The sequence below is a fragment of the Syngnathus acus genome, chromosome 2 (assembly GCF_901709675.1).
Source record: "Syngnathus acus chromosome 2, fSynAcu1.2, whole genome shotgun sequence".
Classification (NCBI taxonomy): Eukaryota; Metazoa; Chordata; class Actinopteri; order Syngnathiformes; family Syngnathidae; genus Syngnathus; species Syngnathus acus.
Window position 1 is genome coordinate 16,008,841 of NC_051088.1, and position 532,693 is coordinate 16,541,533.

Consider the following 532,693-nt stretch of genomic DNA (forward strand, 5'->3'; position numbering starts at 1 on the left):
AAACTTTCATTTGGAAAACTGCTCACATTCCTTTTCTCAATTCAAGGCAAACATTTACTAAACGACTACTTGACTACTTGTATTAAAAAGAAAGGGAATTAAGACCTCAAGCGACCACTATACACTATTTACTGGATCTGACAAGGAGCAGCTACGTCATCTGTTAGAAACGTCTGCCGCTTCCAAAAGGACTCTGGCCTTAAAAGGGAAGTCAACCCCAAATTGTTTTTTATAATTCTGCCACTAGTCTGATTAAATATTCCTTCAAAAACCAACAAATGAATGACTACTGCCAGTCTTTTTCTACATTACACGACGTATCTTCACATGAGCCTTGGTTTTATGTTTGAATTCCAAAGAAGACTGAAGACTGGGACACACTAAACCATATAATGCCATGACAGTTTGTATGGGTGGTTTCCTTTTATCAGGTGTGGGAAGTGCTGACAGGGGGTGCACCATCAAGGATGACAACTTGCATCCGCACATACACACTTTTGTGCAAAATATCGTCCTTACTGTGCGATGTTGTGCCACGAAGACCCTGAAGACGAGATTACAGCCATGCTGCGCTCGTATGGTATTTACATTAATATTACATTCATACGTGTACCAAACAGGCTGGATTTACACTGCAGTGTGGTTTCAAGTCATGAACATAAAATAACACACTTTACAACTCAATATGAGGCATGGAAGTGAACAATAAAAGCTGCAAGAGAAATTCCCCTCCTTCTCCCAATCCTCCAAACGAACATCAAATGTTGATGGCATAAAAATATTGTTTATCCCTTCAAGCCTCTGGTGGCTGAACTAAAGTTTATCCCAATGGATTGTTATGGGACTTCCTTTTATGTTGCAACGAAGAGGCGCTCAAAAGCAGTCAGGCTATCCTGAAGCCTCGGGTCTCATGCTGATTGCCATGTCTTTTCGGGTATGTGCTACCTATTGCGCCTGGTAACGCGTGATAATGGGAAGAAAGGTTTTCATATTATGGGGGAGGGGAGACTAAAAAATCAGGAGATCTGAATTGGTGACAAACAATTTAACGCGACACAATTCAGCACTACATAATTCTGATTCTTTGCACGTTTTCAGCAATTATCATCAGGCATGTATTCAGAAACAAATCTCTCGATTCACTTTAAAGGGTCTTCAAATTAGCAACGACCCCCAAAATAATTACACCTGGTCTGACTCACAGCAACACTCACATTCGTCGCTCGTGTGTGAGTGCTGAGACGCCAGCGTGCCCCATGGGTGCTATGCTCCTGTTTTGGGTATTAAGTGAATGTAAATGTCTCTTCAACCCTGAGGGGATTTGATTTGCATTTTTTTCTACCTTGATGCAAAGCTGAATTGTTCCATATAATTGATGCAGTGTATAGCCAGTCTGACAGAGAACTTTCCCTCTTGATTTTGTATTTTGTCATTTACATCGATTTCCACATTCTGCACTAAACAATGCACAAAAATGAAGTAAACAACTTCAAGCTTAATTTCTCTAAGGGTAAACAGTTGTTCTCAAACTGGGGTCCACAAGGGAGTCTGAAAAATAATTTGCAATAAATTATCATGTTATATCATTCAAATGCGGTGGGTGACATGCCCAAAAAAAAAAAAAAATCCAATAACTTCTCATTACCTTAGCTTTGGGCTAATTAAAAGCTCTGATATACTTGTGAAATATCATCAATATTAATTTATAGTGCCATCAAGACTTCCCCCTGCGGTGTAAATAAGCATTTCTTTTTATTGCTAAAACTTATGTTCAGCTAAAGCGAGGATTATGATGAATCCTCTGTGAGGATCCAACCAGACCCAAAAAGTTTGAGAACCCCATGCCTTGACACACGACGACTGACGTCAGGTCACTGTCATCGTATTAGGAAATTATTGCAAATTTATAGACCTTCTCATAATGTTTGTAAACATACACGCCAGGGTACTAACTATTGTGTTTTGTTCGCAAATTTCATTGCATTATATACAATGACAATAAAGGCGATCCTGATTTTGAAAAACCCTAAAAAGAAATATTTTCCAAGTCCTTCACAACAAATTGTGAGTAGGATAAATCAAGTTTATATCGTAAATTCTTCTTGTTGTATTTGTTGCCATGTCTAAAGGGATGGACTAGGAATCGAACCTCGTCATCGTTTGTGGACTGCAAATGTTTGATTGGGTTGTCCTAGCTTAATCTAGCAAAACATCACGGCTAGCTTTCTAGCTCACGTCAGCGCTACAGTGTGATGCATTTCCCTGTCAAAAGAGCCTGTGTCAAGAATCTGAGCAGCACGTCAATTGATTAGCCAGTCCTTCGAGGATCATGTTAACCACAGTGTTGAAGTTCCCACCACGTCTTTTTTTGAATGAACTTCCCATTTAATAGTAAAGTCCTTTCACCACTGAGTCTGCCTTTAAAGCAGTTCATCTCACGTAACATCATCTTCATGACTCACATTTAAGCTACACTGGTTAAGAAAAGGAAGGCTAAAATCATGATTTAAGCCATTGACCCTGTTTCCTCAATCGCTCTGCTTTAGTCAAATGTTTACAAGCGGTGCCCTCCAAGATTACTTGAGCTGTAGCCACCCAGAAATACGTCATGGTCAAAAGGTCCATGTCATCGCGCTCATCCTGAGTAAAGAGCAATCCTGTTGCTGTGGTTTGCAAGGATTGTCTCAGTCACCTCATGAACACATGCCAGGGTTCTTGTGCTTTGAAGGTTAATCCTCATTCCTTGCGCTAAATGGCATTCTGCTCCAATAGGGGCGGGTGTTCTTTCAACTGTAGAGGTTCACTGCTTTGGTTCTGAGGCTGCAGGGCGTCGGGCACACGGCCGCCATCATGCAGGAGCCTCGGGGGCGACATTCGACCTGGGTCGGGATTGACGCTTTGCCACCTCCTGTCACTGGGCTGCATCTCCAGAGTGGGTGTGTCCTTGCAGCAGAAATACTGATGCCAGATCTTACGGAAGGCCGTGCGGAACTTGTTGATGCGGAAGGCGTAGATGATGGGGTTGACGGCAGAGTTGCCGTGGGTGAGCAGGATGGCGATGTAGAGGAGGAGGATGGGCGTCTGGCACTCAGGGCAGAAGAGCGTCATGCAGTTGATGATGTGTAAGGGGAGCCAACTGACGGCAAAGAGAAAGAGGACTAGCGCCAAGGATTTGGCCAGGTTGAGCTCCTTATCGTAGTACTTGTTGGGGTCAGTGTGGCTGCCGGTCAGCTTCTTGCTGTTGAGCTGCTTGTGGATCATGTAGAAGATCTCGGCGTAGATCAGCAGCATGAGCAGAAGCGGCGGCAGCACCCAACCGAAAAAGTTGAAGTAGACCATGTAGTCCATGCTGATGACGTTCTCAAACTGGCAGGTGACAACCAGGTCGGAGTCGATGGAGCCGTTTTGCTGCAGACGTTTGAGGTTGTTCCAGCCCAGCATGGGGGTTAGGCCCACCACAAAAGCCACCGTCCAGCATACCACCACGGCCGCGCCCGCTCGCCGGGGCGTCACCACCTGCTTGTACCTGCAGGGGCCAATAGAAGGGAAGTTTTAACTTAGCACTGATAGCATAATGTTAGTGTATACAACATTAAATGTGATCTAAGTAAAATATTCTACATTAGCAATGTACAGAACAATAAATAATAAGGGCCCTACCGACTGAATTAGCTAGATCGTTTAATAGGCTCATGTTAATTTTTTATTTTTTACACACAAGCGTATTTAATCAAACTTTGTACATGTGTGCAAATGTTCGGCCACTTTTAACAAGACCTCAGAGTTTCTCTAATCTGCTACATTTTCATGATGAACCTGATGAGAGCACCAAAGGCTTTGTGATATTGACCCAGATGTCACTTGTTTCGCGTGCTGAATGTTTCATGTGAATGAAACCACAATCACATGGGATATGTATTGCTCTATATGGCAGTCACAAAAAATACTATCAGGGCATTAAATGAGAAGCACACACTAAGCCACTATGGTGTAAATCCAGCCCTCTGACATTTGTGCACATCTCGCCTGAAGCAAAAGGAAATGCTCCAATTAGGCTCAGCTTTCATGCGTTGGATTAGTATTGACCAAGAATGTATGTGTTGGGACAGCCACATCACTAAGTCAAGGAAAATGCCAGTAATTCACACGCTTTGCCTTTTATTTTCGAAATGGTTAATTAGTTATAATAAAAACAGGAATAAAAATAGAAGGGGTTATTTTATTACTATGATCAAATGTTGACGTATTTTACATGCACATTGCTTCACCTTGTATGAGGTGAGCCAACAGTCATTCTATGTCCCACAATGAAAGTTTAAATCATTCATGCATGTGATGTGTAAATATAATTGTCCTGAGACAAAATGTATAAATGTAGCTGTAGTTAACTTGATTGCTAAAAATGATTTAACACACCTAATATATCTTGAGCACCCCCTAAAATGACCCCCCCCCTCTCTTAATCGTAATAATAAAAATGCATTAGATTTATATAGCAATTTTCTGGACACTCAAAGACGCTTTCCAGTGCATACATTATTCATGGCCTCACACATTTATACTCCGGTGGTGGTAAACTACATCGGTAGCCACAGCTGCCCTGGGGCTGCCAGTGTGCGCTTGTGGCCCCTCCAACCACCAACATTAGCACCCACCTGTACACCGCCCATTAATCTGTCCGTCCGTTCTTCCCTCCCTCCGTAAATTTTAAGAAAAAAAAGTAGATTTAATTCTAGACCAAAAAAAAGCAGGTCAACTTGAATTTAACCAAGGCGCAGACAGACAAATTGGCGCTCCGCCGGTGTGAGTGCTGTATGATGTCATATCGGATTATTTCAATCATAAATATAACACCATCATGGGACAAACCGAAATCATCAATTGAATGGATTATAATCCCCATCATCAGTGATCATGTGATGCTACCTGCTTTAAAAATATATAATAATAATAATAATAATAATACGACTACTACTACTATTATTGGTGGTACTTCCACTACTACTACTACTACTACTACTAATAATAATAATAATAATAACCATGTAAAGGGTTGCATGCTACAAGCAAAAAAGGAGAAGCTTTCCCATGCTTTTATCTCCAGTAGACATGATTATTGTAATGGTCTTCTGATGAGATTACCCCAAAAGAGCATAAAACAGCTGCAGTGGATTCAAAACCCTGCAGCTTGGGTTCTGAAAAAACACACAGAGATCTGAAAACCTCACTCCAGTCCTTAAGATTTTAACAGTGGCTGTAGAACAGATTTTCAAATTTCTGCTACCGGTATGTAAATCACGAAATGATTTAGGTCCCGAATACCTAACAGAAAATTTACTTGAATATAATAGTAAAGGAGAAAATCCTGTTTTAAAACTATGTACCGTAATTTTCGGACTATAAGTCGCACCGGAGTATAAGTCGCACCAGCCATAAAATGCCCAAAAAAGTGAAAAAAAACCATATATATGTATATAAGTCGCTCCTGAGTATAAGTCGCCCCCCCACCCAAACTATGAAAAAAAAACGCGACTTATAGTCCGAAAATTACGGTATGTTTGTATGTACAAAGCATGTCTTGCCTAATATGTTTTTAGCATGTTGTGTTTGTTTTTGTTTCTTTTTTATGCGTTTAAGAAAATAGGCTCTCCATAATATTGCACTTTAAAAATAAAAGCAATATCAGTATTAAATACCATGTTAAGAATGAAATAGTTTGTGTATTGTGAGTTAATGCTTCAATACAATTCAGTGTGCTGTTTCTTCTGGTGCTGTACAATACAGTCATACAGACACAAATGATGAGTCACCACAATGATCATCTCAATGACTCAGTAAAGGGTGATAATATTGGTCATAAGTATAGAATATACAGTGAGTCTTGTAAAATGATCTGTCTATATGCGTTGCACCACCATTGGTGTTCAAACACTTCAGAGCACATTGATGCTAGTTTTGTTAGCCTGACATTTGAATTTTCTCTTTTTTTGGCATTAAGCTAGTCGGGTCATTCCTAAGGCACAGTTGTTTAGTTGTTTTAAATACACAACATTGTTGAGCTAAATTAATCAAATTGCATGGTGGTTTATTACCTGTTTTTCTTGAAAACAGAAAATTTCAAAATGACCTGACCTGCCTTGACCACCAAAGTTTGCACTGCATTGCTGATTTAACACGTGTATATTTTGCCATTATGATAACGCACCACTTTATTACTCAGTAAGCTCGGGGTAAACACTGATCATGTGATGTTACCTGGTAGGGATCTTGACCCTCAGATAACGGTCAATGGCGATGGCGAGCAGCGCCAGGATGGAACTTTGCGTGAGAACCAGAACCATGCAGGCGACCAGCAGGCAACTGTAGAAGTGCGTCTGCAGCCCGATGCTGATAGTGATGGCCAGTGGGATGACCAGCGCCCCGACCGCGATGTCAGCCAGCGCCAGCGACACGATAAAACAGAAGGTGGTGTCCCGCAGGGATTTGTTAATCCTCACCGCCCACACCACCATCACGTTGCCCACCACGGACGCCACCGCGATCGCCACCTCCATGCCGATGTAGAGGGACAGCAGTGCTCCGGGCATCCTTGACGAGGATCACGTCGGTGGAGGAAACAAGCACAGAAAGAAGACGAAAAAAACCCTCTTGAGTTTGACACACGCGTAATTTGGGTTTAGTGTGTCCAAGGGCAGGTGCGGAGGTTCGTGCGTCCGCGGCGCCGATGCGCGCTACTTCCACTTGGCTGCATCGCCTACAGGAGGAGGAAAGAGTAGAAATGCGCGCGCGGGGCAAGAGGAGGTGGGTGATGGGTGGGGGGGACTCCACGACCGAACAAAAGAGAAGCTTGAAGCAATATCGAGAACCCGTCCAACTACGCGCGTGCATGTGCGCCAACACGCATGACACCCCCTCCTCCTTTTCCTTCGACCCCCTCAGTCCTCGTGCAGTTGCTTCCAAATAGCATAATAACAAGTAAAATATATATTTTTTAGGTACACAGTGAGGCAAAAGTCCTAGGAATTCCCTTGAACTAAAGATCTAGGTCGTCTCGCACATTTCACAGATGGTTTCAGTTTCTCCCTTCTCCTACTCGCTGTTTACTTTCAAATCACACGTCTTCAATGTTAGCCCGAGCCAATGAAAACAATTACTACATCATCTACATCATTTTATTTTTTTTACCTAGAGACGTTCATACTATAGTATTAACTGTCTGGCATTAATGAACGGATAAATAATATTAGATTTCTTTTCTGACAAACTAGAGAGTAGGGATATATCCCTACTTATATACTTATATTCAATATATTTTGATATGTAATACTGTCTGTACAAGTTCTGTGCTTCATCATGGAACGAATTCAACTCTGTGTCAAGATACCATTTCAGTAATTTATTGTATATATATTAAATGTGCTTACCCCAAATGCAACTCATTGGATTTCTGCTGAACAAAAGGTAGATATTAATCTGTCACGGCCACATTAGATTTCCCTGTGTGGTCCGTGCAGAAGTGTGTGTGGAGATTTGAACTTCGAACTGTTGCCAACGGTGTTGATAAAAGGGGAGGACAAAAAAATGACAGATAGCCACATTTGCATAACTTAATGATATCCAACATACAAGCTCTATCATAAATGCAATATATATACTCTTCAAGCTTGCTAATAAATACAATGCTGTTGAATGTTTTTGTAGTTTAGGGATCCCCAACACCATCACCTGAAAGCCAGTAACACCCCATGGAAAGGTAAAGAAAATTGGGTGGAAATGTCTATCGTAAGACACCCAAAAAAGTCTCAACAACACGTGTACTGAAGTAAAACAGGAAGCATCACGAATTATGGAGGAGCCGTTTTTTTTTATGCTTCTAACTTTGACCATCAGGAAACACAATTTTCAATGACACACTCACCACATCCATCGTGTCACACACTGAACACACTGAACCTTTGTCTCAGGTACACACACACACGCACGCGTGGCATTGACGTTGATATGGTAAGGTTCAAAGTTCCATTGTACCCGAGGGCGGCAGCTGCAATCGTGACATGGTTGCCATTACTTCCTCAAGGCAGGCGTGACCGCCGAGTATGTTCGAGGGAGTCCCGAGTGGCCCTCACTTATATATTATGGAGCAGTGACGTGCAGAGAGGCTGCATTCCACATTACTGAAAGTGAAAGCAAAAGCGCCTTGTCAACCTTCGGCCGAACACTAAGAAATATTTGATCTCAGTCCCAGAACTAAGAACACTATCACTGCTATAAAGGTTTGATATTGTGCCTAAACAGTTGAGGCACAATATCAGTGGTTTGTGGATTCAATAATAGAACCAATTTGATGGAGATAGGTTTGATGTAAATCTATTTTCATACACACTTGGCGGTGTTGTCTGCCTTTCGCCCGATGTCAAGCTCTGGTACCCTGAGCGGCGCTGAACACAAGAAGCGGTGTCGGGAATGGATGGACCTTTCTTTGCGCTTATAAAAATAAATTTGTATGTGTGTCATTGTATTTGATTCATCTCAGACCTAATTGTGTTCATTTGTACTTGGTTGTCATATTGTTTGATGCAGAGGTCACATACAATATCTACAAGCCACCAGAATGTCTAAAGTCCTTCAAGTTCAAGCAAGTCTTAAGTCATAAACTCCTGCTCAGTCATATATTAGAAGGACAAAAAAATATGTTGATATGACTGAACTTCATTAATAAAATAAAATGTAGAAAATAAAATAAATCATATAAATAAATCTGATAAATCATAAAATAAAAATAAAACCAAGACATTAGTTTGCATACATTAATTTCATACAGATGTACTAAATGTTCTTTTTGTATGTCAATTTTATTCTTAGAGCTGCTAAAGCGCTTTGTGTTACGATCAAATTGACGTGCATTCGTTTAAAGGGGGCCTGCCACATCAATATGGCGAGTCCCACATCGCTGGTTAAATGACTGCATTCTGTCTGATGGTGCCTAGCCAAGATGTGAATAAATTAAAGCATCCCCCTGACAACATCTCACCAGTCTATTTATTTAGCTGAGGGACAGTAACACGGATTAAATTTTGCCTCAGTGCCAATGTGCAAAGTTATCAAAACACAAATTGTATGTAATTGATAGTAACAATTCATTTGGACTTTTGTACAATCTTTTCTGTTTTACTTTGACTTAAGCAAAAAAAGTCTCATTTTACCTGAGCTTTTTTTTGAACACAAGAAACTGGATTTTTACTCAAGTAGGTTACTGTGAGCATTTTTGCCACTTTTGATCGATACAAAACTTTGCTGGAAGGGGAAAAAAAACAACAGCAAAATGGTCAGCATACAGCAATCGATTCATTAAATTGCCTTAAACCTTCCGCTCAGGAATTATAGACATATTGCGGTGACAGTACAGTATGCAGTCTGAAGACACGCCCCATCTGGGTGGGCACGTGAGTGCTCCGCATGAGCCCTGGAGGTCAAGTCAATGTGTTCTACTGAAGGAAAGAAGCAGCCATATGGTCCTCACACCGGTGCCTCGACACCAGTTCACTTGCCTAAGAAACCATTTCAAAGCGAATGTTAATATTGGGCGTGGCAAAAGTAACGTATTTAGTGCTAATGGAGTTGTATGAGTATAATAATTATATTTCGGTCATATTATTACAGTTACCAAGGCCAACAACACAAAATGAAACATAAGGAAAAAGACACGAAGAGGAAGTTACTCATTAACCCATTTACAAGCAGAATTTTCCATTTGTCACTCATAAAAGTAGCTAGTTGAATTTATTGTTCTTGTTTGTCATTGAGCTTGGTCCTTTGAATTCTTAAGAATGTCTCTTTATTCCTTTCCTATCATAGTCAAGACATACATAACGTGGCTGAGAAGTCATTGTTTTTCAGGTCATCCACAGTCAAAAAAAGTTGATTCAGGGGTGAGTACCCCTTCAAGAACTCAATGAATCAACCATTTTAAAAAAAGCGAAACCCACTCTAGAACTCGGAGATACGAAAGCCAGAGCCGAGATTCGAGCAGCGAACCTCGGAACTGATGTGCACACATTTAGCATCAGAGGCAGTCAAAAATAGCCCAATCCCTACCCACCTTTGGTGTGTGGATTTCACGTGTTTACTGACACATTTTCCGCATGTGGGCCTAATCGCAAATGTGTGCAGGCTGTTTCCTGTTAAAACATCTGCGGGAATTATCCTCGGTGGGTAGCATGAATTACATACGCGAGTAGCACTCGCACTGCTGTCATTTTAATTTGTATTTTTATGGATGCTTTGTTGGGGGAACATTTCAGAGGCTCTGCGTTTTCTGCAAAGTCATCTCATTCGGTGCTGGTATGAGATGACGTGGGAGTTGTTGCACGACGGAGTCTGCGGTTTGACTATCCCACAGTGGACGACGCCAAAAGCCACTGTGGGGAATCACCTCGTAAAAAAAACACCCTTCAAAAATTGCCAACATTGTCACTTGGCTCCACTTCCTGTTTGCATTCATACATACTTTATCAACAATTGAAACCCAAGGGTTTAAGAACTTGTCCGAATTTAAAATTTTATTCTATCTCATAAATTGGTAATTTGCTTTATTGTAACATAATTTTACACATTTATTTAATGCGTTGATTTGTATGTCTTCTAAACTTGACACGTCACATACAAGAGTGTTTTTAAAAACCATGTCATATTTGAATGATTTAAAAAATGGCTAAAAATATCAAATGGGGCTGAAAAATTAAGTGGACGGGTCCACTGCATGCGTTGAAACCACACCTTGCTAAACTGACAATCAAATATCACTTTTACGACCGGGGAAAAACAACAGAGGTGGGCAATTTACTTAAGTGCGCTGGTCCGTCATTCGTCCTTTGTCCACAACCTGGGCACCCTTCCGTCATTGTCACTTTGTCCTTTTTCCTCCGCCCTTGTTATTATAAAAGGGTCCTTGTGCATTGTTAGCACTGAGTGCTAAACAGTCTACAAAATGACCTGCGAAAATGCCAAGCTTAATACCCCAGTCGTGCTGCATTTAAATAGCAATCATTCATATCGAGAGGGCTGCAAAATTCACAAGGAAGGGATAACAAGAATAAAGCAACTGCCATTTCTATGTCATTCATTGTTCCTTAGGAAACAAAAACAGTGTTTTGATTTTCTGTACTTAAACGAGGAATGCCCCATTTCTTCAAACTCAGGCTAGATGGCAACCAGGCTCTCTATGGAAATCTATCTTCAAACATGTATAACCTACTGAAAAACAAATCACTGAATTCACTTCACAGGGTCTTTAATAAAAAACGCTTATCAGCAGCGGTTGTATTTGTGATTATAAGAAGTGCATTTGGGAGACTATCAGAGTACCCTTTGCTGAGAAGATGGATGTGCTACATGGGTGACTTTGTGTGTGTGTGTGTGTGTGTGTGTGTGTGTGTGTGTGTGTGTGTGTGTGTGTGTGTGTGTGTGTGTGTTGACATTGCCCAAGCATCCAAGTCAGCATATGAACTTCCTGTTTACAAATGACAACTTCGACTTTCAATAATGTGCTAAGTCAGGAGTGTCAAACTAATTTTCATTGCGGCTCACGACGTACTTATGGTTTCCCTCAGACGACCAATATGAATGTGAAAATCACACAAAAGAATAATCACCTCATTATATTATTATGTTGACGCAATCACCAAGCTGAGATTCAAATTGACCATGAGACAGATGTGCTAACCACTCCATCACTGTGGTACCCTAATTTTGCTTCTTCATTTTTTTGCAACAAAATATACTGGGAAGACTGGTCATCTCAACGCCTCTTCTTCCATGGCCAAATACCACAATGCCCACAATTTTATTTTCAAATGTCCACACTAGTCACCCAGTAAACGACTTCTGTGGCATCTCTGTCCACCGCGCGATAAGCGATGAAGCTATTCATCTCATGTTGTCTTTGTTTGCCGAGTGTCCCTGGCGATAACGGCGCAATTCTTCTTCTCGACAGTGACCGCTCTTGTTCAAGATGGCTAAACTGTTTCTCTAAAGGAGAGGGAAGTCTGTGTCAGATCTAATAAATGCGGCTGCCGTCTGGCCCGGATGTCCTCAGAGACTGCCAATAAAGTTCACAGAGGGGCCTGGTTTTCAAATGACCATGAAATAAATAAATGAATAAATAAATAAATAAATAAATAAATAAACACTGGTGATATTTTGTCATTTGAACATGGATGGAAATCTTTTTAATGATCCCAACAAAATGATTTCTCATCAAATTTGAATGAATTTAAAAAATACATATTTTTTTCCTCATTTCAAATGAGTCTCCTTTTATTTTATTTTTTAGTTTTATTCGAATTGGAATTGAGACGGAAATCTTTTTAATGATCCCTACAAAATGATCTCTTATCAAATTTGGATACATTTAAACCAGACATTTTTTTTCCTCATTTCAACTGAGGCTCCTTTTATTTTATTATTTTAGTTTTATTGAAATTGGAATCGAGAATCCTTGGGAATTATAATAAAATTGAGGAACCGGAACCAGAATTGTCCAAATTCAAATGATGCCCAAGTGTAACTTGTCCAACACTCGCCCAACTTGCCAACTACTGAGAGTGACAGTAACTGCAAATGTGCTGGGACTCCATATGACAATATTCTCTGCTTATTATTGCATGAACATGCTTCAGACTTTTTTCAGTGAAGAAGGTACGATAATTAAAGCATCCAGAGAGCTTCTAAATCTCCATAGTCAGCACATTCCTATGAAATATGGCTCTTTGTTAAGAAGGCTCAAGCAACACTCATGAAAGAGAATACAGGAAGCGTTGTGGAATAAATCTTATGAAAGAGGCTGTTTTATTCCACGAGTACACTAAATATGACATTTGCTGACGTTTTACTTTACCAAGGAGGTGAGTAAAGGTCATGCAATTCGCTTCGATTTATATCATGCTCATTTTCAACAAAGCTTATTTCAAGGAGACGGTCGAGAAACACTTTCCTCATACTTGAAGTGACCAACTGAAGCCAAACAGGAAAACACTCCGTGGAAGAAACCTCTGAGCTAATAGAGTGAGAGAGAAAGAGCATCAAAACCTGCAGTGTGAACTTAACGATAACGATTAAAGATTTTTTGTTATCGACTACAATGTGATAAAAGTAAGGTCAAAGTCAGTAAATCGATGAAGTCATCGGATTTATTTTCAGCAGACTAGCCTACAGCAGTCGCCAACCTTTTTTTGTGCCACAGACTGTTTCACTTGAGATATATTTCAATGGAAATCATAGGTGGGCATCCTTCGTCCCTGACCCACGTGGGCCCAGTCTGTCCCTCGTTGGCGAGAGCCAATCGGCGTTGAGAACACAATTTCCACGTCGCACGAATGAAACATCAGCTCTGGAGTCACTTTCCCTACCAGGTCAGGTAACAAATGTTGGCAAATGAAATCCCAAGGGAGCCTTTTGATACAGCGCCAGTGATTCAGTGCATCATGTACTACAAGAGTGAGCATTTTCCATATAATGACGCTTTGAGATGAATATTTAATATCAACATTTACATTCATATGGTGCTCTCAGTTATGAAAGCAAAAATTTTAATTGCACGGTATAATAATATGCATGTTTTGACAAATGCTGTGGCCATCTGCATAGTCAGAGCAGGAGTGCAAGATTTCATATAAGTATTTCTTACCACAAATGCTAATAAATACACAGGATAAAAAGCAAATCATTATTTTTTGAAGAGAGAAGTTGTCATAAAGTTCCATTTAAGTATGACAAAGCATAGAAGAGACGCAACACGGCACAGCAATGCAACTTTGAAGCAAATGGAACTGTTCATGATGAAAGAGTTTCCAGGAGTCTTAATAACATCTCTGTGGCTTACAGCACTTTTTTTTTTTCTAAGCCTCCCGTGAGTCGTGAAAATGAGCGAATGGTCACCACGGCCACTTTCCCGCTGGAGTAATAGCAAGTATTGCTTTTGTTGCCATAACGAGTGGGAGCACACTCCGGTATGTGAAGCGAGTGAGTGCCCGTGAAAACGCTGCAAGCATTTTCACTCATCAAGTCAGCACTTCATACACTTATACACTATAAGCATGCATTAGAATCATTAATGGCTTCGACCCAACTTCATGTTTGTTTCTTTTTCCGATCACAATTACACGATCATTGTCCCTTTTGTATGTTATTCCATGAATCCTTTTTAAATTACATTGGTGTTGTTTACAGTGTTCCTGTTGGAAACACTCATGAATAATGCAAGCCAAGGTCAAGGTTCTCTATCAATTTGCTTTGAAGGAGCCTCAGGAGCATCCTGGCTATTAACCAAGGGCAAGACGTCATGATCTTGCTTCTACGCATACTGATGACTAACAGTAGATAACCTTTGCAAACAATCCCGCTGGGACAAGACACAGCGAACGTAGGTTTTAACCCGGTGGCTTTGGATATGAAACAAAACAAATATGTATACATTAGCGGAAACAAGGCACTTTGGAATAGTTCAAAACAGTAAAATAACAAAATCTTCCCAAAACAAGTCAAATTAAAATGAACTGAGACAATAAGTGCCTTGAGGGATTGGGCTGATTGGTGCAAACAAAAAAACCTAACATGAAACAAAAGTCAATCTAATCATAAGAAAGCCCACACAGCGCAGAGCAATATGAACCAAAACATTTCTGGCCTCCACTAAATTATCTGAGTAATTGTTTGCGCCTTCTCCATTTTCCGTCAGATTGCAAAACCCTCTTAAATAACACGAGCTCCACCACTTTTACACGCCTTGCCATCAGCACGTACATTTGTGAGTCAAAACGCAATTTAGCACCCGCTATGTGGGATCTTATTAAATCAGGCCCATAATGAGCAAGCTCGGCATCCGGGGTGGTTTTGCTGCATGGATCATGTTGTCTGCAGACAATTGGCATCTTTAAAAGCAAAGCCCAGTTGGGTATACATTTGGAACTCTGGAGGAGTGGGGGAAAAGATTTGCCCCAGATCTTTTTTTTGTCCTTTTATCTCAGCATAATTGTGTCTCAGGACCTTTCCTGCGGCACCGATGACAGTTTCCAGCTCAATTTTTTTTCAGCTGTTCACAAAGTTGGATTACAAAGCCCCACGGAGAGACAAAGTCGCTTTGACCGTTTAGGAACTTTGATTACACAGGATGTCATCTTCACTTTGTCCAGTTCAGACAATTAGGCACCCACATTATTTTAGTGCCGCTTCCTTAAAAGCGAGGAGCAAATCACCTCCCGCCTCTCGCCATTTGAATCCCTGCAAAGTGCTTAGGCAATTTGGGTCATGAAAATTCCAGCCTGCAAGGGAGAACTGCTGACATTTGGAATCTGAATTTTCCCTGATGTGCTTCTGTAGGCAGTTCAGAGGCGCAGGGTTTAATTCCAGCTCTGGCCTTCCTGTGTGGAGTTTGCATGTTCTCCCCGTGCCTGCGTGGGTTTCCTCCGGGTACTCCGCTATCCTCCCACATTATTAAAACATACATGGTAGGCCGATTGAGCGCTCCAAATTGCCTGTAAGTGAGAGTGCGGATGGTTGTTGGTTGTCACTGTGTGCCCTGCGATTGGCTGGTGAATAATTCAGGGTGTCCGCCGCCTGAAGACTGCTGGGATATGCTCAAGCATGCCCGCGACATTTGTGAGGACAAAGCGGTTCAGAAAATGGATAGATTGATGGACAGTCCACATGTTGGCAGCCAAATCTGCACAATCAACACATACAATGTAAACGGTTCAAAAAGCTTGGAGCGGTATTATGTAAATCCGCAGCAATTTGACAATTGTGAGAAGAGTTCACACAGAGACATTTTTAAAAATAGTCCTAAACTGAAACAAAATATTGGATCGGTTGTTGTGTACATGAGACATTAAGAATTCACTTTTACATTGTATCTGTGTGCTTGTCCTTGCACCTGGCAAAGTTCAGATGCTACATTTGCCTGCTCTGTAGCCTTTATTTGATTATTATTTCATTTTGGTGTGTCTGCTTCCTGCATTAAAGGATGATAATCTCTCAGGTATTGATTTGAGCAACGTGAGATGCAATCCAATAGCCAATATCACGGCCGCCATGTCGACAGCAGACTATTTTGAGAACAGCGTGAGCGCTTATTAATGATTCATGTCACCAAGTGCATTCCACTGAGACGTTGCATTTGCATGCATGCTTCCAGAAATAAAAATCAAACAACAATCATCCCACTGAGGTATTAGACCAGGGGTGGTCAAACTTGGGTAATTGATTATGTGAATGGGATGGTTGTCTGTCACTATATGTGTGGCCTGTGACCGACCGATGACCATCCCAAGGTGTAGTTTGATGTGGTCTGATCTGGTCAAACAGGATAAGCAACATAGGAAATTGATGGATTGATGGAAGCCCTATTAGTTCTTTAGTCCGTCCCACCATCAACAGTCCTTATAATTCGCTGAGATCTACCGGAGTCAAGTTCCTGTTTGGCATGCACAAACTTGGCCAATAAAGCTGATTCTGATTAATGAAACTATTTTGTGGGTAATTTAAATGTAGTTGGTGGGTCGGAATTCACATGTAAAACGCTATTGACAGGCTTAGGATTGGCATCGAGAATGGCAGCATTATATCCCTTAAATTAATGGCGATTTGAATACAAACAGTGGAGCAACACGTGTAGACAGACAATACTCACAGGCATATATTATTTATCTTCTGTGGGGGAAAAAAAGACAAATATTGCATCATCTGTCCTATGACATTGATTTGAAATATGGACCTCTTTAAAAGCCTGGTGGACAGGTGTTCAAAACAAATGCTCATGCTAAAACACCTAGCAATGCATCAATGTTTTTGTGATGTCCGTACCAAATGAACTCAATATGACTGAGCTGAGCCATCTGTCTGCTTTAAAAATCAAATGTGGCCCATTGCCACAAAAGTTTGCTCACGTCTGTATTAAATCCAAAACACAATGGAGTGGGGTCACGGTGGCTGGAATCAAGATGAGCCCCACTGGGGAAAAGTGAGAGTGAGAGTGATGTTAGGTCATCATCGCTGTTATGCACACACATCCATTTTGTCAGTCAGGTGTACTATCTGAGCTGAGGTCAGAAAAGCTCTCTGAGGAGCTGCTTCACATTAATGGCGGAGAAAGGATTTATCTTGCTGTCATTTTATATATCATTAAAACCTGGCACTTGAAAGGGGGGGTGGGGGTAGACTTCCTATATCCACTATAAAATTGATATCCCTGGATGATTATATATTTTTTTAAGGCATAATATTACAGGAAGAAAGTTTGAGAAAAGGAGGCTTGTTTTATTTTGAGAAACATTTTTTTTAGAAAAGTTTTGTCCCCACAATATTTTTCTTTTTGTTCTGGTAAAAATGCTACATATTTTTGTTTTTATTTATTTTTCTTAAAAATTATTGTAAAGAAAATAGGATAATTACATTAATTACATTATTATTTATATACATAATTACAGAACATTCTGACTTTTTTCACTTTAGCTGACTTGTCTTGACCCTTGGGAAAAATGTTTTCATAAGAACTAGAAATGACAGAAAAAGTGACAAAAATCCATACACTATTAAGGAAAATTCACAACTCTACACAGTATTGATTGAAAGTAAAAAAAGAAGTGTTAGGTGCCTCGCTTGTCCAGGTAATTATCTCTGCTTGCAAGCTGCTTTGGTTTTTGTGTTTCCCCCTTGCAAGAAAATGTTCTGTTGATCCCTGCATCTTTTGATCCAGTTTGCGTATTTACTTCCCTGCAACGCAGTATTTTTATCTCCAGTAGTGGAAGCAGCAACAAACGGGGCAAAAGAGAGAGAGCTTAGTGACTTACTGAAATTAAAACAGAAAAACACGAGTGTCCCTCATCGCAAGGACAGGAATCGGAACTGAAAATCGGTATTGAGTAAATTCAAAAGAATACAGGTGAATAGAAATGGGGCAGCCACTACATATGATTTAATGCAAACATCAGTTATCCGGAACAGAAGACCTTGGCAAAGAAAAATATGATCAGGAAAAGACAGATGCGAAAAGCAGCAAAGTGGATTGAGAGGAATAAAAAATTAATTCAAAACCAAGCTCTCTTTTCTGAGATTCATTTAGTTCTTTTTTCCGCCGCTCTTTTATTGTGTTTTGTGTTCAAATTTTTTTTTTTCCATTAAGCGAACTTCCTCTTTGTAGCCGGCAGTCCAGGCCATCCATTATTTACCAGGTTTATCCCGCGGAGGCGCTTACTTGGTTGGCCTCAAGACGGCAGCCTGCCAAGTGCTGTTCATTTGATTTTAGCTTCCTTGTTCACCTTAACTACTCTCTTGTAATCAAATCGATTAACTAAATTTGACCTGACTCCAAAGACCAAGAGAAGAAATCTTCTTCTGTTAAGAGGAAGCCTTGAAGTCCCATGTCGGAAACTAAACAGGAAGTTGGCAATTTGGGCTTGAAGTAGACGCTTTGGGCACATTTCCAGAAACTTTCAACTTTTAAAATAAAGAAATTCGGTTCTCGACTATTGTTTGACCCATCAACATGAAATTGGGTGGACAACAGGATCTCAACAGGATGCCCAAAAGTCCCTGGGGCCCTTGCACACCAAGTCCTCCATTTTATAGCAGCCATCTTGGGCAAACTCCAGGAATCGTACTTTGATAAACTTCTACTGGGGAATTAGCCAAATGAGTCCCAATCAGAAGCAAGTACACCAGACAGATGGGCAATGCTAAATTGCCAGGATTTTTCTTCTTTTTTTGCCTACGCCTTTGAATGAATATTGAGCATTGTGTCAGTTTTATGATTATTTCAATCTGTCAACTTTATGTTTTCTAAATCATACAACATTTGGGGTGTTTGAATGTCGAGGTAGTGTCGAAAAGACGTGCTTTCATTTGTTTCAAATGATGCGTAAATGACGTCAGAGCCATTTCTTTTGACTACTCAGGCGAGCAGAGCCAAGTGCAGCTATGCCGAGCCAAATAGGTCCATGCAGTGGAACAGGGATTTTAATTGCACGTGGAAATCTGTAAATGTTGGCCCAGGATAAATAATCTGGACGCACAAGCGCTGTTTGAACACAGCTTGGCTCAGGCACGGAAGACTGAACATTGTTCCATTTTGTTTTTTAGTATCCAGAAAGCATCAGCAGGAAACAGGCCGCCCGACTCAGGTGGTTGCGTATTGGCCTCTGAATTGGAAGGCTGCACATTGGATCGTTAGATTCGTTCCAGAAAGATAATCAAGCACACCACATTGGCCTTGTCCCATATTAAGGTAGCATCGTCCAAATAAGATGACGACGTGATGGAGCGATGACGGAAGTGTGGTTAAAATAATGATGACGGAATGACAAAGTGACGAATGACGGAAAGGGTCAGTTTGAAATAAAGACAAAGTGACAGTGACGGACGGTGAGTGGCGAATGAGGAGACAAAATTTACTCCCACACTCACCTTTGGTCATTTAGCTTCATTAATAACTGAAGGCGTTTTTTTGGCTTTGAATAATTTAACTTGTCATTCATGTAACATGGGTTCATGATTGTGTTAATGCTACATGTATGGTGTTGATGCTCTATAATCCATTTTAAGTGCTTTTCCACCATCTTGTGGCATCTGTATGCAGTTCTAGTAAAACCCTGCTATTCATGAAGGTCAGACACCTAGTGAACCCATAAATAGAGAAAATACATAAATAATTGACACTCCTTTATAAGTATCATGGAAAAAAAGATACTAAGCAGGTGATTGAAAAGCCTAATATAAGTAAGCAGGGGTTTCCGCTAATATTCAAAATCTGAATTGCAAATATGCTCAATTAAGAATAAGGTTTTACTGTACGTTCTAGACAGATGACGGTTGCCAAATTTTCAACACTATGAAATGTTGGAAGAACATGATGTAGGTGTTGGATTAGCCATTCGAGGCTTTTCTCGAAATCTGGGAGGAAAAAATCGCAGTTTCACCAACTGATTCAGAGCACGGCGAACAAATGTTAGAAATTGCAACCCGCGTTGGTTTGAAGCCGCAAATTTCAGGGCTCTTGCGTTGATGATCTCCCCCTTGAATCTGCCTCAATTGACGTGAGGTACGCTTCAGTGGCCCCTCCTCCACCTCACCCGCCATGGCAACAAAAACCAATAATCCGTCAGTGAATGACTTGACATTATCAACATTGCGCTTTTTTGCTTCACGATTGACCTTGACAGTTCTCAGGTTTCTTTTGCTTTTGTCAAAAATACTCAAGGAACAAAAATGATAAAACACACAATTTTTGTCTCACAAAGAATGTCTGAGAACCCGCACAAACACCCTCTTTTGGTTCACCGTTAAGTCTTGTGCAAGATTCACAAAAGCAGAAATAGTACTAGATAGAAACAACAGCTGGAGGACGGATGAATGTAAACAACACCAATCATTTCATTCCCGGACGACGCAGACAAGAAAATACGTGCCACCTGTGCAAAGCAAAGAGCCTGCTGTTCACTCAGATGATGAAAGCACTATAGCGTCTCAAAGAACAGTAAATATGTGGCGGGACCTGGATTTAGCTCCTAATTGAAGTCACGACAATAGACGACACATTTTTCATGCAATCATGAATATTCCATGTTTTTACCAAACACACGGCAGAGAAATCACAGTTTGGGGTGGGAAAAGTATTTAGCTGACACTAGGATTCTTCTCCACCTCATTAGGCGTTCGCTGCTGCGCTTGTTAGTCATCTTTACAAGACAAACACTCCAAGGGAGAATAGCAACAGTGCTGAACTGTCTCCATTTTTAAACAATGTGTCTTTGCATATTGATGAACGTCAAGGCTTGGGAGATACTAAATTTTAGATCCTAACCCTTTCCAAACAGCTTGCCGTTCTTAAATGTACGCATTTAGAGAGCTCTTCTGTGCGAGGAATGATTCTTGAGAAAACTAAAAACCGGAGTCATTTAAATAGAACCTGTTGTAGTATACACACCGTGATATTTTTCTAAGTCTGTATTTCGAATGATCCCGATTTTCTCAGTTTTGATATTAAAAACTTTTTGACTTGGCCTAGGCGGCAAACCAAGGCAGCCGTCTGTGAAAGCAGACAAGTAATCACCACGCCAAAGGCCTACTGGTTATCCTCATTATCGGAAATCACTGATGTGTGCGTTTAGCGCTCGGAGAAAGCGGCAGCACTCATGGCAGTGAGCCGCAAAGCAGCACTTTGCTTTGTGGTTGAGCTGTTTCAGACCATTGCTTTGTGGAATCAATTGAAATGACTTGGAGTTTTTCCCGACATGATACAATATGTACATATTTCAACTTTTTTTTCCCATCATTTTATTTACAAATGAGCGGGCCCATCTGTGCCTTTTCAAAATCAAATGGTACAACAATTTTCCCAGTGCTGGTGTTGTGTGTGTCCCATAGTGAAATTTGAGATCCCGAGGTAAAGTATGTTGCATTTGTCCTGACTCAGATTCCGCCCTTTGTCTGCATACGACCTTTAAAAGTAGAGATGTCTCGGTGGCGTCTTCACACAAGCGCCTCTTCCCCCTCACTTCCCACACACGGAAATTGATCCCTCCCAGAGCGTCCATTAGTATTACATGCTGGCATGTCGTTAGGGTGCAGAAAAGTGGCCGAGAGAGGAGATAAAGAGCCTTTTTCCTTTGCACCACTCCCACGAATAAAAATACAAGGAGCAATGCCGTGAAACTCAATATAAGTCCAATTTCTGAATGTTACAAGGAACATAGAGTAAGTGACTTTTGAATGTCTTGGATACAAACAGTTGTAATTTTAGAGTGGCTGCTCCTTCAACTGGGAAATTATAGAACCAAGTCAATCTTTTGTTGTCTGATTATTTCTCAAAATGTGTCTGTGAGTGAGCCCTTCTCAGTTTTGGGACTTTGGGACACAACTTGGTGAATTTATACATAGTACTGCACACGCTGATTTTTGTATCTACACGCAGGGATGATTTCGATGACGTTCCCTCAAACAATTCATTGCTCTGACTAGAATGATTCTGTGCCGGACCTCCGTTGCTCCTCATACCGCCCTGGGCAATGAGTTTGGCTCTCTTCCTGTGACCTTTTCCTTCAAATCGGCTCATGTAAGACCCCCTGCTTTATTGGACCTTTTGAGACTGAGAAAGTAACCCCACTGTGGTCATATTGGGGCTTAACCCCTCGTTCCACATGACATCCTGTGATCTCCGCCCTCCAGCCGAACCCACTCGCATCTCAATTAGTGATGATCACCCGCCCGGCTTTCACAGTGAGGAAGATCCTGACTGTCAGAAGTTGAGGTTTGGCAATTTCACCACCTTATGGACCAAGAGAGATGTGGTCAAGGAGAACACTAGCATTTTTAGGAAGCCTCAGCCTGTACAATAGGACATTTCACAGTGAGGCCAGACTTTGAAGTGTCTCAGTATTCGAAGATGAAACCCTTGTAAAACATTTACGAAAATTCCACCAAAGCTTTCAGCCCACAGACAGCTCACGGTATCTAGTGCTTTTAAAGCCAGCAAATGCACAAAGGCGGATAATAAAGACTTTGGAAATGACAACAGAAGAGTTGGGGGAAAGCAGCATCCGAGAGAAACAAAGGCTAAGAAGCGTCTTTTATGTCAGCCCAATTGGAGCAGCATGAAGAAGCTTCAATCACTGCATGGTGGGAATCCACATTTGTGTTCATGACATACGGCCTCAAGAAGTTGGTTCGTGAAGAAAAAAAAAAGCCCAATCTGAGTTTATTTGTTTTATTTGGGTCATCACTCATTTAAAATGTCTCCCAGCTATCTCGCCATAAACAGAGCTGCAACAATACAGTGTCAACAGGACACGATTTATCGCTCACGTACTGTCGTAACATTCAATCTCTAACACACTCCCTTGCCTCCTTTATTTGCAAATCGACCGGCAGACGAGTGGTAGCTCATTCTATTTGCTGTCTAAGTGAGTGGTGCATCCTTTCTATTCCACATTTCGTATTTCATTACTTTCTATACGCCATTGCCTTCTTTATGGTCATAATCCGCAAAAAAAAAGTGAAAATTATTATATCATATTATATTTTATTTATTTATCTATTCATTCATTTATTTATTTATTTATTTATTTATTTATTTATTTATAAACACCCAGCATTTGACCAATGATGTACACATTTGAGATCCACCATAAAGAGAACACACACACAAACATATCAGGACAATTAATTGAATCTGGACTGGGCCTGTTGTGCTTGAGTGCATTTATGCATGCCCTCAAGTTTTCTGTAAAAGCATAGATCAGATTTGGAGGTTGCTTCCAGGCAATGAACCTCCTCCCCCACCCCTGCAGCAACACCTTAACCCAGAAGCATCCTGAGCGGGTAATATTTCAGGACCTGCGTGACACCCAAAAAGGGCGCCCAGCACTGCTGTTAGCAAAGGACAGCTCCCCTTCTAAATGCTGCCATTTCCTTTCCGGCTCCATACATGCATAATGCAAATCATTTGTCATGCACATGGAAATGCTGAAGCATATCACGGCCTTGCATGCTCTGTAGGGCCTTTCTGATCAATTATGCATCCTGTATTTTATTACAGTTAAGTGTACGGAGCGCCTACTGACACCAACGTACACTTCTGTCAATGACATCCCTTCAATTGATCTTCAACATTCCAGTCCATATCCAAGATAGATTGAAATTACGCTCCCTGCCGTGATTGTAACTAATTATTTACACACCCTACAGGAACGGACATACATGACGTAAACGTGACTTTCTGTACAGTCTGTGACTGTCTTGTATGGAACTGCAACGTTACATCGTTGGCTTCAAGGTAAGCAGAAGCCAAGCTTGGTTCCTTCTTACTCAATTATCCATCTCTCTGTTATCACTTAATCATCCTTGCCGCTGTGATGTATCACAAACCCCCTTCCACTTAGTTCACCCCTCACAGGCTAAGGAATGGGTCTAATCGAATCAAACGTGGAGCTGAGTATTTTGCGCTTGGATTGAGTTTGGTCAGCAGAAGGATGCTGAAGGTTCAAATAAGTGAATGACAGAGAGATGAGTGAAAAATACATTTAACACCAGCTCATTCTACCCAGCAACGAGCTGTTCACCCCCCGAGGGACATCTTGGGCTTCTCACACATGCCCATAAATATCTCGGCACGGAGCGTACAGACTGTGCCGCTGCATTATCCTTGAAGGGAAATAAAGCTGCCATCACCTCTGAGCATGTCAATGCGTTGGCTCCGATGAATGGCGCTAACACGTATAATCTGCTTGTCATTCATCCGAGATCCATGATTTAAGAGCAAGCAACTGAAAGTAGAGTTGGGTCCTGTGGTCTTCAAATAAATTCATATTGTGTGTGAATTAAGAAAACAAAAACATTTCCTTGTAAAAAGAGAAGAAAAATGATCAGACACCAAAATTATTCAAAATAGGCTTGTTTTTACAGGCTAACAAAACTGGCATCAATGATGCAGCAACACATGTAGACAGACAATATAGCAATACACACAGGAATAGATTGTTTACGCAAAAAAAATTATATTACTGCAGGTTACTGAATGTCTTGGGTGTGACCATCTTTGTGCTAGGATAATATCAAAAGTCATTTAAGCATGACATCATGATGCACATTCTTCACGTGGTCATTATGTTATTATTGTATGTTTGAACAATTATGTAAAGTGCAATATTTCCTATTTAAAATATGTTACAAAAATTGTTCGGGGTTTTATTATGAGGCTGCAATGGATGAATGGAATTTCCATTTATTTCAGCATGTTAGTGTGCATGTCACCTTCGAACAACGGAAGCTACAGAAATAGATTTTAAAGAACAAGCATCCTGACAAATCTACTCGAGTTAATCAATATGATAAATTCATCATCTAACTTCAATTGAAAGGAACATGTAGTGGAAAATAGAGTCAGACAAATCAGCGCTCACCATTGCTTCAAAGAGGAATGTTGACAAAAGGCCGAAGGAAATTTTGACACAGAAGATGACGGCAGAGGACAGCATGAAGAATAGTGGCGGGAGCCATCTGCTCTGCTGTGATCGCTGCTGTCGGACAGCACTGCTGCTTCTTCTGCTCTGCATGCAAATGCAAGAGCGAGGAGACAAGGCTGACCTCAGCATCCTACCCTATACAAGCGGCGACTGCACGTGCTCAGTGGTCTCACCATGGATTCAGTCAATAGGTCAAACAAATTATACAGTGAATTGCAACAAAAATTGCTGATTTTTCCCTCTGTTGTAATGTATATATACTATATGTATATGGTTTTTTTTTCACCTCCTGATGTCATTGACAAAGCAGACCAACACATGAATGTACAACAATGTGGGCATCAATTGAAAAATTTGATTCGATTAAGGCACCAAACCTTTTTTTTCAATAATAAAGCATAACGGTTTCTAACAATAATATTATACCCCACTCAAACAAAACAACAATAATGTATAGAAAAATCACCTGCAATCATTTGCTTCATTTATTTTTTTGATAAGGGGGCATATGCTTGAAAATGAAGGCAACCAATTGAAGAATACAGTCCAGTTATGCATCATTGCTCTGCCTATTATCCAGTTCATCATCATTTCTTCGTTGATTCCAGTGGAAGGCCCCACGCAGTGTGCTACTAATTTAAATGGCGCCGGCCGCCTGTATGGCTTCTGAGCAAGTGTAAGATGTGAGCGGTAACAAGCATCCTACTCCCCCAAAGTCCTACCCCCACCCCTCTCTCCTCTTGTGTGGTGCAGTGTGAGTCAAATAATTAGCAGTAAAGCTGACTGTGATGCATGTGCTTCGGGGGCAAGCGCAAAAGACACACGCTGCAGTAAGAGAGAAACTGGAAGGTGTAATCCTCAGTGAGTGGTACTATGGAAGTAACTATAAAAGGAAGCACGGGGGGAGGGGGGACGACTGTCGGGTGCCGTCACCATAGTAACGCCCCCATTTGGTTGTAACCTGCCCCCAACTAACCGAATTGAAAAATATATTGGACCACCTTTCCTCGTACTATTTTTAGAAAAGAAATGAGGACATCAAGCAAAAAAGAGATTCAGTCTTCACATCTGTACAATTAAAATCTTCAACACCTGTATGTTAATGCAGGAAATGGAAATCTGAGTGTAAAATAATGGATACATTCTGCACATTTATGTATGCAACGGGCAATTAAACTAAATCAGTAAGATCAATGCAAGGCTCAGTGCTCAGGGAAAAACAACAACATTAAAATAGACCCAAGATCTTGAATAGCAAAAGCAGCTACGTGGACATTTTGTCGATACAAATAAATCAATAAACAAACAAACAAATAAATACATAAATACATTCATAAATAAATATTGCAATTGACCTACATATATTTCTTTCTCACTAACCGTCCATCATGTGGGAAAAAATAGCAAAAAAGATCATGATTCCCTGCATACTCATTTTATTTGATAACTCGTGCTCAACCATCAACAGTAGCCTTTTTAGGAAATATTTTATTTGCCAAAGTAGTGTCTTATTAGAGACATAAATTTAAAAACTAAAATAACCAGCCATGCAGCATCTATATGTGGCAGTAAACCTGGCAGTAGCATTGAGGGAAAACAATTGTGATTAAGCGACATAATGAATAACGTTTTTCTTTTTTTATGCCCGCCCTTCTTCTGCAACCATAAATCTTGAAATGAAGGCAAAAGAAGCTCTCTGATTCATTTACACAATGCGGACAGCAGAGGGCAGTGTTGCATCTGTGAGCGGCTGGGTTTGGGAATAAGGGCGCGTTCAAGAAAATCACTCGGAGCGCATTGTTTCACTCAAACTTGCCGTTCTGTTCTTCACAGAGCACCAAAACAACACAAGGCGCTCCGACTTGGTACACGGTACGCCATTGTGATTGTCATACGTTCAGAAATGAATGCCTCTCCGAACAAACTTACTCTCCGAACCGTGCACGGGCGTTACAGAGTATTTCCAAACGCACCATTAAAACGGCAAACCTGTGACGCAGACATACGTATTTTACAAGCGACAGTGTTATGTTTCGCTGGAAAGGAAATAAAAGGGCGAATTCATCCATTTTAGCCGTTTTATTGGACATTTGTACAGTGGAACCGGGATATGTGTTACTGTAAGCAAGAGCTGGATGCAGGATCGATCAGTCGCCCGTGAAACGCAGTTGTGACGTAAACAAAAGGTGACATTGTTGTGGTAGGGCAGGGGCGTGTCATGACGGAAGATATATTGAAAATATAAATAGTGCGGGAAAAGGATGCGGGCTACCGCTGAAATCTATTGTTTGTATTTCTTAATGGGTCTTTAGTGCAACATTTTAGAACGCTTTAAGATGGCGCTGCGAAGTTAGAATCAGCCAGCCAACCAGGCCTCAATCGACCCATTGCACGACCCGAGACGAGTTGAGTTAGCGAGAGATCACAAAGGTTTCGTACTCGTTGATCGACTGGTGCGTCTGCAAAGTCGGATGGAACGATGTCCAATGGCAAAATCATCACCAACACTCCTGTGGCTGTAGACTTCTGGCATGTTCGCAGATGTCCAGAGAGCAGACTCTTTTTCCTGTCGCACATGCACAGCGACCACACGGTCGGCCTGACGTCCACATGGGCTAACCGACCCATCTACTGTTCCCCTGTTACTGCTTCACTGGTCAAAGTTAAGCTCCGGGTGAGATGGGTTGTTTTCCAGTATATCATTTAATGACACCCCCGCTAACTTCCATGTAACATGAGTTTGAATGGAATTACACTCTTGCAGCTAAAAGAGGGTGTGTACACTTGTGCAATCACATTATCAGATCTTATTTTAAAATTATGAATCGCAATAATGGTTATAGTTTTGAAATTATTTAACTTGGTCTCAATTTTTGTAATCACGGAAACCTGGCATATGAACATAGGTGTGTAGACTCTATAACTACTGCATATTTATGATTATTATTGCTGTTCTTAATCCTGTCTTGTACAGGTGAAGGAGAAGTGGATCCACCCGTTGGAGGTGGGTGACTCGTACCTCCTGCCCCTGGATGACATTGGCAAAGAAAACATGACGGTCACACTGATAGACGCCAACCACTGTCCTGGCGCAGTCATGTTCCTCTTTGAGGGCTACTTTGGCACCATTTTATACACCGGTGAGTGGCTCAACACACTGGGAATGAAACTTTGCTTGTTGCTGTTCAAACGTGCAGTGTGACTATTTCACCCTTATTGTTGTATTTCTTTAAAACTGGTGGTCCACCTGAAACGGATATTTACTTACCTTTATTTATCTGGGTATGTACATGTCCTCACCCTGACCGACTGACCGTGAGAAAGTTCAGCACCAGTCTCGGTCCACAGACGAGGAACATGCATTCCATGTGCGATAACAGTGTGGAACGCGTAGTTGTCTTCAATACAATGTCATACTGATAATCGTGATCATTTTCTGTCGTGATAATCGTGCCATGAAAATTTCACAGGTTCATCTGTACTCCACAAAGACACACAAAAGTTTGTGGTACATTTTTTAATACTTCTAAATTTCAGGTGACTTTAGATATTCCCCGTCGATGCTGCGTGAGTTGTGCCTGGCGACTAAAGCCACCATTGATGTGCTGTACTTGGATAACACCAACTGTGACCCCAACCGTAGCATCCCCTCAAGAAAGCAAGCCACACAGCAAATCAAGGAAATCATCCGTAGCCACCCAGACCACAACGTTGTCTTAGGTAACTTTCCCCCCTGCTTGTTGAAATTTTGTATTTGATATATTTAAATTCTCTGAGGAAAAGCAAATGACACTAAACTAAAACAGGTTTTGAGTTTTGTTTTTCCCACTTCTAACATTTTAGCTTATTTCTTTGAATACCAAACAAACACTATTTGAAATTTCTTTTTAGAGCAGTAGGATTCCACTCCTGTTTTCTCTTTCTTAGGAAAGTTGCTAGTTGCTTTTTTGAAAAATTGTTGCAAGAGTGGTTGAACGTACGTATATTGTGACCAAATGGTTCGGTTGTTCATGTGTTTTGAAATACGGAAGCCGCTAAAAAAAAATTATCTTGAGTTTGGTTGCAATGGGGTGAAAAAGGTCCAGTAAATTTTCAAGAAGCTTGTGGCAAATTCTAAATGTTCTTATTACTATTCTGTGATAAATATTTAAAAGCTGCAGCTCTAAACACCAAGAAATCTTGACAATATATGCAGCTTGACAGAGTGTGTCGCCGTCTTCTGCCGCCTCGTAGGTCTCTACTCCCTCGGTAAGGAGACCCTTTTAGTAGACCTGGCCAGAGAGTTTCAAACCTGGATCGAGGTGAGTTTGGACAGGATGGAGATCCTCAGGATACTCGAGCTGCCTGACGTCTTCGCCACCGAACCGGGCGCCGGACGTATCCGCGTTGTGGAGCAGAGAGAGATCACCTTTGCCGCGATGTGCCAGTGGAACAGCGAACAACCCACCCTGGCCATCTATCCCACTAGCCGGCCCCTCTACCTCTTCCACCCCAAAGTCCACGTGGTGCCCTACTCGGACCACTCGTCCTATCAAGAACTGGTGGACTTTGTCAGTGGACTCAAACCTTCCTCCCTGTTGCCCATTGTTGGCAACGGCATTCCGGGAAGCCTCGCCACCTTATTACCCAGCAAAAAGCACGAAATCCTGGTGCCCGAGTCAGTGCAACACTACATGAGGAGGCTGCCGGAAAACTGGAGCAAATCATCAGCCAGCGTTCGGCGCCAATATGCCCGACCACTTGTGCCTAAAGGAGTGGTGTTTGACTCTCCTGAGAGTTCAAGCAAGAAGTCCTGGGAGTGTCTGGGTCCGAATTCTTCGGAGGAGGAGGAAGAGGAGATGGATACTGACAGTGTTGATTGCAACCTGAGAGAATCCAGTGAGAAGATTCCCGCCTTTAAAAACCGCCAAGACCTCTTGTACACGTTAAAGCCCAACTTGGTTTGCACCATCCCGGAAGAGATGTTGATGTCGCAGAGGGTGCCGTTCAGTCAACTCAGCCAAAGTAACTTTGACTCCTTGAAAATGCTGCAGGACACCGGCGCGCTACTAACTCCACGGCGACGCGCCATCGAAGAGGTGACGTCGAGCGCTTCTAACCGGACTGGCGCTGGTCCAATGTCGGACGACGACACGAACGGGTCTGACAGTGACTTTGTGCCCCTCTCCAGTCCTAACCATTTCGCGGCTTTGTCAGGTTCATTACAGTATTCTGACGCTCACGCTGAACGGCTTGAAAACGACATCTTGAAGCATGTGGTTTTTCCACCGGAGGACTTAAAGCTCTTCTACCCTTTGAGGAGTGTCAGTCGCATGCGTCCCCTCTGTCCCATACACAAGACAAATGTGCCATAAGTGTGTTTGTGCTTTTTAACCTTTTTTACTTTATAAGTGCACCTTTTTCCTGTCCTGACTGAGCCAGGTCCTTTTACATGTTAAAAATCTCACATGGCACACGATCAAGCAGAAGTGTTATATGATGATCACACAAATATCTTGACACTGACAAAACTAATATGGAATAATAAATGTACTGAATATTGACTGATGAAAATCAGACTTTGTTTTAATTTTATGTTCCATCAATAGAATTAATTTGAAATAAAAACGGGGGAAACTAGACTTGACGAAAGCGATTTTATCCATAACTTAATATTAACTTGCACGACCACATGCTCTCTGACGTTCTTGTTTAAGAAACTGACCAGCTCCAGTTGCAGTGTGGCCATATGTCCTGCAGATGGCAGTATTGTGCAAGCGATTCCAAGCAGCGTGTGTCCGTGCGTGATTTCGGTTGTTCATAGCATGTAATCGCCGACGTTGACCGCTTCCCAGAACAACATAACTACTTTACTGAAGCACAGTCAGTGTTGCAAACTATCACTTTTTATGTGCTACAAAGCAGCAAATATTTAAGTCCGTTTCAAATCTCCAAATGTGGATTTCGAAGGCTTTCAGCACCACAGACAGCTCCCAGAGCACCGCTGCTACTGGGAAGTGATTCATCCTGTTCTTTTTAGTTGTCGAGCCTTGAGAATAAAATGGACAGCTTTGTGAGTGTACCCTCAACCCTTCGCTCTCCCATCAGCCGAATAAGAGTTTAAAGAAGAGGCGAAGGGCGACAGATTTTCTTTTTAAGTCAAAGCTCAGCGAAAGTGCATCGCCGCTCCTTTCATTTCCAACCCAACGTGTGACATTGTCAACAGAGGTGCGTGGGCGATGAGAACCAGCTGAGGGCTCACTCCAGCTGATAGCAGAGGTCTTGTCTTTCGGTGCCGACATGAGAAGCAAAGCCCGTTTCCGCGCTTTGCTGCACCCACACGGCGGCACTGGCTGTTATCGCGTCTGCTCACAGAGCTCAGCTGTTTTTTGTTGGCCTCTGACTGTGTTTGTGGAGGTTTGAGGTGACAGACGTGTAGACATGGATGTTTCTTGCACGGAAGAACAAGGTTGAATGAGGGCGATAAGAGAGCATATGGAGATGAAGCCAGAGTAGGAGAATCTATTGGAATTTCTTGCATGAATTATTCATAAAACGTGATGTGACCGTCATTTAAGTTACAAAAAGAAGTGTGGTGGGATGCAGGTTTCCGCATTCCCAGTTATTATGCAAATGATGTTTTCTTTGATTTTATAAATAGTTTATGCAAATAGTGCTCAGCATAATTTTCAAGTCATGAACTGTTAGAGAATAACTTGTGTATTCTCAAATGGTATTATAGAAATTAAAAATGTAGTTTTTGTTAGAATGCATTGTTCCAAATTATGCACATTTCATGGGTTTTAAAAAGTGAAAATAGTCATTTTTACTGACTTTGCAACATTAGTAGTTTGTGTTTGTTGAAATCAAAAGATATCTTAATCAAAAACATAAAAGAAACATCTCATTTGATAACAACGTTTGGACTTTATTTTTTTTATACATATTCTCTGCTTGAATTTTTGCAGGATACTTTGATATCCTTGTTTGGATATGAACAAGATCTTTGCTTGTGGATGCTCCAAAGGTTATGAAACTTGAGATCAGAGGATGAGTCCCAGTCCATGAAAGACGCAGAGGGATTGTTCACAGATGAGTGCCGTGCAACCCTCGATGGTGAAGGAGGATGGTCACTGCATGACCACCACGTCCTTACAAAGCTTCAACATCAACCGAGAGGTACCAAAGTCATGTTTTGAGCCGGAATCACTGAGAAAAAGTTGATTGGGCCAGAAGGGTCCCTGAAGGTGTGAATGCTCAGATACATGGAAAGTTAGAGGAAACATTGCCCCTATGTGCAACTGTAAAAAAAAAAAAAAAGAAAGAAACAGCCCAAGAGGTGTCATTGATCGTTTTCTCTGTGTTGCTATTATGGTCTGCGGCTCACTTGGTAAGCTCCAGCTGCTGGTTGATGACACACACTTGAGTGCTTCCCTTCGGGGGTCTCCACCTTCCCCTCCTCTCTCACAATGTACTCTTCATGCTCTCTTTCACAGGCTCTCTTGCAGCCTCTAATCGTATTCATTCTAGCCTCTAAGCAGAAGCAACCTTTCCTCTGTGCTCCTGGCGGCTCTTCCTCCTTTTTCATGCGCTCGCCCGTCGTTAGTCACCGGCGTTACACTCCTCCTGTGTAGCAGCTACAACTGGGTGGCGTGGCCTTGGAATAAAATTCCCGATACTTTTCATTCAAAAAAGAGAAACTGTTGTAGTAGGTTTTAATCCATTTTCTACATTGTTTAAAGAGAAAAGCAAATGACAGTAACATCAGGTTCTTTGAAGATCCATCCATCCATCCATCCATCCATCCATCCATCCATCCATCCATCCATCCATCCATCCATCCATCCATCCATCCATTTTCCGACCTCCCCCTGCAAAAAAACCCCCCCAGAGTTGAGGGGATGGCAAACAGTCCATTTTACAAAAGTAACACAATTACAGCTCATTGCTGCTTTTGTATTCCGTGTATTAGTCTCAGGCAAGGTTTATTATCTTCTCCCTCACGTGTCGGCACCGGCAAGTAGAATCAAATAAAATCTCTAAAATATCCCTGACATTTTCCATTTCAAGGTTGTTTTTGTCTCTAATGAGAATGCATTTTACAGGGCACCAGCCATTCCAGCGTGCAGCTAACAACAGTAAATTGGGCCCACTCGGTAGCATGATACTTCTCCATTATGGCTTGCCATTTGGTGAATGTCACTAAACTTGCCATTCACTTCTTGCTCTTATTAGAATGTAAACACAAGCAGGTAGCTATAAACAAAGCGATGACCCGTTTGTGTTTCTTCCAAGTGAGAGTGACACACAGCAATTAAGATCATTCATCACTATTATATTTCCAAAGTGGCCGGTTATCCCGGCCGACACGCTATCTCGTGTACGCTTTAATGCGAAACCTTCCACTGCAGCCCACAGAGCTCTGCAAAACACCCTGGTTCTTTTAATCGCGTACTTTATCAGCCGCCTAATGATGATTCATAGCCACAGTGTGAGTGAAACTCGGCTGTTGTGGCCCGAAGGTGAAAGTAGAAGCTTGCAAAATAAGCACACACTTTGGAATAATGTTCATAGGAACGGTACAGGGAGCCTGCTGTGTGCTTACTTTTAATATTTGGATCCCTGGCAGTGGTTGTATTCATTGATCGATTGACTTTGTGTTTTATTCCGTGGTTATTCTGTCATTGCTTTGCATGCTTGACATGAATTGATTTGGCTTGTGAAGCCTCCAGAGCGAGTAAATCATAACATAAAGTGACTTGTTCAAAATGATTTCCATTTCCACTCCATGAGGTGTCTTTTTCCTCACAGCCTGCTATGTTTTGTTCTTGCTTGGATTGAATTGTTGTGTGTGTGTGTGTGTGTGCGTGCGTGTGTGTGTTGTATGTGTTATCCTTCAGTCTTCCTGACAGATTGAAATCCTGTGAAAACGCTCTGTCTAAAAGACACTCTGCCAAAGCCTTGACAACCACATCACCTTCTCCTTAGCCTTGCTGATGATCCCTTTTGTGCAATAAAACAGGAGTAAGAAACATGCACTTCATTTTTAACCCAGTTTAACATCTTGTAGTTTCTCCCGATGATTTTTAGAAAGAAACTTTTAATACCAATGAACTGAATTGAGTTAGCTTCTCCCGCTAGCCGTTGATTGACAAGGTGGCAAATATGAAATTATTCCCCAATAATTGATCTCAGTGGGAAGTTTTTGCTCTGTTTTTGTCAGACCTGGAACAAATGATGATCCATCGAGTAATGTTTTGCCAAGATTTTATTATATGACCATGCCCCAGCGGTTCTATAAGCTCATATCAACTTCCCTCCCCTCGAATGTAAAATGCGAATGGAAGCTCGGGGAAATCCCTCCCCATTAATTGCAAAGTGAAGGATGTTTTGCTGCGTATTCAGCCCACTCACAGCTCCTCAACCTTTCTAATGTTGATCATTGACACACTCCTAGACTCCTTGACTGTGTCAGTTGCCATATCCCAGATCTAATTATTACGGCTTGTGTGAATAACAATAACGTGCTTGTGTTGTTAAAGCCATTACTCTTAAAGCTGTGCATGGTCGAACAATGTCCAAACAACAAACTCAAATCAAGAAAATCACGCCATAACAATTACACCCATTGTTAATACAATCCCTCTCAAAGCTATACGAGGCCTAAAATTTACACATCAGTGTATCCACACAGTCAATAAATTAATGAATTAAATTAAATTTGACTTTTTATACGCCATTTTTTAATGAGCTTCATTAATTGTTCAATTCTGTTGATAACCAAGCATATGATTTTTATGCCGCACGTAGCTTTGAGAATGGTTGTTTTGATTACATGAGTTATATTTGACTTCATTTGCATAGAGATGGCCAATTTCTCTGGCAAATATATGTTTACCTCATTTACGTAATTACGCGCAAATAATACCTGTGCGCTGAGACACGTACATCTGCTGGCCTGTGTTGGTGAAGTAGTTAACCATCTGCGCGTGCTTTATGAATTAGATGTTGTTTGCTTCATTTTTAGCGGTTAGCAAAAAGCTACGCAATCCTGTGTGAAGAAGCAACCTTGCCATGCTGTGATGGCGCAATTGGGCAAAATTCTCAATTCATCTCCAGACCTAAATATTTTACTAAAATAGTGTACTTTTAGTGTTGTGTTTTCTTATTTAATTGAAAAGCTATTGTTCAGTTCAAGCCGCCCCCCCAAAAAAAACTATTGTATTTTATAAAACAAACAGTAATGACATTTTTGTGTCTAGTCTTGATTTTGAATGCATGACGCCATGTTGGGAACAGATGTAACGTCAAGTTGTCGACTGGGCCGTCCTTTGAGTGATACGCCACATGGCTTGCCTATTGCCTAATCTGTCTTTTATTCTTATTTATTTTTTAATCATGAGAAGACCTTAATAAGCTGCCGTAGGGGACGAGAGGGGGAACAAAAGGCAGACCAAGAGCGAGCGCGTCAGCCCCGCCTGCTTCGTCACTCAACATCAAGATATCAGCTATATCTATTTAATTACCATCCGATGGAAGATTGCGAGAAGGACATATTTGTCAGAATTTGACCAAGAATATGACTGTGCTTGTTGGCACTGGCTAAATAGTGGAACAAAACATGCATTTACTGACAAAACGCTGTTTTTGTCCCTATGGTGCTTTTATTGTGGCGTACAAAAGCAGCATGGAGCTGCTATTATTTTAGAAAGTGTCACTGAGCGTTAAGGATGAACCCAAAAAAAAGCCTGCTTGCCATTTTGTCTCTGAGACATCGTCCGTCCTCGGGCCTACGGATCCATCGAGCGCCAAGCTCCCGCTGTTCCTGTAATGAGGAAGAGCCTAATAGTGAGTTGTGCTCAGAGGGTACAGGGGTGTGTGTGTGTGACCAGATAGCTGGGTTGTTTCAGCTGGTGAGCGAGCCCTCTTCATTATCTTGACGTGAGAGGGAGTCACGTTAATTACGCCATCACGTGCGCAGACAGGGGTTCACAGCGTCACATGCATGCAGTTGACAAGGAGCCCTTTAAATCGTGACAATTGTGACATTTAGGCCTAGCATACTAGAAAGCGTTGGACCAAGTCGAAACTCAACTTTTTTTTTCAACTGTCATCATCATCATCATCACCACCATCATTAACCCTCAAAGCTGCCGAGTTAAAAATTAGACCAATCCAGAAAGTTGGATCTATTCGACCCTAGTTTGGGTTGCTTTGCAAAAAATTGTTAGGTTGTTTTGTACAAAAAATGGTTGTTTGGTCAAATTGTCTCAACTTCCTGGGTCTGCCCAACTTCTAACCCAAATTGAGTTGTTTTTAACACAGTATTTTTAAGGATGTTGTAAAATACCTAGTATAGTCATATACCTACTAATATTTATGAATAAACGGCTAGGTTTAGCAACAGGTGGACTTTTTTTTTCTGAAACATCCTAGCTATAAATGACGACACATAGTAAAATCTGTATTGCGCAAGCTTTTATGGGTCAATCCTAAAAACAAAATTAATATGCTAAAATTGATCTGTTAGAAGAAAAGTAAAGACCGATGCGTTCTAGCATGGACTGTTGAGCTCTGCATTGTTTGCTTGCATGTGCCTTGGCATTGGCTGTGCCCCGACTTGACCCCAAGGACAAGTGCTACAGGAAATGGATGAACAGAATATTTTCTTTTCAATATGTATGTACCAATTGGAGATGGTTGCTCGTCTACCAATAGACGGCAAGGTGGAGCATTTGTGATGAGTGGTGCTGAACTGCTCCTGGTGGATCTGGCTCAGCAGCCCCTCGCCGCATCGCTGTGTGGGAGGAAGGCCGCCATTACGCCTCGCCGGCTGCACCTGCTTCCAACATTACCTCTCGCACGTCCGTGGGCGAGCATTCATTTCCGGCCGTACTCGCACACGGGGGATAATTGTGATGATTTGTATTGATATGGCTCTGGGAGAAAAGTGTAACCCTCTGGCCCAGGATAGAAAGTAAACTTTGATCAGGGAGGCATCACAAGCAACACATTTGCGCGTTGCGCTACATGTATTTAAAAATCCTTTTAAGTGTTGATAAAAGCATCCAAACAGTTCTTTTGTGGAGTAGCGGAGGAGCCGCCGTCCTGTGATGATGACGATTACGCGAGGCCTGGAATGGAAGATTCCCATTTAATTTGTTTCCTTGCATTGATTTTCCACCCGCCGCTTCTCGCTTCGGCAACTTGCCGTTTCTTTAACTCAAGAGCCCAGGAAATTTCTCGCAACTGGTTACGGCAAAATCAAGCATGGAGCTCGGTGGAAGGAGCCCGCTCTTGGAAAGTGCAAGCGTGTCATTTTTGAATTGCTGACCTCGTTTTTTTTTTCAAAATGATTTTGTTCTGCTCTCATTTTTTCCTGAATAATTCCTGAATGCTGTGCTTAAGGTTAGTTGTGTGTTTCAACCATCAGAGAGCATATTAATAACCTGTGTTAGAAGTGTTCAAGGGTGATCGTGACATGCCGCTGTAAACAACAAAAAAACGGAGCGAAAGTGTGGGTGTTGCAACATTCCATTGGGAAAAGAGAAATATGGAGAGATTGAAAGAGGCAGCGTGGGAGACAGGGAAGGATAGAGAAAGAGAGAGGGCAGACAAGGTGGGAGAGAGGAACAAAGCGGCGCAGGACTACGTACATGTGGAAAAGAGGAATATGGATGCATCTAAAGCATGAAATAGAGAGAAAAGAAGGGGAATGGGAGAGAGTGGGAGAAAAGGAGAGGTAACGAGAGGGAGGGCCAGTGGATGAGAGGGGAGTGGCAAGGCAATCATTCTTGAGGGAAGGTCTAATGGAGGAAATTAGCGGGTGGGTGCAAGAGAGAGAATGAGGGGAAGAGAGATGGAAAGAGAGAGGGTTAGAGAGCGGGCTGGATAGATATATGGGAAGAGAGAGAGAGCAGAATAGTGGGAGGAATAGAGAGGGGGACAGAGAGGAACATCACTCAGGTGGGCTTCCATTGCCCTCAGAAATGCATAAAATCCCAATTGTGCAAAAGCAGACCGGTCCGAAATTTTGAAAAAGCTCTCAAATATGACAAAAACGTTTTGATGTTTTTATGAGATGTAACGGTAAAGAAGTACGTATATATCGCGTTTTGGGCTTTTCTCACAGCAAGCACCGCTGCTGAGGACCCAGCAGGGAGTTTCCCGCATCTGAGTGGAGACCGCGCCACTTTTGCCCCAAGCCTTTCCAGGCCATCCCGGTAGGGGCCGTGTGGGTCACCGCAGGGGGTAATACTGAGCGCCCTGAACCTTATCTTCAAGGCCGCCCTGGAAACCCTAAATTGACATTTGCTAGGATCATTTCACAGCTAGAGCTTGGATTTAAAGTTGAGCAAATTGCACCTGCTGATTTCGACTTTAATGCAGTAGTGGCTTACCAATAGAGGACGCTGCCCCTGCAATCACTTAGAAAATCAGATCAGTAGCTCTTTTCTAGTGCAAAAGATAGGTACATGGTGGGGGGCAAGATTTTTGTGCCCAGAATAAAATCCATTTACTGTGCATACAAAGACCCTTCCACCATGGGGTCTGTCAATCAAAATTTGAATCGCCAGTTACGTACCACATAAGCGTTGACAAAGATAAAACATGAAATCACAGCAAGGAGGCTGACAAAAACAATCACATCTGCATTTCTTGAATAATATTCTAAAAACAATCACATCTGCATTTCTAAAATAATATTCGGTGGCACATTTGGATATGCGCCTTTGTCACTGACAGTGCCTGAGGCAGAAGTGTCTCTAACGTAGCAAAACAAATATATTGCATTTCACTCACTGGGACCAAACGATGCACATGAGAGGAACTATAGTTATAGAGTGCCTTTAAAGAAAAATAAAATGCTTTCTGGACATTAAAGAACTAGTAAAAGCACAAATATATGACAAACTCAAGTAAAAAGGAGTTAATAAAACTAGACAGTAAATTCACAATAACAGACTAAAAGCTATTTAAAAGCCAAGTGCATCCTTGAAAGGGATTTAATGATTAAAGATTACGTGTGTGTGTGTGTGCGTGTGTGTGTGTTTCCCACAAGGTGAGGATATTAATGATCACCTGTCAATCATATATCATAATTGATCATCATTCTAATGATAATTAATGCTGCAAGCAGCAACGACCTGGGCATGTTGCGGCCCCTCAAAAGGCGATTCTCTCTCACTCACTCACTCACTCACTCTCTCTCTCTCTCTCTCTCTCTCTCTCTCTCTCTCTCTCTCTCTCTCTCTCTCTCTCTCTCTCTCTCTCTCTCTCTCTCTCTCTCTCTCTCTCTCCCTCCCGGCCCTGTCTCATCAAATTGTGCAAGCTTTTTTCTACAGCAACGCAATCACACTTTGAAGATCATCAGACTATGAAAAATGATGATTGCGGCATGCATGACAGTTCTTCATAACTTGCTCCTTATTTTTTTAATCTTTTGGTGTCTGCGGGGTGGTGGGGATATGAACCGTTGAGTTACTCCTGTTGTACGTGTGCGGCATTTCTATGTGAGTCATTGTCATCACTTTATTTCAACCTTATTAAATGTTGCGCAATTGCTTGAAGTCCAATTTGAACTTTTCGTATAATCAGTGACAGAAACCACAATTAAACACTCTGGTCCTCACCGTTGCATGTAATTCAAACCTCAAGATTTAGAATTGAAAATGTCTTTTGGATTTGTGGTAACAAGTCTGCAATGACCAAGATGATTTCAGCAGCCTCCGTTCAGCTCGTTCAGTTGGACCCAAAAATGAAAAGTGTTTCCAGCTCAGCGCACATTTTGTATTTTGTTGATTTATCTCAGATGATGAGGAGTCATATTGAGGCCGCTGAGAATTACCTTCAAACCGAAGCCTAAGAATCATTTGGATGCTCCACAGGAGTGTCATGAACAGTAGCGATTTTTTTTGTATCGTTGCCGTGACAACCGTAGATCGACTTTCTTAAATTGATGATGCACACACATTCAGAATATCTGCAGGGGTGCACCACCGTTCAGGAATTCCGATTCTATAACAATGAGATTAACGTTGCCTTGAAGTCCGTTAGCTTAATGCTAAAACCAAATGGGAAATGACATACATGGGCTAATGAATAACAATTATTTGGCAGACACTTTAAGCAACACAAACGGTGGCGCAACACAGGTGAACGGACAACATTTCTATACATTTCATTGGGGATTGATGATTTTATATACAAGTGAGTAGACAAGTGACAACCTATACGTCGTTTGGAAAAGGTGAAAGATTTTCAAAAGCATCCGAAGGTCCGTATGATTCTCACTATGCAGGTGTGCATTCAAAACGACCATAAAAACATTGTCCAGCTCTTCCCCTTACTAATCTCCAGCACAGAAATATATGCATTTATCACATCCAGCCTCGCTCTGCGTTTTTTTCCTCCAAAACCCTCCAGAAACTTTCGCTCATCCAGAACTCAGCCGGCTGCCCCGTCCTCCAAAACCTCCACTTGCTCCTGATTGGTTAACGCACAAACTTCAAAGTCTTTCCTCTCAGCTTCAAAGCACTTCATCCTCAGGCAGCTTCCAATGTCACTGACCTGTTACACCACCACACAGCCTCCTCTCTTCTGATTCAAACTTTTTATCCTAGGGGTTATCTTTTTTTTTTTTAACACATACTACCACTTCAAATAAATACTTGGACTTTCTTGGTACCACTAGATGAGCACTAAAGTAAGAAAGCATATTACACCCAAGCTAATTGAACGTGAATATTATGGGGAAAAACGTAGAGTGGTGGTGTAACGAACCGTTATTAGAAAACAAACAGTGGAGCAACACATGTAAACAGACAATACTCAATACTCACATATATTTGTATAGTTATATTGTTGAGTCAAAAGCAGTTTTGGCCTCTCTCAGTGCACGTTTTTATTTAGACACAAGAGGGTGGTGTCGAGTGGGTTCTGTGGGCTGTAATGAGACCAACCCGGTGCACCTGTGGACAGCTTCCACCAGGTAGAGGTTTAGCAACCAGGTAAGTTGGTTAGGACTGTTGGTGCATGGGGAAGGCAGACCTGCTTTGGTGAGTTGTATTGCAGTGATTTAAATGCCGCAATTTAATTTACATGTAAATTCATTGTGCTTTTAAACAGTCTAATATCTAAGACACTACATTTAGAAGACTAACTTGTGTATTTGGAACTTTAAGTTCATGTGATTGATGAAGTCCCAGGAAGTTGAAGGACCTGTATCCAGTATTAATGCATCTTCTTTTTTTTTTTTTGGTTTCCTTGTTTCAAGGTTTTCAATCTGTTTCTGCATCTGCGTCTTAAAAAAGACAATGAACTGAGTTGAGCCTACGTTTGCTTTCTTCCTGGGTCTTTTCAAGTTGACCCGGACTGGTTCACGGCAAAAGGGGAAAAAAATACAGACTGTGTGTGTATATAACACACTGCTCCCTGGTGGCCAAGAGGTACATGCCAAAAGGAGTAGCATCATGATCATTGAAATGAAGCAAATAGTTTCGTTGTACATTAGCGTTCAAAGGTTTGGGGTCACCCAGACAATGTAGTGTTTTCCATGAAAAGTAAAATAATTGCACAAGGGTTTCGGCCTTCTAGCACAATTAGCAAACACAATGGACAATTAGAACACTGGAGGGATGGTTGCTGGAAATGGGCCTTTACACCTATGTGGATATTTATTCATCTACCACATTAACAATGTACAGTGTGTTCCTGATTTTTTCTGTTTTTTTTTTTAGTTGTTTTTTTATTACATTTCTAGCATTCTCTGAGTTCTGCAGGGTAGAGGAGAAGACCTGTGGAAAATATTTGTAGCTTGGTTTACCTCAGGTTCAAAGTTTCCAATGGGAATAAATATGTGCTTTTGCACCTTTTGAATTTGGCACCATGTCTGACAGTGTTCAGCTTCTGCCTTCCACTGTGCTCCTTGTCGAAACAATTCTACTCACGTGGGCTATTTCTTAGTGGGAATTCAACTTGCTAGTCTGCTTTTTTTTATAGGTGCCTGGACCCAAAGATCTTGAGATCCTCTGCACTACATGGCTTATTGAGATTCTGCAGAACTGTCACAAATAGAGGTGAAGCCACTCAACATGGGCTTCAGTTCAAGGTTGAAGGTAGATGAATTTCCTGTTCAGTTGATGAAATGAGCCCATTCCTTTGCCTCCTCATCCAATTATAACCCAAATGTCAATCAGCACCTTTGCGGTGCCGTGTGTAAAATTCTGCTGCAATGTTTTTGCTAGTCTCAGAGCTGCAAAGCAGACCTTAACGAGAGGGAGAAAAAAATGAACATGACTCTTGATTGTTCCAACTATACAAAAGAAATGTGAAGCTGCAGAAGATGTCCGAGCTGTACCAACAGCAGCAGCAGCTTTGATTCGAGTACCTGTGCTTAAACCCAGTAAAGGAGATGTATTAAATATTTTTTTCCACTATTAAAGAGTTCACAGGTTAACGTTTTTGATAACATACCGCTTTTCCTGCATAGCCGCTTAATTTTCATCCAAAACAAAAATGTGAGTTGGACATTAGTTTCTCAGATAACACGTGCACCTGCTGTGGTGTGTTCTTATACTAGTGTACATTTATTTTGAAGGCCTGACGTTTGACAGGATGTCTTGCCAATGTAACTCCAACTTGTGTCAACAAGTGTTAGTCAACAAGTGTTGAAGATAAAGCTTAAAGTTTTGTGTCCAGAGTTGTCAAAGTTGCAGTGTGGCATATGTCTTGCTGTCTGTTGGACCTTTATGCATAATATGGTTCCAAGTGTCAGCCATTTTTTAGATTTCAAGAAATAACTCAACTCGGTAAAGTTTGAAAAAAGCCTAAAGAGTCCTCATAGTGACGTTCTTTTAAAATGTTTTAAATATTTTTGTCAACACTGGGTGTCTGGAACGGATTGACTGAATTTTAATGATTTCCTGTGCCAATACTGATTTGATTTCCCGATAATTTCGTTTTAGACACTTTCTAGGGCTGATTAATCATGACTCTAATGAGCCTGTTTTATTGCTCACAAAATGTTGATTGAAAAACTTCCTCTTTCACTGTCTATATTTTGTGAGATAAATTCACATATGCAAAATCATCTTATAATTTACTTACTGTCTGTAGAATATTTCCCATTTAATCCATGGACAGACAAACATGAGCAAGATTGCACATTTAATTCCATCCTGTCATATTTATGTTCTGTTGATCTGAAGCCCCGCAACGATCCACGCGCGAGTGGATCGATTGCGTGGATAAGCGTTTGCATGCGTGTAGGGGAATGCACGTAGAAGATTGGGAGGAGGAGACGACGGTGGCAGAGAAGGAGGGTGGAGTTCGCAGCTTGCGCTCCTCCACCGGCGCACCTCAGCGCGCATTCGTCGCCTCCTGAGCGTTCCCATGCAGAGCTTGATGTAAGCCCGCCGCACCCGTCAACTTTCCAAGCGCTTTTTCTTCACTTCCACAAAGCTTAGCCACCCCGGATTCCAACGCTCGACCCCGGGCAGCCTGGGCTGGCGCTCCCTGCCAGCAGCATGGAGGGTGACGTGATGGATAAAGTGGAGACCACGGCGACGACAGTGTGCGACTTGGACCCGAGCAGCGGGAGCATCCCGGCTACCAAAGTGGAGATCACAGTCTCCTGCAGGTGAGGGAATGCATGCGACCAATCAAATGCAATTTAAAAGCAAACTGCATTTGGTGAAGCCCTGATTATCATTTGATTGTTAAATATGATCCATGACTGTATGCATGACATTTAATTCAATTATTTTTGTTCCACATCATTTGCAAAATGTGTCTGTAGTATTCACATTTTCAATTTTGGGTGGTTGCGGTTTACGCATTTAATTGCAATGTTTAATCATTTTTTTCAATTGCAAGATTTTGTTGCAACTTAGAAATATGGAGTCATAAAAACTGGGCTTGAATGTCTAGATTGTTGACAACAAAACAAAATGTCACTGGCAGAAAATGAGTATTTTTCCACATTTTTTGCATATTCATCATTTGATCGCAATATTATTCCTTGTCCAACATTTTAGCATTTGATTTGCAATATGTAACCATTTTTTAAAATTAAACATTTTAGCCTCTCCAAAATGTGGTTTCTCTATTTCATCAATTGTGTCAAATCTGAGCAGTTCTAAGTTTTCCTTGCAATGGATATTCAGTTATTTCTTGGTCATATAGTTTATCATTCCCAAGATGTGATGGCAGGATTTCATCTTTTTTTTGTCAAGAATATTAGCATGTGGAAGAATTGAGGTCAATATTAATTAATTTTTTTTCTGTCATCAAATTCAGCACTACTCTTATACAACACTCGTGCGTGCGTGCACGTGCATGTGTGTTTGGGTGACATCGACTGTCTGGTTGCTTCTCGCCAGGTCAACTCCCAGCAGCCCCCTCCCCCCCAGGGGAAGGGGTCATAAGTGCTTCACAAAGGCTGGGAAGCATTTGTCACACAAGCTCAAGTGCTTAAATTGTCCATCTCTCATGCTCAATTCTGTCTCCGCAAAGGCCCCTCTTCTGAATACAAGCTTGCATGCTGGTTGCTCAGGGTGGGGCAGGGTTGCCTGCGACCGCTTCTCTGCATCTTCGCATCGCTTGCCGTTTAAGACATTTTAGCTTGGTGTACTCGCCGGGCTACGACGACGTGTTCATTATTCATTCATAGATCCATTATGGATGAGTTTCATTTCACGTATGAGAGACACGCAAGAGAGGTGCAGAGAATGAGTGTCACACCTTCCTCTATCTCCATTGGCCTCTTGTTGTTCATCTCACCGCTTACCGGTGCGGCTTCCTGACTTTGATTGAATTGAGACGGTGGAAACCAGCGGGGAGTGGTGAAAGTGTGTACGTGCGTGTTTGTGATCAACTGTGTGTGTGTTTGCGCGCATGTGTGTCTGTGTGTGGACTTTGTCAAACCTCTGGGGAATTGTCATCACTGAGCTTCTATCAGAAGCAGTTAAACTCGGCAGATGGGCGAATCTTAATTGTGAATTGTTTTCATTCACTTATTAATATGGGCGGGTGATGGTGCTAACGTTTGATGATCAAAAGAAGGCCCTTTCATGGCTGGGTTAAAAAAGAAAAAGAAAAAATGAAACGCACGCAAGAAATAACCGGATGTATGACAAAGTGAACAGGGAGTCAGTCTCTTTGGTTTTGAAGGCCACTCTGGCCAAGTTCCAAGACTTGTAATTTGGCAACTCCTACAAGGGAATCCACCCAAATGATTTGGAAGCAGCTATCCAACACAGAGAGGCAATGCCTTTTAATGTAGCTGCCACATGGTCTTTGATTTTCATTATCAAAAGGAGGTTGGAGGGCCCTTTCTTCGCTGCGTCACTCATGCTAAAGTAGTGTTGAAAGAAATTAATGTTGTCATATACAGTAACAATAACTCAAAGAAAATGTCAGTTGCCGTAGATTTTGCACAAACCTGGTGGTGAGCAGCAGCTGGACCCTTCTGATGCACATTTATGTGTCATCAATCCCCCCCCTGCCCCCCATCATACATAAACTTGTGATCTGTGTTGATGGCTCCAGGCGCTGTAGGTCTGCAGCTCCCTTGTTTGTCATTAACGACTCTCCAAACAAAGACTTGCTTCTGGCAACACTTTTCCAGGATAGAAAAATAATTTCTGCTGCCTGTGAGCTGTGTGAGATTGTCTGATTCAGACTCCAGCGCAGCAGCTCATTTCCACACAGGTCAGACCTCTGGGGAGCAATGCAAGACACTGCAAAACCCGCGCCCGCACACTACCGTGGTGCCATGAGATCTTTTCAAGATACGAGCCATTATTCGGATGTTTTTATTGGTTGGATTTGCGAGCAAACCTCAATTCAATTTACACCAAGCAGCAGTTTGGTAGGAAAGAGGCTTTAAGACCACGTTCAGTTAAAGTTAACTGTAAAACAAAACATAAAACAAAGACAATTACAGACTGTGTATTTAAATCTACTAGCTTTTAAATCAATACTGTCAGTTTAGCTTAGTTAACCGGACCCCACCATGATAGGCTTACAAATAACATCTGTGTCCCAATTTTATAATGGCTATTTGAGCACAAAAGGTGCAGTAACACATATAGACAGAGAATACAACAATATCAGTGAGGAAATAGGAAAGCAAAATAAATAATATTAAAAAGATATTGAGAGAAAAAGTAATAAATTCACAAATCTATGGGTGGTGTATGCGAGGGTCCACACTTCCTTGGCCTCTGCTAAGAATGATGAATATGAAGTATGAAAATTGTTGAATGTTCGGCATGGGTTCTTGAGTTTTTTTGTGTGTCCTGTTATTGTATGTCATTGACATGTCAACCCAGATTTGTGTTGATCAGTAAAACTGGAGTTGAGGGCTTCTTTTTTTCGTTCAAGGGGGCTCTGCTTGGTTATTTATGAAAAATTAATCTACGCTAAAATATACTCATCTGGTTCTCAGGCATATTGAGACCCACTAAAAGGTAAATAATTGATTCAAATAATAAAAGACACCATAGTCTGAATGCAGACTGTCAATGAGTATTTAGAGACAAAAGAAGCAAGGGTGGTTCAGACGCCTCACAATTCTGTCTAATTTATTTCGTCAGCCCGAAACTCCCAGATTATCGAGCACTTGGAATTGAATAGTGGCGTGCAGCCCTGCAGGCGCTCTTATATTATCCACCAATATTACTGCGAGACACTTTGAAGAAGAAAAAAAGTGTGACGGGAGGGTGGGCGTCAGACAAGGGTCTTATCAAAGCAAATATGTATCCGCGTTACGGCATATGGCTCCGCGTCAAAAGTTCTGATTGGTTTGGCTCCAGGGTCAGCCAGTGATCATAGCCTGGATCGTCTCCCTGCTTGGTTTTGCGCCAAGTTGATACAATGACTTCACACAGCTGATCCTACAGTCTGTTCTCCTAAGGTGGGGGAACGGGTCACATGATGTGTGACGAGCCAGACTGGACTGCCAAGTTTGCAATCTGCGTTGATGCGAAGTTGCAGAAGGCACCCCAAAGTGAAAGTTGTGATGATCCCGGTGGCTTACATCTGTAGAATATATCGAGGTTCTATTGAAGTTTAGTAGTTGTTGCCCCATATGTCTGAACAGTAGCTAAGATGTGGTGAAATTAAAGAGTGGTAGAGAATTTGAAGTGATGTTATCCATGACCTGCTTTCCTTTTTCTATTGCTCCAACTTGTTTTTGAAGCTTTATGGTGAATGGCCTTTCACTTGTATAGATAGCGCTTTTCTACCTTGAAGGTACTAAAAGAGCTTCAACACCGTCACCTGGTTTCACCCATTAAAGACGCAGCATCAGGAGCAATTCAGGGTTCAGCATTTTGCTCGAGGACACTTAGAAAATTGGGCATAACGGGATGTACGTGAGATGAACCAATTGTGGAGCCATCCCTCATTTGCATTAAAATCAGGGCGGCGTGCTTGACATTGTGGATAAAGAAATATACTCACTTGGATTCATGGATGAAACTATTAATAAATAAAATAATTTTATAAATATGAACATTTTTAAGATTATGATTTTAATTTGTTCAATGAATTGATTTCACTTGTTTGGGGTGTGCCAAATTTGTCTGCCTGTGCCACAATGAAATGCCCCCAAATCACATTACACTGGTTGCGCTACACAGTAGACCTCCCTTTAGCTAATCTAAAATGTATTTTTGTAATCAAATTTACAGCAGGTACACCCAGTGAGCCATTGCTACCAAATTCACAAAAAATGCTAAACTAGGCAATTGACCCTGCTCAAAAACGACAACGCGCTCATTTTTATGCTCTGCGTAGACTACATACTTTCTGCTACGAAATTGTTGGATGAATTGAAGTGAGGCAAGTACGTGTGCCGTAACACCCAAGGAGTTGTAACATGCCCCCAAACATGCAATACGTTGCACTAGCTCCCTGTTCTGTTATGTATGTACGTACTTATGTATTTATTTATTTCATTACTGTGCTTCTAATATGGATACTTTGTGTGACATTTCTGTTTGGTTGTGTGCCATGTGACTTCAGATGATAGTTCAGTACAGGCTTGGAAACATTGCGCTTTAAAGTCAAACCATTCAGTCAGCGTGACTGATTGATTGGAGCAGTGCAGCATCCAATCAATACATTCCATTGCCGGGAGGAGGGAGGGTGGCGGGTAACTAACACAATCAATCTGCTCCCGAGGGGGTCATTACCTTGGACGTGACCGCCGTCAGGAGCAGAATCCAGGCCTTCTGATTGACGCTCCCTAAGGGCGGAGCAACCATTTTTTGCACCGCTCTGTACTTCCTGTTCCCAGCTATGACGAATGTCTTACACGTCTTAAACATAGCTAAGATAATTTGACACAGAAAGTACGCAAGACTTAATTGACTTCAGTCAAGTGAATGTGCTAACAGAATGGCATTTAAGTTTAATAGGTCTGTCAGCACAGTGGAGTAGTGGTTAGCATGTCTGTCTCACTGAGGAGAGTATCCAGGTTTGAATCTTGGCACTGTGGAATTTGTGTGCAATCCCTAAAATGTCCATAGGTGTGGATGCTTGCCTGTTCTTAATAATAATAATAAATGTTTAGAATGATAAGCACAATACATCTAAATTTATATTGCACCTTTCAGGACACTGCTTTACATATCCTTGCAGATCCGAGAAAAAAAATGTTTTGACATGGACAGTGGAGTTATAAATGAGAATAGCTAATGCTGATTCCTTGATATCATCCTAATGCAAGCACAACGACACCCCTTGTTGAGTGTTCACTGTGCTCAGCGCTTCATCTTGTATCATTTGTAACACAGTGCAGTCGCACTGGGAAAAAGCCAAGAGTGAAAACAAAGCGATCCCTCCTGGCTCAAGCTGCTTTTGTCACTATTCTCAGACGGCCCCCACGGCTCCAAAGAGTGTGTTTTATGAACACCCCACTGGTTTAGGAAATGTGAAATGACTGACAGGTTTACAAGTGTTACGTCATTGGAAGACTCTTTCTTCTGTGGCTCTTTGAACTTCTTACAGTCAGCGGATCCGTCAACAACAAAATCAGCTTCCTTTTCCACATTTTAGTCCATTAAAAGTTTACAATAGCCTGCAGGATTTTTCTTGTCGTGGGTGAGAGTATACAATTTTATACTGCAAGTGTGCACTCGCAAATGGGGTACAAACTTGGCTGTGCATGCAAACAAACAAAAAAAGCTGATCGACTGCCAAGGAACTATGTTGAGGTTAGGTGAAGCACTTCATCTTGACGGGGCTCTAACCAGGGGCGGAGCTTGGGTTTTCCACCAAAGCGAGGGCTTCCAAGTGGCAACTTCTTAATTTCACCACTGTATTTAGTAACTTTTCTGACACATCTGGCCACTTTTTGTGATGTTATTGAAGACTCTAAGACGCCCTCCAGAGAAGATATTCACCCATCCGTGTCCACACTGCAAATGAATCCACCACCGGCGCATTCAACCATATCATCCCATAAAGCAAGCGACCTTAAAGGTTAAATTGTATATTTCGTCATGGAGGCATTACTTCATAACTACGCCTCCAAGTTACACTTTTTATTTAACTTGCAGTGTATACAGTCAGATTTTTATCGCTAAAAAAATACTTATCTTAGCAAATATAGTATATGTAGTAGTGTAGAAGGCCTAAGTGTTCATCAAAATCAAGAGAGGTTTTATTTAAAAATGTTTTAATATTTTTGCGAGTGACTAACAATTACAGTTTAAACTTAACACTGTACTAAATATGGGAGGGATGCGTGCTTAAATAGGATTGAAATAAATTTACTGCACATAAAAGGTAATAAAATATAACGAAGGGGAAGTAACAATTTAATGTTTCCTGGTGAAGGCAGCAATCTTCAAAATTCTACTTGGATGGATGAACAGGCAGACAGATAGATGGACAGACTGACAGGGAGAGCTGAAACTATAAATTGAAAAAAACAGAAGCAGATGAAGACGCATCTTTAATCTGACAACAGATCTTTTTTCTTTCTTTCTTAAACTTCAGCATGTGAAGTAAATCAGCCAGACTCCCTTTGTATGCTACTGTGATGGCCAGCAGTGACATACCAAAGACAAAGGCACTGCCAAGCGAAACGTTGACTGACTGCTTAACAGTTTAATTTAATACTACTGAGTAGCCTAGAAACCCGAGACTTCATTAATGTATCGTCTGCAAATTGTTCTCGGAGAGCAATGGCTTCCAAATGTCAATAGCCTCGACCACGGCGATACTTCCTGTATGATCCGCTGCTTCAGTGGCTCCCAGAAGGACAAAGGATGACTGGAGGGTCAAGTCTGGAGCAGCAGCAGCACTGGACAGAGTTAAAAAGTTCCCGTCTGACATTAGAGACAACGATGGAAGGTGTACATTTTCAACTTTCCTTCACTTAGCTTTCTCCCGCACCCTGAGGCGCTCTTTATTTCTTTTCGAGTGAGCGCAGACACTGCATCTCCACTCACTTAGCGCTCTTTGAGCGGCACTCCTTTGTCTGACAGTGCCTCGAGCAGCTTGGGAGCAATCAAAGCAAACAGGAGGGACGGACAAACGGACGCAGAGTAGAGCCCTGGCGGAAGTCGGTTGAGATGTTTCAAATGCATATTATAATATGCATTTACCAAGGTTCCAGTTCGACTCAAGGCCGTCGTTTAATTCAGCTAACATCTGAATAATGGAAGCGAGTTTGAACTCATAATATGGCCGTGATTGGCTTTTCATAACCCCAAGTGTGAACGTTTTGTGGTATTAACCTTATGTTTAGCAGATGAACCTTACCTACAAGTAAATCGTTTTAAAATGTTCAAATGTTTTGCAGAACAAACTGACGAACTACATTTGGGGGGGATCTGGAGGGTTGAGTTTTTTTTTTTTCCACTCCCAATAGTCGTGGTCATGGAATCTAATTTCCCAAGGGTAGGCTAAACCTTCACATGATGGTATTGGATGGAAAAAAATTGCCCCATAATTTGATTTTACTTGACATTTCTCTTTTATATTGTTTAAAATTGATCCATTTCGCATGATGTTATGTTCGGATTCTTTAACAGTATTTAACGTGTTTTGATTGAATCACGTATCGGCAATCCGAGTCACTAAGTGACATTTTTGGGACTTTCAATGAGCGCTGCAGACTTCATTATCATTTGTTGACAGCTGCTTGACAAAAAATATACCTATTCTCCAAAATGTCAAATGCAAATATGATGGTTGCAGAACTCTGAAGGAATTTAATTGCATTGAAGTGTTCGTGCGAAAAGTGAACGTTATCATAATCTCTGTCTGTGGAATATTGTCTCGCTCTTCCCCATCTGGCCTCATTAATTCATGCGAGTATTGACTTGCAATAAAACACTCTTGGGTTTGGCCACGTAAGCCTACAGGAAAGTAACTTGAGGTTGTGATGTAAATTGTTTTGTGTGGATATTCTTCTGTTTTGCTGCTGTGCATTTGTGAATATGACCCAAAGGATTTTGCAAAACCACTCAACATCTGATCAGCAGCTGAAAATAGCTTATTCATAACAAAAGTTTGGATTTCCAAACTCAAAATTTCTTCAAACTCACTAATACAATACTCAATTAACATTTTCCATGAAAAAAATGGGAAATTCCAGGTAAAAACCTGAAAACACTCCTCCAGAAATGATTAAAACTATTATAGCTCACATTCTTACTACTCTGGCAACATTACAGTAAAATCATAATTCTTCAATTCTTGCCATCATGCAAAGCAAATGTTTCATGATTAGATGGGATTGCCTGAAGTATTTCCATTTACTGAATCCTCGTAATGCAGAGCCAAACAAATGGCCAGGGAGACATCTGCTGACCTTCACTTTGGTGGCACCAGGTGTCTCTTCCTCATTCGTCTCCTCCTACACCTCCTTCATTATTCATTCTTATCTCCGCAGGCCCACAGTCGCAGTTAGCATCCTTGAGCAAGTGAAGGAATTTCCATTTAAAATGCCTCTTTAAAGGGCAATTTGATGTAAAATTGAATTCTATATGTTGGCGTACAAATACCTGGTGATGATGAATTTAACAACCAAGTCACTCTTACTTATTTGACTGAAATAGCGGCAGCCATAATCTGCACTGTCATATTTATTTTTTTATCTGTTTTTCATCAATGTCTGTCTGTGCATCTGTCCACAGCACTTTATTACAGTTTATTTATTGTTAAAGTATAAAATTGTTTTATGGATCTGTCCATGTTTGAAATGTTTTTTTAAATTCTGACATTTTAAATAGTGTGGTAAAAGTGACCGTTTTGTTCCTTCAAGTTGGTGGCTGTGTTTGGTGCTAACGTGATTAAAGTGCTAATGACTGTGGATGCCAATTGATGCTAAGCTGATACACAGAGAGCGAGTTAGTCACGGATTTTTCTTTTCTTATCTCCCATGATAATGAAGCTGACAATATTCCAACAGGAGTCAGGTCATCCCGAATGTAATACCTCACAAAGCCACTTTTGTTAGCCCCACACACGTCTCTGTGGCAGAGGAATTTGGAATGACAAGCATGCCTATGGTGCGCTGTTGCTTGGTTCAATCCTGTCCAAAAATCTCATCTCTATTCATTGAATTCTCACCAGTTCTGAGAGGGATGAAGATTGTTCCGACCTGCATGCAATTTATTTATTGGTGCAGCTCATCTGAAAAGACTTCATCGAGATCTGGATATCTTTTTGTGGAGTTGCTAACGAGATCCCTGAGAGGGAATGACATAATATCCTGTTATAACTGTACCTAATATTTAGTCCTTTTTAATTAAAATATCATTTTAAAGCAATCCCCTTGCTTTTTCCAAAGATTCGGGACCAAACACCTGACACCAAAAACATGAGGGGGGAAACGCGTAACGAAAATTATTGTCATATAAAATGCTAATGACTTTAGCATTAGGATGTCACCCTGTGGACTAAAAACGATTCTGACTTGTTTCTTCTCTCTTGCAGAAATCTCTTGGACAGAGATACGTTCTCCAAATCGGATCCCTGTAAGTTTTTTTTCTGTATTTGTCTGTTTGTTGTTTGTTTTAACAATGCATCTAAGCATTTATCATATTTAATATTTTAGACTCCTACCATGTTTGAAATTAACCACTGAGTCTTAAGTGTTAACTGATGCGTTGACGTGGTCAGCAATTTTCTGCCAGCATTCTTCTTAGTATATTTCATTTGAGATGAAACTGTTCTCTTGTTTCCACAGTGGTGGTGTTGTACACGCAAGGTGTGGAATGCAAACAGTGGCGAGAGGTAAGACCCCATGACCGCCCGCCCACGCCTCCCTCAGCTCACACGGGTCACCTCTATAAAACGCACATGACCGCCCACGCCGTGTTTGCACATGTTTGCGTTTACATTGCTAATCACTATGCGTAACGATCTCACATGCAAGCCCCAGGCCATTGACCGCTGAGCCCCAATTAGACCCAGTGGTCAAATTGAAGCCTGTTTACTAACAAGACATTATGAAACGAGGCTAGCTGATCGCTTTCAAGTAATGACTGTCCTACTCCAGTCCTCTCGGTGGCGCTAATGCGTTCTAGGACGTCAGCACCAATTTACCCATCTATATGCAAGCCCTTTTATTTCATTCGGATGAATCACAGCCCCAACTTGCAAGTGGACTCTAACAGCAAAATCAATCCTTCCATTTGTAACGCTAATGTGTTCTTTCTCGGAGCAAAAATCTTCAAAAACAAATGGCAATCAAAACCTGAAAAATGGTCTGATTGGTTTTCCCATATCTTTCTCTTCTCTGTCAATTTGAAAGAATTCCCTGCTAAGACCTCCCTTGCTATGCTGCCAATCAAAACAAAAACACCCGCCAAGCAACAGATTCTCAGATGAAAGGTTATTGATGTTGCTCATTACTTCCCTGGGCTACATTGTGTGCGTGTGTAATCAACCCAGAGTATCACGCAAGAAGGCAAGAGCCTGTACTCGAACCTCGAACCTTAACTCTTCCGCCGCCACCTCCCACTGATCTTATTCCACCTGTAGCTCAGCACCATTGGGTGCAAGCCATAAGCCAGATCTCAGAACCTTTGGGCCATCTCTTGCTGCTGACAGAACAGTCAAGCTGTGAGTTAGTGACAAATCGAAGTGGTGCGTGTAATGTGTTTTTTGTTTTTCTGGAGGCCGAGTGGGCTGCTTGGAGTACTTTTTGCTTACCACCAAGCCGTGATCCAATTATTCTTCCCGGGAACAAACCCTCCAACTGGTTGACACGCTTGTGGGTAAACTGAATTTTAAGATCCTCTGGAGAGCCGAGTTTAGACAAACACTGCGACCTAATCTCAGTACTTGTCATGCCTAGAAAACACAACATAAGCGTTTGCAGCCAAAACTGCATGTATAGATTTGAGGACTCTCGGGTTTTGGGGTGGAAGTGGATGTATAGATTTAATTTTATGCCCGTTCTTTGTCTGGTTTGGCTTGCTTCGCGGGTCATGTATCATAATCTTATTTCAATCGACTCACATATTTCAATTTGCTCAGTGTACTAAGTGTGTAAAGGCTAATATACACACAGCCATCAGTGATTTATCTGTTGCATGAATATTTTACAGTATGCAAATACAGTTTTATTGTACCTTCTTCCATCTAATGAATGAGCATTGACGTGCTCTGCCTGTCACAATTCATTATTGGAAGAGATAATGATCACAGATTACCACATTATCTGTGGAGTAAACCACTGAGCCGTGCCGTGAATAAACTTTAGCATTACCCTTCAAAATAAATGAATGACTGATACATGATTTGAAACCGGCATCTTTGCAACTAGTAAAGCAATTTCCAGACCATTTTGCATTAGCTTTTTATAGCTAGCTACTTAGATGCAAGACTCTGCTACTGCCACTTACAACCCAGGCTAAACTTAGCTCCTCATCGACATACAAAGATCTCAAACCAATTGAGATGTTGACACTTAAGCCATTTACGATTTTCCCATTAGACAGGGCTTTGGCATCATCCTCTGGTGTCTTAGGGTGTTACAAAAAGATTCCACAGAAGAAGAAAATTGTGACTAGCGAATTGCAAATATGCAGGGGGTTTACTGCACATATGTGATCATTTCCAGAGAAATAAAATGATACTGGATAATTTCCCACGGCACACCTGATGATGTCTCATGGCAGTGCTTGGGAATGACTGTTCGAGCGGTGCTGGAAAATGAATCAACATGCCAGTTCTGAAAGAAGGAAGAAGACAGGACAAAGAGTGAGCAGCGCCACATGTCTGCTTAGTCTGCTGCTGCTGCTGATTTCTCCTGATTTCACATTCGTTGCTGATGATGGCTGCTGGTTGGAGTGTAGTGTCACTTGGAGTGAAACCTCATTTATTTCTCTCACTCCGAGAATAGCATGTAGCAGTTACGATGCGTAACATCTCAGATGCTGTCGTAACAGCAGAACGTATGTCCGATCCACTGAGTCTTGTATCAAAGTGGGTGAGGGCGCAAATAATTGAATCAAGGTAATTAGAGTGACACTGTGACGTGTTTTCCTTTAGCTTTTTTCTTTTTTTCTGCAGCATGATTGTGCAATTATTCAGTATTGCTAATGCAATCTCAGTTGATGAATTCCTGAAGACCCATACTGCGATACAGGGAGGTCTTGCTATAGACTACATTTTTGATTACGAGTGATGGATTGACGGATGGATGGATGGATGGATGGATGGACGGACATTTTCAGATGAGTTGAACTCTGACGAGTCACGAGCCTATGTTGATCTACTAGCTGTCTCCCAAGACACATGGCAAGGAGATTTATTCTCTTGGTGTGGAATTGCTCGCTAATGACACCCGGTTTATGTGATCACTTTATCTTCCTGGACTGTCCGTTTAGTTGCACTCAAATCCCACTGCCAGGGTCACCGCTCCACTCCTGTTCTGTTTGCTACACACTGCATATCTTCCACACAGTGTGTAAGAATGTTTTGCTTCCCATTTCTTTCTTGTCATGTGCTGTCCTGTCCTATTAACCTCTGGTTATGTTTCCGTCTCACAATTTGTAGCACTGCCTTCCCACTGCATAAATTGATAAAATTTAATACCGATGTAATGTTAGTCTTAATGAATATTCATCCAAGCACAAAGGAAATGGGAGTATAATAATCTCATAATATATAATGGACTAGATAACAGATCCACCGGACTGTTAAACACGACAGGTAAAAAAATTTGAATATTATGTGAATGTCAGTGTTCTGCCGACACTAAACCGCCATTTTATAAATTGAGTCTTCTCACACAAGACAAACTCACAATAGAGACAAGTGGCTGTCCATACTTTGTTTTGACAAACCAAGTACTGGGAACTTTGGTCATCTGTTGTTCAAATGTGGTGCATAAATTCATTAAACTAAGTTCAGCAGAATTGTATGTACACAATATGTAGTAAATACAATGCTTGCAATATATATTTTATAGATTCATTTATTATTATTATTATTATTATCATATTTGTATGAATAATAATGTTTCCCGCTTCATTTTTATAGACATGATGTTGTGATAGAATCATTGCAATAAACTCATCTTGCCATCTCTCCATGTTTTGACACAGTTTGGGAGAACGGAGGTGATAGACAACACACTGAACCCAGACTTTGTCAGGAAATACATCCTGGACTATTTCTTCGAAGAGAAGCAGAACCTGCGCTTTGACGTGTAAGTTATCCACTTTGATGAGCTGCTCGGAGGACACACTGAGGCCGACTTGTGCGTGATCCACATGTGAGAGCTGCTTCAAATCTTTCCTACCACATACTCCATATAGCTTACTCGCTCATGCTCACAGCCAACAACTCAAAAGGGAGTCACTATCCATCCATTTTTTATAAATGAGTCACGTAAGAGACATTTCAATATTCAAGATGTGTTTCAATAATAACAATCTAGTCAGGTTAGAGGCATGAAGAAAAAAAAAGATGAATTAGAATATATCCACTATATGCGCCTCTGTTTAACCTCAAATAAATTTCACATGACGTTTGATGCCCCCGACATTTTTGCTTGACTTTATAGAGGGCTTTTATTAAGACGCATGCAAGAGGGAAAAAAAAGTCCGCAACCTAATCTGTCTCAGGTGGTAGACTTGATTAAGATGAGCATTGTCAGTGCTAATGAGTGTCTGTACTGCCAACATTAGACTGGGGAAAGGCAATGTGGCAGCACACAAGAAATCTTCCTGTTCATTCGGGAACTTGTCTCTGCAGTGCGTACATCATTTGCTATCCTAACACGTCAGGTTAATTTCATATAATTTGCAGTTAAAATTGTGCCTCGCAAATCTGCTTCTCATGCTGAGGAGACATTAAATATACACCCATGTCCTTATTCGCTCGTCCTTTAACCTGACTCTCATTTTCTCCTCGTCTCGCTCCTCTCCTGAGGAATTATTCATTGGCACTGAGTCTCAATGGACCGCTATGAGTGATACATATTTCATATCAACTTTTATCCTTAATCTCCCACCCCCCCCCCGCTGTCAAAGTAAAGCAAGTCTTATAAAACTTGGCAAGATCCCATGTGCGGGGCCCTTTTGCATGCACACACACACACACACACACACACACACACACACACACACACACACACACACACACACACACACACACACACACACACACACACACACACACACACACGAGGGCTGCAAAGGTCCATTTGCCAAGGTACTCAGTCCGTTTGCGATAATACTGTGACAGTAAAAAAAATGTACATATTGATGATAGTATTGTCAATATCATAAATCTGTGTCTGAAACAGAACATGACTGGTGTTGAATCCAAAGCCAATGTGTCACTTAGAGGTGCACAGCGTCATTTAGAGATCCTTTATCCCAATGAGCAGGTCAGCGAGGTGCACTTTCATTTTGAGAGATGCAAAAATCAATTGCCGGACGTTGGACTGAGCACTCCACATTTCTCCTGAAACTCAGAGATGTTAAAAAGACTGCTTTGTTTTGCTTTATCATAAGCGCCATTTCCCTCGTGGACATCTCCTGAGAGTTTGGTTCTCTTCATTTGCATGCTATCGTGATGGAAGTGTAGACAGCAGGGAGTCTCTCCCTTTGCAATTAGAGGGACTCATTTACATCTCTCTTTTATCACGGGAGGAGGATGGGGAGAAGGAAACCAAGGCCTTCTGGAGTTTAATTACTTTTAAGTTGACTGGCAGACGCATGCGACTTAAAGCCTCGTTTACACAGGATTTAGATTCTTTTTTTCTTCAAAGGAGACAAATTCCACATTTTCTTTAAGCATGATTTGAATGAGTTCCCAGGTGCCATACTTACTGTATGGGTCAAATTTGGGTCATTAGACAGCAATAAATAAAATATATACATATGTAGCTTGATGACTTTTCCAAAAGTTGCCCATAAAAAAAAAAAGATACATTTCTGATTGGTGTGCGGCTGCACAGTTGTCTGGCTTACTCAACCTTTTCTACGTAGCTCATCTGTGCTATTGTTGGGAAGTGGAGCACTCTAACATGCTAAAGTGCTTTCTTTGTGTTTTCAGGTTTGATATTGATTCTAGAAGTCCCGATCTGGCCAAGCATGTAAGTAAAGCTCCGTGTCTGTGGAGCAGGATCTTAAGTGCACGTCGTAGACCCTCAGTGCGATTCATCATGCTTTTTTTTTTTGCTTTTTTCATCATATGCGCCTGTCTTGAACCTTTTGGTTGTCTGCAAATCAAAGTATATGCCATCTAAAAACTTCCATTTGAGAAAATGATGCATCATGTGCTAAAATTATTTTGCTTTTAATTCCACCTCTGACAAAGTGGAAAACATATTTTTAATTCCCCTGGAGATATACTAATCAACATTATGGTTGCAGCACACACTCAAGCATGCAGAAGTTTCACACTTTTATTCGAAATTGGATAACTAAGCGCTGTGCATGATTGCTGTAAGGTTTTGGCACATCAGCTTTCCAATTTCATTCTGGAAAAACAACAACAAAAAAGACTGTGATTTATTTTCTAATTAATGATAAATATATATTTGAATATAGTAATCCTAGTTACCAACCTGCCCATCTACTTCAACTAACTAACATTAACAACTTCTCTTTCTACCTACTCAGCTACCAAATGTGTATTCTGAACGAAATTTGCATACGACCAAACATTCCTGCATCTGTGTTTCTTTTTCATTTTCTATTGTGAAGTTATGCTGTGTGCTGCAGAAGCAGATGGCTTCTAAAACCCTTTCCAGCACGACTCTTGTCATTTCATCCTCCTTCCCATTCCGCCCTCACCATCATGCCCACCCAATCTTACCCAAATCGACCCCTTTTTGCTCTCCATCTTGCTTGATGATGATTTGAGTAGCGTGTGCTTTCTGCTCTCTTGTGTCATTGCTACTGCTGCCCGGTCTCTCTCTCTCTTTCTCTCTTTTGCTTTCTTGATTTCCTTCTTTCTCTTCCTCCTCCTTCTCCTCTTCCTCCTCCTCCTTCTCCGCAATTGGGAAAAAGCCGGCCGACTTTAACGTACGTGTCTGCCTCAGATGTCCTCTCAATTCCGATTGTGCAATGCTTTTAATGATGCTCAATTACTTTCTTTGTCATTCCCGCCTGAACATGCCGCCCGTCCCTTTGCCCGAACCTGCGCCGTGTCTCCGTGGCTCTTACTGTCCCCCTCATGGCAGGACTTCCTGGGACAGGTGTACTGCACACTGGGGGAGATCGTGGGCTCTCCCGCGAGTCGCCTGGAGAAGTCTCTCAGGTACGTCTGTCCTATTTTGCCTCATTTCCAACAAACAGTACCGCCGTTTAAGCACTCAAGGTCTCAAGGTGCCAAATCTGACCTTAATGAGAATTATTTCATTTGGCACCATGAAGGAAATACATTGTCAAATACACAGTTCTTGCTAAATAGATATGTTGGTTTTAATTCTGGCAGAAAATGCACTCTCAAATGAGTTTTTATTTAATTTAACGGCTTTTAGAAGCATTTGTATACATAACAAACGCAGGTGGCAATTCTGCATGTAAGACATAACGGCCCTCTGAGGGAAATCCTACGATGTGGCCCACGATCAAAATAAGTTTAACACCCCTGCTCAAGAAGCTTTCCAATTTTTTTTGGAATGGGAGAAGCTCAAAGCTCATTCATATGTGCCGCGTTATTTCCTCTTGATGTCACTCGTCACAACGTAATCAAGGCGATGATCCATATGTCAACTGGATAGAGCCATCTGTGACTACATCAGCCTGAACCATAAGACCATGTGCTCACCAAAGGAGGCGGCTAATTGAACACAACCGAGGGCTTCCTCAAAGAAATGACTGTCATTAGCAACGCAATCTAGTGGGAAAATTAGATTTCAAATCCTGTCAGACTCAAGCTGTTTTTTTTTTTCGTGGTTTAAAAATGCTTACTTTCATTGGGTTGGTATGGGAATATGAGATTTTTTTTTTTTACCAATTTAAAGGGAGGGGAGCAACAATTGATTTGTTCTGTATTGTCCTAATCTGGTGCGATTCACAAGTCAGTTGTGATTGTGTTTACATTTCAGACCCGATTGTTTTAACAAGTCAGGTGCAATTGTCTTTACACATCACGTGTGATTGTTTATGTCAGGTGCCAACTTTTCACTTCAGGTGTAATTTTCCTTACATGACAAGTGTGATTGTTGTCACCTCCGGTGTAATTGTCTTGCCGTCGGGTACGATGTGATTCTTTTCAAGGTCCAAATGTGATTGTATTCAAGTGTAACTACCTTCACAGTTCTGTTGTCATTGTATTTAGACGTCAGTTGTGAAATGTTGTAAAATGTGCTTGTGTTTACATGTCAGGTGTGATTGTCTTCAGAGGCTAGACAGATGGATAGATGGGCAGGCAGACAGACAGACAGACAGACAGACAGGCAGGCCTAATATTTAGATTTAACACTTCTCCACACATTTTTTCCTTCTTCACACAAGAAAATACGGCGATGGTACTGCAAGTGCTAGCGTAAGTGCCCTTTGGTGCTGATAACAAGATGAGAAGCAGCAAGCCTTGGGCCGCGAACACGTCAACGGTATTGATTCTGCTACTCAACCGATGCAACATCTCACTTGGCAGCGGCAGCTGGTGATGGTATTTCAGATAGAGTTGTTGATAGGTTTCCATTCAGTCCTTTCCGTTGGGAAGATCTAAGACCCAATATTTGTTAATAAATAATGGCGCGGCTCCATTTCCTTGTCATGCAGCCAACGGTTCTGAAACTGGGACTCGAGGAATGCAAGTAGAAAGGAAAGGTGTTAGCTATGCTTTTAAAGAAGCCCTCCTCAAGGCACGTTGCTTTCTGAGGTTCCTTTTCCTCCAATTTTACACACTTCACCTCTCATCTACCCTCCTTCCTTATAGCCACTTTCCTGGACCACTCAATGTGCTCTCCAAATCCACATCCTCTAACCTGTATTTTAGTTTTCTCGCCGATCCACCATGCGCCTTTGGTCTCTCCATTTGAGCATTGGTTAGTTTCAGTATTAGTTTTGGATTTTTATAGTAGATTAAAGTGCAATTCCGAACACAACTGTTCAAACTTCTTTCTTTTGTACGACTTTATAGTAATGCCATATTAAATATGTTAAAAATTAACCCTGAAAGCTTGTAAAAAATTAATTGACAAGGACGAAAATGAAACTATTGACATTTTTTAAATATATAGTAGTTAGTTAGGTTTATTAACAGAAAATGCAGTTTCAGTTAGATTAGAACTTGGTATGAAGTTTATATTCTGTTTATGGTTGAGTGGGTTTTCGCTGCATACGCAAACAAATTTGAAAAATGTATGTTCCAGTCAAGCCCGAAATTATTCATCCTCCTGGGGTTTGAACATTAGATTGACTGAATTGTGTGCAATTTGGCAGGCAACCAATTGATAGGCTACAGCTCACCTATGAACTTTTAAGTGCTACAGAAAATGAATGTGGAGCTGTGTTTTTTTTTTTTTTTTTCGATCAATGTTCTTTAAACATTATATTCAAAACAGCAGTTTCCATCCATATTTATTAGGACAATCGAAGCAATGACAGTCCTAAGCCTGTGTTTATAATTGGCTTTTAAAGAGAGACATGCATTATTGTTGTTGATGGTTGAACAAATGGAAGGCTAAATGAGTGACCGATGCAGGTGAAAGGCTTGGGATGTTGCGCGTAGCCCGTGGGAAGCGGTTGCATATGTTACAAGATAATGGAGTTCATTAAACAGGCGGCATTAACCTTTTACCGCTGGCCCGGCAACTTGTATAGGCACGCTGTAACATTGAAGCGCCTCTGAGAATAGCGTGTGCACAAAGTCATTTCACTGCATCCATTGAGATGCCGCAAGGACGGATTATATTACGTTAGATCGAAATTCCATTTCCTTTTCCTTGACTTTCATTACATATTTTGCCACTGAGATCAATTCTATTAGTAATTAATTCCAAACTGTCACTATACCATCATTGAAAGTTTTCCTCTTTTGAGAAGATGACGCCATTTATAGAAGAGCTGGGGGTTTTCTTCTTTTATAGTTTGTGCGTTTGCACCAGTACGATGGATGAAAGCTCCCTCGAGCGGCAACGCCGCCGCGCATGGGAGGTTAAGTGAACTCTTGCCGCTCGTCAATCTATTCATCGAAAGAAAATGAAGTGCAGATTGTACCTACGGTCTACTTTAAGCACCGTGGGGAGGTCAAGGCAACCCTGTGATATGAATGCCATTATTCAGCAGTGGCCTGAAACTAAAATGGAGATAAAGGCCAGAAGACATCTGTAAATACAGAAGTTGTGTAACAACAAAAAGAAGGGAGCATTGCTCTTGAAAGTGGGATGTTCTGCTCTTGCTGCAGGCAAATGAAATGATATAATGTCAAGAAAATTACCCTGGCTCAACAAAATGGAAAGAACAGCTAGACAATGAAACTGAAAAGTATTTTTCACATTTTCTTATGTAAAGTTCTACACACAACACCCCATAATGACCACATGAATTATTCAAAAGAAATCACTTTGAACCTTTAGTGGATATCAGCACAGTAAGTTCTTCATTGCCTCTGTTACACATGTACAAAAGCCTTTGTTCACTGTTCAGTGATGCAAGGATGCATCTTTGTGCTGTTTGCCACTTCCTCTTTTGTGGTACATCTTAAGTGTCATCAGATCTCTCCAGAAATGTGCCATTGAAATTGGATGAACTACTCAATGGACCTCCACACTGCTTTTCAACTGAAAACAAATATTTCTATGAAACCTATCTGGATGAACGGATGTTACTTTGACATCTGGGTTTGTTGTTCTCTGCTGCACTGTGATTGGCCAGGCCACGTTTTGGAGACATGGCATTGTGTTGTTGACCAATCAACAATACGTAGTGCTTGAGTTAAATAGAGGCAACTCTTCTCACTGAAGAACATTTTGTGTTTTGGTGTCGTTTGAATTAGCACTTTTTAAAAACCCTGCTGAGTTGACGGATTATGGATGCTTATCGATGTGTGACGATTAAGAGGATTAGTTGTATAATCCCCCTTTCGTGCCTTTTGGAAACCTTGTGGTCTTCTTTTGAGGTGAGATGTGGTTCTAAGCATTCACGGTGGCATTGGGCCAGATTACGGCTGCTCCCTGACTCACCTCTGTCACCGGGCACATATGCTCATTCAGGCCAATGTTGATTCAGTGCGATTTCCTTTGCAATGAAATTATTCTGTTAAGTGGCAACTTTCCAATGGCTTAGCTTTTTGGCTGGATTTATGCTGCATGCTTCAAGCGACGCAATTATTTTTTGTTTAGTGCCGACACATTTGACTTTTTAATGTTTGTATACAAATAAAAAAAAGTTGTCATTCTGGAGTCCATGCCCACCTATCAAGTGTGAAATTAAAGGGGAAATCAACCCCAAAGTTTTGTTTGTAATAATATGTTCTGTGCAGCCCAATTTGTTGAAACAGTGTTCTGATTAATGCAGTGTTTGTGGAATATGAAAAATGAAACGGATGGAGATTTAAGTTGTCAACCCTATCATCCACCTATTTTGATCCATCTCAGTGGGCGGCCATTTTGCTGAAAATGACATTGCAGTTGCCAGGTCTCAGGTCACAACCAATCACAGCTCACCATTTTTCTCAAGCTGATCTTTAAGTGTCAGAAATGCTGCTCTAGTTCAATGGTTCCTTCCCTGCAGTTGGAGATGAGCAGAGTGTTTATGGCACTGGCTTGGGGACTCATTTGTTTGCCACACACTCTGGGCTCTGCTTCCACTACTAGAAGAAATCAAGGACAAGCAAGCGATAATGTAAATAATGTCAAATGGGTTATAATTTGACCTGCAACAAAACAGCAGGTTTATACCAGACCAATGAAACTCAATGTAATCTTAAATATTAGTATAATTTATACATGATTGAATTATTTATGTGTCTTAATGTTTCTTCCGAGCATACGGCTGCAAACATGAAGACCGCACCGTGCACCAGCCGCTATATGGAGAGAGAGAGAAAAAAAAATCATCTTCTTGCGTGCTCACACTCGGACTGTTGAGCAGACAGCACCTCCCCTTTCCTCTGGTGTGACACGTTGCAGCGTTGTTAAATATCAAGAGCATCCCTCATATTAATGACCTCGTGTGAGCAGCATCAACAATTACTTCCTTCCTCCTCTCCGAGTATAATCATACCCCGACAAACAATTTGGAGAGAGAGAGACAGCGACAGAGCGAGAGAAAATAAAGTAAATTATGAAGATCAAAATTTTATAACTCATCTAAAAGCTGTGAGGGCTGCATATAAATTAGAGTCTGGAACATTGATGTCAAACTCGAGGCCCGGGGGCCAGAAACGGCCAGCCACATTATTTTATGTGGCCCGCGAAGACAAATTGTGCATCAACTTCATGTGTCAATGCTAAAATTCGAAATTGTTTTCACTTTTGAAAATTAGAGGTATTTCTAGCAATTACCATTCATCTTTTTAAATATTGGATTTTTTTTTTATTGTAGTTTCTGATTTCAAAAGTAATTATTCATAATTCTGTTCATTTTTGTAGCCTATACTGTATATAATAAAAGGTGTTGACGGTCATAATGGCCCTCCGAAGAAAACTATGACAACGATGCGGCCCTCGACAAAAATGAGTTTGTCACCCTTGGCTCTCGACTTCTGCTCGAGTTATTACGAGTACCAGAAAACTGGACCACTTCATACCAGTCCAAAAATCTTTACACAGTCTTCCTGTGAGTCAAAGAATAGATTTTAAGGCCCCATGTTCATGCCCAGCACAGGAGGAGTGGAAAAAGTAGTCCCGTTTTCTTATTGGGAGGTGGGATTGGGTGTGTTCATAGAGGTGAGCAGGTGGAAATGGGCGTTACCGCGGCTTGTTTGTCGAAGCGACTCCCCTCGGTTCCTTCAAATTCAGTGCACGAGAAGCTGCGTCTACGTGGCAGAAGCAAAAACAAATTTGCTCGAGTCAGCGTAGAGTTCAAAAAGTGCTTTTATATAAAATACAGCATCTCCACTTGAAGAATGCTGTCCGCCTCAATTACACGTCTGCGTTATCTTAATTTCCTCTTGTTTTTCTTCATTATTCCTCTGCTCCAGCACCATTTATAGTATGCTGTCGTCTTTTCTGCCAGTGGCGCGCAAAGGGGTGGGGCAAAGGCCCTGAATGCCCCCCATGTCAAAAAATATTTTTGAATGGGCAACAAAATTATCCTGGCTCAGATGCATGTGTGTCAGGGAACGGAAATATTACCCAGAACCTCTGCCAAATATTTCCAAGGTGCTTCATTCTCAGGGCACAAGAGCTGATGAAGAACAGCAAAGCACACAAGACTGTATCATAAAGCACCACTGAGCTCATTTGCAGGGTGAGCCGCTGCAGATTCGCAAGCTGTTGGCTCGCATTACCTACAGCAGGCCGTGTCTGTAAAGCAGGTTAGCGCGGGAAGCTGCACGTTTCACATTGTTTCATCATCAAAGTGATGCAAGGAGCATTCCAATCACCAGTCGATATAGAAAAAAAAAAAAACGTTGGGAGACAAATTGACAGTGACTGTATTGTTTGCCACATTTATTACAATTTCAAAGCATTCTCAACATTTGTAGGTGTTTAGAATGATCATCAGCAGGTTCTAGGCGAGGTGTTCTTGTGATGATCCAATAGATTCTCGTTGTCTACTGCCTAGTGGTGAACACGAAGGTTCTACGGATCGGCGGGTCGATATTCTACTCCATGTTTTAGTGGAGATCCAGAAGGTTTTGGTATTGCACTATGAGGTTGTGAACATCAGGGAGGCGGCAGAGATTTCAGATCATGGGTCACCAACTTGTTTCCCCACAGGAACCAGGTGGCACCCACATGCCGCTGGCCTGTTCTAAAAATAGCTCACTATGAATGAGACATTATGGTTTCCTTGGAAGATTGTGATTAGTCATGATTAGTCTTAAATTGTCAGAGATGAATTTAATTAAAAACAACATAATTCAATGTATTTTGAGCAAATTCGTCATTAGGAAGTGTACCGGTCGCACTTCACATTCAGCAGTACATTCTCTCACACGCATTCATCAAGGATAAACAATTAGAAACATATTTTGCTGGGCAATAGCAAGCCAGGTTTTTATTAGATTGACAAAGATGGTACTCGATTTCACCGTGGGTGTTTGGCCATCCCCTTCGGCAGTGGCATCTACTCAGCGCAGCAGAGCCCAGAATGTGCAAATGGGCACACACCCTGTTATAACCCCGCCATGTCAGCACAAAGTTTGTGCTGCATTTCGGAAGCTAACGCTGTTACCTAACACAAAACTGCGAACCCCACAAAAATAGCTCACACACACACACCTGTGATAGCACTGAAACGCTGGTTATGTTTTGGCTTTGACATGATAACTGTTCTGCCATTCTGGAACTTCAACCAGCCTAACTGCAAAGTCAGCGCCTGAGAAACTCACTGTTTGGTTGCATAAATTGTTAATTGTTTGGCCAACCTTCAGAAATATGCAGATAAGTGGAGATGGACTGAGTCATTTAATTTCAAATTTGGATGGGCTATTTTTATACAAGATATTAAAAAGTCACTCATCTCCCCTTTTAGCACTCAATAACATGCAGCTGATTAAAAAGATTCTTTTGAGGCCAACACATTTTAAAATGACTGCAGTGATGACTCGACCACTATGGCTTGGCCTCAGCTATGAAACGTTTACTGGCTCCTCGGAGGTTTCCATCAAACGGCGACTCGTCCAGAAACATCAATAATTCAAGGACGCTTAATTCACCTTGAAAAGGGTCTCCGCGGAATTTGAAGAAGCAACGAGAGAGCGCCAGCCCTCGACGCTTCATTCATATTCTCACCTCGTTAAAAGATCAGGCGTTGCAGGGGCGCGTGTAGGATTTGTAATAAGAGCTGCTTAGCCCTTCCTTACAATGTCAAAGACACAGGATCATGACATATGTCAAATGTGTCAAATGACAACTGCCAACTCCTCGCAATGTTACTTTTTGCCATTTGCCAAAATTTCATGTTCACTCTGTTTTGTGTGGTGAGGTGTCTGGTTGGAAACCAACTCAATCTCGCAGATATAATTTGGCCATGTTAAAGCTCCCAAATGAATTTGCCAGAAGAATAACGATAAGCTCAGCTCAATGTTTGGCCAGTGAATATTAATTATAGCAATTAATATACTAGTAGATATTTTCCTCAATAACGTTTTCTGAATTTGTTCCATTCTAATTAGAATTCTAATGCATCTTTTGAGATCAGTGGTGATGCTCTTTTGATTGACTAAAGTTATTTAGATTTAAAATGTCAGAAATATGCAAATTGAGGATTTCCCCCCCCTGGCTCTACAGTATGTTAGTCCAATTGCTGGTCTGGCAACCAGTGCTGGTTCTACCTGTAACCTTACGTCAATGAAGACAAGCAGTGAGAACATGTTGAATATTTTATGTCAAGGATGTGAGAACTGAACGAAAAGCTCATCAACATCCCGCTTGGAAAAAGAGCAAAATAGGAATAATCAACGGAGCAATTGATCTTCTAATATGGTGCTCACATAATAGGATTGCTAAACCACCGTAGCCGCTCTGCTGTTCTAATAAGTGTTCATGCTCTGATGGGATTTTTTCCAGGCGGATCACATGTGCTCATGTGTTTCACCAGTTTTCCACCACATTGCGTCAAGATGAAGAGAAAAAAAAGATGCAAGTCGAAGTCGATGCAGCCACAGCGGAGAAACCAAATCATGCGCTCATTAGAGTTGTCACACAATTTCTCCGGTGTGTCGTCGGTGCAGTTTTACATAACAAATGTGTCACGCTGCTAGCCGCTGTTGTTTTCTTCAGTCCAAAGCATCCGTCAGTTGTGACGTGCCCTGGTGATTCTAATCATTTGTGTTTTTCCTGTCTTTCTCTCTGCAGTGGTATACCCGGGAAGAAATGCGGGACCATTATATTGTCTGCTGAGGAGTTGGGCAACTGCAGAGTAAGTTTCCCGCTTACAACATCACAAGGGGATATATTATGCATCGGCCTGCACACTTGATAAGTTGCTCGCACGACTGGCTCACAGTTGTGAACTGCAGGAGAAAAATTGCATTCAAAAGTTATCGTACTGCATAAAAACACAGATGGTCTTCCCACATGACCTGAAAATGAGGAAATGCCAGCACAAAACATAACACTCTGCCGCTCAATAAACATGAAGGTGCAGAAGTTTAAACAGATATGCCGTCGCGAGCATTGGCAAAAATCAACACATGGCCTTAAAGAGGAATGGCTTGTTTCTGCATAACGCCAGATGAACTGATTGGGTCTTTGATTTTATGGAGCATTGTGTGCCTGTGGTCTGTTTCTCAGAGTGGATAATAAATTCTTGCATATTGCAGTGAGAGTCGTAAATGTTAGGCTGGATTTAATGTTAGGCAGTCAGCTCGTTTACCCACTTGGCATCCGATGCGTGTGTACCACTGTGCTTTGACAAGATTGGCTGTGACTATATGCAAATGGTCACACCGTTTTGCTTCATTTTGTTTTATTGTGCTTCTTTTATTGCACACTAGTGGCTTAAATTATAGATTTACATACATACAACCATACATACAACCATCAAACCATATAACCATACATACAACCATATAAGCATACATACATACATATGCACTCCCGCTATGTTGTGCCTTGATTCCAGGCTATGTGTTAATGATCACTATTGGCTCAAGAAGGATGGTAAACAATCCTATTAAGTTCTGCCAGTGAAGCCGAGGGATGCCTTTACGTTCATAACTCGTTTCCCTCTTGCTATAAAGTTGTCGGTGCAGCCTCGTGCATTTCCTCCATGCATATTTAATGATACGTAAGCAAGGAAGCATCAAAAGGTTCGATATTTGCTTACTTGCTGTTCGACACAAAGAGAGAGAAGCAGGTGTTGTTTAACAAGCTTTTCCTCCTATTCACTGATGTTTTCCTTTTTAATTTGAGCTTCACAAGCACTCGACCACATTGTTTATTTTGTCAACAAAGCACAATGGCCATAAAATAGTCTTTTGTTTCCTGACTTTAGTTACTGACATTTACTTTGGACTGCAGTTTGGATGGAACTTTTTAGATTTATAGTGGTCCTGCCCGTTTGTGCTTTATTATTTAGGATTTCATCTATTTCCGTTTTTTGTTTTTCCTCCCCTGTGGAACCTATCCTACTAGTGTTTATTTTTGGGGGCTACAGTGGAACCTTGAGTTACAAGTGACCCAAGTTACATATTCTTCTAAATACGAGCCGCCGTTTAGGCAATTTGTTTTGCTGTGACTTGCGGGTGCAAACTTGAGATATGAATGTTGCATGGGCTTCCAGATAAAATTTACTGTCGAACTAAACATAAAGCAATTACAAATTGTGTGTATCAAACAACCAAACCGTTTTGCTTAGCAATGCCTGCAGTAGCTTAAAGATAACTCGTAATGAAAATGCTATGGTCAGGCTAATAATTACCTTCGATATATTTGAACACAAATGGTGGAGCAATATTGCAGTGCATACTTTATCTTGCCCCCAGTGACAAAGGCTGATGCACAAACAGTTTAATTCTTTATATTCAATGTATTTGTTATTTCTCTATATTTTTATGGAAGTGCAATTTAATAGATGACTATTTAAAACACAATACAAATTTTAAATGAAATCATCTTTAAGCCATTTATTTTTAAGTCAAAGTCAAAGTCAAAGTCAAAGTCAGCTTTATTGTCAATCCCTTCATATGTCAAGACACACAAAGAAACCGAAATTCCGTTTCCTCCATCCCACGGTGACGAGACATACAAGTAGGCGACACAAAACAAAAACAAGAAGGCACAAACCATAAATAATAAATAATAAATAAAATAAAATGAGCGATGAATAAAAACAGACCAATAACCCATTGAATATGAGGGGCAAAACCGAGCCAGTGAGCATACAGCAAGAACAGGACGCTACGCTGAAAGGGGGAGCGTGTTCAGGATCCTAACAGCCTGGAGTACGAAGCTGTTGGAAAGTCTGGTGGTGCGGGAGCGCAGGCTCCTGTACCGCCTCCCAGAGGGCAGAAGTTCAAACAAAGAGTTAGCGGGGTGACTCACATCACTCACAATCTTGGTCGCCTTGCGGGTGAGATGGGAGGTGTAAATGTCCTTCAAGGAGGGGAGAGAAGCACCAATAGTCTTACTAGCCGTTTTCACAATGCGCTGCAGGGCCTTCAAGTCTTGGTCAGTGCAGCTGCCACCCCAGACAGCAATACAGCTGGAGAGGACGCTCTCAATGGTGCCGCGGTAAAAAGTAGTCATGACGGCCGGAGGAGTCCCCGCTCGCCTGAGTTTCCGAAGGAAGTACAGGCGGCGCTGGGCCTTCTTCGCCAGCGACGCGGTGTTGGTGGACCAGGAGAGATCCTCACTGATGTGCACCCCCAGGAACCTGGCGCTGCTCACTCTCTCCACCACAGCACCGTCGATGGTCAGCGGCAGGTGTTGGGCGTGACCCTTCCGGAAGTCAACGACAATCTCCTTGGTCTTGTCGACGTTCAGCAGGAGGTTGTTGTCCCTGCACCACGCGGTCAGAAGGTCAACCTCCAGCCTGTATTGAGTCTCGTCTCCCTTGGTGATGAGACCCACCAGAGTCGTGTCGTCAGCAAACTTCACTATGCGGTTGCCGCTGCAGGTGGCAGCGCAGTCATGCGTCAGGAGGGTGAAGAGCAGCGGACTGAGCACGCAGCCTTGGGGGGCCCCTGTGCTCAGCGTGATGCTGGCGGAGATCTTGTCGCCAACACGTACCACCTGTGGCCTCTGACAGAGGAAGTCCAGTAGCCAGTTGCAGAGGCCGGTACTGAGGCCCAGCTTGTCAAGTTTGCTGATGAGACGCTGCGGCACAATGGTGTTGAAGGCAGAACTGAAGTCCACAAACAGCAACCTCACATACGAGTCCTTCCCCTCCAGGTGGGTGAGGGCCGAGTGGAGGGCAGAGCAGATGGCATCCTCAAGTATTAAGTATAGCATAGATGAGTTTGAAGTAATGGATGAATGGATTACTCACTGGAAAACATTTTGGGGGACGAGACGTGTCTTTAAATAGATTTTTTAGTCATTTTAAGGTGTGTGTGTGTGAGTGACCAAGGGTGTGCCAACTCTGTCTGGTTATTGAAGTGAGTGTGCTTGGATTCCGGGAGCGTTTAGGAAAGCCCGTGCTGGATGATTCAACCCAGTGACAGTGATTTAATCACTGACGAAATCACTGGTAAATTCATTTTCACTCTCCTGGGTGAGTTAATTCAGCCACTTAGCCACATTTTCCAGAATGTCTACCTGAGGCAGCGACTCGATGGGTAATTGACTTGGCTCTATGCTAATATTTCCAATTTTAGTGCTCACTATTAACACACACTCCATCTAACATCCGCCCCAACACTCTGGCGGATGCAAATGAGAAAAAGCACAATGACACACAGCAGTAAAGGCACAAAGGGATCTTTTTATTCCCACTCGTTCAGAGCGTGCTGTGCTGTATATGAGCTTTTTGATTTTTATCTTAAATTGGTTTCACTTTAAAACTCCGCCCTTGTGCTGGCTGTTATCCAATTTCCTTACACATTAAAAATAATGTGTATCCAATATATTTTTTCATTTACTTGATTTTTAAATCTTTTTTTGAATGGAAACTTACTCCGCCCTGCATATTTACTTTTTGTCTAGCTGGAAAGTCAGTGCCAATTTTTTTTCTTTACTTTAAATCAATATATTGTTTTTTACTTTCTTTTTCTTTTTTTACTAAAGTGTACCCCATTCATTTTAAACAGAGTACGTGCTCACGCAAAAGTTAATTTAGCATTTCGAAGAATATTCATTTTATGTCTAGCTGGAAAGTCAATGCAAAAAAGCCCCAACCTTTTGATCACATCAAGCAAGTATTAGCTAACGACGTTAATGCACTGTGTTTGAAAACAGCCCAAGGAATTTACAGGCATTTACTGGGTCTTCAAATGATGACTTGTATTGAAGTTGTAGTGTTGTAGTCTGGCTAGCTTTAACCCTCACACATTCATTCTTTGAATGTGACTAAAGGATACCTAAAACAAATTGTATAAGCACACACCACAGTCTAACCGGAACCACAAAGCTGTTTAAAAGGGATCTTTGTGGTACCTTGTTTTTTATAAATGTCTAATTGTACCCAAACATGAAGTCACTAACATCTCCTTTAAATGATATTTGTCAACTAAATGTGAAAGCGTGGAGGCTACTGAACAGGACAATTACAGAATGTGCGGTATTCTGTTGAAGGAAAAAAAAAGCCCTAAAAAGCCACAGTGGAGGCTATAAATTTGTGCGAATGGCTCTGTGACTTCACCATGTCACCAAATGCAGAAGGAAAAGACCATTGTGGACTCGCCAATTTTACAAAAGAGCTGGCAATGACTGGAATGGGAAAACAACAAAAACGACATGAGAGAGGCTGTTTCGTTTTGCCGCCACTGAGTATTTTAATCAGCACTTCACTGTTTTCAACATCCCTGCCGTGATGATTAGAAACATAAAATGTTTGATTGGGAACAACATTGACAATGGGGGGGTATTTTAATAGATGCTATGAAATCAGCACTCTCTAATATGGTCATCGTATTTTCTTTTTTTTTCTCAACTCATCCTTTTCATCTTGGTCAGGCAAAATGGTGGATCCGTCTGCCTTTTCAAGATAAAACACTTTTTCTGTGTATTGGAGGGTTGTAAAGACTCCACCAGTGGCACGCAAACCGGGGTCTATGCTTGCCCAAAATTTTCAGGCCTCTACTAGAAGAAATATCAGGAAATACCTACCAGAACAGTTGAATTCATTTTCAGTTAACATGAGTTGCGTGCGCTATTGGCAAATTCTTCTGATACAACAGGGTGTGCACACTTGTGCAAACACTTTTTTTTAACTTCCAGCTCTCTTTTGCTTTTTCCAAATTGGAGTGTACAAGTTACGGATCATGTTTTGTCAATGTTTTCTCTTGCCTTATTTGGTCTTTCTGTCATAACCCATCAAAAACGGTCCACAAGGGAGCAGTGTACAACTACTGTAGACATCAGGGCTTTCTCATATAATGTCTTTTACTTTCCCACTGCACAGTGTCATTAGTAAACCATAGCGAAGAGCCTGACCACCATCTGATTGCAAGAGCGGTTTTAAGGCCATGTTCATTGTCCTTCTAATGGCGGCCTACAATGAAATGGTGCACAAATGAGTGTAATTATGGTAATTCTAGCCTTTCTAGTGTATTCTTAGCTGCACTCACATATTCCCTGTGCACGCATCGTGTACGAAGGAGCCTCCTCCATGCGCAAAAGTTCAGATCTAGTCTCTTGCTCCATACTTCAAGAATCAGCCCCAGGGACAAGCAAACGTGCTAAGGAAGAACTCATGGCAGGGGGCTGAGGAGATTCTTGGTAGAAAAAGGAGGCGGGAAATGTGGAGGCTGTCTGGGTGGGCAATGCAATTTCAATCCTCAGACATACGTTGAAGATTTTTGCTCGGACGAGTATCGAAACAGTCTTGTAAATAAGTCAGTCCTCTGGCAATACCAGGCTGCGACACATTTGGGCCACAAATTAGCATTTATATTGTGGCCACAATATAAAGCCCAGCACCCTGAATAACAGGCCAATAATGAAAAAGCAATACATTGGCCCATTTTCTACACAAACAATAATTCTGGCCGCTAATCAATGACCGAGTACTTATAAACAAACAAGCATTTACATTCAAACTCACACTTCTGAATAATGAATTAAGGTACCTAGCTAACATGCAAGTATGTTTTTGGACTTGCAAATTCCACAACCTTTTTTCACCCTCTAAAGGACTACACCACAATGCAGTTTTGCGCCAACAAGCTGGACAAGAAGGACTTCTTCGGCAAGTCGGACCCTTTCATGGTCTTCTACAGGAGTAACGAGGATGGCACGTAAGTTTGTCTCTTGCGTTGTCAATAGTCTTTTAAAGCTAAATCAAAGGTGGCGCGGACTTGAAAAACTTTGATGTGCGCTTCAAATCTGTTTGGATCTTTCATTTTCAGGTTCACCATCTGCCACAAGACAGAGGTGGTGAAGAACACGCTGAACCCTGTGTGGCAGCCCTTCTCCATCCCCGTGCGGGCGCTCTGCAACGGAGATTACCACAGGTAGGCCCACATCATCATTTATATGCTACGGCTGCTCTTCACCGGCAGTGCATTGCAGTCAAATTGGTAGGTATCAAATTCTTATCATCTTTCGTCATATTTGAAAGAGTCCTGATGTCAGTCTGAAGATATCTAATTCCATGCACCCCATCCCCTCCCGTGACAAATATTGCAATGGAGCCAGCAAAAGAATTGAAAATGTCACTTAAAGCATGGAGTGTAAAATCCAGGGTAAGTGAATGACCCACAAGGGATGTCACGAGTTGTAAACAGATTGCGGTTGCTCCTTTTTTGTGGCTCGGTTTATTATTATTTTGAGGCGGGGGGGCGCGTGAATCAGCGCAATCAGAAAGTAATGAAGAAAAGTGAAGTTGCTGTACATCTCGCAGCTTCAGAAAGGTTTATGTATGTGTGTGGGGGGGGGGGGGGGGCTGCATGTGTGTGTGTCGGATGATGTGTTGATGTGGTCAAAGTTTGGCCCCTTTGGCACGCTGGGTGTCACCGAAGACGTGTTTTTGCTCTATTGCCGTCCATCTCTGGTCACCTGCAAGGTAATTGGGTCAGACAGATGGAGGAGAGCCCTCGAAGACACCTTTGAGGATTTGGGCGAGCCAAAGTAGCCACTGTCATTTAGAACCTTGCCTCCTTTTCTCACATTAATATGTATGAGGTTTTTTTTTTGCTTGTTCTCTACATTATATGAAAGAAATTTTACACGATTTTTTTGTTAGAAGCTGCTGTATTTTTAGATGCCAAGTCTTGGATATTAACATGATTGAATGGGCTACTTCATGCTTGTAAATTTTTGGTGGTCCAGATTAGAGAGCAAGGCAAAGGGTGCTTTGCCCACCCCGACGGGCAAAAATGGGCAGCTTCCGTGACGTTGCCTCCTTTTGGACCCGCTGAGACGGAATTGGCAGCAGCAGCAGCAGCAGCAGCAATTTTTCATGAAAGCCGTTCAAAGAGAGGCAAAGTCTTTGCTCATTCCAAGTGAATCCCCCCCCGGCTTGCTCAGTCGCCTTCGAGCCCCCCGGCCCAATTAATTTGGAAAACTTGTAAAATATATGCTCTCTCCCATGAGGAGGTTTTCTATCTTTGGCTTTTCCCTCAACCACCTCAGCTTACAGCGAGTTTCAGGTTGCAAAGGGATGGAAAATCCCCAGAAAGGTTTATGGAAATTTCCATGGGAAGTTAAGCAAGGGAATTTAGGTAATATATATTTTTTTTTTAATCCACTCAAGTGGTGGCTATCTGAAGCGTTGACCACAAAACAAAAATAAAATCAACTAAGCAACAGGTCGTAACTTCAACAACTCAAAGTACCACTGTGCTTTCATAAAATCTGGTCGCTTTAGTCAGGATTGTGATCGTTCCCATAAATTCAAACCTACTTGCATTAGGCACCTGTTTTTATCTCCTTCAACTGAAGAGTTGAAACACAAAAGCTATCAAGCAGCAATAAGACAACACTAGAGCCACGCCGAACACACTGCATCGTTCAATAGCGTCTTTTTAAATCCCAGCAAAACCAAACAACATATAAACGATAAACTTGTCTCCTTTTGAAGAAAAGCTTATTCCTGGAGTTGTTTTGTTATACGCTTAAATCCGTTTCATAATTGCTTCATTTATATTCGCTTAGAATACCCTGAATACAAATTATAAGCTTTAACCTGGAACCAAAGAAAAAGAAAAATCACACAAAAAGAGTTTGCGTTTGAACTCTTCGGCTGGCATCAGGCTCAAAATGATCCTATTGGAATGCTGACAGTTGAATATTGCACGAGCAGCACTCTTTAGATCTTCTGCTGAATCATCATGCCAAGTACAGAAGATTCCCGTGACTTCTATTACTGCTAGAAACTTGGGCCTCGGGTCAAACACAAAATTGTATGTTTGGAGTATTGGAATCATCACACAAATGGTGCATTATATCCTTTGAAAATTGTTTCAGATGTTTTTTTTTATACTTAATATAGTAGCAGATAGAAGGGAGCTGGGTTTTTTTCCTGCCATGAATCACTTTTTGGCAGCTTATTTTGTTTCGTGTTACACGCGCTCACCTTGACAATAACAAATGTCTTCATCCTGTTGTTTTTCATTTGTTTTTTACAGAACAATCAAAGTGGAAGTATATGACTGGGACAGAGATGGAAGGTCAGACAAACCGCACACACACACACACACACACAAACACACATTCTTGTATCAGCGTGAACTGTAATGAATGCCTTTTTTTTTTTTTGTCATTCTCTCCCAAGCCACGACTTCATTGGCGAATTCACCAGTAGCTACAAAGAGTTATGTCGGGGTCCGAACGTGAACGTGTATGAGGTGGGTCAGCACACGCACAACTTTGGTCCCCCACGAGCCACATTTGAATTTTGAAATAGACAGATGGGTCTGCTTATTCGCAGATGAGGTTTTAAAACGCGTTGTTTATTTAAATTAACAAATGTTATTAGACGATAAGGACCAGGCCGGTCCGCGATTAGCAAAAATCTTTGTGGAATTGACGGACGTTATACATGCAGTGAAAAAAACCCAAATCATGGGAATGTTTATAAAAATACTAAGGGTATGTTTAATAACTTCAGAAGAGGTTTTGATTCTAATTGATTGTGTCACTATGAGCCACTGTGGAACAAGAGGGTTAAATGAAGCACAGTCCAAAGATGAGTTGCTTTCATTATCCAACATTTTATTCTGAGGAAGGACATCCAGTTTGTGCCTGGAGAAATTCGTCTCCTCGATTTCTGTGGATTTGACCTTTTGGAGAAAAATATTGCCTACTTTGCCCAGTTAAGATGACATTGTTGTTATCCCACGTTTAGTGACAAAGGACTTTCCGAGTTATCCGTATTTGAACTACGCTATTGGAGATGCCTATCGGGTAGCTTCTGTCCCAATTGCCTTGAAAGAGGTTAAGTGGACGGCGCAGACTGGACCAGAAATGCGAGAATACAAATGAGTAACAGAGCTGATTGCCTTCAACAATGATAATGACGTGGATTATTATGCCTCACATAGCTGGTAGAGTGATTATTGACAAGTATGTGACCGTTGTGTCACAAATACCTTTAAGAGTAATTGTTTTGCGCCACTTCACGATAAGCTCGGAAGATGAATGAATGGAATCTCGGAGTGATTGTTTTAATGACACAAGAGTGTGATTATTATGCCACACGGCACGAAATGAATGTTTGGATGACAAGTGTGTGTGTGTGGTTGTTATAGCATACAAATTTTGAGTGTGATTGTTTTGCTGATTGGAGAATGCGATTGTAAAAGTTGAGAGTGATTTAGAGTGACAAGATCGGTTGACTTAGAGCAGATTTGGCTTGAGTGTAACACACACAAGCTGAATATGACACACATGTACTGCATGGGAGTGTCATTGTTGTGATCCAATTTGGGATTGTAGAAATAGTTGCCAACAACTTTTCTGGCTGTATCTCATTTTGGCTGGAAGCCTTATGGAAGCTGGCTGCCTTTTTCAAAGTATTATACTCTGCTCCAAGAACAGACAAACTCCTTTGTCAAGGAATGATTTCTGCGCGGCAGAAACAGCTTGCCTTGCTTATCACTGCGATGGCACACCATTTGCATATGCCTCAATTGTGCATTCACAGGAGCAACGTGGCCCTGCAACCCTCTGAATAATGTCGGTGTTGCTGTGCAGCATGATCTATGCTATCTAATTCTCACGCCGCTATTGGATTCGGTGTACGCTCTATTACCCTTTCAGGCATGCTACACGGGGCAAAGATGTTTTTATTGTTTATCACCCAGGGCGGAATAAAAAGAATCTTTCACGTGATCATCATCCCTTTTTTCTGCCTCGTCTCCACACTAGGTGGTGAACGCCAAGAAGAAGCTCAAGAAAAAGCGATACATCAACTCCGGGACGGTGAGTTCATTTCACAGGAAGTTCAGCTCTGTTTTTATTCTACTCAATCGTGATGTCACAGTTTACAATGCAGACAGTTGGCAGGTTGTTGATAATGAGTCTCGTGTGTATGCTGATGAACACCGTAGTCATTGATCTATTCATCAGTGATTATGAAATTAAAACATTCTGGTCACGCGTCAGTCACCTCATTGGGCATGGATGAGGCATTTTGTGCTCAGAGGTGACTGGCTAATGTGTTTGTTTAGATGAGTGGCTTTCGCTCCCATTAATGAGCAAAAATTGAAGATCTTTTCATTTTGTTTTTCCCCATCATCAGGTGTCCTTGATGTCATTCAGCGTGGAGTCGGAGCACACGTTCCTGGATTACATTAAAGGAGGGTGAGTTCTCTAGATTGCCATAGTAGGGCTGGGCGATTTGTCATTTGGAGTGATTCATTTCAGTTTACTGCTCAGGCAGATTTGACTGGTTGAAAATGGATGGACGGACAAATGAATGGATTTTAGTCGGAGTCTATGGCACATATTGACTTACATACTAATTCAGGTCGATGCTGTAGGAGAAGAAGCCCCCCCCTCTTGCTCATGTTAATAAAATTATTTAGTTGACATTCCAACTTGTTCGCAGATGAATTTATTCGTTTTTAACAGAAATTATGCTGTAAAAACTCCTGCCTAAAAAGTGTTTAAAGAGTGTTTTATTGCTTTAACTAATTAATACTAGAATGTTTGGTTTCAGTCTGTTTGTGATATTAGATGATGCTGATGCTGCATGACCTCTCCCTGCAAGCTGCTGACTGTCGAAGTAAAAATATGCTTGCGATGTGGAGTGTTTCATAAATAGCAGTGGGTGATTTCAAGTTCCTGCTAGCTCAGTCTCAGTTGATTTGGTCCTAGAATAGCGAAGTAGTAAAAATCCAATGCTAATGTGAAAGAGTTGACGAGTCCAAGTTAGCTCAACAATTTGCAAACAGTTTCTACGTTCTTAAAATATTCTTATGCACTGTACTGTCCAGTTTTAGGCTACAAAAACAAGGTACTTCAATTTGATGGATGACCCCTCCCCCTCTGTGAAATCGGGGTTCCCTTTAGATTCAGTGCAGCTCAGCTCCGATGTCACTGAAAATGATAAAAGATGGAGAAAGCTGTAATTAAGGCCGGGCAACCAGTTGCACATGGACGTGTTTCTTAGTGCCCTGCTTTTACTTGTCAGCTGTCTGGTTGTTCAGAGTATTATGTCCCAGTTCTGTCTCATTGCTCTGCCCCGCTTGCTCTCTCACACATACACACATACACACACTCATGCATGCACAATGATTTCAAGTTTGAAGACACTTGTGATGCTAATTCGACGACAAACATTGGTGAAATTATTTTCTACCTTTTCTCGGAATACCGTCATTTTTATCATTTTTTTAGGACTGTTTTGTTAGTTAGTTTTTAAAATAATTCTGTTAATTAAAAAGTAATGTCTGGATTTCATTTTTGGTTATTCATTTTCTCAGATTCAAGTTATTGCTGTGGTATTTCCTTTTATTTAGCTCAGGAGTGAGAGCAGGTTGTCCAGTAGCTGTTTGAATCCCACTCTGTCCGAGTCGTGTATCATTGTGTCCTTGGGGAAAGACACTTCACCCGCCTTTCCTCCAGTGTCACTCACTTTAGTGGGTGGTTAGACGGCTGCCACTGGAGAGTGAATGTGCAAGTGCGTGAATAATGTATCCATTATGAAGCGTTGTGTAAATCTGATGCATTATTATTATTATTAACAGAGAAGTAGCAACACTTTTGTCAGAAAAAGGAGCATGAAGACGAGGAGACGTGAAGTGGTTCCATATGATGGAAAAGATGTAGTGTCTACATGGGAAAGCAAACAACAGATCTTCATGTTTGTCCATGACCAGATGAAGCTGAGGTCTCATTCATTCAACCCTCAGCACTTTGCGTAATTACGCCTCTTATTTTCTGCCAAACACAAACCAATTAGGGAAAGTGTGCAACCTTTAATAACTCCTGCCGTCTCCAAGGACTTTGCACGATACCCTCGTTGTGAAATTAAACCTTAACCCTGCGATCCAGAAGTCTCTTCAACTCTCATTAAAAACAAAAGGATTTGCCCCTGTGGGACTGGCAAACATGGATCGGGTGCCAAAAGTGGGCCAGTCGAGATTGCGTCGATGCCTACAGTTGCAAGAAAAATTAGTTGAGTTGTTTGGAATGCCCTACATGAATTGTGTTTTCAATTCGCCTTCATTGTTTTGTTTTGGGGTTTTGTTTTGTTTTTGGGTCTGGTCAGGCAGTCTTTAATTGAATGTCACATGTACAGCCAACTACATCATTGGCAAGGGAAGAGCTTGCAGTTTATGTGCCAATGTCATGCAGAACCCAGCACATCTCGTTCCAACCGCCCTGAATGTGATGCAAATGAGGGATACTGCAGGATTGGCCTGGAAAAGATAACTTCGATCTCCAAACCCCCGATTATGTCCAAAATACCAAAAGAAAGAAAACTCCACCCATGTGTGCACAGTTACTAAACTGCGCTGACAACAGAAAATAGGGCCCATGGTGTTGTGGTTTGTGTGATAAAGTTATTATTGGGTCTGGATCACTTTTCTACCATTCCATCAACATGTTAGCATGCTAGCTTCACCGACAGCTTAGAATCTACAAGTTTGAATAATTGTTTGTCTCTATGTAGACTTAAAGTATGTACAATCTCTGGTCAGTCATTTATATTTCAACTTTATAATGATTATAGAAATGCTCTCCTAAAAGCCTCTTTTGTAGTATGTTCTCCTCTGTTGCATCGTTCCAACCATATTTGTTTTTCCCAACAAAACTAAAGCACATAGCTGTGGTACCTTACCCCACTTGGAACACATTTCCGAGCCTGCAGGGCGTTCTTACTTCAGAGCCTCTCACCATATTGTCATTGCCTCAGCGGAACGCGAAAAATCAGCATGGCATTGGTGCTGTATTAGATGGGATTTCAAATCGTAAGAAATATACCTACTACTGCAGTTGGTCAATGGCGTCAAAGAAGTCACAAACAGTCAAGGAAGGCCATAAAGCAATTTTTTGTGGAGCAGATGCAAACCTGGCAACACACTCTGGGCTGTGATGCAGAGCCCACTTAAGGAAAAATGAGCTTGACAATTAAAAGTGATTTGCAAACCTTAATTGTTCTATTCAAAGCATGCGTGGGTGCCAGATTCTCACCATCTTGTCACTTTGCTTTCTACTGCTTTGGCTTGTTGTGTAAAACCATTAAAAGGGTGATAGGAAACCACACAGTGTTATTTGCAGGGAGAAGCAATTGGATACATGGACTTATGATCAGGTGGCAGAAAATGACGATGGCGCCTTTGTCTGCAGTGCACATCAGTCAAGGAAGATTCTCCATGACTTTTATAGACGACTAGCTTGGGAGGCAGGGATAAAAATAGTAATCCCAGCCTGCCCATTAGGGTTTGCAATAAGAGCCAAAAGCCAGACAATCCTGCAGCATCAGTCAACATCGTTCCGCATTGATTTTCCCATCGTGAAATCATTTGCGGGCTCAGCTCCTCAACTAATCCCCAACGCACCTCGGAAGGGAAATTAGAGGAGCCGGTCGCGAAAGCCAAAACAGACAGCGCACATGTGTTTGTTTGTGTATGTGCACGTGCGGACACGCTGATCCCCTGAAGGCCTGATCGTTCTTTCGCCATCCTTTGTCCTTCACACTATTTTAAAAGGAAGTGACACCAATCACAATGAGCCACATGTTTCTGCTCCCTTGTAGAAAGTCCTTCAACTTTGAGTCATGAGCAGTGATGTCACTAACGTAGAGAAATTTGACAAACATACTGACTCCATTTAAATCTTTTTTTCCCCCCAGTCACACATTCAGCATTTTGCCCATTTGAATTCATTCCCCAGCATTTCAATCCAACCTCTAATCTACGTATATATACAAAATCCATTTGAAGGGTATTCCAATGGGTCTCTTTTAATGCAGACTCCTCAATCACAACTCATTCGCTCAAGTGTCAACAGGTTGAAGGTTTGGATAATCAGAGAAGCTAAGAAGTCTAATTGGACATTCTTGAAAGAAAAAAAAATTCAAGGCAGATGTTCAAGGGAGGTCAGGTTAATGGTCTCCTTTGGCTTAGAAATGTCACAAAGTGGGTACTGGTCAGGTACAGAGGAGCAAATAGAAATTGCTGGAAGGTGGAGGCTCATTTCAGAGTGCAGCCATCCACAGGCACTGATTGGCTTTTCATCCCCTGGGGGGAAATTGAGATGGCTCATGCCTTCCTGACATCTCCCTGGAGCTTTTCTGGGCACGGAGGGCAGATGGTTGGATGGAAGATGTCCTACCTGGAAGCACAGAGTGTAAGGTTCCTTCCTTTTCCATAGAAACAACAACTCTTTCTGCTTCTGTCTTTCAGGACGCAAATTCACTTCACAGTGGCCATCGATTTCACGGCCTCCAATGGTAAGTGTTTCTTACTCCATATGATCGCTGTACCAGTTTTTGTCGTGAATGGTTTTGGACATGAATTTCCATTTGTGTTGTCTTCTTTGAAGACAGAATTGATTTTAAAGAAGCCCACACTGCAGTTTTAATCATTCGCTTTTGAGTTTCATTATCTTCCGCATGAAGCCTTTGAACGACATGAAGTCGGTACAGTAAAGTTTTATCGCTCTGGGAAGCATCCGCTGATTACAGCTTTTTATTGAGGCTGAATTCCATTGCAGCCCTGCAGATAGACTTTCCCTGCACTGTTAGTCTAGAACAGATCCTGATTTGAGGATCACACACCTTATGTGACCACCGTAAAGCTTCTCAAACAAAATTTCTTGCCAGATGGCAATCTTACAATTGGCGAGCCGTGGGCAATCATTGTATGCTGCCAAAAACTCCAACGTCTAAGTCAGTGGTGTCCAAACTTTTTTCAATGTGGGCCACATACATCAACATATAGGAAGGGGTGGGCCATTTACAGCAGGCCAGGCGCCGACTTTTAAAGCCACACAAAGTCTGCAGCTTTTTCCAGAGCTGTAATATTTGAGATATCGATATTTTGTACAACAAACATTTACTGCTGACCTAGGTTGAAATGTTTAAAAACAAATAAACTGAAGGCCAAAATGCAATCTTACTTGATTTGACAATTTTTCATTGCGACTGTAAAATATTGTGGATTATCTGGTTTTATTTCTTTGTTGTATAGTACATGAAACCTGATTATTGTTCTTATGTGCCGCATACAAAATGTGGGGGAATATAAATGCTTTGTGTATATGTATTCACTACACGTATAAAACGACTCTCAACATAAACAGAGGGAAACAGGCATTTTGTCATCTTTCTGGTGCTTCAGCTGTCATATTAGAACTGTTATAAGTCAAGACTTTTCTGCTAATCACATCATGCACACTCGGTTCCGCTCCACGCATGCCAAAGCCGTCGTCAGTCGGATCCCGCTTTTTGCTTTTTGATGGTTCGCATCAACGACTATTCTCTGGACTTGACAGGCAATCCGTCTCAGTCGACTTCTCTTCACTACATGAACCCGTACCAGATGAACGCCTACGCCATGGCCCTGAAGGCAGTGGGCGAGATCATCCAAGACTATGACAGTGATAAGATGTTCCCTGCTTTGGGATTTGGTGCTAAGCTGCCCCCTGATGGTAGGGTCTCCCATGAGTTCCCCCTGGTGAGTCATCAAAGTTGTTAAAAGTGTGACCGCAATTCATTCTTCAGTCATACTGCTTCACATTTCATTTGCTGAAAAGTTTCAATTGAGTTCAAGACGTTGACGTTTTTTGTGCATGTTACTCGACGTGGTGTTTTGTGCGTGTCACATCACTAACACGTTCTGTTCACATTAAAAATTGCTGCCACGATGAAGACAACATGTAAATGCAATATTCTGGATCGCCCTATTTATCCCACAAACTGCTTTGATTTCTGTGGTGGGCTTTGAAAATAGCGGTAAATTCACAGCTTCCTGGGGGAACTAATGAACACTCCCAGATCGCATGAAGACAAGTTCCTGGTGTTGTTGTATATCGGAAGGAAACATTTTTAACATAAAATATATATTTCTTTTTGAAAAAAACATCCAAAACTTCATCCAAAAACAACAGTCCAAATATGAAAAAAAATGTTGACAACTGGCCTTCCATCTCCAACTACACATGACATCCAAAATGCTGGACAAAAGTATTTGGACAAAAATGCATATGGCAGCCAAACAGTTGGCAGCTTGTATGCTAGCTAGTGTGATCACCTAACTTAACAGTCTCCATCTTGATTCAGTGCTCCTTCTTGTCAAACATTAGAAACAGACCACATCGACAACACAAGATCCCAAGTTTAGGTTTAATGTTCCTAAAAAGCCAATTGAGTGTCCTTTCAAGCTAAAGACAATCAAGCAAAACCAATATGGAACCAGTAACACTATCACGCACAAACACTACAAGCATGGCAGAGAAAATATTCCACCAGGAACTTTTCGAGAAGAACTGGAAAAAGTGTTTGTTCTTCGTTGCAGGCTGAAATGAAGCCTAATGAGTGTTTTACCTTTTCTACCTTCTCAAACCCTCATCAGCATACATGCAAGTGAGCACAATCCCAAATAAATGTATTGTGTATCTTTTCTCGTGTAAATGAGTTTCTGCCAAGGTGAGCAGTTTGCGAAATCAATTTGTCTCGTCCCTCAGCCGGCTGCTGATTGTAGACGCTAATGAGAGGCTGTCGACGTCGCCACCGCTCCGTGTTTTCATTCAAATCAACAAATCAAGATTCATGGCAGCGTATCGTTGAAGCCTCTTGCATTGCCACTTCCCGCGAGTGGCTTTTAAAAATCAACTTTCACTGCTGAATTGAGAGAGACATTTTATTCGTAATTATGTATGCTTGTTACATTTTTACGTATGAAACAGAAAAACAATTACGTCAAATGTGATTAGGGTCAGGGAGGAGAGGTTTGGGGTTTGAATCTGACCTCCAGCCTTCATGTGTAAAGTTTGCATGTTTTCTCCGACATGTCAGCGTCAGGAGACGTAGAGACGAATAAACAACTGGGGCCCTGTTTTTGTTCCAGTGCAACTTTGCGCATGGGTGGAGTTTTCTTTCTTTTGATATTGTGCTCGAGTTTACACTAAAATAATTGGGCATACTGGGGCATTTGCGCCTTTGTGCACCGTTGCGGGATGTTTTCGCCTTGATCAAATGTACCAAAATCACATTTGACCGCCTGCGCCTTGAATTAGGCCTACTTTTTGCAAGTCTAAAATCTAATCTGCTTTTTGTAACCAAATTTGCAGATCCGCACGGTGGTGAAGCAAAGTGTAGTACAGAAGCGCCGCAGCTCAGATTAAAATATTTTAGCTCTTGATTGCAAGGCACAAGTGCTCGGCTAGCTACTCGTTCACCGTGAAGTCATATTAAACTCTAACCAAATAGTTCAAGAATCTTTCTCAACCAGCTCCAAACCTTCTTTGCTGTTGCTGCTGCCATTTTTAATGGTTTCTGCTCACCTTTGATTCTATTCTGCTAATTTCCTATTTTTGTTTTTCAAGAATGGCAACATAGAAAACCCCTACTGCAACGGCATGGAGGGGATTCTCGATGCATACCATCAAAGCCTTAAGACGGTGCAGCTGTACGGACCCACCAACTTTTCTCCTGTTGTCAATCATGTGGCAAGGTAACAGCACATTTGTAGTATTTCCTTTCAGAATCATTTTCAACAGTCTGACACGAAGACGCATTCATTGATAAGTTAACACTGACACTTGAACGATAAATGAGCTTTTAATGCGATGGAGCACGCCATGCGTTTGATTCTCCTCTAACAAGCTTTGCAAATGAGATAATTATTATCCAGTGAATTTACTGGCAATACCACAAATTGGGATGGAAGATGATTGACTGTGCAATAAGCATGCCTTATTGAGATAAAACGTGGCACTATTAGGCAGTGTCATCACGCAGTTTAATTTTAAAAAAGCAATTTAGCTATATATATATAAGTGATAAGTGTCGAATGTGAAAGTATTATGAGATCCTTTCTATTATTGCCTTCCGTGGGCGACATAAGTAATGATGCACGAGAGGGGCGGCGGGAGAATGTTTTTTTTAAAGCATCTGCTCTCCGGTCTCCATGGCAACAGATCACATAGTTATCATGCTCCAAAGAAGCTTGATTGTACGTAATGTAAAAGGTTCTCACGAGGCAAGGCAGAGAGCAGAATTACATCTGAAATACAGTCATAATTTATGAACAGACAATGAATAATAAATACGTAAAGGATTCAAATGTGCAAAATGAAGGTTTTTTCAATTCAGGAAATGTGTGGCAAAACATTTAAAATAAATGAATATACTACGTGTGATGACTGCATTTATTTATTGTTTTTGGGGGGGAAATGATATGTATCAAAAGTATTGGCGCTAATGTGATGTTATTAACATCGCAGTGTTATAACCATTTTAAACAATGGGTACTTCAACACAAAGCAACACATGTAGATTGTCAATATCTCAATGCAAGCAGGTCTGTATTCTTTATCCTCTCCAAAAATAACAATATTATTGCACATTACTGAATCACCGAGACTAGTGAGACACCTGACAGATTATATTTTGTTTTGCTTCCTGGAGAATGGTGGTTTTGGAGATAGTCGGATACCATTCGACATCAGCAAGATGTACTTGTGGTGAAAAAAAAATAAAACAATGAGAGTTTGCTGACCCAGAACCAGCAATGTCACTTGATGGTTATGGCACTTGTTGCTGAGTGTGTGTAATGCTGAAATGCTCCGACCCACCCTGCGATCTTGCCGTTGTTTGTTTTGTCCTGCTGTCCATCTTCAAATGTTTTCAGGAAATGAAAATGTAATACTGCAGGGTTTGGATAAACACTTGTGTCAATTATTCATAAGGCAGCCAGCGCAAGGCCATGAAAGTAGGCCACACTTACTGTGCGTCGTCTCCACTGGCTTTATTAAAAGAGCCTGGAAAGAATGTTTCATTTATTTACATCCTATATTAAGCTTGTATGGTATGGGTTGATGGGTGCCAAGGAATGTTTTATTCATATTTTTTTTCTCAGACATTTCTGCATGTCAATGGACATACACTCAAAATAAAACTTCCCAATCCTACTTGGAATAATTCATTCATTCATGGATGGATGGCACGTTTTCAGTGTTCCACTGGTCTGATGGTGGTTCTCTCCCTTAGGTACGCAGCGGCGGTGCAGGATGGCTCGCAATATTTTGTGCTGCTCATAATCACGGACGGCGTGATTTCCGACATGGCTCAAACCAAGGAAGCCATCGTCAACGTAAGTGCGGCCGCGGGGTTTCACCGTCAAGTCGTAGCGAATTGAAGACTGTTTGGCCATTTTGGCACTTCACGGTCCTGCGCTGAATTTAAAGCGAATAGGAGAGGCAGCTTTGATTGGCCTGGAATCAAGTCAACTGTGTTCACTCCAACAAGCGCATAAAGGGCCATTTCTACGAAAATACCAAAAGAAAGAAAACGCCACCCGGTTAGACTGCACTTTGCGCCAGACACCAAAACAATGCCGATTATGTAAAAGTGACCTTTTGCACGTAGTGTACAAACGGCCAAATCAATATCCCCTGCGTTGGGGGGTGGAGGGTGGTGCATCACGGAGCATGGCCTCCCATAGACCCCCAGCAGACTGGGTTTAAAGGGAATTTGCGACTGTTAATCAAAACATTGGAACAGCCACACCTTCCTTTTAAGATCTTGTCTGCTGCTCTGCTCAACGTCTCCGAACGGCATGCTGCTTCACCTGGAACTCAACTTTCCTAGCTGCTTCCTCATTGTGTTTACGTACCTGTGACATATCTGATGCTAATTGAGCCCTGAAATATTGATTCGGCTCTGACTATGTTCACATCTCTACAAAGGCGGCCTGCAGGGTTTCACACTATCTTTGATGTTTTTCCAAATATAACATCACTTTCTGAGCCTAAGGGCCTGTTTGCATGCAGATATGAATTTGAACCCAAATGGACTGGATTACAAATCATACTGTCAAAATGTCATGGCCGTGAGAGAAAAACTGTAACGCAGATTTCAATACCAATTTCTTCATTGATTTTTGCATTTTTGCAACACGTTTTGTGTGTGAAGAGAACAACTTTTTTAGTCTCAACATCATTTATTCTGCTTGTATCATTACTGAAACATGTGCAGCATATCATGGGTCAAGCGTTTTAATTAAGCAACCAAAACCACATATCTTCAACCGAAAAATGTTTTTTTTTTTTTAGTTGACCCAGTTAAGTGTTCTGAAAATCAATTGTGGCCCTCAAGCACAATTTTCCCGGCTTGATGTGCCAGCATACAGTGCACACTGCTGAAACGCATAAGAAAGACCATAGACTGAATATTTCATATGCTTTCTAAGGAGCCTATCTATTTATGTAAATGCCCCATAGACGACATTTGTGTCCAGGGCCAAGCGCTACGAATGTGAATGCAGGAGGTTATGGATAAATAAGGATGGAGGAGATGGAGGATAATACCTTGGACTTTAACCACCCATTGTTAACAGGCATCCCCCCCCCCCCCCCCCCCCCCCCCACACACACACACCCTCTCCCGCCCGCCTCAGGCCGCTTGGGAAGGAAGACTGACCCACTTTTATCAGAATGTAAATGTCTTTCTACAACAAGCATACATCACTCACTTGCGGGATACAACAGGTCAGACAGAATTCATGAAGAGCGTGTGCACTGGGACACAAATAGAAAAAATGAAGAGGAGTATTACAATGAATCATTTACGCCACCAAACCTTTTTAGTTAACGCTTAGTTGTGATAATCTTGCACTAAATTATACATCGGGAGGATTCATGGAGTGCATATAGAAAAAAAAATGGATTGGTCGCCAGTGTTGGGGGGGATTGTTTTTTTAAAAATAGTTTACATATCCTAATTATGTTCCAAATTAGTAGACATATTGCTCCTTCTTGAATCGGCTGAAACTCTGTACAGTATGTTCAATTTTGGTCAATTGAGTGTGTTTCACAAATCAATAATATTGGTCTGTCCTCACGTATTCTGTTATTTTTACGCATTATGAACCCATTTAAAGTATGGAAAATAGCTTGAGAACAAATCCATAAACTCTCTGGAAACTGTCTGAGAAGTCTCATAACGCTCTGCCTTGTCCTCACTGCAAGAGGTGGGCGGCAGTATGTCACCAAGATTGAACATCTGGATGCTTTTAATGAGTGAAAATAGTTCAATTAAATACACATAACAAAGGTTGTTTTGTTAAAAACGGACAGCTGTAATTTGGTTCAGAGAAAATGTCAGCCATGAAGGTAAGTAATTAATAAAATCCATTACAAATATTTAAAATAATTGTAAATAAGTCATTAGTTTAATTACACCTTTTTCTTTACCTCATCAACAAATAAGCACTTTTTTTTAAAAGCAAATGTGGCCCTTGAGCGTAAATGTCTACCAAGCCCTGTCCTTAAAGGGGAAATCAATCTCAATTTGTTTTTTGTAATATGTTGTGTGCAGCCCAACTTGTCGGAACGCAGTGTTCTTATTAATATTGCATTTGTGGAATATGAATTAAACGGGCAAAATCCACCTGTTTTTAGTCATCTCAAAGGGCGGCCATTTTGCCGCTTGCTGTCGACTGAAAATGACATTGCAGTTGCCAGGTCTCGGTTCACAACCAATCACAACTTAGCTTCAGAAAACCGGCGAGCTGTTTTTGCTGCTCAACTAATATTCCACAAAGGCAATATTAGTCAGAATGTCATTTTTAGACTAATGGGGGCAGATACAACAAATAATTGTAAAGAAAATTTTTGAGTTGACTTCCCCTTTAAGGGAGAATTGGCTCTCTCTGACTATAATTCTAGATTTGTTTGAACTTAAACGAGCCTCTTATTTTATGTTTTGAAAGCCACATAATGGAAATACAACCCCCACTTTAGGGCCCCTATCACTCAATAATGTATTTTTTCAATAACGTATTTTTCAGGCCCTTGGACACTTCAGACTAACTGCGCTATAATGCGCTCTGAAACAAATCCATGAAACCTTTATGACCTCATTTATCATTCATGTTTCTCTCCTTTCTATGTGTCTATTATTGTTTGTAACTGTTCCTTCTTCGGGGATCTGTCAACTCTTAAGGGTTTGATTCACTTTGATCCCAAATAGTGTAGACAGGCCATATAACACTACTCACAGTCGTGTACTATATACTCTGAAAAAAAATCCAACGTTGCTTTCTACTCCAACTAAAATTTATTGTATCGCATCAAAGTTGATATTGGTGAAAACAACCAGAGCGACCTCATTGGAATACAGCAGTCTGCACCATTTTTATGTCAATTTCACTCTGTGCTGGGTCTTGTGGTAAAAACTCTGAGAACCACTGTGACACACATCGGCCACAAATTAGGAGCTTTACCCTGCGACTGACTTGCTCTTGTCACTCACCGCAGGCGGCCAAACTACCCATGTCCATCATCATTGTTGGGGTCGGACAAGCCGAGTTTGACGGTGAGTCAGGCAATCACCAATCGGTGACCCTCACCATCATACATTGTCAAATGAGATTATGTCGCAATGTCTCAATAACCGGAGAAGAAATACGATACGTATAGAAATATTCACCAGCATACATTTGATGCTGATGCTTTTGTCTTTGCAGCTATGGTGGAGTTGGATGGAGACGACATCCGGATTTCCTCACGTGGAAAATTGGCTGAGAGGGACATTGTACAGGTGAAAAATGATCATGTATTGAAAATCTTGTTATGCTTATTGATGAGCAATCATTTTTTTATTTGTTGTTCTTCTCCGCCGTACCAGTTTGTCCCCTTCAGGGACTACATGGACCGGGCAGGCAACCACGTCCTGAGCATGGCCCGGCTGGCCAAAGACGTTCTGGCCGAGATCCCCGACCAGCTCATCTCTTACATGAAGAGCAGAGCCATCAAGCCCAACACCGCCCCACCGCCGCCGTATTCGCCCCGCTCCCAAAAGGACGCCGTGTGAAGCCACTCACTCTGCTTCCTTGGAAGGGGAATGGCCTGCTAATTAGGAGAGATGAGACTCCTTTCCGGAACAGCTTGAGATTTTCAGGAGCTCACGGCGGAGCTTTTATTGCTTGCTGTCCAAGTGGACAATGAAAAAACAGGACAAGGGAGGGCGTAAGTATATTATTAGAATGTGCCATCTTGTAGTATCATGTTTGTGATACCTTTTGCAATTAATGGATCTAGAGAAATCATGTATTCTGCTTTACTGCATTTGCAGTGGGCTTTTAGACTGTGGGGGTCAAAAGTCCTGTAGGTTTCCATCCTATATTTTATGGCTTGTCTCATTGTAATATTGATTAAATCCACCCCCCCCCCCACCCCCAAATAGCAATTTCTATTTTGATAAGGACTGTATTATATATCTTTAGGGGAAAAAAAGCATGTGATGAAGAAAATATATTCAGCAGTGTATGGATTGTTTTGGAGCATTTTTGAGTGCAAGTTGCTGTGTTGCCATATTAATATTGTTTCACCTGTTTCTAATATTTCTATCGAAACATTGCACTAATTACTACCCAAGGCAAAAGCACAAACGTTACAATGTGAATAATAAGCTAAATATTCCAGTTCGCCAAAAGGATGATTTCACCGTTCACATTTGCATCTTTTTCTTGCTCATAAAAAAAAAAAAAATGCTAATGTTACTTCACTGACCTTTCACTAAGCCTGTAGCAGCGGTTGGCTATTCACAGTGCTGCCGTGGACAGACTTTTAAAAGGCTTCTGTCCATTTTTTTGAAAACTCACATTGACAGAGTGACAGCAGTCCCACGATGAAAACGGCTCTCGCGCTATAACCTAATTTCCCGTTGCATAGTTTTTGAAGTGATCGAGTGTCTACAAGGAAATTCTCTCTGACCCATTATGGTTCTTAATCATCACATTGAGCAGTATAACGCAAATGCTACAGCCCATTGTATGTTATTTCTCAAATGGTTAACAGGTCAGTGGTACCTCAGCCAGAGCAAGACCCTAATTTGGGGGTGCAACCTCAATGCACTGAGGAGTCCAGTAACCTCGATATTAGGAGCAAACAAGTAACCCTTACACAGCATACTAGAGCAACCCCAACCCACCAACAAATCGGTTGATTAACCAATAATTATAAATTAACCGATTAACCAATGATTATAAAAAATACCAATAATTGATCAACCTATTAATCCATTAAACCACCTACCAAACCAAAACCCAATCGATCCAATAACTAACCAACCAATCAACTGACTAATCAATTAACCAGTGAATTAAATAATCGACTAACCAGCTAACCAATCAATTGATCAATCCACTGATCAATCATTTGCCTAAACAAACAAACAAGTGATTTACTGACTTAATCAGCGAGCCAACCAGCCAATCACGACCCAACAAATTGATCCTCCTTAAGAGCTTTAAGTCCAAAGAGTGCAAGTGAGGCGTGCGAGGTACCGCTGTATTTCACTAATTTGCTTTAACCACATGATTCTATTCAATCTCTCTCAGTCACTTGATCCAAATGTGCCTACAAATATGGAAACATATCCAAATTCATTCAGCCAGGTGTTATCGTGCTACATGGAAACTGTGGCTGAGGATCAAACTGTTGAAGGCGTCTCACACACATTTGTAGACTTTTTATACTTCCTGCTCATCACTTATACAATAAATAATATGAACAGTTTAGCTGAGCCTTGTACAATACTCCAAGTCAAGACCTGTTTACAACTCAACTGTGGCTGTTGAAAAAGTTAGCACTTGTTGGTTTTAGTTGCACAATAACAGAAATGTGTCATTTTGTCCACTTTGTTTTGTTTCGGAGACAATTTTATTGTAATACGTCCATACTCTTACAGCCTAGGGAACCTTTCACTTCTATTCATTGGATATGATGTAATTCGTCATATGTACGAATCCAGGTGTGAAATGAGACTACGCGCTATTATAAATACCAGAATACCTCCACCAAAAACTATTCAAGCAGGTCAACTCAATTAAACAAAATATGAATAAGAATGCGTACAGTTCTACCCTCCTGTTATGTTGTGTGTCAAATGGGACAATTTGAAAGAAAGTGTGCTTTTAAAACGGGTGAATGGCTTATATTTCTGTATCAAGCATAGGCCTGAGTCTCAACAATAGTCTTTTTAGACTAATAGCACACAAAATACGAGCAGCAAGGGGATGGGAACTGATGAAAATTGATTGTCTGATTCAATTATCAATTAAACGATTCTCATTGCATAATTGGATGAAATAATGCAATTAAGACAAATTGATATATGACCGACAGCCCTCAACTCTTTGCTTATTAGTATGGCATGGTCATTCTACACAGAGGATAAACAATAAACTGCGTGTAGAGGTGACAATTGGGAATTTTGTGATTCTGATTCATTCATCAATGTGATTCCTAATCGATTCTCATTGGGTAAGAGAATGAAAAAGTAGTTATGTTACTGTCTGAGACGCTAAGAAGAATCGCTAAGCGGAATCCTCACACTAGCAAACAAATGATTCCAAGGAATCGAACGACTGGCAGCTATAAAGAAACAGGTTTTTGATTCCCGTTCCTAGTGCAGTGTGGGGAAAAGTACAAGAACCCTGAGGCGAATTACTTTTACAAGAGCTAATCGGAGTCAGGGATCAACCAACTTGGGATTCAGTCAATGTGATGAGATTGGAGGTGTTGGTCAAAGCCGCACTAGCATGGAAAAGACACACAGCAGTTTTTAGTTTTCTATTCTCGGGAGGCATCGCCCGATGTGAACCGTGCCTCGTACAAAATACCATTAAGAACTGTCAAGTTGCATTAAGATGGAAAGGGTTTCAAAAGCATCTCTAAAAGCCTTGATGTTCATCAGGCCATGGTTAGACCCAAGAGAGAGCCCTGAGGGTTCACATTTTTTTTCCCCACTCTGCAATGTGAAGGTTTACATTGTGTACATTAAAAATATGGACGCCTAATTGTTTGTGTGCTATGAGTTATAGTTTAAGACTGTGTGTGACTTCACATCACAGGTGTGGCAAAATCCGGGTCATTCCAAATGATTTTCTTGCAACAAAATATTTTCTGCCGCTCCGTTCACTGCATCTGCTTTATTTAGTACGCTCAAACATGCAGCTGTTGTTTCTTTTTTATATATACATATTTATTGCCTGATAGAGATGTAACAAGTGACACTTATGCAACTACAAAGCATTAAATGCTGAAGGAATATTATTTTCATCGTAAGTCTGAAGATGTCAGTCCTTCATCGGGGCTATTCTTCTGTCATTCTGTACATAAGGCCCACATCTGGAATGTTCCACGCCAAAAAAAAAACTGTCAAAGTTGGCAATTTTAGACCTTGTGCATGCGTGTGTGTCGGCCTTCATTTGAGTTGATGAGCGCGTCGGCCATATTGCTTGATTCGTTCTTTTGGAGATAACAAGTAGCCGGATGGAGCGTGTCGCATCTGCTCTGCTCACCTTTGACGCGCATACCGTACGGCAGTGGTTCTGACAAACTCTTACTATGCACATTTTGAACACTGTTACTGTGCTTCAATACAGAACAATGCAAAGCGGTACTTAGTGATTTTAATTAAATGTATCACACATAAATAATAAAAGTCGTACCTAAAATATTTGAAAATGCGCAGTTCTAAAAAATTAAATACTAACTTTAAAGCTCAATTCAACTGAACAGTACTTATCAATTGTGCTGGAGATAAAACGGGGGAACAAAAGTTTAACCTAATGTAACATTTGAACATTTTATTTAGTGATTCTTTTGGGTACCACTAGAGGGAGTCAACTGAACCACTGCTGCACAGTATTGTGCGGCTTCTCTACACCTCACAGAATGTTTTTTTGTTTTGTTTTGTTTCTTATCTCGGCTGGTTGCCGTCCCTCTCCAGGTCTCTGACTTGCATGCTGATAAATTTCCAAACCAGGTGTTGGACATGATTGTCGTCATGCTGTGGTTTGTGAAATGCTTTGTAATGGATTGCCTTAACCTCAGATTAAAGACAAATGTCGATCACTTTGCTCTGTCATCATTACATCTAATGACAGGAGGGACAATTTATCCATACTACTAATCTCACTCAATCTCTGTGTTGTCCTCGCTTCTATATTATTGACTTTGAATTCTCAAGTATAAAGTGCCAGTTTGACTAACTTTATGGCCACCACACTGCTCCAATGCACAGTTAAATTTACGGCATACATGGAAAGTTTCCAGGAAGAAGGATCTGTTCTTGACAAAGCAAGCATTGGAAGGCATTGAATTCCGAGAGCAGGCGTTTGCATAATGCCAGGTAAAAATCCTTCAAGAGGCAGTCGCGCCCCCTCTGGAAAAGCAAGTTGAAGGTTAAAACATACCTGGCCAAATTCAGATGTTATTGTTGCCAAAATATCAAATTAGAAAAGAACCCTCTACTCCCAACTAGATCAATATTTTGTAGGGAGATTTGTGTTCTGAAACACATTCTAAGCACCATATAATGAGATATTCATTGCATTGTTGCATGTTTTATTTATATGGCTGTAAAGCCCCCCTGGGAGATGATGAGCATTACTTTCTTGCAGGAAAGTCTCTCCCTCAGTGTTGTTGCTGCCCCTAATGAAATGTGCTGTGAACAAATCAAGACGTCCACGTGGGAACCCGGAGACTGCAGTGGGAGTCATAAATGAGTAGTTTTAGCTTTACATAGAGCTAAAAAAAAAACCTCCTCTGACCACCCACTTTGTCCCAGAACAATAACAACCGACCAGGATCCACCCCCCACCACAAAAAAATTACAGCTAATAACATAGAATTAGACTCAACTTGAATAGAAGAGTTCACATGCACAATACTAGAAAACATTGTTCTCAATGTCTATTTCACCCACTTTTTCAGAGCTAGCTATAGCCGCAGAAGTGATTTTCAACTGGTGGGTTGTATTCAGACATTTTCAGAACAGACCAAGTACCCACATAGGGTTAAGGGTTAGTGGTTAGAGGTTAAGTGGTAGGGCATAAGGTTAGGAGTTTGGTTTGGTTAAGAGTCGTAGTATGCGTTCAGAATAACGTTAGCTTTTCAACCTAGGGGTATGGTTTTGATGCAAGGTTTTAATCTAGGATTTGGGTTTTGTAGTAGGCTTTAAAACTAGGGTTGAAGTTTCAAACTAGAGTTCGGGATTCATAGTAGGGTTTCGAAGTAAAGTTAAGGTTTTAAACTAGATTTTGGGTTAGGATTACTGTTAAGTGTCATAGTAGGGTTTCAAATTAAAGTCAGCTTTTTCAAACTAGGGTTAGGGTTTCGAATTAGGGTTTTGAACTAGGGCTCGGGTTTTGTTGTAGGGATTAAGACTTGGGTAAGGTGTTCAAAGTAGGGTTTCAAACTATGGCTAAGGTTAGGTTAGGGGTTATGTTTAGGAATTAGGGTGTCGAATTGTGTGTACAATTGAATTAATCGTAGGTTAGAAAATGCTGCTGAGAAGTAAAATAGAGTAATATTTGAATTGAGAAAAATGTGTTTTTTTGCACACACAAAAAGCTGTGCCAAAACTCTATCGAAAACGGTGGCGTAAAAACCGAGGTAGGATTGTATCGTGGGTTATCAGTACCATTGCTCCCCCTAGTGTACCACTGCTATCAATCAGAAAAAGTTACTAATTAGCACATTTTTCCATAACCAATTGTGATTAATCAAATTTTTTTACTTTTATTTTCTATACAGCTTGTAACAGATACTTGAGTAAAATCTCAAAAGTAATGTAAAAATAAAATATCAAAGAGAAACCATATTTATCTTCATAAAAGTTGATCCCTGTTTTCATTTAAATGTGTAAAATATGCTGGTAAATCTTGAATTAAATGAATAAATGTCAGTAATTACAGAAGCTTCATTTTAAAACAAGCACATTAGATTCCTTTTAAATAAAAACGAACCTATTTTAGAGACTAATTATTAATAAATAATAGTAATAAATTATTATTATTAGGTTAAAAAGTATGAAAAGTCTCACTATCAATCTTTAGGCCTTGCATCTCTACCCATACACACTACAAAACCACAAACACTGTCCACGCAGACGCTCTAATGCAGGCTAGTGATCATTCTTTAGAATATATATGTATATATATATATATATATATTCTGAAGAGTAAAGAATATATAACCATAACTAACAAACTAACCATATATATATATTTATATTTATATAAATAATAATAATAAATATATTTATATATATATATATAGATATATATTTATTTATATATATATCCATCCATCCATCCATTTTCTGAACCGCTTAGTCCCCACGGGGGTCGCGGGAGTGCTGGAGCCTATCCCAGCCGTCATCGGGCAGTAGGCGGGGGACACCCTGAACCGGTTGCCAGCCGATCGCAGGGCACACAGAGACAAACAACCATTTGCACTCGCACTCACACCTCGGGACAATTTGGAGTCTTCAATCGGCCTACCAAGCATGTTTTTGGGATGTGGGAGGAAACCGGAGTGCCCGGAGAAAACCCACGCGGGCCCGGGGAGAACATGCAAATTCCGCACAGGGAGGGCCGGAGGTGGAATCGAACCCGCACCCTCCTAACTGTGAGGCGGACGTGCTAGCTCGTGCCCCACCGGCCGCCTACATATATATATATATATTTAGACCAAAAATAGACGTCTAAAATAGGTTGATTTATAGACCAAAAATAAACGTCTAAAATAGGTTTATTTATAGACCAAAAATAGACGTCTAAAATCGGTTGATTTATAGACCTAAAATAGACGTCTAAAAAAGGTTGATTTATAGACCAAAAATAGACGTCTAAAATAGGTTGATTTTTAGACCAAAAATAAACGTCTAAAATAGGTTGATTTATAGACCAAAAATAGACGTTTAAAATAGGTTGATTTTTAGACCAAAAATAGACGTTTAAAATAGGTTGATTTTTAGACCAAAAATAAACGTCTAAAATAGGTTGATTTATAGACCAAAAATAGACGTTTAAAATAGGTTGATTTTTAGACCAAAAATAGACGTTTAAAATAGGTTGATTTTTAGACCAAAAATAGACGTCTGAAATAGGTTGGTTTTTAGACCTAAAATAGGTTGATTTATAGACCTAAAATAGACGTTTAAAATAGGTTGATTTTTAGACCAAAAATAGACGTTTAAAATAGGTTGATTTTTAGACCAAAAATAAACGTCTAAAATAGGTTGATTTATAGACCTAAAATAGACGTCTAAAAAAGGTTGATTTATAGACCAAAAATAGACGTCTAAAATAGGTTGATTTATAGACCAAAAATAGACGTCTAAAATAGGTTGATTTTTAGACCAAAAATAGACGTTTAAAATAGGTTGATTTATAGACCAAAAATAGACGTTTAAAATAGGTTGATTTTTAGACCAAAAATAGACGTCTAAAAAAGGTTGATTTATAGACCAAAAATAGACGTCTAAAATAGGTTGATTTTTAGACCAAAAATAAACGTCTAAAATAGGTTTATTTATAGACCAAAAATAGACGTCTAAAATCGGTTGATTTATAGACCTAAAATAGACGTCTAAAATAGGTTGATTTATAGACCTAAAATAGACGTCTAAAAAAGGTTGATTTATAGACCAAAAATAGACGTCTAAAATAGGTTGATTTTTAGACCAAAAATAAACGTCTAAAATAGGTTGATTTTTAGACCAAAAATAAACGTCTAAAATAGGTTGATTTATAGACCTAAAATAGACGTCTAAAATAGGTTGATTTTTAGACCAAAAATAGACGTCTAAAATCGGTTGATTTATAGACCTAAAATAGACGTCTAAAAAAGGTTGATTTATAGACCAAAAATAGACGTCTAAAATAGGTTGATTTATAGACCAAAAATAGACGTCTAAAATAGGTTGATTTTTAGACCAAAAATAAACGTCTAAAATAGGTTTATTTATAGACCAAAAATAGACGTCTAAAATCGGTTGATTTATAGACCAAAAATAGACGTCTAAAATAGGTTGATTTTTAGACCAAAAATAAACGTCTAAAATAGGTTGATTTATAGACCAAAAATAGACGTTTAAAATAGGTTGATTTTTAGACCAAAAATAGACGTTTAAAATAGGTTGATTTTTAGACCAAAAATAGACGTCTGAAATAGGTTGGTTTTTAGACCTAAAATAGGTTGATTTATAGACCTAAAATAGACCTCTAAAATAGGTTGTTTTATAGACCTAAAATAGGTTGATTTATAGACCTAAAATAGATGTCTAAAATAGGTTGATTTATAGACCTAAAATAGGTTGATTTATAGACCTAAAATAGACGTCTAAATTGGGTTGATCTATAGACCTAAAATAGGTTGATTTATAGACCTAAAATAGATGTCTAAAATAGGTTGATTTATAGACCTAAAATAGGTTGATTTATAGACCTAAAATAGACGTCTAAATTGGGTTGATCTATAGACCTAAAATAGACGTCTAAAATAGGTTGATTTATAGACCTAAAATAGACGTCTAAAATATGTTGATTTTTAGACCAAAAATACCGTTTTTTCCATGTATAATGCGCCCCCATGTATAATACGCACCCTAAAAATGGCATGTCGATGCTGGAAAAAAGCCTGTATAATACGCACCCAAATTTTGACTCCTACTTAAGTCCGTAAACGTAAAATTATTTCAGAAAAAGGATCATCTTTGGGAACAACCGGATGTTATTCTGCCGGTCAGTATCACTGCGCATGCGCTAGCAAACTCAATAGCGAAGAAATGTTTCGGATTTGTGTAGGGTACATTGTGACAGCAAACAAGCAGGTGATCGAGCAACCGTCTGATACGAGAGCATTGTGTTCGTATGGAGTGTGTTTGAAGTGAACAGCAGAGAAGAAAGCGCATCTGTAATGGCGGCCTCCGTATGATATCCGGATAAAAAATAAATAAATAAATAAATAAATAAATAAATAAAAATTGTACCCATGTATAATGCGCACCCCAGATTTTAGGACAATAAATTAAATTTTGCGCATTATACATGGAAAAACGGTAGACGTTTAAAATAGGTTGATTTTTAGACCAAAAATAGACGTTTAAAATAGGTTGATTTTTAGACCAAAAGTAGACGTTTAAAATAGGTTGATTTTTAGACCAAAAATAGACGTCAAAAATAGGTTGATTTTTAGACCAAAAATAAACGTCTAAAATAGATTGATTTATAGACCAGAAATAGACGTCTAAAATAGGTTGATTTATAGACCAAAAATAGACGTTTAAAATAGGTTGATTTATAGACCAAAAATAGACGTTTAAAATAGGTTGATTTTTAGACCAAAAATAGACGTCAAAAATAGGTTGATTTTTAGACCAAAAATAAATGTCTAAAATAGATTGATCTATAGACCAGAAATAGACGTCTAAAATAGGTTGATTTATAGACCAAAAATAGACGTTTAAAATAGGTTGATTTATAGACCAAAAATAGACGTTTAAAATAGGTTGATTTTTAGACCAAAAATAGACGTCTAAAAAAGGTTGATTTATAGACCAAAAATAGACGTCTAAAATAGGTTGATTTTTAGACCAAAAATAAACGTCTAAAATAGGTTTATTTATAGACCAAAAATAGACGTCTAAAATCGGTTGATTTATAGACCTAAAATAGACGTCTAAAAAAGGTTGATTTATAGACCAAAAATAGACGTCTAAAATAGGTTGATTTTTAGACCAAAAATAAACGTCTAAAATAGGTTGATTTTTAGACCAAAAATAAACGTCTAAAATAGGTTGATTTATAGACCTAAAATAAACGTTTAAAATAGGTTGATTTTTAGACCAAAAATAAACGTTTAAAATAGGTTGATTTTTAGACCAAAAATAAACGTCTAAAATAGGTTGATTTATAGACCAAAAATAAACGTCTAAAATAGGTTGATTTATAGACCAAAAATAGACGTCTAAAATAGGTTGATTTTTAGACCAAAAATAAACGTCTAAAATAGATTGATTTATAGACCAGAAATAGACGTCTAAAATAGGTTGATTTATAGACCAAAAATAGACGTTTAAAATAGGTTGATTTATAGACCAAAAATAGACGTTTAAAATAGGTTGATTTTTAGACCAAAAATAGACGTCAAAAATAGGTTGATTTTTAGACCAAAAATAAACGTCTAAAATAGATTGATCTATAGACCAGAAATAGACGTCTAAAATAGGTTGATTTATAGACCAAAAATAGACGTTTAAAATAGGTTGATTTATAGACCAAAAATAGACGTTTAAAATAGGTTGATTTTTAGACCAAAAATAGACGTCTAAAAAAGGTTGATTTATAGACCAAAAATAGACGTCTAAAATAGGTTGATTTTTAGACCAAAAATAAACGTCTAAAATAGGTTTATTTATAGACCAAAAATAGACGTCTAAAATCGGTTGATTTATAGACCTAAAATAGACGTCTAAAAAAGGTTGATTTATAGACCAAAAATAGACGTCTAAAATAGGTTGATTTTTAGACCAAAAATAAACGTCTAAAATAGGTTGATTTTTAGACCAAAAATAAACGTCTAAAATAGGTTGATTTATAGACCTAAAATAAACGTTTAAAATAGGTTGATTTTTAGACCAAAAATAAACGTTTAAAATAGGTTGATTTTTAGACCAAAAATAAACGTCTAAAATAGGTTGATTTATAGACCAAAAATAAACGTCTAAAATAGGTTGATTTATAGACCAAAAATAGACGTCTAAAATAGGTTGATTTTTAGACCAAAAATAGACGTCTGAAATAGGTTGGTTTTTAGACCAAAAATAGACGTCTAAAATAGGTTGATTTATAGACCAAAAATAGACGTCTGAAATAGGTTGGTTTTTAGACCAAAAATAGACGTCTAAAATAGGTTGATTTATAGACCAAAAATAGACGTTTAAAATAGGTTGATTTTTAGACTAAAAATAGACGTTTAAAATAGGTTGATTTTTAGACCAAAAATACCGTTTTTTTTCCATGTATAATGCGCCCCCATGTATAATACGCACCCTAAAAATCGCATGTTGATGCTGGAAAAAAGCCTGTACCCATGTATAATACGCACCCAAATTTTGACTCCTACTTAAGTCTGTAAACGTAAAATTATTTCAGATAAAAGATCATCTTTGGGAACAACCGGATGTTATTCTGCCGGTCAGTATCACTGCGCATGCGCTAGCAAACTCAATAGCGAAGAAATGTTTCGGATTTGTGTAGGGTACATTGTGACAGCAAACGAGCAGGTGATCGAGCAACCGTCTGATACGAGAGCATTGTGTTCGTATGGAGTGTGTTTGAAGTGAACAGCAGAGAAGAAAGCGCATCTGTAATGGCGGCCTCCGTATGATATCCGGATAAAAAATAAATAAATAAATAAATAAATAAATAAAAATTGTACCCATGTATAATGCGCACCCCAGATTTTAGGACAATAAATTAAATTTTGCGCATTATACATGGAAAAACGGTAGACGTTTAAAATAGGTTGATTTTTAGACCAAAAATAGACGTTTAAAATAGGTTGATTTTTAGACCAAATATAGACGTCTAAAATAGGTTGATTTTTAGACCAAAAATAAACGTCTAAAATAGGTTGATTTTTAGACCAAAAATAGACGTCTAAAATAGGTTGATTTTTAGACCAAAAATAAACGTTTAAAATAGGTTGATTTATAGACCAAAAATAGACGTCTAAAATAGGTTGATTTATAGACCTAAAATAGACGTCTAAAATAGGTTGATTTTTAGACCAAAAATAGACGTCTAAAATCGGTTGATTTATAGACCTAAAATAGACGTCTAAAATAGGTTGATTTATAGACCTAAAATAGACGTCTAAAAAAGGTTGATTTATAGACCAAAAATAGACGTCTAAAATAGGTTGATTTATAGACCAAAAATAGACGTCTAAAATAGGTTGATTTTTAGACCAAAAATAAACGTCTAAAATAGGTTTATTTATAGACCAAAAATAGACGTCTATAATCGGTTGATTTATAGACCTAAAATAGACGTCTAAAAAAGGTTGATTTATAGACCAAAAATAGACGTCTAAAATAGGTTGATTTATAGACCTAAAATAGGTTGATTTATAGACCTAAAATAGACCTCTAAAATAGGTTGTTTTATAGACCTAAAATAGGTTGATTTATAGACCTAAAATAGATGTCTAAAATAGGTTGATTTATAGACCTAAAATAGGTTGATTTATAGACCTAAAATAGACGTCTAAATTGGGTTGATTTATAGACCTAAAATAGACGTCTAAATTAGGTTGATCTATAGACCTAAAATAGACGTCTAAAATAGGTTGATTTATAGACCTAAAATAGACGTCTAAAATATGTTGATTTTTAGACCAAAAATACCGTTTTTTCCATGTATAATGCGCCCCCATGTATAATACGCACCCTAAAAATGGCATGTCGATGCTGGAAAAAAGCCTGTATAATACGCACCCAAATTTTGACTCCTACTTAAGTCCGTAAACGTAAAATTATTTCAGAAAAAGGATCATCTTTGGGAACAACCGGATGTTATTCTGCCGGTCAGTATCACTGCGCATGCGCTAGCAAACTCAATAGCGAAGAAATGTTTCGGATTTGTGTAGGGTACATTGTGACAGCAAACAAGCAGGTGATCGAGCAACCGTCTGATACGAGAGCATTGTGTTCGTATGGAGTGTGTTTGAAGTGAACAGCAGAGAAGAAAGCGCATCTGTAATGGCGGCCTCCGTATGATATCCGGATAAAAAAATAAAAGAATTGTACCCATGTATAATGCGCACCCCAGATTTTAGGACAATAAATTAGTTAAATTTTGCGCATTATACATGGAAAAAAACGGTAGACGTTTAAAATAGGTTGATTTTTAGACCAAAAATAGACGTTTAAAATAGGTTGATTTTTAGACCAAAAATAGACGTCTAAAATAGGTTGATTTTTAGACCAAAAATAGACGTTTAAAATAGGTTGATTTTTAGACCAAAAATAGACGTCAAAAATAGGTTGATTTTTAGACCAAAAATAAACGTCTAAAATAGATTGATTTATAGACCAGAAATAGACGTCTAAAATAGGTTGATTTATAGACCAAAAATAGACGTTTAAAATAGGTTGATTTATAGACCAAAAATAGACGTTTAAAATAGGTTGATTTTTAGACCAAAAATAGACGTCAAAAATAGGTTGATTTTTAGACCAAAAATAAACGTCTAAAATAGATTGATCTATAGACCAGAAATAGACGTCTAAAATAGGTTGATTTATAGACCAAAAATAGACGTTTAAAATAGGTTGATTTATAGACCAAAAATAAACGTCTAAAATAGGTTTATTTATAGACCAAAAATAGACGTCTAAAATCGGTTGATCTTTAGACCAAAAATAGACGTCTAAAATAGGTTGATTTTTAGACCAGAAATAGACGTTTAAAATAGGTTGATTTTTAGACCAAAAATAGACGTCAAAAATAGGTTGATTTTTAGACCTAAAATAGACGTCTAAAAAAGGTTGATTTATAGACCAAAAATAGACGTCTAAAATAGGTTGATTTTTAGACCAAAAATAAACGTCTAAAATAGGTTGATTTTTAGACCAAAAATAAACGTCTAAAATAGGTTGATTTATAGACCTAAAATAGACGTCTAAAATAGGTTGATTTTTAGACCAAAAATAGACGTCTAAAATCGGTTGATTTATAGACCAAAAATAGACGTCTAAAATAGGTTGATTTTTGGACCAAAAATAAACGTCTAAAATAGGTTTATTTATAGACCAAAAATAGACGTCTAAAATAGGTTGATTTTTAGACCAAAAATAAACGTCTAAAATAGGTTGATTTTTAGACCAAAAATAGACGTCTAAAATAGGTTGATTTTTAGACCAAAAATAAACGTTTAAAATAGGTTGATTTTTAGACCAAAAATAAACGTTTAAAATAGGTTGATTTTTAGACCAAAAATAAACGTCTAAAATAGGTTGATTTATAGACCAAAAATAAACGTCTAAAATAGGTTGATTTATAGACCAAAAATAGACGTCTGAAATAGGTTGGTTTTTAGACCAAAAATAGACGTCTAAAATAGGTTGATTTATAGACCAAAAATAGACGTCTGATATAGGTTGGTTTTTAGACCAAAAATAGACGTCTAAAATAGGTTGATTTATAGACCAAAAATAGACGTTTAAAATAGGTTGATTTTTAGACTAAAAATAGACGTTTAAAATAGGTTGATTTTTAGACCAAAAATACCGTTTTTTTTTCCATGTATAATGCGCCCCCATGTATAATACGCACCCTAAAAATCGCATGTTGATGCTGGAAAAAAGCCTGTACCCATGTATAATACGCACCCAAATTTTGACTCCTACTTAAGTCTGTAAACGTAAAATTATTTCAGATAAAAGATCATCTTTGGGAACAACCGGATGTTATTCTGCCGGTCAGTATCACTGCGCATGCGCTAGCAAACTCAATAGCGAAGAAATGTTTCGGATTTGTGTAGGGTACATTGTGACAGCAAACGAGCAGGTGATCGAGCAAGCGTCTGATACGAGAGCATTGTGTTCGTATGGAGTGTGTTTGAAGTGAACAGCAGAGAAGAAAACGCATCTGTAATGGCGGCCTCCGTATGATATCCGGAAAAAATAAAAGAATTGTACCCATGTATAATGCGCACCCCAGATTTTAGGACAATAAATTAGTTAAATTTTGCGCATTATACATGGAAAAAAACGGTAGACGTTTAAAATAGGTTGATTTTTAGACCAAAAATAGACGTCTAAAATAGGTTGATCTTTAGACCAAAAATAGACGTCTAAAATAGGTTGATTTTTAGACCAGAAATAGACGTTTAAAATAGGTTGATTTTTAGACCAAAAATAGACGTCAAAAATAGGTTGATTTTTAGACCAAAAATAAACGTCTAAAATAGATTGATTTATAGACCAGAAATAGACGTCTAAAATAGGTTGATTTATAGACCAAAAATAGACGTTTAAAATAGGTTGATTTTTAGACCAAAAATAGATGTCTAATAGGTTGATTTTTAGACCAAAAATAGACGTCTAAAAAAGGTTGATTTTTTAGACCAAAAATAGACGTTTAAAATAGGTTTATTTTAAGACCAAAAATAGACGTCTAAAATAGGTTGATTTTTAGACCTAAAATAGACCTCTAAAATAGGTTGTTTTATAGACCTAAAATAGGTTGATTTATAGACCTAAAATAGATGTCTAAAATAGGTTGATTTATGGACCTAAAATAGGTTGATTTATAGACCTAAAATAGACGTCTAAATTGGGTTGATTTATAGACCTAAAATAGACGTGTAATTTGGGTTGATTTATAGACCTATTATAGACGTCTAAATTAGGTTGATTTATAGACCTAAAATAGACGTCTAAATTGAGTTGATTTATAGACCTAAAATAGACGTCTGAATTAGGTTGATCTATAGACCTAAAATAGACGTCTAAATTGGGTTGATTTATAGACCTAAAAGAGACGTCTAAATTGGGTTGATTTATAGACCTAAAATAGACGTCTAAATTAGGTTGATCTATAGACCTAAAATAGACATCTAAATTACAGTTTTTTTTCCATGTATAATGCGCCCCCATGTATAATACGCCCCCTAAAAATGGCATGTCGATGCTGGAAAAAAGCCTGTACCCATGTATATTACGCACCCAAATTTTGACTCCTACTTAAGTCCGTAAACGTAAGAAAAAAGATCATCTTTGGGAACAACCGGATGTTATTCTGCCGGTCAGTATCACTGCGTATGCGCTAGCAAACTCGATAGCGAAGAAATGTTTCGGATTTGTGTAGGGTACATTGTGACAGCAAACGAGCAGGTGATCGAGCAAGCGTCTGATACGAGAGCATTGTGTTCGTATGGAGCGTGTTTGAAGGTAAGAGCAGAGAAGTAGGGATGGGCGGATCGATACCAAAATATCGATATATCGATCCAGGCTGCTCATTTTTGAGTATCGATCTCCCTAGCTAAAATATCGATACTTACAATTATTTAATTATATTTTCCCTCGTTTTTTTCTGCTCCAATTTGACGACTTGCACTCATGCTAGCACTACTTTTCCTTCCGCCTGCTGCACCGGCGTGTCCTGCTCTGCTCTGCTCCCGCCCCCTTTTCTCACAAGCCAAGCCCTCCTCCTCCGCCTCCCGTTCCAATCCAAACACAAACAAGCATGGCCACGGCGGCGGCCCAGTCCGAACGTAAGAGAAGTCTGGTTTGGAGGTATTATATTTTAGTTAATTGAAATATGTCACAAAACGATTAAATATTGTGGCAACACCACAAACTTAACAAAACATTTAAGTAAAATTCACCCCACGGTTCATGAAGAGCTGCAGTTGAAACGTGCCGCAGACACTAAGGCAGCGACGGAAAACCCTGCAGCCACACCGAGGCTAAGGTACCAAAGTACCTTAGAAGCAGCGTTTCAGAAAGGCAAGACATATCCCGGTATCAGGTGCTAACCAAAAATCGTAAGCATTTGTGGTTGATGTGCTATTTGAAGCAATAATTACTGCGCTTTAGTCAGTCATTTATAAATAAAGTTTTCCCCTTTTCAATTTGTGGTCGAACGCCATACGTTTTATTTGTAACTCCACTTCCTATAAACAACACTAAAGTATTACAATATTAAATGTAAGTATCCAGTGGCTTTACAAATTGATAGTTTTGCTGTTCATGACGATTAAGCCCTGCATCTCTGTTGGTACCATGTCTCTTTTTACAATATACTAAAAGACAAAACTTTTTCCCAACAACAGAGAGAGAGAGAAAAAAGTAAAGAATAGCTCCTTTTAATTAAAGTTATACTATTAATATGCATCTTCCATTAATGTTTTTCTAAAAAGGTTAATAATTCATGTACATGACGTAATACTTTTTTCTACAAAATTCAATAGATGACTCTCCAAGAGCAAGTATCATTTGCAGTGAAACACCTGCTGTAGTATACAAATGTGCAGGTCAATACGGAGGCAGTATCACTGCGCATGCGCACTATTGATCCGATGCGAATAGTCCTCTTCTCTTCTTGACTGACAATGAATGTGATCGTTTAATACATACAATCAGCAAATAACAAAATACGTATTACAGGTAATATTTTATTTCACAACACTTTGCCTTGTTCCTTTCGTCTCTGCTGTTCACGCTCCATACGAACGCAATGCTCTCGTATCAGACGCTTGCTCGATCACCTGCTCGTTTGCTGTCACAATGTACCCTACACAAATCCGAAACATTTGTTGCGGCTCCGAGTCACGACGAGGGGCAAGTTTTGGTTTCCAAGGGTGTTCTTATTCCTCTTCAACTTCTCTCCCATACAGAGCCGCCTTTTTCACATGTCCGCATGTCACTTTCCTCTCTTTTCATTTTAACCTAACTGATCGCGGTGGTGCCTTTATGGGCAGTCGGAGAAATCAACGCCAACAAGAAAAATACATCCAGCCTAGTTAAGACCATACCAAAGACTATAAAAATGGGACCCATTGCCTCCCTGCTTGGCACTCAGCATTAAGGGTTGGAATTGGGGGGTTAAATCACCAAATGATTCCCGAGCGCGGCGCCGCTGCTGCTCACTGCTCCCCTCTCCCCCAGGGGATGGATCAAAATCACACGGGGATGGGTCAAATGCAGAGGACAAATTTCACCACACCCAGATGCGTGTGTGATGATCATTGGGACTTAAAAAAAAAAAAAAAAAAAGTCAAAATTTGGGTGCGTATTATACATGGGTACAGGCTTTTTTTCCAGCATTGACATGCCATTTTTAGGGTGCGTATTATACATGGGGGCGCATTATACATGGAAAAAAACGGTAATTGAATATGTTCCGCACAAGAAGCTTGAGCTCAACTCTGTTGCACTTCTCAGTTTCAACACTAGATGGAGCCCGCCACACAAATGATATCAAGCGAAGAAAAACTTTTACCACGAGTCCCCAGAAATGGCCGCACCGAAGAAACGCAAAATAGCAAGTGAGTGTAGAATACTTCAAACACGTTGGGAAAATGAGTATTTCTTCAAAGAAATCAACAGAAAGTGTGTCTGTTTGATTTGTAATGAAGATGCTGTGATGAAAGAGTATAATGTCCGCGCATTTACTCCTGGGAGCCGTGTCAGAAAGCTCGGTGCACACTCACAAGTGCGTGTGCATACTCAGTAGTACGTAGTAATTTCATCTATCAGTGCCGAATTTCGAGTGTCGGCTGTGACGTTAATATTCTCGTAATTCGCGCGCTGAGTTTTCAGATACAGTTTTACGCTAATGCCACCCACAAACCTTCCCCTGGAATCCTTCCATTAAAATGAGTGGCTTGAAGAAAAGAAAGGTGGACACTGAGTGCCGAATGTTAAAAAAGAGTGGACAATTTGGCTCAACCTACGTGTGTGAGAAGACGTTCAGCCACATGAACGTCAACAAAGCCCGTCACAGATCTAGGTTAACGGACCGACACCTCGGCTCTATCCTAAGAATTACCACAACAAATTTTATTCCAGACTATGATGCACTAGCAAAAAAAGGGAAACCAACAATACTATTGATTTCTTTATTACTTTATTTAGATGTATTCTTTCACTGATTCTTCAAGATGATGAATTTGGTCAGAATGTTTGCCGTTGGATGTGATTTCGCCTCATTAGACAAACATATTTCATAAATATGACCTGCAGGCGCTGAAGTGATGCAAAATGTTATTCATCATAACAGTGTCGTATTTAATAAGAATCACTGATAGTAGTTTTTTGGTGAAATATTTTTTTAATGCTGTTAATAAATGCATTTGTTTTCAAAAAGCTTTTTTTTAATATCCATGCTTTAGTATCTACTAAAAGTAAAAACCTTTTGTGTTATGACCTTTACATGTCATTTATATTACTTCACACAAACACTACATCCATCTGCTCCTGGTTCGGCACCCCGGTCAAAATTTAGAACCCAATTCGGCCCGCAAGTCAAAAAGTTTGCCCACCCCTGCTTTAAGGTAAGCAAGTTCTAACAGAGAAGAGTGCGCATGGAGTTTTTTTTTTTTTTTTAACACACATATAAGTGCTTTTACACAAAGCATCCTGAGCAACATAATATACTCGTAGTGTAAAATTCAAAGTTTTTATTCAACACACTTGACTGCCTGCCTGCCTGACGGCTGTTTGTTAACAAAAAGGTCAAAACTGCGTAAAAGATATACATTTTCATTACGGACATTTAATGCTTTGCGCCTGCAGACATTAAAGATGATAATGAAACTCAACGACGACCATACTATAGCACGCATACAGACGTGAGGAGCGTAGAATTCAAATAACCTCTCGATTTTATTCCATCAGTATGGTGAAGAATTGAACTGCAAACGCATCCAAGTCACGAGTGTAGCAGAGTTAATGCTGATGACTTTGAGTTCAACAAGTCTCTGGTCTATTTGCTTGAGCTGCTCCAATAAACGTTTTATTTGTTTATTTTATTCATAATTATATGTATATATTTAGTTTATTATGTTTTATTTACGAATAAATACGTACTTTCCATGTGGTAAGAGCGAGGGTTCTGTAGTGTAGTGGTTAGTCCTTTGGACTCCCACCCTGGCGACCCGAGTTCAAATCCTGGTGGGACCCGCAATGCATTTTATCATGGAAAAATTTGCAAATTTGCGGGTGTGGACCCGCCCTCACCCCCACTTGCTGTTTGATCTGTGACGTCATTCGGACACACTATTAGGTACACCGCCTTTTTCAGGTGTTCCCAATAACAGGCCACTTCATTAGGGAGAAATTGTGGTCAAAGCCTAAATGAAAGTGCACTTAACGAAGGAATCTTGGAAAACATGTTGGAATGCGGCCCCGAGGACTAGAGCTTAACACCTGTGACCTTTGACCATGATATTTCCCTAATAAAGTGGCCTGTTATAAGGTACATTTGAATATGGCGGTGTACCTAATGGAGTGTCTGTGTGAGTCCCTCGTTAAACGCACCTGCGTGAAAAGTTTGAGCTGTTAATACGTTATTGCCATCAACTGTGGGTGATGGTTCATTAGTGTAGTGGTTAGTGCTCTGGACTCCCACCCCAGTGTCCTGAGTTCAAATTTCGGTGGAACCCAAAATATATTTTATCATGGAAAAATTTGCAAATTTGCAGGTGTGGACCCGCCCTCACCCCCACTTTCTGATTGGCTGTTTGATCTGTGACGTCACTCGGACACACTATTAGGTACACCGCCATTTTCAGGTGTTCCTAATAACAGGCCACTGCATTAGGGAAACATCATGGTCAAAGCTTAAATGAAGGTGAAAAGTTACACACCCGCCCTTACCCCCACTTTCTAATTGGCTGGGAATCACACGGACACTCCATTAGGTACACCGCCATTTTCAAGTGTACCTAAAAACAGGCCACTTTATTAGGGAAATATCATGGTCAAAGGTCACAGGTGTCAAGCTCTAGTCCTCGGGGCCGCGTTCCAACATGTTTTCCAAGTGACCCTCGTTAAGCGCACCTGCGTGAAAAGTTTTAGCTTCTTTCACGTTCCACAGGAGCTAAAACTTTTCACGCAGGTGCACTTAACGAGGGAATCATACGGACACTCCATTAGGTACACCGCCATTTTCAAGTGTACCTAAAAACAGGCCACTTTATTAGGGAAATATCATGGTCAAAGGTCACAGGTGTCAAGCTCTAGTCCTCGGGGCCGCATTCCAACATGTTTTCCAAGTGACCCTCGTTAAGCGCACCTGCATGAAAAGTTTTTGGTCACTTTCACGTTCTGCAGGAGCTCAAACTTTTCACGCAGGTGCGTTTAACGAGGGACTCACACAGACACTCCATTAGGTACACCGCCATTTTCAAATGTACCTAATAGCAGGCCACTTTATTAGGGAAATATCATGGTCAAAGGTCACAGGTGTCAAGCTCTAGTCCTCAGGGCCGCATTCCAACATGTTTTCCAAGTGACCCTCGTTAAGCGCACCTGCGTGAAAAGTTTTTGGTCACTTTCACGTTCCACAGGAGCTAAAACTTTTCACGCAGGTGCACTTAACGAGGGAATCATACGGACACTCCATTAGGTACACCGCCATTTTCAAGTGTACCTAAAAACAGGCCACTTTATTAGGGAAATATCATGGTCAAAGGTCACTGGTGTCAAGCTCTAGTCCTCGGGGCCGCGTTCCAACATGTTTTCCAAGTGACCCTCGTTAAGCGCACCTGCGTGAAAAGTTTTAGCTTCTTTCACGTTCCACAGGAGCTAAAACTTTTCACGCAGGTGCACTTAACGAGGGAATCATACGGACACTCCATTAGGTACACCGCCATTTTCAAGTGTACCTAAAAACAGGCCACTTTATTAGGGAAATATCATGGTCAAAGGTCACTGGTGTCAAGCTCTAGTCCTCGGGGCCGCGTTCCAACATGTTTTCCAAGTGACCCTCGTTAAGCGCACCTGCGTGAAAAGTTTTAGCTTCTTTCACGTTCCACAGGAGCTAAAACTTTTCACGCAGGTGCACTTAACGAGGGAATCATACGGACACTCCATTAGGTACACCGCCATTTTCAAGTGTACCTAAAAACAGGCCACTTTATTAGGGAAATATCATGGTCAAAGGTCACAGGTGTCAAGCTCTAGTCCTCGGGGCCGCGTTCCAACATGTTTTCCAAGTGACCCTCGTTAAGCGCACCTGCGTGAAAAGTTTTAGCTTCTTTCACGTTCCACAGGAGCTAAAACTTTTCACGCAGGTGCACTTAACGAGGGAATCATACGGACACTCCATTAGGTACACCGCCATTTTCAAGTGTACCTAAAAACAGGCCACTTTATTAGGGAAATATCATGGTCAAAGGTCACAGGTGTCAAGCTCTAGTCCTCGGGGCCGCGTTCCAACATGTTTTCCAAGTGACCCTCGTTAAGCGCACCTGCGTGAAAAGTTTTAGCTTCTTTCACGTTCCACAGGAGCTAAAACTTTTCACGCAGGTGCACTTAACGAGGGAATCATACGGACACTCCATTAGGTACACCGCCATTTTCAAGTGTACCTAAAAACAGGCCACTTTATTAGGGAAATATCATGGTCAAAGGTCACTGGTGTCAAGCTCTAATCCTCGGGGCCGCGTTCCAACATGTTTTCCAAGTGACCCTCGTTAAGCGCACCTGCGTGAAAAGTTTTAGCTTCTTTCACGTTCCACAGGAGCTAAAACTTTTCACGCAGGTGCACTTAACGAGGGAATCATACGGACACTCCATTAGGTACACCGCCATTTTCAAGTGTACCTAAAAACAGGCCACTTTATTAGGGAAATATCATGGTCAAAGGTCACAGGTGTCAAGCTCTAGTCCTCGGGGCCGCGTTCCAACATGTTTTCCAAGTGACCCTCGTTAAGCGCACCTGCGTGAAAAGTTTTAGCTTCTTTCACGTTCCACAGGAGCTAAAACTTTTCACGCAGGTGCACTTAACGAGGGAATCATACGGACACTCCATTAGGTACACCGCCATTTTCAAGTGTACCTAAAAACAGGCCACTTTATTAGGGAAATATCATGGTCAAAGGTCACAGGTGTCAAGCTCTAGTCCTCGGGGCCGCATTCCAACATGTTTTCCAAGATTCCCTCGTTAAGTGCACTTTCATTTAAGCTTTGACCACAATTTTTCCCTAATGAAGTGGCCGGTTATTGGGAACACCTGAAAAAGGCGGTGTACCTAATAGTGTGTCCGAATGACGTCACAGATCAAACAGCAAGTGGGGGTGAGGGCGGGTCGACACACGCAAATTTGCAAATTTTTCCATGATAAAATGCATTGCGGGTCCCACCGGGATTTGAACTTGGGTCGCCGGGGTGGGAGTCCAGAGGACTAACCACTACACTACAGACACTCACTCTTACTGCATGGAAAGAACGTATTTATTCGTAAATAAAACATAATGAGTAAAAATATAAATAATAATTATAATAATATTAATTATATCAAAGTCAAAGTCTGCTTTATTGTCAACCTCTCCACATGCCAAGACACACAAAGAAATCTAAATTACGTTTCCACTATCCCACGGTGACAAGACATAGTACACGACATACATACAAGCAAACAACACAAAATAAAAACAAGAAGGCAATGAATAATAAGAGTGATGAATAAATAATAAATAAACAAATAACACAATAAATAAGAGGAGCAAAACGGAGCAAGTGTGCATACAGCAGACAGTCAGAATATAGCGCAAAAGTACAGGACGCTACGCAGAAGGGGGGAGAGAGTTCAGGATCCTAACAGCCTGGAGTACGAAGCTGTTGGTGAGTCTGGCGGTGCGGGAGCGCAGGCTCCTGTACCTCTTCCCAGAGGGCAGAAGATCGAACAAAGAGTGAGCGGGGTGACTCACATCACTCACAATCGTGGTCGCCTTGCGGGTGAGATGGGAGGTGTAAATGTCCTTCAAGGAGGGGAGTGAAGCACTAATAATCTTACCGGCCGTGTTCACTATGCGCTGGAGGGCCTTCATGTTGTAGTCAGTGCAGCTACCACCCCAAACAGCAATACAGGTGGAGAGGACGCTCTAAATGGTGCCACGGTAAAATGTAGTCATGACGGCCGGAGGAGCACACGCTCGCCTGAGTTTCCGCAGGAAGTACAGGCGGCGCTGGGCCTTCTTCGCCAGTGATGCGGTGTTGGTGGACCAGGAGAGATCCTCACTGATGTGCACCCCCAGGAACCTGGTGCTGCTCACTCTCTCCACCACAGCACCGTCGATGGTCAGCGGCAGGTGCCGGGTGTGACCCTTCCGGAAGTCAACAACAATCTCCGTGGTCTTGTTGACGTTCAGCAGGAGGTTGTTGTCCTTGCACCACGTGGTCAGAAGGTCAACCTCCAACCTGTATTGAGTCTCGTCGCCCTTGGTGATGAGACCCACCAGAGTCGTGTCGTCAGCAAATTTCACCATGCGGTTGGCGCTGTAGGTTGCAGCGCAGTCATGCGTCAGCAGGGTGAAGAGCAGCGGACTGAGCACGCAGCCTAACCCCCGTGCTCAGCGTGATGCTGGCGGAGATCTTGTCGCCAACACGTACCACCTGAGGTCTCTGACTGAGAAAGTCTAGTAGCCAGTTGCAGAGGTAGGTACTGAGGCCCAGCTTGGCGAGTTTGCTGATGAGTCGTTGTGGCACAATGGTGTTGAAGGCAGAACTGAAGTCCACAAACAGCAATCTCACATACGAGTCCCTACTCTCCAGGTGGGTGAGGGCCGAGTGGAGGGCCGAGCAGATGGCATCCTCAGAGGACCGGGTTGACAGGGTTCATTTTAAAACAAGCTTTCAAATAAAAACTGATCTCTTTTAGAGACTAATTATTAATAAATAATAGTAATAAATTATTATTATTAGGTTAAAAAGTATGGAAAGTCTCACTATCAATCTTTAGGCCTCGCATATCCACACCCACACACTACAAAACCACCAACACTGTCCACACACGCTCTACTGCAGGCGAAGTCACGCCTCTCTCCATGGTGCTGAAAGTTGAGTCCACCACGAACGAGTGCAGTCCAGGCAAGGCAGCCGCGGTCTGCAGGGGCGCGACTAACTTGACTGCCTGCCTGCCTGCCTGCCGAGCGTTTGAGTAACCACCCGCAATCGCAACCCATCCTTACCATTGGTCCCGACAATGGACCTACTTCCGGCCCAGGAGGCAGCGCGCATTTACCACACCAACTATGTGAGGAACTCACGGGCCATCGGCGTCCTGTGGGCCGTGTTCACCATGTGCTTCGTCATCATCACGGTGGTGGTGTTCATCCAGCCTTTCTGGATCGGCGATAGCGTCAACACGCCGCAGGCGGGCTACTTTGGCCTCTTTCACTACTGCATCGGCAACGCGCTCACCTCGGAGCTCATCTGCAAGGGCAGCCTCCTAGACTTCGGCTCCATCCCATCACCGGCCTTCCGCACCGCCATGTTCTTCGTGGCCGCGTCCATGCTGCTGGTGGTGGCCACCACGGTGTGCTTCAGCCTCTTCTTCTTTTGCAACGCTGGCAGCGTCTACAAGATTTGCGCCTGGATGCAGCTGGCCTCTGGTAAGACGCAAAGTTAAGCTTAAAAAAAAAAAAATGCTTTATTTCATTTGGATTTGGACTGTATGCTTAATGCAGAGATGTCCAATTTGCCGATCGCCCACCAATCAAAGGGCAATGTGCATTCTTCAGGTCTTTGGTGCTGAAACGGAGGCTGGTTGTGTTGGACATGCCGGGCTCTTGTTGCAGGCGTGCTTTGTGCATCTGGTGTCAGTGCAAACACTCTGACACCTCTGCTGGGGCTTCAGTTACATGTCAGCCACCTGATCAGGTCAACAGCACCTGTAACAAGACCAGAATGCCAACACAGGGAGCCACAAATTAAGTGAAGGGGCAGGGGGATTTAACTAGTTAGTTGTATGAAATTTACATTCACGTGGAAATTCATCAAATGGTACAGTCTGTTTACTTTATGACCTGAAAGTTAAGAATGGTCTTCGCAGCCGTTTTGATGGTGATGGGCTGCATGATCTATCCCGACGGCTGGGATGCCCCCGAGGTCAAGAGGATGTGCGGCCAGCGGACGGATAAGTACAGCCTGGGGAACTGCACGGTGCGCTGGGCCTACATCTTGGCCATCATTAGCATCCTGGACGCTCTCCTGCTGGCCTTTCTCTCCTTCACATTGGGCAACCGGCAGGACAAACTGCTCCCGGAAGACTTTGAGGCGGAGGGTGCAGGTAAGGCCTTACCAGGGGTGGAACGCAAGATGTTGTGTTGATGTTACAATTAAAAGTTAAAGCACAAATTTCATCCCCAAGCTGTCCAAGTCTACAAACAATTGTGCTGTTAACACAAATTATACTATTCTTTTTAAATGTATTTCTTTAAAATGGGTCCGTTTGCCGTGACGCGCTATATTAATGTTTTCTAAAACAGACAAATTGGTCAGCTCATTTGTACAGTAGATTTGGCGAGGGAAACTAATTCAAACGTGTGATTTTTTTTTATCACTTAGATTTACAGTAAGTATAATGAACCAAAATAGAAAAATTATTTAATTAGATACAGAAAAATCTTAAACATAAGCCTATACTATTATTATTCTGTCTAGTTTCAGTGTCATTACAATTTTTTATTTGGGCTACTTATAATTCACTATTTCGCTGGTCAACATTTTTTTTTACAATTTTTTTTAGATCAGAGATGCAAGTAACCTTTGATGATTTTTTTTGCGCTGATTCTGTATCTGTGCTGTTTTTGTATGCTATGTATCGCATTAATGTTCAGTAATTGTGAATTAAAGGTTTGCCAAACAAGTTCCTAATTCTAATCATCATTTCCATTTCACTTCACAGAAAACCCCTGAAGAGCCTGCAGTTTGAAGATCTTAGACGTCACTGTGCAAGACAGAGGTTCCTTCAATAGAACAAGGAAACTGATGCAGTATGCAACATTTTTATTCTAGGTTGAGTTTTTAAGTTTGAGTCCACACACACACAAATGTACTTGTTGGCCACACAATACAACCAAGCACAAACATTTTCGGTCCATTTATTAAAACACAGCTACCCAGCTAAATCACTTTGGCCAAGATATAAGATTTGTTAGAAACTGTACATAGTAACTAATACTATATATTTATTCTTTGGTACAGATATTTACAACTATTTTCACTTTTTTATTTTTCCTCCTTTTCCATGGGCATTGTTTTTTTGTTTTGTGGCTTCCCGGTGCACACTAATTTCGGAATTGTGTCACTGTAGCACAACTGACTGCCAATAAACTGACCAACTTTCTGAATTTTACGAGAAATAATGCATCTTTGCTCAACAATCTATGGCAGTGACATTTAGTGAGAAAGAGAATTGTTTAGTGGTGTGTGGTGAATTTCACATTAATTATAAAATATGTGCCTTGACTCAATATAGTTTGAGAAATACCTTTCTAAAAGAACACCAGCGTCCTTTAAAAAAAAAAAAAAAAGATAAGATTCTACTCTAGGTTGCACTGTAGCTAAATAAAAACACCAAATAAACCTTTGTTGTGTGGAAAAATATATTTGCAAATCCTTTCCGAGTACACATTCAGGTGAAAGCAGCACAAGCACAATTTTAGTCGAGCCTATTCGCATGTATTTGCACTGTTCTCCGATGAATAGAGGTTGAAAGGGATTCGCAAATTATTGCATCTATTATTATCATTATTCTTAAGCTATGACACAGCATTAACATTTTGATGATGATTATGTTTGTGCATCAACAGACAAGCACCCACGTAAGTCTGCCTGGAATAATGCTGCAAGAACGTTACCGTAGTCAGTGTACATGCCAGCCCCGTGTGCAATTTCCTAAGCCTTCTTTACAAATACAAAAATGTACATTATACATGTTGAACAGAAGATAAAAGACCCGGTAAAAAGACAGCACTAATGAAGTTGTGGGGACATGGCTACATATCCTATGTTTGCTTTTGCTGCAGGAGTAGAACAAATAAGGAAACACTAGCGGAAGAAGAACAGGTCCCTACGGATTGGGTACGGCAGTCCAAGTCGACTGAGGAACATCCCTATCGTGCTGAGAGAAGAACCGACACATACGCCAACCAAGAGAAATAAATATTTCAATGATATGCCCAAAGTGGAAAGTGATCTGTTGCATTCTCCGGAGAGAGTGGAAGGGGATGGAGGTCCACTAGAGGGCCAGCCAAGGGTGGCGCAGGCACTCGGCCGCCGTGGCTCTCTTGTCGGGGACCAGCTCCAGCATGGGGAGCAGGAAGTCGGCGAAGCACTCGGCCTCTTGCCGGGGCCACTCGTACTTGTCAACCAGCACCTCCAGCAGGCCCCACGGTTTCAGCTTGGTGATGTGTTTTAAGTCCCCTGCGGGAGGAAAACACCTCCCTTACGAATCTATTTATGCTGAAATCATTCCATATTCGGAATTCGGACTATTCGGAAAATATGTACAAACAAACGTGAATTAAGATTCAGTTATGGATTTTGGTCCATAATAATGTATATATCTGAAAATAGCCCAAAATGTCAAACATTGTTTCCTCAACTAAAATAATACTTGATGTTGGCTTAAAGTCTGAGGATTTGGACATTTTTCAATGAAACAAGGTTTCTAAACGATTACTCTATTATGAAAATAGAGATCAATAACTTTGATCATCAATGAGTTGCCATCGTAGCACTACTTTGACCGCTAAAGGATCTTGTAAAACAAATCCCTTTTTTTGTTTTACCTTTCTTGGTGAAAAAATCCTTGGAATATTTTCCATTCAATATGAGTTTACGTGGGACACTCCCCAGCAGCTCAATGATCAGCGCTATATGATCTACACCGCACACACAGTTGCATGGGGGAGAAAGACAAAGACCACAGACAAGAAAGTGTCAGTAACACACAAGTAGCATACCTTTCTTTGTGAAGTATTCCTGTGAGTATTTCCCGCTCAGCGCATAGTGGCGAGGAACTCTACCGAGCAACTCGATCATGAGAGCAAGGTGGTCTGGAGACAAGGCCCGTCAGAAGCGGATCAATGACAAAAAGGGTGAGGAAGAGAGGAGATGGCAAAACAGTCACATGGAGTGCCAACGGATGACAATGACAGCCTGACATGGTAAGCCGCTCATGGATGGCAGTCCGTAACATCAGAATGGTAGACAAAGAAGCGTTTGCACAATTAGCCAATATATTTTCACCACGTGTGCCGTGGGAATGATCCTGTTTCACTTAATCAGTCTTGAAGTTATTATTTATTCACGACAAATAATGTATCTTTGTTCCTCTCTCGACACCACTGACACAAGAACTTTGGTTCAATAGAGGCTGGTCAACACTGCAATAAACACGCAACATTACTCCACACTAAATGTGGCTCAGGAAGCGAGCAAACTGTACTGAGTGGTAAGAGAAGAATATTCAAAGAATGGCAGGGCCTAACAGGCACACTCACTTTTCAAACCGAGTCATGGTACTTACATATGTCCAAAATGTGATTAAAGAGTCAAATGGATGACTGAGGCCACATTTTCGCTGAGACATAGATACATAGACGAACGAGTGCTGTGCTCAAATGAGTCATCATTCGTTCACTTTTTCAATTGGGCATGGCATAGTAAAAATCCATTTATAACTTGCGGACTCTGATGAGATGGTACAATGTTACAGAAACTGCCGGGGTTTTTTTTGTTCGCGCGAGTCCTTTGACACTTACAAAACAACTTGTGGAAGAAATGGCAGCTGATGTGGGGAAAAACTGCTTCCTATTAATAAATCCCACTTACTACTAATGTAGCAAGGAGGAGGAGGGGAAAAACAAGTGGCCAGTGACAACGTAGCTTGATCGGTTCAGACGCTGTGGCAATGATTGTATGCGGTCTGTGCCATGGACAATAATGCATAGAGCCTTCACTGCAATGAACACTTTGTTAAAGCCCCGATTATATGCCGACATGACACAAGCACGCATGCACATACACACACACAGGAAATGAAATGTATTAGCATGTGTGAAGGGAAGAAAAACGAATGTTTGAAAATCAATTTGCAAGTGAAGGAAGTCTCAAGTGGAAAAACAGCAGCACAGCATGCAAAGAAACACTTTAGAGTGATAGCATCCTGACATGCTGGAGCGAAATCAACAAAAAGCATAAGGTCAAATAAATAAAAATAATGAGGCAGAAGGGGAGGAGGGGGGACAAGCAGGGACACAGGCAGCATTGAAGACAAGGCAATGAAGCTGTTGATGGCCCTGTCTCCAGTGTTGGGGGAGGAAGATGGAAGCAGGGGGTACTCACAGGAATGGTGACACTCCATCACAATTCTTTCTCATTATGTCTTCATGTGCTCTTAGCTGACTTTTAATCAAGTAGTAGCATGAAGATCCTCTATTCAAGTGTAACAGTGACATTGGGGCTAATTTAACGGGTCCCATGTAGTCGTAGTTACTAAAAACTCCAATTTTGTCAGCTGCCTGCCAATCATTCACTTCTTGTTGAATTAGCATGTGTGCTCCTTAAGCACAAAATAACATGTCAAGTTAAGTCCACGTGGGCAGACGCAGAACTCTGTACAGCTACGGAATAAGATTTCATGAATAATAGGAAATGGAGAGGGTCATACCTTCATCTCTGGAATAATCTTCACCAGAGTGTGGTTCAAATAAGTAGTCTCCTGTGGCGAGTTCAAATGCCTGAGGCGACAACAATATCATCATCAAAAAGAATTCATGAAGTGACAAGGAAGAACTAGCATTTCGCTCCCCCGGAGCCGCACTGGTGAAAAAGGCCTGGCCAGGTTGCATTTGTTTGATATCTATGATTGGATGCAGTCCCTCTTACCATGCAGGCTGCACTCCAGATATCCGCCGGTGTGCTGTAACCGGCGCCAATGAGTACCTCTAAGGAGCGGTACTGCCGGGTCTGGATGTCTTCTGTAAAGTGCTTGTGCTGAAGCAGAAGAACAGACAAAATTCAACATAACAGTCTTCCACATTGTGTGTTCAATGTCTTGTCTTATCTGTAAAGGAAAAAAAATCATCTCTTCTTTCTGTGGAAGTTGATACGTTTTTGGTCTCATGAGAAGCTGAGGCTGTAGGCGAAACGAGTGGGACTTAAAACGGGAAATAGAAATTTTTACAAAAATAATTTGACTTGGTTGACAGGCGGCGTAAATGTGTGTGTGAATGGGTGAATGTGAAGCATTGTAAAGCGCTTTGGGCAGCATGTGATGTAGATAAGTGCGGTCCATTTACAGGTCTATGAAGGAAGCTAAAGGTGTTCTATTCTGGTAACTGAATGACACTGGGTGTGTTTGTGTCTGCAAGTCCTGATGGGTCATCAGGAAATCCTTCCGGTCACGATAAGGCCACTCACCACCCAGCAGGCATTTCCCAGGTCTGCAATCTTGACCTTGATCTTGTCTGCGTTGATTGGCTCAAGGGGGTTGACGAGCAGGGATCCCGCCGTTTGCTTGCCTACATTGGAGCAGAGATAAGAAAGCACTCAGAAGGCTGAATGAACATCAGAAAGCGGGTGCCAGCGTGTGTCAAACTGACCATTTTGCAGATTTTCCTCACTTCCATCGTGTTCCCGCTCTTGACAAATGTTCTCCCCCGGTTCCTCCCCCAGCCCGGCAGACACCTGCCTGGCAGACACCCCGCTGCAGTGTGCCCCTTCAATGTCAGTGCGTAGCTCCTCCTTGAGGTCCAAGCCGTTTGAGATGGTGTGGTGTTTCTTCTCTGCAACGTTTCCATTATGTTGGTCTTCCTCCCTCCACCGGGGTAGTCTCTGCTCCGACTCGGCATGTCCATTACAGTTCAGCTCGGCCAACCCGTCTACATTCACGCCGCTCTCTGAAACCATCCGATAAAGAAAAACGCTTTTCACACCATTTGTCACTGTAAGATATTGATACCAAACCAAAACAGTGCACTGTGAGAGATGATCTCATGGGAAATTAAGACTTCCAACCTTGTGCGTCTTGGTTCCCCACATCCTGCAGAGGCATGTGCTTCAGAGGAGCACAGGCCCGGCCCTTTGGAGATTCGGGCTCCTCGTCCACCTCGTCGTCTTCCTCTCGAGTCTCCGTGATCTTCTCCATCTCCTCCAGGTCCATGATGCACTTTTCCAGCAACGCCGCCTGTCGCTTTTGTTTCTTTTTTAACTTCTTCTTCTTGTTTTTGGACATTTTTACAGTCTGTTGAAGAGGGACACACAGAGAAGCTCACAACTGACACGAGCATTTTCCATATTGTGCTGAGGTGGTTGCAAAAATGGAAGTGTGGTATCTGCAGGATGAAAGAAGTCATGTGCTCCATTTATAGGCAGAATTCATGATTTTACGTGGGGAAGATTGCAGAGAGACTGCGAAAATAAATACGGCCAGAAAAAAAGCGTGTACCTGTTTTGGAGCAGGTGCAGTGCTAACTGCAAAACAAAGAATGTCATTAGTACAACAGGGTTGTCAGCACGTCTGCGTGGACATCAGAAGCGCATTGTGTACTTGCTGAGCCCGAGGGAGGCGGCGCTCCCGTCCGCTGCCATTCCGTAGCTTCTGCCGCCAGCTTGCGGACGTACGGCTCGTCAACGCTCATCAGGATATTCTCCGGCTTGATGTCTGTGTGGATGATCTGACATTTTGTGTGCAAATAGTCGAGGCCCTGAAGAACCTGAGAGCAAATTTGGGATGTGACAAGCAATCCCACCTGGTCCTGTGCCGAGCTACTTGATATATTGCATGCATAAGATGAAGCAAATCTACCAACGCAAGATGAAAATTGAAACAATATGAGACTAGAAATAAGCGTGTGTGTGTGTGTGTGTGTGTGTTGATTGTGCTCACCTGTCTAATGATGCTCTTTACACAGGGTAGAGGCAAACCCTGGTAATTGGATTTGATGATCCACTTCAATAAGTGATGCCCCAAAACCTCAAATACCATGCAGACATCTGAATAGACAATGTTAAGATCACAACAACGACAAAGTCGTTCCCCTCCTGAACAGAACGCCTGCAGAGTCTTCAGACTTCATTGTACCCTGCACAGACTGTGCCAGACGCATCTCAGGAAGCTCAGCACATGACGGCTGTGCCAATTTTTCACATTTGGTAAAGCGCTCTTTTCCATTTAGAAACATTGAGCTGACGGGAACTTGCCACCTGTCCAAAAGCCATTTGACCAGACGTTTTTGTGGGTTGTTGATATGACTTTTGGCAATATGTAATTAGTGTCAAGGACCATTATGGCCTTTTCTTCATTTAACTGGATCCTATTTCTCCAAATAATGCGGAAGCATCCTATTGACTGCTGAAATATGAGTCAGGTAGGTGACAAACAGCCATAAAGGATACGAGTTCCATTGACGCCGGAAATCTTAAAGTCGTCCAACATCTGGACCACCATCTCCCGTTTAGGATCGTCGGGGTCTGAGTTTCTCACCTGAGCGCAAAGAATTACAATCAGCAACAGACTGGCGTAAAAATACTTTGAATGTGATGATGAAATTTCGACTGAACGGGAGCCAAGCGCTATGGTGCCCATTTGTAATTGTCCCTATGGCAGCATTGACTTACAGACTTGAGAAGTTTGATCTCATCCACGGCAGTTTCTGTGTAGTGTTCTGCACTTTTGACCACTTTCATTGCAACAAATCTCTTCATCCTACGAAACCAAGAGAAAAAAACACCGCTTTAAGGTCCAGTATGGGTCAACTGCCACTAGAAGGCATGCTAGCAAAGAGACTGCAGTGAAAATCCAGAGCAAAGTTGCCTACTGGATGTCCCAGGCGAGCCACACGGTGGAGAAGTGTCCCCAGCCCAGTTTCCGAATGACATGATACTTTCCATTGTAAAGGTCACCTACTTTTACATGATGGTAGCCGCCTACAAAAGAAAACAGCATTACAATCATAGATCAGGTCGACAGAGCCATGGATGAGATGACCACTTTGTCGTATACCACTTTGTCGTTCATTTGACAGGGAAGGATTTCAAGAAGACTCACCTTTGCAATAGTCGTTGGGATCCTCCTGCTCTTCATCGTCAGAGCCCAGAATCTCCTCGGGTTCTTCAGGTTCCTGAGGCGAAGCTTCATGTTGGGCCTGCTGACGACTTCTGGGATTTGCCTGCTGCCTGTTGACAATCCGTAATTTTGCCTTTATGAAAGCTAATCATATGGACTGTTGCTGTGATGTCTTCCAGCCAGTGGGAAAGAGTACATAAAAGACAGAGAATGTCCTCCATTTGGGATTATTCCACACTGTAACTAACGTGCCATAACAGCAGGCCTATGGATTGCCTTCAACGATCAATAGCAAAAGCATTCAGTGTTCTTGCTACACTGTGAAAAATGAGTTGGATCTATATAGTTAGCTGCTGTCTTGGCATTTTTCCTCCATGGAATTTCTGGAGGAGCCTAATTTCCAGCTGCCTACAACTCTCAAACTAAGTTGGGCATTCTTCTCAACTGTAATTGCAGTACACGACGTGGCAGCAGGATGGCATAATGGCATTGCATCCAAACCAGTGGCAAGTGACTCATAAAAACATTGAAAGAGAAGTCCCGAATTGTCTTTCCTACTGTAAACGTGTCCGATAATTTTGGGGCTTTTGATAATGACAATATTCTTTTGATTGGAAGCATTTGTCAGAAAAAATATCAAGCGGACCAAATTCAAGTAACAGAAATGCGCTCTACTCTCACACCGTTTCCATTTCTGTGCTCGTGCCGCAAAATGCAGAAAGCTCATTGCATTCTAAGAGTTCACCACCAGATGACACTAACACACAGTGTCCTTTAACGTTCGAGGGCTTCGTACATAAATTCTTTTTGGTCAGTAAGTACGCATTCTTTCTTACATACAGCATACATTCATGACCTTAATTTAAAGATAGATTCTTCAGTTAATTGCTGTTTCTGCACTTGGAAACTCATTTAATTGATTTAATGTAAAGAACAAAAAGAAATGTGTAAATATTTAAAAAATTAAACAAGGCCCTTTGAGCGCCAAAGTTCACTATACTTGGACTTTTAAATGTGTCTGAAACAAACTGTGCAGGTCAATCTGAAATCTATCGAAAATGTCAAATTCAGTCACGTCTTTTTGAGGAACAGAAACAACTAGGAAGCAAACATCTCTTCACTATTGCGTGATTTGGGCCTTGCGCTTCTATTTCCCACATGAGCCATGTATGGAGAAAGATCCCATCCAAAGTTACTGCTGTTAAGTGTTTTAGTTGTATGTGCCACTTTTGTCCATCATATCATGCCATGCAATTCTCAGAAGAACGCCACACTTCTGTGGCTTGATGCGGGCTTCTTTATTTTCACGCTTTATACAGTATAGCCTACCCCCCGGGGCTGTTACATAACAACTCTAGAGGATGCCATCGGCAGCATGATTAGTTTGAGGGAAGAAGGGGACGACAACTGCATTAGTATGGTAGAGGAAGATACAAATGTTTGCTATCTAATAGTCATTTGAAATTCTAACAAAGAATTCAATAGGGGTGGGGGACAATTAATATCCTGACGAGCGTTGCATTCTTATCATCCTGCTGGACATGGTTAATTCTCACTGAAGCACTTATTTCTTTCGTTCAGGATTTTTCATTGCGATGTCGTGTAAATGATGCCGGGTAATTGGGTAACTAATTCGTTCATCACGAGTTTATTTCTTTTGATTTTTGCAGCGGAAAAGGTTCTTCTGCAGTTCTAAGAACACATTGAACAATAGTCCATTTTGAATGACAAATACAATGCCAATGAAAATATGTGGACTGTAAGATGAGAAACAATAAGCAAGGCAGTAGCAATTAAGGGGGAGAAGTACCAACACACTGAAGAGGGATAAAAACTCACTTTTTGCAGGTCTTCTTGGCTTTGACCCTCTTTTTCCTCGCCTGAAGAGCCAAAACTGTGGACATAAGAGACAGATTGTTTGCTTTGACACGCTTTAGCTGATTCACAAATGTACTGTTGAGACACACACAAAAGCAAAACGTGTTCTACTTGCATTGAGCAAAACAGCGAAGCGCTGTTACTGTACGTCTGTACTTCCAACTTTTAAAAAAATGCTCCAGAAGGTTAACTATTACAAGGTTTGGTAGGAATCGAATTTTGTTCTTTACAAATATTATTTTACTTCATTGAGTCTCCTTTTGCCACCCCGTGATTATAAAACTAACAACCAAAGCACAAAACCTTTTTAATATGGAAAATAACACGCGCTTCTACTCCCTCCTAGCTGTCCCTAATGAAGAGATCAGTAATACTCTTCTCTACTTGAAGTCACCATGAAGGAGAGAAAAGTTAGGTAAGCTACGTATGACTACCGACCTTCAACAAGTATTGTGGTGGATGATTTTGCCTGAATATAAATTTATGACTACTCACATTGTTTAGCAAAGGAGCCTTTTAGTAATCTTTTGAAGAATGCAGTCATTTTGAAGGTGCATCTTTCAATTTAAGGCAAAAATAGCATCAAGCACAAATAACTTTCTAAAGGGAACAAAAGTGTAGTTGCACACAATAGCTTTATAAGTATATGTGCAAGTTTCAGCTAAATCTACCCAGTAGCTCCTGCAAAATAGAGTGAAATCACATCTCTGTGACAAAGGCCCTGTTACCATGGCAACCAGTGCTGATATTTTTTCCCCAAATGACATCACAGGTTCACGTTGCAAAATTTGAACAGCTTAGCATCATTAGTCTCCTTCCTAAAATACAATCCACCACTTTAAAACGTATTTGTGGTCAATGTATGCTAATGAGGTCCCTTAATCAATGCCAAGTACAACAAAATGTTAATCTTTCTTGAGCTATCTTAAGAAATAACAACATATTTGACAAGATTTTCCTTCGGCAAAATAACACAAAAGCTCTTCCCAGAAAGACACACAAAAAGAAACAGTTCCTAAGGAATCGTTGTACAAAGATCTAAATGGCCTTTCCAATCAGACTTTGCATAGTGATTTCTATTTGTGGGAAATTTGATTTAATTGATTTAAAAGAACAACAGTTGCATAAAAAGTGCTGGACATAAAGTAAAAATCAGACATGCGTAAACAGTAACTTATGCAAAGACAATTGGTGGGTTATCATTGACACCTGATTGTAAACACTTATTTTAAAAAGGTGATGTTGGTAGATGTGTTTGCAATTTGAAAGAATGAATTGAGACCCTAGTTTGGTGTACATTTATGGACATTTTTGGCGTGGGGGCGTGTACTATTGGTTAATTTTAGACCAAGGTTAACTGTACTGTATTTCATATATTTGTTTTCTGTTTATATCTCGAAAATATCCATCAACTGTCTCACAGCGCTCATCATTTTGTAATAGTGTAGAGCAATACAGCTTTAAAGCAAACCACCCGGATACCGATCAGACAAATATTTGCAACAGATACGTGTGCAAATAATAACTAGATGAAAGGCGAGTTGCTGTAAAATAATAAATTGGAAAAAGGCGTCGTAGATGTCACAGAAAGAGCGAGAAGCTTTTCTGTGCCTAGCTAATCCTCACACGGCTAACACTAGCTCGCGGCGGCTAACCATACGAAACAAACGCATTTGATTAAAACATTGACGCGGCTCTACGTCTAACAACGTTCCCCGTATACGGGGTAGAGCAGGAATGACATGGCGACCAACGTTTCTCCGACAACGTGTGGCAAACGTTTACCTTTTCTCTCCATGTTGTAGCTTCGCTGTTAGCTACAGCGCCAATGACCGAATGTTTGGCGCATGCGTATTGGGTGAGAGGGCGAAGAGGCGGCTTCGCTCAGCCACTGCACACGCGGAAATTACAATTTGCATGACAATCAACGTTTTTAAAAGTAATATTTTATTTTTAAGCCAATAAGCACTTAAATTGTGGGGAATTAAAAATCATGGTAGCAAATAAAATAAAATCACTATAAACAATGTTAATAGCATTATATGAATGTATTTATTACAGATTTAGTGTAAGAGGATTGGTATTTATTACATAGTTTTCTTAGAGTCCTTGGATTCAATTTGCTCTAAAATTTCAAGCTGTTATCCTTTAATCTTTTGTTTATGTTCATTTGCCAACAACAAATGTTGATAGGTCAATGTGACCTGTGCTGTTTAATCAGGAGGAACACAATGCAATTACTGTATATGCAAAATAAAAAATTCTTCAACAGGTTATAATAACTGTAAAATAAATGACATACTAGTCATTAAATATTGGTTAAATAAACCAAACTCTTATTTTACTTTTTAAATTAAATTTAACAATGAAAACTTACAAGAGAAGTCTTAAAAATAGTTTTTATTTTGCTTATCAAATCACAAAGTTGTAATTCTGTTGGACTGAAAATAGATGGGAGTTTTTCATTTATAAATACATCCTCCACAAAGTATAAATAGATCTGAAATAGCTCTTACACATTCAAGCAGTACTATTTCCCCATTATGACACGAAGTAGTAAACTACATATGCAAATAAGATATTTGGACAGATTATGGACAGTGAGGCATAATTCATTATAAATATGGCACATTTCACATACTCTCATTGTGTGAAGCCCTTTTTAAGATATACACTGAATTTTAAAATGATAGACATGTCGAACTTTGAATCTGCAAAAATTGTCAACATTTACGGTCAAACAGAAAATGTAGAATAAAAAACTGTCGCAACACTAGTGTGGATGTTCCAGCTTCACATGCTAAGCAGTAGATAAACATTTCCTCTTAAAAAATGATAAAATACTTGCAAGAACACAACATGGCACAGCAATAAAGGTCCAGGATTTTCAGCATCCAAGTATCACAGCGGTGTCAATGTGATTTTTACAAAACCGATGAGATGAAAATTAAACTTGTTTCACCGACGAGGTGAAACGATACTATCTTTAGTGGTTTAATGTTTTCATCCGGAAGGCTATTGCACGAAATGTACAAATTGTCAGACGGGGTGTGTGTACTGGTAGGAGGCACCTCCCGTTACTCCATATCATCCTCGTCAAAGATGGGCGGCTCGAAACTGCACACCTCCTCGTAGGTCAACCCTGCAAATCATAAGAACGTGAACCCCATTGGAGGTTTAATCCGAGGTGGCTAATTGGATTATATTCAATTGCATTATAAGGTGCCTTTCGCCACACCCTGCTGGAAAAAAATAATCTATTTTTTTACATTAAACTTCATATTCAAAATATTAAATAAATGCTATGCTGCAATAATTGTATACAGTATTGGTCTAGCACCCAACCTGCAAATGAAGAGTCAAAGAGCACATACGTATGGAAGCTGATTCTACTTTTAGGTATTCGAAATAATATTTTGCAAGAGTTTCAGAGCATATATTGTTTTAAATAATATCGTGATAATAATAATTTGGGATGTTCCAATTGTCATCTCTTTGGGGAATCTGTCTCTAACTTGGGAGCATCTGAACTTAGAAGGTACCGCCACATAAACATGCATCAGGGAGAGTATAGACATACGTTTCCACTCTTCAATCTCAAGCTCACGGCTCTCAAAGCTCTGGTCATAGCGTTCTGCCTCGGGCTCGTCGTCTGGGTCGTGATATTGTGTAAAGTATGGGTGGGCCAGCGCCTCAGCTGCCGTTATCCGCTTGTCGGTGTCCAGAACCAGCATTTTCTCCAGCAGGTCGACAGCTTCACGACAAAGCGAGAGAGAATGTATGTCATTGCTTGACAGTTGTTAGAACAATTTACATATTAGAAAAGGTAAAAGGTGCCAAATTGCCAATGTAAAAAATTTCTTGGTTTGATTTCCCTGATCAACACCGCGTAATCAACCTTTGGATGCCTGGGAAGGCAAATTGCATCTTTGCTCGAAACCTGCTTCTTGATATACTCAAGTCAGGTTTGAGGCTCTGGAACTTTTTGAACCACCCAGTTTCGAAGTGTTGCTCCATACCAAATTACCTTGAGGATTGGCGCCAATAAACACGTCAGCAAAATTCCTCTTGGGCATGTGCGGCAAGGAGCTGATGTAGTTCCTAGCCTGGGAAGGGGAAAAAACCAGTTGTCAAGACTACTCACAAGCAGCGGCATGTTGCAAACGTTCAATACACACACGTTGTTACTTCAAGGTCCATGCAATTTCTTGTTGCCACTCGCTGCTATCTATGGCCAAGCAAGTGATCAATTTGAGCAATTCATTCAAGTTAATTGCTTATTCTTAGCAGATTGTACAATTCAAAGGGAGCTGAGAAGACAAGTAGTGGCCATTCATAAAGCGGTCATACAGTATCCACATGTTGAAATCCAACTACCGTGACGTAAGCCAAAACAGCAAAGACAAGATTTGGTGGTCAAGGCCATCCCCAAATACCATGAAAACATAACCCAGCATAAGGATGACGGCAGCACTCAGATTAGGAATTTTGAGGTGATGCGCGGGCGTTGATGCTGCACCTCTCTGACATTTTCGAACTGGAGCCATTCAAGTCTTATTTAGAATGTTTTATACAAATTTACATAAACTTATGATGACTGAGATCAATAGAAATGCATAAAATATTCTGCCTTTAAAGACGCTAACAGTGTTCATTTTTTATATTTTGGTTATCGTATTCTGCCACCGCCAATTGTTACAAGGTTGTCGGTGCAAAATACAAACATAATAACATTGTATACACTCCTTACGTTGAAGGTCAAATGCAAATTCCATCTTTTTAATTGGCTCGACGCTGAAGTCAGGATTCAGAATTGGTTTACCATGTTTGTGTTATTGCCAAATCACCATATAAAAAATTATAACCGGACAATGGTTTTATCGCAAATTGTATTGCGGACCACAAGCTACAGCTCACAGCCTCCCCTGTTGGTGAACAACTGCCACAAGTGCTCACCTCGTGGCTGGGCATCCTGTTTATTAGTGACGCCGGCGGTGTTCCCGTCAACCGCATTATCTGCTGAAGCTGGTTTATGTCTACAAGGCTGGTGTCAAGGGGAGCATAGCGACAGGGGCAGAGTTGGTTAGCGAAGCCTTTTCTCACTGCTACACTCTTGTTATTCTGAGAAGCAAACTGTACGCTAGGAAGCCAAAGGGACGGCGGAATGGAAGCAGGCGGAAGACAAAAGACAAGAATGAGAGATTGAGTCAAGCCAGCGTCCAAACACACTTTGGGTGTATTGGGATTCCTTCACTCATTTTGTACTCCTAATCACTATAGGGAGATATTCTTTTGTTGCGTATATACGGCACTCATCGTGACATGAAAAACTAGATTTGGAACACTAGCCACATCATTGCCACCACCTCATACCAGATTAGTGTCTGCTGTTGGACTTTTCATTATAATTATTGCATAAATACACACGTTAGGAACATTTCGACTACAATTTGTTTTGCATCCGGGCTACTTGATTTTGTGTACTATATTGCCGATCCAATCGCTCAGCAATGCATTAACACTTTTACATACACACATTTTACTTTGTTTGATTCCTTTTATCGTGGGGATATGTGGCGCAGAAGATGGATGGACGGATAAATAAAAAAAAAAAAAAAAAAAAAAAAAAAAAAACTCAAACCTTCACATGGGCTAATGGGATATTTTGTTTCTCTAGTTACGAGTGATTGCTCACTGCTATTCAAGATGCATATACTCCTTGCACATTCAAACTTTAGAAAATGGTTCATTCTTTTGGGGAGAGTGAGCAATTCCCGACAAAGTTTCTCATGATTTGATGAAGGAAAGCAAGACATGCGGTAAGTGAGGCAGCACGCACGGGCAAAGTGTTGCTGAGCAAAAGCCTCGGCATGTCGTCGGCAACTCACAGCCTCTGAAGACATTTTCATCAACAGCTCGGGTCCCGGTGTTCCGACCAGCAGCATGATTAGCTTCAACTGATCAATATCTATCGGCATGTGTTAAAGGAAGACGCTGACAGACAGGACAGCGACACAACGAGACCCGCTCAGGAGTCTTCGGCTTCCTTGGCATGCCCACCGCCACGCTGCAACTCTGACAAATGGAGAGGATGCATCGAGAAGCCTCAGGTGAGGAGGTGGACAGGATGTGGAAGAAGGATGAGCAGAAAGAGGAAGACAACATGAAAAAGCTAAAGGACAAGAAGAAAAGGAAGGAGAGAAGGAGGAGGGGTGGAGAAAACATTAGGAGGAAGGGGGAAGAAGAGGAGGTCCTGTGGCGTTGAGCTTGGCCGTTAGTCAGAAAGGTTTCAAGAGGAAGCCCAGTGCCGAGCTCAGACTCACGCAAAGCCCAACCAAGGGAGTGTGGACCATTCGGAGCAGACATTCTCAACTGGTTGGCCGTCACCCCTCTAGCTACAGACACTTTCTGACTTTTTAAAATATGGATTCTAATGGTTGTGCCGTTCTCCTGACAAACTTGCCTTTCAAAATAAAGTGAGTGTCAAAAGAAAATCCCAGCATGGTTACTCGTTCTCTGCTAATTCCCGTCCCACCAGTTGAGACTGCCTGCGGCCATGTGCACAAAGTGAAACACACAAGTGAAACATTGAGATGAAAAGTGCCTGGATTGAAGGGGAAGGGAGGGAGATGGAGGCTAAGTAGTCATCAACACCTCAGGCTGCCTCACATGTGGAGGGAAAAGCGTTAAAAGGACAGATAAGCACATAAAGAAGTTCTTTGACAATACTGACAGGCAGCATGGTCACCTAGAGCGGCGCCCCCATGTGAAGGATACGGTCCGTTCCCGGGAACAAAGTTCTTCCTGTGAGAAGTTCTGCCATGATGCAGCCCACCGACCAAATATCCACTGTAACACGCACACACAAGCACAAGATCAAAAACAACTCCGAAATTTCAATACTAACTGGTCAATGTCAGATAGTGCGAGAATATCGATACTACACCGCGTATAACAATTCCCATGCATTGCGATGTGGAGGTTTTTTTCTGTCATCTTACCGGTCATGTTGTAATGCATCCAGTTTAACATGATCTCTGGGGCGCGGTACCAGCGGGTGGCCACATAGCCGGTCATCTCATCGTTGGTGTGCCGCGCCAAGCCGAAGTCCAGAATCTGTCAGGGGTTAGAGGGGGGGGGTGGAAGGAGCTGTGTTTGCACAGTAGACAGTGTCTTTTGCTTCATATTATAGATTGCTGCAGTGGGATGACTCACCTTCAGCTCACAATCCTCATTTACTGCCAGGTTGCTGGGTTTTAGATCCTGACAGTAAAAAAAAAATAAAAATACATATGGGAGGCGACAATTTATTATTATTTTTTTTTTAGAATGGGAATAATCTGATCACTAATCATGCTAGTAAACAAAATGAGTTAATGAACTGATGCTCAGACAGGGCAACTAAACAATTTCATCTTTTTTTTCTACACCAGAGATGAACATTGCCTGTTTCTTCTAAATGTTTACAAGCCAGCTATAAGAGAAGGAGTAAAAATAAATTAGGGGCAAAGGGAGACAATTGGACTTACTCTGTGAATGATGTCTGCTGAATGGATGTACTGAGACACAATGAAGAAGATGCCCATTAATGTACATTCATTGTCATCCGTTTAAATATGCACAACCATATCAAAGTCCAAAGAACACTCACTTTCAACCCTCTGAGGATCTGGTATATGAGGAACTGCACATGGTCGTCTGTCAGCTTTTGACATTTCACGATGTTGTTGAGGTCTGCGCCCATTAAATGAGTGACAAGATACCTGCCAATTAATGACACATTTAATGAATGCTTGGCTAAAATGCCCCGAAATCATTTGCCCGCCGCTGTTTCCAACAAAAACTAAAATGTCAACACATACAAGATAAAAAATATGTTCATATTAGGAGTGAACAGACCATTAAATCTAAAGGAAATATGCTACATTTTAGGTGCAGTAGTCGACTTAAGGACTTTTAAGTAACAGAGTCCGCATGTGTTTACATGCTAGCGTGACACGAAGCAGAGTTACACCACCTTGGAAAATTCCGCCTGCCTCAGGGCAGCTGTGGCTACATTATGTAGTTTAGAGTGTGAATGTGGGCGTGCATGAAGAATGTATAATATCCTCTGTGAAGCGCCTTTGAGCCTCCAAAATAGCTCTATATCAATCTGATGCGTCAATATTATCGTTAATAATTGGGAAGTATTATAGAGGTCTCCATCTTGTATAGAAAGCTTCTTGTCTGACACTGTGAGAAGCCTCGCCACAGCATTCTGATTCTGCAGGCTATTTTTAGAACTGGGGGGGCGCACACAGCTCCTGCATACTTATTGAACTGTTAGCAGAGCATGCGCCAGAAGACCTTTATGAACAGCACAGAAAATCTTTTTAAAGGAGGCATATTCTACATTTTCCGCTAAGCATTCCCGGGTGTCTTCATGACATGTCTGTTTGCTTTTCAATTCATTAACCACGGATGCAATATTAATCAAAATATCGAGTATATTATTGTAAAGAAAAATCCCACCCCATTACGACACCTGGCAACTATTACATTTTGAAAAAAATGAACAGCGTCCTATATTTATGTGTATAGTATTTTCGATAGTGTTAGCACTAAGGAGTCAAAACTGGGATTAACATTTGTCCATTTTTGTAAACATTTGATACAAATCATTTTTGAACACATTGGACTTACACATCTGTGAACTCCTTCAGAGAGGTGGCGGGGCTGAAAACGTCCAAGAGGCCGATTACCTGCAAACAGAAGCATCTAATCAAATCAACAACATTTGAGGATCAAATTTCAAATTTTGAGGAGCTACGTTTTCCAGATTAATCCCAGGGGTTTGAAGCAAGGTCTTTATCAAACAATTAAGAAAATACAACAAAAATACGACAATGAATAAACAATCGTTTTTTGAATATCTATAGTGAATGAACTGTTTTTATTTCTTATTCACATTGTGTATAATGGCAAACTGTATAGAGACACATTTTCAGTGTGGCAATTTTAAACACAAATATAAACTTCAATTTAAAATGACTATTTCTGAATAGGTTGTATGGTCTTTTAGCAAACTGAATTCATAAAAAAAGTTAAGATCTTCAGTAATGTCATTTTGAGGTTATTTGTTGTCCGGACCTCAAATAGACATCGTAAAAACTCGAGACAGCATTACTGATATTATAAACATTTAAAAGTACAGCACCAGTCAAAAGTTGATGCACAATTTGTCTTCGGGGGCCACATAAAATGATGTGACGGGCCATATCTGGCCCCCGGGCCTTGCATTTGACACCCATGATTAAAATGAAACATATAAAAACATATTCTGTTTTGAGTAATATTTTTTTGTTCACCTTGCATTTGACACCCATGATTCAAATGAAACATAAAAACATATTCTGTTTTGAATAATATTTTTTGTTTACCAACTAATTCAATGAATTGTTCTTCATAATGTTGGTCATAATGGAGTTTTAAAAACTTTTAGAACCCTTCTCAATTGCTCGTCACACGAGACAAGTTTGCCATTGAGTTTGTACAGTTTTCTTTATCACGCAGTTGTGCAGCCTAAACATGCATTAACATGCTCAAACTTCCACCGAAATGATTGATCTAATTAAATCAATGAAATCAATCAAGTTGAGGATGATAGACAAAGCAACAGACTCACATTTTCGTGCTTCATGTGCTTCAACAAGCGCAGTTCCCTGTAGGTGCGCTTGGCGTGGATGATGGACTGAAAAGGTCTGGAGAGCTTCTTCACGGCCAATTTTAAGCCGCTCTTCATATCGTAAGCAGAACTGTTGGAAAAGAAACATTTGCACACTGCCTTCGGAAAATCATTTGCAGAAGGCGCAGCAGGGAGGGGAAAGAAAAGGCGACATCAGCAGAAAATGTCAGCTCTCAGCTCACTGTAACCACAATCAAATGGTTGCTGCTTCCTCAACCAAGATCACCGAGCAGATTGTGCGATAACACGTCGCACGAGACTCAAGCCCGAAATTAATAGATGCAGTCGTAATAATGAGGCAAGTGCTGACTTCGATTGTGGAGAAAGCTGAAAACATCATGGTGGAATAGGAGTTAGACTATCTGGCTCAGGGTCAATCTCAGATCCAGCCTTGTGTTCTTGAGTTTGCATTTAAACTCCCTATGATTGCATAGATTTCTCCTCACACATTCCAAGACAGGCTACAGTGTCCATAATTGTTAATATGAGTGGCAATGCTGGTTTATCTTCCTGTGTCTGTCCATTGTCTGTCTACACAATCCCCACCTGATGACCAAATCCAGTGTTTCTTAAGGTGTGCCCTGCAAAAGGGCAAGGGAAGGCATCTTATGGAGTTAACTTTGTGAATGTGCTGTATAAAATAGCACATTTCCTACATAAAGTTAACATAACTATTTGAAAACTCTATGCTCCACTAATTGTTCCAAGTCTGCAGACCTTTACATACAGGTTTGCATTCCTCGAGCATTTCTTTAATGCAATTAGGAAGTAAATCATTCAGTGATTTGTACATCAGTAGCACAAGTTTAAAGTCTATTCAACAGCTGAATGGGAGTAAGCCTTTAGGACTGGAGTAATGTATTCTGATCTCTTTGTCCGGGTCAGAACCCGAGCTGCTGCGTTCTGAAAGAGCTGCAGCTGTTTAGTGCTCTTTTGGGGAAGTCCAGTCGGAAGTCCAATGTAATAATCAAGTCTGGTGGAGATAAAAGCAGGGTGGAACTTCTCCTGGTCTGCACAAAACCCTTTCTAATTGTTCTTCAACTGGCCTGATTTTGTGATTGATTTGTTATGATTGCTGACAATCAGATACAAATTCATTAGCCCACCAAGGTTTTGGTCTTTGTTTTTTTTTTTTAAAGACCTCTCACTTCTGTTAATGTTGAATAGAAATCAGTATGAACATGCACAGGGCCACCACTATTCTTCTGTTGCCAAACTTGAATGCATTCTGACCACTTTATCACGGTGTCCACAAGTCAGCTATGTGACGCTAATTACGTCATGGCACCAATGTTCAACACTCCAATTTTCGCAACGTCAGGTTGTTTGAGCATATCGATGCAGACGATGTCTGCAAGAATTTCCAAACTAATAAATTAATTTCATGTGAAAGCTTTTTCTTTTCTTTTTTTGACAACTTATCTGTGAAGACATGCTAACGAGCTTTAGCACGGCGAGCGTAGGCCTCATTAAAATGAATGGGTAAGGAGTGCAAAAGTTGGGTGACACACAAACAGCAGCACAAAGTTGTTTACCAGACGGATCCGTACGCGCCGGAGCCGACCGGAGACAAGTTCTGGTAGCGCTCCGGGACTTCCCATATGGCTTTGTTGACTTCCTGCAGGTAAAACTTGGGTCTTTCTTTCTGCGACATTGCTGCCGACCACCGATTGCCGAGTAATTCCCTCCTCGTCTTGTCTGCAACCGGACTTCAACTTCCCCAAAACTTACAAAAACACTATAAAGGCGGACTCTTTCTTCCCTCCTCTCTGTGCGACAACTTAATAGTGAGGTTCGTCCTCTTGCGAAATGTTGCAAAATCCCCGTCTGATTGCACGCACAATGAGTCTTGAAATGTTCCCCGTTGTTTTCGACGCCTCCTCCCGCAACTCTGCCCCACTTGCACGGCTCCAAATCTCGCGAGAACCAAAACGTGACCGAAACGCGAGCTGCGTTCACCTATCGTGCTGAATGTGAAAGCTATGTGCGCATATCTTATCCCATTGATCTTATTTGAATAAATAGTGTGTAAAAGTTAACTCCTTTGTATGTAATAAAATAAAATGTCTTCACATTTACAAGGAACAACAAAGTCATACCCCAAAAAGCTGATATAAACTTTATAAAATATAAACTTTCTCTCTAATATTTGATAACTTGGTACAGGCCAGGAAGTTTTTTAAAATTACTTTTGAAGGTATGCAAGATATTTGGCATATAAAATAATATTTTCAGAGTCACTTTTACAATACACGTAACTACAGTTTGTTTCACAACTATAATTTACTCAAGGGCATGTATTTTCTATTTTGTGCCTAAGTTGTATGAAATTTGAAGGGGGCAGAGAATGTCCCCCAATTGTAGAATGGCTAATACACAGTACACAATAACAGGTAACACAATCTTTAGATAAATGTATTGTGAAAAATAGAAGGCACAACATGGTTTCAAATGGAAAATATCAACGCAGCAACATTTGCTTTCTAGGCTAAAGCCAAATCACTAGACATATTCAAATAATAACATTACAAACGTAGGTCACCTAATACAAAACAGGTAAGCAAATTTCAAATGACAAAAAGACAAAGAACACAACCCCCAATACAAGTGTAATGGAAATTGGATTATCATAGTATTTTATTCAATAATCAATTGCATTTCTAATTTCTTTCATGATGTTTTCATATTAGTGTTCTTTAATTTTACACAGACAAGTAACTGTCCTGTGTTCCAGCCTCGAGACAAACATGGCTATATTCCTGGTGCCCACATTTTATGGCCACACATTTTTTGGAAGGATTATGTCTCGTCATAAACTTGCTTCATATAGCCTCCCTTCATGGACATAAATAAAAGCATCCAGCAAATCTGCTTCAGTCAAACCTTTGCATCAAGCATCATCAGAATCACAATCCTCTTTTTGCAGGTGACAAGATGACGACTTCAGAGGGACCGAATCAAATCCGTCGGACGTCCTCTGAATAAAACAAAATAGAAGATTTAAAAAAAAAAATTAAAAAAAAAGGTGCTTCGCATCTGTGTCTCAAGCGTCTGCATGTGGAGGAATTACCGACCTCATGCGAGTATGCTTTCATTTTGCTGAAGAAGGACTTGTGTGTGAGATGGATGAGGTCGTCCTCAGCGTCCTCTCCTTCCATGATTGCGCAGCTGTCGGCTGTGGGCAGCTCGCACTCTTTGCCCCCGGAGCTCATTATCAGTTTGGTGTACTTGTACTCCAATCTGCAGGGGAACAGCAGCCGCACCTTTACACTGATTGACGAACTTTGAATGGCATTTCGGCAGGAAACTAAAATACTAATTTGCCTTCTTTTGACCTGGAAACTTTTAAATTAAACTTTTTCATGTATTACTACTTTTTACACAACTTGCTGTTCCCTAACAAAGAGCTGAATGGTGACAGAAAAGCAGAAAAGTGCACGTCCTTGGAGATTTTCAAAAATCGGGCAGCTTAATTTCATCAGAGTCACCACAAAGTCAAAACAAGTCATCTCACTTGCGTGTCTTCTTCCAGAAGTAACAGATGAGGGTGACGAGAAGAGCAGCAGCGGCGGTTCCCGTGGAAACGCCAAACTTCAGCCAGAAATCCAGACTCACACAAGCGCTGACTGTCTGGGCTGGAAGTGCCTCTCCTCCATGACACTGCAACTGCCGCTGCCAGACGTAAGTCGTCCTCTAAGACGACAACACGAAAAAAAAAACAGAACCCCAGCGCTAAGTCTCACACTCTGGGTAAAAATTATGGAGTTGCATAATAATTTGTAATTTTGATGAGACTCTGTCAACACGCCCTTGTGTCCATGCCTACCTGTATTCCTTGTTCACAAGCACTGACAATCTCCCTGTAATTATGTTTGGTGCATCGTGGACACGCATGCTGACTCTGCCAAAGGAAGTGGAAAGTGCAGCCATCACACGTCCCCTCTGAGCAGTTACTGTGAAGAAGAAACCATATCAGATTTAGAGTGTTCAATCAAACTAGGGTAGAGTAATATGGCCTTAAAGTGAATGTCTACCATTTTTTCTCCATCTGATTTCCAATTTTATTATTGCCCCCCCCCCCCATATTTGCTTTATTTATTTATTCAGGAATTCGTCTTTGTTTAAATGTTTTTATTTCCCAAGCATTGAGCCAAGGTACAATAAAATAAGATGAGATAATCATTTAATAAATAACCAGAAAGTGAATTTATCTTCTACAGCAGCACACAGCTGATTGTTAGAAAAAATGCATAATATAAAAATATACATACAAACTGTTACATACAATATTTTTTTGAACGATAAAGAGCCATGTGACTTGTTTTTGTCTTTAGTTGCAGTGCAGATAAAAACAGAGCAACAAATAAAGACGGCTGTATCAACCTTCAAGGATACAATAGGAAAGCAGAAAACAAACACAGCTACTATTGGCAAGTGATAGGGAAAAAACCCTGCTGCAAGGAACTGACGCCGCCCCGAAAAATATTTATCATTACACAACAAACTATGATGCCAAAACATGAATTTTTAAACTCGAACATTACCCTTAAAATATTTTATATTTAAAATAGTTTGAAAATATACTAGAGGTATATGTGGCCAAAGACTCCAAAACCCAACCTAAAAAATTTAATCAAGGCAACTCGTTTGTTGAAGACATTTCATCTTTTCATCGTGTTTCATGTGATTTCTAAATTCTAGGTGTGGAGTCCTTCTATTTATACCTCAGTATGTGTGTTCCCTGGGTGTGGTTAGTCTTGTTGTTCAGTGTAGTTAGCAAACCAATCAGTCAGTCGTTCATGCGTGAAATAAAACAAAATAGCCACACATGAATATACAGTTTAAACCTGGAGAAGCGTTTTGAGTTAAAAATGACATTTCGGATTTAAAAAAATTAATAATAATTTAAATAAATAAGTAAATAACTAAATAAAAAAAATAAAGAGTCAACCTTTGCTTCTCTGGCCAGATGTAATACAGTACAGACCATTTAGGTAGGGCTTTGGCAGCATCTAGTGGCATTTTACCAAATTACAGAACACACACAAAAATCAATAATTTACAGGGAAGAGCCCTAACTTAGTTACTTTGAAAAGCAACAAATTAGTAAATCAACCAAGTTACTTTTTTTAAGACAACTGGAGCAACACTGGCCGTGAATAGAGAAAATATTTTGTAAACTAACTCCTCTCTGCAGCCATTTTTCTACAAGTGCTCATCAGCAGAGACATGCTTTAAACTTCAAATGCCAGAAACAAATTATTTAATTAATTCAGACTGAATAATAAAACTAAATTAAATCAAATGTATTAATCGCTTACCCCTACACGAAATCAAAACAGCAAGCAATACCTGGGTGGTGTAATGAGGTCTTTTGCGCTAATGCCCGGGTCGCATCTCAGCCTGATAGTGGCCGTGCGGCCTCCTTTACAAGCCTGTGTTGTCTCAGCGGACCTGAAAAGCCAAGACAAAGTTTCTTGGGATTGTGTTTTTAAATACACCCTGAACAAAAAATGCTCTGGCAGGTTGGATAAATGTTATGTTATCACTCTCATATGCTCATTGGGAATTCAATATGGCAAAGAACCCTCTAGAAAAACTCCAAAAGAGTTGCTACCCGTTGGAAATTTCCCATCTTAAATAAGCAGTGTTGATATGACTTACCTGAAATAAAATATAAGATCCGGTAGGTTTGACGTAGAGGGGAAGAGCCCCGGCGGAGAGGAGATGTTAGCCAGGACCGTGTCAGTAGTTACACCTTCAACAAAGCGCAAGCATTAGAGCAAGAACAAGGCCAACTGTCACGACTTATTTGAAACACGAGGTCACCAAATGAAATTGTGCTCAATGAAATCTTGACAGTTTTAACATTGGTTTGGTCAGAGCGGAGCTAAGTTTAGCCTGAGTTTGGCTTTTGCCTGACAACAAATCCATGTCTGATGTGCAGGTATTGCTTTTGCGTCATCTTGTGATGAAGAACAGAATAGATTAACCTTATCATTCTAACTACTGTATTAACATGGGCAATTTTTAGATTTGATTTTATAGATGGGATGTCAAATTACTGTTTTCTTTTTCTGCTTTTTATGGCAGGGCTCCAGCCCTGTTCACTGAATAAAACCAAAAGCAAAAGGTTATAAAATGGCTAATAGGAAAGGAGTGATTGGTTGGGGGTTTTCAGGTTGCATTTTTGGAAAATGAGCAGCATTGGACTGCATGATGACGGCATACCAACAAGAGTGTCGCCGACAACAAAGGGCTGTGACGCCACCATGTTCTGGCTCCTGATGTCCGAGGGAACCACGAGAGACTGGCACACGTGACCCTGGACCACTCGGCCGTGCTCCGTCACGTTGTCCGCGCAGGTCGCCGACGCTCGGCCCTGCAAAACCGCGTCGGCGGGTGAAGAGGAATAGATACGTAGGGGCCAGAAGCGCACCGAGGCAGCGATGCGTCACCTCTTTGCCGCACAGAGCCACGCTGAAATGATGGAAGTAGCGCAGGCCTTTACTGGTGAAACGCGGGCCACTTTGGATGGAGGTGACATTGGACAGAGGAGAGAAGTCATAGTGCAGCAACGCGCCACCTGTTGTCTGCACTGTGGCCGTGCAATCACTGAAGCACGCCGTGTAGGCCTGGGGAAGAACAGAAGATACAAATTGCCAGTAAGAGACGAGATTCACATTGGAATATACAAAAACAAATATGACAATTAAATGTGCTTACAAGATCACAATCAGTCTATTTTGAACAAGCATGAGAATATAATTCGTTGAAATGACAAACAGATGTGTATATAGTGTGAACAGAAAAGACACTTTACAAATAACAAGGCTGCGGTTCAGATAATACAAAAATGTATCAAATTCAACACCAGTTACGCAGCTAACATTGCACTTTCTGTTATGGCTCTTATTTAAAATGTATTCACACCACTTCCAATGCACCACAAGTATCACTTCTGTCTTATGCCTTTCATTTGGGTCATGGGTGACCAATTGGCAGTCGCCAAGTAATGTTTGCAAGTGCACACAGATAAGGAAAAACTTGAACCTGGTTGTTCTTTGTATTTGAGCCGCACACAACACAAGCCGGTTCTCCGGTAGGCCACTCAGTCGCGACGATGGAGTTTGGCGGGCAGCGCTGGCACGTTCCCTTGGCTCCCTCGGCGACCTTCTCGCTGACCAAGCGATGGCCCGGCGGGCAGGGCACGCAGGCAGAGTCGTCGTCGGGGCTAGACGTGAGGGCGCACTGGTGACATTTTGAGGCCACGCCCCCCAGAACATTGGTGATGTGAATGGAGAAAATCTTCGCTACGTCAGTGCTGTACCGCTTCTCCTGACAAGGGGGCACAGTTAGATTCAGTTCAAATACTTTACATACAAACCAGAGCAAAAATGCACCAGGCTACTTTCCGCTCTGTTGCTTAGCAACCTTACTCTGCAGTGTCTGCCGCAAAACGCAAGTGCAGTGTGCAATTGTGATACATAACCATCATTTCCTATCCCCATCTTGCTTTTTCACTGCATATATGACTTCCTTAAGAGGTCAAGAGGATTTATAAAATCCTGACCATTGTGGAGTTGTCTGTACGTTGGAAAGCCCAGGTGAAGCTGACAGTGGCATTGCTTTGAATCAGGTACGAGTATGACTGCTTCCCGTTGCTGCCCTTCCACTGCTCCACTTCATTGTTGCTCCACGGATTGAGACCCTGTCGAGAAAGCCAACGGCACCGTGTAAAGCGTCCATTGTTTTAGTTTGACATCGGACAACGATCTATTTGTGACATCGTACCGCCAGAAAAAGCAAGGTGCAATCTGCCGAACATGAGGTTTCAAAGACAAAGCTGATGCGAGACAGTTCACTCCGCTTTCCGTCTTTTGCCTGAGACTTTGGCAGCCTGTGAAGACGACACGTCAGTTCCATGAATTACCACCATTGATAGATATCGAGCAGATGTTCACCTGTATCCCGGGACGGTGAGCGTGAGCATGAGGTAGTCTGTGTCTCGATCACCGGGAGTGGTGTACACGTACTCTCCGGCCACCTCCCACGCTGTCATCATGGCAAATGACAGACAAAAATGGCAGATATCACTGAGCCTTTATCGAATGATAATCAATGTAGTAATTATTGCGACAGGCCTAGTGACAGTATGAATTTTTTTTCATAGATGTTTTGATGCGTTCACTCACCAGTGCGGTGCACGGAGTCATCCAAATCTGTCCGTAGGACATTACTTTTCATGTTGCTTGGCATTGTGTTCCACCATTTGTACTCAAAACCAACCACAGCTTCTGTGCCAGCAGGGCACTCTGTACAGGCTGTTAACCAAAGGTCAAGATCACTTCAGGCCAAACACACACACAAATAAACATAAGACAGCAAGGAATGTCCACCTGTTCCATTTGAGTAGAAGTTTTCAGCACAAGCTTGGCAGGTGGCTGAGGTGTTGCTCATGAAAAACCCCGGGTTACACGGCGGACACATTTGCTTCTCTCCCGACCCGGGAAGCTTCACGGACCCCTTGGCGGTTTCGCTGCAGATTTTAGGCTCGATCCATTTGTACATCAGCTGCGTCTGAGGCACACCATGTACAAGTATTTCAACCTAAAAATCCAAACTAAACTCATGCCCATCTTTGCATTTTCTTTAGCTTGCCCTCGTTTAGGTCACATTAATTGAGTTGAGCTGGATGGTTGTAGATAAGGACAATTTAAATCCAGAACACCCGAACTTTTTCTGTAAGTGGGCTCCTGCGATAAGTGTTGAAATGATGAGCGTACCTTTCCGTGTGCGTCACAGGGTGTATGCGTATGGAAGTAGTCTGCATTTGTGCATGCCGGTCTCATTTTGCAGCTTCCTGATGAAACCTCTGCAAAAATGCCAATAATAGCTCACACCAACATTAGCCACACAGATAATGCAATTTAAGTTTACTTTTCTAAACACAACATGAAACATGTTATTTGAAATTGATGTGCAAAATCTTTCCTGATAAGAGGCCCCTCGACCCAAACTGTTGCTATAAAAAGCAACGGATGTACCTGCGTATTTATCAGGGTCACACTGCTGGCAAACGGTAGCCCCCTTGTTGGAGTAGGTATCAGGGGGGCAGGGGTCACAGCGGGCGGCTCCCGGCTTGGCGCTGTGGGTGCCCGGCTTGCAGTGGAAACACTCGGACGTGTAGGCCACACCTGCGGAGAAGGATACATTACAGTATTATGTAGAACAATTACAATAAATACTCTTCCAAAGATGACTGAGGAAAAAAATGATCCAATTAATTATTAAATTAAAAATGTTGTCGGCAGAATTGACCATCTGTACCCGAGATGTGTATGTTCCGCAGCAACACGGCTTTGTCAGAAAGGTCTGTGTGAAAGGTGTAGGCAGTGGTTCTCCAGAACAAAACATTACTGCCTTTGTTCAGCTCGACCTGTAGCAATCAGAATTATGTACAAGTACATCCTCCATAAATGCACAACTTCTTGATACACTTTGTGTATTACACGGCGAAGGGTTTAAACCTCATGATGACTCCAGTCGCTCTCAGAGATACCCATCCAGCGGCTGGTAGATTCAGTGGACTGACACTGGTCGTTTTGGACCTGAAAGGGAGAGAAGGGAAAGACTGACATAAAACTGTGAAATTTTGGAAAGACACAATGGCCATCTTGAACAAATGAATGAGCTCACGGAGACCACTTACAAAGAACTCAAAGTAGATGCTGCTGTCGGAATAGGAATAGTCAAAGGAAACGCGTCCCGGTTTCTTCAGGTTCACTGAATACGACAGCGTGGCCGTGCACTCGTCCGTGTTTGAGGCCACATAATCGCCCATTGGTGTCCAAGTAGAACTGTAGAAAGGAGGGGATTTAAAAAAAAAAAAAAAAAAAAAAAAAAAGCATAAAGTAGAAAATGGCACCAAATATAAATAATGACCTGGTTTAATACTGAGCGAGCATTGTGTGAATTTTGGCGTGTGTGAATAGTGTTGTAAATGTCCCGAATGAGTTAAACTGTTTGATGTTTAAATGGGTTGAGGAAGAAATACATTTAAGTCAATTATCTCTTCATTTTTTTAATTCTATAGTGAAGATGTGTCAATTTGGGGGACGTGCTAAAAACCTGTATGAAATTTAAGGAATGTGGAAATATTTCCCAAGATGTCTTGAAGAAGCAGCAAAGTGGTACGATGGAATGGCAGAAACACATCTTTGAATGTGTCATTCACTTGAAAGTTTATATCTATTTGAAACAAGGCGATTTGTTCCAAAATATCAGAAGTATTTTCATGCGTGCCGATCTGATTATCAATCAACATAAAGCACCCCTGTTGTTTGGAATAAATTCCCCATGCGCTGTACTTACTTGGAGCAGTCTGTTTCCACGTCCCAGCCGTTGGTGTTGATCCCGAGCGTGACGAAGCCTGCGGGCAGGCGGTCCCACTCGTCGAAGGCCACGCCGGAGCCCAGAGAATGCGTTCCGGCTGCACACTTCTGGCACATCTGAGTCCGCATGTCCAGAAATTCCCCCTCATTGCAGGAGAAAGCTACCAAAAGAACCCAAAATCAATCTGCGACATAGATTTGTACATTGGACGTTTTGCTTCAAACACAACATCGGATGCGAGACACTCACTGCACTGAGTGCCTTTGACTGGATCTGGGAGGCCGGTGCAGGTTAGGGCCTTGTTGGGAATGGCCACCCTCCAGCGAGAGCCCAGCACGTCGCATTCGGTGTATTCAAAGTGGTAATCTGACTGCAGAAAGGACAAACAAGTGGGACAGTCACATTATTTACAGATGAAACACATTTGCAAACGCAGAAAGAAATGTGTCAAGACAAAGGATCTGTACGAATTGGCGGCGTTTCAAGCAAGCGTGGAAAAACAAACATCAAATTATCCATTTCCGACACATATTAGAGCAAGTACATATTGCATGTTAAGCATGCCACCATCTATTAAATGTTACTCACTATAAGTCAATTTAATGTCTGTTCCAATACTTTTTGCTCACTTGAAAAAAAAAACCAGAGAATCTTATCTAACTTATCCAACTCCTCGAGCAGCTATGTTTCAAAAACATGACTAGCGACTTTAATTCCCACTGGCGAGACGACACCAGTGGGAATCATTTTTGCAGTACAAGTCAGATGATAAGAAACAGGTTTTATCTCAGAGAATGAGGACAGCCTCCTTTCCAAATAAAGACGAGGCTAATATTTGCCAAGGAGCTCGTTCCAAATGTTATTTTAATGTCCCATGTTGGGGGGCGTGATGCAAGCTCTTTTCCTTTGGTGCTCTAACCCTTTTTTCAAGATTGGTGCCAGCCAGCTTTGTTTCTCTTTGTCTGTGGGGTCTTAACGCTACTTAGTAGGTGACGGAAAAACAGTGTAGCACCTCCATGAATGTCATTTAGGAGGGAAGTAGACTGTTATCTTGCTGCCGGTATACTGAAGTGAAGCTCATGAGGCGGGGTAAGCCTTGCAGGATTAATAGTTAACAGAAACACAGCATCAACAGGAGTGGGCAGGACTCTGGCTTTTCCATTAGCCCCTTTGGCTGCTAGAGGAGCAGATGGGTCTCGCGCCTCAGCTCTAATGTTAAAATGCATCTAATGTGCCGGAGGCTGTAAAAGGTCACTTGGGCAAAACAGGAACTCACAGAAACGCCATATCAGGGATAAACAACTAAAACAATTGTTTGAAAATGAGCTGCTTTTCATTTGCATTCTATAACGGTATCAAATTCAAGGCTCAAGGCACGAGGCCTAAATATTTCCCGCTAGATTATTTTTTATGGCCCGCAAAAGAAAATCATGTACATCAACCCTCATGATTCGGGCTAAAATCTGTACCAAATTTCAAATTGTCATGTAATTGTAATGAATTCACAAGCATTTTGGGGGTTAACAAACCATCGTTATAGTAACTTGAACAATAGGTGAAAAAACTGTTACGCTAGATTTTTTTTTTATGTCAAAACTAGGTCACTTTGTTGTTCATATGTACATATATGTATGTATATATATATATGATAAGGTGTTCAAACGTTCAGAATGTTTCAGTCATATCAGCCCTGTGAAAGAAACGGCATCATTATGTGGCCCGTGAGAAAAATGAGTTTGACACCATTGCCTAATGTTCAATAAACTAGTGTTATGATATTCAGTATAATAATAATAAAACAAACTGAGGTAATGAAACCAAAAAGCTTTAGGCATCGGTTTTATTTGTTGATTGTGTTCTCAGTTGCATTAAGTACAAATACAGCAAATTTAAAAAGTTTGCATAAGTGTGCACACCCTATTATAATTGTGATGTGGCAGTGTGGAGAATTAACCGATTACATGTAAATTGCAAACTGAAGTTGAATGGGAGTTAAGTCGTGCTATTTTATGTAGTCATGTATAACTTTTTTGGGACATGGTGTTTTACACTGGACACAAGTGATTTTAGTTCTTGTAATTTACTATGCATCTTTTATTTAACCATATGTTTCAAATAAACAACTGAATGGATTTTAAAATTAAAATAAAAAAAAGGCTGCCACTCACAGCGGCGCCACAAAAAAAACAAGTGCGAAAGTTAAATTCAGAACATATGAATCATTTATTTTTACATCTACTCTACAGTATAGACTGGATAGCTATGTTACTGTACATTTAATGGCCATATGTAAAAAACAAAACAAAAAACAAAGAGAAACGTTCGTATGAAACAAGTGCACAAGCATCATCATACATATGGCAGGTTGTTGTCGAAGCATATGTTCATTTCCCACACACACGAACACACTCGTACTATCTTTTCACAGTAAACAAGTCTTAAGCAAGTGAGTTGTAACAACTTCCTAAGAATAAGGGTTACTTTTGATAACCCTGCATTTATTCAAAACGATTATCTGACTTTCACTTTTGAGTTTACACATTGCTTGACAACCACTAGCTAAGACTTACGTACACGGAGAACTCTTAACTTCAAGGAAAAAGGTAGAAGTCGCCCCAATTTAAACTACTCGAACGTACCTCTTTGCACATGGGCAAATCCGCAAAAGCGCGTGCAAAAAGCAGGCAGAGAAGGGGTGGTAGATACATGGCAGCCTGCTGTCCAGGTCCGAGTGATGGGAGTCACAGGTGGAGGAAGACAGCGACAACGGACACGCCCCACAAACGCCATAGTCGTCAGGTGCGGCCGGCCCCCTTCTCGACAAAATGGATGAGTCAGCGTTCACTGCAGAGGTGGCGAAAATACGCACGCTCCGTGCTTAAGGTCGAAAAAAGTAATTATTTGAAAAAAACTTTTATCAATTATATACAATCAAACATTTACAATAAAAAACAAAAAACCATAATTAAAGAAAATAATTTCCCTCTTCGGGAATGTGCACAGTGCTGGTATCGAGAAGAATCACAAAACAATGAAAATTACAATGAAAATTAACTTCCTGATTGTTCTGCCCGTTTTGCTTTGTTCGAGACAACTTTCGTCAGCATTCAGCAATGATAATTCATGCCTTTGTTACATCTCAACTGGATTAATGTGATGCACTTTTCATGTTGGAGTCTCCCAGTGCTCCTTCAAGTCCGATGCCGTTGTTAGCATTGATGTACCCCCCAAAATTTAAATCCTCACAACCAATCTGGGATGCTGCCTGATTTCCAAATTGGTGCGAGTCACACATCATGAAGGAAATAGAGTGGAACTTCTCAAATGTGGCACAATTTGCCATTAAACCAAAATAAATGTCAACTAGTTTCTGCAGTTGTGTGCTACCACAAAAGACTGCAGCTCAGTAAAATAAAATTAAAAAAAACTTTCCGCTTAAGGCCACATTACATATAAATGGAATAATGCAAGGGCCACTTTAAAATTGGACTTCTATATATACATATAAAACACAAAACACTAAGAAATTATATAATGTCATTGTAATGAAGTTATTTGAAAAAATTAGGTAAGAACTTTAGCTGTTGAGGTGCTATTTTTGTTGTACCTTTTTGCATCTTTACATTATACAGCATAAAACAAGCGCTCTATAATGATCCTTTTTGAAACCCACAACTCTTAAACAGTTCTTCCTATTTTAAAATTGTGTCAAACGTCAGTTTTAAAATGTTACATCCGCTAAAATGGACAGGAGCCCGTAGTTTGGACACTCCCGTTCGACAGGCTAACCAGAGAAAGCTAGCTGTGATAGGAAATGAGTGCCATTTATTGTGAGCAGATTACTCCATCCAAAACGTAATATTGTAACATGAAGCCAGATACCATCCAATGGCGCGATAACCTCCACCTCCTGTTCTACGTTCACCTGTGGCGCATATGCTTACAGAGCTTCTTTCAGACCATCGTGAATGTGGCCACAGAATCTGAAGGCAATACTCAAGGTCTCGATCTAGCCTGAGTTTGCTTTTTCCGGCGAACGCGTCGATAGAACGCCTCCTCGACCCACTTGTCGGCGCCAAGCATCAAAGGGCCGTTTTGGATACAAACGTAGGTCATCTCGTCGACGTAGCTGAGGTTCTTCAGCAACTGTGGGCCGAAATGACAAAAGTGACTTTCAGGACAAAGCGGTATCAAATGTGAACCCGCGCTTCAAACGCTCACTTTGGGTGTGATGAAGAAGTACTGCGACGTTTGCTCTTTGCAGGCGGTGCTGACCAGAATGTCATAAACTCTCCTCTCATTGATAGGATCCATACCCTAACCAGGAGACCAAAAGTCATAAGATAGCGACTCTTAGAAGTGGGGGCAAGTCACATATCGTCCTCGTCGATATAACTGTGATAAAAAAGAAACTGCCAAGCTGTCGGGTTAGCAATTTGGAAAGAGAATCATTGTGGGGTTAGATTTTTCTTGTTGTTGATTCAAACGAAAATTGGCATGATGATTCTAAACGTTGCGGGGTGTTACCTGGTTGATCTCATCTACCACTCTGAAGGGGCAGCGGTTGAGCTCCTGCAGGGCCATGAGGTACAAAATGGTGGAAACGCTGCGCTCTCCTCCACTCTGACGGAATTGTGTCAGTTCATGCAGTTGACTGCTCTCGTGGAACTTGACCCGAATGTTGATGCCATACTTGTCGTATTCCTCCTGCACACATCCAAATAATGTGTTAAAATCTAACCATCACAGCCACGAGACATTCACCATGATGACTACCCCTACCATCGCCATGTTCATATGAGCGCTCGCTCTTTTTAAAAATCAACATGTGTAAAGAAACAAAAAAAAAGACACACATGCTTAAAAGGGGAGGTCAAAGTTAAGAACAAAGTGTGCTACCTCATTTTCAAAGTGCAAATCCACTTCTCCTGCACACTTCATGGCGTGGAAGAAATCACTGAACTTGTCGTTGATTTGTTCCACCAGCTGTTTCAGAGGGTTAAGCCAGTTTTCTTTGGCCTGTGCAAACACACACAGACAGACGTGCGACACATACACGTAGAAATGTATATTGAGTCTTTTAGACTTTTGCACTTTCCTTTTTTATATGTTGGCTGGTTCTGCGACTTCTACTCTAGTGTCAATTTTAACAATGATGTATCATTTGTAATGAATAATTTATTGATCTAGCATTATCAATGTAAATATTATTAATAATAAAATAGAATATTTATAATTATTGTTTTATGTTTAAGCTCTTTTTTTTTTTTACTTTAGAGGTTAAAATAAGTAAATAAGTCCCCAAATGCACTGAAGGTCACAGTGCATTTTAGCATCATGTTGATATTTGACCCAAAAGGCATGTGTGGTTGTAATGTACCTGTGACATCTTTTGTCTGAAAGCAGTGAAGGCCGCGTTCTTCTCAGCCAGCTCTTGTTCCAGCTCTCTGATTTCCTGCTCTCGCTTCTTGCACTCCTCCACAACCTCAAACACAACCACAATCAAGGTCATACACAAGAAATGCTTTTGTTTAAGCAGCTTCAAATATTGATGTAAAAACTTACTATGCCACATATAAAAATTGACACACCTCTAAAAATGTTTGGACCTAATAATACTTTACAAACAGCTAAAAGACCACAAATGATCCCAAAATATTTCAATATAATTTCAACCTCATTTTACAGCATGTTCCTTAAAAAATAAAGGCTTCTGATTATTTCACTCCTCCCTAACATACCAAGCTTGTCTCTCAGTCAACACAGTAACTCAGAATCGCTTAAACATCAGATAAGCAGGGCCGATTCACCATTTGTCGGGTATGTACCTTATTACTGAGTCCCGGAAAGCACTCGGCTCTGGACCGCTCTTCATTCAACATGACCTCCAACTCGTCCAGCGTGTCGGGCAGCTTAGTGAAAGCCTGCAATCGCAAAACAAGTACGTACCGTAGTACCAATGCGATCACACGACAAGCGGAATATTTGGTGGGAGACCGACATGATGGAGGTGCTGCGGTAACGCCTCGTCGGGCTTCATCCGGCAGATTGATTTGGCTTTGTTCAGGAACTCTTTGCATTGTTGTTTGAGCAGGACTGTACTCTCATCCAGCCGGCTGCATTTGTCCTACACAAACACGCACGTTCAATATCACATCAAGAACACAAAGGTAGAAGATGGAGAGCGGCTGTTGGCGGGTCAAATACTTACACTGATCTCTTTGAGTGCACTTGTGTTTTCTCTACAAATGTTAGTCAGCTTAGTCTTCTCTGCCAACAGCGCCACCATCTCCAAGGCCAGGTACACCTTCTCCATGGTCAACTTGGCTCGCAGCTAGAGGCGGGCAGACGCATAAGCAACAACTGAAGTCACAATGACATCCTCACAATTACAAGGAACATCCAGACAACTCAAAGGAATCTTCAAAACAGATCCATTTTCAGGCTTTTTCCATTTCTAATTATTAGGTCCTGGCATCAGCTAAATGAAGTCCATTTGCCTTGATTCAACTTTTTGCAGATGATGGCCTTCTGTTGGCTTCATCAAGGTGACATTCAAGTCTTGTCAGAGCAGTTTTGCAGCAGCAGCGTGTATGCTGAAAATCGCCAATTGTCTACAGAACACATTGCCCTCCCTCTTCAGGTTGGGGATACATTTGTGCCTCGCTCGGGTGGATGAGTTTGCGTAAAACTCGGGGTTTTGTTCTCAAGTAAGGGAAGAATGGGCTGAGAGCTCAAGTGGATGTCAGAGGTATCAGAGTTGCAGCAAGGGCATTCTGGTTCTTTCAGCTTTACCTTAATTTGTGCCAATAATGCAGTAACTATAGATGTCTTCTTGGAATTGACAGCACTTATTTTCTCTTTTGTCTCTGCCTCAATCTTCTTCAGGTCGATTCCGCTTTGCTCCAGCTCCCTCAGTCTAAAACACACGGAAATAGACCATCAGACACTAAATGAATATCCTAAAAAAGGCATCTGTACCGTTTTATAAGCCGCACCCGCTAAATGAAGTGATTGATGATGTCAAAAATTGTTTAAGCTCGTGGTCCAAACGTCCTAACCATACCATACCATACCTGTCCTGTTTGTTGCTGATTTTCTGCTCGAGTTGTCTCTTTTTGCCCTTTAATTCCAAGAGCGTCTTCTTCTCTGTCAACAGTTCATTCTCACGGCGATCCAGGACGGTCGCTTCTTTTTGAAGCTGGTGCAGCTGCTCATCAATGTCTGGAACCCTGGACTGGCAAATCTGCGTAAAGGGTGTTGATTTGACTATTTTCAAGCTAATTAAAAATAATAATAATATAAGGAGCTCTAAAATTTCAGGTGGGTTCTCAGATTCTCTTTATGACCTCTAAAAATGGGCCAGATAGACATTCCTGCCCTGCCGAAAACATGGCTCATTTACAAATCCTCGGATTATCGTGAGTGCACTTAAACACCCAAGTAAGTGTCTCTCACCTTCATCTGCTGCTCCAGCTGCATCTTCTGCTCGGTGTCCACAGTGATACCGAGGTACTTGGGTGGATACACGGTTGTGTTTTTGGTAGCGGTAATGTTGGAGTAGAAGGACTTCTTTATCGTGTACTTCTGGTCATTTGTGTATATCACCTTGATGTAGGGCTCCTGTATCACCTGCAAAAAATTCAACCCTCATTCCCGGATCTTGTCCAACATGACTTTTATAGTTCTGCAAAGTTATTACCGTATTTATCATGGCTTCAGTCTGCTCATTGCCGATGGGGATCTCGTGCACTTTATACTGATGACAGAGGTAACTCATTACCTCATCGGGGGCATCGAAGGTCTCACGCAGATAGGTGAAGAACCCAAATCGCCTGCAATGACAAACGAGGGGAATTACAAATATGCCCAAAAAAAAACATCTGCTAAAAAAATACATCGACTGGACTGATCCAAAAGGCCTTTTGAGTTGAGCATTTTACATGAGGAGACTCCCTACATATGTCTCTGCTGAGTGACTGTTTGATCATTCACCTGGTGGTAAAACAATGGCGACTCTTCTCAAAGAATGACACAATCTTTGAAGCAAGTCCCGCCTTTCTAACCCTTTCATAATGATTTTGTTTTTAACCCTCACCTCAAGGACTCGATATGCCGCGATGGAGTCATTCTTGAGCACGTCTCTCTTGGAGCAATAATAGCATTGACTCTCAAGTTCATGTTGTCACGCACCTGGAGTCAGACACGTTCACACTAAAGACATTTTCTGGGCTTTGAAGTTGATTTGTATCAAATTTGCCTATGACGTTGCCAAGCGAGAATAATCAGAAGCGTCCTCACCTCTTTCATGAAATTTGCCATGTCATCCTTCCTCTGGAAGACAAACGCCCTGAGGTCATTGAAGGCGATGTGGTTCTCCATGTACTTGGCAAAGCGGTGATCTTTCATGTTAATCTGAGGAAGCAAAATCGAAACGCATACTCGACAAGGAGACAACTTTGTGACTCATTGCCGACTATTGACCACGTTCGACTCACCACAAGCATCAAGGGCTCGTAGACGTTTCCGCTGAAGAGGTGTCGGTTCTGCCTGAGCCACTGCAAGGCTGTGTGTGTGTCCCTGTGGCGTCCACGCAGCTTCTCCTCTTTTACCATCATCATGTTATTCATGTCGCCGAGCTTTTTCTCCAACACTGTCAATCGCCACAAAATAAATTCATTTGGTGCTCCCACCATCACACGCCCTTGATACTTACTTCTCATCTCTGCAACAAGGTTGTTCTTCTCGCGACACAGGTTGGCTTTCTCCTCTTCCACTTTGCTCTTCTCCAGTTGGATGTGCCTCAACTCAGCATTGACTTCACTGATCCTCGGCGTCACGTCGGGCTGGTTTTCGATTTCAGCAAGCCCAACTTTTAAGTCCTCGATCATCAGTTTTACATTTATGATACGCTTCCTCTGATCTTCTTCTTCTGTTTGTTTCATTCTAAATGCCTGTTTTATATCTTCAATCTGTGGAGAGCAGCAGTCATTTTTTTTTAAACAATTTAATACATTGCATAATTGTTTTTAAACTAATTCTAAGAAGTTTGGAATTTTTTGTGAAATTTTAGGATAAACCAGAAATGCATTATAACATTTACAGCTGAAATTAAATTGGGGGTGCATAGATTATTTTGCAACATTTTTGGTTTTTCTCCAAGATGAAATATACTGTTTCTTTGTCAAAACTACTTAGTGTTGACATGCAGGCCACCACCTTGGCAGAGGAATGCATTTTGTCACTCACCTCTTTGAAGAGTCGATCCAACTGATCTTGTTTTTGTTTGCATTTTAAAGAAGCTTCTTTAATGGCAGCACTCTGAAAGTGAACATTTTATGACAAAAATTTGTGATGATACTGCACATTTCAACTGGGGAATATAACAGATACAGTAAAATTCTTTTGGACATTATCAGGCTTAGATTTTAAACACAATATCAACTTTGTCATTGAAAAAATGTTAACAATATGGCATCTTACAGATACTTCTGGCAAGCATCTGGCTTTAAGGCTTGCCTTGCTACAATGTTACAGTGCCACCCCACCCTAAAAAAAAAAAAAGTAACTGATTTGCGCCTATCTCAAAAATGGTTGTTTGGGTCTGAAAACGTCGGAAATCTGCCCATCAGCAGAAAATTCTTGTACCTGTAAATCTGTCTAAATCCTCAAAATTTCAGATTGTCAAGAGTAAAATACTCTTCAATCTAGGTCAGCCTCAATGAAAGAAGACACTCCCAACACACTTGTCGAACTTTGAGGTGCAGTACTATACCGTACTTTACTCTGTATAAGAGTAAAACTTGCGAGAGTAAAAAAAAAAAAAAAAGCATGACTGTAGATATTGCAAGATATTTGTGAAGAATCCACAATGGGTCACCTTTGTCTTCATTTGCGTGTCACTAGGCTTCAGCTGCTCTTCAATGGCCTGAATCTTGGTCATCATGGGCAGTTGGGACTTCTTGAGGACAGAGAGCTCCCTTTTCGCCTCATCTCGTTCCTTCTTCACACCCTCAAGCTCCTTCCGGGTGGTTTCGTACTCCTACAAGCAGATGGATTTATACTGAAACATAAGGTTCCATTAAATTACCCTCAATTCCCAGTTAATTTCCATGTATCTGGTTTGAAATATAATTTACCATTCCCTGTAAATTGACTATAATTTTTCTAGCCTTTTGTTAGCCTACTCACCACCCACGGTGTCTTCTTCTCGATCAACTCAATCACATCCAGATGCCTCTTCTTCTCATAATAGCGAGTCTCGTCAAGTTTGTTTCTCTCGTATCTCTGCTTGCTTTTCTCCAGATAGCTGGTTTTCTCCTTTATAGCATTCTGAAAAAAATTATACAATGGAATCATTTCAGTTATTTTGGATTCTTAGTTCTCATCTTTAATGGAGATGTTTTAAAGAGAGCATCAGTCACACTGAACAAAACAAGCCTCTGGTGTATGTGTTTACCTCCATTTCTCTATCTTTGTTGCGAAAGCTTTTGAGCTCGCAGTGATACTGAAACAATTGCGGCGGACCCACAGACTTCTCGGTCGCCTCCAGCAATTCGATTTTGGACATTTTGGCAAATTGCCCCACTCTTCCCTGCCGCAGAGGAACCAAAGGCATTAAAGGCAAGTCCAAAAAGATTGACAGATGTTTTGCTGGGTTAGAGATACTGACTGACTGAAAGATACCTGAGGCATGAACTGGCAAAGGTTGTTCACTTGAATTTGCAGAGCCTTGACTTTTTCCTCCACCGTTTTCTGGTTACAAGTTTCTCCATTCAGCCTCCACACTGACTGGTTGGTTGCCGCGTGGATCTCTCGGTTAATTATTATATTCCCACTACTCTTGAAACTGAAAAGAATTTGAGCGTGATCGGGAGATCTTATTTTTGTAGCAATTTCTAAATGAAGTTGATAAAAGGCAAACAGCAACCAAAACAACTGCAGAATGGCATATCATTTTAGCACTCATGCCCATGAATATAACAATTCTAACTTTAACAAATAATATTAATCTTAACAGGCCTGCTTTTACACTTTTTTTCTCACTTTAGTAGAGAGCATTTTTGAGCCAGTAATACAAGCAACAGAAAAGTCCATTAATCAGCCAGTTCCTTAATAATCATATGTCTGAAATTACATCTTGTCACAAGCAACTTACAGTTCAATTTCAACAAATCCTTGGTCACATCCTCGTTTCACGTAGCTCCCGATCTAGAAGACAAAGTCATTATTGATACTGTAATGATGTCAACAATGGTCTTTAAAAAAAAAAAAAACACATAAAAAGCATCTTTTAATGTACTTTCAATATGATGTAAACATTTTATCACAATTATTGGACTGCGACCTTGTCTCCTCTTTCCAGGATGGTGGTCTTTCCTGCCAGGCTGAGACAGATTGCGCATACAATGCTGGACTTGCCGGTTCCATTTACTCCGATAACCATGTTCAGGTTTGGTCCAGGATGTACCACGGTGTAGTCGTACGTCCTTTAAGAGCAAGAAAAATGCACAGCAGAGTAAGATGACATTTTAATCCGTACAGTAAACTGAAAAAGAACAATGAATAACCTTACCAGCAAGAATGTAATATTTATTAAATAAATAAATAATAAATGCACATTTGAGTGCTTTGTTGTTTTTAAAACCTAATGATTTACAATTACAAAACTGATTGTCTTTTTCCAAACTTTTAAACTTATAAGGGACGAACAACCAGCCACAACCACATGCACACCACCACTGAGCTCAAATAAATAAAAATCAATCAATCAAATCAAAGATCTGTTTCCCAGACACTATTACCCTGAACACAAGAGAAGTAAAACGTGCACAGTTGCACACCCAACGTAATATTGCACGTTGCTCTATTATGTTATGTTGATTCAACCAAGCTTTGCTAAATAATTCCAAAACAATGCAAACTGTCTGTGCAAATTAGCATTTCTTCAAGTGACGTATCCATTAAGTGCTACATGAATATCATAGTGAGCTTTTTAGAATTATATATTTCCGTAAATCTAATTATTCTATGCTGCATTTTTATTCATTGTTTTGCATACATCGTATTCAATATTCCACTGGAGTGTGTTTTTCATGTTTGTGCGTGTGTTGTGAGGAGAGATGCAAAGCAAGGTCTCGCAACTGCCATTCAACCAGGTACCACTGTCGTCAAGGCACCGCTATACATAGAGCAGTCGAAGCGGCATGTTTGTTTCGCCATTGTGGCTTTTGTGTCATACAAGCCTCATGACCTTGAAAGAAACTGTACCGTTTATGACGAGCAACTTACAGGAAGTTTTTCATGGTGATGCGAAGTACCGCACCCTCCACAAAAGGACAGCCAGCCTCGTTGGCTCCACTGGGCTGACTGCCGGAGGGGACACTGTCTGATGAGCTTCGGTGGGCATGACTGAGTTTAATTCTTTTCAAGGGGGCTGCCATAATGCTACGAGAACCGCCGTCACCCCTCAACACTTCACCATACGGGAAACCTCCGTCGACATGTTTTGTCTAAGCGCGCTTATTCTCCTTCGCTCACTGTTTATAAGTGGTTTAAAAATAAGCCTTCGGTACATTACAGCCACCTACTGGTGTGGAGTGGATGTGTACTGTATTACCCAGATCGAAAGTTTGAGTCTTTAAAAGGTGTACATTATTTCATATGCAATCGCCCTAACGTGTGCACAGTTTGAAGACTAAATACAGGAAAATAAAAGCGGTACTTTAATATTGATTTTTTTATAATTAGTGTACATAAACTATCCACAATAAAGTATCCAACTAAAAGCAAACTTTTCTCAATGATTAAAACAGGGTTGGTTGGAGGTTCAAATCAGAGTTTCAAACTGGGGTTAGGGTTTCAAACTAGAGTTTCAAACTAAGGTTAGGGTTTCAAACTATGGTTTCAAACTCGGGTTTCAAAATAGGGTTAGGGTTTTCATCCATCCATCCAGTGATCCTCTCATCACACCAAGATTCACGCATCACACTCATTGGTTCGTTACTGTCCTGGATCATCTTGATAGTAGGTTTTTCATTTTTGGGGTAGGGTCTTTCCTTAACCCTCAGATAAACAAAACATAAATCATAGAGGAAAAATTAATAGGTTACCAGAAATATTGAGAGCTGAATGCAATGCAAATATTAGTATCTTGTGATTCTGCACAAACACTGTATAAGATAGTCTCAGGTAATATAAACGTCGTGGATGTGAGCCACCCAAAAGACCCAAAAATAAGCAAAGTCTAAGTCAGTTGATCATTTATTGATGCTTTGGGAAAGGAGACTAGAATTCTGTGACCCTGCGGAAGGAGCCGATGCCGGGAGAGGAAGCGGCCCAGTCGTCGTGCTGCCGATACTCGCCCTGCTCCAGGAGGTACTGATGACCCCTGTAGTTAGGGAGTTCGTAGAACACCCAGGCGCCGTCGCTCACCACGCAAGAGTAGGCCTCGCGCACCTTGTAGGTGTCATACAGCGAGGAACAGTCGTCGGTGCATTCCACCATCTGGCCGCCAAAGTTTGGCCTCTCGTAGAGCCTCAGCTTCCACGCGTTGCCATAAACCTGAGAGCACAGGGAAGAATAATTCCCTCGGTAGTTGTGTCGCTCAACATGCATACAGCACTGTTACTAAAACCTTTTCAGCCAGCTGGAGGAGGAGAGAAAAACATGAGCACATCCTCAGCAGAAGTGATGTAAATAACATAATTGTTGGAACCGTGGGTCTATTCTGTTTTTCATATTATTTCAAGAGTTAAACAAATTCACTGCCAGCCCAGCGAATGAAGTTATCAGGTCATTGACCCTGATAATTGCTGGTTGAAATAAAGTTATTTTTGATCAGTGAACTCCTACATTCTTGATGGCGCGGCAGGATTTAACGTTGTCGCTGAAGGCCATCCACTGCTGGTTGTCGGCATACTCGCCCGGGCAGAGGATGTACTGGAAGCCCTTGTAGTTGGGCTTCTCGTAGACCACCCACACGCCACTTTCCACCCGGATGGAGCTGCAGCGGGAGAAGTAGGAGTGCAGGTCTGCGCAGTCGCTGCTGCAGTTGTAGCAGCGGCCCAGGAATTTCTTCTCCTCGTAGAAGGTGATCTTTGGCAAAGAGACGGTTGTGAGTCTCTTGGAGTCAGGAAACAAACAAGCTCTTGAAGCATTGCCATGACATCCTACTAGTGCGCTAAATTGTCTTCCTGAGTACATTTAGCGGGATATCAAGGAAATGCTCAAATGGCTTCCAGTCATACAAGTGCTCCGATCATCTCACCTTCCCCATGGTGATGCTCAGCGATGCTCGGTCCCTGCTGAAGCCCCGTCAAAGTATTTATCGATAAACAAAATGTGCAGAGTGAGGCGAGCCTTTGATACCCAGATGAGGTGGATTTACATATCAGCAAAATGACCCGGTGGTGTTTGATCGGCTATTGTTCCTCTGTGATAATGAGCTGCTATCAAATGTGTGCTGGGCAGTGGTGGCCCTTGATGGGTGGGTGGCGAAAAACCTTTTGTTTACTGTGCGGGCACATGATAACTGGCCGTGAATGGGGCAGAACAAAAACAAACTAGAAGTTGCAAACTTGCCTCAAACATCGCTTGAGAGTGCTGAGAGTTGCTTTGGGCCAGCCAAAATGGAGTGAACTGAAAACAATATGTCCAAACGCAACATACTGTACATCCAGAACAGATGTGCTGAAATCAAAGTGATTTCATTGGATGCTTGACAAAGATGTTTTTTTGAATTGTATCCTCTGACAGAGAGGCCAATGTTCCAGAACCACTACAGCAAGGATAGACCTATATTCAGACTCTATACTTCAGAACTATGCTGCGTTAGGCTAAAATGAGAACCTGATTTCAAAGATTGAAATTTCAACTTGCTTTATTCAATGAATGACAGAAGCAACTAACAGGTGTCCGTGATGCGGCGGATGGAGCTCAGTCGGATAATGTTGCTGGCTCCCAGCTCGCGGAGGTTGCGGTGCTCGCCGGGCTTCAGGTACAGCATCCTTCCTCGGAAGTTGGGCTGCTCGAACATCAGCCAGTGGCCCTCCATCACGTTGCAGGACTGACAGTCGGACATGCGTAGACGGTCCACGTTGTCGCAGTCGTCGGTCAGCTCGTGCATCTGGCCTCCAAAGTTCTCCTTCTCGTAGATCCTCACTCGGAATTGTCCTCTATGCTGTGGGACGAGTTGGAGCGATTGATTGATTGATTGATTGTTTGATTGATTGATTGATGGATTGATTGATTGATTGATTGATTGATTGATTGATTGATTGATTGATTGATCTTTCCAGCAAGCGTTGTCTTGAAAGAATACATAGTACATACACCTACCAGAGGGATCATACGCGAGGATCTGATGCAGTCACTCATACCGATTCCCATCAGACGCTGGCTGTCTGGATATTCGCCCCTTCTGACCAGCACCTGGTGACCCTTGAAGTTGGGCTTCTCATAGACCATGAAGAGGCCACTCTCCACCCGGCAGGAGTTGCACCTGCTCAGGTAGGTGGTCAGCTCCGAGCAGTCGCTGCTGGTCTCGTAGGAGCGACCCTGGAAGTTGCGGTCCTCATAGAAGATGATCTGTCAAAGACATTTGTCAATAAGATCAATTGCTTTCTTTGCATTGTGATTTTTCCATCACCGTTTCTCACTTACCCTTCCCATGGTCATGGTATTTGTGAGATAACTGCAGATGTACACTTTGGGCATCCACCCCAGTGCCTTTTTATACATCTCGCAGACCTAATGCTAAAGCCCTGGTGTCATCACTTTAAATTGTATCACTCACTATAGGGTGACAGCCATCACTGTACTGTAAGTCAGAATGCGGCTTTTGTTACAATCGGATGTTTAATGCTGCAAAAATCAACTATCGAGATCAATGTGGTGGCCTGACACAAAAGGCCTCAAACCGGCTGGAAACTCCTCCATAGAGGATCGGCTGTACAGTTTGTAACAGGTCATCTGAGGAACGCGGAGCTTCTGTGATGAGCTTGCATTCCCTTTCCAAAAGGCAGCCGGCGTGCAATAACAAAAGAATGTGCGCCAACTGCACTTTGGATGAGTCATGAGGTTTCACACAAAGGTGCCCAAGGTTGTCACTATAAAAGGGGGGCTCGCTTGTTGGCATGGAAGCAACAACTACAAGCGTCACCATGGGCAGGGTAACGGCTGTCCCGTCGTTGTTACGTGTCGTGATGGCAAAACGTTTCACCTTTGGTGCTTTGTGTCTTCCGTGCAGATTGTTTTATTCGAGGAAAAGAACTTCCAGGGTCGCTCTTATGAGTGCAGCAGTGACTGCTCCGACATCCACCTGCACCTGAGCCGCTGCAGCTCTTGCCGGGTGGAGAACGGATGCTTCGTCCTGTACGATCGCTCCAACTTCATCGGGAACCAGGTTTTCCTGAAGAGGGGCGAGTACCCCGACCTGATGCGCGTCGGAAGCATGACCGGCATCGGGGCGGTGGTGATGGACACCGTTCGCTCTTGTCGTCTGGTTCCCATGGTGAGAATTTACTCCCGGCGTGCGAGGTTCTGAGCGGTCACATCTGTTCTCGGTCCAACAGCACAGGGGACAGTTTAAGGTGAAGATCTACGAGCTGGAGAATTTCGGGGGCCAGATGCAGGAGCTGCTGGAGGACTGCGAGTCGCTGCAGGACCGCCTGTACATGTCCGACTGCCAATCCTGCAACGTGCTGGAAGGCCACTGGCTGCTGTTTGAGCAGCCCAACTTCCGAGGACGTATGATCTACGTGAGACCCGGAGAGCACAGGAGCCTGCGGGAGAGCGGCCTGAGCAACGTTATGAGAATCAGCTCCATTCGACGCATCATGGATGTGTGCTAATTGCCATTCGTGTTGAATTAGAATAAAAGAATTCATAAAGTCTTTAAAAGTGACCTGTGCTTTCATTGTATGGCATTAAATAATCATATGACTGCATAGTTTATTCACATATAGTCACTGAGTCCATTATTAGATCGGTCTTTGGTTATCAAAAGTCCAAAATCCAAATACAAAAAAGTTAGAGATCATAAATCCAGATGGAAAATGGTCCAGTGAAACAGCTTCCTCTGAGATCATGAAGTTTCATGTCATCATTGGGTAACGCAATGTTTTGGAGTTGAATATTCTGCAGTGCTACAGAAAATAAAGGTCGCTGATATTCATGATAGTACATACACGGACTTAAAGCTGATTTTGAAAACAAACAAATATCACCTCTTGTTTTTTTGCTCTCCATGAAAAACACAACATCATCACTTTGGGAGGCGCGCTTTTGTTCTCGTGAAGCCGAGCTCAGAGTGATTGCCACAGTGAGGGCAAACAAAAGCAAAGTCATGAATAGCGTAGAAAAAAATAGCAATGTTGCACTGACGCTCTAAATCTGAAAAGGTTGAAGAGACATTTGTGTCTTCCGAGACATTGAAGAAAGCTGCTACTGGGTGAGCGAGCGCTTCTCTTGTTTTCTTCATTCTTGTGCTTCCTTATGAAAATATAAAATAAAATGTTCATGAAAATGTGAAGTGAGTAACTTTTTTAAATTGTATCTAAAACTTGGGAGTTAAGATCAGGGGATAAACTTGACTTGACACACTTGAGGAAGAAAACATTGGTGTAGGTAGTCTTCATTAACAAGAGTTTTTCAAGATCTTGGGTCCAGAGATTTCATTTTGAGGGGGGGTGGGGGGTACAACTACATGTACCGCTAATGGCATAAGAATGAGAAAATTGCCATTTTTGAGAAAAAAGGTTGCAATGTTCCAATAATAAAAATAAAACATAATAATTCAGATACAGTATTTTAAAGTGTAATGTTAGGAGCACAAAGGCAATTTTCTTTAAGAAACAAAAATTGTACATTTTATGCAAAAAAATAATGATACAATTTGGGGGGTTAAAATGTCTTATACAAATCTTACAAAATGGGGTATGTAGACTTTTTATATCCCCTATATATAAAAATGTCTGTATTACTAATTATTAATGGATTGCATTAGCCTAAAAAGTGAAATAATACAATAATGATGTGAAATATGCATAAATTAGTTTCATTTAAAAATATGTGCAACATCTTCACATTGTGCCATCATATAGTAAACAAATGTTTTTTTTCCCAGCTACCAAACTTGCCATCTTACAATAAGGATAAATAATTATGGCCAAACTGACTTATGAAACACCCATCGTCTGTGCTGTCACTTATTAACTGGCCAATTTAAATACCAACACCAAGCTGTTCTGTAAATTGTGACATCCAGAGACGCTGTATTTATGGGGTGCTTCCTAGCTAAAATTTTTTAAAAAAAAGTGTCATTAGGTACCATCTTAGCCCCCCCTTGAAAAGCAGGAAACCTGAAAATGGTGAAAAACAATTTAATAGTTTAGCTCCATAATTTAGTACTATGTAGCTGTCAATCTGTGCACATGCATTCATTTTCAAACATACATACATCCGTCTTTGTGGGCCACTTACAATGATACATATCAGGCCCCCCGGGCCTTGTGTTTGACACCCATGAGGGCTTCGGGAAAGGCAAAGCAAAAAGCTATCCAGGCACAGAAAGTACAAAAATATGTATTGTTGGCGAGAAAGTGCTGACCGGCCCACTCATTGTTGCCAGCCACAATGACACGGGTCACCGGTGGGTTATAAAGGGCCAGAAGCAGCAGTTGTAGTGCGACCGGGTCAGCGACACAATGGGCAAGGTGAGGCTGTACTTGTTTTTGCAATTTGTCTCTTCGGGTTATTTCCCGGTCACATCCAATGCAACGCTGTCTGATCCCATCTGAAACCAGGTTCTGGATATTGCTTAACTCTTCTCGCGCCGTCTGCTTCTAGATCACATTTTACGAGGATCGCAATTTCCAGGGCCGTTCCTACGAGTGCAGCAGCGAATGTCCTGACCTGCACTCGCACTTCAGTCGCTGCAACTCCATCAGGGTGGAAAGCGGTGAATGGATGGTGTATGAGAAACCCAACTTTTCGGGTTATCAGTACTTCCTGAGGAAAGGCGACTATTCAGACTATCAACGATGGATGGGATTCAACGATTGCGTGAGATCCTGCCAAAAGATACCTAAAGTAAATGTCAGCAGAAATCAATCCATCTAAACATTTATTGTATATCCTACAGTGCTCTGGATTGTCCGTGTACTTGTGCGCTCTTTGTCCCTTGAGGTCCATGTACAAGAATGTACGAAGACAATTTACCTCACTTGTAATTCTGGCATGCTAGTAGGCCTTAATATGCACTAGTTGCCACTATTATGGTGATATTATAAAATGTTGCTAATTAATACTTGTGCTGTAGTTGTATTAGGGACACAGATATGAACTAGTGCACAGTTTTTTATTACTAGTAACACCAAGTTGTTTTAGTAGAAAAAACATTATTGGTAGGATGTCGTTGCCCTACTAGTGTGATTGTTTTATTATTGATAATGATGACAAAGAACGTACTAGTACAAAAACAATAGTAGGATCTAATAAATGTTTAAATGCCGAACACTGTATATCACCACCACCACTACTTTCCGATGACGACTAATGGATCATCTTCTGGTTTCCTCAGCTTCAAGGTTCTCACAGACTTGTCATCTATGAGCGCCCCGAGTTCAAGGGTCAAGCCATGGAACTCATGGACGACTGCCCTTCGCTGTACGAACGCTTCCACCATAACAATATCCACTCCTGCCACAATGTCGAAAGCCACTGGCTCCTCTACGAGCACCCGCACTACAGGGGGCGGCAGTATCTGGTGCGCCCTGGGAAATACACGCACTTCAACGAATGGGGCAGCTCAAGTCCGAGGGTGGGTTCCATCAAGCGGATCAACCTGTAGGAGAAGGGCCTTTGCGCATATTGTTGAAATAGATGACTGTCAATAAATGCTCAAATAAAAATACTCGGTGACTGTACTTTTGCTTAGTGTGATCAGAGTTCTCCAAAACAGAAAATAAATGGTGCGAGTCTGCTTTTAAGAACCATGGCTTGTATCTTGAAAAGTTCATCAAGTGGATCATTTGAATCACAATGCACCACTGTATATTGTAGGAGGCAACAAACACACTGAAAAGGAAGCAAAATCAAACAAGAGTGAAGAGTTAAGCCAAGCATGTTTATTGAGAACAGGGGAAAAGGAAGGAGGTCCTAGATGGAGTCAGTGATCCGCCTGAGGGAGCCGATCTTGGGGCTGGCGCCTCCCCAGTCGCTGAACCGCCGGTACTCCCCGGGCCTCAGGTAGAAGGGCCGACCTCTATAGTTGGGCTGGTCGTACAGCAGCCATTGGCCGTCGACCACGTTGCATGAATTCACGTCAGACATACGCAGGCGGTCCTGGACGTTGGGGCAGTCGTCGCTCACCTCCTGCATTTGACCGCTCATATCCGGGCGCTCGTACAATCGGATTTTGTAGGAGCCTCGGTGCTGTGGAAGACATACAGCGTATGGATTCAAGTCAAGAGAGAGTCAGTGCAAAAGATGAACCTTAGCAATAATTGTCAGAAAAGTTAGTTTAGTTGCTCCAGTTTTGTTTTCACTTCACTGGAGCAGTGAAATGTCTGAAGCATAATTGTAAATCAAGTCATTGCTCACAAGTCAAGGCAAGAAAATCGCCTAATCAAAAGCTCATCTTACGAAAATCTTGTAAGTTGGGGCACGAGCAAGATTTTAAGTGACCATTTTTAAAAATAAGAGTTAATTTTTTCAACTCGTGATGGGCGCATTTACAGACTTCAGCCCCCCAAACATCTTTAAAACTGATTACAAAGTTTGAAAGTTAAAAAAAGAAAATATATTGATCAGCGTAATAATTAGTCCATAACATGCCAAACAATAGGCAAGAATGTCAATCATCATTTGTTTTCCAAATTCAAAGCAAGATTATCAGTCTGCTTTAAAGGACTACAAAATTCTGAAAAAAATACTCTTTGGAGTCCAAATATTAGGACAATTTTAAATTAAACATGGTATTTTTTAAACAATTAATTAATCATCGATTATTCAATAATCGGTTAGTTGTTAATCGATTAATTATTGTACCACTACATTAGAGTATGAATTGGTTTGTACTTGGGACAAAAAATTATTTCTTTGCCCTTGCCAATGGCCTAGCAGTAAAATGAATACAATGCATGACGCTTTGCAAAAAAAAAAAAGTGAGCCTTGGCTTAAATTGTCGAAAGAAAAAATAAGCATAATATGTCTCCGATGCCACGTTAGGTTTTCAGTGCCATAAATTTGCAACAAACTTACCAACGGAATCATGCGACAGGAACGGATGCAGTCATTGATGCCTATCATGCGCTGGTTGTCCGAATACTCTCCCCTGCGCAGGAAAAACTGGTGGCCCAGGTACTGGGGCCTTTCATACACCATAAAGCAGCCGCTCTCCACCCGGATGGAGTTGCAGCGGTTGAAGTAGGGATGCAAGTCGGCGCAGTCGCTCATGCACTCGTGGTGCCGACCTTGAAAATTTCGGTCCTCGTAGAAAATGATCTGCAGACACACGGTCGGACATGCTCACGGGCTCCATGTGTTATCTACTTTTTGCAAGCTAACAAACCCAACTTACCTTTCCCATTGTTCTCTCTGTGGGCCCGACTAATGCTCAATGGGCATTCGAGGTTGCGACGGCCTTTTATATTAAGTAGCAGTGTGATGGCACAGCATAAAGTATTGTCATCCAAATGGGTTTTTACGAGCTCAAATCTGGTTATGTATGGTGGCGCTGGTGTGATGGCCACTTATTGTTGTCCGCTTTTGACATGTTCATCACTATTGATAAAAACAGTGCAGGGCTCACTGTACCCGGTATCAGCAAAACAGCAGCAGCCTTTATGTGTGGCCTTTACACAAATGGTGCGAGCTAGGTTGTGGCCATTAATCACTTTGATTGATTCATATATATAAAATATGACTTTATTATAATTATAGCTCAGGACAATCATGAAAAAAGATTGTTTCAACATTTTGCCTCTAAAACATGGCTACAGAGAGGAGCTACTTTACAGAAGTACAACTCCTCTTGCAATTATCTTTCATTCACGCAAAGATACTGAAATAGTTCGGGCATAAACCACACGCAAAGATTCAAACAAGAGAGCAAGAGAAAGAAAAACTCAAGGAAGGAAGGAAGGAAGGAAGGAAGGAAGGAAGGCAATGGTGCTTTAAATTGATACACAACCCAAGCTCCTCTTGAATAAATAAAAAATATTTAAAACACAAATATTTTGGTACAGATTTTAGTGAAGTTGACAGACATGATTTGCTTTCACTGGCCACACAAAATGATCTGGCGGATCAGATACGGTCCCCAGTCCTTGTCTTTGAGACCCATGTCAAGGGTCAAGGGTGAACGTCATTAGTAATGGCCAATATTGATGAAATGACGCCTCCTTGTGGCCAATAGTGTTTCACTATAGTTACAGCTTGCTCTCTTTCTCTCTCTCTTCACTTACCCTTTTGACTTCGTTACATAATAAAACTAATTGTTGTATAATTTAAAATGTTAACGGTACTCTTATAAATCTGAGATTATTAGTAACATTAAATCTAAGACAATAAACATAAGTACATTAGCAGACATTTCCTGATGTCTTTTCTACAGGCCAGTCTACAAATAGTAATGACAAGGGCGTTTGTGACTATCGAGGAAAATGTATGGATTTTCCCAAACGGCTGTTGGGGTTGAAACTGGCTTATCGGCTTTCGGCTCGAACCGGCTGCTGTAGAAACTTTACACTCTCACCCCTACATAAAGTTTAAGCTTTAGAAACTACAACTGTGTTTGTGCTAAATATGCAAGAACAAAAATCATACAACAGAAGTCTAAGCAGTTTGAATGGGACACTTTAATTACACTTCACCCCATAAATTTGCATTGTATGTGTGTGTGTGTTTGTGTGCGTGTATGCATATAATACAGTACTGTACATGTCATAGAAAAACAGACATCTGTAAATTAACAAACATAAGGGGGGGGGAAATACGACCCATAAAAAATAATTTGACTTCTTTATATTTCCAGTAAATATGAATACGTATCAGAAAAATAAATTCCCTCTTTCCCTGCCCCTCTTTGACATCACTAAACTCCTCAGCCTATGGCTAGAAAGGAAGAGCGGGGCCAAAGAGGATTTGACACATTTATATACCGTTCTACAACAACCCCCCACCCACCCACCTCATCGTAGCTATGCTACGTTTATCTTAGCACACAAAAGAGAAGACTGGAGGAAAGCTCTTATTCTAAAAGCACCTCCACCAATCATCAAAGACAGCTCCAGGATTTTTTTTTTTCTCCTGGTACTTTCAGGGTTCTTGACCAGGACCGAGGTGGCTGAGAAAATAATTGATTAATATATTTTACAGTATAAAATAAAATGCTGAAGGGGCTTAACTGGGGCTACACAAATTTCTGACGGGGCTATAACTCCCCTTAACCCCGGGTGTAGCGCCACTCCTTACAGCTGTATTGAGACCTAAACAGCCAATCTTGCAGAGGCTCCCAAGTGACGTTATTAATATAAAAACATTCTTCCTGTTCTGCTGGTGAAAGGAAAAGTTCATCCAAAATGTTCTGTCATGAATGGCTTAGTGTAGGCCATGCCCACTAGAGAGAGAGAGAGAGAGAGAGAGAGAGAGAGAGAGAGAGAGAGAGAGAGAGAGAGAGAGAGAGAGAGAGAGAGAGAAAAAATCACATCTGCGTCACTGGCAACGTCTTTAAGGCTTTTTTGGGGCATTCTTGTTCTCTTCAATAGACAAAATAAAGCAGCGGCTCTCTCTGCTAGAAAAATAGAACAGTCGAACGCGATGGCTTAGTGCTGCGTTCAGGAGACTGGGAAACGGTACCGTCGTCTCACAGACGGGGGTTTTCTAACCCAGGAGTAAACTGCACTTCGCTCTAATTGGACATCTTTGGCAGCTTCATTTTTGTGACGAGGATGCACGAGCTTTCAAGCAAGGGTGAGCAAACTTTTGCATTTGATTTCCTGAATGAACGCACAGGCCAGTTCAGATGAGTAAACTAAAAGAGAAAGTCATTTTCATTGTTCCTAATTGCATAATTTACATTGGACTTGATTAAAATTAACCAATTAATTAATAAAGCATTATTGTTTGTTTGTGCCGATATTTTGCATTGTTTATTTTAGCAGAAAATGCTGCATTTTTAATTGTAAATTCCATCAATTCTAATTATTAGGCCAATTATTTGAATTTAATTTCTTTGATGATTAAAAAAATATATTACATTATTCAGTGAGATAAATAGAAAAAAATACTAAATATGTTTTAAATCACTAACTTTGGGAGAAAATGCAGATAAATTAATGCAACAAATATTGCAGGACTCCTGATAATGTAAATGCTTGGTGGGTCTGATTAAACTACGGAATGGTCATGTAGGCCACCCGTTATTTAGAGGATTTCCATCTTTTACATCCAATCATCATCATCACATGTAGAGAGGCCTCAGGGATCGATGCTCGGCACCCATGGGTTTTTCATTTACTGACCCATTTGCCTAAAAGGCCGAAAAAACAGTCACTGTGTCACTCAGCGTCCAAAATAGTCCAGCTGTTCGTGTGTGTAAACAACAGTCAATGTCGGGTTCCCATGGATAACATAGGAACGTAAAAACAAACAGCAACCGCTTAATGTTCTTCTGTCCTCTGTGATATGTTCAAGGTCATCACAGACATTGTCATTGTGCATCAAGTTACTAGTTGTCCACCAGTAAACAAGGAAATTGGGACGTTAAGAAGGTGCAGTGGCAACTATCCTCCAGTAGAAGGTGCTCAACAAGCCCGCAGATGGAATGAAGCCAGGAATAGTATCCTGACGAGACCCGGCGGCACCGAGGAAGGTCTGCGGGTGCACCCAAAACAAAAAACATCTCTGGGCAATGAACCATGGGCCATGTTCATCATCTTTATCATGCTGTCCAGTAAGGCATAGCCTGGAACAAAAACTCACCCCAAAAAGAATGATAATCAGACTGAAGACTAGAGCATCCATTGTTGGTAAAAGACAATGTCAGCCAGCAGGGAATAAATAGGAAAAAAAGGAAGCCTCGTCCTCATAAATATTAATGAGAAGGCAGAGCTTTAGCTCTTTGGGGGCAAAAAATCTTTTCCTCTTCTTCGTAAACAGGAAAAATCTGATGCGTCTTCCTGTAGGTCACTCCAACTGGAGAAGGTACGGCGACGGTGATGCCGCCATCTTGGCAAGTGGCGCAAATAACACAGCAGCCTTCTGATGCGCCAATGCAACGTTCAGGGCTTCTGGGGACCGGGTGACAGAACCACAGGGGTGGAGAGACCGTCCACACTCAGCGCCGGGATGTGGATTTGGTTACTGCCGTTTGTCGGGAACTGGAAGAGACAAGCCATTTACAGTCAGATTGCCAATTGCATTTGACAAACTAGGCCACTTCCAAAACCTAACGCAGAACTAAGACCACTGATGGAAAAATATAATTATGTCAAGTCGGGATCTGTTGGGAAAAAAATGCCAGTTAAAGTGAAGAAATTTAGCAATTTGCAAAGTAGAACAAAGCAAGGCACATGAATTCAACACTAATTGCTCTAGTGAGCCACATGAAGCGATGAGACAGGCCGCATAAGGCCTGTGGGCCTCATGGTTAACACCCATGGTTAAAATTATTAATACAGGCATAACCTAAAAATAACCTCTGCCAATTGCAAGAGTCACTGTATTTTTAAGCGGTTTCCTTTTCCTGAGAGGAGAGGAAACGGCGAGGGCAAGTTACCTGGAAGGAGAGTTTGGCGGGCGAGCGAGGCGCGATGGGACTGAGCGTACTCCAAAAGTGGATGGTGGATGGGAGGGGACTGGGAGTCAACAGGACCGGAGTCTGGGAGGCAAACAAGTCAGTTGGTTCAGTAGCGTATGCAACACATGGGCACTGACAGCATTACTCCGGCCAAGCATTGGCTTACCAGAGCGTGCGAGGTGATGACAGTGGGCGTCAGCGTGTTGGTTGCTGAGCCGGGTGCAAGCAAACTATTGACGGCGGCATTGACCTGCCAGAGATAAAAACAGGAAGTGGTTTCATGAGCCAGCAGGATGCGCGTGTAGCATCGCCACCTAAACTGATGTAGGTGTCATCACCTTATCCAGAGAGAGGCCTGGGGGGAGGGAGGGCAGCTCCAAGCCTCTGGGCTTCTTCGGTTTGGGAGGATTGACGTCTGGACTGGAGATCGATGATGTCACTGCAGGCGCAGACCCTACAACATATACCAAATCTGTGTTGATGTTTCAGTGCATGTCTTGACAAAAGGGACATGGTTCCAAGAAGGAGGCATTTATTTGCACATTATCGATAAAGAAATAAATATTTACTTCTAGTATTATTTCTGTGGAAGTTGATGCAAGCTCGTGCTCGGAAAACCAATGACAGTGAGACCTGGAAGGGTGTGATTGGGCCGAACGGTCCCTCCCGACCAGAACCTGAGTAGGGTTTTGTTCCTGGACTTCTGTGCTCATCATGGATTGTTGATAACACAGACAATGTTAAAACATAAGGGCTTCCATACGTGCACTTAGCATCAGGATACCCTCGGCCGCAGTTCGATTTTCGACTTTGGTCGTGTCATCAATCTTGCGGCTGCATGTCTTAGTGAAGGGTGGGGCGACGCTGTCACCAACTGGTGGTGGGGAAATATGCCAGTCCAACCTGGCAGACCCAAACATAATGTGAAGGTCTGCTGGGAACATCTAGCAGAGTCCCCGTCAGAAGGAGTTACAGCTTCCACCTCCAGCAGAATTTCACTCAAATCCCAGAGGAGGCGGGGGACATTGAGTCAGAGTGAATCATGTTCCACACCTCCAATTTCAAGGCAGATGACCAGTTATGTGGCCGATACCTGACGAAATGGCAATCCCCGAATCTGCATCAACTTTCTCGCCCGCTACCTGATTGTGTGTCTTTTCCTTCTCCCTCTGGTCTCCCCTCCCGAGGCTGGGTGCTGGGAACGGGCAAAGCTTCAACAATGGTGAGGTTTGTCTGAGGGTCTCCCGTGCCGCAAATGCGAGGAACCTGAGGAAGGGAAGACAAGAGATGAGCAAACAGATCGCAATGACACCATCCAATATAGAATCAAAAGGAATTATTTGTTGACGAAAGGCTTGCAGCACAACTTACTCGCTTAGAGTACTGACAAAATGAAAGCACCATGCTGCTCACAGAACATGGTGGCAAAAATAATTGCTTGCATATGCAACAGGTTTGAATTATTATTTTATGGGCATTTTTTGCGCCGAAAGTGACAGACTGATTGGCATTCAAAAACTCTCTTGCGAACACCATTAAATGTATTTTTTTTCCATTGATGTCAAAATGCCCAAGTTCCTTTCGTTATACAAGACCGCTTTTACCTCTTCCACCCGTTTATCCTCCAGCTCAACCATCTCCAGAAGCTCCTCCTCTGACGGCAAGGTCTCCTCCTTGATGACAATGGGCGGTGGGGGCGGGCGTGTTATGGGTGGCCCAACGGAAGGAGGTGTGGACGTCATGGCGGCGCGCTGTTGCTGCGATGGAGGAGGGTTGATGATGACCAAGACGGGCTGAGAGGGAGTCGGGTGGGGTGGCAAGCCAGCAACATTGGCCAATCCCTCGCTGTCATCCTGCGGTGGCGTCTGGGGGCTCACAATCGCGTGGGGCGGCTGGACAGAACTGACCGAGCCCCCGACAGGAGCCAATGGAAGGAGTGGGGTTAGGGAGGACGGGTCCTTGACACTGGTGAGGTAAATGTGGGGATGGTCGATCAAAGGCGGTCCTGGAGGATTCTGGAAGACACACAGGACAACTTGTCAGCACATATTTGAATTCACACCAGCACTCATTTAAGCACAGGTTTCTCCACATAATCGCCACTCAAAGATTGATTGATTGATTGATTGATTGATTGATTGATTGATTTTTCTAACCGACCCTCGCTCATTGACTGTCCTTTTCTCCAATTTTGCACTCTGGCCAACGTACTGTCTAAAATAAAAGTATGTCTTTGGCGCCACCTTGTAGGGTCTTGGTGCAAAGGAACCATGTTGAAGTGAGTTGAGGCGCTTTGTGTGGGGCTGAATTTTTCAAATAAAATGCTGGCTTCAAACTTGGAGCAATTGACCAAAATCTCTTGGACAAGTTTGTCTTCAATGGAGCAAATTACAAAATAAGCCTAAAATGTTGCGTTCCGAGCAAAACGGCTGGCCTACTGTGTCTTTTCAGTGACGGCTTCTTGACCCTGACCTGTGAATGACCGGGGGTGTTGGCAGCTGTCTGGGGGCTGACGACAGGCGTAGGACACGGTGAAGGATGCGTGACAATCACCTGACGAGATGAATCGGCAAGCACTGACGGAGGGAAAACCTGGGAGGAGGCGGAAGAGGAGATTTAGCAGGGCGGGGTCCAGGATGTTTGCGCTGGTCTCCCTCACCTCTTTGGGCGCACGGTCCAGCTTGGGGACAGGGTCTAGTAGCAGTTCAGCTTTGACGGGTCGAGGGTTGGGCGCGGCCTGCAGCGATTGGATGGTGAAGGTGGAGTACAGGCCCGACTTCATGTAGTCGTTTCGAGAACTCTTTTGCGAGTTGCCGGGCGATGACTTCTGACGATCAACGTACGAATCAATCAATCATTTGCACTTGTGACGCATCTTATCGGGTCCGCAAGTCTGCACCCACCTGTACTACATTCTTGGACGGGCAGCTTTTTGTTTGGCTATTGGCGTCCGGGTTGTCCTGTCTTTGGCTGTCTTCGGGATTGTGTGTCCCGTCCGGCAAGGACGGATCAGGCTGGCTCACAAACCTGTACACAAACTTCTGTCCGCTCACCTTCTTGATGATATTCTGGGAAAAAATGCACAAACATATGGTATTCATTTCATTTTATTACATGCAAATTTCCTCTTGGTAAAAAATCTGTGATTGCATTTTTCGCTTGAAAGTATGCTTTTTATTCAAGTGTTAATTTTAGCAGGGTGACAACACTTGTTAGAGTAGTATGCAGTAAGACCTTGTCATAGTAGTATCTGAGCGCGCGGCTGAGTTTGTCGTAGTTCATGTTGTGTTTGTTCTTGCGCAGGCCCCACAGGCGAGCCACTTCTTCGGCATCTAGCAGCTTGAACTCTCCGTCCTCGCCGGTCCATGAAATCAAATGACGCTGGCGCTGGTCGTCCAGCAGATGGAGCAGGAACTGCCAGAGTGTGATAGACGGGTCCATGGCTGGAATGGCAGAAATTCATCAGGGACGCTCACAAGATCAGATGATGATTTATTACAGTAAAGTAATCAAACTGCACTGACACATGGACACGCAGAACCTCCTCACACATGCAAATAAGCATTATTGTCAATGACCGAGCCGTTATGCAACAAACGCGTCAATCATCTCAGATATCACCATGGCAACCAGTAACCATGGAGCTTCAGAGCCGTGCCGCTCTGCTCAAAGGCACTTCAGTTGCTGTGTGCTGCAGACCACACTGACAAGACAGAGCTGATTCCAGGTCAGCCTAAAGTGGACCATCACGTTCTGGCACCACCGCTCCTTGGTCTTAACCTCCGTGCTCGACCATCAAACCACAACACTCCAAATTCCTCAGGTGGATGACACACCCCCATTTCATTATCACTTGTGACAGCACTACCTCGCCAACTGACAAGATCCACCAGAGCGGACGTAGCATCTGTGAAGCTGATCTTTATACAGACAAAGTGCTGCCGGATGCAGTAGTATTAGTGCTTTGTAGTCTTAGTATGTAGGGCTGTAGAATTTATTGACTTTTAATCATGCTTGCTACTTTGGCTGGCACAATTAAATGAACCTGATCCTTGGCGATATGTACAGTTAAAACACAGGCTGTGCTGCATTGCTAGTCAAGCACTTTCTCAACTAGTTGTCAGCCAAACAAAAGGGTCGCACTAGACGTACTGTTATGTAGTCCCGATGGCAAAAATGAGCAGCAGTGGTCGCCAAGGCAACAACCAGAAAAAGATGGAAGTTCAGAGCTTCCTTGCATAGAAGAAATTACTGACATCCCATCATGCCTTGTCAACACACACGCACAAACACAACAACAGTGATGAGTGCACTATACTTGGCACCCAAAGAAATACAATTGAAACATGTTGCGCTATCACGCATGCATGCATGCATACACAAGCGCAGGCAGGCACACGCCTTACCGTTGATGAGCGGGTTTGAATCCATCTTGCCCAAATTGCTCTTATCGTTGTTACGCGTGCACCAGCCGTCTCACAGATCCTCCATGTTGTTATGTGTTGGTCCTCTTCTTTCCCACCGCCCCTCTCGTATTTGTTTGCTCAAGTGTGTGTTTGTGTGTACGCGTGTCCGTGTTTGCGGCTGTCAGAGCAGCAGCTTGTCGGCGGACTTGCGGCTGTTACGTAACCGCTCCGAGGCGCCACTGCCGGGATCCGCAGCCTCCATGCTAACAACCAAACCTCCAAATGTAGAAACTTAAAAAGCAAAACAAAACAAGAGGCTCGATCATAAACAACAAGCCCCCCGCCCCTCCTAAAAAACTAAATAGAATAGTGCCTCTACGCACTTAAAAATCAACCTAACAGACGTCTAAAGTGCTGAGTCTGTCCACTTGTGCGTTTTGCGAGTACGCCGATGGAGTTGTTTTCTTCTGCGCGTTGCTAAGTGCTAAGCTAAACTGCCCACTTTCAAATCTCGTCCGCCCCCGGTGGTTCTCGCGGTGTCTATTCAAAGTTAAGTTAAGGGTTTTTTTAGGAGTCCGGACAAGCAAAATTCAACTTCGCTGGAGTGGAGTGTATTTGTTTTGTTAGCCTATCGTGTTAAGTTATCTAGCTCGTTAGCCTTAGCTCTTGTGACAGCTCTCAAGAACCCCACGCCTCTCGGGTGTACGTCAGCCCGCCGACGCCACTCCACTGCGGGGGCTGCTGCCACTAAGTTCATCCCAGAAAGCCAGAAAACTCTGCCTTGAAACGTCAAAAAGTCGTCAGCGAAATCGGAACGTGCAATTTCCGAGTGTAAATCAACGAAGAAACCAAAATTTGATCGCCTATTTGCTTTTGTTTTTCTCCCACTTCCGGTTTGGACGAACGCTTCCACCTCACTAGTTTTTACCTGCGTTGAGTTCCGTTGTTGAAAACCTTCGGCTTCCCGTCTATTACTTTCAGACTAAACGTTTTGCTGGCGTTCCATCGGTTCCGACATTTTGATAACGTGCTGCTCTTGGCAATTTCTTTTCAGATCCTTAACTCCAGGGTTGTCAAAACGTTCTCCTGCAAGGGTCAAATGCATAAAAGGGTAAAAATTGCGATTTGAGAAACGTCTGACTGACCCATGTTCTTACTAAAAAAAAAAAAAAAAAAAAGTGCGTGTGGAATCTCGTATTTTATATTGTATTTCATATATGTAACTTGTGCACAACATAATAGTAATTTGGAGAAAAGGGACTTTTTGTCATTTATTTACATTTGGAGGAAATTATATAAAAAATAATCTATTTAACATAATGTCAAAGAATGTTTGCTTCTCCAGTCCTTGACTACCCAGCATTAATTTAGCATCATGTCACCATGGCAACGGTCCTGTTAGGATGCTAGAGCAGCATCTTTTTCATCAAATTGCACTCAATACATCCAGATGTGGACATAGCATGACATCTCATTGCTGGCACTTGTCCATATGAGAATTCAAAAAGTCTAGTCACCACAGAAGAAGAACCACAAAATGTTCAGGTTGATCCCACTTATTGGGTGCTACTGGACTTCGTCACTCCTCACGAGGCGTCCAAAGACGGTAAAAATCTAGAAGACTTCTCTTCTGCGGCATTCTGGAAGCTCCGTCAAACCTTGAAGTTCTCGCAGACCCTGAAAGATGACAAGACGGTAGCCAAAGGTCAACAGTGCCCTCGGCTGTTCAAGCCTTTGATTGCCTCCAATTCTAATGAACTGGACCGAGAACCACACCAACACAGAATAGGGATGATGATTGCGAGCCAGGGAACCAATGGTCATAGTAATAGGGTGGGAGGTAGGGTCATCACTCAGCCAACATGCATCTCAAAATATCTGCTTCCGCCTACGTTAGGCCTTTGACTTCTTCCTTTTAAATTGCACCATGTTTGTGTGGTCAGTAAAAAGATTCCTTCGGTATATATTGTACGTTTTATCAAGTAGTAATTCGTATTTTGTAAGCATTGCAAAGCAACAACCTTGCATTTCTTAAAAAATTAAATCACCCAAAAGCCATTACTTTTAAGGCTGTAAGGTGAGTTTGAAATTATAGTTTAAAGTGTTTTGGGATTATATTTTGGGTTTATTATCATAGGCAACCATGAATTTATTCACAGATTGCCGTGATACGTGCCATGAATAGCAAGGGTTCAAAGACATGTTCTAACATCTGGAAACCCTCAAACCTCAGTCCATCACACTGCACTTCCATTAACACTTTCACCACTGTTAACGTGAAATGTCGTCAACAGGAACAAGGAGCGCCAGCGACAGATTTTGAAATCAACTACATTTGTTTATGAGAATGGGCAGAGAAAAATCTTGGACAGATGTGGTCTTTAATCTGGGAAAGTTTAAAAGAAAAAAAATATGGCTAGCAGATGTCAGCATTGAGTCTCTTTCGGATGAGATCATGGTGTACGGATACGCTGGAACTTTGCAACGTTGACCTTTACGAGCAGCTTGTGATTCATCAAGGGTTTGTCATGTTAAATTTGCAACAAAGAGTGTCTCAAAAGAGAAAAGAGAAAATGGACTACCACTAAATAGCGTGCAAATTGTTTACTAAGTTTACCAGATGGAAAACTGTTACAATGATTATTTTTAATATCAAAAGCACATTTTCATAATTGTCATTTTCTAAAAGTAAAGGACTGTTCAGATGTTTGTGGCATCAGTAAAGAAAAAAAATATTAGTACTAAAGTCACTGTTGTGCATAAAATATTTTTTCGCAAAAAGCTTGTTTCCTGCTTTTTTGGTCCAAAATAAGTGATTTGAGTAAAACCAACATATGTTCAACGCTGATTACTACTAAATGGACCAAGGAAGAAAGTCATTTGTGTTGGGAGCATTGAAAGATCACTCAGAGTGCTCTAAATTGGCTGGAACTCAATGAGTTCTTTTTAGAAAATAGCTGCCATTGAAATAGCCATCTCAATACAGGTAACAAAGGGGTATGTACCAAGCTCCCCTGCTGCAAGCAAAACAAAAGCAAACAAAAAAACAGCATGCAGATCCATCATTTTGAATGAACAAACATGACAAACTTGACTAAAGCTTATGAAAGCTATTCATGTTGTTTTTATGCGTGTGATGGTGATAATGAAACTGACCTCCAGCACCATCCGGATGTTTGCTTTAATTGTGGCACTGTCTTTGGTCAGCTGATCTGTAAAGCTAACACACATTCACGCAAAAGCAAAATTAGCATGGGCGGTGGTCATCTTGCATGGGAAAAATGGACAAAACTGGCCAACACCTTGTAAAATGTTTAAAGTCAAACTAGATTTTTTGGGGGGGTTAACTTCCCTATATCCTGTCAAATTATGTGAGTATTCACTGACGCTGTTAGTTGACTTGTCTTCTTGTCGATGAAGTGCAGAGCTTCAGTGTGGTCCATCTCCAAGAAGAAGCCAAAGCCCACCAACACAAAGATCTTGGATGAGTCCTCCCTGTGAAGATGAGGACACGCAATAATACTCGGTAATAATTTTTGTGATTAAGCCATTGATTTATACTTGTATACAAGCGGAAAGATATGCTTGACTAAATATAGCAGTATTAGTCGTTGTTGTAGTATGTGGGAGAACTGCACATACACTTCAGCCTGAACATAGAAGTTACAGCCAAGGTCAACATCTGCTTTGAGGTGGTGAGAATCCGTTTCCTGTATACACACACACAACACACGTATATCATACCCACAATGCTTAAGTGTGTGTGTGCACATGTGTGTGTACCTGAAGAGCCTTTAAGGTGTTTTTCAGCTGCAGGTAATGAGAGGCTTGCTCATAAACAGTATCGCGTTGCTCCATCACTTTTCTAAAAACAACACATGTGGTGTTAAGCGTAGGGCCTGACCGATTAATTGGCTAGCACATTTAATCAGCCGTTAACAGCTCTTTTCTATGTATTAAGATATACAAATATCCCCTATGCCCAAAAGTAATAAATAACATCATTGTTTTGTCTTTTTTGCAGTTAATCAAATACTACAGGAGAAAGTATTGTAAAACAGTCCAATGTTATGCTAATATTGAATATCATGCTGCAAGTGCTTTGGGATGAATCAGCTGATTTTTCAGTTATCTGAATTTTATTCTGCCAAAATACCGGAATCGGCATAGGCCTAAAAAAAAATATATATATATATATCAGTCAGGCCCAGAAAAACCTTAAAGAGGCCGATGCAACCTCTTTTGACTTTAACAAGAAATATTCGGTAAAAAAAATAAATAAATACATGTCAGTAATATAGGGAAATTATTTAAATTCATTCATTCGTTCATCTAACGAACCGCTTATTCTCATGTGGAGGAAATGCATGTTTCATTTTCATTTAAGGTACCAACATTTGTACACTAAATATTCCCTAACAACAAACCCAATATGCAGGCTTTCAATTAACTTAATAAAGGCGCCAGGTCAACGTGTTGCTGTCAAAAGCAGTACCATTTAATCAGTTTCGTTAGTACGACTACCTAACAAGAACTCATGATGAGAACGATTATCACAATGATCCGTCCGTCTCTTACTGTAAATCTTTCTTCAGTACTTCGTCAATAAACCTTTCATATTGCAGTACCTTCGAAGCCACTGTAAACTGAGAATTATCGTTAGTTTTAGAACTATCTGGAGGCGCCATTGCTGTTTGCTTGTAATCTTTGGTTGACACGGGGGCGCAAGAATATGACGTCAGGAGGCGGGGCCACGCACATGACCCATTACGTCATATTTTGCGACAATTTGTTGGCGCTCCGGGCAAAATAAAAACATAAACGCAAAGAATTTTCTGTAAGTATGCCCATGTTTTTGTTGTTGTTTTAATATATGTAAATGCCTGTTTAAAGGGCTACGTGATTACACACGGCCATTAATTGCAGCTTTATTGATATTGAACCTGGCATAAATAATACAAAAATACATCCTGTGGGAAATCAAGGTTCGTTTTTTCCCACAATGTACGCACACATTCGTGGCCAAGAATCAGGTAACATACTAATGACATACTCATAATGATACTGTCATGAGAATTCTTTCATGAGGGCTGGCCTGATGATTTGGGGCTGTGGGCATTTTATCTCGATGTTGCCTCAAGTTAGTCTGTGTGGAATGCTTGGCCATAAGTTGCAGCCGATAGCAGCTCTTGAATGGAAGTGCAATTTGTTGCTGTGTTTGGGAATAAAGCGACTGAAAAGGATCAGCGACTGTATCTATCATCCTTGACAACATGCGTAGATTGCGGTATCACTGTCATTCCTGGACATTCCCCAGACAGTGAGTCTCCAGACTCCAGACATTCTTCATTTTCTAGCAAACGTGCGCAAGTTGCTTGGCAAAACCTCCAAGTTGTTGTTAAGAATCTCACAACAGTGAAGCACTGTTGTTCTCACAAAACATCAAATGTGACACGTGAGCCCAAAACTCTACTTGTGCAAAACCAGTTAAAAAATGATATACGTTATGCTTTAAATCAAACCTTCCTGCTGTGTGGTATGAATAAATAAACAGTTCACTCAGCCCTTTGTTTGCAGGAGATTGTTGAATGCCGTGCCCTACTTGGTAGCTAAATTTTGTCTCAGTTGTTACATGAACCCAAAACACTGAGCCCTCAAGCACCAAATGTGGTTTGTGGGCGTGCTGGACCCTATCTCAGCAGTCTTTGGGCAGTAGGTGGGTTACACCCACAATTGCTCGCCAGCCAATTGCAGGGCACAAATAAACAAACAACCATCCGCACTCACACCCACACCAACAGGCAATTTAGAGTGCTCAATTGGTTTTTGCGTGTTTTTGGAATGTCGGGGAAAACCGGAGTACCCAGAGTAAACCCACTCAGACACGGGGAGAACATGCAAACTCCCCACAGAAGGCTTCACTACCTTCTTACAACGATACTCAGTTGAAAACACATTATTTTGAAGTGGCCCAATATCAGCTGAATTAATCGCCTGCACAATTAATCGATCGGGCCTAAAGTGTTGCTTTGTTTGAACGTAGCAGCTATTAAATAACTTTGATAAGTAAATTCTAGTTGTGTATGCACTGCACATACATACAATATGTGTTCACTAATATGCTGTTGTTGTGTTCTACCTGGTCTGAGATGTCGTCTGGAGCAGATGAATCTCCATCATTGGAATCATCATGTGGACTAAAGCCAGTTAGGAGGTCTCCTCGTCTGTCCCCACAGGTAGCTCAATGTTTGATTAAAGTCTTTGAAAAATATTGGTAAAAAAATAACTTGTCAATGATGAATTGAGGGCCCTGGAATTACTGTCCTCTTGTTAAAGTTTGACAAGTTGTTCTTTGGTCAGGGCTATTAATGCAGCAGTGTGTATGTGTGCATGTAGGGAGGTGCAGTTCAAGGAAATGAGAAAAAGCAGAAAGGTAGCACCCTGCAGGAGGCAAAGAAGAAAGGGAAAATGTCAAGGAGCCGAGAAGAGCGAGACAAGGATCTGCAGGTCCAACTGCAGCGGCTGGTGAGCGCAACCAATCAATCGCTTCACAGATAGATCCTTTTGTACTCTGTGGATAAAAGTAAGCAATGGGCGCCACATAATGTTTAAGTGTGTGTGTGTGTGTGAAGGACCTGTCCAGCAGGTCGCCTGCCAGCAGGACAGGTTTGGTCTATTCAGAGACCTTCACTCGTCATCACAACCTGTGGGACTCCAAGTAAGTTTACCTGACCTATGAGCAGTATGTATATATGTGTCACATGATCATACATAGTAATAAATTGTATTACTTCACTCAATGCATATTGTATATACACTACCATTCAAAAGTTTGGGGTCACTTAGAAATGTTCTTATTTTTAAAATAAAATTGCTATTTTCTAATGAGGATAACATGAAACTAATCAGGAGTACACTTTGTACATTGTTAATGGGGGTAAATGAATATCTACATAGGTGTATAAAGGCCCATTTCCAGTAACCATCCCTCCAGTGTTTTAATGATCCACCACATAGAGCTAGATTTTGATACAAACTATGGCTTTGCACACGTACAGTATTTCATACGACTGTATGCATGTATTTCATGCATTCTGTTAACGACTGACCTCGATGTTCAGCCATGCAGAAAGTCCTGCCAGAGTGACGTCCATCATGGAGGAGCTGGACAGACAAGAGCTGTCGTCTCGCTGTGTTCAAGTCCAGGTGAGAGTTTGACTGACCTCCCGACTTCATGCTGAAGCAGGAGAATTAAGCTCCTTTGTGTGTTTCAGCCCAGAGCAGCCACTGATGAAGAGCTGCTTCTCGTCCACACGTGAGTTCACCAAAACATGAAATAATACAACTTTGTTTTACATGCCACATGTCCTCCCTACAGGAAGCAATACATCGAGCTGATTAAGTCCACCCAGATGATGTCTGAGATAGAACTGCGTCAACTTTCTGACAAATATGATTCCGTTTATATCCATCCTGTAAGAACACACATACACACACACACACACACACACACACACACACACACACACACACACACACACACACGCCTTGGGTGCGAACACAACACACTTACACAAACCCATTTGTTGTGTGTGTGTTACAGGAGACCTTCCAGGTGTGCATATTGGGGGTGGGATCAGTACTCCAGCTGGTAGACCAGGTTTTGACGTCTGAATTGAGGAACGGCTTTGCTGTCATCCGGTATGACCTGAGTGCTCCAAGGAGGTGTTCAGGATTCCCTCATTAACCAATAATAACATTTGTGTTGTGTGCGTGTCAGGCCTCCAGGACATCACGCTCAGTCAAACAAGGCCAACGGTTTTTGTATTTTCAACAACGTGGCCATTGCAGCTCGCTACGCTCAGAACAAACACAAAGTCAAAAGGTATGTCTTCTCAGTGAAAAGTGTGGCCAAAAAGCAAGGATTGCTCAACCAGAATGAGCAATTTGACATAGTGAGCACAGTTAGACGAAAAATAAAATTCGGACTATGGGGTGGAATTCCTTTTTTGAAAACTGTACAAACAATTGGATTCAACAGTTTCCCTTCTGTTCATCTGTGTTGAATCTGTTCACACAAGTTTTTTTGTTTTTTTTTCTCATGTGTGTGTCAGGGTGTTGATCGTGGACTGGGACGTTCATCATGGTCAAGGTATCCAGTACGTTTTCCAGGAAGACCCCAGGTGACATCTCCTGCTTTTGAACACAAAAATAATAAGAGTTGTCCTGTTGAAAACATGTGTTAAAATGTGTGTGCGTGCGTCAGCGTGTTGTACATGAGCGTGCACAGGTTTGAGCAGGGTGCTTTCTGGCCTCACCTGCCAGAATCTGCCAACACCTTTTTGGGCAGCGCCCCCGCCGAAGGACGAAACATCAATCTGGCCTGGGCCACGGTCAGTCACGTCAATTATTCTCTAGCAGCGCTTCACAAACTTAAGAGATTCAGAAATAATTCACAGCATACTTCTCAACAAAACTCTCAATAAGTGATCAACAGTTAATTGTGCCTTCTGTCCTCTGCTGGAAGAGCATTTCATTGTTTTGCCTGTCACCGTCACAAGCTTACGCTCAACTTTGCTATCTCCTTGTTCAGGCAGGGAAAAGCGACGCAGACTATGTGTGTGCTTTCCAGCAACTGCTGCTTCCTGTCGCCTATGAAGTAAAGCTCACTGATTCCTCTGCAGATGACTGTTGACATCACACTTTGATATTAAAACATTATCTGTGTGTGTGAAGTTTCAGCCGGAGCTGGTTCTGGTCTCTGCTGGTTTTGATGCTGCACTCGGGGATCCCAAGGTATGACTGAAAAGTGGAAATATTAAGAAAAGCTTTCACTGGGCCATTATAGAAGGACAAAATAATGTTCTGCGGAATAAACAGCAAAATTCAGTATCCAAATAATATTGTCGTGTGTGTGGGTGGGTGTGTGTGCGTGTTTTTCAGGGTCAGATGTGCGTAAGTCCTGAGTGTTTCCAGACACTGACACACATGCTAATGTCTTTGGCAGAAGGTCAACTCGTTCTGGCTCTTGAGGTAAAAACCAAGATTATGACATCATAATGACTGCAAATTGCTCAGAATTTTAATTTGGCCTCATGCAGATATGGGCTTGGTTTTTCTTGTGAATTTTCTTGGTGCTTTCACCTCTCGCGCGGCCAGCTGCTGCGTCTCCCGAGTCATGTCAGAAGTGACGGACATTGTTCAAAAAACCCGCAAAGTAGTGAAGCCGCAATAGGTGAAGGCCAAAATGGCGAGGAATTAATGTGATATATTATAATTTATTAAACTAATTTATAAGAGGACTTATCATTTCATGTATTTTTATGTATGTTTAGGGAGGTTACAACCTGCAGGCGACAGCAAAGGGTGCTACCGCTTGCGTTCGCGCTTTGCTGGGTGGAGCCTGTGCACCGATGGCTTCATCCACTGCACCCTCTGACTGGTACCTGTGACATACACACACACACACACAAGCAGTGATACTGATTTGCGTTGTCGAGGGGAATTTTCATAATCAAACTTAAACAGATGCTAGCATAGTCATTTACTTGGTAGTGTTAACTCAAAAATAAAGCTTGAATCAATCTTGTTAATTGAGCAGAATGAATAGTATGGGGTTCCCCTGTGATATGTATAAATTGGGCTGTATACTCAATATGTCTATAATTCTTGTCCTTTGAGAGCTGATTGACATAAGCATGCCATAGACATATTAAGACACCCTAACCCTTTTAAATTACTATGACAAAAAAAATGAAATTCAAATCAGTGACATGAAATTTTGAGACTACTGTACTTCAGCTAACATGAGGCTATGTGAATGCTAACTGACCCTGGATTTTAAAATAATGACATGTCTCCGTGTATCAGTGCCATGAAGTCCATCTCTGAGACCATCTCGGCTCTGTATCCATATTGGACCTCACTTCAAGTCCTGGGTAAAAACACACACAAACTTTGTGGCAGTCTCTATTTCTGTTTCTTCTGTTTTAGTTTATGTAGTCATTTTAAACTAGTGTTTTCAATCTTTACTGAGCCAAGGCATGTTTTACATCAGGAACATTTCACAGTATGTTATTCACAAAAAAGCTACAATGATCATCTTTGTCTCAATTCACTCAAAAATGTACTTAATACTCAATTTGGGCCTGTTCGTGATTAGGAATCACTGTTCAAAACAGTTAGTTGTTGTACCTTGTGTGTTGGCACAATTTTGCATGTCAGTTGTGTTGTGTCTCCTGTAGAGGGTGATCATCTTGCTGAAGGAAATGTCCTCAGATTAACAGCCAATGAGGAGAGGCCACAAGGTCCCCTTGTCACGACAACAGGCCTGGTGTATGACGAAAGAATGATGGAGCACCTGAACCTGTGGGACAGGTGGGCGGGTGGGTCCTTGAGGGTAATCCGCACTGGATTGGATAACTGACGTGGTCCACTCTCCTCCATGTTCTCTACAGGCATCATCCTGAACAGCCACAAAGAATCTTCAAGATCTTCTCTAGACATGAGCAGCTTGGACTGGTGGAACGTTGCCAACGCATCCCAGCTCGTTTTGCCACCGAGGATGAGCTCGCCATGTGTCACACGTATGTGACAGCATCCGTGTTGTTAGGCATGAAAACGGGGGGGGGGGGGGACTCAAGCTGTTGTCGGTGCTGTAACGTGTCACAATTGCAACTGTCCTATTTTTTCAGCTTTTCAGGCATTTGTATTTCTAGAGTCAAGGGTCAACCTATCCCATGTGACTTGGCACAACGTGAGCTTTAGAAATGATTGCAGGGAATGGAAATCATGCAAAAGTAGTGCAGACTTTGGAAACTTTGGATTACTAAAACTGCTGCAACTGAGCGTGTGGGTGGTGGTATTCTCGGTGCGCAGAGAGTGAAAATGGGGAGGGGCCTTGCTATGAGTTGGTATCTCACTTTATAGATAAATTTGGACCCGTGAATTTGTTTGTGTGAGTGAAACGAGGGCCGACTGACCAGTGAGTGTGCGTTGAAGGGAGCTCCGGTGGCAAAGCCGATGGCAGCCTGCTTTGATGGTGTCTTGCTTGTGGAGTCAAACAGAATGATAAACAAACCTAAATAAAAACATTTTGTGTGTGCATGTTTGTTTAGCGCTGACCACATCAAGCTGATGAAGTCTACCACTACGATGAAGAGCAGAGATCTCTATAACCTGGGAGAAGAGTTCAACTCCATCTTCATCAACAATCAGAGTTTCCAGTCAGCCCTGCTGGCTGCTGGAAGCTGCTTCAACGCTGTGGACCACATCATGAGTGGACAGGTACCAATCACTGCATGCCTTCAAACACGCCCTTATATATCAAGACTGGAGCTCTTTTTCACCTTTCTGGAGCTTTGGTCTCTCCTGGACATTGTCTTGAGAGTCAAGAATTACGATGCTTTGTGTCCTGGAGCTCCTCTTTCCAAAGTCTCAGGGAGAACTCGAAATTTCTCCCTGGGATTTCGCAGCCAAATTCAATGTGACATCACACTGAAAGAGGTTTGCTAATAACACTATGGATACGTGGATATGATTGCCTAAGAGTGCAGTACATGTTATTGACATAAACATTCATACACAAATTTGGGTGTGTGTGTGAAGGTCAGAAGCGGCGTGGCTATCGTGCGTCCCCCTGGTCACCATGCTGAGAGAGAGACAGCATGCGGTTTTTGCTTCTTCAACACGGCGGCACTCGCCGCTCGCTACGCACAGAAGACTTCCCAGCATGCATCTGCACGAGTCTTAATCCTGGACTGGGACGTTCACCACGGCAATGGCACGCAGCACATGTTTGAAGACGACGATAGGTAAAATGTGATGTGATTGGGGTGACTAGCAGTCTTACTGACTTTTTTAAATGAATTATTCTTGTGTGAACAAATATGGTTGGTGTTACTATTATTATTATTGACATTATCATGATGATGATGATTGTAAATTTTCACAGAAATGTACAGTTTGTGTGGTTATCTGTTTGCAGCGTCCTCTACATCTCCCTTCATCGCTATGACGACGGGAGCTTCTTTCCGTCCTCAGAAGACGCCGCCTCGGACCGGGTGGGAGTGGCCAAAGGGACGGGCTTTAATGTCAACGTGGCGTGGAGCAACGGCAGGATGGGAGACGCCGATTATCTCGCCGCTTTCCACCATGTTGTCATGCCGATTGCCACCGAGGTAACACGCACACTTGGTTTTCATCTCATTTCATCTTCTTTTTAACCATGATCTCTTTGCTGCTGAAGAGCACTATAGATTTGTTTAGTGTATAATCTGCCTTGTGCGTAAAGACAAATAAATCAACATGCCTTGCTTCCATCCACAGTTCAATCCAAGTCTGGTTTTGGTGTCGGCGGGATTCGACGCGGCGCGGGGAGACCCTCTGGGCGGATACCGTGTGACTCCGGAGTGCTATGCCCACCTCACTCACATGCTGATGTCGTTGGCTTGTGGGCGAGTCTTACTCATACTGGAAGTGAGTGATGGTGCTAAATTGCGCTGGGAGTATTTTATTTGGGATACAATGTTATGGAGAGGTGTACTTATCACAATTATATAGACAAATATTATTTTATGGTCACTGAGGAGATTTGGTGGGCGGGATATTTTCTTCTTACTGGGGGGGACATAACAGAAAAAAACTGGGAGGCTCCTTTAATTTTGTTTTATGCTGAAGATAATTTGGGTTTGATGCTGCATACGAGGAAGTCGGGAAGACGGACTTTTCCATCTTTCGGCTAGGAAAAGTGCACTAGAGCGATCCATTGAACTGAAGGTCTGAGTTGCAAAGCCGGGGGAAAAAAGCACCCCAAATTCACCAACGGACTTCAATGTGTGATCACTCGACATTGGCGACCCTATGAAGACACCGTGAATGGTAACATAATAGTATAGACATAATACATATTTAGCTTTATTATTTATTATATTATTTCAGTCATTGAAAATAACTTCACGTAACAAGTGATTTGTACTTGCTGTGTGAAGATATGCCATAATCTCCCTGCATTAAGTTATTCATGTGAAATGAATACATTTTGGGGATTTGATATTCCTTTTTTTATATAAATTATGGAATTTCCAAATAAGGTTTGCTGGAGGCCAACATGTGTTGTGATGAAGCAGAATAACAAACAATTTATCGGAAGCAGCCATCCTTGTTGTTTACATTCACCTCGAACACTTTGAGGTCATAACTGTGACATTCCAAGTGGGATAAATCCGACTTTCTACCTTCCTTGAATGCAGCATGAGATCAAAAGATAAAGTTGAGACAAAAGCCTATTTAAAATATAAATTAAAATAATCATCATCATCCTGACATATAAATTTGAGTCAATCAATAAAATGGAAAAATCGCCCAGCTCTAAAATGCTAACTGCTAAACAATGTAACGAGTGACCTGTCGTGTCACGTCACAGGGTGGTTACAACTTGACGTCCATCTCTGAATCGATGGCCATGTGCACGAGCGTGTTACTCGGCGACCCTCCTCCTTCTTTGGAGACGCCCCTCCCTCCAGCTCACCGCTCCGCCGTGGCAGCCATTAATGAAGTCATCCGACACCACGCCCCCTACTGGAAGTCGCTGAGGATAAACAGTGAGTCCGGGGCTTCTGCAAATGCAGCTCCAAAGCTTTTTGTGTGCTTCATGGATAAATTGACTAACAAACAAGAACAAAACATCCATATCCAGAATTTAGCCAATATTATTAGAACATCATTATCAGAAGCTAATGCTGTTAATACTGATTTATTTTATTACGCACTTATTATTTTATTCTTAGCTCATTTTCAGAAATATTTTACGTGCAAATTGTACCGATTTTTTTTAACCTCATCTGGGAATTAGCTGGCCCATGTGCCTGTTTCTGTTGTCTGATTGCCCCACTTTGGTTTAACTCCTGTTTTGTTCTTAGTCCCAGAATCCCTGCGAGCAGCTATATCGTCCCCAAGCGCTCATCAGAGGCGCAGTGGAAAAGTGAAAGGCAGGAGGTCAAGACAGAGTGGTCCGGACAAGCCACTACTGCCCCCTGTGGGATCGGAGGGCACAGCAGTAATAGCATAAAGACTAAAACATCATCATCTCATTAATGCACAGAGTTGACAATGATTTTGCTATTTCAACCCAACAGGCCAACCACAGTTTGGACCAGCTCACACTAGGATTGGCGAGCTTGGACATCAGACATAGCACGCCGCACCCATCTGACCTGGGAGCGGAGTCAAGTGAAAAGACATCTGAGGAGAACCAATCCATGGCGGAGTCAAATGAAGTTTCACCTAAGCAGAGCCAATCAGCAGAGAGCTCGCAGACTCCGGTAAATTCAAGGCTTTGTGGGCTGGTAGTGTCACCAATGAATGTTGCCATGGCAACAAGCAACCACCATTGCAGTGGGGACTATTTGTCCCACTTTTGATTTTTAATCAAATATTAAGCATTTAAGTTAATGCAACAAATATGACACAATTCTTGATCGATGGGCCGGATTAAGAACGGCACCGCATTTTTTGTCGTTACATGATGGAGTTGATGTCGCTCTTGTTTTCTTACTTCCTGCCAAACGTATGTCTCGTTATCGCACTCAGATCGTGGTCGTCGCCGCACCAGCAGATGATGATCGTGGAGAAGGGGCAGAGCCTGAGCCGCAGGGAGCATGCGGTTGGTCCAAACCTCAAAGTACTCTGGAGCTGATGAGTGGAGTTCAGATGGTATTTTATTCTATTTCTATACTCTGGAATTTCCCACACAGATGAACCTCTAATCTGTGTGCGTGTCTTTTTGTCTCCTCAGGCTTCCATGTACGTGGTGGACCCTCTTTCCTGGTGTCCTCACCTGGACGCCGTCAAGCCCCTGCCCCCATCTGGTATCGATGTCTTCCTGCCCTGTCAGGACTGCGCCTCGGAGGCAGAGAACTGGATTTGCCTCACTTGCTACAAGGTGATGGATAGATGGATAGGTCAATAGAAAAGGTTTCCTGTCTTAGATGTCCTATCACAAAAATGTTATTTTGTTATTTTTATCTCATAGTGTTTTCACAATAGAAGTTATCCCAAGTAAGATTTCCATGTGTAAAGCTAATGATGAGGTCACACGTGTCCCTGGCGCCAGGTGGCGTGCGGCCGTTACGTCAACGAGCACATGTTGACGCACGGCGCGATGTCCGATCATCCCGTGGTGCTGAGCTTCTGCGACCTCTCCGTGTGGTGCTACGCGTGCGAGGCCTACGTGCACAACCAGGTGATTTCACACTAACGCACTGATTCATTGATTGATTAACCATACCGTACCAAACAAAAAAAATTGGATGTTGTTTTGTTTTAGTCTTGTAGTGCTGTTGTTGTGTTACAATAACTGTGTAACCTCACTGGTGCATGCAGGCCGTGTTTGAGGCGAAGAACGCCGCCCACAGCTCCAAGTTTGGAGAGGAGATCCTGTCAAGGAGTTAGGAGAACGAGGACGCAAAAGAGATGATAATGAAGAGTGCTCTGACTTTTTATACATTTTGTCATTGTTACAGTGCACCCCAGCCAATTGTTTTGTATCGTTTTACTCCTCCCACATACTTAAAACACATTTAAACTTTTTAAAACTTAAAATTATTATCACACCTATTCTCACTTGCCAGCTGTCAAGAGGCAACGAAAAAAAAGACACCTCCGAATAAGATGCAAAGCACACTTGCATCAAGCGTTTTTATTTTATTTTTTTTTTTTTTTTTTTGACAAGTAAAGTGTACGTCAATGAACATTTCTGTAGATGTACCAAATTAGCCAAGGGGCGTTTTTTTCCTCTGTTGACCCTGAGGCAAGGTGTGTAAAGTGTCTTGCCCAAAGACACAACGACACATGCCTCGGACAGAGCTGAGTTCGAACCTGCCGACCCTCTGGTTTCTGAGGGTGTGGCTCTACATTGCCTGAGCCACATCTCGTTCCCATTTCCCGTTTGCCGCAAAATGAAATGAAGCAATATATATTTAAAATGTTCAACAAAACCATGAAAAAAAACAGGTGGACGTTAGCCAGCCTGAAATACAGACGGAAGCTCACTGTCAGACTGACGATGCCCTCCACTCTTTATAACCTTTAAAACATCCGCTACTTAAACAAACGTGGAGCAGTAGCACATACAGTACATACAACGGTGCTCAAAGTCATTCTTTCATTCTACTCCGTGGAAATTGAGATTATCGCTGCATTTTAGTCAGGGAATTTCCTTTCCTCTACTTGAACTTTGGTACAACACTGAATGTGTGGAAATCAACATTTGGACTGGCTTATATAATTATATAGTAAACATTTTTTAAAAGTCTGCAGTATATTGAGGTCGCCAAGATGAACTGCAATATCGGAGGGGTTCAGTGTCACTTTGCCTTTTAGCCAATTGGAATTGTTGACATTAATATGTTGAAGTTGCTGTGGCAACACTGTTGCGCAATAATGTTTGTCTACAAACTATCAACAACAACAAAAAGCTTTTGTATGTTTTTAAGAGATTCACGTGGGACGATAATTACACAAATTAGTCATTGTTCACGGAGAGCATCCATCCATTGTATTTACTTTTTATTGTCATTAGGGTCGTGGGTGAGTTGGAGTCAAATAGACAAACAATCGGCAGTCAAAGTTGGGCAAATGGGGAAAACCAATAGACAGGTCGCCAAACAAGCCATGGTACATATAGGTAAACAATAGACTGGTTACAATGAAATGCTCATACTTGGTTATAATTATTAGAGAAATGTAACTTTTTATATGTGCTTATTCATTTTAAAATGTATTGTTTGATAATTTATCTTATTACATAATTTGTTAATTGATTTATCTTAAATAAAATACATTTGTAAAATCACTGAATTGGTTAGTTTATTACAAATAATACAATAAATATATGGTTGTTATTTTTATTTAAATAAACTATTTTGGTGGGGGTCCAGCTTCACGCAGGTTTTGTACCTACCTTGCCGATAGCGCTCCACCGCTAAAGTTCCTCGTTCCGCCTCCGGGCGTCGCTGTGTTGTAGAGTCACTGCCTCCTCATCCCTGGCTGGCGGACACGCGCGCTGTTGGACACGGCTGGAACGCGCCTCCGTCCTCGTCTCTCTTGGCCCGCCTGCGTGCGAAGCTGCTGCAGGTTGGTTTTCAAGTCTAAAGCAAAAATCAATGCCGGTGATGGCGTCACGCAATGCTGGCGAAATTGCAGTTTTTATTGAAAAAATCGTGGATATATACTCTAGCAAGACTGCTTCCCATTTGAGCGCTATAAATAAAATGAACGTCGTTTTTTGTGCGAAAGCGAGGCGGCACGATGCGAATTGGGTAACAGGTTTGCCTCACAATGCAGAGATTCTAGGTTCGAATCTGAGCTCATTCAATAATTGTGGAATGTGCGTGTCCTCCCCGCGCTTGTGTCGGCTTTGCACCGTTTGGATCATCACTTGCACCCCAAATCGCGATCATTGAAGCATGCCAATGAAAATTAATAACGTGTATTGACATTGACGCCAGGCGACATCGGCCTGGGTGAATTAAAAAGAGAGAAATTATCATACGAGTAATGTGTCCTCCATTCTGTGATTTTTTTTCTCAAAACCTCCAAGGAAAGCTGAGGAGTCCCGTGACACGTTAGCGCGGTCATGGCGTCGGCAGCGACGCCCGACTTGGGCGACCTGTCCCGCCTGTACCAGACGGAGTTTGTGCGCAGCGCCCGCGCGGTGGGTGCGCTTTGGGCCGTGTGCACGCTATGCTTCGCCATCATCCAGGTGGTTATCCTGGTGCAGCCATCCTGGATCGGAACCGGCGACGTGCGGCACCTGGGGACGGGGCCATCCCCGCCCGCTGGAACCCTCGGATTGTTTGAGGTGATTCCAAACTGCATCTTTTCATTTGGAATGATGAATGCCCCGAATCCCTGGTCTTCACAGTTGTTTAATATTGGTACGATTGTTACATAGACAACAAACACTGAGCGCTAAACATAATTTCTTTTCTGTGCACCCTCCCAGGTGTGTCTGGAGTCGGACCGGCCCGTTCCAGATTGCCGCGGCCGTCTGTCCAGTCTGTCCCCTCTGCCGTCCTTCCAGTCAGTGGCGGTTCTGGTGGGCATATCCCTGTGGGCAGTTTGGACCAGCGTGGTTTGTCTGTGCCTCTTCCGTTTCTGCAGCGCCGCCACCGTCTACAAAATCTGCGCCTGGCTGCAGCTCACAGCAGGTATGATTGCTTCTCGTTGGCTCTGACTTTGAATCACATGACTTGACTCGAGTCAGACTTAAGTTGCCAATTTTCAGACTCATAGTTAGAGTTGCGCATATGTAACTTTTTCCCATCTCTGCATTCAGGGTTCTGCTTGGCATTAGCGTGTCTGCTATTCCCCGACTCATGGGAGAGTCCGGAGATGAGAGTCCTGTGCGGTGACTCTGTGAGTGATTCGAGACTCGGCTCGATGCGAGATGGTCAGCGATTAACTGTGGCGTGTGTATTTGTGTGTTGCACCCAGGTGGGCAGCTTCTCGTCGGGGAACTGCTCGATCCACTGGGCTTTTATCCTAGCCATCCTTGGCGTTTTGGACGCCGCCATCTTGTCCACGCTAGCATTTGTGCTGGCTAACAGACAAGATGCCCTGCTGCCACCGCTTGGCAAGGAAGGTGCGTTCGTGCACATAGTTGTGGCAGGTCTGAAGGAACAAGCTGACCTAGCGCCTGTGTATCGTGTTTCCGTTTATTTGTTCATGTATGTTTGTGAATGTGTGTCTGTGTGACCCATTTTGTGTTTTTGACTGTGTGTATGTATTTGTGTGTGAATATCATGTTTATTTGTCTGTGTGTATGTTTGATTGAGTATGAATATATTGATTGAATATATTATAGTATATCGTATTGAGTATATTTTTGGTTTGTGTTTGGTGTGTGTTTATGGTATTTGTGTGTGTGTGTTGCAGTGACTACAGGACTGCTGATGTCAGCGTAGACATCGTGTGACTTGTCGTCCTTCTCAGACAATGACATCATCATCACAATGGCATCATCATGATGTGCTGAAGACACAACGAAAGATGGAACTGTTATTCATGACCTCATTGTGTTCAAGCATGTCAAGTGTTTAGCAGTTAGCGTAGTTAGTTCGCTACCAGTGGTGTGGAGTGTGTTAAGGAGTGACCACACAAGATAACCGTTAGCATAGCTTGTTTCACGTCTGATCTTTCTTCAGTGTATTTTCCGTAAAAACAAACTCTTTTTTTTTTCCTCTTTGTATGAGCGCTCTCACCTTAAACAAAAACCACTGTGTACCTTGCCTTAGTGTAGCAACAGTGTGCATCACGTTTCCATAAAAATTGTGTTTTGATTAGGGTTGGGCACGTCAGTAAATTTTGCCTGTCCATCATTTTAAAAAACAGACAGACAGTGTAGTGATTGCTGGAATACAAACAATATGGAACAATGTCATTGCCGGTGAAAGACAAATACAATACAACCAGCTTCCTTTACCAGCCGCGATGACCTAAAAAAAGGAGCAGGCTTGGAGAATGGGAAAGAAAATTGAGTGAAGTTGACTGAAATTGAAACATGGTTAACGATTTGAACTTTATTATTACTTTTGATTACATTGTGCCATGTAGGCATGCACACTTGTGGTCACATGACAAGCTGGAGTGCACAAACACAACTGGAAGGAAATAATCACAGAGCTTTGAATGATGTTCTTGGTGGTGCCACTTTGAACTTGACCTCCATCCATACAACGACACAAATGACAATACGATGAGGCAGCCGTGGCCAGGTGGTTAGGCTGGAGCTATTATCCTGTCGTGTGGGGCATGTCAAGATGACTTTTTTCAGACCTGATCTTTTCAATGACTAAGGAGGGGTAGACAAATATAATTGGCCTAATATGAGCTTTTTTTTTCAGTAAAAGCCTGATTGGCGGATATCTTTGAAGATGATCCAGATTATTCTGTGGTGTGGTTTAGATATTTCTTTGTAATTGAGTTTTTTTTTTTTACTTTTGATCAAATTCAGCAAAGGCCAACTTGTTAAAGAGGACTCTTGATTGTTTTATTGTGTGGGGTGTGTTAAAAGTAACCCCCCCCCGCTGGTCCTGTTAATGATTGAAGTGGGATACACACCTACCGATAATCAGGCTTCATTTAAGAACTTTCCCACCGATATAGTAACATTTTGCAATGACCCTATGATGAGGACATTTCTTGAATAGGCATATGTTCATGACAATAAAGATGAATCTGCTCAACACCACTTCCAACATTCCCTTTCCTACTTCCTCATGTGGTTGACAATCTGGTGAAGCAGCACGTGGTTCCGAGCGGCTCTCCGGCGTCGGGCGCCATGTTGCACGTTAGCCACCGTGTCAAGTTGCTGCCCGTCCTCTTCATCCTCATCCAGCCTCTTCACCCTGAGCAGTGGTTCGTTGCCGGATGGTGGCAAGGCATCATCACCAAGGGAGCGGCGGCTTCTCTTGTGGGCGCTTCCAGCGGTCTCTGTGACAGACAGATCCCGCCGTGTGCGCCGGTTGGAGGGGGCATAGTCGGGTTTGAGGATTGGAAGGATCCTGGCAAGTAGACGTCTGAGGAGGTGGGATCATGTGATGAGAGTTGCTTGGCTTTCATTTGGCTCTTCATTGCGTACGTACCTCAAATCGTCATCGCTGATGTCTTCGTAGTCATCACCCCGAAATCGATCAAGCCTTGTCTTTGCCGCCTGGGCTCCACCTACTTGTGGCTCCACCCTGCCAATCACATGTCAGTTTTTAATCTTGAAGAAAAATCAAAAGAATACTTTTTAGAGAGTCCAATGAGTCTATAAAAACGCTCTAGTCTAGAAACTCCACAACCAATTTCCAAAGACTCCTTTGAGAGTCCAGCCAGTCTGCAAAGACTCTTTAGAAAATAGTCTGTAAAGAGTTTAGAAAATAGTTTGCAAAGACATCTCAGTAAGTCTGTGGAATTTTGAATTATTATCTGAATATTGCTGTATTCGTATTCATTACATCCTACAATATGTCCTTCATAGGGCCATCCCATCACCTGTCTAGCAGGGCCTGAAGCACCTGAGGTGTCCACCAGGCCGCAGGGGGCCTCCCCCGACTTGGACCTCGGCCCTGGTTCTGGCCCTGGAAATCCCCTTCTCCCAGCTGTACATCCCCAGGAGCAACCAATTGGGCAGCCCCAGCTTGGGCGAGGAGGCGAAGCAAAGATGCCAAGGACGCTACGTGAAAGTGACAGACTCAATTGGATTGCCAATGTCACATGAATATTTATCATAAGAGGACATTTCATAATGTTTGTTTAACAAGGATGCCAGGATTTTTGCCACCGGAAAGTACATGTGATGTCATGGTCCAACCTGTTCGCTGCTCCTCCTCCTGCTCCCGTCTCTGAGCCCTCTCCACCAATCGTTGAAGGGCCTGCTCCAAGCTGGGCCCACTCCAGCCACCTGACCGGTAGTAGGCCGGATGTGACATCATCTCATCACGGTCATCGTCGTAGGCCAACGGGTTCTGACGGCCGACTCCTATGCGAGCTGCAAGTGCACACTGACAAAGGTTGTTTGCCATCAGACCAATAAAAATACATCGCCAACCGTCAGCTCTCGTTTATTTTTTATCACTTCACTCCAGCGTCGCTGTACCTGAAGCCTGCTCAGAACAAAAATTTGCTTTGCAGTACACTGCTCTTACCACTAATCCACAGTGCTGCTTCTAATTCATTAGATGTATTCTTTTCTACTAAGCAAATCAAAACTCATCCTGTATTTACACTTAAAATTATACCTTGTTTGTCATCATCATCTTTATTCACACATGCAGACACGCACACACTCCAGGAGACTGTAAAGTCTTGTTGCCATGGGCTACTGCCTCTTGTCACTATGGTGACCAGGAGCTCAAACGCAATATTCGTCAGCATACACGCACACACAAACGCGCAGTTTCCACAAAATGGCGGTCATAAAATAATAAAAAGTAACAAACTGGAAGCAGCCGGTGGAGCATCACGCTGGATCAGAGCAAAGTCACGATAGTGCCTACCTGAGCGGCGTGGAGCAGTGCGGCACTGAGCAGTAGGAGGCCAAGCGACGCCATTCTGACCACTGAACACGCACGAAAATCCAACAACAACGAGGTGGCTATGTAGGGAAGGGGGGGTGAGAGAGACGGGGAAGGAGAGCGAAAAGCTAGATGAGGTAGAGAGAGAGCGAGAGGCAGGAGCGAGTAATTAGAGCGAGAGAGAGGAAGAGGATGGGATTGATGAGCGAGTGGATGGGGACAGGAGGAAGACAGAAAAGAGGGAGAATGATGGGAGAGCAGAGAGAGAGAGAGAGAGAGAGAGAGAGAGAGAGAGACAGAGACAGAGACAGAGAGAGAGAAAGTCTTTATTCAGGACTAGTCTTTTGCAATGACCATCTTCTCTCAAGTAAATTTTATTTGTTTAGTGCTTTCTCACAGAAGAGTCTTAAAGAGTTTTATAAGAACATCTCTTAATCTAAACCCGCTGGGACTTCTTTCAAGCCTTGAACGTTCTCTCATAACGAGAACCTTCACTGACCATGAATACTTTCTCTTAAGATTTGAACCCTTGCTTGGGAATATAATTATATTTTTGGATAAAGTTCGGTCTTGCATCTTATTTTATAAGGGAATCCTTGTCTCAAGACTTGAACCCTCTCTTGGAATTAAAATGTTCTCTCATCGCAAATATCTTGTGTTAGGACTGTGACCTTTTCTCGGGACAAGAGCTTTCTTTCAGGACTAGTTCCTTCTCTCCTGCCAGAGCCCATTCTTCAGGACCTATTTGAACAAGAGCCGTTTGTCAGGACTGGAATCTTCTCTCTGGAAGAGAAACTTGTCAGGCGTATTGGTTGGTGACGCAAGTGAGTCATTTGGAGTTGCCTTGGCAACACCACAAAATGAGATTTTCATTTGTGTGTTCGCCCCAAACACGCCACACAATTGCTTTGTTTTGTTGTTTATTGAATCATTCCATTGGATAAACACAGCAGGGGGAGCGGCATAACAACAAATTACACGTACATCATCACCATTGTCATCATTTTCATTGCGCCATCTAAAACATACACACCATACTAAGTGTTGGATTGCACATCCATTTTGCGACTATATTGAATGGGGCAACGTGAAGTTAACGGGTGAAGATGCCCCATTCTTGTGCTGCTTGGAGAGCTAGCAACCGATTATACACTCAAAGCCAGGTCTCTTGGGATTATGACTGAACAATGTCTTTTTTCCATTTTATTTGCCCATAATAAAGAAACTGACAGAAGAATTGACCAGATTCATAGCTAATGCTATGGACAAATGATGAATATAACAACAATTAACCAAGATTACAACTTTGTCCCTAGACTAGTTGAGACAAGAACCTAATCATAGGAATTGAACCTTGTCCAAGAACTAATACAGATCTGCCGCATCCAATATGGTAAACTCAAAGACATGACCACTGCAACGGGCAAACCAACGCAATAAGGCATACCTATGTCTATAGTCATCTCAATCTGGAGTCAGAACATAGAGCAAGAGGAAGGGAACAAAACTGTTAAGGAGAGCAAGACAGGTACACACACACACTCACACACAAACACAACTGTAAATTTCTGTACAACACAAACATCCACAAGGATGGTTGCTGATTGGCTGAATGGGTAAAGTGATTGTCAGCAGAAATGGCCATCACAAGATTGATGGTTTGATCCACTTTGTGTGCGTGGAAACATTAGCAAGGCCAAAAGATTAGCAGCCAAGAAGCTAAACTAGCCACTTAAGGTAGCCTCCTAACTGTTTTTATTATCATTTCTGCTGAGTCACTAAAAACTACAACAAGGAAGCTTCTGACTTGATTAAAAATGCTTGCGGTTTTAGGTTTGAAATTAGTTTTATTCCGGTTTAGGTGTGTAAACGCGGGATGGTCACTACAGATAAACGTGGAGAAAAAAAGTCAGTACGATATATAAGGTATTCAGGAATAGCTTCAAATAAATATATGTGAATATACAGACAGTGAACCTCCGCGTAATCGTAGTTCAGCATTTGCAAATGTGCTCTCTCTTTAATTAATTGTTGAAACCCTTTTTGTGCACAGGCCAAATCCATGTCTGCATTAAAAAAATTGTTTTGGAACCATCTTCTAGCATCTGGGTGGCAACAAACTGTGTTGGAGAAGCGAGGCGCTTCATTTTTAGTCAGACCATAACCTTGTCTATAAAAAAAAAAAAGTGCTTTGCCGTCTTGTGGCATCTACAGGCTTGCAGATTTTCGAAGCGGAAGAACAATGTACAATACTCCATAAAGTTGCAAAAAAAAGTAAATGAACCCTTTGGAATGACCTAGATTTCTGCTTAAGGTGGTCATGAAATGTGCTGGGATCGTCATTTCAGACAGAACATCAAACAAGTGTCCACTTAAACTAATATCACACAACAATATGTGTTTCTTGGACACATCTTGTATGTTTACAGTGCGCGGTGGAGAAAGTATGTGAACCGCAAGAATAATTCCCAATGAGAATATCGGAGTCAAGAGTCAGCCAACTAAAATTGGAATCAATATCATGACATTGGAAGTGTGCGTTAAAGCTGCCATACCCTGTAAAAAAACATACATTTGATTTTATTTAGCTCTTGTGAAGCAGCATTGCCTCTGCAAAAAACAATCTGTATAGTATTGTATGTCTATTGTTGTTAGACGGATAAAGATCATCCGACATATTATGACCAATTTAAGCAGAAATCCAGGTCATTCCAAAGGATTTGCATATTTTCGTGCGGCATATATATATTTATTTATTCATTTATTTAGTTTGGTTATGTAATTGGCAAACATGTCACAACCATAATATTTTCATTTGTTTGTTAGTTTGTCAGCTTTGACCTCATATCTTTACAGTATGTTCAAAGTGAACATCGGAGCTCCAGATTAGCCCCTCACAAACATTTGGGTGTGTTGCATTGTGGGAAGGTAAGAGGCAGGCATTCGCTTCCGTTGCTTCCTGTGAAGGTAAAACACAACAAAGTTACGTGATTTGAAGTGGGCATCGTTTGTCCGTCCCTGAGTTTCCAGATGGTCCCTCATTGGCAAGAGCCAATGGGCATTGAGAACATAATTTTCACCATAATTTGGAGTTTGATCACAGTTTAGTGTAACTTCCCGGAGAACTCACCAGCTTCCCGTCAGCTCACATCTGATTTGAGAAGGAGGTGGGCGCTCCCTGCTCTGCTCCCTGCAAACATCACCATGGAACATGAACAAAGTCTTATTATATTCGACCTCATCTGGATGTTCTACAGAGGGTTGTATCTGACCTGGTTGTAACCCTGCTGGTTGTAGTCAGGCTGGTAGCCCCCCTGGTTACTGGCGTAAGGATCCTGCTCATAGCCGCCAGGTGCGATAGCGTCAGTGGGGGGTTTCTCCTGAGCAGGTGGAGCTCTCATGAACGGGGCAATGATGCCAGTCTCCTTGAAGACGAACCACAGATTTCCCACCCATAGAACCAAATTGATGAAGCCGAATGCCTGCACACAGTTACTCGTGGGTGTTAGCTGTCGCTAGCGGTTGTCAGCCATTGTTAGTGGTCAATACAGGTAGCCTACATCAGCAATAGGTCACTACTACTTGTTAGCAGATGCTATCGGTAACTAGTGGTGTCGCGAGAGACCACCAGCCACCATTAATTATTAGGCAAACTGACATGACTTAACAAACAATAACTTGACTGACTGACCGGGACGTGAAACAAGAAGACAGCAGGACATGACAACAGCAAGACAGTAGACAACAATAACCCGAAAGGGAGTGACACGCAGACAGGACTTAAATACGAGACAGGTAACGAGAGGGCAGGTGACTGTGATTAGTACATGGTTTGTGAGTTGACACAGGAAGGGAGGGGCGAGTACACAGACAGACAGAAACCATGACAACCTAGACACATAGTAACACGGCTGGGGACGAGACGTAACATAATGGAGGTCACTGCTGGTTGTTAGCTGTAGTTAACATCTTAACAAAATATATAAATAAACAATAATTTAAAAAAAATGTACAGCAATATTGCTAGCAGTGGTAATAATTAATTAATGATTAATTAATTATAATAATTAACTAATAATTATGTTGTCGTCAGCTGTTGTTAGTTACCGTTTTTTGTCATTAGTGGCCGTACAAACTGTTAGCCGTCATTACTCATTGTTGTTGGTCACTAACCGTCTTAAGATGTCATCAATGGTTGTTAGCTGTTATTAGTGGTTGTTAGTGATCACTAGAGGTCATTAGAGGTAGCGAGTGTTGTTGGCAGTTGTGAGCTGTCAGTAGATATCATTTATGGCTGTCAGCTATCATTAGCTTTCACAGTTGTTATCTGTCATTGCTCACCACAGACGTGTTGAGTCCAGACATGACGGGGTCGTGGACTTCACGACATCGGTTCTCCTCAGCGTCGCAGGCGGTCATCAAAGTGATGACCTGATCTGGGTCTGTGGCTGTCTTGACATCAGACAAACCCTTGGCCCATGCCGCTGAGCTCACTAGCCACATAAAGGCGAATACAGCGCTCACGCCAAGGTCCTATAAAATACACATAAGTCGGTCACATGTCATCACCTCGCCCACTTTCATATTCAAAACGTTTCCAGACCAGTCACAACTACTTTGCGTCTCGACTAAAGCAACTGAGTCTTGTTATTCTTTGTCATGTGTTTTTCTTTTGTACAAGCTGTGGACCCTTGGTGGACCTTTTCAGCATTTTGGCCTTGACATTTCTCGTAGGAGCGAATTCTTGTGCTTGTTGGTTGCATCCTTTCTTAATCCTTCTATTTGTCAATGGACACTGCAGCTGATTGTTTAATTTTCAAACTTAGCTGTAGCAGACGCCTTTAACGCACTGATGAAACCTCAGTAGCGTAGGAACCATGTATGGAGTGTTAGTTGTTATGTTTGTGTGATTGATAACGTTTTTTTCTGATATTTTCTGTTGTATTGTTATTTTAGCTTATAAGATTTTGTAAAGTGTTTTGTTATGGCGAAAGCCATTGTGAAAGCGCCATGTGCCTAAAGATGTATTGTATTGTATTGTATTGTATTGTATTGTATTGTATTGACATTACCATTAATATTTGCATTAAAGATATCATTACTTTTAGCATTATTAGGACAAATGTTAGCATTAAACTTGTTGTAGCCTCCAGTCATTAACATGAATACACACACACTCACCACGAGTGGGCCCTTGTTGTTTTCCTTGTACTTGTCAAAGAAGAAGACGTAGACACTGAGTGCTGCCGTGGCATACAAGAAGGCGAATACGCCGATCGTCACAAAAAATTCCGCCGAGGAGGAGTAGTCGCCTACCAGGAAGAGACGCTCCGTGTTGCCACCGTTACAAGTGGGGGCGTCAAAGTACACGTGATGCAATCTGACACACACACACATTCAAACACAGAAAAATTTAAAATGATATCAGAATCAACATTAGCAATAACAGTAGTATTAAAAGCCAAAAGAAAAAGATAAAAAATAGTGTTAATATTAGCACTTAAAAATACAGTGGCATTTATGTATTATTATTATCATTTATTATTATTATTTATTATTATTATTATAATATTATTATTAACATTAGCACTGCTACTTGCTCTTCATGCCCATGTGTATGTGTAGCACAGGCTGAAACATATTTTGTACGACAATAATAACAAACAAGTAAATAGTGAAACTATGTATCAGTTGTGTGTGAGATCTGTGATATTTTAAGATAAACGAGTTGTTTGAACCAACAATTATATCTTTCTTTAAAGATATAAAAAAACAATGCAATGTTTTGAACGTTAAACAGCTGGTGATAAAAGTGATGATTGCTTTGTGTTTTGTATCTGCAGTAGACTTCTCTTACGAGTGTCAAAGTGATTGATGGAAACGTTAATATCGATGGACTCAAGGCCCATTTCCTGACCTGAAGGGATATTCAAACTCGACCTCGATGCTCAAGTCACTGTCCGTGCGGTTCTTGCACTCTACGGACATGCGCAGCATTCCAGAGTAGCTTCCGCATGTAGAGAAGGCCAAGATGGAGAAGAACTGATGGAATCAATTCTCAATTATTACAAATAGTGTGTCTCATACAAAGTGCGCGCGTGCATGTGTGTGTGTGTGTAACTGACCCACTGTAGGATCTTGATAAAGCCCAGAGGAACCTTCAGCACCCTGAACTGCCCCTGGGCCACCAACTGGGGGAGACATCAATCCTTTGTTATCCAATGACAAAAGCAGTGCTATGCCAACTTTTTGCAGCATTTAATGGCACCGAAACCTTTTGGCAGGGACATCGTATTATTTCCCGTTATGTGGGGAAAAATGCACTGCCTCACATTTGGTCGAAGGGGAGCTGTAGCATTTAATTGTTTTCTTTTTTTTGACGATAACATTATATGATATCCTTTTAACGTTGTTAGGAGGTGACAGTAGGTACACTAATAGTCTCGGGATCTGTTTGTTAGGGTATTGACTCACGGCCCTCACGGCCGGCCCCTTAACCAATCCTATCTCCAGCGGCCACCCTTCTACGTGCCGTTAACTTGAGGACACGACATTGTGACGTCACCGCGAGCGGTGAACATCATGTGACACAAAACAAACAGGAGGGGGATGCTTCTTCATCAGCATCCTCCTCTGCTTCCCCCGCAGTAATGCACATATACAGTACACAAAAGACCGGATGACGTCACTTCAGCTCATAGTCGTGCACGTAAAGCAGCATTCCAAAATAACTAGCTCGACTAAATGTGCGCTGTTAAGGTTTACGCGCACTGGTCTTCGTGGACGCGGCAGGCTTGGTCATGCACCCGTAAAACGGCCGAATGGACGAGTGCGAGCGTGCATAGGTACCCAAATAAATATAAAATAAAAAAATCGGGGCAGAGGAATAGGACGAAATATGTTAGTTATTATCTTTTTTTTTTACCTGATTGACGACGTCCATGATGCTGGATGTGTAAGAGCGCGACACCAGATGGACCAGCAGGGGGAGGATGCTGTAAGAAGTGGGAGGTGGAGACAGAGAAGGGAGGGGCTGGACTGTTTCCTGTGTGCTTTTCTTATTTTATGATTATGCGTGGGTTTTCTCCGGGTGCTCTGGTTTCCTCCCTTAATCCAAAAACATGCATGGTAGGCCGACTGAACACTCCAAATTGTCCGTAAGTGTAATTGTGAGTGTGAGTGGTTGTTTGTCTCTTATGTGCACTGTGATTGGGTGGCGACCAGTTGAGGGTGTCCCCTGCCTACTTGCTCTGGCACACCCGTGACCCTCGTGACGAGAAGCAGCTTTGGATGGATGGATGGATGGATGGATGGAAGGATGGATGGATGGATGGATGGATGGATGGATGGATGGATGGATGGATGGATGGATGGATGGATGGATGGATGGATGGATGGATGGATGGATGGATGGATGGATGGAAATCAAACGTGGCTCATGTTTTCCCATCCCTGGGATACCTTGCGCATGACATTAATAAATAAATATTTATATGCACCTCCCAGAATGGTAGGATCCTTATGGTGACAGCATTTTTGGAAAAATAGACAATTTAATTTATAATTTGTCAAGAAATACAGGTTAAATGAATATATTTGTGCACGCCCCAAATTTCAAAGCGTTCCCAGGCATGCTTTCATCAAAACACCCCAAGGATCAACAATTACAGACATATTTGTATATGGCATATTTTGTGCTGAGGAATATTGGCCGATTTTAGCAGCAAATCTGCCTCATGCTGTCGGTGTTTCAGTGGCTGCACACATGGCGTCTTCTCAGTTCAACTGCATTAGCCCAAGTAGCATTTCATCACCAACCAAATTACTCGTGCCAATCAGTGTAGCAGAGAGCTGCATGAAATGCCCAAACACAAACATGTATCCCCCAACGCCACACAAAAGGCACACACATTGAATAAGTAAAAAAAAACAAAAAAAAAACCCATTGATTTCATTTGACAAGGGTGACATTATGTGACCTCAACATTCGGACATGGCGTCAGCCGCACGTACTGTATATGCACAGCAGGGGGCAGTGTGGCTCCCTCCGCTAAGTAAACGTCTATGCTGGCATGTTAGAATAAGGGTGCCTGTTTATATAATTGTTAGTCATTAATTAATCTCGTCTGTTTGCTTCAGAAAAACAGGAATATTACATATTACTTAAACGTAGCAGATTTATTTGTATTAAGAAAATGTAGGACAGGGAGGGCAGACAGTTTTTTCCCCCTGTTTTATTTTTCAAGAGGGGGAGGAAAAAATTCTTTTTGGCTCATTTTCTGTATGTTTTTTTACAGAATTTTAAAGAATTAATTTTTTCCTCAGCGATAACCTGAATAAACCTCCAAAAACTGTGCTTCCTCTTGGGAAAATGTCCCATTTGTCAAAATATGTATGTACTGTAGAAACACAGCAACAATGTTCTATTTGGACCATTTTTGTCATACACTAAAGAAAGTGACAATGATTCTGCTCAAGTTATCTTTCTGAAAAATGATCGGTACCCGGGTCAGTAAAGTCTTTAGAGTCAATACTGACTGCTTTTGGACAGGTGCTTCTCGCTGTTTTCAGCTAAAGTATGCTGCTATGGCAGTTGTTAAGTTTATAATATTTTTTTTAATTTTTAAAAATTGTTCTGACATACCTGAATCATTAACATTTAATTACCCAACTCTACTTTTACACAATCATCAGTGTGAGTGTGTTTGATGAAGTCTTGAATGATGAGAACACAAATGTGTTTTCAGGTGTTTTTTTATTTGAGGTACGCACGGTTGACTTGATGACGTGACTGAAATTTGGAGGGAATTTCTTAGTGAGCCCTTCGGTCGACAGTCAGGAAGAACACGAGAAGACACAAGAGCGGCTGATGGTCAGCATCAATTTAGAAAAACAATCAAATTTGACAACAAAAATTTGATCAAAAACAAAAAACACCTTCCGGTAGTTGCAAAAACGATATAAAATTTAAGCAATGGTACGCCATAGCTTCCACATGTTGGCTACCCCCTAATGAGAAGTAGCTCATCCATTGGACAGTATACAGACAACTAGAAAAAAGTGCAAAAAAGCTTTTTGTTGCTACGTACTCTCCCAGTGAATCTAGTTAGCACACCTTTTACTATTAGTCTTAACCCTTTGATTACTCAAGTCTGATGAACTTGATCAACTGAATTAAATTTTGTTTACATTGAGTGGGATGGACTTCATTTGATTAGTCATGCCTGATTACCTATTTGTTACTGATTAAGTCATTCTGAAAAGTCATGTCAGAATCATATTTGTCACTTGGTCACTTAGTAGTCACATATTAGTGATGATTGATTAAATTTTTTTCCCATTAGTCATGCGTGATCAACTTATTTCGATTAGTCGAAACAACTTCCTCCCAGTCAACATGTTCTTCGGCCAATCAATTTATTTCAATTAGTTGTGTCTGGATTACCTTTTGTCAATTAGGCATTCTCACTCAACTTATTTCTTTTGTTTATGACTCATCAACTCATTTTCATTTATCATGCCTGACCAGTTTATTTCAATTAGTCATGTCTGTACGCTGTATAATTCTCTCTGATTAGTCAAGAGTACCACATCCATCAGACGCGTCACAGCTTCAGATATAGCAACGAGGAGCGCTTGGAAAAAGTAGCAAAGTTTTCTTTTATTGCTATGTACTCCACAAATGAATAATTAAACATGCCTTAGTTAAAACGCAACGTTTTGCACGCCGTCATTGTTGAACTTGAAACCATTGTCCCTCATGCAACATGGCAGCTCTCTTTCTGATCGCACAGTGAAGGTCGGCTAGAAATCCGGTTGGTCGTCCCTTTGCAGTTAGCAGTGAGCTTGTGCTAAGGCTAGGCTAATACGGCATCATAATGTCCAAAAGAGACAATAATGTTTGTGCTAAACTGGCTCAAATTAAATAATAGCAAGAATGTCGTGTTTGTTGGGAGACATTTAAAATGTCCAGAGTATCAAAATGAGGAGAAATAAGTCAATGATTTGAACTGTACAGCTAGCTGGACAATGCTAACAGATAGCACCCAACTGTAAGTTTTTCTTCTGCAGCTGTTGTTTGTAAACACGCGGAGGTTCGCCTGCACCGCCCACTTGGCAAGGTCGCGTCTGATGTGCGACTTTAGGCCGCCACGCACATGCACATTGTGGCCATCTTCCTTCCTCTGCTACTTCCTTGAATGAGTTTTTACTTCCTGCGAGAATTTGCCGACGACCCACCTCCCTGGTCTCTGATTTGCCGTGAGCATCTGTCCATCAAAATGACGTCACACAGCTCATCTCGTCGGCCAGCTCTTCCTCTTCTCGGCTCACCCTGATTGGCTCCTCGTCGCTGTAGAGTGCAGCGGGATCTCCACTGGTGGTGTTGAGGAAGTCGTGGCTCGCGGATCCCAGCAGGTCGCTGGCAGCCGATTCCATCTCGTCCACGGTCATGTGACATGCATCCGCTATCTCCCGCTTAGCAAACGCCACAAATTTAGGATCACGTGCGTAAAGGCCAAGACCTTCAGAGATGAGAACCTGCCGAGATAAAAATTAATCAAACCTTTGACATTGCAGCAACTAGTAAGGTGTAATCAACTATTGACTCCTATTGTCTGTTCAGCTTAGTCAGGTTTGATCAACTTTTGATCAGTCATGCCAACTTATTTTGATTCGTCATATCTGTACCACTTCCTCCAAGCAGTAAGATTTGATCAACTTCTTTGAATTAATCATGTCTAATCTACTTTTTTTAGTTGGTCATGCCTGATCAACTTACTTAAATGATTCCATCATTCCTTATCAAATTAATTTAATGAGTCATGTCAACTTATTCATGTCTGATGGCCTTTTATCAGTTAGTCATGTCTGATGGCCTTTGGTCTCACCGCCTCCACCAGGCTGTCGGCCGAGCCTCGTTTCTCGCCAAACGGAGCCCCGAGCTGCGAAGGAACTCTGAGGGTGGTGTAGGCTCTGTAAGGAGGCGGGGCTACGGAAGAAATGGAAGAGGTCAAATGCTAATTGGCTACATGACACTCGTTTCGTTTCGGACGTCTCGGCTCACCTCCCGGGCTGCCGTACCAGGCAGGACTTGGCGCCGCTCCCGTCACGTTAACTCCTGCAGGTGGAAATGCAACAGCAGATGAGCGACTGGTGACTAGCAGTTGGTTGGCACTGAGCTGAGCAAACGTGGCTCACCTCTTCCAACTCCCGCCAGCTTGTCCTGGCAGCCTCCTCCTGTTCCTCCTCCTTGTTCTCCTCCTCCGGCTCGCCCCCACGACGGGCTGCCCTCCTCCTCCACCAGAATGAGAGGAGCATACAGGAGGCGACCGCGACGAGGACACGGATTGGCCCAGGATGTGGAGGACGTCACAGAGGAGCGACCGGACGACGGAGGACAGTCGTAACTGCTGTACGTCTACAAGGAGAAAGGAACTGGTGTTAAATGTGTGCGAGTGTATTAGTGTGTGTTTGTGTTAGTATGCTAGTGTGAGTGTGTGTGTACCTGAGTGCGGGAACGGCGTGGAGGAGAATTAGGGTGGTACGTTCCAGGCATGGGCAAGTCGTCGCTGCTGCCCTGACGTCTCAGACACTGAATGTTGAACGACGGCTTTCGACCTGGGAGCCAAATTTTCTGTCAGCCACCTTTGATGATGTCAGACAGATGTTGTTGGTGGTTGCATTTCACCTGTGGGTGTGGCCGGAAGAAGACGCCGCCGTGTTGTCCTCCTCGCCTCGGTGTAGCCGTTACCATAGTGACTATAGGGGGCGTGGCCATCATGGTGCATAGGATCATCAGGGTAATATCTAGAAACACGCACACATAGAAAAAGTGTGTGTGTGTGCGTGTGTGGGTGTGTGCGTGCACGTACCTTTCTGTGGATGTGATGCTGTCTGCGTCGTCTTCTCTTGTGTAGTAACGTGACTCTCTAGACATGTCCATGTCTCCATTTCTCCAGTGTTTTTCCCTCAAATCCCTCCTGTCAATCAAAGCATGTACCATTTCCATATTTGGAGGAGCTTACCTGTGTTGTTTGACTTTATATTTGTACTTAGCATAACCCCCATGTTTGCAGGTTATCATGACTTCAATTTTTTTGCCACGGCCTTACTTCCATATTTGTAGTTTTGACAGCTATCCGTAGTTTCCTACCTTCCGTGTTTGTAATGTGACGGCCTCTTGTGAGTGTGGTCTAGAAGGCCATTCCTGACTGAGGGTCGGCGTTGGTGATGGTTGACAGATGACCTCAGATTGTCTCGCCGTGAGATGCGAGTGTCGTTATCGCCGCCGTTAGACATCTTGCCGAGAGAACCGACCCGATGGATCAAACCGCCGTTTACCACGCCGCTGTCACCTATGACTCTTCCGGATCCTCGTCGGTCTTTATGTGGACCCACTGTGTCCATCTGCAGAAGAGAGAAGAAAGTTAGTGTGTCCATGTGTGTGAGGTTAAAGACGAAGACCCACCTCTTCCTCATCCCTCATGCTCTCCTCCGCCTCTTCTTCTTCTTCTTCCTCCTCCTCCTCTTCCTCATCCAGGTCTTCATCAAGGGCCATACGCATCTCTGGACCGAGATCCTGCAGAGTCTTCAGACCCGCTTTACACAGCTGCAAAGGCAAACGTCAATAAGCCCCTGATGTTTGATTAATGACCGTATGATTGACAGACCTGTACAGCTGAAGGGTTGGTGGCATCAGTCTCCACACTTAGACCCCCTCGTTCCTTTCTCTTCCGGAACTTGCGGAAGTAGTCTTGGATCAGGAAGGTGGCGTAGAACTTCCCAACTGTCACTTCTTCCTCTGCAGCAGGAAACCCCAGAGAGACAGAGATGGGTAGAGAACTGAGGCGCTGGTCCATGGTTAGCATTTACTTTCTGACTTTCAGAGCTGACCTTAAAGTAACTCGCGCGCTGACTAGTGATACAGTTCACTAATGATACGATTTCTACCTTCATGCGGTGGAATGACTTCATCCAGGAGTTTTGGTTTCATTCTCTTCCAGATCTTCTTAATGATCCCCCTCAGCTCCTCGTTCTCCTGGTCTGGGTTGCCTAGCAACAGCATAAACAGAGCTCATCAACAGGCGGCCGTGACCATTATGTTTATTTCCTGCGGTTTTACCTTCTGTCTTGATCTTTAGTGCCGTGCGGACCAGCGCAAAGAGGGTGGCGTTGAAGGTCACCATGCCATCTGCGTTTAGAGGCATGTTCATAGCCACCAGACGCTAACAAATAGCAACATCAACAGTGAGGTTTCTCTTCAGCCTTAGACGTTCTACCTTATAAGAGATGAAAGTTACGTGTATGTTGGATTTAATTACCTTACAGGCGACTCTATGAGGGCACAGTTTTCCAAAGCCGAGAGGAGGTTGTATCCTCCGAAGTAGAGCCACAACGTCCAAATGTTTAATGCGACCCCTAAAAGACATCGCCACAGATATGGAGTACAAAAAGCTACAATTTTGCTTTATTATGTCTATGAATACATTTACACCTCCTAATGATCGTACTTGGCCTCCGGATCGTATTCTGACCAGATCCTTTTGAACTCATCCAGGTGATGTGGGCCCAGGATAGACCAATCACGGGTTAGGTAGTCAAAGTTGTCCATGATGACAGCCACAAACAAGTTGATGATCTGTGGATGCACACACACATGTACATGTTTAGGGGTGGGGGTTATGGGTTTAGGGTTAAGGGTTAGGTGGTTAGGGTTAGGGTGTTAGGTTTAAGGGTTAGTGTCAGGTAGGGTTGAGGGTTAAGGTTTAGGGTTAGTGTATCGTTAGCATGTAGAATGTGTGTGTGTGTGCGTGTGTGTGTGTGTGCGTGTGTGTACGCACCAGGAAAGCGCAGAGCATGAAGAAGCTGATGAAGTAAACAATGGCAAAGTTGCTCCCACAAGTGAACTCTTCTCCCGGCTCGTGGTCGGACTCGGGATCGCAGCGTTTCCCAGGAAGACTGGCCAGCATGATCTCCTGCCATGCCTCGCCCGTCGCACACCTGCAAAACAAACACGCACACACACATATACACATTATAATATAGTAAGGTACAATCAAGATGCTGAATAAGAAATGATGATGAACACGCGACCTGAAGAGGAGGAGGACAGCCTGAGGAAAAGTCTGGAAGTTGTTGTTCCTGTTGATCTGTGTGTGATCCTGCATGGCAATCTTCCCAAACGTCTGGTGTACAACATGACATATTTGATCTCCTTTATTACATTATACAGTGAACCATTGCCCATGAGTGTATCACTTTAGTCATTTTATTTCTGGAGAGCATAACAAAATCTGTGTGTTGAAAAATGACTACTGTATTCATGCTAAGCCATATTCATTTGAACATGTCGTATTAGCAAGAGTGGCTAGAGTTGGCCACCTTTTGATTGCTAGATGACATTCATTCAGCCAACATTCTCGTAATGATCTGAGATTGTGGTTAAGTGTCAAAAGCAGCATAGTAAACTTCTCAAAATGATGCAAAATGGATAGACTTAAGGTAACCTGTTAGCGACATTCTCTGCGCACTCTCACCTGCATGCCGATGACGGCGTAAATGAAGAAAATCATGGCAATGAGCAAGGCAACATACGGCAGCGCCTGAGAAGACACGAGAGTAGTAAAAACAACTTCAATGGACGTGTTCAAAAAGCAGCTTCTATTGATGTAATAACCTGTTTGACCAAGTAGTGGTGATTGGTTACAAGATCGTATTGAAAGATGTAATATAGTAAAAAATCATGTAATCATTTAATTGTGTTAAAAAGTATTACGTAGCTACTGTGTAATGATACAGTAATACACTTGTAATAACAACCAGACCTGCAACGACTTGATGAAGGTCCACAGCAAGGTGCGGATGCCCTCCCCTTTGCTTAACAGCTTGACCAATCGCATCACTCGGAAGAGGCGGAAGAACGTGATAGACACTCGAGAGCTGTCCTCTCCGCTCTGATACAAACACAAGAACACACACACCGGTGAGTGACAGTCCATTAGCTGTACAAACACACACATACTTGTTTTTGCTGGTTGTTTACGTACGCTGAACTCTGTCACCACAATGTCCACCACGCTGCCAACCACGATGAGAGCGTCGAAGGAATTCCATGCATCCACAAAGTAATGCTGCACGTGCAAACGCACACAGGCACAAGCAAACAAATAGACACAGGTGAGTGCTGTTGCTATGGAAACACATCCCATGAATAACACATCTCACCCTAAGTCTGAGGGCTAATAGTTTGAGCAGCATTTCAACGGTGAAGAGTCCAGTGAAGACCATGTTGAGAATGTCCATGATGTGGCTGAAGGTCTTGGACTGCTCGTAGTGCTAAACACAACAAACAAAATAGTCAGACACAATCCCACTTATGGATGGTCCCACCTTCCCTCAGTCTACCTCAACTGGACTCCAGCCTTAGTTGACCTGGCCTGTCCCATCTTTCCTCATCTTACCTGGTCAGTCCCGTTTTGCCTTATCTTCACCCAGGCGTGTTTGTTTGGGCCACCCGCTTCAGTCCCACCGCCCCTCAGTTCCACCCACAGGTGTTTACCTGGACGGCGAGCGTGACGGTGTTGAGCAGGATGAGCACAAACATGACGTACTCGAAGACCGTGGAGTTGATGATGGACCAGAACTTGTACTGGACTGGGTTCTTGGGGATGTAGAGCTTAAGGGGCTGAGCCTTCAGAGCGTATTCGACGCATTGGCGCTGTGGGACGAGATACAACTTCAACGGAGGACTCGCGCACACGTGCACACAAGTGTGTAAGCCTTGTGCGGGGGCTGGATGGGGGCAGCGGTTTTGGGTCACCTGGTTCTTGTCCAGTTCACAGTTTTTGTACTCCTGCTCGCCCTGCTCCCTGAATGTGATGATAACAAAACCCACGAAGATGTTCATCATGAAGAAGGCGATGATGATGATGTAGACGATAAAGAAGATGGAAATTTCCACACGGTAGTTGTAGATGGGACCCGAGTTCTCCCCGTTGGCGTCGATGGCTTTGTATAGCAGACTGGGGAGGGGTGGAGGAGCCTCAATGAGTCATCAAAAAGCTACTGCACACACACTAACACACACACTAACACAAATATTAACGCACACAAGACTATCACACACACACAATAACAATAACACACACCTACCAACACTCACAAGCATAAACACCTGCCCACAACCTCAATCACATGTATGCTAAACACACTCACAAGGACACGCAAACCCTAACATACATATTCAAAAGCACACACAATGCAAAAGCGCGTGCACACACACACACACACACACACACAGACACACACATAATGAGAAACTACTTACGCAGGCCAGCCCTCAAACGTGGACACAGTGAAGAGTGCCATCATTCCCATGAGCACATTATCAAAATTGAAGTCACTGTTGTGCCAAATTCTTTCTCGCACCATTGGATGGTTTACATCTCCATCTTTGTACACCACAAACGTCCCTCTGCGTGCACACACACGCACACACACACGTACTATACAGGTAAACATGATGTCATTGTGCTTTAAAAAAAGACATGAACATTTGACATACTTGCACTGTTCAGGAGTGTGCTTGGCCTCATCGGTACAACGATAGAATTTACCCTGAGGACACAACAACACAATTTTTGACCACTTACACACATATAAATATACTGTACAGACAGTTGAGGGCTAGTGTCACAGGAGTTTACAGTTGGAATGCACTTAAGAGTGGTGTTATTTGTGCCAAGGTTTCCCTCACCTTGAACAGTTGTACTCCGATACATGCAAACATGAACTGGAGCAACGTTGTGACGATCATGATATTTCCGATGGTCCTGATAGCCACAAAAACACACTGGACCACGTGCTGTGATACACACACAAACACACACGTATATACATAAAGCCTCATCACACGGAATATCTGAAGAATGCATGGCAGCCATCTTGACCCATATCCCAGTTTGCTTACCTTGAGGCCTTTGGCTCTGTTGATGGCCCTCAGAGGTCTGAGCACACGGAGGACCCTCAGGATCTTGACCACTGAGATTGCACTGGAACTGCACGTACGAACACAAACAGGCTGACTCGCTTAACTCCTAATGTTAGCCTCGCATATTTTTTCAATACATTCAGTAGAGACGGATGTATTAAACATGTTCCGACATGTTTAGCATTCTCTTATGTCATAATTTTTGTGGGGGAACCTATCCTACATCATTTGCTAAAACTCCCCTAACTCCCCAGTCAAGTGCCATTTTAGGCTATGACAGAAAGAGCATAAAAATACACTAGTAACTAGAGTTTTCAGCAAATAACAATTCCGTAAAAATTCACGCAAATGGCGATTTACGAATCAGCAAAGGTTCACTGTGCAGCTCATCGACAAAAGAGAGTGAATACTGACTGCAAAAAGAAGGAGACGAGTGATACGCTGACGACGAGGAGATCCAGCAAGTTGAACCAGTTCCTGCAGAAGGAGCCCTGGTGCAGGAACGCTCCGTGGACTGTCATCTGGCGCAAAGACAGGAAGTGAGCATGCGGTACAAACAAACCTGTGTGCGTTATCACGCTCTCTTTACCTTGAACAAGATTTCCACTGTGAAGATGGAGGTGAAGGCGTAGTCGGCATAACCCAGAACCTAAACACACATGTCGTGCTCATTCTTAAATTAGGTAAAAAATACAATTTCAAATTTGAAATTGATCACTTATGGATGGATGAATTTGGGTGGATGGATGGATGGATGGATGGATGGATGGATGGATGGATGGATGGATGGATGGATGGATGGATGGATGGATGGATGGCTGGCTGGCTGGCTGGCTGGCTGGATGGATGGATGGATGGATGGATGGATGGATGGATGGATGGATGGATGGATGGATGGATGGATGGATGGATGGATGGATGGATGGATGGATGGATGGATGGATGGATGGATGGATGGTTTCCTCTGAGTATTGTGGCTTTCCCTGCTCCACATTCTAAAAACATGCACGTTCGGTTAATTGAAGACTCTAAATTGTCTACGGAGTGTAAATGAATGTCTATATATATGCTCTGTGATTGAATGGAAGAGAAAGTGGGTTACGGGAAAAAAGTGGGTGAGAGTCTGAAGCTGCTACTATATGTTGCTGGAGATAGTCAAGAAAATTTGACTGTGTGAACGAGCTGATGATAAGTCCTTAATTGATGATGTTTGTTGTTTGACAATGGGGTGATAGAGAAGATATTCTGGAGTGCACAGATGTGCTCCAGTCGTAAGTCACATGAGCACTCTGAGCTGTCTAATTATCCTGGGGGGAAGTAATGTGTTTGACTTGAGTGGAACGTAGTTTGCGAAGTCGACTCTGCATATGAACCAGCCTAAGCACACACGCGCGCACACAAAGCTAACATCTGTGCAATTGGCGAGCTCGTTGCGTGACCGCAGCTGCTGCTGCTGCTCGCCGTGTGGGTGCACGTTTAGACTGGTGATGTTTCTGTCAGCCGCTGACCCACTTCCGAAATAATCCGCTCAATCCTCTGCCGTGGAGATCTCCACGGCTCCTGCCGCTGATCGCCATCTCTGTTGACTTCTTTGAATCCCACAATACCGTACTTACGTTGTTGCGGAAGGAGTGCGCTCTGATGGGATCCTCGGCGGCCAGTGAGCATGAGCTGAGGATGATGAAGACCAGGATGAGGTTGGTGAAGATGTGGTGGTGGATTAGAGTGTGGCACGCCACTCGGATGCTGGAGATACACATAGAGAAAACATGCGCTCATCTCGGCACGTCATCAAAGCCAACATGTGGCGAGCAGGAAGCCAAACTCACGGATTGGTCTTGCTGAGGCAGAAGAACGCACTGCCGTCCGGGATGGGAAGAATCTTTTCCTTGGGTGGGGCCAGGTCAGCCATTTTGAGCTGCACACCGCCATCTAATGGGAGGCCACAAACAAAACAAGAGTTTCTTCAGAATGTCATGAGAATCAGATGATGTCATCACCTCAGCATATTGTATGACATCATATCACCAGCTTTTCCTCCTGGATACTCTTCTTTGTACTCATTTGCATATGGCAACACATACATGGTTACATGCACATGATCAGATGCATATGGTCACACATGGGTCGCACATCATCTCACCATCTTCGCCTTCCGGAATCTCCTCTTCTTCCTCGTACTCGGTGTCTTCATCAATGTCCACCTGCGGGCACGAGGTTAAAAAGTGACTAAAGGAGCCACATGAGATCAGTCATTATTATCATCAGCACCTTCACTTCCTTCTCCTCCACCTCTTCCTCGGCTTCCTCCGTCTTCTTCCTACATGAAGACAAGCAACAGAGCGTCAGCCTCACTTGCAGCTGATCATTCCCGCCGCCACTTACTCTTTTGCCTTGTCGTCTCCATCCCCTCCGGCCAAATTGTCCACAGCAATGGCCAAGAAGACGTTGAGCAGGATGTCTGAGGCGTGTTAAGAACATTACAGGTTTTTTTTCTGGCTCTTATTTCAGCAAATGTAGTCCAGTTCCGACCATTTCCCCACTGACTCGAGGAAATACCTTTCCTATGAAGATTTACGTGCATTTTATTATTCTTTAACATTTTATTGAGTAGAATGAAATAAAAATACAAAAACCCTGGAGCTCAATGCTCCTTTTCTAATGCTACTGTGGAGTTCCTCAGGGTTATTGTCCATTTTGATTGAACACAGACATGGCAAAGGATACAGTTTCCGCAAATGAAGAGAATAACAAAGTAGATGCAGACAATCATCCCAGGAAAGACAGGGCCGCCGTACGCCATGATGCCGTCGTACATCACCACGTTCCAGTCCTCGCCGGTCAGGATCTGTAACGTGCCGTCAGATTATCTTGAGTCAGTTACACGCACAACAATGTGGCGGAAGAAAAACGTGGTGATTGCTTACCTGAAAGCAGGTGAGCAGCGCCTGCGGGAAGGCGTCGAAGGTGCTGCGCTTGGTCTGTGTCTCATCGAAATTGAACTTTCCGCCAAAGAGCTGCATGCCCAGCAGGGCGAAGATGATGAGGAAGAGGAAAAGAAGCAGCAGTAGCGAGGCGATGGACTTCATGGAGTTGAGCAGAGACGCTACCAGGTTGGACAGAGCTGTCCAATGGCTGGGCAGAGGAGATCATGTTCAGCAGTGGTGGGAGGTACAAAAGTAGGACAAAAACGATTGTGCAAAGAAGTTCCATCATGCATCGTCTCCTCACCGTGTGACCTTGAAGATACGCAGCAGGCGGACACAACGTAGCACGGAGATTCCCAACGGTGGCATGATGTCCAGCTCCACCAGAATAGTTTCCACGATGCCGCCGCACACCACGAAGCAGTCAAAGCGGTTGAAGAACGCCACGAAGTAATGCGCCAGGCCCAGGCTGTACATCTTCAGCAGCATCTCCACCGTGAACAGTGACAGCAGTACCTTGTTGGCGATATCTGCCCTCCACAATTTAACACACATGGCAAAAAGTAAAACATACTACATGGTAACACACAAAGAGTAGCACGCCAAAATGCGTGCCGGCTCATCATCATGAACTGCATCGCAACATTTCAAGAGGCGAGGGCGGCGGCCGTACCCTGCACCTGCGTCAGCCAATCAGGTTGGTTGTAGTGCTCCGAGGCACTGAGGGAAGTGTTGAGGAAGACGAGCAGCAGGACCACCCAATAAAACGTCACCGATTTGACGGCGGTACGACAGTTCCTGCGACACACACGGTTCCAGCGTCGCAACGTCCGACTGGATCCACAATACATCACTATGAGGTCACTTCCTGTCAGTCTGCCTATACTCCATCGTAAACATTTCTTGTTCTTTTTTAACTCACCAGCAGCCGATCTTCATCATTCGAGCACTGAAACAAAACAAAGGGAAGGTAACTGCTAAGCTAAGCGGCCGACTAGCTCCTGTGCGCTTTGATTATGTTGGTTACCTGCAGGCCTGGCAGCAGTCAGTATGTTCTTCATCAATGTTTTCCGTGTTCTCAGAAGCTGTTTCGCTAGCGGGAAGACTTGCTGAGTGGAAGACAAGACAGACTCATGTGACTGTTGACACCAGTTGTGAAGTTCAGCAAATTTGCTGATACGAATGCTTGATTGACCATTGTTTGTGTCTCACCGTGTGTTTCATTAGAGTGACTGAACCATCCAAACTTCCCTCTCTTCTTGTCTGACAAATCACCCAGAGAGGGACCTAAAATACACGTATTATTACCTCATATGCAAACACACACACACACACAAACACACACTCACGGGAGTTTCCAGCCTCATCCAGCTCGTCCATGTCCTCAGCCTGAGTGATCCAATCCATGTATCCACACAGGTCCTCCTCCATCTGCTGCTTCTCGCGGAGCTTCTGGAAATCGCCACGAGCCTTCGCCTTCTCCCTCTCTTTGCTGAACTCTCTGCGATGTGGACACCACAACACTCAAGGTTTGACAATACTCGCTGCGGACCACGCATGACATTGGCAGGTAAAAGGCTCTTACTCATAATAGTGTAAGAGGGATGTATTAAGTTTGAGCTCTTTCAGAAGTTTACTGACCCACTGAGGACACCAAGAACCAGGTTGAGAACGAAGAAGGAACCAAAGATGACCAGACTGACGAAATAGACCCACGGGAGCTCAAAACCGATAGCGTCGTTCATCTGCGCACATGAGCAGTGTGGTCATGAGAGGTAATCTTGACCTGCCCCTGATGGCCCCTCGTAGAGCGTATTGGTTGATTGGGTCTGACCCAGTAGAGGACGTCGGTCCAGCCTTCCATGGTGATGCACTGGAACACCGTCAACATGGCGAAGAAGAAGTTGTCGAAATTGGTGATGCCGCCATTGGGCCCGTCCCAACGGCCGCGACACTCAGTGCCGTTCACCGCGCACTGGCGGCCGTGACCCGCGAAGGCGCACGGCACAGGGTCGTCCTCCACGTAGGTGTCTGCGGGGACAGTAAGACATTACGAGCTGCGGTCCTCAGGAGGGGGTCATTTCAGTCATGAATCATTTTTAATGAACATTAGGATTAAAATATAAGTGCTGCACACCACTTTCTATGTAGTAGCAAGTTCTGTGCATGCGTCCGATGAAGAGCTCCAGGCCGATGATGGCATAGATGATGATGACGAATAGGACCAGCAGAGCGATGTGGAGCAGCGGAACCATCGCCTTCATGATAGAGTTCAGCACAATCTGCAGACCTGTCACACACGCGCATCAGCGGCGGTCCAAGGATATTGCCGACACAAGCCCCAGCGTTGCACACTTACTCGGAACACCGGAAACCAGCCTGAGGGGCCGCAAGACCCGAAAGGCGCGCAGCGCTTTGACATCCAGACCTCCAGGTTTGCCTGGCATGTGGTGCGTACTCGCCTGCTCCCCTGACTTGTGGGTCATGGTCTCCAAGACGACACTGAACAACCTGTTGCGGGGACAGGAAGTGACATCATTAGACCACAACAACCAGACCCGCAATTGCCCAACACTGTGTGAAAACAAGATTCCAGTGGCGTGAAGGATGGTCCACGCTACATTTGGACTTGGATAGATCACATTCAATTAACCTGGACAGAACTGAAGTGGACCCTGAAGCTCATATTTAACAAGCTGAGGACAAGTCCAACTCATTCTAAATGATTGTGACAGCTTAACACATGGGCATGATAGAAAATCAGTTTGATATATACCAATAAAACAACAATGTAACAATTAGATCATAAACACAATGTAAAAGTGACAAGTAAGAAATTAAAAGTGTGAAGTTTCAATATCATTCAAATGTGGATCAATCATGTAACAACAATTATCCAATGAACGATTGTGGAAAAATCCATTGTCATTTCAAATGGAACTGCTTTCTGAGTTGCTCTTGTCTTGTAACCTAGTTTTAAACTGTGGCCGAAACAACATGGAAAGTCATAAAATAGACTTGTTATCCTAAAGAAGACGCAAATGCAGCACAATGGCGGTCTTTAGGCAGGAGGAGCGCAGTGATTTGCTGAGGAGTCATCGACAGAAAGCGGGGCAACCTAACTATAAATGAGTCGATGGAGGGCTTTTGGCCTCCGGCCACCATGACGACAGCCTTCATCACGACCCCGAGGACGTTCAGCGAGGGCAACGGTGGCCAAACGTTGCGAGCACCAGCGAGAGGCTCCGCCGGCTCGCCGTGACGAGCCAAGCGTTACACACGCTCTCAACAACGGCGCTGAATCACACCAAATGTGGCAGCGCCCAAGGCGCCCACTCGGGACGCCCGACAAACGAGGACGTCAGCTCACGTTTGCCTCGACTCTCAAACACTTTAGCGCCGCGCCGCTGCACTGCAACCGCTGACACTCAATCCACTCACCCGCTAGCTAAGATTATAATTTATGAATAATAATAAACTAAGAAAACTAATGTAACAACAATGTCACAACAAAAACAACACCAACAAATAAAATAAATAAGTAAAATAATGCAAAAAGTACACAGCATTAACAATAATGTGACAGCTAAACAATAACATGACATGTTAACACAAGAATAACTGCTGGAGTGCAACTACTATTCATTCACCTAATAGTTAAGATATTATGTTAATTTAAGACATAAACAAGATACAACGTCTCTCTGCATAATTAACAACATAAAAAGTACTATTTAAACTTCATCATAAACTATAGCTATATCGTAACTAATAAACTATATCATAATAATGTGATAAAGCTAGGCTTAACTTACCCGACGATGACAATAACAAAGTCCAGAAGATTCCAGCCATTGCGGATGTAAGAACTTGGGTGCATGACCAAACCGTAAGCCAAGATCTTCAGGAAGGTTTCCACTGTGAAGATGATGAGGAAGACATACTCCACTTGTTCCTAGAAAAAAAACACATGTACCGATGATGTCAATTGTCCTCAAGGTGTTGAAATGTCCTCACTTTGTATCTAAGTGTCTTATCTTCCAAGCATTTTATAATTTTACAGATTAACTTCATGCAGGGAGATAGTGGTACTATACATCAGCTCACCAGGTCATGGTTGGTGGAGTTGGAGTCATCCTCAGGAAACGGTTTGGACACACCCAGTGCCACACAATTAGCAAAGATGGCTAACAGAATGAAGATGTCAAAAGGCCTGTGGGACACTAAGGAAGCTGAACTAGGGACAAATGTTCACAATTTATAAAAAAACAAAAACAAAAAAAACAAGGTCTTTAACCCTAACCCCCAACCCTAACCCTAGCTCTAACCCTAGCCCCAACCCTAACCCTAAGCCTAAACCTAGCCCTGACCCCAACCCTAACCCAAGCCCCAACCCTAACCCCAGCCCTAACCCCAACCCTAGCTCTAACCCTAACCCCGGTTGAACAGTGGTACCAGTAAGTAATGTCATTAGCATGATAATAATTAGCTAACTAAAATAAGAAAAGATACTTCCACTCAACAATAGACAGCGCAGCACGTCTGATTGGGTTGTTGAGCTTCAGGCAGTACAGCGCTCGGGGAGCTCGCTGGACCTGATTGGTTCCCTGGACCTGGACAAAAAGTGACATCATCACCTTACAACCATGTGGTTTCTCAGTATTGTCGCTAGTTTTGAACTCAGAGTCCATTAAAAACGGTTCAATTTATTTTTTAAATGAATGGTAATAAAAAGAAACTACCAACATCTCTATTTTTTAAATGTGAAGACCATCTGCAATTGTAGTATTGACACAAAGTTGATGCACAATTTGTCCTCGCGGGCCAAATATAATTACACTGTGGGTCAAATTTGGCAAAACTTTCTTAACATGTTGGCTCACCTGTTTCTTTGCATGTTGTCCTCTCCTACGTTGCGTTCCGGTGGAACTGGTGGTCGAGTGGAGGGTATCTGTCCGAGTCATTCTCACTCCCTGGTCGTCCCCTTCCAGCTCCTCGTCCCAGTCCCCGCTGTCTCTCTCCTCTCCCCCACCTCCGCCTCCTCCTTCTCCTCCATCCTCCTCCCCACCTTCCTCACCCTCGCCGCCACCATCTTCACCATCCACAGCGTTGGCGTAGCCGTTACGTGCTGCGCCTGAAAATGGACATGAGGATTTAAGAATGTTATTAGAAAGAAATAATCTAATTTCATCATCATCTTCTTCATCAGCATGGGGTAGCACAGTAGCACTTCCCTCAGTTATGAGGCCGCTTGAAATAAGAGTACATGTTCTCCCCATCCTTTCACCGGTTTTCTCTCAATTCCGTTTGAACATGTTTTAATGCGTTTTTCCGATCTGCCCTTCTGAAATGATGACCCTGGTGGTTAGGTAGCGCATCTGCTTTGGTCATGGCTCTCTTCCAGTTTGTTTTGCATGTTCTTTCTCCCTGTGCTCATGTGAGTCTTCTCCAGGTATCCCAGCTTCCTCCCACATTCCAAGAACATGCATGTTTAGTTCATTGAAGTTTCTCAGTTTTCTATACATGCGAATGTGACCCTACAATTAGCTGGGGGCCAGTCCAGGATGTACCGAGCCTCTTTCCATAAATCAGCTGGCATAGGCTTCAGCTCACCCATGACCAGAATGAAGATAAGCAGACAGAAAATTTGAAAAGAATGATGATGATGATGATAGAGAAGATGAAGGTGATGTAAACACACTAACATTGTAGTGAACAGCTGTGACCTAGATCTGTGTATGTGCGTGTATGTGCGATATGGGCCGTTATGCGTTTGCTAGTTATTACCTGAGGACCATGGACACACACATACATACACACGAACACGCTAACATACACACACACTATGAACATCTCAGTGAGATTTTTGCCGTCTCGCTCGACCTTCGCATTGTCATTTTCCTAGATTTCCTGTTTCCCACAATGCCTTGCTGTGTCCAGCTGTGACACAAAGCTTATAAGTCTTTAACACACACACACGGCGGTCATGGCGTACAGATTTCACTGACACTGTTGGACAAAATGGCGTGCTAATACCAACTACTGCAAGCGCCTCCATGCGCTAACATGCTAGCATGACTCCATTGCAGAGCTCAGTACACACTGTAATTAAATTGAAGTACCGGTACAGATACTTGTATAAAAGGACTCTAGAAGTACTAATTCAACAGCTTTACTAAAGTAAAGAGTACAATCTCAAAGTATTAGTACTAAAATAAAAAAATATATATCTAAAAAAAATTAGTCAGTCATATGCAATATTTGTTTTGAAAACTTGGCGAAACCAAAAAAGTTTTCCTCTTTTAATAATTTAGTACATAGTGAGCGCACTGAGAAGATGAAAATAGGACTAATATTTTGTTTAACTTTTAAAACCAACAATTCCCTTAACTGAGGCCATAAGCTATTTTTGTTTCGTATTGTCACGGTGATTGAAAAAAGTAAGTAAAAAGTAAATGGACAGTACAGATAAAGGCTATCTTTTCAAATAAAGAAAGTGCAAATAACCAGGCCTCTGAAAAGAGAAGTACGGATCTGAAAAGTCGATTAAGTACACCAAAGCAGTGTTTGTACTTTAATTACTCCCCACCACTGTTGAATTGATGAATAATCATGTGAAGGATGAATAATAATGGGTGAATAATAGTCACGGAAAGGAAGCAAACAAATGAGTGGGTAAAGAGTGAAGCGAGCCTGCAGGGGGCGCTGCTGCTTCTGCTGCACTAACTTAACATGATTATTTTGTCCTCGGGCTGCTGAGGAGACGAGGTTAGGACAGTGCAGGTCACATGACTGTTGCTCACGTTGTTTTGTTGTGTGAGTGTGCGTGTGTGTTGTGTATGCATTTGTGTGTGTGCGCGTGTGTAGCTGGTGGAGCTGTACACACTGATACACCCCCCCACCACACACACACGGAAACACACAGAGCCCCTGCATTGCCCCATGAGAATCCGCCTAATTATGCCCGAATTATCCCGAGACAACCAAGATCATCCTGACAGTAGCGAGCGTGCATGCATGCATGCATGTACAAGTGCGTGTGTGTGTGTACTCGTGTGACCTCAATGGCTGTAAGACTTTTGGAGGAAGTCCTTCAGCTGAGTCGAGGCCCACTTCAGCGGGATTGGGTTGTGCTGTCGGAACACCAACTGTGCATTTGCGTATGTGTGTGTGTGTTTGTGTATGAGAGTGTGTGTATGTGTCTGTGTAGCTGAGCATCACTCGCACACAATCCTCATACGCCTTGTTAACTTCCTGCTTTTCTGCTACTTCCTGCTGTTCTGTTCTCTGCGTGTGTGTGCGTGTGTGCGTGTGTGCGTGCGTGCGTGTGTCTGTGTGAGTATGTGTATGCCCTCCGGCCTGGTCCAGCTGGGAAGGTCATTAGGTCATTTAGTCAACATCATTGCACTTTTCATTTTCTTCACAAAGGCATAATGTGTCTCTGCCATCCATTGTCTATTGCGCTTGTTCTCACTAGGGTCGTGGGTGAGATGGAGCCTATCCTAGCTGACTTGGAGTGAGAGGTGGGTAACATCCTGGACTGGCCTTGCCAATCAAAGAAGCGGCTGATATTGTAAGAAAGCAAAGCTTTCATCGTCAAAAAATGCAGCTCTGCTTACCTTGCACAAATTACAAACTAATTGAACCATATCGTCCCCACACATAAAGCAAGCGCTCCATTCCATTACCACTTGTAGATGCAGCAGTTCACCACCAAGCCACTGGAATACATGTCAATTAATGTAGCGGACTGACATGACATGGCCAAACACTACCACTATGCTCACAGGATTTCAGTAAGTTGAGTCAAATACAAGGCACTGGAACAAAAGGATGGAGGGATTAGCTTCACCGCCATGGCAACCGACGATTTAGCGCTCATTTCCATGACAACGCTATCAGGACGCTGGCGGACGCCATCTTAATTCCGCTAGCAGGAAGTCTGATCCTTGCAGGATGGAAGGATTAAAGCATATTCACTGAGGTATGTGGAGGTCAATGTTCATGTGGGGATATCAAGGACATAAATGACATTGGCAAGTAAGACGACGTAAACGAGCAAGATGCTGACATTAGCATTGACATCATGAGCTTGGTCATCTTCGAAAAAAGTGCAGTGTAAACAAATAAAATGGCTGGATTACTGGACCGTAATGCTGGTATTAGTAATGATGGTAATGTTGCAGCTAAAATGAATACTGACGTTACATTCATTCATTTATCCTCATTAGGTTTGCGGGCGCGCTGGGGCCTATCCCAGCAGTCTTTGGGCACTAGGCGGGGACACCCTGAACTGGTTGCCAGCCAATCACAAGGCACACACAAACAATTATTCGCGCTCACACCTACGGACAATTTGGAGCGGCCAATCGGTCGGCCATGCAGGTTTTCGGAATGTGGGAGGAAAACAGTGTGCCCAAAGGAAACCCAAGCAGGCATGGGGAGAAAATGCAAACAGGAAGGCAGGAGCACCTCCCCTGTCATCCTTTTTGAAAGGAAGACCACCAACTATGTCTGAAAATCCAGAGTCATTGTCCCTGACTCCCTGATGCTAGTGTGATGACACACTGTTGCAGGACACAGCTCCAGTCAACTGCCTCACCATTGGAGGCACAAAACATGGTCCACTCTATTTCCTCTGTTGAAGTTCTGCCGGAGTTGGGAATTGAAATACCTTCTGACAGTGAACTCTGCCAGACGTTACCAGCAGAAAAGTATGGATGGATGGATGGATGGACGGATGGATGGACAGACAGACGGGCGGTCGGACAGTCGATCGGTCGAATGGACGGACGGATGGACGGATAAACTTACTTTTGTGGTTGTGCTGCATGTCTTCTGGTGGTCCACTTCAGGCTCCACTTCAGGCATTCATGTTGGTCCCTTCATGGCTCCTCACAAAACAAACAAACAAAACTTTGCATACTGGACCGGTCCGCTTGGTCGAGATGCCCCAGTTGCTCGTCACTCACGATTTCATCTGATGTGTTCGGGTTTTTTATTTTTTTATTTTCTGTTACGAAGCCGAGTGATGTGACGAGAACGAGTAGCTGGCAGAAGAGAAATTCAGCTTGGCTTCACTAATCTGAATCTCTTCATCTCTCCTCCTCCTCCTCTCTTGCTCATTTCTCTCCATCCCTCCCTCTCTCTCTTCCTCTTCCCTCCTCCCCCCGCCCCAATTGGGGATTAAATAGGAAAAGGGCTCAGTGTGTTAAAGGGGAGGAGAGCTGCAAATAAATTAAAGGCACAGCAAGAATAGAAATATGACCCCCAAAAAAGCAAAGATTATACCTGACATGTAAACACAATCACACCTGACATAAACACAAGGACACTTAACATGAACACAATCACACTTGTCACGTAAACACAATGACACTCAACATAACGACAATCGTACCTTGCATTAATAATCACACCACACCTCCCCATTACACGTCCACAATTACACACGACTTGAACACTACTTGACGTGAACACTATGACACCTGGCATTGACTCAGTGGTACCTGACATGCCATAACAATCACACCAATGAACACCTAACCTGTAAAAATAATCATACATGACATATAAACCAATTCCAACTTACATAAACACAATCACGCCTGACTTTTAAACACAATCACAGCTGACATGAATATGACGGCAATGTGATTGTAATAAACAGCTGCCAGCAAGCTATTTTCAATGTAGCCTAATAATGTCACAGTAGAGCCGACAGGATTTGAACACACTTGATGTGAAATTGAGGATGAACCAATGCTCACCCTCACGTCTGCTCCTGTCCTCTCCTCATTACCTTTGTCCTTCATTACACATTCCTTTGTTTTGTGTGTGTGCATGTCTGTGGTTGCGTCTGTGTTTGTATGATAGTGCTTTGTGTAACCAGATAATCCCAGATTTGCCTCTTTTCCTGTATGTCAAGCAACTTGTGTTCATCATTTCTCATGTCGCAAGACCACAATAGCAGAATTGTACGAAATGTATGCAGTATATTTCACAAATGTACACAATATCAAGCAAATAAAGACATTAATAAAGAATGCTTGAATATGAAATGTAAAATGTTAGAGAGATTACCTAGCACCTTCATAAAATCGTCAATAAATGTCATTTTCTTTCTATTTTTAAGTAAGGCCAGTGATTATTAGAGTACTATGTGAGTTCAACCAGATTTGGAAGCCAAATTTTCTATGTTTAAGTAATTCCACAAATAAAATGAAATTATTTACTACAACCCGGGGACATTAGTACCTTTTATTTTCTCTACATAATTTAAAATTTGATGCACGAATTGGTCTGACACAATTAATAGTCCTCTGCTTCCTCCTGCCGCACATAAGAGCAATTGCAGCCTGCGTGCGTGTACGTGTGCATGTGTGAGGTGAACAGATGGTGAGGAGACCGAGATGTGGACCTAGCAAATGTTTCAACAGTAAACACGCTGTAACGGAAGCATTACTTATATAATAGATTTAATACATAAAATACAATGTATTGGTCTCGGGTCAATTTCGGGGTACAGTATGCGCGCGTGCGTGTGAATTGTTTTAACTTATCTAGATCCTGCTGAATCGAGGATTACTGAGTGAGTGGGAAATTGCATTGTGAAAGTGAGTTGACAGTGGGTGTGCAAGTGTGCAGAGTATAGGAGAATGGTTTTTGAGTCCACTAATTGGGACGCATATTGGATGTGTTACAATAAATCAAGGTATTGATCCAAATACTGCCAGTATTAGTTTTTGTAAATGTGTATTCCCCATTTTGGTAACACAAACCTGCTCAAGGACAACAGTGGTGGTAATCTTAAAATTAAAATATTTTTGCGTTTTAACGTTGAAAATAAAACAACTAAATAATTTCTTTGTAAAGCTCTTTCAGATACTCCACCATTTTAATCAAATGAAGTTTCGCATCTGACTATGACTTTTGGGGGGGGGGGGGGGGGGGCTGACGATGGACGGATCGGTGACCATTACATTAGAGGGCGTGAGCTTTACTAGTGTCGAACACACACGCACACACACTTCCTACTTTCCCTTCATGCTTTCTTAGTTTCCTGCTGCCACACCCCCTCCCAACCCTCCACGCTCCTGCACGCTTTCTATGTTTGCGCACGCCCACGAGAGTGAGAGAGAGAGAGAGCGAGAGAGCGAGAGAGAGAGCGAGAGAGATGATGCTGTGGCGAACACACGCACACGCGAGCGTTTCACTCGCTGCTTTGCATCCTCACCTGCAGTGACCGTCGGGCGCGCGCCTTCCTAAGCCAGCCCCCCCCTCCCCAAAATCACCACGGCACGCACGCGCGTGTGCACCTTGCAGCAGCCTTTTGCAAGACATCAAGCGGCTTCAAGCCGGGAAATCTTCACCGCCACGCGGCCACACGCTGGACGAGCATGACGGTAAACGCGCACGGTTCTCTGTGTTTGCGTGTGCGTGAGAACGATTTGACCCATGTAAAACAACCCGTTATGTGTATGGGGTCGTGCACGTGAGCGCGCAAGCGAGTTGCAGGTCAAAATGACGCTGTCAGCACATTGTTAGGCTAGGCGGGCACGCGCAAAGGGGGCGGGCTCACTATTGCAGGTTGTGAGTGTGCGCGTCTGTCCTCGGCAGCCACCACTATTCGCTGTGTGCGTGCGTGCGCGCATGCTTCTTTTGTGAGCGCTTGATGACTTGTGACGCAGCGTGTCACTTACATTATTATTGTTGTTGTTGAATATTGGACGGTTGATGCTTAAAAAAACAGACATGACCCAGTCATCTTCCTCCTAACGGTTCAGGCGCTAAGGTGACGTCATTCTGTGGAAAATGACATCATAGAAATGAGTAAACCATTAACGCACAGTGGAAAAATAGCTTTATGCTGTTGGGCAGCCTTCTTACTAACTAGCCACTGTGGTGGATAACAGGTTAGTTTGACTAGCGTAGACAAGACATTTCACAAAACATTTAAGGACATTTAGAACAATCATTGTTCAGTTGTGGGGGGAACACTGTGTGTAGGTAGGTAGGTTAGGGTTAGGTCGGTCGATTCAACAGTATGGTTTTTAATGGTTCTTGATAGCAACAGCAATTAGAATCATAAACATATAGCACATAAAGTTTGCTGTATACAACACACGCACACACACACGCACACACACATTCCTTTCATTACACCTTAAACACTGAAATACGACCTTTGACCACCCCTATCAAAGAGGGAGGAGTGAGTGACAACCACAGTTGTAAAGACACACACACACACATTAACACACATAAACAAACACGAAGTGACGACACGAAGAACTGAGTACAACACAACGTTGAACAGGTAACACACACGGGAAACGATACTTCTCCTCGGATGCGTTTGTGTTATTTGTCTGTGGATGGGTGCTGAGTTAGCATGTTAGCGGCTTAGCAAATGCGTGACTGAAAGAGTCCAGTCAATGTGTTTGTGTGTGTGTGTTAGCATGGATGAAAGGCAAGATTGTCCACACCATAGACAAACTAATCGAAACTAATTCAAGCAAATGGACTGAAGCCCAAGCAACAACCTACAAAGTGCACAAAGTTAATGTATATATTTAAGATATTTGATAAAGACATAACCAAAAACATGTCACCTTTTGTATGATATTACGTATTAATCAGGTAAACACTTAACCAACGAGAGAGGGCTCTAGTCCAAGAAAAGGATTCTAGTCCCAAGTCAAGGTAGAGACCGGTTCGCAGACTGGTACCCGGCCTCGGGTCACCTTGGACCAATCCGGATATTTATTAGACAAGGCTGTAAAATATTTTCTTTTGAAAACTGACTGGATTCTCTCTGATGAGATACTAATCCTCTGAGAAGGCTGTAGTCCCAAAAAAAGTTTCTAAACCTTGAGAAGTTTCTGATAGAAGGTTTAAAGGCAAACCCTGACTTATTTATAAAGGTAAATATTTTAGCATCACTGCTCGGATGGAGGGGAAACTTTATAAGACAGTGGTGAGGGCAGACTGATTTTTTTGGGGGTTGGACACATCCAGAGGGGAAAGCGTGAGTATTGGTTGAAGGGTGATGAGGATGGAATTGCCGGGAAAGCAAGACGTAAGAAAAGATTGATACAATTTGTGAGGCAAGACATGAGGGCAGCTGGTGTTAAGAGAAATAGAAATGGAAATGAAAGTTGCAAAATGACAAGCCAAAAAGAAAAGAGTAGCAGGAAAGACTTCATGTCCAGACATGACATATATGTTTACTGACTTCCTGTTTTCAGCTCGGCCGCCATGTCTAAAAACACGGTGAAGAAACTGCACTGGCGCTCCAAGGTAAACTCCACAACAAGCTAACATACTGACGCTAAACAGTTGTCTTTATTATGGCCATCCATCAACTAACCGCCGTCCGTCCCCTTTGTGCAGGTGCAGGAGGGCTTCGTGCCCCTGGGCGGAAGCTCCGGAGAGCTGGGGCTGGCCATTGGGGGCGGCGCAGACTATGGCGAATTTCCATTTGTGACGGTGGCGCCCGGTGGCGGGGCCACCGTGGGTGACATCATTTTAGAGATTGGTGGCACGCCTGTGCTAGGCATGACATTGGGCGATGTCCGAGGTGTCCTCAACTCCTGTCCTCACCCCATCAGGATCAAGACTGTTTCACCAGGTGACCTGGACTAATGCTGATTGTGCTGCATGACAACCAGATCCCATTTGGGGACCACTACTGTATGATTTGAAACTGTCCCTAAAGGCAACACCTGGATGGATGGATGGATGGATGGATGGATGGATGGATGGATGGATGGATGGATGGATGGATGGATGGATGGATGGATGGATGGATGGATGGGTGGATGGGTGGATGGATGGATGGATGGATGGATGGATGGATGGATGGATGGGTGGATGGATGGATGGATGGATGGATGGATGGATGGATGGATGGATGGATGGATGGATGGATGGATGGATGGATGGATGGATGGAGGATGGGAGGGAGGGAGGGACAGATGGACAGATGGACAGATTGACTGACAGACCACCAACAAGATCACAGAAGACGGCAGCAAAGCACATTTCTGACAAAAAAGCTACCTAGCTTGCTAGCTCACTTGCAAGAGAGATAGCCTGATAGATTTAAAAGATTGGAGGACACGTATATGATGGAAACATGGATCTAAAACGCTAAGACTTTAACTGTGATATGTGTTTGTACCTCTGTATCACAGGCGCGTCTCTGTGTAAAGACCTCCGTCTGTACCTCAGTAAATGTTTCACACCAACCTCCATGGACAGTCAACTGCAGCAGCTCATCCGGGAGAACCTTTATCTGCGCGCTGTACCCTGTATGTGGACACACACACATATTCACTCACAGATGATGTTGCAATTTGATGACATCACATTTCCATTTGGCAGGTACGACCCGGCAGCCTCGTGATGGGGAGATCAGCGGCGTGGACTACAATTTTGTGTCCATCGAGGAGTTTTTTTCTCTGGAGGAGTCGGGAGCACTGCTTGAAAGTGGAAAGTTCAAAGGTAACGTTATGTGTCTTATATATAGCGTTGGGGCTGACAAACAATACTGCCATGTTTGTACTAAAGTAAGCTAATTGTTTTCAATAATGGCAGTGATCATTTATTTTTTAAAAAACCTAAATACCAAAAGGCGAATAACAAAATACATCGCGACAAGATTACCATGACAACCAAACTAAGCCTAGAATAGCAGTAGCTCAGTTCATTTCGTGGGGTGATACCATAATATCCCTTCATTACCGCACATCTCCAAAATCAAAACTCCAGTGCTACCTTTGCCTCCATGTTACATAAAGACCACCATGATGTTTTGCACATGCATAAGGAGTTCTTAAATGTTCAAATCAATCACCTATAATGTGATTCTCTTCTGACCATTTGACATTTCTGATCCAAACGGACTGACTTGCCGTCTGATAACAGGCAACTATTACGGGACGCCACGGCCAGTCCATATAAGTCCAGACAGTCCACCTATTACATACCAGGAACATCGAAACCTGCTGAGGAACTTCAGGACCAGGAGCAAATCTCTCAGCAACCTGGAAAAAACTGTAGAAGAAGACAACAGCGAGGAGGACAGCGGTCTGTCTGGTATGTGTGTGCGTGTTAGTCTGTGTATGTGTTGCTTACTCCAATTAGTTTATTAGTTTGTGTGAGTCTTGATAGTGTCACAATTGTACAGTACTCGAAATCGAACCTATTCACATATTTTTGTGCTCTTTCTGTAATGTTAAGGATGACGCCCAATCTCCGGCTAACAGGAAAGTATTAACTGGTGTCAAGAAAGTATTATTGAAGTGATACATCTTGACTGAGAAACAAACTCTGTATGTCGAGTAGTAGCTAAGTTTAGCCTGGGTTATTAGTTGAAGGTACAAAGAGTTTTTGAATCAGTTCGATCATAGCACCTCCGTAGAGCCTCCTTGCGCTTTTAGGATGATTGTCAATAATATGGCGGCGAGTGTTTCAATCTACCTTCTTTCTTCAAGGAGGGTCCGCTGGAGCCCCGCCCACAAAGCTGCCTGCCAGCCAATCCTGGGGTGAGTCTCTGGCAGGGAGTGGAGAAAGAATGGCGAATGGAGGAAGAGGAGCAGGAAGGGGAAGAGTTCCAATGGCCGACACGTGGGAGATGACGTACGGCAGCGTCGCTGACACCTTCTACACCAAGTGAGTGATATCACAATCCCATCATGCACTGAGAAGACAAAAATGAAGAATATTAATGATGACCATGTCTATCAGTCACTTGTCAAAAAGCAGACAGGATCTTCGCGCTCAAATCAAAGACACCACTTCCTGTTCAACAGAACGTGAGTCTTGGTCAGGTCCTAGTCATGTGATGTTTTTTGGAAAATTAATTGCACTTTATTTTACTGGTCCTGCGACGTATACTCAAGTGAAATATATATATTAAAATTAGAGTCAGGATAGGCACCCAAATTTCCTGATTGTGTTTACGTCACCAAATGAGTTTCGGTTGGTTGGATTCAAAACCTGCTACTAAAATGGCCGCCCCGAGATGGATCAAAACAAGTGGATTTTGACAGTTCAATTCATATTCTACAACGAAAACATTCTTCAGAACATTGTGTTTCAAATTGGGCTGCACAGAACGTATTATTACAAAGGAAATTTTGGAGTTGACTTCCCCTTTAACACAGTCAATTTGTTGTTTCACCCGAGTTGTAAAGTAGTTGCGTGCATGGTTTACGTCGTTATGTGTCGTGCTGCCATTTTTTTTTTGCACTCACAGGAGAATTCACGGTTGGGTCGGGGATAGAAATAACACAACTCAGATGTTATGATCATTAGGCACAGTATAGAAACATAATCTCACAACATCCTGAACATAATCCTGAACTAAAACTAATCTACGATTAAATGTCAGTGCTGCGATTCCCATTCACGTCTGTAACTATGTCACACATCTCTTCCAGTTCTCTTACAGTGTGTTTCAGATCTTGTACATGATACAAACCATTTCAGGCTGAATTTTTTCTTTTTGAGTGAGGGTGGTGTTTTCCGACCTGTACGCTGCGATGTGTGACTTTATTATCACACTTGTTTCATTGTTTTGTCATAACGCATGTGACGAGGTTAACACATTTTTTATCCTCGTTACCTATCACCTTTGCTATCCCGCTTGATGGCGCTCTTGCATGCGCTCAGTTCCAGAGTTCACGGATCAGCCGAGTCAACTGCAAGGCTTTTCGGTGCACACGCGTCTCTCCAAGGGACCGCGAGGATTCGGCTTCAACATCGTCGGAGGTAGTCGAGCGCGGGAGTTTCTGCAGGTGTACAGCATCACACCCGGAGGTCCGCCAACCCTCCATCAAGGTATTTCCAGGCCACACCCACTTCATGACGGAAGTGTCAATCATCCTCGCTATCATGTGACAGAGATTTTGCTTGTTCTAAAGCGACGGATTTAAATAGAGGATTATGTTTAATTCTCATGACCCGCTAATCCACACACACACGTAAATACACACTTGTACTACACACTCAAAGCACCAAAGTTTAGCTTTTGGTTGACATTAATTTAACTTTTTCATGCACATGTTCATTCCACAGCTGACATCCTGGTGTACATCAACGACGCCTGTGTGCTAGGCCGTTCACACAAAGAGGTGGTGGAGATGCTCAAGTCGGTTCCCATGGGTCAGAGCGTGGACGTGGTTCTGAGGCGAGGGTACCCCATGCTCTACAACCCTGACGGCTGTCCGAAACACACATTGGACACGGTACTCTCGCCGCTGACCGTTGTTTCCTCGTTATTATTATCAGCACGTTCCATCTTTGTCACACTCATAAGTCAATCTCAAGTCTTCATGTTTCAAGCAAGTGTCAAATTACCAAGACAAAATTCAAACTCCAACTAAACTTCAACCAAGTTCAATCTTGGATTAAGCGAATCATAAGTCAAGTTAGTCAACCTTGCTCTGTCACAACATCAGCACCACTTTTTAGGTCGCCGTCACCATTTGTTACGTAGGTCTCGTTACCACATGTTGACTGTTACCTTAGTGCAGAAAGGAAATCAATGTCCAATAATTTATGGACGCTGGACTCCAAGCTGGTGTGATCAGAGAATTTTTTTCAAAGGTAGAACAAATCCCAGAGCATGTCCTAGGAGAGAAAAAAGCACAATGAGCAAAAATTTGGGACAACCCCTTTTTTCTGTTTGTTCATAATGTTACCTCAAAATGGTAATTGTGAGGTAATACGTTATCGTCACTTGCTACGTCGCTATCACACTTCACATTCCGCCGTTATCCTTGCGTGTTAATCGTGGTCACGCCTGTTACCGCCATGTTATGTGTAAGTAAAATCATCCCATCAGCCGCAGACTCCCCCAGACAACCGCCAGCGTGGACCGCTCACATACAGCCACATGCAGGATGCCACCGGCAGCGGGTCAGGTCAGCAGAGCCTCACACACTTCTTCGTCCTGAACTTAAATATCTTTGAGAGACGTTCAGTGCTATCCTTTGATGATCATAGTCTTTTTCTCTTCTTCAATGTTTTGATGTCTTTCCAGGACTTTGCCAAGCCTCACCTTCCTATTCCGTCGAGCCATTGACCAATGGACTGGCGGGTCCGCCAACTCCCACTTCCTCCGAACCCCTCGTGGCCCACCCCCCACCTCACTCTGAGAGAATGTCAACCAATCACAGTGACTCCGATGGGGGCACTCAAAGGTGAGCTAATGTGTTGGCACTGTTAGCCGTTGAGGTTGTTTTACCAATGAGCCAAGGCAGCTATAATATATCTCTAATTTGTACAATCTCACGGCACACCACCAAATAAAACTGCAAATAATAGACAATGGGGCACAATGGGGTCATAGTTTAGACACTGTCCACTGTCTGCTGTTAACCCGCCCCTTCCATCTGCACAGATCTTCTGTGATTGGCTACAGCAGCAACACCCTCCCCACACGCTCGTCCACATCTTCCCTCCTCCACCGTCAAAGCTCCAAGTCATCAGAAAGCGACCTGTCCACATCCACCATCCCCATCGCGTCCTCATCCAAATTGTGCGAGTCTTCACCCCCCGGTGCCCCTGTGCAGCGTCCCCCGATGCCGCAGACCTGCCTACCCCCCACGCCGCCCCGGGAGATCCCAACCTGTGGCTTCAACGGGTGCCCGGCCAATCACCAAGTGCCCCCTCAGCACCTCCTTGGAAACACGGGCCTGGTGCTACCTCTGCCAGGTACGGGGTACTTCCCCCCCGGCGAGCTGGTGCCAGTGGCCTTGGAGCGCTGTGAGGGCGCCGGTCTGGGTTTCAGCATAACGGCGGGAGGGCCAGGAGGTCAGCTGGCCGTTGTGAGAAGGGTCTGGGACCGCAGGCAATGCCCCTCCCTGCAGTCAGGGGACATTGTGGTCAAGATCAACGGTGCTGATGCACAGAACCTCAACTTCTCTCAGGTCAGAACCCTTACAGCAGGGGTCCCCAAGTGCAGCCTGTTTGTTACCCCGTTGTATCACACCTTATTCAAGTGATCGGGATTGTTAGCAGGTCTGTGCAACGCTTGATTATGAGCATTTGAATCAGGAGTGATGCAACAGGGTCCCATAAAACAGGCTGCTCACAAGAACCCATTACTTGGAGACCCCATCGTTAGTGTCCATTGTTGGAGAGAAAAAAAAATTCTGTCACCCTCTTCCAGTGCTTACATTTTCAAACGGTCACTTGTGAAACATTCCTAGAAAATCACAATGTCCCATCACTCTTTTGCTACTCATGATCTGGTGTCTGCGACCACCGCATTGATGACCCTCGCAGTACTGTATAGTGACGCCCTATTGACATAAATTCATCGATCACATGCAATTATCACCCATGGCGGTCCAAAGAGGGCAAGGTCACTCATGGTAAAATGTTCCATTCCTCAGGTCCAGAAGGTTCTGCAGGATCACTCAAAACAGGGGAACGTGGTTCTGCTTGTGCACAGACGAGGTACCCTGCTCACCACAATTACTGATGACTAACACATAATTGAATTTTTTATCTTCTGCCCTCAGCTCCCGTCTCTGCATCTGTGGTCACGCCTAATTTGTACAAGCCCCTCCCCTCTCCGCACGGTCTGACAAGCCCCCCGTCCCATCCCTCGACTTCCACTGATTTGCCTTCCCCGTCCTCGCGTGCCTTGCTGGGGGGGGTGCCGCCACTCAGCCAGGCCGGCTTGGCGATGGAGGCCCCTCTGGAGGGGCACCTTCAAGCAGCAGGTAATAGCCCACATGGCTCTGGCTCAAAGACCTCGAGTAAGGAAGGACAAGGCCATTCAGGGATTTCACCAATTGATTTGCTCGACTCTGAAGAGTGTTCCCTTGTTTTCCAGGGACCCCGCCCAGCCAGACGCCCAATGGGCCCCCCACCTCAGGCCTCATCCAGAGCACCAGCTTCCTGGACTCCGTTCCTGTGACCTTGACCTTAGAGCCACGTGACCTACAAGGGCTGGAGGAGAATGCGGGAGGGCCAATCAGAGGCACCATCGCCAAGGACAGCAAGGAGGGGAAGAAGGTAGAGGTGGAGCTGATGAGGCGGCCTGGCGAAGGTTTCGGATTTGTTATCTCATCCCAAGAAGTCAACCAATCAAGAAATGGGGGTGAGTCACTTTTTCCTTTTTTTGGTTAGTTTATTTGTGTAGATTAAGCGGCCTGGACGATGAATGAATGAATAATTTAAGTAGTGAATACAGTTGTTTGTGAACGGGTTCATGATTGTGCCGGGAGCACGATGTATCAATTTCAAGTGCTGTGCTGCCATCTTGTGGCATCTATACTCGACTGCAAACCCCTTTTGGCGGGTGGAGTTTAATGCTTTCTTCATTAACGGATTTTCGCTAGTTGCGACAGGGCTGGGTGCCAATCACATCACTTTCACTGTACAAGTATTAAATGAAATCAGTATGTTGGCCAAGTCCCAAGTCAAGGTATCAATATAACATCTTAACATGTTCTGGCCTTGCACATGATTGAAAATTGTTTTCTTGATATTGCCACCGATTATATTGTCATCATATTTTAGTGCCATTTGTTTTCAAGCTTGTTAGCCTATTATTGACCCTTTTACGCCATTTTTTCAATCTCATTATCTCCACTAAATCACTACACATACACACACACACACACACACACGCACACACCATTATCATAATTTGATATCTTGTTCTTACTTATGTCATTATCGCCACTTGTTATGCCGCGATCATGATTGTTACGCTGTCAGTTGCTATTTTTAAGTGATGAGCATCACACTATTTATACCGTTAAGTCACCCCTGGAACACAACAAAATTAACATTTGTTCCTTGAATTTTTTATTTGGACTCAAAGGTGAATGTGTGTCAGTGTGCGAGTGTCAGGTGGTTTGGTTTTAGTTTCGGGGGGCGTGTCCCCACAGATTATTGCACGCAGACACACACACACAATGTGTGTGTCAGTCCCTCCCACCAGTGCAGGCTCGGCCCCCTTGGCGAGCTGTTTCCCCTCAGCTGAAACGCTTGTCTGCTTTCTGAGACTGAACACACACACGTAAAAAGATTCTGGTTCATCATGTTGGAGCGCCTGCAGTCCGTTCTCAAGAGGGTCAAGGACTCGAAATGTAAGTGTGTGCACATGTGCGTGTGTGTGTGTGCTGTCCTACGCGCTGCCGTGCTGCTGATGAGGTCAACAGAACCTGGTTGGGACCTGAAGCTGATCAGAGATCAAGGGAGGGCGGCAACACGTTGAATCGGTGCTTGGCATGTCAGCCTCGCTGTTTTGAGGTTTGGGGTTTGAATCTGCCTTCCTGTGGAGTTTGCATGTTCTCCTTTTGCTTGTGTGGGTTCTTTCTGACTTCCTCCCACATTCCAAAACCATTGACAAACAGTCCATTGTTTGTCTGTATGTGCTCTGCCTTTGGCTGGCGACTATTTGCGCCTTGACATTGACTGGCGACCAGTCCAAGGTGCGCCCCGCCTCTTGCCATAAGTCAGCAAGACTCCAATTCATCTACAGTATAAAAATGGATGGCTGGAGATGAGATGGGACAAATATTCTCTTTCACTTTGGTGGGATGAAACAAACTTTCATTTCAGCCTGATACAGATCTCTTCTGTGATAAAGTGAAATGAAGAGTGACACGATGATAAAGCCGTTGCACACTAATAAGAAACCCAGCTTGGTGTTCAGAGGCCCGAGTCTTTCATTTCATTGACTAGGCGACCTTCGTGTTGATTTAGGGGGAATCTGGCTTGAACCCAGTGGAGGGCAAAGTATAGCCTGCAGGGCAGATACGGCCCACTCTGTTCTTTAATACGGCCCACTGAGTACAGCGTTCCACCACTATGTTGCAGTCACTTATTGCAGCCGTTTTACTTTTTTTTTTGCAGGCTATGTCTCTATTGTGGAAATCTGTGGCTTATAGCAACTGTGTATTTTATTTTATTTTTACTTACTGTAAATGCTTCTGCGTGTGAGATAGGGTTAGTTTGATTAAATGTAAGATTTATTTTATTATACTGTTTCAAACATAACAGCATAATTTGATATACTGTATACTCTTGGTCTTGTCTCAGTCTCGACCTCTGAAAAAGTCTTTGTCTTGTCTCGGGCTCAATACGCTCCAGTCTCGTAATGTCTTGGTCTCGGTTTGTGTGGTCTTGACTACAACTCTATCGTGATAAACGGGCTTCACTGTACTTACAATACCAAGAGTCCTGTAGTATTTGTTCATTTAATTTAGCCCCCTAGAATCAGTTAAATTATTTAAAAAAAAAAATACAATTGAATAAATTATCTCATTGATTTATTTATTTTTTTATTGTAAATACCAAATAGAAATACAATGAAACCTCAATAGAACACGTTTCAATTCTACGAGACTTTCTGTCTAACGCAGTTTGGTCATGGACCCCAATATTTTTTTTTTTTATCATAAATACATTTTCTTTTGAACTTTTAAAACCTTTGGTAAACAACATGTGAACCTTAACACTAATGATTTAATATTCATGACTAATTTAAAGGCATTTGATAAGTCAGAACATCAACCTACATATTGTGCGACCACAGAGACGGCGATCGGTATGGGCTGTTTCATCTTTATGACTGCTTAAGCTAATAGGATTGGACGCCCCTACATGATTGCTACCCCAATTGGTCAGTACTATACGTACTAGGTAAGTTTCTTTCCTATCTTTAGGTTAACGCAATTCCCAAATTCTGGACCCCAAATTCCGCATAAAATCGAGGTTCGAGTGTATATATTTGAACTATTTTACAAGTGACCTGGCCCACCCTGAGCCGAAATGTTTGCCCAGCCCTCAGTGAGTCATTGACATGAAAATACACAAACACATGCATACACTGTACAACATTGACATCAGCATCACGTTATTTACTATTTAATGACCTTGTTTCAGGTCTCGATCTAGTCTAGAGTTGCAAAACACACCAATTACTGTGTCACTTTGCATGTGTGTGTGTGTCTGCGTGCAAATTATTCAACTGGGTCATAAGTGCCAAGAGGTTCAAACGTTTCAAAATACTGACGAGGAAGACTCTTCGAGGAAGAGTTAATTTTTAACAACTTTTTACATCTTTTATCAGGACCAAACATCAAGATAGCTGATAAGCGCTAAACCACTGAATGTAAAGGGAAAATGCTAGCCTAGCTTAGCATGACAACTGCAAGGGAAATAAGATTTCTAGCATATACAACCACAGAAGTGAAATTAATTATCTTAGTTATCACTGGACTGGAAACAAATGGAAACTGTCTAACTAAGCGCAAGGACATTTGCTGCCTTGGCTTTGGACAATTGGTGCAGAATGTTATGTTTTTGTTCTATTTTTAGCTTTAGTGAGTTGTTCTGTGTGGCATGGTGCTGTCAGTCCAGATCGTGTCAGATCCTCTCGCCTTTTTTTTTTTTTTTTTTTGCGCTTGCCAGCATTCATGTCTGGAAAATGCTATGACGTCAAACACTTTGCTTTTCATCTCTCTGTGTTCCCAAACACTTTACAAGATCATTTGAAACATAAAAACATTTTAAAAATGCAACAGATTGCAATGTTCAATTTGCTTTAGTGTGTGTTGGGTGATGACGAGGACAAGAGGAGTCAATTCTAAAAGTTCTAAATTATTCTTGTGCCTTCGTGACACATTTGAGGCTTGTGTGAATAATTCATGCTCCTAATTGGCGCTTCTTTAATTATACATTCAGCTGCTAAGCGCTAAGGACATTTAGACACAAATTGAGGATAATTAGACAAAAAAATGAGGACATTCAGACACATAATGAAGATATTTTGACACCGTGAGATTTTGACACAAAATAATGATATTTATACAAAAATTACATGATACAAAATGTGGTATTCGGGACACAAAATGATGGCATAGACAAACCAAGAGGACAGTTTGACAAATTAAAGACAACTTGACATACAGGAGACAAATAAGATCCTCTCTGTTCCCCCCTCACCCGCCATTTGTGGACACCCATCCTTCACCCGCCTAGCTCCGTCCCAATCGCTGATGTCCCATCGCTTCGTGACGGTGCGCCGCGGCAGTCCAGCAGCCCGCAGTGGCCTCATCCAACCTGGAGACCAGCTGGAGGCCGTGGAAGGACGAGCGGTAGCGTCCCTGCACCACCGAGACTTGGCCCAGATCCTGAGGAGGGCGGGGAACACGCTGAAGCTGAGTGTGACACCACGAGCACGTACGACATACACCAAAATTCTCAATTCACATTGGATTGCAAAAGGTGGATCCAAATGTTATTTGTCCATTGTAGAATCAGAAGGAGCTGCTGATGTGGAAATCGACAAGCACTTCACCAAAGGATGCAGAGGGAGGGCAAAGGTAGGATTCATTCAGAAGTGCACCAAACGCTAACATAGCAGTTCATCTACAAACCGTTGGAATGAAATACACCAGCTGTGAGTAAAATTGGATGCAATGCGTGTGTGTTTTAGAGCGAGTCAAGGTTCTACAGAGTGGATCTGGAACGAGGTCCCACGGGTTTCGGTTTCTCTCTGAGGGGTGGTAGTGAGTACAACATGGGACTCTACGTGCTGGGACTGATGGATGGTGGACCAGCCCAATGCAGCAACAAGATACAGGTAAACACACACACACACATTCTGGTTGTTGGTTGAGTCCTTCGTCCATTGTCTTCAAGCATTTATTGCCCTTCTTGTTCATGGCACCATCCACATGGTTTTACATTATTCACCAATGTTGCCCACACAATTCAAAATAAAACAAATTCATAAATGAGATTCCTAAAAATCTAATAAAACAAACCATCATCTGGATGTATTTCAATTTGACCCAAGTTCTAGGCTTCAAACTCAGCTAGAAGCTTTGCTGACCTAAGCAATTGCGTGGTCTTGTTCTTGTGGGAGAGCAGGTAGAATCCCCGATGGACTCTTATGTCATGCCCAAGTAGATGAGCCAGCTGCTCCATCTCACTTCAGCACAGTCAACAATTTAGCTGCATGCTTACACAGCATGGTTAATGTCAGAAATATGTGAGACTTGGCTGGATAAAACAGGCAGTCTGAACCCTGGGCGTGTGTCATGGCGCCTGCTCTTGCCCGGAGTTGCTGGTTATTTTCAAGAACTCGATATGGCTGTCTAGTGCTGAACAAGGAGTTGTAATAATCTTATCAACAAAAGTCAAACGGCGCCCGGTCCACATCTGTGAGGGGATTGGCAGTGTCTCTGGCTAAAAATGGTGCAACTACTCCTCTTCTAGCTCCATCCAGGCTTTGAGCAAAGGGGTTTGAGACCCCTTCCGCACTTGTGGTACACAATACGCATTTCCTGAACATCTTTGAATGGAATGAGGGTGGGGACATTCTACCTAGACTTTCAGATCTTGAGTGCTGTGGCCAAAATCAATTCTTTTCACATTTCCTGGTGGACTTCCTCGAACTCAGTGACTTTCCGCACAGTTGAACAATGCAAGTCTTTGTAGTTTGCTTGCTTTAACTTGCTGAAATAATAAACCCAACTGTCTCATTCTCATAACCGCACGTCACCTTCACAGCTTTGGCCATCTCCATGGACCTTCTAGAAGATCTGATATTCCTTATAAGAACCAGCCACTCACTTGTGGTTTGCCCTCAGGTTTCCGACCAGCTGGTAGAGATCAACGGCGACAGCACGGCAGGAATGACGCACAGTCAGGCCGTGGAGCAGATCCGGAGAGGAGGCCATCGGATCCATTTGGTCCTGAAGAAAGGAAATGGCTACGTCCCCGATTACGGTGAGGATGGCCACTTCTGTGATGTCCTCAGTCTTACTTCCCTGACACTGCTTTCTTCTTCTTTTCCACTTTTAACACACATGGCAATTTTTAAGGGAGAAGTTTTACAAATTCAAATAGTTCCTAGGTATCCTAGCCCAGACAGAGTGTTCAACAGTGTAGCTTCTCAGAGTGCTCCACTCGCTGACCATGACTTCCCACTTTCTCCACCTTCTTCCTGCCCTCCTTGCTTTCTTTCTTCCTTACTTCCTCCTCCTCAGTGGAGCTGTCCAGCCTGTCTTTGTGCATGACCAACTCCAAACAGGGCGAGCCTTGCTTCTACGTCATCGGACGCACGGAAAACTCGCGGTCGGTAACGTTCTTCTTTTCCTCCTTCACCTGGCTCATTCTTCATCTTTATCGCTCTTGACATCACCACTGTTGTTTTTGAGTCCAAACATGAGCATCTTGTGAACTTTTGAGGCGGCTCAGCTGATGTTGCCCTTGTATGTCATTTTTCAGGCCCTGATGATGAATCCTCCTCGTCCTCCTCGCACATGGAGGAGCAAGAGGCTAGGACGGTTGCCATGACAACCACCTCCAACAGCCCACAAAGGAAAAAGCTAGCAGGCGGAGCCAAACCAAGACTAAGACGAGGAGGAAGTGGCGGTGAGGGAGGACCTCCAGATCTGGACTTGGACCTTGTGGAGGAGGAAGCGAGGAGACGAAGGAAGGTGCGAGAGGAGGAGAGGAAAAGGAGGAGAGAGCAAAGCAGGACCACAAGAGAGGAGACCACAAAGAAGGAGGAGGAGGACGCAAAGCATTCTGAGAGCTGGCCAGCTCCTCAGCAAGCGCCATTCTCGTTCCTGATGCCGCGTGACGAGTGCCCTTCCGACAGCCAATCTGATGACAGCAGGTTGGGCGCCAGCCCATCGGGCACCAGCCAATCGGGCGCCAGCTTATCTTCCGATTGGAAGCGAGCTGGACCGAGGCAGGAACACGATCAGAGCTTGCCTTGGCTGGAGCCCAGCCCGCAGAGAATGACTCAGGTTCTGATTGGCAGTCGTCTCAGTAGGCGGGGCCTATTGGGTGGACTCGCACTCTGAGTTGACAATAACTGACAGGATTTTGGGAAAACTTTTAAGGGCTTTTTTTCTTTTTCTTTTTTTTTTTTTTCAAACTCCGACATCTTTCTGCATGAGATCGGACAACAAGGTTTATGGTTGGAGGGCGAGGTGCACAAACAAGTATGCAAATAACAGAACTTTGAAACTGACACGTCCTAACGTTGAAGCATGTCAATCATTTTTATTTTTATAACCAGAAAAGACCTTAGTGAATTATAAATGATTATTTAGTAATATAGACTTGCTTGTATTGAAAAACCTTTAAAACTTTTTCTTCTGATAAGCCATATACACACACACACAATAATGTGTGAATGTGGATCGTGTGATTGCGATCTGATTATGGATATGTGTGTGATTATATTCTGTGTGTATGTGTGTGTGTGGGGGGGGGGGGGGGGGGGGGGGTTGTTAATTGTGTAAGTGCTTGTGCTTAAGGATTGTGTGTATGGACTTATTTGAGAGTGTGTGAGTGTGTGTGTGTGTAAGGACCTTGGTGTATTCTTATGGCAATTATTATAGAGTAATGGAGACTGATTGCTTGCTTTGTAATGAAAAACTGTTTCTAATGATGAGCCACGCACGCATGCACATACACGGACACACACATACACACACACACAAACACACAATTATGCTGGCTGTCAGTCTTATTATCGCTTTGGCAATGGCAACACAGCGCCCAATGAGCAGTTTGTTTCCATAGCAGTGCTTCCCCAACCTTGACTGAGTCAAGGCACACTGAATCAAGATTCAGTTTTTAAACATTTTATTAAAAAAATCTCCTCATGTGTGAACCTCATGTCATCTAGTGGAAGAGCATCTAATTTGCTCTGCCTGTCAATATTCATTGCTGGCATGCATAGCTGAGAAAAGACACATTTCAAATTCATAAATAATAATTTTCAGACAAATTAAACAAAGTTGGATCACTCGCACATTGGTTGGGAATCACTGTTCTATAGCAACAAGCATGCGCCGATGTCTCGCAGCTGTGCGTGCTAACTAAAGTGCCTCGATTACTTCAGCCTTCACCTAGCAAGTGGGCATCGAGGCTGCTGGCAAACCTATCAGAAATGATCCCCCCAATCTCTCTGGGGGGTCCGTCAGGTCCACTTTTGCCTGACTGACTTTTATGGCCTGATTTATGGACTGTTTCAACAAATTATTAAACATTATTATTATGAAACAGTTTGGATATTTTTCTAATTTACAAAGAAGCTAACACTGCTATCTCCAGGTTATAACCACATATTGTATTTTCACATTACCTGAGATTCTGTCATCCAAGTTGTTGGACCGATCACAGGCAGGTGGCGTGTCCTCGCAGCAGAGCGGGCTGGACCAAGCTATTTTTCAAGGGGAGGTTCACGGAGAAGTCAGCAGGTGCCGCCTGCAATCGCGGGTGGAGGTGGTTCCCGCCACCCCTCTGAGGGATGGGCAGCTCCGAGTGGTGGGCGGGAAGAGGTGAGCAAAAGAAGTATGGATGGAGGAGTGCCTGCAGGGTGACCGATCTGGAGTTAATTCATCGACTGTCTGTCAGATGACAGGCACACACGTTCAATTGCTCGTCTCGTACCTGCTGGGCGGGGCATCGTCGCTTGGATGGATAAACCAGGAAGTTGTAAAGCAGACTGATTGCATGGGGGGAGGAGTCAGGGACGATCTCCTCCAATGGGACGGCGGGATTCTCCTTGAAGGTGATTTTATTGTAATCTGGCAACTCTGCCATCTCCTGCAATGAAATGGAGCAATGTTTGTACGCTTGCTGCCTCGCACTCCTTATGTGTGTGCGTGTGTGAGTCTTACAGGCCAGGTTTCTTGGGTGGGTGTCCCGAGCACCCTGAGGACACAACACAGCTGCTCGATGTCATTCTCCCCCGGAAACAGAGGAGACGAGTTCAGCAACTCCCCAAAAATACAACCCACTGCCCTGCAACGCACACAAGCACAATCACTGGTGAGTTGGCGGCGTCAATAAAACATGCGACCTGAGTTAATTCACCCAATCGGAGCTTGAGAGTAATTTGTATGGTTAGGCATCAGATTTTTATTCCCATTTGAATGAGGCCTCATCTCATTTTAAGACCTGCGATTTCATACATTTTATCTTCAAAAGTGATATGTGTAGTCGTCCTTATACATCACTAAGCATGTTTCCCTACCATAGGTCGACGCCCTCATCATACTTTCTGGCCCCATACAGCAACTCAGGAGCACGATACCACCTGGACACACAATGTATGAATGATAATGTATTGAGAGAAAAAAAAGAAGGACTGAACCTCAGAGAGGGTGCTACCTTGTGGCTACTTGGTGGCTGTAGAGTCGATCCTCTTGCTGACTGAGGAGGCGGGCCAGACCAAAATCAGCGATCTTCAGGTGTCCTGACGAGCTGATGAGGAGGTTGGCAGGCTTCAGATCCTGGCGACAGACAGGAAGTGCCTTATTGTGCAGGCTGGCGGCTGCAGCAGGCCATCGATAGTGATGAGAGATTCATCCATTTTTATCGATTCATTTTATTAGATTTTAACAACTAACTAAGCAAGAGAGAAACCATTGATTAAAGTCACTGATTGGACTTTGGGGAAACCAATCAGTCCTACTTGACCAGAGATGGTGCTCACCCGGTGCATGATGTTGTTGTTATGCAGAAAGGCCACACCCTTCAACAGCATCAACATGTAACCTTTGACCTGCGCCGGGGTAAGAGGTTGCCGTGCGTTGCGGATGACCTCAGAGAGGTCGGACAGCATGAAGTCAAAGACTAGGACAAAACCGGTGCCATGCGGGAAGACATCCTTCAGCCTCACCACCTGAGGAGTTGGAGCATAAAAAAATTGACTGTCTCAGCCTCATTTTGGGCCAACTTTGGCTCTAAAAGAAAACTGTTATCTAACCAGCATTTCACTAGGATGTCCTCAATTATAATATTGGTGAGCCTCATGTGAAGGTAGTTTGCTCCTCTTGAATCAATTACCTACTGAATAGTCGCTTACTGTAACAGATTTGTATTGCGCTCATGCTCAATGCATGACGTTTAACATTGTTTATTGTACTTTGCTGCCATCTTGTGGTATCTACATTAAATTACAATCCCACAATTACAATTTTGCCATACCCCAAATTTGGTATTTCAACATCTTGAAGTAACACGAAAGAGAGTTCTTGTATTTTTGGGTTGTGTGACCTGCAAAAGGCTCGGGGGTGATGGGCAGTGGTCCCATCTCTGGCTAAACTTGAGCCAAGAAAACCTCTGAGTGAATTTGACTCACATGCTGGTTATCCTCAATCTCTTGCAGAGCCTTGATCTCCCGCAGGGCCTGGTTGGGAATGGCATCCTCCAGCCGCCTGAGAGCCACCTTCTTCAAAGCCACCGTCTCTCCAGTCTGTTTGACAAGTTTCTTTGTTCAATTAACATTCCAACAGTAACACTTAGTCTTTTGTAGTCACCTCCACGTGTTTGGCCTTGAACACGATGCCATGAGCGCCTTCCCCGATGCGACCCAGAATGCTGTACTGCTCCATCACGTACCTACTGTTTTGTTGAATGACTGCATGAGAATACATAAAGGCTCTTAATTTATTGCTGAAGAGCATCTAGCTTCTTGGACCTGTTGACCATATTCCATTTGGACATATCATGTAAGTTTGTGACTTCAACTAATACATTAAAAAAATAAAATCTAATGGTGCATTGCTCTAAGACAGAGAAATTATTTCATTTAATAGTGAATTCGAATGACAAGTACATGAGTTGTATAGAAATACGTTTACACTTAAGTTACAGTGGATAGAACGTTCTGCCATCAAATGGTTAACTAGCAATAACCTAAGTTCGAAGCGTGTGCATTTTGAAGAACTCACATTATGGCGCCTCAGAGGGACCACGGTTTCCAAGCCTACGAGCAATTCCTTCAGCAGAGGTGGAAGCAAAACAAACAACCTTCAAGACGTCGCGTCTGGAAGGGCTCTCGTTGCCTCGGTAACCTGTTAGCTTGCTAAGCGAGCTCTGCTAAACATGGTCGCTCAAAACGTAAGCTGTGAAATGAGACGTGAAACAATTCGACATTTCGCTTTTAGACATCCGAGCAGCTCACGTTCATGTAAGGTCACATATCTTAACCAGTCGAAATGGCTTCAAATAATGTGTCGGACCGATTTGTTTATCGACTATTTTGTAGCGCGCATTCATTCTTCTTCGTTGTGTTTGGACATGCGTAACGAGTATCTAGTGGTATTTCGCCACCTAGCGGACGGATGTATGCCGCACTAAATTACAAGAGCGAGCAAATAATTAATACGTATAGCTCGATTTACAGATTTGAAGGTGTAGTTGAGAAGTTAAGCTGATAACATTCCCCTTCCAAATAAATCTTTTGTAATGTCTTGGGTTTTAATTGTATTCACAATGATATCTGTTTGTGACCAAATAAAATCTTGGCTTGCTTAATTTCCCATTGAAATGTACCACATATTTTCCACCCCTTTTACAGCCTTAACAAACCACATGCAGAACAGCATAGAAACAATAAAATAATGAAAATACAAAAATAGAAAAGTAATGCATTATCACACCAATATAAAACAACATTATGGTAAAACGTAAGCATTTAAAACCTTCAAAATTGTATTTGATGTACTTTAAAATGAACAATGTTCAGAGTTCTTTGTAGTGTGCCGGTGATGACAAAAGCTGCGTCTCTAGCGGTCTTTGGCAGAGCGCAGGTCGGTGGTTACCGGGTCATGTTGGATAGTTTGGTGGAGCATGAGAGCCAGCAAACCTGCACGGTTGGTCATGGCGGCCCGCAGGTTCCTCTCCTGCTCAAACAGCTCGTCCAGTTTGTACCACTGGCGACAAATAAATGGCGTAAGCAGAGTAGTAAAGAGAGTAAAGGTACTCACAATCTGTACATACACTGTACTAGTTCAGAACATCTGATTTGCAATCACAATAATACTGCATAAAAGAGGGAAAACTGTTTGAATGGAATTAATTTTCCTCATGTTTGTTTTACACCACTCGTTTTCCCTTTTTTGCTAAATGGCAGGTATATGACTCATGTTCCTTATCATCAATATGTATGATCACTTTTATACATTTATACTTCTTCAACATTTCATAATTCCCGTTTCATGAGCACCAACAGGTGTATGTTTCTGTGTGGAACCTGTGCATGTGCTGGGAACACCGACAGCTCTCTGAGCTGTTTCAAACTCCCCGTCTGGCCCATAAAAATACACAGGAGCTTTACATACCACTCGGACTCTCTCCAGGTCCACCTCGGCACGCCGGAGCTTCTCCCAGCAGTAGTGTTTGTTGCACTTTCTCTTGGAGACCCGACAGAACTCGCCGGTGGGTTCAAAGACGTCTTTGACGAGAGGGCAGCCGCACACCTCATCCACTGCCACCTGGATGACATGCACAAACATTAGCAAACAAAAAGCAAAACTCCTTTTGAATATTGTCAACGTTATTTACATTTTCCAAAGATGGATGGAATTTCGGGATAAAGTATATGAGCATATAAACCGATAAGCTTTTATCGCGCAGCCCTGATGCCATCCTAACGTACAAGCTGAGAACTAGAAGTCCAGTCCCAGCCACTTGAAAGACAAAGAAGCAAAACAAACCTTTGGATCTCTGGAATGTTCCGGACATAACACCTGCAGTCGCTTGCAGTAGGTCTTGCTGTGAGGATTATAGACGTCGCAGAACAGACGCGTAGCTCTGTACGAGACGTGAAAAATACCATAGTCATTTTACATTTGAACATGGCGAAAAGTTCCAAAAAATGTATTTATGTGTGATAACTGAGACAGGCATGAGCATGTGGAAAGAAGGCGGCTGCACTCACCCTTCAATCCGCGTAGGGTACATGGATCCAAAGGAAGTCTGACTTTCGTACTATTAGGACAAAGGTAAGCCGTGGTCAGAGATGGTAAAATTGACAAAGTTGGAGACAGGCTGACCTTTACTGACCTTTGCGTAACACCTCTCCATGTGTCTAAGTGCTACCTTGGGGTTGACTGGATGGCTGCAGGACACGCAGAAAATTTGAAGGTCTGTGTCATCGCCATCGCCTTCGTTGGCCTTTGCACACAAGTGACAGCTTTTATTCATTTTTTTGAATGCCGAGAAGCATTCTTGAGCTTTTCTGCACCAAAAACAACATTCTATTATTGGTCCACCGCTTTTTTTGCCCTTCTGAAAATTTCTACAAAATGTTTTTTTCTGTTTCTATATTATAAAAGAATAATTTTATGTACCTCCTCGTCATGTTGCACCTGGTTAAGTTTCGAGTTAGCAATGATGCCTTCCAGCTCGTGGAAGCGCTTTTCCATCAGAGTGAGGCGCAGCCTGGTGGCCTGTTGCTCCTTCCTGATTCGCTCCAACTGTCTCCGCCCCATCTCCTCGGCAACGCAGGGGCTTTGCTGCCATTGCTGGATTCTCTGAGGGACGATTTCATAGATGCGGCTGTGCACAACAAATGTCACGTTAGTGCTTCATGGTGACTGCTGGAATGTAATGACATGGAAAGGGGTATACATATATCATCGTGATACGGCATGTGTATGAGTGAGGTGGAACAAGTCACATTACAAGTGTGTAATCCACAGGTGCATTTGAGGTGCGACTCACTTGGCCGCGAGCTTCATGCCACAATTGTCTGAGCAGTACTTAGAGGAGGTCCTTGCCGGTTGGACGCAGCCAGGCCCGAGACACTGGCGCAGAGTACTGCCGAGCTCCTTTGCGTCAGCCTCTCCTCCTCCTCCTCCTCCTCCACCACCTCCTCCACCTCCTCCACCTCCTCCACCTCCTCCTCTTTCACTGTGTCGTACGCGTCCCCTGTGTCGCTGCTTTGCCTTGTGACGCCGCACCTCCTCTTTGGGAGCGGAGAGTGATTTCTGTGGACAAAGACATAATCAGTTATGAGCCATACCAGCGTGAATTAGTGTGCTACGGTGTTTTGGACATGTAAGCAGTATTACATACATGCAACAGATGTTCTATGTATGCTAGATGTACAACAAACATTGAATGCGTGCTACAGGTATGAACATGTGCGCTACAAGTGTTACAAATACTTCATATGTGCTACATGTGACGTGTGTGTACTAAGGGCATGTGCTGCAAGTGGTGTTTTGTGTAGGACAATGGGACTCACCTTCTTCTCTGGCTTCTTCTCTCGTCTCTTCACATGTTTCACCTTCACCGCCTTTTTTCTGAGTGACTCCTCCTCCTCCTCTTCCTCCTCTCCACTGTGCCACAGCTGCAACAGAAAGACTTGTCATTGGAAGCGCCAATGGAAACCGACGGGCCCTGAATTATTCACTGACCAGGTCGCTGAATCCAGCAGCTTTGTACTGCTGGTAGAGCTCCATCTCACTTTCACTGAACACATCTTCCTCCTCTTCCTCCTCTGTAAGATCCCCGCCGTGTTTCCTGTAGCGCTCCCGTCGCCTCATTGCATTGCGTCGATTCATCTCCTCTTCTTTGTTGCGAAGCATCTTCTGCTCCACACCAGGAACATGCCACATCTTATGCAAAAAACTCAATTTATTTCGCTCACCACAGACCCAAGGCTGCTACAGGTGTTGCATGTGTGCTAGCGCTGTGTGCTACATATGTTTTAGGCTTGCTACTGGTGTGAATGCATGTGCTGCATGAGATACAGGTGTTACATGAGTTACATGTGCGCCACAGGTGTTACATGTCCGTAGCAAGTGTTACCTGTGTGCTACAGGTGTGAACATTTGTTGAACAGGTGTTAAATGTGTGCTATAGATGACAACTGCAATCACTGGTTCAACATTGTGACCACTCACTCGTGCACGGAACTGGCACTGCCTCAGTCGACACTTCTGGCGTATCTTGTTAGGTCCTCCAAACTTCTTCATGTCTTTGCAAAAATCGCAAGTGGCGCAGTCTTGTGTCCTCAAACAGGCCTCACACTCGCCGCACATGCGAGCAGACCGTTTGATTTGCTAGACAGAGGCAGGACAGAAAAAACAATCATGAACTTTTTTCAGCGCCGTGACATGCTTTGTTCTTGCTTGCCGACCCACTTGTGCGCTACGCCTGCTGTCGCTCATGGACTGAAAGGGTGAGCTCCCGTCCTCCTCGGCCTCAGACGCCTTTGTCTTCTTCTGACGATACTTAATCTCCAGAGATGGGTCACCGTCTGAAATGGGCAGTAGTTAACATTCCACATGTACTCCTGACCACAATATTTGATGTGAGTAGTGTTATATTTGTGTTTTGGGATTGACAAAGTCCAAAAAGACAAGTCACCTCGACAAGATGGACAGAACCACACTCGGATGGCTTTGGCCGCCTTCTCGGACACGCCCACACAGCCACCATGGAACCACTCTGCGCAGCCGTCGCAGCCTCTGATTGGACGACAATGTTTTTGGTAGGCATACTGTACAGTGTTTATCAAATGTAATCGCGCACCTGCAATAAAGACAGCAGCGAGCATCATGTGCTGCTTTATTCCACAGATACGGGTGCTACAGCTGATACATGTATGATACAGATGTTACATGTGTTCTATAGGTGTTTATGTAATGCAGGTGCGAATCATTTTTAGGGTGTAGATTGAGTGGATTACATCATGAAGCAGTTGATATCAGGTCTTCTGCAGACACAGTAGACGGGCCCCTTTGGCGTTTCCACTGTAACGACTCCTTTATCATCCTCATCAGGATGAAGATCTGACGCTTCTCCCGCCTTTAAGACAGACAGATACACAACTTCTTAGCTTTAACTGTTTTTCTTCGCACGATTTTGGAAAACAACCTCTGAGTAAATTAAATTAAAATTTATAGAGAATAGGTTGCATACAGTAGTTACTGTATATGTATATCCTCCTTCGGTGCAAAATAAAATACATTTTCCGCCAAAACAGTGGTCCACGAGTTGCTTCTTGATTATAATGGAAAAAAACAGTTGAAAACCCCTGTATTAGATTAAAGGGAAAACCACCCACTTATTGTGATTTATATGAATTGTCCTGTAATTTGAGTGGTTGAACTCTTGGGCTTTGTGTGACACCTTAACTACAAAGAGTTTCACAGACCTAGTGGAGAGAAACTAAACAGGCCAAATGGGCAGCAGAAGTCCAAATGTGCATTGTTTACAAGTATTGTGAAAATGTATATTATTTTCTTCTTCCTACGAATGTCAGAGTTTTGTGCTTTTATACAGATTGGTTGAATCGGTGCTCAATCATAAGAAGTCTCTATTTTCCACAAGTATCTGTACATACTTCAAGTTCTACTTTTGCAACCTCTGAAGATGGCAAAAGAAGAACGAACGGACGAACAAACAATAACGTGCACGAAGAAGAATGGAGCCCCAAAACATACGAGTAGCGGCCGCCAATGCGTCGTAGTTTTTCTTTCGACTTCTACATTACAAGACTCACCATCACTTGGTTGGAAGCCAAATGGCACGTTTTAGTCACGAAATTCCATCAGCAGTCTTCCCTTAATCCGACTTCATCCTCCTTTCTTCACAGCATCAGTTGGTCGTAGCATCTTCGGCCACGTTTTCTTCTTTTTTTTCTCTTTTTTGCTGTAGCAGAGTGGCAGCGACACCTGCAGGTCACACAAATAAATACAACCAAAATGGGCTTTATGCACTCGTTTAAAACGGTAATCCTTTATATGAAAAACATTTTTTTGGATTATTTCTTAAAACTGTTTTATTGCTGCTTCTAACAGTAGAACATTTGTCCCCAATCAAAAAAATATGTCAATATTTAATTATTAAAGAAAAGAAAAGAAAAGAAAAGAAAAGAAAAGAAAAGAAAAGAAAATCATATAGGTAGCAATATTAAAATCTAATTGTGCAGTTCAATTGTCCGAATTAACAAGACCGTAATTGAAGTGTAATTTCGTCACCTCAACTACATTTCGTGTGCGCAACCAAGAGGGTAGTGAGGTGGGCGTTTACACGCGATACGCACGCACACGACCACCCATCCAATTTCATACAGTGCCGGACACAAACGCGCACATGCCTTTAAAGAGGGCAAAGCAGCGTGCGGAGGCTGAAGGTTGGTTTTCAGGCAAATATATTGGACATCCTTTAACGAGTTAATTTAATTTACTAACAGCGCTTATTATTATTATTATTATTATTATTATTATTATTATTATTATTATTATTATGCATGGACTTGTGTAGTGTTTTACTGTGCTTAAAATCTGCTAGTTTAAAAGTTATCTGAACGTAAAAATAAAGAAGTGTTAACCTTGTTTAAAAAGACAATACTGTATAAAAGTTATTTTTTGAATATTTGCCAACAAATAATAGTTGAGCGTCTGGAGGGGCTGCATAAGTCTGAAATTAAACAAGTCTTTCCGTTCCTGCCTTTATCTATTTACTAATCCGAGTGAGTGCTTCTGAATTTTGCCATCACAATTGTGACACCACAGTAACAGAATAAACATGTGGTGGCTGAAACTTTCATCACGTTAAAGCCAAAAGGTAAGCAGAGCTGCAATGTTAAGATAGCACAGTGTTACCAGCATTTCTTTCTTATGATAAGAACGTTTTCAAAAAGGTGAACGTTCTGGAGTTGCACTGTCCAACAGACCGCCGTAAAAAGTTTTAACATTGAGTCATTTTTCCTGACTTTCTGATTGTCTTATTCAGTTTAGTAACACAAATCTTGCCAAAACTAATCAATTCAGCGTATTCTTTGTCTCCCATTGGCCAGGATGGACGTGATGACGTCGCACTCCGACGCGACTGTGGATTCCGACCAGTCAGGGTGCATCTCCAGCCAGCCGATAGCCTGTAGACCATCCCTGCTCCAATGTGCAGGTGAGGTGACCGCAGACATATTGCAACAAAAGCATATGAAGAATAGTTAATGATGCTAAGCTTAGCTTACTAACTCATTAACTTCACCTTTCAACACGTGCAGGCCAGCATGGCTCTCTGGAAACTCATACGGAAGTGGATGTCCAAATAAATATGCCCCACTGTAATGTCATCAACAACGTCAATTTAGGAGTAGACAAGTTGCCACGGGCTGCTCCCCCACCTTTGGCTCCCACCAATCAGAAACATCTCTCCTCCAGTAAAAGCCACACCTCCAACAAAACAAATAGCACCCTCATTGAAGAAGTAGCAAGAGACGGTGAGTACTATAGCATCCATCTACCTGTCCGTCCGAATCGCAGTCTTTGGGCAGTAGGCGGGCGGGGTACAGCAATCACACATAAAATTCACCATTAACACTCACAATTACACCTAAGCATAATTTAGAGTGCTCAGTTCACCCAGCTTGTTAGCATGCCTGCTTCACAGTTCAGGGGTTGCGGGTTCAATTCCAACTCCGGCCCTCCTTGTGTGGAATTTTTATGTTCTCCCCGTGCCTGCGCGGGTTTTCTCCAGGTACTCCGGTTTCCTCCCACATCCCAAAAACCTGCTTGGTAGGCCGATTGCGCACTCCAAATTTCCCATTGGCGTGTAGCGAATACGATTGGTTGTTTGTCACTGTGCCCTGCGATTGGCTGGCAACCAGTTCAGGGTGTTCCCCATCTACTGCCTGATGACTGCTGGGATAGGTTCCAGCACGCCCGTGACACCTGTGGGGATAAGGGGTACAGATAATGGATGGATGGAGTTCACCTATGGAGTTTTTGGAATGTGGGAGGATGAAACCCACGCATGCACGGGGAGAACATGTAACCGAAACACAGGAAGGTCGGAGCCTGAAATCAAACCCACGACCTCTGTGAGGCAGACGTGCTAACCAGTCCACCACCATGCCGCTGAGTGCTTTAAATAAAAATGATTCATTATTAAAAGTATTTTTGTTTATGTAGAAATATGGTAGCTCCTATGACTAATATAAAGGAAAAAAGCTGGCACTGAAAATATGTATAATTTCATTTTTTTTTTTTTTTTACCCGCTATACGTTCAAGAATTAACAAAATGATATTTTACACTAATGACAACAATGGGTGTTAGTCAAAAATGTGTTTTCTACATTATTGAGGGATGTAACTGACAGGAAGTTGAAAGATCAACACACACCCATTTATCAGCGGGACACCTTCAACGTGAACCTTATCTCTGCCGGGCATGGGTGCACATGAAAACACACACTGACTGCATACTCCTCCACAGACTGTTGCGTCCACTGCCTGCTGGCGTGTCTCTTCTGCAACTTTCAATCCATGTGTGGGGCAGTGGAGAGGTGCGTGACTTGCGGAGGGGGCCTGTCCGGCTCCTGCGGATTCATTGACACCTGCTGCTGGTGCTGCTGCTGCTGTTGCTGGGACGAGGCTTGTGTGGAACCGTTGGATTGTGGAATAGTGGAGGAGTGCTGCAGCTCGGCAGACTGTTTGGAGATGTGTTTGGAGTGTTGCGCCATATGTTTCCCTTCTTAGACTGACCAATTAGAGGCTTAAAAGAGATGTCCCTCCAAATTTCACAATGGAGTCTTGTTTCCTCATTGTTTGACACTGGGAACACTTGGAGTCGAGGAGTCATGTGACGCTTCCTAACACAGGCTACAGAACAATCCATTAAGTAGCAATTACACGCACTTATCTACCTGTCAATTGTTTGTCTACGTGTGCCTAATTGTGCAAGTTTTGCGGAATCCCAAGTCAACTCAGCGTGATTGACATCTCAGAAGGAACGAGCCGGCCAGAACAGGAAGTGTGGCTGTGGTTGTCCATTTATGAAACATCCAAATAGGAAACAGGAAGGTGACTGAAAAGACAACGTGAGCTGATGGAGCTAACCTTTGAGCCCGGACAGCCAACATCAAACACATGCGCGCATATTCATGCACAAGCATGTTCTCGTGGTGAATTTACCTCCAGTTATTGCAAAATGTAGAGAAAAGATCTAAAACCATTTTTAAATGATGTAAACTCTGCGGGCATCAAATGGGTTCTTTTTTCTCCTATTTTTTTTCCCAATACATGGCATATAGTAAATCCACGCAAGGAACTATGAGGACATTTCACGGGCTTCAATGAGTCAACAGTGCTTTTGGAAAAAAGACTTTTTCTCATTTTATTTCTATATAAAGTTTCTATATATAGATATGATACAATGTTACATGATTGTAAACAACAATAAAGACGACTCCCTTTATGATCCAGACAGCATAGCGTCAGTTGCTATAGTAAGCAGATCATTTTCAGTATTAAAAAGAAAACAACAACAAACAAAAAATATTCATGAATAGTTCTAACCGCTCAACGGGGCAATGCTAATGGACCTGTTTGTTAGCAGCTGGATAGCATTAGCACATGCTAACACGGGTTTCTCTCTGGCAACTAACTGCTGATGGTTGCCGAGTATAATGAGCAGAGTACACACCTAAAATGTGACAACACGAATGTGGGCATTTGGTCCCCAAAAGGCTTGTACCATCGACAGAATGGTAAACAAAAAAAAACAAAAAAAATAGATCAACTGAGTTACACAAGAACTATTTGGAGTTGCATTCTCAGATTGGCTACATTCTTGGACTGAGTGCCTGTCAATCAGAAAACTAACACGTCCAACATTCATTTTCACATATGACCACGGAAGTCCACTCATTAAAAAATTATTTAAAAAACGTATATATCCAATTATATATATTATTAAAAAAAACATTTTTCAATTTCTTATGGCACTGACCTCCAAGTGGGAGCTGATAAGTCAGAGAGATAGATGATGGCGTGGTTACCACGGTAACCAAGGGGAAAAAAAGTATGGATGCAAAGTTGATAGAGAGAATGACAGGATTACTGTGGAGACATCGTGTGATAGCATGGCGATCATGGTGACAAGAGGGTGATGACATGGTTACCAAGTTGAAAGAGAGCAAGAATAGCATGATTATCATGGTGGCAGAGGGAGTGTGTTGTAGGGACCAGTACAGTGATAATATCGTTACCAAGGGCACAGAGTGGTAATGGCATTGTTACCGTGGTGTCAAAATTTATCGTATGGTTATCATGATGACAGAGGTTGGTGTGGTTACCATGATGATAAGGGGGTGATGTGGTTACCATGGTTATAGATCAGTGGTTCTTAACCTGGGTTTGATGGAACCCTAGATGTTCGGTGAGTTGGTCTCAGGAGTTCGGCAGAGCCTCCACTGCGGAGGTCCGAACACACCTGAATGTCGTGTAAATTCGTGATGACGCATATCTGAACTGGTCTCGCAAAGGCAACAGCAGAAGTCACATTGATTTGCAGGTACGTCATTTGAGTTCATGCATTGTGTTGGTTTTGTTCTTTGAACAAGCTGATGTTCATGCACGGTTCATTTTGTGCACCAGTAAACAACATCTATGTCTTGAATTTGAAAAAAAAATTACTATACGCATATGAAACTGGTGGGGTTCGGTACTTTCAACAAGGTTAAGAACCACTGTTATCGATAGTTATAGTATGGTTACCATGGTGACAGGTGGAATGTCATGTTACCATGGTGAAAAATGTGCGGTGACATGTTTGCATGGTGACAGAGGGGGTGGCAGAGGAGACTGATGTGGTTACCATGGTGACAGAGAGAATGGTGTGGTTACCATGGCGTATGGGAGATGATGAGGTTACAATTACCATGTAAGAGGGATGGTGGCATGGTTACCAAAGTGTCAGATGAAATGGTCAGAGGTCATCATCCATGCTGCTTCCCCTGCTGCTGCAACGGGATGCCCCACATGACAACATGGGGTCGGCACCGGCCGCAGGTGACATCAGGCCGCCATCCTCCATCAAGATATCTCCAAAGTCCTCCAGCGTTGCCAGCCCCGCATCGTTCATCAAGTCAGAGGAGAAAGTGTCGTCGCCACTTCCCTTCAGCTCGTTCAACTCTGCCAAGCCCAGCGTGTCCGACAATGGCGTCACAGAAGAGAGGAAGGCCTGCGGGTCGCTCGGGGTGCCATCACCACAGGAAAAAGGAACACCGTGGAGGCTTGCCTGGAGCTCCAACTCCTGAAAATAAGGAAATTGTGATAGGTTAGGGTTAGGCACGGATGACATGGTGTTTAAATCGGTTGGCAGGGGAAAGGTTTATGACTGACAAATGAGTGCCACTGACCTGTATGCGCAGCATCAGAGTTCTGTTGGTGTGTTCCAGTCTCTTATGTCTTTCTTCCATGACACGAGCTCGTTGTTGTTCCTTCTGAAGTCTTCGGATGTAATCCACCGAAGCCTTCAGGATGCTTCCTTTGTTCCACCTGGCATCCCTGTCCAATCACAAGGCCTCGTTAGCACTCAAGTCTTAATGAACGATGACCAATGAGAGGGTGGACGTGATTACTGACGGTTCGGGCGTCTTGGGAACGAGTGCACCCAATTCTTTGATGCGGTCGTTGATGTTGAAGCGTCGTCGTCGCTCAACTGAAAAATAAAGAGCAGCTCTAATTATCTGGTTCACGTGGTTTAGGTTGTCAATGACATGTATGGTCTAAGTTAGGAACTCACTCAGGTTGTGATTGTCTTTCTTCTGTCGTTCCTTCATCAGCGCTTTCGTCTCCACATCTGAAAAGCCATCATCATGTTCATATAAAAATAAGAGTTTTTTTCTCAAACAGATAAGTGTTTCTTTAGAAAAACAAATGTTTTACAAAGTACATATATTTTCTACTTGCATTATTTCCTCATGAGAAGTGATTTGTTGCACTTTGGAGATTGTGCTGTTGTGTTGAACAGGAAGTAAGAAGTGATGACAATGTCAAAATTGAGCCTAAGGATGTACGAAGTAGTGCTGACTTATCAAAGTGAATAAAGAACACAGCCTTCCTCTGTGTCAGTCGAGCAATGGGGAGGATCTCAACATGGCCAATCGGCTGCAGACTCTCAAACATTAGAAATGGCCAAATGTTTTAGTCAAATGTTGTGTTAGGGTTGTAAGAATGGAAACACCAAAGCGCAGCAACCCACTGTTCAGCTCTCGCTTGACGGTGAGCAGGTCAGCTGGGCAACTGTTGCTTATTGCGACGGGCGTGACCTTCCCGCCGCTCTCCTCAAAGACGTCTGGCATGTTTCCCGCCGCCGTCGGCAGCTAGAATGACCAATCAGAGCACAAAATCAAATACCGACAGATGACGTCACTCAGGTGGGTACCGTGACTTGTGTGAGTGTCTACTAACAAGAAAATTAAGTCTAACAGCGGACAGGGTGGAACAACTTGTAGAGTGGCGAGAAGGAAAATTCTCAGTCGGGCACATATTAAACAGATCACATGACATGCCCAAATGCAAATACTCCCAACCACTACTTTGACACCTCAGCCAATCGTTATTATACATTACAATCAGGAGGTATTGCTAGTAACACCGTTTGCTAATGCTAACGTGCTAACATTACTGTTCTGTTTAGTTTTTTGGCTTGACATGATCGTGCTTGAAAGTAGGTTTTTTACTCTGGAACTGCAAACAGATTTGCTGCCAAGTAACTGCCTGGGAAATTATGTAAATGACCTCCACTGTTGAGTGACAGTGTGGCAGACTTGCAGCAGAGCACGCTTCACAGACACATTTACAGAAATAGGATAAAAAATAAAGATAGCTTTCCTAATATGTGCCTTTCAAATCACACTTTAGTTGCGGCATTCTCATAACTTAAGATGGCATCAAGCGATGCTAAATGCTATTTAAAGAAAATCAACAGCAAAGTAACATAACTGTCAATTTCACTTCATGTTTGAAATAATAAACTTCTGCCTCTTTGTTTTGTGTGTGAAAGTTACAAAAATCCCTACTGAGATGAAACAATATTAAAAAAAAAGCTTGTCTCCTTGTTGTAACATTTAAGGACAAAAACATTACCTCTGCTTTATGTCTCCTTTTATCATGTTCCTGCAGGAAAACTAAAATCCTCATCGCGTAACACCAACACAAGCACACAGACACACACACACATGCACACAGGGTTATCAGTCAAACTGCTCCAGTCTCTTTCTCTTCAGCGACTGTTAAAAAAATGAGGAAACGACCCTTAAGAAGAAGAGCCCAAAACTTCCCACAGCAGCCTTTTTAGCAGATGCACACGTGCACAAACACGCACAAGTGCCCAGGAAGAGGAAGGAGTCAGATCTGTGTAAGCAGCAGAGGCAGCATACCATACAGGCAAGAAAACGCCACCTAATCATTTTTTTTTTTTTGTTTCGCCCTCGGAGTCACACACACGCGCACACACGCACAGGGCGCTCGGCATTACCGTTGTGGCAACCTGCTGCCGCGAGTCGAGCAGCGTCAGGAAGTCGTCACTGAGGCTGGACTCCAGACTGATGATGTCATCAATGACAGTCTCCTCCATCTTGAAGAATCAATCAAAAAGGAATTTGACCCTTTAGGGTTGAATTACGCAGTCTGGACGTGGATTTCTCAGACAAATGACTGATAAAGTTGGACATGAAAAACACACACATCCTCTTTTTATCCACATGCTATTAGCCAACACAGATATATTTTCATAGACTGGCACCCTTGCAGAAAATGGTAAAGGTTGTGAAAATATAAGCAGTGAAAAGTGCTGATTAATTGTAAAGGGGAAAAAATATGGACTCTCGAAGTGGGCCGGCATTTGAATATTATATATATTATAGTTTTCGAGAACCAGCCATTACTTATTTGAACATTTGGTTAATTGTGCCGATGTCATGTGGACCTAACTTGACGCTCCACTCTGCATTACCTCCATTTTTGGGCTGCTGACAGCATGCCGGCTGTTGAGGGAGGAGCCCGATGATGGTCCAGAAGCGTTGCGGCTAGCAGGTCTGACGGCGGAGGAAAGGTACTGCCGTACCTGTTGTTTCTGGGCCTGCTCAATGTGGTACCGCGTAGGGTTTTCCAAGTGGGTTTGCACCTGAGGGATGCCGGGAGGTCAGCATGCTGTACAAGTGCTAATACATAGAAGTAACACGTTCACAAGCACATGCAGTAAGTCTTTTATGGTCATGATACAGTATTTGTTTTGTCTTAAGTTGGTACTTTATTGTTTCAAAGACAAAGGAAAAGCACAGTGTAACCTTGCATGTTGCCTTTCATGATTTTCTTATTTGATGTAAAACAAAAAATCCTTGAATCTAATTATAACAACATTCTGGGTTCTTAGAAAACCTCTTTTTAGGGGACGTCACTTAAAGTTGGGCTGAGAGGTCCCAACGGGGAACCAGTTCTTTCTTAGAATTTGGAGAACTGAGCTTCAGGGCACAAAGCAACGAAACACGAATCCTGAATCTCATACCATGTCTACGAAAAAAAAAAGCAAATTTCTTGAATCTTTCGCACAGGGAGAAGCTAGATGACGCGGATGAAGTGGCTAACTGCCACTTGCCTTCTTCAACGTGTCAGTTTGTGGTAAAACGCTAGCGTGGTAAGCTAGTAAGTGTCACACTCACCCCGTGTTGGTGTGTTTGTTGCATAAGCTATTGGTACTCCTGGAAGCTTAAGGTTGAAAGGAAGTAGCTTGCTGCTTGAACAGTTAGTTTTGTTCTGAAGAGTAAAGTGACATGACTTCCCCTTGTCTCCTCACCATTAACAGTATCTCTCCACTTGAAAGGCAAGTTGTTAAAGAAGTAATGTGGTTCAAGTCAAGTCAAGCCTTTCATAGTAAAAAGTCCTAAGTCATGAACCATTTAAGTCCCTCAACCTCTGACTCGTACCTTGAGCACCTCTACTGGAACCTGAGCTGGAGGTGCGCAGGGGGACGCACTGACGCAGACGGGGGACGACACCGAGCCGGCGGGCAACCGCAGAAGCTGCTGCTGTGCTTCCTTTTGTTGCTCCTCAAGAGCCTGCTGACGCATCAGATCCTGACGCAACAGGACCCTGCGGGTCAGAGCAGCCGTTAGTATTGGACCTCAGCGGCCATGACTGGGCCGTGATTGGGTTAGGAGAGAAGCCGGACGCTTACCTGGAGGACATGGCCACCGGCACAGATGAAGAGAATGACAAGGAGGAGGAAGAGGAGGCATTCACTGAAGTGCTGAGGAGACATCAAGAGACACAAATGTCTTCTTTTTTTATGTACACTACATTGGAATTGAATCATTACTTTATCACAGTTAATGATAAAGTTTGTCCATAATAAAAATGTTACAATGGCTGAAAATAATATACACTGTGCAGAGACACAAGTCCAGGAGCTGGTGGCATTACCTGCTGCGGATGGGCTGACTCTTGATCTGGTAGAAGGTGTCGTAGTCTGATGGCAGCAGGGCATCCACCTCAATGTCGGCGACGATGCCAGACTCCACTCTGAGCAAGCAGACACAACCGATCAATCAGAGGCCTCTTGGTTCATGCCAAAAAACACCCGTTTCATTCTCCTTTTAAAATTATATCATTTATAGTTCATAGTTTATAGTTCATATTTATTTAAGGTTACAAGGGTATGATTTAGATATATGTGTAGTAAATAATGATTCTTCAGTACGACTATGGTCTAGTATACGTGTAAGAATGCCTGGTGTCTTGAATGAGTGTTTTTTTTCATCCTCTTCCTCATTCCTGACCCCCACCCCCCTACCCCCCAAAAAATCTGTGTGCGTTTCAGCTGAGTCACTTCCTACTTCTCACCACAAAGACCCCCTCCTCCTCCTCTCTGCCCTCCAAAATTTCCATGGAACAAACATAGCTGTATCGGGACAGTAGGAAATCATGAGAAAGGTCTTGTAATTTTCCTTTCAGACGCGGTGTTTAGGTCTTTTGAAAGAAGGTTTTGGGGTCATTTGTTGTGCTGCGTTACTTTGTTGGTCATTAAAAAGAATGTATTGCCTTGTGGCATCTGGAAAGAGTTGGCAGGTCAACATTCAATTGGCAGAATGCAGTTAAAAAAAAAAAACGAAATTGCACACATTTTAAACATTCTGCACAGACACTAAATGTTGACATTAAGGGGAAAAAGATAGCATACATTTTATTTTTTACTTGCTTGTATACAGTTGGTTGTGTGCGCGAAAATATATATTTTTTTCCACACACACACACACACACACACACAAGAAGAGGAGGAGTTGGCGGCGGCAACTTCCTGAAGGATCAACTCTCCTTAATACTTATTTACAATTATTTTTTGACTTCTACGGTAAAGATGATTGATGCTGTATTAGAATAGGTTCTTTAAATTACTATGTTGATTATATAGTAAAATACAGTATGAATAAAAACAGGGAGTAAGTAATTTTCACTTCCCACTTTATTTTCACTTCCCTTTTGGGCTATATAATGAAACTTTTTATTTTGTTTTTGTGCAAGTATTTGTTATTAGTATTATAGTATGTGTTCAAAATAAAGTTTGTTAACTATCTGTGTCTGTGCAGACGATTATATGCACACAATACAGCCCTGCGTTTCTGTGGTGCTTGCTAACAAAGAATTAGAACAAGAGGGGTGTTGTGTATTGGCTTCTTTTTGTGTGGTTTATTTTTGTGACGTTATGTACACTTTGTCAGAAGAGTGACGGGTGGGGGGGGGGACCTGACTGGACTTGAGAAATCAGTAATATTTATGTGCAAAGTTCACAATGACATTGTAAGTTCATCCTTGATGTTTCAGAAGAGTTGAGTTGAGATTTCATTTGTTGAAAAATGAAGAGGATATTAACCAAAAATGGGGATCTTTAAAATGCACAGTATCTGCCCCCGACTCACCATCAAATAAGACTGGCATGCAGAATCAGAACAAATACTGATGACATAAAGTGGAATAAGTTTCTATCTATCATGCTAGCAAGATCACTGACTATAACAATTGCACTTTTCAGAATCGCATGAATGAATGCATGAATGAATGAACGAATGAATGAATTAACGGATGATGAATGGATGGATGAACGAATGAATGAATGAATGAATGAATGAATGAATGAATGAATGGGCCATGTTAACGAATGTCTTCCTTGGCCAGAGACTGGGCCAATGGGCCCTGGGGGGGAAGAACACCAAGCACCCTCAGGGTTAGTCAGTCATTGTATTCACCTTTTTTAACATTTAAGTATTTGTGATTGCACTTAAGTCCAAACAGAGAGTAGTTTTGACCCTGTCGTTATGACAGTATTATTGTACTGTCATTTTGCAATAACATCACCCATTTAAATTCCGTTTTTTTTTTTGGTAACATGAACTCCATCCATGAGTGAAATGAAAGATTTAAACATAACTTAATGCCAGTCCAGTTAACCAGTTTTGAGTTGCCTGATATTTCATCTTCAACACTTATTTTTGCACCAAACTGATGACAAAATTCTCTTATTTTGCCATTACAGCACACAGTGTACTTTCTTTTTTTTGGTATGCTAATCTTAAATATGTCCAAACCTGAACTAATTTCAAATTAACATTGTCCTGAGCCAGATCAGAATAGAATAAAAAACCCAGTGTTGAGGTTATTTCACCTTTGATACTTGACGCCGAAATGATAACGACATACACTAATTGTATTCTAAATAAGGTTTGCTAATCAATAAGACTTCCGGGTGCGCCTGAGTAGATCAAGTAAAGCTAACGGAACAAATAACGGTGACCCACCGAAGCACGTTGAGACTTTCAGCCGAGTCCAGGATGACAAACACGGTCTGCGGCTCGAGCGCACTTCGGCCCTGACCGCCGATCGATTCCCGGTCTGGACTGACGGAGGACATTTTTCCAGCTGTACCAAATATACGGCGCTTCCTTGCCAGACCGAAATAAACACTGAGGCTGATTTCCCAGCAGCCACCGCACCCCACTCCCCTAGTTTTTCTAGTTTCTACTCCCGAGGGTTGGACTACAGGAAAGGCCAATCGTTTTATAACCAATAGCATCGCAATCTCAAACCCTAAGAGCCAATCAGATGCCACTCTGCCTGCTTCCCTCGCCCTGCGTGGCGGCCATCTTGTTTGTTTTCGTTCATGGTGTGGATCGAATGGGCGTTTCGGGGAAAATCCGATGTGACGTCAGACCAATCGGCTGACCTACATAGACAGCTCAAGTGACCAATCAACAAGTCGACCTGCGCATGGTGGTGGGGCAAGGCGGAGCGGGGGATTGTGTTTCGCGTGTTTGTTTTTCTTATAACTGGATTTAATAAATACCTTTAAAGACGCCACTGTGGCACCATAGAGTGACGTCAGCCAGAGATTCATGTTTACATTTGGTTCATGGTCAATGGTTCATTTTTGGTTTAAATTTCGTATATACTGTAAATACAATTAGCAGAGAACCATCACCAACTTTGATCAACAATGTTCCTCTGTGAATATTATGAAGTAAAATCAAGGGGGTGAATGATCAAGAGTCCACTTTTCCCCTGAAATGAAAAAGTTAAAAAAAAACGTATAGTACATAGTTTATTTAAAAATATGAAATACCTGCAAATTAATTAGGATCAGATGAATTAATAGTTCAATTAAATTGTGTATTAATTAGTTTGCTGTTTCATTAAAATGTCATTAATTTAAGATGAGAGTAAACCTAAAATTCAAAATACATTTATCTTTTGTATCATTTAAAAAAAATAAACAATGTTGCATATTTTACAGATTTAACTGTATAACCTAATCTGTGAATTTCCTACCTATGTTTTTTATTAAAAAAAAAAAAAAAAGAAAGACGTGGCCATCACTTGGCTAAAATTTTGTCGAAAAAAAAAAAAAATCAAATCGGATTGTATGTTTTTGGGGGACAAATGACAGTAATCGCCCAACCTTTATTAATGCTTTATTTTAATATCTTCAACACGTGATGTCATTCACAAGGCAAGGTGTCACAAAAGGTTCAAGGAAGGCAGTGGCCGGCCACTAACCAATCATCGCTCATCAATCGTCAATAATCTGTTGCTGCTGCTGTTGCCACAGCAACCTAGCAGCACTGGAATTTAGTACTCACCATAGCAACAAGACATCATAACGTGGAGATGTTAGCGGTTACGAAGGCGACACCAAAGGTTAAGCTCTGGAGCCTGGCAGTTGCCATAGCAACACAAGGCTCCCGATAATTCAGAGGATACTATGATGAGATTTTTTCTTTTTCTCTCTATTTTTAAAGATAAACTGTAACAGGAAGTCCATTAATGTGTCTTAGATTTGAAGATGTGTTGTCTCCAGGGTAACAGCAGCCATTTACAGTCCACAATAATGTATGAGTGAATTGTAAAAAGAGAAACACACTCACGAGAGGCAAAAAGCCCAACAACGATAATAACATTATTACAATAGAACACTGCATTTGGCACAAGTTCACTCAGAACTCACAGCGCCACCTTGTGACCACATGTAAACATCTGCACCACTCTCTCCTGTCAAAAGGAGTCAAGTGACTGGAAAGATCCCAGCCTAGCTTGCCTGCTAGCTCACAAAAGAGAAGTATTTGTCATCGTCCAGCACTAGAGACGTCATCTAGCATTCAGCACCATGTCGACTACTTTAAAGCACAAAGACACAAAGTCAGAAGCTTCAGAGTACATAAAAATGAAGTCAATCATAAGGCCATTTCCTTTAAACATCACCGAGGGAAGAGGAGCAGCACATGCTAAAACCAACACGCTAAAAATGCGCAGTAAGAGCTGAAGTGGAAACACACCAAAAAAAAAAGACAAACATGGTGAGCTAACGAACAAACATCATCAAAGTTGCGAAATAAGTATAGCTAATCATAGCCTGAAAAGCCGCTTCCTCCCAGGAAGATAGTCTGATCCTATGCTAGGCTTTGGCACTAAAAACATGAAGTTAAATACAAGTTTGAAACAAACAAACAAAAAAAACACAATATATGGAATAAACAAATGCGATTATAGTTCCAGAACAAGATTAGCCTAGTTTAGCACAAAAGCGCAAGCTCACCCTCCAAGAAAGCGAGTTAATTGCTATGCTAGGCTCGGAACTAAAAACAACATGCTAAAAATGTGCCCTGAAAGTTAAGTGGTGAAAAAAATAATAATAATACTTTCATACAAAGATGATCTCACACCATCAAAGCTCCAGAATATGATTAGCCTATCTTAGAACAAAGGGCCTGCTTCCTTCCGGGAAGCTAGTCAGTTGCTGCGCTAGACTTTGTGCTAAATACATGGCGTGAAAGCCCCCTCCCCCCAAAAAATTGATTTTCACACAAACATGGTGATCTTTATGAACAAAAATGGCATCTAAGATTAGCCTAGTTTACCAGAAAGAGCAAGCCTACTCTGACAAAAAATAAGCTAAGTCAATTGCTATGCTTGACTTAGCCCCAAAAAACATGGTAAAAATGCGTGGTGAAAACCAATTAAAAAATATACAAAGAAACTGTCTTATCCACAAAATGCAGTGATCTTAATGAGCAAATGTCATTAAAGTTCCAGAATAAGATTGGTCTATCTTAGCAAAAAGAGCCTGCTCCCTCTCAGGAAGTTAGGCGGTTGCGACCCTAGACTTGCTGCCAACGGCTTCTTCCCTTCTGCTGACAGTCACGTGACTGCAGGTGAATAAATTATATTTACAAAGGTTGAACATTTGGCATCAAGCAAACAAAACACACACACGTACACGCTCACAACATTCAACAGCGAGTCATCAGAATGACAGGAAGAAGAAGATGAAGAAGAAGGCGTGACTGGCATATGTCAAACGGGCTCAGTCTAATTCCCGGTTTCTCCTTTGCATCTCCTCCACCTTGTTTTGTCTTGTATTTTTTTCCAATAAATCTTTAATAAAAACCAAACATAATGAAATAACATAATTAAAACCTGAAATTAAAATGGAATATGATCATTTTGAAGTCATAATTAGCAATTGCGTCCAAGTGTGTCCCATCAGGGCATCCCTGACACGTTGCTACTGCGCTGGGATTCTTCCACTTGCGGTGTGACAGCATCACATTTTCAGAGAATTATAGGAAATGGATGAAATCATCAAGACAAGATGGTAGCATCAGGAGGAAGAGGATTGTGCTTTCGGACAGCATGTGACACTGCAGCTGTGCAGAGGCTCATGGGTAATGTCCCATTTTGTGTCCGGATTAAATAAACTCCGACGGTTGACCCCACTCCCTGCGTCACCCCTCATTCAAACAAATCACGTGTTGTCGCCCTCTGTGCCGTCCGGCTCCTCCCCCTCTTCCTCCACGCTCTCTACGATTGGGTGGTGAGGCTGAGGCTCCTCCCCTTTGCCGGCCCTGGACAACACATCCATCCATCGACGCTGGAGCTCCTCGCCGTCTGCGCTGAAGTAGAGCGTCAGGTGACTCTGGGAAATCTTAAAGGTGTGCCGACGCTCCAGGCGGTCGCATGACTCCGGGAGCGAAACGTCGAAGCCAATCAGAGGAACGCTGCGCTGCGCCTTTACATCCTGAAAACACACGGCATCATGGGTCATTTTGTGTGCACGCAATGAGGACCAACTACGATGTATTTCAAATTAGGCAAATTCTTAGGCATGGTGACTGAGCCTCATAGACTCATAGCTCGGGCTTTCCTCAGTGAAGTTTACGTTCTCCCTGTGTTTGCATTTTTTTTTACGCGGATATTCAAAAAACATCCATGTTCAATTCATTGTAGTTGTGAATGCTTGTCCTGTCTAAACTGTTAGGGTACAACAGAGAAACCGTGGACAGGTCACTGAGTAATGTGTTCATCGTGTTCAGGGCCCACCTGAGGTGCTCCGTAGATATAGAGGACCAGGGGTTCGTTTTCAGGGATGACAAACCAGGCTTTCTGCCAGCCTCGCCCGCCTCCTTTCTCCATGTGATGGAGGAAGCTGCACATGACGCTGTTCTCAGCCGCCAGGGAGGCTTGTTTCTACGGGGACAACCAGAGGTTGGAGTAAGTCTTAAAGCGGATGCCAAACCAAAATTTCTCTTTGTAATGTACAATATGTTCTGTGTAGCCCAAGTTGTCGAAATGAAGTGTTGTGAATAATGTTTTGCTTGTAGAATATGAATTAAACAAGGGAAAGACGGCCATTTTGCCACTTGCTGTTGACTGAAAATGACATCACAGTGCCTAAGTGCTCAGGTATCGACCAATCACGGCTCACCAGTTTTCTGAAGCTGAGCCGTGATTGGTTGTGACCTGAGACCTGGTAACTGTGATGCCATTTTCAGTCGACAGCAGGTGGCAAAATGGTCGCCCACCAAGTTGGATAAAATGGGTAAATTTTGCTCCTCAACAAATATTCCACAAAGGCAATATTAATCAGAATGCCATACTTAGACTCATGGGGTACATACAACATATTATTGTAAAAAAAAAAAATTTGGGTTGACTTCCTCTTTAACCTTCAAGTTTTAAGCAAGTCCAAAGTTACTGTGGCAACAATCAAACAAGTCGCGTCGAGTTCCAGCTAAAGGGTCACCGCGACTGTGGCCCTGACCGTGGTGTATGTCGCTCTTACCTCCAGGATGGAGCGCCTCCTCTGGTTGCTGCCGGCCACAACAGACGGCGGGGGGGACACCCCCACTAACATAGCATAGCAGTCCACACACACGCGATTAGTGCGGTTGTTGTCGTACGAGAGGCGGGCACGGAACTCTGAGCATTTCCCACAAACCACCTGATGGTGAGACAGGAGAGTCTTAGAGGGCTACGGATTGTTGCCGTGGCGCCTGAGAAAGCCAGCTTTGATTGGACGCACATGACCGCAGGCTTTGCAGTGGTGGCGCCGCCTAGTAAGGGCGTTGAATGCCTCCTGGCATTTCATGCACAATGTCACTTCCTTCTCACGGATGGGCGTAGGTGCACGCTTGCCAAGTTCGGCGCAGCTCTGATGAACATAAGCAAAAGTAGTCATCAATGGCGATTCATTTCAATAAATGTATAAACACTGGTTTTGAATAATGTAATTGTCATTTGCCTTTTTTTTTATAAGCAAAAGAGGATAATTTATAGAAAACTTGAGATTTTATTTTTGAGGCCAAATTGCCCAGCCTTCAGTGTTCATCGCAGTAGCTGGGTTTTCATGACCACTTGGCTATTGCGCAATTTACATTTTGTACAATGGGGTGTGTTTACCGGGGAGTGAGGAGGTGTTGACTCTTCATCTCGTAGCGAACAAGTCAAGTGACGAAATGTCTCCATGGTGTGTTCGTGTCTCTGGATGGTGGCCTGGATAGCCTGCAAGATACACACACAAACGCATACACAAAAACACACACAAATGCATATCCTGATTGGTTGATAGACTCAGTGATGCTGTTTGATTTCAAGCCTGTTGTCTGTACCTGGATCCAGTCTTTCTTCTCATCTTCTGTCCTGCAGAGACACAGCAAGTTTAAAAAAAAAGGGTGGGTAAAGGCAACCTCAACTTTTACACAGTTGTGTGGCATTAACAATACCTGGCCTGCAGCTCAAGAGAACGCTGCTTGCCAGACACCAAGAAGGTCCGAGGAACTGCAGCGCTGCTCATCTCCTTCAGCTGTACAGTGCGGTAAAAAACAATGCCAATGAGAATTGCTAAAATGCAAACATGCTAGCAGTTGGTATGCTAACAATATAACAAAACAGCAACCCAAGTACAAAAACCACTATGACTTATCAGGTTGCGATTTCCATTGAGAGAATTGTTATGTTAACTTGCTAAGACTGCCGAATCCTGACCTCCACACCTCCGCACCACAACCCCAACAAGACTCACCTCCATGCCGTCCACATCTATGCGAGCTCGGACACCGTATTTCTGACCAATAAGACGCAGCTTGGGAACGCAGTAGAGCAGCCTGTCGTTGAACTGGAGGAGCACAACGATGGTTAGACCAGGGGTTTTCAAAATGTTCAAGTCCAGGGTACACATTTTTCCAATGATCACTTCATAATCTAAACCCTTTTTAAACTTCCTTACTACCCACTACCCACCTTACTACCTTCCTTACTACCATACTCTAGTTTTCAAAAAAGTTTTCAAAAATTATTGACATTCTTATATGTTGTCAGTTCTGTGTTTGTGGAAGCGTTCCGATGATACAAACCTTTTGAAAATAAGATAAAGGTTGAAAAAGTTATGAATGTTCTGGAAACGTATCTCTAAGCTGTATGTTTTTAATCTCTTGCAACTTTAAACCTCCCCGCATTGGCCGAGATGCGTCTCTCGTTTTCAAAAAAGTTTTCAAAAATTATTGACATTGTTATATGTTGTCAGTTCTGTGTTTGTGGACGCGTTCCGATGATACAAACCTTTTGAAAATAAGATAAAGGTTGAAAAAGTTATGAATGTTCTGGAAACGTATCTCTAAGCTGTATGTTTTTAATCTCTTGCAACTTTAAACCTCCCCGCATTGGCCGAGATGCGTCAAATGGACACCCTCTTTGGGGAAATATGGGCACGGCTTATGCAAAGTAGTTTGGTGCAAGCACACGCTGTCATTTAGGATGAATTTTGATTCATCAATATCATCATCATCATCATCGGTTTAAAGTCCGCTTTCCAGGCGCCGCTGGGTTGGACTGGATTCTCAATTCATCAATATACGCACACAAAAGTGCAAGGAAAATGGGCTGGTACGTACGTGTGATTGCGACTTTGTCTATATGCTAAACCCCAGTTGAGAATTATTAGGTTAGACGTCCCGCTTGCGTTGATGATGGAGATAGGGAAGACAGAGGAGCCCATACCAGGATGAGGTATCGATCCTGCGACGTGCCATTCTTGTTGGACAGTTTGAGAATGTGTCCCTCCTTGATGAGCTCATTGGTCGGGTTCACAATGTCCTCTTCGCCGCCCAGAAGTTCGTACACTTTCAGCAGCTTTCTCATTCGCTCCTGAAAGTTTTAAAAGCATCAATTTGAGCTGTCGCGAAGGTTGCGCCGTAATCCTTTCTGGGAAGCTGTTCTAAATGGTCTCACCATTTTCTTGATGGCAGCGTTGGAATGTTCAGCTGCTGTAGCAATGAGCTCAAGAGACTCTGCAGACAAAAAGAATCTTGTCACATGTCGTCAGCAAACGGGCTAACATATTCACCCATCATCAAGTTTAACAATCTGCCTTGGGGCTGCCTGTACTCTTGCTAAGTGTAACATGTCAGCATTTAATCAATTACCATGAAAGATAACTCATGGTAGAAGGCCATGGTCATGGTTATGACAAGATGGCAATGCAAGATGGCCGCCGGTGGCTTCACCTTTCACTACAGCGAGTAAGGCAGCATTAGCAGTTCATAATAAACTATAAAAATGTATCTTATCACTTTTCCACTGGGCTTTCTGCACTCAGGTTGCTCTTTTGCTTTTTAGACGCATAGTAGGTGCAAGCATGTTAGCATTGATCAATCATTGTAATTAGCAAGATGACAAATTATCAACCATTGTCTATCTGCCTTTGTGGACTCGGGTGATTATCTTGCGATATATTAGCATACTAGCGGCATTTGTGTCAGCATTTTAACAAATTTCATTGACTTAGTAACTGATTAGAGGACAATATGAAAAATCAATCTGTCTTGGAGCAGGTTACTAAACTGTCAAGAGACTTGTGTGTGTGTGCTGGTGCGAGGAACGGCCAAGGGACCTCTAAACGTGTGTGCGTGTGTGTGTGTGTGTGTGCATACTCTGAGCATCCTTGTAGTCCGGCGCGTCCTCCGGTAGACGGTGCAGATAATCTTTGAGCAGGAGTTCATATCGAGGAATCCTTTGGACTGGCTCCAACATGTGATGTTGGAGCGTCAGGTTAGCACAGCGCTCGTCTCTCTGACACACACAAAACACAAACACACACATTTACATTGTCTGCCACGTTGATGTCGTATAGTGACAGGCCATCATGTTCAGTGAGGCACTATGTCCTGTATGTACAAGTCACCTGGATGTCATGTATGATGCTCTTGAACAGAGCCGACCTCTCCATCCACGTATTGACGAGCTCCATGGCGTGATCAAAGTTCTTCACATACTCGCCGTACATCTTCAGGAAGGGTGCAAGCTTCTGCAAGATGTCTCCGATGCGTGGGTTTGAGTCCCTGAGGAGTTTTTCAGACATTTAATCTATGATACTTGTTTCATGAAGGTGGCCTTTGTACTCGGCACGCTGGTGGGTTGCCTCATTCGAGTATACCACAACTCTTGTCGAGTCAAGTAGTTTGAGACCAGCTCACCACTCCTCCATGCGCTTCTGCAGGGCCGGCAGGAGGAACTGTTGGTGGAAGCAGTGGATGGAGCAGATGTTGGAGAAGATTCCGTGAATGACGTCACATGGGAAAGAAGAACGGGACCGTGCTTCTTCCAGAAGTCGGGCACAGAAGACCTGTGGGGAGCAGCAGTGCGTCAGTTGACCCGTGTCCGGACTGTGGGTGAGGATTATATGTCTATGGTGACCCACCTGATCCAGTAAGTGGAGTTTGGACACGTAGGAGATCTCTGTGTGAAGGAGCTCATTGGCAATATGGAACACCCTTTGCTGGACGGACAGCTGTAAGACATGTGATGATGTCTGAGACGGGCATTGGTCAAAAGATAAGAAAGGTCAGCCTTTACTTGACAAACAGTTCTACAATTAAATAGCTTCCATAAGTGATGGATCGATACAACAGGAACAGGAAGATGGTTTGCTTCATCTGTGACCCTCATTCCAAATCAGAATGATCACATGACAGCTTCCTGTCTTACCTCAGCCAAGTCTTGTCTGGGGGCTGAAAGCACTAAGGTAAGCTCGGACAACTCCTCCTCCTCCTCCTCGAGGTCACTGTCTGCATCCTCTGAGAAGTCCCTCCTCCTGGCTACACCCCTGGCCTCGCCCTCCTCGCCCTCGCCGGCGTATGAGGACGAGCTGGAGGGTCGGGGGAGGCCACAGGAGTAAACCCCACCAATGCCGCCAGCGTCGTCCACACCAACAAAGCAGAGTTCCTCGCTGTGTGACGGTGAGCTGATGCTGTCGATGCCGCTGTCACGATTGGCCAGCTTCCCCTCCGTCTGCGAGGACGGAAGGGACAAACGCTCGGGCGGCAGACCGGATTGGTCAGACGGTCGGCGCTCGTTCATCTCCGCAGACGCCGGCTCCTCTGGCCCCTCCGGCTCCTCCCTTTCCTGTGCAACGTCATCGTGACATTTGAGTTCAGGAAGACCCCCCTCCTCCTCCTCCTTGGGGATGGCAGTAGCTGACGATGACGATGGAGATGAAGGTCGAGATAAGGGGGTGTCGAGAAGGCGGGGACAGAGGGCCCCTCCGGTGATGTCAGGAACCATTATGATCTGCTCGCTGCAACACATGGATTAACAAAATAACGAATCACTAAACATGATAACGTACAAATAACACGACAATGTTAACTCTGAACTGACCGTATCACTTAACGCAATGCAGCTATAAAAAGTGATTACATATTAAAAACATTTTGCACCAATCAACATGACAATAAATTATTAAACTCAAAACCGAGACAGATCCTTAAAAAGTGAGACCGGGTTTGATCTAAAACTACAATTCTAATTTTAGAAATCGATACCCAGCCCTGCATGACGATTCATGACGGGAACCAAGATGGCGACAATCCCATGGCACTGACCAAGACGGACATATCCTGATGGGTCACTCACCGCTCAAACTTCTCGATAAGTGACAGGACGCAGGTGGGTGAAGCATGGTCCTCGGGACGGGGGGGCTTGCAGGGTGGCGGAGGCGGCAGCGGTTTGTCTGGAGCCCGAGGTCGGGTCCTCAATGCTCCCACTTGTTGCTGCAAATGGGGTGGCTTGGGGGGGACTGCAGAAGCGAGGAGTCGTTAATCAGTGATCTCACGCATTTGTCATTATTGTTGTGACCCTCACCTTGAGGCTTTGGTCCTAGCAGAGGAGGCCGGCTCTTATTTAGCTGCGGTGGTCCCGTATCGTTTACCTCCTCCTCCTGGAGTCCGGCGGGACTTGAGGAGGAGGAGGTGGGCTGCTGTGTGCCACACGGAGGCTCCAGAGAGAGACTCTTTGCCAGCAAGCTAGGACTCAAGGAGGACGGGGGACCTGGCAGGGACAATCAGGGCAAAAAGTCTTGGCTTGTTGCTGCGAATACATGTCAACGTAAATTTGTTAAATATGTTAGCTGAGTCAGCTACAGGTCGAGATGTTCCTCAGCAGGTTCCAGTGATGATCAACAACCTTGATGAGTGGAAGTATTTTGAGGAAGCTTTTAGTTTTCAACATAAAGGTTCGTCTTCTTAACACTCCGTATGGTTTTAAGTTGCAGTAATGAATAAGTTGAAGGAGTCATGAATAAATTGAAGAAAGGAATAAATTAGCATGTGTTAACTTTTTAATGTAGGCCAAAGGGAGTCTGTCGAAAACAACCTTGGCTTTTAATTGTGTCTCTGTTTATTGTAAGCTGTAATTAAACAAAAAGCTAATTAAACAAAACAGACAATATTGCCCATGTAAATGTCAGCACACCGAGTTTTTTCCTGGATGTTTGTGACCATTTGGACTGCTCTTAAATGGTGTCCTTAAAATGTAATGACTGCGAGTAAAAATGTCATTTTTAAAAATTATTATTAGTCTGATTAAACTTTGCTGCTCTGTAACATATTCTGCAAATGCCAATCATTTATCATTTGTCATCACAGTGAAAAGGATTGCAAAGGTGAATGTCGCTGGGAACTCTTGTATCTTCAAATTCATCACTTCGTTTTTTAGGAAATAAAAAAAACTTTTTTTTCAGCCTTTAAGGGTTTCCATTTGTCTTGCTTGTGTAATTCTTACGTTCAGACAAAATGTAAATGTTAAAAAGAAAAAACGTTTCTCCCTGCACGAGGTAGTAAAAGAAGACTTAAGTGAAGTAACATGATTTTTCAAAAAATTCCTATTCATGAGAGATAACACTGACAGAAATACAATGACTTGTTTCAGGTACCCTGTCAACCAAACCTTATAATATTATTACCATCTGGCAGTCTTTTTATGTCATTGCAATGTCTTAAAAAAACGGATTAAAACTGAATAATAAATAAACCAGCTAGTGAGGTTTAAATGTTTATTATTAATGTGTATTATGAAATCTCCAATTTTATTCTAACGCTTGGCTACAATCCAGAGCAGGATCCTGGTTGAAGTAAGCCATTTTAAACTTCACACTTTGGCGCGTTTTAAGATTGCATATAAAAATAAGTGCATGTGAAGCTTTGTAAAATTCTGTAGCAGCCACCGTATGGTGTCGATTGGCACCATTTTAATCAAATTGTTTTTTTTCTTATCTGTTGGACTAAGCCCTTTTCAGTAACAATGACTGATGGGAACGGAGGGACAATTATATTACAAATAAGGACGGAGGGACAAGGACAGAAGGGGGTCTAGTAGGCCACTACAAGGTTAAGATTATGGCGATTTACGTCTTACTGATCTAGCTTCTTCATGGAAATGCTGGTAGATCATGGCATGGTTATGAATGTCTGAAGGCCAGCAGTTTCTAGTGGTGGTCAAGTCTATTCTGGTATTCCATTTCAAGGTTGTTAATGTGTGCTATAAGAACTTTCCAGAGGTTCTATAAGATCTAGATGTTAGGTTCTGGTGATAATTAAATAGGTTAGGGTAGTGACCGTGGGTTGTGAACGTGGAATATTCTAAAGACACACCAGGTTCTGTTGGTGATCAAGCGGGTTGTGTTCTGCAGAAGGTCGAGGTTCTATTGACTGTTTTACAAGTATTTTCTCAAGGTGATGTTGAAGGAAAACATCATGTGGGTGTTCAGGTTTTGTTCTCTGTGACATTGTGGTGCCTGTTTCAGAGGTCGTTGTTGGGTCTGATGTGACAGAACGTGGGCCCGAACGGGCATATATGTACATGGCGATGCGCAATCATGGACGTGCGCTCGGGTGCGTGCCTGCGATAAATAGATAGAGGGGGTGTGTCTGCACATAGATGGTCTCAACATCATCATCATCATCATCGACGGACAAGTTCAAACACGCACGCACGCCAACACGTACGGAACATCGATTGTGGTATGGCGGCGGAATCGATCCTCGATCCGCAACATTCCCGTGCACGCGACGACAAGCAGCACATCTGCTGGCATCAGACGCAGTGACGTGCACGCGCGCCACACTAGCCTACATTCACTGCGGCGAGATGTCGGTCAGCGCGTGCGGATAACCGAAACCCCCCCCCCCCCCCCCCCCCCCCCCCCTCTGTGCGTACCTCATATGTGATTGTCGACATGCACGCGCACGCCAGTGCGGCGCAGCGTGTGTGTGCGTGCGCGCACGCTCACCTCTGCTTAGGCTGCTTCTGTCCATGTACATCGCACAACACAGCACCAGGCCGCTCATGAACGACAATGTTGACGATGGCAGACCGCGGCTCACCCGGTCCACATGCACGGAGAAGAATAAGAAAAAAGAGAAAGAAAAAAGAAGAAAAAAAGGGCAAAAAGAGAAGACGGAGAAACCGGCTCCTCGTTCTGCTCCGCGCGCGCGCAACCCGCAGAGAGCGAGAGAGAGAGAGAGAGAGAGAGAGAGAGAGAGAGAGAGAGAGAGAGAGAGAGAGAGAGAGAGAGAGAGAGAGCGAGTGCTACTAGTTCTATCTGGACAGAGCTAGCGATTAGAGGCGCTTTATTCGATCCAATGGACTGGCCGGTGGCGGGCGGTGCAGCAAAGAGAACCCCTCACAGGGCTGCGGAGGAGGAGGAGGTAGTTGTGTCTTGTCCTCCTCCTCTTCTCCCTTTACTTTTGGTCTCCATGACAACGAGTTCGAGAAATTCGCGTGCGTGACATTTGTATCAGGTGACTGCTCGGGCAAAACATGGTCCAAAGATTAGGGACACCTCTGCGAGAAGCAAACTACCATCGACGGTGATACACGGTCGCAATTTGCGCCAAAGATGACAAAATATCAATAACTTGTGATCTGGACCCGCTGTCACCTTGACAACCCGTCGGAGTGCTGTCACATAGAATGTGGGAAATGTGTTTGCAAGATGGGATGTGACATCGTTTTACATTTTATATTCGTGTCTGTTGCATTCTTTACATTTTGATACACATAATACTGTGGGAATTGTGATGGTTCTTGTGGTCTAGAAGGTTCTTGGGGTAATCAAGGAGGTTCTGGTTATCCCTTGCAACACAGGCGTCAAACTCTTGTCCTTGAGGGCCACTCTTCTGCATGTGTTAGACGTTTCCCTCCTCCAACACACGTCATTCAAATAAGTGTGATTGTTATCAGGCTCCTGCAAAGCTTCTGATGAGCTGATCATTTGAATTGGGTGAAGGAGGGAAACGTCTAGAAAATGCAGCATAGTGTTCCTCAAGGAACCGAGTTTGACACTTGGGCCTTTTAAAATGTATCAATGTGAATGTTTTAGACTCAATTTCATCACGGGCCACATCGTAGTCATTGTTTTCTTCGAAGGGCCATTATGACCATATCTTCTATATACAGTATAAGCTACACAACAAACTGATGAATAACTGGAATCAGAGACGAGTAAAAACTTCAAATATTTTAAAAAGATGAATGGTAATAAAAATTGGAGAAAAGACAATTTTAGTATTAACACATGAAATTGATAAACAATTTGTCTTTGCGGGCCACATAAAACGATGTGTTGATCCGTATCTGGCCCCCCGGCCTTGTGTTTGACACCTAAGTTTTAGAGGATTTAAGGGTCTAGATGTTCTACAGAAGGTAATGGTGATCAAGACTACCAGTACAAGGCAGTTTTAATAGTCCAATACAAAGTTGTGAATCTGGCGAAAATTTGGAAGGTAAGTCTCTGTTTATCACTGTAACTATTAAGTCCTTATCTGACTAACTGTGTTCTCATCAGGGTTTGTTCAAAGTCGCAAATCTTCTGCAAACGGTTGTCTCACATTCGCCTGTACTTTGTTTTTATCGCAAGGGAATTTTGCACATGAAAAAAACACTAAAACTGTTCCGGAACATTAGGCAACTGTTTGGTGGACATTTGCCACCGTGAAAGAACCCTGGCGTGAATGCACATTTTGCTACCTTCAGTCGAAAATGTTCGCTCCTCAGTGGGACACGTGCTTTAACCCGCTTACAGAGGTTGTTCAAGTTGTTACAAAACCTTCAGTAGAAATCAAAGCAGAGCCAATAGTACAATACAAGCTGGTGAATCTGTCTATTAAGAAGGCTCTCCAGAGTGTTGATCTGCTGCCTCTCCATCACGTGTTGTAAACCTATGACTAGATAATCATGTAAGTGCACCAACGACATAGTGGTGAAGCCTCAGTGATCAGATGTTCACGCTCAAAGCCTCCAAAAACATTCCTAAACCCAACACACGCATGAACACACACATACGCACAGTAGCAAACATGCAACAGGAAGTGATAAAGAGAGGACAGCCATTAAATCAAAAACACCCCTTCCAGGCACCCCGTGTCCAAACCAAAGCTGAAAAACAAGCACACTCAAAAACAAACACACCCTGCTACCATCATCTGCTAGCTTGACTTTTGACCTTAACCCCCCTACCCCCCCCCCCCCACACACACACTAAAGAGAGAGAGAGGGAGAGAGAGAGAGAGAGAGAGTTCTGTGTATCACTCCGCCTCTCTTTAGGTCACTGGGTCACTCACTCACTGCCACTTTGGAGTGTGTGTGTCTGTGCGTGTGTGTGTGTGTGTGAGTGTGTGTCCAGCAGCTGAGCCTATTTTTAGTTTTCATGCGTGGGCCGCTGCATGTTGGGAATCGGGAAGTAGGGTTAAGTCTATTGGGGAATGGGGAGGGGGATGTTGGTGGATGATGACGCCACTGTGAAATTAGTACCCCAACAACGTGACACTTTTGTCAGCATGAGATTACAACATACACTGAACTGTTATGATTTTAGCATTAAAGTAAACAATGTACATAAACAAACTACTTTTTTTTGCCTCATCTACGAATGACCTGACACTTTTGATCAATTTTGAAAATAAAACGTGGCTCTTGTTTGCCCAACCTTGACCGGTACTCTTGTTGTCGGGACTTACCTGTCCTGCTGGTGGCGCTGTTTTCGAGATGGTAGGAAAACCTCATGGTGCTGAAGTGGCTGGAGAAAGACAATGAAGGCGGCGGAGGAGGAGAGGGAGGAGGTGGAGAGGGAGGAGGAGGGAGGCCGGGCAGGGCGCTGCGAGTCCGGTTCATGAGTTCAAGGCTCAATGCTGGGTCGGGAGCGTCCCGCCGCTTCTCCCTCCCTCGTTCTACCCCCGCTCGCTTGCATCTTCTCCTGGCGTCCACCGCCTCCTCATGGTTGCCACACCACCAAAGTGCAGACTCAGCAGCTTCCTGCCGACTCAGCGACGCTATCGACTTAGTCTTTCATTCTGCAAACGACGCACATACGCACACACACGTACTGATAGACATTAGTGTCCGAGCTGATCCAGTTCTAGACTTTTGTGTGAAAATGGGAGCTGAAGTGAAGTTGAACGTTGCAGCTCCGCCTCTGTCTGGTCATTTGATCCTAGACCCAGCCCCGTCCCCCCACAGCCTCCCAAAGTCTTTGTGGTCTGGATTGCATTTTCCCTCCTTTCTCGCTTCCTGAAACTTGAAGCAAAGGAAAACTGAGGGAAAAATTCCTGGAGTTTTTTTTTCCTGGTCGGCCTCCATCAGAAGCAGTCTGCGCTGGAGGGTCACGTTGGGGTTTGACTGTTACACATAGCACTAGGTTTTGCAGATATGGATTTTTATTTTTTGTAAATACATTTTATTTTTCCATCCATCCATCCATCCATCCATCCATCCATCCATCCATCCATCCATCCATCCATCCATCCATCCATCCATCCATCCATCCATCCATCACAAAAATTATCTTCACTTGCTTTGAGCTATTCCAGAAAACTGGTTGATCATTGCTTGGTCTCGATCAGGGGTAGGAGAGTTCGGTCCTAGGGAGCCGCTGTCCTGCCTGTTTATCAGTTCTCCTGACTGTAGCATACCTGATTCAAATAATTAACTCATCAGCAAGCGCTGTACAAGCGTGATAACAACCCCGGTGATTTAAATCAGGTTTGTGAAGGAGGGAAACTTCAAAAATAGGCAGGACAGAGGCTCACTAGGACCGGACTTGCCTTCCCCCGGTCTAGAAGTTCCACATATTATTCTTTGTTAAAAAAAATGACTGGTGGAAAAAAAACTAATGATGGAAATGTATGGAAATATGCGATAAATATGTGTTATAAATATATATATAAACATGTTATATGTTCAGCCCTTTTTGTATGTAAAGATTCAGTCAGAGTCACTCTTTGCTCCTTAAGTGCCCTCTGATGTCAAAGATGTCAGTGCTGTCATTGCAGCAGTAATTACGGTAGCGCATCTGCGCATCACTTGTGTATCCACTGCGAGAATGAGCGAAATGCGCCCCCTTGCGCATGTTCTGCGTTTAAGGAGGGGGAACAGCGGCCTTGTCGAGGCTTACTGAGAAGCGCTAATGCACAACATTGGCCACACGGTGGCAGCATTGTTGCAGGAAAAGGATGTAAAAAGGTCGACTGTTATGAAGGTAGATTGGGGTCAAAAGCTTTGTATGTACTTGGAAAAACAAAACTCGTACTTGAAAAAATAAAACTTAAAACTGAAATTAAACGTGTTGATCTTAAAACTTGAAAAAAAATGTATTCAAATGAAAAATACTTGTGTGTGTGAAAAGTTTTCGAGTTAATAATAGTTTTGCTTCGCTTTGGTAATTCTTTTGAAAAAACTATTAATTTCAGGTTTCACCGCCATTTTTTCATACTTTACATATATATTTTTATATTTCCAAATTCACATCTCTTTTTTCAGGTTCAATTCTTGTTTTATCTATCTATCTATCTATCTATCTATCTATCTATCTATCTATCTATCTATCTATCTATCTATCTATCTATCTATCTATCTATCTATCTATCTATCTATCTATCTATCGCATCTGCTCAGGCGGCTTCAACGTGACGTCACCATTCATTCATCCCACGCTGAGAGGTGGTAAATTAGTGTGCTGCGTTCATGTATGACTTAGTAATATAGACTTCTCGTGGCTGTAGGCTAGAAATGCCACTGTAAAATCGCAAGAATTCCGAGCCTCACATCGAAAGAAACGTTGACGTTTAATAGACATTACTTTGTTGTATCAGTGCCAGATGGTGTCATGCGTTGGTGGTCCACTGTCTATGCCCAGACACAATCCATTCGTCATCGTTTGGCATACATCATAGAGAGTTTGAATGTCAGAGCTCAGCTGGAGGACTGTGAACGCCCCATAGTGCTGGGGCGTGTGTGCTTGGCTCCTCGAGCTCAGTCGGCGGGAGCGAAGTGCCTTGAAAACAAGGCTGCCAAAAGAAGCCAGCGAGCTGAACCGAACTGAACGGACCACCGGGACATGCCCTGCATCTTGTGAGGACGAATAACAGCCCACCGGGAAGCCAAGATGACGGTGGATTTTGAAGAGTGTGTCAAAGATTCGCCCCGCTTCAGGTGAGTGATGCATTTATTTGTTTGTCCCGGGCCGGAGTTGACCATTTGGAAGAGAAATGAAGGTCGCCTCAAAACATAATCGGGTTTGTCCCAAAACGTATTTGCAGGTCATACCAGAATTGGGAGACAATTCAGGCACCAACGATTTGGAATTATGCAGGAAAAAAGTTAATAAACCGTCACAAAATTCGTCCAGCTCACCTATGAATGCAAGGCTTTTTTTTTTTCAAATATTTTATTTGTCATATCATATATTTTGCCATTTTACCCTGTTACACATACGTACATACAAGTTAAAGAAGCTTATGTTGAATGCTTGTTTAATTTTAGTGTTACTCAAATTAAAAACCAAAGTATAGAATGGGAAAAAATCGTTTTTAAAACTTTATGGGATGTTTGCCAAAAAGATGAATGACTGATGACAGGCCGACTTTTGAGTGCAATGCACGCTTTAAACGAGACCTATGCATCCTTTTTCAAACCCAGAGACTCTGGACTGTGGAGCACATGTGGTAACCACTACTGCACCGCGCTGCCCCAGCATCACACAACCTGTCCTCAAAAAAGATGAAGTGTCAAAAGCCTGGTGTGAAATGGCTGTTGTTCAAGAGCAAACACAAACACGCCAGCGTCCAATCAGAAGTGACAGTTTATTTAAACACATGTGGATGGAAGAACAAACGTCAACATTTTAGACCAACAACACTCCATGAGGTTAACTTTCCCTAACCCTATCCCCCCCCAAAAAATGTCTGAGTCTTCACTTTGTGATGTCACAAATTGAGGACCAATCAGTAATTGGCGATGACATGTCACAGTCGCATGAAGTCGCACTCTCGCGCGAGTAAAAAAAACTAAAAATGGTGACACCTAAAAGCAAGTTAAAAAAAGGCAGATTCAATGTTGTCAACATATTTTTTCAAAATGAAGTTTGCTGGCAACCACTTCCGGATGTCCCCCGCCTACTGCCCAAATTAAACTGGGATAGGCTTCAGCGCGCCCGTGACCCTCATGAGGAGAAGCGGTTCAGAAAATGGAGAGATGGATGGAAACATTTTGGAGATATAAGCAACCAGAAGCTGATAAACATAATGGCTTTAGTTGTCCTTTAAGGCTATTTTATCCAGCTGCAGTGTGAAGTCAGAGGCGGGAAAATGATTGGTACCGGCGGTCGCTCTCATCCAAAAGCCTCTTGTGGAAGGCCGTATTGCACGTGTCTCGGCATCTGCTTTCCATTTGTTCCACTTTCTGCACTTCTCTCTCTCTCTCTCTCTCTCTCTCTCTCTCTCTCTCTCTCTCTCTCTCTCTCTCTCTCTCTGTCCCTGCGTTTCTCTCCGTCCCTGCCTTTCTCTCTGTCCACTTCTTGTCTGTATTCGCCGGTGCAAGGGCAGATAACTAGTCCCGGCCCTCGACGAAATCGGGGCCGGGCCAGGAAATGCGTCAGCCTGCTGGAGTTTTCAAAGAAGAGGTCAATGTGAGGGGAGGACGTTGATGACGCTGACTGCCTTGTTCCAACAGCTCATTCTGAATCACAAACCAAAGGCACCAAAATTGTAAACAGCTTAAGAAAATACACCAATCAGCATTTTACGGTACATGGCTGGTTCCGCACCAAAATGAATGAGTTCATGTTCTAAAGTAGGCCTGGACAAACATCTGTCGAAGGGCCTTCAGCACAAGTTTGCCCTTTTAGTTGTAATTGTATTCTACGTATTATTGAGCATATTCATTTCCGGGATTAATCAAATGCAACAGGTACAAATTTCCAATTTCCCGCTTGTGTTAGTTCTAGTCCAGATCACCCGCTTTATGTGTCATGGTTCTGCTGTTGGAGAGGTTGAGAGGCTCCCCGACCCCAAGAAAGGGTTGCGTAGCCGGTCAGCCAACTCCGCACTCCAGCTCTGTCTGCCACTTGACCAATGCAACTCACTCTCACTCACTTTTAAATCCAAACTCAAAGCTTTTCTATTGAACGTGTGTAAAAATAAAAAAATGCTCAAATATGTGAAACACAAGGAAGAGAAGTCATACAGAGAGATGGCTCTTCCATTTCCTCTTGAACTTGCCATCTCCATCATGCAAGATTCCATCCGGTTGTGCTTCCTGGTGACAGTGTCAGGGTCTGCGGAGGTACTTGCGCACTAGTCAGGACCATGCAGAATGGCTGGTGGTCAAGGGTGATGGATGAGGATGACGTCAGGGCCCAACCGCTGACCTAGTAGAGGAAACACCCGCAGGAAAGCGCGGAGGAAGTGAGCACTCATCATGAGCACACGTCATCCTCAGCTACCTCGAAGGTCTGCGTCAACTCGTCGGAACACGATGTTGTGATTTGTTTGTGGAATATGAATGAAACAGGCAAAATCCACCTTTATGTATCCATCTCAGGGGCGGCCATTTTGCCACTTGCTGTCGACTGAAAATGACATCACAGTTGCCAGGTCTCAGGTCACAACAAATCACGGCTCAGCTTCAGAAAACTGGGGAGCCGTGACTGGTTCGACCAGAGATCTTGCAACTGTGTTGTAAAAGACAATTTGGGGATTGAGTTCCACTTTAACTATGAGCCAAGTGGGAATTTTGTGTGTGTGTGGGGGGGGGAATATGAGGTTTAATCTGAAGGCCGTACTTCCCAGTTCTGGTTTGCTCTCATGTTGATGTTTGCAAATTCAAACAAAGATGTTCCTTGGCTGTAATCGAAGCCGTTCCACCTCAGCAGCAGCTCGCAGACAGGAAAGCGCTGCTTGCATGCTTCACACGTCTGCTATGTCGCTCTGCTGCGAGCCAAGCTGCGTGCTTAGCCAGCAAAAATGCCGGGAAGACTTCCCAGCTCGCCGGGACTCGCTTGAGTGTACGAGGGACGGTCACTTAGGGAATTCAGCTATGTCTCCATAATGCCAGACTGTTGCAGGAAATAAAGGTGCTGCGTGTCTGAAGGCTTTTGTCTGTCTTCTTAATGGAACCGTGTTTACAATATGGGATTGAAGAAGAACGCTGAACATTCTGCTCAGGATGTTTCAGTCCTGCTCTGAAACACGATGAACTATTTCAAGGAGACATTAACACGGACATTTTTGTGTTGTATCCAAATAGTCGTGTCTCGTAATGAGGAAATTGAAATAACCAAGTCCAGCTTTAGTTTTGCTACGACTGAAAATATCTTTTAGAGTGAATGAGCCGCTTTCAAGCTCTTTTTAGCATTAGCTTTTGTCATTTTCTCTTTCTGTTTCATATCTTTTCTCATTCCATTCTTCTGTTTCGCTCTCATTTCTCCCTCATTTATTGTCTCTTCCTTCTCTTCTATCTATTTCATTCTTCTCATTCTTTTCTCTCATTGTAGCTAATTCTTCCTTTTCTCCTGCTCTTTTTATAGGCCCACTTTCTTCTCTCTAATCTCTTTCCTGCACTTTCATTTTTTCCTCTTTCTTTTCTGCCTCTATTCCTGTTCTCTCTTGGTCTCATTCATTCTTTCAATTCCTTTTCTGTCTTTCTTCTCTTCCTTTACTTCTCTGTCTCGTTTCTTGTCTGTGTGGCGATCAGGGGTATTTATGCTTGGCCATGTCATGCACCATTAACTTACAAGTGTGTTTCAGTGGCATGGCGATGAAATCCCGTGAATGCAATTTAATTTCTATCGGAGATGGCTCAAAGTGTGTGTTTGGGAGATGATAGCCTGTGGTGGTATTGCGAAAGGTAAACAGGAAGGAATTGAGATTTTGTTTGAGAAAAGATTAGTGTCATAACAGCAACAACAGTTCTAACACTCTGGATTTTGCTTCTGTTAGTACAACCGAGCTGCAAACATGTGGAAATGGTCAAATATCCAGCCCACAGGTTGTCAGCAAGAAATATGTGCTGTATAATTGTTGATTTTTGAGCTATTTTGACCAAAGCCTCCCATAGACATGTTAGTAAGACACTTGGGAACTCTTGAATTCTGGGGGAAAAAAATGCATAATATGTCTCTTTTGAACCTCTCTGGGGTCATTGTATGAAAAGAAAAAAAGAAAAAAAAAAAACACGTATTGATTTTCCTCGGTCGCAGCCAACATTCCACTGTTTCTGTACACTTTGGATTCCCGACGGTGGGAGAAAAATGCCACGTTGCACAAATGTAATGTTTTATTTGAGTCTTCCCATGGAAGAATATTCGTATTTACAAGACGGGAATCATCAGCTTGTATTAGACGTATTAAGATACTTTGAGCCCGGCCAGCATGAGAACTGTCATATCCCACCATGGGAGGAAAATACTGAAATGATTGGTTGCAAAAGCTGCAATTTGACTAAATGTTCCTCTACCAGCCTGCCTACCTAATGTACCTATCCAACATACCATCTGGTTGTGTGACAAACTCAATGTGGTCGGACTCGCCCCTCACGAGCCCATCAGGGACCTCTGCGGCCCATATAGCTGCGGTTGCCATGTCAACGGGTCCTGGGGGCACCATGCGCTTCAATTATTGGGGGGAAGTGGGGCTGGGTGCAATGACACAGGACAGCGGGGGGTTTATAGCTTCGGGTTGGTGAATACTTTCAACAGCTGTCCCACAGTGGATCAACAACTCTCACTATTGACTAGAAAGAGTCATGTGTACTTTGGCTGTATGAGGACAAATTGACAACCTAATCAAAGTTCTGGAAAACCCTGATCAAGTCCTTTAATTTGCTTAATGACTTGATAGATGATGTGTTGCAATGTGATATTTGTTAATGTAACGCCCGCTATTTGTGATCTTTATAAATCAGGCCCGTCGAGGGAACTGCTAATGGTAGCTGCTACGCGTGTGTCCAGTCACTCATTATCTAATTGTTTTTAAGAGTTTATGCTCAACAGTATCTAATGCGATGCAGCACATTTAGCTTTAATAATGGCTAAGCCCCCGTAATGGAACAAAAAATCTAAACGTGAATTTATATGGACGACTTGTCTTGCTTTTGTGTTTTAGGGCAAATATCGAGGAAGTGGAGACAGAGGTTGTGGAGATTGAGGCAAAACTCGATAAGGTAAGAGCGTCGTTGTCAACCCGTCTTATGCAACATGAAGCTAATGCAGTGGCTTGTGGGAAATGAACCCTTCCAGAAAGCTGGAAAGGGTGACAAAAATTCTCACACACACTTAATTAGGGCCCAGAACACTCTGAAAAAGTTTGACCCATCCCCACCAGACAAATAGATGGTGCACAATCATGGGACGTTTTGACATTTTGATCATGAGTGGAGCGTGCTCGTGACATTTCATGATGCTCCTTAAAACACAAAACTCTGAAGTCATCTTGAGAAAACATCAGCCCTGAAATAACAGTTTCATCATTTCCCAACATTAAATTTGGTATTTTTGAGAAGCCATGCTTGAACAAACACAGAAAGTCTGCCATTTGGTTTTCTTTTCCATGGACCATTTGTGGAGCTTTGTCCACTTTTTGCCAAATGTTAACCACTAATAGTCAACAGAGTTGTGACCTTAAATTGAGAGTTTTCATCATTCCCTGTGGGTGGAGAATGGTGGCCAAGTTTGATGACTTAGCATAAAACAGGAAACTCTAAAACTCCATAAGGTCAGCTGAACCAAATATCATAAAAATTCACCTCCCCAAGTTTGATAACTGGCCTTCCTAAATCCTCAGGTCAGCTCAACCTATCGTCTTAAAAAAATTCAGCCCCTGAAGCACGTTTGACTTAGTAATGTGAGACTTGGTCTTTCATGAAGAGACCCACAAAAGAATTGTTGAAATGAGTTTTTGACATTGTAACGTATCTTTCACCTTGTGTCCTTTTTGAACACTCAGTTGGTGAAGCTCTGTGGCGGCATGATAGATGCGGGGAAGGCGTACGTCAGCGCCAACAAAATTTTCATCAGTGGCATCCGGGATCTGTCGCAGCAGTGCAAGAAGGATGAAATGATCTCGGTGAGATTTGGTGGGAGTGGATCAGCCTCGTTTTGTCTGAGTCTTGGATGAGGCGCCTGGCTTTGAGTTAAATCATTCTGCCTCATATTAAAGCCCCCCCATCAACAATTTGCGGGACATGTTTTTTTTTTTTTTTATTTAAAAGTGTTACCATGTGTTAGCATCAATTTCGAAATATGATTACAGCAGTTTTTTGTAGGAACACTAAAATTAGCCTATTTTCAGTGTTCCTGCCCAGCCTGATTCTCAGCCAGTTGATCTTCTCATTTTATTTTAGCAGGAGTGTTTATTTCCAGACAAACAGCACACGTTCCGAACATAATTTTTTTCCCCCTTCCTCTTTGCATTCTATTCTTGGCAGGAGTGCCTGGAAAAGTGCAGCGAAAGTCTTCAGGAAATCATCAACTACCACATAGTAAGCATCACTAAAAGGGACTTCATTTTCATTCCAAAAGAAGCATCAGCCTCATCAAGGGCTGCAAAAGGAGCCATATTGTGCATTTTCTTCACAATTCAAAATCGTCCCCAAAGACCAAGTGTTGGTTGGTTGTAACAGATAAAGAGAATTTTGCTGTTCATCTCCTTGTTCCTTTGCTGATACATGAAAAAACGATTGTTTGGTATCAGGAGAAATATTTCCTAAGTCTTTGTAAGGGTTGAACTTGGTTTTGACAACTGATTAAAATGGGGAATCAAATTTTTGTGGAAAAAATGGCGAGGTAATACTTTCAGGCCGTATCACCAAAATGTTTTCCCCCCCCAACAGAGTCACTAGTGGTTGACTTTCAGCAGCGTGTGGTCACATCGGGACGCCACCGCAGCCACAGGTTTATTTCCGCATCCCTGCTGTACTTCTGTGGGACAAACGCGCACAAAATTATTATTTTCAAGCTCAGGTCAACTTGCAGTCACCTCCATCTATTTTTAAATGAAGTCTTAGTTGTTGGATCAGACTGCATGTGGATTACATATAATATTAAATGGTCACACAGCTAGAGATGGATTCACGTCCGGCCTCTCCCTGCATGCCGTCCACTCCTCCACCCTACCCGCCCGGATGACCTATTTAGCGGGAATGCTGTAGGAATCTCCGAGCATGTGCTCCCAGTGTGAAATGGAAGCCTCTTGGATTCAAAGCATTCAAGAAAAGGCGGCGTTATTGTGTGGGGCGGGAAAAAAAAAAAGAAAAGGCCACATTCCTGCTCCATTCAGTTTTGCCAACTGACTTTAATCTGCATGTGAAAGTGCCCTCTGTCACTCTCTTTCGGTACATTGATGCATTGCATTGGATTTGGCTTGGAAGCGGGAAATTTCATTCAGTTTCATTTGAAATGTTAATAATAATCAATTTGGCTGGCCGGCTAGGCTCCACCTCATCCGTAACGCAACTGAAAAGAAACACTAACAAAATGGTGTGATGCCTTTTGGTCAACTTTTAATGATCTGTTTTTACAGTTTTTGTTGCTTTTGTTGCAGGTGCTTTTCGATCAAGCTCAGCATTCAGTCAAGCAACAGTTGCATCACTTTGTCAAAGAGTGAGTTCATTTTGTACTGTATGTGTGTCAACACAGCAAATGTTCTACCTTGTATTATGTTGATTTTTTTTTTTTTTTAATTGACCTATTTTGCGGCAGCTCGGTGGGGCACTGGGTAGCACGTCCGCCTCGCAGTTAGGAGGGTGCGGATTCGATTCCACCTCCGGCCCTCCCTGCGTGGAGTTTGCATGTTCTCCCCGGGCCCGCGTGGGTTTTCTCCGGGCACTCCGGTTTCCCCCACATCCCAAAGAATTGATGGATGGACGGACCTATTTTGCAAAATCTCCCACGGTGATAGCTGACATTCTTCAAATTCCACAACAGATAACAAATTACAGTACACGACATCAACTGAGTACACTGCTTGAAATTACTCTTTTTGTAAGAGGGGGCAGTTCTGTCTCAAACAGTTGAGACACCATGCTGAGGCAAGCGGCAGCTTATTCCCATACGGTCAAGAATCTGAAGAGGACATAAAAGCTTAATTTGCATTGCATTTTCCATGGTGGAGGCAGCACTTGCTCATGCCCCCCACCAAGCTGAATTAAATTCGAAGAAAAAAAGTCGCTATAAAAATAAAAAATGTATCCAATGCATTCAAAAGTAATTTTTTTCCCCATCCATTTTAAATCTGTAGGGATGTACGCAAGTTCAAGGAGACCAAGAAGCACTTTGAGCGCATGCGTGAGGACATGGAGATTGCGCAGGTGAAGAATGCGCAGGCACCCAGGAACAAAGCTCACGAGGTGGAGGAAGCTACTTGCGCGCTCAGTGTTGCGCGAAAGTGCTTCCGCCACCTGGCCTTGGACTACGTTCTGCAGGTGGGGACTCGGGCCTGTGCCTGAGTTAAATGTGCCTGTGTTTTGATATAAAATACGTACATGTCGTGCCTTCTCCTTCTCCCTGCAGATCAATGTTCTCCAGGCCAAAAAGAAATTTGAGATCTTGGATGCAGTGAGTCTTGTTTAAATTCCAAACAGACATTAGACTGTATAAATAAATATACATACGCTGTATATGTATGTCTGCTCCCCTCCAGATGCTGTCCTTCATGCATGCCCAGTACTCCTTGTTCCAACAAGGCTACAAGCGCCTGGAAGAGGTGGACCCCTACATGAAGAAGTTGGCAACAGAGGTGAGCAAAGCATTGATTGCCTTGAGCAAATCAAGGGCAGTAAGCTTGATATTAGGCCATTTTGTCTTTTCTTTACAGTGTTATTTAGCAGCTTGGTGATAAAGCACTGATATAAAGCACTTTTTTTTTTTTTTTTGGTCTGCTTGCTTTTTTTTCTTCACATAATAACAAAAGATGTTTGTGACATGGGCTCAGGAGTCAAATGGGGTGGTGTGAGTCGTGCCTCCTTCGCAACTGGCTAATTTTAGTGAGACGAGAACAAACAACAAATTTGGCTTGTGACTCATAAAGTAGCTTTGCCGTCCTTTCAGTTGGATCAGCTGGTGATCGACTCGGCCATGGAGAAGAGAGAGCTGGAGCACAAGCACGCAACCATCCAGCAGAGGGTGAGTCGGTTCATGTCGAGTGTTCCCATTGCTGTGAATTGATGCCAACTAGATGGCTTGCCAATCGACGACCGGCTGAACGAACCAGACAAATTGTTAGGATGAGTACTATTATATAATTCTGACCTCTTCGGATTCTCCAACTGATCCAAAATGCAGCTGCCGGAGAACTGAGTAGAACGAGCGGAAGAGATCCTATTTCTCCAGCGCATGCTTCACTGCACTAGCTACCTGTTAATTTTGAATTGGTTTTCTTGGTGGTCCAAAATGAGGTTGAAAAGATCACCTTTCTCCATTGCTAGCCTGACTGTAAAATTCCACAAGATTGTTTTGATTACTGTTAATGTGCTTCTCATGTTCTTTCTTTCTCTGTCTGCTTTTGCTTCTCTCAGACGCTTATGCAGGTGAGTCACCTCCAAATTATAAACAAAATCCACACATGAGGAGGAAGAATCCTACTTCCTATTCCTGGCAATTTGCTCGGAGGGAATGTTTGACAACGTGTGGCGATCCTTGACATTCCCGTTTGTGGTTCATGGAGATGTTTGCCGCCCCCCCCCCCCCCCGGCTCTCTCAGGACTTTGCCTACGACGACTCCAAGGCAGAGTTCAATGTAGACTCTCCCAGCGGCGTGGTGATGGAAGGATACTTGTTCAAGAGGGCCAGCAATACCTTCAAGACGTGGAACAGGTGGGATAAAAGTCTTCTGTGTCTCACTCTGGAGGTGGTCTATAGTTTCCTTTATGGCTTCCAGACGCTGGTTCTCCATCCAGAGCAGTCAGCTGGTTTACCAGAAGAAGCTCAAGGCAAGCAGATTTTTAATTGTTCAGTCCTGACAAACATGGTCGAGTCTCACCGGGAGCTTTGTCTGTGGGCAGGACTCTCTGACGGTGGTGGTGGATGACCTCCGCCTGTGTTCCGTCAAACCCTGCGAGGACATCGAAAGGAGATTCTGCTTCGAAGTCGTCTCCCCAACCAAGTAAGAGTTTGTATTTACTGTGCTGAGTATTGAGTAGAACTAGGAGCTATAGTTCGCCATACGTGCTTAACTTTATCAGCTCCCTTTAGAGTCTAAAGTCACAAGTTTACAATTTACTCTCGAGCTGGTTCAAAATGCTGTTCCTTAAATACTGCATAGAATTAAAAGATAGGTCATATTTTTCATGTCACACTTCTGCTTGACTGTGTGCTTTTTCTCATCAGGAGCTGCATGCTGCAGGCCGAGTCAGAGAAGTTGAGACAAGCTTGGATTCAGGCGGTCCAGGCCAGCATTGCCTCGGCCTACAGGGAGAGTCCTGACAGCCTCCGCAGCGAGGCCAGTCACACTCTTTACATCCCTTTACTTACAATACAGTGGATCCCGTGAAAATCTGTGCAGAACTGTCAAACATTGAAATGCAATGATTTTTTTAAATTAAATAATATTTTTTGAAAAGAAATCACTGATTAATTGTATCGGGTGTCGTATAGCATCTGGACAGAGCAGCCTCACCATCCACCAGCAGCATCGACTCAGCCAACGAGTCGCGAGAGCATGGAAGCCGCGGCGAGGGCATCTTGCAGAGGATCCTTGGCCTCCCTGGCAACCAGCAGTGCTGCGATTGCGGTCAGGCCGATCCTCGTTGGGCATCCATCAATCTGGGGATCCTGCTGTGCATCGAGTGCTCCGGCATTCACAGGTCTTTTTATTGAACATTCTGAATGATTTTATTTTTCACACTTAAAACAGGTGGGCGGATTTGTCTCGAACCAATGGCTAAAAAGTCTTTTAGCTATGACGTAACGCTCGAAAATGGCAAACCTTTGCGCGGCGAGCTGCCGAGTCATGGGCAGAGCAATTTGATGTGAAGGGCTCGCTAGCAGACACGTTTTCCGTTTAAGTCAGATAACTAAAGAATGGCTTAGATGTTCAATTTCACACTTGATGGGTGAGCTGGCACTCCAAAATACATAGGTCCACTTTAAAGTGCTGGCCAGCTTTTGAATATTCATGTTATGTCCTCCAAGTCACAGAGGAGACTACATGGCATCGCCCGTTGCCGGGATACCGGCCGCTGCATGTGCGGCACTTGAGAGGATTAGCATCACATTAGCATCAGCGTAGTGCCAAGTGTCATTCTTCCAAGTGATTGACTAATGTCCGTTGGCGTCGCCACCAACTTGTCTTACTGAATTGTCGCTTTGTGTCTGGTTCCAGAAGTCTCGGCGTTCACTGCTCCAAAGTGCGATCGCTCACGCTGGACTCGTGGGAACCCGAGTTATTAAAGGTGAGACATTGAGCAACGAGCGTGAATGTAAAGGAGCAGCGCAACGTTCAACAACTTCATGAAAATAAGCTAACCATACTGAACATGTATAATATACCATATCAATACACTAAAGGTATTGTGCATATACAGTATATTAATATAAGTATAGAAGAAGGTAATTGTATAATTTCAAATTTCTTTTCAATTTTGTTTTAAAAAGTGACAGCTGGGCTTCTAACTTTGTTGCCGGGTTAAAACAAATGAGTAAAAAGCAGATGAAAAAAACGTTCTGTACCATTGAAAATCTCAAAAGGATAATCGTCACGGCGATGATTGATGTCTGCTAATTTTGCCTCACAGTTGATGTGTGAGCTAGGCAACGGTGTTGTCAAGCACATCTATGAGGGCTCGTATCAGGAAGGACAAGGTGTGAGGAAAGCCACGGCATCCAGTTGCAGGTAGGAGAGTCTATTCCTAAATTCAGACCAGAACAATCTGCAGCTTGTACATCAGGTTTTCAAGTTAGACTTTTTAATCAAATTCCGATTCAAATTTGTAATAAATGTTCACTTTTTTCACTTCAATAGAAATGTCAAACATTGTTTATAAAATGGAAGCAAAAACAGCTCAAAGCCACAATGATCTTCCAGGCAGGAGAAGGAGGCTTGGATTAAGGCCAAGTATGTGGAGAAAAGGTTTGTCAAGAAGATGATTGCTGCGTCGAGTCTCGTTAATGGCGACAAGAAGTCAACGCGGCGCTGGACCGTCCAGAAGTGTCGCAGGCACAACAGTGCTACCACGGTACCAAAGACACGGCGGCGGTGCCGACAGGATCTCCGGAGCGCTTCCCCGGCCAGCCTTTCCTCAGGTTCCTGCTCATCATCAGCATTGTTAGCAGTTAACTCGTGCCTGTAGAGCTGATAAATAGATTTTATTGTTTAGTCCTTGCTGTATCGATTAGATAACAGTGATGGCTAGATGAAAAAACTCAAATTGGCTCTACTTAGTAGGAGACCTACTCAATGTGGGACGACACTAACAGTGTGCAATCAGGATTTGATTCCCTTACCCTACCTACAAGTTATGTTCTTGTTTGACATTTCTTGTTTTGACTCCTTTTCAGCTTCTGCCAAGTCTCGACGAGAGTCCTTGTTTTGCCCCGATGAGCTGGACTCCCTTTTCTCCTATTTCCACACCGGATCTGGACCTCGAAGTAAGTCGTGTAAAGTGCTATGGAGAAAGTATTTGGCCCCTTCCTGATTTCTATGTTTGGAACTTTTTGGACGGTGTTTTTTGACAACTGTTGGCGGCAGAGATGGACATCGTCGTCATTCCCCGAGTTTCCGTCCCTGAGTTTCCGTCATGATTTCAGCCTCGCCCAGTCAGCCAAACGCTTTTGTGAGCAGACTCACCAGTATCACGTCACACGCAGATGTCGCACACCTGACGTGCAGCCAAATTAATAAAAATAATAAATAAAACTGTTTTATACCTTTTGATACCATGGACTGCAATGACATGTCCCATATTGTTTTTGTTTCACTGATCACCACGCTGTGTGCTGCGTGGAAATTCTGTTCTCGAAAGACTAACTGGGCCCACGTGGGTCAGGCACAGAAACTCAGGGATGGAGAATCGATAGCCACTCCTTACACAATGCGGTGTGAAAAATAAAAGTAAACGCTCAACCGCCGATCCACAACTTTTTTTGAACAGCTTTCAACACTGAACCGCTGCCTACTTTTTGGGTTTGGTATGATTTTACTTTAACTTTTGTGTAGACAGCTTCAAAAGAGCACACAGAAAATGTATATGTGCCATTAAGTTCTACCATGTTGCAGCTGTAAGAGGGCATGAACGATAAGTGTCCACTGAACTCTAACTTGTCCATGTTGTGGCATTACTTGGTCCGCCAGGCCTCAGCAGCGACAGCGGTTTGGGGAGCACCGACGGAAGCACTGACTTTCTGGTGACGGGGTCAGTGGTGGACAGCGTGACCGAGGAAGGTGCGTCCGCGTCAGAGACTGGGACTCCACTCACTGCAACTTGAACTTCTCGCGACTTTACTTGACTTACTCGAAACTCGGCATATTGGACTCAGGATTTGAAGTGCTCGAGACTTGAAAGATAAGACTTGAGACCTGCACGTGACTTAAGCCTATCTGCTGTCCACGTCATTGGCTCACATCAACGATCAAACAAACTTCAACTCTGTTGCTGCATTTCCTCAGAGAGCGAGCCATCCGAAGACTCGAGCGGCGAGGCCGAGCATGACGCGTCGGACCCAGAGGACGGCAGGTACCTCCACCCTGGGGCGCTCCTGTACAGAGCAGCCAAGGCTCGCAACCTGCCCGTCATGGCCGAAGCGCTGGCGCACGGCGCTGACGTCAACATGGTTAACAAGGATGACGAAGAGAAGACACCACTCATACAGGCTGTGATTGGGGTGTGTACTCACTGCAACTACTTTAGTTTATTTTTTTCCACATTATGGAGTTAAGTCATACTATACTTTACTAGTTAAGTAATACCATACTAGTAATACTTTTTTTTTAGCAATCGCTGAAGATTCCACAAAATGAAATGTAAATTTGTCAGTCGCAAATTGGTGTGTTCAATGTATTTACTGTTGTTTCTGTAATTCTTTGTAAAAGTCTGTCATGCATTGATTGAAGGGTTCCTTGTTAGCCTGCGAGTTCCTGCTCCAAAACGCCGCTGATGTCAATCAAAGAGATGCTCGAGGGCGGGGCCCCTTGCATCACGCCACCTACCTGGGCCACACGGGGTGAGTCTGCATTATCTGACAAAACATAAAACACATACAACGTAATGTAATGTTAAGACAACAGAAATCCATAGTTCTCCACCTAAAATGTTCCATCCATCATACATACGTATCTAACAACCATGGCATAATGCAACAATGTGTACAACACAGAATGAAAAAAAAAGATTTTGCTTCTCCTGGCTGTTCATTCACCTCTGCTTGCCTGTGTGCTTTCAGGCAGGTGTGTTTATTCCTCAAAAGAGGCGCCGCCCAGAATGATGGCGATGAGGATGGCCACGACCCGTTGAGCATCGCGGTGCAGCAAGCCAACGCTGACATCGTCACCCTGTAAGCTTTTGTTTGAAGCAACTCTTCTTACAAGATTTTCATGAGCTGTAATGAATAGAAGAAGCATGAAAGCTGCAAGCAGCTCATAACCAGATTTCCGTTTATTTTATTCAGTAATTGGTTAATCAGTATATACATAAATAATTATAACACTGCTCAACAAATTTTAGTCTATTTTTTAAGCAGTCAAGCAGTTAAAAAAAAAAAAACAGCCTTCAACCACTAAAGTTTCTGTCGTTGTTGTTCAGGTTGCGTCTGGCCAGGATGAACGAGGAGATGCGCGCGTCGGAGGGAGGCTTCGCCCAAGCAGGTCAGGGCATCGAGCGCTAATAGAAGCAATGCATTCGCTCCTTTATTTTCCTTGACTATCGCACAGTGTTATGGTGCTGAGGTCAGACCAGACCAGAGCAGGGCGACTTCTTTTGTACTGATTAATGTAAAGGGCTACCAGTTTGATACACACTTCTGAAATAACACATTTGCTGAAATGACCTTTGCGTCTGATATTATTACAGTCCGTAGTCCTCAGGGTCACCATTTTGAGCGTTCTGGACTCCTGATTCTACAGACGTATAGCCTAGCATAGAGATGAGCTTTTGCTAATGAGCTGTATTGTTGCGCAAAACCGTAAGACTGTTTGCCCAAATATCTTTTAATTTTAAGAAAGTCGTTTGTGTTTCAAGAAATGAGACAAACCCACAGAGAAAAACTGTAATGCAGTTTACTGAGGAGTTGTGACTAATGTCTGCGCTTACAGGAAACAGTGTGTGGACTGTCCTGACTGGTATACAATGAAAGGAAACTGTTCTGTTTCACACACAGTCAGAGGGGTTCATTGTTTATTTTTAATTGAGCCTGGGAGCACTGACTGACCACAAAAGATGCAGTGTCGTTGGACTGAGCTGTTGCCGTGACGACCGTTCAGTGCTGAAAAAAGGCTTTGCTGCCATTACCATATCAAAACATCCTTCCTCTGCACCCCAACCCGCCCTTGTCCAATATTAACATCCTCATCCTCGGCTGTGGTTCTCTTTCAGGAGATGCCACGTACCTGGACATCTTTCGAGAGTTCTCGCACATGGCTTCCCACAATCCCGAGAAGTTGAAGAGGAGGAGCGTGCACTTCAGGCACTCCTTCAGGTAGTCAAGCCAGGGGACAACTTGGACAAAAGCAAAAAAATGTTTTCCTCTACTTCTTTTTATTTCACTTTTTACTTTGTGTTTTATTGTGTCCATGAGGATTAGCAGGTCTTATCCTTACATGGACTTTTTTTTCCTAAAACACCAAGCACTTGCTTTCTTGCACCCTGAATTGTGAAACCAAGCAAAAGTACAGTATAGTACTGTATCCTTCAAAATCAGTCGTATTCTGTGCAGCATACCCCTATTATCACAGAAGATGTTTTTTTTTCCCAAAGGACACATCCCCCCAAACCAATCAATCAAACATCACAACCAAGTGCCCTAGGAATTGAAAAGTTGCTTATTTCAGAAAAAAAACGTTTAGCTTTGGGAGAACGAGTTTTTCAAGAACAAACAAAAAATGTCAATCTTACGAGAATAAATTTGTATTTTTCTGAGCTAGTCGTAATATTAAAACAAGTGCAGTGCAAGTGTAACAAGGAAAGAAAGTCTTTATTTAATTGTGGACAGTGAGTAAATTTAAAAATAAAAATACAACTTTAAAAATCATTACACCTTTAGGTAAGAAAAAAATATGCCGTTTTATTTATTTTTTAAATATATGCTGAAACATTACAACACTATAAAATTATTCATTGGGGTGGTAAATTTCTGGAACGTTCCCTGTAAATTCCCACTGCTGTGAACCATTGTGCCATTTGAAATGATGAGATGCAATAAAATGTCAGTAAAGACAAAGATGGGAAACTCCTCTTGTATCTTGTCATACCTTATTTCAAGGTTCTACTGGAAGTTCAAGGTTTCACTTAATTTGTCTCCTTAAGGAGAAATTTGTCTTGGGTCATATTATTATTATAAGCTTGATGGCATGATTGCAAATGGTTATGCCATCAAATATTAAATGTTATTAACTTGAAGTTAATTTAATGTTTATTCCAAACCTTTTGCTCACTTGAAAAGTGGATGGCATCAATCGATAAGAGTGCATTGAGTTGTGAGCTCAGAGCTCAAGCCACCACTATTTTGACGGAAGATAAGCGGCTCGGAAGACGAATGAAAACAATGTGACTCAATGGCGCCATCAAGCGGTCATAACCTCGCCCTCCGTTAATTCGTGGTTAATTCTTCAGTGAGAAGAATGCGCATGCGCCAAAATGCCAGCTAGATGTGACGTCGGTCCTGAGCTCATTCACAGACTACGCTGCTAAACGCGAGAGGTAAACAAGCTTTTCGCTTCATTCTTTCAACTTCGAAGAGACTACAGTAATTAATTAGTCGAATTAAAGAGCGCGGGTAATTGCTGAAGGTGTGTATCACGTCACTCGTCACGAAACTCATCATAAAATGACACTTCACGCTGTGCTCGTACTCCTTCGTCTGTGGGACTCGCTAGATGCTAGCCGTTAGCTCGTCCAGTTATAATCGTTGGAACACAGCTGCACAAGACGCCAACTCGTCTTTGTTACAGTCCTAAACTAGATGAACAACTCAGTGTGCGGCTGCCTCCTCTACTCTTTGTACATAGAGGACCGCTGCGTCTTTTGTGAGAGTTTTAAATTGAGTTTATGACGTTAATCGCCTCTCTTTGGAAAGATAATCCACATAGTTGAAAGCAGGCAAAGGGCAGGCCTTCGCGCTGCACTGACAGCATTTACGACCAATGAAAAGTCAGGAATACCGACACCTGACTGTTTCTAGCCAATGGGATGCTTTCACACCGGAAGTGTATAAACATGTCAAAACTGTCGTTTAGCTGTCAGACGAATCGAAAAGTTAATTAGATGGAATTGTCTTAATCCATTTAATAACGCATAAATGTGTTGTTTAAACGTCAACAGATATGTGCAAAATTTTATATTTACAGTCTGATAATCTTACAAAATGAGATTAAAAAAAATAAAACTACATTGTCATGGTAATATTCTTCACTCATAATTCTAAATCATAATTATATGCATTATATTATTAGTTAGGGCAGCACGGTGATAGACCGATGATCACTTTCTGCTTCAAAGTCCATTGTTTGGCTGTTTGTGCTGGGACATCAGAGGTCTCAAACTCCACCATGTGGGGGCGGCTTGGTGTGCCAACATCAAGAATTCCATAAAAACAGGTTGAAATGATTTTATTATAATTCAACTAATCCAATCTTCTCAATCTTTATTGATAACAGTTCAGATCATTGATTCTTCAGTAGATGAACAAGAATGGTGACCTGCTCCTTTCTGTCATCTCCCTTGTACTTGCATAGTCATATACACTTTGCAATCAGACATGTCAGCGAGCCCGTCGTCAACCCCCAAAAAATGTGTCTCCTGTTTTTTATTTTTTATATTGGCTGTTGTCGTCACCAACCTTTCTCTTCATGGCAGGTTATGAACAATACATGACTGGGACTGGGTGACGGGTATGTTTTCCTTCCATTTGGTGTCACTTCAAAATTACTTTTAACAGAAATCTGTCATGAGCAGGAGCTATGGTGCCCCAGGCTGCAACGTGGCAAAATAGTTGGGGCTGGACTAACATTAAACTTTGATGTCAAGTAGGGGGGTGTAAAATATCACCCTGTGGGCCGCAAATGGGCCGTGGGCCTTAGGTTTGAGACCTCTGCTCTTGATTGTCCCTAAGTGTAAATGTGAAGGTGAATGCTTGTTTGTATAAATGTGCCCTGACATTGTCTTGCGACCAGTCCAAGGTGCCCTGCCTCTGAACGAATGGAAAATACAAAGTGAGACATTTTACAAGAAAATTGAAAGAAAACACTAAATTCAGCAAATGGTGCTTTAGATGGTAGAAAGTGATACTGATTAGACCCAAACGGGGGGAAATTTGAAGACACATTTTTAATTTTTCCCTTGTGTACAGATGAAGACTCCTCCAAAGAGGCCGGGCATCAAGTTTGAGGTGGGCGCTCAACTGCAGGCAAGAGACCGCCACAAGAACTGGTATGCACTACTCCCAGCGACGTTCTAACCAACAACATGCACTCAATGCTATTATTTTGTGTGGGGGGGCTTTGTGTGTGGGGGCTGTCAGGTACTCAGCCACCATTGACAAAGTTGACTACGACAAAGAGCGCGTTCTGATCCACTACCGCCGGTGGAGCCGCCGCCACGACGAATGGTTCCATTGGAACTCACCATACATGCGGCCACTGGAACGAGTCACTTTAAGAAGAAGGCGGGGCCTCAATTTGCCAAGCGTGGCAACGGTATGACATTCATACATATATATACCGAATATTAAATATATAATTATTAATAATAAGAATGGTATCATATATACATAGGTTGTAGTGCCATAAATAAGAACTTTTTTCACCTAAAATGACTTTCTAGCAATATCAAAATTGTATTCTCTTATTAGCCAAACTTTATTCTTTTAAAATAAACAATTTATTCATTGTAAAATAGAATTTTAATAAAGACTGTCTTATGCAATTACAAAATTATCATCGAAAAACCTTTATTAATGTAAAATGTATTTTTCTTGCAATATTCCAACTTTGTGTTTTCCATAAATACACATGTATGTACATAAATGTACATGTCAGCAGGAGGCTACTTCAACCTTTATCAGTGTTTCCTTCCTTTCTCCCTCTCTCCCAGTCATTTGCAACCGGGACAAAGGTTTTGGCCTGTTGGACCGACTGTCGTTTCTACCCAGCCAAAATCCTGCGTGTCAACAAAGATGGTGAGGCTGCATTTGCACATGGTTCTACAGATCTGAGATGTCATATAGTGATGGTGATTCCGAAAAAATACCTGCTTAACATCAATAACTTGTAGCGGACTTTAGTCATTAAAAAATGAATATTTTCACTCATCCCTTGTATCCCTTATAAGGTGGCTTGAAAAAAAAAAAAATCTCAATCACCAGCTTAACATCAATAACTTGTAGCGGACTTTAGTCATTAAAAAATGAATATTTTCACTCATCCCTTGTATCCCTTATAAGGTGGCTTGAAAAAAAAAAAATCTCCAACCAGATTGAGCTCAGATCTGATACGCATTTGTGTTTCAGACTCCTACACCGTACGTTTCTATGACGGCGTGGTTCGGACAGTGAAGCCCCCTAAGGTCAAAGCCTTACAGAAAGTAAGGAATGCTACAAAATGACTGGACCAGATTCCACCAACCACAATGATTTTTAACTCCTATTTGTGCTTGTCTAGAAGTCAAAATGTGGGAAGTCAGCTATGGGAAGCGAAGGATTGGAAGACGGAGAGAGCGAGGAAGAGTGTGAGGAAGAAGAAAGAGAGGATGACGAGGAGGAAGAAGAGAAAGAGGACGACAAGGCTGAAGGCGAGAGCGGGCCACAACCGTCTTCATCATCGTCATCCTTCCCTCCACCAGCAGCCAAGAGTCTTCCTCTCTCTCCCGGTGGAAACAGCGACACTCATGAGCAGCCAATCACAAGCGAGCTCAGCCAGCCCGCTGTCCCTTCCCACATCGATAAAGGTAAACACGAGCAGGCACCTAACACTCTTCTTCATTTACACCTGGTAACATTAGGTAAAAATCAACGAGTGATCGACAGTACCGTTCAAAAGTTTGGGGTCGCTTAGAAATGTCCTTATTTTTAAAATAGAATCACTATTTTTCAATGAGGTTAACATGAAACTAATCAAGAATACACTATATGCATTGTTAATGTGGTAAATGACTGTTCTAGGTGCAAACGAAAATCTACATAGGTGTATAAAGAGCCAGCAACCATCCCTCCTGTATTCTAATGGTCCATTGTGTTTGCTAATTGTGTTAGAAAGCTAATGAATGATTAGAAAACTTTTGTGCAGTTATGTTAGTTTTCATGGAAAATACTAAATTGTCTGGGTCACCCCAAACTTTTAAATGGTAGTGTACATAGGAAGAAAAAAGATAAAAAATGTCAAATCACAATGTAAAATAAAACTATTTGCTCTCTGTATTGTTAGAGTAAGCAGTACGTGTCAGCGGGGATGCGCTTTGAGCTATGCATGCCGCTCTAAAAGAATTGCTTTTGAATACAATTGCTCATTCGCCAAGCCCTACAGAACACACATAATGATTAAAATGACCTGTTGGCTTGATTGTGCCTATGTTTTGCATAATATGTGTGTTGCCTCGAGCAGATGTGCTCTTGGAGCGACAGGCCCACCTGCCCACCTCTCACAAATTCAGCAGAGAACCACGTAAGTCACCAAATATTTCACTTTCAAATTTAACCAAAATGGTTGCTTCACCTGAAGTCGATGCTACGGAGGTGGCTTTGTTTAGTCATACAAGAAGAAACTGTAATTGCACATCCACTACAATTGGTGGCAGTGGCAATCTCATGGTCAGAGTGTGTGCAGGCAGTAGGAGCTGAGAGTGAAAAAAAATACTCAAATACTGAGTACCTGCTGAGTAATTTCTGGTTTATATATATTTTTAATCATAGCATGAATGTCAACTTGACAATAATAAAATAATAAGGTGGAATATAAAAAATCTGATATTTTATTACAATGATACTTAAACTAAAATAATAAATGATAATAAAATGTCATACATCAGGGAAAATTCAGCCTTAGGAAGTACGGCTTCTTTACAGTCATGTGACTTCCTTTCTCCTTTTGATTGGTGAATTAGACTCAAAAGTTGCCATTGGTTACGTAAAATTAGTGAAACGAGTCACATGATACAATTCTCTCTGACAACTCAAAACAAATAGTTTGTGCAAACAATAATGACCGCTAAAAATAAAAGTAGCCAGTGGTTTTTTTTCCTCACCAAAAATACTCAAGTTCAAGTAAAAACTTGTAAGTATGTTGCATTGAAACTACTCTGAGAAATGCAACTCAGACAAAAATTTGGGTTAAATGTAGTTCAAGTTTTCCAACACATATCTTACCTCATGGACTAATCTGAGCACTTGTGCATCAGTGTACAGGGTGATCAAGAACCAACCTCCCCCCATCCTCTCCATCGAACTGGACCACAATCCCTTCAAGTGTCCATCGGCGGGCTGCACTAAGTCCTTCCGGAAGGCCAGTCTTCTACACTACCACATCAAGTACTACCACGCGGAGGAGCATCAGCAGCAGGAGCAACAGCAGCAGCAACCAGAGGAACAAGGCAGTCCAGCGGTGACAGACATGCGTAGGTTGGTTGTGATCATTGTCAATGCATCCCATCACACTAGCGTGTTCGGAATCATTATACAACGGTATCCCAACATACGAGAATGTGTAATAAATAATTGAGTAAAATATTCAAGGCGGTTACATTTTAAAGAGGATTGATCTAATTCGGTTTCTATTTGATGCACATAAATCTTGCAAATCAAAAACAATTTCCTGATTCAAATCAGTTTTTGATCTACCTACAAGGGGGCGGCACAAGTTACAATTACTGACTTGATGTGACTTGATGTTTGTTGTAGGAGGAAGCGCTCGACTTCTGAGAGCAGCCACTTTTTGTACGACATGGCAAGCATCGCAAGTCATGACGACAGAGAGCACAGGAGCATGGTAACAGGTCAGCTGACGCCGCTTGACTCTTACTCTATACAGTATATGTATGCAGCATTTCCTTTTCAGCACACCACCACAAGAGTGCCCAAAAAATGCTACACGACTGCTCTGTCTTGGATATTGTTAACCACTCTTGATTGTGGAAACACATAAAGTGCTGAAACTAAGTGAATTATGCTGCCAGACTTGCTTTAGTCTGGATTTAAAAATGCCCAATGACTACTTAATGCCTATACATATGCCTTTTTTCCCATGTGCATTTCAAGTGACACATTTGACTTTGTTTATATTGACTGACCACATGAAAAAGGCCGCAAACTGCACATGAATAACTACTAGTGTCAACACTGGGCAGTGACAACACACAACTTTGTTTTGTGGTGGACAAACACGATACACTCTAATGTGACAGTTATGTTATATTTAGTGATTATATGTTATAGTTCATGTTATATTAAATTTGTATACACTGCTAATGTAGCATCTCCCTCTTATGCCTCTTGAACCCCCCCCAAAAATAGAAATTGCGTCACTTGAAGCACGTTGTGTAAATCCAGCCTTTTTTGGTTTGGCTTGTCTTGCCAGCAGAGATCAAGAGGGACAAGAGTCATCTCGACAGGAAAGAGAGGAAACATTTTCTAAGGGGCAAACTGAAGAAGAAGAAGAAAAAAAAGAAGAAGAAAAAGATGAGTCAATCAGGTAAAAGCCACAAAACCCTTCACCAGTTTTTTTACGCTGGGCCATGATTGGTTTTCACTTCAGACCTGGCAACTACAACATATTATAGAAAATATTTTATTTTTGTGGGCGGGTGACTTCCCCTTTAAAAGCATGTGAAAAGAATCAGATGATGACTATGCAAAAATAATAGTTTTTCGTCTCCTCAGAGGTTTGCAGTAGCGACAACGAAGGCTTGGCCTTGTCTCCCGTCACATTCAAACTTGGCGAGGATTATCCCAGCACGCGCACAAGTAAACACATACACACGTGCATAATGATGCACACCAGAGGCAGAAGTCCCTGGCGGCAATTCACGTCATCCTTCTACCTTTATCAGTGGACGATGGCAGCGACTGGTCGACGCTGACGGCAGAGAGCGGCGAAGACGCGCCCTCCTGGTCACTCACCGCTGGGGCGGAGGACTGCGAGGTGGTGAGGTGTGTGTGCGAGGTAGACGAGGAGAACGACTTTATGATTCAGGTGAGCTGCCCACATGGGTCCTTTTGAGGTACCTGGGCACAAGTGACAGCGTTACTCTTTTGTATCTGCAGTGCGAGTCGTGTTTGTGTTGGCAGCACGGCACCTGTATGGGCTTGTACGAGAACAACGTCCCTCGCAACTACACTTGCTACTATTGCAGACACTGCACAGGTAAGAGACAAATATAGACAAATAGTGGGACAACGATCTTGAGCAGATGTTGGATGACTGAGCATTTACATTATTGGTGCGTTAGTTCAGAATTACCTTCAAAAGAAAAAGAGAAAAGTGTTTATTGATCACGGTCTTGACCTTCATGGCCACATTGTGCCGTCAGGTTGGAGGCGGGCTCAGTGCTACTTGTCCGAGCCCGACCTTCTAACGTCCGGACGCATGTTCGGCCTGTCTTTCGTGAGGGACAACTATTCGGAGAGCAACACCTCCAAGATCACACAAACCAGCGGCCTCCTGGCGCACACACACAACCTCAATCAGGTCCTCAGCGGCCTGCAGCTGAAGATTAGCCTTTTGCGGTGAGTCCACACATGCACTTGTTCTCTCAGCCCCATCTTTTCATTGGGTAGCAGTGGTGGACTCAAGTCACATGACTTGACTAGTGAGTGAGCTATGACTTGCTTTGCCCAAAAAATTACTTGACTCAAATTTTGACTTATAACTTGTACATATGTGACTAATTCCCACCTCCGTCATCTGGCCATGCAGGACGCCGTCGCACCCTGACCTGCAGCTGTGGCGATTGCCATGGACGCCGGAGGAGGGGCACAAGCCGAGAGGAGAAGCCCCGGTCAGTTATGTCAGCAGCGAGCACTGCTACCAGAAGCCCGGTTCGTTGTGGGAAAAGGTGGAGGAGAGGCCAAAAGCCACTGTGAAACAAGAAACACCCAATGAGGAGGATAAGGTAAAAGGAACAAGCAGTTTCAAAGCAAAACTAACAGATAACTTTCATTGGATAAATTTTGCACTGTGTGGAATTGGGTCAAGCATAGGTGAACAAAGCGTTCTGGAAAAGAATCTTGACGCACAAGCATTACTCATTACACGGCTGCTGTTGCTATGGTAACGTGACCACGCCGATGACCTATATTTAGTCCGAAGTGAGCTGCAGTAAGGAACTTAATTGAGTGCTGGACAAGTAATCAGTTTGTTCAAATAGAACATTTAAAACATTATTATTCCCAAAGTCAGTAAATTTGCAAGGAGGAGAAACCTCACAAAAGCACAGTCAGTATTTACAACTTTTATGACCCTCTGATGCCTTTTTTGACACGGTGTTAATGCCTGCTAAAGAGAGCAGAATCATTTTCACATTGCAGAAGAAAAAAAGAGCCCAGTGGAAGGCAGTTGATCAAAATGGGAATTCAGATTGATGAAGCCTTCTTGCGTGTCTTTCCAGGAAATAAAGGAGGAAGACGATGATGATGATGATGAAAGCAATTGGCCAGGGTGTGCTCAAAGCACAAAGCGCACATGCCCGAATGGAGATGAAGGGCATGCACGCTCTCACCTGGCAACCTCGGTGTCCTCGCCGGCTTCTGTGTCGGAGTGCCAGGTGAATCTGCTGGAGCATGTGGAGCGTTTACACCAGCAGATCATCACCAGGATGGACGTCATCGAGAAGGACTTGGACAGTGAGACATACTCTCATTTTCATTCGTGTGTGTGTGTTGAATTTCATTGTTCAGATGTAGTTATCACTCGTATTTTCTGAATATAATATAAAATATTACAAGGGGCCAGTTTACCTTTTTTGGGGAGGATGAGCTGAAATGGATTATTGGCATTTCCAATCATTACAATGGGGTAAGAGGATTTGATGTATGAGAGTTTTGAGTTACAAGCATGGTCATGGGACAAATTAAGCTCACATAGTATCTCAAGGTACCACTGTGTATGTAAGTATGTGTTATATTGTATATGTGTACTGTAAGTCACACAAAGCAGCAAGTTAATAAACAACATTTTCTTTCCTTCTTCAGTTTTGGAGTCTTGGTTAGACCATTCCGGCGAGCTGGAGCCTCCCGAGCCGTTGTCTCGCCTGCCACAACTCAAACAGCGGATCAAGCGCCTGCTGTACGACCTGTCCGTCGTGAGGCGGCTGTCTGTGCGACAGTGGCACTCCAGCTAACAATGTTTGAACCGGGTAGCACATTGGACAAATCATGCACTTAAGCGCTTGTTTGCAGCGCACTCCAACTACACAGAGACAGACGTATTCCTCGTTCAGGAGCTAACGAACTTCACCGTGTACACGACGTCAAGGCGCACACTTTTGCATGATTCTTTTACCAGCGTTCTGATATTACTTTGTATATTCTTGTTCTATTTAATTTGTTGAAAAACAACTAGGTTCTAGATGAAAAATATGAATTCAGTCAAAGGGTAATTATGACTCATGCATGTGTGCATAATTAGTTGTACACCATTTGGACAAAAGTATTGGCATACCACCTGGCTCTCTACTGCTGGGCAAATGTTGAGCCTGAGTCTTGTTACCATAACAACCATTGGGCTGGATCTTAGTTTGACTCTTCTTCCGCATCACTCAGCGGCGAATGTTGACGGTACCAGCTTCTTACTTCTAGTAGAAGCGTAGCCCAGAGTTTGAAACACAAACGAGCGTCCAAATCAATGAAAGATATTTTTTGGGTGACAGTTAAGACACCAAAGAGGTATTTGGTTGTTTAATTTCACATTTTGAGTCCGTAGGCACTCCAGACACACAACTATTTGTATACAGCACATTAACTCACCTTTCACTTACAAGTGTTCCAAAATCTATGTCCGTGTGGAGGGGGGAAATTTGCTCACTGATTGGTTGCGTCGTCCTGCACACACAAAGCAAGCAAAAGATTTTTTATTCTTCTATGAGAAAATGAACAGTATGAAGTTGTAGTTTTGTTTTGATGGTGTTCAACTCCAATAATGTCGCTGAAATACTCACGCTTGTCAGACTTTTATTTCTTCACATTGTCAGCACAAGGTTTGTTTGCATCAATGGTCTTTTGTGGCACCTCAATCTACCCTACAAGACAAAATCGTATTTTCTATTTTTATTGTGTGTATCCTGGTAAAAATCTATCTCATTTGGCAAAAAAGAACCCCCCAAAACTGTAGCGCCCCCTGGAAGTTAGCTATGTCACCAGTTTGACCAGTCAGCTGTTGTTTGTTCCCTAAGCCCCGCCCCTCCGCCCCCACCATTTCCTGGCTGGCAGCCTGCCTGAGTATCACTTGTACACTTTGCTCATCTTCGCAGCAGAGGAGACTAACAACAACCTCACTTGCGCTCCGAACGGATCTCTGGTTATAACCCGCTTTGGCGTTCGTTTCTCCTGGCGCACGTTAAAGTCGACTACCCAATTTACGGTGAGTTAAAATCAGGACAAAGTAGATTCTTCACTGAGTTGCCACGGATAATTAGCTTCAAGCTAACTAGTCGTGAGCTTTGTGTGTGTGCGTGTCTGAGAGATAAAGAGAAAGAATTGGAACGGTTCCCATAGCAACGGTTGCTATGCAGCGGCTGTCTGACCTGAGCTAAGGTTAGCATCTGACTTGACTGCTGACGTGAGTTCAGACAGACGAGCACAAACACAAATGATTATGTAACTTGGAAATCGACTGTTGATTACTAGTCTTGGAAGCTATTCAATCATTTGTTCAGCAAGCGATGACGTGACGTCACATATTCTAGCTAAACCCATGGAAACCACTGCAATGTCCAGCAATTGGAATCAATTAGGGCTGAGTTGATAAAATGCCCCAAAAAATGTTTTGCACTAAAATACAATATCTGCGTTTAAACGCTGAGAAAAAAACTAAACAATGATTTCTTTCAAAATAAATTTTGCTCTTGTCTATTCCCCCTGTATTTGGATTTTCTTAATTTCTGCTGATAGTAAACAAGATTGAAAGTGTTTTTTAACTAAGTTTTTTTCCACCCGTCATTACTTGCATGAACGTCCACACGTATAATAGACATGTTTTTTTCTTTTCCACAAATGGTGTCATTTGGAAAAATATCCTTTCCCCGATCCTAGGAATAGAAACATTTTGAATGCTCAGCCATTTTAGACCATATGGCTCGGCTGGTCCTTATGTCTGATATCCAACAGATACACCACTCCCTCTCTGTTCTCTTGTAGCTTTTTCCTGTGTATATACACACACACACACACACATACATAGTGTGGTGAACATGCAACATGTCATCCTTTCTCTGGTGAGCAGTAAAGCGGTTGCACGATGGAGGAACTTCACGACGTCCAGCTAACAGAGATCAAACCCCTGCTGACGACACAGGTGAGCGAAGACTCAGTTCTGGTTGGATTTCCACATTCACTGTTTCTGATTAATCAAATGTTTTTGTCTCTTTCTGCAGAATGGCAGAAACCTACAGGACTTCAACTGTCAGGTGATGTGTTGTTCAAAGATCACCATAATGTGATCAGTTGGCCAAGTGATGGGGTTTGACAGGTTTCCATTAAGTTGCCATAGGATGTTAAGATTTTCAAAATATTGATGTCAATGTAATGGAAATGATCATGTCCAAGCATAAGTATAAATACTTTGCTTTGTCCTAAACAGATATCCATGCAAAATAGTAAAAAGTGTGACATTTCAACAGATTTAATTGGAAGTAGAACAAATGGTTTATTGAATTTCTTCTTTCATCAAAAAGCAAATTAAGTCTTATCCTACTCCATCAACCCCTTATAATTATTTGATTATGTGACTATTTTTTAAATTATAGTCGTTTACAATGATTACATTATACACGGTTTATATTTAATGTATAAATGAATCAAAAAGAAAAAATATAACACTATAAATAATGACTTTTAGGGGAAAAAAACCAAAATGAATGTGATAAATTTTACATTCATCACCCCTCATGGTTACACGAAATGCAGAGAGGAAAATACCCCGAGAGTCTGCGAGAGCAGGGGTGCAAGATGACTCATTGCCTGACAACAGGAATGGCAATGATGACAAAAAGGAACATCAGCATGGCAACGACATCAGCAGTTCAAGACCTCTAAATAAGTAAGGTTACAACCCTGTTCGATCCAGACGTGAGTAAGTAGCTCAATAACAAAAACGTCAAAGGCCTTCCGATCAAAGATAGGACCCCGCTTCCCGGTAAGATCAAGTTGAAGAGCCGTGTTAGTGGGAATCTCTGAATGTGATGAAAAGCAGCCCGGGCAGAACAGCAACGCGATTATCGTACCAATTCCCTGAGAAACTGAGTGCAGAGGGTTCGTTGCTATGACTGCAACCTGGATCTCGAAGAAGGTGAAAGGACGAGCTGTGGGATGTGAATCAAGAGGAAAAAGACTTGTGAGTTAACTGCTGAAGGGGAAAAGCAGAAGCCATCGAGCCCAAAATCACTTAGGATGACGTGTGCCCTGCGGATGACCCCAATGATTTTTTCACACCTCTCCGACACAAGACATCAAGCAAGTGTGCCGACTGTTGGAGAGATTCTATATTCTCACGTTGCCCATAAGTAAGTTCTAATCACATTTGTAAAATACAACAGAACAGAGCGGCAGCGCACGAGTGGAAATAGCAGCTGACTGTTGTGTGGGAGTCACCTCCAAAAAAAGACCAGATAAGCTTTCCACGTACAGCCAACAAGAGGCTTGGTTCTTCCTTTATGCTACGCTGGGATCTGCACCACATCTTGTTTTCTGACTACTTGGTATCCATCTTGCTATCTAGCTGCGTGGTTCAAGTCAAACAGCCCATTTGATCATATCCACATATTATTTTCCCAATCAGGCTTTATTACGGTTCTTAATAATGGAGATGTTTTTTCACAAAGAAGTCAGTCAATCTTTTTAATGATATAAGAAATGAATTCATTTATTCACTCGTTTATTTATTTATTTATTATTAAATGGCCAAATTACGATGGGGTGAAATTCATTTTAAATGGAATGGAAATATTTTTAATTTTATTTTTTCCAAAATATAAGATTTTGTTTCAAATTGTTTTAATTGAGAAGGAATTTTTTTCCTAATGGAGAAAAAAAAATCATAAAATACTTTTTAGGCAGATAAAAGACTGACTTGGTTGTTTATTTTCATTATTGATGGGGGGGTCAGGCATTCCAGACAGACTACTATTTGTATGCAGCATTTTTCGTAATATGTCCTCTAGGTTTGGCTGATCAACAACACTTGCATTTGTTGTCCAGGAGTACGATGTGGAAACCGCTCACTGTGCATTGCATGTGACCATGAGAGGCGTCGCTAAGGGCAACCGGCCCACCATCCTCACCTACCATGATGTCGGACTCAACCGTGAGTCAAACATGTACAATAAGTGGCAATTTGGACGAGTCGTCGCTAACGGGAAGTGTGTTTGTAGATAAGTCGTGCTTTAATAGCCTGTTCAACTACGAGGACATGCAGGAAGTGACTCAGCACTTCTCCGTTTTGCATGTGGATGCACCAGGCCAACAGGAGAACGCACCCACCTTCCCCAATGGGTAACACACCTACACACATTTGTGTTGTTTTGGGGGAACCGAATTGAATTCAACCGGACTTGACTGTTGTTTTTATTTGTGTATTCAGGTACCAGTATCCATCTATGGACGAACTGGCTGCCATGTTGCCGTCGGTTCTCACACAACTTCAGTAAGTCAGTCCACTCTTCACACACATGCACATCTATCCGCAAAAAGGTGAAAATCTTACTTTCTGATAGATTCCCATTTGTCATCTGTTCCTTAATTTCTTTGGATTATGTTGTTTTGTTGCAGTTAGTTTTTTAAATATTTAGCCGATTTCATTTTATTAGACAGATTCTAATTGAGGTGATTTCTTTACTGAACAGGTTTGAAGAGTGTTTGTCTCTTAATAAATCAAATCACCAATTTAAAAATGCTTTTAATGTTTACTTAGCTCATCCCTGTCTGATCTCAACATCTGTTTGATGAGCTACCTTTTCTTGGCACTCTATATTTCATGTCACACACATGTGTATATGCTCAGGATCAAAAGCGTGATTGGTATTGGAGTCGGCGCTGGAGCTTACGTCCTCACCAAACTGGCTGTGAGTGAATCCATCGTTGGGTCGATTCTCATTTGGGACAAAAGTATTGGCACACCCACTTATTGACCTTGATTGTTCTTCCAGTTGAATGAGCCCAGTCTGGTGGAGGGTTTAGTTCTGATCAATATCGATCCCTGCGCCAAGGGCTGGATGGACTGGGCCGTAGCCAAGGTATGACCTTCACGCATGTGTATGTTTTGACACTCAAAACCATCTATTGTTTTGCTTCTTGTAGCTGAGCGGCTGGACCAGCAACCTGGTGGATATCATCATGGCACACCACTTCAGCACCGTGAGCACACACACACACACACACGCAGCTCAGTAGAGGCTTTCCATGCTTCATTAACATGTTTTGTGCGGAAGGATGAGTTAACAGAGAACAAAGAGCTCATCCAGACTTACAGGCTGCACATCTCTCAGGACATTGCGCTGGACAACTTGGCATTGTTTTACTGCAGCTATGACAGGTAATTTGTCATGGGTCTTTTCAGGTTTACTTTTTTCAATCACTTAAATTCGGGATTCAAAAAATGTGCCCAAAATGTGCTGGAAGAAAAGTAACTTTTGCCCTGCAAGATAACAGGACTGTTCAATGAGTATGCGTGCGTGTCTGTGTTTGTTCGTAGCCGGACAGAATTGCAGATGGAGCGTCCCATGCCTGGTTTAAACGATGAGACAGTCAACACACTCAGGTACTGAAAGTCTGGATTTTTTTTCTCGTGTTTGTTATTTTCTGACACACGTGTGCTTTTCTGTGTGTGTCAGGTGCCCTGCCCTGCTGGTAGTTGGAGATACTTCACCGGCTGTCGATGCCGTGGTCAGTTTCTTGGAAGCCGCCATGATCACCAATCAATGTTTCTGTTTATATTGTGGTGAACTGGGCTTGTCCACTTTTCCCCAAACAGGTGGAGTGTAATTCCAGACTGAACCCAACCAAGACCACACTACTCAAGGTACCTGACATTCAATTGAAGAGTTTCTATTATGTACATGCTACTATTTTATTATAGTTGTTTTATTATTAAGGTATGTTTCCTGGACTGACTTAAAACATGTTGTGCGTAGTTACCAACCTCGAAATGTCACGTGTACTCTATGTGGTGTAATTCTCAGTCTTTCCTCTAGATGGCAGACTGTGGCGGACTTCCACAAGTGGTGCAGGTTAGCGGTTCATTTCATCCGTGATATGACCGAACAATTTGTTTGTGTTTTTCGTAGGACATTTAGTGAATGTGTTCTTTTTTTTCCTCCCTCAGCCAGGAAAACTGTCAGAGGCCTTCAAGTATTTTGTGCAGGGGATGGGCTATAGTGAGTAAACATGTTCGTTTGTTACTTCCCATTAAGCAGGGCCTAATTTGTCTAGTCTTTCTATATGTTTGGTTGTCGTACTGATCAGCCAATCGTCTTCCAGAATTTGTGTGTGCCTGCCTGGTGTTTCCGACTCTGCTTGCCCTTGCATGTGGGCAAGAAGAGTCAAAGTCAACAATGTACTTTGAGTTTATTCATTGAAAATCAGGAGGACAATAAAACACAAAAATAGACAATGACAACACTCGTAAGGAGCTGTTGTCGGCCACAACTCACGCTCAGATGTTCACACACCGACTCACCGGCCAAGCAGACTCCAGCTCCGAATGTCACTGACTTGGCCACTTGGTCATTATTGACCTAAACTTGTTTGTGCCCCTCTAGTGCCCACAGCCGGCATGACCCGCTTGGTTCGCTCCAGGACTCACTCGGCTTCCAGCGTGGGCTCCGGCGATGGCGTTCGGACTCGCGCTTCCACCAACACGCTCCCCGAGGGTGGTGCGGCCCCCAGCCCCTAACCCCAAAGGGGTCCAAACAGCTCTCTCCTCTTCTCTCCAGCGCCGACTTCTTACCTCCCACCGAGAAGCAGCTGTGCAGTTTAGCCGTCGTTGTCGTTCGCATCCCTCTCCCATTAGCCGAGCGGATTCTCCCAATGAGGCGGAGGAAAAGGCGATCTTGACTCGCTCCCTCCCTCCAGCCCTGCAGTCGCCGTGGTGATGCTGTAGATGGCGTTCACGTGAGGTGTTGTTTTTTTATTGAATGGCAGCTTGTTCCTTCGAGCTTCAGTTTGATGGTGTTTCAGTTGTTATTTTTTATTGTAGCGCTGTGAATCCCTTGTTGAATTGTTGATTTTAATCATTGTTCTTCAAACGTACAAGTTCTCGTATGAGGGCCTCAACATGCCCCAAAAGTTTGTTTTTTGCAGGAAAGGGACATGTCTTGATGAAATGTAATTACTTTATTGAGCTGAGGCACATAATCTACATCAGAAAAGAACTCACAAAATCCACAAAACTGAAATGTCACAAAAAAGTACATATACAGAAATAATGACAATAATTTACTCAGAAATTTTATTTTCTATGAATGGTAACAGGTGACTAACAGGTAACTTGTACCTTCTGCTATCTAGTGAAAGAAAATCGGGTTGTTACCTGTGACTATTGATAAACAAATTCATCTTTTGGAAAGAAGTGAGTTCTCACTGCACACGAGTATGCCTCAGCACATTGCTTGGAAATCACTGTTCATTGTTGTCCCAAACACAGGATTTTGTTTTAAAGGAACCAATATGGGCAACGTTCAGAACTCCTTCCAAGTGCCTCAATTGAAAGCACGTAGTCCCCATCAGACAGGCGACCCAAATCTGCCATTTGTTGATCATGACTGAGTGCAAGGGCCTGTTCATTGCACTGCTTGCAGCTTGAATTTATTTTATTGCCAGTATGTTGTTTGGATTCCTAGAAACATTTGCCCAAAACCTTTACGCGACTTACCTTTTTTCAATAGCCTTATTTGCTGTTCTGTGAGGTGATGCTAGCATGGCTAAAAATGTACATTGCAAGCCGCTTTATTTATTTTTTTCCCCTCCTTTTGAAATGTTTAGGTCTTTTCTGCCGAGGCAATCAAGCATGCTGCATGTGGACTTTTTGGCATGAAAATGGTCCAGTGGGTGCCGTCTTGTGAGTAGTTCAGCCATTGACTTAAAGATTTGGGCATATGTGGGTCGCAAGTTCATGCACAAGAGATGGTTGACAGATTATCCGTGAATACTTTGTGTTGGTTAATGTAGTTTACAAGTTTTTTCCCCCAACCTTCAATTAGCCAATCTAAAAAATGTTTTCTTTGTAAGAAGTAGAATTACTAGTTTACCACAGCAAACATGTTTTAAAAGATGTTTTGGTGCGATGCTCCCTACTTGTGGAACATGGGGGAAGTTTCCAAAGATTTTGTTTACCTGTAGTTGTGTGTAAATGTTTGTTACAATGATTGGTACTCAAGTATTTCAGTGAAATGTTGGGACTTGACTAATAAAGGTTGATGTGAAGAGCAACTCGTGCCGCTTCTGCCTCAAAACAGCCAGCAGGGAAATTAACGAAACATTGACTTATTGGCGTAGAAGGTGAGTTTTATTTCTTGAAAGCTACAAAACAATATACACTGTACGAAACTCAAATGATTGGATTACAGGTGGTCTGCTTGTTGTCCTCAGCTCCGCTAGCTGGCAGCAGGGGGCGCCGTCTTACTGCAAAGACGAGCCACCAGTCCCGCCAGCTGCAGCAGTGAGTTGACGCCCTCAATAATACGCATGTGTGTGAACCCAATCTCCTGCAAGCACACACCAAACAAGTCAGCATTTTTCAGATGACAAACTTTTGTGTGTTAATGCATCATCATTTTTGGTTTTTACGATCAAGTTATCAAGCACCGATTTGAAGCATTTCTTTGTTACAAATCAAGAGAAGACAGTCAAAGACGGCGCCTCACCTTAATGAACTCCAGTTTGAGGTACTCAGCCATCTGGTAGGTCTTGCACACTCTGAAGATGTTGCCTATGATGTCTTCCGGCGAGTAGCCAAGCGCCCACAGCTGCTCCACCACCTTGTACGCCTCGTCCACATTTCCATCCACGCAGTGCCCCAGCATGCCTTTCACGAGCAGTGGGTGCGGCTCGTCGCACACTTTGAAAACGTTCTCACTGTTGATGTAGCCGAAGCCCGAGTGGGTGGACTGCAAATTGTTCAGCGCCTAGCGATGCACAAACGGGAGGGACGTGGGAAGAACAGGGATTTTTCTTTACAGAAAATTTGTAAGTAGCAAAGTTAAAAATGTGTTTTATTTTGAATTTTAGTTCAATTTATGTTAAGAAAATGAAAACATTTCAAAACAATATCCCGGTAATGCAATTTCTGTTAAGAAAATGAAAACATTTCAGAAAAATATTCTGGTAATGCATGTGCATACTTTACAAAGTGTTAGTTTCAGCCAACAGGTGAGGCAAATATGATCAGAATAGTACCACCTCTTCCACAATTTGAGGCAAGAAAAACCCTGTGGCAAGAAGCATGTCAGTGCAGGAGTACTCACCTGCCGCATGTCCCCCTGCGCAGTAAAGATGATCGCCTCCAGGCCGTCGTCACAGACGGATAGTCGCTCCTTCGCTACAACGTCTTGCAGCCGCGCCAGGATCTGGCCGTCGGTCAGTTTGGAGTAGCGTAGAATGGCACAGCGTGACTGGATAGGTTCGATGATCTTGTTAGAGGCGTTGCAGGCCAGGGCGAAACGTGTTGTCTTAGAGTAGATCTCCATGATCCTCCTCAACGCCTGCTGAGCGCCGTCTGTCATACTGGAGGTTGGGAGGATATCAAAGTTGAGAACAGACAAAAAAGCAGTTTCTCAATGTTTGTTTTTTTTTTAAATATTTATTAGCAGCCTCTTTGTACATGCATGCTGAAAATGTGCCAATCAGCAAGAAGGTGTCATTTTTACTTGCCCTTTCTAATTGGAAAGGGAACGGGAAAGACAACGTCACCCTCTAGCCACTCGTCTCACCTGTCAGCTTCATCCAGGATGATAATCTTGTGTCGTGCTTTAGGTAGCGTCACCTTCTGCTGGGCGAACATTTTAATCTTGTTCCTCACCACGTCGATGCCCCTGCACGCACCAAAGCGTCACAACCATAATGTCAAAAGACAAACAAACAAATCCTCACCTTTCATTTGAGGCATTGAGCTCCAGCACAGCATCCTTCATGGAGGCGCCAAGCAGCGCTCGGGATAAACACAGGATGCTGGTTGTCTTTCCAGTTCCGGGGGGACCTGAATCAGCAGAAGAATGAGCCTTTGTCTGTTTTTCTATTTAGTCACAATTTTAGTATTTTAAGGTAACTTCTGTAACATCTTCTGTTCAGCTGACACTGAACCCATTCAAACTACAGCAGTAGAGAAGGCTAATATCATTATCCGATTTACATCTGCAAATGACAGAATGGCTTGTTTGTAGATAGGAAAGTGAGCATTAAGCTTTAGTGGCTACATACTGACCTGCGATGATGATGTTGGGGACATTTCCCTCCCGGGCGAACACCTCCAGACGGCTTACCGTGTCCTCGTTGCCTACGATCTCGTTCAGCTTCACCGGCCTATACTTTTCCACCCAGGGCAGCTCGTAAGACACGGAGCTCGTGCTGCTTCCCTCCCCAGCCTCCGCGTCCGGCTTGTGTGCAACTTCTGCGGGTCTCTCTTTGCACGGCGCCTCCGCCATAGCCACGTCCAAGATGGCCTTTCTTGAAAACAACTTATTTTGTTCCCGCTACGGAAACGTTCAGTAAGATGCATTCCCATTGGTTGAGGTGGTAGCTGCGAGTACGCCTACAAGTTTCGCGATATTTGGATCGGAACGCGCCGCCACCGACCGGCCGCCGTTGTTTACTTTTTATGTAGTATTATTGTACTTGTGAGACTACTACGTACCCCCGCTATAATTAATTTAAGTAACACTAAAATGACAAGAAGAAATGCAGACTACAAAGTGGGACTTTTTCATGTTTGCTTAAATCAGTTAGGTGTCTTTCGTAGCGTCTGCCATGCCGAGTTATCCCTGTGAAAATGTGATTTGGTGAGCAAGGCATTTTGTACTTCGTAACAATAATAATGATAGCCACTCCAAACACCAAGTTTGGCACCCAATGACTAGGTAGCAAAGCTTTTAGCAAACCCAACCTCAACGGTAGAATCTTGGAGCCATTAAATTGCAAATGTCGCGCTTCTTAAATTGTTACCCTTTTATTATTTCAATTATCAGAGTAGTCAAGCAAAATGAAACGTTACAAATCTCGCGATAGTGAAGTTTTGTAAACTTGTGCCTTTACTAGTCTCGCGATGCATTAATCAAAACATAAGACGTCACCAATCTGAACGAGCACGTCGGTGTGACGCAGCCAAATGAGAGACTTTAATACATGTCACCTAGTTTACGAGAACGTGTTAAACGTGCCGCCGCTACTAAAGATAACATAACAATTGATGATTGATCAAGGTTCGCACATCACACGATTTACGCACATTATATTCGCTTTTGTGTCTTGCGAATGTGTAGGTCGCGCAGACTATTTCGAGTAAAGTCAAGCAAATGTTTTGAGTCCGAGCGGCAAACCAGGAAGTCGTCATCCTCCCTCTGCAGGCCACTTCCTACTTCCGCAAACAAGTCCGCGCAGCCCTCCGCAGTCGATGGCTTCAACAAGGCGGCTTTTCCAAGTGTCCACTTTTGCCTTCATCCCTTATCATTAATGTCTCACTGACCGTTGTCATGGCGGCCAACAGCCGCTGCTCCGCGGCCGAGCCTCCGGATTTGGAGACGCAGCGGCGGGAGGTCGAGTATCTGCTCCGGGACTGCGAGCTTCGCGCCGGGGACAGTTGGTAAGAATCATCCGCGCAAGCTAACCAAGTCCATTTACGCCTCCTAACATTTGACCTTTATCCCTTGATACTTTTAAGCGGCTTCTGGTAATTATATTTTTTGTTCGTTTGTTGGGGGCATTGAGAGGCCAGGTTTAACAGGCTCGCTTCTGATTGACCGTTAGCGTAGGTTGCTAATGTTAGCATGTGTGGAGCGCCCCACTCTTCTTGGTCAGGTTGACTTGTGTTGATTGTGCTCTCCCATCTCTCTGTCACCTTTTATTGTGGTCTATTAAAGTTTTAGGATCAATTACAAACGTCGCCGCCAAATATTAAAGACAACTTTCAAATAGGTGATACAGTTACAAGCTTAGCCTAGTCGTGGAATCACCTGTGAATATTTGTTTGTTTGTGAAACGTAACCTCGGCTGTTTGGTGTGGAAAATCGTAATTTTCTGTAATTCGTGTAATTAACAACGATGCCGCTAGCAGTTGGTTCGCCCCATATCAAGATTTACTGTTTACGGTCTACCTTGATTGCGGCTTATTAAATCGTACATAATCGAATTATATTTTTCATTATATCATCGGATTTTCCGGTGATTAGTTTTCCCACACAGACACGTTACTGCAGGCTTGTGTAGCAATAACTGCGAGCAAGAAGGAAAGCGAAAGACAGAAAACAAGTTTGAGAGAATTTCTCACGTCAAAGGCAAGATCAAGTGCACAGTGTCTACGTATAAATGCCTTGTACAACAACGCGTCTTAAGGTCACATGACAAGCCCACTTTGGTTGTCCGGTAGTCGGGTGCGTGTCAATGAGCGGTGTCGACAAAAATGCAGCCGGTTCTAGAGGCGGCTGTCTGTGACTCTTGATCAGTTATCGTCTGTTAGCTAGCAAAACAGTGCTCAAGGTAGAAACAGAAGTGACAAATAATAATAAAAACAGAAGTAGAAGGCAGCCAAAGAAAGCACACACATTTGCTCATTCAGCACTTTATTTACATTTCATGGGAGATGGAATCATGACTCATGAACACTTTCAAATACCGTTCAGTTGTTTGCACAACTACCTTCACTGATCCTTCAGGCGTCTGCTAGAAATAAAAATGCCAAGAAAGCCTAGTAAAACAACCTTGTTTTGTTTTATTTATCGATTATCTCAGTTGAAAAGGAAAACATGTTTTCCCATTGAGCTGTACACGTTGTGGGCAGTATTAATGGTGTAAAGATTTGGAATGGTTTATCAGGTTCATGTTTATTTTTCACAAAAGATGACCTTTGAAACAGGTGTGTTATCTATTTGTATCCACAGCAAAGGTGATTTTATTTGTTTTTTAAACGTATATAATAATTCTTCATCTTTATAGTTTAACTTGCAAAATAATTCTTCAATTTATTTAAAAGTGTTTAGTGACGTGGCCACGACAGTACAATACAGTTTCTTGGGAACTTGTTGAAGTTGAATCTGTGTGACTGTGACTACGAGGAAAGAGCTGTTTTCACTCTCTAAAGTTTACTACGTCTTTCCGGGAATGAGGAACACAGACAAATTAGTGTGAGTCGTTTGAAAAGATCACCTCGACGTTGTACGTGTGCTCCTTTTCATTTGATGCTTAGAACAATAGAAACAAATTATACGCTAAATAAGACTGTTTTACAGTACATTCTTTAGGAGTTTTTTTTTTTTTGTTAAACGGAGAGACAGTTCATCAGACTTTTTTATAGGCCCCGTTTTTTGGGGGCCACTTAAATCGACGGAGCTCTGAATTTGACATTATTTCCACTTTGTGTGCCTCTAAGGTTCATGGTGGACCACCGTTGGTACGAACAGTGGAAGGAGTTTGTGGAAAGCGGAGACCAGAACTCATCCTGTCCTGGTCAGATTGACAACACTGAGCTGTTTGAGGGTCAGTGAACTTACCCTGTGGACTGCGTGTCTTCCAGTGGTGTGGGCAACAAAACAGATTTGTTTGCAATCTTGTTTCATCTGTGAATATTTTCATATTAATGCCTTCTTTAATTTAAAATTATTTCGTGTTCTACTATTCCAATTTGACGACTATGAGCATAAAATGATGTGTTCTCATATTGTTAGTTTATTAGATTCTTTTTACAGTATTTCCAATTTTATGAAACAAAAAATACTTTATTAATATAAAATAGTTTTTTCTTACGAGATGCTGACTAACTTTACAGTCCATCCAAGAATTTTAACCAGAATTTCTCACCACAGATGTGTGTTCAAACCACCTTAAAGAACGTCTGGTGGAGAACGAGGACTTTGTGTTGGTGCCGGCTGCGGCGTGGCACAAGCTTCTGTCCTGGTATGGGATGGTGGACCAGCAGCCGCCACTGGAACGCAAGGTGAGTCCTATATTCTCTTTCCTTCCCACATTCTATAACTTTAATAAATTCATGTAACCTGTGACTAGGCCGTAAAATAAAAACTTTGGTGTCCGATTTTAGTCATGCCTTTTGTGTTCTCTTGTGCGCTTCAGGTGGTGGACCTGCCCAGCACGCTCAAAGTGGAAGTTTACCCAGTGGAGATCTTCCTCTGTCTCCATGGTAACATGGAGAATGTCACTACGGCACAGTTTAGCCGCACGGACAGCATACGTAAGTTGCATTGTGTTTGAAGCAGGCACTGCTGTGTTTTGAAGCAACATCGACTTACAATAAAAGAAATAGACATTTGGGTTGCAACGGTAAAGATAACCCACGGTACGGCCCACGGTTTTGGTACCTCTTTTGTGTGTACAGAAAACAGCTTTTTTCACTATCAAAATATTCCTTTATTTTGCTTTCCAGCAGCATTTTGGTAAAAAAAAAAAAAAAGTGTATAATGTTAATTACGCTGCAAATTAAAGTGCTATAAAAATGAACGCAATTAATGCTGAGCTTCGAGGCAAAGTTTGCCCATTGCGTGACTTGTTAGCTGCAGTGGCATGTCACTTCCTTCCTGCGCTGCTAATCAAGAGCAAATGCGTCACTCAACATCTCCCCGATCCTCTCGCATTTCATTTTGTAACACTTAACCTCATGTATCCTCTATTCCTGTCAGTCCATATTCTTTAATAGTGGTCTGGTCTAAAAAATGTCCATAATGTCTACTTAATAATGTCTTCCTTAACATGGTTGGTAAGCATCACCCACCAGAGAGCAGTGAGGAGGTTGTAATGTCCTAGAATTCAAAATCTTTATTTGGGGATCTTATCAGATACAAATGAGCTGGCCCTTCTGCTCTGTTTTAAAATTGTGCCTCGTGAGTACAAAACGTTGTTCATCCCTGCTTTATTTGCTCATTAGCTTTACTTTGCACACACTGACTGTTTGTGGTACTTCTTATTTTTAAACGTGTGCGTGTATGTGTACATATGTGCGTGTGTGAAGATTCAATCCAGATGGCCATGTGTCGGGCCTTCTCACTGCCGCCGACGTGCGAGTGTCGCCTGTGGATGAAAAGTTCCGAAAACAACTGTGAACGCCTCAGGAACGTCCACATGAGTGTCCTGGACGCCTGCCTGAGCTCAGGCATGGTGAGTACACACGTGCCGGTCGGTGCACTCACACACTCTGACACACCAGCTCGTATTGTATAAATATGGTATGTACGTATTCTCATTACATTCCTCGGAATATTCTGACTTATAATTGTTAAGAAAACAGACTTTCTTAACAATTATAAGTGTGACTCTTACCATAGTAATAATAATTGATTCACCGAAAATAATGACTCTGGGGTGGCACGGTGGAGCACGTTTGCCTCACAGTTCAGAGGTACAGGGTTCGATTCCTCTTGTCTCATCATTGAACAAACCTTGTAGTTCATTGTGCAGGAATGTTGTCGCTTACTCGTGATCTACTAAAACATCTCATCTGGTAAGCTAGAGAAACAATCACCACCATGCCTCAAACCTCCGGTAGGTTGAGAAACATTCAGAATGCGTCATTAAAACCTAGTTTTTATAAAATTCAACTGTGCTTGACAACTTGCAGGTCATATTACAAAACATATGAACAGTAAATTATGAATTCTCACAGACCCTAAAAATCTTTGGAATCTGACCTTTAAGTATGAAAATATTCGTGTGTTTGTGTTCCAGACAGTGATTATGGAGACGAGGAATGCTGACGGCACTTGGCCGAGCACCAGACCTTTAATTCTGTAAGCAACTTTATTTTGCTTTTGTTTTCTTTCTTTTTTTTTTTTTTTTTTTTTTTTTTTTTTTTTAAATGCGCAAAGTCTGAGATTTGGTATAATTACGTCTCTTTTAATACTATAATATAGTCATGGCCCTCAGGATTATTTTCCCATATAAGCACCAGCTACTGTTTACCACATTAAACAGATCCCACAATTTAAATGAGCAGTCTTGTGGAGCTTCCATATTACCACCAAGCCTCATGATTGTTTTTTTAGGAGGAACTCGGTGGAGGAGCAAGACTCGTATCGAGGTCAGCCTGGCGTCTGCGGCCTCACAAACCTCGGCAACACCTGCTTCATGAACTCTGCTCTGCAGGTCTCACATGTGCTACACACACGCGCACACACACAAACTTACACATTTTTCCTCTGTTGCTGACTCTTTTTGCCTGCCTTGCAGTGTCTAAGCAACACTCCCCCGCTGACCGAGTACTTCCTGCAAAGCATCTACCTGGAGGAGCTCAACTTCTCCAACCCGCTGGGCATGAAGGGGGAGATCGCCGAGGCATACGCAGATGTCATCAAGCAGATGTGGTCGGGCCACCACTATTCGGTGGTACCGCGCGTCTTCAAGGTACAACCACGCCACCAAACGGCGACAACATGACACCTGAGGCTCGTTGTGTTTGCGCAGACGAAGGTGGGCCACTTTGCGTCTCAGTTCCTGGGCTACCAGCAACATGACAGTCAGGAGCTGCTCTCCTTCCTGCTGGACGGCTTGCATGAAGACCTGAACCGAGTCAAGAATAAAGAATATATTGAGCTGCGAGACGCCGAAGGACGTCCGGACCAGGTCACCCTCATTCTCTCATGTCGAGTATTAAGTACATTTTCATTTATGCTTGCTAACACTGGACTAGTGTCCAGCCTCAGCGTTCACATTCACACTTATGGACAATATAGAGTCCTCAATTAACGTAACATGCATGGTTTTGGAACACAGGAAGATACAAAGAACAGAGCCAAGATTCAATTGTAGAAAGTGCATATCACTCCTCTAGACTGACAAAGTTAACATTTTTGATCCGTCTTATGTGTGTGTCGACTCAAGCAGGAAGTAGCTGAGGAGGCGTGGCGGAACCACAAACGGCGCAACGACTCAGTAATAGTCGACACCTTCCACGGCCTCTTCAAGTCCACGCTCATCTGTCCTCAGTGCCACAAGGTGTCTGTAACTTTTGACCCATTCTGCTACCTGAGCATTCCACTTCCTGTCAGCAAGGAGCGTGTCATGGAGGTCTTCTTCATCTCGCTCGATCCGTATGCCAAACCCATGCAGGTCAGCCTCTGCCTAATACTTTTTTTAAATTTGTCATCTTAACTTACTCCTAGTAAATAATTACATTTTATTATATTATAATCGATATGACTTGTGAGTAGACATACTAAAAGCCTTGAAGTCTGCCATTTTGGTTTAATTTTTTTTCGTTAAGATTTGCTCTTTGTGGCAGTTGGCAGCAATTTTGTAATGCTCATCATCACCACCTACAGGACTGGAGTTTAACAACAAAACATGGTCTTTCAATCATATGAGTCAGACATTTGCTAAGGTCATAATGTTGTTTGTGGGTGTAAGACTGTAGGCCATAATGTTTTGACGCTTCTCCTGTCTGCGTGCTTGTGCATGTGCGCAGCATCGCGTTCTAGTTCCCAAGGTGGGGAAAGTGTTGGACCTCTGCTTGGCTCTCTCAGAAATGACCCAAGTTCCAGAAACTCAGGTGAATGTAAACTTAATCATTGAGAGTTCCATCAAAGAAAATGTTTTTAAGACAACTTTGATATTTTTCTCCTTGAATGAAAAGCAAGGATGTTCATTTTGTATCAAGACCACTTCATTTTAGAGTATGCAGCAAACTGGGCCAATGAAAATGTGACCAGTTCTTAGGGTGTGTTTGTGTTTCAGATGGTGGTTGCTGACGTGTTCAAACATCGCTTTTACAAAATCTACACACCAGATGAATCTCTGAGTTGCATCCTGGACCGAGACGACATTTTTGTGTACAGATACCTCTTTGGTCACTCCCTATGTAAGGCCTTTTCCGGCGTCATGTGAATCAATTGTTTTTGTGCGCGTAGGTACGAGTGCAGTGCACAAAGTGACCAGCAGGTGCTGCTGGCGCTCTACCTGAGGGAGCGCGCCCACTACAGAGACTACGGCTCTGTCAGCACCACGCTCTTCGGACATCCGCTGCTGCTTAGTGTGCCGCGCAGCAGCTGCAGCCCAGAAGCGCTCTACCAAATTTTTCTGCAAAGACTGGCGTGCGTAGCTCTCAGCACAGCCATTCACAAACTTTTCACCAGCCTTGCTGCAATTGTTGCTTTACCGTTTGCGTGTGTGTATAGACGCTACGTGCGAGCGCCCAACCCCTCCGGGGAGCTGGAAGAAGATGACGACGACGATGAAGAGGAGCTGTATAAAAGTCAGACCAATGGCATCAGTGACGGTAACAAACTGACCGCAGACCCGCTTTAATACTTTATCTGTGTATAATCTTTGGCCAACCTCGCTGACAAGTAATTAGTGGAGGAAGGATTGATGACATCATCTCTGTTCTATGTCCAATTGCCCGCATAGATGACGAGCAGGACGACGCGGAGCCGACGGGTTCCTCGCAGTCGGAGGCGTGCTATGCTGACGGGCCGGCAAACACTCGGCACCAGGATCCCATCGCTCCATCAGAGGTCCACATTCGCCCGCCACCTCCTGAAGAGGGCGACGTCCACAGCATGTGCACCGGCGCCCCCAAGCCCCTCTGCAGCGGCGACGCCGGTCCAAGCGACGGGCACATCCACGCCCGCGGCGAGGAGAGCCGGGCTGAAGTGGATGAGGAGGGGAACGATGAGGCAGAGAATGAGGAGGAGCCGCCGCAAAGTGATGCCATCGCGGAAGATGACGGCAAGCAGGAGGAGGCGTGTTCTCCCAGCTCGCCAGTCAACGAACAAGCGGCCAAGACAAGGACGTGTCGCAGGAAGAAACGTCTGTTCGACATCCAGGCAGTCAATTGCAATGGCCTCGAGCGGGAGACTGGCCCCAACCTGACCCTCAGCTGTGAGTTTAGTGTGCGCACGCACGCATGCACATCAATTTGTCATTCCAACACGCTCAGATTATGTTTGATATGTGTGTTGATGCGTGAGCAGCCCAGCCGTACGTGGCTCTGGACTGGGATGCCGAAATCAAGAAAAGATTCTACAATGAAAACGAGGCGGAGGTCAGTGTGTGATTGTGTAAAATAAAGAGTTCAAAATAGCAACTTATTGACTGTAAAATATTACAGATCACACGTATGTAAATGTTTTGACCAAAATTTATAACAGGAAGTATAATAATTGTTGGTTTTGTTCTTCAAGACAAGTCAAAGTATTACATTTTAGTCAATTTAACGAGGGAAGAAAGGGAATTTTAAAAACTCCACTTTATAGTTTGAAACTTTTTCCTCTATAAGAAAAAAAATAGCCCTTTATTGTTAAAAAAGAAAAGTGTTTATACCTGGACTTTCTGTCATGCAGAGATGTCATATTTATGCGACAAAACATCACAAGCAAATCTGAGCTTTTACGTCAAGCCAAAGGAGGACTAGTTGGGTTCTGTTTTATTGTCTACCTGAACGGTCTCCCTGGTTCCAATATATATTTGAAGTGATACAATATAACTGATTGACAATGATGTTGCTGACAACCGCAGTTTGACTCGTGGTGTCTGGAACCTGAGCTCACTGGCAAGCTACAGCTGACCCGCCTAGCACTGTTCTGTCATCTGATTGTCCACTGTACTCTTTCCTGTGGTTGTGCTGCAGAAGTACGTGAAGCACAGCAGCATGGACGTTCCTCTGCAGCAGACCACCGTCCAGCTGCAGGAGTGCATCCAACTCTTTACTACTGTGGAAACACTGGAGGAGGAGAACCCATGGTAGGCACACACACACACGCTCAGAAAAACACGCACATACTTACTGTGTGTGTGTTCACAGGTACTGTCCCGTGTGTAAGAAGCACCAGCTGGCAACAAAGAAACTGGATCTGTGGTCTTTGCCAGAGGTCCTCATCATCCATCTCAAGCGGTTCTCTTACACTAAGTTCACCAGAGAGAAGCTGGACACCATTGTGGACTTTCCCCTCAGGTTCACAAACGCACGCATAAAATAGCAAGAAATGAGCAGCTTAGGTGCCGTTTCTCACGCCTGTCTGATTTCACGATGCGTTTCGAGAAGCTTTTTGTTTGCTGAATTCTTCACAGGTTGTTATAGATTCAATTATGCAGTGGGGCAAAAAAGTATTTAGTCAGCCACCAATTGTGCAAGTTCTCCCACTTACAAGATGAGACGGCTGTAATTTTCATCATAGATACACGTCAACTATCACATTGTCTGGTTTTTAAAGAATTTATTTGCAAATTATGATGGAAAATAAGTATTTGGTCAATAATGGCTTCATTCTGGGGCTCCACGCAAGATCTCACCTCATGGGGACAAAATGATCACAAGAACGGTGAACAAAAATCCCAGAACCACACAGGGGGACCTAATGATGGACCTGCAGAGAGCTGGCACCACATGTCCAGGCCTGTCTGAAGTTTGACATTCCATATGACATTCTCCCAATCCTCTTCTGGATCATCCAAATGCTCTCCAGCAAACTTCAGACAGGCCTGGACATGTACTGGCCTAAGCAGGGGGACACGTCTGACACTGCAGGATTTGCGTCCCTGGCGACATCGTGTGTTACTGATGGTCTCTGTCTGAAGTTTGCTTGAGAGCATTTGGATGATCCAGATGTGAAAATGTCTCCCTAACAAAGGTTGGCATGGTCACGCAAATTAAGGACACAAACTTCTATGTTGTAGGAATTTGGACTTTTCCGGTTGTCTCCTGAGGAAAAAGCTGTCCAATGGGGAGCCTCCGAGCCGCTACGACCTCATTGCTGTGTCCAACCATTATGGGGGACTCCGAGATGGACACTGTACGTGTTTTGTGTGCACCCAGCCCCCAACACTTATAACGCTTGACCTACCATCTAGAAACATCTGTTCATTTTTATGTGTGTGTATTTGTGCGTGCGTAGACACCAGCTATGCACGTAACAAGGACAATGGTCAGTGGTACTACTTTGATGACAGCAAAGTGACGTATGCCACAGAGGAGCAGATCATGGTAAGTCATTGTGTATATTTTTTTGGGAGGATGGGAAGATTTTTATTTAAAATGGTTTGTATCCAAGACTTTGAAAAGGAAGTCCCTAATGGAATGTGATGTGTTTTGCGTGCGGCAGACCAACGCCGCCTACGTGCTCTTCTACCATCGCCAAGACAAGATGAGGAAACCTTGTGTGGCCACACCCTCCACGAGCTCGGCCATTTGCACGACATCCTCAACAAGCACGGCCTCGTCCATGCAGCCCCCCGAGGCGGACGTGTCTGCAGTAACGCCGTCATGCGCCTCCGCCTTTGCCGAGCTCACCATGGAGACGGACTGAACGTCAGATGAGTTTAGTGGGTAAATTCTGCTGTAATGTTTTTTTGTTTTTTTAAATCCCAGCAACAGTCGCATGTCTCACGATATGTAATTGAACACTTTGATCGGACTTTTATTGGCCAAAACAACCATGATTTTATGAGACGGTGGAAATCTATGAATTCAGACACTAATTGAATAGATGAAGAAAGTCTATGGATTAAGAAACACTAATCGGATTGGCAGATGATCATGGAACTCAGAGATGCTGTATTCTGATTAGATAAAGAAAAATCTATGAATTCAGATGCTAACTTGGTCGGACCAAGAGAACATGTATGAATTCAAACTAATTTGCTTGGATGATGAGAATCGATGATTCCAAACAGCCACAGTTTTTGTTCCTCAGTTCAGGTTTTCTTCACCAAGACTTGAACCCCCCAAAATGACTTCAGAGACTTATTTAACTGGAGCAGGAGTAGGCAACTCCTGTCCTTAATATTTCCTTTGCCAAGTTTGTACATGATGACTTTGGGCTTCTTTTTTTTTTGTACATTTTGCTTGTGCTATTTATTGTGCGTCATGTGACCTGGTGAGGCCATAGAGGCGCTTCTTTATTTCCTCCAAAACATTTGCTTGACAGCAGTGACGCTGTACAGTATTTTTCTAACAGAGCTTCTTTATATGGAAACTGGTCAGGCTTTCACTGGTCTTCCTGTTTTGTCAAATATGCAAAGATTTTTTTTAAGAATTTTGAAATAAAAGGACACTTATGTCACCGCCGCCACCTTTTCTACTGCATTATCAACATCCCGGTAAAACTCAAAACCTTTATAAATTAAGAAAGAAAAAGTTGGTTGATCAGATTATCTATCTCTGATTTCTGACAACTGAGAGGTAACCGCTTCAAGAACGGGGCTGGGCAAATTTTTGAGAGCCAAATTTGATTTTGATAGTTGGGCCAGCTCATTCCTGCATTAAGCCCCCATTTTTAAAAGCAATAAAAAAAAATTAACATTTTGTATTTTCTGAAGTTATTAAATAAAATACTTAATTGACTCACTGTAAATGAGTCTCACCCATTTAGTGTACAATGAGTGTTTAACAAAAATAATTTAGGCTCATTTAATATTTTATTTTTAATGAATGTAATTCTAACAGAAAATAAAAGTTCATTTCACATATTTACAATATATTAAAAAAGGACTTCCATTGCTTATATTTTATACTTTTATTTTATTTTTTTACAAAATAAATAACAGTGAGCCAGATGAAAGAGAGCCCCCAGGCGACACTTTGCCCAGCCCTGTTCTAACGCCTTCCTCTAAAACACAGTGGACTTCAAGTCCTGGCTGAAGACATCTGCAAAGTTGAGCTCTCGGGCCATGAGCTCCTCTTCCACGTTCTCTAGCGCCCACTTGTGCTCCACAATCTCCAGCGCCTCCCACTCGCTCTGCAAGCATCCAGTTGACAGACCAATGAGCAAAACTGCCAGGAGAGATGCACCAAAAAGCAACACGTCACCTTAAAGGCCTTGTTGGGGTCTGGGGGCATGGCCATGGCGGCACCCGTCATCTGGTCCTGCATGACACGCGATTGATCGGCAGCTACGGGGAATCAAGGCATCCAAAGTGTTGAAATGTGCCGGTTGCGATTTACTTTTTTTTTTTTGCTTGTGTGGAGACGAACCATTGTCTTGTCCCAGGATGAGGCTGTACATGCTCCGCAGGCCAAACACGTTAAGGAAGTACCAGGAGGCAGAACTAACCCTGCACGTCAGAAATAAGCAATATTCAGGAAAACTCAAACCTTAGAGGTCAAATTGAGTTCACCTGAAAACATTACATAGTTCATGCTGAAATGTCACTGCCTTGTGAGGTGTATTTGTATTGATTGTCACACGAACCAGGACGCATCCAACGTGAGCAGGTCAATGCCGCGTTGCAACATTGGTTTGAACCGCAGTGTCAGCGGGAACGGAACCTTGGCTAGATGGGAGGAAAAGGGTTGGCATAGGACCTTTGTCTGACATGGGCGAAACACGTGTAGCGGTGGAGCTGACTTATGACGAATCCGGAGAAGGCCCAGTTGATCCAGCCGCCGATCACGATCATGGGCAGCACATTAGTCAGGTTTCCTTTCATCATGTCTGTCAGCATGCTCGTATCTGCAACATGGCATGGTGCAAGTGTTGAGGCGCAAATGTGGAGAGACAAATAACACAGCAGCGGCTAGAGCTGGGCCATTAATCGAAGCATTTGAGTGACCATTTAATGAGCTGGTTTACAAAAGCACTCAGTGATAAGAACTTGAATACTTTTCTGACTCGACTGGGGATTATTTGTATTTTTCGTTTCAGTTTTCACCAGCACGTTATTGTGAAATGCATTTTAAGACACACCTGTCATTGGGTTTTTGGGGACGACTTTCCTCTTAACCTTCTTGAAGAAGCCCGTTTCAGCATTGTTAAAGTAGTGCTTCCTCATTGTGAACGACTGCACACACAACAAAACACACTTGGGTTGGAGTCATTGCAATGGCGTTCCTTAAGGCCAATTCAGCATTTGATAGAAAATATTGAGCGACCGTTCACCTGTCTGGGGATATATCTGCCGTTTTCTCGGAGGATGCGACTGCGCAGGAGTACCTGACTGAAGGGAGACAAACACACACACACACAATCATAAATCAAAATAAAAAGAAAATAACGGCGTCTGATCCCACCTGTCAGAAACCTGCTCCAGGTCCACCTTCTTGTCAGTGTGCAGCAGTTGAGTGACATAATGGCGGATGACACCCACCAGGAAAGTGATGAAGACAATGGGCAGCACTACCCACAAACGGATGCTGGAGTCCAGCAGGAGCTCTGGGCCGGCCATCGCGCACTCTGCAAACTCGCCTTGATGCTCTGAAACCAAAACACATCAGCATCAAGAGACATAACATCGTGCAGACAGTAATTTCTCATTCAAAATAAAAAGCTTGCCAGTGTTACAACAGGTTGTCACAGTTACAACAGGTTGTCACAGGAACAAGTGATGCATGTCAACGTCACGCTCTAAACTTCTATAACGAGAAGGAAAGTCAAATAATCTACACTTCGCCAGAGACACAATTACTGATATGAAACACGAAGTTGATCCTATATTTTGAATCAATATAATCTGGTTAACCCTTGAAACCGCAAACCAACACACAACAGGGAGTTGCAGTACAAATTTAGAGAGACTAGCCGCTGGGGGTACAAACCTGATACACCTGTTTAATGTCAAATACTACACTGTTGTAACTGCGTGTTCAATCGACATGTTGAGACACAAGCACTGGGAAACTACATATGGGGTCGATAGTTTTAGCTAGTGACAGTCAAGCATACACAGACGGACGTTTCTCGACACGTTAGTTAGCATTAGTTTGGCTAGTTCCTCGGTCGGCACGTTTCGTTTCTCGGTCGTTTCATGTACCCTTTCCCAAACCTTGGCCTTATTTCGACAAACAGACACGTTTTGGTTTGTGTGCGTCAACATAGAATGCTACGAAATTAATGTCGGCCGCGACAGACTAGACTTACCACATGAATGAAGTTCAAAATGTTACGAGGCGCCAGAAGTCGCAGAACGGGAACTTCGGTCAGGCCACCCTCGGACACGTTAAAGACGAAGTCAAGTCAGCCGCTACAAAGATTGTTCATACTGTGCATTACGGTAAACTCCGCCAGCGAGCGGCGTTGGTCACCTTCAAAATCGAAACAACTGGTTTTAAAATGTTATAATAAAAACCTTCTCCAGAGTCAAACTGCCAGTTAACCCAGACAAAATGCTGTCTCGGGATTGCACCAAGAAACGTTTTGATCTTGAGTTTGGAAAAGGTTCGTGTTAAATCTCCATCAATGACTGCAATTACACCTGATTAAAAATATATATGATAAAACAATAACCCTGTGGTGGTCTAGTGTCGTTTAAAACTGGTCTGGTTCCGGGATAACGAAAGTATAGTTTTTAATGGATTTTTAATATCGGGTTAATTGCCAACAATCATTGAGATTAATTTATTTTTCTAACCTAACCTTAGAACATTCATTGGTGCCATCCTGAGACAGTTTGCATTCTACCTTGGTGAATTGATTGCCTGCCTGATTTCTTAAATTCAAACATTTTAAATCCACATCCCTAACGTCCATTCATTAGTTATTAGCTTTTATTTTGAAGGTGGCCAACGCCGCTCGCTGTCTGGCTTACCGTAATGCACAGTATGCAATTGCTGTGGTGGCTTGCTTGTTCTTCTCTTTCCGTGTGGAGGATGGTCTGACTGCATGCAGTCAAATACTGCAGGAAGAACAAATAAGAACAAGAGCTTCCGGTTCATGTGAAAAGTTAAATGGAATTACATATTTGTGCACATGAATATTTATAATAATTTGAGCGGTTCACTTTGCGTTCACAAAACAATTCTGACCAATAAACGAATGTCACCCATAAGTTGTCGTGGCCGAGTGGTTAAGGCGATGGACTAGAAATCCATTGGGGTATCCCCGCGCAGGTTCGAGTCCTGCCGACAACGATTAGTACACTTTTAGGATGACTCTCGGGCTAAGAAATGACCATTCCCACATTTAAGAAATGCATGTTATTTGAAAGTTGTGGTTCAACTCTCAAATTTGATAAAAGTTTACGAGTGCACTGCTTCATTCTTACAAATTTTAATGATTTATTAAACAATAACCCAGGTCTGTTTTGCTCTCCTATCTGAGAAATGAGTAGAACGTATAAATAACATTTTCAATTTGCAGCAATAGAGTTGGGCCCGACGTCAGTGATTTTTTAAATTTATTTTTCACGGGGCCCAAAATTAACGGTGACATCAGTGAATCGATGATAGTAGGGGGCATTAGTGATGTGCATTCCAGTTCTCTTAAGTGAACTGAATCTTTAGAATCAGTTCATTCAAAGGATTCGTTCAAACGAATCGTTCAACGAATTGTCCCCCCCACACACACACACGCACACACTGAACAGGAAGTTGCGTCACTGACTCGTCTCGTTCGTGGACGGGAAATTACGTCACTGACTCGTAAAGTCCCTCCTCCATCTATCGCTCGCTGCTGATTAGTCGTTCGCGAAGATTCACGAGTGAGTGACAGACAGCATTGCTGCTATACCAGCATACCAACACACGTTATGCCGACATTGATGTTTTAATTTTGTATTTGTTGGGTGGTGTTATTATTCCGAATGTGTTTGAATAAAAGGTTAATAAAAAAAAAAGTTATGCCGACATTTGTTATTTTGGGGGACACCAACTCATATAACAACGTAAAACACATATATATACACATATTGTCATATAAAGCAGTTAACCAAATGTCTGATTTTTATGTTTTGATTGGCGAATATAAATACAAGGGTTAGGGTTAGTGAACGAATCACTTCCTAAAGTGTTCATATGACTTCAACCAGTAGGTGTCGGTAATGCGCATTGAAGCTGGTGCCACCACGCCGTAAATCAAAACGAAGCAAGTGAACGAGTTAGTGAATGAGTGATTTGCATTTCCAGTTCATCGCGTGAAAGGATCAGTGAGGGAACGAATCCTGACTTTCCCGTTCGCGAACGAGTTCATGTATGAACTGCCTTCCCGTGCATCAACGGATCAGTCATTGAACGTGTTGCATCTCCCTCCTGGCGTGAACTATGTCAGCCAGAATGTCGATTTACGATTTGCCAAGGAAAGAAAGAACCACTCACTAAAACACTTCTTTTATGCACGTTTTCTCCAAGCTAACGGCTAACTTTATTGCATGAAGGGATGCGCCGTTATGCAACAACGGGGAGATTATGCTTCTCTTTGGGTAATCTTGATTTTATAACACTTGTAGTAGTTTTTAAAGAACGTGTATGCATATATACGCCTAAATATTATCCAATATATCTACTGCAATTTCACATTAGATTGCTGGTTTGAAATTTACTTTTATTATTTTTAATAAACATTTATGTTAAAACTTATCTGGTGTTTTATTCCTTGTTTTTATATTCGCCAATTAAAACATAAAAATTATTACATAAAAATATTATTATTATTTTAATAAACATTAAAACCTGTAAAAATTTGTCTGGTGTTTTATTCCTTGTTTTTATTTTTTTGGGCATGAAAACAAAAACTGGACATTTGGTTAACTGCTTTATATGACAATATGTATATGTTTTACGTTGTGTAATATGTGTTGGTGTCCCCCAAAATAAAGAGTAAGTAGTCAAATACACATTCTTGACATGTACAAAAAATGCATAAAGTTATTAGGTACACCTGAAAATGGTGGTGTACCTAATGGAGTGTCCGTGTGACGTCACAGATCAACCAGCCAATCACAAATTGGGGGTGAGGGCGGGTGTGGCACTTTTCACTTTCAGTTAAGCTTTGGCCATGATTTTTCCCTAATGAACTGGCCTGTTATTAGGTACACTTGAAAACGGCGGTGTACCTAATTGAGTGTCCAAGTGACGTCACAGATCAAACAGCCAATCAGAAAGTGGGGGTGAGGGCGGGTGTGGCACTTTTCACTTTCAGTTAAGCTTTGGCCATGATTTTTCCCTAATGAAATGGCCCGTTATTAGGTACACCTGAAAATGGCGGTGTACCTAAAGGACTGTCCCTGTGATGTCACAGATCAAACAGCCAATCAGAAAGTGGGGGTGAGGGCGGGTGTGGCACTTTTCACTTAAACCAGGGGTGTCGACCTCCAGTCCTCGAGGGGCCGCGTTCCAATATGTTTTCTAAGTTACCCTCGTTAAACACACCTGTGTGAAAAGTTTTAGCTCCTTTCACGTTCTGCAGGAGCTAAAACTTTTCACGCAGGTGCACTTAACGAGGGAATCTTGGAAAACATGTTGGAATGCGGCCCCAAGGACTAGAGCTTGACACCTGTGACCTTTGACCATGATATTTCCCTAATAAAGTGGCCTGTTATTAGGTACACTTGAAAATGGCGGTGTACCTAATGGAGTGTCCGTGTGATTCCCTCGTTAAACGCACCTGCGTGAAAAGTTTTAGCTCCTGCAGAACGTGAAAGTGACCAAAAACTTTTCACGCAGGTGCGCTTAACGAGGGTCACTTGGAAAACATGTTGGAATGCGGCCCCAAGGACTAGAGCTTGACACCTGTGACCTTTGACCATGATATTTCCCTAATAAAGTGGCCTGTTATTAGGTACACTTGAAAATGGCGGTGTACCTAATGGAGTGTCCAAGTGTTTTTTCCCTAATGAAGTGGCCTGTGATTAGGTACACCTCATGGACACTACAATAGGTACACTACACGAGGTAAAGAACTAAATAAATAAAAAGGTCTGACCGGGAATCGAACTCGAGTCGCTGGGTTGAGAGTCCAGTGTACTAACCATTACACTATGGAACCCTCATATGGACTGTGTGGAAGACACGGTACATATATGGTTTTATGGAGCAGCTCACGAATAATATAGATCAGTGGTCCCCAACGTTGTTTGCATATGCGTACACTTATATGTGTGTACGAAGCGAGCCTTCAGTTGTAAAAGGACATTCAGATACGTGTCACCCCTGGGATCGAACCAGGTTCTGACAGGTCAGAAGCCCGTGTCACTAACCAGTCGGCTATTTCGACCTGGCTTTAGAACATTGTTAACCTTAACCCTAACCCTAGCTCTAACCCTAACTAACCCTACTTTGAAACCCTAACCCTAACCCTACTTTGAAACCCTAACGCCTAACCCTAAACCCTAACCCTACTTTGAAACCCTAACCCAAACCCTAACCCTACTTTGAAACCCTAAACCCTAACCCTAAACCCTAACCCTAACCCTACTTTGAAACACTAAGCCTAACCCCAACCCTAAACCCTAACCCTACTTTGAAACCCTGACCCTAACCCTAACCCTAACCCTAACCCTAACCCTAACCCCAAACCCTGACCCTGACCCTGACCCTAACCCCAAACCCTAACCCCTAACCCTACTTTGAAACCCTAACCCTACTTTGAAACCCTAAACCCTAACCCTAAACGCTAACCCTAACCTTACTTTGAAACACTAAGCCTAACCCCAACCCTAAACCCTAACCCTACTTTGAAACCCAAACCCTAACCCTAACCCTAACCCTAACCCTAACCCTAACCTTTAACCCTAACCCTAACCCCAAACCCTAACCCCTAACCCTACTTTGAAACCTTAAACCCTAACCCTAAACCCTAACCCTACTTTGAAACACTAAGGCTAACCCCAACCCTAAACCCTAACCCTACTTTGAAACCCTAACCCAAACCCAAACCCTAACCCTAGCCCTAACCTCTAACCCTAACCCCAAACCCTAACCCTAACCCTAACCCTAACCCTAACCCCAAACCCTAACCCCAAACCCTAACCCTAACCCTAATCCCAAACCCTAACCCCTAACCCAAGCCCTAACCCCTAACCACTAACCCTAACCCCAAACCCTAACCCTAACCCCAAACCCTAACCCCAACCCCAAACCCTAACCCCAAACCCTAACCCTAACCCTAACCCTAATCCCAAACCCTAACCCCTAACCCCTAACCCTAACCCTAACCCCAAACACTAACCCTAACCCCTAACCCCAACTCTATCCCCAACCCTAACTCTAACCCCAACCCTAGCTCTATACCTAACCCCAATCCTAACCCTTACATGGTTTTATGGAGCAGCACACGAACAACTTTGTTGCAAAATTTTCCAAGATAAAATGTCTGAGGTCCCTCTGAGATTCGAACTCGGGTCTTTGGGTACAGAGCCGAGAGCACTAACCACTACACTACAGAAGCCTACCTCATATATTGTGGATGATAATACAGTTTCATCGAGCAGCTAACAAGCGAATAGTCATGAATAAGAATAGATAAATGCCAAAATGGTTTTATGGGGGTGCACCAAGTAACTGTGTTGCAAATTTTTCCAGGATAGAAAATCTGAGTTCCCACCAAGATTTGAACAGCCATTACTGGGTTCAGAGTCCAGAGGACTAACCACTACAATACAGAACCCTGGCTTGTATAGCATGGGAAATATATGGTTTCATCGATCAGCTAACAAGCGAATAGAGTAGATCAATGCCAAAATGGTTGTATGGGGGAGTACCAAGCAATGTGTTGCAAATTTTTCAAGGATTGAAAATTTGATTTTCTACTAAGATTTGAACTCTCATCTCGGGGTTCAGTGTCCAGAGCACTGACCACTACACTGCGGAACCATGGTGACGAGGCTTGGCAGGTATATGCTGGTGTACCACCGACATAAATTTGAAGCTGGTTTTCTCATATTTCTACTTTTCACCAAGGCAGAGGCAGTTGTCTCCTCCGAGCGTCTCGTCTTCGGTTTTAACATAACTATACAAATTCAGCGATTTTGGAAAATTAAAAGGAAAATGACTTTATAATATAAAGTTTATAATAAAAACAATTTGATGAATATGACAATTGAATTTGTTTTTTCCCCCTTTCATGACGACCTCCCTTGCCTCCCCTGACTGCATGTCCCTGCTGTCGATAATCCATCTGTGGATCTGACTGATTCGTTCTCGCGTCAAGGACTACAACAATGCGGACAGCAGATGGCGCTAATTCCCCTTCGAGTTTCAGCCTTGCGCTTTACCCAACCTTTGTTGAACCAAGGCAACACATTTACACAATAAAATGTCACACAAAGTATGAATAATGAAATAATGATGATTTTGTTTCGATTTACTGACTTAATCAGTGAGAAATGTGACCCATTGTTTGAACGCAAAATTGATGTACGTACAGGAAGTTGAGACTTGCCCAACACATGGATAAGTACGCAATTTCGCTTTACCTTGGGCCATACAACAGAAAGTCATTTAATTATTTTGTCTGGCAAATAAGGTAATAAAGATACAATTGTAATTTGTATCAGTGCACTTCAATAGTGATTTGTTTCCTGCACATGAATTAACAACCCACAAATGTTGACTCTTTTTTTTTTCTTAACATAAACCACGTCATTAATGTACATACAGAAGATTGTTGGCAACAATCCAACAAACCCTCGTTTAGTTTTATGCCGTGAGCTCACACGAAGATGTAGACAGCAATGATCGGAATGTGGAATTTGTCTTGCAGATTTCAACACATAAAGCACATCTGCATGCAGACACTTGCCGCAGTGTGCGTGCATGCGCGTCTCTAATCCCTGCAAAGGCTGCCAGCCACTGGCTCCAAAAAATCGGATGTTTTTTTTTTTTTTTTTTTTGCCCGGATCCCAGACACTCCCCTTTCTCACAGCTTCGAGCAGTCGTTTCTCGTCTTTTGACTTTTTGAAGTCCCCGTTGCGTGTATTTCCCTTTCCTCACCTTGGGAGGGCCGGAGCGAAAGATAACTTCGAAAGTCAGGTTAATGGTGTTCACGTTTCCTCCGGGACACACATGCCCCCAAAAGCCTTGGGGCACTTGTAAAAGTATGCAATGTTTGACCTTGGATACTACAAGCAGCAAAGGAAGAAAAATGTCTGACGGCAACTTTTTTTTTTCTTCTTTCTTTTTTTATTCGGAGGAAGGACAGCAGCAGAATGATGTAAAGCAGAAACCGTGAATAGACAGCAAGTACTATTAGCGGCCAATAAAAAGGCACTTAAGAGCCCGCATTTATCACCATTTGCTCGACTGATGTGACCGCACGAAAATAAGTCTGAATGGAGTAAAAAAAAAAAAAAAAAAAAAAGCTTCAAAAGGAATGCGGGGTAAAAATACTCTTGACAGTAAATGTAGATATTCTTGAAGGCGCGCGATGGCATAAAGGAAAGACTGTTATTTCTAGGGGGAAAAAGAAAAGAAAGCGTGCCAGTATAACCAGTTATAATGCATAAATCATCCTTCGGATACTCGGCTCCGCCCACAAGCAACAAGCTTTCCACTCTTGTATTCTTTTTCATTTACTCCACCAGGACGTCTGCCTGCAGCTCCTCTATCTACACTTCTGCTCGCTCACACGAGGGCTTAAACCAACGTCGGCCTTTGTCACCATCTCCATTTCTATTGAAAGATTTGGGAATCTCTCCGTTTCCCCCCTCTCTAATGCTTTTCTGACAGATTCTTTTTTCATTTTTTAAGAGCTTTGCCCTGAAGGTTCCTTGGGCAAGAAGCGGATAATCTGAGCAGAAGACAGACGGTGGGAAGAGCGCAGCTGCTGCGTGCGGAGCAAAGAAAAAAAAAATAAAAATAATAGAGATAAAGGCGGCGAGAAGGTGTGCAAGTGTGAAGGGCGACGAGGCCGGCGAGGACACAGAGACAAAAAAACCCAAAACATAAAAAAGAAAAAAGAACCCGTCTTCCCCATCCGACGTCCACCTGAACGTGAACTGCGGGAATGCGGCGAGACGAGACGTCACACGCCCACTGAAGGAGCCTCGCTACTTTCCTCATCATGCTCGATTCCGCTGCCTTCCCAGAATCGAACAACCTGCGCCGGAAGAGCAACTTCGTCCCCGGGTAGAATGACGAAAGGACACCTGAGAGCTTGTGACACCCTGTGACAAACCTCCTTTTTTCCTCCCTCATCACCTTCCTCTGTCCTTGCCTTCACTTCAGCTCGACTCTCTCCTCCTCACTATGTTGATACCAGCTGTCCTCCTATGGATTCTTAATGTCAGCAAACTGTGCTCAGGACAAGACTACATGGACTACTACTCAGCAGGAGACACGGGAACCCAGGTGAGAGCTACAAAACATGGATCTCCTCGTTACTTCTAATCAGGGTTGGAGACAATATGTCATCTAATTACAACATTTACGTCACTAGTGTTATATTACTCATATAAAGAATGTCATTTTGATTACAGCTGCTGTTGGAAAGTTTGATGATCACAATGTGAGTCACATTTTGAAAAATTGCCACAAAATCTCATATTGACAGTTGTAGTTTTTTTTTTACTTTCGCCTTTGCCCTATCTAATGTTGAGGCTTGTGAATCTCAAATTGCGATTGGCTATCTCCGGTCATGTGTCTTCATGCCGCTGTACTCAAAGCGACTAGTTCTTGGTATAGCAGTCAGCTGCAAGTTTGCAACAACGTCACAGCCGCCCAAGACTTGTCCAGTTGGAATTACATGAAAGACTTCAGATGAGGGATGAACAATCGGGGAAAATAACCTGATTATGAACCCCCCACCGCCCCCAATATTGTGATTTAATATGTGATTTTTCCCTCCAGGTAGGCTACTCTTTCTATGTTTTTATTTATCTTTTTTACAAACACAAGCAATAAATTAGCCTGTCTGGTTTTATACATTAGGCTAATGCCAAAATAAAGGCGACTGAACCATGACTTAATACCAAAGTCGATTTATCTATTTCAATTTGAATTATTAACTGTATATTAAATATACGGTCAAACTATTGCAGTGAGTTCTGGAATGTAACCCTGGTGATAAAAAAGTGACTGCTGTAAATACATTTTTAGCCTTTAAATGTATTTGCACAGTTGACTTTGACTTAGTTGAATTGACCAGTTACAGTCTGTTCCCTTGTTACTTCAAATGCAGCAGATAGTAGAAGTCCAGAGTTTATGTTAAATATCTGGTTGGCATTGGGCAACTGACTGAGTTATCAACTCCAAGAAGATCTCTTAGCAAATAAAGAAGGCCAACATTGTGCTGAAAGACAACAAATCTACATATAAAAATGATTGCGAAAAAATGTTGAGGCCGTATTAACAATTTGGTGCCTTGAGATAGCAGTGAAAGAAGTTTTTGAAAATACGAGATGTTGTTCAGCCAATTTTTTTCCTTTGACTTGCAAGCAAAAATCCGATAGGAGTGCTTTATGGTGGCAATGAACTCAACTGAACTTACTCACATCAAGCTGTAGTGTACAATTCTTCAAAAGTCTGCTTTATTGTCAATTTTTTACTAATATTCCTGGAGTTGACTGAATCAGTTGTGAAATCCTTTGATTGTGTGACTCATGTTCAACATGTATCAAAACTATAAATACAAAAGTATGGAGAAGGAAAGTAATTCGATCTAAAGCATAACGCAATATGTGGTCAAACATGATGAAGGCCATGTGATATACAGGACTCTAGTGTACTTACTCCCTGCTCACATTCAGCCAAATGCTACAAAGTTGATCGGACTACATTTCATAGTAATAATAGCTAATGACCTTAGATGTACTCTGAATGCAACTGAGATCTTTGACAATTGAATATCCCTCACTGGTCAAGTCTCAGGCCAACATTTTTGAAGACAAAAGTAAAGGCATTCAGAACCACAACCACAAAGAAGCAATGGGTCGAAGCTAGCTGCAGTGAAGGCCTAGCAAAGCCGTCTCCGGGAGGCATACCACCAACAAAAATCTGTTAGGTGTTACACCAGCTTCTATAATAAAATTAGTTATATTACAACGAAAGACTTTGTGAATGTGCTATATAAATAAATATAATATATAATGTAGTATATATATGGAGAGTGGAATAATTGAATAAAAATAAATAAATCTATATTTTTTTAAATTGTATTTATATTTTTAATTAAAGTGACAGTTTTTTAAAAAGGTTTTAGCCAGTGTAAGAAATAAACTACTAAAAGTGATTGTGATTCAAATCCAAAAGCATCGACTTAGACTAGCTCTATAAATATTGCGACAATAAGAACAAAGTCACGTTTAAAGACGCTCTGCTGTTCTGGCAGCAGCTGAGTGGTGATCACAGTCAAGGTGTCACAACTTGACAGTGTATTTTATGTTGGTGAAAATGAACAATCCAGGTTCTCCCGTTGAACTATATGCTGGTATTTCCGTAGAGGGTCACTGTTATCAAAAGCGGACAGCAGCACACACATAAACTCAATATGTACCGATGCAGCACAATCAGACCGACACAACATGAAATCTCGAGATTCTCCAATTAGCCATGCGTGCGCCATTAGCAAGTGGCTGACCAGTGGTTTGGCAATCCTATCTACAATTCGTTCTGTGATTCATATTGGATAACATTAATATTGCACAGCTGAATATTTCTCACATCTGCGGCACAGTGGTTGGGAAACACTGGACCAAACAATAGAAATGTGTCTATTCGTGAGGAAATGCAGTGAGAGCAGATCTCAGGTTCAGATTCCCATAATGGTGCAAGAGTTGGACTCAGTTTGCTGCCCTTGATTTTGCTATCCTGAGGAGAAGAAGAAGGAAAAGGGCTTTGAAGTAATTGAATACTGCTGCAGCTGGGGTAATGAAACAGCCATGAATATTATTATTCCATGTTCCTGGGAAGAGGACACACCCGGAGCACTGGACCAGTCATTGCTCCGTCATGACCTCACAGTCCCACAGCAATGACCTCATGTCCCAATCACAAAGACCAAGGGGAAAAAAAAAAAAGAGATGAACAGTTAAGTTTTTTTTATTTTGGTGTGAAGTGGGGAGGGAACTGGGGGCAATTTAGTGTGTATAGCACCACGTGCAGGCTTTAAAAACAAGTCCACTATTATTATTCTTATCTTGTTAGTATCACATCCATGGATAGCTTCAAGTAAGAACGACAACTATGATAAGAATGTTGTATTTGTCTTGCTTCCAGGCTCCAGTGTTGTCAGATGACCAGGTCAGTTTACAGAGCGTCAAGAGTGTGGATCAGCTGCTGCGGCTTCTCTATCCTGAATACAATCTGCTTCAGCAGTGCCTGAGGAAGAAATCATGGCACGCCTCTTCCTCCCCATTTCCCAGCTCCTCTGCGAGCCCGGCGGTTCATTTGAACCATGACGATGGCTGGGTGCAGCTGAGGGAAGAGCCGCTTTACAAAGTGGACGGTACTCTCGGAGGTAAACGCCGCCCCGTTGTGCTTTAATGCTGTCAAAGTCACTTGAACTGAATCGCTGGCTAATGCAATCGTACGTGAACAGTCATCCTGGAAGAGATCCAGCGCACTTCGTGTCAGCCCCGGGAGGTGTGCATTGAGGTTACCAAAGAGTACCAACAATCCACCAGTCAGTTCTACCTCCCCCGCTGCGTGGCCCTGCATCGCTGCGGTGGATGCTGCACCAACGAAGCCTTTTACTGCACCAACACGAGTCACGCGCTCGTCAACAAGACGGTGAATATTAGCACACCCGCAGCAGGCCTCGCTCTGATGAAAGCATCATTTCCCAAACTTTGTGGAGCGAAGGTGCATAACGAGGAGTGTCAGAAAAGTCCCAGGACTGGACTCACAAACTATATCCAGGTTGTCCTCAACTTGCAAACATTCAACTTTTGAATATTCACAGATATGAAGAAATGCTGACAGATGTCTATAAATGGCATAAAATAGCATATTGTGTTCACAAGTTCACCCGCCAATCAGCACCTCCATCTTAGCGTCCATGACGTTAGTGCTACTTTTTTGTTCATTGCCATATGATTAGATGCCCTAGATAACGGCTTTGTTAAAAAAAACTAATTGATGTCTACACCTCTTGCTCTAGTAAAAAAACAACCGCATTAGATCTTAATAGGTATGGGTGTAGGTATGACATGTTCCTTCAAACTACCTGCCTATGATGGAAGCTAAGCTAATGTTTATGCGCCATTATTGGCACCTCCCTGCTAGCATGGCCGCAACGTCCACCCATACATTGTTTTGATGACAAAGTGGCTCCTGCCGACATGGCTGACACATTGACACACTTTTCAGCCTGCTCTATTCTTCTGTAAAGCCTTCATCTCTCCTTTCAGGGGTACATTAAGACATGATAGAGAATGCTAGCAAAGTGCGTTTGACTCCAGGGGGGTTATTTCCAAGAGGGAAACTCACAGTGTGGATTGGGAATTTTGTGACACCAGTCCTGGAACCTTTCTGATATACCTCATATTTTATTAGAAAAATCTCACAGCACACCACCAAAACAAAAGCCTCACCAAATGTATCTACAGTGGTACCTTGAGGTTTTCCGAACCCCTGCTTCCACTTTTTTTTTTTTTTTTACTTGCGTTGTGACTTGTAACTTGACTTGCCACTCTTCGGTTTCTAGAATGCATTGCCGCATACAATGCTAAATCTTTTCTATCATATGGTTTTTGATCATTATTTTAGTTTGTGTGTTTAAGTGCACTTTGTTGACCGTATGTCTTCATTAACGGTAAATTCAAATTGCATGTCGTTAACATGAAACCTTGACTGTGATTTGAATGCAAAACACTACCATCCGGTTAGTTGTCCTCCGTGATGAGTCTCCGTTAAATATTACAGAGGAAGTCAACACCCAAAAATGTTCTTTACAATAATATGTTGTATTCGCCCTCACTAGTCTAAACACAGCATTCGGATTAATATGACCTTTGTGGAATATTTGTTAAGCAGCAAAATACACCCGTTTTTATCCATCTCGGGGTTCACTTCCCCTTTAAGGTACCACTGTATACTGAAGTAAGGATCATCAATGACACTTCTGTTGCATGAATGGCAACAAGTGGATACACATGTTCATGGCACCTCTCGCCATCGCCTGGAAGTCATTGTGCAGCTTGTCACTATAACTGTGGTTGGGAATCACTGACTCAAAACAAAACTCTCACCTTCCTGTGTCCTCTTAGCTGATGGAACTATCGCCACCCAGGATGGAGCGCTCCGTTGTCATGGTAACCTTTGTCAATCACACGGTGTGCGAGTGCCTCTCTAAGCGGCCACTTCACTCCATCATCAGACGAGCCGCAATGGATCACCTGTGAGTGACATTAAAGTAGGCGTGTGTCATGGTGCTGTGTCCAAGTGGTTTTCAAAACAAATACATTAGGAGGGTCTTTATATTTAATCAACTTTACAAAATTGGGGTACATTTCTAGATAAAAATGTAGAGCTAGACTAGTTTGTGTGGAGGATAACGATAAAGGTTTTGGAGTTCTGAGTGTAGAAATGGGATTCGGGACTCTCTAGGAAAAAAGGTTGGACAACCCTGCCTAGTCAAGTTTGACATTCCTCGTCCCGTATTTTAAGTGTGTGTTTGTGTTTGTGTAGATGTTCCCCTCCCTCGGTCCCCTGTGCTCCGGCGTTCTTGTGGGATCCCGTCAACTGCATGTGTGTGCCCATAGATGCCATTAACTACTCTGAGAAAGAGACAGGTGAGAGCCTTTTTTTGTTCTCTGATCGTGAACCTCTTTACTTAGAGATGGTCATTAGAAATCTAGACAGTTTCAAGCCAAGACTCAAAGCCAGGATCTCTGAACCACTATGCCGCCAAGTTAAGGACATTTAAGGAGGCTCTCACATGGATGAGTCAAATGCCCCTGTGTATACATTCTATTGTACAGTGCATTACATATGTATTTGTTATGATACTTTACAAATTCTTTAACTGGCGTGAATGTTTATATTCGGTGGATCTGGAATCCAACAGTCAACCATCCCCGAGGTTTACACTGTATTTGTCAAGCAAGCGTTTCAATGGGTAGAGAGTTCCGTCCAGTTTGTCCCGTCCAGTTTGTCTGCGAAATTTAGGTTTGTAGCTCGCTGTAATGACTAACAGATCCTTGTAGATGGTGACATCTGGATTTGAGACCAGCCGATCTTATGAGAAGACGTCGATTATGAGGGAAAGAAACGGTACAATGTTGGAAATCGGACAAAGCAACTCACATTTTAGAAACTTGGTGCGTCACGATCATGAGAAAAGTTGAGGTAGTCCATGGAGTGAATAATAAAGGCCATGTAAAATTAGGTGTTCAACTTAGTTGTATATCTGTAATAATTTATGAAATAATTTATTATTTTACCATTCAAATCCCTTTCTCAGTTTTTTTGTGTTGTCGCTAGAGGTATAACAAAAGCAAAAAATGTCATTTTCTTTTTTAAAAGGGTGCTATTCCAACCATTTCCCCTATTAAGCTGTTTTTCTCCGCTTATTGGTCAGATACCTGTGTTTTTGGTGAATCCAACTCACAGCAGACTACTAAAGAATGGACAAAGGCCAGAAAAGTCTTTTTTCTTTCATGTATGAGAAGGGTCTTTCTTTTGGTGCTAATTTGTTATGGAACACAATATCCTCAGGGTGTTGAAAATCTGCTCTGAAATGGACGAGTTCAGAGCGAATTTTAAGCACATTTCCTAATTCTTAAGAAGATACATAAACTTGAGCTCCTTGTGTCCATGCTGCCTTTTTGAAATATGTTGCATCATGTGCCATTAGAAATTGCATCCTCCGTGAAATAGTTGTCTCTCGTGCTTTTGAAAAGAAACAACTCGGTTGTATTTACTTAACAAGGCCTGGATTTTGCAACTAACCGCTGGTGCTATTCCAACAACTTCTCGTTATCTCTGTGGCTTCCAGAGGCTTTGGACTCAGGGCTGCTTGCTCTCTGCGGCCCCAACAGGGTTCTGAAGGAGCCCAGCTGCGAATGCGTCTGTCGAAACGGGCTCACTGAGGCCAGCTGCGGTCCGGGCTGGAAACTGGACCACAACACATGTAAGGGGGGTTTTAAGATTTGCATGCAGATACAGAAAATGGGGACAGAACCCGGTCTCCAAAAGCATGGAGAATTGATCCTCCCACTAAAATTGTGTATAATTGCCTATGGCAGTGGTTCGCAAAGTACCGCAGGAAAAAATACTTGGCCCTACAAGTATTGCCATCATAACCAACATTATATGAACTACAGTAAATATGTAGTACAGCCGTTTAGTAGGCCTAAGCCTTCATCAAAAGTGAGATTCCTCAAAAGTATATTTTATGGTAAGCCACTGTAACATTACATACACTTTGAGCAATACCACTGCGCTTAAATATATGGGGAAAAAATTTGCTCTTAGATAATTTTCGTTGTTTTGTTGTTATGCGTCGCTTCAACATACTCCTTTGACGTCAATTACTAATTTCCTATTACCCGGGGCTTTGCTGCCATCTACTGGCATTTTAAGGTGTTACAAAAGGACCGCCACAAAAAAAACTTCCAAAACTGGCAACTTTTCAGCTAATAGCTGGGGATGGGTTAAAAAGAAAAGCACCAAAAAAAGGTGAATCTGCAACAAGTGAACTGCAAATAGACAAATAGAATTGGTGAAATTTGCACAGTACCTAAGCAGATTGTTTCCTGTAGGTGAATGTCAATGCGAAGGTCAGGATGAGGGCAAGTGGTGCCCCGTCGGCCAGCGCTGGAACGAGGAGCTGTGCGGCTGCGTGTGCACCGCCCAGTGTCCCGGGAATCAACCTCTCAACCCCGACACCTGCTTGTGTCAGTGCAGAGAAAGTCCACAGACATGTCTACGGCAAGGCAAGAGGTTCAACCCTAACACCTGCAGGTAAGCTGAAAAAAAGAATAGTCAATGTAGCTACTTTCTTTTTCATCCATATTTGCTTTTTACCTGCTAGTTTCGTTGCATTTTTAGTTTTAATTTCCGGTGAGATAGTCAACCATGACTGATTGACGACATCTTGAGTTCTAGCAAGACGGGGGAAAAAGGGAGAAAAGTGAACGAGGAGCATTGAAATCATTCAGAGATGCAAGATATCCCCTCTTCCATTGACTTATTTAAGAGTTTGGTGTTGTCGGCCCAAAGAATGCTTCAAAGCTAATAATAAAAAGAAAAGACTTGCCTCAAAATTCTCAGTATAAACTGAAAACATATACGGGGTATTTTTTTCCAGTTATTAGCTCATTTAGCATTGTTTTCATTACTCCGCTCACAATGATAGCAAAGCGATGGGAACATGTTATGATAGCGTGAAAGTCGAGCCAACAATAGCCATTTTTTCCTCAGTATGAGGACTTATTAAGCTGTTGGAGAGAAACTATTTTCAGAGGTTTATTTTGTTCTGCCAAGTTATCAAAATTCCATCAAAAACAGTAAAAGTCCATTTATACTTTACAGAAGTGTAATACCAGTATCTGTACTACTTCTGTGAAGCATTCGAGTACTTTTGCAACCCGTCACAAATTTAGGGACAGTCTGAAACACTTCATGTGTGTGTGTATAAAAAAAATAAAAGCATAACACGGCTAATATTAGAAAGGTACGCCACCAAAATTCATAATATGGCATCTCCATTTAGCGCACTGCTATTTCTGAATATTTCAAAGCGATCACCATTTTATGGGCATAAAGAAGTGACACTCTCCTCACCCGCATCAGGTTTTTTGCGACTTTTGTTCCTCAACTGTCATCCTCATCCCTGCATAAGTAACAAAGCCCGAGACCACTTGTGTTGGGAATCGCCCCTTTTGATTCACCTCGTCACTAAACATGATTGTGCTGCTCTCAATCATTTCTTCCTTAATAAATATGTAAATAGGAGGCACTCAGAAGAGAAGCAAAATCTAAATGAGCGTCAAACATTGGTGACTCGAAAGCTTCTCCATTGACTTTTGTTTGGATGCTTCCTTTTATGGACAAGAGACGTCCCCGGCACCCAACCGCGTTCTTAGCTGCGAGCGTGTGGTGCCGTTCCCACAGCTCGCACGCAAGAGGCCTCTGACCCGAGAGGCCTGAGCTTGCTGACAGTGAGCAGAGCACAGCAACCATCAGGCCGCCGGGCAGCCACAGAGATGGATGGAGTGACAGGACAAAAAGAAAAACATACAAGGAGACGGGAGCTGAGCCATGAGGGAAAGTTCAGACGTGCGGGTGATTTGTCACAGTGGACGTTCTCAGGCATTTTGTGAGGGAAGAAAGGAGCGCATCAACATGGATTTGCCACAAAAACATCAGCTTGTACTTTTTGTTATGCATGGGATGAGGGTTGCAAAATCCTAGGAATTTTTTTTTTTTTAGGTTGATTGGCAGGAATTTATGTGAATCAACCAGCAATTTTAAACGGGAAACTGAAACGTAGTTGGCCAAAATGTAATGTTGCATCATCTTGACAAAATCAAGCCAATTTATTACAAACAGGGTCATACCTTGCGTTATCCCAAATGAGAGGTTTTGATTGATTTTTAAATAAATTTGCTTAAAGAAATGAACTGTAAAATATATATTTTTTGTATTAGGTATCCTGTAATTGACCCAATTGCATATTCAATACAATTGAAACATACTGACTACTTTGAAAGCAAAGCATATATTATAAAATATAAACTCTTTAGAATTTTTTTATTATCCCTCAACTAAACAATCATTTAAAATTTCAAGAAAAACAAGTTTAAATTCACGCTTTAGAGACCTGAACACATCACCCCCTTTGAAAAATGTGGAATATTCCCCAAGTCAGTGGTTCACAGCCTTTTTTCAGTGATGTATCCTACTACCCCCTGTGAAATATTTTTTCAGCCAAGTGCGCCCTCCCCCATGCAAAGCATTTTTGCATGGGAAAAAACAGTGCAGGGCCATCAGTGTCTGATTTATTCAACTTTGGAACTCCATTTGTTGTTGTATCTCTTGAACTATTTGGATATATATAACTCCAAAAACAAGGAAATAATTGACTGAATTGTAAATAAATGTGTGTACATCAAAATAATTGTCAACATAAAGCATCCTCCTTAGGGATCCTCGTACAAATCTGTTCCCAAATGAAATGTCAGAGATGGGCCAACATATTTTGGGCAGTTCAATGTGTATTATCAGATTCAGAGTGGGGGGGGAAAAATGTTCGAACAGTCAAATGTCAATCAGTGAAATGTGTGAATCTAATACCTTTCCATTAAATTGCCTTTAGTTGCCTTGTAAACTTTACAGTTTGGAATATTTCACTTTGAATTGTCCATGAAAATCAAACGCATGCTTTTTAACAATTTCCCACCCAAGTTGGGACTAATGAAAGGTTTTCCCTTTTTCCACTATTCCCAAGTTGCTACAGGTTACCCTGCAGGACCCCCAAACGCGCCTGCCTGTCTGGCTTTTACTACAGCCACCAAGTCTGCCAGTGCATCCCCAACTATATGAAGCCTGCGTGGAATTAGCCGGTCACAGAGTAGAAAAGACAAGATGCCAGCCGAGGACGCCGTTTAAACCTTGGGAAACTTGTGGCCTGACACTACAGAAGAGACCAAGGGGTGGAGCAGAACAACAAATGAACACTTATTGGATTACAACAGACTTAAGTATGATTCAAGGCGCTAAAAATGCTTGGTCCCACGGGCGGATGCAGTAACAGAAGAGGAAATGGGATATATGTGACTCACATGTGTCTGTGTACGGGTGGGCTCTTGTCCAATCGCACCTGGAGAAATGTCAAAAGGCCAGATCGGACCAATCCGTTTCAGAGCCAGCTTTGGTACCTGCTGCAACACGCTGGCGCAAGTGCGTCGACACTTTTGTTGAAATGGAAAGTGGAAGAAGATAATGACAGAGTAGACTAAAGATGAAATAAGCTCAAGGCAACTTTGCTGCAGGCTGTGAGGTGGAAGCTATGGGCCTTGCGGAGATGTCACAGCAGTATGAACATGACACCAAAATGCTTCCCCCCAACTAAACGTTTGCATTCCTACCAGAGGGCACACACTGTCCATCTTGTAAACCCTGTTTTTTCTTCATCATTCACTTCAGAAAGGTAATACAGCTCCTGCTGTAGGGCTGATCTACAGCTTTTTACTTGTAATTTAAATGATCCTAGGCAATATTAAAATGTAAATATTTAATTTTGTTTGTATTTAAAACAAAAGTAGTTGTGAAATACTGTATTCAAGAAAATCACTCTGCCAAAGTCCATGTTTTGATTGGTGATGCTACCAACAGTGCTAAAAGAATGAATCCTAATATTTTAGAAAAAGAAAGTCTGAAATGTTTCATATTCCTTTCTGAAGTATTCCCCCCCTCACTTTCAATTAAATGATCTACTGACAAATGTCTGGACATTGTTTATTATATTTAAAACATTAAAATTAATTGAAATAATGAAAACCTTCCCATGCTAATATTTGTGTAACTATACAACACAAACAGACCTGCAGAGACAAGTAATTTAGGTGAGCCTCGGGCAACACTTGGTGGTGCAGGCGTATTTGAATCAACATTTACTTCTATTAAAGAGAATTAAAAAAAGGCCACAAGAAATTTGCTGGAAACATACCGACAGCCTGCTGTAATAGAAATAGAATCAATAATGTGAAATACGTTTTATTTCTTTCCCCAAACAAATATAAACTGCGCTCCAGCAAACCCTGACATAAGCAATTGAAACTCTAATATGTACAATATAAAAAAAATAAAATAAATAGAACCTGCTGCAAAGTTAAAACTGTGGTTCTGCAATTCGTTGAAGCCTAGGCAATGTATATAGCAGATACAGTTCAATGACAAAGATGCAATATTTGTCAAATAGTCAATGCAATGAAGCAAACCTGCAAAAAAATAACTTGGTTAGGGTAAGAAATGCTGCAGTGACTTCAGAACTATGAGTGAAAGCTGACCCCTAGTGGCAGCACCAAGAAAAGATCAAGAGTTTGAAATTGGAAATTCATTTCATTGTCCAATGTTAAAAGTATGACCTTGTAGATTATGACAAGAGTGCAAAATGCAAACAAAGCATCTTTTTTTTTCCTTTCTTATGGCTTACTGATGGAGAAAGAGTATCCTTGCGGCAGTTCTGTCTGTGTCGGTTGCGGTCGACTCTGGCGAAACAGGAAAGGGTGGATCCAGGGCAGGCACTTCAGTACAAACGTTCAGCAAAACTGACTGGGCTTCTGCAGGCTTTTAACTCATCGACTAGCCACCGGCCTTCGCGCTTTTGGTCTGTACAGCATACATTATTAAGTCTTGAAGTGGTCTGGTGGACTTTGATCCACCCCACAGTCCCATACAAGTTCCACCGGCCAGTCACTTCTGCATCCACAAGGTCCGCTCACTTAGATTCAAGTCAGGTAGTTCAACAATTCCCTGCAACGCAAAGAATACAAGTGACTGCTTTTAGGTTCCGATTAGCCACAATAGCAGAGAGAAACTCAACATTCCGCAAAGACGTCATAGGTACTTCTCCGATGGAAAAATAGCGTGTCATTTGAACTAGGCGGCGTGATTGTGAAAACAGGATGATTTTACTATTGCTCAGATTAATGGAACTGGATCTTTTTTTTTGGGGGTGGGGGGGGGGCTTTAAACACAAAAACATACACTATCCTCAGGTCAGTCTAACACACATACATAGACCTCTCTTCTGTTTTGAGGGGCGAAATAATCCCAAACTTTGGACACTTTAGACTTTTCCTTACTTCTGTTTTCCAGTAACATTAATCTGTGTAGAAAAATGATCCCTGCGATGATCATTTAGTTACATAGTCGACAACAAGTGACTCATTGTGGACTAATCGTAAATTGATCATTGATTTTTTTCCAGTCAACAACTCGTACGCGAGTCACTAGCGCTCCTTGTCAGGCTTGATTGCACAGGCCCCAACCCCGGACTCATTCATCCAATCACCTTCAGACACCTTCATGGTCTTGCAGATTGTTGGAACCATAGCACAATAGCTACTCAATATTGTATCAAATAAATGTTTTTTAGTAAAAGGTTATTGATTGACCAACATTTGTCTTCATTGCTGATCCCACAATATATCACCTATCACCAATCGGTCGACTCACCTTCGTCATCAGAGTCAAAGCCAAAGAGGTTGGTACAGTGCTGTAAATGGTGGTGGCGCTGCAGCTCTTCTGCACTGTTGAACGTCGTGAAGCAATTGGCACACCGATGTCTCTGCGGCGCGACGGTGACGGGAGCCTCCTCCAGCGAGGTGTAGATGTCGGATGCCGCCTCCTTCCTTTTTTTGGGCATTGCGGTGAACTTCTCGTCGAGGTAGGCCGTGGGAGGCGCACGCATGTGCTTCTTGCCGTACTCGGCCAGAGTGTCCATGCACAATGTGGATCCATCGTACTCTTTTGCTAACTTGGACTTCGCTTGACCACGCTTGTCTTTGACAGACTCTGGTGTTTTGTTTCCGTGTAGCTCCTCACTAGCACAATTGTCCGCGTCTCCCACCTTCACTTCACTGCCGATTGAAGCTTGAGTTTTCGACTCGGTTGCTACTTTAGCAGTACGTTGGTCTGGATGGGGTCTTTTCCTGCTACTCTTTACTTCACCTTCTTTACTTGCCTTGGCACCTTTGTTTCTCCGAACATGCACATCCTTTTTTGAAGAAGGTTCTGCTTGAACTGTTGACGTGGTTGAACTGGAGTCATCACTGGTCACATAAGATGGTTCTTCCGTTGTCTCGCTCTCTAAATTGGGCATGGTGGAAATGGAGACATCACTTGCCACATGAGAAGGTTCTTTCGTTGACTTGCTCTCTAAATTTGGCATGGTGGAAATGGAGACATCAGTTGTCACATGAGAAGGTTCTTCCTGTGACTTGCTCTCTAAATTGGATGTGATAGACGTGGAGCCATCACACGTCACATTTGAAGGTTCTTTTATGGACATTTGCGTGGTGGGACTGGCGCTATCACTAGTCACAGCTGAACGTTCTTCCACTGACTTTCTCTCCAAATTGGACATGGTGGAACCAGAGCCATCGCTCATCACATTTGAAGGTTCTTCCCTGGAGACTTCACTTGTCACGTCTGAAAGTTCTTCCTTGTCCAAATTGGACACGGTAGAAGTGGAGCCACTTCTCGTCGCATCTGAAGGTTCTTCGTTTGATTTTTTATTCCAATCGGACGTGGTAGAACTGGAGCCATCACTTGTCACATTATGATGTTCTTCATTTGACTTTTTTTCCAAACTGGGGCAGATCGTCCCGTCGACTTTGTCACCAATCTGAAGCATCTTTCCTGTTTTTTTCTTTTTAGGTCGAGTTTTCTTCACGTTCACCTTAGTGGAAGCAAGAATAAGATCAGCAGGGCTACTTTTGGAAGAATGCGTTTTCTCTCTCTTTTCATCCCCAGACCTCCGGGCTACATGAGTTGAAGCTGACTGCAGGCTAGACCGTCTGCGGGGACTTTTTCTAAGAGTAAGCCTTTCCTTCTTTGCCCTACTGGCTTCCAAAGACTCGCTGCCCCTTGAAGCACAGCGCTTCCTCAAATTAAGAACTCTTAATTTGAGTGCATGGACAACTGAACTCCGGGATGCTGCAGTTAGAGGGGAGACCCTGTGCAAAGAAATCTTTTGTTCAACACAACTGCTCACTGTTTGTTGGGAATTTGACTTCTGGTGTAGAATCTCGTCATCGTCATTGACTTCCTCTTGCGTTTCGTTAATTTCTAACTTGGTACTAACCGTTGGAGATGTTGGCGTCTCATGACCGTCTGAGGTTTCACTCTTTAGACTTTGACTGTTTTGTCCCTTAGTCGTGTTTTCGTCATGTGTTGCTTTGTTTGCCTTTCGTGGACGGCCTCTCGTTTTAGGGAACATTTCAGTTTGGTTGACATGAACCTGCTTTTTCTTGAATTTATGCCTCAGTTTGAGCCTACGTCTGAAAAAGGGTAATTCCCGAGGCTCTGATCTTTGACCTTTTCTTAACCTCAGATTCAAACTATGATTACTGGACTGTGCGGTGGTGTCCTTGTTGGAGAGATTCTTCAAAACATTAGAATGCTTGGATTCATTTCTGTTTTTTAGCTCTCCTTTCGCCATGGGAGGAGGAACACTGGCAGATTTCGCCGTCACATCTCGAGATGCATGCCGCCTTAACACACGAGTGGACTGGCTCAAAGTCCCTTCCGTAGCTTTTACCTGCATGCAGTTAGGGTTAGGGTCTGTCTGCTGGTCCACAGTCTTAACTGGCTTGATGGGTTTGGAAGCATAGTGCTCTTTTTCATGAAGGTTCAGTGCCCAGAGACAAATAAATAGTTTGGAACAACCAGGCAAGCAGCACACTGCCTGCAGTGGACTGTGTTTTCTTGCGTGTCGGCTCATTTCATTTCCAGTTTTGAACCTGGCAGTGCAACCCAGATGAAGGCAAGGATGGCGAGGACTGAGGCGGTGTCTTTCCACATGATGCTGAAAATGTTCAAAACTCCATAGAACCCTCTTGCAAATACTGCATTTGTTGTTTGCAACTTTCAATGACATTTCTAAAGGTTTGATGTCACCGTAGTGATGCTCGAGAGCATGGTAGAGAAGAGCAACACGGTTTTTAGAAAGGTCTGTGGACCAATTGCATCCATCTGCTGGACAGTTAATTTTCACTTTGGGCTCTACCCTTTTCTCCTGAATAGCCTTCTTCCCGTCCTTAATGACATTATTCTTTAAACCTTCAACGCATTTCCTCTTCTGAACCGAAGATGCAAAGGAATCACAAGAGTTGGCCATTGCACGAGTCAACTCGCGATGGTCTGCTTTGTCTTCAGTATCGTGTGTTGGAGTTGCCTGGTTGTCTTCAGCTTTTGAGTTGCTATGTTTCATTTGGTCAAATGTATTATTTTTGTCAAAAAGTCCATTTATCTTGCTTTTGGGAGATTTGCCGTCAATGCACTCATTTGGCTCGTTTTTCTGTACAAATTGACTATCGACTGCCTTGTCATTTGATCGCAAATTTCTTGATTCTAATTGCAAGTCTGCTTCTGGATGACTAAGAGATTTATCGCAGACAGAGGAGTTCCTCAGCTTCCTACTATGGTGATGACCAGACAGGCTGTTGGGAACATTAGCTTTGGCAGAGGTCTTGGGTTGGGAGAAATCTTTGGTTTCTGACTCACAGGTTTGTGGAGCTTTGCTACTGGCTACCTCTTTGCTTCTTTTGAGCTTCTCAATGTGGTCAGACAAGTGCATCATTGCCAGGAGGTCATCTTTAAAAGTGGTCCCACAAAACATACACTCATCCTTACGGAAGTGGAACATAGCATGTATTACTACGCGTCTGCCCTTAAAATCTTTGTGACAAAAAGTACAGCAGTACTCCAACTTGGATTCCTCTGTTTCTATTGACTCATCATCCTCAAAGTCATCCTCATAGTCGTCATATTCGGCTAGTGTTTCATGATTATTTCCTTGCATATTACCAGTGGTGGATGGTTCTGGCACTGTATGACTGGAGGCATTGGCAAAATTGCTTTCATTTTGGAGCACCGATTGCTTGGAGTTAGCGTCTGTAGGTTGTTTGCAATTCTCCAAGTCTGGGAGAAGTTCAACTGGAGAAAACTGAGTCACCATCTCTGTTGCTAAGGCTGAAATGTCATCCATATGGTTAGAATGTTCGTTTTGTGCATCCTCCGTGGTGATGTCTTTGGCCTTGTCAATGCATGTTTTGCCATTTTCAGAATGAGGGCTGAGTGGCTTTGGATTTTGTTCTTCATTTGTGTTTACAAGAGCTTGTCTACCTTGGAGAGGCGTGTGACACGTAGAGTCAGAGCTTTGAGACGGTAATGTGTTGGACATTGACGGGGTGTAATCAGTATCTTCTATTTTTCCGCTTTGCGTCTCAAAGGTTGGTGAAAAGTCAATGGACGATGTAGTTGGCTGTTGTGTGACTTTCTCCACTGCGGGGCTTTGTGAAGCTAAAGTCACCTTCATTTCAACAGAACGTTCATCACTGAGTTCGAAAGGTGCAACCGTGGAATGGACTTTGTCTGTTTTTGAAGAGTGAGCAGTTTGACCTAAAATACAACTTTCTGTTCCTTTTAATGCAATTATTTTTTCTGAATAAACTATTTTTTTTATCTCTGTGCTTTCTAAAGGCTCTTTTGCTAACGACTGTAGAACCGGGCTTGGTGTTTCTGGGTGTTCAGTTGTAAGCGCATCCTCCGAGCTCAAACCAACCCTTGTCTCAGCATTAGGTTTCTCACAAAGCACGCTCTGTGGTTCTTTGAGGGAACTCCCATGCGCAGAAGAGCGTGTGATTGTTGATACAGATCCATGAATATTTGACCCTTTACCCTTTCCTTTCGGCCTGCGAGCGTAACAGTGCAAGAGCTGCACAAGCATAGTTTCATCCCTTGCTCGAAGGATGACCTCTTTTCCATGCAGCACCTTCACAGGACGGGAGGGGTCAGGAAGCTTTAGTGTTCGCTTATAAAAGAGCATCGGAGGGCATCCTTTCGGTTTGTTGCCGTCTTCGGCGAAAGTTCCCAGCAGCTCATTGTCTGGTAGCGACAGCTCCAAAATTATTTGTGGAGTAGAAGCTGGTTCAAGAGCATCTGCTGTCTCATGCTTTGTGCAAGAGTTTTCCGACGCCTTGGCTTGTGTGCTGTTCTTGGGCCGACCATTTTCAGACCTCTTTAGGGCAGACGACTGATGCACTCTCTGATTTCTCAAACTACGTTTCCTAAGCTTTGACTCTTGTAGATTACCAGAATCTTCCAGGAGCCATTTGGGTTTTTGAATCCTTCGTTTTGGAGGATCTTTTGCAGATAGTCGAGTAGCTCGTCTTAGCTGCCCAGACCCAATGTCATGTATCCTGTCAAGCTGCCAAAATGAGCGCCTCAAAGGTTGCGATGATGCTTCCTTTGTAAAACGTGACCTGTGGTTAACCTTTTTTTTCACAGCGTCACTATCATTCAGTCTTGTTTTGCCTTGAACCAACTTGAGTTTCTTGGGCGACTCCACAGAGCTAATTTCTTTATGCCTCCCATCGTTAGGATTTTTTGCTGTTCCGTTATCAGGAGCCTTTTTTTTCACGGCATTGCTGTCATTCAGTCCTGTTTTGCCTTGGACCACCTTGAGTTTCTTGGGTGCCTCCTCAGAGCTAATTTCTTTGTGACTGCCATCATTATGACAAGGCCTTTTTGCTGTTCCATTATCAGTATTTGCTGTTGATGTACTACACACAAAGGGAAAGTCTTTGGCACAGTAGTTTGGGACCCATGATTCCTCCATGAGTTCGTCGAGTGAAGCGTCAACCACTTTCTCACTCATCAGTTTCAAACAATTGGTCCGCAAAGCAATGAGGTTCCAAAACTCTGGATCAAAATAAAGGTCCTTCTTCAAAATCTGCCAATGAAAAAACACACAAACAAAACAATAATACATTGACACGTTATTGTATTGCACGGATATAAATAGTAGGGCCTGACCAATTAATGGGGCGGCCAATTAAATTGGCTAATTATAGCCCTTCTAACGTCAGCAAAGAATCATCGCCATAATAAGATTACTAATAAATACTGTAGATGAAGATAGTGCTTTACCTGCAGCGTTTCAAATCGCGTTTGATTCGTGATGGGACAGTGCTCAACATGGTTGTCCTGGTCTGGAAGCATATACAGGAAATACACCATCTTGTAGGCCCCAACGCTGCGTTCCAAGAAGAAGACAAGCAGCGCACAGGCCCGACACACTTCCAAATCGTTGGGCAGCAGGCCAGCAATAGTTTTATAGATCAGCGACTTGGTGTTAATGTCACATGGGAGACAAGATTTCAAGGCATCTGCACAAAGCTCCACACAAAACTGGACCCCGTCTGCACCGAGCTAACAAGACAGAAACAGTAATCATCAGTTGCATGAGACGATCTCAACTGATTTGTGATTTAGATAAATAGCCAATTCATTTTGATGAGTCGTATTCTCACCTCTTCAATAACAACTCTGACAAACGGGAAGACAGAGCTGGCGTTGGCAGCAGACAGCATTAGCCGACGGCTTTCTTCCAGAAAAGCTTGCTTGGAAGTATTCAGCCGTTTGTGAAGTTTGCTCCACACAAAAACAAGTTCCCTGCACAGGGGCACAAGGGTGGGACATTTATACACCATTTATAGCATTAAAAATGAATTTGAATTCAATGGATATTCACCCACCATAAATAGTACATGTCTCCCCTGCAGAGTTGTTGGGAGAGGAACACCTGGCAGAGAGCTAACAGCAGTTGATCGGGTTCTTCATACTCTAAACTGCAGATGATGTGCACTGCATCTTTACCAGTGAGGTCAGCGACCTGAAAGAAACAGTTCAGGTTGGGGCTAAAACAGAGCATCATCCAATTACAGCCACAGAGAGAGAGAGAGAGCGAGCGAGATACGGCCATTAATGTTCAAGTGGCTGCCTCCTTTGCACCAACCTCTTTAAGCAGCTGATTGTATTGCGTCTTGTAAAGCCATGTGAGGTAGACCTGGAGGAAGAACAAGTGTTTCCCTGCCATCGGATGACGAATACAACACTTAGCCAGGGCTAAAGCCTCACGGACACGCTCACAGGATAGAAGGTAGCGCACCCGAAGCTCCAAGAACACTGGCAACTCAGAGCTGAAGAACCTGTCCACTGAGAAAACACAGAATGCTTTCCCAGTTAAATGTATATACACGCTAATTAGCACATTAACGGCAATACTTTTGAACGGGTTTTTTGTTTGTATTCTGAGTGAGTACAAATGTATTTGATTAAGTGAGAAACACAATGCACAGTATTTGCAGAGTACACGTTGTATCAGCAAAACAATTCAATGAACATGAGGAAAAGAACTTGACAACAAATACCACCTACCTTCATTCTGAGGTAAACTGGATTCGCTGAGTATTGCCTTCAATGTTGTACTGGCCCAAGCGCCTCCTGAACGAAGCAAAGGCTCAACCTGAAGTAAGTGAACATTCTGATGCTTTAAAAGGGCGACATGACATTCCTGAAATGATACCAAAAAAAAAGACAAGACAGGTTAATATTCTGTTTATGACAATGTAGAGAGTTACGATAACCGTGAGGTTTCCATACAGACACTTCTAATTTTTTAAGCCAATTTAGTAAATATGAACATGCGACGTATCCCTGTTTCCATTTCTTGCTATTTTGTGAATACCAAAAAGAGAGGAGACGGTACCATGGAATAGGTTCATATGAGAGAGTCTCTGTCGACTGCCTGTCAGCCTAATTAGTAGTTTTTGCATTCTTCATTAACAATTGAACATAATTTAGAGATGGCGGTACATTGACATTTGGGGCAAACTATGACGACAGTATAAATTGGCCACAGCACTTGTAACAAAAACATGTATTTGTGGCATTATATTTGGTCAAAACATGCAACATAGTATCTGGTCCTATTATCGTTTATTTTGCAAAAACTATTTCCATGTGAAATGGTAGAAAATAATGGAAAATATATCACTTGAAGTCAAACCAAAATGTTCTCAGTCTACAGCACATAATGGAAGTGGCTATTTGAATGGTGTAAAATTGCAATTGTTGAAAACAAAATACAGTCAAGACTATTCACCTGAAATTTAATAGAGAAGTGCTTCAACGGCTCTTCGTGGAAATCTTGCTCATTAAAGAAAAGCAGCAACTCAAAAACACTCCTGTGTGAAGATAAAAGGAAGAAAACTAAGACGGGTCAAGTTTAATTTCATTAAGAATTTTTACACTTTAAATGAATCCAGATATAGAATTATCACTAACATCAAATACGGCTGAACCTTTGCAAAACCCATTCAACCAAATAAGGAAAAATGGCCTTCGACCCTGGTCATGGACACTGCAGGTCTTCATTTGGATTTTTGTATGGAATCCCTTTTTTTTTGTATGCAAGCATTCACTTTCCATCTTAAATGCGAACTCAGTCCATCTAGTGTGTGAAAATATGACCTGCTCATACTTACAAGGCCAAACTACTGAGTGTGTGAAGCACGTGATCACAGCTTGATGTGAAGAAGGATGAGGCCCGAGTGAAGTGGCACAGGGCTGTCTCGAGGATCCTGAGCTGAGGGAGCGGCGTCCGACAGCGTGAGGCGTACTCTTCCACCAGCTGCGTGGACATACCGTGAAAATTGATTTAAACCCACTGATGATTTGGTCCACCAATTTGCAACCCGAGTGCTGTGGCACCCCAATCTGCCATGAGAGATCATCAGGATCGTCCCGAAATGGGTCAAGTACCACCCATTTCACAGCCACTCTTTCTTGCATGTGTAAACCGCCAATGCAGACCAAATATGAAATATCACGGCACGCCGCGTGTTGGCCGTGTTTGTATGCTGGAGGGAGTCATTTCAGTTTGCTTCAAGCGGACAAGAGGAGAAACACTTTTCATGAGAGGATAACATTGAGAGATATACTTCAGTTACCCGGTCAACCAAACCTTATAATGTTATTACCATCTGGTGGTCTTTCTGTGTCATTACAGTGTCTTAAAGTTTAAAAAAGTGGATGTCCATAAGTTAAACGGATCTGAATAGGAAATGAACCCGCTCATGAGGTTTAAATGTTTATCATCGTGTATTATGAAACCTTGGATTTGATTCTCACGTTTGATTACAATGTAGAGTGGGATCTTGGTTTAAGTAAGCCATTTTAAACTTTGGGGCGTTCTAACGTTGCAAATAAAAATAAGTGCATGTGAGGCTTTGAATTGCTATGCTTGCTAACTGCAAAGCTAATAGCAGATGAGCAAACACGGAGTCATTAAACAAATTCTTTTTGGATAATAGGCAGTCCATACTGCCCTCTCCCCATCATCCAGGAATGGGTCCATAGTCTCTTTGTTTCTTTTTGGTTTTTGCGCAGTCTAACAGCACGACCATTGTGAATGATAAAATAGATGTGTCGTTTGAGAAGGCCATGAGAGTCGGCGCTAAAAAGCACAGTGAAGTGGGTTCGACGACTGCATGGACCAGGAATATCTGTTGGCGGACTGCTGTAGCTTGTTTACTTTCAATCTCGACTGGCAGTGGGTGATGTCATGCACATTGTCATTACAACATCTATGATCCAGGTGACATCATACTGGTCAAAATGACTCATAGAACAGTTAAAAAGGTGTACGTTGGATGTATTCTTTTGTGCATATTTGTGTTTTATATATTCATTTTATGTGCTTCTTGTGTACATCACATTATATAGTTTGCTGTAAACGTCAATTAAAACACACTCCGCTAAATAATACGCCAAACAATACTGATATGTTCTCTACATTTTCTCATATTTTCTTCTTTCTTTGAATGGTTTGGGGAGACAATAAAATGACAGTTTATTTTATTGAATTCTGTTACTGACATATTAATGGTGTTTCTAATAAAAAGATATGTGATTTGGCTCAATAAACGTTGGGAGAAATAGAGTTCAGGTCCTGATTTAGTAAAATAACTATATTTCAATCTATATATGAGGACAGATTACAAACTTTGGCTAATTGATAAGTGTTTGAAATGTATCAACAACCAGCATTTGGAACTGGGGTCTGAGGGTGCAGTAAATCTGTCACCGAGTCCAAACCACTTCCTAATGCCAATTCCGGAGCCCAGCAAACATTTGACTGAGTTTGTTTGTAATTCCGTGATCGGTTGCTCAGGCGTAATATTTAGCAGGATAGCTAAAAAAACAAACATAGCCAGAATAACACTTGAATGAACGTTCCCCTCTATTTTTCTACTGGGATTACTTGGATATTGGGTTACAAAACCACGTCTGTGTTTTTAAATGGAATCTACTCGTTTTACTTGCAAATTCTCACAATCATAGCAGCTAAAGCTAGCGATTCAGTTCTGGGGGAGGGGAGTCAGCCAACATACATGCTAACACCTTCGACTACAAATATGTCATCAAAGCGGGTTACGGCGACCTACCTTACAAAAGTCCGAACAGTACGTTTTGCTGTCTCCATGCAAGTCGTCACTTGAATGAGAGCTTATCAATGACTCCAATTGTTTTTCTAGCCCCTCCAACTCGGGGAAACTGCTCTCCTCCGCCATACTAGCTGCTTAGGCTCGCTCGTAGCTGCTTGGCCCAGCCAGCAGCTAACACAACACGGTACGCATTACCGGGCGCTTATTGGCTATTGCAATGTATACTGGAGCGCTTGGTAGAAAGTCTGGCGAGTGCCGACGTGAGCTCGTCAGGGCGGATAATAAGGTTCACACGCCAAAAAACGTAGTGCCGGTTAAACAACGTTACCATTCGTGTTATTCGATCGTCCCCATGGAACCTGTCCTCCGTTATTCACGATTTTTTGGGATACCTTTTAATCAATTGCCAATTAAAAAGAAAATGTGGATGTGTGTGGCTCCCATCCTTTGCAAACCCTAACTCTCGTTTAAAACCCTACTTTGAAACCCTCACTCTAGTTTAAAACCCTAGTTTGAAACCCTAGTTTGAAACCCTAACTCTAGTTTAAAACCCTATTTTGAAACCCTAACCCTAGTTTGAAACCATCACGCTCAAATTAATAAAGGTGTTTGGCAGCGCCGTCCAGCATCTCGGTGGCATGGAAGTTGATGGAACTATGCCAAATGTTTCATACAAATGTATACCTTTACCGTCACCGTCTGCAACTGCCCTCCCCAAAGTAGGGTTTTTAACTAGGGTTAGGATTTCAAAGTCGGGATTTAAACTGGGGTTGGGGTTTCAAATTATGGTTTCAAACCAGGGCTGGGGTAACAATAGTTAGGGTTTCAAAGTAGGGGATTTAAACGAGTTAGGGTTTCGAGTTAGCGCAAAGATGTTACAATGGCGAATAGATGATAAGTCATTTTCAGTTTTCATTTCACGAAATCCGCTTAACTTTGACACACACAACATGGCGGAGGAGTTGATGTACGAGCCGGCGCTAAAGGAGGTGTTATATTTTATTTCTATGGTTAAAGCCTCGGTTCAAGAGAGGATCTCCAAACGAGGTCACAGTTCTAATTCTGAATTCAGGTCTACACGCTGGCAAGACTCACATGGTTCCAGCTGATCCCTCATTTCAGGTACTTCCGTTTCGCTATTAAGCGAGTTGTGCGAAAACAAAAATAGGCGTTCACGTTTCACATTCTTGACCACGCGTAGGTGTTGCTTATGTGGTTTATTTGCTGTAGATTACTTTTCAGGCGCTGGAGTATTACGACAGTTTGTACTTAAGTAAAACTAAAAAAAGTACATGAAATGTACTCAAGTACAAACGTTTCATCATTTCTACCTTTTTTTTCTTTTTTTTTTTTAAATACAAGCACCTGGAATTCGACTTAAGTACAGTTTCCACCTCTGTCTAAAATACCGAGAACAATTGCAAAATATAATAAATATTCTCAGTAAAGATGAAGGACATTGGTACCTGTGTAATTCTCATTATTTTAGTCACCTCTCCTGAATCATGGCTCAAATGTTCATCTATGGCACTCTGAAGAGGGGGCAACCAAACCACTTCCGCATGCTGGACAAGAGCGTTGGAGCTGCGCAGTTGCTTGCCTCTGTCGTCACAACTGAGAGATTCCCCCTAGTGATCGCTGGTGAATACAACATTCCTTTCCTCCTCAACCTCCCAGGTCAAGGTCACAGGGTTCATGGCGAGCTCTATAGAGTGGACGAGGCCTTGCTACAGTTCCTGGATGATTTTGAAGATATTCCCACAATGTATCAGCGAACGCTGGTGACGCTGAAGGTGAAGGAGTGGCTGGGGCAGCCCGACGATGAGGAGAGGGTCACTGAGGCCTTTGTGTACAGTACGACGACGTATCAGCCGGATTGGCCCTCGCTGCCTCACCATGAGAACTATGATTCCCAGGGCGATCACGGGTTTCGGTATAAACGCCACTAAAGCTGTTCGTCCCATCGTGCTGAATGTTTATGTACTGGCATCTTCTGCTGTGTTTCCTAACCTTTATTGATTGTATGAAGGAGCTTATTGTACACTACATACATTATGGATATGGAATGATATACGTGGACACATTAATATAGTTGCAGGCATAAATAGCCTTGTGAGGGCAACCATAACTGCAATAAAAAAAGTTTGACTCTCCAGTATTAGTGCAACTGAATGTCACCTTTATGCTCCTGTTTTGGCCGAACAAAATTGTACAATTGTATCCTGCTCAAGACGATTATTTTCTGTACTGTGTTGTTCTAAATACAAAACATAATTCCTCCTGAGTACAAACAGATTGTTGTCTTTATTTAGAATAGAAAAATGTCAGGGTTGGAGAAGAAAACTCCTTCTGAAGATTGTCTGTATAAGTGAGGCACAAAAATGTGGCAAAGTAATGAATTGAAAAAATCATGCAAAGCAGATCGTTTCACAGTGTATCAAAGAACTGTACAAAAAGCTGCTGCAAAACAAAAACAATAAAAGATGTGTTCTCTTTGAAAGTGGCACTGCAGTAATGTATTTAAATTGTCATTGAAAATAAATCAATTTACAGCAGGGGTCACCAAACATTCTTAACCCTAGGGCTACTTACTGACACACACTTCTGAAATAGCAAATTTGCTTAATTTAGCTTTAACTATCAAAGTCTGCTTTATTGTCAATTTCCTCACATGTCAAGACACACAAAGTGTTATTGTCATTTCCAGTTCACATGCAAGTGTGATTTAAACAAGAATAGCTCAAATAAAATAAATAGATGCAGCTCACTGATAAGTGCCGCTATTTGAGCTAATTTTAGAACAGCCCTGCGGGCGACTCACACGGTCCTCACGGGCAACCGTGTTGGTGACCCCTGATTTACAGGTATATAAATTATCATCTCTAACCTGTGCATGAAATGATTTTAGACCAACACAATGCAAACACTTGTGTTAAATGTTAGGTCGGGTTTGTGATAAGAATGTGCATGGCTTGCCAGGAGGAGAAAAAATGGGCAAATGGCATCATGAATACAAACAAGCTGTGCGGAAAGCGAGTGGTGGCAGTGAAGAACCTCCCAAGTGTGTGTTGAAGGTGAAAGTGAAAAGATGATTTATTTGCGGATATTAATTAGTGCAAAGTGGCATGATTTGGTGTGTCTTTTTGGCTTGAAAGCAGCTGACAATCCAGATCGTCACCCGTGGGGTATCAATAAAGATCTTTCCTGTTGCTTGGCAGGGAGCGGCTTGTGGAGCATGTGGCACTGCGGATCACCTCCATCCACCTGGTGAAATACATATCCAAAATTCACCGCCCGCCATTGATGCTTACAATGTACAATATATGGATATGTTTTTGAATTTATTAGTAGGAGACAGTTTACCGTTCAAATGTGTACTCGCTCTCCGATCTGAAATAGTAGACGTGGGACTTGAAGTGAAGTTTGAAGACATAGTCCTTGTGGATGTTCTCCGACTCGGATGGAACGGTGACAGAGTAGCCTAGCAAAGGAAGGCTGGCCAGAGGGTAGTCATCCTGTCGGGAGACTGCAGTTGTTACCTTTATTCAGTGGAATATATGTTGCAAATCTTAAAGTGTCAACCAAGTCCCAAGTTACTGTGGCAAAAGTCAAGTGGGCCCCCCCGACTAAATTGTCAAGTCAATTGAGTCTTTAATTGGGTTAAGAAAGTTCAATAAGTCAAATTGTACGACCTTGCACTTTGTATCATTAATTACGTTAGTTTGCTGTACAAACCCAGTATGTATTTTTTATGGACTCAAAAGAGTCTCTGTATTGTCTTTTGCTCACTTAAATGACTAACTGATATAAAGTTAATGTTTGACCGGCAGTGAGCTGAACTGTGGGGATAGCGTAGCTTAGCTTGTGTTTTATAGTTACGGATCAAGTTAGTTGTGTTGCCATTCTCTCTCCCCCAATTCAATCAAGAGCAATGATTAATAACTGACTCGTAATCTTCCATGGTACTTGCTTTATGAAATGGCCTCGGTACTCCAATCAGAGCCACGTGGTGGCTTGCCAAGTTTGCAAATGATGACCTTCGTACTTTCAAGTCATGTATTTCAAGTCTCAGTAAAATCTCAAAGCATAATGTTCAGTTCTTCATAAGGTCGTGCTAAGAAAGCCCCAAGTCCTAAAACTGGCACAATGAATACAATTAATCATGACTTGTCTTTTTCTATTCTCAAACCTGGTGTGACTTGTAGAAAAAGAGGCTGAAGTTGGTGAAGACCACCCAGAGTTTCTGCCAACCATTACTGTTCTTGAACTTTCTCAGGAGGTTCCCCGAGAGCTGGTTCTGGAAGAAGGGCAGCAGGAATGTGAATATTAACAAGAACCAGGAAGGGGGCAAAGGAGGGGGTGTCCCGAACCTTACATGCACTTGCTGCACTCTTGCATGATAAATGTACACGTACGTGTAGCAATAGCATAGTAGGAAACCAGCAGGAAAAGATTGTGTACCTCCACAGCAATACTGAAGTCCACCATGGACACGCTGGTGTTGCGATGCCAGCACACATGCACGGTGGTGTTACCGCGCTGAGCTTGGCGCTCTAGAGATGAACGTGAACCACAGAGCTCCTCCTCGGACTCGTGCTCGGCCCCACCTTCCTCCGGCAGCTCTGAGGAACAACAGATACGACTGCGATGAAAACAAATTAGTACACAATGGTGCCTTGAGATTTTTTCCAAATCAGAGTAATTTTTGTTATGGTAGCTTTGAAACTTTTCTTTGTGTTGAGTTGTACTGCTTCCCCTGGTGGCCAAGTCAAGCACATCAAAAGGAGCCTAATTCATTCCTATGGCATTCAGTGGTGCACGGAGACGTTATATTTGAAGATGCTGCCATCTTGTGGCGCAAAGTCTCAAGCTCAATCGTGAGTGATCTCATGAGAGAGTGACACAAATTGTTTTTTAAATTTCACGTAGATAAAATAACTTTGTTGAGCTTTCCGTTTCAGGCCTGCAAAATTTTAGTACAAAACGGAAGTATTTGAATGTGCGTGGCGATGGGTCCTTACTATTATCACAAGGGCTGGTGGAGAGGAGATCCATGTGAGGGCCATTGCTCTGCTCAGCCAGGTCAACGGCCATCCTGATGTCCTCCAGCCACCGTTCCATCTCGGCAGCACAGCTGAGAAGGAGGAGAGGAGGATCTTCATTGAACTCTTGCAATTAGGTCAATTACGTTTTTTTGTTATCAGCGAGCTTGCAATATGAGGTGTTTCAAGAAAAGTCCACAAGATTTGGTAATTGGTTTGATCAGTTAAAATTAACGAGTTGTACCTGGCTGCCACCACCACCGACTGCCGTTGTCCATAGAGGGTAAAAGCATGAGGGACGCCCCACTCTTCTTCACTCTCAGTAATCTGCACATGCACAAACACAGAAAAGGTATATTCCAAAAACATGTGGTATTATTCTGAATACATTCTGATATTTAATCTGGATTTCAAAACAGAATCCAATCCAACAATATAGAATGCAATACCGTCATGCCAAAGAGGGGTAGCTGGCCATGGACTTTGAATTGGTTGGATGAAGTCATTCCCCGACTAGTATACACTAAGGAATCGCTGAACTATAGAGAAAAAGGCAGAGAAAAAAAAGCGTAATTATTCATTTTGCACCTACATACATTTAAGCTAGCTCTATGCATCTTTGAAGTCATACCAGGAAGAACATTCTGTGCTGCAGGCCTTTCCCAGAAAGTTTACTGAGGCATCCAAGTCTGATGAACTCCTGTCAGCCCAAGAAAATCACACATAGATATAGAGGACAATAGAATTATTGACGTCCGCTAAACCAGGTGTTTTACCCTGCCGGGGATGGCCAGATTATCAATGCCAGTCAGATCTTTCTTCAGCTCAAGAAGCTTTTGAAAATTCTCCATTTTCATCATGGTGCCTTGCAGCTGCAGCACCATCTCTGTGATGTCCGCCAGGGCCGCTGCAGGAGGGAGCCAATAAGCGAGGATAACATTTAAAAGCAGCCTGTTTGAAACTACAAAATAGTTTCCCGAGAAATTGCATGTGAACATTGAAGAGCTGATGCTAAACTGGAATAGTGTATATTATAGGTATATTAGTAAATATTTTTCATCTGCTTATTCCTTCAATATTCACACATGTACAGTCATTTTGAAGACAGCAAAGTAGCGCCAAGACTCGTTACCTCTGCAGTCTCTAAAGTCTTCATGGGTAGGCGGGTAGTGTTTGCAGAGTCTCTCTAGGATGAGCTTGTAGTGAAGCAGGCGGTGGAGCGGCCGCAGGAGGAAGACGTTCAAGGGGAGGTAGCACACCTTCTGCTGCTCCAGTTCTCCACACAGAGCCTCCGCCTTGCGACTGGACCTGAGAAACACACACGGGGGAGGGGCTTAACCCATACCCACCACTCAGAGAATATTGGTTGGTCGATTTTGACTTACCGACAGGTTCGTTCCAGCTCAACCAGGCACTCAGAATGTTTCTGCAGATGAGTCGTCAGCTGCTGCAGATGGAATACAGAATTTGGAGAATTGCAGGAAAAGGTGTATTTCATACACAGGCCACGGTAGCAGTGGTTCAATTACCCTCAGACTCTGAATGTTCTTCAACAGAACATCACCGATTCGTTGATAGTCTCCCTTGATGTGTGCATTGGATCGACCCTCCCTGAAAGTAAAGTTGACATGATGACATCATTTACGGCTCACTATTCATATAATTTGGAATATCTTGAAAATATGTTTGAATTCAAGCCTCCTTGGAGTCTGATGTCAATACTGACCATTGTGCCAGTCTCTGCTCCACCTCCTTGAGGAACCCTTGGTGGAATTTGTGGATTGGATCATAGTTGCCTGATATCAGGTTGCGAACAGCGACTGGAAATGCTTCTTCATCTTTCTCCGCAATACGTTGGAAAGACTAGGATGGACACAAACAAAAAAAAAAGAAAAAGAGGGTGAGGGGAATAAACAGTGAGACAGTTCAGACAAGCAAAGGAAAGGGAGGAAGGGTGGGAGGCATTTTGAAAGTTTAGTTATGCCAGCCAAAGAAAATATTCAAGAGTTTTAAAAAGCACTCAGCACACGCCTTTCTCTCCCACATCAAAGTAGCTAACCACCCCTGGGAAGCAACAGCTGACTGAGCAAAAAAATCAGATTACGAGTCATTTTCGTCCCAAACCAAGGTCAGCAGGACTCTAAAGTAATTTACGCTAAGTAAGTTGTGCCATGGACCTTCTTTGACACACTGCTGATCTTTATTCACTGGACCAGCTACTCTATGTTCACAGATGGTAAATGTGAAAGTCCATAAAAAAATCTCACAAACAAGGCATCAGCAGCATCCAAACATTTAGGTCTTAATGAGCAAACAATTTACAAGTTGTTGAACTTTACAAGCGGCCAGTTAACACTTAGACAGCTGGAAAAGATTAGGTGGGAAGAAAGTTTTTTCCATCTATTGGCCTCCTTACCTCAGTGACGACCTGCAGTTCCTTGAGGTAGGTCCGCTCGGTGGTCAACAGTTCCTTTGCGATGAAATAGGCCTTGTCTGTGGGAAACTTCTGGACACAAAACAAAATGGTGGCATGAAATCATCTGACTGACTTTTATGCATTACTTTTCTCATTTATTGTATTGTATGCCCACCTTTCTTCTGGCTTCATCCTCATCCTCGTTCCGAACGTATCCGGCGTCACCGAGGAGGGGGCTGGAAAGCGGTGACAGCTGACTCGGGGGCACCACACCGATAGGAACCTCTCTGTTCAAAATGCCGTTTGTTTTCAGCGGGGACGCCTCCGAAGTAGGACCTCCTGGGGGAGGTAAATGGAGAGGAAGATTAGGGAGGGTCAGTAAGAGTTAAAAAGTGAGAGGTCAACACTCACAAGGAGTTTGAGTGAATGTGATGCAACACAAAGTACTTCAACTACTGTGGAAAAACTCACTGGCAACTTGTATACATCTATCATCACAGCTACTACATCAACAGAAACACTTGAGCAACCAGGCGATGAATTTCCAGATGAGAGAAGATCCTCACAAACCAAGATACAGTACGACATGTGTTAGTAGTGAGAACAGGGTTAGTCGCAAGCCGAGGCGTCTAAAAGAAAACACATTTCAAGTCGTTCATGCTTAGCCGTGGCGGGATTGCAGTCGGACTAGACGTCACTCTACTCTACAAAAGCTAACTACAAAACTATGATGTCATACTTGCCCGGGTGTCAAGTTCCGAGAGTCCACATGCTGGTGGAAAAGCACTGAGTCCGTAACTACTTACCGGTGTGCTCGAAAACATACACAAACACAAGCAAGTCAAAACAGTGCAGGAGCCATCGAGCAGAGCACATGCACACGATGGACCGACACAAAACAGGTTGTGGACATCTTTTCTGTTCCGGTGTTTAAAGCAGAGAATTCCCAATGATTATTTTTCTGAATCATGCACATTTTCTTTATTATTAGATTTTTTTTTTTAATTGATGCAGGTGGAGAAAAATAGGTTACAGTGTTAGGTTACAGAGATGAAGGAAGAGTAAAGCAAGCAGATTTCAATTTTAAGGTGGAAATAAAAAAGGTGACAGAAGTGTAAAAACAGCAACAAGAATGAAACCCGGAGTATCTCCAGCACACATATTTTGTGTGCGTCAAGATTGAGGACTACATGTTTAACAGTTCTATGGGGACCTTTGCAAATCTAGTAATTACTGCAAGGTTTAGAATTTAGCAGAAAACAAATAAATATCAAACACAAGCTAAGTCATGTAATGTAATTCAAAAAACAACTATAGGAACATTTATATGGGCAAATTAAGCTCTGATTATCCCGAAAAAGTACAAAATCACAATCTATCATGTCACGATCTAGCTGACGTATGTACAGCATATTATAATGAACATTTTTTTTTTTGATGAGAGGAAATAAAAGAAGACTCAACTCCAGTATGTGCGTGATTGTACATCCGTCCTCGAACAAAAGAAAAAAAATCCCACATGAACAACTTAGAAACGTGCAGTACGGTTCAAATATTCGTTTACACTTACAATGTGCATTACATGTAACTTCACTTGTATCCATCCGTCTATCACCCCCCTCCCCTCGCCCCACCACCACCCACTGGAGTTGAGGCAACTTTGTTTTGCCCCTTGTGTGCACAGTGAGGAAACATAGGACAAATGGTTCCGAAATGTTTGGAAACATACAGCAGTGTAAAAGTAATACAAGGCGTTGCCGTATATCAGGATCACTAAGCTTCTCAAACATTCTGGAACCACTTGAAAGCCTTTAACAGTGAAAGCCAAAGTGAGCAAGAACAGAACTGAATGACAGAAAAGGTGCTCGTCTGATTAACATGCATTTTGAAGCGGGGTGGTGGGGGCGGAAAAACAGAAAACATGCTTAAAAAGAGTAACGGTGTCCACATTTGTAGCACAACAAGCCAAGGTCACTCAGAGTCAGCAAGGTGTCAGATTGTAATAATATTCGGCTCTCGTTCAGAAACATCCTTTGGTGATGTAAAAACAAATAGCAGGTTGGGACAGAGTTCACTAATGTGGCAACACCACAATGGAAACTTAAGCAGGCCGGGGAATTTGACTCCAAGGAAAGAGGACACACGCAGTGCGACGTGTGCGTGCGTGTTTGTGCGTGTGCTTGCATGCCAGGAGCCAAGCCAAGCAGACAGCATGAATGGTCACAATTTAATGGGTTCATGTTGAACTGGTGAGTGCAGACTGGAAAAGACCCGTCAGCCATCGACGTGACCGAGCCACACTTATCAAAAATACGCTACATAAATGGATATAAAGGTTATTGGAACTGCCACTAATCTATTCAAATACGTCAGTTCGGCATCTCTAATTTGAAAGAGAAAATACTACAAAAGTCCGGACCACAAAAAGACCGTGCAAGTATGAAAGTGCTCCAAAAGGCTAGTGAGCGCTGCTACTCCTGTAACAAGTGCAACAAGCGTCTAAGAAGGACGATTATCCTAAACAGCTGCCTTCTCGAAAATGTTCACAGGTGACAAAAGTCAGGACGGGCACAGACGCACTAAAGACAAACACCTCCTTCATATCACTTCAACTAGGAATCTAATGTATTACACAACATGAGGAAGTTTAAACCAGGGATGTCCAAGCAGATCCTGATCAGGTGTGTTGGAGGAGGGGAAACATCCAAAACATCAGCGGCCTTTAATAACCCGAGTTGGACAACCTTGGTTTAAACAAATGACCGCATTTCTATGCCTAGACATAAAAGGTGGCAAACACTTAATTTCGCTAAAAAAAACAACAACGGGGTTATGTAGGCTGTTAGTCCTTTAGAGTTAGAATTCTTGTATTCTTCATAAAACGGTGGTGTACAAATATAAATATACAGTGCGGGTTTATGGCACATTGTTAAACCTGCGAAATAACAACCTTGCTGGGCGATCTTGCCAGCTGTTAACATGATGCCAGGCAACGGCTTGGAAACTTAGCCTTCGTTGTAAAACTCTAATAATTAAGCCCCGATGCAAAGTCAATTTGAACATTATCATTATCCTTTAATTATGTCCATGAATTTCATGATGTCACCCACCGTCTATTACAGTCATCAGAACTTCACACACACACAGAGCAAATGGCAGATCTGGCATCCCATAGTGGTCACAACTTTCCATCCCCAACAACCACATTACTAAATGTTGAGTGAAACCAGTATTACCCTACAACAGAATTCTGGCTCCCGTTATTACCAGTACTTCCAATCTTTATCGCATTGATAAAGGACATCTGTTCTAGGAATCAATTTCGTACTTCCAATCTCAATTGAAATATGGATAAGAAGTCGTTGGGTCATGAAAACATCAGCAAAAGGCTTGGTGAAAGAGTAACGCAACTGGTGTTATTTCAATTGGAAGACACACAAAATTAGTTTCGGTTGCCCTCACTCTGGAGCTCCATGCTTGTTATTGCCAAAGAATGGGCCAAAATCCCTCGTGAGCTATGCGCAATCCTGGTGACCACCAAGGTGCCACTAAATCACGTTGTTCTATGCAATTTTTACTTATAATCTATCACCATAATCAAAAACAATTAGAGACTAAATTCAAGCAAATACTAGTTTTGCTTGCGGTCTAAACTGCGCAATAACCCTTAAAACAAGCAAAATATCATTAAAGTGAGCAAGAGAGCTGCGATTGGCCGACATCGCCCTTAGCAACTGAAAACACGGCCGCCAACATCATCCGCATTGAAGTTGTAGCAACCTTGTTCCGCCTCTCCATCATTACCATCCACCAGCTGAAGACTCCCAAAAGAGAATTTACAGCGCGGAAGCGGGGACGAGCTCACGCCGTTGGAGTTGACCGAATTCATGGAACTGACAGCGGCAGGATTGCCAAACATTAGCGGGTGGCCGTACGCGCTGCTGCCCGTTTCCGACTCGGTGTCGCTGGTGTCGCTGCCGCTGCTGGTGGAGCCGTCAATCATTTGAACCGTTTGATTTAGATTGTTACGATTGTTTTGAGCCGCCGGGCTTCCGCGCTGGCCGAACAGGCGCTGCACTGTACTGGAACGCGGCTGACCCGGAGCCAGGAGGTTCCCGCTATGATTATTGTTAGTTATAATCATTCTTCGCTCCAGAGGGGCCGAACAAGGGGTCTGAGCGGGCAGCTTGGCGTGATAAATGGGAGTGGACGTGAACTGGCTGAGAATGAATGGATCGGTCTCGGAGCGATTCCGCATGTTGTTGTTGCACTGCTTGGCTAAATGTGCAGGCGTGCGGTTGGAGATATTGGCAGGAGAGTAGCCGCTATAGTGGTTAGGCGGCGGGACAGCGGGCACCTCGCCAGGAGCAGCCCCGGGACGCTTACTGAAATAATGCCCGGCGTCATCCCATCGAGAGTGACCGTTTGTGAGCTCGCTTTGACCGAGCGAGTTTGTGCGATGGTGGAAGCTGCTCATCACCGGGCTCGAGCACTGGCTTTGAGTGCCCGTTCCGAAGGGGCGCCCCGGCGTGGCGCCCCTCTTCTCGCGAGCCTGAAAGATCTCGTCCAGCAGCGTACTATGGAGCGGAAGGCGGCCGTGATAAGAGCCGCCGTTAATACTTGACAAAGTGTCATCGTCGTTGAGCTCGTAGCTCCCGTTAACCTTGCTCGGCAGCGAACGGTCGCTGCCGTTTCTGTTGGCCGGCGTGACTTGCCGTTGGGCCTTTACATCCTGCTGTTGCATCAACCCCGGATGATTAGTGTGGTAGAAGCCGTTAACGAGCCTGAACAAGTTCCCATTTGGGCCCCCGTTAGAAGCGTTACAACCGGCGTGCTTATTGTGCTCGTCATCATCGGTTTGGCTACAGGCCGCGCTGCTCTTTGTCACATCGCATTCACTGTCTACGTCGCTGCAGTCTATGTAAGGGATGGAAGAACTGCTGCCTTTGTTTGCCCTGCAGGATGGACCTGGATTGAGGAGACGCTTGTCCGGCGGCAAGCCTGTGCCTTGGTGATTGTGCCTGGTATCTGCGCTGTTATCAGCGAAGCCGTTGGTGGCAGACTTGGTCCCTGGCAGTTCCTGTGCATCCTTGTCCACTTGTCTGGCCGAGTCTGGCAGATCTTCCATCGGCACGGATGTGGCAGTCTGGAAGACAGTGGAGATATATATTTTTTGGTGTTTGCTTTTTAATCTCCTCGAATATGAATCCGTTACCTCCTTTGGCACTTGCGATCGGAAGGAAGAGGACTGATGGGGCATGTTGCTACTGGACAGAATCTTACTGTGCTTCCTGACAAGGGTTGACAATTGAGGTCAAATCACATGGAAATATTTGGCAAAAAGTTTACGCGAGGACAAGAGTCTCACCTTTCAAACGGAACTTTTTTCGGCTCGGAATCCTTCACGTAATCAATGATCTGCTTCTGAGTCCGACCGCTGCGACAACAGGGCACAAAAGGATGACTACAAAGTTGACTGAAAATCCACCCAATCGTATTTCTCTACACGTACCTGCACATACACACAATACTATGTACATTTTTCCAAGGTTGCTACCTGAATCGAAAAGAGGATCCTCTGGTGAAGAGGATGGGCTTGGGTTTGGGCTTGGGCTCCTCGAAGAGTCTAAAGAAGGCGTGATACTCCACACAGATCTTCCAGAAGATTTTGCAGCAGTCCCTGCTGGCCATTGCAAACTCCAGCGTGTCATGGTGACCGCTTTGCTGGAAGAACAACAACAGGTGGGCATAAGGAGAGCTGGAGCGAAAAAGCAGCCTCACAACGGAAGGGGCTGGGAATAGAAATAGCTTGGAGGTCACATGAGTAAGGTCAGGAGGAACTTACAGCGGGGTCAGCCCTCAGCTTGATAAGAAAGCGTTTGCGTTTGAAGCTGAGTTTGCGAATCTTGGACCAATTGAAGGCATTTATTTTGGTGTAGCCCTGAAAAGAAAACAGTCTCACTCCATAGAAAGATTCTTTTGTTCATCTCTCAATTTCTAAACAGCATTTTGGGGTAAAATGTAAACTTTCTGCTTGGATGGTACCTGGAACACGAGCACCCCAGTGTGGGCAACAGCCAAGCTGAGTTTGGTGCCCTCACGGTCCTTGGCCGGGTGCAGACGGACGCCATACATTTCAAGTCGCCGGGCGATTTCCAGCAACTGGTAGTCTGACTCTGCGGGGGTCTGTCCGCTGAAGACGAGAGGAACGGGTTCATCGAGCCGCTGGTTAATCTCATGCTTATCTAGCTGATGCCTTGTTTAATAAACAGTGTGTGGTTAACATAACAGCGTGAAGTTGGATGATGTGTCAATATTTGGAAATAGCGTGTTTTAAGTTTGAGTGTTTGCATTAACCTTGAATTAGACCACAGTGATGAACGAGGTGATTGGAAAAAACAAACGCACGCTTTAAATATGTGGCGAAATCAGATGGCGCTGACAAGCTTTGTTTCCCTGCAAATCGGGAAATATCTTCCTGTTTCCTGTATACGCTGCTGAATGAGCCACTTCCTTCCTGCCTCGGCTGAGCGATGGGGGAAGGGAAAGTGGCGAGGAGCGGGCTGCTTGGGCTTTCACACTTTTAACTTTTAAATGACGTGTTTACGCAAACAGTGGAATAATGCGTGTAAGTTCACCCAGGTGCAGTTTCGGAGTATATTTGTGGATTGATTGGGAATAAACGGATGTGTGCAATGGAAGAAATGTGTGGGAGTTGGGATGGGTGGTATAGAGGGAATGTATGTCAAAGTTTCTGTGTTGCTGGTCGCTCGAAAAAATGTGCGTACGTCTTGCATAGATAGTGTAGTGTACACACATTGGGCAAAATGTAAGGCGATGAACGCAGGGGTGCACTAATTACACTCAGTCCTGCACGAGTGTGTGTTTATATGAGAAAGAGAGAAAGATAGAAATCTCCTGGAAGGTCATGATTGCGAGGTGGGTGTGTAGTGTGTGTTTATAAATCCTGACACCCTTGTGGAACGGATGCCCAGTCAGATTAGGGCAGCTCAGAGTTTAACAAGCAGCTCAAAGTGTTACAACTTACACATGTTTGCGGTGGCAGTCGGTGATCTTGTCCCGGATGGCGTCTTGGTCTGGCAGGTATTTATTGTGGAGGAGATGCTGCCAGCTTTGGGTCTCATCGAAGTCTCCTATCTCCGCTGAATTTGGGGAACGACGGGAGACAGATGGAGATACGGAAGTTAGCTGAGCGGAGAAGGCGGGGTGGAAAACGCACAGTGCAGCAACTGGCTTCATTTTGATGACAATATGAACAGAGGAATTGATCAAATAATTTATTATGACTTGCCACTGTTAATTAAAACTTCATGTCCATTTAGGCGAAGTGAAACGGTGCTCAAGCCGTTCCAGCAGATGGAGCTGCACCAACAAGTGATTTTCCAATCAAACGATTTTTTTCGGACTTGGCAGAGGTCTGCGCTCAGCTGGTTTCTATTCTAGTTCTACTTTTATTCATCTCCCCATGCGGTAGTGCTGTATGGACACAAAAATGACGGTTGCTCTGGCAACCAATAGACTTTCCTTCGCCTGCTGCGCCGCATCCTTCTGTCGACACCATGACTACATTCATGTGGTCAGTGAAATACAAATGGTACCATTCACTCTTAACATCCTGTCTAACCTTGTTAACATTGCTACCACAGTGTACTGTAGTTCACTAGATAGAATATTCTATTTTTATGGATGATTTCAGTTTTTTTTACATGTGACGCTTCTTGCTCTTACACTGGATAATGTGGGAGACCATCAGGGCGGCGCTCGAGTCATTACAGATGAGATTACCGCAGGCCAGGTCACGCTTGATCTGCAAAGCAAACAGGTACCTGTAGGCAAGCAGGAGCAGATGGAAGAGGGAGGGAGAAAAGGAAAAATGGAAGATAGGTTACTGGGCAAGAATTCTCAAAGTCAGTGTAAATACTTTGCTGTGCTTACTATACACGCATAAAATTTAAGAGCATGTTGAATAAAATCTTGATGTATTAATGTCTCTATTTGGTCTGCATGTCCCAGTAATCCAGCGATTCTCAACTAGTGTGCCAGGAGAGATTAGCTGTGCCACACCAAATCTCATAATTGGTCTGAAAATGATTATTTCCTACAAATACTGCATATTTGCTCATCTAGCTATGTTGTTGACATAACGTGACATGCCGAAGAGAGAAATGTTCTTCCGATAGATAACAGACGGTACAATAAATCTCTGTAATCCACCTGCTGCTATTCATACAACAGAATAAATCTGGGCGTCCTAAGTACATCAGATTTGTGTTCCACTAAATAAACCCAGATTTCACACAACAGTCTAATAAATGCGTGAGAAAGCGGGATAGGATCTTCATTTATGTACTATCGCTACATGTAAGGCTATGTTCAAAATCTGTACCTTGGCTCAATAAAGTTTGGGAAACATGGAAATGCTGAAATAGTGAGAAAGGTAGGGGCAAAATAAGAATTTAACTTCCTGCCTGTTGCTGAAATCAGCGGGCCTGCTCCACAACAACAGTCTGAGCGTTCGGAGAAATCTAGCGACCTAACTAGCCAAGTTTTGTGCGCCACCAGTAAATGTGGTTGACATTTAAATTAAAATGCGGAGCAGACACAATTTAGAATTTATCACTTCTCCGGTGTGTGTGTGTGTGTGTGCGTGCGTGTGTGTGTGATTGTGTAACCTACTGAGTCAGCTCCTCCATGATCTGTGTGTGGTCAGGAGGGAAGAATTTGACCACAAAACGAAGAATGGTGTTCTTTGGCCCTTGAATGAGAGGGGGGAGGGGGATATAAGTTAAGAAAAGCTGCTGTATACTTTTAGTCATCTTATCTTTTTGAGTCAAATTCTGCAGGATAGCAAACATCAGACCTTATACTAAACATTGAAATGGAATGATGGGTTCTTTAGCTTAGCTCGATGATGTCACAAAGAAGCCTGGGACTACAATTGTAACCTGCCCTAATATTCTTATTCTTGATAACAGTTTTGTATATTCCTGCCTTCGCATTTAAGCATTGGGCATTATCAAGAACTTGTTGTACACATGTGTAAATAAAAAATATGTTTTTTTTACAGAGGTTCCATGCATTATAGTGTCTTAACAAACATTACACTTCCTTTAAAATGGTAATACGACACATTCGTGTAACATACGTCGGATCTGCTTCATCGTTGGCTTCAGCAAGTCCAGCCACACCTGTGTGAAGGTCAGAGTGCAACATTGAAGTGAAAGTTACAAAGACATGTTTTCAAATGAGTCTCAAACGTCATGCACATCTCACAGTCATCTTGCGTTGGTCCTGGTACTCCAGGCCAAAATAGTCTCCCTCCGCCAGGTTGAGATGGACACAGATTAGGTCAAAAAGCACTTTGCCGGAGGAGCGTTGCTGGAAAAGAGATAAAATGAAGGAATTAGTTCTTATTGAACTTGTGGCCTGAGGGCATAAGGGTGGGGAGAAGAAGTGGAGATAAGGATCCATCTTTGTGTGGGCCTAATTTAATGCTTCACAGCAGAATGAGGCGGCAACCCCCCCACATAATGACGTTTTCCAAACGACAAACTGCTGATCTTTAACCCGACTGACAAGTGTAGGCTTTAGGTTTGGGTTTGGGTGGACAGCTCCCCGAGTTTAGAAACAACCAAAAGACCACAGGAAAAATCTGCGAGTCGTTCGTCCAGTGGTCTCAGCTGTGCTCAGGCAAATGTGCGATGCCAAAACACACAGAGCTGTGGAATCAAACCCAAAATTACTGGGATTTTTTTTTTCTGTGACTGGGCGGCAAACCAGTAGGACAGAGATACTTAAAATGCATATTTTATTGATAATCAATGTCTGAGAAAATGTTATTTCAAAAATCAGAAGCTTGATGCATAATAAAACCACAAGCATGGAAAAAAAAATAGTTAGCCTCTCAAAGTCAAATAAAAATGGTTGAACAGAATTATTTATTTTGATTTGGTTGACGCACAGTTACTGAATAGCTCCTAAGATCCCATGGAAAAAAAGAAAAGGAAAAAGAAGAATCAAAGTGGCATAGGTGTGAGGCAAGTAAGTCTAAGACCATCTGGCGTACGTGTGCGTACGACCATCTGCTTGTGTGTGGGCAGCCTGCTTGGACAAACATGCACTGACAGACAGACAGACAGACAGGCGCGCCTACAATAATAGTGAGCACCACCATGCTGCTGACTCAGTCAATGAAAATTCACTCATAAAAACAATTCCCGACATCACAACCTGTGTATGTTGGGATGACAGAAAAAGATGCCTTACTTTTAAAAAGCCTGCCATTATCTCTTACTGAAGGTCCCAAAAAAGTGTGATTGCGACATCCTGATGGAAAACAAAATATCAACGTACTGCCTGTTTTTAAAGGAAAGGCAGTCTCAGCAGCTGAGATTTTTACAGGAACCTTCAGGAATGCTTCAGGGCGATATTATATGTCAAAATGACTGCGGAAAGAAATATTTGGGAGAAATGGTGGGATGAAATATCAATGATACGACTTTCATCAACACATACCGTATCACCATAAACATTTGGACAACCGAAAGACCCTCACTTTAACTGTGAAGACTTTTGAGGGTCACAACAGGGAAAGCAACGATATCTCCAAGCTTAACGTTACCACGAAAAACAACATCCAGCCAGCGAGCGGATTCCTCTTTCAAACGGAAGCCCAAAAATAGTTCCCTGCATTGTGGAGCAGAACTTCAAATATGTGCAAGTGGGATTAATTTTTTTTTCTTTCTCGTATTTGTTTTCTTTTTGGCAGAGGTGGTGGACTTGAGTCACATGACTAAAACACACTCTCCTCTCGGGCTCTCTCCAATACACAAGCGCTGTCAGTTCTGTCATATTTTTAACTACAATTCCATACTGAAGGATGAAGCAGATAAACCAGGATTAACCGACGATTAACCAGTGGAAGTATGATTTCCCTCATTCTGACCGAACCTGCCAAGCTGTGGTCAAGGCAAGCGGGTTTAGGTTTCACACAAGCAGAAGTGGGACCCACACCATACCACCACGGCTCATATCATTTAGGATAATTAGAGAGCTGGAGAAGTGGGCCGGGCCTCAACTGTCCAGCCGACTGTCCATTAGCGAGCCAAATGGGAATTTGGCGACATGCCTGGAAAACATCATACAAATGTCTGGGCCTAAAATATCCAGATTTAGCACTCAAAATCTCATCCAGACTTGGATAAAACAGTCTGTCTCTTTGAAACGGACTTTCTTCCTCAATGGTCCTGTTGTGCAAGAAGATACAAAGCGGAAGGAGAAGTCAATAGATCATTTTCCATCGCAACAAGTGGCCAATAAACAACGGCTGCACGTCATTTCCATGCAGTTTTCATGAAGTGACTCATGCGGCTTTTGCAGCAGACAAATTATAGTGATCCTGCTTCTCTATTCAAGAAGGCTGCATAAAATACATGTTACAATGAGCAAAAGGATCCTTTAAAAGAGTATTCCAATTTTTTTTTTCTCCACCGTGACATACACTTCATTGTTAATTCGAGACCAGCCGGTTTCATACGCAAAGTCCCAGAAGTCATATTGTCAGAAGTCATATTTCAACCAGCTGTACAAAGTATGAGTTTTCTCCTTCAACAGGGCCAGAGATCCTTTCGAATTTGCCAGCTTCACTTTTTCAGTGGAAATATTTTACAAGTAGCATAACACTACACTACGATCACTATCATCCTATAATGGCACTTTGCTTACATACTGTGCATATTATAATTTGATTTGTCTAGATCAATAAAATAGCTTACATTCTTGCAAACCAATAAAAACTCATCCCTTAAAACAAAATGTGAGCTCTGAAGAATTAAACTTGCTGAAAGCACCTTGGCGTTCACCCATCTCAGTGGCCTAGTGGTAGAGTGTCCGCCCTGAGACTGGAAGGTTGTGGGTTCAAACCCCGGCCGGGTCATACCAAAGACTATAAAAATGGGACCCATTGCCTCCCTGCTTGGCACTCAGCATTAAGGGTTGGAATTGGGGGGTTAGATCACCAACTGATTCCCGAGCGCGGCACCGCTGCTGCTCACTGCTCCCCTCTCCCCCAGGGGATGGATTAAAATCACACGGGGATGGGTTAAATGCAGAGGACAAATTTCACCACACCCAGGTGTGTGTGACGATCATTGGGACTTTAACTTTTAACTTTAACTTTTTTAACTTAACCTGCCCTCTGTTTTCATAAAACCTTTATTGGTTTATTTCCAGCCAGGAATCATTTTGCTGTTCCTCCAGTATTTCATGTCACGCTTCACCTCGCAGCCAAGTAAAATATTCTCCCCATCTGTGCTCGCACCTTTGTTTTTATGAGTACCAGCCTGGAATTGCTCCATTGAGACGATCATGAAAAGGGAACGTTTTGAATATGTCATGAAGTGTTTCAGCAGCTTTCATCTGGATTTGTTTCTTGCCTTTTAGTATTTTAGTACTTTTCAAAACGTAGTGAAAGAAGATTTGGAAGCATGGAACACCCCGTGATCTGTAGAGAGACGAACACAGATGGAAACCAGATGGCTGAGTCTGATGAGAAGAACCCTCTGAGGAAGAAGAAGAAGAAAACTAAAGAATAAAAAAAGAAAAACATCTCAAGGGCTACTCTGGTCCCCTGCTGCGAATTTTCACTGCAGCTGCTTATCGAGCGCACGGTACAGGATGGTGTGCTTTTTGTTTTGACTTTAAACATGACCGTTACTTAGCCGCTCCACAGAAAAAAACACCGGAAAAGACTGCAAAGAAGCTTTACCACTTTGGCCACATTAGTAGCAGTCAAATGCTGTTCTTGACTGAGCTGTTATGTTCAAACGTTGTACGACACTAAACAGAGGTCGAACTGACCACACTGCATGTTTGTGCGCCACAAAAAAAAAAAAAAGCTAAATATCTTTGGTGTATAATGAAGGAGGGCAACATTTAGCCAGACAGCTGGGAGAGGGCTCCTCCTTCCTCGTCCGTCCACCAATCAGAGTCTCTCGTTCAGATTAGGTTAACCGGTTTAACCCTGTTGGCAAGATGTCAAAGTCACTTCCTATATCACACAACCAGATGGGGGAATAAACTCACGTACTCTCCAGCATGGCGACCTACTGTACCTGCTTGGACTCACAGCAAGTCATTATGGGCAATCAATCTGGCAACATAATGAAAATGCCTACAGGTGAACGGCTGCGACGTGTTGGTGTGCATCTGGTCTCTTGTGTGATGCCTCGCAGCACAATTGAGAACCAATTAAGTACATGCACAACCTTGTTCAATTAGAAAAAGCAATTAGCGTGCTATGCCTGACGGCAGTGGTGTGTCGTCTGCCTCCCCCACAATAATGAGCCTCGTAAATTTCATGACTCTCAGAGGGAGACATATTCATCATGTAGCAGGACGACCATCGGGCTTGTTCTGAAAATCCAAATTGTCAAGATGCCAAATAACCAAATGGAGTGCATTTTCTTTGTTAATTGACAAAATAATCATGAATACACTTCGAAAATGAATTATTTTTGCATTATTAAAACAGATTTATTTTCCATAAATATTCTATTTACAAAAAAACATCTCCAACTCATCTAAATCATTTGTCCATCTTTAACAAATGTCAAACATTTTTAACCAAAAAAAAAAGGAATGTGATAACATCCACCCTTCTTCTTGCTTTGACAAAAATTCCAGTTATGTAAAATATTTGCTCTCGAGCATATAATCTACCATGATGACGTAAATTAAATGAAATTGTCCTGAAGTGCCTCCTCACCGGGGGACATCATTCACAGCATTAACAAAAACAACAAGCGTCTCATCTGCAGCCATGCACACGGGACAGAGTGTGCTGGGACCACCTCCATGGGGGACGGATACGTGTGGCGAATGCCCTCGCCTTTTGAATGAAAACGCTCTATTTCTCCATGACAGCAAGCGGAACAGCGTTCAGGCCCTTCTGCTGGGCCCCAACCCGCTTTGGTTCACCCAGCCTTCAGATACAAGTTCTTCAAAGCCAGCACGTCCCCCTTACTTCCACGTGGCTCGATGTGCAAAACACGCTAGATAAATGGAAGCTGTCACGGGCCGCATTGCTATTCCGAGCGCTGCTTTAACGGAAGTCTCCGTCCACAGGAATGGGGCAGGCTATTGCGTAAGACAGAAACATTTGTGTGTGTGGGATGCTGGCATGCTGCTTCCTTCTATGTGATCAATTGCAACGGGAAAAAGCAAGTCCAATATGCTGCACTTGCTACAATGTCATTGATTAGTATTACGACTTTAAACCTGTGGTTTGTAATCTTCTCTCCTGTCACCTATCATGATTTGATCTCTTTTGCTCCACCCATCTCACACAATCATAAATCCACAATCCAATCATGCAACAAAGACCCCACACAGTAATCCTGTTGCGCTTGAACACGCACACCCGCCTTGGACTTTAAAGCCACTGGCGTCCACCAAAGATGTCAGTCATGATGAGCAGGTATTGGACAGTCTTATAGGGATTTAGGTCAAGTAAGATTGCCGGATGAGAAGAAATGATTGACTAATTAGGGACTATTCTTTCAGGAATCAGTAGTTGTGCGCTCTATGTGCATTTCGACGAGGCTTGGGGGGTATTTTTCAAAGCGAGACTTCACTGCTCCAGAGGGAATATCATGTCTGCAGAATTGTGTGTGAGTGCAAATTATCAAATGGGAATACAGATTCAACATTACAATTTATCCGGAATGTCCTGCCGTTGCAAAGCAGCTAAATAAGATTTCAAGTAATGCGCCTTCCATAATGAACACCATTCTCCCTCATGTGTCCGAGCGGACATTCCCAGCTGATTTTATTAAAAGCAGAAATAGCTTTTCGGATGACTGCCTGCATGTCCGAAACCTGGACTCTGCTGAAAGGAAATGAAACAATTCTTCGAAGCATCGCCAGCCAGCTTAATCAGTGTGAGCTGCTTATCTTTGCATTCACATGTTAGGTGGGACAACTGCACAAACATGGGAGAGGACATGATTAAGTCAGACAATGGATCCCTTGTTTTCACAATCAGTGGTAATAAGAGATGATCCATTCGTTCCCTGTCATTTCAGACACGTTTTCTCTGACAATTTAATCAACAGAAACGAGCAAGCTAAAATGAAAACAAACGTACGCCACTACAGTAACTTGTCGTCTTCCTTCCTCCAAATCGTCACCATATTTGAGACAATGAGTGATGGAATTTCCAGAATATAGATAAATGTCAGGCTGCATTCTTTGAGTAAATGTCATCATTATACCTCCTGGCAGTCTCCCCGAGGAGCCTTTTCACCAAACAGCATTACATCAGACTCTCATCATTACAATACAATTGGTTTCTTTGAACTCGGGTTTTCAATACAATTGATGTGAGTGACTTCATGAGGGTAGAGCTCCATACAGCCTAATATGTGACTAATGCACTTTGTTAGATTATAGGTGTGAGTAAAGCAACTGATGATGGTATATGTTCATATTGTATGTTAGATATGTTAGTAATAGTGAACAGTGGCACCTTGAAACACAAATTTAGTTGAAATGAATGGAAAAGACAATAATTTCCAGCCCTAATTCCTTCAAAATATTTTTTGATAAGGAAAACAGCACTCTAGCTATAATATTGTACATTACAAAAAATAAGTTTTTATATAATTAAATAGACGAATAAATAGATAAATTAAAAGGCGCATCTCGCATTGCATTGCAGCCAACTGTAGAATATGGGTCGGTTATTTGTTAGTTGTTGCAAAATCGAGAAAAAATTTGATTATTGATTCTCAATTGAATGAGTGAAGGGATTGTGACTCATTTGTACACTGCACTACTGTCTACATGTGCTGCTCCACCATTTGTGTTCAAATATTGCATTGTTGCAGTAATGCTATTTGTTAGCTTGTCCATGGCGTTTTGCAATATTTGTTAGTGTTAAGATAAATCAACTTTCCTAAGCCAAAGCTACTTACATATATGCTTGTATTAAATTAAGCCTGTTTTAAAAAAAATTTTTAGTACTTGTACTATTCTGTAGCTGCTTGGCACAAAGTGAGTTGAGCTCACTGTGATCATACATAACTTGTATCTGAAATGTTTGCACGTAGCCAAAGCAAAAAAAACTATAGGTGTCAGTCATGTCATTTATTTGTGTATAATATACTGCATATGCATATAGTAACTATTGTCTTAATCTTTTTTCTTGCCAGAGGCAACAGATAGAAGTTAGCACAGTGTTGCTATGCTTGAGTTTGTATTCTGTACATGGTTCCTGACAAAACCAGTAATAAACTTACTGAATACAAACAAATAAAAACTCTTCCTGCTCATTCCCAGGAGAGAGTATGAAATAGGCCTCAAAAGGACACTGCCAAAAAGAATGGAAACACAAAAGGAGAAGCAGAAACTGCTGCGCCCAAAAGGCTCAACTAACAGACAATAGGATGTCTCAGACAGGTGTTAACAGAAACAAGTCAAATCTGAACACTTCAATTCCTCACTAATTATGAAATTGACGCAGAGTAAGAACCGCAGACTTTACTCACTGATATCTGGAAGACTTCCTGTGTGTCATCCAACATCTGCACCCTGATAGAGACTTTTCTTCCTGGTGCCTGTCCAGGTGGACTCAGACCAGGCTCCAGGGTGGACACCCCAAAACTTTCGGGAGCGCCCAGCCTATGTCCGGCCGTGGATGGTCTGTCGGCTGGTTCGACCATGCTGCCTGCTGCTGCTGCTGCTGCTCTCGATCTGTTCCCGTCTGCTGGAGAAACAGAAGAAGGGCTGTTATTCTTTTCCAAATGGCTGGCAGATTGTGTCTGTTTTTCCAAATTAAAGTGGCTGTGACCCTCCCCAGTCAGTCATTTGTGTATTTTTATATTCTGGTCTTTAAAAAACAGGCACATTCCACTTGGGCATTTCCGCAGACAACCAACATTTTACATTGCGTGATATTTTCTGGCTTGTTTGGGTGAGTCAAATGCATAATGAAAGATCTTTTAATGTTATCCTGTATTCTTTGGTGGCAGTCGAAATTAGTAGTGAAAATATGGAACAAACGTTACAAAAACCTTTTGAAAAATTCACGGGTGATTTTGTTTCCGAGTTGGGCCGATGGCATGTGCGTAAAACTGCGGTGAGACACACACGGGTGGGATTTATGGCGTTTTCCTACAAACCAACCGGTCCAGACTTGTCAAAGCTTCACAAGTAGGGCAGATGAGACACGGTCTGAGAATAGACAAAGACACAACCCCCAACCAACACACAAACCTTTCAGAAACCCGTCCCCCCCCCCAACACATCTACCCCACACATGATAAACCTCCGCCTCAGACAATAAATATCCTCTCAGACCGTCGGTGACATCACGTCTGAGGAATGTTAGAGGTCAATTCCGACACATGTTTTCATCCGCTAATTTACTGAAGAAGAAATGAAAAGAGCTTCCTTTTCTCTCTTCTTCCTCCATGATTCCATTTGGTGACATGCAGACCGGAAGAACACCACCCCACCCCAAGTCCTTGAGTATTAACGTTTGACATACAGTCTGAATGAACCTCTTAAAAGAAACATCTCAATGTTATTGCACAACCATTTGAGGGCAAATACAATCAACCGATTTCTGTAACACCCAATGAGACTTTGATCATGTCACGAGTCTCGACAGGTATTTTGTTTGAAGGGTGCCTTCTCCTGACTTTTAGCTTCCTTCACCAGCGTCCAATAGTATTTATATCAGGACTCTTCATATTAGTAGTCTGATGTTGTTTTGTGTTTGCCGTCTATTTATTTTCCTGTGGGACTCATGACTTGCAAGTGTGACTAAGCTTTCCCCCCAGAATGTCTTGATACTTGGTAGTTTTGAGAATTCATCGTAACCAGAATAGATTCAAGACACTCTATGCTACATTTAGCAGAGCATAGAATTTGTTGGTACTCTTTTTGGTTAGAAAAATAACATTGTCCAAAGAAGTATTGTTGCTTATCGTGACACATTTCAACAAATTACATCCTTATCAATTTCAAATTATTAAGATGTTTTATTTAGGAAATCATTCACTACCATTGACGGCTATAGACGTCAAATATCCGTTTTAACTGTGCTGGCAGTGAACAAATTAATCAAGGGATACCAACAATTTTAACCTCGCACTTATTACACCCAGTGAATCTTCCTTTCGGCTTGATTTCGACAAAAGCGCATCCCCCATCAGCAGATCCAAAAGAATTCTGAATATTGCAGTTCTACTAAACATAAGCAGATGTGTTGGTCCTTGTCTTGTCCTCAGTGAGGTTTCAAAAAAAAAAAAAAAAAAAATCACAAGCGGTTTAAAGGCATCCTCAACTAGGTGACATTTTATGTAAACAAACTTCTACAAGCTAAGCAGCGAGTCTACGAGTTCAATAGATTCAGATCCGGTATCAGTCAGGATCTCCTCTATGACGGCAATAATAATCATGTAAAAACCTTCACCAATATTGCGGATGACTCACGCTCGTTGTTACTTTGACCCATTTGTCGGATCAGCGGCTTGAGTGAAGAGAGGAAATGGGGAGGCGGTGAGAGGCGAGAGGGGAATACTGAGCAAACTAGTCACATGGGCACAAAAGAAACTACTGTGGGAGCTTCCAACAGCGACGCTTTCACAAGGAGGGACACTCACATAGCCTTTGAACTGGTGTTTAGTAGAACTTTTCCCAGGGGTTCGAGGGATTCAAAGCCAAACGCTAGGGTTCCCAAGCAATTGTGTGGGAGGGTCGACTTGGGAGCCACAAAAAGAAAATGCGGAAGGGAAGAGTTGCATTTGACAAGATGAAGTGACGGGACTTCCACTACACATCTTGGCAAGCAAAACGACACGCGTTCTTCATGATGTAAGTTGAAGGATGCCATAAAATGCACAAACGACACAGCCACAAAGAACTACAAGTCTGTCTAGAATGGGGTGTCCAAACGACCCTGTGGACTCGGTCTTAGCAGCCATGGGCAAATGCTAAAAATAACATTTCACACAGCTTGCAACCCTACTTAAAAAAAGGTTGGGGTGGGGGGTTGTTGTGAAACGTGTGGGTGTAGAAAAAGTGCATGTGCGTGTGGGCGGGGGGTGATGCCCTTGACGACTACTACTACGCCGACTACTATTAATAATAAAGTGGGGCTTTGAGAGAGTAGACGTAATGCATTTACGTCACTAAGGGGGTTGGGGGACGATGTGGATACCCCCCTTCCCCAGGTTGATGCCCAAGGCCACCGCCCCATTGGCCACCGCCCCATTGGCCACCGCCCCATTGGCTCCACCCCTTGCAAGCCCCTGGAGTCCCCACCCCCACAAAAAATTTTTTTGTAATGATCTTTTTAATCAAAAAAAGCCCACATATAAGTTATATAATTAAATATATTTCGTAGTTTTCAACACAGGATAAAAAAGAGGATGGATTTTTGCACCGACTCCAAGTCACCCGATTTTGAGCCAATACTGAGTCCCAATCCGATATATTGGCAATGTATTAAAGAAGAAGTCATGTCAAAATTAATAATGTGTTCAATGCAGCCCCACAAGTCGAAACACGGTTTTTGGATTAAAATTACATTTATGGGATATGAATTAAGCACCAAAATCCATGCATTTTATCCCTCCCTTTAAATTATTTTTACCTAAAACTACCACACGGCATAGACATCAATACATCGAGCTTTGATTGCGATGATGTCTTTGTTAAAACCATGATTGTAAAATGACACGTGGCTTGTACCCTAACTGCATGTCTGCTGTTTGTAACAACCCAATCCACGTCAAAACCACAAACTAATTCAATGAGGTAGAATGAACGGTGTCAAACACAAACACTACCTGAAGAACCTTGTAAGCTCACCATCCGGCGTTTGCCACGATTACTATTTAAAACTATTTTGCAACACCGACCTGTGCAAAACCCGACTGAAATTCTACAGTTGGTCATAATGCAATGTGAGATTCTACATGAAGTAAACCATTTGGAACACAAAAAGACACACAAAACAACTCCAGTTAGACTTAAACAGCAGCTATATGTCTGCGTAATACTTTTTCAAATAAATTAATATCTGGATTATGCCAATCTTACTGATAAATTGAATATTTGCGTTTAAATCAGGTGTGTAGAAGGGAGCAAGCATCTAAAAAACATGCCGGATGGGGGCTGTGGAGGACCACAATTTTATGCCTCTGAATTCCATAGCAGTTTTTAAGAATTACTATAATACTGTATATATAATATCAATATCTAATTGCAGTCGAAGATAGTCAAAGTGGCCCTTGCATCCTAATATTTTTCTGTATGGGACGCTTGGAGGAAAAAGTTTGGACAACCCCCTTGCTGTACACCGTTATAATGCCTGTTTGCAGAGTGAAAGGCCAAGATGTAGGTTAGCAGAGTAATCCTTTAGGCCCTAGTAAAGATGTAAGTAGGCTAAGGATTGCGACGTGTTGGCCAATATTGATGTTGACGTTTTGACAATGACAAGCCTCATTTTGGGGGGGCAGTAGATCGCCAATGGAAACTCAGTTTTGGACAAAGTTGTGAGAAAAAGATGTAAAATGATGAAAGCAATAGAGGAGCGCTACCATAAAGCAAACTGGTTCCACTACGGGTTCGGTGAATGAACAGACCACAAATTCTACTCCAAAATGCTGGGTCATCAAAAACGTCAATTCACACGCGGTTACTCATTCGTTTAGCCACGAATAGTCTCACGGAGTCACCGACGAGATTCTACGTGTAACCTGGCTGCATAATCCGGATAGAATGATTTCCTCACCCCACTCCTCTTTACCGGGTGCTCCGTTGGGTTTGAGGTATTATCCGTCACCGAGCGGCGGCCGGCCGGTCGGTCGGTCGCGTTCCCCGGAGTGAAGCTTTGCTCTCAAGTGGGACGGTGGCTCTGCGCAGCAACCATTTGGACAAATGCTGGAAAACATGCAGCTATCCGTGCTTTCTTTAGGAACAATAAGGAGCAGCGTACCGCCTCCAGAAGCCGCCCGGTGGGAATCCGGCCACACTCGTGGAGCGGCGCTGTCACGCCATCTCCTGGAGAAAAGGAATGTATGACATACTGTACACTGCATGGCAGGCGATAACAAACGCAGTCTGGCATATTATCTCCATGCTTTATAATAAAACAAAACATTCTTCCTACTCGCTGTATAGACATTTTTCAAAAGTAATAGTGAAATTTATGTCACTCCGTGATGTGTTATCTTTGCGTCCTAACTTATTATCTGGCGCAATGCATTATGGGACATACGAATTTTCTGCTGCCCCTAGTCAAGGTCCGTTGCCATAGTTACCACAGACAGCGGGAGAGGGCGAGACAGCTTCACGTGACCAAGCAAGATGGCGACCACATTGTTGAATTGATGCTCGTGTGTGAGTACTTTACTTCGTTTAATTAGCTAGCCGCTACGTTGAGACGCCTGGTGCGTTATTTCAGATTTAACAGCCACATTCTTATGGTTTAACACAACACTATCCAAGGAATTCGCTTTTTCCCCCATTCCAGCGAGATGCGATTTTGCATGTCAAGTGAAGTAATAAATCTGCTAATGTTAGCTTACTGCTCAACTTGGGCTGCAGCTGCTTTATTTGTTGTTTAGTCGGCCGGGTGTCTTGCAATTCATATATTCTGGTCGTTACCCATTCCATTTTTCTTTTTCTTGCAGGGTCTTGAGGGGTCCGGAATTTGGACGTGATTTTCTTTTCTATTGTTCACCATCATCGTTATCAGAATCACAATGGCCCTCAATGTCTTTGGTAAAATGATGATTTATCATTATAGCCTAATCTGAGTGTTTTAATTATGTCTTGTCGTTTGTGTTAATAACACGCCTGACCAATTCATACATTATTTGTTGTCTTCCCATCATGTGCATTGAATTAGAGGAAGCCAGTGGCCTCGATTTAGCGATTTGAACACATGTCCCTACGAGCTAGTATATAACTTTGTCAAATCGACGTAATATTGTACAGTTACTAAATCAAACTGTTCATCATGGATTGTTATTTCTGTTACACTGGAACTGTTGCTGGTACAGTGGTGGAATTTAATTGTCTGCAGGATTTGAATCAAAAACCACTTCTGATTGCCATACGTTTTGATGCAATTCTTATCAGGGTTCTTTGTAAAGGAAAGGAAAGAACCCATACAAATTGTAATAGTATTATTTTTGATAAAAACCTTGTTACACAGATAGTTTGATGTTTTAAAGATGCGTATGAAAAAAAAATGCACCCAGACATACAATAAAAAATATCTTTGGAAAAATCATCACACTCTTACCCCATCTCAAGGCTCTAATTTTATTTTAATTCACACCTCGATAAGAATAGCCTATCAGAGACAGAAGGCGTGAACGAAGAGATTGTATCATTTGTGGTGCACACATGTAGCCTCGAGGGAACATGACGCAGCCCCGCACAACTTTTTTTTCCTCTTGTTGGGAAGAAAAGTTTTAAATTAAGTGGGTTTTTTTTTTACAATCCATTTTAAGCAAATATTTTTGTCGTTGTAGAATTGTCATATTGACTCCACTTATCTGAAATGTTCTTAAAATGTATTTTTTAATTCCAAATGATCAATTTTGAATTAAAAACAAAACAAAACAGCAAACATTTTCTGTTTGTCTTCTCAGATCATGATGAATACAGGCCACCGGTATGGAAGTCTTACTGTAAGTACTTACTAATAATTTGGGGTGATATCGTTTTGTACTTTTGAGCATTTGTCTGTCTGTGTGTCGCTTAAAAACTGAGGTCCAGCTTGTGTTTTCTGCCGCAGTGTATCAGCTCCAGCAAGAGGCGCCACACCCACGTCGATTGACCTGCACTTGTGAGGTGAGGTTCCGATTACCCTCTGTTGACAAATAGGATTTAGAACACATCATATTTGTCATTCTTATAATTTTTTTGTGACGCTTGAATGCTGGTCATTAAGCCACTATCCTACTGGAGTGCGAGTGTTTTCAAAGGCAGCGAATGGCATGTCGTCACATCAGAGTTTGTCAAGGTGCGTTCACAGTTGCAAATATTAGCAAAATGTTTAACAGACGCTCATCATCAGTTTAAGTGATTTTGTCTTGTCGCAAAGAGATTTTGAATAAGTTCAAAATTCCCTAGCCAGACGAAAAGTACAATACAGTGCAGAACATCTGGAGACCGTTAGACGACCTTGAACGAACCTTAACAAGGAGACAACGTTTGCTGCCTTCGAAAACACTCGCACTTTTTCACCGCTCAAAGTGATAGGGTCGTCACTAGTTAGTTTTTCCAGCCAGTTAAAAATCTTGCTGTGTTTGCATTTAAGCTCTCACTTGGCTTTATGTTCCTTTACTGTTTTTTTATTCCTTACCAATGCTCCACGTTCAGAAATACAAGAGAATTGGAATCTATGATGATGAATGACTAATTCCAGTCAGCACACTCATGCTTGCTGAGCACGATTCTGCCTCCTGCTTGAGCCAAAAAGTACGAGATTAGCTAGCTGACGTCATGCAGCGCTAAATGTCAGGCTGTAAATCGACTTGTCAAGTCATCTGTACAATCAACACCATATAAATATTTGCCAGTGTGCTAATGTGTTGGTTTCACGTCATATTTTGAGCTCTGTTGCGCTCTTAGTTTGACTCATTCACTCCTCTCTGCTCCCACACATACGCCGACTCACATGCTGGTCCAGAATAAAATGTTACCGTCTCACGAATCATATTGCCTGTGGGTGGAATTCTCCCGCTAAACCTTTGATGGTTTTCAAATATGTGTATTTCACCTGTAGGTGGACAATCGACCCAAATACTATGGAAGAGAGTAAGTAGCTTATTTCATCGGCGTGTCTTGTGAGAATTGTTTGATGTGGACAAGCAGACCTACTGTGTTCAGATATCACGGGATGATTTCCAGAGAGGAAGCCGACCAGCTTCTGAGTCAGGCCGAAGGCAGCTACCTCATTCGAGAGAGTCAAAGGCAGCCGGGCACATATACACTGGCGCTGAGGTAGGTGCGTTTCCGTAAAAGGTGTATGTCATACGGCAAGTCACTGTTCGTGCCGTCGGTGAATATGAGTCGTCGTGACGGATCTGAGTGAGCTTCATCCAAAGTGGAGCACCACTTGTGTTTTGGGTCGGCATCAGCTATTCATAGCTGTGTTCCACCTGCCCACATACGCTTGCATGTTTCCCCCGTGGTTATAATTACCTTCCATAAATACTACTCTGTGAATGAAAATTTGATTTGGGGTTAATGATCTTAAAGTGTCCATCCACTGAGGCCTAGAAAAAGTGTTGTCCCAGTTTGGCGTTTGTGTGTCACAGTTTGGTTTTATTTGATCAGATCTAATTAAAAGTCATTCAAGAGAGGGCAGACTTTGCCTAAGATCTTCTTCCCATCACCCCATTCAGGTTCGGGAGCCAGACGAGAAACTTCCGTCTTTACCATGATGGGAAGCACTTTGTTGGAGAGAAGCGGTTCGAGTCCATCCATGACCTGGTCACAGATGGCCTCATCACACTTTACATTGAAACCAAGGTGAACACTCAGGGGGCACTTTCTATGAACCGGTCCTTCTGTCAGCCCAAAGCATTCTAAAACTTTCAAAACTGTGACTGTTTTTTTTTTAGGCAGCAGAGTACATCGCCAAAATGACTATCAACCCTATCTATGAGCACGTGGGCTACACTACACTGAACCAGGAACCCACACTGAAGAAACACGTGCCACACAGCATGGAGGCCCCCGATGGCCCGGCTCCCATCAAAGATGATCGCAACACTGAGGAGAGGGTGAGGACGATGAGCATTAATTGATTGATGTATAACATGCAATGTACTTGATGCAGAGTGTCACAGATGAAGCTGAACAGTGATGTAACATGCAACGATACTTTCTCTCCAAGGACCATTTTGCTAGAGGATTTAGTGACTGTAAGAATCACGGTGCTCTTATTGGTTCACTCTCCTCTAAATGTGACCTGCTCAATCCGTCTCTCCCTCCCGCTCGCACTTGCTCAGTGTTGCGGCGTATTAGCTCCCTCTCAGTCGTGTGGATTGGAGTGTGCAGAGCGAGAGCTGTAACGCCAGTCTGAAGGATGTAGAAGACTTTTGGATGTATTTGCAGATCCTGTGGCCGATTTTCTGATTCTTTGGCCCACTTTTGTAGAGCAGCCAACTTTGTCTGGCTGACTGTAGGGGCTCCATACAAGTTGCTTGCAGATCCAGCTTTTCTTTGGATTATACAACTCATTTCTGTTTCTTTGTACGATTTACCGGAACGTCTAAACGCGTTTTGACTTAAACGCAGTTTTATACTACAGATTCCATAATGCCAAACAACAAGGCTCATGTTGTTAGGAGAGGTAAAAAGCAATCAGGCCGGCGAGATGAGAAACGAGCGCGTCAAAAAGGTTCTTGGTTTGCTGCTGCCCTTGGATTGGATGGTGGCAGTCGTGGCTCAGTTCTTCATCTGCCAATTGCTGCCAGCTCCTTAGACCCCATCATAAAGAAAGGGACCCGGCTCGACCGAGGCCCGGTTATGTCCAAACCATCATCTCCTGCCTCTGCCTTCTGGCAGCCACTAAAATCTTTGGCCATTTCGCAGCTCACATCGCTGGTGCGACGAGCCACGTTGCGGGAGAGTGACATGGTGCCCAAATATGAGAAGGTTCACAACTTTAAGGTAAGACTCATGTGCGTGCGTGCTTGCGTGAGATGTCTTGGTCATCTTCTGCCACCATCAACAGGTACATACATTTCGTGGCCCTCACTGGTGTGAGTATTGCGCCAACTTCATGTGGGGGCTCATCGCTCAAGGTGTCAAATGTGCAGGTAAGACACCTAAGTGCACATTAGGGGTGGGACTAGGTCATGCAAGTACACATCATAAATATGTCTCATGTTAATCTTCAAGTTTCAAGCAAAAAAAAAAAAAATCTTACAAAAACAAATCTTTATCTTGAACAAAATTAGACTATAGGTTTTCAAATGTAAACAGGCAATACTAGCCATGCCATGTAGTTCAAATCCCAAGTCAGTCAAATCTTTCATGATGTTTATCTATACAAGTAATAAAAGCAACTTAAGTTTGACTGAAGTTTCACACATACACATGCACAAAAAACTAAATAAGCTCCTGGTGTGTGTCAGACTGCGGGTTGAATGTCCACAAGCAGTGCTCAAAGGTTGTGCCCAACGACTGCCAGCCAGACCTTCGTCACGTCAAGAAGGTGTACAGCTGTGACCTGACCACCCTGGTCAAAGCGCACAACACCAAAAGGCCCATGGTAGTCGACATGTGCATCCAAGAAATTGAAGCCCGAGGTGGGTGGCGTCGCGAGCTGACAAAAGTGGAGCCTGCTACCGCTCACGGTTTCGTTCTCTGTTTCCTAGGTCTCCAGTCAGAGGGTCTGTATAGAATATCCGGCTTCAGCGAGCTAGTTGAAGACGTCAAGCTGACGTTTGATAGAGGTCAGAATCACACCTAAAGTTGTACATTACTCTGTAATGATCCCCTACATTGCATCCACAGATGGCGAGAAGGCAGATATCTCATCGAGCGTATATGAGGACATCAACATCATCACTGGCGCGCTCAAGCTCTACTTCAGAGAGCTACCCATTCCCCTCATCACATATGATGCCTACCCACGCTTCATCGAGTCTGCAAGTAGGCGCTCTGATGTCTTACACAATGACTTGTTTAATGTCTTTATGGATGGTCTTCCATTTGCTCTTTGCAGAGATCACAGACCCAGAAAAGCGGCTGGAATCCCTCCACGAGGCTCTCAAGCTACTGCCGCCAGCTCACTGCGAGTCGTTGCGGTACCTCATGGCGCACCTCAAAAGGTAAGCGCCTGCCACATCTATTTTTGTTAGGTCGTGTCATGAACAGTCAACGCACCTATTGTTTACAAACATCATGAAAGGTCTGCACTAGTAGTGCACCGTTCAGCAAAGTGCAGTACTTCAGCTGTTGTTGCAGTGTCAGATGGTTTGGGTTGTATATTATGGGATACTTTGGCAATAGACAAAAATGTCGCTACTAAACTGAACTCAAACAAAACATGGTGCTTGGGGGAAACGGGGCTTAAATGAGCACTTGTTTATTTTAAGGCCTTTTCCAAGACATGAGCCCGTCCCTCTCTTCCTTCAGGGTGACCCAGTACGAAAAGGACAACCTCATGTCCAGTGAGAACCTTGGAATCGTCTTTGGACCCACATTGATGAGATCACCTGACTTGGATGCCATGACGGCACTCAATGACATCCGCTACCAAAGGCTGGTGGTCGAAATGCTCATCACCAATGAGGATGTGTTGTTCTGAGAGGAGGTGGAATGAAGAGAAAACGGGCAAGAAGATATTTCACCAATGCAGGGCAACTTGTCCCACCTGACTGGCTGTTTTTGTTAGTGCACTTGCCAGAAGCAGAATGAATTTTTTTGAAGAAAGTCATCGAGAAAATGCTATCACTGAGCCACTCGTGTCAGTGCATTCAAAACAATGCTGTATTTCCGTTCTTGTTTTTCATGTTTAAGCTTTGTTGCAATGAGCTGAGAGCTGGCCATCATGAGCCAGAATTAATAGAAATGTGGCAGCAGGGCTTCCATGGCAACCACAAGAACAACCATGTAATTACTCCGTTTCCTTGAAAGAAAACCTGATTGTATATTGCTAAAACTGAGCATAAATAATGTCATAAAGCGCGGGTGACTGTAACATGAAGGATTTTGTTTGCAATGTTATTTTTTTTTTAATTACAATAGTGCCATCTGAAAAAGGGGCCAAGTGAAGTCAAGATGATTTTGGTTTGTGCTGCCTTCTCCGATAGCACATACAGTATAAATGAGTCTGACCCCATTTCTGTCGGGGGAAAAGGAGCAATGATTAAATCTTACTTGAATGTTTTCATGAAGTTAAATCAGAATTTAAGGTGGTAAAAAAAATAAAAAATAAAAAACACCCTTGGCTGCTGGGCTGGCTGATATTGTAGAGATGTACCATAATGTTTCTGGATTTTCTAACAAATCGGTTTTGTTTTTTGTGTGATGTAAAAGAAATATATATATCCTGTATATATTTTGTTTTTGATTCCATCATGTACTAACACTACCACACTCTGCTGAACCATGAACCACTTATGAGCCTTCCGTGATCTGTGACACTTCTTCAGCATCCTAATTTTCTTTCTTTTTTTTACATTGTCGTGATGTTGATGTAAACTATTTTCTGTATAGTATGTATGCATGGAGAAATTAAATTATTACATATGCCTATCAGATTTGAAGTTCGTTGTTTATTTTACAGTACTCATAGCTGTACCTATCTTGATTTTTTTTCATTGACTTAATGAAGAGAAACGCAATCAGCTTTCGTACTTTCTTGCGTGCAAGTATTCTGGAAGTCATGTGTCAGCGGAGAATTGCAGGTATGGAAACATAATCGCGGAAATTCAAATTCTCGCTGGTCATATCAAGATGTTTTATGTCATAAAGCAATTATTTCCGGCCATTGTACAGGCCTCGTTGGCGCAGTAGGCAGCGCGTCAGTCTCATAATCTGAAGGTCGTGAGTTCGAGCCTCACACGGGGCACGTATTTTTTTTTTTTCTTTTTTAATTTGTCAATGGAGGTATCCTTTTTTTCCGGATTAACTGTGATGCATTTGATGAAAGCATTATAAATGTTCACATGAAGTTATAAAGAAATGAGCACACCGCGTAGCAGTGTGCGTTCAGGCTTATCTGGTCTTCTTCATGTCACTATCCAAAAATTGCCATATTACAAAATCAATCAATCGACACATGGAATAGTTTAGACGGAATCCGAAAATCTAAAATAAAAATCTAAAATAATAAACATTTCTATGGGCAGTCAACACGTACAAATATATTTGATAGGGGAGTTTTCTTTTATCCGGCTTTCTTGGTGCCGTCCGTGAAGGCAACGCCACTACGTCACGTGACTCCGGAACTCCTTCCGTCCAGCAAAACATTACTGAGCAAGCGAGCACTTGTCAACAACCGAGCGTCACTTCAATTTCCGAGCGAACAAACTCTCACCCCTTCCCCACCGATCGCTTACCTGTCCAGTTGACAGGCCGACTCAATGCATTTCAGAGGACCGAAAACACCGAGACGATCATGGACGTCAACGATTTGTTTAGTAGTTGCAGAAAGGGCGACATTTGTAGAGTCAGGTAACCATTACATGTGTACAAGTGTATTTACAAGAACGGTTTCTTCGAATTCTTACCGTAAAATGAATTCCGTGTGAGCTTTAAGCTACAGTTATTGCTGAACTAAACGATAGTTTCTGACATGAGCCAAAATGAGCTTGATGTTAACTGAAGCTCAGTTCGGCTCACTTTGCTCATGCAGCATTAGTAGTGATCATGAGTGTTTTGGCGTCATAATACTACAGCATGTGAGGTATTCTGCAACACTATGATACAAATCGGGTAAAACACATACACAATTCAAAATAAATGATGGTAGCACCACTAATGATTAGTTTAAGGCATTTTTTTTTTTCAAGACTCACAGGATATTCTGTTCTTTGTATACACTGAATCTACCAAAAGAAAGAATAGATTTTCTCCTTTCACCCAAAAAGTTTCATTCTACCTTTTTCTGTTGTTATATAATCAGCAGTAGAACAAAGTTAGGTTTAACAAAATGAAGTCAGTCAGATCTCCCAAACTGGATGCTTCTCATATAAAAAATAAAAATGGTGCATTGCTGCCATCTATTGGTGGTCGTGCATCAGTGAAGTGCTTTCCAAGTTTGAAATTTACAGGGCAGTATAGTCTAAATTCGTACTCATTTTTGGTAGCTTTACGGGCTTGACTGGGGCGTCTTGACCTGAGTTAATTGATCGTCGATAAAAAAAAAAAATTCTGTGCGGCTTGGCGGCCCAGTACCAAGTGACACATGGACCGGTCCGCGGGCAGGTGGTTGGAGACCTCTGGTTTATAGAATAAATCAAAATGTTAATTGTATTCTAATTCTCATTTTGTAGTGGTCTTTTGATGTTTTTGACAGCTGTATGTTCTGACTCCATTATACTAGAATTATAAGCCACTCATTTTGTGTCTTATAGATACCTCATTGAACAGCGAGACGTGGACCTCAATATAAGAGATCAATGGGACAGCAGCCCCTTGTAAGTAGCATTCTTTGTGGTTAACAGAAAAGTATCATTTCCCATTTCTAAGATGACCTCTCTTGTCTGCTAGATATTATGCTTGTCTCTGTGGCCACGAAGAGCTTGTCCAGTACCTGCTGGCAAGTGGTAAGGGTAGCATTTGAGCAAGTGCTGTCCTGTCATGTTCCTCGTGTGACACAGCATTCCAGAAAGATGCGTCTTTTTCCTTGTCTTTGTTGCCATGTAGGTGCCAAGTGTGAGGCCAACACATTTGATGGCGAGCGGTGCCTGTACGGCTCACTGAACGACTCAATCCGACGCCTGCTCAAAGAGTACAAGTGTGTCGGTGTCCGTGCCATGAAGCGGGATGATTTTAACTACTTCCTACACTTGTAAGCTTCGACCTTTAAGTAGTTTGAGTTCATACTATATTATAACTATATTTCATTACAGTTGTTTTTTTATTTTATTTGGATTTTAATTTTTTTAATTAATCCATCCACCCATCCATAGTTAGATTCAATTAGGTTTTAGAGAAGTTAGTCTTGGTTTTTATTAAAAAAAAAATTATTGTGGGGCTAATCATATTAATGTCATCTAATGAAGAAAAGCCACATCTATGTCATCCTAAAATTTGCTCACTCCTCAGGTTGCTGGAACAGGGACTCCACAGTGACATCACGTTCCTCGTTCACGGGCAAATGTTCACGGCTCACCGATGCGTGCTCGGTGCACTCTCGGAGTACTTCAGCGAAATGTTTGCGACCAAATGGAAAGACAAAACCTTGATCCATCTCAAGCATCCTCTGGTATGTTCATTCGATGGTGTCATTGGCACATTTTGCCTGCTTCTGGTATGAGAACACAAATTTGTACCTGCTTTCAGATCAACCCTGCAGCTTTTGGAGCCATTCTGCAATATTTATATACAGGTGAGGATATTGTGCAGCTACTAATTCTCCAGGGGAAGGTTTGACTGCCTCATAGTGAACCATGTTTACTGGATACGAGAGTAATGGAGAAAAACTATCCCAAAACTGTCTCGTTTGCTTTTTTTTCAGTCTTACTAATTGGGTGTAAATATTTTTGTAATTCAAAGAGGGTTTGTCCAAAAATGACATAACTGTTTTTATTGCTAGTGTGTCTGAATAAAGTAAATATTATGATCCTGTAATGTGACAGTCCATAGTTTATATTTGTGGTAAACTTGAGTAAATAATTTATAAAACTGGCTATTGGAAAAATCATTGAATGAATGAATTGTTAATTTTCCAGTATTATTTCAGTGGGATTGGGGATAGTCATTGAGACCAATAACATCACTCAGAGGAGTTGCCATGACTCGGATATCATGTTTTTCGTTTGCCCCATATGCTTCAAAACGTAATAAATCAATAATCAATTCCACATGATCTATCTAATCACAGATCAATAAATGGATTATCCTTAATTTGTGCTTTGATGTTAAAGGACGTATGGATATTGACGTAAGCCTCGTGGACGACTGCAGACGGCTTGCTAAGCAGTGCAAAATGACAGATTTGATTGAGGAGCTGCAGATTAAATGCCGACAGGTGTACGACTTTGGTAAGATGCCATGTCATGACTTTGACTGCACTCATCTGTTTTTCACAGCTTGAATCTCCTTTTATTTCTTTTTGGCTCTCAAGTATCCAACAAGCCGGGCATCTGTGTGAAGGTTCTCAGTCTGGAGCCTCATATCTGCCAACTCCAGGAGGACATGGCCCAGTTGGCTGACTGTGCTCTGCCGCCTCAGCTCAGAGTAAGAATTGTGTTTGAGGTTTTTTTTTTGTTTTTGTTTTTTTTAAAAACACTTCCATCCTGCCCAGGCACAGAAATATAGAACGGATCATTTTCTTATTAGCATATGTTGAGGCTAATTGCTCAGAAGCAAGTTAAAAAAGTCATATTTGGGCATTGCTTTCACCTCAGGTCGGATACGGGGCACTTCCCTTCAACAATGCCGACCACCTGCCCACCTATCCTGATGTCTGCTTCAGAGTCGATGGCTACGATTTTTTGTGTCATAAGGTTTGTTTTTGTTGCAGACCGGCTTTGACTCCAACTGGGAGTTTTATTGCTTGCGTGTATTTCTTCAGGCATTTTTCTGTGGGCGGAGTGATTATTTTAAAGCCTTGCTGGAGGACCACTTCTGTGAGGGAGAGCAGCTCCAGTCCCAACCTAGCACTCCGGCCATAACTCTGCACAACATCTCTCATCAGATTTTCATCCATATCATGTATTACATATACAGTGATGACACACAGGTTTGACATTTTTATTATTTTTATATTATTATTGGCGAGCGTGAACTCAAAGCTATCAGACATATACTTTTGACTATGTTACTTGCAATGAATTTGTTCTTGTAGATGTCGTAAATTCTTGTGGACAACCCGCGACGCTTCTTCAATGTCCATCAATCTGGTATGACCAACAACTGGTTCTTCCTGATGTCCAGGTGACACGAGAGAACGTGTTTGACATCCTGTGCGTGGCCGACATGTACCTGCTGCCGGGGTTGAAACGTCTGTGCAGCAAGACCCTCGCCAAGAACCTTTGTGAGGACAACGTTCTGTGCATGTGGAAGACGGCCAAGCTGTTCCGGCTCACTCGGTTGGAAGATCAATGCATAGAGTTCATGTCCAAAATAATTGAGCGGGTGGGTGTTTTTGCAGATTTTGTACAAGAATGCCAAAATACTTTTTTTTTTTTGTGGTGCAGTGGAATTGAAATGAATACGCATGAAATATATCAGCACGTCTAAAATCTCCACAATTATATTCTTGTTGGTTTTTGTCTGTCACAGCTGGTGGAGAAGGAGGAGTTTGCTGAGATGGTCAAAGAGGATGCAGCTTTGCTGGAGGAGCGACAGGAGACCGACTCCGTCCCCCTGATAGACGAAATCCGTTCCTACATCGTCAGTAACGTGCAGACGTACAGTGCCATCGAGGAAGCCAATCAGAAGCTGGAGGTCTTGGAAGAGCTGCTATTAAGCATCGATATTGACTGCTGAAGACTTCTTCGACATCTTGAAAGGTGCAATTTGCCTGAGATACAACCTTTGTTTCTGTAGGCTTCATTTATCTGTTGTTACAATATTGTACATAACCTATTTTTAGTTGTAAACATTAGTGAGAATATTACATTTATTATTATACATACATATTGGCAGAGGATCTAAAAAGTCTACATACATAACTTGTACAACGTAAGATACATCTTTTGGTGAGTGGGATAAAAATTAGCGCAAGTGTGCACCCCTTAATACTGGAAGTGTGGTTGAGTTTAAAATTAATGCAAAGCCCAGGCATAGAAAAAAAAATTGGGAAATTGTTGTCACATTGATTAAGCTATACTCAGGGTTTGCACAAAAGATTTTGTGGCTTCTGTAAAGTTGCTGTCATTCTCTTTGCAGCTTTCCAGTTTTCATTTTATATCAATTTTGGAGGGACATCCAGTTCTTGGTAATCTTTGCCATATTTTCTTTCCTATTTTCCATAGTATATATGTTTTAGAGCCGAACAATTACAAAAGGGTATCCACACATCATCATGTTTGTTTACTTTTTGCTTTAAAATATTGCTTTTGTTTTCCCCCAATTTATCTGTATGGAGGTTTTGAAATGATTTGTCTTGGTCTCATCTTTCATCTCACCAAAACCTTTGACCAGATGGGTGTAGACTTTTTATATCCATTGGACTATTTTTGCATGTGTGACTGACCACTTTAATTCGGCCTCCAAGCAACAAGTTGCTTTCATTGCCACGTTTTATATTTCAAATATTTTAATATTTTAAGAATCTAATTCCATAATGAATATGATTTAATATATCTCCTTTTACGTTGTATGTTGTGAAATATATTTGGCAGGTTGTGCAAGAGAGAAAAAAGTGGAACCTTAATATTGAATCCACCTTTATTTTTGTTTAAAAATAGACAAATGTGTTCTTGGTTTAGGCAACAAAAAAAAAAACATCTATTACAACCGCATGTTGACAAATCTTGTGTGTTGTGATTGAAGCCTAACGCATTTAGTGACTAGTAGTTCACCTCTGTACCAAGAGATGGCGCTATTTCTCAGCTTTTAGGTAGCTGAGTGTCATTGAAGATGAGTGTTCAAAAGAAGTTCTCTTGGTAACAACAATACCATTGTTGCACAAATATCCTTCATCGAGCTCTTATAGAACGTATAGAATGATACGTTCAAAAAATTCAGAGATTTTCTTTTGTGTTACATGGTATCTTACTTTTCAGATTAGTTATCAGGGTGGTGGGAATAAGCATGGATGGAATCTTGTGTTTTGTAAACTTACAGCCAGTGGACGGAATAAATTTGCTGTTCTAACAGTTGCCACTGAAAATATCTGTGAACAAAATGTTTGCCCTCCAGCCCTGACAGTGAATGCTAACAAGGTTCATGGTATTAGAATAAACAGCACAATTAGTTAGTACCCAACAATCTTCAAGTGGTTCATTTTATATTGTTGCTACTCAACGCTGTTGTTTTTAATCATAGGTCGGAAAACATTGTCCCTGTTTCATTTGTTACTATGAAGCATGGTCTTGTTGTACTTTGACTCTTCCACACATAGTTATGTAATTGTACACCTTTGCTCACCTCACTGTCTTCATATAGTTGGATCGAACTGGTCTTTTCATTTACTGTATTATGACACTCTATACACGCCGCCCTATTACTACACTGTCCCTTTGCACCCGTCTTATCGAATAACCAATTACATGTCCTTTATTGAGCGTCATATCCGTGAATGTACGTAATAGTACCGGCATGACATATTTCTAGTTTAATCAAACTGACACAATAATGCATGAGAACTATATATACAGTACAAGTCAAGTTTTTTTTACTTTAAAGAAACTATTGTACATCAAAACTGCTATATTTCTTTCTCCCCATTGCTAAGACATGAAATTCAACTGCATGTCCACCACTGTCCTGAATAATATTTAGCAATGACAAGTTCCATGTGTTTCTAGAAAAAAACTCATTTGAAGAGGGCAGAAGGGGATAAAATCTCTTGGCACTTGACTCATGCCTCTGCGTGACTCACAGAGGCTTCACAGTGGCATCTGTCTCTTCGCATATATGAATGTGCACAGTCATAAATTCACGTGGAGCAGCTCGGCGCTGCACTCATTTCTGCAATATAGTAATGCAGCTCAACTGTCTCTATTTTGTTCTATTTGATTGGCTGTGGTGGAGTCATGTTCCTTCAGGGGCACAATTGCCACCACTGAGGTGCTCTACTTCAAAAATCTCTCTTTTTTTTTATTCTTTCAAACATTCAAGAGGATTCTTACCCACATCATAATGAACGTGCACATCAATTTACAAATAGGAATACATGAGAAAAGTCATAAGATGGGACCATTTTATTGTATTTATTTAACCTTTATTTTGTATTTGTCATATTTGTCAAATCGTCTCTGCTGGCCCCATGTTGCAACTCTAATATGATTTTTAAGAAACCGCTGCGCCAGAGGAAGAACAACCAATCAGAGACAGAAAGTCAATCATTTCAAGTTTCTCAGGTCTTTTTGATTATTTTTCATTTGAAGACATTCAAATCATCAATTTCCACACCTTTTAAGTAAACGAGTAAGAGAAGTACTTTTTTTTTGTACTTCTTTCTACTGAACACACTGTGTACTGTTGCTGCATCTCGATTTGATTGATTGATTCATATTGATTTTTGTTGCTTATTTCGCTCATACATTATAAATAGTTGGATTCATTTTGAGTGGGATTTTATATCAAGCCTAGACTAACATCTGCCTTGCTGGAGAGCGTGTTGGGTTATGACGTGAGCCCATCACATGAACGACTTGTATACTGTAAATAGACGGTATATTCTCCAGGGTACAGACTAAAGGATGTACACAAAGTAAACACTGCTTGTGTCCCTTCTAAAATCCTAGTACGTCAGGGGATTAGTACTCGAGAGAGAGTGGTAAACCGGTACTTAGCCAGACACTGACCTGAAAAGCTACCTTCCACTCCATTTTTTATGTTCCGCAATGACATGTCCTTATTAGGAAAAATAACACTTTAAGGAATGTACTCCCATGAAATGTATGGATGTTTTATTTTGTGAATGCAACCAACAAGAAACACAGGAAGTCCTGTATTTACGTTTCATTAGAGAGATTTAGGACCGGGGCCAGGGTTGTGTTGTCCAGGTCAGCGGTTACGTAAGAAGTGACACAGTATAGACCACACATGCACCGCACTGGAAAAAGGTTGCCGCCAAGACGATCTCTTTATAGGATTGTCTTGTGATGACAAGAGCTGGGCAGTGTTGCCGTTCAAAGTAATGCCCACACTCACAATGCCCTTAACATTTTTATAAACAAAGCCAACGGCATTCCTAAGAGCAAAGTGCGTCACTTCAAATGTTTCATTCCTTTACCTTCTAAAATGGACGCAGCAGAACTGACATCTTAAATGTCTTTTCTATACTGAAGTCCATGGGGCATTTTTTTATTATTTTTTTACTCATCAACAACAACAGTTCTGGTGTCAAATCCAAGCTTATCAAGCAGGAATTCCGTTTATCTTCCTAGTCTACATGGAAGCAGCTTCTGGAAGTGTGTGACAGGCCGATGCTTACACTGAACATAGCCACAGTAATATGGGATTAAGTCTTACAGACGTATTAGCTGCCAGGACGAACACAGACAAGCAAGCGAGCAGTGGCCATATTAGTTAGCTTTGACGCCAGGCTCTCCGCATTACACACGCTACACAACATTACCCTTCCGGTTGGTTAAATCTTACTGAACATGGTCATTTTCCATGCACACATAGTACGTTCTGGGTCAATGTTGACTGTTTGCACACGTTTGTCGAGAAACAAATGATTTACATATTAAAAATGCTATGGCAAACTTTTCTACTGAATCATTTCCACTTGGTTCATAGAAATGTTTCCACAAGTAGATCATCTCACATATTCGTCTCCACATGCTTAATCAGTAATAAAATTGATCTTTAAACACGATTTGCAAGGATTGGATGTTAGTCCCACACACCAGAACCGCCATTTAATCATCCTGTTCTGTTGCAAATTAAATTCTTTTATTTGATACTCAAGATAAAATAACTGACCTGAACAGATGGTACATGTTTGAAGATAATTACTGAAAACATTTGGAAAGATGGCGAATTATGTAAGACTCAATTGTGGCAAGATAGTGTGATAAAGTAAAAATACATCTTCTCGTCAGTGTGTTGGCTCAAACAACATCTAGAAGTTGAGAGAACGGCTTGAATTTTTTTTTGTTGCTTTCAGGAAACATCTCCCAACACGCATCTTCATTTGTCCATCATTGTTTGTGTGTTTTGAGTGAGATAAAGCGCTTCCTGAGGTGAATGTTGTCAATAGCAGAGAACCTGGCACAAACAATCAGTGCGTGCACGTGAGCAGGGATTACACTGCCACCACGTGACCGCTGTGGCTCGAGACAGAACTTGAACACCGGACAGGACAGGACAGGACAGGACGGCTTCTTAAGAGGAAAAGGGCACAAGAATAAATGTACTGAGTGCCTTTCATTAACCACAAATTATTGTCAGAGATAGGTGGTGAAAGAAAGAAAGAAAGAAAGAAAGAAAGAAAGAAAGAAAGAAAGAAAGAAAGAAAGAAAGAAAGAAAGAAAGAAAGAAAGAAAGAAAGAAAGAAAGAAAGAAAGAAAAAAGAAATCTCAGCATACAACTCCACTTGGAGGCTTGACTTGAGGTTTTTTTTTTCTCTCGCTCTCTCTCCTTGGGGCTCCATCTACTTTATATTCAAGGTTTGTTTTTGTCGCCAAATGGTGAGAGTCCACACTTGCATTTTTTTGCCGTTTCCCTGCCTTTGGGTACCAGAAAGCATTTGCAAAGACTTTCTTGCAGGCATTGTGACACACTGAAGGAAGTGAATGCTTTGAAATGCTGTTTTCCTTTATTTGCTTCAGCAGTTAATCAAAGATGGGGCCTTCCAAGGTGACTTTGGAATTGCGCAAGTCATGCACGATCCATCAGGAAATGTCAAATGTTGTCACAAACATTTGCTAAATCATTTCTGCGTGTTACATTTGTAGATCATCTAACCTATCTTCACTGAAAGGTTAAACAGTAATAAAATTTTGATATGCTGAATGGTGAGACTGTTAAAAATTTACTTTTGAAGGTCGATATTGCGCACGAGTGTGTCATACACGGGATGTTTCGGTAATTCTATTAGAAAATGTGAGAAATTTTTTTTCTAGAGTTTTCAATTTTAATAGTATAACAGGAAGATTCAATGGTGGTTCTGGTGTGCAGACAGCAGAGGTAATATCAAATGCTCACAAATTTTGTTTAATGTTAGCCATGCTAGCTGCTAGTGCAACTGCTGCTAAATGTTGCCAGGCACCGTAGAATACTGTCAGAGCACTCAAGTCATTTTCTATCTCCAGCAATTGCGCGTTTTAAAGGATAGTGGAACTTTCATACGTGCATTGACAAATATATTTCCCAAAATAACATTTTAAGAGCATGTATTTTGCACCTATGCACATAGTTTGTCTATATTTAAAATAGCAGTTTTGTCATACTTGGGAAGTGCTTGGTCCAAAGATAGTACTGATTAAAAAATGTGGCCCCTTCCAGCATTTAAGTTGACCAGATTGATTTTTTTTAGTATAACCTATGACTATATTGTCATTTAGGTGTGTAGTACTTACAAGAAACTCCAAAGGCACATATACACACACACACACACACACACACACACACACACACACACACACACACACGAGTGTCACCATCTATTTCACATGGATGACTCTGCGATTAGCACACACAGTGAGCAATGTGCACTGCCCTGTGATTTGTTCACTCATTTACATCCTTTTGTTTGCTTGCATGAGCAAGAATTGGTGTTCTTTAAACAAAGATAATTTCGATGCACAGTCTAATGTATTATGTTCGCGCAAAAGTTACGATCGAAACATTTCAGAATGCTAAGTGTACATTTTTTATTTACTTGACGCTATTTTTATTGCATGTTGCCATGATCCATTTGTGGGGCCATGACAAATCATGAAATGAGAAGACAAAGGCAAGTCATATCTCTTCTACTCTTCACAAAAAAACGGAACTCTTCACATTGCAAGCAACAAACCACTGCCCTTCAACTCTTTGAATGCCATCATGTTTTTTATTTAACAAGTGTCATACTCCCTCCACTCCCTTAAAGATACAGCAACCCACACAGTCCACAACCCCAGAATTCACTGTAAAAAAATTCTATGATTAAACAGGTAATTGCAAACAGTGTCAAGAAAAATAGTCAACGCTGTGGAGGACGGCATAAGTGTCTAAAACGGCTGCACTTAGCGGTGCTGGGTCCAAGACTACAACTGCAGTGGCACATTAACGTCCATCTGAGCAGACTTGAGGCGGCCTATTGTGATCTGCCCTGCTTGACCTCCAATGTCCACCACAAAACCTTTAGCCCCTCCCTCCACCACCCACAAGGGCCCCCTTGTAGGGAGGCTGCAGTGGGTGGTAGAGGTTGCTATTGGAGATGATGACTTGGCTGTTGGTAAGTTTAACCCAGGATGCGATGAATGCCCGCACCACCACTCCTGAGGTAGTCCATGACAGGGGAACAACTTCTGGCCACTTGGGGTGGTTCTATCAACCATAGTGAGTAGGTGGTATGGAGGCAGGGGTCCTACCAAGTCCACGTTCGGTCAAAATGTCTCTCTAGCACAAGAGTGTCGGCAGCCATGGTCGTGTAATCAAGCCCCAGGTTAACGGCCCCCGCTACTGACCAGGAGAGGCAGTCAGCAGCGTAATTGTCCTTGCCAGCCACGTGCTGGCTGGCTGGCTGTAGTGAATTCCAATATGTCAGCAAGCTGACATTGCTACAACAACCAGACCATGGCTCCGAGGTCTTGGCCACAAAGGCAGTGAACTACCGGCCCTCCATGAGAAACTGGAAGTGTCGGTGATGAGGAAAAGTCCAAGGAGCGTTCTGTCAAGGTGCTATAGTTCCTCTTGCTGTCACGGAGTTCCCTGCTGACAAAAGCAATCTTGGCAAAGACTTCCTCCTTGGGCCCTTTCCCCTACATGGTCTCATACAAGGGCAGCATGATGTGAGCTCCCTTGGGAATGAACCGGTTGTAAAAGTTCACCATGTCCAAGAACTCCTGCAGGGACTTTACAGTGGTGGGGGGTGGAAAACTGGCAACGGTGTCCGCCCTGGCCAGAAGGGGGGTGGCTCCCTGTGGCGTGACATAGTGGCCAAGAAAGTTAATTGCTGAGAAACTAAATTGGCACTCGGCTGAGTTGCTCGAACTACAGCCGGAGGTGTGTCAGGTGGCCATTGAATATGCACTGGCCATCAGGATGTCGTCCAAAAAGAACAGGCGCTGAAATGTCTGCGCTGCCCCCTTGAGGCTGAAAATCACCCTCAGAAACTCGAAAAAGCCAAAGGGTGTGACGACTGCTGTTTTCGGTACATCCTGAAGATGTCCAGGTCTGCACCAGGTCGGCCTCGGAAAAAAAGATGGTGGCCATGCCAGGTGGGTGGAGAAGTCCTGCACGTGCAGGATGAGATGCCAGTTCAGGTGACGAAAATTGCCACAGGGGCCCCAATCACCATCACCCTTGGTCACCTCTACAGCTGCCGGGAAGGTGGACTTGGTGAAGTGAGGTCAGGAAACTCGGTGAGCGGGGGTACGTAGCAAAAGAAACACATCAATAAGGTGACAGTTGGCATTATTCTGATTAAATGCACAGAGAAAGTATGCACCCAGCAGTGGCTAGGATATAGAGACCATTAAAAAGTCCCCGCCGAAACACCATCCACCAAAACACACCTCCACATACCTGGTGGTGTAGGTAGGCGCGCCATTGGCCGCTTCCAGCAGGGGTATGTGTCTACCGGCCATTGTATCTATTGGCTCTGCTGGCAGAATACTGCAATGAATAAATATTTTTCAAAGTTTACAATAACTTAACCCATCAAGGTTATTATTATATTGTGCATGGGAGCCTGTGTTCCCCTAGTTGTACACACACCACACTTTGAGAATCACTGTATTATATAATGGAGCCACACAGATTTTTTGCTATTTTCTCACATGCGCCACAAGTAAATTATTAAATCATCAAAACCAATACAACTGCCAAACTAAAATGGATATTTAAATAGAATACTGTTTTTGAAAATATAATCCATTTCATGATGGAATGTAAAATATTTTTACTACTATAAATTTCCAATGGATGATGATGATGATGACGATGATGATGAATAACATTTGCTACCATTTTCTTTTGACTGCTGTCATTTGTTTTTTTCCATCAAGGGCAAATATGCGATGATGATTTTGGGGGGGACTCGGTGAGTCAGGTGCGCTCGCGGAGACTGTCGCTTTAAGAGGTTGTTGCATGGAGAAGCTGGTGATTTTCCACTCAAACTGATATTAAGGCAAGCGGCTCCAACGAGCGTCATGGTCACGCGGGAAAATTGCTTTAATTGTTTCAATCAACGTTGAACGAGGTATACTTGACGAGGAGCAAGCCGCCCCGCGGACAGGTAAATCATTTCTTGGGTATTTCCACGTGAAGCCACAAAATGGCATTACGACGAGTACATCATGACATTTAACGGGACGAGGAATGAATTGTGATTTTGATGTGATGCACATCCACGTTGCCAGTCTTTGACAATAAGACGTCATGTTTTATTTGTATGTTGCTGTTCAAACAAGAAAGCTTTGCTCATTGATCCTCGTTCATTTCCATGTGAAGATGAGAGCACAATGTTAGACAAGCATCTCCTCACTGCTACTTTTTTTTTTTTTTTTAAAGGATAAAAGATTAATTCGTCAACCAAATCAATGACTGACTGCCTTAATTCCTCGGACCCTACCTAGACTATGATTATTTGAAATGCCCAGTTACTCTTTTGCTAACTACAAAACCTTGTCATGATATAACCTGAGTTATCCCAAACTGTGAGCTTTTGAGTGTTTATTTTTAACTCCTTCATCCAACTTGCAATTCAAATTCATATCATTTGGCACAGTCACACAAGGTAATTATTTGATGCATGTCATGTATTTAAATAAGTGTGTTTGTGTGTGATCTATGCATAGAGCAGTGGAAAAATATGACACCACCCTTGAGTGATAATACGTATAGTTAATTGAAGAGCTAGCCATCTTCCATGGCTTTTTTTCAATTGTTCAGTTAAAACAAGGCATTCCATGTTTTCTTTGTCAAATTTTAGTGCACCTGTAATCATACAGCCAGCTATAGTTAACCCCCAAAGACAAACTAGGTGGTCTGATCATTTTTGGGCGACTGCAGTTTTACTTTTCTTTACCCTTACAATGGCAAATCTCCATCAAAGCGCTTATTGTAGGCTTTTAACTCCCATTCTTATTCTAGTCTTTTTTTTTCTCTTTAAAGAATTATACACGACTGTGACGCTCATCCTCTCTCTGCATAATAGTGACTGTTAAAATGTTATATAACAAATGTAGTCCATAGAGCATGACATGGGACAAAATGCGATGGATTATGTTGTCATGCAGAGCTTAGAGAAGTCGAGCGTGTGTGAGAGAGAGTGTGTGTGTGTGAGAGTGGGATAGTACTTGTCATCCACCGGTTCTTGTTCCCCTGTTAAACTGTGCAAATCCTGTCCAAGACCCTATTAGTTAATAATTGATGGTCACACGCCGGCCATTGTGGACTCACTCCGAGTGGCGTCTAAACAGACTGGAAGAAATTACATCCGTGTTTCCTTTTTGGATATGTTATTGGCTCATACTGGACGTGTTTACAGAGCACAGATGATAAAGCACGTGTTGTGGCATTATGGAGGACAAGGATTCAAAGCGCTTTGCATTCCAGAGCAACATTGAATGTCAAAGAGTGACGAAAGCATATCTTTGTGATGCGTGAGTGTGGAATGGAAAATTCAAGGACATTGTGTTGGTAGGACTTTGAGTGCACCAAGAGTAGCGTACACCACAAGTTGACACAGACTGTGTTCCGTTAGACTGACAGAAGGTCCGTTAGTCCGTCACTGACGAAAACTTATTTTGCAAGGTGAGGCCAGGCCACTGACAAACTCAAATAAAAGGCATGCATTGATTAAAAAGCTTTAATTTAAGCCTTAAGTGACTAAACAAACACTCTACTGGAATTTTTAGGCTTGCATGTTTGAAAAAAAATGTTATTGCAAAGATAGAAATCATTTTCTAGTCACTATCACTTTTTAAATGGCAAAACGTTTCCACGATGTGTTGGTATGAAATATTATTGCACAGCTTTTCCATTACACATAAGGCAGAGCTCATTAACGTCATGACACATTGATACAAAACATTCAGTAGATAAGACATTCTTATGAGGATATGTTTTTCCTTCTTTTCCCTTCCCTTTTCTTCCCTTCCGTATTCCTGCTTGCGGACACTATAAAAGCTTCTGATCTGGAGTCTGACCTTGTTTCATCTGCTTATTGTGTACTGACTGCCGTAAAACAACCCAAGATCTTGCAAGTAAAGAACCAACTCCGCATCTTTGTTATCTTTGCTCAACGACGAACATCTTGAACAAAACTCAACAGAGCAGATGACCACAAATGTCCTACCTGTGTCATCATCATGTTCCCTCGGGTGCACGCATGCAGCCAAATCTCATTAAAAACGTAATTAATCTTAACGGAGAGCGGTCCGTTTACAGACGGCACAGAATATGGATGATGAAATATAGATTTTTATTTTTTTTTATAAAGACCCACCCAATGGTTTTAGACATACCTAAGTGAAAATGCCTTCCAGAAAACTGATGATGGATGTTAGGTTGCCAGGCCAGTGACGAATTAGTCGCTTCTCTGCCACCAGGAATTATCCTGGCACCTAATATTTGAATACATTATGGAAAAATCTCTATCAGAAACATTTACATTGACCACTTTGATATTTTATAGCCGCTAACGGCTTGCTTGAAGGAATCGACAGGGTGAAGACTGCCCCCTGTGGTCACACTTTGATTGATTTATTATTTATTTCCTCTGCCTGGCCCCGTTATCTAGGAATTCACATAAGAGATACGAGGGCAACTCCACAGCAAAGTTTAACTTCACCGCAGAGCATGTTTGCAAACGGTTCGGTCACCTTTCACACAAATATTGGTGACGATACATGCAAATATAACGTTAAGAAAAATGTTCCGTTTAATTTTTGATTTACATGTCACAATGGTAAACAGTAAATTAAATCACACAATGTAATGTGTATTTTTTATTATTAAGATAAATTGGAATTGCTTTAAAAAAAGGTGGAGCCCATTCCATGCATCCAACCATCCATATTCAGAATTTTCCTCACGAGCCTAACCCAGCCGTCATCGGGCAGTAGGCGGGGGCACCTTGAACTGGTTGCCAGGGCGCACCGAGATAAACAACTCACAACTATGGCCAATTTGGAGTGCTCAATCGGCCTGCTATGCATGTATTTATAATGTGGAAGGAAACCCACGCAGGCCCGGGGAGAGCATGCAAACTCCACGCAGAAAGGCCAGAGTCGGAATTGAACCAACAACCCACACTGTGAGCCAGACATGCTAATCAGTGCGCCACCGTGCCTTCATGGGCTAAATGGATTCAATGTACAATTGCTTAAAGCAGTAGCGTCGTCAACCTTTTAAGTGTACCAGGAATAGGTTTCGCATAAAGACACGTTTTGACGGAAGCTTTGTTTTATTGCTCATTTGAAGATTCGCCTTGACATAAGCGAGGCACAGATGGATGCACCTATTTTTTTGCAGTCTTTCTGTGCAGCCAGCTATCAAATGGCCCGCGGCTCGGTATCTGTCCAAGGCCTAGTGGGGGCGACCCCTGTCCAAAAGTATTAGTTCAAGCCAAACTTTGTTTTCCCTCACCCCACTTTTATCTTCTGCATCTCTAACTTGAATTAGAAGTGTGTGTGCGTGTGTTTGAGTGTGTGTGTGTGTGTTGGGGGTGGGGTAGGGAGAAGTGGAAATTTACAGTCTCCCATGTTTGTACCTGAGTTGTCTGTCAAAGCAAGGCTCCGTCCAATCCCTGCTTTGGATTTAATTGTCTTTAGCCGAGGGGCGGGCCCTGCTGTCAGCTCCACTTCTAGTGACCCGAGCTGGCATAAATACACTTAGTACAGAGGAATGGTGACAGCTGACGACGACAAACTTTGATATTGTTGCAGCCATGAAGGAAATGTAAGTTTTATTTTATTGTCTTCAATAGAGTGTGTTGTGTTTAGGGGGGAGTACTTGTCATTGTTTTTTTTTTTTAATTATTTTAATCATAACAATCAAATCATATTTGTTGAAAGGTTATGTGGATAATTTAATTCAGACATCTACTGTGTTCTTGAATTACTTTCACAATCCGACAGATAGAAATGGTGGCTTCTCCAAAATGGCAAAACTACTTCAGAAGACTCAATTTGACAGATTTTAATATTTATTGATGCAAATGAATCGTATTAAATCCCAAAGACAGTTTGATTGAACAGCACAGCCAGCGTCAGCGGTACCAGAAGTCAGGCGAGCAGGTGCAGGAGCAAAAGAGAGGAAAGGCAGCGAGAGGATGAGAAATGGTGTGGGTGCGATCCAGTTATGTAATGAGGCTGGAGAATGAAAAGCCACTCAGTTTGACTTGTCATGCATAACAAGGAGGTGAAAAAAATGCCAGAAAATAATGACACATTGCTCACACTTGGACCAAGGTCTGTTGAGGTGAAAGAACTTGTCGATCCCAGTATGAACGTGGAAAGTTTGACGAAGGGTTGTAAAATGTTATTTATGGTCGCCTTGCTTTTATTTCATATTTCACAATATGTTTTGACCCACCGGCAATGTGAGCTCTTGCTGGTCAGGAAATGGAATTCTGTGCCATGTCAATTAAGACATTTTATCTTTCCTAGAAAGTTACATTATAATGATTGGCCTTGGTGTAAGCTTGTGTGTAAGCAGGCTAGGCGTTATCTTCCTCTCTAAATTTGGACCTATGAGTGCTGTGGCACAAGATAAATGTCAACTCTTACTGGAAGTGCATATTATGTTAATTTAATTCCCTTGCTATTCAACCATGGAAACCGGATTAATTAACCTTTTTACTAGTTGATGGCGATTGGAGTTGGATTGATTTTGAAAAATAATCTCGTCAGACCCCTCCCCCCTCAATATTATGATTTTATCCAATCAGTATATTATAAATAAAACTATAAACGCATATAAAAAAATAAGCCTATTGATACAAAACTTTTTTCTCCCTCAAAACTGCAGCTTCTCCAATTTGAAAATCGCATTCTACTACGTTCCAATGTCGGTTTGAATTTGATTCTTATTAAAAACGCAGGATGGCGTCACGATTCTACCTTTCCAATTTATTTAATTTGACGAGGCTTGCTTCAATTTAACTCTGCCACCCAAACATTTCTCACGTCTCGAATGACCTCGGTGCATCAGATGCTCAGATTAGCAAGATTAGCGCCATGCCAGGGAATCTCACGTACTCAGTGATTACGCAGCACTCTGCAACGCAATCAGGAGACGATATTATCTCCCTAATGCCCGGCGCTTCGTCCCGCTCACCTCTGCCTTCGTCCATTTACTTACTAAGCACGCGCCCTCTGTTACGTCGCCCGCAGCATGGCCCAGAAAGAGAAGCTTCAATGCCTGAAGGATTTCCACAAGGACACGTTGAAACCCTCACCGGGGAAGAGCCCAGGCACGCGGCCCGAAGATGAGGCCGAAGGCAAGGCTCCGCAGAGGGAGAAGTGGGCCAGCAAGCTCGACTTTGTTTTGTCCGTAGCCGGAGGCTTCGTCGGATTAGGAAATGTCTGGCGTTTTCCTTACCTTTGTTATAAGAATGGTGGAGGTAAGTAGGAGATGTCCAAAAGCCAAAGTGGTTGAAGCGCTGAGAAGTTAACTGATCAGCTTTTGTCCGGTGTCTTTCTCACCCAGGTGCATTCCTCATCCCTTACTTCATCTTCCTGTTTGGGGGAGGGCTGCCAGTCTTCTTCCTGGAAGTGGCACTGGGCCAGTACACCTCTGAAGGAGGCATCACCTGCTGGGCCAAACTCTGCCCCATCTTCACGGGTCAGTCCAAATACTTTTCTGCCTCACTGCTGATCAGATGTTTGATGTCACTGACCATCAGTAATTCTCAGCCACTGTGCTGGAGCACATTCGGGCACAGTTTCTCCAAGTTTGAGTTTCCATCCCAAAATTCAGTTTGAGAACTTTTCTGGCTGTCAGATTACCGCAACGCATAGTACATTTTATGCTATCCGTGGCAAATTTCTCGGGACAGGGACATCTCTAGGCAAACCCAGCAGAGAAGACTCAAGCAGGGTAGCTTTGTGGACAGACTGTGGCAACACCTGTTCGAGGAGTGCCGTGTTTTCATCAATGCCGTTAAAGAGTAGGAACTGTAGCAAGCGTCAAAGCACTGTGACGTCTGTAAAGCTTCTCAAACTGGTGTTAAACTGCAGTCGGGGACAGAAAAAAACTCACCGCTGCGGATTCTTTGATCCTCATAATTATGGAATCCAGTTGTGGGCCAGATTGACCAATTTGGCGGGCCAGATCCAGCCCAGGGCCCACCAGTTGATGATCATTGCTGTTAGAGATTCACTGTTGTATTAGGAGCTCCTAATATTGGGGGTGGGGTGGATTTCATTTTTTCATTGTACCATGAAATCATGAAATGTCTCTCTGGACCACTAAAGTTGAGTCTCTGCAGATGGGTGACACCTTTCCTCAAATCCCCCCAAAATTAAGAGATGATCATTAATAGACAATCATTCTTCAGCATTGAAGATGAATTATCCGGTGAGCACATACCAAGGCTCAGATGATGCATTGCAGCTTGTGTGTGCGTGTGATGGGTTCTTGGTTGTCATAGAAACAGACAAGACAAAAAAAAAGAGAAGTTGCCTAGCAATGAGCACTGCATGATGTGTTGCCACTACCCTGTTTGTTTTCACATTGAGGATATTTCTAAAGACGAAGGCACGCTGTTTTGGTCAGGTTTTGTTGTGGCCTGTGATACAGAACACGTAGAGTGTAGGCACTGCGCCTACCCTTTCTCTGAGGCATAGTGGCCGTCTCGCCATTGGGTACAAAAGCCTGCACGTAGCCACAAAGTGGCCAAGCACACGTCATCAGTCCCCACCTCGAGAGCTTTTTATCGCCCCTGTCACATGCACATGGGTTTGCATTTGGCATGATGAGGTGTCAAAGTGATTTGTATAAAAATACTGTAGGGCAAGCAAGAGGGGGCAAGCAATTCTTTGTTGAGGTTCACAGCAAAGTCATCCAAGAATAGCACAAAATCAGAGAGATGCTTCCCCCTCGTTGACCTCATTTATGAGAATGGCTATCGGTAGTTGTAATGAGTTGCTCAACAACAGCGCTTTGTTTACACGGACGTCTTTTTCGATATCTAGTTGTGCTGTGGACCCTTGGAACATGAATAGCTCACTGGTAGAACAATGGACAATTTGTCCTGAAATTTCAATGCTAATCTTGTGCAGACGTTGATTAAGGGCATCAAAACCCTAACAAAATGAGATGTGCTGTGTCTGTTCCAATTTTATGTTTTGTTTGCGCATGTACCCTTTGCCCCAGATGTCGGTGATAAGATGATAAGGGAAACCGTCATGCAGAAACTGAAATGAAAAAGAAACGTATTCACATGACCAGTACTCGAGGATTTGTTTTTATTTACAAATTTGTATTATGCATAAATGAATAGTTGAACACATTGAGTTACTATTTGCCATCTTGATTTTGGGTAAGTTCAGAAATCTGTCTTCATGCTCTAACAAAATTCCCGTTATATCCGGACTATAAACCGCACAAGCTAAAATGAGTGGAAAATCCCGTATAAGCCGCTCCAGACTATAAACCGCAGGTGTTTTAAATGAAATGTGCTCATTTCTATTACCTGTATTACTAAAACAAATCCTCTTACAATATCAAAAATTCATAGATAAGTTGCAGAGTTCAAAGGTTGCGCAAAAAGTAGCAGTTTATAGTCTGGGAATTACGGTAATAAGCTCGTCCTCGTGCTACTGTGAAGTTTTGAGAACTGAAATAAACAATAGGTCTGTAAAATGAAGCTCTGTGCAGATGTGTTAAAAAGTGTGGAGAGAGAATGAATGAACAGATGGTGTCCCATGAACATTCTGTGCCTGGAGCGGATGACCTTATACACAAGCGGACGCTGCATGAGTATATCATCCTTAAAAGCTTCACGTTGAATATAAACATGCTTACATACTGCACAGGAAATCAAATATGGAAGAGCCGCTTTTACAATGGCTCAAATCAATAAAAAAAAAAAAAGTGTGTGAAAGGTGTGGAGCTGCATAGTGTCAAATCCACAGCAAATTATCACTCGGCAGCTGTTTGGTTTTATGGTTGCCGCTGACAAAGTTAGCCGCAGTGGAAGAATTTGGCAACTTAAGAGCCAAACTTTTCCCCGGCGGCTTTTGGAGGACGACGACGGAGCTAAAACGAGTCACTATCTGGCAAGACAACTTGACTCGTAACGGTAATGTCAGAAGTCACAGCACATCGACATTTTATCAGGTTCACTTTGAGAGCTTCCGCCATTCTTCATTGCACGGTTCCCTGCGATGTTGTGGAAACATTGCTCGGAGCTTCTGGTCCATATGATAGCATCACGCACTTGATTTTGGATTTGGCATCTTCATAGCCGTGTCAAGTGTCTTAGCACCTACATTCAAATTTGGTGACCGTGACAACTTTCCATAGGTGCTCTATTACATTAGCTTATGGTGACTTTGGCTTCTATTTTTTTTTTCTTTTTCTGTAGCTTCTGGCCTCCTGCATTCATATTGGTGGATTATTTGATCAATGTATAAACTGGTGCACTTAAGTGGCAAGCACTAACGGCCCATTTAATTTCCTCTTCCTTGTCTGCAGGTATTGGCTATGCCTCAATCGTGATCGTCTCCCTGCTGAATATCTACTACATAGTGATCTTGGCCTGGGGTCTGTACTACCTATTTCAGTGCTTTCAGCCTGAGCTCCCCTGGGCCAAATGCAAGCAGCCCTGGAACACAGAATATTGTGTGGAGGACACGGTTCGGAAAAACAAGTCCCTTTGGCTGATGGCCAACGTTACCAATTTTACCTCCCCTGTTACAGAATTCTGGGAGTGAGTATTGACTGACTGGCTGTTATTTGTCAAATTCTCTGACCAGTGTCATAAAAAATGAGCTGCCAATGAATATGCAATGTGCATCCCGCGCAGACGTAACGTCCTGAGCATCTCCTCTGGGATCGAAGAAATCGGGCCCCTCAAGTGGGATCTGGCCCTTTGCTTGTTGGCGGTGTGGGTTATCTGCTTCTTCTGCATCTGGAAAGGAGTCAAGTCCACTGGGAAAGTGAGTGGGATGTGGTCTATGATGATTATTGTTTTTTTATTTGGTCTCCCCTAAACTGGGTCAGGACAGCAAAGCAAATGAACTCTCCTATAAGTATTACCTGTATGTGATCGCTGTTTTGAAAGCTCGACTTATCTTGTGCTGTATTCTGAACACAGTTGACTAAAAGGCTACGCCTGGCAATGATATAAGACAAAACTAATGGCATCTTTGTCTGATCTAGGTTGTGTACATAACAGCAACCTTCCCGTTTGTGATGCTGATTGTGCTGCTCGTACGAGGAGTGACCCTGCCGGGGGCATCAGAGGGCATCAAGTTTTACCTTTACCCCAACCTGACTCGCCTGCAGGACCCAGAGGTAACGCTGGAAATGTCTTTGTGCGTTATCCACAAGCAGAATTTAATATTCAGGTTACAAGTTGGGGATTGTTTATGGACAAATCTTGCAGTTTTTTTTTTTTTTTTGCTCACATTTGCAAAGAATTATTCAAATGAGTCCAAAATTAGCAAAAGGGAATTGTCAATATTTTTTAATATTATTTGTTTCTGCATAACAACACTTTTTGGGGGGCTGCTGTTACAGATTAATTGCATTTCAATTTGTTTCAATAGAGTTAATTAATTTGATATATGTTTAGCCACCTCGGGCCAAACCGATATGGATTTTAGAAGTCCGAGTCTGATATTTGCGGAATAAAATTTCAATTGTCAATAATTTGGCTGTTTAGTTAAAAACTAAAAAATCTAACCCTTAACACTTACAATGAAGATATGACTTACATTTGGCAATACTCTCGTTCTGTGGTAAATTCATTTCAATACTTGGGACGTGTTAGTCACCAAGTCCTCTTGTTCCAACTCAAAGGTGTGGATTGACGCGGGTACCCAGATTTTCTTCTCCTACGCCATTTGTTTGGGTGCCATGACATCGCTGGGGAGCTACAACAAATACAAATACAACTGCTACAGGTGAGCGACAGCTCCTCCGGGAGAGGGAGGGGGGCGGCTGGGCAGTAGTGATGCGTCTCAGACGACTACGTAAAAAGAGAATGGGAACTTCGGTTCCGTCTGTGTTCATTAACAACCTTCATGACATATGTGTGACATAGGGACTGTTTGCTGCTGGGAGTCCTCAACAGCGGCACCAGCTTTGTGTCTGGCTTCGCAATATTTTCCGTCCTGGGCTTCATGGCACAAGAACAAGGGGTGGACATTGCCGATGTGGCAGAGTCAGGTACGAGGGTTCGAGGTGCTGCTGGCAGTAGCGATGGTAGGCGCTGCTGCCAAACAGAAAAGACAATTGGAGATTTAGCCCCACAAAAAAAAAAAAAAATTAAGAAACGGATCGGCAATTGCACACTCCTTGAAAAAAAGAAAAAGCCCGAAAGAACTGTGTGATTCCTGCTTCACTCTGCGAAGGGCAGATTTCACGGTGTGGGTCAGGTGCCAGAGGATTGGCTTGACATCACTTCAACAAGCAGCTTCCCTTTTGCGTCCTCGTGTCCCACATTCAAGCTGCTCGTGTCCTGTTGTAGCTCAGGGACACAGCTAAGAAGATTGGGCCTCGCGTGCAATCATTGGCCATGAGCTCCTCGCTGCCAGTGATGCTCCTCTTCCTCCTCCTCCTCCTCCTCTTCCTCTCAGTTCTGTTAACAAGCTGCGAATCGCCAGAGGTGGATGACATCCGTTTTGGATTTCTTTTCTTTTTCCTTGATTGAGATGTCCTGCCTTTCCGTATGCTCGCTGCTGTAGTTAAATCAACTCTTGCTTGGCTTCAACCCCAATGCAGTCTCGTGACCTCAAATGACACGATCATGGCTGTATGAGTGTGATGGCTGTACGTACACGGTGTTTTTATTTTCCTCTTGAACGAGAGCGCAGCGGTTTGATGATGCTTAAAACCAAGTGGACTCTTGTCATGTGACACCACACAACCTCTTTACCACCCACTTCATTTAATTTGTTCTGCAGTTCACCAAGTCACTCGTATAGCTGCTAACAGGTTTATTAGCACATGATGTCAGATACTTTGAAAAATTAATCATATGTAGTATGTGCCCATACCTTACGTCGAAATGTACTAGATGGAACAATTGCTCATTGCCAACAGCTTCTTAAAATAATCACTCTCCTATATTAGACAATTTTGCCATAATAATGAGAATACTGTAAAGTATATTGTATGTGGATTCCAAACACAATACAGGGTAGAGTTTTTTTTGCTGCTGTACGTTGGTGAAGGTGAGTTACTTAATTGTGTTTAGCTGAGTTGCCGATTGTATGTTTTTTTTTGCAGCGACATTCTCAATTCATTCTCCTCTTTCGGCCCAAAGAAAATAGTTTGCTCAATTATTTTAATCATGGGGAAGGAGCAACCCACTTGGCCGCATTTTAGCAACTGTCAAAAAGTCAGGAAGTATTCAGCTGTGTATTCTTTTCATGTTGAAGAGCATATTTGTCATACCTGTCGGGTTGTTATGCTGTATCGCTTGTTGGGTATGCATTATCTGTCTTCCTTGTGCACTGCTTTGTCAGAATTTCCATTTGTGGACTCAGTAAAGGTTTATCGTATTCTCCGGTGCCAAGTTCTCAGGATAAATGCCATACGATGGCCAGTGTGTTTTCCGACGATGAATAGGAGCTGAGTAGTTGACATGAAAGCGCTGTTGTGAATGATGGCCTAGATCGGTGAACAAAATGGGTTGCGGCTTTCCACGATATTGGTATCATCACACACACACATTGCTTTGTTCAGTTGTAAATGTAAGATAGTAAAAGCTTGAGTCATGTTTTTATTCCAGTACTATATTTTAAGATCTAACGAAGGTGGAGGTGTTGCTTAGCTCCGATGCATTTCTTTGAAGGTGCGTTTTATGGACAGTATGAGTGACTAGGTGAACTATATGACTAATTAAAACCCAAGTTAATGTATAAACGGTCTGTTTCAATGAGGCTGAGTTTGTGTTGCTTTCATTATGACTAATGTTATTATCTTTATTGCTTTCCTGCAAGTTAACACCTACCGAACACAAAAGCGTCTGTTGATATTCATAGTGACTCAGCTCGCAATGCAAACATTTTTTTTTTTTAAACCTTTGAGCTGTTCGCTAGATGAGGTCATACTTCCTGTATAGTTGAGAGGGTGACAAACCATGTTCAGCCTTACTATACGTGTATTTTTTTTTTACTCCATTATGCTTGTCGTCCAATCTTAAATTAGCCAAGCGTTGTTAACGCTGTCCTTTACCCCCTCTCCTCCCCTTCCCCAATCTGTTTTCCCTCCAGGTCCCGGCTTGGCTTTCATCGCTTACCCTAAAGCAGTGTCCATGATGCCGTTGCCAACATTCTGGGCCATCCTCTTCTTTATCATGCTGCTGCTACTCGGTCTTGACAGCCAGGTATGTGCTCAATGTATGACATACGGTAGATGGCGGAAAATAGAGTACGATTTTTTTTTACTATGTAAACATTAGTATTTTTCCTCCACTCTTGATAAAACCAAAAAATGATCATATATTAAATTGGTAAACTCTGGATAATGTCTATGAACCGATCTTTTTGCTTTTGCAGTTTGTTGAGGTGGAAGGACAGATCACGTCCATTGTGGATCTGTATCCGGCCCTCCTCAGGCAGGGTTACCGGCGAGAGATCTTCATCGCCATCATGTGTTTCCTAAGCTATCTCCTGGGACTCGCCATGGTAACCAAGGTAAGTCCTCATTTTTAGCCTGTGTTGATTCTATTTGGAGAAGCAAAAGAGACTCTCGGTCACGTCACCGACTTTCCGCTGGCCTTCGTGTTGCGACCAAATATGGCTTGCTACATTTTCTCTCCTGGCATTCTTGCGCATCCTAGAATGGAACAGTTGGTCATCTTGCACGTACTTTCAGCACCTGTTGAACTCTGCTTCAGCCGGTCGGGCACTGACATTCTTGTGCTTAACATTCGACATCCCGGCCTACCCGTTGTTTCCAACTCTCTTCAGTTGCACACACTCAGATTGATGCCACTATTCTTCTTCCCCAGGGTGGCATGTTCGTGTTTCAACTCTTCGACTACTATGCAGCCAGCGGTGTGTGCCTTTTGTGGGTTGCATTTTTTGAATGCATCGCTGTAGCCTGGGTTTATGGTAAGTGGACGTGACTTTGATTGGTTTCTGTGAGTTGTTTAGCAAAGTAATGATCCCAAAGAGTTGCAAAAACACAAATGAACTCTGCGCCCTTGTGGGTTGGGTCACACCAAGGAAAGATGGTGTGGATTTAATGAGCACAAGATCACATTAGCAAGCATAATGAACAAAAGACATTTTAGGAGATTTGTTGTACTGATGTGCAAATGTTTGGCCGTCCAAAGTAAGACTTAAGTGTTTCATTATTGTGCTACGTTTTCATATTGGAGGCCATTTCGCAATAACAAAAGATTTCCTCCCATCAATATGTGTCAGGAGTTGATAATTTTTACGATGGAGTTGAGGATATGATTGGCTACAGACCAAACCCGTGGATGAAATGGAGCTGGACCATCATCACACCAGTCCTCTGCATGGTGAGACCATCACTGTCGTCATAACCTTCCTACCATGAAACCTGGCCAATGTCAGACTTTGAACTATAAAACCCGATTTGTGTTTGCCCCTCAGGGCTGTTTTGTCTTCTCGCTGGTCAAGTACAAGCCTTTGACCTATAACAAAGTGTACAAATACCCTGACTGGGCCATCGGCCTGGGCTGGTGCTTGGCCTTGTCCTCCATGATCTGTATCCCCATGGTGATGGTCATCAAGATCTTGCAATCTGAAGGACCCCTCATTGAAGTGAGTGGATACAAAGTGGGGATGTGAGCAACATCCACATCTTTACATCCTTGCAAATGAAGTTACAGAAAAATGGTGAAGATATGGCTCTCAACGCAACTGACGCTGTAAAACTAAAAGCAACTCTAATGTCAAATCCAAAATGATTCATGACAAAGAAGTCTGTTGCATTATTTGCTGTGCAGCAGGAATAACATATTCCTGGTATTCAGGTGTAGAAATAAGTTACATGAAAAGAATACCTCTCCTTCCAGGAAGTTATAAACAATGGTGTGATGCTTCTGTCACGATCGCCGGCCTTCACCTACATTTTGCTTCATAAATAATCAGTCAGTGGTTCGCAAACATTTTACACCAAGTACCACCTCAAAAACTAATTAGCTCTCCAAGTGTCCCCAAAATATTTTTTCTGTAAATTGCATTTGATGACTCTATTGAAGACAGTGATTGCTGGCTAAATGTTTGATGGCCTCTTTCCCGCAGCGGATCAAAGCGGTGGCGGCCCCGGCAAAGTCAGGCGTGAGCTCCCGGCCCAAAGAGTACATGGTGCCGAAAAACAGCGAGCTGACTCAGCCCCTGGACCCCAATGGGAACAGCGGCTCCATCAAGCCCACCCACACCATTGTAGAAACAACCATGTGAGCGCTCTCTGTGAGAGGAATAAGATTCATGTGCTTTTCCTGTTCTTATCGTATTCGCTAACGTCGGTAGGTTTGCGTTGACCACCTTAGAGACCCTGTGGTTCCATATCTATGAGGAGAATTCTATATTGATGTGATTTTGGCTCTCGATTTTTTACCATATCAATATTGTTAATGTTTCAGCTGTCGTTGCAGTAGTTGGCACTGATCGTAGGCAGTCCAGTATTTTCCACATAGAACATGTTCAATGTTTACTACCTTTCTTCTTGTTGATTCCGGAGAGATGAGGAATTTTTGTGTCGGGCAAAGAAGCAGGAATGAAACGTCTCTTAAATTCAGCAGACTTAATGTGTTGTTAAAAAAAGGTAGGCGATGTGAGAAGATCCTCGGTGACGGCGGCCGCTTTGTTACTGAGCTAATTTGTCACATTCATCTGAATCTGAATGAGAATATATCGTTCATAGATGAGCTCACATCTGTTAGAGTATATCTTATCCATTTAAACATATACTAGACATTTTACTCTGCTTTGGTTGAAGGCCTTGGCCAAGTCTAGGTGCATTCATATGAAGCTCCGTGTTAATATAAAAAAAGAACAAATATGATCAAAATCACAATGATGAAAAAGGCATTTTAGATTATATGTATATTGCTTTTGTGACTGCAAAGGTCAGTCCCAGTGCTTTTTATTTTTTATTTTTAAAAACCTCTGCACTTTATTGCTGTTTCACCGTTATTGTAGTGTTTGTTTTGACTGGTGCAGTGTGTTGCTGTAGAACATGCAACATGTTTCAACAGGAAATATTTTACTATATAAATTGTCAAATTTATCAATGTTAATGAACCTTCGTCCATAGAACCGGTAGGAATCTAAAAAATTACACCTTGGTTCATGCATAATCCGTAAAGCAGGAGTGTCAAACTCATTTTTGTCGCGGGCCGCATCGTAGTCATAGTTTTCTTCGGGGGGCCATTATGACCATCAACGCCTTTTATTATATACAGAATTGGCTACACAAAAAACTGATGAATAATTAGGTTTGAAACTAAGAGACTAAAACTGTTCAAATATTTTTAAAAGATGAATCGTAACAAACATTTTTAGCAATATCTATTTCTTTAAAAGTGAAGACAATTTGTAGTTTTAGTATTGACAAATGATGTCGATGCACAATTTGTCTTCGGGGGCCACATAAAATGACGTGGCGGGCCTTATCTGGCCCAGGGCCTTGATTTTGACACCTATGCCGTAAAGTAATCCTGCAAATAGAACTGTGCTTTCACAAACCCCCCCCCCCCCCAACAGCTCATTTCAACAGCAGACATTCTTGATTATGCTTCGTTTTTAACATTGACTTTAGCCAGTTGTATAGTAGAATTGCAATTGTTTGTAAATCACATATGCCTTTTGTAACAATTTTGTACATCATACAAACATCACGACTGATTGGTAACAACTCATCAATGTGTTTTAATTGTGCAATATTCAGTGTAGAAATGGCAACTTGTAAATGTTCAATGTTATGAATTAACCAGAATTAAAATGCAATACTGTATTCAAAAAAAGCAACAACTCATAAATGAGTCGAACTTGCAGTTTCATCCACTAAAAATCTAAATGTACCAAAGTATGTAACTCACATTTGTCTACGTTTGGATACACATTGCATCATTTCCACATAGACTACAATAAACACTTTCTTGGACATATTTGATCATTATTTTCTACTATATAATTCAATTAAAATAGATGTTTTATTACGTAGATCAATTTATTTTATGTGGAATACTGTACAGGGAGAGGAAGAGTTGTTTATGAACCGTTTTATAACGCACGCTCATTGTGGTGTTTTTATTAATTACGTTATGTTTCCCAAGTTTGCACAGGTATGCTTAACATCATCAAAACTGAGTAGACTATGGAGTGTCATAGTAAAAAAAAAACTTTGTGAAAAAAATACAGCCTGACCACCAATGAGCAAATTATTAATGCTCTTTGACAATTGCCATGAAAAAATAGAAGAGGGATTTGCAGAGAGATTCAAAGTTTTAACAGGAAATATTTTGCTGGACTTGTACAGGAAACGTAATGGAGAAAATGGAGGAAGTAAAGATTGATACAGTGTCCGGAGCAATGAGACACAAGAGGAATAAATAACAGGCGCAGTGATGGACAGACAGCTCCACCAGCAAATCCATATTCATCTACTTCATGTCCAGATCAGCAGCGAAAAACCTCCAGGCAGCTTTTTGGTAGGCCGCAAAGTAACTACTTTCTTATTCGGGCACCAGGATGCCATCATCAGCACCCTATCCTACAGAAAATGCCAAGAAAACCAAATGTACAATGAAAAGGCCTACCTGCTCTATTCAGAAACTTTGTGACATACCTTTGTGAAAGTTCTTTTAACAAATCTTAGTCCATTGTAATCACGTATTTATTTCAAATGTAATGTGGCAGAGTAAAATGCTGAAAACAATTCTCATTGTTCTAATACTTCTGGACATAAATAAGTCAACCAGCGCAGTGGCTGGCCTGATAAAGGGCTCTGCTTAATGTTCCCCTCCTATTTTAAGTACCACGTTAATCTTTATGGGAACCTGTTTTCACCCTTATTGTCACTCATACAGCCCTTCACACTCCCTGCTGTAGCTCAGTGACACTTGACCTAAAAGTCAAGTATATGACCCTCGATATATCTAACCCCATCCGTCAAGCGGGAACTTGTCTTGCTGACAAACAAGGGAAGGAAGGCATGAGACACGCACAAAGCCGCACGCGCACGACACGAATGCAAACACCCACGCAGCACGATAACTACAGATGGACTTTGACCATGCCCAGCTCGATGAAAATACTCAGTTTGATTAGAGCACTGTTGAATCGGAGACAAACTTCATGAACTTACTTTCCGAGTGTTATTTCAGGCAAAAGCAGAAAAGTATCCATTGAAGCAGTGAGACTGGTACCACCAGTAGTGCGTGAATGAATAATTGAATTACTAATTATGAATAAAAACTACATTTAAGCATGAATTACAGTCACACAAGGGATTCGTCCGAGAAACGTGCAAGTGGGGTTTTATGAACAAGGCGTTAAACGTTCAGGTTAAAGAAGCAGTCCCCAAAACAACTCATATTTCATAAGCAAATAGTATAAATTCATATATTTGTCTACAAGTATCCCTGGAAAGTTCAAAATAGCATAATACAGCTTAATCTTTTAAATTGATTTAGCCTTTGCAGCAATGTTTTGTTCAATACAATGCCTTTATTTTAGTATACAGTCATAGTAATAAATTGCACTGATGGCTAATAATAATTACCAATAATTATGTCTAGTAATATTTTGGTGGGTAAACGGCTGGCCTCTGGACCAAGAGCCACTAAAAGAGCACTCCCCCTACGGAACCAAAAAAAAAACACTCACTGGTTTTAAAAACAATTTATTAAAAAAACAAAGTACATCTTTCCATATACATAATAGAAAATAAATACACCACATTCTGTATAACTTAGGCAAAACATTTTACGTGCATGAATTGGAAATAAAAACAGTTTACACCAAAATAGCATCAGAACATTTGATTCATATATAAAGCTTTTAAAAATAGGCCTCTGTAGACATTTGATTGTTTGAGAAGAATTGACATGCTGACACTGAGGGGCTCGAAGGCCGTGCACACAGCAGCCAATACAGGATGTCAATGCTTCATTTAAACTGGACGGCTATTTAGGGGGGGGGGGGTCACTCTCACAACAACCCCATGGAGGTAAACAAGACATCACACCACTTCTGTTAGTTAATAAGTCACTTGCTGAGGTCGTGCCAGCAACATGGGTCAGGTGGTGGTCCCAAAAAATAAACAGTCACACAAAGAAAAGTCCGAGAATTCCCATTAAGTGTAAATGTGCGTGTGGTGATGCTGAGAAAGGTGACAAAAAAGAATGGCACAATATTGGCTGCGATAAACGTGATGCTGAGAAAGGTGGAGAAAAGAATCCGACAATATTGGCAGTGATCCCTCCCAAGGACGTCCCCGAGAAAAGCAAGCAAGTGTGATTAACATATACGATGTAACCTTTTATGAAGCTTGACTGGTAGTGGCAGTGAAAATTCTATTTGGAGCAGTCCGGTTCTTCTGTATGGAAACATGGGCGGCGAGCCAAGAAAATAACTGCCAAATGCACTATGAACCTTAAACGTCCTAACACCCTGTGCATATAACGAATTAACTGCATACTAGTGTGGATAAGTCAATTCAAGAAATAATTGTGGCTATGTGCTCCGGTGAATAATGGCTGCTGTGATATAAAGCTTTGCAATGTGCTAGTGGGGAAGGAGTGCCCGTGAACTGGAGCCCCCTCTGAAAAGCATCATGTGAACATTAACACCGGTCATGAACGTCCGGCAGGTGCAATGTGACCGAAAGGAGTGTGCGAGTGATGTAATGATGGGAGTGTGTACGTGCGAGGTGCCAGCCCGTCTATGTTTGTGCTCACAGGGCAATGCTCTTGGTGCAGTGCTCAGAAAAGCAGAGCAGTGAGATGGAAGGGTTGTTGCGGTCGCCAGGCAGACCCTTGGTGTTGCTTGTTTCCATTGGATTTCTGCTAATGACCAGATCTAGGCTGCCTCCCGCTTCCATAATCAGGGGCACAGTGAGACAGCAGTCCAAGTCTCTAGTCCGCACACGGTTCACCTGGAAGAATCAAATCAGAAGTTGAGTCGAGTAAACAATGCTCCTAGGCATATATTCTTTATCCTCTGTGGAAAAACACCCCAAAACTGCAGCTTATAGGGGTTAAGAATGTTTGTTTGTCGCCATACTGTTATGCTGCCCCCGGTGGCCAAATTAAAACATACAAAAGGAGCTGCAATGTTCGTTAGGGTTCGCAGGCGGTTTAATTCTTGAAATTGTCATGATGTAACAGAACAAACTCGACGTCTGACAAGCTTTGCATGTGATAGGAGCAGTTCAATTTGTCCTTTGTTGTTGGTGGAAACCATGCTGCATTATTTCAAAATCAAATAATCTGTATTCATGGGTAATGATGTTAGATAACAGTTTTAGGACCACAGTTTGTAGTAAAGAGGGCCATTATAAATGTTTTCAGGGGGCAGTCAATTACTATTCGATTTTTGCTATATGTGGCCTAATGGCAACTAATCGCTTCTTTAATAGACAGCACTTTGGCACCATTTAGTGGCATATTAGGGCATTTCAGTAACTCAGAGCACCAAACATTTAAATAGGTGAGGTATATTCAGCAAATATTTTTGAATAGTGTATGAGACTAGGCATGGAAATACTCTTTCATATTGGTTCATTTCTGCATTACAAAACACCAACAAGAAGGGTTGGAAAAACAAATAAGTCCAATGGTTGTTTTTGAGCTAGCTTTTTTAAGGGTGTAGTCTAAGTTGTTAATAATAACTTTTTTGTCAAGCAAAGAATTGGAGCTCAAGACGTCATTTGGGTTCACAGAAATATGAAGTACCTGAAGTATACGATCGTAAGGCTTCAGGCCCGCCTGGTCCGCCGGGCCTTTGGGGCGGATCATGTTGACAAACACTCCTTTCTCCACAAGTCCGTCAGATACACTGAATCCAAAGTCACGGCTCTCGGGGTCCTTTCTGATAGTCACCTGATAGTCACAGATATTATACGCGTTTACATTTACTATATCTGGGGTATATAAAATCATTTACATAATTTTTTTCCAGTTGATCAATACCATCAAATACACTTGGCCCACTTGTTTAACTGAAGCAGTGACAATTGCTGATTTTCGAATTTCTAAGAGATAAAGAAAATGTATAACTGGGTAAAAAACTAAACCTAAAAAAAATTGATTAAAAAAAAAGTTCATATTTATAATAATTGGTGTAAATTTGCATTAGGTGAGGTGTCACATGACCAATGGAGCATAAATCTGTTAGCTAAATGTTGAAGGAACTGGGAAAGGTTTGACTGCTTAATATCAGTAGCTCATAAGAAATTTTAGCTTATACCAAGTCATAAAAAGTACTACATCAATGTAAAAATGTACATATATATTTATCTGTTGGGACTATCAACGCACAACTGTGTTCTGACCAAACAGTAGCTTTGATTTGCTGCCGTGATAACGTTCGATGATAACAACTGAACAGTTTCAACTCATAATATACTACCCAAACACACTAATGTCAGTCTGAAGGACATCATGATACAAGCTCAGACCATCTGATAAACATTAAGATGAGCATGAAGCAGAGAGATTTTTCATTTTTAGACCTACTAGCTCATTTGAAAAGCAAAAACAAGGTCACGCTTACCTTGTGCAGGGCCAGAGTCATCGAAGACAAACTATTGGAGCCTCTGCCACATCCGCTCAATATGTTGAGGTTGCTGCTGTTCTTTGGTGCCACTTTAGGTTCCGCTTGTTTAATGGGACTTATTTCGGACAGAAACATTGAGTCCTCATCAGTCTTGGTCTCCTCTAGGTAGAGACTAAAAGCGCTACTTGTCATAGATGCCTGTAAGAGCACAAAAAAAAAAAGATGAAAATGTAGTGTGGAAACGTGACCTGTCTACCTTGTCGGATTCAATAGCAGATTACAAACACAGGAGATTATCATACCTCCAGCTCCCTGAGGATCTCAGACTGGCCACAAGTCTCCAGGTCCTGCAGAGCTTGAGACCAAAAGCTATCGTCCTGATTCAGGGTACCATGGCAATGAGGGGGGCTGATGAATCTACGACAATGCAGGAACCACAACATGAGAGCAGTCTTGTTGTCTTGAGGCCGGTGCTGTCTTCACAAAGCAGCGTGGGAAATGTAGCTTTGCACTTTATTGTTTGTTTCTGGGGCTTTGCAAAGGAGAGTCCCTTTAAAAAAAAAAAAGGCTCAAGACCACACTGGACACATTGAAGAAGAGTCCTTCACAAATGTTTTCGCTTTCCAAATACAAATGCAATCGTCACCACACACACACACACAAAAAAAAAATCAAATGAAAGCAAGTGACAAAAAAAGAAAAAGAAGTACAAAGAGAGACTGATGTGTCCCGATGTGTTTTGGTGTGGACATGAAAAAGGTGACACACCAAAGAGCTTGTGGGCAATTAGTAAAGCAGATCAGAGAGAGAATACCTGAGAAAGAAGAAAAAAAAAAGGACAGTTTGGACAAGCAAACAAAACATAAAAGCATCAATTGACAAGCAAATGTTGCTCCATCTATCTACAGTACGGTATGACTCACACACTGCACTTTGCTTTGGTCAAACAAATCAAACAGAAAAAGCAAAACAGAAGCTCACAGAAATAACATTTTGTGAAAGAATTAAAGGAGCCCACAGGAAGGAAAGTGAAGGAGAAGGCCTGTGCTTTTTTACCCAGGCATCTTGTCCCAGTCATCCTCAGTTAGTCTCCCGTCGTAGAGCCCGGAGTGCTGCATCAGTCCTGTCGAGCTGGACCCGACCGGGCTCCTGTACTTTGTTCTTCTCCAGTCATTGGCATTGAGTAACATGTCTTTGTGTAGATAAGTTCCTAAAAAACAAATATTTTTTTTGGAAGAAACAGGCTAGGTAGGTAACAGCTCTGCTTTGGAAAGGACGTCCTCTCCCGACCTCACCTTGGCTATTGTACCCGGGGTCGCATCCCGAGCCATCCCAGGAGCTCATGGCGGAGTCAATACTGGGCACGGTGGCGGAGTACATCTCGGAGGGTTTAGCGATTCTCTGCGCATCCAACAATTCATCCTCTAAGTCACTCAGAAAGCCAGTTTCTCTGTCCAGGACCCTCCTTGCATCATATTCTGAAAGGGAGCCATGCCAATGGAGCCAAATGTTAAGTCAAACAAATATAAATGGTTATCAGTCCACTGCAGTATAGAAAATGGAAGTTATTCTTTTATTTATTTATTTTTCTTCCATCCCTCACACTGAAGGCATTTGAGAACAAGTGTGCTTTCTTGCCATGAGAGCGAGGCGAGGCTGACACGCGGTCTACTTGTTTCTTGATCTTGAGGGTGACTGACTCCCCCGCCATCTGCAGCAGGTGGATAGCCTCGCTCAACGTTTTGCCTTTCAGACTGACCCCATTGATAGCCAGCACACGGTCCCCTATGTGAATGGCCCCGGTCCTGCAGAGTTTGGAGAGAAGAGGAGACGGAGATACCAGACAGTGCCGACAGCCAGGACGAATCAGAAAACCGTGCGGCTGCCAGCTCGCCGACAGAGCCGCAGACAAAGTGGCTTCTTGTAATAGAAAACAGAAATGAGACAGCCATTGTTTACTGACTGTCCTATTCAACCGAAAACATTTACACAGGGGGCAGTAGCGTCTCTTCGGAATCAAATGCCAGCCTTGGTGTCATTTGTGATCTCTTCCCGCTGCTCACCTCTCAGCCAGGCCTTTCCTGGTTAGACCCGAAATGACGATAGGATCAAAAGGCTCCTCCGTGCCTGAAATGGTGATCCCCAGAGGTCCGTTATATCTCTTCAGCTCTACAGTGTAGATGATGGAACCGGACATCTCCAGCTCATCTGGAGAATAAGACTTGTGTTCAATTTTAATGGGCCAGATTATGGACTGTGAATTTGTGAGATGTTTTTTTTTCAGTGCTGGTATGTATGTTTGTCATGGGATTTTATTCTACTTTTATAATAAGTGCCTTTGCTCAATCAAAGTTGGCAAACACTACTGCTTATATTCAAGATGCTTTGTGTTTTAAAGCGCACCCCTTACCAATGTTGTCCTCGTCCTTCTGTATTCGGAGCTTGACCATGTCTTCGGCCTGATCCAGGACGTGCATGGCGTCCTCTATGGTGCAGTCTTCAAGACGCACACTGTCTATAGCCAGCAACCTGTCTCCGGGCTCCAGAGTGCCCGTCCTGCAAGTGTCAAAGGGACCAAAGCTATTACTTGGAACCAGGGGAGCCGAGCCGCTCTTGACTCATTATGTCAATCCTATTACGATCTCATCGGGATCATTAGGGGTGACCCCAACCTCACCCTCAGCGCTAATCAACACTGAGCCCGTCTCAAACATACTTCCACTGCGCCACTGAACAATCCAATTATGATTTATTAGATTTGCCATGCAGATTTTGTTTTTTTAATCCCACGCAGAGAGAGATTGTTGATGAAGCAGTCATGTGTGTGACAAATGACATACCTGTGTGCTATGCTTCCTTTTCTAATGTCAGAGATGATGAGTGGCTTGCCAGGCTTCTTACTTGCTGGTTTTCAGGTATAAACAAAAACAGGGAGAAAGGGAATGAGATGTCATCAGATTTCGTTCACGGAGTGGCTGTCGTGATCAACACAATACTGTACCCTGCTGGACAGATTTATACCAAACACTCACCACTGATGGTGATACCCATCTCCATTCCTCTTCGCTTGGGTAGTTTGACATGGAAGGTGCCGCTGCTAGGAACCACCGATTCTAATGAACAGAACAAAACGTAAGTGGCTGCACAGTCCTTGTATGGATATTTATAATAAATTGTACCTGCGACGTCAAATTCAATCTCCACTGTAACCTTATTGGCCAGAGCGGAGTCTCTGAGCAGCTGATGGGCCTCCTCCAAAGTGCCATCTTCAGTAGGGATACCATTAATGGTTAAGAGTCTATCTCCAACCTGTATCAAGCCACACCTGCACACAAAAGCACAATAACATGCAACAACCCCAATAATATATATATTTTTTTAGGGCTACAGCTGTACTGGTTCTCATTCGAATATACCTCATGTCTACAGGCGTCATCACACCTTGTCATCAATTTTGGATAGCCAGTAGAATTTAGCTTATCCTTGGAGATTACATCACGCCTATGAAATGAAGTCCTGTCATAAAATGTTAATTGACCAACATCCCCGCGGCAGACTATGCTTTGCATGGAAGCTTAGGTACTTACATCCCAGTGGGGGCAGAATCCCCCGGACTGAACAACTGTTCCACTACCGCTTGATTTAAATTGTGCCACACAGGGGGGTTGACCCTGTGCAATGCCATCATTATCTCACAGGACAGCGGGCCACACCAAAAAGGCACGTAACAGGAGACATGAACACATTTGAGTTGGCAAGGTCAATTTTGAACAAACAGCCCAAAAAAGGGGGGGGGAAGGTCAATGTTGTTGTTTTTTTTAAATGTGCATCCACTTTTATAAACATCTTTCCCCATTGAGATGCATGGAACTGACAATGTGTAAACCCCTGAGCCCCCCACCAAAAATGCAATTTGTGAAATGACATTTAGAATGTGAAAAATAGCACTCTATGACATTGTAGTTTATAAAAATATGCATAAATGACAATTCAGCAGATTTGAAAGAATTTAACAGTTTGGGCACTTGTTTGATTTTTATTTTTTGCTTTAATTTAATGAACTGTGCTACTCCTTCAAGTGTGCAAAACCTGGCCACCTGGAGGCAGTATAACAGTTTCACGACTGGCAAATTGCAGTAATATTTTTTTCACAATGGTTCAAAATATGCCTTTGAGTTATGTCTGTCTACATGGTGCGCCCACTGTTTTTTACTTTTATTTTTACTTCACAGACACTGATCCTGTTTGATAGCCAGTCTGTGTATCTTTATCTTTCAACATTGTCATTAATGAGTTAAGTAAATTTGCCCCTTGATGCGTATGAAAAACCTTGTTTGGAAGAGGAACAAAGTGAAAGATAATGTTGAGTTATTTGTCTGTCGGCCTCATTTCTATCAGCGTGATGCATCTCTAATGTGTCTGCCTTCAAACCAAATACTCATGTGGCTAAAATTAGCCGGCTTGATGTGTCATTGCCTGGCTGAATGATTAGCTCTCCAAGTTCAAGGTGACTCCCTATAGTGTATGAATTGTGCTTCGTATTTGGTGTCTGTGCTTTACCTCTCAGCCGGGCTGTCTGGTTCAATGAAGCGGATGATGGGTGGAGCAGAAAGAGTTTCTGTAGCAAAGACACCCCCTTGCAGCTGGATCCCAAAACCTGTAAGCGGATCCCCCCTCAGGACGACCTCGCTCACTTCCACGTGAAAAACTTGACCCCCAGGGCCTACAGAACTGGATGCCAGCGACACTGAGAGAGGGGACATCATGGGGGGGAAGTTAGTGGAGACATGACATAGAAATGCAATATGAGGAACTGGTGTGAAATAAAAACAGGCATGTACTAGTCTACCACACACGCAGGGTGACAGAAACAAAATGAGTCATTCAGAAGTGTCAAGTCAATTTTTAGATTTACCGTGTGAGACACTGGCAGGAAGAAACCATAACCAAAGCCTTTTAAAGGAAGCTAAACTATAGAAATAAAACAGCCAACCTACCTGAACATCCCTCCCTCCCAACCCATCCATCCATCCATCCATCCATCCATCCATCCATCCATCCATCCATCCATCCATCCATCCATCCATCCAATTTGTCATACATGAGCTCTTGTGGTCCTTCTTTCTGTTCCGCCTCTTGCCAGTCGAGGTCCGAGGACTGGTGGGTGCGGTGGGCACCATGGGGCAGGGTAGCGTGCTGCTCCCCTGACTGCTGAAGCCTGAGGTGGCTGTGGAGGAAGGGGAGAAGCCACCACTCACCAGAGCTGCAGACATGAGACATTGCACTCTACTTATCGACAGCCTCGGATAGAGCTGACTTTCCCCAATCTTTATTATAGCGACCTCTTACAATAGAAAAATATAAGGCGGCTCATTTAATCACTTTACCCAAATGTTTAAAAACAAACCGCTCTAAAAAAAACAAAAAGAAAGACTCCAGCATACCTCTAGTGCTCTGTACCAGTGCATAATGAACATTAATCGTCAATTCTCACGATTGAAGCGGTACCACACTTTCTAACCACTGCAGTGACTTTCTTAATTACAATTCATCAAACCAGCTTTTCATTACACTGTCCTTTATGTTATGTTTTCCATCCATGCATTCTCTGAACCGCAAGCTGTCTTCAGGCGGTAGGCAATGCACACCATGAACTGGGCAACTGCCAATCACAGGAGACACATACAGTCAAGACTGAAATTATTCATACAATGAATCATTTTGTGCGTAACTCTAGTCTATTTGCAGGGTATGTATAATTTTAGGACACTGGGCCCTTGCTGGGTGGGGTTGCAGAATTGCACACCCCTGGATTAAGCCTAGTTGTACCTTGTGCCATCTAGTGGAAGAGCACTTAATTGTTCAATCAATTAATTATTTCTTTTGAAGACCCATTAAAGGAATTGGATAAGCTCCTGATGCTGGGGATAGAAAAAATGTCCATAGCAAAACACAACGTTGCTTTCATTCACGCAGGTGATCTAAAAAGGTATGTGGTTGTCAAAGTTGCAAAGATTTATCAAAGGTGTTGAGGAATGGGCTCCTCCGATGACGTCTTGCCAGCAGCGAGGCTGTCACAAACGATCACTTACATTTGCAGTGGTCCTGCTGGTTGTGAGGGTGGCTCGGGCTGCTCCATGTCTTGCCGAGGCTGCCGTGAGGAGGTAAGCAGAAGTTGCTGCTTTGGTCCCAGTGATGATGACTGCTCTTCTGTACTTTTACTGCAGAGACAAATCAACACTTAGGAATGAGGCAGAACCCGCTCTTGTATTATGCACGTTTTCTAAATCCTACCCATGAAATCAAACTTCCACTCCCGTGTCTAAAATTGCACCAAAATACACCGCCTGGGGGATTATCCAGAGCGGAGTAATTGATATTTAATGTCTTTCGTCATGGTGCACCTAATCCTTTGGTTTGATGTGTTAAGAATGTTTGACGCACACTGATGGTAAACGATGGATGGTGAGAATACAAGGCTTACGTTTTCTGGCAAACTTCCAAAAAACTGCATTGAAATTGGAAATCATGTTTAGAATATTCTTCTTGAAATAGCTCCAAAGGCTATGCGCAAGATAACCGCTAGGCATGATGCTGTCCTTTGCGGTACGAAACACACGCCTTTATTGGGGACAGCTGATTGCATGCTGTCTAATGAAGTGCAAAGGTCATATTGGACCGGTGTCAAACCTAAGGCGTGCGGGCCAGAGCCGAGCTTCCACTTCATTCTATGTGGCCCTTGTGACTTTGGCTGAAAATTAACCATCAAAATTATGATGCTGAAGCCATTGTGTAAAATGATGCGATTCCAACACACTAAGTAGAGACAAAAAGTCTATCTACCTAATGCTAGCTAAATGCAAAGTCCGTAAACAAACACAGTGCAGCTCAGCTTCTGGCCAAATAAAATACTAAACCCTCAGTTAGGCATGATTAAAATGGAGTAATCATCTATTCTTTCCCGCCCAAAAAAATTAATCACACATTCGAATCATGTTAATAAGCATTAACCTAAAGAGATTTATCTAAAGTGAAAGTGGTTGTTTTAAAAAGAGAACATGTTTATGTTCACTATCGCCCAAACAGCTGCTTATTGTGAAGTGAGTCAAGTTCACTGCCATTTGCATCTCACATTTCTGCTCTCAGGTCAAAGCAAAAAAATGTATCAAGAAAAACTTGTAAGTGGCATCACTCGTATCTCAAGGCCCTCTGCATGTGGTTTTAGAATTTCGAAAGTACAGTGTAGCCTTCAATGAAATCAAGCGCCCAGTATAATTGGCCGCATGAGACTGCTCCTGACAACGAGCAGACATGGACTCAGATAACAGTGAGGCCTTCTTATGAAATAAGATGACCTTGTGTGTGGGAAGCACCTCAATAATTAACTTCCTTTACAGATTCATTAAGACGTGTGTCACTGCACGCTAAATGTGACAGTAATCCTTGCTGCTTCCTCAGCGGGGGTCTAATCTGCGACAACTTGCTCACATGCAAGGCGGATTTGCTGCAACCATGGATGGCGACACATTAAGCGCATGATACGTTTATGATACGTTCCACTCGCATGAAATAACCTAGGACTCTTCATCCTGGTGAAATGGTCCTTATCTGACAAAGCTCTTGACCCTTCAGACTAAGATCACCTAGACGAGACTCTTTAAGAAATGTTTTTCTCATTCTGGGCTGGTTTAGAAAAAAAAAAAAAAAGAAAAGCTCCTAATCTCATAGTGGCCAAATCAATCTCAAAACCGCCCATCGGAGATTAAGCACTGCATTTTATGGTCATGCTGCTTGGGGGTAAATGGGCTGTCAAAATGTGGTTTTATTTTTTGCAATATGACGAGAGACTGAAGATTTCAGAGGACATGCAAATTTGACTGCGTATGCGCTGCACGTTGAGGGAAGTTAAATGGCCCACAGGAGCTCCTTGTGGCTTGTAAAACAGCTGCAGAGTGGTCAATACGAGTGTGTGAGTGGTTTGTATCCATCATGTCTCCAGTGTGGGACTCAAGATCCTAGTACATGCACACGCATGCAAGCTCACATGCTACACACACTGGCTGATTCACAGTACACGCAAGAAACCGCTGGGAGGCAGCTTGTCACGACTCGGTTGCTTTATTATGTCCAGGTTACCATGGTTTCTGTTGGCGTCGCCCCTCCCCTCCTGTGTTACCTCACAAGCAATGTAATCAGTCACCTGCCTCTTGTTACCTGTCGTGTATTTAAGTCCTGTCTGACCCTCATTCCCGTCAGGTCGTTGATGTCTTCACGTTTGATGTCTTCTCGTCTCTGTCGGTCAGTCCCGTATGGTTCGGTCTGTTAAGTTGTTTACTGGTTCTGTTGGTCTGTTCCCCTTATCCTCCCTTCCAATGACCTTTTCCCTCAATTAAACCCAAGCTGCATTTGGTCGCCCTGCTCCATTCCGATCCTGACACAGCTATACTTTTGATTTCAGCTCCACGGAAAGAAAGACTACGCCAAAAGTATGTACATGCTGTGAGGAGAAGACAATGTGCTTCTTTTGTACACCTCATTAGATAGAATTTTGCAATGTAATGATACCGCTGAGACTTTTTATTATAAATTCCGGTTTGGTGCATACGCAATAGTGTTTAAGAACACAATGCCTACAGTCAAATGTGGTGGTGGCAGCAGCATCGTGCTTTGGGGAGGATTTTCTTTAGCTAGAAAAAAAAGCCTTCGTGAAGGTAGAGAGCATTAAGAACAGATTAAGAGTTGTCAGTGTTAGCACAAAAGCTTGAGGCTTTTGCTAGAAAGAAACCGAATGCCAGGAAAGGCTGACTAGAACAGCTGAAATTTATTTTGATGCACTTGAGTTATTAATTATTGGGGGGATTATGAACAGTTCCAAAAACCAGTCCATGTTCGCATCATGCAAAAAAAAAAAAGCCTACTAGAACATTTTAAACTATTTTGGGGCTTAATCAGAGGCACACGAAATGGAGCGCCGTTCTGACTCCCACTTAACAAGCATGCAAATGTGATTATATAATTCTAAATACAGCCCCATCCCCTAATAAGCAGGAACACACGATAGCCTTACCTGTATCTTGTGGCCGGACAGGCAGCCGGCTCTGACTGGATGGTAGAATTTCCAGTTTGACAACCTCAGTGGCGTTCCCCAGAAGCTGCAAGGCCTCCATCAGAGAGCAGTGTTCCGTACTGGTTCCATCGATAGTCAGCAAGGCGTCGCCTGGGTGCAGCGCGCCACACCTGACAGGATGACAGAGCCGATAATAAATCTGGGAATATTTTTTCATGTCTGTCGATTAGTGATACAGATGAGGTAGCTTCACCTTTCGGCCACGCTGGCCGCCTTGATTTTGTCGATGATGATAACTTGCTTATTCCTGTATATGGATGTGGTTAGGCTGAGGCCCAGACTGGAGGAGAGCCCTTTAACTATCTCCACTAGCAGAGGACCCGAGGCCTGTTGCACTGCTTCTGCAACAAGTAACACACATTTGATTCAAAACATTAAACCCAGCCTGGAGAAGAAGACTTAATTCCCATGACTCGCTATTGAAACTAAATCATGTGTGCTTGAACCCAGCCATGTTTAAAAACTACATTCTTATGTTTCATTCAGCAGTGGGGTGCAGCTTGACATCTTGCCACTGGAGCTTGGAGGCACATAATGCTTGTCAACTGTTCATATCCAGCATTTTTATATAGGTCATGTTGGGAAAACATGCTTGTTAACAAAGCAAATAGGTTGTACAGGGGAAGTGAGAGAGAGAGAGCCAGCAACACGTGACTGTAATCCATCCACGCTTTCCCCGTTGCTCTGGGGCCCGAGCGACTCCCCTGGTGGCATCTCCAGCACCGAGCCTCACTTGCGTCCACGGAGCCAAACGGCCACATTATTTACCCTCAGAGCAACGCTGCCCTACCATGCCTCCACATATTCCCCGTGTGTGTGTGTGTGCTCACCCATGACGGAGATGTCATACTCAATCAGGAACAAGGCTTCCTGGCTGCTCTGCATCAGCGTGGTCAACGCGTCAGCATGCTTCTCACGGTTTAAAGGCATGCCGTCTATGCTCAGGATTCTGTCGCCAGCCTTTACCGTGCCCTCCCTAGAGAAAGACAAGAGAGGGAAAACATCGGTGGCGAGATGCAAGTCTCCCAACACCCGTCATGCTAAAGTTCCACGTGAACGTTCCCTCCCAGGTGAGATGAAGGCGAGATGAGCTTAAGTTGGACCAAGCGTTTTGGTGCAGCCTCGTTTCATGAGGAAAATGTGCAATGTTTGCCTGGGGATAAGCCGTGGCCTTTCTGGTTTTAGAGAAGCCCCACGTGTTGTGTATGCTTCTTTCACGCAGGGGTGAGCAGAGACAAGAAGCTCGAAAGGCATGGTTGTCAACGACCACGATTCTCCATGTCCCACTGGACAGCCTTCATTTGTCTCAGTGATGCCCAGTGTAGAGCTCAGTAGGTTGGTAATCCTCCAATTTTACTTGACTGTTTTGAAAAAAATTACTTTTTAATCTTTATTCATCTATCAGTGCCAGCGGAACAATTAAATGCTCTTCCACCGGATAGCAGAAGCACCAATTAATCAGTGTAAACATTTGTCGCCAGGCATTCCTACAACAGATTTAGTTCTTCCTGTGAGCTCATCAGCGTTCACATAATTTGAGGTAAGTGAGATTTTTTTCTTTAAGGGGGAATCAAGTCAAAAATATTCTTTACAATATGTTCTATGCAGCCCCTCTAGTCTAAACATTCTGATTAATATTGCTTTTGTGGAATATGAAGTAAGAAGCAAAATCCACCCATTTTTATCCATCTCAGGGAGAGGCCAGTTAGTTCTATTTAAAATCTGTCATTAATAACCATTTAGGGCAAAGCATGCACCAAAAGCGCACAGATTTTTAATACTCCTGTTGTTCATACCTGTCAGCAGGACCCCCTGGCCTGACGTGGGTCACCACCAGAGGACGAGACTTGCGCCAGTCCTCATGAAAGCCCCCTTGTGAAGACCGGAAGAACTACAGATCAATTCTCTTTAAGACTAACGCAATAAGACGGTCACTGACGTACCTCGCATGACAAAGCCAAAACTGTTGCCCTCTTTGAGCAAACACACCTCTGTGGTTTTGCTTATGACTCCTGGTGGAGTCTGGACTGTTAGAGGAAAATACATTTGACTGAATTAGAATCATTTACAAGACATAAAATACAGTCAGTACATGCAGTGGATATAAAATAAAACTGTTCAAATGCCAGGTTTTGTGATAAATCATTACAAACCTTTTTCAACATGGCCTATTACGGTACAAGGTCATAGGTTTTGTGCCAACATTGACTAGAGTTGAAACGGTTCATAATTCTTCTCTCCATAATTAAAGCCCCAGTTTCAGCTGAAGAATAGATGAAACTGATTCTCCTGAGTTTTCTTTCCTCTCTTGAATTGATTAAAAAAAGAATTAGAGTTCAACAGTAATGGTGGAAAAGATTAATGATTGATCTAGCTTGGTCTCATTTTTTTATTACAAAATCTTGGATTCGAACAGTGAGGTGTTGAATTTTGAGATCCACTTATAAGTGCAAGTGCGGGTAGACTTGACGTACGTAACGGAGGCAACTCGTACTCCACCTCCAGGACAACTCGCTCCCCGATGTTCTTCAGCAGGCTGATAATCTCATCGTGACGAAGTTTGGACAGGTTGATGCCATTCACTGACTTAATGTGGTCTCCTACATTCAGCTGGTCACTTCTGGAGGGAGGAGACAATTTAAAAACATCTCGTTTGAAAATTGCCAAATTTCCAAAATGTCAACCCCAAGAATGTCATCTTGCCACTCATTGCAGGACTAATTAATAGAATGATTGACCCTTTTTCCTGTCTCACCTCCGGGCCGTTGCCAATGGATGCTACAGGCAGGCAGGCACGCTAACAAGCAGAGCTGACTGGCCCTGTCATCCAGTCGCCTCTCATCACACAATGTCACCGCCAGTCTCTCTCCTGTCTGCTCGCATGACTCTCCACTCAGTAAATTAGCTCACACATCCACCAAGCATGTCACACGCTGCTTAATCATCGCAAAATGTGATTTTTTTTCGACGACCTTTTGCTCTCGCGTGGTTGATTTTAGGAAAAACGGGTAGTCATAATGCTGGACATTTAGGGGAACCGCTTGGAGTGATTATTTAGCGAGACTGCATGAGAAGTCTTTTATTTTGTTTTGTTTGGTTTTTATAAAGTAGATCTGACCTGTCTCCGGGCTTTGGCTTTGATACTTGTCAGCTTGTTTTTAAAAACAATTCTATTTAAACACAATTCAAAACAGTATTTGATCTTTAATTTTATTGTCAGTATCACTATTAGAGATGATGATTATTGTTATTATTTTTCGTCAACACAGAGGAAGCAAAAATTTGGTTCACTTGGCTATTCAGCGCTCCATTATAAAATAACAAGGGCATTTCTTGGAGAAATCTCTGTTGGCATCAAGCTGACTTAACACAACAGTAAAGTCCTGCAGGTGAGCTAATGTAAGTTTGCAGCATAAGCACGTTTGTACAAGCGGATCTAAGTGATGCGGACAGCGTGCGCTCAGCTGCATCACGGAGTGCAAGCAGATCTCACCTGGCAGCCAGCCCACCTGGACGTAGATTTGACACTCTAGGCTTGCCGTCCTTATCGGAGCCCCCGGAGATGGTGAGGCCGAGGCTGCTGCCTTCTCTTTTCATCAGGTCCACTGTGGTCACTCCTCGGCACTCTTCTGTGGACCCACCATACGGCGGATAGAGCATTAGTGAAGAACATTTCACGTTTTAGCCTCTCTGAAGCAATCACTTGAATCAGAAAGAAAATAAAGCAGTTGTAATAATGAGAGGAAAAAAACATGGAATTCAGATCTCAGATTTCTATTTGTGTCATCATCAAGTCTTGTGATGTGCTGTGATTGATTCGAGTGGTGGAGTCCAAATACTATGGGAACATGTTTTGATAACATGCCCATATTTTTTTCTTCTTTTCAGTGAAAGCATTTGAAAAATTAGTAAGAAGGGAAGTGATTATATATGCAAAGAAGTCTTTTTTTTCAGTGTGCCAAGTTATTACAAAATGATGTAAAAAAATAATGTTTGCTTTTATGTTTGTTTCAGAGAATGTTTACTTACGTAAAGGGGAGTTTGCAATTTAAAAATTACTATCGATAAAAACCTGACAGTTTCCGATCTTGTTCGATCTTTAAGAAACCACCACGCTAGAGGACAAACAACCAATCAGAGATAGAAGGTGCGTGTGCCTGATGAGAAGTAATTTATTGTAATTTCGCTGGCACAATCCTGTCACCTTTTTTCGCGGGGGTGTAGGGATTTAGGAACTTTGCTGAAACTATCACGGAATATCCAATATTCAATAGACAATGGACAGATCCCGAGACAAAACAAGGATGCACAGAGGTGGAGGGACTACCTCTGGTTCCTAAAAGAATTCAGAAGTGATGCATAATCAGCAACAGTTCTCCTTAACAGGTAAGTATATGATCATTTTAATTTGCACTCAAAGTGCTTCATAAAATCAATGGTACATTCCAAAAAAGAAACCTTAGTATGTTATACTACCAAAAATGTCAGTTGAATAAGGACTACTGCTTTTTTTCCCACAAGTATCTGTGCTTCTCGCGTGTCAGTGCCTTTGTCACCTCCAGATTATTACCATTGACAAACATGCCATACAAGCATTTTTTTCCCCCCTGTTACTAAGTATGCAGGTTGAGTGCATCCACATGCATCAAGCTACAGACAGAAAACAAAGTCATGCACATGCAGTCATGTTTGACTAAATTGTACCTGAAAGGCTGGGCCTCTGGGAGAAATGCGATTGGTCAGATACCCCGGACTGCTTGTTTCCTTTTGCGTATGGTCCCTCATCTGAGGAGACAGCAAGGAGGTATGTTAAGAGGCACTGTGGCTCAATGAGGAGAAAATCTCTGAGGCAGATGGCCAAATGAACAAACCATTATGCACCTCATGACAGATGCTCACGCTTTTATTAGCCTCAACTGCACCTTGGCTAATGCGGGGGCTGGCTGCATAGTGGGGGCACTTTGATTCGAATGAGTCAGTACGCAGCTTAATCCGTGATGTACTTTCTGTACGAGAATGATCGGTCCTAGCTCAGCCCTACACAAGCTTATGAAAAGGTCAGATGGAGAAAAAATGTTGAGGATCTATTCATGACAAGAATGTATTTTCAGCAAGAGGGTTTTATGCCACCACTTGAGCCTGAGGATTCTCCTGATGCAACAGCACGCGGTTAATGGACTGTTTGGTGCATGGGGAGAAAAATCATCATTTTCGAGTCATTTAGAGCCGCAGCCACGATAAATGCTCAATTTGCTCTGCAGGGGAGAAAGTGTTTCTTGCTCCTTCCATTCCTGAAACATATTGTATGTACGTTAGCTGTGCTTCTCATTGGCCCAATGATTTGACATACTGGGCCCTATTTTTGTGCTCAGCGCTAATCTGGTACAAATCACAATCTGTGTGTAAGGGTGATGATTTTTTTTTCATTGGTATTTTGGTAGAAAAGGTTGTGCACCATTACAGCAGGGTCTGGCAAATTTCCAAACACGGTAAACTAGACTTGACAATGAAGACGTGCCGAGCTCACGTGTGCCTGTCTACAGAAATGTGGTTCTCTGGAAGCTCACCGTGTTTTAATAATGACAGAACAACGTGTCAAGAATGATAAAGAGCTGCACGTGTCAAGCCTCGATGGATCGAAACGTGCTTGACGATGTCATCACAATCAAAACTGTCATGCTCAATCGGTCAATCCCTCAGTATTCTTGTGAGATTTCTTGTGACAGATACTATTGTTAATTCATGGACTGCGAAAAAGAATAATGATTAAAAAAAAAAAAAAAACGTTTGCCGTGTTTTGCAATGCTGGATATATTTCTTCTCAGGAAAAAAAAACAGGTGTGATTTTTATTATGAGTGTAACCAGTCCATCCATCCAAAAAAAACAGCACCCATAGATTTTGGTCACTAAGGAGCATTTGTGTGCACATGAAGTGTTTTTCCGAACTGATTGGATGGAAAGCTTCAAGTCTTCATCCGGCCATCACTTGCTCTCAAGTCAAAACAAAAAAGCAGCTTGCATTTTGAAAAAACGCTGTGGATTTATTGTGATTCCAGAAGTGTAGATGGAACAACAATGGGTGCTGCTACTCGACTGTCTCTCTTACTTCGCTTGAAGAAAAGAACAAAGACAAAAAGCAATCTAGAGGGCAGTTGGAGGTTTGTGTACATTGCTCAAGGGTTTCTCAGCTGTACTCAAGAAGTAAGCTGGCACTTCTCCAGCACGTTTTGAACCTGCCATCTTTTGGTCAGCAAGCCAAGACCTAACGGCCAAAACCGAGCAACCCACTAAGGACCCAACTGCTGTGAGGGAGGGCTTCAAACTCAAAAGTCACAGAGGCTGTCGAAGCATTTGTGCTCTGAAACCTCTGACCTGGATACAAAGACTCGAGAAGTAAAATCTTTGCTTTTCACCCAGCCCTATGAGTCATACTTAACTCACAGAAATATCTTTGTTTATTTCCCCGTGATGTAAAGAAGACACATTAGCATACTATGGTATTTTACACACATCCTTGCACAAATTCCCAGCGTGCTCGCCCAAAGGTACGAGTGCCACATCACAAAGATGTTATCTTGGGCAAAAATCTTAATACCACACAGATTCCTGGGGGCCTTGACAGTCCAGCAGCTGTCATTGCAGTCAAAAGGCAACATTAGCTGTAGGTTACGAGGATGGCCACGTGATGGGCCACCACTGTAGCCTTCCATCCTGAGGCTGAGCAGAAGCATCACTCGCCCTCAAGATGCTCCGCTCAAGCTGATTAATAACTGACTGCGAGTTTGCCAGAAGAGCTGCATGTCATCACAATTCTAATTGTGGAGTCTATGATGAATATACATAAGAGGAATAAATTAACTGCCGGTTTAATTCAGAGCACTCGGTGCCATGCGCATTAGGATGGAGGTTAAATATGTGGCAAGTGGGCGGGGGTGTGGCAAAAATGTGCCGATGAGGTCATGATGCTATTTTCAGATGTCAAACCTGATTCGCAAACGGGCCTAGTTCAATTCTATATCGGTCGACATTACAGTTGGCAGGAGGGCGCGAGGCGCCGGCTAGACGCGCTTGCTGACGCTGCCTTCTCCCGCAATATATTTAGTCTCGACAACGGTGGCGTTAAACTGTAACAATCCTCTCGCCCCAAATCCTCTTGGATGGCACCAAAGATGACACATGGTGAAGATGAAGCGTGGCTTGTCTTACCGTTCTTAGAGTCTCTCCTCAGACCACACAGCATGGCTGCAGCTCCCTTTGGAAAGTCACCTTGTTGATAGTAAGTCCACCTGAGGAATAAGTTGGTGACTGGGACGTTTCACCTGCTCAGATACAAGAGGCAACCCATCTTTGTCCCTCTCTTTATCCGTGCCTAAGTCAAGACCTGTTCCTCCAAATGTCTCAGTTGGTACTTAGATGCCCAAAAACCAAGTCTATCAAATTCTGGTTTTGCAAAAAATCCCCCAAAAGGAGATAAACGCATTCCTTTCTTGCCATTCTCTTGCAAAATGTTGGTCTCTTTCCACTGGATTTATCATTCCCCTTCTCATGTGCTCACAGACTCACACATAACCCTCTCTCTCAGGCGCACACACACACACACACACATAGACACACACTCACTCTCTTTGCCAGAGGGGCTCAGTGAGGCGGGAGCACACCACTGTCACTGCTCCCTCCCCCTACACACAAACGCACGCTCACACGCACAGTTTTCACCTACCAAATCAAACAAGCGTCATTATACGTGCACATCCACCCACACGCTGAAACTTCACGTATCAATTGCTCACCACGTGCACAACAGTACACAACAGCATATGTGCAATTCCAGAGGGGTAATCATGTGTGATCGTGTGGTTTGAATGATGAGGAAGACATTTGGCCTGACATTCGAGCCATCTGAAGAGAGAAGGCAACAGATCTGTTGGCACAACCGCTGCTACACCTGTCGAAACATTTGTCACACGCGCACTCCTCCACGCCTGTCACTTCCTGAGCCCAGCTGAGCAGAGTCAAACTGCGTTCACACACAGATGCAGGCCCGGAGTGGACAATCTGGAGCCCTGGGAGAATCCCCGGTGGGCCGGGCTGCTTTATGGGGTCCTTTTGGGGTGGCTATACCAAAAAGCCAATTCTTATGATCTGCTTGTTTGTTTCAAAATCATCAGATAGTGTTTGGGCAGTCCTCACTTTGTTTTCATTGCAATTATATTTCCAAATTGAATGTGGAGGCTAGGCCAGTTTGATGCATATATATATATATAGCACAGGCTATACTGCATATATATTTTGTTATGAGAATTTTTGTGATGTTCTTTAACGTACCTGTTACTGTGTGGTGAACATAAAGTGCATTGGAAGTGGTGTGAATTGGTTTCAAATAACAGGAAGTGACAAGGTGGCTGCCTAAATGTTGCTGAATTAAAAATGTTTTATAAATCTGCGTTGTTACAGTAAGCGTTTAGTCATGTCATAAACACTTCCTGCCTATAATATTGTCCATTTTAATGAATTATTTTCATAATATGAATTTTGTTGTTGGAGGGAATGATAAATTATTTTAGATTGATACAAAAATAACCGTAAAATTATATATATTCGTTAAAACATGAAGAACTCATGTGGGAAGGTCTGAGCCAGGAAACCCCAGGGCTAAAATTAAGTCCCACTCAGGCCTTGCACACGTGCAACAATGTTTAGACGCAGGCAGCTCTTTAACAAAAATTCAAGAGAGGTCAGGCTAATTTCCAGAGGTTACAAACAATTCCTCATTTCTGCACTAGACCCATTTAGTCAGCTGTTCCACTTGTTATAAAACACTTAGCTGAGGGTAATTTCCTCTGGGAGCTTTTTATTCCTCTCTAATAGCCTATTAATCACCAGCTGCATGAAGGGAATCAGGAAATGGAATATTGACGCTGCGGTGATTACAAGAAAACCTCTGGAAGTAGATGACAAATGTAATAAAAACAAACACTAATGTATGGTTTTTTCATCTCTGAAAAGAGAACCACCATTACTCAGGGTAAAAACACAGTTCAAACTCCCTTTCAAAGCAAGTTTACATTGCGTTACATCAGTGGTGGATCATCAGGGCCAGCAAGGTCTTCTCTGCTTGCCGTAACACTTTCAGAAGCACTGGCCTAAATTCTCTCATACATTTGGTGCTTTGAGATATGACCTTAATTTGTTCCGTGACCACGCTAGTCACTCAAAATACAAAAAAATATATAGTAATGGTTTAATTTCATGTAAAAAACAAACTAAAACGTTCTTGCATTGCAATTTAATAATAAAAGAAACACTTTTTAAAAAATAAATGAATTAATTAATAAAATTAAAATGATATATTTTTTAAATCCTCGAAAGACACAAAACAAAAAATAATAAAATAAAAAATTACATTTTTTTAAATCCTCGAACATGACCTTCCATTTTTCATCACACATCAGCTCATCTACATTAATCTGACCAGGCTGCCATCTTGCGGTAGTAAGGTGCAAATGCAACTTAAAACAAACGACGTCATCTAAGAAGATGCTACACTAAAAACAGTCCAGTCGATCCAATGTACACAATCCACACGGCAAGAATAAATGATTACAAATGCCATTTAGTGAGCTTTTTTTTTTCTTTTTCAAATCCATGCATGGACTCTGTATTCGTGCATTCAGTGGACGCCTATATTAATATAGTCAATAATTATTGACTTTATATTACAGAAACAATTATGTTATATTACACAACTAAGGTACTTATAATTTATATATGATATTTGATATTTTTTTGTATCATTTATAATAGACTTATTTGAAATATTTGTAATCATGCTCTGAAGTTGCGTCTCTCAACATAGAACATGCAACCATGTGACTAAAAACTGTCATCGAGGGAAAAAAAATAGTATAGAGCGAATTGCTGTTGCAAAAAAATAAAATGACAATTAAAGCTTTTTTTTTCAAGTATGTTCTAAACCAGTTTGCGCAGCAACATGACAAGCATGTATTAGTGCAAAAACTATGACTTTCGGATTGGTTTGCCAGCTATCCTGGGATTATTCAAATACAAGTTAATTGTAAAGGATTTAGTCAGCAATATTTATTTGAAATGTTTTTGGGGTCCTTTAATAACAAATGCGTAAAATACAGTAAAATATGAGGTGACAAATAAAATAGTTTTGTGTCTTGTGTGTTTCAGTTTGTACCTTTTGTCCTCGCGCGTACGATGCCCAGTCGACATCGGAGTGAAAAGGAGAACATCCTCCTCTTCCCTCCTGCAGAGTGGCCATTTCTTCTCAGAAGGTCGGACTGTGAGAAGCCAAACGAGACTTGCTTCGGTGTGAGGTGGCTTTTTCCAAATATGAGCCTCGTTGACATGTTCATTGTCTTGACCTATGACAAGAACCCAACAGATTCTTCTACTTTCCTGAATGAGTCTTTGCCAAAAATCCTTGTCCCTTCCAGTATCCAAGTGTGGCTTAAAGACTCAGATATTGGTTTAGCTCCTCTCCTCCTCGCTCGACAAGGTGACCAGCAGATCATATTTTTGTGTGCATCCCTGGCACTATGGAGGTGCCAGATGGCATACGACAAAGGGGCACAGCCTGGCTTCCGTATCGCAATGGAAACTTTCTCTGCGGGGTACCGCCTCTCAACGCCACAATCTGGACACATTTATTGAATGAAACCATTGTGGGTCTACAGAAATAAGCATGATACAGGATTTGTAGATAAGTCTCAGTGTTAAAAGGGGCTATGAGCATTTCAACAATCCTTTAACGGTCTTTCCATTTACCACTAGCACTTTTTATTCCCATTAAGAACCACAAACCATATTTTTTTTATAGCAAATGCATATTTACTGACTTGTTTTCCCTCAATTTCCTTGTCGAACCTTAATTTTATATTAACCAATGAACAGCATAACAAAAAATGCATGGGCAAGATTCTTTTTGAAAGTATTTATTATGAACATCCATTTTATTCATTCTCCTCACTCCTGAGCCTGGCATTGGGGTTGGTGATCTTGATGGCCAGCTGAGCTGCCCTCTCCACAATCACCTTCCTGTTCTTTGACGAGACGTTGTGGGCGATCTCCGCACAGTAAGTCCTAAAGGTGGATCAAAGGTTTGTTGTCAATGGGGATTTACATTGTTAAACATCAGAAAACACATTGGCTTAACTCTCCTAAATGAAAGCACGTTAAAAAAAGTCTTACATGCTGCACATCAACTAACGTGTTTGCATCATCCTGTGATCTCAAACAAGCTGAGCAAGCATTGGCTATTTAATGTCACTGAACGCTTCACCTCATTAATAAATCAACGCCTCAGTCGAACCAGACAGTTTAAACACGTTTCAAAATATCAATAACGATAAACCTCTTAAGTACATACAATGTGTCACTTACTTGTTACTCATCATCAGAACCTCCAGTTCTTTGACGTTGCGCACCAGGAACTTCTTGAAGCCACTTGGGAGCATATACTTTGTCTTTTTGTTGCTACCATAACCAATGTTGGGCATCAGCATCTGCCCCTTGAACCGCCTGCGGACCCTGTTGTCAATACCTCTGGGCTTGCGCCAGTTTTTCTGTGTGGTGACAAGAAATGTGCATGTCAGTTATGTGCATCCTCAGCAGTATGTTGACAACATACATTTAGGTATCATAACCTACCGCAATCTTGACATATCGGTCTGATTGATGGCGAATGAACTTCTTAGTTCTCTTCTTGACGATTTTGGGCTTCTTGAGTGGTCGGAGGGCTGGCATTGTGACTGAAAATAGAAAACATCAAACGTTTGAGTTATGCTAACTCTTTGGGGTCATAGCAAGATCCAACCTCACACGATAGATTTAGATATTCAGCACGCAGATCGAAACCCGAAACTCAAAAACTAAAATGACGTTGAACCCTAATGACACCGCTTTACAGGCGTGTTGACTATCCCCTTAGCTAAGCTAACATTTTAGTGCTCAGGTGGACGCGGAGCTACCTAGACTCGAGGTCTTACAAGCCAATTAAATGTACAGTGATGATTATTCTGAAATTACAGCTCCTTTGGCATTTCAGGTACTTGTCGGAGAATTTCTAATAACAGGCCTCTGCTGAATCTTGACAAGGTATGACATGAAGAACGTCTAGCGGCAGGGCATTAGCTTTAGCACAGGCACATCGCGCTACAAAACATCAATCAATGTCGTTCTAAAATGGTTAATTTTATTAGATGCACGCCCAGCAAATGTTAATAATAAATTACATGCACGAATATGGTGCATCAAAGGGCACAAATTGTGTGGATTGTGACAGATTCCATCGACTCACCCGCCGATGTAGTTCCGAAAGGATCTCCGCCGACACCGGAAAGAAAGAAAAGGACTTCCGGGAGTGTTGCAAAGCCTCATGGGAACCGTAGTTCACAACAACGGATGTTAATTTACAGCGCCTACTCGTTCGCTCATGCCTGTCACTTAAACTTCCTCCTCAATCTGAAAACACTTCATATTCGTATTATACTACATAATATAGTATCAAGTTGTTGGCATAATTTGGATGGGTAAACGATTCACAAAATTAGCTGGAAAATAAATCAAGTCTAAATAATAAATCAATTTTATTGTTAGAAATGGTTTTCCATTTCCAATTTCGCGGACCAACTGTAATACCGCCACGGACCGATAGAGGGCAGCGGACCACTGATAAATGCGTTGGATGGTCATGCATGACTCGCACGTACGGTGGTCACCTGATGTGCTCTTAGGAGGAAAGAAGCGATCTGGCTCTCCGAATCGCCAAGCAGAATGAAGAACTACTTTTTAGTGCGAGATATAGTGCGGGACTAGTGATTAAAGGGGTTCGGCCATGTAGTCTTCTCCTCTATCTCATGCACTTATTTCCTATCTTACAGCCAGTTTTGGTTACCATTGCAAACAAGACCCTTCAGATTTGTAAGAATATACTATGTTCACTTGTTTTCTGGCCAAAGAGCAGATGTGTGCGCACTTCCGGAACACCCCTTTTTTTCCTGGAAGGGGGGCTGCCAAATGCCAAGCCTCTCGATGTTGGGAAATCGACGTTCGACAGCACGTCGTGAATGTTGACCTCTGAATCTCCACTACAATCTGACTCTTTGACCAAGACGGAAACTTTTAGCTGACATTGTGTTTTCTGACGCGTGATAAAGAAAAAGGTAAATGATTTGTTTTTTGGTCATATATTGGTGGCAAAGCGCCTGTAAAGCTTCTTTGCGTTTTGACAGAACATCCACCACATCAACATGGACTACAAGCCAATCATAAAGTGAGTTTTTGCAAGTTTTTGTTCTGTAAAATAACACATCTCGTGACTGATCGTTCCGTTATGGCCTCCTCTTAACTTTCGTTTTCTATTCCACCCATGCAGCGACGCAACAGCGAGTTACGGCGTGGCCAATCCGGGTTACATCCAAGCTGTCAGCGGTCCTTCTGGTATGCGCGATGATGGTGTTTTCACGGGGCCTTACAACGTTGCTCAACCGGGAGTGTGTCCGTTTAAGAAGATATGTAATCGCACACTTCCGTGCAACATACGTCACCCATGTGTTCACATTGTGGGTTTAGCGTCCTATGACAACAGCGGTGTGTTTTACGAGGGCTTTTGTGGGCTTCAACTACCACTCAGTATTTTGTTTTGTTTACAAACATCTGTAATGGATTATAACATCGGAGAGGGGCAAGGTAAGTCACAATACACACACTCGCTCACGTTTTCATCGTCGTGGAAGTTGGACCGGGTTCCTCATAAAACCTGGAACTTCGTTAGTTCGGGTTACGCAACCATTCGTAACTTAGATCAATTTTTTTGTGTTACCCATTTGTGTATCATATGAAAATTTTTGCTTTAATGGAAATGTGAGCGTTTTCTTGAACTGGTTCCTCTGGTTTTTTTCTTTTTTCTTCTAGCAATGTTTGCCCCACCCGCGCCAGACTCTCAAGGGCCGAGCGCTCCACCTGCGAACATGTTTGACAACATGCCCGGCTATGAAGGCACTGTGGCTGGCGGAGGAGGTCAGTTTTGCGCCGTAGCCACATAACTGCACATCAAAAGCTCCTCATACTATCTGTCGTATTATTAAAGTGTCACATAATGGTATTACACATCAAAAGCTCCTCATACTATCTTCAAACATTGTGTCCATCACTCCAGCCATGCACAATTTTATTTTTCTGCCGTTTAGAATGTCTTCTTTTGCTTTGAGAAGAATGGTGTGTTGATCGCATGTCTGTCCGCCAGGCAAATAGTGGTGCACAATTGACACAAACAAGAGACCTAATGAGATCAAGATGGACATTACTGGAAAAAGAAGCTTTTATATACAACCTCTCGTTACAACAACAAAGAACAAATGTCAAAAGGAATGCACATGATTTCTCTTTTAAGTTTAAGGCAGTCGATCTGGCTCTTAACGAAAGAAATAGAGCTGCTGCAGCTACTGTAGAGGTTACTTCCAGCCACTAGAGGGCACTGTGCTATTGTTGATGACATCTTGTTGCGTCACCTTTTTCAGTATTTTTGTACCGGGTCATGTCTTCTCCGGTGCTTTATGCTCTGAAGACGCACTTTAGCTTGTCGGGGCGTTCGTCAGCAATGATTAGTTTTTTTTTTTTTTTTTTGTTCAAACACAAGAATATTACTATTAAGACAAATGGTGAGTGGAAATGGTCTTTAAATGCAGTTTAGTTCCATTATTTTTAATTCATGTGACCCTGTTTCGCAATACAGCCACGTGCAATACGTATGAAAACTATGCTAATTCCCCATCCTGGTTGTAGGTGGATTTCTGCCTCCTCCAATGCCAACGCAACCGACTCCACTGCCGCAACCAGGACCTGAACAACCACAATGGAAGTAATGCTCAAACGTTTTCTCTAGTCTAACACAAAACAAGGGTGTGTGCAGCTAAGCTAATATGGAATCCGTGCATGTCATGTCTGCTCACAGTATTCCATCAATAAGTGAGACTACAGCGCGGGAGGCTTTTGGACTGTGGGTCTCCAGCAAGTGTTGTTATAGTTCAGCACCAGTCAAAGATGGAGTGATCACCAACATGGAGGCTTTCAATACATACAGGGTAAAAGGAAGACCAAATAAAAAAAAAATACAGTTGAATTTGACCATGCAATTTCAGAGTATGATCTTATTTTTATTTTTATTTTTTTTAGTACCGGCTGGAAACTTTCACTGAATCGAGATCCACTGAGTGGAGTCACGAACCATATATTGGTACGTCACACTTGTTTAGCTTTAACAGTTGCTTATTGAAAATATTGTTGCCTATCTGTTTAGCTGTGCTCTGCTCTGTCAGCTATTTAAGGTAGCATCAATACAGTTATCTTCCCTCTGCAATGTTATTTTCTTTGGATCAGGCCAGCCAGTGGATGCATACGCCCAAGCTCCTCCAGGTCCCTGGGATATTCCTGCTACAGCCCCCAGTTATTTTAAAGATAGTAAACAGATCATCAAAGTTCCCTACACTTCATCTATGAAGGTTCATAATTACCTCATGTCATGCTAATCAAGTTCCAACAAGAGCTGCTGTGTCTTTTTTTTTTCCCCTAATGTGAATCAATTTATCAACAGTGCTGTCATGTTTGCGTGGGAGCGGGGCGGGCACCTTGCAAAGACTGTACCGGTGCGGGCAATGTAAGTCATAATTACAAGTCACATTGGTGGAAGTGACCTTTAGTAATACTGTCCAACCGCTGGATTTCTTTCTTTTCTGACAGAAAATATGTTGGGTGTGCAATGGAGCTGGTTTCCGCCACGGAAATGAGCGATGCAATCATTGTTTTGGAAGAGGGCGGGAAAAGTACGTCGAACGTTCTTTCCGAAACTTTTCTCTCCAAAATATGTTTTATAATCCCTTAAATTGACAATGTTTCACTCCACTGTTTTGCAGCTGCAACGGCTGCCAGGGGCAAGGATTCAGACAGTGCCCTACGTGTCATGGAAAACAGCAGCTTTTAGTCTATATCAACCTCACGATAGAATGGTGCTGATTCCTTTACCGTCAGACTTTTAATAAGGCGCTAAGTAATAGCAAGTTATATATATATATATTATATATTTCAGGACCAGCCACTCTGATGACTATGTTGTGGAGCAATGCAGTGGACTTAAATTGGATAACCTTAGCAAAGTGTCTGGCAAGGAGCTTTTGAGGGACTCTCAGTACTTGGTAAGATTTATTTTTTTTCTTTCTCTCTCACAGCTGGTGCTTCATATGTCGTGCAGTCTATAGAGACAGATATTGTGAGGTCTGGCCATTACAACAGCAGGAAATGAAAAGGAACTGTTAGTCAACTGCACCTTTCACAACATCCTGGTCTGAAACAGCATCTGGGATTTATGTGTCCATCAGGATCACTTTGCTAGTTATTTCCAAAGGTACTTGATGGGGTCAAGGTCAGCGCACTCATGTTCCTGGAGACCATTTGACTAATTGAGTAACCCTAGATCTTTCTTTTTTTCTTCTGTAAATTTAAACACTATGTGAAGCCCTCTTGAGTTGCAACGTTGGAACAAAATCAAGTCTTTTTTTCTGGCCGAAGCTGCTGCGCCACCACTGTTGTGCTTTCAGAAGGCTAACACTGATCCAGAATTCAAGTTTCCAAATGTGATTCAGTTCTTATGATCTTGTTCAGGTATATCCAGTGACGGGATTCCCAGACCCTGCTGTGGTAAGTGCTGCACATCGTTTAATCATGGAACACCAGGGCAGGTTTTCCCAGACCTCGCGCATTCTTCAACAGGTAAATAATTGTGCAATATCTTCATCTGTAGCTGAATATAATTTAGTAAAACATTATTTAACCATTTTAAATATCGGATGTTTTGGATAACTTGCCTACTCTTCTGTTTGTCCAGCTTCAAACTATCGAACTGATTCCTGTCACCAAGGTGACCTACTCATGGAAAGGGAAAACCAACATTTACTTTGTCTATGGAAATGAATTTAAAGTCAGTGCAGACAAGTACCCTGCCACCTGTTGCTGCACTGTAATGTAGCTGCAGAAGCCGATGTGATTGCACTCTCTCAACAATAATCAAATCATAACCAATACGAACAATCACCCTGCTACCTGTTAGATAGCGATGAAACTGCAGATTACAGCGTGACCATATTTTTCGCTCACATCAAAAATTAAATAATTGTTATTGTATGTTTTGTGTATTTACTGTACGGCAGTATACAGTACCTTAAAAAATCATGACAAAAATTCATGCTACACTCAAAACCATATATCCCTTAAATGCATTGTAGATTGAACTTATTTTACTTTTTTATTTTTCTGTATGATTTCTGTCACAATATTTCAAACAAATGTATATTTTTCACTTCAAATGTTTTGTATAATTATGAAAGACTGCTTATGCTTTTGCATAAATATTCGTACAACATGTATTCATTGAGAAATTCGAATAAATTGTATTTTCTAATATTTTACTTCGTGTGCTGTCGTCATAATAAATGGACTGTCGCAGCTGCGATGACGTCGAGAACGTGTTCGCCATAATGACAGTAAACCAACAACAAAAAAGCCACATTATACAATTTAAGGTTTGGCTGTGAAATTCCCCGTGTACCGTTTACTTACGGCAGTCGGGTCTGGATCCGTATCGACATAATTAGGTCTTGGAAACTTCTGACAAAACTGAGGAACTGAACGGAACATTGAGGTGAAGTTAGCATGTTAGCTAGCTAAATAACCAGGTTTACCTGCGATGCCGCTAGCACATGGCTAATGCCAACATTGGCTGTAATAAACGGAGCGGTCTCCGATATTCCGAAAGTGTTTGACTTTACACGGTACGAGTACACGCGTCAGAAGAATATGCAACTGTGGGTTTTAAAGTGAGCACGTTTACATCGTCATGAGTAGTCCGACTCCAGTTAGCTTGCTTGTTTAGCCAAGGCGCAGCGACTCAAAGGACTCATGTTGTTTACATCATCTGGGTGCGAAGAAATGCATAACGTGGTGCTGCCTGCAATCAAACTGACTGCTTTCATGTACTTCCTTGCTGTTTGGTTGTTTTTGATCATTCCTGCAGTCTTGACAGTTGTAGTCCCTGGAGACTGCTGCACCTGCAAACAGAGAATCTGTCTTTTGTACTATATTTATCAAGTATGTTCCGGCTGATTGAGTTAAAGTTCTGCTTTTCTAGGTTCTTTGATTGTAAGCTGTTACACATGAGGCAGATTTTAATAGTGAGGGTACAGGTTTTGAATTGAATGGCAACTTTCCTGTCATTCCTCGTAGGAGTTATGGCGTCAGCATCTGCCAGTGTGGACTCCAAGGCAGAGCTGACTGCTCTACTGGAACAGTGGGAGAGGGAACAGCAAGGCAGCACACAGGAGCTAGTTAACATCCTCACCAAGTAAGTAGTTATCATTTCATTCCATCTGCTTTCATTGGGGTAATTATGTTCAACATTTCAGAATCTCTGAGCTTGTTGAGAAGGAGACTGAAGAGTACCACAAAGCAGACCCAGACCCCTTTGATGACCGACATCCTGGTACGATCAAGAAAACAGAACAAGAGATACTTTTGGAGTTTGGTCATAGACAGTAATACTTACTCATGTTGGCTCTCATCCTTCTTTTCCACTAGGGAGAGCTGATCCAGAATGTTCATTAGGGCATTTGCTCAAGATCCTGTTTAAGAATGATGACTTCATGAACACAGTAAGGATAGTTGGAATGGTGGGACGGTACAGGGACCTCACTTATTGGGTTCAGTACATGTTTTGTCCACAGAGAGACTTTCCTCCCCTCTCCCTTTAAAGTCTCTTATTTTGCTTGTCAGTAAAGACTGCATAATGTAATTTTACTGAATAGTATAGCTTATTTATTATGTGATCAAATTTCACATATCTGGCCACATAAAAGCTCTGCAATTTTTCAGCAATACATTCTTCTATTTTAAGATTTATTCTCTTGCGCTAATCCCAAATATCATGAGAGGAGTGTTGAAAAGCATTCTCAAGTGATAAATTACAACTGTTAGTGGGCAAATGTACTATTGGTATGCATACACAGCGTCCGTGCAAAATGGGGGACAACTAGGCCATTATGCAGAGCGTACTGAACACAGAGTCCTGTCCCATCGCTAAAATATGTGATACAAGGAAAGTGAACTTGAAAGTGCTTGACATCCTTTATTCACCCCCATAGTTGGTGAATAGTTATGTGATGACCAGCAGAGAATTTGCCCTCAATGCAGAAGCTTGTCGTCTGCTTCAGAACATCATGCCTGGCCTGGAGACAGCAGTGGTCTTTCAGGAAAAGGTATTTGTCTTAAATATATAACGTTCAACACTCACAATAGCTGCTGCCAGTCATTAAAAGGCTCAAATCGGTCCAGGCACCTGAATACTATGGAAATAGTTTATTTGATGCGAGGTCATCACAAAGTATGGATTGTGAACTTTGTAAGTCAATATCTCCACCAGCTGTTTTCCACAAAGATTTTGTTTGTTTGTAGAGTCAGAGTCCAGCTTGCTAGCAAGCTCCACTTCCCTACTGTTTTCCTTTATATAGTATCAACTCACGAAATGATCAATAATCATTTATTACCTCTATTACGTAGCTAAGACATGATCTGAGATGTCGCACCGAGTGTGACTTAATAAACAATCAGGACTATCAGAGCTGAACAATGACTTGATTGTAACTTGCTGATTTGCTCGCTTGGTTTTTCAGGAGGGAATTGTTGAAAAATTGTTCAAGTGGGCTCAGGAGGCAGAGCAGCCGCTCAGAATCTATGCCACAGGCTTGTTGGCAGGTGCCATGGAGAACCAGGACATAGCAGCCAACTACCGAGAAGAGAACTCTGTTTTGGTCAGCCTCTCTGGTTTTCCCAGACACGATGTGTCTCAACTAAATGGTCACCAAATTCTTCTCTCATCCAGAACTTCCTGTCAATTTTAATTTTCCTCCGTTAACAGGTGCCTTTGATGCTCCATCGCTTACGTGAGCTTCAAGATAAAGACGCGGAGACAAAAAGAGAAATCAAACGTCCCAGTCCCAGAAAGACTCCAAGTGTACCTTTGCTGCCTTTGGATGAGGAGACTGTCGATGGAGGCTTTGAGAAGCCCTTCTCGCTCGGCCAAAACGGGGCTGAAACGGAAGGACCGGAACCAGGAGAGGATGGCGAAATGAATCTTTCCGCCTTGGAGCCGGAGAACGAGCTTCCGTTTCATCCCAGCGCCCCCCGCAAGGCCAACAACTGTGCCACCTCGGCCGTTAAAACAATGATGAAGCCCATATCAGCCTCTGGGTCACCTCTAAATCTAGGCACCTCTGATGGGAGTAGTTACCTCAAAAGAAAAGCAGAGAAAGAAAGCGGCAGGTCCGCAAAGCACAAGTCGAATTTCTCCTTGCCAGAAGCAGAAAGGAATATCAGCGAGCTTTCCAACAGCAGCTGGTCAGAGATGAGCCCTTGGGTGATTGGCAACAGTTACCGTTTATACCCGCTGACGCCAGAGATCGAGCAGAGACTCATTTTGCAGTATCTCACTCCTCTGGGAGAATATCAGGAGGTTGGTTTTGTTGTCATGTTTCTGGCAATAATGATTCCTTCATTAGTATTTGGTTTCATTCTTTTCTCTCCCACCTTCAGCTGTTGGCTGTGTTTATGCAAATGGGAGCCCGTGAGCTGCTGTTGCATTATATGGATCTAAAGCAGACCAACGATGTGCAGCTCACATTTGAGGCGCTCAAGGTGAAGTCCTGCCGTTTTCTTTCAATGTGAAGCGCACCATCGAAACATTCATTTTCTTTGACTTTTCTCTCGCAGTACTTGGCTTCTCTTCTGCTTCACAAGAAGTTTGCTGCAGAGTTTGTGGCGCACGGAGGAGTTCAGAAATTGCTGGAAATCCCGAGGCCTTCTATGGCTGCCACTGGAGTGTCCCTGTGCCTCTACTACCTTGCCTATAACCAGGATGCCATGGAAAGGGTATACCAACAACATGATTTAAAAAAACTAAACCCTTTACATTCGCGATGAACATGCTTGTCTACCGTGGATATAAAAAGCTTCTGTTCAAATAATAGAATTTATAAATATGCTTTGAAGCCACATATTTTGTCTGAAGCTGTCATCGGTGTGGCTACTATTTCCCTCTAGGTGTGTATGCTGCCCCCCTCGGTCCTGTCAGATGTGGTTGGCTACACACTGTGGCTGCTGGAATGCTCGCATGCATCGGGCTGTTGCCACGCCACCATGTTCTTCTCCATTTCCTTTGCTTTCCGCGCCGTGCTGGAGCTCTTCGACAAACAGGACGGCTTGCGACGTCTCGTCAATCTGGTAGGAGCAACCGTGCGAGCTGCGCGTTAGCCGTGCAAACATAACAACAAATCCACGTTACTGACCGTAATGCTGATTGCATCCTTCCGTTGTCTTCCAGATTAGCACATTGGAAATCCTAAACCCTGATGACCAGGGGGCTTTGCTGAGTGACGACGACATTTTCTCCAGCAGGCAGACAGCAAAGCACACATGCATGGCGCTGCGCAGGTACTTTGAGGCTCATCTGGCCATCAAGGTGGAGCAGGTGAAGCAGTCCCTGCAGCGCACGGAAGGAGGCGCTCCAATTCACTCGCAGCCCTACTACAAGGTACTTGCTGATAGAATGACAGGGTGCTGTGGCCAGTGGAGATGTTCCACGGTGCTCATCAGGCCTCTGCTCTGTTCACAGGCGGTCAGTTACAGCCGCGAGCAGGTAGTGGAAATGATGGAATTCCTCATCGAGCACGGCCCTCTTCGTTTATATTGGGAACCAGCGGAGGTCTTCCACAAACTCTCTTGTGTCCAACTCCTCCTGCAACTCATTTCCATCGCATGTGACTGGAGGACCTACTATGGCCGGTGTGGAGGATGAAAGCTATTTTGTCTGCTACGCGAAGTGCGTTGTGTTCTAAGCGTAACGGGGGTTTTTTTCTGCAGGAGCGACACTGTGCGTTATGCACTTGACACCCTGAGTATTCTCACTGTTGTACCAAAGACTCAAATGCTGCTGTCCGAGACTGTTGCTGTCGTCGATGAGAGCGGGTCTACTATTTCTAGCGCAGGTATGTTTACAAAGTCAGCTCGTCATGTCATATCGTTCGTATGGTTAAGTTTTTTTTTTTTCCTCTCTTCCTTTGCAGGAATGAACATTGTTCTGGCAGTGGCAGAGGGAGAGGTGTTGAACGATGCCGAGATCCAGAAGTCTGCCCTGCAGGTTGTCCTTAACTGCGTGTGCGCTCCCGACAAACGCATGTCCAGCATTGGGAAGTTTATTGCGGGCACTCCGCGTCGTCGCCTCCCTCACATGACCAAAGCCAGCGAGAATGTGCTCACAAAGATGTGGAATGTGGTGCAGTCCAACAATGGCATTAAGGTAATTTCTTTTCCAGGCATCAATCATTTGATGCATTGCACTGAAGTTGAATGAACTGACAACTTAAACATATAACAGAATTACGTGGTGTGTATTCAAAACAAGCACGCAATTAAAGTATTTCTTTTCCAAATTGCAGGCATTGTGATTTAAAAATTGCATTCTACTACATTGCGATATCAATTCAATTTGATCACTCCAGCCCTACTTACTTTTTTACTACAAAATACCTTTTGTATATTTTTTTCTTTACTATGCGATGTAATATGCATGCGTGTCCTGAGTTAGACAAAAACGAGTACATTTCACTGCTTACTTCATATTTCACACACACAATATTGATCAGAATAGCGTGTTTGGACTTGTGGGGCTGCAAGAAACGTATTATTGTGAAGAAAAAAAAAAGACTTTTAATAATCAACTTCAAAGACAACATAATTTATGCTTTGTAAGTATCTGCCTTTTGTGACCTCAGTTTTTTTTTTTTTTTTAACACACAATTCCGTAGGTGCTGCTGTCCCTGCTGACAGTGAAGATGCCTATTACGGATGCGGATCAGATCCGAGCTCTTGCCTGCAAGGCCTTGGTTGGTCTGTCTCGCTCCACTTCTGTCAGGCAAATCATCAGCAAGCTGCCTCTGTTTAGCAGCGGGCACATCCAGCAGCTCATGAAGGAGCCCGTGCTCCAGGACAAACGCAGCGAGCACGTCAAGTTCTGCAAGTTCGCGGCGGAGCTCATGGAAAGAATATCCGGGAAACCGTTGCTGATCGGCACCGACGTATCCTTGGCGTGGCTGCAGAGAGCCAGCGTGGTGGCCCAGTCCAGAATCACCTTTCCCCAGAAAGAGCTGCTGCTGCTCATTAGGAACCACCTGGTAGCCAAAGGCCTTCACGACACGGCCGCTGCCCTCACCAAGGAGGCCGAGCTCCCGATGGCGTGCGTGTCTCATTCGCCTTTTGTCTCCGTCACTCCCCCGAACGCCCCCATCGCCAGCCTACCTCGCACCCCGCGGCTGACCAATGGCGTCGGCTCGAGACTCGCCAGCCACCCGTCTCATTCATCCACCCCGTCGCCCGGCCATTTACAGGCGCGCCCCTCCACATCGCAACCCGCCGCGGCCGCCTTGCCGACAACGCCACACTGCGGCAACAGCTCCCCTTTGATCGGCCGCATCGTTTTCTCCCGCGAGCGGCACGCGTGGTGCAGCGCGAGCGGCTGCAAGAAACCTCGAGTGCTGAGGCAGAAGTCCGATCACGGCGCCTTCAGCCAGACGCCGGCGATGAAGAAGCAGTTTGACAGGCACATGCCCTCTCCCCCCGCATTAGACGGCATCATCACAGAGTACCTACGGGAACAGCACGCGCGCTGTAAAAACCCAGTGGCCACCTGCCCGCCCTTTTCTCTCTTCACCCCTCATCAGTGCCCTGAGCCCAAACAGAGACGGCAGGCACCTCTCAACTTTACGTCGCGACACACGAGGAGGGTCATATATCCCAAATACGGAGGAGTGGATGGAGGATGCTTTGACAGACACCTCATCTTCAGCAGGTTGCCGTGCAAACCCGCCTTGAAGTTTACTTTTTTATTTATTTACTTTATGCTTTGCTTTCGCCAGGTTCCGTCCAATTTCCGTTTTCCGGGAAGCTGATGAAGATCAGAGTGGCTTCACTTGTTGTGCCTTCTCAGCCCGTGAACGCTTCCTGATGCTTGGAACTTGCACGGGACAATTGAAACTCTACAATGTGTTCACGGGCCAGGAGGAGGCCAGCTACAGCTGTCACAGTTCAGCCATCACTCACCTCGAGCCCTCTCGGGTAAGAAGATGAGGCGAGCATGGTTCGATGTGATTTAAGCGTTGCTGTCCTAAGCGGCACATTTTTTGTTTTTAGGACGGCTCCTTAATTTTAACATCTGCCTCCTGGAATTACCCAACATCTGCACTGTGGGGGATGAAGTCGGTGTTCATAATGAAGTAAGTTGTTTCCCTCAAAAGTTAATTGGATGAAATGCATCAAGGATATTAGAATGAATAAAAACTAGCAAAATAACTAATGTTTCCATTTATGCGATGAAATAAAAAACAAGTGCTTTTAAAAAAAGAAAACCAATCGAAACTATAGCAAAAATGTTCTTAGTTTTCATCTTTATCATTTCATATCATACGTGAGCTTTCAGGGTTCATTTTAAATGTATTTATTTTGGAGTTGCTCTTTGTCCATACGGAAAAAGGAAGGTCAAACTGTCGTTTACGTAATTGTAGTTTACTTAATTTCACAATATTTTTTTGTAATGTTGGACTCTATAAACACTGTGTATTTTTAAAACATATTTAAATTAATAAAGAAAAAACTAAAAAGCATTTTGGAAATAATGGAATAATAACGAGCAACCCTGTTATAAAATCTAATTAAAAATAACTAAATTTAAAAAAAAAACAAAAGTCAAAACTAAATAAAACTGTAATGTATATTTTGAGGCCTCCGTTTGCTTCTTTCTTGAGGTTTTTAGCTCAAACAGTGTTTATAGTAGCACCTTCAACTGTCAGCAGAGACCAAAAATTGTAACTTCCTCAGTTTTGATGCTTTCCCCACCGGCAAAACCTCTAAATGTGTTATGTTGAATCTTAGTCAATTGATACAGTAAATATCTTGGTGCTATAGACAAAGCACATGACCTGAATTCTCAGTTATATTGCAATAATATTATAGAAAACAACAAAGAATACTGACAGAAACATTTACCAAGTACCGATTTAATTAATTTGATTAAATTTACAGCAATATGATCTTAACTACCTACATTGCAAACCAAACAGCACCCCCCCTCCTTTTTTTTTTTTAATCTCAGGCTTCACCTTGTTGGTATTTCTTGCCCAATGCTATGGCAGCTTTATGCTGTCAAAACAGGGCTCGTTCAAAAGGTGATGTGCTTGTCGACAGCTCAAGGCCCGCGGGGCTTAGCTTCACACAGCACACCGAATATCCGACTTCACTCATCCACGTAGTGTAACCTTGGCAACTCTGCTGATTGCACCTGAGCTCAGCGACAAGCTGTGACAAGCTTGGCATTCCCTTCTGACAAATGAAATGTTCCACCTCTGTTGTCTGCAGGCATTCGTTTCTGGGTGACCATTATGTGGAGTTCAGCAAGCTGTCACAAGATCGTGTCATTGGGACTGAGGAGCATCTAGCGCATGTATGTGTGCTGCTGTTTAAATAGGACTACATGGAATATCAGGGGAGATGCTGACAGCAAATGCTTCTCTTTTTTAGATTTATGACACCCAGACATGCCAAGTGACACTGACTCTAAACAACCCCGACCTGGCGAATAACTACAAGAGGAACTGTGCCACCTTCAACCCCACAGATGACCTGGTACTCAACGACGGCGTGCTGTGGGATGTGCGCTCGGCTCAGGCCATCCACAAGTTTGACAAGTTCAACATGAACATCAGTGGCGTGTTCCACCCCAATGGCCTCGAGGTCATCATTAACACGGAAATAGTATCCTTGGAAAGTGCTTAGATTTTTATATCTTATAGAGCAGTTGGATGAATACGTTTATGTAGTTACAGTTTGTTTCAAGTGAAAAAGATGTCGTGCTCCTTAATGTGAGTTTTTCAGTGGGATCTGCGAACCTTCCACCTGCTTCACACAGTTCCTGCTCTGGACCAGTGCAACACGGTCTTCAACAACAATGGGACCGTTATTTATGGAGGTGAATAAAGTAGGAGAGTTGCTCTCCCTCTGCATGAGGAAACTGTTTTTGACAGGAACCCCTCGCATGTCCGCAGCAATATTACAGGCTGACGATGAAGACGACATGATGGAGATGCAGATGAAAAGTCCTTTTGGGTCATCGGTCCGGACTTTCAACGCCACAGACTACAAACCCATCGGTACGGCCGCTCGGTGCCCTGCTGAGTCACATTTCAATTTATATCACGTATGGCAGGTTGCTGACCGAGTCTGACATGTTTATTGTGTTCCTCCCAGCCACCATTGATGTCAAGAAGAATATCTTTGATCTGTGCACCGACTCGAAAGACTGCTACCTTGCTGTGATCGAAGTAAGCTGGCTAAAGTTGCATTTGCGACAGACATGCTGCTTGATACACACAAACAGTTGGTGTTTTTATTCAATAGAACCAAGACTCCATTAACACGGACACAGTCTGCCGGCTGTATGAAGTTGGCCGGCAAAGACTGGCAGAGGAACAGGAGGAGGAAGAGGAGGATCAGGTATTTATTGTTATTATTTTCAGTGGTACTGTTGATTGATTGTTGTTGTTTTTTTTGGGCAAATTACAAATATACCAGTTGGTTTTTTTTCCTGATGTTGATGTTTTTTGTACCCTTTTTGTAAAGCCCTAACATGCCACAAGATGGCGCTACAGCCCCGCTCATTAGAAAATACAGTTCATACAACTTGTACTGTACGAATATCGTACGTGATCGTGTGTGCCCCAGGAGGATGATGATCAGGAGGAAGACGACGACGATGATGACGACTCCGATGACGACGTCGATACGGATCGCCTTATCGCAGAGCTTGAGAACGAAAATGGCGGAGATGATGATGACGATGGGAATGATGAGTTCTCTCCCTCCGATGATGAAGTGGCTCGCCTCCTCGAGGAGGACTTGGATGCAGGGGACGACGACGACGATGATGATAACGACTCGGACAATGATGATGCGGAACTGGATGTGGACAATGGTACATTTTATCATGAGGTTTCAAATGTTGGGTGATTCAAAAAAATTCAAACAACGATCTGGCTAAGTACTTTAATCGCCGAGAGGAATCTGCACTTGCTTACCGTCTCTGACAGCCACTTAAGTTTCCCCCCATTTCTCCCACCAACAGACAGCTCCGACAACTCCGACCTTGAGGATGACATCATTCTGTCCTTGAATGAGTGAGCGCCAGTGAGCAGCCCTGACTAACCGGACACCAAGTCAAGCCCTCTGCGCCGTAGACGTGAGCTATGGATGAAGAGGCGAGAACGAGAGCCGGATCAGCAGACTCAGCGGGAGAGTTTGAAGCCCAGAGATAACTCCGAACACCGCGATTGTATGTGATTATAGTTCTATAGGAAGGCTTGATGTGGAGGGAACCAGCCGGTATGTGGGTGCATTTAGAACATTTCATATTTTATTCACAAACCTTTTAAAAAGTATTTCTGTTTAATAAAGACCTCACATACGCAGCAATTTGGTGACACAGAGTTGGGCTACATTCTAGGGGTGAAGTTGTGTTTCTAAGAGTGTAATGCACCCATAAGCGTAGAGTTGTAACCATAGAGTGGAATAGTCATCACAAATATGCTTTAGTTTTGGATTTAGGTTGCTAAATGAATGCAAAGATCAGAGCAGTTGCTATTCTATCGCATGGCCTCTTGCTTTTAAGACAGATCAGTTGAATTGATTGGGCACTCCTGACTTGCTGAACCAAACCCAATCGAATGCCTGAAAGTGACAAAACTGCCAAAATGCTTCCTGTGCAATTCTTACGTGCACTCTCATACTTGGACAGCTGTGTTCTTTCCTGCGCCCAGTAAAGTTTTGGATGAAGACCGATGTGCTTTTGCTAAGAAATGATGAGAGAAGATTGAACTGGACAAAAAAGTATAAATATCTGGTGATGAAAATAACATCTATTTTTGATTTGAAGTTTATTTCTAGGCAGATTCAAGCATTGAGGTCCGGCTCAATTTTATAAAGCCACTTCGGTCAAAGAGTTAATTGTTTTTCTAAATGATTATTTCTGGTATGTTCATTTTATCAGCTTTTTTTTCCCACAGGAAGATTTTCTTGAGACGTTTAATGTACAGCTTGTATGTATCTAAAAGTATTTTTCTTATAAATAAAACTTAAGAATTACATTTTGCAGCTGCATAAATAAAATTTCACACTGTGACGGAATTTGAGGTTTCCATCACATGCACATGCAGATTAACAAGAAAAAAAGTGCTTCTGGTGCCTCTAGAAATATTTTTGTGCAGATTAGAGGATCAATGTGTAAAATAATCTTTCATTGATTTGAACCATGAAATCATTACAATAAGAACTACACAAAACAAACTGCATTTAAATATATTTTAATCATTTAACAATACAAAACATTTTACACATGACTGGTTTTCTTTTACATTCAGTGACATATTTAGTAGTTGAGACAGTTTTTTTAAGAGGTCTCACACCACAAACATTTGCTTGGACTGAAACAGCACACTGGAGTCGGAGGCACTTTAATGCTTGCACATCCACATCTGACAACAACACACACACACCACAAAGCAAAATTCCTGAGAAATCAAACGTGCCAGAGATACACACTGGGGCTTTGTGCACAACACACACGCACACACAAAGTAAACAACATTACAGAGAGCTGCCATGAAATACATTGAAGAGTGCCACACAGTTGTTACATGCCACAATCTACAGTTCAATGTCTAGTCAAAAAGTTCAAACGACTAAATGTCACAGTGGGTTTAAAAGGCATGTTTAAAAACACAAGTGACAAATGCTGTTTAGGTCATTCAGGTGCAAAATCCACAAGCCTGTGGAAACATTTCTTCCATATCTTTGATATCTACTTAAGGTCCATGGAGCCACTGGGCAAAAGATGGCACTAGTAGTAGTAGTGTACAAGTACACTTTAAAATGCTGATCAAGGAATAAACACACAAAAGGCTTCCCAGACAAAGATCACAGTTTTGACAAACCATATAGTTGAACCACGACAAATCCAAAGAATGCACACATGCGTGCTAGTCGTAAAGTAAGTCTCGGGCGTCGAGTTATCCCTGCTTCACCAATCGCCGGTAATGCGGCATCACCTTGCTGTCGGGCAGGTAGAGGCCCAATTCCAAGGCAACCAGCACGGGGAACTCCAGAGGAACCAACTCCCGTCTGTTGATGCGGAAACGCTCCTCTAGTTTCTGTTGGAATAAAGCAAGGGATGTGATTGGCTGCTTCTCCATCCATCCACGACCTGAAGCGCTTTTCCTCTCAAGGTAAATAAATTGGGTAGCGTTCGGGTACTGCTGCAGTGTACTCACGTCAATGAGCTGTTTGACTTCGTTCTTCCTCAGGTCACTGCTGATCTTTGCAGCCAGCAGCACGCATGCGGCTGCCACCAGTTTCCTGTTGGGCTTGTTGAGGCGCCCCTGCAGCACCAGCTTCTCAAAATAAACAAACGCCATCGCTGTGGTGACCGGCTGGAGGGCGCACTCCTCGCTCACGGCCCGCATCTCCCTCTTCAGGCTGACGCAAAGGAAAAGGTTTTTGGTTTTCAATGCAGTGGAGAGAATGGTGGAGAGGTTTGAAGCACACGTTTCTACCTTCTGATCTTGCTGAGGGTCAGCAGAATGTGAGGGAACTTCTCCTTGAAGATCTCGTTCATGTCCTTCTTCAGCTCTGACGGTTTGACGTACACCATGACTGTCGTCTGCCGAGTGAGAAATAGCCCGATCGATCGATCGATAGTGAAATAATGATGTGGTGGGAGCCTGAGAGCAAAAACAACTCCACAGTGTCAACAAGCCTCACCACGTAGGATGCGAATATCAGAACCCTCTTGTGTCTCCCACAGGGCCACTGAGGGTCACTGAGTAGGTTGGGGTCGTACTCAGCCACCTCTTCCGTATCTGAGATGAAATGGGAAAAACCTGTAACATCTGCAGCTTGTTGCACGGCAAGAGCGAGCATCCACGAGAAGCACTTCCAAATAATGATTCCTACAGTACATGGAGCCTTCACAATTGCGGTTGCAGTGTTTTAATTATTTCTTGACTCCAAGATGAGTTGTGATATTGTGGCCTTTTTTGCTACAATTTTTCACACAAACTTACTTTCCACTAATTCCAATCAATTGTTCTGCCAATTAAATCGTCCGATTATAGCTCTTTCCAAAATAATCAACATCAGATCGGAATTTGGCCGATTATCTCTCGCGGTAACCTACAGAGTTTCCAATCGTGTTTTTTTCTTTCAAATATCGGCATCGGCCTTGGCATGGGTCGGGCCCGACTGTCCGCCATTTCCGTTATATGCTCTTGCATTGAATACGATCATGTCCTCAGGTACATACTTGGTTCTTGTGCCACAGCGCTATTAAGGCGGGTAAGGGTAAAAGTCCTTGGCCCGTTGCCTTGGGAACGTGCTGGCAGGGTCGGAGCTGTGCAGTTTTCTGGTGCACCGCCGCTCCTCTCTCTCACCAAGGCATTGGTTGGATAAAGAAACTGAGCATATGAAACAGTCTAAACGGGAAGAAGGGCAAAGTACATTGTTTAAAGACTGTAAAGAGAAATCATAGATTTCTTTCTAAATAAGTTAAGTTCTAAATAAGAAGAGTTCTTGCTTTATACATTTAAGAAATGAAACGTGTTGATTATAACAGTTACAATCACTGGAGTTGATCCGACTAAACTGCCACGTGTCAGGTCACGTGTGATGGTCCACTTACTTTATCACACGCGGCCATCTCCACACCCTCCAGCGAAGGAAGCAGGTCAGCCGCCACCACGGAGGATTGTCTTCTCGGCGCCTCCAGCTTAGCATCGCTGTTTACAGTGAATCACATGCGTGTCATATAGCGAGCTCGGCGTGTAGACGATGACAAAGAAAAAGGAGGCGGTGGCAACGGGACGGATGGATGGATGGATGGATACATGGCGGTGTGCTTTCACGTGTACCTGAGCTGAGCAATTTCTCCATAGGGCAGCACTGAGAAAGCAGCATATAACGAGCGCCTGGCACAAATCAGCATGATCCTGCGGGGCACAGCAAGTACAGGCACTACTGAACATTTGATTTGGACTGACTTGACTAGAATCAATTAGGAGTCACGATACACTTTTCATCATTAAGTATTGTGTCAATCGATTTCACGCTCCGGGAGTCACATGGGCTCGGTGGAATCAGGGTTCACTTGAGTCATTTTAAATTGTAGTAGGTTTATGCTGAATCTGAATCAATCCATTTTTGGAGAATTCTCATTCTGACAACCAATAGAACCCAAATCGGGCTCAACAAATCTAAATCCTCCCTAGTCTACGCCATTTGAAATTCCGACCGCACTTCAATGCTGCCTGATGGAAGACCAAAAAAAAAACCCACAACAACAACCCATGGAACATTCTTAATTCTGGAAAAGCTTGCCCGACAACTTTCCCTCAACACGAGCGTGACAGACCTGCCGAGTGTCATCAACATAGGCTGCCTTGCTCCGTCTAATCTCTTAGCACACGGCATCAGGAAAAAACACACACCATATGAAGATGAGGTGATATAGTGGCAATGGTAAAAATAATCAAAGCAAAACAATATGGCTGCCGAGTAATTTACGAAGCCTTAAGTTGTGATGAGATATTTCAGGAACGCCTCATAGCTGCCGGGGGTCAAGTTACCGTTGAAACGGGGTGCAACGTGCACTTGCTGAACTCCTTTAGGCTCTTGTAAAGCATCTGAGGGTGCTTAGGCTCACTGAAGCAGCGCCCGTCTTCTTCCCTTGCAACATTTACTCAGATAAACAGCATATTGGAAAAATGGCGGTGGGTGACAAGACGGGAATGCCAAAAGGACATTTTCAAACAGCTGTAGACTGGACTGATGTTGAAACGTTGCCGCTCTGAGTTGTATGTACAGTCCCTTCCAAAAGTATTTTGTTGTCATGGTGACAACACTTCTTGTTGAAGTATTTAGTAAGTTTAAACCTTGCGTTCGTCTATAATAGATCTAATTTTATTATTGTAATAAAGTTGGATTGATTATTTGTTAGTTGGGGGAAAAAAAAGACATTAAAAAACAATACTCGTATATTGATCGCAATCACAACTTTTAGGGGGAAAAATACAATTAGATTATTTCCCCAAAGCGTTGGCCCGACAACAAAAACAAAGGACCTTGCCGTTCCAATACTTTTGGAGGGTACTGCAAATGTACTGGACTCACCTGCATCCCCTGGTGTCATACTGCCTCATGGTCTTGATGAAATGGACCTTCTTTGGCACCTTGGGTCCAGGAGAACCGGAGACATTCCTCAACCTGGGAGATCATCCGTATGGGTTGAAGATCAACACAAAGCAGTGGTGGGAATGAATGAAGTATGCGTACTTAAGCATTTACTTGACTGACAAACGTTTTCTTTGACTGCTTGCATTTGAAAACGGATCGAAATGTGGGTTTATAATGTGAGAGCAAGTGGGGGTGTTGAGATGTGCTCTCAATTATATGGTTTCTATTATGTTTTGTTCAAATGTTGATTCATTGTATTCATTATTTTCTTGTAATGACAGAAAATGTTGACTGTCTAAGTCAGGGGTGTCAAACTCAATTTTTTCGCGGGCCGCATTGTAGTCATAGCTTCTTTCGGAGGGCCATTATGACTGTCAACCCAAATAAATGTATACAGTAAAAGATACGAAACAAACTGACAAATAACTCGTTTTCAAACTACACGAGTAAAAACTGGTAAAAAAAAAAAAGTATTAAAAGTGAAGACAATTTGCAATTCTAGTAATGATTTGATGCACAATTTGTCTTCGCGGGCCACATAAAATGATGTGGCGGCCGTATCTGGCCCCCGGGCCTTGAGTTTGACACCAGTGCTACGTGTTGAGTGAACACACCTGTGTTACTCAAGTGGGCGTGTTTAATAAAAAGCCTTCCTGCATGCCGCGCAGGATTTCTTACTAGCTGTTGTCGCAGTGAATGGTGTGCTAACAGAGTTGATCGTCCTCCTCGTCTTTCTTTCTTTCTTTCTTTCTTTCTTTCTTTCTTTCTTTCTTTCTTTCTTTCTTTTATTCCACTGAGTTCGGTGCAATTGGGTTTCTCACAAGTACCTGATGCTGTATGGCTACTCTGCTAACATATTTGTACTTTGTACTCTCAAACAGGATTTTAAGGAGTTCGTCTAGCTCGGGAAAGAGGATAATTTCCTTATATTAACCATCAGCCACTGATAATTACAAATATAAGTAATTAAATAACTTATAATACTTTTACCAGTCGTTTTTTCACAAAGGTATCTGTACTTGTACATAAACACAGAGGGTGAGTAGTTTGCCACCTCTGACAGAAGGACTGCAGAAGCAGCTACATTTCATTTATCCATGACTCAGAAGAAAAAAAAGTGTCCGAAAAACTAAACGCCGTTTTCAGCACGCAACCAGGAAATGCTACAGGGCAGTGGCGAAGGAACCAACCTGGGTCGTGAATCCTTAGACTGACCGGTGGGCAGAGGGCTCACTGCGGGGGTTGAACGACCACGGGAGACGCTGGGCTGTTGACAACCGCTGGTCGAGGGGGACAGCGGGGTGTCCGGGCTCTCGGCTGTACCGCCAGCCTCCAAGAACACCTCGTTGGCTCCGGGAGACTTGACCGAAGGACTGAAGACTCCAGGAAAACTGGACGAAGAGCTCCCGGCGGACGGAGCGGGCTCCGCCACTTGAGACACCGGCCCTTGGCTGTCTGACGGCGGGATCCACGGGGGCTCCTCGGCGGCTTTTCGAGCAGCTTGATTATCATTGTTCAAGCGACACTGAGGCCGTCCGTCCAGTGAGATATTACTGAGAAACAACACAGCGGCCTGTCTTCTTTTGGAATCTCTGGATTTCCTTCGTTGCTCTCGGTGTGTTTTGGCCGGTTTACTACTGCTGCTGCCGATTGACTGAAGACCACATAGAGCTGATGCCATTCTACTTCGAAACCTTACTAGGGGCTATTGGTAGCTAGTAGGGAAGGTGACGGAGGAGTGGGCGGTACCACAGATATTCATGTTGATGATTGGATCATCCATATGTCATTTTTATTGTCGTTATCAATAGGTTGTGTAGCCTTGGAGCGGTTTTAGCTTAATAACGTTATTATCGAACCTGGCAGAGTCCGATTGATACGTGAATCACTCAAAGGAGTTGACGGTATTGATCTCAAGCGTGATCTGCTCTGGAAAGGCGGAGCATACAGGGCAATGTTTCAAGCCGATTGGGTCATGCGGATATTTGTGCACGCCTATCAATGTTTGTTTTGACCAATCACGACAACGGATGATAATGTCGGCACAGGAATCTTTACCGGCTCAAAATGAACAAAGCGCCTCTTGCTGTTTTTCTTTCAAAAAGAAATCTGTGGGTAATTCTGCGAGAACATAATTAATTGCTGCGTCCACTGGTGTCGCTACATTTTTTTCGTCCATATTTGGTTTGTTCGTTTCCCCGGCTTTCTTGATTGCGTCACAGCGGATATCCCGCCCCCAAGCGCAAGGTTGCTTCGTGATTGGTCCGAACCACGAGTGGCTCAGTCAGAAATCAGGAAAGCCCTAGTTATGCAAATATTCAAATTTGTTCTGTTATCAGTTCACCCGCATAACATGTCAATAATTCAACAATTTCTGCATGTTGATTAATTTATAGTGGCTTCTTCTGGTGTCTAGTCATGCAAACAAAAAATGAAGTTTAAGTCAACTATCATCAACGACCCGGTAATTTACTATTAGGATTTAGTGTAATGTAGTGTTTTTTTTTTACCGAGGTCAAAGTGTAAATGCCAGTGAGTACTGTTAATATTTTCTGTTGGTTTCTTAAACGTGTTATACCATCCCAGATGATTACAAAAAAATAGAATACTGAGCGCAAGATAATTTCCTACTACTTCTGAAAGCAAAAGAGGGCAGCACGTCAGGTAAACACATTGCTCTTTATTCAAGCAATAAACTTCATGACTTTACCTTCTCATTTTGCACAACAGTCTGGTGCAACCAGTTTAAGGCTTTTTGATTCTTGCTTTGCATTTGAGGTACTGTTCCTTCCAAGCTTATTTGAAGTGACACCGTGTGCTTGATGATACATGACCGAGTCTGACAGTTAGCACCATAAATCCCATTTGACATTTTCTTCTTGGGCTGTTAAAGGTGCTGAATGGGCTCTTGATTGATTTCTGTCTGGACAGTGTTGACAAGAAAACTCCCTTATCCAAGAGACGCACCTTGAATGAATGAATTTAAATGTAAAGTTGGCTTCCTACACTCACTTTATCCTCGCATAAAGAAGAAAAGAACCCTTGTGACATTTATATGTACCCATCACTTAGGCTATTCTCTGTGGAAGTTGCCGATCTGGAACTAAAACTTGTTTTGACAGTAGTCACGCAATAACATTTGGACACTGACAGCGATAACATCCTCATCGTTTCATTTACATGGCAAATCTGACCTGTTGTTTTTTTCCGACATGTGGGTATCATAATATTAATATGCTTATTTTCACTCAGGGCGCCAAAGTGTAACCCTTTATTATCGAAATGTTCGAGCTCACCTCAACAATGACACAGGAATGTTTTATGTTCGCATAGAAACGCTCAAGCCTTTACTACCCTTTTTACATTCAACTCTGATGTTCCCCCTCCAGATTTGAAAGCCACCATTCCTTCAACATGAGTGACAGCTTTTGAAAATGGTGATGATCACTGTTTGTGCAGTATTGAAAAGTACAGTACAGTGGGAGTGTCTGGCCTTTGTGTTCAGTGATGTTTCCGCTCTAGCTGCCATTTTTAATAAACAGACAGCTTGAAGGCGCGCTTCAGCTTTCTTTAAACCTCTCGTTTTTGTTGTTTAATACCACTCTCACCTGAGAAACGCACAAACCATAGTATGCACCATCATTGACGACCTCGTAGCACGTCGCTTTAGCAAATGCACTCTTTCAAGTCATTGTGGAGATGAACCAACTATCACGTCACAACCTGAAATGCACTAGAACCTTTAAAGATTTGACTTACATTGACAGTCTTCAAATGTTTGAAGGCACACTTGTCCAAGTGTTCAATGTTTCAGTCCGTCCATCTTTCATCCATCCTGATTCTTCCTGTTTGAAGCCACGAAATGCCAATTTGTTTTGTTTTGTTTGATGGTTAGGTTTTGTCTTGATCTCGTGATGTCAAAATATAAACAGCGTGACGAAGAGGACGGTTTCAATCACAATTCCACTTCAACCGAGAAATGTACCGGTCAGTTCACTCGCTGTGAATTTTGCATGACTTTGTCACTGAAACATTGACAAGTCTGACAAGGGCATTCGACATTTTAGAGGCAGTTAAATTACCTTCTCAACTCGAGCTTTACACTGACAATAACATAGCACTTGGCATGAGCAAACACACTTGTTCAAGTTTTTCTGGAGCTGGACAGTCTTATCACATCACACCGTTGTCTCATACTCCATCACTTCTTTGGGCGTGCCCAGGCAGCGATACTGAATCCGCGGCGCGACCGGAGCGGCGCTTTCCAGCACCAGGATGGTTTTGCGCAGCCTCCGGTCGATGTAGTGAGCATCCCAGGCAGGGTAACTCTTCCTGGGCAGGTCTATTCGGATGACAGGGCCCTCTGTCCTGGGTGAAGGGTGGCGTACCGGTGCCCGAGGTCCTCGAGGCGGTCGCACCTGGAACACATCTCCGTCCAGCCCGGAGCCCTGCTCTCTGTCTTTAATTCTCTGCAAGGTCCTGGGGGGGCTGCTCACCACATCTGGGGGCAAGCTGGACATCGGGGACACCGGCGTCTCTACCGCCGCCTGCTTCTCCACAATGTAGCCCCAGCTTGAGACAGGGCCGTCGGGGTGCAGCAGACAGTAATAAACAAACATGAAGAAGGTGCCCAAAGCGTAGCTGCTGGCCACCACGCACACCATGACGACGGCGTAAAAGTCTGAGGAACGAGGGTCACGGTACAGGTACCAAGTGGCGGTGAGGGCCACGTTCTCAATGAACACCGTCAGGCTGTAGGTGAGCATCCTGCAGCGAGTGCGGCCCTCCCTCACGCTGAACCAGCAGAACACGTACACGATGCCCACCATCATGTTGTAGATGATCTCCTCCCACTTGGACATGCAGAAGTCTGTCTCGCCTTGAATTATCCAAAAGGTCATGATGCACCAGTGCGCCACGATGAAGATGCCAAAGTAGAGCTGGAACACGGAGGCGAAGAGAGCGAAGGCGAGAGCTCGGGCCCCGATGGTGAAAAGATGCCACAGGATCTGAACCATGACCGCCTTGTAGCTCATGGGGAGCTTATCATCTCTGGAGTCCCTCAAGACTTTTTGATAAGAGGCCACCATCCAGGCGAGGGACATCAGAGAGGCGGAGGCCGAAAGTCCTGAGGAGGACATGGCAAAGGAAATGAGAACGGATTTGATGCTGAAGACATTTTAAAGGAAACCACTGCAGAAGTGGCTCAGCATTGGCTTCCCTGCTCATGTGCGAGCATGCAGAGATGGGAAAAAACAAACATCAAGCCAAAGATAAAGTGGTACCTCCCTGCCTGTTGACATCAAATTTAGTTTTAAATTGTTCAGTTCATTACTATCGCCATTTTCTTTTCAAACTTTCAAAAGAAAAGCCCAAAATGTACGATAATTTCTTCCCTCTAATCATTTTTTTGATGGATTTGAATTGTTTCAATTTGAAACTGTTGATTTTATCCCTACCACAAAAAGTTTTCAAATTTCAAAATAAAAGCCAAAATTGAGATAATTTTTTTCCTCTATTTCTACATTTTGACTCATTCAAGCCGCTCCAACTTTAAACTGTTCATCTTACCCCTACGTCAATTTTCGACGAAACCAAAAATAATGGTGAAATGGTTAAAAATAACGGCTGTTGCTGATGTAATAGATATCAATTGGAAATGTTGTTTTTGAAGCCAAACAATTTAAAGTTCAAAACTTGGAGGTACCACAGCACCACCAAGTACAAAGCACAAGCTCAAGAGGTTATGTTATGATCACCTTTTGTGGTTGTTTGTTTGGTGGGTTAGTTGATCAGGATCACGCATTGACTACTTAACTGATTTCCAAGACACTTTGAAGTGGGTGGGCACACGGAACCCATTTAATGTTGGTGCAGATCTGGATAAGGGTGCAGATTGAGAAATTTCTTGCAGCCCGCCACTGCAATACGATACCAGTTTTCCACCCCTTATTAATTCTCAACAATGGTCTGTCTGTGATCCGAGCCATGTGGCGGCCCTCACCCTGAAGAGGCAGCACCCGACCGGTGATGATCATGATGGAGAGCTGCAGCACCAGCTGGGGGGCACTTTTCAGGAAGGACTCCAGCAGACGCAGGATGCTGATGTCGGCGCTCTCGAACATCATGCGCCGGTAATAGTGCCGCCGCTCGGGTTCCCTGTGCCAGCGACTCTGCACGCCCAAATACAAGGCTCGGACGTACCTGGGGGAGATAGCGTTCAATTGTTTTGATCGTCAAAAGTGAAGTTGAACACATTTCCAGTGTGCGGCTGGCTCCGTTGGGATTTGGAATGAGAATGGACTAAGCAGGAGTGAGCTTTTAATTTTAGTGCACACGTCAGAGGGATGGAAGCGCAGACGGCTGCAAAAACAGCAAGGAAACTAAATAAAAGCACTCAATCTAGTTTGGAGATTGAATGTTAGGCGAACGCACAGCTCAGTGCAAATCCCTTGTTGACATGGAGCCCCACCCCCACCCTTGCTTTCATAGTGACCTTCTGCCACTATAGACACACGCGCGCGCCTTAAGCAAACAGCATTCAGCGCAAATTGGTTTTCTCTTTGGATGTAGAGGTCATATGTGACATCCATTTGCGTGGGCTGAGCAAAGAAATCATCCCCTTCACACCGCGTGTGTTTGTGTGTGTGAGAAAGAATAACCACCTGACGACCTCAGAGGGACCTGATGTCACCAAGCTCGATGAACCACGAGGGAGTCTGTGCATACTTTTCTTGTTCTGCTTCCCGCAACACAAATTGCACCTCTGGGATGAAATGCGTAAGAAACACAAACACCACCACAATCTGGCAATTATGCACATCCTCGCTCTTGAGCCCACAAATTGGCAAGCGTCAAAATCAGAACACTTCCTCTACTTTTCATTTCCTGTAATGTGATTGCTCCTTAACAGTTGGTCATGATAAACGCCACCTTTGCAATATGTTTGATGAACACCCACTCATCTAAACATGTTTTTTTTCTTCTGGAACACGAATTAAGCAGTTAAATCCACCTGGATTTATCCACCTCGGGTGGGCGATCATTTCGCGACACATGTTGATGACTTCAAATAACATCACAATGCAGAAAGGCTTGCTTTGCTTGCAAACATCACATGACCAAATCCAGAAAACAGGTGAGCTGTGGTTGCTTGTGTTAAGGATTGTGTCGAAAGTGCTGCTTTCTCCAACATTTGAATACTGTAATGTCATTGCCATATCTACGTTACTGAAAAATATTGTCCAGCCCTACTGGGTTGTGTATCAATGATGTATTTTTATCGTGTTAACAGCTGAGGGGGAAACAGGAAGGTAATCCTCTTAATGCTGGACTGCAACAAACGGAACCCGCACCACTGCTTTAATGGCATTACCGGTAATTCAGCTTTTTAATGTGTTGCTGGACACACACACACACGCACGCGCACGCACGTGCACGCTCCAGGAGGAAGTGGGGAAATCAATATTGGGCTGTCTATGCAGACGAAGATGCAAGATAGCGAATCACAGGAAGTGCTTATGTTCATTCCAAGCAATTGATTTGCATCGTATTTCATCATGCAACACATCATGGGGTGAAGGACCAAGCAGCCGGCTGGGATGTCTCACAGCCTGCCGCCTCCAGCCTGGTGGCAACTCGGGGCTGTCAAAAGCGATCAGGGCGCCTAGAGTTTGAGTACAGCCTCTGCTATCTGACTGGGCTGCTGACCCACAGACCTACTAGCAGCCTCGTGCAGGAGGAAGCGTTTTGTTTTAGTCTCGCCGCACGCTGGGAGAGTCAGCATGTTTTGCTGAGAGACACTTAGAGAGGGCGTTGCTATGAAAGCGTGAACGGTGCAGACCTGGCAGGAAAATTGACAAGTCATTGACATCTCCTGGAGGACAATTCATCTTTCCTGAAACCTACAGACGACAGGATACATTGATACAAACAAATCAAATCAATTACTGGTTCTTTAACTTTCTACCCACTTCGAAAAATACATATACATACAATAAAATGGTTTTCAAGCCGAAAGAAATTGTAATCGTCTGTCAGTCCGCCATTAGTATTTTCAGCGCTTCCGTCTAACCCTAACCTCCAGACTGATCAAATGTGGGACAAGTAGCCTGGTTAAGGAGGACAATGTGGGGCAGGCATAATAACCTTTGACAGCTTAAGACAAAAACCTCATTTTGAAACATCTTGCCTTTAAGAAGTCTATCAAATATGTCGAAAGTTCAAAGTTCATAGCAACACACTGTGACGTAAAAACTGCAGTATCATTTTACTGAACCACAAACAGCATGGGACGATTGTCAAGGAAATCACCAAGGTAGCTATGTCACAAAAAATACAAAGAGAGGAAACGTCTGACAGGGAAACAAGACCACAAGGTTTTGCAAACACTCTTACCAACCACCTAACATGGCCAAAGGCGGAACCCCCGGCAGACTTTCACCTGTTTCTGTACGATCGGCACTTACTGGCTGAGACTGGCGCCCACCTCTTGAACCTACTCGCTTGACCCATATGCTGTATCCACTCAGACACTTATAAAGTAGGGCCTGACCAGTATGAATTTTTTCAGCTTGATGGCAATGACAGAATGAAAATAACGCTACAGATTAATTGAAAAAAAAAAGAAACATTTTCGGGGGGGTCCATTAACGCTTATAATGGAGTTATGAAACACAGGCAGAAATTTGACTGGTTTAAAATATTGTGTCCTTTAGTAGGCCCGTTTGTTCAACATTACAACAGAAAGAAAATTGGTAATTTAAGTTGTTTAAATGTCTTATATTGTAATGAGTAAATAAATATTGTCTGTCTCCTTAACCGACTAGCTTCTACAACATGTTATCAGTAAGACTATGAATGACATAATATTCTTGCCTTTTAGCTCTTTCCTAGTCGGCCTAATATAAGGAGCATGTAAACAACTGGTGAACAATTCTGCCTCACCAGTAACCTGCAGCGCTACTAGTAAGCAGAAGTTGTCCTACCAGCGTGAAATAAGAATGTTAGTAGTGCGAGTGTCATTTCACTGACTAGTCTTACAAGTGATGACAAAGAGCGTGCATGTGCTTTAAGCTGGATGCACGGAGTAAATGCTCAATCGGATTTCCATTGATGCCCAAGTCAAAACACACACAAAGGGTTGACCGGGGTGTGTAGCTTCCCATCATCTGTTCTTACCTCCACACTTGTGCCAGCTGGAGGATGTGAACGACGGCTTGGAAGAGCCACACGAACACTCTGCAGCATCCCCGGGCTCGGCCCACGGTGGCCGGCCCGGGCAGCACCCCGGCTGCAGCCGCGGCGGAGCGGCCAGCGCCCCGTTCGCCGCCGTCCTTGGCGTTCAAGTCGTTCGTATCCGCCCCGGACGACGCCGCCACTACAGCGGCCGCCGCCGTGCCGCTCTCCGGCGTATCGGAAAAATCGTAGGCGAACCATCGAAAACTCAACACCTGCACCACCACGGAGGGGACAATCACAAATACTAGAGTCAGAGCAAAGCACCAGTACTCCCTCCGGAGGTAGTAGTCGGCGGCCAGCCACAGGTCTGAGGCCCCGTCCGAAAAGAAGACCAAAAGGGCGCCCAGTGTCCAGCAGCAGTCCGCCGGGGAGTAGCGCTGCTCGGCGTGGAGGCTCTGCGGAGGCTGCCGGTCCGGCCTGGAGGGACAGTCGGCCGGGATTTGGGTTCGCGAAGGGACGGCGGCACCGTCAGATTTCGCAGCCATGTTTGTCGGAGGGGAGAGTGAGTAGGAGGAGATGGGAAAATGATGGAGAGGGGGGGAGGGCGAGGAGGGGTCGCGCAGCTTCGGTCGGGGGGTGGGAGGAGGGCCAGGAAGGTAGAGGAGTAAGTTAACCGTCGCTCATCGATCTGCTTAGACGGAGAAATGCTGCAAATGATTGAAGACATTTCGTGGCCTCGACATGCAGGACTGCTTGGAGGAGAGAGGGGGGGGGGGGGGGGGGGGAATCTGGTCTGACAGATGGACCAGGTTTAAATGGCCAAATGTAGCTGCATCCAAATCTTTGTATTCAACTATAAATGTTGTGTTTCAATGCATTCTTGGTTTTTGTTTTGTTTTTCAAATTTTAAACTGTTTATGAGGATGAAACCGTGGGCGACTAATTACCTCACAACGCAGCGGTTGTGGGTTTGATTTCTGTGGTGAGTTTGCATATTCTCCTCTTGCCTGGGTGGTTTTTTTTTTTCCGTGAACACTAAATGGTTATATGTACATATATGGCCTACGACAACCTAACCCTTGTAAACAGGAAAGGCTCCAGCACGCCAGCCACCTGATTAGGATCAGCGGTTTAGATAATTGATGGATAATATATTGATCACACAGTAAAAAACAAGCACTTTATGAACATCAGGAAACATAGGAACAATTTAAAATGTACTCAATTTTAATCATTTCACAAAAGAGAAAGAAGAAGCACTATTTGAAGTGATTTAGTACAATTTCATTTCATTTTCAGGACACAAAACAGAGGCACCTACTCCCCCACCCAATCAGTCAATAAAACATTAAAATCCTCAGCTTTATTATGCAAAACAGAAGTTGAATATATTAGGTGGAACACGGAAGGCTTGTAGCTCAATATAAAACCAAGTCACTTGCGAAATATATTATTATCAAAGTGGAAGAGTTGTAAGTCAAGAACAGTGATGCATCATCTTTATCGCTGTTAGTGCATAAATGCAAGAAGGCCAACATTTAGTAATAAGATGGACTTTAAGAGAACATTTGAAATCCCAAACATGACTCTCTTCTTATCCATAAAAACATCTATGATGACACTTTGAGACATTTATAATAATTAAAAAAAAAAAAGTCCATTTATATAAAAAAACAAACAAAAAAAAAACATTAAAGAATAGGATTCCCAAACATGTGAGGGGGGACTCCTGCAATCTTTCAGAGAGGACTTGGAATGTAAGTAAGGCCCACTAACAGACAGTTCATCTTAACATGAAAGACAAGGTAAATAATTCATTTAGCCATTTGTGAGACACAAAGAAAAGATAAACAACATACTCGAATGTGATTGGTCATGAAATGTGATGGTGTTCACTGGATGGAGGCTTACTGTTCTCCTCAAATATTATTCTAAGTAGTCCCATTCTTTCAAGAAAACATGTCAAGAAAAACACATTGATTCTGATTTCAATGACATTCAAATTAAACTAAGTGTGCTCAAAACAATTGGATTATTGTATGGAAGTAATTGCAATCTGTTAAAAAAAATGATAGGAAAATAGCACTCTATATATATTTCTTTTACTCTTTATGGCCATAGGACCTGTCACATACCACAGACAAATTACCCCCCCCCCCCCCAAAAAAAAGGCGTTTCTCAGCAAGGCAGGCAAGCACTGGCAGAGGGGTCAATGCAAATGATACAAAGACTGCCTGAAGGCCTCCTTGAAGTGCTGCAGTATCAATCAGGAAGCCTAGGAGGACACAGCACAAGATGGCGCTGGGTGGCCTCTGATGGCAACAGACCTTTCAAGGCGGAGGTTTGGACACTAAAGCCTCCCACTTAAACCAATGGAGAACGTGGGTGTTTTTTTGACAGCCACATTTTTTGTGCACCTCTGGTTTTCATTTGGACACTGGTTTTATGCGAATGATGTCCAAGTTGCACATGTATCACAAAAGGGAAGGCTAATTCGTCATACCGCCACACACTGCAGACTGCACAATTTAGTGGACATGAGGAAAAACTTGAATGATGTCCACATATTTTCCTCTCTCCCAAACAGAAGTAAAGAAATGGACTGTTCTGGCACTTAGAATAACTGAGCAGTGGGTGGCAGTGTCGAGAATGAGAAACTAATCCACAGTGCAGATTGATGCGCAACTCTGACATCAAGAAACTCACACATATACAACACCTTTTGAATGATAGCTGTCCACTGTCGTGACCAACGTGCATGAGTGATCTCTCAACAGCCACTCACCTGGCCTAGAGCCCATCTTTGTGAAAGTGTACGTGTGAAGGCGCATTTAGAGAAGCGTACAGTCCTTCTTCTTTTTTGCCTTCTTTTCCATTGGCGTTTTTCTGTTGATTTGTCGCACCAGGTCGTAGAAAATCTAAAAGCATAGGAAGTTAAGCAAGTAGGAAATGAAGTCAAAGTCGCCGACAAGTCCATCGTTACAATGTCTGGTATGCTGCAGATAAACTTACTTCATTCACGTTGATCTTTGACTTAGCTGACGTCTCTAAAAAGGCACAGTTGCTCCACTGGCGGGCCAAGTTCTGACCCTGTTCCTTGCCCACCACTCGCTCATCTTCCAGGTCGCACTTATTCCCCACCAAGATCATGGGGACCTGTTTCCGACACAAACAAAAGGAATTGGCATTGAGGCAGACGGAGTACATATAGGTTGGAGCTCCAGCCCAGGGGGTGTACAAAGTACCGATTAGAGAAAAAGATAAACTGTTTATTTCCCATCATTGTATTTCATGGGATATATATTACTAGAATTTTTTTTTTTTTTCAGACCAGGTACACGTTTATTTTGGTACTCTCTGATTGAGCACCAATACGTGCTATAGTAAAGGACATTTCATTGAAATATAGCCTATAAACCAAAACATTTTAGTTCTGACCTACAAGTGGCAGGAAGTGATACATTATCACACCATCACTTCTTGTCACGCTGCGCTCTTAAATAAGTGAGGACGGATGTTATGCATCAGCTGTAGAATTGCTCAGTCACTTTCATTGTTGCCCTTCTTCCATTTTGCAAAGCCTAATTTACAGCCGGATAAAAGTGTCATCACAATCTATGTTTACCTTACAGTTTCTTCAACTTGCCATCACCCCCTAAATGTAGTTACAGCGGTAGCGACGACGACATATGTTAAATACGACTTGCTGCATTCCACTCACGTCCTCGGTGTCTTTCACTCGCAGGATTTGTTCCCGGAGGTCTTGCAGGTCATTAAACGTCGACTGTGCCGTGATGGAGTAGACCAGAGCGAACCCCTGCCCGTTCTTCATATAGAGGTCCCTCATGGCCGTGAACTGCTCCTACAATGGCAAACACACACTTACGTCACCACACTTGCTTGATTTCCCTTTGTGAAGCGTGTGGGTCTTGCTCCACATACTGTTCCAGCTGTGTCCAAGATCTCCAACATGCATTGCTGCCCGTCAACTTCCACTTGCTGCAGAAGAAAAAGTGGCATTATGTACAAAACGGGATTTAGAAATCCGTTTATAGGTCAACATTTAAGGGGAAGGCAATCGCAAAATTGTCTTAGTAATATGTTCTGTGCAGCCCAACTAGTTGAAACAAAGATTTTCATTGGTTTAATATGAATTCAACAGGTAAAATTCACCTTTTTATCCACCGCAAAGGGCGGCCATTTTGCCACTTGCTGTTTGATCACAACCAATCAACAATTTTCTGAAGTTATACCATGATTGAACATTTTCTATTTTTAATTTAAGTTTTAAATGATGAAATAAAATAGAATTTATAGTCCTTGATTTGTATAGTAAAAAAAGAAACCATATGTATAATTGTTTATACATAGACATAACAGAGAGAGTTTACCTTTCTGTAGGAGTCTTCAATTGTAGGGTCGTACTTCTCCACAAAAATTCCTTGCACAAACTGGACTGTCTGGAGTGGATTGAACATAAATCAGTCATGATTACATCATCACATCAATACAAAAGAGATTAACGTCACGGTCAAAGATAGTTCTTTGTCCTGTCTTATTGGTATTGCGTCCATCTTCAATCAAGTTTATGAAAAGTCAAAGATGTTCAGTGGACAATTAATTATTTTGATATATTTCACGTTGTTAAACTACAATTTCTGTCAATTAAATGTTTTTTTGTTAGTTTTTTGGGGTGTATGGAATGGATTAAATAGATTTCCATGATTTTCTATGGGAAATATTACTTTAGTTTTCTTTAATCAGATTTGGCAGAACAGATTTATCACAGAAACTTTAGTTCGTTCCATTATCCTTTTTTTCCACAAGGAACTTCCACAAGTGAAATTCACAAGGTCAATTCCTAAATATAACAAGAATAACAACATATAAATAGAATAGGGCATTCCACTTCAATTTGAAACACAAAGTGCTTTTTTGTTTGACTGGAATGAATTACATGGGAGAGCTTTCAGTGAAAAATATTGTTAGGCTCTTTATACTTTGTTCAAAAACAAATCACACTTTATTCAAGCAGTCAAATAAGACACCATTGACCCCTCTCACCAGTGCAGATTTTCCCACGCCTCCTGAACCCAGCACTACTAGCTTGTACTCGCGCATGATGGGCAACTTCACAGGACACCTCAAGGGTCTGTGAAAAGACAAAGTCACTTCGGGTCAACGTAAATCTATAATAAGATGGTAACGATTTACAAGAATAACGTCTGAATTACACAGGGAGGGAGATAAATCAATTCTCATTCATTCAGGTCAAGGTAATTTACAAAGGTTGAGTAAAGGCAAATGAACTAACATTGTTTGTTGAATTTGTTGATGTTTTTTTTCCAGAACATTCAAATGTCTTGTGCAACTATGCTATTAGGCTAACAATATTACAAAGAACTCAAGAGAGATGGGGATTAATATTTGCTGTGTAATACCTCATATTTGAATATTACAAATGTATTATTATTTAAGTCCCCTCCAATTTGAATAGATTTTCCCCACCCCTAATCCTCTATTCTCTGAGAAATACCCAGACAACAAAATAATTCACTCGATAGATTCATCTGGGAGCAACATTTCCTAAATATTAATTACGGCACAAATGTCAATGAAAGAGAATAAGACACTTCAAAGTAATTTCTTAGCCTATCTGCACATATTAATTGTTCCTGGTGTTTGGGACCTTTGTCAAAAGTAGAGACAAACAATACAAAAAACACTCTGTCCCACTTGGGCAGCATTTGCAATTCGAAGAGTGACGTACGATATGCTAGCACAGGCCCACACGGACAGCTCAACAATGGGCCATTGTGATCACTCGACTCGAGGGCATGTACAAAATGAAAAATGGAGATCAGAGGCTGCAGGCACCACCATGACATTCAAATAATGCATGAGAGAAGTGAGCTGAGAGTCCACAAGAATGCTTTGGTTACAAGGCGTAAACTAAACAGAATCATGTCATGCTTGCTGCTCACAGAATCAACCATCAAGTTTGCAGAGGTGTATTTTCAAGTACAGTATTCAAGTCTATCTTAGCCAGCTGCCTAAAATGGAAGAGGATAAAGTACTAACGACAACTTTATTCATCGTCGTAATAGTAGTAAAGAATGTCAGAATCACCGCCCCCTAAAAAAAAAGAACAAATTAGTAGCCTTGCAGACAGCATGCGTGTAAATTCCCAAGATGGCTACGTTATAAAAAAAAAAAAAGACCTTCCACAATGGCTTGCTCTGAGATGCATGCAAGCAAGTTCCACATTTTCACAGTGCCGCACTAATGAACGCCCACCCGACGCTACACAGAATTTCATTGCATAATATGTATATACTACAAAGAATGTGTGGGGAACAGATTAACATACTGTGTAGACAGCAGCTGCAGATGTCAAGTCCCTCTACATCTGGGAGAGCCTTCGGTGCACAGTGGCAGGTGCTGAGGGTCCGCGCAGGGGCCACAAAGCTCAAAACTGGCAGTCCCACCTCATCACAGAAAGGGAAGATTTATTAACGCTAAGCAACAATGAAATTATTGTATTGATTGGATTGTTATGATTTGAATGGAGTCAAACTCAAGATACTGTTAGACACTACTTTTCCGAATCATGGCTAACGTAGTAAAATCCCTATTTCAGGAGTGAAACTAGGGGCGGTACTGGAACTGCAACAATAAACTGGACGTCATATTTCAGAGAAGCCGTTCTCAAAAAGGAAGGGTGTGGATATTTGTTTCCCTAAATATGCCCAGCGCACAAAATACCCATGCAAGAATCGGGGACAGTCAGCATGACAGCATTAAGTGCCAGTTAAACACCACGAAGTGGGGGGGGGGGGGGGGGGGGGGGGGGGGGGAATCGTGTGTTGTTACTAAAGAAAAAAAAAGTTTAGTTACCAATGGTAACTTACCATACTAGCTTGTCATTGACGACAAATGAAGGTACAAATCAATACAAAACCAAGTTATTTATACAGCGCATTTTACAATAGCTGCAGTAGTAACACAAAACTTCACATATAGCAAATGGTACAACCACAACGACAGTGCAAACAATAATTGATCACTAAATCAAATCAAGTTACGCCAGCACCTCTGGAGGACTTTTGAGGAAGCTAAGCAAGCAACAAGCTGCGCTTTTCATGACAGTGGCCTTGCGTGAATGTGGAAAATACGGCGACAAAACACAACACAGAATCACTTGCCGTACGCTATTTGCATCGCCGACAACTATAGTTAATCATTAGCTTGACGTTAGCAACCCCGCAAGCCAGTATGCTAAGAATTGCTCCCCTGTGATCGAGAAGGCTCGTTTTTCTGTCTCGATGGACTTCAACTCGCTTTGGAAAAAAAAAACTTAAGATGAACGCTGGATACGTGAATATTAACACAGAAGCTCCCCAAAACACTCACCGTATTCCGCTATGTGTATTTATGTAGGTGCCTACTGCTGCCCTAAATCATACTGGCTGGGCAAATGTGCGGAAGAATCGAGACGGCGGTCGTTGATTGGCTCAAAATGATCCAATCACAACGCTTCATGTTCATGCGCTTATTTAAAAAATTTTTGGTAACACTTAATTTTCCACTTTCTTGAATTCATTTTCAATGTCAAGCTCAACGGACAGGAGCTAACTAAGGTCAAAAGCAGTGATTAGAATTGTGAAGAATTAATAGATTTGGTGTCAGTGCTTTATAGATATGATCTGAATAAATGGGCCATTAATTGCAGTATGCAGAACGGTGAGTGAGGAAAGAGATGGAGAGGATGCAGAAGATAGCCATGGAAAAAGAAAATCATGTCAGTACTGTCGCGGCGACCTGGGAGTGGCGCATCTGTCTGTGGGTGCATGTGACCACAAGGGGGCACTGCAGGTGTACGACGTGAACGCGCAGCTCCTCAGAGCGCCTCAACAGCAGAGCGCAATTAATCCTGATTGGGAGCGCGCACACACCAGGGTTCATAAGCAGCAAACAACCCGATCCTCTGGTCCAGTGAGCAGCAGCAGCAGCAAACAACACAATCCTTTCGATCAGCCAGCAACACAGCAGTAGCAGCGAACCGCACTGAGCTCCACGGAGAAAGGAAAAAAAACTCATGGGAAGAGGAGCCCAAAGGGACTCTCGGTGAGCTCACAGTTCTCAACTGGACTCATTTCGTTAATCATTTAGAGCACTGACTGCATTACAGTTGGTCTGGAGAATGTGTTGTCTTTATGACAAGCATTAAGTTGTATGTTGACTTTTGTTTGAAAGGATAACTTTGTTAAAGACCTTTTCTTTCTTTCAGGAAAAAGAACTGAACTTTATCTATGTTTATTGGTTTATGTGTTAAAGAACACTAAGCTGCATTGTTTTATTTGGAAGAAAATGGTACCTTTTGTTTCAACTCATCCATTTTTTGTATGTGTTTTAAAGGTTTTTCACCTTGATTGTTTCGCTCATTAAAAACCCGAACAAAGAGTGAAATCCCAGTCTGGTCAAGTCCTTCCTTTTCAAGTGTGGAAACCCATGATGTTAAAATACACTTGCCAAGGTACAGTATTGTAGTGATTGATAGTATGATGTGGAATCAGTCACGTCCCAGCAAAACTTTTTTTTTTTCCTTATTCATCATTCATTCTCTCTTCCATGACTCTCAGCTTCGCAATGAATCGACGATGTGAATGCAAGCTGTCAACTTGCCATGAAAAATCATATATTGTTTTTGCCATAGTGATGGCACGACACCTAACTGATCAATGTTGTATCATCAAATAGAGACGTATCCATAGAACAAAATGAATTTATTCCACAATATAAACTATGCCAATTCCACACCAAGTATTCTATACCAAGTTACACACTGCCATCTGTACATGTGAGCAGTCTTTTCTTTCACGCCATTGCTGCAGGTGCACAGAGTCCCCTTCTGTACATCACAACATAGCTATGACAGCAACAATCCCCCGGAGATCCATTTGTCAAATTGGACAGAAATTATTGCTCAGATAAATAAAACTATTCTACAAAAAATGGAAATTAAGATGCATGTACTAAACACTTGACTAAAAAGGGAGGGGACAGGAATAAAACCTTGGCTCCAATATCATAAAATCTTGCTAGGCATGCAATGAGGCTCGAAAGAAGAAAATATTAAACCTGGATCAACCATTTAAATTTTAACTGGGTGTGTTCGAAGTGTGTTTTACGTCCATGTAATGGCATCCATGCAATACACATTACATCCTGCTTTTTTTTTTTTGTGTCATTTTGACTGCCACAATTTATAAGTAAATATATATATTATGCATGTAAAAATACAAAAAAAATAACTAAACAATTATAGTTCTGGACAAGTGAGAGAGAAGATAGCACCATTGTTACAAAAGGGCTGGACAAACGAGCCGAGGGTGAGGGCGAAACCGCTGGTACCCCAAACAACCGTCATTTAGGAGGGTCTCTTTATTCCGTCATGCACGAGTTGCTCAGTGCACATTGGACACAAATGTAGTCCTCCTTCTCCGCCATTTCAGTCGTAACGCCAACGCACACTTGGTGAAACCACTGGTTGCAGCTGCCGTCACACTGGACCCAGTCCACCTGCAGCAAGAAAATGGGACACTTATGATACTGTCCTTTTTGATGCATTCCTTCATTTCAAGACTTAATTCCCACCTCATTTCCCTCAGGAAGCTGGCATCTCTCCGCGGGACACGCGGCCATATCCTCATCAGACTCGTCAGACTGTGAGATATCGGAACGCGGCGAGGACGAGTTGGAGGTTGGCCTGCGCTGTAATTCCTTTTGGTTTATCTTCTGTCTTTTGTGAGAATGCTTTCTGTCCCTTGCCCTGCGCTCTCCGTTGACAGCCAAATGCCTTTTTGCTTTCTTCTCTGGCACCATTAGAGAGTCCCTCCCAATAGTATCCTAAAACAGAGAGCAAGTTAGAAAACAAGCATTTCGTTTTCAAGAAAATTCATGTACTCTTTGTACCTTTTTGATTTTGGGAAAAAAACAAACTAGGTATGAATTTACCTGGTTAAGTTTTTTTCCCTGAGACTGAAACTGAACATGTTTGTTGGTGTCGTCCCGCGCTGGAGACATTGTGTGCTGGCTCGTGGCTCTGTCCAATAAAACATGGTGTAGGGTCTGGACTTCTGGCAGTGATACCTGCAGGAGGAGACCTTCCACCATCAGCTCCTCCAGATCCTGATTCAAGCCTGTCAGATAAATGCATAACATCAAACAAGTTTTTCAAATGTACAAGTTTTCCCTTTAAAAAAATCCAATCTGCATGGGAGAGAAGGACGACTGACCTTGCAGTGGAATGCATCTCTGCTCGGTATAAAAGACAGTCTGAGCATGATTTGTCTTGTTCCACTCTGGAGTTAAAAACGGGGCCTGCGTGAAAATACCCAAATGACTAACTTTGTTCAGCCACCAAAATCGAGACAAAAAAGGCGATAATGAATGACCTGAGAGTTAGTGTAAGTGTCGGAGGGGTCTGATGCACAACGGGTCAGAATTGGGGGCGTTTGGGCTCCATTTTCCAGTTCTGTCAAATGGCAAGACTGTAGAATCTGCTGTGCGCGATGTTGCCAGTTAACTGTCCTCTCAACCAGGTGGTGCAGCGCGTCCCCCTCGGGCAGTCGAACTCTGATTCGCCTTAGGGATGCGAGCAGAGGCTGAACTTTGTTCAGTGGCGGTTTTCTGGATCTCTGGCACTGGGGACACAGCCACGGCGGTGTCTCGCTGAGGTCTGATTGGTCCCTGACACAAACGCTGTGGAAGGCGTCCCTGCAGAGTTCACACTGCAGCATTGCTCCCATCAGCGCCTTCTGACAGACGCACACTTTCAAGTCGGTGCAGTCGGCAGTGGGGAGGAGCTTTGACTCGTTTGCCACTCTCAGATGACAGAAGGCCTCCATCTCCCTGACCCGCAGCGCCTCCAGAGTCGCATTCTAAAGAGGAATATTTGGACAGACATTCACTTTAGCCCGACAGAATTACTGTGGAAAAAAATTACGACAGGGAGGATTAATCTGTGCGGGGGTCACTAACATTTTTAAAATTGAGACCTTCGATTCATGCCGGAGGCTGAGACAATTTTTCTCAAATTACTTTCAGATGTATGCTGTGATTAACAATATGTAATCAGTGACCTTATCAAGGCGTTCTCGCAATAATTAATGATTTAACAAGCTAAGACATCAATAAACACTCTCATTGAATTTCCATAAATCTCTGCAAGCGCTTCCATTTTCAAATGATCACTTCGCCAACATTCCTCACGTGTGAGCTATTTTCAGACCAGGCCTCCGGGCCAATCGTGCTTCTTAGGGACATGTTGGTGACCCCCTGACATAGTTAATTTGTGGCAAAACCTTTTTTTTTTTTATGAGTAAAGAATGGAGGCAGAGTGACTGTTAAAGAGCAGGACACTGTTTGGAAATATGAAATTCATATTTTCCACATTCAAATTATGAATGATGTGTGGAAAATGAACTCCATTCACGATTAAGTTTCTTAATTGACAAGCACTTACGACAGAGGCAGAATCTTTGGCCTCTGAAAGCGCTTTCTCCACATCACTGACAGTGTTGAGCCTGAGAGTTTTCTTCTTGTTACTCTTCGATGATTCCTTCCCTTTTTTGGCCTTCCTCTTGGGAGAATCTTCATTTCCAACCTCACATCTTGGACACAAAGCCTGGGATGAAAAACGCAACAGTGAGTCGTCACATTATCTTCAGGGCCGTAATAATTTGGAGGATGGGTTTGAGGGGGGTCGGTCACCTCAAGCAGGGTACGGGCTGTGTCTTTTTGAAGGAAAATGGAAGCAGCAGATTCTTTCCACTCTTGTACTTCTGCCATTAAAGTCTCAAGTCTGTCTAAGGGCTCCAGATGAACTTGAATGGCTTGGCCTCGTAGCACCATGTCAGATAGGTCGTCCAACATAAGTACACGGTCATTAGCCTGCAAAACAACACGATTGTGGGTTAAACACGCGTGGGAATGTGAAAGCACGCAGCCCAAGTGTCAAGCGTGTATTAACCTGAAGCTCCTCTGCTTCCTGAAGCCACTCTAGAGCTTTTCGGATGGTGTCTTTCAGAAGGAGGCAGTTAGGAAGGTGAGAGGAGATGCCAGAAACCTCCTCGGCTGCAGCACTCAGGGTCTCAATGGAGTGAGGCGGTCTGATGGGTAAAAGAGTACACAATGTAAGTCCAAAACACTAGACAGTGATATCTAAAAATCAATTATGAGAACTGTCGTTGCGTTGTTTTCAGTCCACACACAGTTCGGTGACAGGTCTGAAAGGTCCTGGACCCTAAATTGCTGTAATTAAAAATTTGGAGTTGTTCTCGGTTTGTCCATGGGAATCAAAATTTTGCAAAACCTAAAAAGGATGAAACTCAAAATTGAGAACTAAGCATTGCAACTACAAATGGCAAGGAACATCACTTCAATTGCGTTTAAGCTCTTAGTTAAGATGGAGAGATGCACATTCCTAACAGCCATGCTATTGAAAGCAACTTGTGACAAGAAATGCTGAACAGCACCAGTGGAATGAGGGCGAAACTAAACAGGATGCTCACTTTTTGTTGATCTGGTTGAATATTCTAGCCACAGCTTTTTGCACTATAGCTGGAATTAAAACGAAGCAAAATCAGGTGCACTGATGCAATAGGAAATCACTCAGATGCAATCAGTGCAAAGACTCGGGCAGAAAGTCAGACATGACTCGAACAACAAAGACATTGTTAAGTACACTTGAAAATAAAGCCACCATATTTGGAATGTTTTTTGCACCCCTGTGAACAGCTGTTCATTTGATCTGCCCCATTCACCTGGCTTTCAGAAGACTGCTCGCCTTGTCCTCCCAGTGCTCCGACACCGTCAAGAGCTCCTGAAGCTGTGCCATGGCTTTCTCCACGGACGAGTGAGGTGCCAAGCCCACGCCTTGGTCGATGAGTCTTCGCATGGTTTCCAAAGTCAAACTTGCGGGCTGGACGCTGGCTTGCTCCACTCCCTCCAGCCAGCGGGCCTGTTCTAGTCGCTCCCTCAAGCGCGACAGCTCAGGCAGGTCCACGTCAAAGTCAAAGCTGACATTTAACAGGCTCTGGATCTCTGCCACGCTGGGAGCATCATCGGCCAGGACCTTCTCACTGTGCTGCTGGAAGTCTTCAATGCGATTCAAGAGTTCCTTCAAAGACACGGCAAAACGTATTGAGCACCAACTGCTGCGATATGTTCTCACTTGCCAGATCGGTTCAGATTCTGTCTACTTGAGCAGTCTACCTTCAACAAGGGGGCTTGAGTGAGGCTGCAGGAGAGGTTATACAGCTGCCTCACAAACGAACTAAGCTCCTCCACGGTCAACTGGCTGCGTGATTTCCCCACGCCACATTGATACCTGGAGAACAAGTCAAGTCAGCTCACCTTTACATTTGATGTACCAGCAAAATACTTGGTCTGCCTTCTCTCCGCAAAATACCTGGTTTGCCTTTTCCCATTCAACAGCTGCTGTGCCACTGAGGAGCACCTCTCTGCATCTTGGGTGACCGTACGCAACCGACGCAGAAGGTCGTTTTCAGGGAAGCCTTCAGACTCAGCAAGGAGAGTGCGAAAAACTGGCAAGCCTGCGGAGGGAGGACGTGTCACTCACAGGACAACACTGACCTTCACACATAAATTGCTCCATGTTGTTGTTCATCATTGTTGGTACTTTGGATTTGGACTGGCTAAATACTTTGTGTTTGTTTTTCTCTCCACTTTTTGGCTTACCTTTCTTCTTTTCCAGTTTAGCTTCCAGAGTCTCTGACACGCGTGAGGCCCATGCATCATACTGTTCGGCACGCTGCTTCGAGGCATTCATCATGGGCAACAGGTCCTCCAGTGTGTATCTGTAACTATACAAGGACATTGAATGTGAAAATTGAATATTCACTTGTTTACTCATCTTAAATTAGCTTGATCCCCAGGCGGTGGGACTTACTTCAGTGTGTAGTTGGTAACCGGGCAGGAGCACAGGTCAGTGATGTGATGCAGACAGACCAGTACTCCTGGGCTACAGGGACAGGTGATGGCAGAGAGGTAACAGGTGGTCCGGCACTTGGCGCACTGTCGCTCGTCATCCTGCAGATGATCGTATTTTGCCTCCTGCCACTGCACTAAGCCCTTTAAATGGGAGGGCCAAACCACTGGTGAGTGGTTATAAGTGAAGGACAGATTTGATCGCACAAAATGATTGTTGCTACTTCACCATTTTTGACACTTTTCCCCTTAATTCCTGCTCTTCCAGGATCATGACGGCCATGTCCTTATGGACAGCAGATGCCAGAACCACATCGAGCGTCTCTGCTTTTGCTGCCATGTTGCACACCATCTCGTCGTGGGAGAAGACGTTGTACCGGTGTAGCGTGCGATAGTGATTCACACATTGCCTACCGAGAGACATCTGGAGTAACAGAAATAGAAAATCGAGGTTGTTGTGTAGGCCCCCAATGCAAACGGCAAGCTCATGTGCAAAAATATCTCATTGTGCTTAAATACTACAATGAAAGCAAAATAGATTCCCTGCTTACCCAATCAACCGTGCAGAAGTTGACTGCCTCGGCAAAGTTGAAGCCTTGATTGAAGCCACTATGGTAGGCTCTGGGAAACGTGACGACAAATTCTCCAGCGCACTGATTCGTTCTATAAATCTGAAGCAGAACCAAGAAGATGAGGATGCATTTCATCAAGTCATTTGTGCTGTGTTCAAGGTGGACAATACATACCGGGACACCGTGGGCCATCAGGGTATTAGGATTCATGATGGTGACCAGCTGGTGCAAGAGGTCAGGCTGAGACTCAAACAGTTCTGGGGCTAGTTTCTTCATCACGGCTTCTAACTGCTCTGCAGCAAACCCGGGCGCTCCGTACCAGGTTTTGGGCTCCCCCCTAGGAGAAACATAAACAATTTAATGGACCGCTCTCTATTCTTGTGACAGAAAGGCCTAAAGGTCAGTAAGCATCACTGCTTGGGATTTTTTTTTTTATACCAGTGGAGGTAGTTGATGGAGTAGCTCCAGTGGTCCTCGATGTGCCAACAGAAGGAGGAGAAGCACATGCCAACGTAAAGCCACGGCAATGTCATTCCACAGATGTCCGCTGTCACGTGTGTGAGGACGGATGGATTCATCATTGCCATGTTGTTGAGGTTCCACCCACACTTGAGGTATTTCTGCATAGGACACAACAGATGAAATTAGGCATATTAATGACCTTGTTTTCTTCTGTGTATATTGTTTTGGATGATGTGCACAACAATGTGATCAGCTTACTTCATCAGCAGGAGAAACCTTAAATTTTCCATTGGGAATGGGGAATCCGCTCCCAAACTCCTTTGACGCAATATCAGCTCCATATTCGACAGTAACATCCTCCTCGATGGCTCCCACCAAGCGCCAGAATTCTTTCTCCACTAACTCTGTAGGTACCATCTGGAAGATATATGAGCAATCAGAACGTTTGCAGAAAAACATATTGTACTTTTATTTTTGTACAAACCATGCTCGACTTACATGAACTGGCATGTTAAAATAATCTGATTTGAATGCATCTGCCATTTGCCCAAAAGCCCGAAGGGAGTAGTCCCTGTAAGCTTGCTCAAAGCCAAACGCTTCATGAGGCTTGCTACATTCCTAAAAAGGACACAATGATATTCAGTATATTTGAACTTGTTTAATTCCGTGTTATTGTTTACATCAATAATCCTCACCTGAGCCAGACACTTGGGGCACCTCCAATCTCCTCTGGGGATGTCGGTCAGAGGGGGGATGAGGCAAAAAGTATGGTAGCTGTCATCACAACCGTCACATAGTAACAAGCGGTCTTCGTCTCCCCCACTGCCACAAACCAGACACACCACCAGATCCACCTAGACAATAAAGGAAGTAGTGTGAGTAATTCAACTCATTTGAAAAAGTTCCCCTGACCTGATCATTTGTTCTGGTTTCTACCTGCTAGAAAAAAAATTTATTTCAAACGTCTCAATGTAACATCCATTTTCATTGTTTTGGCTGCGTTTACATTATTTTGTATGCTTCCAATGAATCATCCAGTTTTCGTTTAAGACTTGATAACAAAAAAAAAATTAAATATGTTTCAGGTTTATATTGTTGTTGGAGAAATTAAACAGATGATTATTCAACTGACGGAACATTCATACATTTGCAAAGAGTAAACGTTTGTACTTACTGGATTCGGAGGAAGAGGTGGGAGGTATTTTTTGTAGCGTTGCTTGAATTTGTCCTCCTCAATAACTGGTTCCTTGATTTCAACTGGTTCCAGTTTTACTTGAATGGGAATCTCCTTTTCTGTAAGACAGCCAAGTGTGACACATCAGTTACTGTGTTTCAGAACGAAGTACTGTAGCAGTTAAGTCATTTGGAAACATACCTGGTTCCGGCTTGGCAACAAAAGAGCCCATCCTCCTCCTCAAGTTTGGACGATTCTCGCCTGGCTCGCCTGGTTCGGTCTTCACACATACAGACTACAGGGAAAAGGTGACAATGCAGGTCATGTGAAACAACTCCATGTCGCCGATATGGTGGCTATAACAAGTCAACACATCTCTGTTCAAAATGGTAGATTTCCATGATGTAAAAAAAAACCCAGCAGAATACAAGGATTATTAGTTTTGAAATATCTGCTGAATGGAACTATTAAAGAAACTTGTGACCTAACTCGCTTCCCTTAAGCTATGAAATCAAGATGACACTTTTAGGGTATAATTCCGAAAAGGAAGAAAAGCTACCAGATATGAAACATAAGAAATATGCATTTTCATGAACAACCCCCACCTCATACTTCATGCGTTTTCCTCTGCGAGCATTAGGGCAAGAATTGGGCGTCTGGATGGGCTGCCTCGGAAGTGGCTCGGGCGGTTTGTGCTCTTTGGTGTCAACCTGTGCCATACTCTCTGCACTTTCCTCGGGATGGACAGGCTTTTGAACACACTGAAGCAAACAACGTGCAGGTTAATACGATCGTTGAGCAGTTAATGAACAGATGTGGGTTCTTAAGTGGAAATAACTCAGCAGAATACTAACAGAAGCGCCTTTTGTTGCTGCTAAAGTGAAGTAAATGTTTACAGCAGCTATCTGCTTTAAAATCACATTACACTACTCATTTCAGTCTGAAGACAAAAGATTAACTATGAGTCCCAAATTTAACATGAAATCCATGGCCAGGATGAATGTATGAAAACTGCTGACCATAACCGTGTAACAGTTTTGGTATTAATAGTTATCTGTGCCAATAGTAAGTTGTTGACAGACTGTCGGATAGACAGCAACAGTGTAAATGTAAAATGTAACTTCAGCAGTCAAAAGAGAAAGGCCAAATGAAGGATGTGGTTAGCGTGCAAGAGAAAACAATAGAGCAACATGCAAATCCAGAAGCGGTCAGATCTGAGATGAGGCAGTAGTGTCAAGGTGATGAAAAGAAACAAATTAAACACTGCATAATTAGGTCATTTCATTTAAATTTGTTGGTCAAGAATTATAACAAAATACGAATATCTCTCTGCCAGCGATGCAGACCAAACATGATTTTCCTCCTGATGGCAGAAAGTACGATGAAATTGTTGCCAATCATACTAAAGGATAAATTGTGGCTTCTTGGACAATTTGAGATGAGAGTAAATCATTGAGGTGAGGTTATCGGTTTAGTATTTGTACATTTTGTAACATTTTTGTTTGATAGTGTCCTCTGACATTTTTTCTAATGCTATGTGGGTGCCTTGGCTCATTAAAGTTGGGGAACACTAGAAAACAATTCATTTAAAGCAAGGCTGGCTTATTATCAGTCTTTTTCCTAAATAATGTTATTGAAATAAATATAAACTCCTCAGTCGAGATAAATATACCGTTTTGTGAGTTCAAAGGGTCAAATCGGTTATGAAAAGACATTGTTTCTACAAGCAATATTTGAAAAACAGCATTAAACCCAGCCAGAAATCAACATGCATGTGGTAAATTGTTCACTGTGGCGCACACATACATACCTTTTCGAGCTCAGGATCAGCCTCCAAACGCATCAGTTTGGAAGCTGCCTCTGGCGTCTGAGGCAAGAGACAGTTGATGTAATTAAACCGTTTAGAGCGACCCGAGCTAAGAGGTCATGGGGTACCAATTCAATAATGAGCTCTCTTGTCATTTAGGACATCCACAAAAGTCATCACATCAAACAAGTTGCATGCTGTATTGTATCAGTTCTAGAAGGAACAATGTCGTCATTCTGATGCGATGTGTTACTTACCAACAGATTTGCACCACTTTGAAAGAGATTGTAGGGGTAGAGTGTTTTCTCATAATGCCCTCGCAAGTGTGAGCCAACAGCTTTCCCAGGGGCAAAGCCCATCTGCATGGCAATCTTGGTCCAACGTCTGTCCCGACAGACAATGTCGAATCCGCCTTCCTCCGCTACTAACTGCGATGGGGACATGATTGTGATAAGATAAATTAGGCCATCAAAACAATTATAATTGGACACATTATACGACACCAACCTTGTTTAGCTGGTACAAATCCAAAATCTTCCTCTCCACGTGGGGAATCTTTAGGGAACATCCCTGCAAATCCCAGAATTTGGCAATCTGGTCCAAAAAATTGAGTTTAACTCTTGTCTGAGCCTGGAATGAGATAGACAATCATTTAAATATTTAATTTAACATTGGGAGACGTTTACAGGAAGGCAAAGAAAATGTGTAGGTCATTCATCCATCCACCATGAAACATGTAAATTCTTTACCACCTCTATTTTGTTTATCTGACATAACACGTGGAATACTTTTGATCCCAGATGTGTCTAGATTATTACTACTTTCCTTTCATGTGTGCAAGTGTAATAACTCAAGAGAGGAAGGGTTAAAAACAGCACAAATGTTACACTCACCTCCAGTTCATTGAGCCTCTGGATCCGAGGAACAAAATGAAGTCTGTCAACATCGCAAGCAAATGGAGGGTGCCAACCCTAAACAGCAACAGAACAATATCAGCATATGAGCCTTTTTCTTGATATGTTGGGAGTCAGAGTTGATTTATTTCTGTCTCTGGATTGTTGACTTTCCTTTTCAAATTAGTCACGCTTCACAACAGCACATTTGTATTTTTTAGGATACATATCCAATTTAATACAAAAGAAAAGCCTTAACGTGGAACGCCCTTGTCTCAGTTTGTACTTCTCATAGACAAAAAAGCCAAATTTGAAGGATTTCGAGCTAAGCGTCAACAACAAGAATGATCACTCACAAAAGGGGAGGCCCAAGTTTTTGTTACAAGTCAGAAGCATACATCCCCCCACTGGCACACAAAATGGCCAGATGGAAGACTCAGTCACTAGGCCAGCTTACCACAAAGCCAACATGGAGGACTACAGCCAACAAGACTGACTCTTGAGTCATGCATGGACAGTTGCTCTTCCTTCAGTAGTCATAAATCAAAATAAAATGCAATCATAATTATCTCGGTTTGATAACCTGGCTCAATTTTAAGAGGCAGAACTGTTTAGTTTCTGAATGCACGACTTACATAACCTGCTGTACTTGTTGTGTTGTCATTCGATCACTTTGTTAAGATCATTATTAACAATGGCCTGAACAGTATTTGTACATGACCTTTGTTATGAACATTTATTGAGGTGTGAATTGATGACAAGTGTTGCATGACACGCTGTCCACGCACGATGCTCTTCAGCAAATAACGTCTGACCATCCACGCAGAAATTAGGGCCCAAACGATGGACAAAAGCTTTATTATTATTTTTCCCGTAGATCGCACAAGGATGTCTTCCGCATATCCACCTATGACAACAGCACCGTGTGCTACATCATGACAGCTTCTGCTAGTTAGCATTAGCCTCTTAGCTCAACGACTCACTCAGTGGCCGCAGCGCCGAGGCTTTGTTGACACACGCCGAACAACAACACAATCCCACTCGGGACACGCTCGTAGAGCGCGTCGAGCCTCCGAGGTGGCCGAAAGCGGAGCGCTCGTGACGCCGACCACGTCGAAAATGAAACAGGGAGCCGTGGATGCACAAAGAATGAACCTAGCCGCTTCATCCGCCATGTTGAGCAGTCCCTTTAAATCCCTCGCTGCTTCATCTCCAACAAGCATCGCGACCAAACGAGCATCCACGTTCAAAGGGGTCTTTAAACATCCTGAGCTCACCTGAGGCGGACGGACTTTGCAGATGCCCGTTTTCTCGGCGATGGGACGGATCTTATTGATGAAAGCGTATGGGTCTGCAAATTCTTCCCAACTGGGCTCGAACACCGGGCACTCCGGAGGCGGCTTGAACTCGCCCGGTCGCGGCTGGCTCATCATTTCGAACAGGACGGGTCAGGTCACGATGTCGGGGAAGGGGGCTCCGCGTGAGAGATTGGGGGGGGAGTGTTTTATTCCGTTATTAAGCGTCAGGCCCGGTGGCAGCCAGTCGACATCAACAGAGATGAGGCAGCTGACACACACATACACACGTCCACACGCACACACATCCACGCACTGTGAAGAGAATGTTCCAAGGCAGTGAGCACGTCCGCTCAAAAAACTAGACACCAGTTTGCTCCCAATGTCCTCATGAGTTGACCTCAAGCTTTGAGCTTGAAACCACTTCAAATGACCCACATTAGCATAAAGTGGGGACATGACAGTGTTTCTTTTAATAAGTAGCTTTTCAGCGTCCAAACAAAGATTGATGAAACTGATGGCTTCAATGTGTCTTTCCGGATTTCCATCGTTCACCAATATATTTGAGGAAAAAGCTTTCACTCAGATTATTTGCCGATTTGTATTGTTCAGAAAAACAATTATTGGTTGTAATTACTGTTTTTTTACACCCCATACATAAAAGTGAATACGTTGACGAGTACTACGGTTTGTGGGCTAAGTTGTAAAACCACATTGACTTAAGTGTTTGTTTTCACTGAATTGTGTGGAAAAAGCAAACTTCCAACATAAGTGTGTCAAATAATTTCCCTCATTTGGGTTGTTTTCTGTTTACACACGCGCGGACGATTTTTTTTCAGGTGGCACTTAAGGGTTGCCGGACCTATCTTTTTCTAAATAGACGCTGCCATTGGTGGATCTCGCCGGCACGTTTCATTACGTCACATTCTAAATCTATTACTACTCTAATAATAACAATGTATAATAATGGACAACTTCTTAGTTATCTGACAGAAAAGGCATTTCTTATTAAATAGAAAAAAATCATAAAACAAAAATAAAATCGGACATTTGATTGTAAAAGAAAGATCACTGTCTTTTAATCAAACGAAAACAAACTGTTTTGTTGGTAAAGTTTCACATACGTGTGAATTTCTAAAATCAACTTTGTTATTTGAACTATTTGGGATTGAACAAGATACTTATTTCAGGGCAACTGATAAAAATAAATAATAAATTATGGCCATTGTTATTCATAGCTATGGCATTTTCAGAAAGAAAATCTCCTGCTGTCTTGAATGTTCGGTCAAAATGCTGTAAACAGCCGGCAATATGATTAACTATGAGTGCATGAATTTCGTTGGAAGGGATAAAGGACAGGGAAGGTTTCTAAATCATGACGTAGACGATGTCCTCCCTCACTCCTGTTCCAACGTGTAAATTGTGAAATGCTTGGGAGTCACCGCCAATGTGTCTACACCACTGAACGGGCATTCATACGGTTAAAATGACCAAAATATTTACTTTAGATTTACTGTTTATTGTCTTTCCGAGCAACAGTATTGAAGTAAACATATTCAACTTGAAATGCTTGAGGGAAACAAATGACGCGTACCTCAAATAGAGGTCACGAATCAAAGAGAAAATAATTCAGTTCTTTTCTAAAACTCTATCTTAAATGTGTATGAAGTCATTTTAGGCATCCGAGTCTTACAAAGAGAATGCTAAAGAGGGTTGCTCATAACCTGGCAAATGCTAAGCAACAAGCAAACGGCCCATTAAACCGAGAGGCAACGTGAATGTTCACCGTGCGACGCAAGCTAGAGTCATAAGGCGTTTAGCAGCATCTCTTTCTGATGATGTGTACTAATATATTGCACTTTGAGGACAAAAATAATCTCACAGATAAACACCAGCGCCACTCAAGAGGGTCATGCAGGTGGCGGTGGGCTCTTCGTAAATCCTTCGTGGCCGCGCTCCACCTCTGAAGTGGCGGAGGGTTGAATGTCCAACCAATGAGAGCTTAGTTTTTGGAAATTCCCTTCATCGGGCAGCTGAATATAAAAAGAAAAACAAATGTCTGTTCTACTGGCATTGTAGCCAAGTCGAGCTGCCTGCTGCCTGCATTTTCTTCATGGGACTGTCCCACTTGTGGTTGACGTATTTCTCAAGCAAAAATTACTTTTCTCGCAGAACACAGACTCCTGCGTCGCACCGTTGCGTCACCATGGAGGTAACCACCTCCCAGGAATCGATCACCGGATCGTAACATTCGATACTGCTGAGAAGAGAGTTTCCGTCATATCTGCGAAGACAATCACAGAGGGACGCTGTTTGAACAAACACTGTAAAACCCTACATCCGAACAATTTTCCTCCTACTACTTTACTTTCAACAATTTTCTATGACTTTAAATTATGACACGTCCAATGTTCAGATAGTTTAGTCAATGAGAATGTTGACGTTTCATTTACATTTAAGTACAGTTTTGAACTTTGCTGTGGAAAACCAGGACACTCCTTACCCAGCGATGGCATACAGTCGTCCTCTGAGGACAGTTGCTCCTACATAGCATCGAGGTGTGGTCATGCTAGCCACGGTGGTCCAAAAGTCGGTTCTGATGTTATAGACCTCAACAGAATCCAGGTGGGCAACCCCATCAAAGCCTCCCACCACGTATATGTGGTCATTGAGTAAAGCCACGCCTGCCCCTGAAACAGCACAATGTTAACGATCTTCACTCCAACTAGCTTGACATCATATTTCCTGAAAAATTGACCTGAGCGCTTAGTGGCCATTGGGGTGACGCTCGTCCAGTGGCCCGTGTGGGGGTCGTATCGCTCCACTGAATTCAGTATATTAAGTCCATCATAGCCTCCTTAAGGAAATAGGAAGCAAAATATTGAGCGATATTCCATCGTGTGTAGATCAAAAGAATGTGACCATACCAAGACAATATATCAGTCCACTGGCCACCACCAGACCAGCGCCTTCTCGAGCTGTCTGCATATCTCCCAGCATGCTCCACTGGTCGATGTTTGGGTCATATCGCTCCATGCTGGTGTGACGCCGGCTGCCGTCAAAACCGCCGGCAACATAGATCATGTCTGAGCCAAGAAGAGTACAAAAATTGTTCTGAGATGTGATTGGAGAGAAAAAAACATTTAATTACAGCAGTGATTTTCAAAGCGTGGTTCATTCACTCTCTCAAGTGGTATACAAAAGAACAACAAAAAATTTTTCAAACTGCATAACGTTACAGTGGCTTTAAAATGTTTTGACATATAAATAGCTTGAAGCGAGCACGCTTGGGCTCTCATTTGGAAATCTGTGGAAATGAGCGAGTCTTGTTTTTGTTTGCTATAGGTGATGTCATACTATAACATTTCTTTCCATGAGTTAAAACAAGTACCTCAGAATATTTTAAAAGAGTGATTTAAACTGAGTTTAACGCTCGAGGGAGTTGTAAACTTGTAAATTATTGCGTTATTTCAACGAAGAAGTAAACACACAACACTTCACCTCCAAGCGTTGTGGCTCCAGCTAGGCCACGGCGCACATTCATGGTGGCGACAGTGTACCAAACGCCATCCTCGTCTGCCGTGTAGTCCAGACACTCCACGGAGCTGAGCCTGGACCGTCCGTCAAAACCTCCAATCACATAGACTCGATCGTGGAGAGACACGGTGGCAACGTAACGCCGCTTTCTCGCAATGTTCTGTGGAATCCATTCGCTGATTAGTCAAATGTTCTGCACATGAGTTTGGTAAAAGCAGTGCAACTACATTAAGAAACAATTTCACATTTGACACATTAATACATTAATTTCGGGGTGTTCAAAAAGGCTGAATCCGATATTGCCGCTTCAGTTGAAATACTCACTGGTAGGAAAGTCCACTCCTGAGTTTTCGGATCATATTTCTCCACAATGTCAATCGGTGATTGCTGGCTGCCAAAGCCGCCAATCACCAAAAGGACTTCTTTGGCACCTTTAAAACCGAAATCAGAAAGACTTTAAAATTGAGTGCCAAACAAGGGTTGCCAAAGTGCAGTTCAAAACAAGACACCTGCCTAATCTAGCTTGTGTGCGTGGGCCTTGCATCTCGCTTCTCAACTCTGGTCTCAGGTGGAATTTCTTGGCTTCATCCACAAGGTCTCGACAAGGCAGGCTGCAGCGAATCAGGGGCTGAAACATGCCGGGACATACGTGACCACACTGACAACACTGTTAAACAATCTCACAGAGAAGAACCCCACCTCTGCATCAATGACGTCTGTGATATAGCGGGGGGTCAGCAATGGCATCCGGACAAACTCCAGCATGTCTGGCAAATAAGGCTCTCGCTCTTTTCGGTTGTGTTTGACCCAGTTTAGCACAGCTTCGAATACCGGCTCCTCTGAGTCTACCTAAAGGCAAAGCACATTCAAATTCAAGCTTGGTTGAGTGCAGAACTGATGATGAAATTGATGCTTAACAAATTTTGCCTCCATAGTGAAAGTGCTTGCTTTGGGACAGCAACTTGGATTTACAGGTTTGTTCTTTTTCATAGCCAAGAAAAATGACAGGCTAAAGATTGCATTGAGAGCAAGATGATTTCAACAATTTAGATTCATCACAAATACTGGTCAACAGCAAATTTGAATCAGAAATGGCTTTATGTGCCTCTAAAATAATTTTTGAGACTGATTGTATATTTTTGCTCTCGTACATCAGGTTTATGAAATATTTAATTTTTTTATTTTTATCTTGGTTTAATTTTTTTAAATCACAAAAAAACACCATTTGCACAGGAGTGTGTCGACCCCAGTAGACCTTTTGAAAATGTCAACATTTTCAGGCAAGTGGAGCTATGAAAAATGGATCCCCCCGTGATGTGGAGCAACACTGTTCTAGTCAGCCTGTTCCCTTACTTGGATTTCATCACATTTTATAAGCTTTTCCACTTCTGTCTGGCTCTGCAGCATGAACTCTTCATGTTGAACCACCTCAGAGAAATGCTTCTGGGAAAAGAGCTCAGCAGCTTGCATCAGGTCGAGGCAATTGTGTGTTTCGGCAAAGTCGCGGATTCCCAGACAATTGGTTGGATCAAGTTGGCTCTCCAAAAAATCACAACATGCTCGTTTCACCCCTGAGGAAAACAAACGAGTAATTGGAGACGCATCAATCTTCAACTAGTCATGAGTACACACAAATGAGATTTAGAAACACCAACCTTTAAGTTGCAGCAAGCATGCTGCAGGGAGCAGCTCTTGCACGTTCTCCACCGTAACTTGCACTGTCTCTGTATAGACAAAGTCCAACAAGATCTCCATTGTGGATGCAGTCAGCCCCTGGATGTCTACAAAGGATTTTCCCTTTTCTGCAAGCTAACACACATTTTGGGAGAAGAAAAACATTCAATATAATTTTAAATGCTTACATTTTGTGTTTACAGGGTATCTGCAGAGTTTATTTAAGACTCTCTAAGAGTCATCCACTCATTTTTTTTAATCCACCCTTTAACTTCTTAATAACGTTAGTCTTGTATTTAACAAAAACTTGGAAGTTATGAATCCCGTTGTAGTTACCTCACTGGTGAACATGGCACAGAAATAGTCACTGCAGGCTGCTAATACAATCCGGTGAGCTGGAAAATCAGTATTTTCCACCCTTAATGTTATATCGCAAAGTGTGCTGCTCTTGCGGAGAGAGTTCATGGCATTAAGGATGGATTTGGCATGGGAATTGGTCATGATGTCCTTGGGGGCCATACTGCCTGGAGAGCAGCTCAGAGCTCTCAGACCACTCAAGGAATCTAAATGAGAAACAATACAAAATTGAGGAGGGTATTTAGGAAAATTACACACAAAAAGAGTTTATACAGCACTTGCTGATAAGTGATTCCCAACCAATGTGGCGTGACAGATTACTGGGAAATTACGCAACTTCACTTAATTGGTTAGAAAATGATTTCTGACACATGAAGTATCATTGTCCAGGCATCGATGCCAGCGAAGTATAGTGAAAGGCAGAACAATTAAATGCCCTTCCATTAGATGTCAGTGGGTACTTAATTACCTGCGTACTGACTTGTTTGGTGACATTTGCACATGGTATTCAGTTGTGCTGTGAGATTTAAAAAAAAAAAGGTTGGGAAACACTATCCAACAGAACATGTGTTTATTTTGCATCATCGAGAATACAGACGTTCTGGAGCAATATGTTTGGCGGAAAAATATGAGTAATGACTAAATGGGGACCAGGTCATTATTTTCTTTAATGAATGTGCCATTATGAAATTAGTTCTATTTTAATTTGAATCCCATCATTTAAGTGTGCTTTGTTTAAGAATGGCTTACATCTATACAAATTCTGTATGTGTCTGTGTGGTGTACCTAGCATAAAGCGATGTTTTTCTTGTATTCAATTATTGATGCAATTTTGCAAAACCAAACAAAAAGCAAACTATTGTTGTTCTTTTTTTAAAGGTACTCTGTCCATTCCCTTTTACATTGTGGATACTTGTTTATTACTCATAATCATGTTATAACATGGATTATGCAACTTACCGTTAAAAGATTTGAATACTTTTTCCACCACTGGGAGGCAGTAACTATAGCTACACATCAGTTACAGCCGACGACAGCTGAAGGCTTAACGCCGACGCCACGCAAAAGCTCAAGAAATACAGCCACAAAATGTCAGCCGCTGGCCAGAAGACAAGACATGAAGCGACACACAGAGGGGAGCTGATCACAAATGTACATAGTACCTGTCGCCGTGTTAAAGCTGCTTCAAAGCCTCTAGCTAAGTAGCGCTGCTAGCTAGCTTTAGCATCAGTGTCCCTTGTTCCAGTTGTTGCTGCAAGACAGCCTGGAGAAAAAATATAAATACAGTCATTCCATGTTGGAAATATGCACATCCTCGCGCATCACTATTAAGAAAATATCAAAAGAACACTAGAAGTGTCTAGATGGAGGGTCGCGCTGCAGTGACAATCCACTGGCTGGCTGGACGTAAACACTACATCACTACGTCGTGCGTGCGCGCTCACGAGGCAGCGAGCACTAGCGACAAGATGCCTCAGTGCGCGCTCCCGTTGGCGTCGCTCTACAGCTGCCGTAGAAATGCTAACCTGACTGACTGTTCCTTTCTTTCGAAGTTTTCCATTTGGGCATTTACGAGCTGTCTTATCAAGGAAGGCGGCGACGACTTTCTATGTTTATCTTTATTTATGCCTCTTTGTTGTTTGCCGCCAAGGACGGCAGTTAGCTAGTAGCTCCACCGCGTAAGGCGCTTGTTTGCGGCTCGTTTCCGCTAACAGCAGCAGGCCGATTTTGAGTCCAAGTCATCTATGTTGCTCGAGTGACAACAAATCCACAGCGGCGGCGTTCTTTGTCCGCAATTTTTCGACACTTTTACGAGACAATAACCATCTCGATTACAGCGAGGTGAGCTTATCCACAGCGGGGGAAGGACGAGCGACAGCTGGACTGTCAGCAATGGAAGCCGAGTTTCGGGAAATCGATGACAACAGGATTTGGAGCGCCATTTACCAGGTGGGTCAAAGGGGGTCCGTCGTAAAATGTCACTTTTAGGACGGGTTAGGACTGATGGGAAGTAAATGGGCCTTTAACATGTCATTTTCTTCCTGTGTTGTAGTGTACTACTGTGCGTTCGTGAAGGCACCGTGCAGAACTTCTAGTTTATATAAATTGATGCCTCCTCTGTTCTATATTGAAATGTATATCTGTCAATAAAATACTGTAGAAGTGACCCAATGCATCTCTTTTAACGATTTCCAGTTCCCTAGCTGTTTTGTCACTTCTACTTTTCAGACCGAGTTACTCAACTAAACTTGTCAAACAACCATTGCTGCATACAAAGTGGTTGCACATGGAGCGATAAGTAGACAGTTAAAACAACAAACAAATAAGAAAAACCGTAAACGCCTTAAAACACTTAATCGACACCAGTCTCGTGCGCTGTCAAAATCCATTGAATAATTGCTTAGAGCATTTTTTTAACTTTAAATTGTCTATAAATTCTAATTTCAGGTCCTCAAGAGCAAATATTCTCTCGTTCCCCCATGAAATCAGACCCTTTTTTCCCCCTTTATTTGGAAAACAATGATCAACACGTTTGCCTATTTATTGATATGTTACGGACCAAACCAGAACGGAATCATAATCGGTTTACGGACAAAATAATCATCTGTTTAATCTGTTACGTTAAACAATCTTTTGAAGTTGCAGTATGACTGACATGTAGTTAAACTTGAGATCTCAGAAGTGTACATCGATGTAACCCTTCGCTTTAGTTTGTATCCAAGAAGTAGCTCCCTTTTTTTTTTTTTTAAATGTTGGTGACGACAGCAAGTGCTGTTTATTTAGTTTTGTTTAATCATTAAACAATATACAACAATGATCGCTTAAAAAGGTCTGAAAACAATGATTTTGCAAGAAACTTTAATGCAAAATATATATATTTTTATCTGATTGGTTATTCAATTAATTGATAGACTAATTGTATGTATAACAAGTAGGATTGTGTGGATGTCATATTATCTCAGTGTTAGCTTCAGAAAAATAAATAAAGGTCCAATTGTCTTCCAGGAGATTCGTCAGCAGTCATGTGAACTGCCCTGCAAGGTGGCCAAACTACCTGAAAACAAGAGTCGGAATCGCTATCGAGATGTTAGCCCATGTAAGTCGCTCCCCAGAAGCGTGCACAGGCCCCTTGAACTCTTGTTCATGTGTTTTGCAACTTTTTGAAGCCAAGGCAGAGAGATCAGGCTGTGGGGCTTTTCGGGTGAAATTTAAGGATGAGGCTAAAATAGTTTTCAACTGTTTTGGAATTGAATTTGGATTATTGTTGTTGTTTTTTCTTTGCACTTTAAAAATATGTACTCGTATAAAAATATGTACTAGTATGTTTTTTATTGGATGTATTTGTTAATTTACAGGGTCTGCTAATTTACAGATTTTTTTTGACGCAGTTACAGAATATGCTTTGTTGAAGCTAAACATAGCGGTTATTTTGCATTTTAAATAAAACATATGTCATAAATAAAGTGCCAGAACAGTGCGCTCTACCCACCATGGTTTGAGTCAAAAACATTTATTAAAGAGTTGAGCAATCTTATCTTTTCTCCCCAGTTGACCACAGTAGAATATGTCTGCAGCAGAGTGCTAACACCTACATTAACGCCAGCCTAATAGCGGTAGAAGAGGCGCAAAGGAGCTACATCCTCACTCAGGTAAACATTTTGCACACCGTTGAAGAAATGTATCTTCAGCGCTACCGTCTTAGTATCGGATCTAATTAGATTGAGTATATGTCATTCATTAAAAAAATATTTAAAGGTTTGTCCTGGCAGATTGTGCCGCTGATGGAGTGGGTGCGAGGCTAAAAACGTTTGGCAAGGATGTGATTATGCTGTTGTTCTTGTTTTAGGGACCCCTACCCAACACGTGCGGTCACTTCTGGGAGATGGTCTGGGAGCAGCGGAGTTGCGGTGTGGTGATGCTGAACAGAGTGATCGAGAAAGGATCTGTAAGCAGAGGGTTCTTTTGCACATGTTCTTTTCTAATTGCTGCCCCAAAGTCATCTGACCTAAACTCGGTTGCAGGTCAAATGCGCCCAATATTGGCCACAGAGAGAAGAGAGAGATGCGCTCTTTGAGGATACAAACTTCAAGCTCACCTTTGTTTCCGAAGACATCAAGTCCTACTACACAGTCCGTCATCTAGAGCTGGAAAATCTCGCTGTAAGTTTTGCGTGACTAATAGTGAGTGGGACAATTGCTCTTTTTGGGTTCCAACTCTGTTGTTTTCTGTGACTATTTCCCCTCTGCAGACACTAGAGACACGTGAAATTTTACATTTTCACTACACCACCTGGCCTGACTTTGGGGTGCCAGAGTCTCCAGCTTCCTTCCTTAATTTCTTGTTCAAAGTGCGGGAGTCAGGTTGTATGAATTCAGACCGGGGGCCAGTGGTGGTTCACTGCAGCGCTGGCATCGGACGCTCTGGAACCTTTTGCCTGGTGGACACCTGCCTATTACTGGTTTGTACTGAGCTAATACAAGACTTATATATTTTCATTTGAATGTATTATTTCTCTTGTTTGACCTGCAAGTGCAAACTTGAGATACAAGGGCTGCACGGTGGTAGCAAAGTCAACTCACGTCAGCGTGAGTACTGGTTTGACAGCTAGTGAGCAATTTTTCAGATAATAGACTTTAAGCTGTTTCATACCACTCCCAGTTGAGCTTTACAGTAAATTCATCGCGGGGTTATGTTCCAGTAAGTGAATATAGTCATTGTTATCATTTATGGCACACTTTTAAAATAATAGAAAAACCCTGTATAATAAAATAAAGGAAAGCACGATCAATGAATAACACACAAATATTATACAATGTCATTAATTGTGACAAAAACAAAGATGATGAAGCTGCCGTAATATCGTATTCCTATTTCAACTCCAAAGTAAAGGTGTCTCCTTTGTAAAATTTAAATACATTTGAAATGGAATGTTGAAAATGTTCCACCTGCATGGTCTGCAATACAACTGCACTAACATGATCGTAGTTCTTCCACATGCATGACTTCGAACATGGCGATGGGCAGTTGCTGGCTTGCTGTGTTTCTTCTTTTATATACCTTGGTGGATCCATCGGTGCTATTTTGGAACCGCAGGCTCCTACTCAGATAACATTAGGTTATGTGCAGCATGGCAAACGTGGAAAGGATCAGTAATGCTAGCAGCACGAGATGCATCTACTGACAGAACACAACAGCCAATTGACGGTTGACAAAACAGCGCTGTGATTGGCCGAATCATTGTGTGCAGGTTTTTATGGTGACACGAGTTTTGAACGCAACATTGTGGAAATTCAATTTGTATTATTTTTCATTTTCCAGCCGTGATGTAGCTGCAGAATGAACAAGTTTTTATTTGACTTTTTTTCTCTCCAGATGTCTATCCGCAAAGACCCGTCCTCTGTGCGTATCCGTGATGTTCTACTGGAGATGAGACGCCATCGTATGGGCTTGATTCAGACTGCGGATCAACTTCGCTTCTCCTACCTTGCTGTCATTGAAGGTGCTAAATACCTCAAGGGAGATTTGTCATTGCAGGCAAGTGCTTTCCCACCATATTGTAGCAACATTCAAGGCCTCTTCATGACTTCATGAATATTCACCTGTATTTTGTGTCTCCGCTAGGAATCATGGAAGGAGTTGTCAAATGAAGAAGATGATCCCCCTGAATTCACTCCACCTCCCCTCCCACCTCCAAGAGATCCTCAGAATGGCAAAGTTGGGCCATCACTTTTTCCCATGAATGACGAGATTGTGCGACCGATTGAAATCCACACTCTGGGGTAATCATTCAAATTGAATTGAAGCAATGAATAATAAAAATGCTCAATGTTTTGTTTAGTGTATTGGTTGCTTGGAAATGTCTAAAACAACTTGCTGTCAAACACAATTAATTCTGTAAACAAGAAGTGGCTAGAATCACGAGTTGCAACATGACTCATAAGGAAAGTTTCAGCTTTTTTTAGTATATTTTTAGGAACTTAAAATGCTTGCGGCTGTGGGAACACAGGCATCTTTAGGGGACAGGCAACTCAAACGATGAAGGAGCTACAATTTTTCATGAGTGATATTGGGAGGCCAAATAGGACTGCGCACTTCTTAACCAGATGGCAACCAGTTCACGGCGTAGTCTGCCTTTTGTCCAAAGTCCGCTGGGATAGGCTCAGTTGCTCTTTAGACATGCTCAAAATGGTGTTTGAAAGTCAAGCCGTGGACAATGTGGGGTAATCAATCCTCTGCTACACTCACACAGGTCCTCACAAGACTCAGAGCTGCGAAGGAGGACCGCGGTCGCCCTCCAGTGCCCTCCCGATGGTGCCGCTCACCTTGACGGTCACGTGGAAGTCCAAGATCCAACCTCCAAATCTGAAACCAAAGCCCAGCCGCAGCACGACATGGAGCGGCATCAAGTGGACGAGGCCGTTCGGCAGTCGGTGGAAACATCCGCAGAGCCTGAGAATTGGTCTCCCCTCCTCGCCAACGTGTGCCTGTGCACGGCGCTGGCGCTCAGCGCTTACGTCTGCTATCGAGCCTTCTACCACTGATGTCTGCCTTCCTCCTCCTCCACTGACTCGCCTGGCCAAATGTTGTTTTAGTCTTGGAAGCTCAGGGCCTTTTCAAGGTATTACGTCCTCCATTCGTCCGTCAACTTAAACACACAAAGCGGCGCCGTTTAGGGAAAAAAGAAAAGAGAGCCACAGAAATTGATAAAAGATGTAACTGAGAGATGGCAATTCAGGTTACCCCAGCTGTTGATTTGGTCAGTGCCTTGACATAGATGGCGGCTGACATGGCTGTTGTCATTGAAGTTCAATCCGTTTTGGCGTCATCAGCATAGCTATTATATACATTTGTTTGTTTGAATTACATAATAATTTCCTTTATAATGTATGAAGGAGTCTTCAAACCACATAGGGGGAAAGATTAAAGTAAAGAAGACTATTCCTTTTCTTTCAGTGTGGCCCTAAAATTCTTTTACACTCGTGTAATCTGACCAATGAAGTCCACTGCATCTTGAAGGCAGGAATACGCTTTAGAACGTAGCCAATCATATGGTCCAAACAGCTATGTCATATCTTTTTCCTCTATTTTTTTAAGCTGCGTCAAGTGGCGATCAGAATGGAGTTACACATTGGCTGAGAATTGAGTTCCAGCCATAAGACGGCATGAGCGGAAGCGCCACTGTGCCCACTAGAAAAGAGCTTGAGTCTGGGGTGACTTATCTGCCCTCTCTCCGTCAGTGGTCCATGTTGGCTTGCCATAGACACATGCCATGGGCTCGTACAGTACGTGTATGTGTCAGTGTGTAGTTATTGGAGCCTTCGACTGATGCTTGAGTGACATCATCATAAAAAATATTAACATTTATAGACCCTGTAATGTAAAGTGGGAGATTTGTATGTTTGAAAAGAATTGCAAACACAGCTGTGGAGCATAGCGTTAACTTGTTTTTTCACCATTCATCAGGGGGGGGGAGGCGGGGAACTAAAGCAATTCCTAATCAAATATTTGAGCTTGGACATGAGCTGTCCCTCCCCCAGAATATTAGAATTTGAACATGGCGGCTTTGTAGCATCTTGTTACTGCGGTGTGGAAAAGCCTTGTGATGACCAGGTGGGGTATATTCCAGCCAGTGGGGGCTTGAAGCGATTCTGTTTTTCCAGCTCAAACATGCTGCCGTGTGTAGGCATAACAAAGATGCTAGATTTTCCCAAGAAGTGAAGTTTTAGACTGACAGTTCGGTGGAGCATCGTTTCAGAGCATTGAGCAGGTGCCCGCAGTGATAGAGAGCGGAGCTTGATTTTATGTTTAAATTTTGAAGCTGCATTTTATATACTTCACCATTTTTTTATCGTTATTTGGCAGTGTTGTTAACAACACTCTGTGCTGTGTCATATTTTCATTTATTTACACTTTACAGGGACTTAAGGAAAATTAATGTGAACCAAGCTGCCTCCATTCGTGCATTTGTCATCTGAAACGCTTATCCTCATGGTTCTTTATTCTCGCTGCAGTCTCCCAACAGAAAATAGTTCCATTGGAGGGTACAAACTTTATTTTATAACTTCAATTGACTGGCGACCAGTCCAAGGTGTACCCCGCCACTCGTTCAAAGTGACCTGGGATAGACTCCAGCTCACTCGTGACCCTTATATGGACATTAGCTTTTGATAATAATTGTTTTAAATGGTATGAATTGGGGTTCTAACTCTTGGCTGGAGTCAAGACGCCATAATGGTGGGTGGCGAGAAGTATACAGAGCCAAACTACTTGCCAGCAATACAAACTCATCCAATTGTGTCACCTTTAACTTTTGAACAGGGAACCAGGGATAAAGAACCAAGCCAACACCAGCACAGAGAGAAAAACAATACACTGTAGTAATATTTGGACGGTATCACCCTGAGCTGGAAATAATTTCAACGATTATATTGACTTTTCGCATGCTGCATTTGTGAATCGACAGGTGTGTTCTAAAGTGATATTAGTTATGCTGCTAGTATTCAACAAAATGAGTTGGACAGCTGTACATCTTTTTATTTGGAATGTATAATTGTCCTAAAGGTGGATAAATAAATATATACACACACACACACACATTTCAAATCAGGTTTTTAGCGTGCTGATTTTTTTTGGTTCTGCTTAATCAAGGGATTCAACCTCAGCACCTCAAGTTCTCCTGTTTTCTATCCTGAGCTTAAAATGTGTATTTTTTTATATACATTTGTTTGACTTTTCAAATAAAGGATTATACTGCAGACTCTCTTTCACTTTTTATATTTGTTAAGTTTATTTAATTCCACAAAGTAAGAACCTGACCATCTTTTTATACAACTTCATAGTCATTTATTACGCTTAAGTTAATGAGTTGTAAAATGTTGTTTGAGCTAATCTCTTTTTTGTTTGTTTATATACACAAATAATCATTGTAAATCTGCAGGGAGAATTAAATCCACTCCACAGACGTGCTTTTCTTTCAGAAGTTGTGAATCTGGGCTCGTTAAAGTATGTTGGTGTCGTATGCTGCTTTCCACACGGTGGCGCTGTTGAGCTATGCACTTACTGGCTTTAGATAGTTGACCACACTTTTCCTGTTGATTTACTGTGCCAACTGGGTTTTTTCAATCACTCTTTGCTGCTATAAAATACTAGTACTAGTCATGACGTTTTTTCTGTTGGCGTAACGCACATCGTAGGAATAAAAATAGAATGCATATAAAAAAAATACCCCTCTCTGTTTTAATACTGACAACGCAAGAACTCACCGTGATTTAAAGTTGTTTCCCTTGAACAAAATACATTGCTAAAGCTGTATTTTATTAGCCCCCACCACGCTCCCCCGCCCTCTTTGTCCTTTTACTCTTGTGGGGTGCAAGAGATTTGGCAATCTACAACTTCCTGTTTGGGAAATAAGAGGCACACACTGGTACGTGCTGTACAGGAATGCAATTCAAACATAGTGAGTAATAGCACTCTCCGCCACCCCTCTACTGACGTCAAGCCTGCAAGATTGTACAGGCTGAACTTATCTGCAGTAGGAAAACTACAATCAAGGTGTGACCGCCAGGACCGGAAGTCATCTGAAAGTGACAATGTGCTTGATATGATCTTCAACCTTACCATAGGTTTGGACTTTTCACCTTGTCCTCAAACAAGTGTCATAGGTGTGAGAAAATGGGATTGAATTTTGACACACAAATGTCAGACGTATCAAAAGGGCATGAAGGTCAAATGGGAATAGCAAAGGGGATGTCACTCCCCCTCTCCCGATCCTGCCCCTGCCCTGTTGACTCCTCCAAACTCCCAATGTCCTGAGCTGTTTAGTTATTAACCTGGAACTTCCCAATAGCTGGCAAGCTGCGAAGGAGGAGGGCTTGGCCATCATTAGAATCCCTCAGTTCTTTTTCGTAGGAAGTCGGGATCAGGAAATTCCTGTATGCAACAGGAGCCTTTCCAAGTGTGACTGTGCAAAGTGTGAGTCATTATACGCTCGCAGTGGAAGCTGAATTTTACAAGGAAGTGAGTCCACTGTCATGTGTGGCATGTGTCTTCATGCCCCCACGCCACTTATTTCGACATTTCAAAAACACAACAGGCAGTGTTGATGAGTAACTTCTTCATCTCTGCTTTCGTATTCTCGTCACCACATACAAGGTGTGTCAGAAAAGTGCCAAGACCGGTGACACAAAAGCTATACAAGTTACCCCTTGCTACTATATCACCGTTTTCCTTTCGCAACTTCACTGCATTGCTTTTTTTTTTTTTTTTTTATCGTAATTGTATCATGGATTACCAGATTTTTGGAGAATTTAGTGGTAATTATCTGTTTCTGCAGATTTATGTAGCAATAAGCGCAAGCATGCTGGAGTGCGTAAAATACAGAAAAATATAGACTACAGAAATTCCTGAAAAAAGCTAAAATGCAATGTGAATGCAAAGTACAACTAGTTACACCACTACGCATGTACGATAAAATTAACATAAAAATAGTGCAAACATAAAACTGTTAAAAAAAATGTATAAAAACTGGTTTCTTGACATCCATGAGAAAAAAGACAAATAGCCAACGTGACTATGCACAGGCAAAAAGTAAACAGAAAAATAAGTCTGAAAGTGTGTCTACTTGAGTTCTGTTTTGTCGATATATATGTTGAATTATTAGTTTCATATGATATATATGATCATTTAGATATGGCACTTTAAAGTGTTATTTATTATTTATATTTCCCTATTTTCATGTTTTAAATATGTTGGAAATAAAAATAAATCAAATCAAAAACATCGCTAGCTCATGCCTACTGCCATCATATAGTGTTGACATCTCAAACCTTTGCTTGCAAGCCAAATAAAAAAAAAAAGCCTGAACCTCAGTTCATACTTTGAAAAAGTCATAGGTAAAGTCACTTGTATACCTTTGGTGAAACTCGTCCTGAAACTTGTGTGACACACTGCGTGAGTAGCCAACCCTTGCCATTGTCTCGGATATGGTCCCGCCTCCCAAAAAGTCCCCCGGTAGCTCCTTATGAAAAGTCAGACAAAGACATTATGTTTCCACTCGTGCGTTCAGCTGAAGTTCAGCTAACAGAGATGATTCCTTGACCAAATAAGGCCTACACCGACCACACCCAACTCAAAGCATTCTCTTGGGAACTTCAAAGACCAATATGCTTTTCAAAAGTATCTAAGTATGCGCGAGAGTTCATTAATCAACTTACTACTTTTATCTGATGAACCTTTGGGGATTAGGCCAAGCTCTAACCTGTTCAGCTATTTCAAACAAGTATTGTCTAAATGTCAATGTGTTACTCCTATGAACACTATACTGGAGTTGTTCTTGATAGGGTCTTTAAAATATCACTACTGATCGCAAAGACCCTTGGCAGATTAGATTGACATGGCAACATATTGAGACTGAAATCTGATTGGACCAAAAAAAAAAAAAACTATAGTGGAAGCAATGCAGCCAAGAGAAATGTTACAGAATGAAGAGAATAGACTTTTGGGGAATAAATATTTCAATTTCATCGAACAAACTTTAAAATTTCGGTTGTAAATGTTGGTAGGTGCCTCTAATAGGCTAATAGAAAAGATCTTGACCTCTATTTTAAGATAGTGATACAGTGAGATGAGTTTAATTTATTCTGTGACCATATTTGCATCTCAAATTATCTTTTACTATTGAAATTAATGCATGTGCCTTTAATTCGTTCCAGCCTTCCCCCCCCCAATACAACAAAAATGTTGTCAGGTGTATTTTAATAAGAATAATTACTAGCACTCAATGTCCTTTTGAGATAACTTTACTGCCGAGTTAAGCAATGTTTGACACATATTTGTCTTAAGTTGAAGGACATTGTGCTTCTGCCTGCCTTGACCTTCTGGGCGCACAGACATTGTGAATTCCCGCACACCCCTGTTTTTCTCAATTCATTTCAATGGTGTCAATTACAAGCATGTTTATGCCATTTGCAGGAAGGTCGGAGCCATATTCCCTACGAATGAGGGTCTTACTGTATTCTTTCATTGAGACACTTCAACTCCTCACAGGACATCAGCATCACACAAGTATTTGTATTTCTTCGGAGAGGATAAAGAATCCATGCTGTAAGTATTGTTAGAATGTCTGTCTCATGTTTACACTGTTTGTGTTCAGTTCGTTTCTAAGAGGGTTATAGATCCTAATTAGCATTAGCATTAAGCTAGCAAACTGAAAGGCAAAAGCTATGAGGTTGTTTTAAATAAACAAGGTGTAATTCAGTTTGTTTTATATTTAACATTTACATTCATATTTGACAGTAAGTCATCGTTTGTATCTCAATTTGGCGCTCACAACTCAGTGTGCATGTTATGCAAGCTGAAACGAGCATTTTATTGTGGCTTTGGCCTTAAATGCATGATTGTTTTTCACCTAGCAAGCATGCTTGTTTGTTTTCCTCGCTCACGACTCACTTGCGTCTGTGAAGACGCTCGCAGTTCCTGTCCTCGTCTGCTTGCCCGCACTCAGCAGCGACCACCAGGCGCAGATATTGGTGCGAGAGTCTGTGGTTATGTTGCCGCAGATTACACTCTTGCATGTAGGTCAACGCATCAATATGAAGAGTTTGAAGCTGGTGTTTCCCCCACAGTCCGCTTCGAGGTTCCCGCATCCTTCCTCTTGCAGATTGCTGCAAGGAGTGATGACGCTGGCGGGGACCGCATGTAAACAAAGCCCATGTCATCGATGTGTTCTTTTGACTTGTTGCTGATGTATTTTGGATCATAACAACAGATGTGCACCAGAGCAGAATCACTCAACATGCCGCGGATTCTTTTTGAGAGGCGCGTGCCCACATAGTCTGTGACTGTCTGACATTCAATGAGGTGAAAGGTGAGACACAGTCAACGTGAGCATGGTCACATAGCCAAGTGTGTGAGTCTGCATGTGTGGGAGGGGTTGTGGTTATTGGAGACGCCCTTCTTGTTTTGGAAGCTGTCTTAAACGGCACATCACTTATTCCATTAAATACCAAGCTTTTGCCTATGATCAATCTGTAAAGGTTATCAAGAGAACTAGATTGTTTTGTATTGTTAGATGGAAATTTCTGCAAATACCAATCATCCATTCCAGTAAAAGGCAAAAGAATGTTTGCTCTCTACTTCATAAAAACAGAGCAAAAACACCAATAAATAGAATGTAAATCAATTTAATGCTTCAATTCTATTCTGGTGCTCCTTCTGATGTGCCTGCCTTGGCCACCAGGCGGCAGTACATTACAATCACACAGACAAATGAAGAAGATAGTGGCTCTTTGTTTTTCTGGATTCACATTGTCACTATTGTCATTAAGTCAGTAAACTGTAATGACCCCCCCCCCTTTTTTTTGCAGATGATCAAGAAGTGAGTATGGTGATATCGCACTACCCTTTGTGTTCAAATATCCGTTGCTTCAATTTACAGCGTCTGTTTGTTTTAGTCTGTTAGTGGAATTAAGCAACTTTGGGGGAAATTGTTCACTATTTGCCAGGGCCACTTATTGAAAAACAAAGTGAGTTAAGTTCATTGTCACGTAGTGTTTATATCTTTTACAAGTCAATGCAAAAAAAAACATAACTAAATCAAACGACTTGTGATAGGCTCCAGAACACCCTGGAACCGACAGCGCAGTACAAAATGGATGCACGTTTGGATTTTACTGACCCCAAGAGACATACATGCCACTTAATCACTGTTGTGAAAAGTCGAAGAAAGACTGACACAGGCACATAGTGTGCATTTGAAGGTTACACCCACTGAAGTGACAAAAGGAAATCATGCGCAACTAATCAAGATGGAGGCCAACATAGCAGAAAGATTACAAAAGTAGTCAATCACGGCCTCGCCTGATGAAGTTTTACCAAATAAGTGAATGGGTATCTTCTGGTTGGAGACATGTTATATTTATTACAATTTCTATATCTCTCAGTAACATCTCTGTGCAATGTTTTTGTCAAGGTAGTCCAAAAATCAAGAATTACAGCACACTATTATTTTGTTTTCTTACTGAATACACAGAATTTTGAGGGGGAGGCCCTGTCTCGTACTAGTGAGCGATTGGACATCTGGTCTGTGTAACTTTGGGCTCCTTAACATAAGTTGCAGTAACTTATGTCGTACCATTTTGAAAAAGTGCATGCAGACATATAGGAACTGACGTGCCTTGTCATTTAGAACTGTACAATCTCAGCGGATATTTAGTACCGTATTTTCCGGACTATAAGGCGCACCTAAAAACCTAAAATTTTCTCAAAAGCGGACAGTGCGCCTTATAGTCCGGTGCGCCTTATATATGGACCAAATTCCTAAATTTAAACTGGCCCGAAGCATTGTGTCATGAAATCAATCATAAGTGGCCCGCTGAAGACTATGAATCATGAATCAAAAAGACTATGGATCATTATTTTGTGATTATAAAGTAATTGGTTGCGTCTGAAGTTGAAATAAAAAAGATAAAATGGAGAACGATTTGATTTGGATTAAAAATCTGACATGATGCATTAATGGTGCGCCTTATAGTCTGGTGCGCCTTATATAAGGACAAAGTTTTAAAATGGGCCATTCATTGAAGGTGCGCCTTATAGTCCGGTGTGCCTTATAGTCCGGAAAATACGGTACTTAGAAGCATAGATCTCGGGTCAAAAGTTTCCAACATGGGGATGAATCACTACTTTTGCAACATGTATAAATGGCCACTATGTCTTTCTGCGATTGCCTTCCGTAATTCTCATGCCGTTTAGGAGAGCACATGGCAGATTTGTGGAAAAAATGTTGGACCAATAAAGTTTGAAAACCCTTGATCGTTCTATCAACCATATAGTGATATACATTTTGAGACATGAGCCATGGTTTTAGCTTTTTTTTTTTGATTGATGAAATTATTTGCATTTGTTTAGATCAAGGATGTCCAAATCCGTTCCTCTCCTATCAGCATCATCAGCAAGTTCTGCAGGAGCCTGATATCGATCCTGATCATTTGGTGTGCTTTTACTGTAATTTTGCCTTCCAAATGCTTTCCAAAAAAGTGATTGTGCTATTAAAGTTTTCAAAACGTTACCTGCGCTAAAGAAAGCTCGCTTGCTGCACCAGACGCTGTTCTTGGTGGGGAGATACAAGAAAAGCAGCATTCACTTGGCCACACCAGATTTGAGGTACAAGCGTGGTAACGTTAAGGAATGTACCGTACTTGACTATTAATAATCAATGAGTCCTGCTTGTCAAGATAAAACAGGATGTTTGTTTCATAAAATGGTGTCTCTGCTAATTTAGTAAAGTTTTCTTGGAGGAACAGAGCAATGAAAGGAACTTTCAGTCGCTGTCAGAATAGTTGAACAGAAGAGCCATGATGACAAATAATCATTCACAGTTGACTCATTTAGTATTTGCTGATTGTGAATGTTTTCTTCATTAGAAGAAACCACACCTCGCCAGAATAGTCACAATTCCAATGATTTTTACGCAAACGTTGACTAATGTCAATGATGACGGGGAATTCACTCAATCTCAACTCTTATTAAGGACTTTTGTTGTCCATGTACTTCCAATTCAGGATATTGATTTAGATCATTTTGTCTGAATCAAATCGCATAAGGTTTCATGGTCAAATTTGTCGCTGACATGTTAATTGGCCCACATTGAAGGGGAAAACTTTTGAAATACGATGGTGCCTTATAATGCAAAGAACTCGTCTTTTGAGTTTTACGTGATACAAGCCGACAGACGGGCGATTTTTGTTTTGACGTGTCCTTAATGGTAGCAGTGAACTCATTTCAACTTAATTCACATTAAAGAGGAAATCAACCCCCTTTTTATCCGTCTGCGGGGGCGGCCATTTTGCCACTTGCTGTCAACTGAAAATAATAACACAGTTGCCAGGTATCAGGTCACAGCCAATCACGGCTCAGCTTAAAAAAACTGGCGAGTCACAAACGAAACATTAATCAGAAAGCTGTGTTTCAATTAGTTGGGCAGCACAAAATATATTATTTATTACAAACTATATAACTTCATACCATATGTTAATGTCATGTAGTTATAATAATAAAAGAAAATTCCGCAGGATAAATATGGTGCTCTTTGAGCATTCGCATACAAAGTCAAGATTCTGCATCACTTGATACACATACTGAGCATATGAAGAAATAAAAGCACGGGTCTTTAATATTCAAACTAACGTTCATTTTGCAAAGATGGTCTGATGTTACACAATAAATGGGCAGAGAAGCTTGCTGCGTAGTGACCGCAAGTCACTTCTGCTCCTCAGTTTTGTGTTCTCATCGTCATCTTCAGCCAAATAGCAGAAGTGGAGGGTGATGTTGAAACTTTGGTTCACTTCAAGACAGATCATGTTCATGGCCGTTTACCGTAGCTCAGGCGCTCGAGCTTCCCGTTAGAAGCCATGTTCAGGATGTCCGGTGCTCCTTTCATTTTGCACACGCAACTTCAGTCAAACACGGCAAAACACCAAATCACATATCTGCTCAAATGCAGTGCATTGAATCATTTCAATGTTAACTGTTAGCTTGGGCTTTTTTTTTTTCTTTCTCTCTGCTCTAAGAACTGGAACTGTTCAACATTTGCTTTCTATTTAACATCCACAAAACCACATTTCTTCAATGTTCTTAAACTAATTCCTTCCCATTAAAAGTTCCCTAAAATGAAGGTTACAATATGAGTCACCGTGCTGTCCATGGAAAAAGGTTAGATTGTAGCATTCAACAGCTCCATCTTAATGAAGACTTTACATTTCAAAAAATGGAGCTGAAGTTTCTACCACCAGTTATTTGCCAAGAATGACAGTGAAAGAAATAACACACATGTTATATTTGTGGACATATTTATAGCTCTCAATTCAAACTAATTGTCATGTGACCGGACAATTGTTACTACAGTTGTATTTTTATTATTTCTACGTCCACACGTTACGCACTTCATGAGACGCTATTACACACCATTAATATGTCACCAAATGTCACTGCCAAAAAGATTATACTTCCCACGTGAAAGTGTGCTCATGAACTAAAGCTATGAAGGTCCACTGCATAATCTAAAGGAGACTATGAAACAAATAAAAATCATTCACAACAAAAGCTAAGATACTCTGAACTGAACGGTACCAACTTTGCGCAAGATAAACTAACTCACTAACTAACTGACTGACTGACTGACGTAAACAAATCAACCAAGAGGGACTGCCCGATGACTTTTCTACTTTGCAACGTTCTCTTTACTTTCTGCACTTTACAGAGTATGGCGTTTGAGATCAGAATCTCAAGTGTAGTTGGCTTTTATTTGCACGTCAGACTAAAAATAACTGTGTTTTAGGAACTTATTTGGTTTGATTGCAAAAAACGAAACGAGAAGTCATTTAAGTCAGACACATGATTTTTTTCAATTTCCTATCTATCTATCTATCTATCTATCTATCTATCTATCTATCTATCTATCTATCTATCTATCTATCTATCTATCTATCTATCTATCTATCTATCTATCTATCTATCTATCTATCTATCTATCTATCTATCTATCTTAATCCTATCTATCTATCTATCTATCTATCTATCTATCTATCTATCTATCTATCTATCTATCTATCTATCTATCTATCTATCTATCTATCTATCTATCTATCTATCTATCTATCTATCTATCTATCTATCTATCTATCTTAAATTTAACTGTAGTATTTCACTATTTAGGAAGGTACATGCTTATAGACGTGAAAAATCTTCACCGTCATAATTTTGATCAGATGAGAGTGTCAGGTGTTCTTTTGCCTGTTTGCACTGCATTGTCATAGGATTTTTTTTCCCCTTGAGTTGGCTTGTGAGGCGCTGTGATGCAACGCCGAGGTTACGGACAAACACTGCCCACTGACGGTAAAACGAGGAGAGGAGGCCGGGCTAAACTTTCAAACAAGGAGGTCATCCTGTGTGGGAATTTCCCTGTCTCCTGTCAGCGTTTGAGCAAGAGGCGAGGAAAAGACAGCTTGGGGATCGGAGGGAACACGAGTGGGGGTCATCGAAAAAGAAATAAAAATGAAATTCCTCAAATATTTGAAATTGAGCCAAGCCCTGACAGCGCAGCAATATGAGCTTTTAAAACCTACTTTAATTGCAAGCCATTGTTTATGTTGCCCAATTGCAGTTATTGGCTTGACATACATAAATAACGAGTACAGACAATGAACAGACAATGAATACATATCATGAATCAATACACATCCACAGAAAGAAAAGCAACAGAGAGCGAGTGTACCTAACACTCCATTTGATTTACGAGACGTGTTAGTATTCCTCAAGGGGAAATGCACTCTCTGCTCTGTAGAGTTCTGGAAAAAAATGAAGAAACCACTCATTTTCTCTGATTTTCCTATTTATAGGCGAAGCTATGCATAGGTGGATATTCATTCACATTACAAATCATCTTTCTTCATTGAGATGAATGGAAATTCTATTAATCCATTCCAGCCTTCTCAAAAAAAACCAAATTTTCATTACCTGTGTTTTTATTCTAACTCTATTCTATCATACATTTTAAAAACACAAAGTAAAAACATAATTAAATAGAATGTAAATCAGCTCTGCGTTATTAGTAATTCATTTTCCTCGTGCCGCTTGTACTAGTTTGCACATCTCGGCATCTAAGGGCAGTGTAATATAGACGTATATTGTCTGTCTACATGTGTTGCTACACTGTTTGTGCCCAAATAGCCGTTGCGTCGTTTACTCGTTCGAGTGGGCATGGCATATCGATTATCTCAATTATCGATTCCAAATTTTGCAAAGTCGAACGAGATGGCGTGACGTCACCGGAATTGCTATTTTGTTGTTAGCGCTAGTCCTCTGACAGTTACAGAGCAGCCTGTGGGCAAAATGACAGTTGAGGCGAAAACTTGCTTGCGACTAAGAAATCCCGCTTACGACTAATGTTGCAAGGAAGCGGATGAGCCTTTCACCCAGTAACAAGTCTGACAGCCATCAGAGGGAATTCGATGGATGCCGCCGGAGTGAGCTGAGGACACAAACTTTGCGCTAACTAGCTAATGACACGAGCAGATGGATTTAAAACAATACAAAACTGTAACTCGTGAAAAAAAATCTGACATCGACACCTAAAGCCTTTACTGCAATGTTAAAAAAGGAGTCCTGCAATGGTTTCTTTGTTAAAGGCCTGATTATAAAATGACACATGTGGCTTGTATCATAGCTGCATGTCTAATGTTTGCAACAACTCAATTTGCGTCACAATGGCTAAAGAATTAAATGAGTTACAATAAACGGAGGCAAGCAAACACTGCGAAAAAACTGTTAATTAAGCGGAATTTCCTGGTAGTTTGGGTGACACAATGCGCAATTGTCTTTGCTTTGTGTTAGGTTTCACAGTAAACTTCAGCTGGGAGTGCCGTTTAACCTTTTGCAGTGTCTTTGTGAAGAATTGTTCACTCTCTGCCAAACTGCTGCTTGCGGTGAAGTGAGTTGAGTTCGCTACGCTCGCAAGTCAGAGCAAAAAAATCATCCAAACAATGGCTCAACACCAGAAAAAAACGTGTGAATCAGGAAGTAGAAAGAACCTTTTTGTTTATTTCTATAAACTACCGACAACTAACAACCGATAACTGCTGGATAGCAACCACAGATATTGTCATTTACAGCGGTCATGTGCTTAATGGTTCACACATTCTGACTAAATCTG

The 532,693-nt window shown here is 42.5% G+C and overlaps 49 protein-coding genes, 4 long non-coding RNA genes and 2 other non-coding genes across 113 annotated transcripts; 27 read left to right on the plus strand and 28 right to left on the minus strand.

Moving 5' to 3' along the window:
- Positions 1 to 928: 928 nt before the first annotated feature.
- On the minus strand, positions 929 to 6,775 carry adora1b (adenosine A1 receptor b). Its single transcript, XM_037245073.1, has 2 exons — positions 6,256 to 6,775; positions 929 to 3,526 (listed from the first exon to the last, which is right to left on the minus strand). The coding sequence occupies exons 1-2, from the start codon at positions 6,585 to 6,587 to the stop codon at positions 2,749 to 2,751; spliced, it is 1,110 nt and encodes a 369-aa protein (XP_037100968.1). The 5' UTR covers positions 6,588 to 6,775; the 3' UTR covers positions 929 to 2,748.
- Positions 6,776 to 27,007: 20,232 nt separating this feature from the next.
- On the plus strand, positions 27,008 to 30,631 carry dclre1b (DNA cross-link repair 1B). The gene is made up of 4 exons (XM_037275152.1): positions 27,008 to 27,684; positions 27,985 to 28,150; positions 28,548 to 28,730; positions 29,244 to 30,631. Exons 1-4 carry the CDS (start codon positions 27,490 to 27,492, stop codon positions 30,362 to 30,364), a joined length of 1,665 nt encoding a protein of 554 aa, XP_037131047.1. The 5' UTR covers positions 27,008 to 27,489; the 3' UTR covers positions 30,365 to 30,631.
- Positions 30,632 to 32,017: 1,386 nt separating this feature from the next.
- Positions 32,018 to 92,092, plus strand: cpne5a (copine Va). 2 transcript variants are annotated; one of them, XM_037275140.1, is made up of 22 exons: positions 32,018 to 32,168; positions 43,199 to 43,629; positions 52,950 to 52,990; positions 53,203 to 53,249; positions 56,573 to 56,676; positions 58,533 to 58,572; positions 59,492 to 59,506; positions 59,665 to 59,741; positions 68,404 to 68,467; positions 74,344 to 74,447; positions 74,559 to 74,663; positions 76,779 to 76,820; positions 76,925 to 76,997; positions 78,520 to 78,573; positions 78,893 to 78,954; positions 83,007 to 83,053; positions 84,097 to 84,278; positions 86,149 to 86,276; positions 87,815 to 87,917; positions 91,084 to 91,141; positions 91,293 to 91,366; positions 91,454 to 92,092. In XM_037275140.1, the coding sequence occupies exons 2-22, from the start codon at positions 43,517 to 43,519 to the stop codon at positions 91,637 to 91,639; spliced, it is 1,719 nt and encodes a 572-aa protein (XP_037131035.1). In that variant the 5' UTR covers positions 32,018 to 32,168; positions 43,199 to 43,516; the 3' UTR covers positions 91,640 to 92,092. The 2 variants fall into 2 exon arrangements, with proteins under 2 accessions (XP_037131035.1, XP_037131036.1); XM_037275141.1 differs by lacking the exon at positions 59,492 to 59,506.
- Positions 92,093 to 116,046: 23,954 nt separating this feature from the next.
- Positions 116,047 to 118,667, plus strand: lhfpl5b (LHFPL tetraspan subfamily member 5b). The gene is made up of 3 exons (XM_037279252.1): positions 116,047 to 116,751; positions 117,192 to 117,428; positions 118,047 to 118,667. Exons 1-3 carry the CDS (start codon positions 116,343 to 116,345, stop codon positions 118,055 to 118,057), a joined length of 657 nt encoding a protein of 218 aa, XP_037135147.1. The 5' UTR covers positions 116,047 to 116,342; the 3' UTR covers positions 118,058 to 118,667.
- Positions 118,229 to 128,958, minus strand: srpk1a (SRSF protein kinase 1a). 3 transcript variants are annotated; one of them, XM_037279225.1, is made up of 16 exons: positions 128,880 to 128,958; positions 127,056 to 127,110; positions 125,199 to 125,326; positions 124,969 to 125,077; positions 124,769 to 124,856; positions 124,547 to 124,634; positions 124,038 to 124,144; positions 123,699 to 123,864; positions 123,597 to 123,622; positions 123,167 to 123,392; positions 122,752 to 123,048; positions 122,570 to 122,670; positions 122,036 to 122,143; positions 121,818 to 121,887; positions 119,935 to 120,027; positions 118,229 to 119,566 (listed from the first exon to the last, which is right to left on the minus strand). In XM_037279225.1, the coding sequence occupies exons 1-16, from the start codon at positions 128,890 to 128,892 to the stop codon at positions 119,382 to 119,384; spliced, it is 1,860 nt and encodes a 619-aa protein (XP_037135120.1). In that variant the 5' UTR covers positions 128,893 to 128,958; the 3' UTR covers positions 118,229 to 119,381. The 3 variants fall into 3 exon arrangements, 2 of the variants coding, with proteins under 2 accessions (XP_037135120.1, XP_037135130.1); XM_037279235.1 differs by lacking the exon at positions 119,935 to 120,027 and adding an exon at positions 120,109 to 120,201; XR_005101281.1 differs by lacking the exons at positions 118,229 to 119,566; positions 119,935 to 120,027 and adding an exon at positions 120,876 to 121,643 and having other exon boundaries at positions 121,719 to 121,887.
- A 518-nt stretch (positions 128,959 to 129,476) lies between these two features.
- Positions 129,477 to 138,732, minus strand: mapk14a (mitogen-activated protein kinase 14a). Of its 2 annotated transcripts, none has more exons than XM_037270394.1 (12): positions 138,354 to 138,732; positions 136,759 to 136,888; positions 135,777 to 135,835; positions 134,746 to 134,857; positions 134,624 to 134,653; positions 134,310 to 134,357; positions 134,096 to 134,210; positions 133,872 to 133,943; positions 132,051 to 132,130; positions 131,122 to 131,200; positions 130,675 to 130,848; positions 129,477 to 130,236 (listed from the first exon to the last, which is right to left on the minus strand). In XM_037270394.1, exons 1-12 carry the CDS (start codon positions 138,470 to 138,472, stop codon positions 130,172 to 130,174), a joined length of 1,083 nt encoding a protein of 360 aa, XP_037126289.1. In that variant the 5' UTR covers positions 138,473 to 138,732; the 3' UTR covers positions 129,477 to 130,171. The 2 variants fall into 2 exon arrangements, with proteins under 2 accessions (XP_037126289.1, XP_037126279.1); XM_037270384.1 differs by lacking the exon at positions 132,051 to 132,130 and adding an exon at positions 132,983 to 133,062.
- A 485-nt stretch (positions 138,733 to 139,217) lies between these two features.
- On the minus strand, positions 139,218 to 150,026 carry elapor1 (endosome-lysosome associated apoptosis and autophagy regulator 1). The gene is made up of 22 exons (XM_037270370.1): positions 149,853 to 150,026; positions 147,463 to 147,583; positions 147,193 to 147,373; positions 146,531 to 146,678; positions 146,349 to 146,429; positions 146,149 to 146,257; positions 145,866 to 146,015; positions 145,605 to 145,693; positions 145,218 to 145,398; positions 145,014 to 145,142; positions 144,783 to 144,873; positions 144,613 to 144,718; positions 144,392 to 144,529; positions 143,872 to 144,156; positions 143,277 to 143,453; positions 143,050 to 143,200; positions 142,483 to 142,576; positions 142,171 to 142,272; positions 140,645 to 140,771; positions 140,333 to 140,511; positions 139,893 to 140,058; positions 139,218 to 139,795 (listed from the first exon to the last, which is right to left on the minus strand). Exons 1-22 carry the CDS (start codon positions 149,919 to 149,921, stop codon positions 139,709 to 139,711), a joined length of 2,961 nt encoding a protein of 986 aa, XP_037126265.1. The 5' UTR covers positions 149,922 to 150,026; the 3' UTR covers positions 139,218 to 139,708.
- A 280-nt stretch (positions 150,027 to 150,306) lies between these two features.
- On the minus strand, positions 150,307 to 159,747 carry smc5 (structural maintenance of chromosomes 5). Its single transcript, XM_037270356.1, has 24 exons — positions 159,505 to 159,747; positions 158,561 to 158,702; positions 158,372 to 158,424; positions 157,900 to 158,062; positions 157,673 to 157,807; positions 157,405 to 157,545; positions 157,094 to 157,255; positions 156,463 to 156,534; positions 155,930 to 156,185; positions 155,712 to 155,866; positions 155,515 to 155,628; positions 155,312 to 155,406; positions 154,916 to 155,048; positions 154,672 to 154,845; positions 154,290 to 154,459; positions 154,009 to 154,132; positions 153,425 to 153,547; positions 153,215 to 153,340; positions 153,042 to 153,137; positions 152,594 to 152,698; positions 152,113 to 152,232; positions 151,741 to 151,920; positions 151,435 to 151,530; positions 150,307 to 151,359 (listed from the first exon to the last, which is right to left on the minus strand). The coding sequence occupies exons 1-24, from the start codon at positions 159,654 to 159,656 to the stop codon at positions 151,210 to 151,212; spliced, it is 3,237 nt and encodes a 1,078-aa protein (XP_037126251.1). The 5' UTR covers positions 159,657 to 159,747; the 3' UTR covers positions 150,307 to 151,209.
- Positions 159,748 to 160,500: 753 nt separating this feature from the next.
- LOC119118956 (gamma-crystallin M2-like) lies at positions 160,501 to 161,491 on the minus strand. Its single transcript, XM_037245635.1, has 3 exons — positions 161,483 to 161,491; positions 161,068 to 161,337; positions 160,501 to 160,776 (listed from the first exon to the last, which is right to left on the minus strand). The coding sequence occupies exons 1-3, from the start codon at positions 161,489 to 161,491 to the stop codon at positions 160,501 to 160,503; spliced, it is 555 nt and encodes a 184-aa protein (XP_037101530.1).
- Positions 161,492 to 162,076: 585 nt separating this feature from the next.
- Positions 162,077 to 162,959, minus strand: LOC119118274 (gamma-crystallin M3-like). The gene is made up of 3 exons (XM_037245161.1): positions 162,877 to 162,959; positions 162,553 to 162,801; positions 162,077 to 162,394 (listed from the first exon to the last, which is right to left on the minus strand). The coding sequence occupies exons 1-3, from the start codon at positions 162,952 to 162,954 to the stop codon at positions 162,119 to 162,121; spliced, it is 603 nt and encodes a 200-aa protein (XP_037101056.1). The 5' UTR covers positions 162,955 to 162,959; the 3' UTR covers positions 162,077 to 162,118.
- Positions 162,719 to 164,111, plus strand: LOC119118280 (gamma-crystallin M3-like). Of its 2 annotated transcripts, XM_037245180.1 has the most exons (4): positions 162,719 to 162,754; positions 163,357 to 163,385; positions 163,463 to 163,726; positions 163,788 to 164,066. In XM_037245180.1, exons 2-4 carry the CDS (start codon positions 163,377 to 163,379, stop codon positions 164,064 to 164,066), a joined length of 552 nt encoding a protein of 183 aa, XP_037101075.1. In that variant the 5' UTR covers positions 162,719 to 162,754; positions 163,357 to 163,376. The 2 variants fall into 2 exon arrangements, with proteins under 2 accessions (XP_037101075.1, XP_037101068.1); XM_037245173.1 differs by lacking the exon at positions 162,719 to 162,754 and having other exon boundaries at positions 163,377 to 163,385; positions 163,788 to 164,111.
- Positions 164,112 to 165,876: 1,765 nt separating this feature from the next.
- On the plus strand, positions 165,877 to 167,141 carry LOC119136416 (gamma-crystallin M2-like). Its single transcript, XM_037274857.1, has 3 exons — positions 165,877 to 165,929; positions 166,063 to 166,305; positions 166,796 to 167,141. The coding sequence occupies exons 1-3, from the start codon at positions 165,921 to 165,923 to the stop codon at positions 167,063 to 167,065; spliced, it is 522 nt and encodes a 173-aa protein (XP_037130752.1). The 5' UTR covers positions 165,877 to 165,920; the 3' UTR covers positions 167,066 to 167,141.
- Positions 167,142 to 167,315: 174 nt separating this feature from the next.
- LOC119136410 (gamma-crystallin M2-like) lies at positions 167,316 to 168,868 on the minus strand. Its single transcript, XM_037274843.1, has 3 exons — positions 168,797 to 168,868; positions 168,478 to 168,720; positions 167,316 to 167,649 (listed from the first exon to the last, which is right to left on the minus strand). Exons 1-3 carry the CDS (start codon positions 168,803 to 168,805, stop codon positions 167,374 to 167,376), a joined length of 528 nt encoding a protein of 175 aa, XP_037130738.1. The 5' UTR covers positions 168,806 to 168,868; the 3' UTR covers positions 167,316 to 167,373.
- Positions 168,869 to 172,341: 3,473 nt separating this feature from the next.
- Positions 172,342 to 178,460, minus strand: elk1 (ETS transcription factor ELK1). 3 transcript variants are annotated; one of them, XM_037274816.1, is made up of 11 exons: positions 177,424 to 178,447; positions 176,252 to 176,460; positions 175,921 to 176,085; positions 175,677 to 175,844; positions 175,490 to 175,609; positions 174,622 to 175,032; positions 174,160 to 174,283; positions 173,356 to 173,471; positions 173,184 to 173,267; positions 172,997 to 173,098; positions 172,342 to 172,598 (listed from the first exon to the last, which is right to left on the minus strand). In XM_037274816.1, the coding sequence occupies exons 1-11, from the start codon at positions 177,446 to 177,448 to the stop codon at positions 172,500 to 172,502; spliced, it is 1,623 nt and encodes a 540-aa protein (XP_037130711.1). In that variant the 5' UTR covers positions 177,449 to 178,447; the 3' UTR covers positions 172,342 to 172,499. The 3 variants fall into 3 exon arrangements, 2 of the variants coding, with proteins under 2 accessions (XP_037130711.1, XP_037130720.1); XM_037274825.1 differs by having other exon boundaries at positions 175,677 to 175,841; positions 177,424 to 178,442; XR_005100733.1 differs by lacking the exons at positions 172,342 to 172,598; positions 172,997 to 173,098 and adding an exon at positions 173,587 to 173,720 and having other exon boundaries at positions 177,424 to 178,460.
- A 222-nt stretch (positions 178,461 to 178,682) lies between these two features.
- Positions 178,683 to 183,681, minus strand: uxt (ubiquitously-expressed, prefoldin-like chaperone). 3 transcript variants are annotated; one of them, XM_037240972.1, is made up of 6 exons: positions 183,563 to 183,681; positions 181,207 to 181,288; positions 181,066 to 181,133; positions 180,811 to 180,918; positions 180,580 to 180,643; positions 178,683 to 179,100 (listed from the first exon to the last, which is right to left on the minus strand). In XM_037240972.1, exons 1-6 carry the CDS (start codon positions 183,613 to 183,615, stop codon positions 179,038 to 179,040), a joined length of 438 nt encoding a protein of 145 aa, XP_037096867.1. In that variant the 5' UTR covers positions 183,616 to 183,681; the 3' UTR covers positions 178,683 to 179,037. The 3 variants fall into 3 exon arrangements, with proteins under 3 accessions (XP_037096867.1, XP_037096850.1, XP_037096858.1); XM_037240955.1 differs by lacking the exon at positions 183,563 to 183,681 and adding an exon at positions 182,481 to 182,557; XM_037240963.1 differs by lacking the exon at positions 183,563 to 183,681 and adding an exon at positions 182,002 to 182,163.
- hdac6 (histone deacetylase 6) lies at positions 182,152 to 194,275 on the plus strand. Of its 3 annotated transcripts, none has more exons than XM_037240820.1 (29): positions 182,152 to 182,260; positions 183,573 to 183,659; positions 183,820 to 183,948; positions 184,056 to 184,141; positions 184,545 to 184,629; positions 184,698 to 184,738; positions 184,802 to 184,898; positions 185,027 to 185,124; positions 185,204 to 185,308; positions 185,538 to 185,606; positions 185,690 to 185,816; positions 186,017 to 186,082; positions 186,160 to 186,219; positions 186,367 to 186,456; positions 186,759 to 186,865; positions 187,294 to 187,361; positions 187,668 to 187,800; positions 187,881 to 188,009; positions 188,541 to 188,709; positions 189,031 to 189,236; positions 189,410 to 189,602; positions 189,751 to 189,900; positions 190,847 to 191,024; positions 191,343 to 191,479; positions 191,559 to 191,744; positions 192,013 to 192,135; positions 192,218 to 192,364; positions 192,536 to 192,664; positions 192,805 to 192,950. In XM_037240820.1, the coding sequence occupies exons 2-29, from the start codon at positions 183,573 to 183,575 to the stop codon at positions 192,871 to 192,873; spliced, it is 3,264 nt and encodes a 1,087-aa protein (XP_037096715.1). In that variant the 5' UTR covers positions 182,152 to 182,260; the 3' UTR covers positions 192,874 to 192,950. The 3 variants fall into 3 exon arrangements, with proteins under 3 accessions (XP_037096715.1, XP_037096725.1, XP_037096732.1); XM_037240830.1 differs by having other exon boundaries at positions 182,165 to 182,260; positions 183,566 to 183,659; positions 192,805 to 194,275; XM_037240837.1 differs by having other exon boundaries at positions 182,165 to 182,260; positions 183,566 to 183,659; positions 191,343 to 191,470.
- A 187-nt stretch (positions 194,276 to 194,462) lies between these two features.
- lhfpl4b (LHFPL tetraspan subfamily member 4b) lies at positions 194,463 to 197,669 on the plus strand. Its single transcript, XM_037240941.1, has 6 exons — positions 194,463 to 194,556; positions 195,023 to 195,283; positions 195,428 to 195,632; positions 195,761 to 195,840; positions 195,919 to 196,066; positions 196,360 to 197,669. Exons 2-6 carry the CDS (start codon positions 195,059 to 195,061, stop codon positions 196,386 to 196,388), a joined length of 687 nt encoding a protein of 228 aa, XP_037096836.1. The 5' UTR covers positions 194,463 to 194,556; positions 195,023 to 195,058; the 3' UTR covers positions 196,389 to 197,669.
- On the minus strand, positions 197,325 to 199,624 carry pcsk1nl (proprotein convertase subtilisin/kexin type 1 inhibitor, like). Its single transcript, XM_037240929.1, has 5 exons — positions 199,467 to 199,624; positions 198,782 to 198,971; positions 198,463 to 198,643; positions 198,069 to 198,164; positions 197,325 to 198,002 (listed from the first exon to the last, which is right to left on the minus strand). The coding sequence occupies exons 1-5, from the start codon at positions 199,518 to 199,520 to the stop codon at positions 197,693 to 197,695; spliced, it is 831 nt and encodes a 276-aa protein (XP_037096824.1). The 5' UTR covers positions 199,521 to 199,624; the 3' UTR covers positions 197,325 to 197,692.
- Positions 199,625 to 201,882: 2,258 nt separating this feature from the next.
- Positions 201,883 to 206,584, minus strand: LOC119115951 (synaptophysin-like). Its single transcript, XM_037240917.1, has 8 exons — positions 206,410 to 206,584; positions 205,610 to 205,675; positions 205,402 to 205,526; positions 204,666 to 204,864; positions 203,826 to 204,017; positions 202,757 to 202,966; positions 202,615 to 202,674; positions 201,883 to 202,443 (listed from the first exon to the last, which is right to left on the minus strand). Exons 1-7 carry the CDS (start codon positions 206,425 to 206,427, stop codon positions 202,630 to 202,632), a joined length of 855 nt encoding a protein of 284 aa, XP_037096812.1. The 5' UTR covers positions 206,428 to 206,584; the 3' UTR covers positions 201,883 to 202,443; positions 202,615 to 202,629.
- A 1,636-nt stretch (positions 206,585 to 208,220) lies between these two features.
- cacna1fb (calcium channel, voltage-dependent, L type, alpha 1F subunit) lies at positions 208,221 to 233,716 on the minus strand. 4 transcript variants are annotated; one of them, XM_037240751.1, is made up of 51 exons: positions 233,587 to 233,716; positions 231,104 to 231,206; positions 228,216 to 228,295; positions 224,285 to 224,535; positions 223,914 to 224,014; positions 223,509 to 223,614; positions 223,217 to 223,356; positions 221,761 to 221,912; positions 221,539 to 221,691; positions 221,236 to 221,432; positions 221,043 to 221,146; positions 220,751 to 220,902; positions 220,614 to 220,688; positions 220,429 to 220,510; positions 220,324 to 220,350; positions 220,075 to 220,235; positions 219,706 to 219,931; positions 219,402 to 219,609; positions 219,202 to 219,322; positions 218,860 to 218,935; positions 218,746 to 218,794; positions 218,618 to 218,678; positions 218,304 to 218,406; positions 218,091 to 218,220; positions 217,064 to 217,123; positions 216,889 to 216,995; positions 216,454 to 216,541; positions 216,241 to 216,348; positions 216,049 to 216,101; positions 215,812 to 215,958; positions 215,305 to 215,506; positions 215,044 to 215,202; positions 214,710 to 214,820; positions 214,310 to 214,615; positions 214,022 to 214,087; positions 213,579 to 213,670; positions 213,326 to 213,485; positions 212,996 to 213,123; positions 212,807 to 212,903; positions 212,608 to 212,710; positions 212,436 to 212,537; positions 212,156 to 212,286; positions 211,954 to 212,094; positions 211,639 to 211,892; positions 211,358 to 211,465; positions 211,174 to 211,292; positions 210,991 to 211,103; positions 210,684 to 210,903; positions 210,550 to 210,603; positions 210,374 to 210,474; positions 208,221 to 210,023 (listed from the first exon to the last, which is right to left on the minus strand). In XM_037240751.1, the coding sequence occupies exons 3-51, from the start codon at positions 228,232 to 228,234 to the stop codon at positions 209,760 to 209,762; spliced, it is 6,288 nt and encodes a 2,095-aa protein (XP_037096646.1). In that variant the 5' UTR covers positions 228,235 to 228,295; positions 231,104 to 231,206; positions 233,587 to 233,716; the 3' UTR covers positions 208,221 to 209,759. The 4 variants fall into 4 exon arrangements, with proteins under 4 accessions (XP_037096646.1, XP_037096655.1, XP_037096637.1 ...); XM_037240760.1 differs by lacking the exons at positions 231,104 to 231,206; positions 233,587 to 233,716 and adding an exon at positions 229,172 to 229,208; XM_037240742.1 differs by lacking the exons at positions 231,104 to 231,206; positions 233,587 to 233,716 and adding an exon at positions 228,374 to 228,544.
- Positions 230,579 to 247,471, plus strand: magixa (MAGI family member, X-linked a). Of its 4 annotated transcripts, XM_037240807.1 has the most exons (22): positions 230,579 to 230,806; positions 232,652 to 232,703; positions 232,797 to 233,034; positions 233,600 to 233,716; positions 233,790 to 233,909; positions 234,333 to 234,503; positions 234,902 to 235,079; positions 235,155 to 235,222; positions 236,082 to 236,249; positions 236,487 to 236,656; positions 237,256 to 237,334; positions 237,454 to 237,613; positions 237,814 to 238,342; positions 238,811 to 238,874; positions 238,940 to 239,143; positions 239,257 to 239,523; positions 243,420 to 243,620; positions 243,696 to 243,763; positions 243,877 to 244,023; positions 245,036 to 245,174; positions 245,435 to 245,522; positions 245,676 to 245,810. In XM_037240807.1, the coding sequence occupies exons 2-22, from the start codon at positions 232,662 to 232,664 to the stop codon at positions 245,680 to 245,682; spliced, it is 3,225 nt and encodes a 1,074-aa protein (XP_037096702.1). In that variant the 5' UTR covers positions 230,579 to 230,806; positions 232,652 to 232,661; the 3' UTR covers positions 245,683 to 245,810. The 4 variants fall into 4 exon arrangements, with proteins under 4 accessions (XP_037096702.1, XP_037096675.1, XP_037096693.1 ...); XM_037240780.1 differs by lacking the exon at positions 245,435 to 245,522 and having other exon boundaries at positions 230,582 to 230,806; positions 245,676 to 247,471; XM_037240798.1 differs by lacking the exon at positions 245,435 to 245,522 and having other exon boundaries at positions 230,582 to 230,806; positions 237,262 to 237,334; positions 245,676 to 247,471.
- On the minus strand, positions 242,465 to 250,579 carry cdk20 (cyclin-dependent kinase 20). Its single transcript, XM_037240903.1, has 10 exons — positions 250,148 to 250,579; positions 249,734 to 249,834; positions 249,556 to 249,669; positions 248,908 to 249,096; positions 248,583 to 248,704; positions 248,446 to 248,508; positions 248,090 to 248,213; positions 247,860 to 248,015; positions 247,552 to 247,778; positions 242,465 to 243,571 (listed from the first exon to the last, which is right to left on the minus strand). Exons 2-9 carry the CDS (start codon positions 249,806 to 249,808, stop codon positions 247,584 to 247,586), a joined length of 1,038 nt encoding a protein of 345 aa, XP_037096798.1. The 5' UTR covers positions 249,809 to 249,834; positions 250,148 to 250,579; the 3' UTR covers positions 242,465 to 243,571; positions 247,552 to 247,583.
- LOC119115986 lies at positions 247,896 to 249,842 on the plus strand. Its single transcript, XR_005096219.1, has 3 exons — positions 247,896 to 247,980; positions 248,092 to 248,240; positions 248,451 to 249,842. It is a non-coding gene; the product is annotated as an uncharacterized LOC119115986 (long non-coding RNA).
- Positions 250,580 to 250,674: 95 nt separating the features above from the next.
- cxxc1a (CXXC finger protein 1a) lies at positions 250,675 to 255,871 on the minus strand. Of its 5 annotated transcripts, none has more exons than XM_037240878.1 (15): positions 255,715 to 255,871; positions 254,899 to 255,017; positions 254,577 to 254,677; positions 254,351 to 254,466; positions 254,111 to 254,269; positions 253,622 to 253,795; positions 253,450 to 253,554; positions 253,090 to 253,189; positions 252,924 to 253,059; positions 252,551 to 252,758; positions 252,264 to 252,374; positions 252,139 to 252,188; positions 251,915 to 252,011; positions 251,540 to 251,692; positions 250,675 to 251,131 (listed from the first exon to the last, which is right to left on the minus strand). In XM_037240878.1, the coding sequence occupies exons 1-15, from the start codon at positions 255,715 to 255,717 to the stop codon at positions 250,985 to 250,987; spliced, it is 1,779 nt and encodes a 592-aa protein (XP_037096773.1). In that variant the 5' UTR covers positions 255,718 to 255,871; the 3' UTR covers positions 250,675 to 250,984. The 5 variants fall into 5 exon arrangements, with proteins under 5 accessions (XP_037096773.1, XP_037096764.1, XP_037096754.1 ...); XM_037240869.1 differs by having other exon boundaries at positions 252,924 to 253,062; positions 253,099 to 253,189; positions 253,622 to 253,822; XM_037240859.1 differs by having other exon boundaries at positions 252,924 to 253,056; positions 253,622 to 253,822.
- Positions 255,872 to 256,234: 363 nt separating this feature from the next.
- On the plus strand, positions 256,235 to 259,416 carry zgc:113363 (uncharacterized protein LOC791449 homolog). The gene is made up of 4 exons (XM_037280426.1): positions 256,235 to 256,347; positions 257,014 to 257,120; positions 257,224 to 257,439; positions 258,436 to 259,416. The coding sequence occupies exons 2-4, from the start codon at positions 257,015 to 257,017 to the stop codon at positions 258,696 to 258,698; spliced, it is 585 nt and encodes a 194-aa protein (XP_037136321.1). The 5' UTR covers positions 256,235 to 256,347; position 257,014; the 3' UTR covers positions 258,699 to 259,416.
- A 1,224-nt stretch (positions 259,417 to 260,640) lies between these two features.
- tfe3a (transcription factor binding to IGHM enhancer 3a) lies at positions 260,641 to 268,002 on the minus strand. Its single transcript, XM_037280413.1, has 11 exons — positions 267,797 to 268,002; positions 265,428 to 265,526; positions 265,183 to 265,254; positions 264,932 to 265,097; positions 263,962 to 264,132; positions 263,485 to 263,583; positions 262,207 to 262,327; positions 261,748 to 261,804; positions 261,588 to 261,663; positions 261,362 to 261,509; positions 260,641 to 261,255 (listed from the first exon to the last, which is right to left on the minus strand). Exons 1-11 carry the CDS (start codon positions 267,907 to 267,909, stop codon positions 260,929 to 260,931), a joined length of 1,449 nt encoding a protein of 482 aa, XP_037136308.1. The 5' UTR covers positions 267,910 to 268,002; the 3' UTR covers positions 260,641 to 260,928.
- On the plus strand, positions 264,112 to 266,124 carry LOC119139615. The gene is made up of 2 exons (XR_005101387.1): positions 264,112 to 264,206; positions 264,560 to 266,124. It is a non-coding gene; the product is annotated as an uncharacterized LOC119139615 (long non-coding RNA).
- A 948-nt stretch (positions 268,003 to 268,950) lies between the features above and the next one.
- Positions 268,951 to 283,545, minus strand: fgd1 (FYVE, RhoGEF and PH domain containing 1). Of its 2 annotated transcripts, none has more exons than XM_037239816.1 (18): positions 283,121 to 283,545; positions 277,968 to 278,153; positions 277,740 to 277,902; positions 276,813 to 277,401; positions 276,526 to 276,615; positions 276,302 to 276,450; positions 276,010 to 276,166; positions 275,759 to 275,897; positions 275,058 to 275,116; positions 274,827 to 274,973; positions 273,853 to 273,945; positions 273,554 to 273,633; positions 273,440 to 273,470; positions 273,231 to 273,332; positions 272,854 to 272,982; positions 272,614 to 272,772; positions 271,872 to 272,018; positions 268,951 to 271,569 (listed from the first exon to the last, which is right to left on the minus strand). In XM_037239816.1, the coding sequence occupies exons 1-18, from the start codon at positions 283,272 to 283,274 to the stop codon at positions 271,297 to 271,299; spliced, it is 2,847 nt and encodes a 948-aa protein (XP_037095711.1). In that variant the 5' UTR covers positions 283,275 to 283,545; the 3' UTR covers positions 268,951 to 271,296. The 2 variants fall into 2 exon arrangements, with proteins under 2 accessions (XP_037095711.1, XP_037095721.1); XM_037239826.1 differs by lacking the exon at positions 283,121 to 283,545 and adding an exon at positions 280,393 to 280,621.
- A 1,776-nt stretch (positions 283,546 to 285,321) lies between these two features.
- On the plus strand, positions 285,322 to 301,812 carry LOC119116946 (arf-GAP with coiled-coil, ANK repeat and PH domain-containing protein 3-like). Its single transcript, XM_037242789.1, has 25 exons — positions 285,322 to 285,590; positions 290,540 to 290,597; positions 291,380 to 291,499; positions 291,861 to 291,914; positions 292,976 to 293,034; positions 293,672 to 293,855; positions 293,944 to 293,988; positions 294,074 to 294,169; positions 294,481 to 294,555; positions 294,948 to 294,959; positions 295,133 to 295,245; positions 295,310 to 295,361; positions 295,434 to 295,534; positions 295,759 to 295,870; positions 296,026 to 296,234; positions 296,753 to 296,822; positions 297,165 to 297,262; positions 297,455 to 297,672; positions 297,928 to 298,017; positions 298,721 to 298,810; positions 299,036 to 299,250; positions 299,480 to 299,589; positions 299,809 to 299,919; positions 300,168 to 300,229; positions 300,957 to 301,812. Exons 1-25 carry the CDS (start codon positions 285,544 to 285,546, stop codon positions 301,061 to 301,063), a joined length of 2,508 nt encoding a protein of 835 aa, XP_037098684.1. The 5' UTR covers positions 285,322 to 285,543; the 3' UTR covers positions 301,064 to 301,812.
- A 399-nt stretch (positions 301,813 to 302,211) lies between these two features.
- On the plus strand, positions 302,212 to 311,719 carry LOC119119818 (PHD finger protein 20-like). 5 transcript variants are annotated; one of them, XM_037246457.1, is made up of 18 exons: positions 302,212 to 302,279; positions 303,435 to 303,469; positions 303,928 to 304,007; positions 304,099 to 304,273; positions 304,671 to 304,755; positions 305,086 to 305,159; positions 305,237 to 305,522; positions 306,176 to 306,235; positions 306,969 to 307,188; positions 307,468 to 307,562; positions 308,144 to 308,257; positions 308,446 to 308,529; positions 308,616 to 308,758; positions 308,830 to 308,929; positions 309,096 to 309,291; positions 309,482 to 309,677; positions 310,173 to 310,407; positions 310,756 to 311,719. In XM_037246457.1, exons 3-18 carry the CDS (start codon positions 303,928 to 303,930, stop codon positions 310,902 to 310,904), a joined length of 2,292 nt encoding a protein of 763 aa, XP_037102352.1. In that variant the 5' UTR covers positions 302,212 to 302,279; positions 303,435 to 303,469; the 3' UTR covers positions 310,905 to 311,719. The 5 variants fall into 5 exon arrangements, with proteins under 5 accessions (XP_037102352.1, XP_037102356.1, XP_037102357.1 ...); XM_037246461.1 differs by having other exon boundaries at positions 308,147 to 308,257; XM_037246460.1 differs by lacking the exon at positions 302,212 to 302,279 and adding an exon at positions 302,998 to 303,175.
- A 244-nt stretch (positions 311,720 to 311,963) lies between these two features.
- LOC119119820 (protein NDRG3-like) lies at positions 311,964 to 318,217 on the plus strand. Its single transcript, XM_037246463.1, has 16 exons — positions 311,964 to 312,144; positions 313,009 to 313,075; positions 313,155 to 313,187; positions 314,977 to 315,082; positions 315,150 to 315,270; positions 315,359 to 315,421; positions 315,779 to 315,839; positions 315,924 to 316,010; positions 316,075 to 316,131; positions 316,206 to 316,309; positions 316,469 to 316,534; positions 316,608 to 316,659; positions 316,748 to 316,795; positions 316,968 to 317,003; positions 317,099 to 317,150; positions 317,535 to 318,217. The coding sequence occupies exons 2-16, from the start codon at positions 313,019 to 313,021 to the stop codon at positions 317,666 to 317,668; spliced, it is 1,077 nt and encodes a 358-aa protein (XP_037102358.1). The 5' UTR covers positions 311,964 to 312,144; positions 313,009 to 313,018; the 3' UTR covers positions 317,669 to 318,217.
- A 1,040-nt stretch (positions 318,218 to 319,257) lies between these two features.
- rfc2 (replication factor C (activator 1) 2) lies at positions 319,258 to 321,884 on the minus strand. The gene is made up of 6 exons (XM_037246464.1): positions 321,194 to 321,884; positions 320,863 to 320,968; positions 320,703 to 320,804; positions 320,238 to 320,496; positions 319,638 to 319,898; positions 319,258 to 319,478 (listed from the first exon to the last, which is right to left on the minus strand). The coding sequence occupies exons 1-6, from the start codon at positions 321,411 to 321,413 to the stop codon at positions 319,368 to 319,370; spliced, it is 1,059 nt and encodes a 352-aa protein (XP_037102359.1). The 5' UTR covers positions 321,414 to 321,884; the 3' UTR covers positions 319,258 to 319,367.
- Positions 321,885 to 322,341: 457 nt separating this feature from the next.
- On the plus strand, positions 322,342 to 332,981 carry usp11 (ubiquitin specific peptidase 11). Its single transcript, XM_037246456.1, has 21 exons — positions 322,342 to 322,567; positions 324,350 to 324,456; positions 324,783 to 324,913; positions 325,048 to 325,165; positions 325,940 to 326,085; positions 326,653 to 326,714; positions 326,970 to 327,069; positions 327,154 to 327,327; positions 327,388 to 327,546; positions 327,808 to 328,032; positions 328,388 to 328,471; positions 328,657 to 328,751; positions 328,830 to 329,012; positions 329,097 to 329,197; positions 329,329 to 329,802; positions 329,895 to 329,965; positions 330,551 to 330,663; positions 330,725 to 330,874; positions 331,597 to 331,712; positions 331,815 to 331,903; positions 332,022 to 332,981. Exons 1-21 carry the CDS (start codon positions 322,458 to 322,460, stop codon positions 332,223 to 332,225), a joined length of 3,012 nt encoding a protein of 1,003 aa, XP_037102351.1. The 5' UTR covers positions 322,342 to 322,457; the 3' UTR covers positions 332,226 to 332,981.
- Positions 332,982 to 333,419: 438 nt separating this feature from the next.
- Positions 333,420 to 335,915, minus strand: zgc:86609 (TMCO1/EMC3 family protein). Its single transcript, XM_037246465.1, has 9 exons — positions 335,775 to 335,915; positions 334,928 to 335,111; positions 334,797 to 334,854; positions 334,605 to 334,698; positions 334,266 to 334,370; positions 334,110 to 334,191; positions 333,893 to 333,972; positions 333,728 to 333,810; positions 333,420 to 333,656 (listed from the first exon to the last, which is right to left on the minus strand). Exons 2-9 carry the CDS (start codon positions 335,080 to 335,082, stop codon positions 333,528 to 333,530), a joined length of 786 nt encoding a protein of 261 aa, XP_037102360.1. The 5' UTR covers positions 335,083 to 335,111; positions 335,775 to 335,915; the 3' UTR covers positions 333,420 to 333,527.
- Positions 335,916 to 336,681: 766 nt separating this feature from the next.
- On the plus strand, positions 336,682 to 336,763 carry trnas-aga. Its single transcript has one exon. It is a non-coding gene; the product is annotated as a tRNA-Ser (tRNA).
- Positions 336,764 to 342,514: 5,751 nt separating this feature from the next.
- Positions 342,515 to 354,953, plus strand: vegfc (vascular endothelial growth factor c). 8 transcript variants are annotated; one of them, XM_037271132.1, is made up of 11 exons: positions 342,515 to 342,873; positions 343,150 to 343,693; positions 343,793 to 343,915; positions 346,781 to 346,804; positions 346,927 to 347,021; positions 347,103 to 347,293; positions 348,772 to 348,902; positions 349,193 to 349,296; positions 350,502 to 350,636; positions 351,268 to 351,469; positions 353,958 to 354,953. In XM_037271132.1, the coding sequence occupies exons 3-11, from the start codon at positions 343,848 to 343,850 to the stop codon at positions 354,067 to 354,069; spliced, it is 1,062 nt and encodes a 353-aa protein (XP_037127027.1). In that variant the 5' UTR covers positions 342,515 to 342,873; positions 343,150 to 343,693; positions 343,793 to 343,847; the 3' UTR covers positions 354,070 to 354,953. The 8 variants fall into 8 exon arrangements, with proteins under 8 accessions (XP_037127027.1, XP_037127014.1, XP_037127013.1 ...); XM_037271119.1 differs by having other exon boundaries at positions 343,869 to 343,915; positions 346,880 to 347,021; XM_037271118.1 differs by having other exon boundaries at positions 343,150 to 343,915; positions 346,880 to 347,021.
- Positions 353,755 to 366,714, minus strand: LOC119134399. 3 transcript variants are annotated; one of them, XR_005100321.1, is made up of 11 exons: positions 366,529 to 366,714; positions 364,567 to 364,712; positions 364,185 to 364,266; positions 363,458 to 363,593; positions 363,036 to 363,235; positions 362,776 to 362,912; positions 362,551 to 362,692; positions 362,168 to 362,449; positions 356,690 to 361,970; positions 355,665 to 355,984; positions 353,755 to 354,329 (listed from the first exon to the last, which is right to left on the minus strand). XR_005100321.1 is itself a non-coding variant. In XM_037271074.1 (11 exons), the coding sequence occupies exons 1-11, from the start codon at positions 366,652 to 366,654 to the stop codon at positions 355,974 to 355,976; spliced, it is 6,507 nt and encodes a 2,168-aa protein (XP_037126969.1). In that variant the 5' UTR covers positions 366,655 to 366,714; the 3' UTR covers positions 355,210 to 355,973. The 3 variants fall into 3 exon arrangements, 2 of the variants coding, with proteins under 2 accessions (XP_037126969.1, XP_037126958.1); XM_037271074.1 differs by lacking the exon at positions 353,755 to 354,329 and having other exon boundaries at positions 355,210 to 355,984; positions 356,690 to 357,626; positions 357,663 to 361,970; XM_037271063.1 differs by lacking the exon at positions 353,755 to 354,329 and having other exon boundaries at positions 355,210 to 355,984.
- Positions 366,715 to 367,519: 805 nt separating this feature from the next.
- On the plus strand, positions 367,520 to 368,936 carry LOC119133574 (gamma-glutamylaminecyclotransferase-like). Of its 3 annotated transcripts, XM_037269555.1 has the most exons (3): positions 367,539 to 367,649; positions 368,030 to 368,499; positions 368,768 to 368,936. In XM_037269555.1, exons 1-2 carry the CDS (start codon positions 367,624 to 367,626, stop codon positions 368,475 to 368,477), a joined length of 474 nt encoding a protein of 157 aa, XP_037125450.1. In that variant the 5' UTR covers positions 367,539 to 367,623; the 3' UTR covers positions 368,478 to 368,499; positions 368,768 to 368,936. The 3 variants fall into 3 exon arrangements, with proteins under 3 accessions (XP_037125459.1, XP_037125468.1, XP_037125450.1); XM_037269564.1 differs by having other exon boundaries at positions 367,520 to 367,650; positions 368,018 to 368,936; XM_037269573.1 differs by having other exon boundaries at positions 367,532 to 367,650; positions 368,032 to 368,936.
- On the minus strand, positions 368,814 to 394,995 carry LOC119133544 (FERM, ARHGEF and pleckstrin domain-containing protein 1-like). 3 transcript variants are annotated; one of them, XM_037269517.1, is made up of 28 exons: positions 394,811 to 394,995; positions 390,555 to 390,772; positions 383,281 to 383,385; positions 383,153 to 383,195; positions 382,684 to 382,762; positions 381,736 to 381,833; positions 381,035 to 381,149; positions 380,032 to 380,179; positions 379,832 to 379,927; positions 379,544 to 379,710; positions 379,355 to 379,423; positions 379,202 to 379,277; positions 378,955 to 379,132; positions 374,162 to 374,325; positions 373,987 to 374,073; positions 373,297 to 373,433; positions 373,100 to 373,181; positions 372,956 to 373,017; positions 372,703 to 372,878; positions 372,347 to 372,477; positions 372,202 to 372,270; positions 372,020 to 372,109; positions 371,815 to 371,897; positions 371,550 to 371,662; positions 370,990 to 371,150; positions 370,718 to 370,825; positions 369,892 to 370,043; positions 368,814 to 369,792 (listed from the first exon to the last, which is right to left on the minus strand). In XM_037269517.1, exons 2-28 carry the CDS (start codon positions 390,726 to 390,728, stop codon positions 369,717 to 369,719), a joined length of 3,039 nt encoding a protein of 1,012 aa, XP_037125412.1. In that variant the 5' UTR covers positions 390,729 to 390,772; positions 394,811 to 394,995; the 3' UTR covers positions 368,814 to 369,716. The 3 variants fall into 3 exon arrangements, with proteins under 3 accessions (XP_037125412.1, XP_037125419.1, XP_037125403.1); XM_037269524.1 differs by having other exon boundaries at positions 372,956 to 373,014; positions 373,987 to 374,076; XM_037269508.1 differs by having other exon boundaries at positions 373,987 to 374,076.
- A 124-nt stretch (positions 394,996 to 395,119) lies between these two features.
- Positions 395,120 to 402,310, plus strand: LOC119133561 (N-chimaerin). 2 transcript variants are annotated; one of them, XM_037269544.1, is made up of 15 exons: positions 395,120 to 395,418; positions 395,712 to 395,802; positions 396,681 to 396,719; positions 396,827 to 396,882; positions 397,820 to 397,851; positions 397,924 to 398,037; positions 398,442 to 398,568; positions 398,661 to 398,822; positions 399,637 to 399,714; positions 399,779 to 399,863; positions 400,182 to 400,355; positions 400,425 to 400,502; positions 400,564 to 400,701; positions 400,775 to 400,880; positions 401,188 to 402,310. In XM_037269544.1, exons 2-15 carry the CDS (start codon positions 395,784 to 395,786, stop codon positions 401,357 to 401,359), a joined length of 1,380 nt encoding a protein of 459 aa, XP_037125439.1. In that variant the 5' UTR covers positions 395,120 to 395,418; positions 395,712 to 395,783; the 3' UTR covers positions 401,360 to 402,310. The 2 variants fall into 2 exon arrangements, with proteins under 2 accessions (XP_037125439.1, XP_037125430.1); XM_037269535.1 differs by having other exon boundaries at positions 395,120 to 395,414; positions 401,188 to 401,359.
- Positions 402,311 to 402,552: 242 nt separating this feature from the next.
- Positions 402,553 to 402,625, plus strand: trnam-cau. The gene has a single exon. It is a non-coding gene; the product is annotated as a tRNA-Met (tRNA).
- Positions 402,626 to 403,004: 379 nt separating this feature from the next.
- Positions 403,005 to 408,657, plus strand: abtb1 (ankyrin repeat and BTB (POZ) domain containing 1). The gene is made up of 12 exons (XM_037241310.1): positions 403,005 to 403,230; positions 404,133 to 404,195; positions 404,269 to 404,324; positions 404,425 to 404,569; positions 404,827 to 404,986; positions 405,064 to 405,109; positions 405,648 to 405,764; positions 405,848 to 405,960; positions 406,131 to 406,229; positions 406,298 to 406,465; positions 406,660 to 406,860; positions 407,008 to 408,657. The coding sequence occupies exons 1-12, from the start codon at positions 403,175 to 403,177 to the stop codon at positions 407,212 to 407,214; spliced, it is 1,431 nt and encodes a 476-aa protein (XP_037097205.1). The 5' UTR covers positions 403,005 to 403,174; the 3' UTR covers positions 407,215 to 408,657.
- Positions 408,658 to 415,646: 6,989 nt separating this feature from the next.
- On the plus strand, positions 415,647 to 432,462 carry slc6a6a (solute carrier family 6 member 6a). Of its 2 annotated transcripts, none has more exons than XM_037265840.1 (15): positions 415,647 to 415,795; positions 420,900 to 421,129; positions 421,216 to 421,350; positions 424,207 to 424,441; positions 424,538 to 424,670; positions 424,894 to 425,028; positions 425,536 to 425,639; positions 425,780 to 425,904; positions 427,956 to 428,068; positions 428,241 to 428,378; positions 428,696 to 428,798; positions 429,114 to 429,214; positions 429,309 to 429,479; positions 429,963 to 430,117; positions 432,202 to 432,462. In XM_037265840.1, the coding sequence occupies exons 2-15, from the start codon at positions 420,901 to 420,903 to the stop codon at positions 432,236 to 432,238; spliced, it is 1,914 nt and encodes a 637-aa protein (XP_037121735.1). In that variant the 5' UTR covers positions 415,647 to 415,795; position 420,900; the 3' UTR covers positions 432,239 to 432,462. The 2 variants fall into 2 exon arrangements, with proteins under 2 accessions (XP_037121735.1, XP_037121725.1); XM_037265830.1 differs by lacking the exon at positions 415,647 to 415,795 and adding an exon at positions 419,320 to 419,463.
- A 1,406-nt stretch (positions 432,463 to 433,868) lies between these two features.
- Positions 433,869 to 456,104, minus strand: LOC119131383 (glutamate receptor-interacting protein 2-like). 4 transcript variants are annotated; one of them, XM_037265798.1, is made up of 24 exons: positions 455,775 to 456,101; positions 450,274 to 450,354; positions 449,063 to 449,198; positions 448,044 to 448,189; positions 447,513 to 447,596; positions 447,366 to 447,441; positions 446,400 to 446,545; positions 445,763 to 445,910; positions 445,510 to 445,679; positions 442,535 to 442,663; positions 441,544 to 441,669; positions 441,003 to 441,189; positions 439,622 to 439,767; positions 439,475 to 439,555; positions 439,283 to 439,346; positions 438,853 to 438,998; positions 438,506 to 438,650; positions 438,081 to 438,247; positions 437,738 to 437,920; positions 437,499 to 437,652; positions 436,745 to 436,859; positions 436,440 to 436,640; positions 435,620 to 435,766; positions 433,869 to 434,820 (listed from the first exon to the last, which is right to left on the minus strand). In XM_037265798.1, the coding sequence occupies exons 1-24, from the start codon at positions 455,950 to 455,952 to the stop codon at positions 434,620 to 434,622; spliced, it is 3,357 nt and encodes a 1,118-aa protein (XP_037121693.1). In that variant the 5' UTR covers positions 455,953 to 456,101; the 3' UTR covers positions 433,869 to 434,619. The 4 variants fall into 4 exon arrangements, with proteins under 4 accessions (XP_037121693.1, XP_037121684.1, XP_037121703.1 ...); XM_037265789.1 differs by having other exon boundaries at positions 441,544 to 441,705; XM_037265808.1 differs by lacking the exon at positions 455,775 to 456,101 and adding an exon at positions 452,777 to 453,342 and having other exon boundaries at positions 441,544 to 441,705.
- A 411-nt stretch (positions 456,105 to 456,515) lies between these two features.
- On the minus strand, positions 456,516 to 457,949 carry rpl32 (ribosomal protein L32). Its single transcript, XM_037272445.1, has 4 exons — positions 457,896 to 457,949; positions 457,247 to 457,347; positions 456,980 to 457,161; positions 456,516 to 456,679 (listed from the first exon to the last, which is right to left on the minus strand). Exons 2-4 carry the CDS (start codon positions 457,340 to 457,342, stop codon positions 456,550 to 456,552), a joined length of 408 nt encoding a protein of 135 aa, XP_037128340.1. The 5' UTR covers positions 457,343 to 457,347; positions 457,896 to 457,949; the 3' UTR covers positions 456,516 to 456,549.
- Positions 457,950 to 458,575: 626 nt separating this feature from the next.
- Positions 458,576 to 462,997, plus strand: ssuh2rs1 (ssu-2 homolog, related sequence 1). Of its 4 annotated transcripts, none has more exons than XM_037272419.1 (14): positions 458,576 to 458,765; positions 458,828 to 458,870; positions 458,973 to 459,037; positions 459,512 to 459,616; positions 460,382 to 460,457; positions 460,551 to 460,680; positions 460,772 to 460,832; positions 460,976 to 461,097; positions 461,190 to 461,252; positions 461,336 to 461,418; positions 461,509 to 461,601; positions 461,682 to 461,787; positions 462,254 to 462,361; positions 462,477 to 462,997. In XM_037272419.1, exons 2-14 carry the CDS (start codon positions 458,848 to 458,850, stop codon positions 462,615 to 462,617), a joined length of 1,176 nt encoding a protein of 391 aa, XP_037128314.1. In that variant the 5' UTR covers positions 458,576 to 458,765; positions 458,828 to 458,847; the 3' UTR covers positions 462,618 to 462,997. The 4 variants fall into 4 exon arrangements, with proteins under 4 accessions (XP_037128314.1, XP_037128306.1, XP_037128323.1 ...); XM_037272411.1 differs by having other exon boundaries at positions 458,576 to 458,760; positions 458,830 to 458,870; XM_037272428.1 differs by having other exon boundaries at positions 458,576 to 458,758; positions 458,826 to 458,870.
- An 85-nt stretch (positions 462,998 to 463,082) lies between these two features.
- On the plus strand, positions 463,083 to 473,883 carry LOC119135053 (DDB1- and CUL4-associated factor 1-like). 3 transcript variants are annotated; one of them, XM_037272379.1, is made up of 25 exons: positions 463,083 to 463,289; positions 463,871 to 463,988; positions 464,050 to 464,126; positions 464,222 to 464,295; positions 464,785 to 464,898; positions 465,313 to 465,450; positions 465,558 to 466,151; positions 466,232 to 466,333; positions 466,409 to 466,567; positions 466,739 to 466,918; positions 467,019 to 467,228; positions 467,310 to 467,479; positions 467,558 to 467,682; positions 467,761 to 467,993; positions 468,502 to 469,541; positions 469,609 to 469,807; positions 469,883 to 469,965; positions 471,104 to 471,188; positions 471,266 to 471,499; positions 471,620 to 471,713; positions 471,790 to 471,894; positions 471,992 to 472,065; positions 472,142 to 472,237; positions 472,466 to 472,715; positions 472,866 to 473,883. In XM_037272379.1, exons 2-25 carry the CDS (start codon positions 463,876 to 463,878, stop codon positions 472,919 to 472,921), a joined length of 4,605 nt encoding a protein of 1,534 aa, XP_037128274.1. In that variant the 5' UTR covers positions 463,083 to 463,289; positions 463,871 to 463,875; the 3' UTR covers positions 472,922 to 473,883. The 3 variants fall into 3 exon arrangements, with proteins under 3 accessions (XP_037128274.1, XP_037128283.1, XP_037128291.1); XM_037272388.1 differs by having other exon boundaries at positions 463,874 to 463,988; XM_037272396.1 differs by having other exon boundaries at positions 463,086 to 463,170.
- A 266-nt stretch (positions 473,884 to 474,149) lies between these two features.
- cables2a (Cdk5 and Abl enzyme substrate 2a) lies at positions 474,150 to 479,863 on the minus strand. Of its 2 annotated transcripts, XM_037280497.1 has the most exons (9): positions 479,212 to 479,860; positions 477,959 to 478,051; positions 476,701 to 476,778; positions 476,472 to 476,568; positions 476,097 to 476,265; positions 475,556 to 475,653; positions 475,348 to 475,454; positions 475,066 to 475,270; positions 474,150 to 474,945 (listed from the first exon to the last, which is right to left on the minus strand). In XM_037280497.1, exons 1-9 carry the CDS (start codon positions 479,700 to 479,702, stop codon positions 474,805 to 474,807), a joined length of 1,479 nt encoding a protein of 492 aa, XP_037136392.1. In that variant the 5' UTR covers positions 479,703 to 479,860; the 3' UTR covers positions 474,150 to 474,804. The 2 variants fall into 2 exon arrangements, with proteins under 2 accessions (XP_037136392.1, XP_037136393.1); XM_037280498.1 differs by lacking the exon at positions 476,701 to 476,778 and having other exon boundaries at positions 479,212 to 479,863.
- Positions 479,864 to 480,681: 818 nt separating this feature from the next.
- Positions 480,682 to 487,841, minus strand: zgc:198371 (uncharacterized protein LOC497072 homolog). Its single transcript, XM_037280485.1, has 3 exons — positions 487,202 to 487,841; positions 484,026 to 484,225; positions 480,682 to 483,149 (listed from the first exon to the last, which is right to left on the minus strand). The coding sequence occupies exons 1-3, from the start codon at positions 487,744 to 487,746 to the stop codon at positions 482,200 to 482,202; spliced, it is 1,695 nt and encodes a 564-aa protein (XP_037136380.1). The 5' UTR covers positions 487,747 to 487,841; the 3' UTR covers positions 480,682 to 482,199.
- Positions 487,842 to 488,410: 569 nt separating this feature from the next.
- rap1aa (RAP1A, member of RAS oncogene family a) lies at positions 488,411 to 494,700 on the minus strand. Of its 5 annotated transcripts, none has more exons than XR_005096885.1 (9): positions 494,615 to 494,700; positions 493,572 to 493,689; positions 492,266 to 492,353; positions 491,593 to 491,661; positions 491,144 to 491,200; positions 490,923 to 491,063; positions 490,214 to 490,357; positions 489,968 to 490,119; positions 488,411 to 489,927 (listed from the first exon to the last, which is right to left on the minus strand). XR_005096885.1 is itself a non-coding variant. In XM_037245608.1 (9 exons), the coding sequence occupies exons 3-8, from the start codon at positions 492,320 to 492,322 to the stop codon at positions 490,033 to 490,035; spliced, it is 555 nt and encodes a 184-aa protein (XP_037101503.1). In that variant the 5' UTR covers positions 492,323 to 492,353; positions 493,572 to 493,689; positions 494,615 to 494,700; the 3' UTR covers positions 488,411 to 489,476; positions 489,987 to 490,032. The 5 variants fall into 5 exon arrangements, 4 of the variants coding, with proteins under 4 accessions (XP_037101503.1, XP_037101505.1, XP_037101504.1 ...); XM_037245608.1 differs by having other exon boundaries at positions 488,411 to 489,476; positions 489,987 to 490,119; XM_037245610.1 differs by having other exon boundaries at positions 488,411 to 489,564; positions 489,987 to 490,119.
- A 1,270-nt stretch (positions 494,701 to 495,970) lies between these two features.
- kdm5bb (lysine (K)-specific demethylase 5Bb) lies at positions 495,971 to 507,739 on the minus strand. 2 transcript variants are annotated; one of them, XM_037245595.1, is made up of 28 exons: positions 507,400 to 507,739; positions 506,123 to 506,200; positions 505,737 to 505,859; positions 505,487 to 505,657; positions 505,233 to 505,289; positions 504,028 to 504,183; positions 503,624 to 503,717; positions 503,423 to 503,541; positions 502,944 to 503,102; positions 502,747 to 502,866; positions 502,507 to 502,665; positions 502,225 to 502,406; positions 501,961 to 502,123; positions 501,766 to 501,885; positions 501,444 to 501,638; positions 501,177 to 501,358; positions 500,966 to 501,090; positions 500,676 to 500,820; positions 500,480 to 500,594; positions 500,029 to 500,384; positions 499,236 to 499,374; positions 498,977 to 499,156; positions 498,729 to 498,890; positions 497,659 to 498,144; positions 497,500 to 497,584; positions 497,219 to 497,403; positions 496,859 to 497,110; positions 495,971 to 496,783 (listed from the first exon to the last, which is right to left on the minus strand). In XM_037245595.1, the coding sequence occupies exons 1-28, from the start codon at positions 507,553 to 507,555 to the stop codon at positions 496,646 to 496,648; spliced, it is 4,602 nt and encodes a 1,533-aa protein (XP_037101490.1). In that variant the 5' UTR covers positions 507,556 to 507,739; the 3' UTR covers positions 495,971 to 496,645. The 2 variants fall into 2 exon arrangements, with proteins under 2 accessions (XP_037101490.1, XP_037101492.1); XM_037245597.1 differs by lacking the exon at positions 505,233 to 505,289.
- LOC119118757 lies at positions 496,870 to 502,357 on the plus strand. Of its 3 annotated transcripts, XR_005096932.1 has the most exons (5): positions 496,870 to 496,964; positions 498,311 to 499,398; positions 500,003 to 500,902; positions 500,982 to 501,665; positions 501,946 to 502,020. It is a non-coding gene; the product is annotated as an uncharacterized LOC119118757 (long non-coding RNA). The 3 variants fall into 3 exon arrangements; XR_005096934.1 differs by lacking the exon at positions 501,946 to 502,020 and adding an exon at positions 502,228 to 502,357 and having other exon boundaries at positions 498,311 to 500,902; positions 500,982 to 501,076; XR_005096931.1 differs by having other exon boundaries at positions 498,311 to 500,902.
- On the plus strand, positions 502,986 to 503,872 carry LOC119118778. Its single transcript, XR_005096940.1, has 2 exons — positions 502,986 to 503,123; positions 503,585 to 503,872. It is a non-coding gene; the product is annotated as an uncharacterized LOC119118778 (long non-coding RNA).
- A 1,179-nt stretch (positions 507,740 to 508,918) lies between the features above and the next one.
- klhl12 (kelch-like family member 12) lies at positions 508,919 to 514,427 on the minus strand. 2 transcript variants are annotated; one of them, XM_037245602.1, is made up of 13 exons: positions 514,149 to 514,425; positions 513,946 to 514,053; positions 512,965 to 513,191; positions 512,610 to 512,763; positions 512,308 to 512,525; positions 511,654 to 511,803; positions 511,468 to 511,582; positions 511,279 to 511,385; positions 510,919 to 511,114; positions 510,345 to 510,503; positions 510,176 to 510,274; positions 509,921 to 510,107; positions 508,919 to 509,701 (listed from the first exon to the last, which is right to left on the minus strand). In XM_037245602.1, the coding sequence occupies exons 2-13, from the start codon at positions 514,001 to 514,003 to the stop codon at positions 509,575 to 509,577; spliced, it is 1,797 nt and encodes a 598-aa protein (XP_037101497.1). In that variant the 5' UTR covers positions 514,004 to 514,053; positions 514,149 to 514,425; the 3' UTR covers positions 508,919 to 509,574. The 2 variants fall into 2 exon arrangements, with proteins under 2 accessions (XP_037101497.1, XP_037101499.1); XM_037245604.1 differs by lacking the exon at positions 513,946 to 514,053 and having other exon boundaries at positions 514,149 to 514,427.
- Positions 514,428 to 514,435: 8 nt separating this feature from the next.
- LOC119118690 (tyrosine-protein phosphatase non-receptor type 1-like) lies at positions 514,436 to 521,741 on the plus strand. The gene is made up of 9 exons (XM_037245606.1): positions 514,436 to 514,935; positions 515,992 to 516,082; positions 516,535 to 516,635; positions 516,833 to 516,931; positions 517,008 to 517,145; positions 517,235 to 517,444; positions 518,359 to 518,520; positions 518,608 to 518,765; positions 519,236 to 521,741. Exons 1-9 carry the CDS (start codon positions 514,879 to 514,881, stop codon positions 519,525 to 519,527), a joined length of 1,308 nt encoding a protein of 435 aa, XP_037101501.1. The 5' UTR covers positions 514,436 to 514,878; the 3' UTR covers positions 519,528 to 521,741.
- The last annotated feature ends 10,952 nt before the right edge of the window (positions 521,742 to 532,693 follow it).

What these genes read in the sequence shown, in the direction of transcription:
- adora1b (XM_037245073.1), bottom strand. Translation starts at nt 6,587, where the DNA reads ATGCCCGGAGCACTGCTGTCCCTCTACATCGGCATGGAGGTGGCGATC. An exon ending in AGGGTCAAGATCCCTACCAG is followed by an intron (nt 3,527 to 6,255) that starts GTAACATCACAT and finishes TGGCCCCTGCAG; the next exon opens with GTACAAGCAGGTGGTGACGC.
- dclre1b (XM_037275152.1), top strand. Translation starts at nt 27,490, where the DNA reads ATGTCCAATGGCAAAATCATCACCAACACTCCTGTGGCTGTAGACTTC. An exon ending in TGGTCAAAGTTAAGCTCCGG is followed by an intron (nt 27,685 to 27,984) that starts GTGAGATGGGTT and finishes TGTCTTGTACAG; the next exon opens with GTGAAGGAGAAGTGGATCCA. An exon ending in AGACCACAACGTTGTCTTAG is followed by an intron (nt 28,731 to 29,243) that starts GTAACTTTCCCC and finishes GCCGCCTCGTAG; the next exon opens with GTCTCTACTCCCTCGGTAAG.
- cpne5a (XM_037275140.1), top strand. Translation starts at nt 43,517, where the DNA reads ATGGAGGGTGACGTGATGGATAAAGTGGAGACCACGGCGACGACAGTG. An exon ending in GTTCTCCAAATCGGATCCCT is followed by an intron (nt 52,991 to 53,202) that starts GTAAGTTTTTTT and finishes TTGTTTCCACAG; the next exon opens with TGGTGGTGTTGTACACGCAA. An exon ending in CGCCTGGAGAAGTCTCTCAG is followed by an intron (nt 59,742 to 68,403) that starts GTACGTCTGTCC and finishes TTCTCTCTGCAG; the next exon opens with TGGTATACCCGGGAAGAAAT.
- lhfpl5b (XM_037279252.1), top strand. Translation starts at nt 116,343, where the DNA reads ATGGACCTACTTCCGGCCCAGGAGGCAGCGCGCATTTACCACACCAAC. An exon ending in CTGGATGCAGCTGGCCTCTG is followed by an intron (nt 116,752 to 117,191) that starts GTAAGACGCAAA and finishes TGGTCTTCGCAG; the next exon opens with CCGTTTTGATGGTGATGGGC.
- srpk1a (XM_037279225.1), bottom strand. An exon ending in TAAAGAGCATCATTAGACAG is followed by an intron (nt 123,865 to 124,037) that starts GTGAGCACAATC and finishes ATTTGCTCTCAG; the next exon opens with GTTCTTCAGGGCCTCGACTA. An exon ending in CTGCACCTGCTCCAAAACAG is followed by an intron (nt 123,393 to 123,596) that starts GTACACGCTTTT and finishes CCTCTTCAACAG; the next exon opens with ACTGTAAAAATGTCCAAAAA.
- mapk14a (XM_037270394.1), bottom strand. Translation starts at nt 138,472, where the DNA reads ATGTCGCAGAAAGAAAGACCCAAGTTTTACCTGCAGGAAGTCAACAAA. An exon ending in AGCACATGAAGCACGAAAAT is followed by an intron (nt 135,836 to 136,758) that starts GTGAGTCTGTTG and finishes TTCTGTTTGCAG; the next exon opens with GTAATCGGCCTCTTGGACGT. An exon ending in ATGAGGATTGTGAGCTGAAG is followed by an intron (nt 134,211 to 134,309) that starts GTGAGTCATCCC and finishes AACCCCTGACAG; the next exon opens with ATTCTGGACTTCGGCTTGGC.
- elapor1 (XM_037270370.1), bottom strand. Translation starts at nt 149,921, where the DNA reads ATGTATCTACCACCCCTTCTCTGCCTGCTTTTTGCACGCGCTTTTGCG. An exon ending in GCGACTGGAGTCATCATGAG is followed by an intron (nt 146,258 to 146,348) that starts GTTTAAACCCTT and finishes TGATTGCTACAG; the next exon opens with GTCGAGCTGAACAAAGGCAG. An exon ending in CTTCTACTCAAATGGAACAG is followed by an intron (nt 145,143 to 145,217) that starts GTGGACATTCCT and finishes TTTGGTTAACAG; the next exon opens with CCTGTACAGAGTGCCCTGCT.
- smc5 (XM_037270356.1), bottom strand. Translation starts at nt 159,656, where the DNA reads ATGGCAGCCCCCTTGAAAAGAATTAAACTCAGTCATGCCCACCGAAGC. An exon ending in GGATTTGTTGAAATTGAACT is followed by an intron (nt 158,063 to 158,371) that starts GTAAGTTGCTTG and finishes AATTCTTTTCAG; the next exon opens with TTTCAAGAGTAGTGGGAATA. An exon ending in ACTTCTTCATCACACCCAAA is followed by an intron (nt 151,360 to 151,434) that starts GTGAGCGTTTGA and finishes TTCGGCCCACAG; the next exon opens with TTGCTGAAGAACCTCAGCTA.
- LOC119118956 (XM_037245635.1), bottom strand. An exon ending in CCTGCCGCGCCATCAAGAAT is followed by an intron (nt 160,777 to 161,067) that starts GTAGGAGTTCAC and finishes CTGTGCTCTCAG; the next exon opens with GTTTATGGCAACGCGTGGAA.
- LOC119118274 (XM_037245161.1), bottom strand. Translation starts at nt 162,954, where the DNA reads ATGTATAAAAAGGCACTGGGGTGGATGCCCAAAGTGTACATCTGCAGT. An exon ending in ATACCATGACCATGGGAAGG is followed by an intron (nt 162,802 to 162,876) that starts GTAAGTGAGAAA and finishes TGTCTTTGACAG; the next exon opens with ATCATCTTCTATGAGGACCG. An exon ending in CCTCGCGTATGATCCCTCTG is followed by an intron (nt 162,395 to 162,552) that starts GTAGGTGTATGT and finishes CTCGTCCCACAG; the next exon opens with CATAGAGGACAATTCCGAGT.
- LOC119118280 (XM_037245180.1), top strand. An exon ending in CTTGTCGTCTGGTTCCCATG is followed by an intron (nt 163,727 to 163,787) that starts GTGAGAATTTAC and finishes TCGGTCCAACAG; the next exon opens with CACAGGGGACAGTTTAAGGT.
- LOC119136416 (XM_037274857.1), top strand. An exon ending in CCTGCCAAAAGATACCTAAA is followed by an intron (nt 166,306 to 166,795) that starts GTAAATGTCAGC and finishes TGGTTTCCTCAG; the next exon opens with CTTCAAGGTTCTCACAGACT.
- LOC119136410 (XM_037274843.1), bottom strand. An exon ending in CCTGTCGCATGATTCCGTTG is followed by an intron (nt 167,650 to 168,477) that starts GTAAGTTTGTTG and finishes TGTCTTCCACAG; the next exon opens with CACCGAGGCTCCTACAAAAT.
- elk1 (XM_037274816.1), bottom strand. Translation starts at nt 177,448, where the DNA reads ATGGATTCAAACCCGCTCATCAACG. An exon ending in TGGACCGTGCGCCCAAAGAG is followed by an intron (nt 175,610 to 175,676) that starts GTGAGGGAGACC and finishes GCCTCCTCCCAG; the next exon opens with GTTTTCCCTCCGTCAGTGCT. An exon ending in CAGGCCTCTCTCTGGATAAG is followed by an intron (nt 173,268 to 173,355) that starts GTGATGACACCT and finishes TATCTCTGGCAG; the next exon opens with GTCAATGCCGCCGTCAATAG.
- uxt (XM_037240963.1), bottom strand. Translation starts at nt 182,111, where the DNA reads ATGGCGCCTCCAGATAGTTCTAAAACTAACGATAATTCTCAGTTTACA. An exon ending in GTACTGAAGAAAGATTTACA is followed by an intron (nt 181,289 to 182,001) that starts GTAAGAGACGGA and finishes TGTTGTTTTTAG; the next exon opens with AAAAGTGATGGAGCAACGCG. An exon ending in AAGACAAGTCAACTAACAGC is followed by an intron (nt 180,644 to 180,810) that starts GTCAGTGAATAC and finishes AATGTGTGTTAG; the next exon opens with CTTTACAGATCAGCTGACCA.
- hdac6 (XM_037240820.1), top strand. Translation starts at nt 183,573, where the DNA reads ATGTCGTCTGGAGCAGATGAATCTCCATCATTGGAATCATCATGTGGA. An exon ending in ACCACATCATGAGTGGACAG is followed by an intron (nt 188,710 to 189,030) that starts GTACCAATCACT and finishes GTGTGTGTGAAG; the next exon opens with GTCAGAAGCGGCGTGGCTAT. An exon ending in GAGTCTTACTCATACTGGAA is followed by an intron (nt 189,901 to 190,846) that starts GTGAGTGATGGT and finishes GTCACGTCACAG; the next exon opens with GGTGGTTACAACTTGACGTC.
- lhfpl4b (XM_037240941.1), top strand. Translation starts at nt 195,059, where the DNA reads ATGGCGTCGGCAGCGACGCCCGACTTGGGCGACCTGTCCCGCCTGTAC. An exon ending in CTGGCTGCAGCTCACAGCAG is followed by an intron (nt 195,633 to 195,760) that starts GTATGATTGCTT and finishes CTCTGCATTCAG; the next exon opens with GGTTCTGCTTGGCATTAGCG. An exon ending in GAGTCCTGTGCGGTGACTCT is followed by an intron (nt 195,841 to 195,918) that starts GTGAGTGATTCG and finishes TGTTGCACCCAG; the next exon opens with GTGGGCAGCTTCTCGTCGGG.
- pcsk1nl (XM_037240929.1), bottom strand. Translation starts at nt 199,520, where the DNA reads ATGGCGTCGCTTGGCCTCCTACTGCTCAGTGCCGCACTGCTCCACGCC. An exon ending in GGAGGAGGAGCAGCGAACAG is followed by an intron (nt 198,644 to 198,781) that starts GTTGGACCATGA and finishes ACTTTCACGTAG; the next exon opens with CGTCCTTGGCATCTTTGCTT. An exon ending in CTTCAGGCCCTGCTAGACAG is followed by an intron (nt 198,165 to 198,462) that starts GTGATGGGATGG and finishes TGTGATTGGCAG; the next exon opens with GGTGGAGCCACAAGTAGGTG.
- LOC119115951 (XM_037240917.1), bottom strand. An exon ending in CTGGACTCAACACGTCTGTG is followed by an intron (nt 202,967 to 203,825) that starts GTGAGCAATGAC and finishes AACTGTGTGCAG; the next exon opens with GCATTCGGCTTCATCAATTT. An exon ending in ACCAGCAGGGTTACAACCAG is followed by an intron (nt 202,675 to 202,756) that starts GTCAGATACAAC and finishes TGATGTTTGCAG; the next exon opens with GGAGCAGAGCAGGGAGCGCC.
- cacna1fb (XM_037240751.1), bottom strand. An exon ending in GCTGGTTTCCGGTGTTCCGA is followed by an intron (nt 221,692 to 221,760) that starts GTAAGTGTGCAA and finishes CGTGTGTGACAG; the next exon opens with GTCTGCAGATTGTGCTGAAC. An exon ending in GTTCTTGGTGTCCTCAGTGG is followed by an intron (nt 220,903 to 221,042) that starts GTCAGTAAACTT and finishes TCCACATCGCAG; the next exon opens with AGAGTTCAGCAAAGAGAGGG.
- magixa (XM_037240780.1), top strand. Translation starts at nt 232,662, where the DNA reads ATGTCTAAAAACACGGTGAAGAAACTGCACTGGCGCTCCAAG. An exon ending in TGAAAGTGGAAAGTTCAAAG is followed by an intron (nt 233,910 to 234,332) that starts GTAACGTTATGT and finishes GTCTGATAACAG; the next exon opens with GCAACTATTACGGGACGCCA. An exon ending in GAGTGTGACACCACGAGCAC is followed by an intron (nt 243,621 to 243,695) that starts GTACGACATACA and finishes TGTCCATTGTAG; the next exon opens with AATCAGAAGGAGCTGCTGAT.
- cdk20 (XM_037240903.1), bottom strand. Translation starts at nt 249,808, where the DNA reads ATGGAGCAGTACAGCATTCTGGGTCGCATCGGGGAAGGCGCTCATGGC. An exon ending in ACAACAACATCATGCACCGG is followed by an intron (nt 248,705 to 248,907) that starts GTGAGCACCATC and finishes GTCTGTCGCCAG; the next exon opens with GATCTGAAGCCTGCCAACCT. An exon ending in CCACCCAAGAAACCTGGCCT is followed by an intron (nt 248,016 to 248,089) that starts GTAAGACTCACA and finishes ATTTCATTGCAG; the next exon opens with GAGATGGCAGAGTTGCCAGA.
- cxxc1a (XM_037240849.1), bottom strand. An exon ending in AGGTGCAACATGACGAGGAG is followed by an intron (nt 252,375 to 252,550) that starts GTACATAAAATT and finishes TTGTGTGCAAAG; the next exon opens with GCCAACGAAGGCGATGGCGA. An exon ending in TGGAGAGGTGTTACGCAAAG is followed by an intron (nt 252,189 to 252,263) that starts GTCAGTAAAGGT and finishes TTGTCCTAATAG; the next exon opens with TACGAAAGTCAGACTTCCTT.
- zgc:113363 (XM_037280426.1), top strand. Translation starts at nt 257,015, where the DNA reads ATGGACGTGATGACGTCGCACTCCGACGCGACTGTGGATTCCGACCAG. An exon ending in ATCCCTGCTCCAATGTGCAG is followed by an intron (nt 257,121 to 257,223) that starts GTGAGGTGACCG and finishes CAACACGTGCAG; the next exon opens with GCCAGCATGGCTCTCTGGAA. An exon ending in TGAAGAAGTAGCAAGAGACG is followed by an intron (nt 257,440 to 258,435) that starts GTGAGTACTATA and finishes ACTCCTCCACAG; the next exon opens with ACTGTTGCGTCCACTGCCTG.
- tfe3a (XM_037280413.1), bottom strand. Translation starts at nt 267,909, where the DNA reads ATGTCCTCCGTCAGTCCAGACCGGGAATCGATCGGCGGTCAGGGCCGA. An exon ending in GAAAGTCTCAACGTGCTTCG is followed by an intron (nt 265,527 to 267,796) that starts GTGGGTCACCGT and finishes CTGCTTGCTCAG; the next exon opens with AGTGGAGTCTGGCATCGTCG. An exon ending in TTCCAGTAGAGGTGCTCAAG is followed by an intron (nt 264,133 to 264,931) that starts GTACGAGTCAGA and finishes GGCATCCCTCAG; the next exon opens with GTGCAAACCCACTTGGAAAA.
- fgd1 (XM_037239816.1), bottom strand. Translation starts at nt 283,274, where the DNA reads ATGAACCGGACTCGCAGCGCCCTGCCCGGCCTCCCTCCTCCTCCCTCT. An exon ending in GCATCATACATGACATCCAG is followed by an intron (nt 275,898 to 276,009) that starts GTGACTTGTACA and finishes TGTGTGTGTCAG; the next exon opens with AGAGACGAGCGCTGTGCTAA. An exon ending in ATATCTACGGAGCACCTCAG is followed by an intron (nt 271,570 to 271,871) that starts GTGGGCCCTGAA and finishes GTGTGTTTTCAG; the next exon opens with GATGTAAAGGCGCAGCGCAG.
- LOC119116946 (XM_037242789.1), top strand. Translation starts at nt 285,544, where the DNA reads ATGACGGTGGATTTTGAAGAGTGTGTCAAAGATTCGCCCCGCTTCAG. An exon ending in TGAAGAAGTTGGCAACAGAG is followed by an intron (nt 294,170 to 294,480) that starts GTGAGCAAAGCA and finishes CCGTCCTTTCAG; the next exon opens with TTGGATCAGCTGGTGATCGA. An exon ending in TCATACAGGCTGTGATTGGG is followed by an intron (nt 299,251 to 299,479) that starts GTGTGTACTCAC and finishes CATTGATTGAAG; the next exon opens with GGTTCCTTGTTAGCCTGCGA.
- LOC119119818 (XM_037246457.1), top strand. Translation starts at nt 303,928, where the DNA reads ATGAAGACTCCTCCAAAGAGGCCGGGCATCAAGTTTGAGGTGGGCGCT. An exon ending in CCCTTCCCACATCGATAAAG is followed by an intron (nt 305,523 to 306,175) that starts GTAAACACGAGC and finishes TGCCTCGAGCAG; the next exon opens with ATGTGCTCTTGGAGCGACAG. An exon ending in GAAAAAGATGAGTCAATCAG is followed by an intron (nt 308,258 to 308,445) that starts GTAAAAGCCACA and finishes TCGTCTCCTCAG; the next exon opens with AGGTTTGCAGTAGCGACAAC.
- LOC119119820 (XM_037246463.1), top strand. Translation starts at nt 313,019, where the DNA reads ATGGAGGAACTTCACGACGTCCAGCTAACAGAGATCAAACCCCTGCTG. An exon ending in CCATGATGTCGGACTCAACC is followed by an intron (nt 315,083 to 315,149) that starts GTGAGTCAAACA and finishes GTGTGTTTGTAG; the next exon opens with ATAAGTCGTGCTTTAATAGC. An exon ending in ACGTCCTCACCAAACTGGCT is followed by an intron (nt 315,840 to 315,923) that starts GTGAGTGAATCC and finishes TTGTTCTTCCAG; the next exon opens with TTGAATGAGCCCAGTCTGGT.
- rfc2 (XM_037246464.1), bottom strand. Translation starts at nt 321,413, where the DNA reads ATGGCGGAGGCGCCGTGCAAAGAGAGACCCGCAGAAGTTGCACACAAG. An exon ending in CCCCAACATCATCATCGCAG is followed by an intron (nt 320,969 to 321,193) that starts GTCAGTATGTAG and finishes CTGCTGATTCAG; the next exon opens with GTCCCCCCGGAACTGGAAAG. An exon ending in CTCAATGCCTCAAATGAAAG is followed by an intron (nt 320,805 to 320,862) that starts GTGAGGATTTGT and finishes TGGTGCGTGCAG; the next exon opens with GGGCATCGACGTGGTGAGGA.
- usp11 (XM_037246456.1), top strand. Translation starts at nt 322,458, where the DNA reads ATGGCGGCCAACAGCCGCTGCTCCGCGGCCGAGCCTCCGGATTTGGAG. An exon ending in GACCAATGGCATCAGTGACG is followed by an intron (nt 329,198 to 329,328) that starts GTAACAAACTGA and finishes TTGCCCGCATAG; the next exon opens with ATGACGAGCAGGACGACGCG. An exon ending in ATTGTGGACTTTCCCCTCAG is followed by an intron (nt 330,875 to 331,596) that starts GTTCACAAACGC and finishes TCTATGTTGTAG; the next exon opens with GAATTTGGACTTTTCCGGTT.
- zgc:86609 (XM_037246465.1), bottom strand. Translation starts at nt 335,082, where the DNA reads ATGGCCGGCCCAGAGCTCCTGCTGGACTCCAGCATCCGTTTGTGGGTA. An exon ending in CTGGAGCAGGTTTCTGACAG is followed by an intron (nt 334,855 to 334,927) that starts GTGGGATCAGAC and finishes GTCTCCCTTCAG; the next exon opens with TCAGGTACTCCTGCGCAGTC. An exon ending in CTTCTCCGGATTCGTCATAA is followed by an intron (nt 334,192 to 334,265) that starts GTCAGCTCCACC and finishes CCTCCCATCTAG; the next exon opens with CCAAGGTTCCGTTCCCGCTG.
- vegfc (XM_037271086.1), top strand. Translation starts at nt 343,814, where the DNA reads ATGTTGATACCAGCTGTCCTCCTATGGATTCTTAATGTCAGCAAACTG. An exon ending in GAAACTGGACCACAACACAT is followed by an intron (nt 350,637 to 351,267) that starts GTAAGGGGGGTT and finishes TGTTTCCTGTAG; the next exon opens with GTGAATGTCAATGCGAAGGT. An exon ending in TTCAACCCTAACACCTGCAG is followed by an intron (nt 351,470 to 353,957) that starts GTAAGCTGAAAA and finishes ACTATTCCCAAG; the next exon opens with TTGCTACAGGTTACCCTGCA.
- LOC119134399 (XM_037271063.1), bottom strand. Translation starts at nt 366,654, where the DNA reads ATGGCGGAGGAGAGCAGTTTCCCCGAGTTGGAGGGGCTAGAAAAACAA. An exon ending in ACTGTTCGGACTTTTGTAAG is followed by an intron (nt 364,713 to 366,528) that starts GTAGGTCGCCGT and finishes ATGTCCACGCAG; the next exon opens with CTGGTGGAAGAGTACGCCTC. An exon ending in CGCGATTTGAAACGCTGCAG is followed by an intron (nt 361,971 to 362,167) that starts GTAAAGCACTAT and finishes TTTCATTGGCAG; the next exon opens with ATTTTGAAGAAGGACCTTTA.
- LOC119133574 (XM_037269555.1), top strand. Translation starts at nt 367,624, where the DNA reads ATGGTTCCAGCTGATCCCTCATTTCA. An exon ending in CCAGCTGATCCCTCATTTCA is followed by an intron (nt 367,650 to 368,029) that starts GGTACTTCCGTT and finishes TCACCTCTCCTG; the next exon opens with AATCATGGCTCAAATGTTCA.
- LOC119133544 (XM_037269508.1), bottom strand. Translation starts at nt 390,728, where the DNA reads ATGGTCGAACCAGCCGACAGACCATCCACGGCCGGACATAGGCTGGGC. An exon ending in AGCACAGAATGTTCTTCCTG is followed by an intron (nt 372,110 to 372,201) that starts GTATGACTTCAA and finishes TTTTCTCTATAG; the next exon opens with TTCAGCGATTCCTTAGTGTA. An exon ending in TCGGTGGTGGTGGCAGCCAG is followed by an intron (nt 371,663 to 371,814) that starts GTACAACTCGTT and finishes CCTCCTTCTCAG; the next exon opens with CTGTGCTGCCGAGATGGAAC.
- LOC119133561 (XM_037269544.1), top strand. An exon ending in CCCAAATACTATGGAAGAGA is followed by an intron (nt 397,852 to 397,923) that starts GTAAGTAGCTTA and finishes TACTGTGTTCAG; the next exon opens with ATATCACGGGATGATTTCCA. An exon ending in CAAGCTGACGTTTGATAGAG is followed by an intron (nt 400,503 to 400,563) that starts GTCAGAATCACA and finishes TTGCATCCACAG; the next exon opens with ATGGCGAGAAGGCAGATATC.
- abtb1 (XM_037241310.1), top strand. Translation starts at nt 403,175, where the DNA reads ATGGACGTCAACGATTTGTTTAGTAGTTGCAGAAAGGGCGACATTTGT. An exon ending in CAATGGGACAGCAGCCCCTT is followed by an intron (nt 404,196 to 404,268) that starts GTAAGTAGCATT and finishes CTTGTCTGCTAG; the next exon opens with ATATTATGCTTGTCTCTGTG. An exon ending in TATACAGTGATGACACACAG is followed by an intron (nt 406,466 to 406,659) that starts GTTTGACATTTT and finishes CCTGATGTCCAG; the next exon opens with GTGACACGAGAGAACGTGTT.
- slc6a6a (XM_037265830.1), top strand. An exon ending in ACTCTGCCCCATCTTCACGG is followed by an intron (nt 421,351 to 424,206) that starts GTCAGTCCAAAT and finishes CCTTGTCTGCAG; the next exon opens with GTATTGGCTATGCCTCAATC. An exon ending in TGCCGATGTGGCAGAGTCAG is followed by an intron (nt 425,905 to 427,955) that starts GTACGAGGGTTC and finishes TTTTCCCTCCAG; the next exon opens with GTCCCGGCTTGGCTTTCATC.
- LOC119131383 (XM_037265789.1), bottom strand. Translation starts at nt 455,952, where the DNA reads ATGAACATGTCAACGAGGCTCATATTTGGAAAAAGCCACCTCACACCG. An exon ending in CGTACGCGCGAGGACAAAAG is followed by an intron (nt 450,355 to 455,774) that starts GTACAAACTGAA and finishes CTGTCTCCTCAG; the next exon opens with ATGAGGGACCATACGCAAAA. An exon ending in GATGGGTATCACCATCAGTG is followed by an intron (nt 439,347 to 439,474) that starts GTGAGTGTTTGG and finishes CCTGAAAACCAG; the next exon opens with CAAGTAAGAAGCCTGGCAAG.
- rpl32 (XM_037272445.1), bottom strand. Translation starts at nt 457,342, where the DNA reads ATGCCAGCCCTCCGACCACTCAAGAAGCCCAAAATCGTCAAGAAGAGA. An exon ending in ACCGATATGTCAAGATTGCG is followed by an intron (nt 457,162 to 457,246) that starts GTAGGTTATGAT and finishes GTCACCACACAG; the next exon opens with AAAAACTGGCGCAAGCCCAG. An exon ending in GTTCTGATGATGAGTAACAA is followed by an intron (nt 456,680 to 456,979) that starts GTAAGTGACACA and finishes ATCCACCTTTAG; the next exon opens with GACTTACTGTGCGGAGATCG.
- ssuh2rs1 (XM_037272419.1), top strand. Translation starts at nt 458,848, where the DNA reads ATGGACTACAAGCCAATCATAAA. An exon ending in CACTGTGGCTGGCGGAGGAG is followed by an intron (nt 459,617 to 460,381) that starts GTCAGTTTTGCG and finishes TCCTGGTTGTAG; the next exon opens with GTGGATTTCTGCCTCCTCCA. An exon ending in GAGTCACGAACCATATATTG is followed by an intron (nt 460,833 to 460,975) that starts GTACGTCACACT and finishes TCTTTGGATCAG; the next exon opens with GCCAGCCAGTGGATGCATAC.
- LOC119135053 (XM_037272379.1), top strand. Translation starts at nt 463,876, where the DNA reads ATGGCGTCAGCATCTGCCAGTGTGGACTCCAAGGCAGAGCTGACTGCT. An exon ending in TGGAGGACCTACTATGGCCG is followed by an intron (nt 467,480 to 467,557) that starts GTGTGGAGGATG and finishes TTTTTTCTGCAG; the next exon opens with GAGCGACACTGTGCGTTATG. An exon ending in GGAACTGGATGTGGACAATG is followed by an intron (nt 472,716 to 472,865) that starts GTACATTTTATC and finishes TCCCACCAACAG; the next exon opens with ACAGCTCCGACAACTCCGAC.
- cables2a (XM_037280497.1), bottom strand. Translation starts at nt 479,702, where the DNA reads ATGGCATCAGCTCTATGTGGTCTTCAGTCAATCGGCAGCAGCAGTAGT. An exon ending in GGAGAAATTGCTCAGCTCAG is followed by an intron (nt 476,569 to 476,700) that starts GTACACGTGAAA and finishes CACTGTAAACAG; the next exon opens with CGATGCTAAGCTGGAGGCGC. An exon ending in TGATATTCGCATCCTACGTG is followed by an intron (nt 475,455 to 475,555) that starts GTGAGGCTTGTT and finishes CTCACTCGGCAG; the next exon opens with ACGACAGTCATGGTGTACGT.
- zgc:198371 (XM_037280485.1), bottom strand. Translation starts at nt 487,746, where the DNA reads ATGGCTGCGAAATCTGACGGTGCCGCCGTCCCTTCGCGAACCCAAATC. An exon ending in CAGCTGGCACAAGTGTGGAG is followed by an intron (nt 484,226 to 487,201) that starts GTAAGAACAGAT and finishes TATCTCCCCCAG; the next exon opens with GTACGTCCGAGCCTTGTATT. An exon ending in TCGGGTGCTGCCTCTTCAGG is followed by an intron (nt 483,150 to 484,025) that starts GTGAGGGCCGCC and finishes TGTCCTCCTCAG; the next exon opens with GACTTTCGGCCTCCGCCTCT.
- rap1aa (XM_037245608.1), bottom strand. Translation starts at nt 492,322, where the DNA reads ATGCGCGAGTACAAGCTAGTAGTGCTGGGTTCAGGAGGCGTGGGAAAA. An exon ending in GCGTGGGAAAATCTGCACTG is followed by an intron (nt 491,662 to 492,265) that starts GTGAGAGGGGTC and finishes AATCCACTCCAG; the next exon opens with ACAGTCCAGTTTGTGCAAGG. An exon ending in CAAAGATCAACGTGAATGAA is followed by an intron (nt 490,120 to 490,213) that starts GTAAGTTTATCT and finishes CTATGCTTTTAG; the next exon opens with ATTTTCTACGACCTGGTGCG.
- kdm5bb (XM_037245595.1), bottom strand. Translation starts at nt 507,555, where the DNA reads ATGATGAGCCAGCCGCGACCGGGCGAGTTCAAGCCGCCTCCGGAGTGC. An exon ending in TAAACTGGAAAAGAAGAAAG is followed by an intron (nt 500,821 to 500,965) that starts GTAAGCCAAAAA and finishes CTCCCTCCGCAG; the next exon opens with GCTTGCCAGTTTTTCGCACT. An exon ending in AGGGAAAAAAACTTAACCAG is followed by an intron (nt 497,111 to 497,218) that starts GTAAATTCATAC and finishes TCTCTGTTTTAG; the next exon opens with GATACTATTGGGAGGGACTC.
- klhl12 (XM_037245602.1), bottom strand. Translation starts at nt 514,003, where the DNA reads ATGTGTAGCTATAGTTACTGCCTCCCAGTGGTGGAAAAAGTATTCAAA. An exon ending in ATGCTTGCTGCAACTTAAAG is followed by an intron (nt 512,526 to 512,609) that starts GTTGGTGTTTCT and finishes TGTTTTCCTCAG; the next exon opens with GGGTGAAACGAGCATGTTGT. An exon ending in AATGGCCACTAAGCGCTCAG is followed by an intron (nt 510,108 to 510,175) that starts GTCAATTTTTCA and finishes GTGCTGTTTCAG; the next exon opens with GGGCAGGCGTGGCTTTACTC.
- LOC119118690 (XM_037245606.1), top strand. Translation starts at nt 514,879, where the DNA reads ATGGAAGCCGAGTTTCGGGAAATCGATGACAACAGGATTTGGAGCGCC. An exon ending in CTATCGAGATGTTAGCCCAT is followed by an intron (nt 516,083 to 516,534) that starts GTAAGTCGCTCC and finishes TTTTCTCCCCAG; the next exon opens with TTGACCACAGTAGAATATGT. An exon ending in GAGTGATCGAGAAAGGATCT is followed by an intron (nt 516,932 to 517,007) that starts GTAAGCAGAGGG and finishes ACTCGGTTGCAG; the next exon opens with GTCAAATGCGCCCAATATTG.